At 38.2% G+C, this 576,716-nt stretch overlaps 4 protein-coding genes, 1 long non-coding RNA gene, 1 other non-coding gene and 3 pseudogenes across 41 annotated transcripts; 5 read left to right on the top strand and 4 right to left on the bottom strand.

Annotated features, from left to right (window-relative positions):
• Positions 1-20,466: 20,466 nt before the first annotated feature.
• On the bottom strand, positions 20,467-27,773 carry NKX6-1 (NK6 homeobox 1). The gene is made up of 3 exons (XM_002745664.6): positions 26,041-27,773; positions 24,189-24,361; positions 20,467-22,069 (listed from the first exon to the last, which is right to left on the bottom strand). The coding sequence occupies exons 1-3, from the start codon at positions 26,708-26,710 to the stop codon at positions 21,812-21,814; spliced, it is 1,101 nt and encodes a 366-aa protein (XP_002745710.1). The 5' UTR covers positions 26,711-27,773; the 3' UTR covers positions 20,467-21,811.
• Positions 27,774-72,606: 44,833 nt separating this feature from the next.
• LOC100409814 (X-ray repair cross-complementing protein 5 pseudogene) lies at positions 72,607-115,035 on the top strand (annotated as a pseudogene).
• A 27,151-nt stretch (positions 115,036-142,186) lies between these two features.
• On the top strand, positions 142,187-220,751 carry CDS1 (CDP-diacylglycerol synthase 1). Of its 4 annotated transcripts, XM_003732474.5 has the most exons (13): positions 142,187-142,851; positions 163,224-163,351; positions 167,701-167,797; positions 180,227-180,324; positions 182,354-182,493; positions 201,132-201,190; positions 203,221-203,303; positions 204,642-204,729; positions 208,125-208,193; positions 210,361-210,513; positions 212,485-212,604; positions 214,648-214,751; positions 217,992-220,751. In XM_003732474.5, the coding sequence occupies exons 1-13, from the start codon at positions 142,735-142,737 to the stop codon at positions 218,101-218,103; spliced, it is 1,368 nt and encodes a 455-aa protein (XP_003732522.3). In that variant the 5' UTR covers positions 142,187-142,734; the 3' UTR covers positions 218,104-220,751. The 4 variants fall into 4 exon arrangements, with proteins under 4 accessions (XP_003732522.3, XP_054109151.1, XP_054109152.1 ...); XM_054253176.2 differs by lacking the exon at positions 208,125-208,193; XM_054253177.2 differs by lacking the exon at positions 212,485-212,604.
• Positions 220,752-222,987: 2,236 nt separating this feature from the next.
• Positions 222,988-229,341, top strand: LOC144581802 (uncharacterized). The gene is made up of 2 exons (XR_013533033.1): positions 222,988-223,075; positions 228,081-229,341. It is a non-coding gene; the product is annotated as an uncharacterized LOC144581802 (long non-coding RNA).
• Positions 229,342-239,970: 10,629 nt separating this feature from the next.
• On the bottom strand, positions 239,971-541,922 carry WDFY3 (WD repeat and FYVE domain containing 3). 33 transcript variants are annotated; one of them, XM_078366917.1, is made up of 70 exons: positions 541,469-541,922; positions 508,572-508,659; positions 480,301-480,448; positions 477,624-477,754; positions 470,042-470,140; positions 437,600-437,810; positions 428,556-428,679; positions 417,000-417,109; positions 411,487-411,648; positions 406,091-406,283; positions 403,834-404,020; positions 401,230-401,396; positions 395,247-395,714; positions 394,109-394,210; positions 391,423-391,616; positions 382,320-382,777; positions 380,763-380,846; positions 375,209-375,386; positions 373,995-374,209; positions 369,208-369,320; positions 367,060-367,291; positions 365,437-365,537; positions 365,083-365,301; positions 360,027-360,208; positions 357,797-358,028; positions 355,970-356,130; positions 352,868-352,979; positions 350,394-350,584; positions 348,891-349,043; positions 345,518-345,591; positions 345,273-345,434; positions 343,781-343,875; positions 341,108-341,228; positions 340,668-340,885; positions 329,977-330,212; positions 328,357-328,491; positions 326,805-326,984; positions 324,607-324,840; positions 318,079-318,178; positions 316,156-316,316; positions 314,567-314,796; positions 313,396-313,505; positions 311,603-311,785; positions 310,257-310,414; positions 309,063-309,140; positions 307,412-307,639; positions 301,276-301,326; positions 298,834-299,002; positions 295,829-295,992; positions 292,249-292,397; positions 290,995-291,115; positions 290,372-290,457; positions 288,724-288,804; positions 286,507-286,561; positions 286,122-286,241; positions 282,655-282,772; positions 281,597-281,703; positions 279,946-280,099; positions 273,180-273,271; positions 272,427-272,639; positions 269,076-269,223; positions 267,826-267,980; positions 266,716-266,874; positions 264,254-264,433; positions 260,178-260,360; positions 258,670-258,766; positions 255,552-255,875; positions 254,846-254,957; positions 247,534-247,731; positions 239,971-243,093 (listed from the first exon to the last, which is right to left on the bottom strand). In XM_078366917.1, exons 6-70 carry the CDS (start codon positions 437,777-437,779, stop codon positions 242,970-242,972), a joined length of 10,581 nt encoding a protein of 3,526 aa, XP_078223043.1. In that variant the 5' UTR covers positions 437,780-437,810; positions 470,042-470,140; positions 477,624-477,754; positions 480,301-480,448; positions 508,572-508,659; positions 541,469-541,922; the 3' UTR covers positions 239,971-242,969. The 33 variants fall into 33 exon arrangements, with proteins under 33 accessions (XP_078223043.1, XP_078223049.1, XP_078223041.1 ...); XM_078366923.1 differs by lacking the exon at positions 301,276-301,326; XM_078366915.1 differs by lacking the exon at positions 477,624-477,754.
• LOC108590857 (keratin, type I cytoskeletal 18 pseudogene) lies at positions 388,858-390,460 on the bottom strand (annotated as a pseudogene).
• Positions 459,627-459,733, bottom strand: LOC118152520 (U6 spliceosomal RNA). The gene has a single exon (XR_004741280.1). It is a non-coding gene; the product is annotated as a U6 spliceosomal RNA (small nuclear RNA).
• LOC100400842 (transcription factor BTF3 pseudogene) lies at positions 529,870-530,470 on the top strand (annotated as a pseudogene).
• On the top strand, positions 541,473-541,946 carry LOC108590749 (uncharacterized; the record flags this gene model as incomplete). The annotated part of the gene is made up of 1 exon (XM_017970063.3): positions 541,473-541,946. A coding segment is annotated over one exon (474 nt), but the record flags the coding sequence as incomplete, so codon positions are not given.
• Positions 541,947-576,716: the final 34,770 nt, after the last annotated feature.

The following is a 576,716-nucleotide window of genomic DNA, read 5'->3' as shown; positions in this document are numbered from 1 at the left end:
AAAATGAAAATACTGGGAGGAAAATTTATTGACAAGGAAGGAATCTTTTTTAGAAGGACTTAACCTGTTTCTCTGATCATTAGGATTTCACCTTGGGATTCTGAGAACTGAGGACTCAGGAAGATATATTCTTACCTGTATCACCCACTTACTAATTCAGTCTTCAAGTTATGTCCCTGGACTCTGAGCCTGTCTCATGAATTCAAGCCTATTTAAGAGTTTATACATTCCCCGTTTGAAGGAAGCAGCCTCTTCAACAGGTAGGAAACTGCATAGAGGCCAAAAGATTAAAGATTAACTGAAAAAGTCTTTAACAGCTTCATTAAGCAGGGCCAAGCCACAATGAGGAGTCTGATCATTTTTTCCAAATGATGTCCAGAGCACCTAATGTGATGTCTCAGCTGTGCCAGTCTTCCTGTGATATCAAAAACTGCTCTGCCTCCCACTTCCAAGCTCCTAACTTCTCATGAGGAGTTATATGAGGCATAAGAACATATGGGGTATCATAATCCCTAGGTTCAAGGATTTAGAATCCTATCCGATCCCTAAGGGATAAGGATGCCGTTGGTTACATAAACTGAGAGAATGCTGCTGATTTTCTCTGTTTACAGGCACCTTATAAGAAAAGATGCTAGAGTTTTTTTTACATTTGTTTAATCAATACAGAAGAAATATTTCTTCAGACAAGTAAGTAATAATAGCCTTACGTTTATTGGGAGATATCTAGCCCCTAAATGCTTTTGAAATACATTATCTCAAGTAAGGTAAGGCTAGGCACCCACTCACTTAGTATGTTAAGTATCCAAATATGGTAAAATTACAAAGCTATTTATATCGATTTTCCATTTTTCTCATGTGCCCATTCAGTTTATAAGTTTCAATACAACTAATAATATTTTTATCAACTCCAGTGACACTTTTAAAGTATCCCTTACCCAGAATGTCTTCATTCTGAGGGTGATTAGGCATAGTTAAACTGAGAAAATTTTGCTTATAAAGGAGTTTGTTGAGATCTAAAGAAGTCAATAATTCATTCTATTTATAAATAGCACTGTAGATGTTCTGACTTGTACCTTCTACATGCTTATATTTGTGAGTACGTAACATACTTATATATGTGGGTAGATGATAGATAGATGGACAGATACATACGTACATACATATGCGCACTACCTATCTCACAGGGAGAATCTAGGGATGTAAATGCTCCTGCAGCATTTGTCATTCAGAAATATTTGGATTGTACTTATGGTAATTCAGGGAGTATATAATCTAGATGAAGGATTTTAGGAAGAGAGAAACAGCACTAAAAAGAATCATTTATATAGATTCATTTTTCTTTGTTCCTCTTTAGTCTCTCTTCAGACCCACTTTGACCAAGACCTTCACTGGCTTGGTATCAAAAATGACTTCAAGAAATAAAGATTGAAAATTAAAACTTTAAAAACTACTGAAGGTAAAATATGAGTGTGGGAAGGAAAAGGAATGTAGAATACTCAGATACATAAAAAAGAATAATTTCTTTTAATTTGTGTATCTCCAAAGGAAACTAAGGAATCTTATGAAAAAGTCAAGAACTTTTAGCTCTAGCTGGATCATAAAATAAGTAGCATATTTTTACTTCGGCAAAGTAATATTTTCTGAAAAGCAGAAAGTGTAAATGCTATTTCATGTAATATGACCACTTAGGCTATTTATTCTATGTTCTGGTTCTTAGACTCTTCTGTTAGTAAACCTCGTTGAGAACCTAATAAAAGCTATGGACTCTCTCTCTAGAAAAATACACATGCATGCAATTTTGCACATAAATTCAGAACTTGTGGCCATGAACCACAAGTTAATATTCCAGATTTACCATGTTACCGCCCTGTTTAGAAAGTACCAGAGCTCTTGGATGAGAAGAGTCTGAATTTGTAGGATTGTTTACATAAATTTGCATACTCTATTAAATCTGTTCTACCTCTATGTATATAAGATAAATTATTTAGTCTGACCTACTACAATAGTATTCAAATTCAATATCAGTGACATGATATATGTAAAATCCTTGCAGGTTTTGAAGCCAATCAATTTAATCACATCTCACAGCCAAAGCATAGCTAGAAACACCTTGGCACAAATGAAGATCATTACCCCACGAGTTCTCATACAGTGAAGGTGGGCACACCCTGACTTGGCCTTACCACAAAAAAATGTCCCAGCCCCTTCCTAATGTCCTCTGCACCCTGTGCAGCTCTAGAATGTAATGAAACTGCCCTTGGTAGTTTATTTACTAACCATCAAAGCTATTCTTTCATTACCTTCAGAATGTAATGGTTATTTTATGAAGGCTCATTAAATTTAATGAGATACAGCCATATTTATTGCCATCCTATAAAAGGAGTGGGGAGAGACCCGTCTTCAAACTGACTCTTGCTTCTGTGGAGTACCAAAAATAAAATGTCAGCCATTCCACTGTACTTAGAGCAAGGCACTTAAGAAACCAGAATTTGTTCCCAAGAGTCGAAGTTGATTAGGATTAAGAATATCATTGTTGATGATTACTACAACATAGCATTATTAACAATAAGAGTGATAGTCATAGTAATAATGGCATCCATAAAAACAGCAACTGATTATTGTGCACCTACTGCATGCCAGGCATTAGCACATTACATACTCCTCGTTTAATTTAGTTTTGCCATTAAATATAAAGCCAGAGGGTGCTACATTTTCATGAGTAATCTAAAACCTCAGTACAGTCTAAAGACTGTAAGGGAAGTGGTGCCTTATAAGAGCCCTGATGGAAAAGCAAAGGAGTAGACCTAGACCCCAAAGTCCCAAAGTCAAATCAGATGAAAACCTAAGCAGGAAATCCAGCTTCCCTCTTAGAGAACAGTTCTACCCTATAATTTTGTAATCAGATCTCTCAGATGGAACATCTTGCCTTAATGCTCACCTAAAGCAGGGGCATCCAGTCTGCCAATAGTGACCAAGAGCTGAAAAGTAACTGGCCCAAAACTGCTTACATAGAGTCTGAACACATGGAACTTGGAAATAAGAATTGCTGCTTCCATGGTCAGTCAGGCTGGAGTTGAAATTCTTAGCTGTCAGCAGTGACTTGGAGACAATAACTTTTTTCTTTTTTTTTGACATGGAGTCTCACTCTGTCACCCAGGCTGGAGTGCAATGGCATGATCATTGTTCACTGCAACCTCCACCTCTTGGGTTCAAGTGAGTCTCCTGTCTCAGCCTCCCAAGTAGCTGGGATTGCAGGGGCATACTGCCATACCCAGCTAACATTTTGTATTTTAGTAGAGACAGGGTTTCACCGTGTTGCCCAGGGTGGTCTCGAACTCCTGAGCTCAGGCAATCCACCCGCCTTGGCCTCCCAAAGTGCTAGAATTATAGGCATGAGCCACTGCACCTGGCCAGCAATAACTTTTATTTGGCAGCTTGTAGAATGGATTCAAGGTTTCCAGGTTTTATCATATTTAATATATGAGAATTAAATTTTATGTTTAAAACCATAATTCCAGAATCTAAATGATGGGAATATTCATTATGTTAATTTTGTCACTCAAAAAGAAAAAAGAAAATGCTATGCAGGCCCTGATGTTAAGTTACTTATCAACTGACCTTGCCTGTCTCCTCTTAAATGTTCTCTTTAACCCTGTCCCAGAGAGTGTTCAGTCTCACAGGAACCCAAAGAAGGACAGGCTGTTTTGGAAGGCAGGACAAGGAACATCCATTGCCCTCTGAGCCCAGATTTATTCCACTGAAGAGTCTTCCACAGTATATAATGAATATTGTGCATCTTGAAAGTAGAAAAAGGCTTATGAGAAAGAAGGGTTCCCTGAAATCTGTGGCCTGCAAGAGCCCCAGAAAGTTGCATTTCAGAGGCCAACCAGAGAAATAATCTAAATAAAGAAAGACTTCAGCAGAATACGTATTTTTTTTCTTCAAAAGATTTCCTTCAGCCTACACAGAGTAAGCAGGTTAATAACCAGATGGAACAAATAGAAAACAATACAGTGCTGAGGTATGGAGCCTGAATAACAAATCCTCCCAGTCACCAGAAAAAAATAACTCTAAAGTAGCATGCTTATCTGACAATTCCTAACAATTCCAAAATTACACTGAAAGTTACCTTACCAGGATTTTGTTTGCCGGCACCCACATGAGCCTCATATAATGTCATTACAATCTACAGGTCAATTTACTAGGAAGAACTTTCTCTCTAGGTATGACAGAGTCCCCATAAGAAACTGTCCCTTAGAGAGTACAAATTGTTTTCTTCAGGAACTGTAAGAAACTGTTTAGTAAGTTACTTTTCTCAAGCACAAATAAGCAATCTATGATCTGTTCTTACATCTCAGTCACCAAAGAGAAACGTCCTAATTGTGGAGATCAGGCATGCCATTTACATTCAGTTGTGTTTACTGACATACACATTATGGGACAGTTTTAATTAAACAACACTGATTTATCATCATATTCAATACTTGTTTATTAAAGAATGGTGTGAGGTAAGTACAAAACATCATTGTTTTTAGAACCAAAATAACTATATATATTTCTTAGGCCCCCTGATTCTATCATGTTAAACTATATAAAAGGCGACAGCTGCAAGATAAGATACAAAAAAGTTTGTGGTTTTAAGATGGTGTGTAATATGTTTTATGGAGAAACATGGTACAACAGCTTAGAGCCAGAGTTTGCATCCAGATTAATACCTCTGTTCACCTCGGTCCTGTCTTTGAGCCTCAGTAGCCTCATCTGTAAAATGAGGATCACAATAATACCTACTTCATAGGGTTATTGGGAGAATTATATGAGATGGTGAAAAATATGTTACATAGTAGCCTAGTACAAAGTAAACTCCCAACAAATGACAAATATTATTAAAATTGGTAAAGGATAATTTAAAAATTATATTTATAAAACGTTATTTTCATCATTCTAAGAAATGAACTAGAATCTCTAAGAAAGGTAAAGTAAGCTTGTCTATGCTTATTTAGATGAGGTTGAGTAAAAGTCTATTCCTGTTTTAATGCAGTGATCTAATTAACCTTTGCCAGGATTAAAATGACCTTGAATTGGTCTTATGACCTCAAATGCTTAATGTTGTTGACTTTAAACAGGCTTTTTGGGGTGGTCAGAAGTAACATCTGGTGAAATGGGCTAAAGGTCAAAATCATTTACTCTGTAATAAATAACAAATACATTTTGTACTAGCTGCTTACAAATAGAAAGAAATGCATAAAATTCATTTGTCAAAGCAAGAAAGTAAGGTATTACATAAGGAATTCAGAATAAATCAAAAAATTCCAAAAAGCATCCAGCATTGATTTTTAGTCTCACATCACTTATTTTATACCAGGAAGTGATTAAATTATTCATTTTTATAAACTAAAGAAATACATTTCCAACTAACATTAAAATGAAGTAAAGATGAATCTAATTAAACAACACTGATTTATCATCATAAACATTCCTGTCTCAGGCAGAGAAATCACTGAGCTATAGTGAAATGGAAAAGATAAATGTAGCTTGTGAAAATGTCAGAACGAAGAACTATATGATTTCTAAAACTCTTTCTTGTTTTACCAATGTTTATGCTTCAAAAACCAAAACTCTAATGGCATCTCTCACATTATCCACAAACTTCAGGGTGAATGACTCAGCCTATTTTATCAATAGAACCATGTTTAGAAGATCAGTTTCAAAAAGGAATTCCAACTAAGAGTAACATTATATTGTTTTAGCCATAACCAATAAATACAGCTACATCTGATTTTTGTGCCTCTTACTGAAGTATTGGTGAGGTTTTTTCAGACTCGCAGATTTCTTTCTATTTATATAACTGTAAGTGGAGTTTCAGTGATGTGTAAGAATTATTACTTCTGATACAGCAGAAGTAGCCATCTCTTTTTATTTACAAATTCTACTCATCAACTTTCATGTCCATTTCTGTTTGAAAGGGACAGCAAAAGGAAAGCATGGAAGCATTCAAATATACTGTTAATACGTGTGCAGTCTGGAGTCTTTATTCAAAATGAAATCAAATGCCTGCCTGACCAGCATTGTTAAGGAAGATTTATAAGGCACCTCCTTATTGAAAATATAGCCAGCATCTCCCTCTCCCCTGTAATAATTGTTGAGCTATTTAGTCAATATTTGGCTTCTGTGCATAGTTACCCACATTATGCAGAGCCACTTTATGCCTCTAGCGATCATTTAGGGCCATCACTCCTCCTTATAGTCCTCTAAGTTCAAATGTTTGCTTCTGCAGTGGGCTCATTCAGTTATCATTTATATCAGTTATTGGTTGAAGCCGATCATTCCAATCACTCCATTATTAATTTTTTATTGCCCCACATCATGACCCATTCTTCAGGTGGCATTTCAGAGCCTAACCATTTTTTCTGCAAAAAAAAAAATCAAGCTATACATGCCAACAATTTGTAGTACATTATCATTTGTAATGTCCTAATTATTTTACATAATCAATAACATCAAGTCGCTTTTCTTGGGGACTTTCTGTTTATTTACATTTTATTCCACACACGTCAGTTTCCATCAAGGGCAAAACCGATTTTCTTGTCCTGCATCTGCTCTCAACCTTAATTCACCATAAATCTATTTGTGTTCACTACATAGTTAGACCTAGTTGGTTATGTTGACATAAACCTAGGGCCAAACATGTCTTGCTCTACAAAATGAGACTTAAATATAACTTGGAATGCTACCCTGATGATGACCACGGTGACTGGAAGTAGTGTTTCATTTCATTGTTGTTATTTTTGCAGAGGTCTCTGTTTATGATGTGATGCATTTGGGCCTAAGCACATTAGCTGCATTATTCATTGGGTACATTTGTCAGAACATGCATGTGTATAAAGAACTAATGATCCATATTAAATTAATGGCGCTATAAAAAAGAAAAATACTCCATACAAGCAGCTATGTCAGAAACTACAGACTTTGATAAACCATAGAAAGGACCTAATCAGATGAAGCACTGGACTGTTCTGTCTCCAAAATTACATTTCTAGAAATGTACTTGTACACAATGTTGGTTTTATTAAAACAAATTAATTCAGTCATTAAGGAATCATAAGGCAAGTGTCTCATAAGTCAGGACCTCCAGTGTAACAAATTGATTAAATGACTGTGTAATAGTCTCTTTAAACAAATCTAGTGTAACAAGTTAATAGATCTGCTCAATTACCATCCTGGGGTGATGAGGATGTGGGCGACTCTCTCATTAAATCTGGGAGATTGTTCTTAGGAGTTTTTTCCACTTTTCTCTCTATTTTTCTGTCTAGGCTGTGTTGTGTTTTGGATTTGAGGTTTATTTTCCAGCCTCTGAAAATTGATTGTTCTAATGGCAATTAAAAATACAAAACTGACTTTGATGCTGCTGGCTTCTCCAGTGGATTTGCCAGATGCTGTTTCAAACCAGTTTGCTTAGGCTTGCCCTCTCTCTCCTCTCCTCTTTTCTCTCTCTCTCTCTCTCTCTCTCTCTCTCTCTCTCTCTCTCTCTCTCTCTCTCTCTCTCTCTCTTCCACCCCCCAACTAATCCCTCTCGGATCAGGCTAGAGCTTTCCCTGGTTTGGCAAAATTTGTAGCAATGCATTGTAACCTGGGAAACTTGGATGGCCCCGAGTGTCAATGCCGCGTGAGGGGTTCAGGCAAAGGGCATCTAGTTTTCTTCTGAATCGGGAGTTAAAAGATGTTTTATTTTCAGCCATGAGTTTATTTCAATGGGGAGATTTTACCCAGGCTTCCACATATGAGAGAAAAATTTGCCTACACTTCCACGGGCCTTCTCTACCTTCCCGCAGAGGCAGGGAAGGAAGGGTGATGCCAGAAAGTACTGGAGGTGGGTGGTGCTCCCAGTGAGGCAAGTGTGGAATGTGAGATGGCTGAGAAGAGGAAGGAGGTGGGGGAGTGAAGAGGAGAGGGGTAGGAGCCTTTCATCAATAAACCCTACATTGAAATCTCTCAAGTGATTTTTGCTTTAAGGAAAGTAGAACCCCTTTCTCCAGGGTATGTTGAAATCCTTTTATAGAAAGATGGTAACCGAATGGGGAGGAACTCAGGAAGCTACCCTTCTACTCCAGAGATGCCCAACCTGGCTGGTTCTGGTTTGAGACAGTGCAGAGTAACTTCGAGGCTCTGCCTTTCCTTAGGTGTTGATGCCCATGACACCCTTTCGCCAAAGGCCTTGGGAGAAAAATCTATTACCCCACTGCCATTTTGTTAAGTGTTTGCTCCTGCGATGTGACCCTGCCACTTTATCTGTTGGTTTTTATTTTCTGAGTGCATGTTGCCCATATGTTACTCTAATAGTTGCTATAATTCTTGAGCAATGGGGCTCGTATTTTACGGGGCTGAATTAAAAAGAATGCACTTTAATAAAAACCTGAGCAATACACTAATGGCCTGACATTGATGTATTTGCATAGAGATGAATTATACGGGCCTGCTTGACACGACTTTTAATAAATGATTGAGGAGGTTATTATAAGGATGCACTTCGGTGTGTGTTAACAGGTTATTTTAGTGCATCTATAGCCAAAACTGGGAGCAATGCAGTCCCGCGTACAGTCGCAAGATACTTTTTTGTCTTACATCTTTTGACATTTATTGGGACCGCTCCGTCCCGACATTACAGTCACAAGCTACATTTTATTAACCATCAGTAACGTTAACTGTGAATGGAATCTGGAAATGAAAAGAAAAATGAGCCCCCTTCCATATACCTCCACCCACATTAGGTCTCAAGGTAGTCAATAATGAGTGTTTAATACCAGGAGCCCTCACTTCGGAAGTCACAAAGGGCTGGTTACGCTCGCTCGCCTGGAACCCGGCAGAGAAGACCGCCTTCTCCCCGGAACCGCAGGGCGAACTGCTGAGGAGGTACGATGAGAAACCACCAAGTTTGAAATTGTCAGCGATGTGGATAACTCAGGAAACTGCCTGGGTCTGGGAGTACGAAGATCTATAAGAACCTCTCCGCACACAGAAATCCAGGATCTCACACGCTACTTAGATAAATTAAGCACCCAGGAGGATATATTTAAATACCTGCTTGCATGTGCATTCTTTTGTCCTGCTTGAATTTTTCTCCATGTGTTTATACTACCTAGCAAAATATAAACAGTACACATTTATTTGTAACTGAAGGCGGCTTTACCTCCCCACTCTCTGTCTGGGGAGGCTGTTCAAACGCCCTCGTTTGCTGAGTTTCGGAGCCAGTGATTCGAGCTCCCCGTGCCTCCACGCCCCCAGCGCCGCGCCCTTCCACCTGCACTCTGCAGGAGAGCTCTGGGACAGCAGCGCAAATGCAGACAGTTATCTCGCAGGGAAAAAGGGAGTGGAGGAGCAAAGTTTCCTCCCTGAGCCGGAGGAGCAGAAAAAGATCAAAGGTCCGGGGCGGGTGGAGTGGGCGTAAGGGGAACCGTGGGACTCCCTTGCTGTGCGCATTTCAGGCTGCCTTGTGGTGCTGTTCTTCAAGAATACCTGCTATCTCGAAAATCTTTTGCCATAGCCGACTGCAGCGGGAAGGGGTAGGGAGGTATATCTGACGCGGCTCCGGATTTGTGCATTCCCACGGCGCGTCACCAGCGATCTTGACTTTTCATGCCTGAACAGGTTTTTGTCCCTCGCGGAGATTTGTAACTGATGTTGGGGACAGCTAGTGGACAGTGCTAGCAACCTGTGTCTGTTCTAGAACATACCTGGTGGGGGCTGCGGGGTTGGGTGGAGAGGTAGGAATGCAGGGAGATTAGGCAGGGGACAAATCAAGGTTTGTGGGTGAATGTGAACATTTGTACACACGTGTGGACACGCATCTCTAAATGTGTCATTCATAACATTTAAAGAATGGTCAAGTCCAGCCGGGCTCGGTGGCTCACGCCTGCAATCCCAGCACTATGGGAGGCAGAGGCGGGCAGATCACCTGAGTCAGGAGTTCGAGACCAGCCTGTCCAACATGGCAAAACCCCTTCTCTACTAAAAATATTTAAAAAAAAAAAAAATTAGCCAGGCGTGGTGGCTGGCGCCTGTAACCCCAGCTAGTCGTGAAGCTGAGGCTGGAGAATCGCTTGAACCCGGGAGGAGGAGGTTGAGGTGAGCCGAGATGGCGCCACTGCACTCCACCCTGGAGTCAATCCAGCATAGCTGTGGTTGCCTTTTCGGTTTCAAAGTAATTACAGAGCAAGGAAGAGAGAAGACTGAAAACTACTCCCTGGAAACTAACACAGTGTTCCGGGATGTCTGTGTCTCCGGAGCTCGGGGAAGAGGTCCCTCGCCGGTCTGCAAATGGCAAGGCCCAGCTTTCCACAGAGATGTTTTGGCGTCCGCTGTCCCCGCGCTGTACCTCCGTGACCCAGGACAAGTCCAGTGCACCGGTCCCTTTTCCGGAATCTGGGGTCGCGCAGGGCTTTGGCCACATCAGAGGTGCAAATTAACACCGGGCCAGGGGAGAACAGGTGATAGCGCTTGGGGTTCTACCCTGGGCGTGCGTCGGCGGTGGAGAGCCTGCCCAGCCTGCAGAGGGCGCGCTTGGCACCGCTGGGGACAGCCAGGCACAGCTGCTTTCAGGATCCATAGTGCGGAGCTACAGGCTCGGCCTGCAGGGGGCGTGCCCGGCAGGGGAAGGTCAGGCTAAGTCTCCGAAGCTCGCGCTGAAAACCCTGGACACCCCAGTTTCCTTCTCTGCGAAGCCACGCCTCTGGGAGGGCTCTCGGGACTCCCAGACCCAGGGATGCCGCTACCAAGGGGCTCGGCTGGGCCTCCTGGGAACATTTCCTGTGGAAGGGAGCCCATCTGGCCGCGAATTGGTAGCAGCAGTGGGTGGAGGGCGCAAACCCCAAGGCCCGCGTGTGCCAAGAACCGCAGGCTGAGGCTGCAGGGCCCCGGGCGGGGGCCAGCGGACGGAGCCTGCCCCTAGCAAGAGGGACCTGGGCCAGGTGTGGCGACCAACGTCCTAAATCCTACACAGACTTCGTTCAGCCGGGCCCAGTAAAGAATTTGCGGAAAGGTTGAACCTGGACCAGGGAAGGAAACACAGTGCCTGGCACATCTAAGCTCGCTTGAATTTCCTGGGCCTTGTTATCCCGGAAAGCAGACGGAGAACCTGACTGCGTGGGGAGACGAGCTTCCCGAGATGCGCCGTGACTGGATTTCAGCTCAGTCCAAACTGTGGGAGGGTCGCAGAGGAGAGAACACGCAAGGTAGGGTGTGTGAAGGAAGGGACAGCTGGACAACTGAAGGCAGGGGCCACAGCTGCCCTTTCCTGTCGTAGGGGGATGGAGCCTCTGGGAAGACCCGGGACCTGCAGCCCCGTTCTCCTGGGAAGCGGAAGCCGCTTTACAGATTGTGCGATGGATACAGGTGTGGTATCGCGGACGTGGTGCCCTCTGGGCTTAAAACCATCTATAAGCAAACTACAGAAGCCAGCCAATTCCGCGCGTTCCAAATGCCTTAGTCCTGGGATCACCCCCGCAGCAAGTCCAGCCATGAAACCCTTCCCCACAGACACGTACTTGCCCCCTCGTCCTCCTTTGCACCCTTTGGACTCGACGCCCCAGCGTATGCAAAGAGGCCCAGCCTGAGCCTCTGTATGGGATTCTCCTGAGGGGCTGGAGAGACTTCTTTCGGAGCAGATGAGAACAACACAGACAAAACCGCATTTTTTGACTCTTCATTCAATCAAGAAGAATTCTGATTTGTCTCATTTTGACCTTTGTCTGTGACTGAAAGGGAACATTAGTCCCTACAACTTCTGCATCTTTTCTTTCCAGGGCCTTTTTAAACCAGAGTCCTCTCTGGGAGCTCCAGCCTTTAGGTTTTTCAGGTCTCACCTCACCTAAAGGGAAAGTTCTGGGAGGCCCAGGCCCGGCACTGCCTCTTCAGGCATTCAGAGAGATTCTATAGCTCCTTCCTGTAGGTGGGACCGCAGAGCACATTCCAAACTCTTCCCTTAGGAACCGTGATCCCAGTGCAGGAAGACTTTCTGCTCCACATAAGGACTTTTTCCCTGGAGAAATCCGAGTTCTCTCATTCTCTGCTCTTATACCAACCCTACTCTTCAAAGACAGTCTGGTTTGTGCCCGCAGTGAGCAAGAGGCGCAGGGTATGGGAACAGTGAGTTTTCTGTCCAGCTGAATAGAAGTAGATAAAATGAGACAGCCCCGTGTTCAGCTGTGTGACAGAGCCCCGAGGACCACCACACGATTCCCCATTCCTAACCAATTCCCAGTCATGGGGTAGAGGACACCAGATTCTGAGGGGCGCAGGACTACACCTAAGGCTTTTTCTAGCCTCTCCTGAACAGCAGGGTGGCTGTTGCTGTAAGTCAGCATTATAGAAAAAGTGCTGAAGAAAAGGAATAGAGCAATGAGGCCATTAAGGTAGAACACACACCCCTTTTAGGGAACAGGGGCTCCTAAACATCCTGTTCTTCTGGGGGAAAAGGAAAAGAGTGGACTAAAAGAAACAGTGTAATTGTAACCTTGGCCAATAGGGTAGGAGAAAGTCGACTTCATCTGCCATACCACCAGTGCAGCCACTGCCACCTGCCGCAGCTTCTGCTGCAGGCCTCCCAAACCTTACACAGCCTCCAAGGATAATTTCATTCACCATGAAGAGTCTCTGAAGATGCAAAAGCCTCCACCCTGCATCTGGAGTTTTCAGGCACTGAGAATAGCATGAGGCAGACAGGGAAGGTAGCTGAGAAATGCTTCCAAATATTAATAGAGAGAATCCTGTAACACTAGGAAATTCCAGTTAAAACATTTAGGAGTTAGTTGTATTAATTTATATTTTTGTCCCAAAAGAAATTACAGTTGGAAATCTGAGTTTGATACTGCAGTTCCTCTGATGGAGTTCGTGAGAGATAAGAAAATCACCCACTTGCTACTTAAGCTGTGCATGCTTATTTTCTAGCAATTTGTCAAATTCTTATATAGTAATCGGTTATAGAAGGGTGCAGTGGCTCACTCCTGTAATCCCAGCACTTTGGGAGGCTGAGGTGGGCAGATCACCTGAGGTTGGGAGTTCAAGACCAGTCTGACCAACATGGAGAAACCCCGTCTCTATTAAAAATACAAAATTAGCTGGGCGTGGTGGCTCATGCCTGTAATCTCAGCTACTCTGGAGGCTGAGGCAGAAGAATTGCTCAAACCCACGAGATGGAGGTTGTCTTGAGTGGAGACCGTGCCATTGCACTCCAGCCTGGACAACAAGAGCAAAACTCCGCCTCAAAAAAAAAAAAGAAGATATTTTTGATGGCCTGAAGATAATTTCTCTCTTTCCGGAGTGAAAGAAGAGAGAGGGCTGCATGAAAGAGCTATCATTTTCTTTAAAACCTTCAAGAGAATACAAAGTTTCCTGTGACTTCTTACAGTGTGTGTGTGTGTGCGTGTGTGTGTGTGTGTGTGCACACCTGAGCATGCACAATGTCCCCAGGATAACAAGAAATAAGCAGCATATAACCTTATGCCCTCAAAGTTTGACTCTTCCAGGTTTAAAAGTTTTCCAAGAGGTAGTACTGCTGTAGCTCTGTCCAATAGCTCTGTCCAAATTGTCACCCACTTTGGCCTATCAAATCTCTCTGAGGTATTTCCTTATCCTGGGCAAAACAACACAGCACTACACTGCAGACAGAGAGAGAGAGAGAAAGAAAGTGGGGAGAGAGAGAGACACTGTTCACTTGAAAACCATCATGGCCCTTTCAGGTAGAACGTGGGTCCCTGGCTGACACGGTCACCTTAAGTGTGCTGACAGCAAGGGCTCTTGAAGTCATCCATTTGTCCCTTACTTTCTATCTAATGGAAGTTAATGACAATGTGCTGATTTCATATTTGCCTTTGTAGTCCCTTTTCTCTTTGAATTGTGTTTATCAGGAAGACCTAGGCAGGCAGTGGGATTGCTTTTTATATCAGAGGTACTGAAGCCCAAGTTGTCAACTGTATTTACTGTTTATACTGTTTCCCTGGTCCACCGGCTTCACTCTGCTTCAGTGGTGTTGGGAGAGGTGTGCAAAAGTGGAGTAGATGGTCAAAGAGAAAGAACCTTCTGCCCATCAACTTCAGTTGGCAAGTAATGCCCAAACTCACACTAGAAGAAGCAAGGTCTACAGGAGCTTTCCCTTCTAATCAAGAGCTGGCTCCCCTGACTCCTCGAAATCTTGCTCTCTTCTTCTGAGGATTTGCTGCCTCCTTCCCTTTCTTATGCCCCAGAGAGTCAACAGCAGCTCAGCAACTATCACCACCTCCCCCATCTCCTGCCTCCTTGCAACCTTGACGCTTTCAAAATAGGGTCATATCCCCAGTTTTCAAAGGAAAGGTAAAAGGGGCAAATTCCAAATGCTCAGTCCTAACTTGAAACTCCGTGTCCCTTCGTTTCTTTGTGCCTCTTTCTCTCCCTGGGTTTTTTGTTTGTTTGTTTTTTGTTTTTAGATTTCCCATCATCCAAGCAGGCAGAGTAAAGTTGATAGTGTGTTTCTGGCAGCGTCGTGTGAGGAGAAGATAAGCAGTACTGGCCTGTGAATCTGATCTGGGTTCTGTCCATGTCTGAGATTTCTTCATGGGAAACACCAGTTATGATATATTTAGCCAAAGTACACAGCCATATTACAGGATATCATCATCACCTCTTACATTGTGTGTCACTGTATAGAGACTTTTTGCTTTTGACTTTCACAACAACTTTTAACAGTTTGATCGACATTGTTATAAAGAGGAAGAAATGCCTGGGATCAAGTTACTGGCAAAAAATAGAAACCAGCACTTAGAGCTCAAGTCTTCTCTCACTAATGAAGTTAGTGGTGGTGCTTCCTTTCATACCACATAGTGTCAGTCTGGTGACATTTTCAAATGATTTTAAGTAATTTTGAAAGATGCCTTCTTCAAGAATCTTTACTTTCAATAGGCTACTCTTTATCCAGAGAATGAAGATCGGTCTATTAGATATGGTATTACTTATCTGTTCTACATAACAAATTATCCCAAAATTTAATGGCTTAAAACAATAAATATCTGACACAGTTTGTTTTGTTTAATTTTGTTTTGTGATGGAGTTTCACTCTTGTTGCCCAGGCTGGAGTGCAATGGCGCGATCTCGGCTCACTGCAACTTCCGCCTCCTGGGTTCAAGTAATTCTCCTGCCTCAGCCTCCCAAGTAGCTGGGATTACAGGCACGTGCCACCATGCCCGACTAATTCTGGCTAATTTTGTGTTTTTAGTAGAGATGGGGTTTCTCCACGCTGGTCAGGCTGGTCTTGAACTCCTGACCTCAGGTAATCTGCCTGCCTCAGCTTCCCAAATTGCTGAGATTACAGGCAGGAGCCACTGTGCCCAGCCTATCTGACACAGTTTCTATGGGTTAGGAATCCTGGAGTGTTTAGCTGGGTGATTCTGCCACAGGACCTCGAATAAGCCTGCAGTCAAGATGTTGGCCTGGAGTTACCATCCTGTAAAGGCTTGCCTGGAGATGTAGGATCTGCCTACACTTCTTGCAAATTGGGACTGATTTTTCAGATGCCTCAGTTCCTCACCACATGGACCTCTATACAGGGACAACACTGCAGCCGGCTTCCTCCAGACCAAGTGATCCAAGAGAAAGAACAAGGAGAATAACCTACACTCTACTCACTAGAAGCAAAACACTGAATTTAACCCATACCCAAGAACACAGGAATTAGACTCCATCTTTTAAAGGAAGAAATACCAAATAATTTTTTAAAATATTCAAAAACCACTTCAGGTAGTCAGGCTTTGAGGTTCACATAAAAGAAAACTTCCTTTCTGTCATAAATCCTCTTTCCACTTTCACTTTTCATAATCTTTCCCTGGCTGCACAAGACAGTAGGGCTGGAGCTAAAGGCAACCTGAGACAGGGCCTTTCTTGATGCTGCTGCTGCTGCTGTTGCTGTTGTTGATGATGATGATAATGACAACAATGATGGCTACAACTTCCATAGCTTACTAGGTGCCAGGTACTGTGCATATATATTAATTCATTTCATTCTCCCAGTAATTCTATGAAGTAGGTGCAATTATCATCCCCAATCTGTCTGCAGAGCCCTGCTCTCCATCACTATGTGATCTCTTGATTGTGGCAAAAATGAAGATTTCTTATACCCTCTCATTCACTTGGGACCTTTTTGTTTTTAGAATAAAAACTGACAAATCTTTACAGACCAAGTAAAGAGTACAGAGAAGGCAGAAGAAGACTCTAGGGTCAAAAAAAAAAAGTTTCCAAACTTTTTTCCAAGAGCTGAGCCACAGCATTAAATGCAAGGACCAAAGCTGATAAATGATGAATAAAGAAATTACTATAAACCATGGACGTCTGTATAGAGTGCAGATTAAAGGCATGAAAATTTGTTGAATGCCTTTGTTTGAAGATGATTAGACCATATGGTAATAACTAAGTCAATGGATTTTCAGCAATCTTAACTTTCTGTGGTCTATGCAAATAGATTTGTCCCAAACAACTTATTTATAATGGACAGTGTTTTCATAATTAATCCACTCACCCCTGCAAAATGAAATTCTATGTTACAGAGGTGAAAAGAAATTTACAGACTAGCTTCTTTCCTGAATGTAATATATCTGTTCCTTGTAATAAGCAAATACATAGGATAATTATGCCTCATAATTTCTTTTGGATTTCCTGAGGTAGACATAGGCAAAATGTGATACTAGAAGGGTGGTAAGGTCTCTCTGAAAAAATAGTATGCACTTATTTAAATTACATAATAAAAACTCCTTCCAGACAATGAGGAAATAATCCATTTTAGAATGTATCTTATTCTAAACTAGCCCTTATTCAAAGTGTATTAAAATATAAACTGGTTGAAGCTTCCACTTCAGAAACCTGGCCGCATATCAGTAGATATCAAACACCACACAGACGTTATGCTCTACTCTTTAAAGTCTTCAAGTGTGATAGTCAATAAAAGTGACTGCTTTGGAGCATCAGAACAAAGGATGCACATCTAACATTTCATCTTTGGTGACGGATGTTGGATCAAAGGGGAAGACTAGAGAATGAATCCACCAGGGTCTCAAATAAACTTTCCAGTTTGTGGAACAACTATAAACCAATCTCTGAAACACTGAAGGCTAAATTTTAGGAAAATACCCTATTCCTTAGTCAACCTGCTCACACCACCACTACTCCCCAGTCAAACTTTTCGTTAACAGGCTGGGAGAGGGGGTTATTGTGCTGTGTTTTCTACAGATCTTAAAAGGGGCTACATTAGGGAGAATATGTTTCTCCCTGAAGCTCACAGTCTAGGTGCAATAGGAAAACACACACACACACACACTTTTCCTCTCAAAAAAAAGGAAGTGTCCTGAATAACTGGCTTCAAAAAAAAAAGGTCATAGGAGGAGGAAAGAGCACTTTTTGCATGTGTATGGTAAGAAGGAAGAAATCTAGTGCAGAGAAACTTGCTCAAATTAACCTAAAATAGAGTTTACTGAAGCAATCTACCACTTACCTTTGTTGTTACTACAAGATTCTAATGTCAGTGATTAACAAAGGAGCCACTGTCTCGTTAAGCTATTCAGTGCTAGGAGTTCCCTAGTGGAATTTTACCTCGTGTGTGTGTGTGTGTGTGTGTGTGTGTGTGTCCCTACTGATCATCAACTTAAAGGATAGGGCAGTGTGTGTATCTCCCCAAGTTGGTGCTGGTGTAATAACATACTCATCTATTAATACATGATTTTAGGCTCCAAAAGGTTGCAAATACAGCCTGGTCTCCATAACCTAGTAAAGTATTTCCAAAATAAGCTGACCTCCAGTCCAAACTGCCTACCCACTGAGCAACGAGGACATTTCTAGAAGAGAACACGTGATTTCAGTTCCCCCTCTTTCCACTGTCTCTGAAGCAAGGAAAGGAATAGTGGATTAAACTGCTCACAACCTTGGAAAGCCGCTCCACATACCACAGCTTCTGGGAAGAAAGGCATAGAGCTTTAAGTTACAGAATCCTGAATGTGAACCAAAGAGAAAATTAATCACCAAGTGGGAGAGTTGAGCCTGGACTTTGGGGCCCAGAAAGAGAACTGAGTAGAAGCAATGAATGCTGCTGGGACATCTGAGAGACAGATGCGGTGCCCTTCCCTTCCACTCTGTATCTGCCATGCAGCCTCATTGCCTTTTCCTTTTTAGGAAAAGAAACACACACACACACACACACACACACACACGAAAATGAAAAAGCAGTTTTACCCTTTCTTTCACCACACGCACACGCACACACACACACCCTTGTTTTTGTCTGTTTTCCACTGTTGGCATTCTGATGCCTGGAAGCCTTTTTAAATGCAGTGGTCCATCTTACTGTGGACTCTTTTTATTTTTAAATCATGACCCCGTTAGCTGTAACGAATGGCTGATGGGCTTAATCAGATGCTTATGGTTGTTATTGCCATAAAATTTTTGAACCAAAATGAAAAATGATTCTTACTCTCCATTACTTGAGCTGGGGAGTATTTCCTCAGTTTCTTCACCACGCTAACCCTTGTGAAAAACTGTTCTTGTTGCACGTAAATGAAAATAAACCAAACCAACCAAGAAAAAGGGAATTAGAGGTAAGGCACCCCCTCTTCTCTCTCATTCCCAGTTTTATGAGGCCAGTTGCAACCAGGAGCCAGCTAGAGTCCTGGGTGGAAGTAAATTAGCTGGAAACCTCAAGCTGCTGCTGCAGTCAACTAGAGAAAGGAGCAAATGTCAATGCAGCCTGGCCCCAGAGCCCGACTCTGGCTGCCACCCACACACCTCAGAGCACATCAGTATTCAGGCTGGCAAGTGCAGAGACCCATCCGCCCTCTGCAGATATGGCTATGGAGTGGAGTCCAGGCCATCAGCTTTCACCCTTCTCAGACGCTTAGAATGGAAACACGAGCACAGAGGAACACTTCCTAAGGGATTTGCAAGAGGTTTCTTCCCACACCTCTAACTTGGAATAAATACTATGAATCTGTTTACTTCTTGAGAAAAACTTCAATCTTAGTTCCAAGTCTTCTGGGTCTAGTACTACTATATCACTACTACTGCTACTATTACTACTATTATTATATTCTGGGAATAACATTCTAATTATATTGTGAGGGGTGTGTGTGTGTGTGTGTGTGTGTGTGTGTGTGTTTAGGAAGAAGGAATAAATAAAAGTTGCTTGGCTTTTCAAGGCAGAAGAGGGGTGAGTAAAGGCTAAAAAAATAATGTGGATAAAAGTTTTCATCTTTGAAAATTACATTAAAAAGTACAGGTGCAGGAGAATAGGTGGTGTGTCCTCCCTACCCACCCACCTCTGTTCTTTTTTAAAAAGGGAAAGAAATAGTAGGAGAGAAAAGGGAAGAAAGGAAGTGAAAGAAGTCAGGAAGGAAAGGAACGGAAAGGGGAAGGGAGGGAGGAAAGGAAGGGGAGAAGAAGGAAAAAAGGAAGGAAAAAGAAAGAAGGAAGAAGAAAGAAAGGAAGGTGTTGTCACAGCTAAAACAGGTATCATCCCAGCACTTCTCTGAATAATTGCCTCTCTGAAAGACACATACCTTAGTCATGCTAAGAAGATGGAAAATCAGAAGAGTCTGAAACTCCCTGAGAACTTCACAAACTAGAAAAAAGAAAGAGGGCAGATTTTCAGCCTTTCTTTCTGTTAAACCATGCCATCAGCATTGCATTCTACAATAATTTCCCTTCAGGCAATTTTGTCTTGTGGAATTTGTGAAAATTTTAGTTTTCAACTATTTTTTACTTTCAAGGGAACAAACAGACCTATACTTTCTTTAGCCTGCAGAATCTACTGAACTCTATTGATTTTTTTTCTCTTTGAACACAAGCTCATTAACCTGAAACACTAAGGAGGTAATGACATTTCACTGAGCCTGAAACTGAGTGTCTAAAAACAAAAAGATCCCGAAACAGTGATATAGCCCTGGGTTTCCCTCCCTACCCTTGCCCCCAGATTCAGCTGAAGAAGCTGTAACATTGCTTTCTCAACCCTAAAAGATTTTTACACCAGCTAAAGAAGCTTTCTTTAAATTCATCCTTCTACAGTAATGTTTAGTAAAATCAAGGCTCTGTCCTTCCGCAATTTCTGCAGTCTTAAATATTAGCATAAACAGCAGTGCTACTCCAACAGCAAGCTCCGCTGCCTCCTCCAAGCTAATCGAATAGGGGCTGACTGAGGAGCTATCTTGGATATATGGAAATGAGGTCTTCCCAACTGCCCCCCAACCCCAGGGACTTCCTGAAAAAGGAAAAAGCGATTTGGAAGAAATTAGACAACACAGACATCAGAAGCAGCTAGCTAGCTAGACTAGTCTCTCCAAGAATCGCCATGAGTGGGACTGCATTTTTTTTTTTTTTTCCAATCCAGGAGAATGAGAAATGTGACACCATTCTTCCAAAGGAAAAAAAAAATTAAGGAACAGCTATTTCACCAAAGAAACCGATATACCATTTTTTGTGGTCTTGACTTTTATTATTTGAGATCTCTGATGAGATCAGATGATCTGTACCCTTTCATTCAAGGCAACAGACGTCTTCAAACTGTTTTTTAATTTGATTTATCCTTTGAAACAGAAAGTGCATTACATTTAACTGGTCTTGCAAAGGGGGTTTCTTCTCTTTACAAACCGAATTCCTTATATAAATTAATAAAGGTTAAAGATGCTAATATATCACCATTATTAGCTTAAAAAAGAAATCAATTTACATATTCTATAGTATTCTTATGATACAAAACACTTCAAATTCAATTACAGCAACTAAATGGATTTTTATGTTTCAGACCCAGAGCGGTTGTAACAATTCCCACCATCTACTTTAACACGCATTTTTATCAGAAAGGAGTTAAATACAAGCTATTGCAGCCCCTCCCTCCCCAATACTTTCTTTAAATCACTAATAAATAGCAACAAACGACTGTGCAATTTCAGAGAGGAACAGGGAGGCAGGTGAGAAGTCCTCCCTGATTCCCACGTCTTCCACTTCAAGTCCGGGGCGAGAGCGCAGTGCAGATCCAGGGGATGGGCAGGGCAGGGCGAGAAGAGGTAAGAGGAAAAGGTGAGTTTCTGCACGCGAAACGGGAAGGAGGAAAGAGAGGAGGGGACGGAGAAAGTGATGACATTCTATTCTAGGCTTCTCAAATCAAGTTCAAAAATAAAAGGGAAAGTGTGGTTTGAGTCACTCTCCAAAGGGGAGGGAGAGAAGGCAGAAGGTCCATCTTTTAATACGAAATTCAAAAAAGCATTTTACATTTTAAATATTCACAATAAAGTAACTTCTAGTCAGTGTAACTCACGATTTATTTACAAAGAGCCTTCAACAGGTTACTTTAGTCGCACAGCAGTGTGTTGGGGGAGAAACGTCCCTCTTCCCATCGGTGGCTGCGCCCTCCCTCGTGGCTCCGAAGACCCCCGTGCGGTGGGCTTGGACCCTTCTACAGTACCTCTCAGCGCCCCCTACCCCACTGCCCGCAGGGGCAAAATATGGAGGCGAGGGGGGACCCGAGCGCTGAGGCCGCTTTTCGCTGATGGGGATGGCGCTGGGACCATGACCCGGCCGCTGGTTTCAGTAGCGTCATTTATGCAGTGCATTTGGTGGTCTTCCTTGCCTCATCAATCCCCGAGTCTCTCTCCCCCACATCCCCTCCCACAACTTCAAGGTTAAAAAAATAGATATGTACATCTCAAAAATAGCAAAGGGTCCTCGGGCCTAGGGGCGGGCAGGCGCAGCGCTTACGCGGTCCCCGCGGCCCCAGAGGCGGAGGCCAGAGCCGGGCAGGTGCGGCGGGCGGTGGCGCTCAGGATGAGCTCTCCGGCTCGGACGCGTGCAGTAAGAGGCCGCCGCCGCCGCTGCTGGACTTGTGCTTCTTCAGCAGCTGCGTGATTTTCTCGTCGTCCGAGTTGGGATCCAGAGGTTTGTTGTAGTCGTCGTCCTCCTCCTCGTTCTCCGAGGCCCCCTTGAGCCTCTCGGTCTCCGAGTCCTGTTTCTTCTTGGCCGTGGCCATCTCGGCCGCGTGCTTCTTCCTCCACTTGGTCCGGCGGTTCTGGAACCAGACCTGAGAGCGGAGAAAACGGAGAAGAGCGGTGGCAAGGGCAGAAGAATTGAACGCCAGCAAAGTCAGGCCGTACCACCACCCCCGCATCTCCAGGGCCCTCCTGCGGCCCTGACGACCTGCCGCCCTCCCTCGGAGCCCTCCAGTGCCTCCGCCATCAAAGTCAGTCTCCAACACCCCAAGTTCCGCCCGCCCCCGAGTAACTGGCACCAACAAACTGACCGCCGTTGCCATAGTGATGGTAACACAAGAGTACTGAGGTCAGTGAACGAGTTCTCAAAAGTAAAAACAAAACTTGGAAACTTAAAAATGAGTGTCCCTAAAAGTGAGTTCACTTTCCTGACTTCTAGTTTGAAGTCGAAAACTTTTCCTCCTGCATAAAGTTGCCCCACAGTGGCTGTGATTGTATTTCTTATTTACTTCCTTAAATTAAGGAATTTCAAACAACCTGACATGTACTTGCTTTTCATTGTAAATTGTGGGGAAAAGCACAGCATTTGCCCCAATTACTTCTGTTCTCCTTTTCACTTTTGAACATTGTTTCACTTATCTCAGATATGAATGTGTATAAACATGGTAGATAAAGAATATCCTCCCTGTTTTTACTTAGAATGTATGGTACAGTTTTTATATTAAAAATCTGTTAAAATACAAACTTCAAATTGCTTTTAATGTTTTTCATAAGCCCAGAGTAAATTGAAGACTAGAATTATTATTGGTTATTTTTTAAACATGAAAAATTGTCCATTACATTATTTTCCACAATTGGTATATCTATTCCTTCAGATATTATTTTAATTGTGTTCCTGCCCAAGACATTTAATACAATTTTTAAGTTTATTCATGATGTTTGACACATATTTTACCTAAAGCATCAGCAAGAAGCAACCAATTTCCCAAAGATATTGCATTATCCTCCCTTTATGCTTCTCATACATTATGTATTTTATCTAGAGAATCAGAATTGTTAAGAAAGTGATTTTTATTTTCTTTATACAGCTATAATAATTCACTTCCAGCCATATAGACATATTTACGGTGACAAATGAAGACCTCCAGTTTACCGCAGTAGGCTCTGTACCAACCTACTGCAAAAATAATTTTAACTGTGATGGTATCCTAATGGCCCCATACAAAATCACTCCTGAAATGTATTTTATGATGGCTGTCCGGGGGGAAATACACTAACCAGCAGACATGGCTAATGTTATTCCTACTTAATTTAAGGAGTAACAATCAAACTAATGAAAACAGACTTACACCCCAAAGAAGCAAACATAACAAACTGAAAGAGAAGGACAAAAGACAATATTAGAAATATAGGTAGCCATCAGATTGAATTTACCCAGCTTGCTCAATCCCTTTACTTTTTAGGGAAAATTTTCTAAAATTTGTTTCCCCGGAAATATACTGTACAACACAATTATAAGGAAAGTGATGCTTTAATTATAAATTGTTGTCATGAACAATACAAATCTTAAATTTGTTGATAAACTTATTTTAACCAAATTCAAGCCTATAATTCAGTAATGATCTTGTCAATTCATTTGTAAAATTACTATTCCAAGGTGATTGCCTTAAGCTAAACTAAAAGGGAGGTCCATCTGTGGTAAGCGGTTAGATCCTGTGGATTTATTTATTTATTTTTACTTGCAAATTAATAGAGTAGCCCTGCGATACTGATCTACATTAGGAAAGTATATAATTAGTGGATCCAGAATTGACAAACAAAAACTTGGATATCTCTACAAATAGGATATACAGAAGCTGTCTAACTGGCCTGATCTATTCTCTGGGCTGATATTTCAGTAACGCTTTTATTCTCTAATAATGGTGAGTCCCCCAGCACATGCTGCTATCTAGATTAACCTAATTTCAAAGGCGGGGGCTTGATTCCTTTTGTTCATTAAGGGTTTGCCCGCCTGCAAGATCCCAGCGCCTTTGTAGTCCCCACCCTCCTTCACTGCTCTCAACTTCTCCCCAGGCTCCTCGGACTCGCACCTCCCAGGCGACTGTTTGTTAGTTTGGTGCGTGTGTGTGTGTGTGTGTGTGTGTGTACATGTGTGTAAGCGCGCGCGCCAGGTGCGGGACCTAACCCTCGAGGTTTGCAAGATCCACTTACCTTGACCTGACTCTCCGTCATCCCCAACGAATAGGCCAAGCGAGCCCTCTCGGGTCCCGCCAAGTATTTTGTTTGTTCGAAAGTCTTCTCCAGGGCAAATATCTGCTGTCCGGAAAAAGTGGGTCGCGTGTGTTTTCTCTTCCCGTCTTTGTCCAACAAAATGGATCCTTGATCTGTGAAAACCAATACAAAACGAGAGAGGGAGAAAAACAATCTGTTACAAGCGGCTGCATTGGGGGGAGAAAAAACCCAACTCGAAAAACATGTTTTGTGGGAAAAGAAAGCTCACTCTGTGATGGAGACCAGAAGTGTAGCGGTGCTTCCAGCCTAATGGCGAATCTCCCTTTGCCTTTTTCATCCACCTGTTTTTTTAAAGCCGGGTGTTTGGCGCAGCAGTAAATACCTTCTGCTCAACACCGAAGTCAAACAGCTAGGGAGCCTATTGCTAAAGTTTTTCAGAGCCTAATCGCAAGGCCCCATTAAATCAACGAATTCGGGAGGTAGGGAAAAGGCCACTCTCGCCTCCTAATCCAGCCGGTCCTCTCTGGGCCCCGGAGCCTTTGCCTGAGGATAACTAGATTTTTTTTTTCCTTCAACGCTTCTCTAACCTGTGTCCAGGCAACAAAGGGGTCCTTGTTTTCGCACACAAGAGAACTAAATCGCCCCCAAGTCTAACATCGCTGCAGCCGAGGGAAAGAGGGGAGGGGGAGGGGGCACAGCCTTTGTTGGCGGCCCCTACGTGGCCATCAAAACCAATACAATAGCGTCTCCCTGGCACCCCCACCAGGCCCAGCCGCCACCATCCCCCGGCTTCCCAAGAGAACCTCCACTGGGCTTCCGCAACTTCCCGCAGTTATTGCCGCTCAGCCGGACTAGGGAGGTCTGGAGACTTGGAAGAAACTTCGGGGACTCGCTCAAAAGTGAAGAACGGAGCGACACAAGGACCCCGGGCTGGGCCACAAAGTCCACCTGGAAGGCTGGGAGCCTCCACATCGCTTCGGCAGACTACCCGAAGACCAGCGTGATCTTGGGGCAACTGAATTTGCCTCAAGCAAGATCTTTGCGGGATGGTACATTTTCCCCAGTCCTTGTCCCTTCACCTTGCTCTTCCCCTGGGTCTTTCTTGTTTTAGAGGGTTGAGCTCCACGGTGTCCCCAAATGTGCCGAGACGCAATGTGTGCCAGCCCCCAGAGTGGAGGCAGGTAGGAAAGCGCGGGCCCAGAGCTAGGGAGTGGCTGGAAGCGCTTGGCGCTGGCCCTGCGCAGGGGACTGCTGGCCTGTCTTCTGTGTGCTAACACCCGTGTGTACTAGGGCGGCGAGGGTGAAGAGGTGAGGTGGGGACACCCCGGGCGGAGACGTGCATGCAAACACAGGCACTTCCCGGGTGGTAGAGGGCTCGCCGCTGCCCGGCCTCACTGCTTGGAAGAGAGCCAGCAGGTTAGGCTGCCGAAGGCCGAATGGGGCGCTGGACGGCAGGCAGGAGCTCAGAAAGCGAGGGTGCAGTGACCTCTCCTCCCCATCCCTCTAACCCAGGTCAGGCCTGGGGTTCCGGCCAGGCCGTTTCAGGAGCAGCCAGGGCCTCGGACGAGACATACGTCCCGAACCGCGTCGTGATCCACACGAACACACACACACCGGCTCAGCCCCGGTCTCAAGACAGAGAGAGGGAGGCGCTTGGATGTAGCCACTCGAGCGCAGGAAAGCGAGAATCCCTCTCTGGACGCCCGAGCTGCCAAACTACTGGGGCGGACCACCAGGTGGATCAAGCAACACACGCACCAGGGGCCGCGACCCGAGAGTGGGCACAATGAGCGTGGCAGGCGTGCCCCGGGGCGCGGGCGGTCGTACTCACGAGGGGTACAGGCCAGGCGTGCATCCCTCCAGGGCGGGCTCTGCATCACTCCGGGCCAGAAGATCGGCGTCCGGCCGGGCAGCTCCGCTAGCGGCTTGGGGTACCGGCCCACAGCGGCCACGGCCGCAGCGCTGGGGCTGAAGTAGAGCCCGGGCGGCGGTGGCGGCGGGCTCAGGCTGCTGAAACGGGGCAGTCCGGCCAGCAGCCCTGCCGGGGATGAGGCAGCTGCTGCGGCCGCTGCAGCAGCTGCGGCGGCGGCAGAGGCAGAGGAGGCAGAGGCAGACGAGGAAGAGGAAGAGGAGGAACCCGAGGGCGAGGCGGAGGGCAGGGCGGCCCCCGAGGCCACGGGCATGGATGGCCGGCTCAGGATGTCGTTGATGCCGTGCGGGGTGGCGGCCGACAGCTGCTGCGGGGGGCTGCCCAGGGATGAGAGCCCCCCCGTAGCTGGGGGCTTCAGGCCGCCCGGGTTGTGGGTGCCCAGAGGCGGGGAGGGCGACGAGGAGGACGACGACGAGGATGAAGAGGAGGTGGGGCCGGCGGGCAGCGGAGGATACGCCGCAGGGTACAGCGGGGTCTTCATTTCGGCCATGCTGTGCAGGGCGGCCAGGGGCGGGCTGCTGAGCAGGAAAGCGCTCTGCCGGGTGCCCTCCATTGCCCCCACCGCTAACATCCCACGGCCAGGCCGGAGCCCGTAGCCTTGCAGCGAGGGCGAGGGCTGGTGCCCCTGGCGGGGCTCAGAGGAGCCGGAAGCGCAGAGGGCGCGAGCGGAGAGGCGCTCGGCGCACCCGGAGGCGAGCTGCCAACTGGGCCAAGAATGCAGCCGCCGGGAGTTGCTCCCCTAGCTGCGCAGCAGAGATGTCCAAAAAACCCCAAGCGGGAGGCGGAGGATCGCAGAGAAGAGCAGGCGTCCCGGCGGGCTGGGCAGTCCTTTCGTTCCGCGAGTCCTGGATTCGATCCTCAGCCCTTCTCTCTTTCTCACTTTTCCTAGCTGTTCAAAGTGCGCTATTTCTCATTTTCTGCCCCCCGGGAAATAAGCAAAACAAACCCAGGTTGGCTCCGGAGAGTGCGTGGCAAACTTAGTCGCCGAATCTCCACTTTGAAGTTGGAGGGTGGGGGTGGCTTGCTTTCTTTGGGGAGGTTCAAAGGACGCCGGGTTCAGCCCGTGGCGCTCCTCTGATCTTACTGGGATGCTCTGCTCTTTCGGCCGCTCGGCTGATTCACATTCGGCGCTCACTGTAACTTGGAAGAGAGCGCAACCAGCCCGCGGGAAATCTCGCCTCTGGGCGGGCTTTTTCCGCCAGCGCTGCCCCGGGCTGCTGCGCCAGAAAGGGCAGTGCCACCCGTCCCCGCGGCTCCGGATCCGCACCACGACCCGCCTTGCCCTCTGGGCCACGGGGCACTGGAGTTACAGTATTGAAAAGTAAAAGGGGTGGGGAAAAAGCACAGAAAAACAAAAGACTAAGTGTGAAAAGTCTGGCGGCTGGGTTTGGGCGCCGCTCGTCAGTCCACTTCTGCAAACCGGCCTGGCAACCCCCGCCCACCCCCGCGCCCTCTCTCCCTCTCACTCTCCGCCTTGGACTCTCCTCTCTGGCATTTTCGTCGCGGCTTCCCAGGCTTCGCTCTTCCAAGTGCCGTCCTCTGGCCAAACTGACCCTCTCCGCGGCTCCTCCGCTCTCTCTCCTTTCCTCTCTCCCTCCGGGCCTGACAGTTCGAATGAAGCTCTCAAAGGTAATAAAACATTTGCATCACTCCCTACCCCTCTTTAGCTGGGGGACGAAAGGGAGGGGGAAGTGGGGGACCAAAACGAGAACTTTGAGGGACGTCACTCCGAGGCGGCGGGGAGGGCCGGGTCCCCGGAGCTGGGCGCAGGCCGGGGGCGTAACCATCATGTCCAATAGCGCGTAGCCTTGAGCCTCGCGTCGACCCTGGCGCACGCCCACTCGGGGGCGCCGCGCCCTCTGATTGGCTGAGGCGGGGGAGCCGTAGGGCCGCGCCCGCCTAGTCCCCTCCCGCTCCCTACTTCATTCTCCTGTGGGCGGAGCCGGGAGGAGCGGGAGCGGGCGAGTGGTGCGGTTCCTTGGTGGGGACAGTGGCCGCCTCAATTAATTGTGTTAAATAAAATGAGAAAGGGGAGGGGGAAGCAGAGACGAAGAGGGTATTACTTTTTAAAGAGAGGAATAATGAAAACCCAGCCCTTTTATGGAAAAGCAGTTCATATCCTTCCCTTGCTTCCCCACCGGCCCGCTCGCGTCATCGTATCCTCTTCCCCCACCAGCTCTGGAGGGCGCCTCACCTCGAACCGAGTCTGGTCCCTTGTAAAATGGAGCTAATGGAGCAGGCAGCGGGCACAGCCCTCGCCTGGCTCCTTCTTTTGAAAGGATTAATTAAAGGCCATCTGGGCTCTCCCAGAATTGTGTAAATTAATTTGTTGCTCCTTAAGCCTATAGATGTCCTTAATCCCCTTGTAGGCCGAAGGATCGTCCTCTTCCATCTCTCCACCTCCTGCTCTCCTTTTCTGTTCTTTCTTCTCCACTTTTCTTTTCATTCCCGAGTCCCCCCCTCCTTCCCACCGCGTTCATTACCATTTACGGGTTACTCAATTCGCTGAAAACTGAATCAGTTTAATAGGAATATTTATCTGTCAGGTGATGTTCAGACCTGAGAACAGTGAGGTTTTTTTTTTTTTTTTCCTTAACTTTTCTCCCTTTGACTATTGTTATTTCTTTTGGGTTTACATGGGGGTAGAATCATCAAAATTCAGGCGGAGACTTTAGATACAGAAGGTTTAGATACAGGGTACTCCCTGGGAACTGTAAGCTTTTGAAAACCCTTTCCGAAACTCTGTCTCCTACTTTCAATTCTAGAGTTGCTACGGGAGGTGGAGATGTCCCGGCTCCTGGGCACTGGTAGTGGGATGTCTATCTAGGGTTCAGGAGTTGAAGGGTGGTTTCCTTTACTCTCTCAATCTCTTCCATCTCTAGCCAGTCTTTACGTTCCCGACAGGGTTGAACTGCGCGCTGGAGAAGGAAAAGCCTTTGACAATTTTGATAATTTAGGATGTTAAAGTAACAACCATTAGAAGGTGGTGGCTACAACAAATTTGGATGAGATCATAAATTACAATTTTAATGCACAGAAAGCAGAAATAAACGCAATAAATGGCTCAAGAATGGAACCTGATCAGCACCACCGACGGATGAAGTTTGGCTATTGGTGCTAAAGCGCTCATTTGGGTCCAAGCACGAAAAACCAGGAGAGCGTACTTCGCTTCGATAATCTTCGTTTACTAAGCACTAGTTTTTAAGGGTCAGCTTGAGCTTGAGCTTGAAACTGGGGGAAGGAGGGGTTATATTTGCCAGTTTTATTCCCCTCTAAGATAGAAGCAATGTTTTGTGGTCCTCCTCTTCCTTCATCTTTCTTCATTAACTTCAAGACTGGTTTAAATCTATTATTTCATGGACTTTAGAATCTGGCCTGGGGGAAAGTGAAGTCCTTCCTCAGCGTGAATAATGCTAAGGAGTCAAGCCAAGACTCTCGCTTCAGAAGAGACCTGCTATTCAACCGTCAGCATTTCCCCGCGGGGATCCAGTGCTTGGGTCTAAACCCCAGCGCCCTGCCACTTTGGCCAGGAGGCTGCGGGAGGATGGTGGCAGGCATAGCCGGTTCTGGCATTGCAACTGGGGCGCCTATGTCTCTGGCTTCGTTATAAACAAAACCTTTCTCGCCTGCGGACACTCCACCCTGGCGGTGGCACCCAACCTTCAGTCTCCACTCTGCGCCGGCCCTTCCAGCGAGCTTCTCACATGCTCCAGGACACTGCATTCTCAAGGACTAGGTAGGAATTGGGAGGAAAAGAGGCTAGTCATCCCCAAAGATTCCAATTTTAAAGAATGAAACCCCTTTTATCTCATGTAATTATTATGACCCGGAAGAGAGTTGAACATTTTTCTACTGAGAATACTAGTATCTAATATTGGGGGCGGGGTTGCCAAAGAGAGACACGGGGGCAGGGGAGAGATTGAGATTGAGATTCAACTCAATCCAACTCCGGGTGAACTGCCTTGAGTAAATAGCTGCAACGTTTGGTGTAAAGATGTCTCCTCCATCGTTGACTTTTATGTATCATTCGCATTGCCAAATTAAAATGGCAGCATTGTTCTTAATTATGACAATAAAAAAATCCGGATCCGTGTACCTTGATCCCTAGTAGTGAGAGTGTGAACCCTGGGTGCTCGATCCCGCGTGGGGCAGCGTGTATTGCAGACGCACCCTGCGCAACACTGGAAGCCAGGCCGGTTCCTCCAGCCAGGTGCTGGTAGTAGTGAATCTGCTGTCTGTCTACAGCTGGGAGCGGTGAGAACGACGGAGCGTCCTGGGAGAGGGTAGGCTGCCCTTGTCACTCCCGGGAGAAGATCGCCCTGCTCTCCGCTCTAACTGCCGAGCTGAAACCAATTTCGGGACCCTAGTCCTGAAGAAGCTAACGCTGACATGGGAGGCCTGTTTCCGGTGGGACAGTCTTGCGCACTGCATTCAGATGCCTTTGAAAGTCAGGACTTGCTCTTTCTTGGGGACCTACGAAACCGCCACTCCTTCCTGCTCGCGACCTAATAAAGTGGGACTTTTTCAAGTACCCCTCGGGAGTGGAACGTGTAACACGTGGTTGCAAGGATCCCGGCGCATCTCTACACAGTATGTCTAATGGGGGTGGGGGGAGGTCTGTTTGAAAGCAAATGATTTGCATTTTAATTGAAAAATAAATGAAAGCGGTTTGACAAATTCTGAGGTTGCAAAAAGGGTTAAAAGTGTAGGGGTGAGGAAGGCTCTGTGCTCCTCGACTTTGAGACTGGAAACAACAGCGTTTGTTTTCTGGTGACTGTTTTTAGCCTGCTGGCACCGTTACGGAGCCTGCGCCGTCCACTTGACCTCCCTACCGGCAGCCTAACACTTGACTCAGAAACGCCAAGCGCGTTTTGATACTTGTTTTAAGTTAAAAGAACAGCCATCAAATTCAGGGTAACTAACTGAAGGAATGCAAATGAACCCTTAGCTAAATATTTTGCAGGGAGGGATGATAACGGTTCTGCCCCAAATACAGTAATGTCAATTGTCGGGATACCCAAGTGTAGCCGCAGAAAGTCAATTTGTAGTCTGCAAAAAAAAAAAAAAAAAAAAAAAAAAAAAAAAAAACGGGGTGGGGTGGGGGATGGGGAGAGGAATGAAGGGAATTGTGTGTGTGTTTCAGGCCAAAAATCTCTTTAAAATGCGGTTGCTTGAATTGTCTGGACTTCTTTGGTAACTCCATTTCACCCGACGAATAGGGCCTGCTTGGGCTGAACCCGCAGGGCAGCTGGGTTTAACTGAATGTTATAAAAGAGTTGAGCTGGCTGCTAGGTAGAAATACAAGGAAGAAAGAAGAATGTCCCTAAGCTTGGACCAACACACTCCTGAGGAAGGATAACAGGGAGAGAGGGAGAACCTGTCGGTCTGTCTGTCTTTGCTTCCTGTAAACGCTGCAGAGTGGGAACTGCACCTTTTTTTTTTTTTTTTTTTTTTTTTTTCTTTGAGACAGAGTTTCGCTGTTGTTACCCAGACTGGAGTGCAATGGCACGATCTCGGCTCACCGCAACCTCCACCTTCTAGGTTCAAGCAATTCTCCTGCCTCAGCCTCCCGAGTAGCTGGGACTACAGGCGTGCACCACCATGCCCAGCTAATTTTTTGTATTTTTAGTAGAGACGGGGTTTCACCTTGTTGACCAGGATGGTCTCAATCTCTTGACCTCGTGATCCACCCGCCTCGGCCTCCCAAAGTGCTGGGATTATAGGCGTGAGCCACTGCGCCCGGCTGGAACTGCACCTTTACCACAACTTCTGCTGCCCGGGTCTTAAGGTGGAGATTTGGGAAGGATCATAGTAGACAGGGTGGAAGACTGCTCTAAGATCTTGCATTAGGCGCTCTCCCAGTGGAGGCCAACACCAAACAAGTGGGGAAGCGACCGCTGTAGACACCTCCATCCGTTCTACCACCGAAAAGATCTCGAACTCCTGGACTTCCCTCAGCGAGATCGTCAGTGAGAGAGAACGTTACACCTCTCCATACACACGCAGAGTCCGTACCTGGGAGTTAAGTGCGCTCCGAAGGGTGGCTTCTGAAAGGTCCAAGAAGATGGAAAATACTAAAGTCCAGAAATATCTGCAATACCAAAACCCGATTCCTGGAATGAGCCTAAATGCAAGGAAACACCAATGAACTACAAGAGAAAAAAACCGGACTTGAACTTTAGCAAAGCACACACCACCAAAGATTTGATATATATACATATAAAAATGAAAATCTCTTTTCATTTCAAGATTAAAATCTCCCCTGGCTCCGCATGTGCAAGCATTTTCTTTGCAGGGAACCATTTCCTCTTACGAAACCCACTTGGACTGAAGTACGTTTTAAAATATGGAAGCGTGGAATCAAAGTGCTTATAGGAAGATCTGTTGATTTCCAGAATTTTCTTATAAAGTGCTAATCCACTTTGGTGCACCAGACTTGATGTGAACAGCCATTAAAAACTTGTGTCTGTATAAATAACGTTTTTTGAACATAATTTTTTAAAGACTCTGTCAACTAGTTCCTCTTTATATTCCGCTACAAATTGTTGCTTCTGACTTGAGTGTGTCTCAGTGTGTTCGGGCTGGTCCTTCCGGCTGCCGCCCCCTGTGTGCAGCTCCTTATTCTTCCGTGAGAAAAAAAGTTATTTGCTTCGCGGCTTGGCTTACAGTGCATTCCTAGGCCCGTTTGATGAAACGCTGAACAGTTATCGCCCTCTTGTGGAGAAAACTTCTTAGCGTTTCACTCAGTCTAAGGAAGGCAAGGCTGCTTAGTTCTGCTGACTCCCATAGCTCATTTCCCCACTGAGGCGGTCTGCCTTTGTGCAACCGCAATTATATTTGATTAATATTTTCTTAATTTTTATCTGGAATGCCAAATTCATAAATCATGGGCCTGGCAGCTCTTGCTTTAAGTAGAAAACCCCTTCTAAAATGAACATTTATATTTTAAATCTTTCTCTCCTGCTTCTCTTTGACTCTATTATTTGACTCCAATGTAACAGAACAGATCTCAATTGTTACTGACATCACTGGTTCTCTTCCTCTCTGATTATCAAAACAGCATATTTGCTCAATACAGAACATTTAGAAAGTAGAGAGAATTATAAAAAAGCACAGTCACCTACAATTCCACCAAACATTCTGATATTTTGGCATATTTGTTTGTTATATGTTTTCCAGGCTTTATTCTATACATTGTTTTAATGACTGAGATCATATGGAGCATATAATATTGCACCTTTAAACCCATTTTTATAACCTGCTTTATTCACTTAGTTTAAGCAAGAACAGATCTATCTTTAGCATGTCCTGAATTTAGCCTCCTGTGAGGTGAAAAGGGCCCTTCCCTGAAGGGCGTGGGAATACCTCAAACAACAGTAATTTAGTTTGAAGATTACTCCAATGCCAAGATTGCCACCCTGATTCTTTCACTTACCGTTCGCCCCTTCAGATCCTCAAATACTTTACCATTAGTCTCAGAATTTTATGATATGAGTAGAATAAAAATATCCAACACTGAGTGTTTACTGTTCCAAGTATTTTACAGTATTAATTCAACAACTCTATGAATTAGGTACTATAATTGTCCCCATTATAAGGAATAAAATTAAAGCACAGAGAAGTTAAGTAACTTGCTCAAGATCACACAGCTACTAAGTGGGGAAACTGGGATTTAACCCACTGGTAGTCTGACTGCAGAATCCATTCTTTTAAGCACTATATTCTAGCACCCCTCTGATAACTGGGAAAAAAATTAACGCATATGAAAGCAGTCTGAAAATTACAAATTGGTAAGTAAATATAAAGTGAATCCTTACACATTCCACTACAGAAAAGAATACAATTCACATTTTCTTAGCTAATAAAAACATTTAAAAGATTTTAGAGTTTATTGAATTCTTTTTTAGATTATTCAAATAAAAATTTAATTCCTGAAAATAATAATATGCCCAGGTCTACACACAAGTCAAATATTTGTTTTAAAATAATTTTAATATTTTTAAAATAAACAGATTTTATTTTTTAAGCAGTTTTAAGTATTTAAAATTACTTTTTGGCTGGGCATGGTGGCTCACACTTGTGAGCCCAGCTCTTTGGGCGGCAACAGCAGGAGGATCACTGAGGCCAGGAGTTGAAGACCAGCCTGGGCAACATGGTGAGACCCTATCTCTACAAATAATTTACAAAATTACCTGGGCTAGTGGTGGTGCACATCTGTAATCCTAGCTACTCAGGAGGCTGAGGTGGGAGGATCACTTGAGACCAGGAGTTTGAGGCTGTGATGAGCTGTGATCACACCATTGCACTCCAAGCTGGGCATCAGAGCAAGACTCTGTCTCAAAAAAAAAAAAATTAAAGTTTTTAAAAATAAATAAATAAATAGGAAAAATATTAAATTACTTTGTAACTTTATTTTTAGTTTTAACATACAACACACCTAATCTTTATATCCTTGTTGCCTGAACCTAGCAGGGTGGTTGGTCATAGATTTCTTTCAGAGGTGTTCTAGAATGAAACTCTAAAAAGCTGTGCAAACGCCAGGTAGCCTTCAGAACAAACTAGTCAACCTGGCCCTTTTATCCTGCAAATTGCTTAGCCTATCAGTTATCCCCATTGCCACCAAGAAAATCCTGGTTACTCAGTGTACTTCAAGTGTCATGGAGAAATGAATGAACAGGAGTGATACCAAAGCCATTTCATAATTAGTATGACACTAGCCTCAACCCATCAGAAGTGACGTTCTATTAGAATGCATGTGCTGTTTATTGCCCTCCCACCCCAGATTCAGCAAATCAGGCTCTTATTCATGCTGTACCCTTTCCTAGCTGTGTTCTTAGGTAGGTTTATTACTCCTTATTTAAAATTGGCCTTTGTCATGCTTACAACTTTCCATAGAGCTGTCTCATAGAGGTGATCTTGCAGTGGTTGTAGGCCTCTGTGTATAAAGGGTGAAGTTAAAAAAAGTGGACCTTCCTGATGTTAATCATCAATGGAAGATCAGGTCCTTGAGTAGGAAGGAGGCATTTAAAAAGAAAACCTTACATAATTTAAAAACAGGAAATGTTTATTCCACTTCCAGTCTCCTTATTTTGGACTTCAAACTCCCTTTGGTGCTTTGAATTGAGAGGTTAAAGATAAGCATGATTGTGTGGAGACAAAACTTATTTTAGAAAGAAGAAATTCTTGCAAAGAACCGCAGTCAAGGATGAGTGCATTGCATAAGCTAGTTTATCTAGTTTCATGACACACATTTTCTCACTTTGATTTTCCCTTTGCTACTAGTAAGACTTTGTTTAAACGTTGTAGTGTGATCTAGAAATTGCTCCTGGAAAGTAAGAAGAAAATCTCCTGCCCACATTTGGACCGGAATAGTAAAGGGAGATTCGTCCCCTTTCTAGGCTGTCTAGGTGGCTGTGAGGTCCAGCTACTTCTGCTCTTCACCACAGAAATATTGTCCTGTTAGGAAAAATTGCACTAGTGAAGTACAAGGAGTGCCAACTTGTGTTTTTCACAGAAATGGACAGTCATCTGATAAAGTTAAGAGATTATAACATTGATAACAAGGACTACATTGTTTTTAAAATAGTGGTTCCCAACCCTATCAGAATTAGTGCTACCTTTTCAAAGCAGTATTTAACAATGGCCCCTTTACTACCCTGAAATGATATTCATAGGTTATAGAATCTATCTACACACATAATTTTAAAAAATTAATATAGAACATTAACTGTGACATAAAGAAGTAAAGAAATAATTTATAGTATAACATGTACAGTAATTCTATATGCAAATACATAGACTGTCTATACTGAAGACATGATGAAATAATCAGACATACCTATATATAGAATCATGGTAAATGTGATAACTACAAATACAGGCTGATTTAGGGAGATTCAAATTTTATGAGTGTCACTGACTCTTGATTGTTGATTTTCAGAAATAATGCATAACTTTTAAATGAAACAAAGTGTGTTCTTCCCTTAATTTACATTCCTGGATAATTCAGAATTTATTGAAACTATATAAAATGTCTTGTGTTTATATATAAAACAGGGCAAATCCTGAACGCAACATTAGTAAGTAGGCTTGCCATTTATATAATTGCCCATTGCGAGATTTGGAAATTTTGCTTTGGTGGGAATATCCCATGCACTGCAGGACATTTAGGCTCTTTGTACCCTCTTATGCCAATTAATTGCCAGTGTCACTCTTAACCAACCTGACAAGGGGAAGGCACCCATAGATTTGTCAAATGCCCCCATTGAGAATAACTGCTTTAGAACTACAGAGTTTAGGAAGTGTTTTTAGATATATTAAATTCACAAAGCATTTTCACATATAGTATCTTATTTAATCCTCCCCAAAACCTGTGAGGAGAACATTATTACTGTCACTTTAAGAATAAAAACACTTGGGTTTTAAAGGTAATGTGAGAAAAATCAAAGTCATCCACCATAGCACATCCTTTTCTCCAAGACCCATCAGTATGGAGCATGGGTGACCCAGGTAGAGTGAATGATGTCATTCTGCACATAACCCAGAAAACTCCATTACATCTAGTTTGGCTATCTAGTCCAAGACTGTGTAATATAATTTCCAGTAGTCACATGTGACTATATAAATTTAAATTAATTAAAAATAAAATAATGAAAAAACAGTTTCTTGGTCACACTAGACACATTTCGAATGCTCCATAGTTACATGTGGCTAGTGGCTACTACATTGGACAGCACAGATATAGAACATTTCTGTTTTGCTGAAAACTCTTTCAGACAGCACTAGTGGTCTATCTCAGTTTTTGGTTAAACTTTCAGTTGCCTTCATATGGCCCATTCTTTCCTTCCTCTAAGCTGCTATCAATCACACACACACACACACACACACACACACACACTATGCTCAGCCCCTTCCTGCACCTTTGTTTGTGCTGTTCTAGATCCAGAATGCCCTATTTCTTCAATATTGAACTTATTTGCTTACATATTTGTTTCGCTTACCAGGCTATAAGCTTCTTGGGAGCAGAACCATCCCTTAATTCATCTTCACATCCCCATTCCTAGCTCAGTACCTGACACACCATCAATGCCTAGCATTTACCAATCCACACCACCCCACATGCATATTCTTTTTGATCCTGACCTTGCATTGGGTGACTGACTGATAATGAAAGTATGTGTGCTGTACATAAAGCAGATGTAGTTACAATTAATCTTCAACTCCAGATTATAGATTAGGTTTAAATGTAAGTTTTTGGCACTTAATTACTTCGTTCTGTGGGCCCAGTACAACTGCAGAAATCTAACAGATATAGAAAGCACAGATCCTGACCATGAGTAGTTCTATTGCCATTGGAGAAACTAGGTGCAATATATGAGACTTAAGGATATCATTAGACAGTATTTAGAAAAGTTTGTGATCGAAAAGCATAAACAAAATGTACAAATTCAGAATTGTACAGTGTTGATAAAGGGTAGGAATTGGAAGAGAAAACTTTGGGGGAAAATGTGGCTCACTTATAGTGGGTCTTAAAAGAGAAGGAGGATTGGCATAAAGATCGTGAGAAAGAAGTCTGGCTCTAGTGAAGTGCATCATAGGTAGAAAGAGAGCATTTAATCAAGAAATAAATTAATGTGATATTGGCAAGAGAGGGGATGATACAAAGATACATTTTAGCATTTGCTAAGCGCCTAATCTGTGCTCTTGACACAGATGGAGAGGTGAGGAAAGGGCCTTGCTTCATTGAGGTGGAAAATATGAGTTTTGCCTGAAAATATTCACTTTCCTCAAATTTCCCTTTAGTTGTGCCAGCTATTTGAGTTCTTTCTATAAGAGTTAGCCCACTATTTCCTGGATCCAATTTTGCAGTACTTGACCACCCACATCTCAATCAGATGGAGGGGAAAAAAAAACACACCAGAATGTAGGCATAATGGAGGCAGATACCACAGGATCAGGCCAAGGGAGGAGCCAGAAGCATCTCGCCCAGTCCCATGGGAGAGTTAGATCTCAGACACATGCAAAAAATATATTGAAACTGGCAGAATAGGACATTAACCCCCACAGAACAGAGAGTTTTGGAGTTACCTAAGCCACGCTTGAGAATCCCACCTCAGGTGTCTAAGCCAAGACAAATAGAATTGTTCAGATTGTTTAGAAAGCAAATGCCAAGTCTTGCAATCAGCCACAATTCTCAGGGATTTTTGCTTCTCTTGGGTTAAGATTACCATGTATTAGGATTAAGGAGTCCCAGAATTGTGTGGAGTTGGCTTATTCAACTGTGATGGACCTCATTTTTCCCTTCAAAATACCGATGAGTGAAAGAGGAAGTTTATTTGGGTTATTCTTATGGTGCCTAAAAAGAGGCAACTTAAAAGCAGATATGAGCCAGACAATGAGGCTAGAAGGAGGACACCCCTGAGGAAACCCCACAGACCCTGACGAAGGGCACAGGGTAACCAGTTGCTGTGGCTGCACTTCTGGAGGACTTGCTTTCTTGCAAGTTGCTACCTGAGAGCTACACACTGTTTCTGTACTTGGAGTAGTACAGAATGACGATAATCACAGCTCATTTGTGCACTCAATTTTAATTTCACATCATTTACATTATGTTGATTTATTGCAGCCAAGTCATTCACACAGCATTTATTTGCCCAGCATTCTGATGCCCATAACAAGGGGTGGCTCATGTCATAAGAACTCTCCACAGAATTCCTTCATCATTATTTATTATTTATAACAATTATATTAAAGTCACCAGGTCGTAGAGACCTGCTAGAAGGATGGCATTGTTGCCTGTCTGCAATTTGGGTTATGAAGAGATATATGAGCAAATAAAAAAACTGTTTAAAATACCTGGAGAAAAAAAATCAAAATATGTTCCCACATATTAGCTGCAAACCAAGTCCAGAAACAGAAACAATGAGTGATATTAGATTTTTTAAAAATAACTTGTATTTCTAAAATTTCTGAACTATAGTGAGTAGAAAGAGTGCTACATTAGGAGTTAGAAAGCCTGGATTCTAGCACTCATTGTCTGCTTTTCCTCATCCTTATATAGATGAAAATATATATCTACATAAAAACGTTTACATTAATGTTGATAGTAGCATTATTTATAATAGCAAAAATTAGAAGCAATCCAAAAGCTCATCAGCTGATGAATAAATAAAATGCGGTCTAACCACGCAATGAAATATTGTTCAGCAATAAAAAGAAATACATACTCGTCCATGCTACAACATGCATGAACCTAGAAAACAATACTCTAAGTGAGGAAGCCAGTCAAAAAAGGCTGTGTATTATTTTATTTATGTGAAATGTCCAAAATAAGTAAATCCATAGAGATAGAACATAGATTTGTGGCTGCTTGGGAGTGGGGCATGGCAAGTGATGTGGGAGTAGGAATGGGGAGTAACTGCTAATGGGCATGGGGACTCTGAGGGATATTGAAAATGTTCTAAAATCAGATCGTGGTGATGGTTGCACAATGCTGAACATACTAAAAATCCCTGAACTGAGTACTTTGAATGGGTGAATTTTAAGGCATATGAAATATAGCTCAATAAAACTATTTTTAAAAACTAGAGATTGTGAAAAATACCAGAATATGAGTGTAAGCACCCCATAAAGTTTGAAATATTCTATATGGTAGAAGGAGTCACTATTGTCTTCACCTAAGGAAACGTGCTGGGAGAGGAAGTGGCAAATTGCCAGTAGCTAAAGGAATAGACCCCAGAGGAGAATGACATGGGAATGACTGCTCTATAAAAGGAAGAATGAATTAAAACATAATAAGAATGTGAAAAAAACGGCAGCACTTTATTTTCCTTCTAGGTTTACCTCGTGTGTCATATTGTAGACAAGATGCAATTGGCTTGTAGAAAATCACAAACATGCATTTCAGATGCTTTTTATTGTTTCCGAGTTGTAAAGTCCATAAATCATTACTCAACTGTCCTAAAGACAAAATATATGCAGAGGATTCAAGCCAAGAAATGTTGATGTCCCACTGGGTGTTAATTCTACCTCTTAATCAAGGTCTGATCAGGAAAAAGAAAAAAAACCAACAGAACATAAAAATGCTATGAAGATTTGAAATGTTTCGGTCTTCTCCAGAACTCACAGTATAAATGTCCTTATTATGACATTCACTAGAGCAACAAAATTGAGATGTTGTTGCAGAGTTCTGTAGAGCAGAATCTTTGCAAATTATGATGAATAATCCAAGACCATATGCTTGCTCTATAAAGCTCTGTAATATCAAGGTACTCCAATTCTGCTTCTGCTTCCTCAAAAACATACTATTTTAAAGAACAGTAAATAGTGATTAAAAATAGTTTATAGGTTAATCATACTTGGTCTTATATTTGTCTAATGTAGACACTGGTTTGCTGCTGTTATCGCTGTTAGACATTATCTTGAGCCAAAAAACAATGAATCAGATATTTAAGGGAAATTCTTGTTAAACTACAAAAATGGACGCCAGTAATACTTAACTATAATAAAATTCTGAGCAGTAATACTACTGTGTTTTTTTCCCTGAAGGAGTTGGAATTCTGTAAAAGAATGCTTAAATACTATGGTCATTCTTTTATAAATAAATATATCTCATAGGCTATTCTACATAGCTTATAGGTGAATTTATTCTGTTTCATCATTTCTGTACATCAGGGCATGGAGCAAGAAGCAAAACCCTAGTTACCAATTAACCAGCTCTGTATATATTAAAATTTAAAATTCCTTATGGCAGAAAAGTCAGAAGCTTAAAAACCTAAATAGTTAACAGCAGTAGTTTCCATTCTATGTAGCACTGTGGTGCTGTACAGATTATTTCTCCTCAGAAGCAAGGCTCTGTCTTTGGTTAAAACTGAAAGTCCCTGGGAAGACTGAGTAATATGTCTTATCAATTATGTGAGTCAAGGTGTAATGAGTTGAGCAGTTCCTTACCTGAGAGCAGACCTCAGTAATGCTAGCGGGATACAGGTGCAGCCTAGGATGCTGTGACTACACTGAACTTCTGAGGGCTGTGAGAAGGGTCATGTGGAGCAATGGGGTCTTCACAAAAGTTGGAGTAAGAATAACCGAGTCACTTTGATAAGCTTTTTACCTCAAAGTAATATAAGGGAGAACAGAATTGCAGAGCTTCCAGTGGCTACTTCAGCTCAGGTAGTTAGGAGGAATATATAAGGAACTCAAAATGGAAAACCTTTGTCAATTTTTCCAGTAACTAACATAAGCATGCTCATTTTCTTCCCTCAAAGCATGGTAGTTCTACATGCTTATATTTAGGAACAGCAAAAAGGCGTGATATCTGGGAGACTTCCTACCACTTGAGCCAGTCTTGGAGAGAGCTTATCTCTAAGCAGAGCATATCACCTGGCATGTGTGTCCAAGTATCTGCATGTCTGCGTGCATTGAAGGAAGCAGGAAAGCAGTACAGGGAGGCTACTTGGCCTGGAGCTTCCACACACAAAAGGCCTCAAATTTAACCTTTGGAAGTTGTCTCCAAGAAAGAATATTCACATAATCATGTATAATCACATACGCAGACCAGTGGAAAGAAAAATACAGTCACCATTCAATTTTAATCCCACATCCCATGACCCAACCACATAGCCTTTGTAAGATCTACATTAATATTTTTAATAAATCTTATAATTATCCCATGAATAATAACTGCATGTGTTAAAATGCCAAATTGCTAAATAATTCTTATAATCTTATTTGGAAATTCATTTATCCATTAATAATCAAGAGCTTTCAAAAAAATGAAAGTAGCTTAGGTCTGTCCCAAGGTTTGAGAGACTCTGATACTAAGAAATTGGATGGATAGTGGCCATTGCTAAAAGAGAGAAAAATAAACTTAACTCCTTTGAGCCTGCAGTTATGGAAAAGGGGGAACAAAGAAGTGCCCTGGTAGGAGAAGGGACCTGGGAATCTTCAGTAGAAAGGTCCTTATGAGGTTCACTGGCATTATTTTCTCCACTACATCACAAATCTTCTTCTGCTTAATTATTCTAAGATTTTTAATGCAACTGTTTTTTGTTTCTTTGCTCTGTCCATATTATCCAGAACATCAATATAGACTGTAGCCTTGATCTCAAATCAGCTAGGCACTGAGAGGTACAACAAAAACCATTAGATCCCTTGTTAAGGAGCCTACAAATAGCTTGATTCTTACAGGTAAGAAGATAACTAGCAATGCAAGGCGATGATTAACTCATAAGCACCGTGCTGATGGCCTAGTCAGCAAGAACTATGGATGGGAGGTCATTCAGAAGAAAACGTCTGATCAAAGAGGACACTATGGGGAGACAGAACTTCATCTAGCATCTAAGTTGGGCATCTTCTCTTTTCACTGTGCATTTGTGTGTTTTCCTCTAGACAGGATATTCTTGTGCATTTTTGTAGAAAACCAAAAGGAAGAAAATGAAGACGAAGATATTAAAGATGCTGAAGGAAGAGGGGATGATTGAGTGTCCAAGAGGATGAGACTAGGTGACAAGGTAAACCTTTCCTTGGAGTTGAAGGAATCAAGGTATAGGCATAGTCAAGGTATAGAGAAGGAGTCAAGGTATAGAGAAAAGCAGATGTTTAGGGTAGGAGAGCAGAGGGGATGAGGACACTTCCATCAGGTAAATGAGAAACATGCATTCAATGGAAAAATTCAGGAAAGAGTTTGTAAAGTGGAAAGGGAGAAAATTCAAGAAAGTTGTTAAGATAAATATGTGACTAGATTAAGAAGAGGTGAGTAAAAGAAGTACTTAGCAGTATCCAATTGCTGGTACAAACTTGCACAGGATTGAATGGCTGTAACTCCAGCAGTGTCTCCAGCATCACTCTTCCTGAGCTGGAACATGGACTCTCATGTGATTCATGGATGGTGAATGATGTAGCCAGTGCTGTGAAAGCAAAGAGGTTGATCTTGAATTCTTTTTCTTATTGGCCTACTACCTGGTTCCTATCCTTTTAGGGTGGAGACATGGCCTTGCTAAAGTCTCTCTGCATCAGCTTCTCCTTATCTCAGGCTTTGCAGAAAATATGTTGATGTTAGTTTGCCCTTACTGTAGATATTTTTAAAGTAGCTTATGGCTATAACCATCTCTTCTGCAAGTTAAAATACAGTTCCTATTTCTTACTTTTATTACATCAGTACAGATTACAAAGTAAAGCTGTGTCCTGAATTCAGAATTGATGACAAAGGACTTATATTTAAACCTATCACTCAGCAAAAACACCTATTGGTTTTACCTAAAGAGTTTAGTAATATAATAGTGACTTAGGGGCCATGTGCAGTGGCTCACGTCTGCAATCCCAACACTTTGGGAGGCTAGGCAGGTGGATCACCTGAGGTCAGGATTTTGAGACCAGCCTGGTTAACATGGTGAAACCCTGTTACTACTAAAAATACAAAAAATCAGCCAGGTGTGGTGATGTGCACCTATAATCCCAGCTACTTCTGGAGGCTGAGGCAGGAGAATCACTTGAACCCAGGAGGTGGAGGTTGCAGTGAGCCAAGATCCAGAAACTGCACTCCAGAAAGGGCAACAAGAATAAAACTCGGTCTCAAAAAACAATAGTGACTTAGGATAAAGACTCCTAATATCCTTTTGTGTGCAAACTCTGATTCTTAACTAAGACTCAAAGATGTAACGTAAAATTAAAACTCTATAATAGACTTGCATTGCTTTAATCTCCATACTAAATTGACAGTAAATAGTTTATCTGCAGAAGAGAGATCCTGAGTACTATGTTTATACAGTACACTGATAATGATGCATAGAATATTTTTTAATAAAAAGGAACAGAGTAATTCATTCTGTGTGACCAGAGCATCCTCCTATGAACTGCTCATTTATATCACTTTGTCCTGACCTCTGCTTCAGAAGCCTGACTAGCAAACTGGTGCCCACCAATAGGTGCCCTTTTCTACATTTAGGAGAAACTACCAGTTATATACAAAGATATATTTTCTTGTCAGTTGATTCAAATTCATAAAAAATACAGTCACCCAGATGACTACAGATGCCAAGTCACAAATTTGATTAAATTCTGAATGAAGTGAAGCATCATTCAGGCATAAACAATATACAGCCAAGACCAGTCCTACCTCCTCTGTCAGTAAGTAAAGAACTCTCACTGGAAATTTTACCTGGAGCACTTACTAGATTGGCCAAGAAGAGGGAGATGTTATTTATATTTTTAGCCCTGACTAATGCCATAATTACTTGAAATATAATATGCTTCCACACAGCTATATTTTTCTAACTAATATTTTCCTTTAACAAAGATAAGATATAGTTCATATTATGTTACTTAGTTTAATGTCATAAAGTTAGGCTTAGAATAAATTAGTTCTACACATGGAATTTTAAGTAAGAGTAAAAGCATTGTAGGAAAAAAAAAAAGAGCACAACGAGGTTCCTGAACCCATGGAATCAAATTTAATAAAGGCTAGTGTACATAACATGCAGGAACAGAAAAGCAGGCGAAACAAACATAATAACATGAATCAGGAAGGCATGGACACAACCAGAATAGACCTGCAGACATGAACCACCAAGATAACCCTAGGCCTGCCTGGAAGCCACAGAGCTGAGGGGTCTTGAGCAGAAGGAACAAGATGGAGTCACTCGGATGCATCTTCCCCGTGTCTGAGTGGGGGGGGAAACTGCTTTGAATCTTCCTTTGAACTTTCTCTCCACCCCAAGTCCACATTTTCAGCTCTAGGAATTTTAACGTTGACATTTTACATTGCAACCCGGCATACACACACACATATGTATAGAGCTGGTGCATCCTAGTGTTTTCTATTCTATTCTGTCCTAATTCATCCTTTTAAAATTGTGGTTAAGTCACATGCTATGGGTTAAACTGCATCCCCACTCTTACATATTAAAATCCCAACATCCTATACCTTAGAAGGTAGCCTTATTTGGAGATTTTTTTTTTCAGAAGTAATCAAGTTCAAATGAGGTCATTAGGGTAGGTCCTAATCCAATATGACTGGTGTCCTTATAAGTAGGTGCAACTTGAACACAGTGGTGTGCAAGAAGGCTGATGCTGTGAAGAGACATAGGAGAAGACAGCCACCTATAAGCCAAGGAGATAAGTCTAGAATGGGTCTTTCCCCCACAGCCCTCAGAAGGAAGCAACCTTGCAGACACCTTGATTTCAGACTTCTAACCTCCTGAATGGTGAGAGATAATACATGTCTATCATTTAAGCCACCTAGTTTGTGAGTAGCAAACTAAGACCTGACAAACTAATATAGAACACTGAATTGATTTCATGACTCATTAATGGGCCTTGAAGAGCAGTTTGGGAAAAAACGAATCTAGTCCCACTGCCCTCTCCAGCATCCTTTGTTCTTTGAGCATGTGCTTGAATACTTGCAGTGACAGAGAACTTACTACCTCCCAAGGCAGGGGATTTCATCTCTGGGGATCTCTGGTACAGCTAAAATCTGACGCCTGTAATGTTATCCCACTTCTCAACTTCCATCCCTAGGAGTCATATACAGAAGCCAAACTCCCCCTCCTCAATATGACAGTCATTCAACCTGGCATTTTGTATTCTAGTGCTACCTTGTTTGTCTAACTGTCTACCATAAGTGCTCTGCTTTCTTCCCATTGATTCCCATTCATCCCTTGAGCAGGTACAGACCCATTTCTTCACCTTTATCCTGACCTCTCTTCCAAAATGAGATCACCTGCCCATCCTGCCAGCTAAATTCCAGCCCACCCTCACCCCTCACCTTCACAAATCATTTTCTTTTTCTTTTCCTTTTTTTTTTTTTTTTTTTTTGAGACAGAGTCTTGCTCTGTTGCTCAGGTTGCTGGAGTGCAATGGCATGATCTTGATTCACTGAAACCTCCACCTGAATCAGGTCCAAGCAATTCTCCTGCCTGAGCCTTTCAAGTAGCTGGGATTGCAGGAATGCACCACTACACCTGGCTGATTTTTGTGTTTTTAGTAGAAATGGGGTTTCACCACATTAGCCAGGCTGGTCTCAAACTCTTGACCTTACATGATCCAACTGCCTCAGCCTCCCAAAACTGCTGGGATTACAGGCATGAGCCACCGTGCCTGGCCCACAAATCTTTTTCTGATCCTGCCAACGTAGAGCAATGTCTTCTTTTGTGAACACCTAAAGCACTGTGCTAGATAGTAATTTAAAACTGGCTCATAGGCCAGGTGCGGTGGCTCATGCCTGTAATCCCAGCACTTTGGGAGGCCAAGGCGGGTGGATCACGAGGTCAAAAGATCGAGACCATCCTGGTCAACATGGTGAAACCCCGTCTCTACTCAAAATACAAAAAATTAGCTGGGCATGGTGGTGCGTGCCTGTAATCCCAGCTACTCAGGAGGCTGACACAGAAGAATTGCCTGAACCCAGGAGGCAGAGGTTGCGGTGAGCCGAGATTGTGCCATTGCACTCCAGCCTTGGTAACGGGTGAAACTCTGTCTCAAAAAAAAAAAAAAAAAAAAAAAAAAACTGGCTCATGTTTATTAGCATTTAGGAAAACTGACCTTTGACAATATTTACTGAAGTTTTCATGTCATATGGGGAGTTTGATGAAGCAGCAGCTTCAAGTGGTAAATCCTTGGTTGACATGCCTAAGTTAGTATCTTTGTAACTACTTTCCAACCTCTTTATTTTATTCAAACCAGATTTTTCCCAAAGTTTTTTTCTGACCTGCCTTCTTTTTTCTGACAGGGGTAAGTAAAAACTCTGAATCAACAATCAGGAAAATAATTATGGACTCTTGCAAATCTGAAAGCAGGCTGCTGAAAGAATTTTGTAGCCCCCAACACCTCTCTTCCCATCTGTTCTTTCCCCTCCCTTTCTCTTTATCCTTATGCTAGCCACTACCAGGCATGATCTTTGCCACTTTCATGGTCTTAGCCGCCAGTGATATTCTGATGATGCTTATATTCTTCTCCAGCCCAGACCTCTTTCTTGCGCTCTACCCCTGACCTGTCCAATACCTGAGCTCACAGACCCCTCAAGCTCTACATGTCCAAAATTGGACCCATCATCTTCCTACATTCCCCAGTAGCTCCCACCTTAGGAAATGGCCTCATCATCTGCTCATTTGCCCAAGCTGGAAACATGGATGTAATTCTAACACCTCTCTCACAGTCAATCACAAACTACTGTGGATTTCACCTTATTTCTATTTCTCAGATTCACTCCTTTCATTCTGAACACTGGACACTGTCTACTTCAAGCTCTTGTTGCTTCTTGCTTAGGTTAGGGCATCACCTCCAGTTGCTCTCTCTGCTTCTATCTGCCTCCACACAATCCATTTCCCCTGCAGTTTGAGTGATCTTTCCAAAATGTTAATCAATTATATCATTTTTCTATCACTCAGGATTCATCCAGGAAACAAACTACTCTGAAAAGCAAATGGAACTAAATGCTGAAAATTGATGACACAGGTGGTGGAAGAACTTGGAAGCAAATGAGAGGATGGAGAGGCAGCCCAGGGAATAGCAACAGCAGCAGAGCCACTACCAGCCCAACGGTAGAGGAACAAAGGGAAGTGGTATTACCAGTGAAGGTCTGAGTCTGGGATCACCCAGCAGAAGTGGGAATGACATCTGACCTATCCAGAAATGGGACTAGAGGAGAGATATAGTTGCAACTGGTATTGCTACCTGACATGGAAAGTCAGAGTGGGATGATGGTTGGGGGACCCCTTGATTTCTAGCTTCCCATCACCATACAGCTCTCAGTGATATCCTCCTTCAGCCAAACCCAGCCTGAAGCTAGTAGATAGTAGAACCTGGGAAATGCAGCCTTTGAAACCAAACAGAGCAGTGCAGGGGAAGAGCTACAAAAGGATCTAGGGCAAACAGGCTCAGAACTAGATGACCGCTCCTCTGGAAATTTTACAGTGTTCCCCTGAAGCCTCCTGCCAAAGTCCTACTGCTTGCTATAGAGGACAAAACTCTGTACTCTTGCTATGGCTCCTGGCTCTCCACCAACAGCTACACGCTGACTCTCTCTCATTGCTGCACCTTGATTTGTGCTACTTTCTAAGCTACAATCCACTCCCCACCCTTTCCTTGGCTTCACACACATGGCTCCTACCGCAACACCTGTTGTGCCACAGTGCTCTTGTCAGCTGTGGGGAAGCCTCCCCAAACCTCTCACTTCATGTGCTCCCCAGTCCAAATGGGTGCCCTTCTATGAGCTTCCACAGCACCCTCGGCTCTCCTTCCACGTTGCATTATCCTCTTGTTACTGAAATCATCAGCTTTCTGGTCTTCCTCATTAGAATGCACTCCTTAAAGGTAGGAACATTATCTTATTCACCTTATCACTTTCAATGCTAAGTATAGTGCTTAGTGCATTTAGTAAACGCTTGCTGAATACATGCATAAATTGGGTTTTAAGGGGAGTTAAACTTCACTCGGGATGGCAGGGACAGTTCTACTTAAAACTTTAACTTTCATTTTTAACCACATGCTTATTTTTAAAATTTACTCAAAATATTTTTCATGCCAAAAAAGGTTGTTTGTTGTTTTTTTTTTCCTTTCTGGAAACGAGGGAGTCCCTACCATAGATTTTTGGGACATGATTGTGAGACTGAAAAACACCTAAAAATAGGAGGTGTGAAAGCTAAGAGGTAATCAGTATTTTAATGCCCTCCCAACTATTTAAGGGTAACAATTTTTAATCAATTATTTAATTTAACAAATAATAATTTTTAATTCTCATGCATGTTCCAGTTCATAATAGAGCAGTGGTTTTCAAAAAGTGGTCCATGGAATCTTGGGAGTCCCAAGGTCAAAACTATTTTAATAATAATCCTAAGACATGTTTTTCCTTTTTCACTGTGCTGACATATACATTTGTGGGAAAAGCAATGCTGGTGCTATTATCTTAAAATGAATTTAGGTAATGGCACTAACCGTACTAGTAGTCATTGTGTTCTTTACCACCACATACTTGCAGGGGAAAAAAAGATGAAAGTTTACTTAAAAATGTCCTTTATAAAACAGTAAAAAATATTACTCTTATTAAATATTGACTCTTGAGTAAATATCTTTTTAATATTTGGTATGATGAAATTGGAAATATATATTATAAAACAAACACTTCTGTTGAATACTAAAATGTGATGGTTGCCTTAAATAAAGCTAATTTGGGGAGGACTCAAGATGGCACAGTGAGAACAACCCAGGATTGAAGCTCTCGGTGAATACGTGGAGAAGGTGAGTCAGGGCCGCATTTCCACACGGATTTTTGTTGCCCACAGAACGGGGAAATTCCCAGGTATAAAAGAAACACGGGACACCAGGCAGATGTTTTGGCTGGTGCAGCTGGCAGCCGGTGCAGCCAGCGGCTGGCGCTGTAGCACAGTGGTGCTCCACAGCGCTCCACACAAAGCACTCTGGTCCGGGTGCCCTGTTGAACCAGAAATCTGAGACTTGAGAGGGCTGAACCTGAGACTAAATGGGACTTGGACAGTGAACCAGCCCAGGAGATTCCAGGAAAACAGAGTTTGGGGTAGCGCAGTGGGACAAACAAAATGGAGATTCCAAATGCTCCTGGTAGTGAGGTTCCCTTAGGGCATAGCTGAACCCAATACGGTGAAGTTCCATGGGGGAGGGTGGTAAGCCATTACTGAGGCAATCCGCCCCTACTGAGGTACATGCCCATTGTTGATGCAGCCTGCCGTTGCCGAGGCAACCTGCTACAACAGAGAGACTCCAGCACAGGGCGTAGCCCGTGGCAGCAGGACGGAGACCGCAGCAGCAGGGCAGAGCCTGCAGCAACAGGGCGGACCTCACACCAGCAGGGTGGAGCCTCGGCAGGCAAATAGTGACTAGCCCCAATCCCCCGGAGACAGAGCATCTGAGAAAAAAAGGGTTTTTTTAATGAGTTCTGTTGCAGCAGAATTAAACGTAGCAGCCTAACAGCCCTTGAGCTCCTATAAAGTACAGACTGTCTCCTCAAGCAGCTCCCTGACCCCTCTATATCCAGAAGACTGACATTTGGCAGGCATCATTCTGGGACAAAGATAGCAGAAAAAGAAACTGGTAGCATCCCTTACTGTTCCGCAGCCGCTATAGGTGCACCCCAGACAAGCAGGGCCTGGAGTGGACCTCAGCAGTTGTACAGTGTAGGGGCTAGACTGGCAGAAGGAAAACCAAGTAACAGAAATACTCCATCATCAACAATCTGGGCGTCCACTCAGAGACCCAATCGAAAAGTCAGCAACTACACAGATGACAGGTGGATAAATCCACAAAGATGGGAAGAAACCAGCTCGAAAAGGAGGAAAACACCCGAAACCAGAACACCTTGCCTCCTACAAAGGACCAAAACTCCTCACCAGCAAGGGAACAAAGCTGGACGGAGAATGACTGTGACAAAATGACGAAATTAGACTTCAGAAGGTGGATAATGACAAACTTTTGTGAGCTAAAAGAACATGTTTTAAAACAATGCAAAGAAACTAAGAACCTTGAAAAAAGATATGAAAAAATATTTGAGGAAATGATAATAAGAATGGATACCTTAGAAAGGAATATGAATGAATTAAAGGAGCTGAAAAACACAATATGAGAACTTCGCAAAGCATGCACAAGTTTCAACAGCCGAATTGACCAAGCAGAAGAAAGAATATCAGAAGTCGAAGATTAACTCAATGAAATAAAATGAGAAACCAAGATCAGAGAAAAAAGCACAAAAAGGAATGAACAAAGACTCCAAGAAATGTGGGACTATGTGAAGAGACCTAACCTACGTTTGACAGGTGTACCAGAATGTGATGAAGGGAATGAATCCAAGCTGGAAAATACTCTTCAGGACATTATCCAGAAAAATTTCCCCCACCTAGCAAGACAGGCCAACACTCAAATGCAGGAAATACAGAGAATACCACAAAGATATTCCGCAAGAAGAGCAACCCCGAGGCACATAATCGTCAGATTCACCAGGGTTGAAATAAAGGAGAAAATACTAAGGGCAGCCAGAGAGAAAGGTCGGGTCACCCAAAAAGGGAAGCCCATCAGACTCAAAGCAGATCTCTTGGCAGAAACACTACAAGCCAGAAGAGAGTGGGGACCAATATTCAACAACCTTCAAGAAAAGAACTTTCAACCCAGAATTTCATATCCAGCCAAACTGAGCTTCATAAGTGAAGGAAAAATAAAATCCTTTGTGAACAAGCAAGTACTCAGGGATTTTGTCACCACCAGGCCTGCTTTACAAGAGCTCCTGAAAGAGGCACTACACATAAAAAGGAACAACCAGTACCAGCCATTCCAAAATCACACTAAATGCTAAAGAGCATCAACATAATGAAGAATCTACAACAACTAACGGGAAAAACAGCCAGCTAGCATCAAAATGGCAGTATCAAATTCACACATAACAATATTAACCCTAAATGTAAATGGACTAAATGCACCAATCAAAAGACACAGACTGGCAAATTGGATAAAAATCCAAAACCCATCAGTGTGCTGTATCCAGGAAACCCATCTCACATGCAAGGATACACAAAGGCTCAAAATAAAGGGATGGAGGAAGATTTACCAAGCAAATGGAGAGCAAAAGAAAGCAGGAGTTGCAATTCTCATCTCTGATAAAATAGACTTTAAAGCAACAAAGATCAAAAGAGACAAAGAAGGCCATTACATAATGGTAAAAGGATCGATACAACAAGAAGAGCGAATGATCCTAAACATATATGGACCCAATACAGGAGCACCCAGAAACATAAGGCAAGTTCTTAAGGACTTACAAAGAGACTTAGACTCCCACACAATAATAGTGGGAGACTTTAACACTCCACTGTCAATATTAGACAGATCAACCAGACAGAAAATCAACAAGGATATCCAGGGCTTGAACTCAGACCTGGAACAAGTAAACCTGATAGACATTTACAGAACTCTCCACCCCAAATCCACAGAATATACATTCTTCTCAGCACCACATCACACCTACTCTAATATTGACCACATAATTGGAAGTAAATCACTCCTCAGCCAATGCAAAACAACTGAAATCATAACAAACCGTCTCTCAGACCATAGTACAATCAAGTTAGAACTCAGAATTCAGAAACCAACCCAGAACCACACAGCTTCATGGAAACTGAACAACTGGCTCTTGAATGTTGACTGGATAAAAAATGAAATGAAGGCAGAAATAAAGAAGTTATTCGAAACCAATGAGAACAAAGACACAACATGCCAGAATCTCTGGGACACATTTAAAGCAGTCTCTAGAGGAAAATATATAGCAATAAGTGCCCATATGAGGAGAATGGAGAGATCCAAAATTGACACCCTATCATCAAAATTGAAAGAGCTAGAGGAGCAAGATCAAAAAAACTCAAAACCCAGCAGAAGACAAGAAATAACTAAGATCAGAGCTGAACTGAAGGAGATTGAGACACGAAAAACCCTTCAAAAAATCAATAAATCCAAGAGCTGGTTTTTTGAAAAGATCAACAAAATAGACAGACCACTAGCTAGACTGATTAAAAATAAAAGAGAGAACAACCAAATAGATGCAATAAAAAATGATAAAGGGGAAATCACCACAGATTCCACAGAAATTCAAACCATCATCAGAGAATATTACAAACAACTCTATGCACATAAACTAGTAAACCTGGAAGAAATGGATAAATTCCTGGACTCCTGCGTCCTCCCAAGCCTAAATCAGGAGGAAGCTGAAACTATGAATAGACCAATAACAAGGTCAGAAGTTGAGGCAGTGATTAAGAGCCTACCACACAAAAAAAGCCCAGGTCCAGACGGGTTCACAGCCGAATTCTACCAGACACACAAAGAGGAGCTGGTACCATTCCTTCTAAAACTATTCCAAATAATCCAAAAAGAGGGAATCCTTCCCAAATCATTTTATGAGACCAACATCATCCTGTTACCAAAACCCGGCAGAAACCCAACAAAAAAAGAAAACTTCAGGCCAATATCCATGATGAACATAGACGCAAAAATCTTCAATAAAATATTGGCAAGCCGATTGCAACAGCAAATCAAAAAACTTATCGATCATGATCAAGTAGAATTTGTCCCGGGGATGCAAGGCTGGTTCAACAAACGCAAGTCTATCAACGTAATTCACCACATAAACAGAACCAAAAACAAAAACCACATGATTATCTCAATTGACGCAGAGAAGGCATTTGACAAAATTCAACAGCGCTTTATGCTAAAAACCCTCAATAAACTCGGTATCGATGGAACGTATCTCAAAGTAATAAAAGCTATTTATGACAAACCAACAGGCAATATCATACTGCATGGGCAAAAACTGGAAGCATTCCCTTTGAAATCCAGAACTAGACAAGGATGCCCTCTGTCACCACTCCTATTCAATATAGTACTGGAAGTTCTAGCCAGAACAATCAGGCAAGAAAAAGAAATAAAGGGTATTCAAATAGAAAAGGTGGAAGCCAAATTGTCTCTATTTGCAGATGACATGATAGTATACCTAGAAGACCCCATCGCCTCAGCCCAAAAACTCCTGAAACTGATAAGCAACTTCAGCAAAGTCTCAGAATATAAAATCAATGTGCAAAAATCACAAGCCTTCCTCTATACCAATAACAGACTTAAAGAAAGCCAAATCAAGAACATACTGCCCTTCACAATTGCTACAAAAAGAATAAAATACCTAGAAATACAACTCACAAGGAACGTAAGGGACCTCTTCAAGGAAAACTACAAACCACTACTCAATGAAATCAGAGAGGACACAAACAGATGGAGAAACATTCCATGTTCATGGTTAGGAAGAATTAATATCGTGAAAATGGCTATACTGCCCAAAGTAATTTACAGAATCAACGCTATCCCCATCAAGCTACCATTGACTTTCTTCACAGAACTGGAAAAAGCCACCATGAAATTCATATGGAACTAAAAGAGAGGCCACATAGCCAAGTCAATTCTAAGCAAAAAGAACACAGCGGGGGGCATCACACTACTGGATTTCAAACTATACTACAAGGCTACAGTAATCAAAACAGCATGATACTGGTACCAAAACCGAGACATAGACCAATGGAACAAAACAGAGGCATTGGGGGCAACACAACATATCTACAACCATACAATCTTGGATAAACCTGACAAAAACAAGCAATGGGGAAAGGATTCCCTGTTTAATAAATGGTGTCGGGAAAACTGGCTAGCCATGTGCAGAAAGCAGAAACTGGACCCCTTCCTGACACCTTACACTAAAATTAACTCCATATGGATTAAAGACTTAAACATAAGACCTGGCACCATAAAAACCCTGGAAGGAAATCTAGGCAAAACCATCCAGGACATAGGAGTAGGCAAGGACTTCATGAACAAAACACCAAAAGCATTGGCAACAAAAGCCAAAATAGACAAATGGGACCTAATCAAACTCCACAGCTTCTGCACGGCAAAAGAAACAGTCCCTAGAGTGAATCGGCAACCAACAGAATAGGAAAAAATGTTTGCAGTTTACCCATCTGACAAAGGGCTGATATCCAGAATTTACAAAGAACTCAAACAGATTTACAGGAAAAAAACAAACAAGCCCATTCAAAAGTGGGCAAAGGATATGAACAGATACTTTACGAAAGAAGACATATATGAGGCCAACAATCATATGAAAAAATGCTCATCATCACTGGTCATCAGAGAGATGCAAATCAAAACCACATTGAGATACCGTCTCATGCCAGTTAGAATGGCGATCATTAAAAAATCTGGAGACAACAGATGCTGGAGAGGATGTGGAGAAAAAGGAACACTTGTACACTGTTGGTGGGAGTGTAAATTAGTTCAACCATTGTGGAAGACAGTATGGCGATTCCTCAAGGCCTTAGAAATTCCATTTGACCCAGCAATCCCATTACTGGATATATATCCAAAGGTCTATAAATCGTTCTACTATAAGGACACATGCACACGAATGTTTATTGCAGCACTGTTTACAGTAGCAAAGACCTGGAATCAACCCAAATGCCCATTGATGATAGACTGGATTGGGAAAATGTGGCACATATACACCATGGAATATTAAGCAGCAATCAGAAATGATGAGTTTGTGTCCTTTGTAGGGACATGGATGAATCTGGAGAACATCATTCTCAGCAAACTGACACAAGAACAGAAAATGAAATACCGCATATTCTCACTCATAGGCGGGTGATAAAAAATGAGAACACATGGACACAGGGAGGGGAGTACTAAACACTGGGGTCTATTGGGGGGAAAGGGGAGGGCCAGCGGGAGGGGGAGCTGGGGAGGGATAGCCTGGGGAGAAATGCCAAATGTGGGTGAAGGGGAGAAAGGAAGCAAAACACACTGCCATGTGTGTACCTATGCAACTGTCTTGCATGTTCTGCACATGTACCCCAAAACCTAAAATGCAATAAAAATTTTTAAAAAATAAAATAAAAAAAGCTAATTTGTGGTTGAGTTGCAAGTGAACTGGCCACTTTTTCCAGAAAATGTCATTTTTACTCAAAAGAGCAAATGACAAACAGACTTGGGTATTTAGCAGGTATTTTCTTAAATATAAACCAAGTGAGCCTCTCATTTTAAAGAGCAACTGACGATATTTGTTGCTAATGGTGAAATGTAAGGTTTCAAGCAAAACTTTTGAAAACTTATATTTGCCATCATGAACTTGACCACTTCCCAATATTTAAGAACTTTTCTCATGAGATTGGTGGTCAAAAAATTATTTGTCTGAATGAATTACCCCACACTTCATGGCTTAAAACAACACAAATTATTTATCTTGCAGTTGTATAGGTTAGAAGTGTGACACAAGTCCCACGGGCTAAAATCAGGGTGTTAGCAGGACTGTGTGCCTCCCAACTGGGAAGAATCAGTGCTAAGAGAAACTCTGTTTCCTTGCCTTTCTAGCTACTAGAGGCCACCTGCATTCCTTCGCTTATGGCCCCTTCCTCCATTCAAATCCAACAACATAGTACCTCTCTGAGCTCTGCTTCTGAGATCACATATTCCTCCCCCGAGCCTTTCGTTCAACTCCTTCTTTCACTTTTAAAGATCCTTGTAATTACATTGTGCCACCCAGGATAATGCAGGATAGTCTCCTTAATTTAAGGTCCACTCATCATCAAACTTCATTCCATCTGCAACCTTAATTCCCCCTTGTAACGGAACCTAATCACATACTCTGTGGATTATAATATGGATATTGGATATCCTTGGGGGGACCATTATTCTGCCTACAGTAGGTGAGGATATTAACAGATGTGATTTTAAAAAATGTTTCAAAATGAAATGTGTCAACATTTGGAACATCTGCATAACTGAGTAAGTCAACATTTTTTAAATGACCAGCATTTGATGTTCAAAATCACAGGTGGGTAGAAGATTCATTCAAAATTCAAGACAGGTGAATTTAATGTGACAGAGTACAAAACTTTCATAGATATGGTTTTAGATTCCAAATTGTAACTAACCTTTTAGAAATGAATACTTGTTGAGTGTTGATGTAGTATCAGAGTATATACACTTATCTGAAAAGGCTATGAAAATAGTCTTTCTTTTCCAATCACATATCTGTGTAAATCTACATTTTCTTCATGTGATTCCACTAAAGCAACGATACATCGCAACAGATTGATACAGAAGCAGTATGAGAGACTCTAGCTGTCTTATATAAAGCCAGATGTTAAAGATATTTGCAAAAAAAGTCAACAATGCCACTCACCATATTTTTAAAAACATTCTTATTTTTCATAAAAACACGCTTCCCTTGTTAACATGTAATAGGTTTTTACTGTTACTTTTAAATGAATCAATACATTTTTTAAAATTTTAAGTTCTCAGTTTTAATTTATTTTTAATATACTGATAGATATAACTGACATAACAAAAGGTTTCTGGGGTCCTCAATAATTGTTAAGAATCAAAAGATGTCCTGAAACAAAAATATTTAAGAGCTGCCAGGCTAGAGGAGCAATCCTTCCAGAGAGAGAGATGAATACGAGATCTATAAATTCACATTCTACTTACTGCAGATCCTACTTAGCCCTCAGCCTATATTGGCCCTTGTAATGCTCATGACTTATTTCTATAAAGGTCACTCTGCATTGCCAAGAGGAAGTCTACCAGCTGAAAAAAAAATCACACCTTTCATGTTGTCACCAATGTCCAGCACCCTCTATCTCCTTCCTGCTTCTTTCCCTGACAGATACTTTCACATTTATCTCAGTATTTTAGTAACGCATGCTCACATTTAAGAACATAGATGTCCTCTACTGCAAATGCCCTTCTTATTGTCTGTGTAACAAAGTGGCTATGCAGCCTGGGACAGCTCCTTAACCTCTTCCAGCTCCAGATTCCCATCTGTCACCTGAGAATAGTAATGCCTACCCATGAGGATTGTCATGAGGCTCAAAAAATAATAATGTATAGGGAAAGAAGCAGGAAGGAGATAGAGGGTGCTGGACATTGGTGACAGCATGAAGGGTGTGATTTTAAATGATGTAGTGAAAGCAAGGATTTACACTACAGTGTTCCTACAGTGTCATTCAAGTGAGTGCCTCTCGCAATTATTATGGAGAAGATGGTTCAAGGCAGAGAAGACAGCAAGTGCAAAGGTCCTGAGATCCAGTGTGTTCACAGGCTAGCAAAGAAGCCAGGGTACCTGGGGTGGGTAAAGGAGGGGCAGAGGGGTAGGGAATGAGCAGGATCGGACAGTGTAGAGAGGTGGTGGGCAGGAGACAGGGACTTCCCATCTCACTGGGGGAGGTTTTGAGCAGAGAACTGCATTGTGTGAGTTAAGTGTTAAAAGAACCAGTTTGGCTGTTGTTAATTTTGAGACGCCTTTTTGACATCCAGGAGGCCATGGGGGTCATTGCATGTAAGACGCTGAAATTCACAGGAGGAGGTCTGGGCTGGGCATAAATTTGAGAACATCTGCCTTTGTATAGTATTTAGAGCTGGGTTGAGATTAAATGGTATTAGCAAGATACTGAGAAAAGAAAGATTTCAAACACTGAAACCTGAGCCTTTAATCATGAATATATGGAAGAATCAGCCAAAAACACTAGAAGGAGTGACCAGTGAAGGAGAAGAAATCAGGAGACTGCCATGATCTGAGAGTGAAGTGAAAAGTGTATCAGGAAGCGTGGAGTGATCAACCATGTCAAATGCTGCTGATTGGTCATGTCAAATGGATGCATTGACACTTGGATTTAGCAAAAAGAAAATCATTTACAGACATTGACTATATTAGTAATTCTCTATATGCAAATGTACAAAGAGGCAAGGAGGCATATTGGTGTATTTTGTCCTTAATTTATCTTTTCATGAACATGGTTAGCAACTGTACAATAAAAGAAAAAAAGAAATGAAGCCTTACAAAGAGATTGATGCCTTATCCCCTGACATGCAGCTGAGAAGCAGATCTTACTTGGCTTCAGACTTTGAGCACAAATGAACCCAAATGGATTCAACTTTACTGAACTATGTATCGTTTATTTTGTTACTGAAATAAGAGTATCAGGCAACTGGAAATCAATGAATTGATTTAAATATTATGCAAAAGATGGAGCTATTACTATGGGCACATTTTTATGATTTAAAAATCACATTTCAGCATTTTCCGTATGTCAGGGGCTATGACAGGGCAGCATTGATTAACACATTCAGACCCAATCATCAAGAAAAAGACTTGGAACTGCAAATTTCTCTTGTAAAAGATGCCTTCTTAGGTCCATACCAAGTTCAAAGTTATTAAATAATGACAGTTGGGTTTGGGAGTTTTTTTGGTGTGTGATTTGTTTTTAACTTATCATTATGAAAAATTTCAAACCTATGCAAAAGTAGAATAGAATATGACCTTACCCCCATATATACAGGACCCAGCTTCAACAGTTACCAACTCACAGCTAAGCTTATTTCATCTCTCTCCCCACTCACTTCTCTCTCTAAGCACCAGATTATTTTGAAGCAAATCACAGACATCATATAATTTTATCTATAATTTTATTTCAGTGTGCAATGTCTAAAAAAGAATGATTCTTTTAAAAACCACATTATTATTTTCACACATAAAAATTAGAATAGTCCATTAGTTCCATCAAATATTCTTCAGGGTTCACATTTTCTTATTTATGTTCTATAAACACGTTTTTACATGTACTGTAGTTTTATTAGAATCAAAATACTAACAAGGCCTACACACAGACACATCATTTTTAAAAGGGACAAACGGATAAATTTAAAACAATTTTGGTTTCATAAACAAATTACCAGAAGCACTTTAGTGTTATAGTATATAGTATAAAATCAATTTTTATTAAAATGGGCACAGTACATTTTTAAACATAATTTAATAGATTTGAATGAATCTTCCAAATACTAAAGCTCACTTTCTCAAACAAAAATAAAAAAGAATATGATTTGGGGCTGTCAATTACAAATAGGTTCACAGCTGACATGAGCATTTTCACTTGAAAATATAAAATTGTCTTAAAATATATATTTCTTCTATTGGTTGACTTGGCTTTGTGTCATCAACTATGGTTCATCTGTTCTTCCAGTTGCACTAATACAGTCAGGCTAAACCCTCCTCAGCTCAGTCCAGTCCTAACCAGTTATCCCCTTACTCCCTAAAAAAAGAACCAAAACAAACAAACGAAAACAATCAATTACATGTTTGTTAGGAATTTTTGCATAAATAAATTGTAACTCTGATTCTGGGTGTTAGGAAAAAATTGGCTGGGGCAAACAACACCTAAAAATTAATCAAATAGCTACCTTCAACCAATTCACTGCTTTTTACTGTCAGCATCACAAAATGTCAGAACTCAAAAGAGGCTTTGCACTCCAAACCCTGCCTAACAGAGGTGAGCTAACAGAGGCTGAACAATTTGACAGGCATCAAGCAGCAAGAAGGGAGGTTCCCGACCCAGACTATCCTAGGCCAGACGAGATGCTTTCCCTTACTGTTATGTCATGCAAATTGCTAGATGATTTCTAATTCAAAGCTACTGCTTTTCTGTTAGAGCCGCCCTCCCTTCCTCCTCGTGGAGCAAGATTTGGGATAACTACAGTCATCTCTCCATACACATGGGGGATTGTTTCCAGGACCCATGCATATACCAAAATCCTCGCACACTCAAATCCCAAAACAATTGGCCCTGCGGAATTTACGGAAAAAGTCTGCCCTCCACATGTGCAGGTTTCATGTCCAGCAATTACTATATTTTGAATCTGCCTTTGGTTGAAAAAAATCTTTGTGTAAGTGAACCCACATGGTTTCAACCTGTGTTGTTCAAAGGTCAGCTGTGCCTTTACATTTCATTTGTCTTTATTCCACTTTCTACAGTCATTTCAGAAAATGTTGTCAACTATTTTAAATGGCTTGTTCTTCTTTCACTATTTAATGTGTTTAATAAACTTTATTCATTATATACCCCTACTGATTAGTTGGCTCTTACAATTTTTATAAAATCTCTTTGGCCAAGACAGAATGAGACTTCGGTTTTCAAAATTTAGTAAGCATTTGGTCTCATCAGATTGCATTAATCTTCATCTTTTCAAACAGTCAGCTGTCATATTTATAGCATGCATGAAAGTGCACAGTAATACTTATCAATTTTCACTTCACAGCAGGGGTACATTATGAATAAACTATGAAGTCTGCAAAAATGCACTGTATTGAAAAGGAGCGCCACGTAATTTGTTATAATAGCTCCCCCTAGTGAGCACTCTTACTATTGTTTTCTGAACACCCTTTAGGGTTACTAATTTTAATACTTGGTATTGTTACCTAGAAATTTTCTGTCATGGCTGTAAACAAAATTTATGTCACCAAATGGTCATTTCAGCCCCACATATACTCACAACAATTAGCTGCATCAGCAGAATAGTTTTCAACTAGAAAAGAATGGTGTTATTTTTTCATTCAACGTGAAATGGGAAAAATGAAAAAGAACAAAGAATTCAGCAAATACAACTAATAATAATAACTGTGGTTCATTAAGCAATTGATATGTGCTATTTATTCTGCTTAGCACTTATATGGATTGTTTAATGTGATCCTTGTATTGTCTTAGGATATTAATAACATTATTAATTTCATTTCGCAGATGAAGAAACTAAGTCTGGCCTAAGGACATACTGCTAGCAAGTGACTGAGCTAAAATTTGAATCCAGGTTGTCTGACTCCAGAGTTCACATTCTAAGCCACTATTTGATTCCAATGATGGAGCCACAAAATTATTTAGGTCCCAAATCTGCTTTTTATTTTTAAATAACAAACCTGTTTGCCAGATTATTGCATTATTTCTCCACTCTGCTTATATTATAAAAATATCCCACATCTTCCTGCCCTGGGCTTGTAATTCCCCCTTTCTGCATACTCACTTTTCTCTGTAGCTGCCACCCAGTTAAGAAGTAGTGGTAACCAGTTCCAGAGTTGAGGCAAGATGGATACAAGATGTGCCTAAAACATCTAAATTAAAATTTCTAAAGTGAGAAAGTACTCAAAAAACAAAAATAAGATAGGAGAAAGTCACAAAGACACAGGTGCCCAGCTTGAAGAGACTTCTCCTGGCCAAACCCAGGATATTTGAGCACTGGCATGATTAATTATAAATCACTGAAAAATTAAGAACTCATAAGTTCATACTAACATTAGATAGATAACAGAGAGAAAGAGAGAGAGAAAGAGAGAGAGAGAGAGAGACAGACAGACAGACAGACATAAGAAGAAGGGAGGGCTCTTGCTGACAGAATGCTGAGGGCAGGCTGGTAAATGTAGAAAGAATGCAGGGATTTAAAAATAGTCATTTTGCAATCATCATAATGAAATTGGGTAAGACAAGAAACATTAATCGATTCTAAATCTAGACAGAAATTCTGATGAAGAATCAGATATTTGCATGATCTTGAAGTATCTTCCTACCTACTACTTCTTAGTTGGAAGGGGGAAAAATAAAATAGTAATTATACCAGTGGAAAAATAAGACAACGCTTTGATCTGGTGGTCACATGTAACACCCTAATAAGAAACAGATGGGCATCGTGTGCCTGCAGATGTGAAGCCTCAAGACGAGCATGTCACAAGTGTAGAGTTCTTACTGAGAATACATCATCTGAATGCAACCCCAAGAAAACATCAGAAAAGCCCGAATGATTGATATTCTGCTTTGTTAAAGGGGGAAGTATAATCTTTAAAACTGCAAAATCATAAGACAAAGAAAGGCTATGGAAATAATCAAGATGAAAGGTGCTAAACAAACATGACAACTAAATGCAATATTTGTTTCCAGGCTTAATTACACACTGGAGGGGAAAAATTCTAGAAAGAGCCGATAGCTCAACTGACAAAACTGAAACGTGAACAGTAGATCATACAAAAGTACTGCATCATTGTACATTCGCTGAACTCAATTACTGTGCTGGGGTTAAGTGAGATAATATCTCTATTCCTATAAAATATACACTAAAGGCCAGGAGTGGTGGCTCACCCCTGTAATCCCAGCACTCCACGAGGCTGAGGTGGGAGGATCACTTGAGGCCAGGAGTTTAAGTTAAGTCTGGGCAATATAGTGAGACCCCCATCTATACCCCGTCTCCAGAAAAAAGCCAGGAGTGGTAGCATGCACCTTAATCCCACCTACTCAGGAGGCAGAGGCTGAAGGATTACTTAAGCCCAGGAGTTTGAGGCTGCAGTGAGCTTTGGTCATACTAGTGCACAGAGGCTGAGCAACAGAGCAAGACTCTGAAAAAATATAAAATAAAACAAAATATATACACTGAAGTATCTAGGGGGAATCCCTGAGGCAATTTACTATCAAATTGTTCAGAAATGTGTGTGTGTGCATGAGTGTGTGTGTGTGTACGCACGCGCATGCATGGTTTAAGGATATGGAGTTCAATTTTGCAAGATGCAAAGAGTTCTGTGGATAGACAGTGGTGTCACAACAATGTGAATGTACTTAATACTACTAAACAGTACACGTAAAAGTAGTTCAGATGGTAACTATATTCTACCGCAATTTGAGAGAGAAAGATTGCATGCAAATTATAAAATTCATGGGGCATACTGCTAATAGTGAATTTGGATAAAGAACATTTGAGTGGTTTCTGTACTGTACTATTTTTTTTTTCAATTTTTATGCAAGTTGGAAATGTTTCCAAATAAAGTTTTCTATATAAATAAAGTAGTGATTCCTCACATGGCAGAGACGCTCCACCTGCCTCCTGGTGCAGCCTCCTAAGTGAGTGGCAGGAGAGAGGCCTGGAGGTGACCACCTGCTTTCAACCCCTCTCACTCTGAATGACCTGTTCCATTACCCTTTTCTTCAACTACCTCAAGGCTTAGATGACCAAACTGATCCTCACTGGATTTATCCCCACAGACTACATTCTTTTAATGAATTGACTGGCTTTCTAGGGCAGGATAAACTCAGGAGATGAGGGTGAGGTAAAGGGCACTGGACCGGGAGACAGAGTCTGTATGTCTCACCCTGATTCTGCAGATTAGCCATGTGGCTTGGGCAAGTCATTACCTCTGGGAGCGAATGCTCTGACCTAGAATTTTTTCTTTGTGTTGTTGTTTTATTGTTGAGATCATGTCACTGCACTTCAGTCTGGGTGCAGAGTGAGTCTGAGTTTAGGATGTAGAGAGACCCTGTCTCACTCTGACACCCAAATTGGAGTGCAGTGGCATGATCACAGCTCACTGCAGCCTTGACCTTCTGGACTCAAGTGATCCTCCCACCTCAGCCTCCCAAGTAGCTGAGAATACAGCTGCATGCAACTACAGCCAGCTAATTTATTTTTTATAGAGACAGCATTTCCCTATGTTGCCCAGGCTGGTATTGAACTCCTGGGTTCAGGTGATCCTCCTGCTTTGGCCTCCTGAAGTGCTGGGGTTACAGGTGAGAGCCACTGCACTAGGCCTCAGAATTTTTTTAAGGTCCCTTGTAGCCTTATGATTTTATGTCTTACATCCACCACTCCTGAGAACAGAATTGCAATTAAGCACTAGGTTATATGACTAATATGACTAATGATACAGCTAAAGTAATTTGAAACATTCCACATTACTTTTTCCTCCGGCTGCTTAACTTTTGGCAGTATGTTCTTATGTTGCATTCTAGGATTACTAGAGGTAAGAGTGTGTGTGGAGAGAGAGAGAGAGAAAGAAGAGGAAGGGGAAGAGAAAAAAGGGAAAACAATTCTGTCAGAATGAACAGCACATATACCTGATAACATTTTAAAATCTATAGCATTGAATCAAAACTAAAAGTAAAGCCTTTCATTTGTAAACTGCTTTTCAGTTTTGAAGCAATTTCGTATCCATTTTATCATTTTATCTTCCAAAGAACCCTGTGAGTCAGTCAGGACAGACAATATTTCTATTTTTAAGATTTAAAAAACTAATTTGGAAAAGGCAAATCACCACCAGCTAATTTTTGGTGGTTTGCCAATTAGAATCCCAGCTTTTTGACCCTGTATTGATGCTCTTCCCAATTTTAAAACCTATAAAATGTCTTTTCAACATCATACTGAATGGGCAAGAGCTGGAAGCATTCCTCTTGAAAACCAGCACAAAACAAAGAGGTCCTCTCTTACCACTCCTATTCAACATAGCATTGGAAGTCCTAGCTAGAGCAATCAGGCAAGAGAAAGAAATAAAGGGCATCCTTTATGATATGAGATATCTAGAAAATCTCATAATCTTGGCCAAAGAGCTCCTTCAGCTAATAAAGAACTTCATCAAAGTTTCAGCATACAAAATCAATGTGCAAAAATTACTAGCATTCCTATACACCAACCAAGCTGAGAGCCAAATCAGAAAGATAATCCCATTCACAACTGCCACAAAAAGAATAAAATACCTAGGGATAGAGCTAACCAGGGAAGTGAAAGTTTGCTATAACAACAATCACAAAACACTCCTCAAAGAAATCAGAGAAGACACAAACAAATGGAAAAGCATCCCATACTCATGCATAGAAAGAATCATTATTATTTAAATAGCCATACTGCCCAAAGTAATTTATAGATTCAATACTATTCCTATCCAACTACCAACTACATTTTTCACAGAACTAGAAAAATCTATTTTAAAGTTCATATGGAATCAAAAAAGAACCTGAGTAGCCAAGGTAAACCTAACAAAGAGAACAAAGCAGGAGACATCATGTTATCTGACTTCAAACTATATTACGGGGCTACCATAACAAAAATAGCATGGTATTGGTACAGAAACAGACACAGAGACCCATGAAACAGGATAGAGTCCAGAAATAAAGCACATCTATGACTGTCTGATCTTCAACAAAGCTGACAAAAGCAAGCAATGAGGAAAAGACTTCCTTTTAAATAAATGGTGCTGGGATAGTTAACTGACTAGCCTTATGCAGAATATTGAAATTGGGCCTCCTCCTTACACCATACATAAAAATCTACTCAAGATGGATTAAATACTTAAATGTAAGACCCAAAGTTAGAAAAACCCTGGAAAAGAACCTGGGTAATATCACTGTAGACATAGAAACAGGCAAACATTTCATGACAAAGATGCCAAAACCAGGGCCAGGCACGGTGGCTCAAGCCTGTAATCCCAGCACTTTGGGAGGTTGAGGTGGGTGGATCACGAGGTCAAGAGATCGAGACCATCCTGGTCAACAAGGTGAAACCCTGTCTCTACTAAAAATACAAAAATTAGCTGGGCACAGTGGCGCGTGCCTGTAATCCCAGCTACTCAGGAGGCTGAGGCAGGAGAATTGTCTGAACCCAGGAGGCGGAGGTTGCGGTGAGCCGAGATCGCGCCATTGCACTCCAGCCTGGGTAACAAGAGCGAAACTACATCTCAAAAAAAAAAAAAAAATGCCAAAACCAATGAGAGCAAAAGCAAAAAATGGTAAATGAGATCAAATTAGTAAAGAACTTCTGCACAGCTAAAGAAACTGTCAACAGAGTAAACAGACAACCTACAGAATGGAAGAAAATGTTTGAAGAATGTGCATCTCACAAAGGTCTGATACCCAGCATTTATAATAAACTTAAATTTACAAAAGGAAAAAAAAAGAAACCCCATTAAAAAGGGGGCAAGGGACATGAACAGACACTTTTCAAAAGAAGACATACATGCAGTCCACAAACATGAAAAATAGACCAGTATCACTGATCATTAGAGAAATGCAAATCAAAACCACAATGAGATACCATCTCACATCAGTCAGAATGGCTATTAATTAAAAGCCAAAAAATAAACAGATGCTGGGGAGGTTGCAGAGAAAAGGAAACACTTATTCACTGTTGGTAGAAGTGTAGATTAGTTCAGCCATTGTAGAAAGCAGTATGGCAATTCCTCAAAGAGCTAAAGGCAGAACTCCCATTCAATCCAGCAATTACTGGGTATATATCCAGAGGAATATAAATCAATCTACCATAAAGATACATGCACATGTCTGTTCATTGCAGTACTATTCAAAATAACAAAGACATGAAATCAACCTAAATGCCCATCAATTGCTGACTGAATAAAGAAAATGTGGTTCATATACACCATGGAATACTATGCAGCCATGAAAAAGATGAGATCATGTTTTTTGCAGAAAGATAGATGGAGCTAGAGTTCGTTATCCTTAACAAACTAATGCAGGAACAGAAAACCAAATATCACATGTTCTCACTTATAAGTAGGAGCTAAATGATGAGAACTCATGAACACAAAGAAGGGAATAACAAACACTGGGATCTACCTGAGAGTGGAGGGTGGAGGGTGGGAGGAGAGAGAGGAAAAGACAAAATAACTATTGGGTACTAGGCTTAACACCTGGGTGATAAAATAATCTGTACAACAAACCCACATGACATGAGTTTACCTATATAACAAGCCTTCACATGTAACCCCCAAACCTAAAATGAAAGTTTAAAAGAAAAAAGATGTCTTTTACGAAATGACAGGCTGCATGCTTCAAACAGTCACAGTCACAAAAAGCAAAGAAAAGCTGAGAAACTGTTCTAGAGTAAAAAAAAAAACTAAAGAAACACAAAAAGTAAATTGAGTATGTGATTGTAGCTTGGATTTTGGATTACAAAGAAACATGTTGCTTTTATAAAAAACATTACTGGGACAATTGCCAAAATTTCAATTTGGACTATATTAGATAGCATTGTATCCATATTCGATTTTCTGAATTTGATAATTGTAACATGATTATATAAGAAATTGCCCTTGCTCTCAGGACACAGATAGTGAAGTAGTTAGGGATAAAAGGTTATAATATCTGTAACCTTCTTTCAGTTGGTTAAGGAAAAAAAAATGACCAGAAGAATAAAAAACAAGTTCAGCGCAGTGGCTCACACTTGTAATCCCAACCCTTTGGAAGCATGAGATGAGAGGATCGCTTGAGCCCAGGAGTTTGAGACCGGCCTGCACAACATAGTGAGACCAAATATCTACAAAAAAGATTAAAATTTTTTAAATTATAAAAATATTGGCCAGGTGTGGTTACATGCACCTGTAGTCCTGGTTACTCAGGAAGCTGGGGTGGGAGGATTGCTTAAGCCCAGGAGGTCAAGGCTGCAGTGAGTTATGAGTGTTCAAATACCTCCAGCCTGGGTAACACAGTGAGACCCAGTCTCTAAAAGCAAACAAACAAAGGGGTGAAAAATATTATGTGTATTAAGATACTAGAATTATATATGATATAAAGAGAGGAAGAGATGCAGCAAATGTGGCAAAATCTAGATGAGAGGTATTTACATGTTTATTGTTATATTAGTGGAATTTTTCTGTGGTCTGGAAGTTTTTCAAGATTAGAAGTCTAGGCTGTGCATGGTGCCTTATGTCTGTAATCCTAGCACTCTGGGAATCTGAGGCGAGCAGATCGCTTGAGCTCAGGAGTTCAAAACCAGCCTGGGCAAAATGGTGAAATCCCATCTCTACCAAAAATAGCAAAAATTAGTCAGGCATGGTGGCCTGCCCCTGTGGTTCTAGCTACTCAAGATGCTGAGGTGGGAGGATCTCTTGAGCCTGGGAGGAGGTTGCAGTGGGCCAAGATTGCACCACTGCATTCCAGCCTGGGTCACAGAATGAGACCTCATCTTGAAGAAAAAAAAAAAAAAGTTCAATAAAATAAATAATTAAGAAAACATCTGAGATGAAAACACTTGGAGTGTCATATTGTGCTTCCTAATATTTTTATTACTATAATAATAGTAGGTCATGTTGCTGTTTGCATAATTTTTATGACTACAATATACTATCCTTTCATATGTCATTATTGAGAAATAGAATAATTCACAGAAGTGAATTTTCTAAAACACAAACAGAAATGGACATGTAGACCCTTCCACACGGAAATAAATTTTCAGATCAACTTTATCAATATATTTAACATATTTCTGATATTTCAAACAAAAATGTAAGGAACATAATCTATTTTTGAAGATCCTGGATATTTTAAGGGTCAAATTCTCTATGTGATCATAATTCATTACAACTTATGTGATCATAATTGCTTACCTTGATGTTACTGAGATGTGTGAGGCTTTTTGCATCTAATCTACCGAACCCTCTTGCCATTGAGTCTTGCTATAGAAGATACACAGCCATTCAGATTGCTACCACTATCAATTCAAGGTCACTGCTGGGTTACTGACTCTCCTGCAACTGCATTTACTCCCAAATTCTTCTTTCACTTTTACACTCTCCTATCCAACCACCGAAATCCAGCTTCCACCTCAACCAATCCACCAAAATAGCTTTTGCCACAGTCACCTATATAACCTTTCTGTGGATGAAGCCAATGGATACTTTTCAGTAATATGTATTACTTGATTTCTCAGAAACATTTAATAGATAACCATCTGATTCTTTCTGAAACCATATCTTCCCCAACTTTCAAAGGTCTAATTCTTACTGATATTTCTATTTTGACTATTAATTCTTCATCTTCTTGAAGAAAATGGTCTTTTTCTCCTATGTTTTGGTTCTGTACTAAAAAAACTATAATATTAAAAAACTGTCTAGTTATTATTACAAATTCTTATGGATAGAGATAGGTGAGAAGAGAAAGAAAAAAATGGAGTTAGGCACGGATTAGAAGAAATGATTATAAACTTTTTGTCTAAAAGACGGTCTATTTTCACACTCACATTTCAGACTGGAAGGAAATAGAAGGACATGTACAGGCCCAACTGTGACCAACTTTTTCATCTCTTGTTCCTAGTACCTACTAGTGAGTGCCAAAGACTGGTGCCTTGATTTGAAGCAAAGGTTGGAGGAAGCCTACTTTGGCAGAATTACATCCATACTCCCTAGTACTTGGGGGAATTGAGATATATACATATGATGATATACTGATGTGGGGTATATATACCTACCATATCCCTTCTCAGTTCTAATTGGGCAAAAGGAACTGGCAGGAAGTAGGACAGGCAATGCTTTAGCAGGAAGCTTTCAGACACTGCCATCTCCCTGTTTCTTCCCTACCCTCACTAATTTTATTTAGTACTCATGCATGGTGGTGGGAGGAATAGCTAGCTGGGAATACAAGGTCTCCTGCCCAAGGCTTAGTAGTTGTGATGGGAGTGGAGATTCCAGCAATACAAAAAGGAAAATGTCATTATTTAATAAGGATTTATTCAACAATCATTGTTGTGTGAGATGCTGGTGGTTTTCAGACAACATCTGCTCTCCAGGAGTTCAGGGTTCAGCTGAGAGGTAAAGACCTAAAGAGATGCGGGAATATAATATAACATCTTAGGTATGTCCATGGGGCAGTGATGGGACAATGCAGTCTGTTCTCTCCAGTTGTCCAGTTAGGCTACACGGAGGTAAAGCCTCTGTATTGAGATGAAAATTGAAGGATAAATAATTCATTCACCAAGTAGGAACTGAGGAGAATGATTAACTCCACCCTCTGCACCTGAGATTTATAAGAAGCAAAAAGTAAAATAAATAAACATGTAACTGTGTTTTATACATATACCATCAGGTGTTACTTACCAACAGGAACGCATTGTGAGAAACACGTCATTAGGTGATTTTGTCCTTCTGCAAACATCACAGAGTGTACTTGCATAAACCTAGATGGTAAGCCTGCCTGCCACACACCTAGGTTCTGTGGCATAGACTATCACTTCTGGCTGCAAACCTGTATAGCATGTGACTGTACTGAATACTGGAGGGAACTGCATTGCAATGGTAAGTATTTTTGTATTTAAACATAGAATATGTATCATAAAAGTATACTGTAAAAGATAAAAAGTAGTGCATCTATACAGGAACTTGCAGGGCAGAAAGTTCCTCTGGGTGAGTCAGTGAGTGAGTCTGAAGGCCTAGGACATTGCTGCACACTACTACAGATTTTATGAGCCCTTTATGCTTAGGCTACAATAAATTTGTTTTTAAAACCTTTCTGATTCAATAATAAATTAACCCTAGTTTATATAACTTTTTTACTTTGTAAACGTATCAATTTTTTTACTTTTTGACTCTTGTAATAGCACTTAGCTTAAAACACACATTGTACAGCTGAACAAAAATATTTTCTTTCTTTATATCACTACTCTATCAGCTTTTTATTATTCAGAGACTTTTTACTTTTTCAACTCGTTTTGTTAAAAACTGACACACAACACAGATATTACCTAGGCGTAACCAGCATCAGGATCGCCAACATCCCTGTCTTCCATTTCCACATCCTGTCCCACCGGAAGGATTTCAAGGGCAATAACCTACACGGAGGTGTCATCTATGATAACAATGCCTGCTTTTGGAGTACTTCTTGAAAGACCTGCTGGAAGATGTTTTACAGTTAACTGTTTTTTATAAGTAGAAAAAGTATACTCTGAAATAACAATAAGAAGTATAGTAAATATATAAGCCAGTAACACTCATTTACTATCATTATCAAGTATTATGTACTGTACATAATTGTATGTGCAATAATAGACTTTCAGATCATTGGAAACTCAGTTGGTTTATCTGCACCAGCAACACCACAAACATGAGTAATGCATTGCACCACAACATTAGGAAGGCTACTATATCACTAGATGAAAGAATTTTCCAGCTCCATTATTATAATCTTATGGGGCTACCATCATCCATCCAGTTGGTCATTAACCTAAAGGTTGTTCTACAGTGCATGATTATATATATATAATCTCTCTCTCTATATATATATATATATAGAGAGAGAGAGAGAGAGAGGTGTGTTTATAGATAGAGAGAACAGAGAGATAACTTGCCACATGGGAAGCTGGTGGCAGACCTGAAGAGTATGCCCAGCAAGGAAAAGCTGATTCTATGTTAGCCATGTAAAGCAATAGAGCATTATTGTTCTCAAAGAGGGCTCCTTTGGAGTGTATGGGAGTATGCCAAGAGATCAGGAAGTCATGGATAAAGTGGCACATCTTTAAGGACACACATGCATTTTGATATTCAAAAATAGATATGTAATAACAGAGGCTAGGCATAGTGACTCAAATCTGTAATCCCAGCACTTTGGGAGGCTGAGGCAGGTGGATCACTTGGGGTCAGGAATACGAGACCAGCCTGGCCATCATGGTGATACCTCGTCTCTACCAAAAAATACAAAGAGGTGGCACACGTCTGTAATCCCAGCTACTGGGGAAGCTGAAGTATGAAAATCACTTGAACCTGGGAGACAGAGATTGCAGTGAGCCAAAACTGCACCACTGCACTCCAGCCTGTGCAACAGAGCAAGACTCTGTCTTAAAAATAAATAAAGAGGCCAGGCGCAGGGACTCACGCCTGTAATCCTAGCACTGTGGGAGACTGCGGCAGGTGGATGACTTGAGGTCAGGAGGTTGAATCAGCCTGACCAACATGGTGAAACCCCGTCTCTGCTAAAAATATTAAAAAAATTAGCCAGGCCTGGTGGCATGCACCTGTAGTCCCAGCTACTCATGAGGCTGAGGCACAAGAATTGCTTGAACTCAGGGAGGTGGAGGTGGCAATGAGCCAAGATCGTGACACTGCACTCCAGCATGGGTGACAGAGCAAGACTCTGTCATAAATAAATAAATAACTAAATAAATAATAGAGTAGCAAATGTATGTGAAGTTTTTATGAAAAACCACAAAGCTTAAAAAAAATTCTCAGTATTTTAAGTCTTTCACTTTGTCTCCTGCCATCCCTGGGAGTTTACATCTCTTTCCTTTGCCCTTGCAGGCAAGTTCCTAATCATTTGCAAAGCAAAGGGAAGAACTGCAATTAGGTGGGCATTATTGGTACTTTGGTAATTTGCATTTGCCTTTGTTTTCACGTTTCAGATCAACAAAACATTTTAATTTTTTTCCAGTGGAAAATAACTTTTATTAAGACCCCACCAGCTGCACAATCTGTTCCTGGCATTAAGCTGCTGTTTCTTCTTTTGCAGTTTGGTCTTCCTTGAGTGGTCCCATGAATGCTTTCTTCTCTTCTATGGTCTGGAAGCGGCCATGGCCAAACTTGGAGGTGGTGTCAATGAACTTAAGGTTAATGTGCTCCAGAGCCCACCGTTTGGTCTGCACCAGCAAGGACTTGTGGAGGTGAGCACTCGCTTCTTGGTTCCCACCATATAGACTTTCAGCTATGACCTACTTATTCATGGTATACCATTTATCATGTACCAAGACCTTTAATATTATATGGATTCTGTCTCTGGCCTATTTATTCAGTTGAAATTTGAGTTATAATTGCATGAGGCTTAAAATTAATTGAGTAAAGCACACCACTTTAGAATAGTGCTGAGTAGTGGTCTTTACCGCCTAGTGATTCACTCTTTCTAATTTGGGCAAAGAAAGAACCAGGATGGATCTCTATGGTCTGTCCTGAAGTCTAAGGAAAAGCAGAACAACCGAAGAAGGAAAATGTTTAAACCCTAGCAGCTCTAGAGCTTGGGGTGGCAGGAATCAGGACAACATGCAGTCACCACTTCTGGGATGAATGAGTTTTCATTTTTCAGCTTTATGTCATCCAGTCAAAACCCAAATTCCACGGGGAATGAAATTGTCTGAGCCTGAGTCACATAATCACCAAAATCCAACAGCTTTACCAATTTAGAAGAAAAGAAAATGGATACTGAAAAAGTTACCAAGTGTTACTGGAAATGGATGCTAGGCAAGTAAAAATAATTGAAGGCCATGCTGGAAAATTCCCTGGTGTTCTTAACATGAGGTGTGCATATTCTTCTATGCAGTTATTATTTTTATTCCATCATATATTCTAATTACATTACTGCTACTACACAAGAAAGCTCTTCACTCATTGTTGAATGAGTGAATAGATTTTGTGATGTGGTCGTGGTACCAAGTTTTTAATAATTCTAGCAGTTTTTAGATGATGATCTTGGTTTTGTTTTTTTTTTTTCTTCAGTTAGAGTCTCACTCTGTCACCTAGACTGGAGTGCAGTGGCACGATCTTGGCTCACTGCAACCTCTGCCTCCCGGGTTCAAGCCATTCTCAAGCCTCAGCCTCCTGAGTAGCTGGGATAACAGGCGCCCGCCACCATACCCTGCTAATTTTTGTATTTTTAGTAGAGATGATGTTTCACCATGTTGGCCAGACTGGACTCGACCTCCTGATCTCAAGTGATCCACCTGTCTTGGCCTCCCAAAGTGCTGGGATTACAGGTGTGAGCCACTGTGCCTGGATGATTATTTTGGATTTTTAAGTGGACAATATTATCTGCAAATAGTAACTGTTTTGCTTCCTCTCAATACCTTTATGTTTTATGTTTTATTACCCTAAAAATTCCGGATTGATTTTAATTATTATAGTAATTTTAGACAATCTTGTTTTCCTGTTTCTTTTATTATAAATGTTCTACATATCTACTGAAAAACAAATTTGAACCATATAGAAGAAACTGAAGGGTTAAAGCTACCCTCCCTTTACAGATCCTTTAAACTGCACCTCCTAGTTACAAATGCCTTGAATATGTTTATCACCCTTTTCTATACATAGAAAATAACATATCGCATATTACATTCATTATGTTACATAATGTCACCTTTTATCCAAAATATAATGTTTCCTCTTTCTTCCAAAATAGATTATTGTGTTTGCATTTCTTTTTAATTTTTAAATATGAAATAATTGTCTCCCGCTTTTAATAATTAGGGCATGTGGCTGGGCACAATGGCTCATGCCTGTAATCCCAGCACTTTGGGAGGCAGAGGTGGCAGATTGCTTTAGCTCAGGAGCTCTAGACCAGCCTGGGTAATACACACACCATTCCCAGCCTCTGGTAACTATCATTCTACTTTCTACCTCTGTGAGATTAATTTTTTAGCTTCCACATATGACCAGGAACATGCAACACTTGGCTTTCCATGTCTGGCTTATTTCATTTAACACAGTGACATCCAGTTCCATCCATGTTGATGCAAATAACAGGATTTCATTCTTTTTGTGGCCAAATAGTATTCCATTTTGCATATATGTCACCTTTAATTGATCCATTCACCCATTGACAGATACTTAGTTTGATTCTACATCTTTGCCATTGTGAGTAGTGCTGGAATAAACATGGAGGTGGAGGTATCTCTTTGATATACTGATTCCCATTCCTTTGGATAAATACCCCAGTTGTGGAATTGCCAGATCATACAAGAGCTCTATTTTTAGTTTTTTTGAGAAATCTGCATACTGTTTTCTGTAGTGGGTGTACAAATTTACATTCTCACAACAGTAAGTGAGAATTCCCTTTTCCCCACATCTTCACCAGCATCTGTTATTTTTTTTTTTTTTGTCTTTTTGATAGTAGCCATTCTAACTGGGATAAAATGATAGCTCATTGTACTTTTGATTTGCATTTCTCTGAGGATTAGAGATGTTGAGCATCTTTTTTGGACACTTGTAGGCCATTTGCATATCTTCTTTAGAGAAATGTCTATTCAGATCCTTTGTCCATTTTTTAGTGGGATCATTTATTTATTTACTGTTAAATTGTTTGAGTTCCTTGTGTATTCTGGGTATTAGTTCCTTGTTGGATGGATAGTTTGTAAATATTTTCTCCTACTCCACATGTTGTCTTTTCACCCTGCTGAGTGTGCTCTTCGCTGAGCAGAAAGTTTTAGTTTAGTATAGTCACACTTGCCTGTTTTTGTTTTTGTTGCCTGTGCTTTTGAGGTCTTAGCTATTAGTTTCGGAGGTGTTGTTGTTGTTGTTGTTGTTTTGAGACAGAGTCTCGCTCCATTGCCAGGCACCAGGCTGGAGTACAGTGGCGTGACCTCGGCTCATTGTTGGTTAATATTTGATACATTATTTCTGAGCCTTATTCATTACCTTTAAAATGAGATAAGATTCTACTTACTTTGCAGGTCTGTGAACATCGAATGTGAAATCTATTTGAAAGTGCTTTGTGAATTACAAAGCATTCTGGAAAAGTAAGCAATTAATGTTCAATTATGCTATTTTACCTCATTCCAAATAGGAATATTGCCTGTTTCTTTTGTCATAAATTTTGGTGTCAATTGAGTGTTTACAAAACTATTTTGTTTTACCCCTCTAGTTAAAAATTTAGGTATGACTAATTTTTCCTATTTTTCCCCACTGATATTTTTAATTTAAATAACAGGAAGCTTATATTCAAAACATGTCCTGAAATAAATGGTACAATGTCTGGAATTTGCAAGATGAGGAGTAGCAGAATAGTGAGTAGGGGTATAGATGCAAGAATTTGGCTGTGGGTTAATTACTGGTAAAGTTAAGAAATGGCATATTAGTATTCTTCATACAATTTTCTCCACCTTTATATATATCGGAAATTTTCCATAATAAAGACATAAAAATTCCCTGAAACTCTAAGGGAACATTTTATAAGCTATAAATGGACTAGATTCATTTATTCAACTTATAGAAGTGTATTAGAGATAGATAATTCAGAAGAATAATATAGAAATATCCCAGCTACAACTAACAAAGAGAAAAATGGCCTGCCAATGATGTAATAGTGATGAAAACTTAACACAAATATAACTGGCATAATCACCATTTTAACACATGGCTAGAATCCAACACCATATTAAACTTAAACTTTGAATTGCCTTTTACTCTATATAGTGTTTAACTATACCTATGCCTTTATTGGAAAATGTAAAAGAAGAAAAGCAAAAGAACATTCTTTTTTTTTTTTTGATCTCAGGTATTTTTTTTTTTTTCCAAAATTTTTTTTTTTTTAATTTTTTATTGGATTATAGGTTTTGGGGTACATGAGCAGAGCATGCAAGACAGTTGCGTAGGTACACACATGGCAGTGTGCTTTGCTTTTCTTCTCCCCTTCACCCACATTTGGCATTTCTCCCCAGGCTATCCCTCCCCACCTCCCCCTCCCACTGGCCCTCCCCTTTTCCCCCCAATAGACCCCAGTGTTTAGTACTCCCCTTTCTGTGTCCATGTGTTCTCATTTTTCATCACCCACCTATGAGTGAGAATATGCGGTGTTTCATTTTCTGTTCTTGTGTCAGTTTGCTGAGGATGATGTTCTCCAGATTCATCCATGTCCCTACAAACGACACGAACTCATCATTTCTGATTGCTGCATAATATTCCATGGTGTATATGTGCCACATTTTTCCAATCCAGTCTATTATCAATGGGCATTTGGGTTGATTCCAGGTCTTTGCTATTGTAAACAGTGCTGCAATGAACATTCGTGTACATGTGTCCTTATAGTAGAACGATTTATAGTCTTTTGGATATATACCCAGTAATGGGATTGCTGGGTCAAATGGAATTTCTATTTCTAAGGCCTTGAGGAATCGCCACACTGTCTTCCACAATGGTTGAACTAATTTACACTCCCACCAACAGTGTAAAAGTGTTCCTTTTTCTCCACATCCTCTCCAGCATCTGTTGTCTCCAGATTTTTTAATGATCGCCATTCTAACTGGCGTGAGATGGTATCTCAATGTGGTTTTGATTTGCATCTCTCTGATGACCAGTGACGATGAGCATTTTTTCATATGATTGTTGGCCTCATATATGTCTTCTTTCGTAAAGTATCTGTTCATATCCTTTGCCCACTTTTGAATGGGCTTGTTTGTTTTTTTCCTGTAAATCTGCTTGAGTTGTTTGTAAATTCTGGATATCAGCCCTTTGTCAGATGGGTAGACTGCAAAAATTTTTTCCCATTCTGTTGGTTGCCAATCCACTCTAGTGACTGTTTCTTTTGCCGTGCAGAAGCTGTGGAGTTTCATTAGGTCCCATTTGTCTATTTTGGCTTTTGTTGCCAATGCTCTTGGTGTTTTGTTCATGAAGTCCTTGCCTACTCCTATGTCCTGGATAGTTTTGCCTAGATTTCCTTCTAGGGTTTTTATGGTGCCAGGTCTTATGTTTAAGTCTTTAATCCATCTGGAGTTAATTTTAGTGTAAGGTGTCAGGAAGGGGTCCTGTTTCTGCTTTCTGCACATGGCTAGCCAGTTTTCCCAAGACCATTTGTTAAACATGGAATCCTTGCCCCATTGCTTGTTTTTGTCAGGTTTATCAAAGATTGTATAGTTGTATGTATGTTGTGTTGCCTCCGGTGCCTCTGTTTTGTTCCACTGGTCTATATCTCTGTTTTGGTACCAGTACCATGCTGTTTTGATTACTGTAGCCTTGTAGTATAGTTTGAAATCCGGTAGTGTGATGCCCCCCACTGTGTTCTTTTTGCTTAGAATTGACTTGGCTATGTGGGCTCTCTTTTGGTTCCATATGAAGTTCATGGTGGTTTTTTCCAGTTCTGTGAAGAAAGTCAATGGTAGCTTGATGGGGATAGCGTTGATTCTGTAAATTACTTTGGGCAGTATAGCCATTTTCACGATATTAATTCTTCCTAACCATGAACATGGAATGTTTCTCCATCTGTTTGTGTCCTCTCTGATTTCATTGAGCAGTGGTTTGTAGTTCTCCTTGAAGAGGTCCCTTACGTTCCTTGTGAGTTGTATTCCAAGGTATTTTATTCTTTTTGTAGCAATTGCGAATGGCAGTTCGCTCTTGATTTGGCTCTCTTTAAGTCTGTTATTGGTGTAGACGAATGCTTGTGATTTTTGCACATTGATTTTATATCCTGAGACTTTGCTGATGTTGTTTATCAGTTTCAGGAGTTTTTGGGCTGAGGCGATGGGGTCTTCTAGGTATACTATCATGTCGTCTGCAAATAGAGACAATTTGGCTTCCACCTTTCCTATTTGAATACCCTTTATTTCTTTTTCTTGCCTGATTGCTCTGGCTAGAACTTCCAGTACTATATTGAATAGGAGTGGTGAGAGAGGGCATCCTTGTCTAGTACCAGATTTCAAAGGGAATGCTTCCAGTTTTTGCCCATTCAGTATGATATTGGCTGTTGGTTTGTCATAAATAGCTTTTATTACTTTGAGATACGTTCCATCGATACCGAGTTTATTGAGGGTTTTTAGCATAAAGGGCTGTTGAATTTTGTCAAATGCCTTCTCTGCGTCAATCGAGATAATCATGTGGTTTTTGTTTTTGGTTCTGTTTATGTGGTGAATTACGTTGATAGACTTGCGTATGTTGAACCAGCCTTGCATCCCCGGGATGAATCCTACTTGATCATGATGAATAAGTTTTTTGATTTGCTGTTGCAATCAGCTTGCCAATATTTTATTGAAGATTTTTGCATCTATGTTCATCATGGATATTGGCCTGAAGTTTTCTTTTCTCGTTGGGTCTCTGCCGGGTTTTGGTATCAGGATGATGTTGGTCTCATAAAATGATTTGGGAAGGATTCCCTCTTTTTGGATTGTTTGAAATAGTTTTAGAAGGAATGGTACCAGCTCCTCCTTGTGTGTCTGGTAGAATTCGGCTGTGAACCCGTCTGGACCTGGGCTTTTTTTGTGAGGTAGGCTCTTAATTGCTGCCTCAACTTCAGACCTTGTTATTGGTCTATTCATAGTTTCAGCTTCCTCCTGGTTTAGGCTTGGGAGGACACAGGAGTCCAGGAATTTATCCATTTCTTCCAGGTTTACTAGTTTATGTGCATAGAGTTGTTTGTAATATTCTCTGATGATGGTTTGAATTTCTGTGGAATCTGTGGTGATTTCCCCTTTATCATTTTTTATTGCATCTATTTGGTTGTTCTCTCTTTTCTTTTTAATCAATCTGGCTAGTGGTCTGTCTATTTTGTTGATCTTTTCAAAAAACCAGCTCTTGGATTTATTGATTTTTTGAAGGGTTTTTCGTGTCTCAATCTCCTTCAGCTCAGCTCTGATCTTAGTAATTTCTTGTCTTCTGCTGGGTTTTGAGTTTTTTTGATCTTGCTCCTCTAGCTCTTTCAATTTTGACGATAGGGTGTCAATTTTGGATCTCTCCATTCTCCTCATATGGGCACTTATTGCTATATACTTTCCTCTAGAGACTGCTTTAAATGTGTCCCAGAGGTTCTGGCACGTTGTGTCTTCATTCTCATTGGTTTCGAAGAACTTCTTTATTTCTGCTTTCATTTCGTTGTTTACCCAGTCAACATTCAAGAGCCAGTTGTTCAGTTTCCATGAAGCTGTGCGGTTCTGGGTCGGTTTCTGAATTCTGAGTTCTAACTTGATTGCACTATGGTCTGAGAGGCTGTTTGTTATGATTTCAGTTGTTTTGCATTTGTTGAGCAGTGCTTTACTTCAAATTATGTGGTCAATTTTAGAGTAGGTGTGATGTGGTGCTGAGAAGAATGTATATTCTGTGGATTTGGGGTGGAGAGTTCTGTAAATGTCCACCAGGTTTGCTTGCTCCAGGTCTGAGTTCAAGCCCTGGGTATCCTTGTTGATTTTCTGTCTGGTTGATCTGTCTAATATTGACAGTGGAGTGTTAAAGTCTCCCACTATTATTGTGTGGGAGTCTAAGTCCTTCTGTAAGTCATTAAGAACTTGCCTTATGTATCTGGGTGCTCCTGTGTTGGGTCCATATATGTTTAGGATCGTTAGCTCTTCTTGTTGTATCGATCCTTTTACCATTATGTAATGGCCTTCTTTGTCTCTTTTGATCTTTGTTGCTTTAAAGTCTATTTTATCAGAGATGAGAATTGCAACTCCTGCTTTTTTTTGCTTTCCATTAGCTTGGTAAATCTTCCTCCATCCCTTTATTTTGAGCCTTTGTGTATCCTTGCATGTGAGATGGGTTTCCTGGATACAGCACACTGATGGGTTTTGGATTTTTATCCAATTTGCCAGTCTGTGTGTTTTGATTGGTGCATTTAGTCCATTTACATTTAGGGTTAATATTGTTATGTGTGAATTTGATACTGCCATTTTGATTCTAAGTGGCTGTTTTGCCTGTTAGTTGTTGTAGATTCTTCATTATGTTGAAGCTCTTTAGCATTCAGTGTGATTTTGGAATGGCTGGTACTGATTGATCCTTTATATGTGTAGTGCCTCTTTTAGGAGCTCTTGTAAAGCAGGCCTGGTGGTGACAAAATCTCTGAGTACTTGCTTGTTCGCAAAGGATTTTATTCTTCCTTCACTTCTGAAGCTCAGTTTGGCTGGATATGAAATTCTGGGTTGAAAGTTCTTTTCTTTAAGAATGTTGAATATAGGCCCCCACTCTTCTGGCTTGTAGTGTTTCTGCCGAGAGATCTGCTGTGAGTCTGATGGGCTTCCCTTTGTGGGTGACCCGACCTTTCTCTCTGGCTGCCCTTAGTATTCTCTCCTTTATTTCAACCCTGTTGAATCTGATGATTATGTGCCTTGGGGTTGCTCTTCTTGCGGAATATCTTTGTGGTGTTCTCTGTATTTCCTGCAATTGAGTGTTGGCTTGTCTTGCTAGGTGGGGGAAATTTTCCTGGATGATGTCCTGAAGAGTATTTTCCAGCTGGGATTCATTCTCTTCGTCCCCTTCTGGTACACCTATCAAACGTAGGTTAGGTCTTTTCATATAGTCCCACATTTCTTGGAGACTTTGTTCATTCCTTTTTGCACTTTTTTCTCTGATCTTGGTTTCTCGTTTTATTTCATTGAGTTGGTCTTTGACTTCAGATATTCTTTCTTCTGCTTGGTCAATTCGGCTATTGAAACTTGCGTTTGCTTCGCGAAGTTCTCGTATTGTGTTTTTCAGCTCCTTTAATTCATTCATATTCCTCTCTAAGGTATCCATTCTTGTTATCATTTCCTCGAATCTTTTTTCAAATCTTTTTTCAAGGTTCTTAGTTTCTTTGCATTGATTTAATACATGATCTTTTAGCTCACAAAAGTTTCTCATTATCCATCTTCTGAAGTCTAATTCCGTCATTTCGTCACAGTCATTCTCCGTCCAGCTTTGTTCCCTTGCTGGTGAGGAGTTTTGGTCCTTTCTAGGAGGCGATGTGTTCTGGTTTCGGGTGTTTTCCTCCTTTTTGCGCTGGTTTCTTCCCATCTTTGTGGATTTGTCCGCTGGTCGTCTGCGTAGTTGCTGACTTTTCGTTTGGGTCTCTGAGTGGACACCCAGAATGTTGATAATGAAGTATTTCTGTTGCTTGGTTTTCCTTCTACCAGTCTAGCCCCTTCACTGTACGACTGTTGAGGTCCGCTCCAGACCCTGCTTGTCTGGGGTGCACCTCTAGTAGCCGTGGCACAGCGAGGGATGCTACCAGTTTCTTTTTCTGCTCTCTTTGTCCCAGGATGATGCCTGCCTAATGACAGTCTTTTGGATATAGAGGGGTCAGGGAGCTGCTTGAGGAGACAGTTTGTACTTTATAGGGGTTTAATTGCTGAGCTGTGCACTCTGTTGTTCATTCAGGGCTGTTAGGCTGCTATGTTTGATTCTGCTGCAACACAGTTCATTAAACAACCCTTTTTTTTTTTCTCAAATGCTCTGTGTTGAGGGGTTTGGGCTTTATTTTTGGATGTCCGATCAGGTGTCCTGCCCAGCTCAAAGGCAGACTAGCCACTGTTTGGCTGCCGAGGCTCCGCCCTGCTGTTGTGTGATTCACGCTGTTCCTGCCGGCTCTGCTGTGGTCTCCGCCACTCCCTGCGGCGGAGTCTCTTCATTGTAGCGTGTTGCCTCAGCAACGGCAGGCTGCGTCAGCAGTGGGCGTGTATCTCAGTAGGGACGGGTTGCCTCGGCAACGGCTGGCTGCGTCAGCAGTGGGCGTGTATCTCAGTTGGGGCGGGTTGCCTCGGCAACGGCTGGCTGCGTCAGCAGTGGGCGCGTATATCAGTTGGGGCAGGTTGCCTCCGTAGTGGTGGACGCCCCTCCCCCACAGAGCGTCTCGGACCGTCTGCCCGGGATAGTTTGAAATCGCGGTTTTGTTCGTCCCACTGGGTATCCCAAACGATCTGTCCCTGCAATCCCCTGGGCTGGGCTACTGTGCAAGTCTCGTTCAGTCTCAAGTCCAGCCCTCTCAAGTCTCAGGTTGCCGGTTCAACAAGGCACCCGGACAAGCGCGCCCTGTGGGGATTGCTGGGTAGGGCCGGCCGCCGCCGCCCCGGCTGCCGGCTTCGCCAGGCAGACCTACTGCCTGGCGTCCCGTGTCTTTTTATACTTGGGAGTTTCCCCGTTCTGTGGGCAACAAAGATCAGTCTGGAAATGCAGCACTGACTCACCGTTTGCGAATTCAACGCGGGCTCCAATCCTGGGTTGTTCTCACAGCGCCATCTTGAGTCCCTCTCCAAGAACATTCTTAAAGAATATCAGGACTTCCCTCAAACCAGAAGATGATCCTCTGCCTTCAGAATCTACATTCAAATCCTGCTAAATGGATGACCATCTAGCCTGTTCAGCAGGGTGTCACTGAAACTCATGTGGGAAATTTGAAAGAATCTGGAGTTTGGAGAAAAAGTAATGCACTGAAATATCAGCTCAGCTATTTACTGGTTTGCGTTGGCAAGTCATTTAACCTCACTAAACCTTAGTCATGTTTAAAATGGAAACAATAGTAATCTCTACCTATGAGGATGCCAAATGTGGCACATGGAGGTGAAAGAGCTTTATAAATTGTAGCAGTTTATAAAGCTAATTGGTTATTGTTATTATTGTTGCTTTTGGAGGAACATTTTCATGGTAAAATGTTTCAAAGTCCTTATGTTCTGAATATATTCCTTATGTTCAGAATATTTTCTTTAAAGTTACCTAAATTGGCAGGGCATGGTGGCTCACACCTGTAATCCAAGCACTTTGGGAGGCTGAGGCAGGTGGATCACTTGAGGTCAGGAGTTTGAGACCAGCCTGGCCAAAATGGTGAAACCCTGTCTCTACTAAATTACAAAAATTAGCCAGATCTGGTGGCAGGTGCCTGTAATCCCAGCTACTGGGGAGTCTGAGGCAGAAGAATTGCTTGAACCCGTGAGAAAGAGCTTGCAGTGAGCCAAGACCGCACCACTGCACTCCTGCACTCCTGGGTGACAGAGTGAGACTCCCTCTCAAAAAAATTAAAAAAAAAAAAAACAACAGTTACCTAAATTGCTCCTGCAAAAATTACAGACCATTCTTCACTCTTTAGTGAAAATGAATAGGTCCATTCAGTGTTATTCATGGAGCATTCCATCAAAAATCACAGACTCAAACATGTTTGTGCTAGAAGGAGACTTGGCAATCAGTCCAGACTGCTTATTTCACATGAGGAAACTGAGGTCCACAGTACTGAAACATCATTCTGGATGATACAGCTAGTACAGGTGAGAGCCTGAACTGAAATCAAAGTCTCTGGATTCTAGGTTAACGTCTACAAGAACATACTATTTTTAAAAAGTTGGGGGAGGAACGCTGTAACCAAGATGCCCTTTTTCTACATTACTGTTTAGCAGATGTGCCCCTTGGAAAACAGGTTGGTTTTTTGGGGTTTTGTTTGTTTGTTTGAGACAGAGTCTTCCTCTGTCGAAAACACAAGTTCTTCAAGATGTTAATAAATGTCACACATAAAAGGGCTTCAGAGATAAATTTGTGAAATGTTGATTTGATATTAAGCAAGATTATTTACAGAGACCCCTCAAAGCTTGTGCCAATATACTATTACATTTTAAATCCAAAAATGAGAGCAGAATTTCCCAAAAATGTTTGACCATGGGAGTCTTATTTCTGTACGCAGACTCCAGAGCCACATGGCCTTCTTTGTTTAACTGCTGCCTCTAGTAACTGTGGCATCTTGGACAAGTCACTTAATCATTCTGTGCCTCACTTTCTGCATCTGAAAAGTTGGAATAATAAAGGCACCTACTTTATTGGGTAGCTGTGAAGCTTCAACGGGTTAGCATGAGTGAAGTGTTTCCAGCAGTACCTGCCTCATAGTAAACAGCACAAAGTTTCACTATCATTAGAGCATTCGTTTTGTGTTGCTGTTATCCCTTATTCCAGTTATCATTATTTTAGAGGACTACACATTTACTCTCAGTAATTGAGACCAAATGGGGAAACGTGAGAAACTGTGCTGTATCTTGGTCAGTAGTTACCCAACCTAGCGGATCTGAAAACTACAGATTTCCATCCCTCCCACCTGAGATCCTGATGCCACTGGTCTGTGATGGAAACCAGGAATTTGCCTTTTAAAAGCACCTCTGACAATTCTGATGATCACTGCAGTTTAGGATCCACTTATTCTATCAATGTCATTTCTTTACACTTCTTACTCAAGGCCTGTCTTTCAAAACTCTAGGAAACCTTTTCCCTTCAGCGTGTGAGAACTTTGGAGGTTTAGTAAGAGACAAGAGAGAGGATAGAATACCAGAACGGCTAGTGGACTTATCCATGGCACCACCAATTGAACCAGTCTGTTAAACTACTCATTTATTGTAGTGGTTTAAGGCAGCTGCAAGGAAACATGAGGGAAGCCTTCTAAAATGGATATTAGTATCTCATGGTCTGGAGCAGCATGGAGAAGGGTATCAAAATGGATCAGGGGCAGAGGAAGAGACAACAACAAAATAATTTGCACCAAAGATAAAGGCATTGACCGTTTTCTAGATATTGTCAGTATCTCTGCCACACATGCTATACCATTTTGCAATCCCAACAGCAACAAGCAGTAATGACTGTTTTTCCAACATCTCCCCCAAAGAATAAACTGTCACACCTTTGGCTTTCTGCCTATCAGGGTGAAATATGGTATGTTGGTATAATTTTAATTTGTATGGCCTTAATTTGCATATTTCTTCATATGTTTAGGGATATTTGTATTTATTTTTCTGTGAACTATATGGCTTTGAATTCTCTTTGTCACAAGTGTAAGCTGTTCCATAACAGCTTATGCTATTATGGGCTGTGTTCATAAACCACCAAAAGAGTTACAGAAAATAGAATGAAATATGTAGTCATGTCCATGATCACTTGCCCTTCTCATTGCTAGAGGAACCAACAGAACTCCAAAGACAACTTATAGCTGTTCCTCAACTGGAGTGGACCAGGCTATTCCCTGGTTCACCCTAGTAGCAACAGCCAGCTTTCTTCCTCAGGCAAACCAAAATATCATAAGTCCCTTGTTTGGAGATATAGAAAACTGGGCCTACATGTTTAAGGGGGTTTATATTATCTGCCATTTTCTTAATCTTGGAAGGAAACAGATTGACTTCAAAATGTTATATTTTTTCATATAACAAAGAGAAACACTATGATGAATCAAACAAATCAAGAGATTCATTTCACACAATTATGTTATTTTGTAAACTGAATATGGCTGCTTAGCATATTGTGAAAATTGAATTACTTGTGGTACTTAAGCATTGAATTGATTAAAACTCCTCTAATTCAAAAATGTTATCTATCTACTAAGCTAATATATTTATAAAAGGTCTGAGAAAATGGCCCTATTTTTAATTATGTTTCATTATTGTGTTAATTACATTGGCCGACAAAATTAGAACTTAGTTATTACACTTGTTGGAGAAGCTTGAGTCATGCATAACTATAATTGAACCCAACATGGGAAAAGTCACTGGTTTCAGCTGATATGGAATTAATTTATACTCTGAAAAGCTTACTAACTAAAAGGTACTTGAAAGTTATCATATTGATTATAATATCATAAATATCTAAAATAATGGATTTTTTTTCCCTGAGCACACACATATTTTCTCTCCCTTTTATTTCTAATGCAGGGGTAAGCAGAAAGGACACTATTATGTAGCCACTCCACATGGGCGCTTATCCAATAAAAGGGACACAGACACTAAAGAATGATCATACAAAATACTAAGTATATCATTTCCCATTAGCACAGCACACATCTTATTCCTGGTAGTAGAAATTAGGCCATGCTAATGTGAGAGTCCAAAAATGAGAGCATAAAAATTAATACACATCACTAAGATGAGTTTCAAGTTTCCAAGATTCAACCTAATTCTCTTTTTAACATGCAAACTGGTAAAAGATGCTAAGAGACTTTTGGTAAAAGAAGAAAGAATAATGTGATGGTTAATTTTATCTGTCAATATGGTGAGCCACACTACCCAGACATATGGTCAAACACTACTCTAAATGTTTCCGTAAAGATTTCTTTTAGACAAGATTAACATTTACCACAGTAGGCTTTGAGCAAAGCTGACTATCCTCTATAATGTGGGTGGGCCTCATCCAATCACTTGAAGGCTTTAATAGAAAAGGACTGTAATTGGCTGGGCACTGTGGCTCACACCTGTGATTCTAGTACTTGGGGAGGCCAAGGTGGGCAGATCACTTGAGGTCAGGAGTTCTAGACCAGCTTGGCCAACATGGTGAAACCTTGTCTCTACTAAAAATATAAAAAAATTAGCCAAGCATGGTGGTGCACACCTGTAATCCCAGCTACCCAGTAGGCTGAGGCAAGAGAATTGCCTGAACCCAGGAGGCAGAGGTTACAGTGAGCTGAGATCACACCACTGTGCTCTAGCTTGTGTGACAGAATGAGACCCTGTCTCAACAAACAAACAAAAACAAGAAAGAACAAGTCTGAGCTCCCCCAAAGAAGAAATTCTGCCAGCAGATTGCTTTTATACTCATACTGCAGCATCACCTCTTTCCTGAGTGTACAGCCAGCCAGCTTACCCTGCAGATTTCAGACTTGCCTGTCTCCTCCATAATTGTATAAGCTAAGCTAATTCCTTGAAATAAATCTCTGGAGTGAGGCATTCAAGATGGCCAGTTAGAAGCAGCTGCGGTTGGCACTCAAGGAAAGGAATGCAAAGGAGTAAGTAAATTTAGCACCTTCAACCTTGAACTTCAAGGTTCTCACATTGAAACTGTCTAGGCAAACAACTCAAACCACAAACAGTGAAGCTGGTGGGAGCAGGGAGGACAACAGCCCATCCAGGAGCAGCACGGAGCCAAAGGAACCCTCACCCCTACCAAGGGAAGCAGTGAGTAATTGTGCAACACAATCTGGGAAACCATGCTTCTCCCATGGATCTTTGCAATCTGTGGATCAGGAGATCCCCTCATGAGCTCACACCACTGGGCTGTGGGGCCAATACACAGAACCATGTGGAGTTTTGGCAGAGCAACCACTCAGGCACACAGAGTTTTATATACTGCAGCCCCAGGATCCCCAGTGAGGTGGAAAATCCATCTGTACATATCTCTAGGAAGGGGGCTGAATCCAGGGAGCCAAGCAGTCTTGTTCTGCAGGTCCCACAATCATGACACCACACAAGTTAAGTCTCACTGGCTTGGAATTCCAGCCAGCTGATGGCAACAGGCTGAAATCTGCCTGAGACGGGTCTGAGTTCCCAGGAAGAACAGGCCGTTGCCATCTCTGTAGTTTGGTCCACTCAGCCATCCTAGCCTGCCAGCTTTGGAGAATACAAATGGTCCAGACAAGGAAGGGTCCCCCCAACACAGAACACCTGCTCTACCAAAAAGCAACAAGACCACTTTAAGCTGGTCGCTGATCCTCTTCCTCCTGACTGGGTGAGACCTCCTAACAGGGGTCTCCAGCCACCTCCTACAGGTACATTTGGGCAGCAACAGGTCAGTACACCCCTGAGATGAAGCTTCCAGAGGAAGGAGGGGGCTGCCATCTTTGCTGTTTCACAGCCTTTCTTGGTGATACCACCAGGTATGGAAAAACTGAGGTAACTAAGGTCTGGAGTGAACTTCCAGCAAACATAGCAGCCCTATGATAGAGTAGCCTGACTGTTAAAAGAAACACAAATAAACAGAAAACAACAGCAACCACAAAGACTCCACAAAAAACCCATTCAAAGGTCAGTGACCTCAAAGACCAAAGGTAAATAATCCCACAAAGATGAGAAAAAAATTAATGCAAAAGTGCTGAAAACTCAGAAAGCCAGAGTGCCTCTTCTCCTCCAAATGACCACAACATCTCTTCAGCAACAGCACAGAACTCGGCTGAGGCTAAAATAACTGAATTGACAGAAGTAGGCCTCAGAAGGTGGATAGTAATAAACTTCACTGAGCTAAAGAAGTATTTTGTAACCCAATGCAAAGAAGTTAAAAATCAGGATAAAACAACATAGGAGCTGACAGCCAGAATAGCTAGTTTAGAGAGGAAAATAACCAATGCGATGGAGCTGAAAACTATGACACAAGAACTTCACAATGCAATCACAAGTATCAATAGCAGAATAGACCAAGCAGAGGAAAGAATCTCAGAACTTGAAGACTGTCTTTCTGAAATAAGATAGGCAGACAAGAATAGAGAAAAAAAGAATGAAAATAAAATCCTTTTCAGACAAGCAAATTCTGAAGAAATTCATCACCCCCAGGCCTGCCTTGCAAGAGCTCCTGAAGAAAGCACTAAATATGGAAAGGAAAAACTGGTTCCAGCCACTACAAAAGCACATTGAAGTACACAGATCAGTGACACCATGAAGCAACTGTATCAACCAGTCTGCAAAATAACCAGTCAGCATCATAATGACAGAATCAAATTCACACATAACAATACTAACCTCAAATGCAAATGGGCTAAGTGCCACAATTAAAAGACACAGAATGGCAAACTAGATAAAGAGCTAGAACTCATGGGATACTGTCTGCAAGAGACCCATCTCAAATGCAAAGACACACATAGGCTCAAAATAAAGGGATGGAGGAAAAAGTACCAAGCAAATGGAAAACAGAAAAAAGCAAGGGTCACAATTCTAGTTTATGACAAAATAGAATTTAAGCCAACAAAGATTTTTTTAAAATGTAGGAGCACTCAGATTCATAAAGAAAGTTCTTAGAGACCTACAAAGAGCTTAGACTTCTACACAACAAGAGTGGAAGACATTAACGCCCCACTAACAATATTAGACACATCATCAAGACAGAAAATTATCAAAGATATTCAGGACCTGAACTCCATTCTAGATCAAATGGACTTAGTAGCTATCTCCAGAAATCTCCACCCCACTGCAACAGAATATACATTCATCTCGTTGCCACACAGCATTTAATCTAAAACTGATCACATATTCAGAAGTAAAACACTCCTCAGCAAATGCAAAATAACTGAAATCATAACAGTCTCTCAGACCACAGTGCAATCAAATTAGAACTCAAATTTAAGAAACTAACTCAAAACCACACAACTATGATGGAAATTGAACAACTTGCTCCCGAACACCACCTAAGTAAATAATAAAATTAAGGCAGAAATTAAGAAGTTCTTTGAAACTAATGAGAACAGAGAAAATATGGCAGAGTCTCTGGGATGCGGCTAAGTGTTAAGAGGGAAATTTATAGCACTGAATGCCCACATCTAAAAGCTAGAAAGATATGAAGTTAACAACCTAACATCACAACCAAAATGACAAAAGGACCAAGAACAAATGAACCCCAAAGCTAGCAGAAAACAAGAAATAACCAAGATCAGAGATGAACTGAAGGAGACAAAGACACGAAAACCCCTACAAAAAAAATCAATGGATCCAGGAGCTGTTGTCTTTTTCAAAAATTAATAAAATAGAACACTAAGCTGCACTAATGAGAAAAGAGAAGAATTAAACACAATCAGAAATGATAAGGGGGTACTACCACTGATGCCACAGATACACAAACAACCATCAGAAAATACTATAAACACCTCTATGCACATGAACTACAAAATCTAGACGAAATGAATAAATTCCTTGACACATACATTCTCCTAACACTGAACCAGGAAGAAATTGAATCCTTGAATAGACCAATAATGAGTTCTGGAACTGAGGTAGTAACAGTCTACCAACCAAACAAAACAAAACAGGGCCAGATGTATTCACAGCTGAATTCTAGGTACAAAGAAGAGCTGGTACCATTTCTACTGAAAGTATGCCAAACAAAATTGAAAAGGAAGGACTCCTCCCTAACATTATATGAGGTCAGCATCACTCTGATACCAAAGCCTGGCAGAGATACAAAAAAAAAAAAAAAAGAAAGAAAACTTCAAGCCAATATTCTTGATGAACATCAATGTAAAAATCCTTAGTAAAATATTGGATAGCTGAATCCAGCAGCACATCAAAAAGCTTATCCACCATTATCAAACTGGCTCTATCCCTGGGATGTAAGCTTGGTTCAACATCACAGGTCAATAAATGTGATTCATACTCATAACATAAAAATAACTAAAGACAAAAACCCCATTATTATCTCAATAGATTCAGAAAAGGCCTTCAGTAAAATTCAACATTGCTTCACATTAACAACTCTCAATAAACTAAATGTTGAAGGAACATTTCTCAAAATAATAAGAGCATGACAAACCCACAGCCAATATCATACTGAATGGACAAAATCTAGAAGAATTCCCCTTGAAAAACAGCACAAGACAGGGATGCCCTCTCTCATCACTCCTATTCAACTATTCAACATAGTATTGGATGTTCTGGCCAGGGAAATCAGGCAAGAAAAATAAATAAACGGCATTCAAACAGAAAAGGAGGAAGCCAAATTGTCTTTGTTTTCAGGCCAGGTGCAGTGGCTCACGCCCGTAATCCCAGCATTTTGGGTGGCTGAGGTGGGTGGATCACCTGAGGTCAGGAGTTTAAGACCAGCCTGGCCAACATGGCAAAACCCCATCTCTACTAAAATATAAAAATTAGTCAGGCATGGTGACACATGCCTATCGTTCCAGCTACTTGAGATGCTCAGGCAAAAAAATCACTTTAGCCCAGAGGTAAAGTTTGCAGTGATCCAAGATCATGCCACTGCTCTCCAGCCTGGACAACAGCTAAGACTCCATCTCAATAAAATTAATATTATTACTATGTGTAGATGACATAATGCTATATCTAGAAAACCCCATCATTTCAGCCCAAAAGCTTCTTAAACTGATAACTTCAGCAAAGTCTCAGGATACAAAATTAATGTGCAAAGATCACTAGCATTTCTATACAAAGGCAAGCAGAGAACCACATCAGGAATAAATTCTCATTCACAATTGCTACAAGCAGAATAAAAGACCTAGAAATAAAGCTAACAAGGGACGTAAAGTATCTCTTCGAGGATTACTACGAACCTCTGATCAAAGAAATCAAGAGAGGAGGCTGGGCCTGGTGGCTCATGCCTGTAATCCCAGCACTTTGGGAAGCTGAGGTGGGTGGATCACAAGGTCAAGAGTTCAAGACCAGCCTGACCAACACGGTGAAACCCTGTCTCTGCTACAAATACAAAAATTAGCTAGGCATGGTGGCACGTGCCTGTAATCTCAGGTGTTCAGGAGGCTGGGTCAGGAGAATCTCTTGAACCCAGGAGGCGGAGGTTGCAGTGAGCCGAGATTGTGCCACTGAACTCCAGCCTGGACAACAGAGCGAGACTCCATCCCCCACAAAAAATTTAAAAAAAAAATCAGAGAGGTCACAAACAGAAAAACATCCCATCCTCATTAAATAGAAAGAATAAATATGAAAATAGCCTCATTACCCAAGGTAATTTTTAGATTTTATGCTATTCACATTAAAGTACCATTGATGTTCCTCACAGAATTAGAAAAAAAACTATTTTAAAATTCATATAAACCAAAAAAGAGCCCATGTGGCCAAGGCAATCCTAAGCAAAAAGAACAAAGCTGGAGGCATCACACTACCCGACTTTATACTACAAGGCTACAGTAGCCAAAACAGCATAATACTGGTACAAAAAGACACATAGACCAATGGAACAGAACAGAAATCACAGAAATAAGATTGCACACCTACAACCAACCATCTGATCATCTACAAACCTGACAAAAACAAGCAACAGGAAAGGGATTTCCCACTTAATAAATGGTACTGGAACAGCTGGGTAGTCACATGCAGAAAACCGAAACTTGACCCCTTCCTTACATCTTATATATAAATTAATTCAAGATTAATTAAAGACTTAAAGTTAAAACCCACTGTAAAAACCCTAGAAGAAAATCTAGGCAATACCATTCAAGACATAGGCACAGGAAAAGATTTCATAAAGAACACATCAAAAGCTATTGCAACAATAGCAAAAATTGACAAAGGGGATCTAATTAAACTAAAAAGTTTCTGCATAGCCAAAAAAAAAAAAACAAAAAACTATCTTCAGAGTGAACAGACAACCTACAGAATGGGAGACATTTTCCAATTTATCCATCTAACAAAGGTCTAATATCCAGAATCAATAATAATAAACATATTTACAACCCATTAAAAGTTGGAAAGGACATAAACAGACACTTCTCAAAAGAAGACATATATGCAGCCAACAAATATATTTAAAAAGCTCAACATCACTGATCATTAGAGAAATGCAAATCAAAACTACAATAAGATACCATCTCACGGGCCAGGTGCAGTGGCTCACACCTATAATCCTAGCACTTTGGAAGGCCAAGGCAAGCAGATCACCTGAGGCCAGAAGTTCAAGACCAGCCTAGCTAACATGGTGAAACCCCATGTCTACTAAAAATACAAAAATTAACTGGGCATGGTGGCATGTGCCTGTAATCCAGCTATCCAAGAGGCTGATGCAGGAGAATTACTGGAACCAAGGCGGTGAAGGCTGCAGTGAGCCAAGATCATGCCACTGCACTCCAGCCTGGATGACAGAGTGAGAATATTTCTCAATCAATCAATCATCAATACCTCACACCAGTCACAATGGCTACTAAAAAGTCAAAAAAGAACAGATGCTGATGAAGTTACAGAGAAAAATGAAGGCTTTTACACTGTTGGTAGGAGTGTAAATAGTTCAACCATTGTGAAAGACAGTGTAGTAATCCCTCAGACCTAAAAACAGAACTGCCATTTGACCCAGCAATCCCATTACTAGGTATATATCCAAAGAAATAGAAATTATTCTATTATAAAGATACATGCACATGTATGTTCATTGCAGCACTATTCACAATAGCAAAGACATGGAATCAACCTAAAATGCCCATCAATAATAGACTGGATAAAGAAAATGTGGTACATACAGACCATAGAATACTATGCAGTCATCAAAAGGGATGAGAACACATCCTATGCAGGGACACAAATGGAGTTGGAAGTCATTATCCTCAGAGAAACCAAATATCACATGTTCTCACTTATAAGTGGGAGCCGAACGATGAGAACACATGGACACAGAGAGGGGAACAACCCACACCAGGGCCTGTTGGTGGGGAGTGTGGGAAAAGGAGAGCATTAGCAAGAATAGCTAATGGATGTTGGGCTTAACACCTAGGTGTTGGGATGATCTATGCAGCAAACCATCATGGCACACATTTACCTGTGTAACAAACCTGCACATCCTACACGTGTACCCTGAACCTAAAATAAAAGTTGAAGAAAAAAAAATTCTGTCTTCTCTCTCTCTTGCACACACACACACATACACTCCCTCACACACACATACACATAATCTATTTGTCTGTCTCTCTGGACAACTCTAACTAATACAAGTAGTAAGACGTTTGCAAGTTAAAGCCTGGAAATAGAAATGTGGGAGGGATAAGGGTAAAGAATGGGCCTTCAAATGGGGAAATGTCTGGCTAAGCAACTGATGCATGTCTCATGGATTAGACACCAACACAGACATCACACCAGTTCAGTCACCCTCCAGCTGGGACACAAGTTCTTACATGCAGGCTAAACCACTCATCTGCCATACAGCCAGCACACAATAATAAGGGGAGCTCTGGGTGACTCAGCCCTGCTCACATCTAAAGCTCGATCTCTCCCAACTTGTTCCTGCTTTGTTTCTTGAGTTTGTGTGTGTCAGCCTCTAATTTTATACCTATCCCTGGCAGCTCCTTAATATCACCATCATCTCTACAACCTAATGAAAGATTTAGTGTCCTCAGTTTGACACTTGGTGGTTCTCCATGAATGTGCTTTGCCATGTGTCCTCCAGGTTTACCAACTATTGTTCAGTTTCCATGTAGTTGCATGGTTTTAAGTGAGTTTCTTAATCCTGAGTTCTAATTTGATTGCACTGTGGTCTAAGGGAGTGTTATGATTTCCATTCTTTTGCATTTGCTGAGGAGTGTTTCACATTCAATTATGTGATCAATTTTAGAATAAGTGCTATGTGGTGCTGAAACGTATGTATATTCTATTGATTTGGCATGGAGACTTCTATAGATATCTATTAGGTCCACTGGTCCAAAGCTGAGTTCAAGTCCTGAATATCCTTGTTAATTTTCTGTCTCATTAGTGTGTCTAATATTGACAGTGAGGTATTAAAGTCTCCCACTATTATTGTGGGAGTCTAAGTCTCTTTGTAGGTCTCTAAGAACTTGCTTTATGAATCTTGGTGCTCCTGTATTGGGTGCGTATATATTTACAATAGTTAGCTCTTCATGTTGCATTAATCCCTTTACCATTAATGCCCTTCTTTGTCTCCTTTGATCTTTGTTGGTTTAATGTCTGTTTTATCAGAGACTAGGATTGCAAACCCTGCTTTATTTAGCTTTCTGTTTGCTTGGTTAATCTTCCTCCATTCCTTTATTTTGAGCCTATGTATGTCTTTGCACGTGAGATGGGTCTCCTGAATACAGCACACTGATGGGCCTTGACTCTTTATGCAATTTTCCAGTCTGTATCTTTTGACTGGGACATTTAAGCCTATTTACATTTAAGATTAATATTGTTATGTGTGAATTTGATCCTGTCATCATGATGCTAGCTGCTTATTTTTCCCATTAGTTGATGCAGTTTCTTCATAGTGTCAATGGTCTTTGCAATTTGGAATGTTGTTGTGGTGGCTGGTACTGGTTGTTCCTTTCCATTTTTAGTGCTTCCCTCAGGAGCTCTTGTAAGGTAGGCCTGGTGGTGACAGAATCTCTCAGCATTTGCTTGTCTGCAAAAGATTTTATTTCTCCTTCGCTTATGAAGCTTAGTTTTGCTGGATACAAAATTCTGGGTTGAAAATTCTTTTCCTTAAAAATGTTCAATATTGGCCCCAACTCTCTTCTAGCTTGTAGGGTTTCTGCAGAGTGATCCACTATTAGTCTGATCCACTATTAGTCCCTTTGTGGGTGACCCGACCTTTCTGTCTGGCCATGCTTAATGTTTTTTTCTTCATTTCAACCCTGGTGAATCTGACAATTAGGTGTCTTGGGGTTTCTCTTTTCGAGGAGTATCTTTGTGGTGTTCTCTGTATTTCCTGAATTTGAATGTTGGCCTGTCCTGCTAGGTTGGGGAAGTTCTCCTGGATAATATTCTGAAGTGTGTTTTTCCACTTGGTTCCATTTTCCCCTTCACTTTCAGGTACACCAATCAAACGTAGATTTAGTCTTTTCACATAATTCCATATTTCTTGAAAGTTTTGTTCATTTCTTTTCACTCTTTTGTCTCTAATTTTTGTCTTCTCACTTTATTTCATTGAGTTGATCTTCAATCTCTGATATCCTTTCTTCCAATTGATCAATTCAGCTATTGAAACTTGTGTATGTTTCATGAAGTTCTTGTGTTGTATTTTTCAGCTCCATCAGATCATTTTTGTTTTTCTCTAACCTGGTTATTCTTGTTAGCATTTCATCTACCCTTTTTTCAATGTTCTTAGCTTCCTTAATTGGGTTAGAATATGCTCCTTTAGCTCAGAAAAGTTTGTTATTACTCACCTTCTGAAGGCTGCTTCTGTCAATTCAGCAAACTCATTCTCTATCCAGTTTTGTTTCCTTGCTGGCAAGGAGCTGTGATCTTCAAGGAGAAGAGGCATTCTGGTTTTTGAAGTTTTCAGCCTTTTTGTGCTGGTTTCTGCCCATCTTCATGGATTTATCTTTCTTTGGTCTTTGAGGGCACTGACTTTTGGATGGAGTCTCTGAGTGGACATCCTTTTTGTTGCTGTTGAAACCATTTCTTTCTGTTTGTTAGTTTTCCTTCTAACAGTCAGTCCTCTCTGCTATAAATATGCTGGAGTTTGCTGGAGGTCCACTCCAGACCATCCTTGGCTGGGAACCACCATTGGAGGCTGCAGAACAGCAAAGATGGCTGCCTGTTCCTTCCTCTGGTAGCTTTGTCCCAGATGGGTAGACACTAAATGCCAACCAGAGTTCTCCTGTATGAGATGTCTGTCAGCCATTACTGGGAGGTGTCTCCCAGTCAGGTTACTTGGGGGTCAGGGAGCCACTTGATGCAGTCTGTCCCTTATCAGAGCTCAAACCTCAAATGCTGTGTTGGGAAATCCACTGCTCTCTTCACAGATGCCAGGCAGGGACATTTAGGTCTGCTGAAGCTGGACCCACTACTGCCCCTTTTCCCGGGTGTTCTGTCCCAGGATGATGGGGGCTCTATTTATAAGTCCCTGATGGACTGCCACCTTTTTTCAGAGATGCCCCCCCCCCGCCCCAGGGAGGACATCTAGTGAGACAGTGCCTCCAGCTGCTGAGCTGTGTTGGTGTCTTCCCAGCTCAGGTTTCCCAGCAGCTTTGCTTACACCGTGGAGTTGAAACCACCTATTTGAGCCTCAACAATGCTGGACTCCCTTCCCCGCACTGAGCTCAAATGCCCCAGGTTGAGCTCAGACTGCCGTGCTGGCTGCAAGAATTTCAAGCCAGTTGATCTTAGCTTGCTGGTCTCAGAGAGGGTGGGACTCTCCAAGCCAGACCACTTGGCTCCCTGGCTTCAGGCCCCTTTCCAGGGGAGTGAACAGTTCTGTCTCACTGGTGTTGTAGGAGCCACTGGCATAAGAAAAAACGGTTGTGGCTAGCTCAGTTTCTACTCAACCAGCCACCCAGTTTTGTTGTTCTTGAAACTCAGGGCCCTGGTGGGTGTGTAGGTACTTCAGGGAATCTCCTGGTCTGTGGATTGTGAAGACCATGGGAAAAGTGCAGTTTCTGGGCCAAAGTGCAAGAAACAGTCCCTAATGGCTTCCCTTGGCTAGGAAAAGGAGTTCCCCAGCCCCTTGTGCTTCCCAACTGAAGCCATGCCCTACCCTGCTTCAGCTTGCTCTCCTTGGGCCACACCCACTGTCCAACCAGTCCCAATGAGATGACCAGATACCTCAGTTGAAAATATGAAAGTCACCTGCCTTCTGTGTCAATCTCATTGGGAGCTGCACACCAAAGTGGTTCCTATTCAGCCATCTTGCCAGGGTACCCCCACAATATAATCTTAACCTCATTCTAAATATTTACACTTTTTCTTATTTGTTTTATTTTGAAAATACAAAGACTTTAAGCCATTCAATGATGCTTTCACTGTATTTTAAAATTTCTTGGGTGCTCAAATGCAGCATATAAAAATGTTATCAATATTCTTTTTAGGACCATTTTTTCTGACTATGCATATCTTTGCTCACAAAATGAATTTATTTTATAACTTAACACATGCTCAGTGTTGATTTATGATTACTTCAACCTAATATTCTGAAAGTAAGAGTAAGAAATACATAGATATATATAGTGGAAATTTAGAGTATTCTATTGTTTATACTTCATGAATTAAGTAATGCTGTATTTGGAAATATTTACAAATATTAGGAATAATATTTTTAACCTAGATTTTAAACAAAACTTTTAAAAATAAAAGTAATGTATCTCATCTTTTAAAATTTTAAAAATACTGTACATACAAGTTAAAAAATACTAGCCATAATCAGAGCAAGATTATGAAACTTAGAAGCTGTAAGCACTGAAAAGATCACAGCCCATTCCTGGATAATTCAGTCTTCAGTCTTAACCACAAAACATATATGTGCTGATGTTGAGTAGACTGTTTCTAGAATTTTCTGAAGCACTATTTTGAAGCTGAACTTTCTCTCTCTCTCTTTCTCTCTCTCTCTCTCTCTCTCTCTCTCTCTCTCTCTCTCTCTCTCTCTCACACACACACACACACACACACTCTCTCTCTCTCTCTCTCTCTCTTTCATTTTATTTTTGTTTATGTGTCCTATTTTGCTGCTGTTCTAACTGCCAATGTAGTTTAACTATTGAAAAATCTAGCATTTCTGGAAGTTCTAGTTAATGCAATCAGGCAAGAAAGGACATAAAGAGCAGACAGATTGGGAAAGAAGAAATAAAACTCTTTGTTTTCAGATGATATGATCAGCCTATGTAGAAAATGTGGGCTAGGCACAGTGGCTCACACCTGTAATTTCAGCATTTGGGAAGCTGAGGTGGACAGATTGTTTGAGGCCAGGAGTTCAAGACCAGCCTGGGTAACATAGCTAAACCCCATCTATACAAAATAAAACACAAAAATTAGCGAGCCATGGTGGTATATACCTGTAGTCTCAGCTACTCAAAAGGCTGAGGTGAGAGGATTGCTTGAGCTCAGAAGATTGAGGCTTCAGTGAGCCAAGATGACACCACTGCATTCTAGCCTGAGTGACAGTGTGAGATCATGTCTCAAAACAAAAACAAAAATAAATGAAAAGATGAAATAATTTTTAAAAATCTCCTGAAACTGATAAGTTATTGTGGTACAGTTTCAGGTACAAGGTTAATATACAAAAGTCAACCACTTTCCTATATATTGGCAATGAACAAGTGGCATTCAAAACTGCTTACATTGGCATCTGCAGAAATGAAATACTTAAGAATAAATCTAATATGTACAAAATCTATAGGAGGAAAACTATAAAGCTCTGATGAAAGAAACAAAATAAATGGAGAGATAGTCCATGTTCATGAATAGGCACAATATGGTCAAGATGTCAGTTTTCCCCACATTTATCTATAAATTTAATGTAATTCCAATCACGTTTCTAGCAAGTTACTTTGTGGTTACTGACAAATTGATTCTACAGTTTATATGGAAAGGCAAAAGACCCAGAATAATCAACATGATATTGAAGAAGAACAAAGTTGGAGTACTGATACTACCCAACATCAAGACTTACTATAAAGCTATGGTAATCAAGACAGTATAGTAATAATGTAGACAAACAGAGCAATAGAACAAAATAGAGAGCCCAGAAATTGACCCACACAAGTATAGTCAACTGATCTATGACAAAGGAACAAAAGCAATACAATGGAACAATAGTCTTTCCAACAAATGATGCTGGAACAGTTGAACATTCATATGCAAAAAAAACAAATCTAGATAGAAGGTTTACACCAATCATAAAACTTAACTCAAAGTGGATCATAGATATTAATGTAAAATTTTAAACTATAAAAATCCTAGAAGATAATAGGAGAAACCTAACTTACCTTGTGTATGGCAATAACTTTTCAAATACAACATCAAAGGCAAGATCCATAAAAGAAATATCGATAATGTGGACTTTGATAAAATTTAAAACTCCTGGCCAAACACTGGGAGAAAATTAACTTTTTGCAAAAGACATATCTGATAAAGAACTGTTATCCAAAATTTGCAGCTGGAGGCCATTATCTCAATCAAGTTAATACAGGAACAGAAAATCAAACACTGTTGTTTTATGCTTAAGTTGTCGTTTCATGTCCACTACTGAAAAATCCAGCATTTCTGGAAGTGCTAGTTAATGCAATCAGGAGATAAAGGGTATAAAGAGTGTACAGATTGGGATAGAGGAAATAAAACTGTCTTTGTTTTCAGATGATATGATCATCTGTGTAGAATGTATGTGCCAGGCATAGTGGCTCATGCCTGTCATCCCAACAGGCGGACAGATCACTTGAGGCCAGGCATTCAAGGCCAGCCCCAGTAACTTGGCAAAAACCACATCTCTAAAAAAAATACAAAAACTAGCCAGGCATGGTGGCACATGCCTGTAGTCCCAGCTCTCAGGAGGTTGAGCTGGGATAGAACTCTCATAGATGTGAGAACATTTATAAGTGGAAGCTATCAGGTAGTCATGGACATAAAGACAGCAACAGATACTGGAGACTGCTAGAGGTTGAAGGGCAGAAAGGAGAAGAAGTTGAAAACTAACCATTGGGTACTATGCTCAGTACCAGGGTGACTATGCTCAGTACCAGGGTGACAAGATCATTTGTATCCCATACCTCAGCGTCACTCAATATACCAAGCCACCTCCCAAAGAAGAGATATAGATGACAAAAAAGCATGTGAAAATATGTTCCACATCAAGTGTGATCATTAAATTAAATGAAATTAAACAACAATGAGATTAGCCCTATAGACTTATTAGAATGGTCAAAATCCAGAACAGAAATTCTGGGGATGATTGATTGAACATAAGGAAAGTGAGAGAGAAGGAGATGCCAAGGTAAAGAGACAAAGAGCTGGTCAACTCAGTTGGAAAACAGAATCTAGTAATCTACATAAATATAATGAAAATTGAGTGCCAATTACATGTAAAACACTTTCTGAAATATTTTACAGCCTTGGAAAGTAGGTATTATTATCTCTACTTTTTTTTTTTTTTTTTTTTTGAGATGGAGTCTTGCTCTGTTGCCCAGGCTGGAGTGCAGTGGCATGATCTCGGCTCACTGACCCTCCACCTTCCGGGTTCAAGTGATCCTCCTGCCTCAGCCACCCTAGTAGCTGGGATTACAGGCATGAGCCACCATGCCTGGCTAATTTTTGTATTTTTTAGTAGAGATGGGGTTATGCCATGTCAGCCAGGCTGGTTTCAAACTCCTGACCTCAGGTGATCCACCTGCCTGTCTTGTAAAGTGCTGGGATTACAGGCACGAGCCACTGTGCCTGACCTATTATCTCTATTTTTAAGAAAGTATACTGAGGCTCAAAAAGGTTTTGCACTCTCTGCTATGGTAGCCATATGTGACTATTTATTTTTAAATTTTAATTAAATTAAATAAGACCAAAAATCAAGTTATCATTCACACTGCAAAGGCTCAATAGCCACATATGGTCACTAGCTGCCATATTAAACAGTGATGTTCTAGAAGAGTTCCATGACAGCAAAAGTGCTATTGGACAGCGTGTTGTGAATAACTTAGCCTAACCCCATGGCTGGTAAGTCATGGAGCTGTGGTTTGAGAGCAGATTTGTCTGACTGCAAAGCCCACTCTTTCCAACAGCAGGAGAATGAGTCCAAAGGTGCGGCTTGATTCTGAGCTAAAGGTGTCCTACATGAGGAACCACTAAGGATGGCCTGATCTGGCCCAAACCAATCTGAGAATGCACATGAAGAGAGCTTAAGCCTTAGGGGCCAAGCAGGTAGTTCTGGTTGAAACGGGAGCTGATGTTGTAAGAATTAAGCAATTACTAATTGGTTTGCTTGATCTATCCACAGTAAGCATATGATTTACAGTCAACTTTTGAGTGCAAAAGGGAGTACCCTTTATAATTACACACAAAAAACAGGCATAAACCAGGACTGTACTAAGAACATGTGTTCACCCCAATTAGCTACCATGCGTGACAGAAATATACGAAAGTCATTTTAAATTTATCTTTATTTTTTGCAATTTTTATGTAACTATTCTTTTGGCATAAAGACTAAAAAAATTAAAAACCCAAATTCTTCATTGTTCAGTGAACGATGAATAACTTTACTCATTAAAAGTATAACAAGAATCTTTTTTTTATTATTGCATTTTAGGTTTTGGGGTACATGTGCAGAACATGCAAGACAGTTGCATAGGTACACACATGGCAGTGTGTTTTGCTTCCTTTCTCCCCTTCACCCACATTTGGCATTTCTCCCCAGGCTATCCCTCCCCAGCTCCCCCCCCCCGCTGGCCCTCCCCTTTTCCCCCCAATAGACCCCAGTGTTTAGTACTCCCCTCTCTGTGTCCATGTGTTCTCATTTTTCATCACCCACCTATGAGTGAGAATATGTGGTATTTCATTTTCTGTTCTTGTGTCAGTTTGCTGAGAATGATGTTCTCCAGATTCATCCATGTCCCTACAAAGGACACAAACTCATCATTTCTGATTGCTGCATAATATTCCATGGTGTATATGTGCCACATTTCCCAGTCCAGTCTATCATCAATGGGCATTTGGGTTGGTTCCAGGTCTTTGCTATTGTAAACAGTGCTGCAATGAACATTCGTGTGCATGTGTCCTTATAGGAGAACAATTTATAGTCCTTTGGATATATACCCAGTAATGGGATTGCTGGGTCAAATGGAATTTCTATTTCTAAGGCCTTGAGGAATCGCCACACTGTCTTCCACATGGTTGAACTAATTTACACTCCCACCAACAGTGTACAAGTGTTCCTTTTTCTCCACATCCTCTCCAGCATCTGTTGTCTCCAGATTTTTTAATGATCGCCATTCTAACTGGCGTGAGATGGTATCTCAATGTGGTTTTGATTTGCATCTCTCTAGTGACCAGCGATGATGAGCATTTTTTCATATGATTGTTGGCCTCATATATGTCTTCTTTTGTAAAGTGTCTATTCATATCCTTTGCCCATTTTTGAATGGGCTTGTTTGTTTTTTTCCTGTAAATCTGTTTGAGTTCTTTGTAAATTCTGGATATCAGCCCTTTGTCAGATGGGTAAAATGCAAAAATTTTTTCCCATTCTGTTGGTTGCCAATTCACTCTAGTGTCTGTTTCTTTTGCCATGCAGAAGCTGTGGAGTTTGATTAGGTCCCATTTGCCTATTTTGGCTTTTGTTGCCAATGCTTTTGGTGTTTTGTTCATGAAGTCCTTGCCTACTCCTATGTCCTGGATGGTTTTGCCTAGATTTTCTTCTAGGGTTTTTATGGTGCCATGTCTTAGGTTTAAGTCTTTAATCCATCTGGAGTTAATTTTAGTGTAAGGTATCAGGAAGTGTCCAGTTTCTGCTTTCTGCACATGGCTAGCCAGTTTTCCCAACATCATTTATTAAACAGCGAATCCTTTCCCCATTGCTTGTTTTTGTCAGGTTTATCAAATATTGTATGGTTGTAGATATGTTGTGTTGCCTCTGATGCCTCTGTTTTGTTCCATTGGTCTATGTCTCTGTTTTGGTACCAGTACCATGCTGTTTTGATTACTGTAGCCTTGTAGTATAGTTTGAAATCCAGTAGTGTGATGCCCCCCGCTGTGTTCTTTTTGCTTAGAATTGACTTGGCTATGCAGGCTCTCTTTTGGTTCCATATGAAGTTCATGGTGGTTTTTTCCAGTTCTGTGAAGAAAGTCAATGGTAGCTTGATGGGGATAGCATTAAGTCTGTAAATTACTTTGGGCAATATAGCCATTTTCACGATATTAATTCTTCCTAACCATGAACATGGACTGTTTCTCCATCTGTTTGTGTCCTCTCTGATTTCATTGAGCAGTGGTTTGTAGTTCTCCTTGAAGAGGTCCCTTACATTCCTTATGAGTTGTATTCCTAGGTATTTTATTCTTTTTGTAGCAATTGTGAATGGCAGTTCGTTCTTGATTTGGCTTTCTTTAAATCTGTTATTGGTGTAGAGGAATGCTTGTGATTTTTGCACATTGATTTTATATCCTGAGACTTTGCTGAAGTTGCTTATCAGTTTCAGGAGTTTTTGGGCTGAGGCGATGGGGTCTTCTAGGTATACTATCATGTCATCTGCAAATAGAGACAATTTGGCTTCCACCTTTCCAATTTGAATACCCTTTATTTCTTTTTCTTGCCTGATTGCTCTGGCTAGAACTTCCAGTACTTATATTGAATAGGAGTGGTGAAAGAGGGCATCCTTGTCTAGTGCCAGATTTCAAAGGGAATGCTTCCAGTTTTTGCCCATTCAGTATGATATTGGCTGTTGGTTTGTCGTAAATAGCTTTTATTACTTTGAGATACGTTCCATCAATACCGAGTTTATTGAGGGTTTTTAGCATAAAGGGGTGTTGAATTTTGTTGAATGCCTTCTCTGCATCAATTGAGATAATCATGTGGTTTTTGTTTTTGGTTCTGTTTATGTGGTGAATTACGTGTATAGACTTGTGTATGTTGAACCAGCCTTGCATCCCGGGGATGAATCCTACTTGATCATGATGAATAAGTTTTTTGATTTGCTGTTGCAACTGGCTTGCCAATATTTTACTGAAAATTTTTGCATCTATGCTCATCATGGATATTGGCCTGAAGTTTTCTTTTCTTGTTGGGTCTCTGCCAGATTTTGGTATCAAGATGATATTGGTCTCATAAAATGATTTGGGAAGGATTCCCTCTTTTTGGATTATTTGGAATAGTTTCAGAAGGAATGATATCAGCTCCTCTTTGTATGTCTGGTAGAATCCGGCTGTGAACCCGTCTGGACCTGGGCTTTTTTTGTGTGGTAGGCTCTTAATTGCTGCCTCGACTTCTACCCTTGTTATTGGTCTATTCATAGTTTCAGCTTCCTCCTGGTTTAGGCTTGGGAGGACACAGGAGTCCAGGAATTTATCCATTTCTTCCAGGTTTACTAGTTTATGTGCATAGAGTTGTTTGTAATATTCTCTGATGATGGTTTAAATTTCTGTGGAATCTGTGGTGATTTCCCCTTTATCATTTTTTATTGCATCTATTTGGTTGTTCTCTCTTTTCTGTCAATCTGGCTAGTGGTCTGTCTATTTTGTTGATCTTTTCAAAAAACCAGCTCTTGGATTTATTGATTTTTGAAGGGTTTTTCGTGTCTCTATCTCCTTCAGTTCAGCTCTGATCTTAGTTATTTCTTGTCTTCTGCTAGGTTTTGAGTTTTTTTGATCTTGCTCCTCTAGCTCTTTCAATTTTGACAATAGGTTGTCAATTTTGGATCTCTCCATTCTCCTCATATGGGCACTTATTGCTATATATTTTCCTCTAGAGACTGCTTTAAATGTGTCTTAGAGGTTCTGGCATGTTGTGTCTTCATTCTCATTGGTTTCAAAGAACTTCTTTATTTCTGCCTTCATTTCATTGTTTATCCAGTCAACATTCAAGAGCCAGTTGTTCAGTTTCCATGAAGCTGTGTGGTTCTGGGTTGGTTTCTGAATTCTGAGTTCTAACTTGATTGCACTATGGTCTGAAAGACTGTTTGTTATGATTTCAGTTGTTTTGCATTTGCTGAGGAGTGCTTTACTTCCAATTATGTGGTCAATATTAGAGTAGGTGTGATGTGGTGCTGAGAAGAATGTATATTCTGTGGATTTGGGGTGGAGGGTTCTGTAAATATCTATCAGGTTTCCTTGTTCCTGGTCTGAGTTCAAGCCCTGGATATCCTTGTTGATTTTCTGTCTGGTTGATCTGTCTATTATTGACAGTGGAGTGTTGAAGTCTCCCACTATTATTGTGTGGGAGTCTAAGTCTCTTTGTAAGTCCTTAAGAACTTGCCTTATGTATCTGGGTCCTCCTGTATTGGGTCCAAATATGTTTAGAATTGTTAGCTCTTCTTGTTGTATCGATCCTTTTACCATTATGTAATGGCCTTCTTTGTCTCTTTTGATCTTTGTTGCTTTAAAGTCTATTTTATCAGAGATGAGAATTGCAACTCCTGCTTTTTTTTGCTTTCCATTAGCTTGGTAAATCTTCCTCCATCCCTTTATTTTGAGCCTTTGTGTAGCCTTGCATGTGAGATGGCTTTCCTGGACACAGCACACTGATGGGTTTTGGATTTTTATCCAATTTGCCAGTCTGTGTCTTTTGATTGGTGCATTTAGTCCATTTACATTTAGGGTTAATATTATTATGTGTGAATTTGATAGTGCCATTTTGATGCTAGCTGGCTGTTTTGCTCATTAGTTGATGTAGATTTTTCATTATATTGATGCTCTTTAGCATTTAGTGTCATTTTGGAATGGCTGGTACTGGTTGTTCCTTTCTATGTGTAGTGCCTCTTTCAGGAGCTCTTGTAAAGCAGGCCTGGTGGTGACAAAATCTCTGAGTACTTGCTTGTTCGCAAAGGATTTTATTTTTCCTTCACTTATGAAGCTTAGTTTGGCTGGATATGAAATTCTGGGTTGAAAGTTCTTTTCTTTAAGGATGTTGAATATTGGCCCCCTCTCTCTTCTGGCTTGTAGAGATTCTGCCGAGAGATCTGCTGTGAGTCTGATGGGCTTCCCTTTGTGGGTGACCCGACCTTTCTCTCTGGCTGCCCTTAGTATTTTCTCTTTTATTTCAACCCTGGTGAATCTGACGATTATGTGCCTTGGCGTTGCTCTTCTTGCAGAATATCTTTGTGGTGTTCTCTGTATTTCCTGCATTTGAGTGTTGGCCTGCCTTGCTAGGTGGGGGAAATTTTCCTGGATAATATCCTGAAGAGTATTTTCCAGCTTGGATTCATTCTCTTCATCATATTCTGGTATACCTATCAAACATAGGTTAGGTCTTTTCACATAGTCCCACATTTCTTGGAGACTTTGTTCATTCCTTTTTGCGCTTCATTCTCTAATCTTGGTTTCTCGTTTTATTTCATTGAGTTGATCTTCGACGTCTGATACTCTTTCTTCTGCTTGGTCCATTCGGCTGTTGAAACTTGTGCATGCTTTGCGAAGTTCTCTTATTGTATTTTTCAGCTCCATCAATTCATTCATATTCCTCTCTAAGTTATCCATTCTTGTTATCATTTCCTGGAATTTTTTTTCAAACCTTTTTTCAAGGTTCTTAGTTTCTTTGTATTGATTTAAAACATGTTCTTTTAGCTCACAAACGTTTCTCATTATCTACCTTCTGAAGTCTAATTCCGTCAATTTGTCACAGTCATTCTCCATCCAGCTTTGTTCCCTTGCTGGTGAGGAGTTTTGGTCCTTTGTAGGAGTCGCGGTGTTCTGGTTTCAGTTGTTTTCCTCCTTTTAGAGCTGGTTTCTTCCCATCTTTGTGGATTTATCCACCTGTCGTCTGTGTAGTTGCTGACTTTTCGATTGGGTCTCTGAGTGGACGCCCAGATTGTTGATGATGAAGTATTTCTGTTACTTGGTTTTCCTTCTACCAGTCTAGCCCCTCCACTGTACAACTGCTGAGGTCCACTCCAGGCCCTGCTTGTCTGGGGTGCACCTATAGCAGCTGCGGAACAGTGAGGGATGCTACCAGTTTCTTTTTCTGCTATCTTTGTCCCAGAATGATGCCTGCCAAATGTCAGTCTTCTGGATATAGAGGGGTCAGGACCCTGCTTGAGGAGACGGTCTGTACTTTATAGGAGCTCAAGTGCTGATCTGTGAGCTCTGTTGTTCATTCAGGGCTCTTAGGCTGCTACATTTAATTCTGCTGCAGCAGAACTCATTTAACAAAACCCTTTTTTTCTCAGATGCACTGTCTCAGGGGGTTGGGGTTTTTTTATGTGTCTGTTGTGCTGTCCTGCCCAGCTAGGAGGCAGTCTAGTCACTATTTGCCTGCTGAGGCTCTGCCCTGCTGGTGTGAGGTCCGCCCTGTTGCTGCAGGCTCTGCCCTGCTGCTGCGGTCTGCACCCTGCTGCCACGGGCTACGCCCTGTGGTGGAGTCTCTCTGTTGTGGCGGGTTGCCTCTGCAACAGCAGGCTGCGTCAGCAATGGGAGTGTACCTCAGTAGGGGCGGGTTGCCTCGGTAATGTCAAACGCCCCTCCCCCACCGAGCTGCACTATCCTGGGTTCAGCTGTGCCCGCAGTGAAACTCTCCACCCGGAGCGTTTGGAATCGCCGTTTTGTTTGTCCCACTGCCCTGGCCCAAATGCCGTTTCCCTGGAATCTCCTGGCCCGGCTCACTGTCCAAGTCCCATTCAATCAGATGGATATGCCGATCTGCCCTCTCAAGTCTCAGATTGCTGGTTCAACAGGGCACCCGGACCAGTGTGCTTTGTGCAGACTGCTGTGGAGCACCACTGCGCGGCTGCACCGGCTGCCGGCTGCACCAGCCAAAACTGCTTCGCTGGCATCCCACGTCTCTTTTATACCTGAAAATTTCCCCGTTCTGTGGGCAACAAAGATCCCTCTGGAAATGCAGCCCTGACTCACCCTCTGCGCTTTCACCAAGAGCTTCAATCTTGGGTTGTTCTCACTGCGCCATCTTTAGTCCAACAAGAATCTTTTTTATATCATTAACCCCACCTCTACTAAAAAGTCTTCAAAAAGTGACCAAGAAAATCTGTCACTGATAAATGACGTTAAAATGAAAAGAAAATACATTATGACCTTTACCCAGCAATACCACTTATTAGCTGAGTGATCTTGGACAACTTACATAACTTTTTCATAGCTTAGTTTTCTCATTAAATTTATTTCCTACTGATGCATAACAAATTATTCCAGCTGGGTGTGGTGGCTCATACTTATAATCACAGCATTTTGGGAAGCTGAGGCAGGAGGATTGTTACAGTTAAGAGTTTGAGATCAGCCAGGGTAACATAGAAAGATCCTGTCTCTACAAAATATAAAAATAAATAGGCTTACTCAGGGGGCTGAAGTGAGAGGATAGCTTGAACCTGGGAGGCAGAGGTTACAGTGGGCCAAGATCACCCCACTGCACTCCAGACTGGGTGACAAAGCCAGGCTCTGTCTCAATAAATAAGTAAGCTAGGTTTGGTGGCTTGTGCCTGTGTCCCACTTACTTGGAAGCCTTGGAGGATGGCTTGAGCCCAAGAGGGAGCTATGATCATGCTACTGCACTCCAACCTGGGCAAGAGAGTGAGACCTTGTCTCAGAAACACAGAAAAGCGAAACAAAAAATCCTCACAAATTATCCCAAAATTTAGGTGCAGTTTAGCTGGGTAAATCTGGCTCAGGGTCTCAAATCAGGAGGTGTTTGAGTAACGGTGTGAATCCCTCATGGATGGCTTGATGCATGGCTCAGTAGTGAGTTAGCTCTTCTGTCTCAAGAATGAATTGGTTCCTGAGAAGGTGGTTATTAAAAAGAGTCTGGCTTCCTTGGTTTTGTTCTCTTGCTTCCTTTATCGTATGTCACTTCCTTGTTCGTACCTACTTCTTCCACTCTCTGTTATGAGTGGAAGCAGCCTGAGACTCTCACAAGATGCAACTGCCTAATCCTAGATTTCCAGTCACCAGAACTATAAGCCAAATAAACCATTTTTCTTTATAAATTACCCAGTCTTAGGTATTCTGTTACGGCAATACAAAATGGACTAAGACAGGGATATAAGAATGAAAGAAAAAAGACAGAGATATGCTTTATACTGTTTTAACACATTTCATTTAGTTGAAAAGTTAACTGAAAACAATACCCTAGAAAGAGTTTCACTGAAGCCTAGGTGTGTCTCCTTTTGAAGTACTCCCTTTTGAATGAGCATACCTGATTTGCAGCAGAAGCAAAAGGAGAGCATGCCTTTGTCATTCCTATTCCAGTGTTCATGTATCTCTTATCAGCAGGGCAAACTTAACCCACTTACTTAATACCTGCTGCCTCAGTGTCCTTATCTACAAAATAGAAACAATATTAAAGCTTACTTTGTTAAGGCTGTTGTGGGGATTAAATTATACAAGGAGTTTGAGTTAACATTCAAAAGAAGTTTCTTCTTTGTATATTATCCACCATTGCAAACATGAAAAGAACAAACAGGGTCTTTTCTTAGCTAGGAAATGGGTGAGCTGGCTTATTTCTAAGCCTGATATTCATTTCACTGCAGGGACAGATGAACAAAGAACTTACCTGGGTCACCCACATGGAGTGGGGCTTTAAGAAGAGGGTTAAGGACAACACAGAAAAACAAGCCCAATGCAAGTCTTCAATCTAAAGGAATCTAAGAAAATCAGGAGGCATCTTGGGAGACAAAGAGAAGATAAGCAGATTCAAGTAGACAGAAAGGAGCTTGCTTTGTACTTACTCCTGAGATGAAGGCACCACTCTCTGGGATGATTTTTTTACATAGTTCCCGTGTTCCTTTTGCAGAAAAGTTTAAAATTTTTAAATTTCATTATATTTGCATTATTTTCATTTGGACATAAATAAATGTAATGTGCAATATATTGATTTTAACTTTGAGTAGAAATTTTAAAAAGTGATTTGCAGTTCTAACTATATTATATCCTGAAAAAGACATGGGGAGGGAGGCATGAATAGGCAGAAGGATTTTAAGGGCAGTGAAACTGTTGCAAATGATATTAAATGGTGAATACTTATCATTATTAATTTTTCATGATCCAAATAACAAACAGCTCCAAGAGTGAACGCTAATTTAAACTACTGAGTTGGGTCAATAATTATGTACCCAATGCGGGTTTATCAGTTGTGACAAATGTCCCAGTGGAGTGTAGGATGCTAACAGCGGAGGAAGGTGTGCATGTGTGGGTGGGAACTCTGTACCTCCCGCTCAATTATGTGGTATACCTAAAACTGCTCTAAATTATACAATCTATTTTCAAAAGTGACTTTTCTTTTCAAACTTTTATTATGAAATGTTTCAAAAACACAAAAGAAGAAAGAACAGAACGAACCCGTTAAGCCCCTTTCAATAATTATCAACACATGGCCAATTTTGTTTAATCTGTATACCCACTCATTTCCTTCCACCCCCTCCACTGGGTTATTTAAAAACAAATCGGTCTTATCAAACCAGTTCATCAAATTAGGTTCATTTTAAGGAACTGAGAAAGACTGGAACTAAGTGTCAGCCAGGGAGTCATTGTAACAGCTTTCCAAAGGCCTATCCATTTTCCTTATTATGCAATAATAGCCAAAATAGAATTCTGAAAGAATTTCACTCCATAATTAGTCACCTAAACTAATCAGGTGAATTAGTTTGGCATGAATTGTTTTATTACATTTTGCCTTTAGATTTCTTCCTCTTCTGAGTAAACATTTTTCAATCATTTTTCCCTAAATCCATAATGTCTCCATCTTTCCCAACCACCAGATTTAATTTCATCCATAACCTCTGGGCAAAATCTCTTTGTCAAAAATGAGAAATATTATGACCTCTGTATTGAGAAAGTAAATAACTTACAAAAGGTCTAGAAGAGACAAACTAAAACACCACGAAAGAAATATTTATGACCCTTTACCAAGCTTTAAGAAGTAAAGCCCTTGCCTTCATATTTTCTTCAGAACCAGGACATCTTTTAGGGGCAGGATTCTTACTGACTACTCAAGTGAGCTATTATGAGGCACAGCTTGGCTAGCAGTCCTGGAATGCTGAAGTCAGTGACCTTAGCTTCCTCAGGAACTAGCTAAGTAACTTCATATGATACACTTGGGAATGCTGACAATAATATTCCTTGACAAACAAGGGCAGGGCTGGAGATCTTTTTGATAAATATTATTACAGGTCATACTACAGTAGGCATCTCCATTTAAACATTGTGTATTTAATACCAAGTTTATCAATACCACCTACCACTAAAACTACAATAAGGGAATTAAAAATATGTAAAGCCAGAAGAATTAGGAAAGTGAGAGATGAAAAACAGAGAAAGAAAGCAGAGATGAGAAGAGAGCAGAAGAAATATCTACACGATTTTGGAAGCTGGAAAGCAGATGTGTGAATAATAACCAATAGAGCAATCAGAGAAAGCTGAAATTGAAATGTTACAAGGAAAGAAAAGCCAATAAAAAGTAAGGTTTTGTTTTGTTTTTTTCTGTTGAGCACCTCCATCTCTTACCCTTACCAAAAAAAAGGTTTGAAAACACCAGGCCCTTCTGCAGGTGAAATGTCAGACACAGGTTCACATCCCGGAGAACCAACAGAGAGTCTGTGAAAGAAGGAGAAGCAGATATCATTATAAGGAATTCAAGATGTTCTTGCCTACCCTGTGAAGCCAGGCTAGTACCATTCTTTACTCTGGCAGAAGACAGGTTGATTTTCTTCGAACCGTGAAGTCCATGGACTTGGAGACCTTAGACAGATGAAAACAGTGGTAAGACACTGAACTGAAAGTAAGTGTGGAAATCTACATCTTCAAAAGTGAGAGATTCAAACCTACTTCCCTCATCACCAGCCTCCATATGGATTCCAGAGATGAGAGGCAAAAGACATCTTCAATCTATAGAGAGAAGATTGTAGAATTTCTCTCTAGGAAAATGACCAAATCAAGAAAGAAAAAACGTATTGATATCCAGGGGCCTCCATTTGATCAGGCAGTAATGAAGTCCCCCAGTCAGCAAGGCCTACCAGGAACAGGGATTCCTAGCAGCTTTTCAGTAGTGTTGTTCCTAGCTACAGAGCTTCAGAAGCTTGATTGTCACAGAGATTTCTTGAAATATTCAATATACTTTCACAAATGTATCTTTTGTTTAAACTAGCCAGAGGAAATTCTATTGTTCATAACTAAGAATTATGAAAAATACTGTACAATGGAAAATGGAATGCAAATTCAGATATTAAAATTATGAGGGGCATGTGTTCTTATATAAAAACAGCTCCAAGGTATATTGTTAAACAAAGAGAAGATTCAAAACAATGTGTGATATTCAAAAATAAGTAAAATAAAATATGTAAGAAGAGCCTTTGATTCACTGACATAAACTAACTTGATAGATCTCAAAATATGTCCACACACAAAACCTACATGATTATCTCAATAGATGCAGAAAAGTCTTTTGACAAAATTCAATACTCTTCACGTTTAAAAAAAAACTCTCAAATAAACTAAGTATTCAATGACCATACCTCAAAATAATAAGAGCCACCTGTTATAAACTCACAGCCAACTTCATACTGAATGGGCAAAAACTAGAAGCATTCCTCCAGCACAAGATAAGAATGTCCTCTCCCACCAATCCTATTCAACATAGTATTGGAAGTCCTGGCCAGAGCAATCAGGCAAGAGAAAGAAATAAAGGGCATCCAAATAAAAAGAGAGGAAGTCAGATTATCCTTGTTTGCAGACAACATGAGTCTGTATCTAGAATACCCCAATGTCTCAGCTCCAAAACTCCTTAAGCTGATAAATAACATCAGTGAAGTTTCAGGATACAAGATAAATGTACAAAAATCACTGGCATTCCTATACACCAACAACAGTCAAGCTGAGAACCAAATCAGGAACACAATTCCATTAACAACTGCCACAAATAAAATAAAATAAAATACAGAAGAATACAGCTAAGTAGAAAGGAAAAAGATCTCTACAATGATAACTACAAAATACCGCTCAAAAACAAATCACAGATGACATAAACAAACAGAAAAACATGGCTGGGAATGGTGGCTCATGCCTGTAAATCCTAGCACTTTGAGAGGCTGAGGTGGGTGGATTGCCTAAGCTTAGGAGTTTAAGACCAGCCTGGGCAACATGATGACACCCCTTCTCTACTAAAATACAAAAACCTAGCTGAGCATGCTGGTGGGCACCTGTGCCAGCTGCTTCGGAGACTAAGGTACTGGCCCTGCCGACTGACCATTGGCTCCAATTTGTCTATAGGAATTGCATCCTATAAATTGATTCTACGGGTGAGAGAGTTTAAAAGACCTGGGCAGTTGTGGATGCAAAAACCCTAAAAAAAAAAGAAGATATACAAAAAGAAACAGTTTATTGCTTAAATGATGATGATGAAACTGGAGTTTTAAAAGAGGATATTATTCAAGTGTTCCTCTATGGAAGTGATATAGCTCCTTTCTCTAAAGTGGATGAGGAACAAATGAAATATAAATTGGAAGGCAAGTGCTTCTCTGTTTTGAGATTTTGTAAATCTTCTCAGGTTTAGAGAAGATTCTTCAAGGGAAATCAAGTTCTAAAGGTCTTTGCAGCAAGAGACGATGAGGCAGCAGCAGTTGCACTTTCCTCCCTGATTTATGCTTTGGATGAGTTAGATGTGGTGGCCATAGTTTGATATGCTTATGACAAAAGAACTAATCCTCAAGTCGGCATGGCTTTTCCTCACATCAAGCATAATCATGAGTGTTTAGTGTATGTGCAGCCACCTTTCATGGAAGACTTGCTGCAATATCTGTTTTCATCCTTGAAAAACAGTGAGAAATATGCTCCCACCGAGGCACAGTTGAATGCTGTTGATGCTTCTATTGACTCCATGAGCTTGGTAAAGAAAGATGGGAAGACAGATACTCTTGAAGACTTGTTTCCAACCACCCAAATCTCAAATCCTCTATTTCACAGATTATTTCGGTGTCTGCTGCACAAAGCTTTACATCCCCAGGAGCCTCTACCCCCAACTCAGCAGCATATTTAGAATATGCTGAATCCTCCCACTGAGGTGACAGCAAAATGTCAAATTTCTCTCTCTAAAATAAAGACCCTTTTCCCTCTGATGGAAGCCAAGAAAAAGGATCAAGTAACCATTCAGGACATTTTCCAAGACAACCATACAAATGGACCCATCTCTAAAAAATTAATGACTGAGGAAGAGGGAGCCCACTTCAGCGTCTCCAGCCTGGCTGAAGACAGTGTCACCTCTGCTGGAAGTGTGAATCCTACTGAAAACTTTCGTGTTCTAGTGAAACAGAAGAATGCCAGCTTTGAGGAAGCGAGTGTTCAGCTCATAAATCACATCAAACAGTTTTTGGATAATAATGGAACACAATATTTTACGAAGAGCAGGGACTGCATCAGAGCCTTCCAGAAAGAAGCCATTAAGTTTCAAAAGAGCAGTGCTTTAACAACTTCCTGTAAGCGCTTTGAGAGAAAGTGGAAATTAAACAATTAAATCATTTATGGGAAATTGTTGTTCAGGATGGAATTACTCTGATCACCAAAGAGGAAGCCTCTGGAAGATCTGTCACAGCTGAGGAAGCCAAAAAGTTTCTGGCCGCCAAAGTAAAACCAAGTGAAGACACAGCAGCCGTATTTGAAGAAGGTGCTTATGGGAACGATTTACTGGTTCCCATCAGGTTTTCAATATGTGAGGACTCTAAGAGAGCTGCCATCACTATGATTCTGGGAGTTCTAACAAAACAAGTTGGAGGCAGCCATTCAAGGGGAACCAGAAGCTCTGGAGAAATTCCCAGCAAGTTACCCCAAGGCAGATCACCTAATTCTCTGTGTAATTAATATATATATATTAGAAGGGATAATTTAGATCCCATGTAAGTTTATGAAGAGTCACTGTCAAAAAAATATAACCATCCCAAAGGCTAAGAATTAATAAACAAACCAACCAAAACTCTATAAAATTCACTTCAGTTTTGGCCAGGAAAGAGAAAGTTAAAGTAATTATTCTGACAACAACTAAATATATAACCCTTAGGTTGTCAGTGTTCCTTTTATCTGCCCACTCACAAGATATGTTGATTTATGGCCTTTGGGTTTGGGTTTAGATAAAGATGTTTAAGATTGTTTCTAGGTGAGTCTGAAGATCAAGTTGGCAGAGTAATGATCCATGGAACTCCAGCTTACTTTTGGCATGCAGGTAGCTGATACTCTAAATTTAGTCTTTTCTTTTGAATGCAAGTCTCAAGAAAAAGAAAGCAAAGAAACCTTTTCCTAATAAACATTTTGAAATGAGTTTAGAGAATGTAGGCTCTTATCATCTGCTTTTAACTTCTTCCTTGAAAGAAATACTGTTTGTACTTAAGGATTTTGGGGGGCACCAAATTATGGCTTTGTAGGCAGCCTATGAAAACAGGAATAATGTGTTTAGGTGATATCAACCTACTAGATACAATTAAAATAACTTTTCTTTCCTGTTCAGTTGAGCCAGCCAGTGGTATTCAATAACTGCAATACTTGAATGAAATTGTCAATTGGAATGATAACAAGTCTTAAATACTTATGTAAATAGAAATTATTTGTTATTTACAAATTTCACACCAGCCCTATGAGGACTACAGTACTATTCTTTCAATTTTACAGATGAAAACACAAGTTTATAGAGATTAAAGCACTTGCCCAAAGCCCTGATCAGGGAAGTAAAACAGCCAGAATTACAAGCCAGCGCTGTCTGCCTGGGAAGCCCATGCCCCTAACCAGTGGATCACATAGTTTTACCATTGTCAGCTGCTAGAAAACAGTTTTCCAAAACGGCTTAAGTTGTCAGATCAACCTTCCCACCTCTGGGTTGGTTTTCTCTTCCTCCCTCTATCACCTTTATTACTGCTCACCTATGCATGACAATGACGACCAGGGCAAGTCTAGAATTACTGGAAAGTTTGACTTTCCCTAGGTCAGATGGATTGAGGTCGAAAAATAAACATGTAGGTCAGTAGTGGTGGCTCACACTTGTAATCCCAGCACTTTAGAGGCCAAGGCAGGTGGATCACCTGAGTTCAAGAGTTTGAAACTAGCCTGGCCAACATGGTGAAACTCCCCTCTCTACTAAAAATACAAAAAGTAGCCAGATGTGGTGGTATGCCCCTGTAATCCCAGCTACTCAGACGGCTGAGGCAAGAGAATTGCTTGAACCTGGGAGGTGGAGGTTACAATGAGCTGAGATCGCACCACTGCCCTCCAGCCTGGGCAACAAGAGCAAAACTCCATGTCAAAAATAAATAAATAAATAAACATCTTCCTTAAAGTATGTGTGTTTATGACAAGATTTTAAATAAGCCAGGAGAAACTTGTTCTTTCAAGTAATACTATAAATAAATCATTTATGATGGCAGTGGTTTTGAGAGAGAGAATTTTAATATGGGTAAATTTAGATTTCTTGATGTTTATTTTGGTTAGGTACATAGAATACATTCCTACAAAAAACATGCCAGAATTGAGGAATCAGAAAGTAGAGAGTTAATATTTTAAAACCATATTGGGTTTATTATAAAATAGAGAACACTTTATTTCAAAAGAATAAGTGGAGGGGAAGAAAACTCAAATACTTCCAATGAATAAAAAACAGGAAAGCTCCTGTAAAAGTCTTTGTACAAAATGTGCAAGGAAATTTGAAAAATATGGTTATTCTGAAAGGGATGAAGTAAATTATTCTATGTAGACAAATAAACCAGATAGTTATGGTGCACGATATATCAAGAGAGATATCTAGCCCACTAGTGCAATGACTCTGGGGTAAGTAAGATTGATTGGTTTCTGAGAAATGGAGACCTGAATTCTAAGAATTCTTAGCATGGAAAATAGGCTGAATGGGTAATAAGTCATGGTTTACTAAATTAATCTTTTAACTCAGAAGTACTTACAAAATGTTTCTACATAGATGTCACATTAATAAGAACAGTTTCATATAAAGCTCAAATTGATTTGTATTTTAATGACTTTCTAGATGTTTGCCTATATTTGACAAATATACATAGTAAACATAAGCACTTTAAACTAGACCATAATTACTGAATATTTTACTAACATCTGTAATTTTTGAAATTTTACTCCCCCATAATAAGATGAAAAACCAGTGACTGCAAATATATATTTGCATGCTTTGAAAGTCAGTAGGTATATTTACCTTGCATTAATCAGTCTTGGGTTTTGCACATAGCCTATTTTATTAAAGGAAATAGCACCTAAGGGTAAGGACCATGCCTGTTTTGTTCACCTAGAAGCTGTGAATTTTAAGAAAATGGGCTTTAACACTAAATTGCCTGGGTCCTGCTAACATTTTTCTAGGAAAGTGCCCTTGGGCAAGTTATTCAACCTCTCCTTGCTTTAATTCCTCATCTGTAAAATATATGATGATTACTGAAGTATCCATGCATAAGAGTATTGTGAGGGTTCAATGACTGACATGGAAAGCTCTGGGAAAAGGATGGCACAAATAAAGACTAGCTGTTCCTATTCACCACTGTATCTCCAACCAGGCTCAAAGTAAATATTTGTTGTCTAAATAAATAAATGACAAAGACTCAATTTTTTTATTTCTCTTTTGGACTTGTTAATGGATATAAACTATAAGGCAATTACATGGTGCTAATATAATAGGTACTCTGAACTATCGAAAAGTATAAAAACATTACATCTATAAGAGCAAAGAAAGCCACATTAGGAAAATTACACCGCAGCACACATGTTCTATCCAACACAATTGCAATCGTGTTTTTTTCTAATCAGATATCTTTAATAGTTTTTATACATAAGAAAAGGGATCCGGGCTGGGCATGGTTGCTCACGCCTGTAATCCCAGCACTTTGGGAGGCCGAGTTGTGCAGATTGGTTGGGCTCAAGAGTTTGAGACCAGTCTGGTAAACATTGTGAAACCCTATCTCTACTAAAAATACAAAAATTAGCTGGGTATGGGGGCACATGCCCAGGGTCCCAGCTACTTGGGAGGCTGAGGCAGTAGAATCACTTGAACCCGGGAGGCAGAGGTTGCAGTGAACCAAGATCATACCACTGCACTCCAGCCTGGGTGACAGAGCCAGACCCTGTTGGTGGGAATAGTCCCATCTCCTAATACCATCACTTAGGGGTGAGGATTTCAATATAGGAGTTTGGGGGAAAACACTTACACTGAAAAAAGCAGGAAGGTGTCTGAAATTAGTAGGATACTGCAGAAAATGAAAAAGTGAGTAACAATAGAAAAGTAGGTTATGTTAAGACTAAATCAGATATTTAAAACTAAAAAGGGGAGGGCCTGGTGGGAGGGACTCTGAATAGTTATATGCCTGATTTAAATAATTACAAAAATCACAGAGTTGACCCTTGTTTTCAGATAGAGATAACCAGTGAATACTCATATTCACTGTGAAACCAGATAGTTGTGAGCCACTTAGACTCAAATCATAACACTGCCTTAGTCTACTTGATCTTTATAACAAAATACCATAAACTAAGTAGCTTATAATAGAAATTCATTGCCATAGTTCTGGATACTGGGAAGCTCAAGACCAAAGCAGATTCTACACCTGGGGAGGAACCGCTTTCTGGCTCTAGGTGGCACCTTCTTGCTGTGTCCTCACATGCTGGCAGGGACAAGGCGTATCCCTTGAGCCTCTTTTATATGAGCATGAATACCACTATTGAGGACTCCATCTCCAAAACTGAATCACCCCCCAATGGTTCCACCGCCTAATACCATCATCTTGGGGGTGAGGATTTCAATATATGAGTTTGAGGGGACATAGACATTCAGATCATAGCAAATATAAATATAATTTTGTTGAGTGTTAGATGCATCTGCATGATCCATTACCTGAAGAATGTGGGCATCCTGTCTCCTGATGCTGGCAGTGTCAGAATACTCAGAAACTATAGTTTATAAATAGCTCCAGGTGAGTTTAAATGGACCAAAAATTCAAAGACATTTTGTATAATTTCTCTTTTTGTGCTACTAATTGCTAGCTTGAATTAATTTGAATGTCAAGCAGAGAAAAGCTGATGTGAATTCACAGTCTTGTAGAGTTGCCAGATAAAATACAAGATGTCCATGAAATTTTGAAATGGCTCCATTGTCTGGGGTAAATACCTGGGGTTTGTTTTCTCGTGCCAGGAGCATTTAGGACCACAGACACAAAGGAGGAGTGAGTTTAGGAGTGGAAAGTTTAATAGACAAAGAAGAAAGAAAGAGAGAAAGCTTCTTCATGTTGAGAAAGTGGGTCACCCAAAAGGGTTTCCAGGTTTGGGGTGGGATTTGATTGGTTTTATACAGAGGCTTGAGGAGGGGCTGATTGATTTACGTAAAGCTGGAGGATTGGTCTAACCAGGTGCCATTTACATAGCCCGAGGAAGACTGGCCCTCCCATCCTGATCTTGTATTGAGCAAATGCAGCTTCTACCTGGCTGTCACCATGACACCTGCATATGTGGCTTTACCTGGCTGGTGCCATAACACCTGGACACGTGGTGACAAAGACAAGGGAGCAGGAGTCGCCATATTGAATATACCTGGCTTCCAGGTACACCTGCTATCACTTACATATGCAAGCTTTTAGCTTCTAGCTTGCATATCTATGCTTGAAGATTGACTTTTCAGGCTGCTTTCTGTTAGAAAAGAAATAGTTTGGGGGCTGCTTTTTACTAAAGGAAAATTCCACCAAGAACTCTTTATCATCTCTAACAGTCTAAAATAATTTCATAATAATTCCTGTATTAATTTCAGTTTCAAATAAACAGTGAACATTTATTTTTAGTATAAGTACGTTCCAAATACTATATGGGATATACTTATGCTGAACAAATTATGTATGGTTTTACTGAAATTCAATTTCAACTATGCATCCTATATATATATATATATTTTTTTTTAATTTTTTATTGGATTATAGGTTTTGGGGTACATGAGCAGAGCATGCAAGACAGTTGCGTAGGTACACACATGGCAGTGTGCTTTGCTTATCTTCTCCCCTTCACCCACATTTGGCATTTCTCCCCAGGCTATCCCTCCCCACCTCCCCCTCCCACTGGCCCTCCCCTTTTCCCCCCAATAGACCCCAGTGTTTAGTACTCCCCTTTCTGTGTCCATGTGTTCTCATTTTTCATCACCCACCTATGAGTGAGAATATGCGGTGTTTCATTTTCTGTTCTTGTGTCAGTTTGCTGAGGATGATGTTCTCCAGATTCATCCATGTCCCTACAAACGACACGAACTCATCATTTCTGATTGCTGCATAATATTCCATGGTGTATATGTGCCACATTTTTCCAATCCAGTCTATTATCAATGGGCATTTGGGTTGATTCCAGGTCTTTGCTATTGTAAACAGTGCTGCAATGAACATTCGTGTACATGTGTCCTTATAGTAGAACGATTTATAGTCTTTTGGATATATACCCAGTAATGGGATTGCTGGGTCAAATGGAATTTCTATTTCTAAGGCCTTGAGGAATCGCCACACTGTCTTCCACAATGGTTGAACTAATTTACACTCCCACCAACAGTGTAAAAGTGTTCCTTTTTCTCCACATCCTCTCCAGCATCTGTTGTCTCCAGATTTTTTAATGATCGCCATTCTAACTGGCGTGAGATGGTATCTCAATGTGGTTTTGATTTGCATCTCTCTGATGACCAGTGACGATGAGCATTTTTTCATATGATTGTTGGCCTCATATATGTCTTCTTTCGTAAAGTATCTGTTCATATCCTTTGCCCACTTTTGAATGGGCTTGTTTGTTTTTTTCCTGTAAATCTGCTTGAGTTGTTTGTAAATTCTGGATATCAGCCCTTTGTCAGATGGGTAGACTGCAAAAATTTTTTCCCATTCTGTTGGTTGCCGATCCACTCTAGTGACTGTTTCTTTTGCCGTGCAGAAGCTGTGGAGTTTCATTAGGTCCCATTTGTCTATTTTGGCTTTTGTTGCCAATGCTCTTGGTGTTTTGTTCATGAAGTCCTTGCCTACTCCTATGTCCTGGATAGTTTTGCCTAGATTTCCTTCTAGGGTTTTTATGGTGCCAGGTCTTATGTTTAAGTCTTTAATCCATCTGGAGTTAATTTTGGTGTAAGGTGTCAGGAGGGGGTCCAGTTTCTGCTTTCTGCACATGGGTAGCCAGTTTTCCCAAGACCATTTGTTAAACATGGAATCCTTGCCCCATTGCTTGTTTTTGTCAGGTTTATCAAAGATTGTATAGTTGTATATATGTTGTGTTGCCTCCGGTGCCTCTGTTTTGTTCCATTGGTCTATATCTCTGTTTTGGTACCAGTACCATGCTGTTTTGATTACTGTAGCCTTGTAGTATAGTTTGAAATCCGGTAGTGTGATGCCCCCCGCTGTGTTCTTTTTACTTAGAATTGACTTGGCTATGCGGGCTCTCTTTTGGTTCCATATGAAGTTCATGGTGGTTTTTTCCAGTTCTGTGAAGAAAGTCAATGGTAGCTTGATGGGGATAGCGTTGATTCTGTAAATTACTTTGGGCAGTATAGCCATTTTCACGATATTAATTCTTCCTAACCATGAACATGGAATGTTTCTCCATCTGTTTGTGTCCTCTCTGATTTCGTTGAGCAGTGGTTTGTAGTTCTCCTTGAAGAGGTCCCTTACGTTCCTTGTGAGTTGTATTCCAAGGTATTTTATTCTTTTTGTAGCAATTGCGAATGGCAGTTCGCTCTTGATTTGGCTTTCTTTAAGTCTGTTATTGGTGTAGACGAATGCTTGCGATTTTTGCACATTGATTTTATATCCTGAGACTTTGCTGAAGTTGTTTATCAGTTTCAGGAGTTTTTGGGCTGAGGCAATGGGGTCTTCTAGGTATACTATCATGTCGTCTGCAAATAGAGACAATTTGGCTTCCACCTTTCCTATTTGAATACCCTTTATTTCTTTTTCTTGCCTGATTGCTCTGGCTAGAACTTCCAGTACTATATTGAATAGGAGTGGTGAGAGAGGGCATCCTTGTCTAGTACCAGATTTCAAAGGGAATGCTTCCAGTTTTTGCCCATTCAGTATGATATTGGCTGTTGGTTTGTCATAAATAGCTTTTATTACTTTGAGATACGTTCCATCGATACCGAGTTTATTGAGGGTTTTTAGCATAAAGGGCTGTTGAATTTTGTCAAATGCCTTCTCTGCGTCAATTGAGATAATCATGTGGTTTTTGTTTTTGGTTCTGTTTATGTGGTGAATTACGTTGATAGACTTGCGTATGTTGAACCAGCCTTGCATCCCCGGGATGAATCCTACTTGATCATGATGAATAAGTTTTTTGATTTGCTGTTGCAATCGGCTTGCCAATATTTTATTGAAGATTTTTGCATCTATGTTCATCATGGATATTGGCCTGAAGTTTTCTTTTCTCGTTGGGTCTCTGCCGGGTTTTGGTATCAGGATGATGTTGGTCTCATAAAATGATTTGTGAAGGATTCCCTCTTTTTGGATTGTTTGAAATAGTTTTAGAAGGAATGGTACCAGCTCCTCCTTGTGTGTCTGGTAGAATTCGGCTGTGAACCCGTCTGGACCTGGGCTTTTTTTGTGAGGTAGGCTCTTAACTGCTGCCTCAACTTCAGACCTTGTTATTGGTCTATTCATAGTTTCAGCTTCCTCCTGGTTTAGGCTTGGGAGGACACAGGAGTCCAGGAATTTATCCATTTCTTCCAGGTTTACTAGTTTATGTGCATAGAGTTGTTTGTAATATTCTCTGATGATGGTTTGAATTTCTGTGGAATCTGTGGTGATTTCCCCTTTATCATTTTTTATTGCATCTATTTGGTTGTTCTCTCTTTTCTTTTTAATCAATCTGGCTAGTGGTCTGTCTATTTTGTTGATCTTTTCAAAAAACCAGCTCTTGGATTTATTGATTTTTTGAAGGGTTTTTCGTGTCTCAATCTCCTTCAGCTCAGCTCTGATCTTAGTAATTTCTTGTCTTCTGCTGGGTTTTGAGTTTTTTTGATCTTGCTCCTCTAGCTCTTTCAATTTTGACGATAGGGTGTCAATTTTGGATCTCTCCATTCTCCTCATATGGGCACTTATTGCTACATACTTTCCTCTAGAGACTGCTTTAAATGTGTCCCAGAGGTTCTGGCACGTTGTGTCTTCGTTCTCATTGGTTTCGAAGAACTTCTTTATTTCTGCCTTCATTTCGTTGTTTACCCAGTCAACATTCAAGAGCCAGTTGTTCAGTTTCCATGAAGCTGTGCGGTTCTGGGTCGGTTTCTGAATTCTGAGTTCTAACTTGATTGCACTATGGTCTGAGAGGCTGTTTGTTATGATTTCAGTTGTTTTGCATTTGTTGAGCAGTGCTTTACTTCAAATTATGTGGTCAATTTTAGAGTAGGTGTGATGTGGTGCTGAGAAGAATGTATATTCTGTGGATTTGGGGTGGAGAGTTCTGTAAATGTCCACCAGGTTTGCTTGCTCCAGGTCTGAGTTCAAGCCCTGGGTATCCTTGTTGATTTTCTGTCTGGTTGATCTGTCTAGTATTGACAGTGGAGTGTTAAAGTCTCCCACTATTATTGTGTGGGAGTCTAAGTCCTTCTGTAAGTCATTAAGAACTTGCCTTATGTATCTTGGTGCTCCTGTGTTGGGTCCATATATGTTTAGGATCGTTAGCTCTTCTCGTTGTATCGATCCTTTTACCATTATGTAATGGCCTTCTTTGTCTCTTTTGATCTTTGTTGCTTTAAAGTCTATTTTATCAGAGATGAGAATTGCAACTCCTGCTTTTTTTTGCTTTCCATTAGCTTGGTAAATCTTCCTCCATCCCTTTATTTTGAGCCTTTGTGTATCCTTGCATGTGAGATGGGTTTCCTGGATACAGCACACTGATGGGTTTTGGATTTTTATCCAATTTGCCAGTCTGTGTCTTTTGATTGGTGCATTTAGTCCATTTACATTTAGGGTTAATATTGTTATGTGTGAATTTGATACTGCCATTTTGATGCTAAGTGGCTGTTTTGCCTGTTAGTTGTTGTAGATTCTTCATTATGTTGAAGCTCTTTAGCATTCAGTGTGATTTTGGAATGGCTGGTACTGATTGATCCTTTCTGTGTGTAGTGCCTCTTTTAGGAGCTCTTGTAAAGCAGGCCTGGTTGTGACAAAATCTCTGAGTACTTGCTTGTTCGCAAAGGATTTTATTCTTCCTTCACTTCTGAAGCTCAGTTTGGCTGGATATGAAATTCTGGGTTGAAAGTTCTTTTCTTTAAGAATGTTGAATATTGGCCCCCACTCTCTTCTGGCTTATAGTGTTTCTGCCGAGAGATCTGCTGTGAGTCTGATGGGCTTCCCTTTGTGGGTGACCCGACCTTTCTCTCTGGCTGCCCTTAGTATTCTCTCCTTTATTTCAACCCTGTTGAATCTGATGATTATGTGCCTTGGGGTTGCTCTTCTTGCGGAATATCTTTGTGGTGTTCTCTGTATTTCCTGCAATTGAGTGTTGGCTTGTCTTGCTAGGTGGGGGAAATTTTCCTGGATGATGTCCTGAAGAGTATTTTCCAGCTGGGATTCATTCTCTTCGTCCCCTTCTGGTACACCTATCAAACGTAGGTTAGGTCTTTTCACATAGTCCCACATTTCTTGGAGACTTTGTTCATTCCTTTTTGTGCTTTTTTCTCTGATCTTGGTTTCTCGTTTTATTTCATTGAGTTGGTCTTCGACTTCAGATATTCTTTCTTCTGCTTGGTCAATTCGGCTATTGAAACTTGCGTTTGCTTCGCGAAGTTCTCGTATTGTGTTTTTCAGCTCCTTTAATTCATTCATATTCCTCTCTAAGGTATCCATTCTTGTTATCATTTCCTCGAATCTTTTTTCAAATCTTTTTTCAAGGTTCTTAGTTTCTTTGCATTGATTTAATACATGATCTTTTAGCTCACAAAAGTTTCTCATTATCCATCTTCTGAAGTCTAATTCCATCATTTCGTCACAGTCATTCTCCGTCCAGCTTTGTTCCCTTGCTGGTGAGGAGTTTTGGTCCTTTCTAGGAGGCGATGTGTTCTGGTTTCGGGTGTTTTCCTCCTTTTTGCGCTGGTTTCTTCCCATCTTTGTGGATTTGTCCGCTGGTCGTCTGCGTAGTTGCTGACTTTTTGTTTGGGTCTCTGAGTGGACACCCGGAATGTTGATGATGAAGTATTTCTGTTGTTTGGTTTTCCTTCTACCAGTCTAGCCCCTTTGCTGTACGACTGTTGAGGTCCGCTCCAGACCCTGCTTGTCTGGGGTGCACCTCTAGTAGCCGTGGCACAGCGAGGGATGCTACCAGTTTCTTTTTCTGCTCTCTTTGTCCCAGGATGATGCCTGCCTAATGACAGTCTTTTGGATATAGAGGGGTCAGGGAGCTGCTTGAGGAGACAGTTTGTACTTTATAGGGGTTTAATTGCTGAGCTGTGCACTCTGTTGTTCATTCAGGGCTGTTAGGCTGCTATGTTTGATTCTGCTGCAACACAGCTCATTAAACAACCCTTTTTTTTTTCTCAAATGCTCTGTGTTGAGGGGTTTGGGCTTTATTTTTGGATGTCCGATCAGGTGTCCTGCCCAGCTCGAAGGCAGACTAGCCACTGTTTGGCTGCCGAGGCTCCGCCCTGCTGTTGTGTGATTCATGCTGTTCCTGCCGGCTCTGCTGTGGTCTCCGCCACGCCCTGCGGCGGAGTCTCTTCATTGTAGCGTGTTGCCTCAGCAACGGCAGGCTGCGTCAGCAGTGGGCGTGTATCTCAGTAGGGACGGGTTGCCTCGGCAACGGCTGGCTGCGTCAGCAGTGGGCGTGTATCTCAGTTGGGGCGGGTTGCCTCGGCAACGGCTGGCTGCGTCAGCAGTGGGCGTGTATATCAGTTGGGGCAGGTTGCCTCCGTAGTGGTGGACGCCCCTCCCCCACAAAGCGTCTCGGACCGTCTGCCCGGGATAGACTGAAATCTCGGTTTTGTTCGTCCCACTGGGTATCCCAAACGATCTGTCCCTGCAATCCCCTGGGCTGGGCTACTGTGCAAGTCTCCTTCAGTCTCAAGTCCAGCCCTCCCAAGTCTCAGGTTGCCGGTTCAACAAGGCACCCGGACAATCGCGCCCTGTGGGGATTGCTGGGTAGGGCCGGCCGCCGCCGCCCCGGCTGCCGGCTTCGCCAGGCAGACCTACTGCCTGGCGTCCCGTGTCTTTCCACACCTGGGAGTTTCCTCGTTCTGTGGGCAACAAAGATCAGTCTGGAAATGCAGCACTGACTCACCGTTTGTGGATTCAACGCGGGCTCCAATCCTGGGTTGTTCTCACAGCGCCATCTTCATCCTATATTTTTATCTGCTATACCTGGCAAGCCTACATTGTGGTTATAATAAACACATAAACTTACATTTTTACCATGGCTCCCCTAACCATTCGTGGGTGGCATTTATCACCTAAGAAGCAATGAGAAATTTTTAATATTTGTCCTGGCTTTGATCAGAGAGAAAAGAAATTAGGAAGGAGAGAAGAAAATTTTACCTATTAAAATGTGATTAACATTTTTGCCACATTAGAGCAGTCAGCTATTTTCCACTTACAATTAAAATCTGCTCAACTGAGACTAGTGGGCCCTTCAGAAACTCCAAGTATTTTTTTACGGTTGAGGGAAAAAAAGTCGGGGTGGCGGGGGAAGATGGCAGGAGACCATAAAATGGATATGATCTTCTCAGAGACTTAGCCTGCAAAGTGGACACCGGGCAGAGAGAGAAAGAGTTAAGAGATACCTAACAGAGGTTAAGATAGTGGCTTTCAGATCCAGCAATTCCACTACTGTGTGTATATAATAAGGAAATGAAACCAGTCTGTTGAAGAGACAGCTGCAATCCCATGTTTATTACAGTACTATTCACAATAGCCAAAATATGGAATCAGTGGATGAATGAATGGATAAAGGAAATGTGATACATGTACATGATGGAATACTATTTAGTCTTAATACAGAAGGAAATCCTAGCATCTGCAACAACATGGATGAAACGGGGACATTGGGTTAAATGAACTGAACCACACACAAAGACAAATACTGCATGATCTCACTTATACATGAATCTAAAAAAAAACAAGGTCAGGTGCAGTGGCTCACTCCCATAATTCCAGCACTTTGGGAGGTTGAGGCAGGCAGATCACTTGAGGCCAGGAGTTCTAGACTAGCCTGGGCAACACAGCAAAATCCGTTTCTAGAAAAAAAAAAAAAGTAGCCAGGCATGGTGGTACATGTCTGCAATCCCAGCTATTCGGGAAATTGAGGCACAAGAATGGCTTGAACCTGGGAGGCAGAGGTTACAGTAAGTCAGGACCATGCCACTGCACTCAAGCCTTGGCAATGGAGCAAGACTCTGTCTCAAAATCAACCAAAACAATTAACTCATAAAAGCAGAGAGTAGAATGATGGTTACCAGGGGCTGGGGTCATAGGGATCAGTGGTTGGGCAGATGCTGATCAAAAGACAGAAAATTTACTTTAGATATGAGGAATAAGTTAAGGAGATCTACTGTAGGAAACAAAAAGACTGGATGTTTTTTAACTGCTAAAATGGATAGACAGCCTTTTCCCCCTCTTAAAAAGTTTTTGTATAAATTCTGAAACAAACTGACAGAATTCTAATTACAACTCCATTATTTCACAACTGTGTGGTCTTGGGTAAGTCATGTAACACTTCCTTATACCTTGGTTTGGGGATAGTAGATCTGAAAATTGTGTGAGAATTCAGTAAGTATATAAAAGGCACTTAACAGAGCCTGAGACACAATAAGGATTATATAACTGTCGATTATTGTATCTAAACTCTGGCTTCTCAAATGAATCCTGTAAAGTACTTACAGGCCTTGATTCTACGGTCCATCTAATCTTGATATGATTACTTGCTATGTGACTCTAGACAATTTATGCAGCCTACATAAATTATGTCCATCAGTGAGAACAGGTGAAATAATGGATTTCGATCATATGGGTTTTGAGAATTTTAACTTTCTTTGACCTCTGTAATGGTATAACATTTAGAACCTCTTCATACCTCTCCATCCTTTTATTTTTTTGTGTGTGCTTATTACCATTCCTTGATTCCTGCCCTTCTCCTTGCACCACTCAGTCAGCTCTTTGCACCCTCATTTTTGAAGAATGCTTTCCAGCTGCTGCTTCAGCCCCCACCTCTATGCTGGCAATTCCTAAGTCTTTTATCTGCAATCTTTGTTCCTCCACTTACACCACAATCTCACACAACTCCCATGACCTCAATGTGTTTACTTCAATGTTACATTATCCTCTCCAAACTTCCATGTCCAAAAAAAATTCTCAGCTCCCACAGCTGCTAATTCCTTTGGGGTTTGGGAGGAATGAGCAACTCTTTTAAATTTTCCTGCAGTTGGCAAACACAGTCATTCTCTAGTAGTCTCTAGCAGTCCCTGAAATCAAAGCCTTGGGGTCATCTTTGCCACATCTATTTATATCATCCTTCGTATCCCATCAATCACCAAAATACTAGACCACCTACCAAACACTAGGAAAAGAGAAGTAAAAACAAAAAAAAAACTTGAAAACAAAAACAAACAAACATCTTTTCAAAGATACTTCTGAAAAGAAAACACAATTTATATTATTTAAAATTATTCCCCTTTTCCCATAAAAACACCCCATCTGCCCTTCTCAGGAGGGTGGTTATTGGTTGGTAATTGAGGTATCTCTGCTTGCTGAGAATAGGCAAGTTCAGGATAAAGGCTTTTGTATATTTGAAATAGTAAGAGTATGAAGCACAATTGAGACAGCTGGGATGAGCTAAATTGTACTGCATACAAAGGAAGAGAAATGGGGGTCAAGCAGGTGGAGGATGGGAAGCCTTCCCTGGCTGCAAGGGAAGGCTGAGGAGAGCATGGCAGCAACAGGTAGCTGAAGACATACTGTGGGAGAAAACAACAGTACTTCCCACATACTCCTCCAGTAAGAATGGGACCTGGCTGAACCCTGGCTGTACCATTGAGCATCTGCAAGACAGCAAGCAAATCCCTCAACTTAATGCCTCAGCTTCCTTGTTTGTAAAATGGGGGAAATAATAGTGTCTACTTCAAAGAGTTCTTCTGATGATTACAGGAGCACAAGTAAAGAACCTGGCATGGTGCCTGGCCTATAATAAATTCATATATTAATACTAAATCATCTATCATTTAAAAGTATTTGTGGAGTAAATTTGTCTGTAGGAGATGTGACAAAGTGCTGAAGTATAGGCTTTTGTTCTGGTTCATAGCGGACTTTTTTTTTTAATGGAGGTTTCATTTGGGTAAGAATGATGTCAAGTTACACATATTTTAAAAAAAAGAAGAGAATGACTCAGCAAATTTCACTCCTGGGAATATATGCAAGAAAAATGAGTACAAGTCCACCAGAAGACATAGCTATCAATGCTTACAGTAGCTTTATTAATAATATCCCCAAACTGGAAACAATGCCAATGTTCACTTACACCAGGATGAATAAGTAAACTTTGGTTTATTTATACAATGGAATACTATACATCATTGAAAAGTAAAAAATGTGTACATCACATGGATGAAGCTCATAGATAAGATGATTAAAAGAAATCAGATGTAAGTGAGCACATACTTTATAATTCTGTTTATATAAAGTTCAAGAAGTAAAGAAATCTTTGGTGAAAGAACGTAGTATAGCGTCTACCTCTGCAGAGAGAGGGGAACCAGTATAGACTGGCAAAAGCACTGAGGGAGTTTTCCTTGGCAATGGAAATATTTTAGACCTTGATCTAAGATGCTGGTTTCATGGGTGTATGCAAATGTAAAAATTCAAGTTTTGCCCTTAAGATATGTGACCTTTACTATATGTATATAATGCCACAGTTGAAATTAAAAAGGGGGAGGCTCAGAATCCACATATCCCTTGGAAGTTTTCTACAAGTATGTGAGCACATTATTCTTTGTAGGGCCCATTGCGGCTGCTGTGGATACTGAGGTGTCTCCTGCCTCTCCTAAGCCCATGTGAGGAGCCCAGAGATTTCACAGCCAGACCCTACTTTCTAGATATGAAGACCTAGTTTCATAATCTATACTTCTTAACAATCACATGCTCACAGGCAGACTCATGGTTAAGACCACACAAACTTCCCACCTCTATAGTCTTTTCCGTCTCTCTAAGAGACATCCCATCCTTCCAGTTTTCATACCACAAACTCCTGTCACATACTGCCTTCAAGCCAAAAGAAAATTCTGTTGGCTGTACCTTCAAACCAAAAAGAATTAGACGCTTTCTCATTACCTCTTCAATTAACAAGCTGGCACAAGCCACCATCATCTTAGAAGCCTCCCAACTGGTTTTCTGATTCTATCTTTACTCCTACAGTCCATGCTCAGCATGGCACCAGGACAATCCTTTTACAACTTAGGTGATCATGCCATCCCTCTTCTTAAAATCTTCCGATGGGACAGATGCAGTGGCTCACACCTGCAATCCCAGCACTTTGGGAGGCCAAGGTGGATCACTTGAGGCCAGGAGTTTGAGACCAGGCTGGGCAACATAGTGAGACCATTTCTCTACAAAAAATAAACCAAAACCTTCTGATGGCTTCCTATCTCTGGGTGCTTATCTCATTCAGAGTATAAGTCCTTAATCAGTTCTACAGGGGCTTACTTGATCCAGCGACACACACTCCAACTCAGGCTGGCCCCCGATCATCTTCTTTTCACTCATTCGGCTCTGGCTACACTGACCTCCTTGTTGATTTCAGAATATGTTTAGTAAACTCATGCCTCAGAGCCTTTGAACTTGTTCTCTCTCCCTTGATTGTTCTTTACATGGATATTTGCATGATTCACTGCTTCACTTCCTTCAGTCTGGGGCTCAAATTGCACCTGACAAGTGAAGTCTCCTCTAACTGCTCTAAATAAAACAGAATATCCCTGAACTCCCCCGTTTCACCCATCCACACCATCATAATCCCCTACCCTCCCATCTAGCAGTTTTATATTTCTCCATAGAACTTACCATCTAACATTCTATATTTCATTTGTTTATTGTCTGTCTTTCCTCTCCCCACCTTTCCAAGAATATAATCTCCAAGAGGTAAGTGATTTTGTCTGTCAGATTAACTGTCATAGATCAACACCTAGAATAGTATGTGGCACAGAACAGAAATTCAATGAACAGTTGTGAAGTGAATAAATATCCCAGCTTCCATGTTACAACACCTGGTTATTCAAATATGATGCATTTTAACAATATACATAAAATAGTTCCTAAAATGTGAAAGTGATGAAACTATTAAAAATCATTAATAAAAATTAATAATAATAATTATATGTGAGTTGCAAAAATAAATCTTGAAATACTATCTTTACATCTCTGAAAAAGTGTTCGGAAAGTTGGGAATTCACAAGTAACCCCACATTTCTAGCTATGTTTTATAAAACACCCAATGCAGCCATCTGGTAGGAAACGATCTATTAGCTTATTGCCCAGATTCAAATGGCTTTTTTTAAACTGATCAAAGTGCTTCATAGAATGCGGAAAACATCCTGATCCTTCTGACATAAGACAGGATATGACTGAGGCCCTTACATTTTGGTTTATTATGAATAAACTATCTTACTGTCTTATTATGACCCCTTCTTCTATAACTACTGTCTTATGCTAATGGCTTCCAAGTAAATATCTCCAGCTCTTAAAATAGCAAGTCCGGCTTTTTGATGCCACCTGCCCCAGATGTGTCACAGGCTCCTTGAAGTATCCATGTGTGAGCGTGGACTTAGAGCTAGCCAGTGGGCAGAGCAGAGAGCGCAGGGTTTGTGCTGCAGATGTCACTTCCCTACTGATTCTTGTTTGAACTTCGACAAGTGACTCTCTCATTGTCCTCATCCTAATGATCAGTAGATTAACTTCACGTGTTTGTGGGTTAAGCATATCATATGTAAAATGACCAATAGTGCCTAATACTTACTAGGCACCTCATTTTTTTTTCTTCCATCTTCCTTCAATCCTATTTCTCCTCTGTAGTCCCAGTCTCCAGGAGTGACACCACCAGCCACCTGGCCACCCAAGTCAAAAAAGTGCCTGTGGTTCTTAATTCCTCACCCTCCCTTTCCCACGTACAGCCCCTCAGCAATATGTGTTGACTCCACTTCTTGTAGCCTCTTAAATATTCTGTTTTGTAATGAGAAGTAATTGTAGTTGCATGTGGTCATAAGGATAAGGCCATGATCTGATAGGATTAGTGTCCTTATAAGAAAAGGCACTGAAGAGCTCTCCTTTTCTCTCCACCATGTGAGGACATAGCAAGAAGGCAACCATCTGCAAGCCAGGGAGAGGGCCCTCACCAGAAACCAGCCATGCTGGCACTGTGATCTTGACTTTCAGCCTTCAGAACTGTGAGAAAATAAGTTTCTATTGTTTATGCCATCAGTCTACAGTATTTGGGGGGAGGCAGCCCAAGCTAATTAACACAGATTTTGGTACACAGAATGGAGTATGCTGCAAAAAATACTTTAAAATATGGAAGAGGCTTTAAAACTGAGTACCAGGTAGAGGTCAGGAGAGTTTTGAGGTGTATGCTAGAAAAAATCCTAGACAGTCATGAAGGGACTGTTGGCAGAAATACAGGTGTTCAAGGCCATTCTGAGATCTCAGATGAAAATGAGGAACATAAATTAGTGGAGACTGAAGGAAAGGTAATTCTTGTCATAAACTGATAAAGAACTTGTCTGAGTTGTGTTCTAGTGTTTTGTGAAAGGCAGAACTTGCAAGTGATGAAACTGGATATTTAGCTATGCAGATTTCTAAGCCAGATGCTATAATAGTATCTTGGTTCCTCTTGCTTAGTAAAATGCAAGAAGTGAGAAATGAATTGAAGAAGAAATTGCTATGCAAAAAGGAACCAGAGCTTAAAGATTTGGAAAATTTTCAGCCTGCCCATATTGCAAAATATGTGAAGGCACACTTGGAAAAGGACACCAAGAGCGTGGCTAGACTATCACTTGATAAGAAAGGTTATGTAATTATATTAGCAGAAACAATGCCAGTTTGAACTGAAGGCGATGGAGACAGAACAAAATGAAGGAAGGCTGTCGAACTTAGGTTCTATAGGACAGTTGTAATAGAGCGATTTGACTGCAAACAGGTGCTATTCTCCAAGAAAAGGGAAGAATGATTTCAAAAGTGATTGATCAGGGCTGCGTCCTTGGTTTCAAAGTGTGTGGTCACATCTACTGACCACTATTCCTCCACATCAGCAGGGGTACGTGCTGTCAGACTAATGTCTGGAGAAAAATTTCTAAAACAAAGTGCTATGGACTAAATATGTCACTTCCAAATTCACATCTTGAAACCCTAAAATTCTCAGTCTGATGGTATTTGGGATGGGGGTGGTGTCATTCGGAGATCTGGGAGGAAATTAGTTTATTAGAGTGGAGCTCTCATGATAGAATTAGTGCCCTTAGAAGAACAGACATGAGAGTGCTCTGTTTCTCATCGCTCTATGCTCTTGCTCTCTGTTTTTTACCCTTTGAGGGTACAATGAGAAGGCAACTATTTGCAAACCAGGAAGAGGGCCCTCACCAGACACTAGATCTGAGAGGATGTCGATCTTAGATTTCCCAGTCTCCAGAACTGTGAGAAATAAGCATATGTTGTTTAAGCCACCCAGTTTATGGTATTTTGTTATAGCGCCCTGAATGGATGAAGACACAAAGTAAAACCCAGCTGCCTGAGATGTCCCCAGGTAAGTACTGGAGCTGGGAGAAGAGAAGGGGCTGATGGAACATTGATCTCCATGTATTAGCAGAGTAGGCAGGTGAGGGGAAAGGAAAGAAAACTGCAAAACTGCAATTTCCTGCGTTTGGTCTTAGCTTTCTCAAATGGAAGTTCTAAGATAAGCAATTCTCATAGTTGGTGCTAGAATTAAAGAAAGGAAAAGTCCACACACCCATCAGACAAGTTAGTGGCACACCCTGCCTGGCCATATTTCTATCTCCACCCCCACATCATCCTCAGTGGTATTATAATAGGAATCTGAGTTAATCAACCTGTAACAACTAGTACAGCCATCTGCGAGGGAAATCTTGGTAAAATTATCAAAGTATTGAATGCATATATTCTTTGATTCATGCCTAGCTATCTACAGACTTGCACATGTTGTAGGTCTCTCTCGTTGTCCTCATCCTAACAATCAGTAGATTAACCTTACATGTTCATGATAGGGATTAAGTATATTAATCATATGTTCAATGATATTTATTGCAGTGTTGTTTTAATAATTACAAAATTGGGAAATTTCTAAATGTTGTACAAATGGTTAAATAAAATATGATACATTCATACCATGCATATACATATAATGATTTAAAATAATAAAGAATATACTTACAAACTAACACAAAAAGTGCTGACACAGAACATTTATGTAGAATATATGTATGTGTGTATGTACTAATATAAGAAAAACATCTGCAAGAAATGCTGGCAAACAGTTAACAACAGTAGTTATTTCTAGGGAAAGAGTTATTTCCAGGAAGACGGAAAATCAACTTTATGTTGTTATATGCTCTAGATAATACTGTATTGTTTAACTTTTTAACTCTAGTGTGTATTTGTATATATATATATATACACACACATATATATACATATACATACATATCTGCTATGTAGGGCCTAGCACTGTGTTCTGACATTGTAGATACTCAATAAATATTTGTTACATACGTAGATGAATATTTATTGAATAAAAACAAACATGCATTATTACTGTAGCTAAAGTATCATTTCCAAAAGAGCAAAAATCACAAATCTTATACAAATATAAAATGAACACATATCAAAGATTTTATTTAATGCATTTATAAATGAGGGAACTAGAGAGATATTAAAATTAGTTCAAATGGGTTTTCGACTTAAAATGATTTATATTCCCTATCAAACAAAATTCACTTACATTGCCGTGAACAAGAACCATGGGCATGATTATCAATTTTCCACAAATCACCTTTTTTATTCCAACAGAGTTACAAAATAACCTATTTGATCAAAGACAATCAAAGGTGCATCCCCAGTTGGGCATGGTGGTGCACACCTGTGGTTCAGCTACTCCATAAGCTGAGGTGGGAAGATCACTTGAGTCCAAGAGGAGTTCAAGGCTGTAGTACACTATGATTGAAGCCTGTGAATACTCACTGCACCACAGCTTGAACAACAACCTAGTGAAATCCTACCTTAAAAAAAGAAAAAAAAAAACAAGGGCATCCCCCTATGAAATAAAATAGTGCCTAGCAGGCCCACTATAAGAATAGCCAGAAATTTATTTTGCTCATTTCCAAATCAGTGTTTCCCAACACTGCCATGTTAACAATCATATGTGTTCTTGGTGCTTTGGAATACTTACAAATCTATTTTTGAGTATTTGTCAGAGCCAGGTGAGATGGCTCAAGCTTGTAAGCCTGGTGCTTTGGGAGGGCAAGGCAGTAAGATCACTTGAGATCAGGAGTTTGAGAACAGCCTGAGCAACATAGCAATACCCTGTCAACAACAACAACAAAAATAAATAAGTTAACCTGGCATGGTGGTATTTACCTGTAGTCCTAGCTATTAGGGAGGCTTGGGAAGAAGGATTCCTTGATCCCAGGAGTTTGAGGTTGCACTGAGCTATGACTGGACCACTGCACTCCAGCCTGAGTGACAGAGTAAGACTCTGTCTCTAAAAAAAAAAGAAAAAAGAATAAAAATAAATATTTTTCAAGAATTCAATAGTTTTGAAAATTTTGTTTAATCTACATATATACAGATTGATACTGTTCACTCATTCTCTTAACAAGATCACCAAATTTGTCTAAATTTGCTTTGCAAGTAAGGTAATGCAAAGCTTTGCCTTATGAAATCTCAAAGTGTCCTTGCATAAGATGTTTTCATTGTACCATTAATTTCTTTCTTGAACATGCTGGAAATAACTTAGAAAACCTAATAGAAGTAAATCATTGGGCCAGGCGCGGTGGCTCAAGCCTGTAATCCCAGCACTTTGGGAGGCCAAGGCGGGTGGATCACGAGGTCAAGAGATCGAGACCATCCCGGTCAACATGGTGAAACCCTGTCTCTACTAAAAATACAAAAAAATTAGCTGGGCACGGTGGCGCGTGCCTGTAATCCCAGCTACTCAGGAGGCTGAGGCAGGAGAATTGCCTGAACCCTGAAGGTGGAGGTTGCAGTGAGCCGAGATCACGCCATTGCACTCCAGCCTGGGTAACAAGAGCGAAACTCCATCTCAATTAAAAAAGAAGAAGAAGAAGAAGTAAATCATTGTGGCATTTGTTCTACAAATCAATAGTACAGAACTTACACTCTGCAGGGTATGTTGCTGAAGCCAGGTATGTTAACAAAAACACAAAATAAAAGACCACTGCTGTATTGTCTTTCTTAAGCATCTTAGGTTAACCAGTCCTGGTCCACCCAAAGACACTCTAATAGATTTCCTATTCTAGGATTTTCCTAACTGTCTGGAGGCCACTTTCTTCACCACTCCCATTCATCTAATTCTCCCAGTTAAATGTATAAAAATGCATCAAATGCTAAATGATCAATGCATAAATTATTTTTAAGAGAAAATCTCCATAATAATTTGGAATATTAGTATAATTTGGGGGGATGAATCAATAACATTTCTGAAAACATGACAAAAATTATTTTTTAGTAAATCAAACTATGAGAAAAGAGACAATTCTAACAAATAATAGGTATTACCAGAAATATGTAAACTTTAAAAGTCTTTTGTAATTTGCAGAAAAAAAATAGATTTACTAGTGAAATAATTTTTAAAACATATTACTGACTATATTTTTCAAACCAAAAATGCGGCCTCATATAGTCTAGGAAAAAAAAATATATATATATGTTTGCTATCAGAATACATGGATGTGAAAAAGTTTTCAAAATAAAAAAATCATATATAGTTACATATTTAATAAATACTCTTTACTGAAAGAAAAAAAGTACATATAATTGGGACTATCTGGAAAAATCTAAGATATATGATCTTCTTAACTAAAGATTAACAATAATCTTTAAAGTGTTATACTTCATAGACTCCAGTCATAATTTTTTAATGCACCATTATTTTACATATCATGAAGAAAAATAAAATGGCCAATAAAACTATGACCCAATGTTTTCTTATTACAACAATTGTAAGACACACTGAAATTTTAGAGAAGTTAAAACATAAATAAGTAGAATGTCTTAGAAGAGAAGTATAGTGTTTATATCTTGCAAAAGACATGAACTGCAGCTTTTATTTCTCTGATTAGTAAGGCTCTTCATAGAGATCTTGGGGTATTATTGCATTTTTCAAGAATATGATCCCTCCTATTAAACTACTATTAATAATAAAAAAAGACTTTGTGAAGAAAAAAACCTAAATAAGAAAGGATTAGCAATTGCAACTGTGGCACCTAGTGACTGGCCCCTACCTCTGTGACAGAGCAAGCTGTCATGTCCTGTCCGAGGGGTCTAGCAATAGTGGCCTCAACTGGGGTTTTAGGAATAATTTCGACTATAATCCTGGCTGTTGCTTGAAATTCTTTGTTTCTCCTAGTTTTCTATGCTGGGTTCTTCAGTTCTTTCAAGAGTTTTGTGGACCTCTTAACATCCTTTCAGTAAGTTCTTTGTCTGCCCAACTCAACCAGAGTCAGTGTTTTTTGCTGCATGCTTTAACTGATACCTCTGGATTTCTGCAATTTGTTGAACAGGGATAATTGATATAGTTTGAAGCTAATCAGTGATCCAGCTCTTCTAAAGACAGTTACCAATCTCTTCCCCTTCTCCAAATGATCTCCTCTAAAAATATATATATAGCCATATTCAACAATAACAAAATACTTGAACCATGCAGTATAAAAAGTTCACAAATACCCATTTTTAAAAGCACAATTTATAAAATCATACAATATGTTGACTACTTTACAAAGAAATTAAATCAACAAAATTTAATTTGCCTAGAGCTGCTAGGAATTAATGAAGAACTTAGAAATGGAAGGAATTCCACAGTCATCATGATATGAGTTTAGTTAATAATGGGGAATGCCAAATTCATTAATCGTACTACCTCAGAAGGGTAAGGCACAAATTAATTATTTTGGTAGGCTGATCATTTCTTTGTATTCGTTTGCAGAGTTGCCCTACCCCATTTAATAATTTCTGCCTTCCTTACCAAAGCAATATCAGCATATGCTTTTTTTCTCCACAGTCCTCTGGGGTGCTGCAGTTTAGTGAGTTTACATGTCAAATATTGTTCTCCTAAAGAAATGTAGCTTTCAATAATATGAATAATAATAATAAGCAACACTTGCGTAGTGCTTCACGACGGCCTGACACTATTCTAAGTGTTTTACATATATTAACTAATTGAGTCTTCATAAGAATCCTAGGAGGAAAATACTACCTTATCCTCATTTTGCATAGGAGGACACTGAAGCTAAATTGACTAAGGCCAGTAGGTGGCAGAGCTGGGATTTGAACTCAGGCTAGTGTCAGAATTTATGTGCTTGTTATAACAAACTATCCCCCATCTTTTAGAAGTTGCTTGTTTCTGCTGCTATATATTTGTACCACATCATGGACCAGGCAGAATTTGAAGTATAAAAACTTAGATTTCAATCCCAAATTTTCTTTCTAACCCTTTACATCTGAGCATCAGATTTTTTTTTCTTCTAAAACAGGAATATTTGTCATGCCTACCTTATAGATTGTTGAGTAGAACAAGTAAAATAATGTAATGTATGTGAAAGTGCTTTGTAAAGTGTTATGTAAAGAAGTATTACTTAAGCTTCGAATTGACCTGTCAGTTATAATATAGCTTCAGCTGTGTATGATGAAAATGTTGCTTAACGCAAATTAGGTCACAGCTAGACATAGTTCAAGCTATGATTAGAACCCAAGATTCTTGGTATATAAACTCCATACTTCCAATGACACCACAGCACTCTTTCCTCTGATACTCTTTCACTACAATACTTGATAGTACACCATTGTCTTCCCATGCAGTTCCATTAAAAATAAGAATGTAAATATAAGTTGTCCTTCAAGATTGTCCCACAAAGTGTTTCTCTGGTAGGCCTAAATCAGAAATTCCTACTTTCAACTTATAAACAAACCTGTCAGAGGGCAATAGACAAAGATAGGTCAAGCGACAAAAGCTGTAACTTGGGTATCTAAGCAACTGGAAACGCTTGGCTGAGGAAGATTTTTTTCCTCCCGGGGCAAGCTGGGACATTCCAGCCGTGTACCTTTGAGCCTCTGATGTGAAAAGCAGCTCAGATTCAGATTCCCACCCGAAAGGGGCGTGTTTATCAGTATGGGAACATTCTGAGGGTACTCAGGGAAGAGTGGTATCAAATCACTTCATCTCCTACTCTCACTACTTTAGGCAACGTCTCTGTATCTTATATTCTTATTAATTCCAGCAAAAGAGAAGGTAAACAATGATCCAAAATAAAAACTGTATAAACAATGTTAGCACTCTCTCTTCTCTCTCTAGTAAATTCCTCATTAGGAGTCAGAAGGTGGAATTTTCTTTTTTGAGACAGGGTCTCACTCTGTCACCCAGGCTAGAGTGCAGTGGAGCAAATAGGGGTAATAGCAGTCTCAACCTTCCAGGCCCAAGCAATCCTCCTGCCTCAGCATCCCAAGTAGCTAGGACTACAGGCGCACACTGCCATGCCCAGTTAATTTTTACATTTTTGTGTAGAGATGGGGTCTCCCTATGTTGCCCAGGCTGGTCTTGAACTTCTGGGCTCAAGAGATACATGCCTCGGCCTCCCAAGTACTGGGATTACAGATGTGAGCCATCACACCCATCTGGAAAATCCTAAAATCAACCCAAGAAGTACTGGCTGGGTTGTACTGTGGGATTAGGCCCATGCATATGCTCAGGGTTTCCATGAAGCCCTTCCGCAGGTTAAATTCAAATAAAATTAACAGGTAAAGCCTTAGAAACTATGACACACCAGATTTTGTGTCACCAACTACAAATACAATAAATTTAGAGAACGTAAGTTCCCTGAATGAAAATGAAAGATAAAAATAAAAAAGAAAGAAAAAGTAAAAATAAGAAAAAAAGACATTGGAGAAGTCTGAGAACACAGAGCTCAGTAAGCCAGTTGCAGTTAAGTGTATTACTATATCAGTAGGCTGATACACCCAGGTTATATGAACCTCAAGATCAGACTACTAGAAGTTCAAGATCAGCTTGGGCAATATAGGGAGACCCCCATCTCTACACAAAACTTTAAAAATTAGCTGGGCATGGTGGTGTGTGTGTGTAGTCCTAGCTACCTGGGAGGCTGAAGCAGGAGGGCTGCTTGGGCCTGAGAGGTCCATGTCTCCTTTTCTTGGGCTATGGGGAAAACCAAAGGCTGGATTCTGATCATCTAAGAGCTAAAAGGGACCAAAGAGGCCATCCTTCTTACTATCCATTTACAGCTGAGGACACTGAGGTTTAATGACTTACCAAGGCCATGCAATTAGTGGCATTGGCAGCACTAGAACTCAGGTTTCTTGACTTCCAGGAGAGTTAGAATGGAACACTTCGAATCCTTTTTGCAGGGCAGGGTGGCAGCTAGAGATGGAAATCCTACTACTGGCTTCACTAGCTTCTTCAGCCATTATTTTGATTATCTTCTTCCTTATCAAGCAGTCCTTCATTTCTAATCCTCCAAACAATTGGACAATTTATTAATGTAGTCACTCCATAGTGCTCTGTTCATTAGGGACTTATTTTCATATCTTCTCTGTCATTTCTGCTATCCTCCCCATAAGGAACAAATTATTGTTTCTCAACATCCTTTTGAAAAGGTGGCAACCCAAACCAACCGCACAGCTTCAAAGATCTGTTTTGGTGAGGTAAATTGATATCTTTGTGTTCTGCTTTTCAATGCCTACTACTTGGACTTTTGGTTTTGCTCATTTGTTAGTAAATTTTCAACACCTTACTTACTTTTACCGTGTCAGTAATGACCTTGAGGAATTTATATAGTTGATCCATTTCTATAAGGGTTCTCTCCTGAACCTTGTCCTATTTGTGTGAAGGCCCGCCTTTTTCCTTTTTTTCTCTCCTCCTCTCCTCTCCTTTCCTTTCCTTCCTTCCTTTCTTTCGTTACCTTGTCAGTAATGATCTATTTCTATAAGGGTGCACTCCTGAACACTGTCCTGTCTGTGTGAAGGCCTGCCTTTTTTCTTTTCTCCCTCCCTCCGTCCCTCTCTCTATCTTTCTCTCTTAGCTTGTCAGTAATGACCAGGTGCCGATACATGTCAAGAAAACTAATCACCTTCTAACAGGATTAGGACTAGAATTAATGCGGATCTTGTGCCCTTCCTGTTCAGGCTTTGGCAGCCCAAGGTCCACCACTGCTCAGAGACTAGCTGGATAGCAACTGCACCCCACAGCATCCCACACTGTCCTGGGATCCTAGGCGTTGACCTTGTGAGATTCAGTACCGAGTTTCTGGGAGACGGCGCTGCGGTTGTGATTGGAACTGTTGGCCGACCCATCTCTGGACGCCCAGTGAGGCAAACGCATCTCCTGTTTTCAAGGTGATGACACCCGGCTGGAATGTCGCGGGGCCAACCAGTCCGTCCTGCCAGACAAGTTTCTGGTCCTGTGAGCTGCGACCCGCCGCGTGCGTCAAGCTGATCTGGCAGGGAGGCGTTTGAAGGAGCAGTGCTGAGTGCTGTCAACATTTAGGGGGCGTCTTCGAGCAGCTCCTCCAGCTCTCGCAGCTGCCCTGGGACGTGCGGGCAAGAGTTCCCAGCTCACTTCCAGCCCGCGCCGGCCCCGCCTCCGCCTCCGCCTCCCAGCTCTTCCCACCTCCTACCGCCCCGCCGCTCCCACCTTTTCTCAGGCCCCCACCTGCCGGCAAGCAGAGGCGGGGGCGGGGCCGCGGGCCGGGCCCGTGACGTCACCCGAGGGAGGCGGGGCTGTGGGAGCCGCAGTGCAGCGCAGAGGGGCGGGGCCTGCGGCGAGGGAGCCGGTGCGCGGGGCCGGGACCGGGAGAAGTGTGCGGGGCTGGGACCCGCCGACTCTAAGTTCGGCTCTGGGAGGCGGGCGGGAGGGGCCGGCCCGCGGGCTGGAGCCCCGCGCGGCGCTAAAGCGAGTCGAGCGTCCTCCTTTTCTCCCCGCTTTTTCTCCTCCTCCCACCTGGGCCTCTGCGTGGAGACGCGCACCTGGCAACCGGAGGCCGCGTCCCCGCCTTCTCCGCTCGCGCCGGGCGCCGTGAGCCTGCCCGGGACCTCGAGACGGCACCCGGGGCCCGCCCCTCCGCCGGAGCCGCGCTTGCTGCAGGCGGCCTCGAGCGCTCTCTCGTTGCTGCCGTTTTGGAGGTGACAGGCTCGGCGGCCGCTCTATGCTGGGGCGGCGTTAGTGGTTGCGGCTCCGTGGGACTCCAGGGCGCGGCTGCGAGGTGGCGGGGCGCCCCGCTTGCAGGACCCCGCGCGCAGCTCAGGTTTCGGGGCACTTGAGGAGGCCGTCGCGGCGGCGCGGGAGCGGAAAATGTTGGGGCTGAGACACCGGGGAGGCTGCCCTGGCCCGGGGGAAGTGGTGGCTCTGCCACCCCTCGAGGGAGAGGCGGCCGGCGGCGACCACGAAACCGAGAGCACCAGCGACAAAGTAAGTGGAGTCGTGAGAGGCGGACGCCGCACCCTGACTGGGTCCTTGTTGGAAGCGGGACACCTGAGAGCAAGGGTGGGGCCCTTGGAGCGTCAGGTGAGGCTGCAGGCTGCCGGCGCACCTTCCTCGGTGCCTGGCACGGCTTCCTGCTTCCCCAGAGGGGGTCTGGATCCCCGATCCCAGTTGCGGTGCGGTTCCCAGGGTGACCGCGGCCGCTGCCCGGGATACATGAGTCACTCAGCCAGGATGAAGTTTAGCTTCATCCCTTTCCGGTCCCCTCTTGAGGATCTGGGGCCGACGCTGGAATCAGGATGTAGACCTGCCTTCCTAGAGGCTGCAAGTTTGTAGTCCACCTCCTCTTCTTGGTAGAGGGAACAAAGTTAGTAAGGACTGGAGACGTGCAGCTTGAACTCTTAACATTTCATTGGATCCTGACGCAAGAGGCTTGGCTTCTCGCGCTACCCCATCTGCACTTTTGTTTCCTCCGTCCTTTTTCAGTATGATAGATTTTGGAGGGTTGAAAGTATTATGCACGTGACTTAATAGTAATCTTCCAGCGTCTTTTGAGTATACCTCAGGCAGTGCAATTCTTCTGTCTACCAGTAGATTTCATTTAACCCGACACGTTAATTCATGAAGACTTTTCACTCCCTTTTCTATAGATTACTCTTCTTTCACATTTAAGAATAAGTAGATGTAATATTACTATTTAAAGCTACAAAAGAAATTCGGGTATGTTTGGTTAATACAGAGATACAAGGAAGAACTTGTGAAGAAATGCAGTTTTATGACCTTATGGACTGGTTGGTTTGGGAAATTGGGCCAGAGAATAGATTGTTTTATAAAACTGTTTGCTTAGAAAATTCCATTTATTTGGGAAACCTGAAACATGTAAACTTTTTCTAGAAGCATACCTCGGAAGCAGACGTTGCAGTTTGAATTACAGAAGTGAGGTGGATTGCCTAAGGTCAAGTTCGCGCCTCTTGAAACTAGAACTTAAATTTCCTGATTCCTTTTCTTCTGGCTTATGTGATTGCTGGGAATTTCTGGCAGTTCTGATTTGGGGAGGATTCCACGTGAAAGTTGATGTTAATGAATTTCCTGTAACCCAAATTACAAAGCCAATAGGAACATATCACATGATATCACGAAATAAACATGATTCTTAGAACTGAAACTTTAGTATCATGGGGTAACACTTTTTTCCTCTTGCCCTTGATGGTAATAAGTAGAATAAAATGCATCTGTAATAGAACGTATGTGTCAAGGAATTACCCAAAATGTAACAATTTCCAGCTACTGAAGATCGAAGTTAAACTAGAAACAGTGGACTGAGAATAGTCTTTGTGAAAACTGCCTTGGAAACTAGACCGAAAATAGAATTAATTAGGTTGGGATTTGTTTTGTTTTGTTTTTAGCACTGGTATAGTTTAGCAACAAGGAAATGCCAGCTTCTCCATGTTGACTTCCTTAACTCGATAAAGCTAACATTAGTAAGAGAAAAAATGTTCAGGAAGCCATGCATAAAGTGTCTTTGGAATTAAGTTGTTTTTTTTTTGTTAACACCATAATGTATTTAAAATGGAAACTACTCTGTGGTGTTATTTGACTCATTAGAACTCTTGTCTCTAGCTTTGTGTGACTGAGTTACCTTGCTGCATATTTATTTATCAGTGCAGTACTGTTGGCTTTCCTTAATACATGTCCAACTGGATTTTGTTTTCTGAAAGTAGACATTGTTATATGTAACCTGTTTTGTCACGATTTCTTAGACAAGGATGAACATATTCAAACCGTATCTAAAATACTACTCTACTTTTAGAGTTTATCACAAGGAACTTTTGACTTAGCAACTTTATAGATGTTGAACTCTATCCCTGTCCGTCCTTTCTTATCAGGGTGTGTCTTTGAATACACCTATATTTCCAGGTCAAGCAAGGGCTATTTTAAAATCAGTTTGCACATTGGAGGCTGGTTAATATTTGGTCAGTTCAAACTCTAAGGGCTTCTTGTTCTGTTGCAGTAAAGGCAAAACTCTTGGGGAATTAGTGAAAGAAGTGAAGGAGTTATATTCTGCTATTATAATACACTCCCATGCATTGCCATTTTGTAGTCTTTTGATAATAGTGTTATTAACATGTCCGGACTAGTGACTTATGCTGAGAGAAGGCTCAGTGATCCAGAGAATTCACATGTGAAAAAAGTACTTAACTGCAGGAGAATGTTCCCAAGTGTTAAATGTTGGCGTGGCACTTGAAAAACGACAAAGGACCCCCTCAAGGAGTCCTGGAGGAGATATATATGAGTTATTATTATTATTATTATTATTATTATTTTGAGACGGAGTTTCACTCTTGTTACCCAGGCTGGAGTGCAATGGCGCGATCTCGGCTCACCACAACCTCCGCCTCCTGGGTTCAGGCAATTCTCCTGCCTCAGCCGCCTGAGTAGCTGAGATTACAGGCACGCGCCACCATGTCCAGCTAATTTTTTTTTGTATTTTTAGTAGAGACAGGGTTTCACCATGTTGACCAGGATGGTCTCGATCTCTGGACCTCGTGATCCACCTGCCTCAGCCTCCCAAAGTGCTGGGATTACAGGCTTGAGCCACCGCGCCCGGCAAGTTAGAATTATTAAAAGCCTGTACAAAGCTCATTGTTAGCATAGAGGCATGCTTGGCCTCTACCTGGAGACTACAGGAAAAGCTCTAACCAGTGGGCGAGGGTTGAGCTGGGAAAGAAAAGATTCCTGGGACTCACCAGTTTTGCAAAGGTTTGAGTTCTAGGGCAAAAGATGTGTGGGGTTTTTTCTTGAGTCAGCATTCTAGGCACAGGGTTGGAGATACAGAGGAAGAGATAATGAAGGTCCTGAGAGCAAAAGGAGGAGGCATTGCTTAGAGCAGTGGTCCCCAACCTTTTTGGCACCAGAGATCAGTTTTGTGGAAAACAGTTTTTCCTCTGATGGGGTCAGGAGAATGGTTTCAGGTTGATTTAAGTACATTACATTTATTGCACACTTTATTTCTATTATTATTACATTGTAATATATAATGAAATGATTATACAACTCCTCATAATGTAGAATCAGTGGGGGCCCTGAGCTCATTATCCTGCAACCAGAGTCCCATCTGGGGGTGATGGGAGACAGTGACAGATCATCAGGCATTAGTTTCTCATAAGGAGCATGCAGCCTAGATTCCTCGAATGTGCAGTTCACAACAAGGTTCATGCTCCTATGAGGATCTAATGCTGCTGTTGATCTGACAGGAGGTGGAGTTCAGGTGGTAATGCAAGTAATGGGGAGCCGCTGTAAATGCAGAGGAAGCTTCACTCACTGGCCACTCACCTCCTGCTCTGTGGCCGGGTTCCCAACAAGCCCAGTTCCTAACAGGTCAGTACTGGTCTGTGGACTGGGAGTTGGGAACCTCTGGCTTAGAGGATATTATCAGTGGTACTTAAGAATAAGAGCTGAAAAAGAAAATGGAATTTAGCAAAAGATCTAAGTAGAAGCAGGTTTAGGTTGAGGAACCTGAGAGGTAAAATGTTGGTAGTTATTGTTATAAAGTGGCAGCGAAAGGAATACAGGATGGCAGCTAGAGAGGGCAGAAGGATTAACAAAGATTTTTCTTTTTAGGGGAGGGGAAATATATATTTCTATAAAAGCCAAGCCAGTAAAGATGTTGAAGACAATGGGTTGGCCCTAGGAAAAAGAAAGCAAACATGGGGTAGAGAATGTGGATTATTGGGATATCCAATTAAAAAAAAGAGGGATATACATCCTTTCCTTAAGAAAGAAGGAATGAAAGGATACAAGAACAGTTTGAAAAGCGGAAAGGAGAAGATCAACTGTGCCTTCAGTTTTCTTAGTAAAGTAGGAACTCAGAACCAATAAGCTTCAATGGATCTTAAAAACAACTTTAACCCAATTCGTATATGTTTATATTTGTATATATTTATATATAATTTGGTACATAGTTGAATCTTCTTGTTCAGTTCTATAATAGTTACCTTTTGGTCATTTCGTATTATACTCCCCAAAAATGACAGTTCAAATGTGTTCCAGTCATATTTGGTGTTATGTGACTGTATGTGTGAGGAATATCCCCATTTAATAGCTGAGAAGAAGAAAAGCAATGGGAGTGATTTAGGCCTGGGAATGCCAGAGGTCTAGGATGTAGAGAATTAGAGAATCCGCAAAGCCAGGATTGAAGTGGATGGCCACAGATTTGGGTCAGCAGGGAAGTGGGCTGGTGAGGATCTGATGGGTTGACTGGGAATGAGCATTGTAAGGGAAAGAGCTAAGACCTAACTTATGTAGAGACCAAGGGAAAACTTTCCCTCTGCTCTCTGAAGACTTGCCAGAAAAAAACTAACAAGAGATTAACAGGAGATTAATGGCAGATTAATAGGAGAAATGGAATACAAATTTATTAACTTGTGGGATGAGAGGTAGGAGACAGAGTGATTACCTGAACCCCAGAGGGGGTATAGAAACTTATATACCATCTTGAGGCAAAGGTGTTCCTGTCATGTAGATGAAACCTCATAGGGAGCAGCCCTCAGAGAGAATAGATGGTGAATGTTTCTTTCAGAGCTTTGAATCTCAGTTAATCTTTCTTAGATCCAGGTAAGAGAGGACCTCAGAGAAAGCCTGGTTGTATCATTGCACATTTTCTCTACAGATGCAAATCTCTCTCACAAAAGACAGCTTTGCAGGGCCTTTTGTTTGCAGGCCCTCTGAATAGCCATCTCAAAATAAGTCAAAGAAGTATAATTTGGGGTGAAATATTCTGATTTCCTTTACTTGCTATACCCTAATGTGGGAGAAAAGAGGGTGCATATTGAAGCTGCGGCCCGTCAAGGGGAGCACATGTGGAATAGTGTGCTTTCAGGTAAGGTCTGTGTGTGGTTGGGCATAGGGCTTACTTAGAGATTTTGGTTTGTGAAGTTGAGGGGAAAGCAATCCGCAGATCAGTTAACTTCTGTCCTCCATTTGAGATGTATGCAGCTTCTTTTATAAATACATTATTATTTTCAAATAAACTTTTAATTTTGGAATAACTGATTTATGTAACCACCCCAAAGGTTTTTCTTGCTGCCCAGATAGAACTGATTTATCAACACAGGAGAATTGCAATAAAGAAAGAGTTTAATGCACACAGATCCAGCTAAACAGGAGGCCGTAGTTTTATTAGTACTCAAATCAGCCTCCCCCAAAATTTGGAGGCTAGACTTTTTAAAAAATAGTTTGGTGGGCAGGGGATTAGGGAATGGGTGCTGCTGATAGGTTGGGGAGGCAATAATAGGGGTATGGAAAGTGGTCCTTGTACGCTGAGTCTACTTCTGGGTAGGGGCCACAGGAGTTGTTGGTCTGGGGGGAGTTATCCAGTCATCAGAAATATAAGAATCTGAAAGGGGTCTGTCTTCTAAAAGGCCAATCTTTGCTTCTTTATTAGTGATACTATGTGCAGGAGTAATTGGAGAAGTTATAAATTTTGTGATCTCCAGAGCAGTGGCTGGTAGTCATTTACATGTAATCTCAGCAAAATTCAGTTCCCTCTCATATTCCTAAACTTGTGACCTTTTGTTAGTTTTATAAAGGCAGTTTAGTTTAGGGAAGGGCTATTATCATTTAACCTATAAACTAAATTTCTTCCAAAGTTAGCTTGGTTCTTACTTGGGAATGACTATGGGCAGCTTGAAGGTTAAAGGCAAGATAGAGTTGGGTAGGTCAGGTTTTTTTCACTGTCATGATTTTCTCACCTTTATAATTTTTGTAAAGGTGGTTGGTTTCATTTATAGAAGGATTACAAAGATTTCTGTGTACTTTTCGCTGACTTTCCCCTAAGGTTTATATCTTACATACCATGGTACATTTGTCAAAACTTAAGAAATTAACTTAGCCATAATATCATCTAGACTGCAGATTTTCTTTGGAAATTCACTGGTTATCCGACTGTTCATTTACTGCCCTGGGATACAGTCTGGGCTTCAACACTGCATTTTGTCTACTTTGTTTTATTTATTTATTCTTTTGAGATGGAGTCTCACTCTATCGCCAGGGTGGAGTGCAGTGGTGGAATCTCCGTTCACTGCAACCTCTGCCTCCCAGGTTCAAGCAATTCTCCTTTCTGAGGCTCCCAAGTAGCTGGGATTACAGGCATACGCCAACATGTGCAGCTAATTTTTGTATTTTTTAGTAGAGATGGGGTTTCACCATTTTGGTCAGGCTGGTCTGGAACTACTGACCTTGTTATCCACCCACCTCGGCCTCCCAAAGTGCTGGAATTACAGACATGATCTACCATGCCCAGGCTTTATTTTGTTTTTATAAAAAAAAAGCCTTATTTTGTTCTTGTAAATTACTTCTTCATTTTGGTAGTCTTTACTATAAGTTATGCTGATGTCACCTGTAAGTGTAATGAACATTTTTTTATAGTTTTTCATCTATATCTAGGCCATTAATAAAAATATCAATATTCAGATCTAGATTTCTGGACTACCATTTGAGCTGATACTCCCTAATTGTTACCACCTAAATAATTTTCCATGATTCAGCTTTTATCATGCACAGCATATTCATTTCATTTGATAACATTTTTCAAAAATGCTAGCTTCCCAGATATCAGCAACCAAACCAAGTGATAAGACAGAGTTGGGTTTTTAGCTTACTGCAGTGAAGGCGTACACTTACACAGAGCCTTGGTAGTATTTCAGAGGGGGAAAGGCAAGGTGTAACTTATTTGAGAGTTGGAAGTTTGGTTTAAGGCAGGTCTTTAATGTGGGGAATTGATTAGGATTGGGTAAGGGTCACAATATAACAGTTTGGGTTTGATGGATAAGCCAGATAAGGATCTTGAGGCAAAAGTTTTCAGAATCTGAGGACTAAACTGTTCGTTGATGCTTCCTTTCAAAGAGTTGATGTGTCTTTTAGATATTTCTGTAAATAACCTGAACTCCTAGCAAGAGTGTCTAGGAATACTAAAGTTATACTAATGAAAGAGTGACTCATAAAGGCATGGTAATGTAATAGTAAGCTACATACAGGTGAGGAGTGGTAGTTAACTTGAGGTTTCTAAAGAATATCTGAGGGTTACCACGTGAATTTTTACTTACTGTTTATGATCTTTAAACAATTCATTTTCTTATTATTTTGAGAGATATTACCATAGAATGTCATCAACTACATCAAACTTTGGATGTGTGTGTACCACAGTGGGTTTTGTGATTCATCCTAAGGAAGAAGCTGAGGCACAACATAGAATTTAAAGACACTACTTGAGCCAAATTTAAAGACTTTGCTTAAGCCAAAGTGAGGACAGCTGCCTGGAACATACTTCCAAATTGCCTGGGGGAGTTCCTTGGTTGGCCTTTGTTATAAGCAAGTTTTTAAATTAGGCAAAAAGGAACAAGTAATGGGCTGATACAAAGTTGTTTGACAGGAATTCTCATTGCCTTACAGAGATAATATTGATGAGTGATTGGCTATTCATTTTTAAAATGTAAGATATGAGTTATAGTGTCTAGTGTATGACATTTTATGGCTACTTGGTATCAGCCCAGAGCCAACATACTTCAAGTGGCTTGAAGAAGTAATTGTTTAGCTCAACCAATTGAGAGATACGACTGCTGTCACATTTTAAATGCCTCTCTGGGCCTAATAATTTAATGAGACACATATTCTTCAAAATAAATGTTTCTTTTCTTTTTTAATGCAAACAATATTTTGTTTGTCAAAATACACTGAGGGAAAAGTGAGACAACTTAATATCTTCTGGAAAATTATGAAGAAAAATTAAGATATATACACATGTTATATGAGTATTCTTTTGTAAAATAGACTCTCACATTTCTTCCCAGATAACACAGATAAATACTAGGGTTTGGTATGTTTGCTTTCCTTTAACTATTCTATGTTTGGGGATGTCTTTTCCAAAAATACAGATTTTAATTCAGTGTAAAGAACATAGGTAATTTAGGAAATTATAAACATATTTCTTGAGGCTTGGCTTGGCTCTCTGCATTCAGTAAATGCTTGTTGAGTACCTATTATAAGCAAAACACCGCTTGAATGTTATTTTTTGTGGCTTTTTAATACTCTTTGAGAAAAGAGGTGGTGTCGGGATTTGTTGCTCAACAACTAACTGTGGAATATACTAACCTCTTGATTTATAAACTTTCACTGCATGGAATAATGATATAAACTAATTTACTAGTGCAAAATAATTTATAATTTGTAAAATACCTTCCTATACTTAATATCAATTTGAGTGTGTTAACGATTATATAGACAAGGAGATAGCTTTAGTTTACGTGTGAGAAATTAGAATTTGACAGCCTAAATGCCCTGCTCAGGATCACGGTATTTAGAGCTAGGATTTACCTGAAATTTTCTAATTAAAAAATGTAAAGGAGAAATCAGGTGTGTGGTCCTAAATGTATAAAATCAATTAAAACATTAAAAAAATTTTACTTTGTTAATACCTTGTGTGATTTTGGACTAATTTTATCTTTTTGAATCTATGAAATGTTCACATTGTATTAGAAATTTTTAGCTGAAAGCCTATAATTGGGTGATTTCTGGCACCTAGATTTAAAACAGCACTTCAGGTATTTCCTTGCTTACTTATGATCAATTACAAGAAATCATTAGCTTTTATTTCATTTTATAGCTGTTTACACTTTATTTGGTTGAGAAATGTTTCAGAACTTATTTAATGAGAATGACATCACATTTTGCAATGACTCTAGAAATGAAGAACAACTAATTTCATTAATGACCAATTGTGGTATGTATGTATGTGTATGTATGTATTTAGGTAGAGTTTCTGTCACCCAGGCTGGAGTGCAGTGGCATGATCTCAGCTCATTACAAGACTTTGATAAGTTCAAGCAATTCTCCCCCCTCAGCCTCCTGAATAGCTGGGATTACAGGCACGTGCCACAATGCCTGGCTAATTTTTGTATTTTTAGTAGAGACAGGGTTTTACCATTGTTGGCCAGGCTGGTCTTGAACCCTTGCCCTCAAGTGATCCGCCCACATTGGCCTCCCAAAGTGCTGGGATTACAGGCATGAGCCAGCATGCCTGGCAACCAATTGGCTTTTGATCATCCCTGAGATACCCCAAGTTTATTATTTCTCTAAGTATTAACTTATTTTCTTATCAGAAAGAGGTGAAAGATATGTTTCAGGTTATGTCATTAAATGTTTGTTTGCTTAAGATTTTCTCTGAACTATCAAGATTTTAAACGTTTAAAATATGAAATTGAAAGGCACAAGATGGGAGAAAAGAGTCTAGTTTAGAGTGAGGAGCTCATACCTGTAGAAACTTATAGCTGCTTTTTGCAAACTTCATGGCTAAGAAAGCAGTGTTGTTTTTCAACTTCCTGGCCATGGTTGCAGTTCCCTTTATTTGCCAGAACCCATGTCCAGCTATTTAAAAGCTTTCAGCAAGGCTGATGTAGCCAATCTGACTTCATCACCTTGCTGGCCTAGGTGGGATCTGACACCTTGACAGTTAAGATTTGGCTCTCTGCTACCTTCCAGTCGCAAGCAGGTCATTTCATAAACAATGTGGGGCTGTATGTGGGTCAGTGAATATTTATTAAGCCCATTTGGAACGTTACATTTATCTCAATATCTAAAAATCCCGATTTGGGAAACCAAGTTAGACTCATCTTTCAAGATTGTGCTTTTTATTTTTTCACCCACTTATTATGCTTGTACTTGAACTGTCTCAGAGTTGAGGCTTTGAACAGTTCTGTGGCACACTATCCATGTAGAGTTCAGTGTGGATAGTGCCCTGGAATTCTGCATGTAGTCCTATTTTTAATAATGCATACTGCTTTTAATAAATATGAGGTTGATACAAAAAGGTATACAAAATATAAGGATAAAAGAAGATAAGGATACCAGCTAGTGATCTAGGTGAGTTATCCTCTGAGAGGTATTTCTTCCTTGTCTTGGTAGGTTTACAGCATATGTTTGCATCCTCTGTCAACCTTAAATAACGAGTTTTCTTTTTTTTTTTTTTTTAATTACATTTTAGGTTTTGGGGTACATGTGCAGAGCATGCAATACAGTTGCATAGGTACACACATGGCAGTGTGTTTTGTTTGCTTTCTCCCCTTCACCCACATTTGGTACTTCTCCCCTGGCAATCCCTCCCCACCTCCCCCTCCCACTGGCCCTCCCCTTTCCCCCCATAGACCCCAGTGTTTAGTACTCCCCTCTCTGTGTCCATGTGTTCTCATTTTTCATCACCCGCCTATGAGTGAGAATATGCGGTGTTTCATTTTCTGTTCTTGTGTCAGTTTGCTGAGGATGATGTTCTCCAGATTCATCCATGTCCCTACAAATGACACGAACTCATCATTTCTGATTGCTGCATAATATTCCATGGTGTATATGTGCCACATTTTCCCAATCCAGTCTATCATCGATGGGCATTTGGGTTGATTCCAGGTCTTTGCTATTGTAAACAGTGCTGCAATGAACATTCGTGTGCATGTGTCCTTGTAGTAGAACGATTTATAGACCTTTGGATATATACCCAGTAATGGGATTGCTGGGTCAAATGGAATTTCTATTTCTAAGGCCTTGAGGAATCACCACACTGTCTTCCGCAATGGTTGAACTAATTTACACTCCCACCAACAGTGTAAAAGTGTTCCTTTTTCTCCACATCCTCTCCAGCATCTGTTGTCTCCAGATTTTTTAATGATCGCCATTCTAACTGGCGTGAGATGGTATCTCAATGTGGTTTTGATTTGCATCTCTCTGATGACCAGTGACGATGAGCATTTTTTCATATGATTGTTGGCCTCATATATGTCTTCTTTCGTAAAGTGTCTGTTCATATCCTTTGACCACTTTTGAATGGGATTGTTTGTTTTTTTCCTGTAAATCTGTTTGAGTTCTTTGTAAATTCTGGATATCAGCCCTTTGTCAGATGGGTAAACTGCAAAAATTTTTTCCCATTCTGTTGGTTGCCGATTCACACTAGAGACTGTTTCTTTTGCCGTGCAGAAGCTGTGGAGTTTGATTAGGTCCCATTTGTCTATTTTGGCTTTTGTTGCCAATGCTTTTGGTGTTTTGTTCATGAAGTCCTTGCCTACTCCTATGTCCTGGATGGTTTTGCCTAGATTTCCTTCTAGGGTTTTTATGGTGCCAGGTCTTATGTTTAAGTCTTTAATCCATCTGGAGTTAATTTTGGTGTAAGGTGTCAGGAAGGGGTCCAGTTTCTGCTTTCTACACATGGCTAGCCAGTTTTCCCAGCACCATTTGTTAAACAGGGAATCCTTTCCCCATTGCTTGTTTTTGTCAGCTTTAACAAAGATTGTATGGTTGTAGCTATGTTGTGTTGCCTCTTATGCCTCTGTTCTGTTCCATTGATCTATATCTCTGTTTTGGTACCAGTACCATGCTGATTTGATTACTGTAGCCTTGTAGTATAGTTTGTAATCCGGTAGTGTGATGCCCCCCGCTGTGTTCTTTTTGCTTAGAATTGACTTGGCTATGCGGGCTCTCTTTTGGTTCCATATGAAGTTCAAGGTGGTTTTTTCCAGTTCTGTGAAGAAAGTCAGTGGTAGCTTGATGGGGATAGCGTTGATTCTGTAAATTACTTTGGGCAGTATAGCCATTTTCACGATATTAATTCTTCCTAACCATGAACATGGAATGTTTCTCCATCTGTTTGTGTCCTCTCTGATTTCGTTGAGCAGTGGTTTGTAGTTTTCCCTGAAGAGGTCCCTTACGTTCCTTGTGAGTTGTATTCCAAGGTATTTTATTCTTTTTGTAGCAATTGTGAATGGCAGTTCGTTCTTGATTTGGCTCTCTTTAAGTCTGTTATTGGTGTAGAGGAAGGCTTGTGATTTTTGCACATTGATTTTATATCCTGAGACTTTGCTGAAGTTGCTTATCAGTTTCAGGAGTTTTTGGGCTGAGGCGATGGGGTCTTCTAGGTATACTATCATGTCATCTGCAAATAGAGACAATTTGGCTTCCACCTTTCCTATTTGAATACCCTTTATTTCTTTTTCTTGCCTGATTGCTCTGGCTAGAACTTCCAGTACTATATTGAATAGGAGTGGTGACAGAGGGCATCCTTGTCTAGTGCCGGATTTCAAAGGGAATGCTTCCAGTTTTTGCCCATTCAGTATGATCTTGGCTGTTGGTTTGTCATAAATAGCTTTTATTACTTTGAGATACGTTCCATCGATACCGAGTTTATTGAGGGTTTTTAGCATAAAGGGCTGTTGAATTTTGTCAAATGCCTTCTCTGCATCAATTGAGATAATCATGTGGTTTTTGTTTTTGGTTCTGTTTATGTGGTGAATTACGTTGATAGACTTGCGTATGTTGAACCAGCCTTGCATCCCCAGGATGAATCCTACTTGATCATGATGAATAAGTTTTTTGATTTGCTGTTGCAATCGGCTTGCCAATATTTTATTGAAGATTTTTGCATCTATGTTCATCATGGATATTGGCCTGAAGTTTTCTTTTCTTGTTGGGTCTCTGCCGGGTTTTGGTATCAGGATGATATTGGTCTCGTAGAATGATTTGGGTAGGATTCCTTCTTTTTGGATTATTTGGAATAGTTTCAGAAGAAATGGTACCAGCTCCTCTTTGTGTGTCTGGTAGAATTCGGCTGTGAACCCGTCTGGACCTGGGCTTTCTTTGTGTGGTAGGCTCTTAGTTGCTGCCTCGACTTCTGCCCTTGTTATTGGTCTATTCATAGTTTCAGCTTCCTCCTGGTTTAGGCTTGGGAGGACACAGGAGTCCAGGAATTTATCCATTTCTTCCAGGTTTACTCGTTTATGTGCATAAAGTTGTTTGTAATATTCTCTGATGATGGTTTGAATTTCTGTGGAATCTGTGGTGATTTCCCCTTTATCATTTTTTATTGCATCTATTTGGTTGTTCTCTCTTTTCTTTTTAATCAATCTGGCTAGTGGTCTGTCTATTTTGCTGATCTTTTCAAAAAACCAGCTCTTGGATTTATTGATTTTTTGGAGGGTTTTTCGTGTTTCAATCTCCTTCAGTTCAGCTCTGATCTTAGTTATTTCTTGTCTTCTGCTGGGTTTTGAGTTTTGTTGATCTTGCTCCTCTAGCTCTTTCAATTTTGACGATAGGGTGTCAATTTTGGATCTCTCCATTCTTCTCATATGGGCACTTATTGCTATATACTTTCCTCTAGAGACTGCTTTAAATGTGTCCCTGAGATTCTGGCATGTTGTGTCTTCGTTCTCATTGGTTTCGAAGAACTTCTTTATTTCTGCCTTCATTTCGTTGTTTATCCAGTCAACATTCAGGAGCCAGTTGTTCAGTTTCCATGAAGCTGTGTGGTTCTGGGTCGGTTTCTGAATTCTGAGTTCTAACTTGATTGCACTATGGTCTGAGAAGCTGTTTGTTATGATTTCAGTTGTTTTGCATTTGCTGAGCAGTGCTTTACTTCCAATTATGTGGTCAGTTTTAGAGTAGGTATGATGTGGTCCTGAGAAGAATGTATATTCTGTGGATTTGGGGTGGAGATTTCTGTAAATGTCTATCAGGTTTGCTTGTTCCAGGTCTGAGTTCAAGCCCTGGATATCCTTGTTGATTTTCTGTCTGGTTGATCTGTCTAATATTGACAGTGGAGTGTTAAAGTCTCCCACTATTATTGTGTGGGAGTCTAAGTCTCTTTGTAAGTCATTAAGAACTTGCCTTATGTATCTGGGTGCTCCTGTATTGGGTCCATAGATGTTTAGGATCGTTAGCTCTTCTTGTTGTATCGATCCTTTTACCATTATGTAATGGCCTTCTTTGTCTCTTTTGATCTTTGTTGCTTTAAAGTCTATTTTATCAGAGATGAGAATTGCAACTCCTGCTTTTTTTTGCTCTCCATTTGCTTGGTAAATCTTCCTCCATCCCTTCATTTTGAGCCTTTGTGTATCCTTGCATGTGAGATGGGTTTCCTGGATACAGCACACTGCTGGGTTTTGGCTTTTTATCCAATTTTCCAGTCTGTGTCTTTTGATTGGTGCATTTAGTCCATTTACATTTAGGGTTAATATTGTTATGTGTGAATTTGACACTGCCGTTTTGATGCTAGCTGGCTGTTTTGCCCGTTAGTTCTTGTAGATTCTTCATTATGTTGATGCTCTCTAGCATTTAGTGTGATTTTGGAATGGCTGGTACTGGTTGTTCCTTTCATGTGTAGTGCCTCTTTCAGGAGCTCTTGTAAAGCAGGGCTGGTGGTGACAAAATCTCTGAGTACTTGCTTGTTCGCAAAGGATTTTATTTTTCCTTCACTTCTGAAGCTCAGTTTGGCTGGATATGAGATTCTGGGTTGAAAGTTCTTTTCTTTAAGGATGTTGAATATTGGCCCCCACTCTCTTCTGGCTTGTAGAGTTTCTGCCGAGAGATCTGCTGTGAGTCTGATGGGCTTCCCTTTGTGGGTGACCCGACCTTTCTCTCTGGCTGCCCTTAGTATTTTCTCCTTTATTTCAACCTTGTTGAATCTGACAATTATGTGCCTTGGGGTTGCTCTTCTTGCGGAATATCTCTGTGATGTTCTCTGTATTTCCTGCAATAGAGTGTTGGCCTGTCTTGCTAGGTGGGGGAAATTTTCCTGGATAATGTCCTGCAGAGTATTTTCCAGCTTGGATTCATTCTCTTCATCACATTCTGGTACGCCTATCAAACGTAGGTTAGGTCTCTTCCCATAGTCCCACATTTCTTGGAGACTTTGTTCATTCCTTTTTGCGCTTTTTTCTCTGATCTTGGTTTCTCTTTTTATTTCATTGAGTTGATCCTCGACTTCTGATATTCTTTCTTCTGCTTGGTCAATTCGGCTACTGAAACTTGTGCATGTTTCGCGAAGTTCTCGTATTGTGTTTTTCAGCTCCTTTAATTCATTCATATTCCTCTCTAAGGTATCCATTCTTGTTATCATTTCCTCAAATCTTTTTTCAAGGTTCTTAGTTTCTTTGCGTTGATTTAAAACATGTTCTTTTAGCTCACAAAAGTTTCTCATTATCCACCTTCTGAAGTCTAATTCCGTCATTTCGTCAAAGTCGTTCTCCGTCCAGCTTTGTTCCCTTGCTGGTGAGGAGTTTTGGTCCTTTCTAGGTGGCGAGGTGTTCTGGTTTTGGGTGTTTTCCTCCTTTTTCGCTTGTTTCTTCCCATCTTTATGGATTTATCCACCTGTCGTCTGTGTAGTTGCTGACTTTTTGATTGGATCTCTGAGTGGACACCCAGATTGTTGATGATGGAGTATTTCTGTTACTTGGTTTTCCTTCTACCAGTCTAGCCCCTTCGCTGTACGACCGCTGAGGTCCACTCCAGGCCCCACTTGTCTGGGGTGCACCTGTAGCGGCTGCGGAACAGCGAGGGATGCTACCAGTTTCTTTTTCTGCTATCTTTGTCCCAGAATGATGTCTGCCGAATGTCAGTCTTATGGATATAGAGGGGTCAGGGAGTTGCTTGAGGAGACAGTCTGTAGGAGCTCAAGTGCTGAGCTGTGAGCTCTGTTGTTCATTCAGGGCTGCTAGGCTGCTATGTTTAGTTCTGCTGCAACCTAACTCGTAAGAAAACCCCTTTTTTTTCCTCAGATGCTCTGTCTAGGGGGGGGTTGGGGCTTTCCTTGTGAGTGTCTGCCTCACTGTCCTGCCCAGCTAGGAGGCAGTCTAGTCACTTTTTGCCTGCCGAGGCTCCGCCCTGCTGGTGTGAGGTTCGCCCTTTTCCTGCAGGCTCCGCCCTTCTGCTGTGGTCTCTGCCCTGTTGCCACGGGCTACGCCCTGCTGCGGAGTCTCTCTGTTGTACCTGGTTGCCTGGGCAGCGGCAGGCTGCATCAGCAATGGTCGTGTACCTCAGTAGGGGCTGATTGCCTCGGTAATGGCTGATGCCCCTCCCCCGCGGAGCTGCGCTTTAAAAAAAAACCTATTCACCTGGAGCGTTTGGAATCGCCGTTTTGTTTGTCGCACTGCGCTCCCCCAAACGCTGAGTCCCTGGGATTTCCTGGGCTGGGTCACAGTTCAAGACCCGTTCAGTCTCAAGTTCAGCCCTCTCAGGTCTTAGTTTGCCGGTTCAACAGGGCACCCGTAACAGTGAGCTTTTGTATGGAGTGCTGTGGAGCGCTCTGTGCTCTGGCGCGGGCCGGAGCCGCACCGGCTGCCAGCGGAGACCTCTGCCTGGCGTCCCGCGTCTCTTTTATACCTGGGAATTTCCCCGTTCTGTGGGCAACTAAGATCCATCTGGAAATGCTTCCCCGACTCACCCTCTCCGTGCGTCCAGCAAGAGCTTCAATCCTGGGTTGTTCTCACAGCGCCATCTTGAGTCCTCCCAAATAACGAGTTTTCTTTTTTCCTTAAAAGGAAAAAAGAAAAGTCAGTTCCTAAGTTGTTTAACAAGAATTTACATAAAAATAAACTATTGATTTGCTATACTTCTTTGTATCACAGATTCTAGGAAGATAAGGAGTGAGGCCATGAGTCTGGAACAAAGTGCCTTTAAGTAATTGCTCCCAGGCTTGCATGGTATGACTGAAGTTACATACTCTGGACCCTGATAAATTTTACATACCTCATTTAGCTCGGTCAGCTCTGAGCTATTTTTTTCTTGCCTCAATCAATATATTTTGATGAAGTTATAATTATCATATTTTTTTGTGGATAATGCTTTTGTTATACTAAGAATCTTTGCCCAGCTTTATGTAAATGTCTATGATCTGTTTTGATTTAATTTTTATATGCGGTGTGAGGTATGGATCAAGATTCTTTTTAAAAATTGTTCCAGTACTGTCTGTTGAATTACCTTTGCAACTTTGTTGTTAATCTGTTGACCATATGTATGTGGGTTTATTTCTGGACTATTCCATTGATCATTTTGTCTTTTATGCCAATACCACATTGTCTTGATTACAGTAGCGTCATAAGAACTCTTGAAAACAGGTAATATAAGTCCTTCAACTTTATTCTTTTTTCAAACTTGTTTTTGCTCGTCCTTTGTGTTTTCATAGAAATTTTGGAAAAAAATTCTCCAAAAAAGCCTCTGGGATGTTGACAGAAGAAAGCGATGCTCAGGAAGGCTTGTACAGTGAATGAAAATGGAAATGGAGGGAGGCCAAGCATGGTGGCTCATGCCTGTAATCCCAGTACTTTGGGAGGCCCAGGCAGGCAGATTGCTTGAGCCCAGGAGTTTAAGACCAGCCTGGGAAACATGGTGATACATCATTTCTATGAAAAATGCCAAAACAATTAGCCAGGTGTGGTGGTACATGCCTGTAGTCCCAGCTACTCAGAAGGCTGGAATGGGAGGCTGGCTTGAGCCCAGGAGTCTGAAGGTTGCCATGAGCCAAGATCACGCCACTGCACTTCAGCCTGGGTGACAGAGTAAGACCCTCTCTCAAAAGAAGAAAGAGAAAAAAGAAAAAGAAATGGAGGGAAAGACAAATGACAGATTTGGTGCCAACTGAATGTGTTGGTTAAAGGAAGCAGATGTGAAGCATTAAGTTGATGCCCAAGTTTCTGACGTGAGTAATTGGTTAACTGGATTGGTGGTTCTCCAAAGTAGGAATTACAGGAGGAGGCAGCGTTTTGATGTGCAAGAAAGAGAAGTCCATTTGCTTATGTTGAATTACAGATGATGGCAGTGGATAACCACCTAGAGATGGCATGTTGGAAGCTAGAGGCATAAATTTATCAGGAGTCATCTGTGGTCCACGAGATCACGTGGTGGTGGGAGAACACAGGCCCGAGATAAAAAGTTGAGGGTTATTATCTTTAAGTTATGAGCTTGAGAAAAAGAAGCTATGAATTTTTAGGTATTTGTAAACATCTTAAATACCTTCAGCCAGTGGCTTACCCCTGTAATCCCAGCATTTTGGGAGGTCAAGGCAGGCGGATCACCTGAGGTCAGGAGTTTGAGACTAGCCTGGCCAACATGATGAAACTCTGTCTACTAAAACCACAAAAATTAGCCGGGTGTGGTGGGGCACACCTGTAATCCCAGCTACACAGGAGGCTGAGACAGGAGAATCTCTGGAGCCTGGGAGGCAGAGGCTGCAGTGAGCTCAGATCACACTACTGCCCTCAAGCCTGGGTGATAGAGTGAGACTCCATCACAAAGAAGTAAATAAATGAATAAATACCTTTATTCAAGGTGCACAATGCTGCATGACTCTATTTGATCATTAAAAGTATTACAGTACTTCTTTCCTTCCCCTGATCTCCATTCACACTCGTTTTCCTTTTCAAGTCTAGCATCTTTGTAACAGAGCAAGGGCCCCTGCTACTTATTCTCATAGATGAGTAACATTGCTCCAAAATGCTACTATTTAGAAATTATCTTGCATTCTTTAATTACTAGAATGAAATAAGAAATTCCTAGTTCAATTTAAGTTTTTATTTTGTATTTCTCTAAGGGGTATAAAATAGAAATCAGGAGCTTAAATGATGTAAATAAAAGCAGAACAGCCTTGTTGAGGGTGGGGAGAGGAGGGTTGCAGCACATCACCATTATTGCCAAGTGGACTTGGAAGTGGCTTGCAGAGAACTTCAGTATTTTTCGGAGCACAATTTGAATGCCAGTCTGATACTTTTAGTATTTTATAAGTAAGGAAACCAATGGCTGAGCTTCCTTGAGAGGAAGTTATTTGCCCTTTGTCTCACTGCTAGTTAGGGTTGAAGTGGAATTAGGGCTGGTGATTCCTGATTCCTAGTTGCATGCTCTTTTTGGAGGATGGTGATATTGTCCTAGAGACCCACTTCATTAGTCACCATCCCCACTACCCCTCACACCACCCCTATTAATGCTCTGGGTTATTAAAGATGAAAAAAAAATGGGAGGGAAAAGAAAAAAAAAAACTGATGTGTTCCCTTGTTCCAGATGTCAAAGCTCTGTGGCTTATCAGACTGACAGCAGGTGCCCTGCTGTTTTCTGAGGGAATTTTCTGTCTGGTTGTTTATTAGTTACCATGTCTTGCTATTAAAGCAGCTTCAGGGGCAACGGAGTCTCTGTCACAGTGGGAATTTGACATTTCTATTTCATTTGCCATTTCTGGTACATTGACACATTTAATTTTGTAATTGTATACTTAAAAAGTTAGTAAACTAAACTAAAAACTAAAGTGTATCAGTGCTTTATCAAAACTGAAAATACTCCGAAAGGCTAAAATTATATTTGGTGAGCCTCCTGAGGAATTAGAAGACTCGATTGAATCATAATATTAGCTTACTGCTTATTTGAATTTACTAAGTCCTTGACACTATACTAAATACTTCATTTTAGGGATGAGGAAACAGTTCAAAGGGGTGGTGATGTTTGCTGACATTTTGGAGCTAATAAGGGCTGAGTTAGGATTAAGAATCCTCAACATTCTGAATTGTTGGCCGCTTTTATTCCTAGGATTATTTCAGGCTCCATATCCTGCTCAATATCTATTTGTATTTGCCTCGAGGGAATATTCTCTTTTCTGTAGCTCAGTTCAGCACCCTCACTCCAGTTTCCTCCTCTGTAAGCCACTCTCCCAGAGTGTCTGTGTCTTTACCACTCATACCTGAAGGTTGCCAGGGTAGGATGGAGAGGATAGGGCTTGAGAGGGGAGAGGTTGTAGAAGAGGGAAGAAGATAGCAGTGGAGATTTATAGCTTAAAACTGAGCATTACATGGTATTTCTGCTTTGAAAACCCTATCCCTGGAAATTCTGCAGTGACCACCTTTGTCTACAGGCCTAGAGCTTTCTGCCAGCTCCAGCATATGCCTCAGCTCCTGTACATGCACTCAGAAGTCAGTTTGTGTTTGAAATAACTTCTTTAAAAATCTTATCACCAAATGCTGTTGATCATAGTTTACCTATCAATAAAATAGAAATGAGGTCTATATGACATGCTTCAATTGGGATTCTCTCTCGAGGATCTAATAAAAATGATGGAAGTTGAAATGTTTAAAAATATATGTGAAATGCTACACTCAGGTAAGATACTACTCTTATTGTTGATGCTTTAATTGTAATCAAATTTATAAAGGGACTCTTAACAGCTGATCAGAATCTACATGGAACTAACACCATGAACTCCTGGTTAAGTGGCAAAACAATACTTATCTGATTGTAGGGGTAAATTTCTGATTTAGAAAACATGGAAGCTTCTTTTGGGCCCTTTGTTTAAAATTATCCTTTGTATTATTAACAGTAGATTTTAGTAAAGGCAATCAAGCTTTCCTAACAAAGAAGTATAGTAGTGCTAAGATGTTCAAGATAAGTTAATAGTTGTTACTTTGTTTCAGATTATGTAACTGAGATTTGACACACTGAGCAATAAATGAATGTATTGGCAAGCATGTGCTTTTTTAAACATGATTTTGCAAAGTAATTTGTTTTTTTAATTTTAGGAAACAGATATTGATGACCGATATGGAGATTTGGATTCCAGAATAGATTCTGATATTCCAGAAATTCCACCATCCTCAGATAGAACCCCTGAGATTCTCAAGAAAGCTCTATCTGGTTTATCTTCAAGGTATGATTGGATGAAGAGTATATCTTAGTGTACAAGACAGGCTTTGAGATTATCCCTGTCCATGTAATTGGTCTGACTTTTTGTAAGTTTTCCAGCTCTGGTATCAGGTGTTCAAAAAGGCCACCTAATGCCTGAGGTATAGTTCTATCTACTTAATGTATATCCACCCTTAAAACCGTGTGAAGTGCAAGAAAACCAAGACTGAGAGGTAATTATTGAAGGTTACTGAGCTAGTAGATACAGACCTGAGATTCTTGCTTTGGGCTGTCAGATTCTGAAGTCTGTGATCTGTTTACCACGTCAGGTTGCTTTTTTTGGTATCAGAACACCTAATAAAGAAAACTCCATAGTCTCTGTTCCCCTATTTTTCAAATGCCAGACAGAAATACGTATTTTTTTTTCTTTTTTCTTTTCTTTCTTCTTTTTTAAAATAAGATAGATTTTCACCATGTTGCTGAGGCTGGTCTTGTACTTCTGGGCTCACGCAATCTGCCCACCTTGGCTCCTCAAAGTTCTGGGATTACATGGCACCAGGCCAGTATTTTTTTTTTTCTTTTAACCAAGTTTAAGATTATTGTCTAATACTCCACAACCCATTACAATTTTATATTTGTGCAACATATAAAAATGTTTAATGGCTACAAAATTTCAGCTAATTATGTATTACCCTTCATTGTATGCTTTAGTAATGTGAATTATAAAATTTAATAAAAGTAAAATAAACCTAAGCTTTTGTCCAGATTAATGTGTGAAGTGTTACATATTGGAATGAAACAATAGTGTTTCCCCAACTTTTTGACACTATGACACAGTAAGAAATACATTGTATACCACATTCCAAGATACACACAAATATATATTTTAACTGCTGCAAAAATGTTATGAATTATTCTCATTACTGTATGTGAGACCTTCTGATTTCTTTTCTATTTGATGCTATTCCATGTTATTGAACAAAATGCTACATGTAGCTTACTCAATTGATTTTTTATCCTTGGGTCATAGCCTGCAGTCTGAAAACCAATAGTTTAGTCATATCTAGTAAATGTAATATGAGTTTTTTGTTTTTGTTTTTTTTTTTTTTTTACTTTGTAGGGATAACCATTTTAGGATACGTTGGTTAAAAGCAACATTTTCATATTTTTAAATCGATAGAACACATCTTTGATCTACTATGAAAAGCATGGTTATTTTAATAGTTCTTGTTCCCAGTTGTTTTCATGACCTAGTTTACAGATGTCACTTTGCATTAAAATCTCATCAAGTCTATCTCAGACCTGAAATTTTGTGTTGTTGATATTCTGTGAGAATAATGCCGGATTCATGTGTGTCATTCATAGTAAGATCTTCCTTAATCATGAATTTTTTTTTTTTTCTGATGTAAAGTAACAATAGCAAATACTGGCAGCTAATATTTATTTAACATTTACTATGTGCTGGCATTGCCTCAGACACTTTATATGTATTGACTAATATTCTCATGGCAACCTCATAACACAAGTATTTAAATGTGGAAATGTAGACGGATATTATATATCAAGGATCATGTAGCTAGTAAGTTATGGAACCACATTCTGAACTAGTTACTGTGGCTTCAATGCATGTATTCTTATCTATGATATTTATAAGTGAATTGGTTTTAGCAAATGAACAATGGATAGTATAATGGTTTCAATCTTCTCAAGAAACTTCTCTACAAAGATTACATTAATGTTACAAAATCTGTTTTATAAATTTTTGTCCTGTTTTTAGTCTAATATTGAAAACAGACGGTCTTGCAAAGACTTAGAATTTGTAGATACATAGAACTGAAAATAGTAATTACAAAAGAAATGTACATTAATTACCTCCAGGAAAAAAAAAATTCTGTAGTCCTCCTGCGAAGACATTAATATTTAGAATACTTTGGTGTTTACTCTTTGAAGCTTTTTTTTTTGTGTTGTGTGTGTGTGTGTATGTATGTGTGTAAAGCAAAAATAGATTGTGCTGTTTTCTACCTTACTGTTTTCATTTTCATTCGATGGTATTATTAGGAACAACATTTCATGCTCCTAAATATATTTCAGGAATGTTTTTAATGTCTGTATGATATACTTTGTTACATGGCTATAGTCTAGTTTATCCAACTGACCACCTATTGCTGAGCGTTTAGTATATTACTAAATTTTCACAATTAAAAATACCTCTACATTAGACGTTTTTTTTGTAGCAAACTTTGTTTTAATATCCGTAACATAAAGTCCTAAAAGGGGAATTGCTTGGTCAAGTTTATGCCCTCCCCTTACTTTTTGTTTAAACAGGGTTTTGCTCTGTTGCCTAGACTGGAGTGCAGTGGCTCAGTCTTGGCTCGCCACAGCCTCTACCTCTCAGGCTCAAGCAGTCCTCCCACCTTAACCACCCAAGTAACTGGGACTACAGGCATGAGCCACCATGCCTGGCTAATTTTTGTATACTTTGTAGAGACAGGATTTTGCCTTGGCTTATGGCCCTTTATTTACCTCTGACTAGATTAGTGATCTAGTCCAGTTTCCTAATCCATCCGTTAATCCAGTCAGTTATATCTGTGCAACTACATGGAGCCTTTCAGCCATAGCATTTTTGACTCTAGTCACTTTTAGTTCTGTCCCATGCTCTTGCTCGCATGAGAAGTTTATGTCTACGTTGTTTGTTAAACAGTGGAGGGAAATAAAATTGAATGAGTGCAATTTGACTACCTTATGAAGAAACTTGGAAGCTAGAAAAAAAATGTATGTTGTTGGTATTTTAGATCCTGTGTGCAGAAATGACATGATAAAAGGAGTATTTGAAAATGGTATTTAGTTGGAAGTATTTAAGCTATATCTGAGAGTTGTTGAAAGCAAGGAATATTATCTTTTTTCTTTAGAGACAGTATCTCACTGTTTCACCCAGACTGGCGTGCAGTGGTACAATCATGGCTCACTGCAGCCTTGACCTCCTAGGGTCAAGTGTTCCTTCTACCTCAGCTCCCTGACACCCCACTCCCCCAACTAGCTGGGATCACAGATGAACACCACCACGCCCAGCTAATTTTTGCATTTTTTGTAGAGTTGGGTTTTTACCAATTGCTCAAGCAATTCCGTATCTTTTGAAGGTGGCTAATATTTCTTGGAATGAGGGAATGAGGGCTGGGGTGGTTCACACCTGAAATCCCAGCACTTTGGGAGGCCAGGGCAAGAGGATCACTTGAACCCAGGAGTTAGAGACCAGCCTGGGCAAGATAGTAAGACTCTGTCTTTATTTTTTTTTTTTTTAAAAAAGGAATGAGGACTCATGCTTAGAATACAGTGCATATATGTTACTAGACTTTAAGTTGAATCAAAATCTCTTGTAACATAATTTAAGTGCTACCAGTTCAGTTAATAAAAATCAGAAAAGTCCTAAAGAAAAACAACAATTTCAGATGTAGAAGTTGTCATTTGTATATAGGAGCATTCAGAAATCACCATCCATGTATTTCAGTTATTCTGGATTTTTCATACAGGGCTGCCAACATTTTTTATGACATGGTCACACAAGGAGTGATATTTGTATGGCACACTGGGGATGCAGTGTGAGACTCATGGCAGTGGTGGGGTGTGGTCAGGCATCCCCAGTCCTTACAGTGAGGGTTGGGAGATATCAAATCTCAGCATGGCAGGGACCAGCCACTGTACGAACAGGAAGGTTCTGCTCTGAGGCACAAAGAAAGGCCCAAGGATAAGAAAATACTTTTACTAAAGACTTTGCCCCTAATCAAATAAAGCAGGCAGTACACTAAACAGTAGAAGTGTCCTTCCATCTGTCTTTATCCTCAGTGGCTGACTTCTTAGGTAACTGGCACCTCACTCCTTTATTTCACTGAAATCACTGTTGTTTTGGTTCGGTATTATCTTTCATTACTTTTTCTCATTGGCAGTCCGTGCTGTCTCTACCATCTTCCTAAAATCATTACTGTATTCATCTACCATCCTAACTGAGCATCATCTCTTTTGAGGGCTTTTGTACCTGGCCCGTTCTTCCCCTCCATGTGATCCCTGGTGGGATGTGTGACTTTCACATCCACCATGACCACCTAACTCCCAACCTCACGATTTATTCCCCACTCACATTTAACAATTATTTTCTTTCTTGGCTAACATAACTTTAAAAGTTATTTTATCTCCCAGTGTGTGAATGAATGCTGTTTTTTTTTTGTTGTTTGTTTGTTTTTTTGTTGTTATTAAATAAAGTGAAGTAGTGGAATCTTAAAGTATAGTTAAGGAAAATTTCTAAATCTGGCAAATCAATACTGAAACCACACAGAAAACCTTAAGAACACATTAAATCCTAACTTTACATTGTCTTCGTAGGTGGAAAAACTGGTGGATACGTGGAATTCTCACTCTAACTATGATCTCATTGTTTTTCCTGATCATCTATATGGGATCCTTCATGTTGATGCTTCTTGTAAGTGTTTGCCATTTTCCTGAGCATCTCTTGCTTTGCTTTTCAACGTTTATATATGATTGAAGTAATTTTAGCATATCATAAAAATGAAGTTAATCCAACACTCAGTCATAGCATATTTAGTTCCTTTAAGTGTCTTTTGGTTCATGATATGATCTGACCTAATCTTTTCTGTTTGTAAAATGACTACTCAATGTCTTCATCCAGCAGAGACCAAGATTGTGTAACAGGTACATGTCTATGTGTCTGACATTGTGCCAAGCATATTTTATAAAAGATATGACACGAGCCTGGGGAACATAGGGTGACCTCATCTCTACAAAAAAATTTAAAAAAATAAGCTGGGGATGGTGGTTCATGCCTATAAACTCCAGCTACTTGGGAGGCTGAGGCAGAAAGATCACTTGAGCCCGGGAGGTCGAGGCTGCTGTGAGCTGTGATTGTGCCACTGCACTCCAGCCTGGGCAACAGAGTGAGACCATCTCAAAAAAAAAAAAAAATGAAAGGCAGAAATATACACACATAACATCAACATATGACTATTTGCTGGATCCCTGATTAACTCAGTGTAATGGCAGAAACATACAAGTAACCATATGAATAAATAGTATGATAAGTAAACAAGATAAGTTCTATGATAGAACACATTAGGAGTGTATGGTAGAAAAGCACCTAATCCAGTCTGAGGGAGAGATGAGGAGGGGCTTCCCAGAAGAGACAGTGCTGAAGCTGAGTCCTGAAGACTAGGCAGGGAAAGGAATTCCAAAGTGAGGACATCACAGGAGAGGCATGGAGGTAATGAGAGGATGTAGTACATTGGAAGATCTGCAGGTTGCACATGTAGATGGTGTCTGTGTAGGGTACTAGAAAGGAAAGTAAAAGCCATTCTGGGAGTTTTGGATTTTGGTGTACGTGGTAAGCTCAACTAGTCATGAAGCCAAACTAATATTTAAACCATTCATTCATTCATTCATTCATTCATTCATTCATTCATTCATGTAACAAACACTTCAGAGATGCCTGCTATGTGCCAGGCATTTTGTTAGTTCTAGGGATGATACAGTGGTACTGAGAAAAATGTACCCATCTCTGCCCTTATGGAGCATACTATCTACACTTAAAAGAACTGATTATGTATTTACAGTCAGATGCCGCCCGATGACATTTTGGTCAGTGATGGACAACTATATGATAGAAGTCCCGTAAGATTATAATGGAGCCAAAAAATTTCTGTTTCCTAGTAATTTTATTCCAGTTGCCAACAGTATTCAGCAAAGTAACATGCTGTACAAATTCATATTCTAGGACCGATAGGCTGTACCATATAGACTAGGTGTATAGGAGGCCATACCATCTAGGTTTGTCTAAGTATATGCTATGATGTTTGCACAACAACAAAATTGCCTAAGAATGTGTCTCTCAGAACATATCCTTGTTGTTAAGCAACACATGACTATATATAATCACAAACTACAATAAGCATTTGAAAAAAGAAAATAATACTCAGAGAGCAAAAAGGAAGCTGGGAGACTTTCCAGAGGAATAGTGCCAAGACGTGAGCTGCAATCTGAAGGTTGAGTGGGAGTCAGCAAGGTGAAGGACAGAGCCTGGGGAGGAGCGTCACAGGCAGAGGATATCTGTGTACAAAAGCCCAGGTGCCTAAAGCATGAAACATTTGAAGGCCACAAATGTTGGAACCAAGGAGAAATGCATTTGTTCAATGCATTCATCAAGCATTTAGGCAGTGCCGAACAGGATTTGATGATGCACAGTGAGAGCCTGCTCTCAGGGGTGCCCTGTGGCCTTCTTTGTTAATTTTATCATCATTATTACTTCTTTTGATTCCTTCTCAGTTAATCCAGGCTCTTATGTATTCACTTCCTTCATCTCTGGTTGCTCTTGCCCTCTTAGAAATGCGTTTATCTGGCCAAGTGCAGTGGCTCATGCCTGTAATCCCAGCACTTTGGGAGGCCAAGCCGGGCAGATCACGAGGTCAAGAGATCAAGACCATCCTGGCCAACATGGTGAAAACCTGTCTCTAAAAAAAAAAATAAATAAATGTATTTATGCATTTTGCCAGTCTCCCTCCATGTTCAATTATATTCATAGTTCATAAGGTTATGAGCTATATGATATGGTTTTCCTTTTATAAATAAGTTTTAATGTGAAATTAGACATGATGAAAAACAAATTCCATCAGCTCTTGAAGCCACTTAAAGTGGCTAAGCACCTCAAAGCCTCTTTCACTTCTCTTTTTGTCCTCTCATTAATTTTGCACTTCCTTAGGGAAATCAAGTAATGAAAATGAATAAGAAGTTAATTTCTTTTTCTGTTAATTTGCCAAGATTTTAAAGTGCTTTTTCTCACAAAGGAAAAATGGATAATGAATAGGATATACCTAATGAGAGGGCAGAGGAAGCCAAGGTTGAAAGCCAGGTGGGCAGGTGTTTGGGTTTGATTCCGGGTGGAGGCCCCCAGCTCCCATTGTTCTGTCGCTAAATATGCCAAGGGCTAAAATGATCACCATTGGCCCTGGGACTTCGGCATTTAAGAAGCGAGTGTGTGTAGAGCACTTTTCAGTGCCAGGTGGTGAGTGAGCAGGCTTGAGGAAAAAAGAACCAAGTGAGAGCAAGGAGCTCAGCAAGGCTTTGTGGGTGAAGGAAGCTTTAGTATGATCTTGAGCAATCTATCAGGGTGGAGGGAGCACTGTGAGCAAAGGTCCTAGTGGCTGGAAGTGTGCCACTTGGACCTTTGCTCATGATGCTCCCGGGGTGGCAGAAAAAGGTGTTTTGTTGTTGTTGTTTGTTTGTTTTTAGCACAGAGCTGAAAAATAATTAGCAATCAGATTCTGGAAGGCCTTGCAATACTGTGTGAAGAAGTCTGGGTTTTATTTGGGAAGCAGTAAGGAGCCATTGAAACTAAGGGAGATCATTTGAGGTATTATTCTCTTTTAGAAGAAAATTTTGATCTAAGGTATCAGAAACCACCAGTATCCTAGATACACAGACTTAGGAAGGTTTGATGGGTTCCCCTGTGATTACCTTACGTTTTTCTCCAAACTGAACTGTTGAGTATAATAACTAGGATAAGAATTTGTGGATAAAAACTGTTTTCTAACCACTCTTTGTGACAAAATTCAAGACAGTTTTAAAGACATGCGTGTATGCATTTGGATTTGGATTTTTAAGAGAACCGTAAGTGCGCCTATAGTACTTTAGGTTTTTTGTGTATTTTTTTCTACCACAAAAGGAAAATATGATTTTATTGCAAATTATTTGCTTCAATGGGTGAGTTTAATTAAAGAAGAAAATAAGAATATTAAAGATCTGGCCAGGTGCAGTGGCTCACGCCTGTAATTCCAACACTTTGGGAGGCCGAGGCAGGTGGATTATTTGAGGTCAGGAGTACAAAATCAGCCTGTCCAACATGGTGAAACCCCATCTATACTAAAAATACAAAAATTAGCCAGGTGTGGTGGCATGCACCTGTAATCCCAGCTACTCGGAAGGTTGAGGCAGGAGAATTGCTTGATCCTGGGAGGCGGAGGTTTTAGCGAGCCAGGATCATGCCACTGCACTCCAGTGTGGGTGAAAGAGTAAGACTCTGTCTTAAAAAGAAAAATAAAAATTAAAGATCTACGTAAAGTAGGTTTGAACTGTTATTGGTTATTTAAGTTTATTATATACACATACATGCATATATATATTATGTTTATATAATATGTTAAGAGAATATGGATGGTACACGTATAGTTGGTATTCAGTTGATATTTATGTGTTTTAAAACCATTTCTATTCATATTCTTAACTAGATCATTTGTATTTTGAGAAGTACACATTGTATCTAGCTTGGAGTTGCCATATAATGTCAGCACTTAAAAATGACTAATTCAAAAAAGTTTTATTAAAAATTTCTAGGAAATTTTTACAGGTGTCTGTAATCCCAGCACCTTGGGAGGCCAAAGGGGGTGGATTGCTTGAAGTCAGGAGTTCAAGATCAGCCTGGCCAACATGGTGAAACCCGTCTCTCCTACAAATACAAAAACTTAGCCAGATGTGCTGGTGCATAGTTGTAGTCCTAGCTACTCTGGAGGCTGAGGCAGGAGATTCACTTGAACTCAGGAGGTAGAGGTCACAGGAGCCGAGATTGCGCCACTGTGGCGACAGAGTGAAACTCAGTGTCAAAACAAACAAACAGAAACTTCTATGAAATTATAGCTACTTTAATATGGAATGCATACACATGTTTCTTAAAAGGCACTTTTTTTCCTTCAGCCTATTTGTAGTTTTTTTTTTATTATTAAATGCATTTAATTAATGAATGTTCAATATAGGATTTGGGAAGACCTTTTTTTAATTGCATTTTAGGTTTTGGGGTATTGTAGTTTTTAAATGATTGTATTCACAGCTTGGAATCACTCTAAGTGATGGATTTACTAAAGCATGTTTTGATTTAAAGGCAGATATGAACATACAGAAGATAATGAGAGGTTTCTTTTCCCACTTGCCTTCTAGGAAACTGCTGTTATTAAGTTTTAATCCGTGCTGTGTAATTTACTTATAAATAGTGTGTTTGCTTTTGGCCAGGTGCAGCGGCTCAAGCCTGTAATCCCAGCACTTTGGGAGGCTGAGGCAGGCGGATCACGAGGTCAGGAGTTCAGGACCATCCTGGCCAACCATCCTGTCTTTACTAAAAATACAAAAATTAGCTGGGTGTGGTGGCATGTGCCCATAATCCCAGCTACGCAGGAGGCTGAGCCAGGAGAATTGCTTGAACTCTGGAAGCGAGGTTGCAGTGACCCAAGATTGTGCCATTGCACTCCAACCTGGGTGACAGAGCGAGATTCCGTCTCAAAAATTTGTTTACTTTTTCCCATTGTGAGAGTTGTGTAAGTGTATTCAAATTACTTTGGATAATAGATAATTAAAAATAATCATCCCTAACACTATTGCCCTATTGTTAACTACCAAAATACAATTAGTAGTGTTACTTGATATATTTTATTTCATAATTTTTTACTTAATTTATATTTGTAAAACCCATGGTTATAATAATAATGTGACTAACACTGTGTATCCTGCTTTTTAAGCTAAATATCATATCAGAAGTTTCATGGCCAGGTGCAGTGGCACACACCTGTATTCTCAGCTATTCGAGAGGCTGAGGCAAGAGGATTGCTTGAAGTTCCAGTCTGAGTCCAGCCTGGATAACATGGCACAATGTTGTCTCTAAAAAAACCAAAATTTTTAAAAAAAATGTTTTCTGGTCTTTATAATCATTAGCTTTACCAGATTGTCTGCTTGATGGACTGTAATCCATCATGTAGTTATTTACTTAAAGTGAATGAATAACCGAATTCATTCAGTGCATCATTTAAACTTATTCAAATCATTGTATTATATGTTTAGACATTCAGGTTATGTCCTGGATTTTTTTTTCTATTGTTGTTTTTTTATTGTGAATTACACTATCCTGAACATATTAGAACATAAATATGCTCTAATTTTATATGCAGGAGTACTTTCTTAGAAAAGATTTGCAATGTGAAAATAGACACTTAATTGGGCAATTCATATGTACCATAGTTCATACTCAAAATGTCCAGATCTGAACTTCTAGTTCATACCTCAGCCATCCTGAGTAAATCTGCTGTCAAAGTTAAGTAGCAATACACAGACAAATCTCTATGCAAAGCATTTTATTTGGGAATGTCTGTATATTTTTTAAAAAACAGAATTGCACTTCAGAGCATACACCCAGACCAGGGTGGTCTTTGGTATATCTAAAGAACAAAAAGAAGGTTGGGAGTTTTGTTAAACAGAGAAATGCTACATACTGTTTTGAAATAAAGCCCATTGGCACTATGAAGTTATTGGGAGTTGGCAAGCTCTGATTGATGAGTGACAGTGGCAGGTAAAACTAGTCTTAGAGTTCTGCCAGATTGTTGTTTCAGCAGCCACTAAGTAAAACTGGTTTGAGGGTATGGCCAGCTGTTTCAGCAGCTGCGCTTTGGATAATTTGTGGAGCAGGTGCTGTGCACCCTGAGTGCATTTTCTGCTTGGCCTCTCAACTCTGATTTTAGTTGGAAATGACAAGAATGACCCAATTCACATAATTCACACTGTCTACTTTCCCAAGCCTTCCTTGGTCTTGCCTGCCTGACTGCCTTTACTCTTGTCACCTCCCCAGTCCATTCTTTCCACCTTACTCTCCTAAACACTCATGTCAAGTCATGTCCTTTCAACTCCTTGGTGCAGTCTTTCCTGCTGTTTCCTAGGATTCCAGGACCAGGCTTTTTCCTCTCTCCTTGTTTGTCTTCCAGCAACTCCACTCTCCTAGTAGTTCCCTTAACACTCCTCATTCCCTCTACAGACGTGACTCTGCAGATCCTCCTCCTCTGGCTCTGCTGCGGCCCACCGCCTGCCCCTGCCACAGATGTGTCTGCCTTTACACATATCCATTTGCCTATTTCACATGGAGTTGTAATCGTGTTTCCTCCCTGAGAGATTGTGAACAGGAGGAAACTCTCTGTGAACAGATGCCCTATATTATTTCTATAAGCCCTCAGTAACAAGTAAAGAGTAGACAATTAAATATTGGCTGTTGTTAAGGTTCTGGAAACATTAATTAGGCCAACAGAGTCCTACAAGTGTACTTTCTACCAGTGATGATGGTGTGGAGTATTAATCTCTGTATAATCATCCAGTCCTAGAAAACACACACAGAGTTTAAGGATTTTGAGCTGGTATTTTGAAACTTTTGTTTTCTCTTTTCATAGCAGTTCCATATTGACTTTGCAAGCTATAGTTTATGATCATATAAATACAATGTGTGCTATTAAAAATACTTTTTTATTCCCTCTCAGTAAAATACAAAAACTAGCAGAAGACAAGAAACAACTAAGAGCAAAACTGAAGGAGATAGAGACACAAAAAACCCTTCAAAAAATCACTGAATCTAGGAGCTGCTTTTTTGAAAAGTTCAACAAAATAGATAGACTGCTAGCCAGACTAATAAAGAAGAAAAGAGAGAAGAATCAAATAGACACAACAAAAAATTGTAAAGGGGTTATCACCTCTGATCCCCCAGAAATACAAACTGCCATCAGAGAATAGTATGAACACCTCTATGCAGGTAAACTAGAAAATCTAGAAAAAAACGACAAATTTCTGAACATATACACTCTCCCTGTGTCCATGTGTAGAGGTGTTTATAGTGTTTTCTGATAGTAGTTTATATTTCTGTGGGATCAGAGGTGATAACCCCTTTATAATTTTTTGTTGTTTCTATTTGATTCTTCTCTCTTTTCTCCTTTATTAGTCTGGCTAGCAGTCTGTTTTGTTGAACTTTTCAAAAAACCAGCTCCTGGATTCATTGATATTTTTTTGAAAGGTTTTTCATGTCTCTATCTCCTTCAGTTCTGCTCTGATCTTTGTTACTTCTTGTCTTCTGCTAGCTTTTGAATTTGATCTTGCTTCTCTATTTCTTTTAATTGTGATGTTAGGGTGCCAATTTTAGAACTTTCCTACTTTCTCTAGAAAACTAGATTTTCCAGTTTATTTGTGTAGAGGTGTTTAGAGTATTCTCTGAAGGTCGTTTGTATTTCTGTGGGATCAGAGGTGATAACCACTTTATCATTTTTTATTGTGTCTATTTGATTCTTCCCCCCTTTTCTTCTTTATTTGTCTGGCTAGCAGTCTATTTTGTTGAACTTTTCAAAAAATAGCTCCTAGATTCATTGATTTTTTTCAAGGGGTTTTCATGTCTCAATCTCCTTTAGTTCTTCTCTGATCTTATTATTTCTTATGCTCTGCTAGCTTTCGAATTTGTTTGCTCTTGCTTCTCTAGTTCGTTTAATTGTGATGTTAGAGTGTTGATTTTAGATCTTTCCCTCCTTCTGATGTGGACATTTAGTGCTATAAGTTTCCCTCTAAACACTGCTTTGCTATCCCAGAGATTCTGTTACATTGTGTCTTTTTTTCTCATTGGTTTCAAAAACTTATTTCTTGACTTTGTTATTTACCCAGTAGTCATTGAGGAGCAGGTTGTTCAGTTTCCATGTAGTTGTGTGGTTTTGAGTGAGTTTCTTAATCCTGAGTTCTAATTTGATTGCACTGTGGTCTGAGAGACTGTTACGATTTCTGTTCTTTTGCATTGCTGTGGAGTATTTTATAAGTCAATTTTATAAGTACGATGTGGTGCTGAGAAGAATGTATATTCTGTTGATTTGGGGTGGAGACTTCTGTAGATGTCTATTAGGTCTGCTTGGTCCAGAGCTGAGTTCAAGTCCTGAATATCCTTGTCAATTTTCTGTCTTGTCCATCTGTCTAATACTGACAGTCAGGTGTTAAAGTCTCCCACTATTATTGTGTGGGAGTCTAAATCTCTTCGTAGGTCTCTAAGGACTTGCTTTAATAATCTGGGTGCTCCTGTTTTGGGTGCATATATATTTATGATAGTTAGCTCTTGTGGCATTGATGCCTTTTATGTAGTGCCTTTCTTTGTCTTTTTTGATCTTTGATGGTTTAAAGTCTGTTTTATCAGAGACTAGTATTGCAACCCCTGCTTTTTTTTTGCTTTCCATTTGCTTGGTAAATGCTCCTCCATTCCTTTGAGTCTATATGTGTCTTTGCATGTGAGTTGGGTCTCCTGAATACAGCACACTGATGGGTCTTGACTTTATCTAATTTTTCAGTCTGTGTCTTTTAATTGGGGCATTTGGCCCATTTATATTTAAGGTTAATATTATTATGTGTCAATTTGATTCTGTCATTATGATGATAGCTGGTTATTTTGCCTGTTAGTCATTGCAGTTTCTTCATAGTGTCAATGGTTTTTATGATTTGGTATGTTTTGCAGTGGCTGGTCCTGATATTTCCTTTCCATATTTAGTCCTTCCTTCAGGATCTCTTGTAAGGGAAGCCTGGTAGGGACAGAATCTCTCAGGATTTGCTTGTCCGTAAAGGATTTTATTTTTACTTTGCTTATAAAGCTTAGTTTGGCTGGATACAGAATTCTGGGTTGAAAATTATCTAAGAACTTTAAGAGAGTTGAATATTGGCCTTCCACTCTTTTCTGACTTGTGGGGCTTCTGCAGAGAGATCCGCTGTTAGTATGATGGGCTTCCCTTTCTGGGTAACCCAACATTTCTCTCTGACTGCCCTTAACATTTTTTCCTTCATTTCAACCTTGATGAATCTAAGGATTATATGTCTTGGTGTTGCTCTTCTCAAGGAGTGTCTTTGTGTTGTTCTTTGTATTTCCTGAAGTTGAATGTTGGCCTGCCTTGCTAGGTTGGGGCAGTTCATATGCTTATGAAGTAAGTACTCATGCTGTGTTTTTCAGCTTCATCAGGTCATTTATGTCCTTCTCTAAACTGGTTATTTTAGTTAGCAATTCCTATAACCTTTTTTCAAGGTTCCTTGCATTGGGACCTTCTTAGCTTCCTTGCATTGGGTTAGAACATGCCCGTTTAGCTCAGAAGAGTTTGTTATTACCCACATTCTGAAGCCTGCTTCTGCCAATTCATCAAACTCATTGTCTATCCAGTTTTGTTCCCTTACTGGTGAGAAATTGTGATCCTTTGGTGGAGAAGAGGTCTTATGGTTTTTGACATTTTCAGCTTTTTTTGTGCTGTTTTTTTCTCATCTTTGTGGATTTTATGTACCTTTGGGCTTTGATGTTAGTGACCTTTGGATGGGGTTTCTGTGTGGACTTTTTTTTTTGTTGATTTTGATGCTGTTCCTTCCTGTTTGTTAGTTTTTTTTTCTTACAATCAGTTCCCTCTGCTGCAGGTCTGATGGAGTTTGCTGGAGGTTCACTGCAGACCCTGTTTGCCTGGGTATCAGCAGTGGAGGCTGCTGAACAGCAAAGATGGCTGCCTGTTCCTTTCTCTCAAAGCTTTGTCCCAGAGGGGCACCTGCCAGATGCCCATGGAGCTCTCCTGCTGGGAGGTTTCTCCCAGTCAGGAGGCACAGGGATCAGGGACCCACTTAAGGAGGCAATATGTCCCTTAGCAGAGTTCAAGTGCTATGCTGGGAGATCTGCTGCTTTCTTCAGAGCCAGTAGGCAGGAACATTTAAGTGTGCTGAAGTTGACCCCACAGCCACTCCTTCCCCCAGGTGCTCTGTCCCAGGGAGATGGGAGTTTTATCTATAAGCCCCTGACTAGGGCTGCTACCTTTCTTTCAGAGATGCCCTGCCCAGAGAGAAAGAATCTAGAGAGGCAGTCTGGTTACAACGGCTTTGCGGAGCTGTGGTGGGCTCCACCCAGTAGAAACTTTCCAGCAATTTTGTTTACACTGTGATGGGAAAACTGTCTCCTCAAGCCTCAGTAATGGCAGATGTGCCTCCCCACACCAAGCTTGAGTGTCCCAGGTTGACTTCAGACTGCTGTGATGTCAGCAAGAATTTCAAGTCAGTGGATCTTAGCTTGCTGGGCTCCATGGGGGTGGCATTTGCTGAGCTAGACAACTTGGCTCCCTCGCTTCAGCCCCTTTCCAGGGGAGTGAACGGTTCTGTCTCACTGGCATTCCAGACGCCACTGGGGTATGAAAAAAGACTCCTGCAGCTAGCTTCGTGTCTGCCCTAACTGCTGCCTAGTTTTGTCCTTGAAACCCAGGGCCCTGGTGATGTAGGCCCTCAAGGGAATCTCCTGGTCTGAGGGTTTCAAAGACCATGGGAAAAGTGTAGTAACTGGGCCAGAATGGACTGTTCCTCATGGCACAGTCCCTCATGGCTTCTTTTGGCTAGAGGAAGGAGTTCCTGGACTCCTTGCACTTCTCAGTTAAGGCAACACCCCACCGTGCTTCAGCTCACCCTCCATGGGCTGCACCCACTGTCTAGCCAGTCCTGGTGAGATGAGCCAGGTACCTCAGTTTGAAATGCAGAAATTTCCCACCTTCTGTGTTGATCTCGCTGGGAACCGCAGAGCAGAGCCAACCTATTCGGCTATCTTGCCAGCCCTCTCAGTATGATATTTTAAAAGCCCTTTGGATCTGACTAACTTTAACACTTTATCTTAATATTAAACATTGTCTCTGTTCTCTATTTTGTTAGAAATGACCTGATATTATATGTAAAGGTCATTTGAAGAATGACACTTAGAGTTCCTCCTGTCTTTATAACACATTTATGACCTTTCTCTAAAAGTACTATTTATGGTAATTTGACATATATTTCTTTATTATGTGGCTGCGAAGACACATTTACTTTTTAAAGTATGTGATTGGACATGTAATCGATATCGTGGGAAAAAGTAGCTTAAGAGTACCCTGGATGGTAGGTTTGGGAAAGATAATTTGTGGAAATCTTAAAAAGAAATCTCAAAATGTATCCTCTGACAGAGTTTGGTAAGCTTTTTCTGTGAAAGACCAGTTAGTAATATTGTAGGCTTTAAGAAGCTGTGTATGTTTTGGTCACATAATCTTTGATTTTTAAAAAACTCTTTAAAAAATATAAAAAATCCATTCTTAGCTCAAGGACAGTGTAAAAAGCCCGTGAGGTATGCTCTCTAGAGGCTGAAAAAGCTAGTCTGCCATATTCACAAAGATTTAGCCTCTTAGTTCATGTAATAAGTGTTTGACATGCCATTTGCTCTTTGAGTCTTGCAATTAACAGGTCTAGCACTAGGTATAATGCTCCATCTTGAGAAATTACCTTCACCCAGGTTGCTGAATGCAGTAGTTTGAAGGACTACAAAATAGAACATTAAAAAGGGATTTATAAATCTAAACCCATTTAATAGGTGTGCAATCAGGACACTGTGTAAACAGAAATGCATAATCTCAGTTGACAGGCCTAAGTGTCTGCAAGTGTAGAAGCTTGCTTATATTTCACTAAGGTAGTCCAGCTTAGATTCACCAGCGTGTAGCCAGCTATGGGAGAGTTGACACAGCTGGGAGAGAGATGAAAAGGCCATTCCAGCGTGCCTAGGTAGAAAGTGTTTTAACTATTTGCCCTGACAGTATCTTTATCATCTACAGGTATAACAATACATGGTTACAAATAAATATATACAAGCAAACTTTCATATATGATCATTTTCTTAGGGTATCTCAAGAAACATAATGGACAGGTTGGACAGAGATTCTCCATCTTGAGAAGGAAAATCTCAAGAATGAAATAGTAATGAGGGATAAATCCTATCAACTGTGGTCAACTGGACTATATCCCTCAAACTTTAAACTCCAGAGCCATTACCCACCCCAGGAAGGATCTTCCAAATCTTTTTGAATAAAACATTATTTTGCCTATCTCTTTGAGGCATCACTTGATTTTAGAGACATAGAATATTGTACTTTTTACTGACATTTAGAATAATTAAAAATTGGTAGATTTAAAAAAATATGTATGAAAAGCTGCTTTATTGAATGATTAAGCAAAAATGTAAACATTGAGAAAGTATGTTAATGTTTTCTCTTGGTTTCAGGTTCTGGGCATCCAAGTGAAATGCTTCCATGAAATTATCACTATAGGTTATAGAGTCTATCATTCTTACGATCTACCATGGTTTAGAACACTAAGTTGGTAAGTAAGCTTGAAACTATTTCAGATATGAAAAGTTGATTTCTGAAGTTTGTAAAGGAAGCATCTTGATCTGTCAGTATCCATTCAATTTACCCAGCAGATTGATTCTAGAGAAAGATAAATAAAAATAATGTAATTGAAATTTGAAAAGAAGATCAATTTTTCTTTCCCATTCCAATATGACTTTTTTTATGTTGTATTTTAGTCTTTGTAGAGATATCCAATATATGTTTAATATATACACCATTCTTGTCCTTTTTTTAAAATAAAAAACTAAACATTGTATTGGACACATTTTTATATTCTTTACAATAATAACTTTAGCAGAATATTTACATACGATCTTTTCCTTCATTTCTCCTCAGTTGACGTGAGAACATACAAAATATTGTATATATACAAATTCATGTGAAGTTAGTAACAAAATCACCAAATGATTTTAACATTTAAAATTTTACATCTTTTAAAACTTTTCATTATAAATCATTGCTATCAAAACCTTGACTATGAAACGTGATAATGTTATAGTTCATATTTAACCCAAGTGGCCATGCTTTTTAATATAGTTGATTAATATCAATCAGGGAGTCAGTATCTTATTAAATAGATGGGGTTTAGAATAGTCAAAGGAAGTGTCTTGATTTTGGTGTTAGCTGATTTTTCCTTCTAGCAGGTTTCTTCATCAGTGGCAAAGTATATAGGAATTGTTAGATAGGTAAAGTAATTGGAGAATAATTAAATGCAAAACCATGCAGTATTAATTCTAATTATTTTAAAAAGGAGAAGATAAATCAGGATGGACTCCAGTGATTATAGAAGGTGTCAGAACAGGTTTGTCAGAAGAGGTAAAAGATAAACTGGTATTTGAAATGACAACAAATTTTAGATGAAGAGTTTTCTGTTTGGGGAGATAGTACCCATCATTTTCTAGATGTGAGACAGATGCACTGTATTCTCCAGTTGTTGAGACATTCCTGGCCCTCCTGAGCTGAGGGTATTGATCAGCGGACAGTGGGTAAATAGTTGGATTGGTAGACTAGGTTAGGCCTTGATTGCCTTACAGAGGAAGAATCCCTGCTCATCTGGAGTCCATGGGAAGCCTTAGAAAAGGCAAAAAGATGCCAGGGTGTGCAGGGCAGTGGAGAGAGAGGTTGAATTACCTCTTCTTTCTTTCCCTCTTAATCTTCCTGAGGGCAGGTGGGGATTTGTCTTAGGACTTCTACTATTAAAAAGCATTAGAACTGTGAGTAGCTAGGAGTTAATTTTTCTTTTTTTTTTTTTTGAGATGGAGTTTTGCTCTTGTTGCCCAGGCTGGAGTGCAATGGTACAATCTTGGCTCACTGCAACCTCTGCTTCCCAGGTTCAGGAAATTCTCCTGCCTCAGCCTCCCAAGTAGCTGGGATTACAGACTTATGCCACCACGCCCGGCTAATTTTGTATTTGTAGTGGAGATGGGGTTTCTCCATGTTGATCAGGCTGGTCTTGAACTCCTGACCTCAGGTGATCTGCCCGCCTTGGCCTCCCAAAGTGCTGGGATCACAGGCCTGAGCCACCGCGACCGGTGGAGTTAATTTTCATTATGAGCTTAATACCTCAGTATATACACACACAGATTATACATACATACAAAGCATTAAAATCATACATACACACACATACACACATTATACACACACACAAAGTATTAAATTTACACACCCACGCACACACACCCACACTCCACCCCCACCTCCCAAGGGTGAGGGATTTTGTGTGTGTGTAGTATTTTCTACATCGTCTCCTAATTATCTCTGGCATTAGATTTTCAGTTAAATAAAGGTATGAACTATATTTGGTAAATTTTTGCTAATCAATACATTTGAAATTGAGTTTGAAACAGGAGAATAGTATTTTGGTAAAATATATCTTGAATTGGTCTTCTGAACTTGGTTTTGATCATTATGTCATCAGAATGTAGAAAATAATTCTGTTGAGTTTGAGGGGAAGGAAAGCTTCAAATATAGAAAAGCTAATTGTTTTTAAATTATAGGTACTTTCTATTGTGTGTAAACTACTTTTTCTATGGAGAGACTGTAGCTGATTATTTTGCTACATTTGTTCAAAGAGAAGAACAACTTCAGTTCCTCATTCGCTACCATAGATTTATATCATTTGCCCTCTATCTGGCAGGTAAGTTAAGGAATATTCTGTATTGATATGTAGCTAACACATTTTCCATGTTTATTTTTATTTATGTTATTTAAATTCATAACTTTTTGCTAAATTTTATTCCAGCCTCTCTTTTTCATTGTTTGTCATGTATAAAGGTATTTCTTTTATCATATTCTTAAATAGCAATTATCCCTTATAGTGGGTTTAAAAAGTGCTTATTAAGAATCACTCCATATGTTTGAACATTTTCTTTGCAAATTGTAGTAAAAAAATTACCAAATGCAATTTATGAAGAAACTTTCACATATGTATTGCTTTATTTGTCCCAAGGAAATAGAGCTTTTTCATGTAGAATTAATCAGACAAATTAGTTTTTTAGGCATAGTTTATTATATATGCAAATTTGTTTATAGTAGGCTATGCCACGTGTTTTTATAATTTTTAAATTAAAAATTACATTCTTAAGATAGTCAGAGTTTACAGATATCTTTTCCATAAAATTTTACAGATCGTAAAAAAAAAAAAAAAATCCCTAAGAAATTGATTTTTTTTAATGTGCTTTTTAAAAACCGCATTGCTCATGTGAATTCTGGACCTACCAATTACTGAATGAGTAAAGATATTTAATTAATTTGTCTGTGCTTCAGTTTCTTTGTAAAGCACTTAGAATAGTACTTGGCACTATTTAAATTTTTTTTTATTATTATTTCCACTTTAAAAGAAGAAAATGAAATTTATTTGTGAGTTTTCACATTAGCTGTTAATAGTTATTGTTTTAACTTCTAGGAGTTTCCCAGTAAATAAATTTTTCTCCTGGTACAATTTTGGAAACGTGATTCTTTTCCATTTCTCTTTAAAAATACACAGAGTATGTGAGAAAGCATGTCTAGTCCTTTAGAAGTATGCTATTTCATTAAATAGTTATGATGTCTTCATGGTGCTCCTAAGTGCCTTCAATTCCTGGGCCTTCTAAGTCTAAAAAGCCAAGAAGTGAAATAAAATCTGAAATGATAATGGGAATTTTCAGATAATTTGTTTTTATATCATGAGGAGGAATACATTTTTGAAGAATTTTCCACCTTTTACATTTAGGTTTTTTGTTACCTTTTTAAATTTTTTATTTTATTTTATTTTTGTAGATATTGGGTCTCCCTATGTGGTCCAGGCAGGTCTTGAACTCCTAGGCTCAAGGGATCCTTTTGCCTTGGCTTCCCAAAGTGCTGGGGTTACAGGCGCAAGGCACTGCACCCAGCCTTATGTTCAAGTTTATTTTTCAGTTCAGCTTTCCAAATCTGTTCCTTAATTTAAAAAAAACTTTTTACTGCTGTATCTATAAAAAGTACATTCATAGACATAGGTATTGAAAAATTTCTACTCTTTTAAGGGTATTCATTTGATGGTAGTTGGTCTATTTTAAATTCTGACCAATTTGAAGGATTATGATTTTAGAGAGATTATGATTGTTATCAGTTAAGATCATACTAAAATTTTGGAGAGTAAAACATTTGCCTCTTGCTGTGTTTATCAAAGGACATTTGTGCGATTTTTTTCTTGGTAGAAAATGTGAGAATTTTCTCTCATTTACTAAACCAATAAGCTTGATTTATTTTGTTAAAAGGTAAGGCAGATTCTGGAATGGATGCTTTTGTATTACAGGAGAGAAGAATGTAGTATCTTCTCAGTTTATGTTTAAAATAACAAGACTTCTGGCATTTTGAGTTTTGATAATAATAGTCAAAGTGTCTATGGTATCTTCCGTTATTGAACCCAATATTTTATTTCATGTGATTATTATTATAATTATTTAAAAACAATTATGAGCTGATCGTGGTGGCTCACACCTGTAAACCCAGCACTTTGGGAGGCTGAAGCAGGTGGATTGCTTGAGGTCAAGAGTTCAAGACTATCCTGGCCAACATGGCTAAACCCCATCTCTACTGAAAATGCAAAAAAAAAAAAAAAAAAAATTAGCCTGGCATGGTGGCAGGTGCTGGTAATCCCAGCTAGTTGAGAGGCTGAGGCAGGAGAATGACTTTTACTCAGGGGGTGGAGGGGGGGGTGGGTGCAGGGCAGAGGTTTCAGTGAGCTGAGATAATTGAGATCATGCCATTGCACTCCAGCCTGGGCGACAGAGTCAGACTCTATCTCAAAATAATAATAGTAATAGTAATAATAATAATAATAATTGTGGTTAATTAAAACATAAATTATTTCATTAATATATGCACATTAGTTTTCAAACTTAATTTTAAAAGAATTATAATGTAAACAGCAACCCTGCACCCTACCGCTTTCAGATTTTTTTCTTTCCTCTAGGTAATATGTCTATTTCTTAATTTACTTTAGGCATTATCTGTTGACTTCCTGTTATAATGCACCTCACTTCTTCATATTCAGTTTTTTATAGTCAGAGTTTGCATTATTAAGTTCGTACCTAAAATATCACTTCCTGTAGAACCAAATAGTATCTATGATTACATTTTCTCCTTTTACAACTTCTTGTTTTTCCTGAACTGAGTAATGGCTTCACCTTCTCTTTCTCATATTTGCTAATTTCAGTGTAGAGATCCTTAATTTTTCCTTCAGGTTGTCCCAGGTCTACTGGTATTACCAAATATTTACGTAAGTCAAATAGTGTATCAATTGCCCTTTTTCCTGGAAACTGTTCCAGAGACCTCTGCATTCCTGTTCTTGTGCGAACTGGCTGCATATGGCCCCACTGCTGAGCTGTCCTGATTTGAGCCCGTTTCTTCCATCCTAGGTCTTCCATCTCTTGGTTAACACCCTCACTTTGCTGAAGCATGGCCTGCTGTAGTTTCTTATGAAATGATGTGTAGAAGGTAGATGTCTTATGATTGTGCATTTCTAAAGATATCTTTAGTCTGTTCTCACAACTGATTGCTTTGGCTAGGACTGACATTTATCATCAGACTTTCACTCACTACTCCAGGTCAGAAGCCTAGGCCTCAGTCTTGCCTCCCACTGGGCCTTTTCTCCTTCGTTTCTCCCACATTTAGATACCTGTAAATTCTCAGGACTACTAACAGTTACCTATCTGCTTTCTAGCTTCCGAATTTTATAGACATGTTTCTTCTTTTCTCCTTGACATTTCTTCAGTTTTTCTCTGTTCTTGTGGGGCTTCCCCTTAATTTCTTTTAATATTATTTTGCGGGGATACCAGGATGGAATACAAACTGTCATTTTAAAACAAAAAGCCTTAACTAGTTTTATTTTCCCCTTGGCATAGAACAATTTGTTATTTTCACTCACAGTCCTGTGGATTGGTGGCCTTAACTGAGCAGTTCTAACCCCAGGCCTCTCATGTGGTTGCCGTGAGACAGAGGCCAGTGCTCATGTCTTGAGTGGGCTGGACATCAAAGATGGCTCCTTTTCATGACTGCAGTTTGTGCCACTTGCTGACTTGGGCACTGACATTTGGCCCCTCTACGTAGCTTGGATGGGATAGGCACCCAGGATCTCAATGGGGAGCATGCCAGGAGCCAAGGGTTTCAAGAGGCCTAGTTTTTTTTGTTTGTTTGTTTAACTAGTTTTTTTTTTAATGAAAATATTTGGCCATGATAAAAATGTAGACTAGAAAGGGGAGTATTGGACGAAATCTTCCTCCACCTGAGAGCCTTGAGAGCCTTACTTACAATATCTGGAGGCTTACTACTGTTATTCCAGAAATTGAGTATTCAAGCGTGTATGTTTAAACCCCCCCTCCCTTTTTCTTATACAAGTAAGAGTATCTTTTCCGTACCATTTTTTTCCACTTCATATATTAATAGCTTATAGATGGATTTATATTGGTACATCTACATCTATCATTATTTCCATGTCTGCAGTTAAATCTGCGTTGATGTACAGCAATAGCTGAGAGGTAGAATGCCAACATATGAGGTGATTACTGTTTTCCCCTTTGGGTTTCCTATAATTTATGCTTGAGAATAACATTTCAATTGAATGTGGACAGAGAGTGTAATTCATTTTCTTTGTTGTTTTCTTTTCATACGATAGCCTCTCATCCAGCCCCTTTTTAGTAATTCTTTTTTCATGTATTACTTTTGAACTCTACTTCTATGAAATATAAGCAGATTTCTATGGATAACACCCCCCATGGGCACCAAGGAAGGAGAACTATCCAGACCCCAGGCACAATTAGTGCCTGAAGAATATCTTAGTTTATAGTGTTATTACGCAGGTATTTCCTTTATATAATCCTTTATATATAATCATATATTAGTTTATAGAATTAGTGCCTGACGTATAACTTACTGCTTACATATATCTGGCTTATATAATCATACTTAATACTTTATCTAACATACCTAGTTCTATATAATCTTTCTATATAATTATATAGGTATTATAGTCGGAGCTGTACTGACACAGTGCTGATTTATAGAATCCTTCTATATAACCATATAGTAGTTTGTAGTAGGAGGAATGCCTACAGCAGTCACAGAACAGAAATAATACAGGGGAAAATAGCCAGAGCAGGACAAGAACAAAAGACCCAGGCGGTGGCATCCCTGCCTGAAAGGGCATACACTATATGGCAGGCTTGGAGCAAGAGCCTCTCCTCCTGATAAAGGAGTTGTAGTACCTTGCATCCAGTTTCTGTGGAAAGCAGGCCTCAGGCCTAAGATCCTGGAAGTAACCAGGGGAGAAGAACCCCTCTGGTGTGACCAGACACAGCGGCTCTACACCCTGTCAGTCTTTTCTTGCTTCTCCTCTAGCTCAAATCATCCTCCCATTAGTATCTTAAGAGAAAAGCACAAGTCTGTCAGCTCCCACTTCATTGGCTTACAGTATCCTTCTATTAGAAATCCTTTGAAGTCTCCAGCTCCCAGATAAGAAGTGTTGTACACATCACCTCTTGCAGACAGCCCACCTCCTTGCCTTGGTGACCTAATGGGGGTGAACCCCTTTTCTGTACATGACCCTCTATTGCTCACAGCACAGCCCCCTACTGTGCACGGCCCACCTCTCTGCCCAGGTAACATAATGGGGTGGACCCCTTGCTTGTGACTCACGTGATTATGTATGCCCTATTACTAATCCTATAGATGATAACCTCACTCCTCACAACCCTGCCTCCTGCTTGTACCTAATAAATACAGATGCTTCTGGGCATTTGGGGCTCTCACTGCTCTCTGCTCACAGGTGAGTCCAGATGCTCTTCACCAGTTCTTCAGTGTCCTGTCTCTTTACTTCTCAGATCTTGCACCTCAGCACAGCATAAGGGACACCCCACAACCCTGTGGGGCCCAACAGCCCTACATATTTCTTCTTTTTTTTTTTTTTGAAACAGAGTCTCACTTCGTCACCCATGCTGGAGTGCAGTGGCATGATCTCCGCTTAGTGCAACTTCTGCCTCCTGGGTTCACGTGGTTCTCATGCCTCAGCCTCCCAAGTAGCTGGGACTATAGACACTAATTTTTGTATTTTTGACCCTAATTTTTGTATTTTTGGTAGAGACTGGGTTTCACTGTATTTCCCAGGCTGGTCTTGAACTCCTGAGCTCAAGTGATCCTCCTGCCTTGGTCTCCCAAAGTGCTGGGATTATAGGCATGAGCCACCATGTCTGGCCTGGTATTTCTTCATTTTTCCGATAATATACTGATTGCTGCCATAGACATATTTTAACATTTCTTATTTTAGACTCATAGAGTCACAGAAACTTAATGAAAGTCATCAAAGTCATTTTTTTTTTTTTAAGATGGAGTCTTGCTCACTCACCCACGATGAAGTGCAATGGCCTGATCTCGGCTCACTGCAACCTCCACCTCCCAGATTCATGCGATTCTCCTGCCTCAGCCTCCCAAGTAGCTGGGACTACAGCATGCACACCACACCCAGCTAACTTTTGTATTTTTAATAGAGATGGGGTTTTGCCATGTTGGCCAGGATGGTCTTGATCTCTTGACCTTGTGATCCACCCACCTTGGAAGGCAGCTATGCTAACCACTATACCACCAACGCCATGACGATCCACCCACCTTGGCCTCCCAGTACTGGGATTATAGGCATGAGCCACCATGCCCAGCCCAGAGTCCTTCTTTGAGCAAACATTTGAGTGCTTTCCAAATGCTAGGTACTGTGAATGATGTTGAGGATATAAATAAAAATGAAGTTGATTATGTGCCTTCCAGGGTCTTGAAGCTGGTGAGATACGAGTCTTCTAGTTCATTGCTGAAATGTGAACAAGTCCTGGCAGGAGCATGAAGTAGAGGAAGGAAGGCCATGGAGGGCCTTTGAGAAGAGATGATATGTTTTAGGAGAAATAAAGTGCAAGCAGGCAGTTGCCAAGTATCCAATAGTAGAAAAGTGCATTCCAGGCGGAGGAACAGCTGTGCAGGCATGAGAATGAAAAAGGATTGCATGTTCTGGGTTCATGGCAGGCATTAAAGATAGGGAAGGTAGGCATTAGCCACATCTTGAGAAAATTTGTATGTCATGGGAAAGGTCTGGACTTTGTATCTGGGAAACCAATGGAGGATTTTAAGCCAAAAAAATGATAAGATTTGTAATTAAATGAAGTAGATTGGGAGACATTATCAGGAAGACTAGATAGGAAGCTATTGCCGAAATCCACACTAAATGTAGTGAGGGCCTAAACTCTTACCGTTTGTAGTTAATATGAAATGAGTAATAAATTATAAAATAAAAATACCACAGGCTGATCGTAGAACCCAACTGCTATTTTATGACAGTCTATGAAAAGTTGTTTATATATCACAGATTACTGGTTTAAAATGCACTTCTTTATTGAGATAATGGCATATTCAAATACAGTTGCAAAAAATAATACACTTTGCTCAGTTTTCACCAATAATAGTATTTTGCAAAACTGTAGTACATCACACCAGGATATTGACATCATTACAGTCACACAAATGTACTTTTTGTGATTTTTGTGGTGGGATCTCACTATTTTGCCCAGGCTGTTCTTGATTTCCTGGACTCAAGTTACCATTCCACCACAGCCTCCTTGGTAGGTGGGATTACATGTGTGTCTTACCATGCCCAACTCTATAGATAGCTCATGGAATTATATATATATACATATATATATATGGAACTATATAGATATACTTTAAAAATGCGACCTCGGCCAGGCATAGTGGCTCACCCCTGTTATCCCAGCACTTTGGGAGGCTGAGGCGCCAGATCACCTGATGTTTGGAGTTCCTAAGCAACATGCAGAAACCCTGTCTCTACTAAAAGTACAAAAATTAGCTGGGCATGGTGGTGCACAGCTGTAATCCCAGCTATTAAGGAGGCTGAGGCAGGAGAATCCCTTGAACCTGGGAGGCGGAGGTTGTGGTGAGCCAAGATCGCACCATTGCACTCCAGCCTGGACAACAAGAGCGAAACTCCATTCTCAAAAAAAAAAAAAAAAAAAAAGGAACCTCATAGTATGCTAGGAGCTGCTTAGTTAAATGATGTGACTTCCAGTATAAAACATGCATAGAATTCTATGTCTGTTATCATTTTAAGGGTGGCCTAAAAATGGCTCGGTTAGACCAAAAGCACCCACGGTGTACCTCTCTTGTTTATTTAATATCCAGAGCACAGTGCAGGTCCAGCATTTAGGGTCCCAATATGTATTTGTTAGATAAATGATTAAAAGGCTGAGAACATGCACATCCACACACAGTGCTTCTTAGTGATACTTCCTTAACATCAGTGTTTTGTTTGCTGAGTCTTGAGGCCTTAGTGGCTACTCTTGAAGTGGTTAGCAACATTTGTGAGCTTAGTCCAGTTAATGAAGTTAGACTTTGAAACAGGACTATGGAAATAGAAAGTGTGCTAACGTTGAGATATTTGTACCTTTCTTTCAAATTATGCTGTGGAAATCTTTGCAAGTCTTTTTAGCTAAACAATATTCCAAGGGCCCTGTCAAAATGTTAGTTCTATTATGGTGGTTAAATGACTTCAGAAAATATATGTCTTACCAGATTTAAAAAGCAGAGACAGTTCAAGCTTCTTCATTGACACTGAATTTTATTTAAATAAAATATAGGTATCTCCAGTTCTGACACCCTCATCGAGTTCCATGAAATTAAATGACTTGTTTAATTTGTCTCACTGACTTGGACCTGGAAGTCATCTTGACATTTAGATAATTCTGTTGCAAAATGAGTGACTGATAGCAGAGAAAATCAGGGAGACTAAAAGTAATAAGACAAACATTTTCTCTAGAGTCTAGATTTATATTAGAAAGAACTTATCAACTTGGTGATTTGGAATTGGGGCTCTTTAGAAACCAGAGCAGTCATGTGATTACATGGTTAGCAATGATGGGTAAATAAACTTAAGGTCTTTGACCCTTGATATCATTACCTTACATTTCGTTATCCAACTAGAGTGATGTGCATATTATATTTAATAAACTATTTGTGCTTGTATATGTGCATGCATTGATATTTTGGTTTCTTTAAAGTTCTTTTGGAGATAATATGACTTGAATGTTATGCTTTCAGTTCAAGAAAATTGATGGACATATAAAACTATAGCTAAAATTAAGGCATAATTAAGATGTTTTCCCCAAACATCCTATCTTTTATATCAGAGGATACTAATGAAATCAAGTGTCACAAATAATTTCACAAAAGACTGTATCTCCAAACTACTTAAAGTTTCTGAATTAAAGACTACTAAACTGGAGGTAGGATCCAAGATGGCAGTTTAGGAGCAGCTAGGATTGCAGCTCCCAGTGAAAGCGCAGAGGGTGAGTAGACGCCACATTTCCAGATAGATATTTATTGCCCACAGTCCAGGAGATCCCCATGCAGAGGAGCCCCACGGGTCGCCAGTGCAGCTATTTTGGCCGGCATGGCTAAATACACTGGTCTGGTTGCCCTTTTAAGCTGGCAATTGGAGCTCTGGGAAGGCAGACTCACCAACTCATCTGATTAAACAGTTGACAGAAACAGAGGGCCAGGCCAGGAGATTCCAGGGCAGTGCCATTGTTTCAGCTAGTGCAGTGGGTCACAGCACGGGAAGTCACACAGATCCCAGCACCTTTTCAATAGACGACTGGAACACCTGGGAGAGAGTCAACTGTTCAACTTAAAAAAAAAAAGGGCTCTGAGGCAGGGAGCCAGGCAATCAGGCTCGGCAGGTCCCATCCCCACACACAAAAAAAAGAAAACAGCAATTGGAAATGCTTGGGGTTGAGAGTTTCACAGCAAGCACAGCTTTAGAAACCAGAGCATTCTGGTTTCTAAACTGCACCTGGGACGGTGCAGCTCTGTGGGGAAGGGACATCTGCCATTACCAAGGCACTCCACCCCTACGGAGGTAGTTCACCATTGCTGAGGCAGCCCACCATTGCTGAGGCAACCTGCTGCTACAGAGAGAGTCCTCCATTACTCTCTCTGTAGTAATGGAGGTGGGCCACCAATGCCGAGGCAGTTCTAACCACACCCATATAAACAGGACTGCAGGGAACTTCACCCGGCAGGAGCAGCAAAACCTCAGCAGCAGCTCAGCAAAGCAGCTCAGCAGCTCAGCAAAGCCTCTGCAGGCAGACAGTGACTAGGCTGCCTCCTTGCTGGGCAGGGCAGCCCTGAAAAAAAAGGCAGCATCACAACGGAAACTCATAAAGCCCTAACTCCCCAAGACAGAGCACCAGGGGAAAATAAAAAGGGATTTATGAGTTCTGCTGCAGCAGACTTAAACATATCTGCCCAGAAGCTCTGAACAACGGAACTCACAGCTCAGCACTTGAGTACCTATAAAGGACAGACTATCTCCTTAAGGATCTCCCTGACCCCTGTATATCCAAAGAGTCACCTCACAAAGGACTGATCAGACTGACATTTGGCGGGCATCATTCTAGGGCAAAGATAGCAGAAGAAGAAACTGGTAGCAACCCTTACTGTTCTGCAGCTGCTGCACGTGATCCCCAGGCAAGCAGAGCCTGGAGTGGACCTCAGCAGTCCTACAACAGAGGGGCCAGACTGTTAGAAGGAAAAATAAGACACAGAAATAACTTCATCATCAACTGGACATCCACTCAGAGACCCAATCTGAAAATCAACAACTACAAAGATGACAGGTGGATAAATCCACAAAGATGGGAAGAAACCAGTGCAAAAAGGAGGAAAACACCTGAAACCAGAACACCTCTCCTCCTACAAGGGATCACACCTCTTCACCAGCAAGGGAACAAAGCTGGATGGAGAATGAATGTGATGAAATGACAGAATCAGACTTCAGAAGGTGGTTAATGAGAAACTTCTATGAGTTAAAAGAACATGTTCTAACCCAATGCAAAGAAATTAAGAACCTTGAAAAAAGACTTGACGAAATGCTAACGAGAATGGACAACTTAGAGAGGAATATGAGTGAGTTGGTGGAGCTGAAAACCACAACACGAGAACTTTGCGAAGCATGCACAAGTTTCAACAGCTGAATTGACCAAGCAGAAGAAAGAATATCAGAGGTTAAGGATCAACTCAATGAAATAAAACGAGAAGGCTAGATTAGAGAAAAAAGCGTAAAAAGGAATGAACAAAGTCTCCAAGAAATATGGGACTATGCAAAGAGACCTAATCTACGTTTGATAGATGTACCTGAATGTGACGAAAAGAATGAATCCAAGCTGGAAAATACTCTTCAGGATATTATCCAAGAAAACTTCCCCAACCTAGCAAGGCAGGCCAATAATCAAGTCCAGGAAATACAGAGAACACCACAAAAATATTCCTCAAGAAGAGCAACCCCAAGGCACATAATTGTCAGATTCACCAGGGTTGAAATGAAGGAGAAAATGCTAAGGGCAGCCAGAGAGAAAGGTCGGATTACCCACAAAGGGAAGCCCATCAGACTCACAGCAGATCTCTTGGCAGAAACCCTACAAGCCAAAAGAGTGGGGGCCAATATTCAACATCCTTAAAGAAAAGAACATTCAACCCAGAATTTCATATCCAGCCAAACTAAGCTTCATAAGTGAAGGAAAAATAAAATCCTTTGCGAACAAGCAAGTACTCAGAGATTTTGTCACCACCAGGCCTGCTTTATAAGAGCTCCTGAAAGAGGCACTACACATAGAAAGGAACAACCAATACTAGCCACTCCAAAAACTTACCAAATGGTAAAGATCATCAACAAAATGAAGAATCTGCAACAACTAACAGGCAAAACAGCCAGCTAGAATCAAAATGGCAGGATCAAATTCACACATAACAATATTAATCCTAAATGTAAATGGGCTAAATGCCCCAATCAAAAGACACAGACTGGCAAACTGGATAAAAGGCCAAAACCCATCAGTGTGCTGTATCCAGGAAACCTATCTCACACAAGGATACACAAAGGCTCAAAATAAAGGGATGGAGGAAGATTTACCAAGCAAATGGAGAGCAAAAAAAAAAAAAAAAAGCAGGAGTTGCAATTCTCATCTCTGATAAAATAGACTTTAAAGCAACAAAGATCAAAAGAGACAAAGAAGGACATTACATAATGGTAAAAGGATCGATGCAACAAGAAGAGCTAATGATCTTAAATATATATGCACCCAATACAGGAGCAGCCAGATACATAAGGCAAGCTCTTAATGACTTACAAAGAGACTTAGACTCTCACACAATAATAGTGGGAGACTTTAACACCCCACTGTCAATTTTAGACAGATCGACCAGACAGAAAATTAACAAGGATATCCAGGACTTGAACTCAAACCTGGAACAAGCAAACCTAATAGACATTTACAGAACTCTCCATCCCAGATCCACAGAATATACATTCTTCTCAGCACCACATCACACCTACTCTAAAATTGACCACATAATTGGAAGTAAATCACTCCTCAGCAAATGCAAAAGAATGGAAATCATAACAAACAGTCTCTCAGACCATAGTGCAATCAAGTTAGAACTCAGAATTCGGAACCAAACTCAGAACCACACAGCTTCATGGAAACTGAACAACTGGCTCTTGAATGTTGACTGGATAAACAATGAAATGAAGGCAGAAATAAAGAGTTTCTTCGAAACCAACGAGAACGAAGACACAACGTACCAGAATCTCTGGGACACATTTAAAGCAGTCTCTAGAGGAAAATATGTAGCAATAAGTGCCCACCTGAGAGACAAGGAGAGATCGAAAATTGACACCCTGTCAAAATTGAAAGAGCTAGAGGAGCAAGATCAAAAAAACTCAAAACCTAGCAGAAGACAAGAAATAACTAAGATCAGAGCAGAACTGAAGAAGATAGAGACACAAAAAACCCTTCAAAAAAATCAATAAATCCAGGAGCTGGTTTTTCAAAAAGATCAATAGACAGATCACTAGCCAGATTAATAAAAAAGAAAAGAGGGAATAATCAAGTAAATGCAATAAAAAATGGTAAATGGAAAATCACCACTCATTCCACAGAAATTCAAACCATCATCAGAGATTATTACAAACAACTCTATGCACATAAACTAGTAAACCTGGAAGAAATGGATAAATTCCTGGACACTTGCCTCCTCCCAAGCCTAAACCAGGAAGAAGCCAAAACCCTGAACAGACCAGTAATAAGATCTGAAGTTGAGGCAGCAATTAAGAGCCTACCACACACAAAAAAAGCCCAGGTCCAGATGGGTTTACAGCCGAATTCTACCAGACACACAAAGAGGAGCTGGTACCATTCCTTCTGAAACTATTCCAAATAATCCAAAAAGAGGGAATCCTTCCCAAATCATTTTATGAGACCAACATCATTCTGATACCAAAACCCAGCAGAGACTCAACAAGAAAAGAAAACCTCAGGCCAATATCCATGATAAACATAGATGTAAAAATCTTCAATAAAATACTGGCAAGCCTATTGCAATAGCACATCAAAAAGCTTATCCACCATGATCAAGTAGGATTCATCCCAAGGTTGCAAGGCTGGTTCAACATATGCAAGTCTATAAACGTAATTCACCACATAAACAGAACCAAAGACAAAAACCACATGATTATCTCAATTGATGCAGAGAAGGCCTTTGACAAAATTCAACAGCCCTTTAAGCTAAAAACCCTCAATAAACTAGGTATCGATGGAACGTATCTCAAAATAATAAAAGCTGTTTATGACAAACCAACAGCCAATATCATACTGAATGGGGAAAAACTGGAAGCATTCCCTTTGAAATCTGGCCCAAGGCAAGGATGCCCTCTCTCACCACTCCTATTCAGTATAGTACTGGAAGTTCTAGCCAGAACAATCAGGCAAGAAAAAGAAATAAAGGGTATTCAAATAGGAAAGGAGGAAGCCAAATTGTCTCTATTTGCAGCCAACATGATTGTGTATCTAGAAGACCCCATCGTCTCAGCCCAAAATCTCCTGAAACTGATAGTCAACTTCTGCAAAGTCTCAGGATACAAAATCAATGTGCAAAAATCACAAGCATTCCTATATACCAATAACAGACTTAAAGAGAGCCAAATCAAGAATGAACTGCCATTCACAATTGCTACAAAGAGAATAAAATACCTAGGAATACAACTAACAAGGAATGTAAAGGACCTTTTCAAGGAGAACTACAAACCACTGCTCAACGAAATAAGAGAGGACACAAACAGATGAAGAAACATTCCATGTTCATGGTTAGGAAGAATCAATATCATGAAAATGGCTATACTGCCCAAAGTAATTTACAGAACCAATGCTATCCCCATCAAGCTACCAATGACTTTCTTCACAGAACTGGAAAAAACCACCATGAACTTCATATGGAACCAAAAGAGAGCTCACATAGCCAAGTCAATTTTAAGCAAAAAGAACACAGCAGGAGGCATCACACTACCAGACTTCAAATTATACTACAAGGCTACAGTAATCAAAACAGCATGGTACTGGTTCCAAAACAGAGATACAGACCAGTGGAACAGAACAGAGGCCTTGGAGGCAACACAATATATCTGCAACCATCTGATCTTTGACAAACCTGACAAAAACAAGCAATGGGGAAAGGATTCCCTGTTTAATAAATGGTGTTGGGAAAACTGGCTAGCTACGTGCAGAAAGCAGAAACTGGACCCTTTCTGACACCTTACACTAAAATTAACTCCAGATTGATTAAGGACTTAAGCATAAGACCTAACACCATAAAAACCCTAGAAGATAATCTAGGCAAAACCATTCAGGACATAGGAGTAGGCAAGGACACTTCATGACCAAAACACCAAAAGCTTTGGTAACAAAAGCCAAAATAGGCAAATGGGACCTAATCAAACTCCACAGTGTCTGCATGGCAACATTAACAGTCATTAGAGTGAATCGGCAACCAACAGAATGGGAAAAAATTTTTGCAGTTTACCCATCTGACAAAGGGCTGATATCCAGAATTTACAAAGAACTAAACAGATTTACAAGAACAAAACAAGCCCATTTAAAAGTGGGCAGAGGATATGAACAGACACTTTACAAAAGAAGACATACATGAGGCCAACAAACATGAAAAAATGCTCATCGTACTGGTCATTAGGGAAATGCAAATCAAAACCACATTGAGATACCATCTCACGCCAGTTAGAATGGCAATCATTAAAAAATCTGGAGACAACAGATACTGGAGAGGATGTGGAGAAATAGGAACACTTTAATACTGCTGGTGGGAGTGTAAATTAGTTCAACCATTGTGGAAGAAAGTGTGGTGATTTCTCAAAGACCTAGAAATAGAAATTCCATTTGACCCAATAATCCCATTACTGGGTATATATCCAGAGGATTATAAGTCATTCTACTATAAGGATATATGCACATGAATGTTCATTGGAGCACTGTTTACAATAGCAAAGACCTGGAACCAACCCAAATGCCCATTGATAGACTGGACAGGGAAAATGTGACACACATACACCATGAATATTATGCAGCCATCAAAACCAATGAGTTCGTGTCCTTTGTAGGGACATGGATGAACCTGGAGACCATCATTCTCAGCAAACTGACACAAGAACAGAAAATGAAACACCACATATTCTCACTCATAGGCGGGTGTTGAACAATGAGAACACATGGACACAGGGAGGGGAGCACTACACACTGGAGTCTGTTGGGGGGAATAGGGGAGGGACAGTTGGGTCTGAGGAGTTGGGGAGAGATAGCATGGGGAGAAATGCCAGATATAGGTGAAGGGGAGGAAGGCAGCAAATCACACTGCCACGTGTGTACCTATACAACTATCTTGCATGTTCTTCACGTGTACCCCCAAACCTAAAATGCAATAAAAAGAAACAAAAAAGACTACTAAACTCTATGTGCATGTTAGTATTTGTTCTATACCTTAGACTAACCATTCAGATTAATAGAAAACTTTAAAAAATCTTAACTAACATGACAATCTCTAGAGTGCATATTCATTTAAAACTTTTTCAGAACAACTCAGTTGTAGTCTGGTGTCTGAATAAAGGCACGCAATGCAGTGTGCTTTTGAATTTATTTAATTTGATGCTAGAAAGTTTTGATGGTTTTGGCAAGTGTAATGAAGAATATAACCAAGTAAAAGAATGAGAGATGAGTCAGAAGCTAATGTTGGGCCCATCCTACTGTTTGTTTTTTGAATTAAGGAGTACATGTGTTTACTAAATTTTGATGATCATCGATGGTAAATTTAAAAAACTTTACTTTTTTCTTTGTTTTTGGTTTCTTCAACAAGAGTATGAGCTCCTGAATGACAGTGCCTATCTTAATTCATTTTTGCTTCTTGTTTCTGGCATATCATAGGTGCTTGAAAAATATTTTTTATCTATTTTTCTGAAATTCCCTCTCTCTCATCTATTGGGCTTTTCAGTATCTTGTGTTTTTTCCTTTACTTTTCCTGACCCCCTTAAAAATCTTCATTCTCTTCTTCTTCTTTTTTTTTTTTTTTAAATAAAGAGAGTTGGTGACTTGCTCTGTGGCCCAGGCTGCAGTATAATAGCTTGATCATAGCTCACAGCAGCCTCAAACTCCTGGGCTCAAATGATCCTTCAGCCTCAGCCTCCCAAGTAGCGGGGACTGCAGATGTGTGCCACCCTGTCCTGCTAATTTTTACTTTTATTTCTTAGAGAAAGGATCCTGCTGTGTTGCTCAGGCTGGTCTTGAATTCATGGCCTCCTGAGCTGTCCTGCCTTGGCCACCCAAGGTGTTGGGATTACAGGCATAGGACACTGCACTTGCATTCTCTTGTTCTTTTTGAATATATCTCTCTTTAGTTTATTGGTTAAATCACCAGAGAACTCTGATGCTGGGCAACACAATATATGTATCTTTGTATTGAGAAGACCAGACACAATATTATACAGATAAATGATGATAAGTATAACTTTAATATAAAGAGCTATATATTAGGATGCTGTTTCAGTGCTTTTATTTATAGTTCTACAATATATTCTGTGATTTTAATATAGAAATAGTTATACAGCCATGCTTTGTTAATCAGGAAAAAATAAAAACTGTGGATCCAGGTGTACAAAAAGTTACCTTTTCCATAGATTTATTAAAACATAATATAAATATATTTATAAGTTAGACAGTTAATTATCTAACTCCTAGATACATTCTCTGACTTGGAGGGAGTCAGAGATTATTAATGTGTCTAGGAGTCAAGACAATTATTATCCCATAGGTGAAATTGGATCAGGTAAATGTGAGTTGCCAAGGCTGTCCTGGACAAAATGTTCATTAGGAAAATGTTAAGTGATTCTACTGGTAATTTTGTTTGAAGAAATGTGAGGGTGAATGGTGCTATAATTTCATAAAAAAGAAAACCATATATTTTGTAGTAGTACTTGTGACTAGGTAATTCATAGTTAATGACATTGAGAAGTTCCCAAGGCTGTGCTGGGAGAGTCAAGCGGTCTGCTTGGACAGAAAACATGGTTTCTGTCTTGTGTCTCTGCTTTGCCCTTACCCGTTGGCCTTTGAACCGAGTCCAGTCTGCATTCATCCTTAATCATGGATCAGTGGCACTAAACAGCAGAGAAATTACATTATTACTTGAGCTTCAAGATAAGTCTATCTGCTATAGAAGAAAAACTCAAAAGCAGGACTTTTAAAAGGAATCTTTTATACAACTGGCCATTTTAATGCTGTTAATTTCATTTTTTAGTATCTCTCTCTCATTCTTTCTCTTTTTCTGTCTTTCTCTCAATAAAGCGACATAATGGCTTTCAGTTGTGCCTCCACTCAGAAAATGTGTCCAAATTGCTTGTGCAGGCCAGTTAGTTGGATTACCTCATAGATGACAAATAGGGGTGAGATAGGATTGGGGTCAGTATACATTCTTTTCATTTTGTCATAGTCCTTTATGCTTGGACATTTCAAATTGATCATCAAAAGTAGCAAAAGGTAGCTGCTGTTTGTTTCTTTGTTTAGTTTGTTGCTTTGTTTAGTGTTTGTTAGTTTGTTTCTTTGTTTACTGGTAGAATTGCTTTGGTAAGTATAACTTGGATATACAAAGTCTAGTATTTATTTTATATAGAATCCATCAACTGAAAATTCAATTTCTATCTTGGTGGACTCACTCTTTAAAGATACTGCAGAGTCTGGGTACAGTGACTCATACCTGTAATCTCAGTACTTTGGAAGGCCAAGGTTGGAAGATTACTTGAGGCCAGGAGTTCAAGGCTGCAGTGAGCTGTGATTCTGTCACTGCACTCCAGGCTGGGCCACAGAGTGAGAAACAGAGAGAGAGAAAAAAAGATGTTGCAGAATAGAGTGCATACATAGCCGTTTATCTGAAATTAAACTTGGTTTATGTCTTTTCAGTATCCACCTCTGTAAAGTAAACCTATCTTTAGAAGTGTATTGGTATTTTGGGCAAGAAGTGCTTCATATTGCCTCCCATTATTTTAGTATATGATTATTGGATTTCACTTAATTGGTTAGAATTTGATAACTTATGGTAATTTGTAAAATGTATACTTGGACACAAATACTGTTGTAAGTGTTTACATTATTAAGAGTATTACATTTTACTATAATTATTGTGTGGTTTTGAGAAATTGCAAATTGCTCTTAACCTGAATTTTGCTGATCTCAGTTTATGGAACCACATGATTCTTAAGGGTCAATAGGATTCATATGTTTCCTTTGTAGCTCGTTATCCACAGTAAATTAATAAAGCCCTTTGTACGTTTTTCCTCATCTGTAAAATGGAGCTAATAATGAGTATCTATATTATGGGGATTTTGAAAAGATAAATGAGTTGATAATAAAGGCTTATTATCATTAATGATAAAATGCTTAGATAAGAGCCTAGAAATAGTAATCACTCAATAGACTTTAGCTGTTATAATAGTTATTATTAATTTTTCTATTATGTAGAGATTGGAAGTATTCTGTACATACTTTTTCATGTATTATTATAGCAAATAAATTGTGTCAATTTAAGATCTATTTTCCATGCTCACATATTAGCAAGGGACTAATTAATTGAATTAATGCAGAGGCTGTTTATTGAATTTGTGCCATGGAATATATTAGGCACTTTGGTGAGTACAAGATTGTTTCCCTCAAGAAACTTACTTAATATCCTTAATATAAAATAGTAGGAGAGATAGCATTTAAGTAAATGGCTAAGATATGCCTAGCTGTGATCTAGGAAATTGGTTTATTTGGGCTCAGGGAATCTTAACTCTGTACCAAATTGTACAATGAGCACATGTTTTTTGTTGTTGAACAGGTTTCTGCATGTTTGTACTGAGTTTGGTGAAGAAACATTGTCGTCTGCAGTTTTATATGGTGTGTATTAACCATTATTTCTTAGTCATTATCTGTGATAAAAACCCTTAACTTTTTTCTTTTTTTTTTTTTTTTTTTTTGTATTGAGAAGATACAATCGAATCTGCTAGCTGTTGTTTTGTGTGAATGTGAGGGATATTTGGATTTCAGATAACTATTAAATATAAACTAGTGGAGAAGTTTGTGAGAATTTTAAAATTTAAACTGTTTTCAAAGTTTACTAAAAACATTTTCTTTGAATATTTTCAAAGGCTGTAAATTAAAAATATTTGGGTTCCTTAAATTTGTAGAAATTTGAAGAATTTTCTTAGTCTCCTGAACAGTTACTAAGTCTGGGAAACATCTACCATATTGTTCTGTGAAGGTAACTGTTTACTTGCACTTGGCAGGAGCATAAAGGAACAGAACATGTATTGTCTTGGCAGTTATGGTTGGTCATAGAATTGTGTAATTCTTTTTGGCAAAAGGTATTTTGCTCATTGTACCAAAGCCTATCTTAAGAAATGTAACACTTTACATAGGAACTTTTCTTATCTTATTAAACTGTAGCTAGTAATGCTGTGCAATGCAAAATAGTATTCAAACCTGTAAATTTAAGTAATAAGCTTATTTTGGACTTGAAATATATTTTCTATTCTTTATGCTTAGCTTTTCTCCATTAAGACATTCTGCAGAACATAATTTCTGGGATATTGTTGTGTTTCTTATATTTCTAATTTCATGGGATCTGAGCATGAAGAGCAAAATTCTTAGTGAGTTTCATGTACAAGTAATCAAGACAATTAAAAATAGTAGAATATCCAATGAAAATATAAATGATATCTATGGAAAAAATTTAATTGTGCATTTTTAAGCAATCAGGGTAAAAGAGAATTGTATCCTCTAAGGAGATAAAAATAGAATAAAAAAAAATAAGGCAACCAATATAATATGGTTGCTTAACCAGAAACAGATTTATTAAGAATAAATCAAAAGGCCAGGTGTCGATGGCTCATGCCCATAATCCCAACATTTCAGGAGGTGAAGGCAGGCAGATACCTTGAGCCCAGATGTTTGAGACCAGTCTGGGCAATATGGCAAAACCCTATTTCTACAAAAAATACAAAAATTAGCTGGGCATGGTGGTGTGCACCTGCAGTTACAGCAACTGGGGAGGCTGAGACAGGAAGATCACTTGAGCCTGGGAGGTCAAAGCTGCAGTGAGCTGTGATCACACCACTGCACTCTAGCCTGGGTGACAGAGTGAGACACTATCTCAAGAGTGGGGGTCCAGGGAGAATAAATCAAAATCTTAGGAATTTTTAAAAGTAATTTTATGAATTTCAATCAAAATTATAAGACTAGTACATGGAAACCTTAGCTTCTTTTTGTTTACGTTCTACCCATATTACTTATGTTAAAAGTGGCCATCTCTAAGGCTAGATAGAATTGGTGAAACACAAAGGTCTTTAAAAATTTGAAATTGAATACTGTCATCGAACAGACCGTTCACAATCATCTTTCAAGTATGAAATACAGCGTTTAAGAGCAATTGAACCCTGCTAGTTTGAATCATTTGAAGTTAGAAATAACTCTTTATGGGAAAAAGTTACCATAATAAACTCTGAAAGAAAAGTAACTTTTAGCATTTTTTGATAACTGCAGAATGCAGCCAGAGTAAAATATTCCTCTTTAAATGCTAAAACATCAACAGAGATTTCTCATTATCACTTTCTCATTCACAAATCTAATGATTCAAGATAATGGTTTATTTTTCATATGTTTTAAAATTTAGTACTACATCTATTATGGGCATTCTATTTGTATATAAATTAAGGTTACTTTGTTAAATAAATGTTTTCAATATTTGAGGGTTCTAGTAAGCAACAAAAGAAACATAATTTACTAACAGTGTTTATTTTATATGACTCTTAACTTACACATTTTGACCAAAGTCATGGTAGAAATTTGTGTTTCAGTATTGCTGTTGCTTCTTCAGCTGCACTGATCAGTTGTGTTCACTAATTTTTGTATTGTTGGGCTATTAACAGTTCGCATGGACTCATGTCACTTTACTGATAATTGTTACTCAGTCACACCTTGTCATCCAAAGTCTGTTTGAAGGAATGATATGGTAAGGCAACAGTATGCTTCTTTATAGTTATGTCATAGCACCTTTATAGCTCTTTAACATTGGACAGCATCTTATAGGTTTCTACTAAAATGGACTGTTTGTTGTTCCTGTATTCTATTAAACTATCTTACTGAGTTTTGCTTACTATTTGACAACTAAAGACAACATGCTTCATTAACAACTGGATACCATTCTTATTCAGGTTCCAAATAAAATATAGGAAGTTCCTACAAAAGCCCCAAACAATGAATTACATTTTCAGGTGTTAATAAATCCTAATGTGACTTTTCACAAAAATAGACTTTAAAGATAATGTTTACTAAGATATTATTTACATAGAATGCAAAAAAAAAAAAACCTACAAAACAGAAAACTTTGCTTGTTAGTAACTTTTATGAGGAAATGTATGTTTTTTCAGGTGAAAGTTGGGTCGGTTTTCTACTTTGCTCTTATGTAGGCATGGGTTTCCAGATTGTAGAAATCACTCTATGGCAGTGGCTCGCATATTCAGAAAGCATTTTTGTTAGGTAAAAATTATAACTTAAAAATTAGCTGGAATGGAGAAAAAGCTTAAGATTAAAAAAACTAACCATATTTTCCCCACGTTCATTTTAAACTCATTAATTAAAATTTTTAACAGTTGGTGGGTTTTATCAAGATACATCGTATTCCCTTGACAGCTTCATGTCTTTTTACCAAGAGTGTGGGCGTGTGTCTGTGTGTGTGTGCATCTGTGTATGTGTATGTGTATGTAACTGGAATCATTTTAAGATTGTCTTTCATGTATTGTACAGACTTTTCATTTGATGGGGCAGTTACTGAAGTAAGTAGGTTCTGTACATTAGTAGAGTTTACTGAAATCACAAGCTAAAATAGAATTAAAATTAATAATTGAGAATATGTAATAAGAGCTCGATATAAATTTATCAGATTTTGCTGTGTCTAAAGAAATGACTCATTTTCATAGTAAAAGGCTGGTTTTCTTAAGATCAGCTTTCAATCTGCCTTTCTTTTCTTTTTTATTATAATGTGTTCCTCATAAAACTAAAATGTAAACATCCATAACTGTAGAAATCAGTAAGTTAATATTTTCCTTAGCAGTATTTTCCTAGTGTGTTTATTTCCTTCCCAGTTTGTTTTTAGATTTTGCTCTGTTTAAATTGCGAGTGGGCAAATTTTGTTGATATTTATAATTTCTACTGTTTTGGCAAGTGTTATGCTCTGGGCTAGGCTGCAGTGCAATCCAAAGGGTTATTCTGTTGGTTTATGAATCATAACCTGTGTGAATATTTGCCACTTACGTGAACTTTTTCTGCTGACTTTTTGTTTGTTTAACAGGTTCCTTCTTCCAATATCAAGTGTTATCTGCAATGACATAACTGCTTACCTTTTCGGATTTTTTTTTGGGAGAACTCCATTAATTAAGGTAATGGAAAAAATATTATAAGCAAGCCACTATATAACCTTAAAGATTAGACACTAGAGAACATTTCCAACAACCTGTGCTGTTGTGCATTTTTTAATTTCGGAGATGCTTTGATTTTCCTTAGTTGCACAGTGCATGAGCAGCAAGCCATTATTTCCTAGTACATCCATATGGGTTCTTCATCAGCTCTTCTGTTGGCTGCTCAGTAAGGGTGTGACTTTATCAGTTGTCCTTTCTTTGGTGAAGGCTCATTTCATCATCATTTTATCTTTCTTTCTCTTTTTTCTTTTTTCCTTTCCTTTCTTTTCTTTTTCTTGGGTCTCACTCTGTCACCTGGCTGGAGTGCAGTGGCTCACTGCAGCTTCTACCTCCCAGGCTCAATCAATCCTCCCACCTCAGCCGCCCAAGTAGCTGGGACTTCAGATGCATGCCGCACACCTGGCTAATTTTTGTATTTTTTGTAGAGATGGAGTCTTGCATTTTGTTTAGGCTTGTCTTAAATTCCTGGGCTCAAGCAGTCTTCCTGTTTCAGCCTTCCAAAGTACTGGGATTAAAGGTGTGAACCACTGCCCCTGGGCTCTATGGTTTCTTTTTCTCAGCCATTGGTACAGATTTTCTTTATCCTTCTTCCCAGCAAGCCTATACACAAGCCTTTTATTCGATTCTCCTCTCCCTTCAATCTGTCACCTCACCTGTCCTCTTCTTTACCAAACTTTCTAAAAGAGCCGATTATATAATATCACCTTCACATCTTCATATCCATTTGTGTGACTTTTACATCCAAACTCAGATCAAGAAAAGATTTTGGGGTCCTACAATAAAATGCTAATAAAATACAAGTAATAGTGAAAGGGAAATGAAAATACAGATGAGTGTACCATGTTTTTTTGGCCATAGAATTGGTTCTATTTATGGACAATAGAGGTAAAGAAGGACATGAACTAAAAATTATATAGTTCTCATTTGGGACAAGAAGTAAACCAATTTTTCATGGAAAGCAAATCATTTTCTAGAATTACTTTCTTCTAAAAGAGCTTTTTATTTTTATTTTTATTTTATGTTTGTTTTTGTTTTTTGGAGACAGAGTCTTGCCCTGTCACCCAGGTTGGAGTGCAGTGGAGCAATCTGATTCACTGTAACCTCCACTTCCTGGGTTCAAGTGATTCTCTTGCCTCAGCCTCCTGAGTAGCTGGGAGTACAGGGGAGTACAGGCATCTGCCACCATGCCTGGCTTATTTTTTATTTAGTAGAGACAGGATTTCACCATGTTGGCCATGATGGTCTAGACCTCCTGACCTCAAGTAATCTGCTCGCCTCGTCCTCCCGAAATGCTGGGATTACAGACATGAGCCACTGCACCTGGCCCAAAAGAGCTTTTCATGTTGGAGTTTCAGATAAGATTCACACATTTCACATTATTGGGCAAAGTTTTTAATATTCTCACAGACGTATTATTACTTGGCTGTTTTGATGTTGTTATATGAAGGCAGTTTGGAGGGACTGAGACAATTGTTCAGATATAAAGCCTTCTGTTTGTTCAGAGTGGTATGAGGGTAGTTTCACATTACTAGAGGAATTTGTGGACTGCCTGTTCTTCCAGAAACCTTTATAAATTCTTATCCTCTTGGGAAGGAGCTCACAGAGAGCATCTGTGGAGAGTATCAGCACTCAAAGAGCATTGGGCTGAGCTGGATAAGGATACTGGCAAGCAGGCTATATATTTTTTAAATATTTCTAAAGCTGCTCCAGAGCACATGATTTATATATTCAAGAGTTCTACCATGACTGAAAAGTTTTCTGCTTGGGAAGCTGTGTTAGTTCATTCTCACATTGCCATAAAGAAATGCCTGAGTTTTAATTGGCTCGTGGTTCTGCAAGCATAGCTGGGGAGGCCTCAGGAAACTTACAATCTTGACGAAAGGGGAAGAAGGCACATCTTATATGGTCAGAGCCGAAGGAAGAGGGAGAGTGGGGAGGTGCCACACAGTTTTAAACAACCAGATACCATGAGAACTCATGGGACAGCAGTAGAGGGTATGGTACTTAACCATTAGAAACTGCCTCCATGACGCAGTCACCTCCCACCAGGCCCCCACCTCCAACACTGAGGATTACAAGTTGACATGACATTTGGGTGGAGACAGATCCAAACCATATTAGAAGCCTTCAAAAAAGCTGTTAGAGCTGTGGAAGAATCTTAGAGACTGATTTTGAACACAGCCTTCTAGTGAATTTATCAGGCTGGATTAGTTATATAATATACTTAAATAATTGAACAATTAACCCCTAAATTGATATGATATGCATCAATTTAATTTGGTAAGCTATCTTTAAAATAATCAATTTTTTGATTTTGAGTCTGCTCCTACTTTATGGCATTGATACTGAATTACCCTAGGAGAAGGTGTGTCTATCTCTTCTCTATGGCATAATTATTATCAGATTTGTCAGGAAACCACCTCTGCCATATGTTTTGGTTATGAATATCAGGACAAGAGGTCTATGAAGAGCTCTTATAGGTTAGCCCATAACCCATTTTAATTTTCAGAGACTTCATTCTGCTATTTGGTTTCTGTCCCTCATTAATGACTAGATGACCAAATCCTCACACATCACAGTCATTACCTCCTCCGGCAACAACTTGCACCTTCTACTTCTAAATCTTTCCTCCTGCCCCGACACCACTAACATCTAGATTTTTTCCAGATTTCTCTCTATGGTTGTCCCATTGACTGGGCAGAAATAGCCTGAATCCACCACAAGCAATATCTCTTCTTAGAAGCGCAACATGTTTCTTTCTTCTTTGATATGGTCATGGATTGTGAAAAAAGGAGGATATGTGAATACCTGAGCAACTACAGTATCTGGGGCTCTGGAGTATTTTGCCATATCAGAAGGAAATCTTTGTGTATATAGCATATTAGGAATATATGAAAATTATATGTGCTAAAATGTCCATGTTTTGTTGTACTCATTCTATTTTTGGCCGATAGACCTGTGTGTAGTTGGAATTAATGTATCTCATTCTTATTCCAAGAATTTATACCAACTGTTATCAGGGTTTATACTGGCATGAAAGTCATGGGACAGTTACTTTATTAAAGAGTTTATAGTCTTTTGAGAGACAAAGCAAATAAATTTAGGCCATTTAACATGAACAAACACGTATTCACGGCATATCAAGTATTTGAGGGTCTACTGTGTGTTTAAATATTATTAGAGAGATTTTCACTAGTAAATCAAAATCAGAAAACAAAGGAAAACTATTCCAATAAGAGAAGAAGTAAGGAGAGATGTACAAGGTATTGAGGAACCTCATGGAATAGAGTTTGTATATATATTGTGAGTTTTATTGAGTGCAGTAATGCTTTTTAATTTTATTTGCCTTTTTTAAGTTATCTCCTAAAAAGACTTGGGAAGGATTCATTGGTGGTTTCTTTTCCACAGTTGTATTTGGATTCATTGTGAGTATTAATAAGACTTTTATTTTATATACATTTAAAAAAATGATTTGAATTACCCTAGGAGAAAGTGTGTCTGTTCCTTCCCTGTGGCATAATTGTTATCAAATTTGTCAAGAAACCAAGCTTGTTAGTCTATTTTAAACCTAGAAAAATTAAACCACAAAATGCTAATAATGTATTTATCAAAATCTACTAAAAAGAAGCAGTAGCCCTCATCCTGGCTGCCAATAGAATCCCCTGAGAAGCTTAAACAAAATCTGTGTCTCAGTCTTATTCCAGGCCAAGTAACTCCCCCAGGTAATTCTAATGGACATCAAGCTGTCTTGCTGATTTGCCATTTTGCTGTTGTGTTTGGTAGTTTCTAACAGCTGTTCTGCCTTAGGTGGGGCATTTAACCTGTTAGTTAAATACTAACAGCTATTCTGCCTTAGGTGGGACACAAGTACTAGGACAGGTGGTGGCTTTGAGTAATAGCAGAGGAGGCAAATACTACTGAAAAACTCTGCCTTCTTAAACACATGGTGGCCACTTGGTTCAGTGGGTGGTTACTGTTGTGGGCCCAACTTGCAGAAACAGTCTGTTAACTGTAAATTATTAGTGTTTGCTTTTAGCATGTTAAATAGCTATTGTTCACGTTTTACAAGTTAGTTTACAGTTATACGATTTAGTTTTTATTAAAAGGTATCTAGGGAAAATGAGAGTATAGTACCATTGCTGGATATAAGATAAATATACAAAAAATGTACTGTCAGGAAGCTTAATATTTCCTAGTTTCTGACAGTTGTAGTTATATTTCGTATCCAAATCTAGAGTACCTAGTAACAACATGAAATTTTGAGAGAGTGAATATACAAATAAATGGAAATATGCTATGACCCTGGATGGGAAAACCACCAGAATTCCTCCATTTAACTTATAAATATAGTTCATTTGCAATTAAAATTTTAATAAAATGTGATAAAATTATTCTAACATTTTTGTCCTAGAATATTGATGGGATAATAATTGACAAAAGAATGCAAAAGAATCCAATCTCATCCAATGTTTTTACATTACAAAGTGAGAACCATTAAACATTATGAAGTTAAATATTATAAGAATTTGTTATTAAAGACTGACTTGAAAATATCACAGGAATAGCCATATCATTGGAAGAAAATTAGAAGCTACCCCATAAGTATGTAATGCATGACAAAATAATGAGGAAGGAAATTTCACATCTATATGAAATTACATATATAAAATAAACTGGTTGGAAACAAAATCAGTTTGTATTCATTCCTAGTGTCTTGAATTTCTATTAATAATTCTTGAGCAGAATAATAGGGTGAATGGCTACAAGAAAAAGAGAATAAATTGTTGTCTAGCAATTTACATTTATAACAGCATATTTTATGTACCTTACTTCCAAGGCTGAGGACAGCTAGTTTTAAAAATTGCAGTGATATGGCCAGGGAAAGAATAATTTAATCAAAGTTTTCTGGGTTGGTTAAGAACAATGGTATTTTTTCCCGCATGTTCTCACTCATAGACAGGTGTTGAACAAAGAGAACACATGGACACAGGGAGGGGAGCATCACACACTGGGGTCTGTTGGCAGGGGCTAGGGGAAAGACAGCAGGGAGTGGGGAGGTTGGGGAGGGATAACATGGGGAGAAATGCCAGATATAGGTGAAAGGGGGATGGAGGCAGCAAACCACATTGCCATGTATGTACCTATGCAACAATCCTGCATGATCTGCACATGTACCCCAGAACCTAAAGTACAATTTACAAAAAAAAAAATGGTGTTTTTCACCTTAATATTTTGTACTATTTTCATTATAATTTTGAATTACTGGTAAATTATTGACTAATGAAATTAATAAAAGCTTATGTGTGGTATACTTCAGTTCTTTGTTCTCCTGTACCATTATAATTGTGATCATGTAGAGATTACAATCTCAGTGATTCAAAAAACTTTCCTTTTCTAAAGGTCTTTTAAGTCTTTTACTACAATAATTATGACCATCTGACTTTGAAAATATGCAGCATTTTCAAAGTTAACAGAATATTAAGGAAATTCTGGCATTCTATCTCTGGCCTTTCTGATGTATAACTTTTATATTTAGTCAATGTGCCATGAACTTTTGCTTTGTTTAATTTTTTTTTTTTTTTTTGACACCAGGCTGCCTATGTGTTATCCAAATACCAGTACTTTGTCTGCCCAGTGGAATACCGAAGTGATGTAAACTCCTTTGTGACGGAATGTGAGCCCTCAGAACTTTTCCAGCTTCAGAATTATTCACTTCCACCCTTTCTAAAGGCAGTGTTGAGACAGGTAGGGTAAAAGTTCAAGGTAAACATGGTTAGAGTTCTTCCACTCTGAAGATTAAGCTTCCTTTATTTTTTATTTATTTACTTGCTTAATTACTGAGACAGAGTTTCCCTCTGTTGCCCAGGCTGGAATGCAGTGTCATGATCTCAGCTTACTGCAACTTTTGCCTACCAGGCTCATGCAATTCTTATGCTTCAGTCTCCCGAGGAGCTGAGATTAGAGGCACATGCCGCCACATCTGGCTAAGTTTTGTATTTTTAGCAGAGACCGGTGTCGCCGTGTTGGCCAGTCTGTATGCAGTGATCGGTCTGCCTCAGCCTTCCAAAGTGCTGGGATTACAGGCATGAGCTATTGTGCCTGGCCTAAAGATTAAGCTTTCTTTAAAAGTGGGATTCACATTTGTACAAGAAACTGATTTCTGTAGAATTTTTAACTCTTTGATATAGCAGTGGTTTTAGTGTTAGCTTAAATCAAATGGATGAGAACAGGTTACAAATCAAATGAATCAAATGGTTTAGAATGGGTTTCTCATATTATAACATCAATTGACTCAATTTAAAACTTAAGAATTCATCAGTTTACCGAGTCCTTGATTTTTAGAGGACATTTATTAGTACAGAAAGTTGCTGCTTTTAAAAATCAGTTTTCCTTCCAAATGCACAGTGCCTTCATTTAAAGGTATATTGGAGGCCTTAAACTGGAGGATGTTGACATGCTCTCCAGTAGAGCCCTCCTGATCTGTGTCATCAGGTCTGGTGAGTGGCTGGTTAAAGTGAGTGTGGTGTCTGTGCCTTTGTATGCACACACATATTTGTATCTGAAACATTTTATTTTTAAGTAAAATTCTTAATTTTTGAGAAGCAGATTAACTGTTTCTCTTTGAGTGCTTAGCACCTGGTTTTCAAGAACTTTTTCAATGTCCAAGACATCTGTTACCTGCTATAAAACTTTGTATACTGCCAGTCTTTGATTAGGAGCAAAGCTATTGCTTTGAGTACTGGTCAGAAAATTGGTGTCTTGGCTGGGCACAGAGGCCCATGCCTATAATCCCAGCACTTTGGGAGGTTGAGGCAGGTGGATCATCTGAGGTCAGGAGTTCCAGACCAGCCTGACCAAAAGGTGAAACCCTGTGTCTACTAAACACAAAAAGTTATCTGGGCCTGGTGGCATATACCTGCAATCTCAGCAACTTGAGAGGCTGAGGCAGGAGAATCACTTGAACCTGGGAGCCGGAGGTTGCAGTGAGCTGAGATTGTGCCATTGCACTCCAGCCTGAGCAACAAGAGTGAAAATCCATCTCAAAAAAATAGAAAGAAATAATTGGTCTTTCTTCAACCACACCCATTTTACACTGTCTATAAGTTGCAGTTTTAGATTATTTAAAAGGGAGCAAGAACTACAAATTTGCAAAAGACTTTGACTACAGAATTCTTCTCAGTTTTTATGATTGTCTCCCCAAATCTTTAGTTATTGTCTCACTGATGCTCATTTTGATCATTTTCTTTAAGCAACTTTTTTTGTGTTTTTCCACAGCATTCATCTTAGTTTTAGAGAAAAGTCCAACTTTTCCCTTATTTCATCATACAAACTTAAAGTGAAATAAAATACAATATTAAATTATATAATTACAAAAACAAAGTATTGCTAGTTAATAAAAAAAACAAATTCGGAAAATAACTCAGCTGCTTCTTAGTAAGAAGTCAGGTTCCTAGACAACCTGGAAGGTAGTCTACCAAGGTGCAAGATTTCAGTTACCTGTCATTATGCTTACAGAGAGAAGGAAAGTGTTGGCTAAGTAGAGGATGATACAGAAGGTTTACAATAGGCTTTTCTTCCATGATCCTTAAAGTTTGGAAAATTAATGTGGTGTGTTCTTTGACTTACTATTTATATCGTGGTTCTTGGATCAGGTGCATGCTCAAATACAATTTCTATGAAATTGGCCCCTCTTGTCCCCTTCTTTTCCCTCTTTAGGAAAGAGTGAGCTTGTACCCTTTCCAGTTGCACAGCATTGCTCTGTCAACCTTTGCATCTTTAATTGGCCCATTCGGAGGCTTCTTTGCCAGTGGATTCAAAAGGGCCTTCAAAATCAAGGTGTGTGTTTAGAGTCTTTGATATATTATTAGAGAATATAATTAGACAATGTAACCTAGTTGGAATTTGGTTCACTCATGATCTACATTAAGCCCTTAGGCAACAACTTTTATATCCTATTTGTTTCGGCCTCACAGAAATGCTGCCATGCTGATCTGAATGTATTCTTTCTTGTTAGGTTTGTCATACCATGTTAATACATTTTAAGTGTCATGTCAGTTTCCTTTATAGAAATGGCATGTGTCCTTTTAGTGTTGGATTATACCCAGAATCTTGGTCTGTCAAGTGCTCACCCAAGAATCCAGCCATGAATCATCTGAAGTTTAGTGTTTTGCCACAGTCTCACTTGAAAGGACACACAGAAGAACCTCTGGCTATGTAACTGTCCATTCTGCTAAGGCAGGTCTCATCACACTCTTTCTGTAAAGGGCAAACAGTAAGTTTATCAGGATGTGCAGACCTTATATTCTATCACAGCTTCCCAACCCTGAGCCCTGCTGTGGCAGTGTGAAGCTGCCCTCCCCTCTACCATGGTCAATATGTCAGTGAATGGGCATGGCTGGATTTAATACAACTTTACTCATAAAAATAGGTCGTGGCCTGGATTTGATTTGTGGGACATACTTTTCTGACCCCTGTTCCAGAGACTTAAAATTATCCCTGTTTATTAGGTTAGATCGTCATAAAGTGACATGTTATCTCAACAGTTTTATCTCCGTCTCCCTGATATGGCTGAGGTACCATCTGGGGTTAGAGTGGCCATTGAAGGTCGGGTGGTCAGGGAAGGCCTCTCTGAGGAGGTGGCACTTAAGCAGAGATTTGAGAAAGGAAGTCTTGCAGAGAAAACTGAGAGTTCCAGAGCATACAGAGGAGTGGAGGAGCCTAGCCTGTTGGAAGGTGAGCAAGAACAGTGTGGCTGTGGTCAAGAGTAGGAGATGAGACTGCAGAGTTTGGTGGGGCCAGATCACACATGGCCTATAGGACAGGGAATAAATGAACTCAGCAAGCATTTGCCAGTGGGAAGCTACTATGTAAGGTGCAAGGCAGTATATGCAAATATATGGGGATGATGCTCACCATCTACTAGGGAAGATAATACACATCCCTGGAGAACTACAGCAACAGCAGTGCAGGATGAGTATGCTGTAGAGGCTATAAGAGCAGAGTGGCCTTGCATTAGTGTGGCTTTCTTATGCTTTGATTAGTAAGGAAGAAAAGGAAGGAAATGGGTTGGCAATAATTAACCAAAGAAATTTTCAATAATTGTTTTAAAAAGAAAAATGTTATATTTCAATAGTTTTTTATTTAATGGTCTCCAAGGTTTTTTGTTAAATGATGAGAATTTTTTGCAGGTTGGAAATGAAGCACCTATTGCTGTTGTATGTCAGACATTTTTAGGGTGCCTGAGTAAACTAGAAGAGTAGTCAGATATGTCCATTTCCCAGGCACCCAGACATATGAATCTACCTGTACAGGGTCAGTTTGCAGAGGCTTACTACCCATTCCCTCAGTGTAGCCATTTAATGGACTAATGTGTCCCAGATGAGCTAACTGTAATTTTATTTTTTACTCTGACGCTTAAAAAAACAAGAAATATTTATCATAGTAGTAAAATGTTTATTTCAGAGTAAGAACTATTAGTATAAACAAGTTGAACCAGTTGTACATCTTTTAACAGCACTAAAATAGCTTCCCAAACAGCTAATGGTTAAGAAAGCTGTAACAAAATTAGATTAGTAATAGCTAATATAATTTTTATTTAGAAAAAGTTTCATTAATGAGAAAGGTAAGTGCTGGATTTAATGTTTAATGAATGTTTGAATGCTGTGGATTAATTCAGAAATAATTCTAAAAGAAGCATGTATTTGGAAGATGGTGGTTTTAATCTGCTGGATTTGTTCTAATAAATTTTTATTCAGAAAAAAAATTCAATGGTAATATATTTTCCTTAGAGTGAGTCCATGACACCAAAGAGACACAGCCAGGAATTTTGTAGCAGGTGATGTTTTGAAAATTTGCTAATATATTTGTTTGTTTCTAAAGGATTTTGCAAATACCATTCCTGGACATGGTGGGATAATGGACAGATTTGATTGTCAGTATTTGATGGCAACTTTTGTACATGTGTACATTGCAAGTTTTATAAGGTACTTTTACATTTAAGACATTTTTTAGATGATTTCTTTGAGTTCTCATTTCCATCACCATTAGTTTGAGTAAGTTACCTTTTTTCATCAATGGTAATCTACAATATGAAAGTGAATGGTGCCAACTGGAATTAGAGCCTTAAGCAGGGTGGTTAAATTGTGATTGTTTTACCTACTGTTGAACAACTTAAAAAAGCTGTAGTATCTGTCACGGTCCTGGACCAGGTTGAAGACCCAGTTAATGTGGATGGTGTCGGATTTGAGACTTGAGGAGATTTAATTTCTCAGCGGTGGGTGTGGCAATGATCTTGAATACGTCACAAATACTAAGAGTTAAAAAGGAAGATAACGAAATTCATCCAGTCAACCAGTTATCACTTGAGTTCCTGCCATGTTGTAGAATGTTCTAGGGACAAAACAAACCAAATCTCTGGCTTCATATTTTCCCATTTGGCAGTTGAAGGAAGAATGAGAAAGGGACAACAAACAAACAAATATAGTTTGTTAGATGGTTTTAAGTGTCACAGAGCAAAATAAAGCAGGCCAAAGGGATCACGCTTCTGTGTGTAGAGGCTGTCTGGAGGGTAAATATTGCCATTTTATAAAGGGTGGTTAATTCTTGTTATTTAACCTTACTGTTTTGGATCTGCCTTGAAATACCAGTTTTGGTGTGAAGGCTAACCACATCAACCGCATGTTAACTTTATTTTCTGTGGTCTCTACTGGGGGCCCAGAAGCAGAACACTTAATAATAGTGCCTGAGCCATAGAAAACATGAATTTTCTTCATAGTACTTGGAAGGAGATTCCTATTTAGAGATTCCTAAATACACATTTTAAATATGTACCACGGCAGTCTCAGAATTTTTATATTAACTGTTTTTGAGACAGCTTTGATAGGAGTTTATGAATTTCATTAATCTTTTCAAAAGTATCAACTTCTGTCTTTGTTAATTTTCTCTACTATATATTTTTACCTAATTAATTTCTCCTCTCATCTTTCATTCTTTTGTCCTTTTTAATGATCAATTCGCTGTTCTTTTTTTAGTTCTGGAGATACAACTTAGTTTATTGATTTTTAGCCTTATCTAATCGGTCCATTGAAGACTATTAAATTAAATATCGCTGTATTCCCTTGAAGTTGTGATATTTGTATTCCCTTATTCAGTTACATATATTTTCTGACTTCCAGTATTACATCTTCATTAACACATGGGTTTAGACGTGTACTGATTAGTTTTCAAACAAATGGAGATTTTCTCACTTTTCTTCCTTAATTCCACTGTGGTCAAAAAACATACTCTGTGATTTCAGTATTTTATAATTTTGAGATCTGCTTTCTGGCACAGCATGTTACCGGTTCTGGTACATGCTCCATGTGCAAAAGTGTATTCTGTAGTTTTTGGGTGTAGTTTTTTGTGTGTCAGTTAGGTGAGGTTTAGTTAAATCTTCTGTACTGATTTTTGTTTTTGTGATTGGTCTCCTTGTCCTATCAGTTACTCAGAGAGCTTTGTTACAGTCTCTCATTGTGATTGTAAGTGTATCTATTTTTATTTGTAGTTCTATCAATTTTTGCTTTATATATTTTGAGGTTGTATTAGGTATGTACAAATTTAGAATTGTCATATTTCTGTTGAATTGATCCTTTTGTCATTATATAATACCTGTCTTTACTGCTTGCCTTAAAGCCTACTTTGTTGAAAATTAGAATAGCAACATCAGTTTTCTTTTGGTCAATGTTTGTGTGGTATTTCTTTGTCTCTCCTTTTAACATTTCTTTTCCTTATATTTAATATGTACTTCTTTTTTCTAGCAAGCATATAGATGATTTTTTTCCCATTTTATTTATAACACAGTTGACAATCTTTATTCTTTTAGTGGGAGTATTTAACTTATTTGCATATTATTTATTGATCTATTTTGGCATTAGTAATTAGTGATTAAATCCTTAGAACTTTGTTTTCAGAATATGGTAGCTTTTTAGGGCATTAACTCATACACTTCCTTTTTTAAAAAATTGCTCTTCTCTTAGTAGGAAGATGTCATACTGAGCCATGTTGTCCACCATTTGAAAGCAGATACTTAGACTATTAGAAGACAGTGAGAGTGTTAGGATGCAACTGGCTGGGAGTACCTGCTGACACAATTTTGCATTTCGCTGAACTTGCTAAAGCAGCCTTCCTTTTCTCTGTGGGTCCCTTCTCTGGGTTTATGCTGTGAAGTTGCTGACTCTTTTAAATAAATGAAATAAGATGAACAGTGTCCTAACCTGAGTGTGAAAGGCATATGGCCAGTTTTTTGGTGAATGAGTTGAGCCACATGCATGAAGAGGACCCATGGAATGGCTCATCTGGGCTCTTTACAATTAGTTAAGTCAGAGATTTTTGGGGTAAATAGTTCCTCTACTTATCCTCATTGTGGTATCACTAGGTAGCAGACATTTTTTTGTTGCTGGGATTTTTACTTCCTATAATCCTATGTGAACAGTCTTTATTGTAAGTCATATGTTTATTTACGCATGTAAATGTTTTTCTTAGAATTCTGTGCTGTGCCTATACATTACTTGTATGTTGCTTTTTCCCATTGGATTTTAAAGCAGATCTGCTGTGATTTTGTTTTTTATATTGGAGTTGACCTAAGATTTTTTTTGAACAAAAGCCATGGCACCTACCTATATCACTGGTAAGGAAGGGCTTCAGCGCTAGGCTCAGGACTTTTGTGTTCTGACTCTGAACATCCATAGCTCCCTGGAGATATTTTTCAACAAAGTACCTTTCATTATCTGAAGTTTGTTTGAAGTTAAAAATTTAAGTTATATTTTCATGCCATCTTTTTGGTTTGTCCTATGTTCACCGGGCTCCTTTTCTTACAGAATAGTTCCTATGTCTCATTCAATCTCAGGATGTGCCATTTATCCCCACTTTAACTTAGGTTGCCCTTTTGAGAATTTTGTAGAGCTTAGATCTGCACCCCTTCATTTGCCTTTGATTGCTCCTGTGTTTTGTGTTTGTGCATTCTTTCTACCTCTTTGCTGTACGCTTCTCAAAGCAGAATTGTTCTGGCTGTTTATCCCCTTGACAATAACATTGCACGTTAAGTGAGTTGTTATCAAGAACTGTTTTAATTCTGTAAAGATTGCTACTCTACACTTAAAGGAATGGTTTGTTTTAAATTGGGGGGTATATGTTTCACTTGTCTTTATTAAAATAGCATGAACTCGTCTGCTTTGCCTTATCATCAGGGGCCCAAATCCCAGCAAAGTGCTACAGCAGTTGTTGGTGCTTCAACCAGAACATCAGTTAAATATATATAAAACCCTGAAGATTCATCTCATTGAGAAAGGAATCCTATAACCCGCCTTGAAGGTATAACTGGATCCAGAGAGTGAAGGACTGACAAGAAGGAACTCTGCAGAAAAACACTGACAGATGTTTTGTAATTATACAGAAAAATAGTTAGAAATGCAATAGATTGAAGTTTTGGAGACATGTTTCTCTCTGAAATTACTGTGAATATTTAACAAACACTTACTTGATCTATGTTATGAAATAAGTAGCAAATTGCCAGCAAAACATCTTGTACCTTTTCTAAAGTGTATTTTCTGATGTGAACTTCCTTCCCCTTACTTGCTAGGTTTTGTAATTTAAGAGACTGGTATTTAAAGAGTCAGACAGTATAAAATGAGTAAGTTAGGATGTTTTAAGACTGCACCTGGCAGTGTGCCTTTTTGCACAAATATTTACTTTTGCACTTGGAATTGCTCTTAATTTTAGCAAAATGTTTTATGTAAGGCACAATAGGAAGGCAGTTCTTTCCTGCACTTCCTCTTCATGTAGTCTGGAGTACTTCCTAAAGGACTTAGTTGGGTTTAAAAAAAAGAAAAAAGATTCTACTTTTCAAAGAAGTAATCATTTGCCAGGGGAAAATATTCTGCCTTTAGGTAGTTTTAAAATTCAGGGGAGGGAGCCTGAAATTTTTGCCCTGATTGGTTTGTTGGAAAGAACGGGCATCAAACTACTTCTGATAAAATTGTTTGGAAAATTACAGCCTCGCAAAACCTTTTCAAGAGCAACAAAGCAGAATTCTGCTATGAAGAACACAGTGTACAGACCCTCCACAGATTATCTCAACAAAGGACAATAGCTCAGGAGGCCACTTAAAACAATGACCTGTGGCCTGGGCCTTCTCTAATCAATGTGCTTCACTTTTCCTTGTTTCCCTGTGAACTGGCTTCCATGGTTCTGTAGGGTAGAGTCAGGGTTGTGGCTGCAGCGGAGCAGGAGATACTCCTCGAGTGGGAGTGACCCGCCCCCATGTCCCTGATGTCTCACTGCTGGCTTCTAATGCAGCTTTTTGTAGACTTGCCTCGCAAGAATGAGGATCTGCCTGGAGACCTGATCCCAGTCCAGCTTTTTGGTCGTAGGTCACCTTTGTCCCATTGCTCTTTTGCATCATGTCATAAAATCTGGGGATATCCGATGATTATTTTTTCTTCCAAGAGTGAAAATCAAGCAGGATTGATTCCTACCAAGAATAAAAAGCACACGAATGCCAAACCTTTTCTTTGGTGGACTGGACACTAACCAGATGAGAGTAAATTTCTTATCGGTGAACGTATGTAAGCTACTGCTGCTGTGTGCTCTCCCAGCTATATTTATTGTATTAAACAGTCAGCACTAAACCTTCAAAAATTGCCCAATGCTCCTAGTTAAATGTTCAGAGGGGAGAAATAGATATATTTTAAATAATGTTTTGCTAATGAAAAGAGTAAATATTTTTGTTTAAATCAGCAGAAACTTTCCATTATTTTATATTTCCATCTGACTACTATACCTAAAGCAAAAGAGTGCAGCTATACCTGGGTTCCACTGATGCAGTCAGCCAGCAGCCTTGTCACATGTACATGTGATTAGTCATAGATTCACTCAGTACCAAGAGTCCATTTTATGGACATACATTCGTCATCAAGGCATGTGTTCAGCCAGTGTATTTCACACTATCCATACAAATCTAAAATTGGTATTGGAAATGTTATAGAAGGGAATGATCACTTTTAAAATTAGGCCACTACAAGTTTAATTTTCAACATCTTGTGTTTTTATTTGTCCCATTACAGCTTCAAATATTGATCATAAAAATTTAGGCTATCAAAGTTTAAATAAAATGAAAATTTTGTGATAAGAACTTATATTAAAAACTTAGTAGTTTGCATGAGTAAGAACTCTTGAGATTTGCAGATCCTTTCCCCCCCCCATTTTTATTTAAAATAATTGGTAAGGCATTGAGATACAGAATTATAAGAAAGCATTACTGAATATGTGTGTTATAAAATCAATATTATTAAAACCAAATATGAAGCTAGAAATATTTGGGATCACAGTAATAGCTTTTCTCAGATGTACTTTTAGAGTTGAATGTACATTTTATATGTTAAAAAAAGCAAATTCTTAATTTTAACAGAGCTCCCAAGATCGACCTTTTAGGCATACTTTGATAGCATATATATTAAAATAGAATATATTTTAGCAAAAGATTGCCAGAAAACCCTGACTTGGATCGTTTTGATGTTTGCACTGTGAAGATGGCTTAAATTCCAGTGTAGACATGCAGTGGTAGGAAAATGAAAAATTAGGAATCACAGGAACGCCTAATTGGTCCAAATTTGCTGTTTTTGGAGGTACTCTACTTGTACCTCCTGATGGACTCTCCGACCTGTGGGGTGCCCATTCTTCCTCGGTGCTTTCCCCTTGTGGTGGTGATGCACATTCACTCTCTGAGAGTAAAAGACCACACACCCCTCTTTTTAAAATTAGAGTATGTCTTCATTTTCACTTTGCTTTGAACGAAGGTAGTGTCACCTATTCTGTAAAAAAGAAAAAGCATAAACAGTATATATTTAGGGTATAAATATATGGGTGATAGCCTATGATATGTGTCAATCAGTTATCTGAATCTTTTACTGAAACTGATATAGGAAAATAAAACTGAAATTATATTTCGACTTTGTTGTGCCATTTTCTCACTGGAGAAGAAATATTCAACCAGTGTTTACAACATAATGACAGATATACGTAAGTATTGTGCCGTGTCCCTCCCATCACCAGCACCTACAGTGACATCTTCAGGGCTGGGAATAAAATAAGTTCTGGTGATTACCAAACATCTGTATTTGTTGAGAGGCAGTGTTCTATTATTACAAAGAGTACTGAACTTTTATGGTATCAGCACAGTTTGTAATCACATGTATTTTTGTGAGTCTCTTGAATAATGTGTGCCCCTTCTTAGAGGTTTAAGCTCTACACAAACCACATGATGTCTGTTTGGGTTGGCCGCTTTGTACCCACTGTCTGGCATGATGCCTGCTCTCTGTAGGCTCTCCACCTTCTGAACAAATACACAAAGCTTGGAGCTTGGTCTCAAGACCCAGCTGTACACATTCCCTCTTGCCTCTTGGACATCTCCTATCCCCTTCCCCAGAGCTTTTATTTTGCAGAGTTCTAAGGTGGGTCTCATGATTCCTAGCTAATAGGATTGTTTAAAGGATTCAGTGAAAACTCATTGTCCAGCATTGAGTAGCTGATTAGTAATTCTTAGTTTACTTCCATCCTTCCTATCTGCTCCTCTTCCATTGCCTGTCCGCAATGGAAACGACAGGTTATAAGACTGAGCAGAAAAGTAACCACCGCTTTGGCCATGTCTGCTTCAGGTGGTGGGTAACGGGAAGTGTTCCTTGAATGATGGACAAAGCATTGATCCACTGCAGCAAACCTGAAATGTCTGCCTGACCCAGCCCTGTGCTTTGTCGTCACACGAAGCAAAATCTTAAAACTAGTAGTTTTCTGCCTGGTCACAGAGACAGATAAGTACAGAAGTGAATGTCATATGAAGTGGAAGTTGATCAAGGTGATGACAGATATATAAACCGGTGTGTGGGAACACAGGTGACCACCATCTGACCACCATAAGACCTGTCTTTCCTGACCATAGTCTTGTCTGCCCCCTTCTTGAAACTTACGAGTTTAAAATTCACTCATTGAGGAGGGACTGTAAGGATTTGAGAATCTTTATGTAGTAGCTGTAAATAAAAATCAGGTCTAGATAATTTAACCAAAATGAGAAGCCATTCCTACTTTAATCTCATCGTTTTCCTGTACAGAAATGGACAATCTTCTTAAATCATCAGATAAGCATCAATAATCATTTAGTAAAGCCTGATGATGGCAAAGTGAGTTCCCAGAAGGAATGGAGAGAATCCAATCTGGTTCTCTACTGTGTACAAAAGGAATAGGCTGGTGAAGCAAGAGCCTTGTCACTCAAGAGAGTGAAAGAATTACTGAGGGAGAATGCATCCTAAGGATCGCATTGTCACCTAGTAAAAGTGAAATGACAAAAAAAAAATTTTTTTTTTGAGATGACGTCTTGCTCTTGTTGCCAACAGTGGAGTGCAATGGCGTGATCTCAGCTCACTGCAACCTCCGTATCCTGGGTTCAAGCAATTCTCCTGCCTCAGCCTCCTGAGTATGTGGTATTACAGGTGCGTGCCACCACGCCTGGCTAATTTTTGTATTTTTAGTAGAGACAGGGTTTCACCACGTTGGTCAGGCTGGTCTTGAACTCCTGACCTCGTGATCTGCCTGCCTCCGCCTCCCAAAGTGCTGGGATTGTAGGTGTGAGCCACAGTGCCTAGGCGAAAGTGAAATTTCAAACTGTGCTCTCTCAACTTGTAACATGAACAGGGTATATAGGGCTTGGGGTTTAACTCTCAGACTTTCTGCTGTGCATCCAACTTGAGTTTAAATTAGTGTCCAGATGATTCTTTTTTCTTTTGTTTTCGTTTTTTTGTTGTTTTCTTTCTTTCTGGAGACAGGGTCTTGCTCTGTTGCCCAAGTGGCATGATCACGCAGTGGCATAATCATGGCTTATTGCAGCCTCGGCCTTCCAGGATCAAGTGATCCTCCCACCTTTTAGCCTCCTGAGTAGCTGAGACTACAGGCACATGCCACCGTGTTTGGCTAATTTTTGTAAAATTTTTTTGTATTTTTTTTATTTTGGTAGAGATGGGGTTTCACCATATTGCCCAAGCTAGTCTCCAATTTTTGATCTTAAGTGAGCCACCTGCCTCTGCCTCCCAAAGTGCTGGGATTACAAGCATAAGCCACCACACCTGGCTCGAATGATTTTCTGTTTATTTAAGCTTCAGATGAGGCCTGGGCAAGAAAGGAGTTTGGTGAACATTCTGGAATAATCTATTAAATATATTTTTCATTGGTTTTAGTAAATCTCAAGACGTTGTGAAGAAAAGGAAACAGGCTTCCGCTAGTCCAGGTAAGACGGATACATTTGAATTGTCAGATACTCTATTCCCTCCCCCCACCCCCAGCAGCTTTATTGAGTTACAATTTACATAATGTAACATTGTGCCACCACCACCAGATCCAGTTTGAGAGCACTTCCATGATCTTCCAAAAAGTTTCCTCGTGCCCATTTGCAGTTAATCCCCACTCCAACCCTCAGCTTTCGGCAACCACTGATCTGCTTCCTGTCTGTGGGAGTTTGCCTTTTGTGAATATTTCACATAAATTGAATTATACAGTATGTTTTTACACATGGCATGTTTTGCATATATTAATACTCTTTATTAGTACATTTTGCTAATTCGTCAGTTGAACATTTGAGTTATTTTCAGTTTGGGGCTCTTACGAAGAATGTTACTGTGATTGTATATAGATATACATGTCTTTGTATGGACATTTCTTCATTTGTCTTGTGTAGATGGCTAGGGGAGGAATTGCTGGACTGTATGGTAAGTTTCTTTTAAAGAAATAGCTGGCCAGGCATGGTGGTTCACGCCTGTAATCCCAGCACTTTGGGAGGTCAAAGCAGGCAGATCACCTGAGGTCAGGAGTTTGAGATCAGCCTGTCCAACATGGTAAAACCCCGTCTCTAAAAAAAATGCAAAAATTATCTTGGTGTGGTGGCACACGCCTGTAATCCCAGCTACTGGGAGGCTGAGGCAGGAGAGTCACTGGAACCTGGGAGGCAGAAGTTGCTGTGAGCCATGATTGCCCCATTGCCCTCCAGCCTCGGTGACAGAGCAAGTGCTGGCTAAAAAACAAAAACAAAACCAAAACAAAAAACCACCAATAAACTCTTTTCTAAAGTGGCTGTATAATCTTGCATTCTTGCTATGAGATGCAAGGGTTGTCGTTTCTCTGCATCTTCACCCAAACCTGCCATTCTAGCTGACACATAGAGGTATTTTATTGTAATTTTCATTAGCATTTCTCTAATAGCTAGTGGTGTGTCGTTTAGTGTGCTTTATTTCCCTTCTGTGTATCTTCTTTGATAAAACCTCTATTCATATCTTTTTGCCTATTTTTAATTAATTTGAGACTGGGTCTTGCTCTGTCATCCAAGCTGGAGTGCAGTGGTGTGATCTGGGCTTGCTGCAACTTCCATCTCCCAGGTTCAAGAGATCTTCTTACTTCAGCCTCCTGAGTAGCTGGGATTACAGGCACCTGCCACCATGCCCAGCTAATTTTTGTATTTTTAGTAGAGATGGGGTTTTGCCATGTTGGCCAGGCTGGTCTCAAACTCCTGGGCTCAGGTGGTCTGCCTGCTTTGACCTACCAGAGTGCTGGGATTACAGGCATGAGCCACTACTCCAGCCTCTTTTGCCCATTTTTAAATGGCATTATTTTCCTTTGTAAGAAATCTTTATATATTCTGGATAGAAGCACCTTATCAGATATATGATTTGCAAATATTTTCTCTCAGGCTTTGGCTTTTTATTTTCTTAGCAGTGTCTTTTGAAGTTTAACATCTTTTAATTTTGATGATGTGTCTCTTCAGTCTCCTGTGTCCAGCCTCAGGGGCAGCCAGTGGTGGATGTGTTGTCGAGACCCTTTCTAGGTCTCCTCCATGTCTGTTTGCAGCCCCATCTAGGAATGCGCTTGGCCCAACCACACAATTCCCAGCTTGTGGTACCATTAGCTCTCCTCGCTTATCCTCTGAGATTGCCACCTCCACTGACTTCTCTGGGTATGGGCATTGTCCACTGTTGCGAATTAAGTGAGTCTCATTGGACTGTCAGAGTCCTCAGAGTCTGTCCTGCCCTGGCCAAAGCTCTAACCCAGCTGAGCTGGTGGGGGCATGCCTGCAGCCCTAGGAAAGGACTCCACAAACACCCACTGTGCCCCAGTTTTTCAAACATAAACCCTTTCCATAGTGTATAACTTTGTTCAATTTCTAGAGTACGGAAATATCAATTTTGTCCAGCTTTTAATAGATACTTTTTGTGGAAAGGATTTGACACTGCATATTCAGACAAAGGTGGAAGTCCCACCTTGACAATTCTACTTTATAGCAGGAAGAGAAGGAACAGATCTTAATCCAAATCCAAATGTGATGATGTCACTACTCCTGTGCTGAGGAGTAGTGACCAAGTGTATACACTAACATTAAAAAATAAAAGTGAGGCCAAAAGAACTTCATGGAGGTTCTAAGTGAGAGCCCTCACTGAAGGTGGGGGCAGCTTGCTCCCTTGCCCCATTGAGATCTGGCTCACAGGAAGGCCAAGGCAGGAAGAGGACTTCCTACTGATCATGGCCCCTGTCTTTTTCACAATACGTAGCACTTGTTGGCACCCCAAAAGGGTGACTCAGTTCTAAGACACAGCTTTCAAGAATTTCAAGAGGGTACTTTTTTTTTAATGTTAGATATACTGCTAAGAGTATATTACTACCACCCCCCCACCAAGAACCTCAGTCATTCACTTAATGGTGGATATCATGTGTCCACTAAACATGGATATAGAACCATATTTGAATAAGACATCATTTTCATATTTGAAATAACTAAATACATCCTGTTCCCTCAAAAGAATGTGCAGATTAACTGGAGAGATATTATAGAAGGTGCTGTGATTGTGGTCACATCAGGGAAGTCCTCTAACCTGGGCTGGAGCTAGCAGAGAGTGAGGCAAAATGATAGGAAACGTCCTGGTGAGATCAGAGACCCCGGTGCATTCTGAGGCTGCTAAAGAGGCTGTCACTGTCATTCCTTTCTTACCAGATACCCTCTTGAAAGTATATTCGAAAGTGACATGCCCCCAAATCAGAGTGACTTACATTTTAATGAACCCTTGAAGGTGGCACAGAGGGAGTACAGGTTGGTCTATGCTGTCCCTTGAGAATGAAAGCTGATGGGATACATTGCTGGTGTGAATGTAAAATGATGCAGTGGCTTTGGAAAAGTCTGAGAGCTGCTTAAAATGTGAAACATGGAGTTACCATATGATCTACCAATTCCGTTTCTTGGTATATACCCAAGAGAAATGTAAACATTCATCCATACAAAAACCTGTACATGAATGTTTACAGCAGCATGAGTCACAATAGTGAAAGAGTGGAAACAACCTGAACACTATGTGCTGAATGGATAAATATGATATAGTCTCTCCGTACAATGGGCTACTACTTGGAAATCAAGAGGCATGAAACACGGATACATGCTATGATATAGATGAAGTTCAAAAATGTTAAGTGAAACAAACCATTCACAAAAGACCACATATTGCATGATTCCATTAGATGAAATGTTCATGATGGGCAAATCTATAGACAAAGTAGACTGGTGGTTGCCAGGGGCTGAGGGCAGGAGGAGCAGAATAGGGAGTAACTGTGAATGGTAAGGGGTTTCCTTTTGGGTGATGAAAATGTTCTGAAATTAGATTGTCATAATGGTGGTGTGTTAGTCTGTTTTCATGCTGCTGAGAAAGCCGTACCTGAGACTGGGAAGAAAAAGAGGTTTAATTGGACTTATAGTTCCACATGGCTGGGGGGGGGTGGGGCTCAGAATCATGGTGAGAGGTAAAAGGCACTTCTTACATGGTGGTGGCAAGTGAAAATGAGAGAAAAGTGGAAACCACTGATCAACCCATCTGATCTCGTGAGACTTACTATCATGAGAATAGCATGGGAAGGACCAGCCCCCATGATTCAATTATCTCCCCCTGGGTCCCTCCCACAACACATGAGAATTCTGGGAGATACAAATCAAGTTGAGATTTGGGTGAGGATCCAGCCAAACCATACTGTTCCACCCCTGGCCCCTACAAATCGTATGTCCTCGCATTTCAAAACCAATCATGCCTTCCCAACAGTCCCCCAAAGTCTTAGCTCATTTCAGCATTAACCCAAAAGTCGGCAGTCCAAAGTCATGTGAGACAAGGCAAGTTTCTTCTGCATATGAGCCTGTAAAATCAAAAGCAAGCTAGTTACTTCCTAGATACAGTGGGGGTACAGGCATTGAGTAAACACAGCTGATCCAAATGAAAGAAATTGGCCAAAAAAAGGGGTTACAGGGCCCATGTAAGTCTGAAATCTAGCAGGTCAGTCAAGTTTTTTTGTTTGTTTTGTTTTTAAGACAGAGTTTTGCTTTTGTGGCTTAGGCTGGAGTACAATGGTGTGATCTTGGCTCACTGCAACCTCCGCCTCCCAGGCCCAAGTATTCTCCTGCCTCAGCCTCCCAAGTAGCTGGGATTAGAGGTGCCTGCCACCATGTCTGGCTAATTTGTTTGTTTGTTTGTTTGTTTTCTGAGACATAGTCTCACTCTGTTGCCCAGGCTATAGTGCAGTGGCACAATCTCAGCTCACTGCAACCTCTGCCTCCCAGGTTCAAATGATTCTCCTGTCTCAGCCTCCTGAGGAGTGGAATTATGCCACTATGCCTGGCTAAGTTTTTGTACTTTTAGTAGAGATGAGGTTTCACCATGTTGACCAGGCCTGTCTCAAACTCCTGACCTCAGGTGACCCACCTGCCTCCACCTCCCAAAGTGCTGGAATTACAGGCGTAAGCCACTGTGCCCCACGAGCAGTCAAGTTTTAAATGATCTCCAAAATCATCTCCTTTGATTCCATGTCTCACATCAAGGTCATGCTGATTCAAGAGATGGGTTCCCATAGTCTTGGGCAGCACCACCTTTGTGGCTTTGCAGGGTACAGCCTCCCTCCCAGTTGTTTTCATGAGCTGGTGTTGAGTGTCTGTCGCTTTCCCAGGTGCTTGGTGCAAGCTGCTGGTGGATCTATCATTTTGGGGTCTGGAAGACTGTGGCCCTCTTCTCACAGCTCCACTAGGCAGTGCTCCAGTAGAAATGCTGTGTGGGGGCTCTGATCCCATATTTTCCTTCTGCACTGCCCTAGCAGAGGTTCTCCATGAGGGCCGTGCCTCTGCAACAAACTTTTGCCTGGTCATCCAGGTGTTTGCATAAATCTTCTGAAATCTGGACAGAGGTTCCCAAACTCAGTTCTTGACTTCTGTGCACCTGCAGGCTCAATACCACATGGAAGCTGCGAAGGCTTGGGGCTTCCACCCTCTGAAGTTACAACCTGAGCTGGACCTTGACCCCCTTCAGCCACAGCTGGAGCAGCTGGGACATGGCTCCACATCCCTGGGTTGCACACAGCACAGGGACCTTGGGCCTGGCCCACGAAACCAGTTTTTTCATCTAGGCCTCCAGGCCTGTGATGGGAGGGGCTGCTGTGAAGGTCTCTGACATGTCCTGGAGACATTTTTCCCATGATCTTGGGGATTAACATTAGGCTTCTTGATACTTATGCAAATTTCTACAGCCAGCTTGAATTTCTCCCCAGAAAGTGAGTTTTTCTTTTCTATCACATAGGCTGTAAATTTTCCAAACTTTAATGCTCTACATCCCTTAGAAAACTGAATGCCTTTAATGGTACCCAAGTCATGACTTGAATGCTTTGCTGCTTAGAAATATCTGCCAGATACCCTAAATCATCATTCTCAAGTTCAAAGTTCCACAAATCTCTAGGACGGGGCAGAATGCTGCCAGTCTCTTTGTTAAAACGTTTACAAAAGCCATCTTTACTCCAGTTCCCAACAAGTTCCTCACCTCTGAGACCACCTCAGCCTGGACTTTTTTGTCCATATTGCAATCAGCATTTTGGGCAAAGCCATTCAACAAGTCTCTAGGAAGTTCCAAGTGTTCTTACATTTTCCTGTCATCTTTTGAGCCCTCCAAACCGTTCCAACCTCTGTTTGTTACTCAGTTCCAAAGTAGCTTCCACATTTTTGGGTATCTTTTCAGCAACGCCCCCCTCTGCTGGTAACAATTTACTCTATTTGTCTGTTTTCATGCTGCTGATAAAGACATTCCAGAGACTGAAAAGAAAAAGAGGTTTAATTGGACTTACTATTCCATATGGCTGGGGAGGCCTCAGAATCATGGTGGGAGATGGAAGGCACTTCTTATAATGGCGGTGGCAAGAGAAAATGCGAGAGAAGCAAAAGTGAAAATCCCTGATAAACATCTCAGATCTCGTGAGACATATTCATTCACTCATGAGAATAGCATGGGAAAGACCAGCCCCCATGAGTCAATTACCATTCCCCTGGGTCCCTCCCACAACGTGGGGATTTTGGGAGATACAATTCAAGTTGAGATTTGGGTGGGAATACAGCCAAACCATATCAGGTAACGAAACTCTGAATATACCAAAACATACTGAATTGTAGACTTGATGATTTTTATAGTATGTTAATTATGTATTAAAGTTGTTAAAGTATTTGACTGGAGAATCTGTAATGATGGGATATGGTGAGCAGGCAGGGGTGGGTTGGGGGAGTATTCTAGGACTGGGTATGAGACTGGGAAGGGCTGCCAGCTAACCCCAAATGGGAACCTCATAAAGGGTGCAGTAGCCCCTCCTGGATCCGTCTGCTAGGCGGGGTTGAGAAGTGCGAGCTACCCTGGAATATTTCATCCTCCCCAGTTAGGCTGGACTAGGAAAAGGAGGGGAAGAGGCTTTCTTCTCTGGCATTGTTCAAAGACCCTGTGGCTTCTCTCTTGGGGTGGTGGGTGGGTGATTCTCATAGGCATAGGGTGCTTTGCTCATGGTGCTTTCAAGGAATGAGAAACTTTTAATGGTTAAGACCAAACCCTAGGCTGGGTGTGGTGGCACACGCCAGTAATTCTAGCACTTTGGTAGGCCCAAAGGATTGCTTAAGCCCAGGAGTTTGAGACCAGCCTCAAACAGCCTCAATAGGATGAGACCTCATTTCTTAAAAAAAAAAAAAAAAAAAAAAAAAAGATTAGCTGGGCATCGTGACCTGAACCTGCAGTTCCAGGTATTCAGGAGGATGGCTCAAGCCTGGGAGGTCAAGGCAGTTAGCTGTGACAGTGCCACTGCTCTCCAGCCTGACCTGGGTGACAGACACCCTGTCTCAAAAAAAGAATAATGAAAACCAAACCCCTGTGAGCATTTCAACATATGTGTTCAGGCATACAGTATATGAAAGCTCAAATTCAACACAAGAAAGATGATGAAAGATGTTTGCAAAAACAGATTGCATTACAGTTGAGGACAAGTCAACGGGTGCCTCTAATTCCTTCATTCGACATATTTATTGAGCAGCCACTCTGTCAAGTTGAGATTTGGGTTGGAACACAGTTTTAGAACTCCATGCAGCAGTGAGTGAAATAGACCAAAGTCTCCACAATCATGTAGCTTACACTTTGCCTTGGAGATGCAAAGAAATAGTATAGCACACTGTGGAAGGTTTCAGAGAAGGGGACTATGAAGAAGTTAGAGGCAGGCAAATTGTAATTGTAAATACTGTAGGTTGGTCAGGGGAGGCCTCACTTAGAAGATGACATTTGAGGAAAGACTTGGAGAAGGTGAGGGACGAAGAGAAGCACACTTGGAGTAGAATCCTTGCAGGCAGAGGGCATAGCCAGGGCATGGCCCTGTGGTGGAGGAGGCCCTAGCCCAGGATGGAGCAGAGGGTGTGAGGGGTAAGAAGGTGAGGAGCCCTGCAGGGCGTGGCATGGGATGGGTAGGATCTGCAATTGCAGCACGTGCATGGTGACTGCTGTATTAAGCATGGACTGTGAGAGGCAAAGGCAGGTGGACAAAAATCCAACACCCAATCCTCAAACTAAATGGGGAATGGTATTAACAAGAATTCACTCACAGTATATCACAGCAAACTGGGCAGCAGTCCACATATAAATGAGGAAGTGGAAAATCAATGGCAGGACACCTATGCAAAAGGCAGGCGGGCAAGAAGGCAGGAGAAAAGTTTGCAAAAGACTAAGAGCGGGTCACGGGCTGGGGGCAGTGGAGTAAGCAAGGGGGAATAGGAGAGAACTTCCTGGGAAGGCCTGGTGTCATGTAACAATAATTAGATAAAGGACAAAGATGAGATGGTAACAATGATATGAAAATGTGGAGCGCAGAGTGAAGAAAACATTGTGGAAGAGACTATGACTACTACTGAATTAGAAACAGTAAGGAATGGAATACTGTGCTGAAATGTAATCACAGACACCTGCGTGAAGGCAAGCCTCTCGTTTATAGGATGGAAAGTTCTTGGCGAGGGTACTTACATCATTTTTTAAAATCGTCTTCAAGGCCCAGCTAAGTATTTATTAGCACAAACACAGATTGCTACCTTAGAAGGAAAAAGAAATCTACATTTGCAGATTTGAACTTCAACCACAGCACGCTTGATAACATTGCTTTTGGAGAACTTTGTTTCTTTTTTCCTCTTGGCAGATTCAGCCAGCAGCAGACTCAAAGGATCCTCAAGTTTATAACCAAAGACTGCTAACTTGAACTTTGCTCCATGGTGAATTTCTTGAGAATCAGTTTGCAAAGGAGTGGCTTCCTTTTATGAAGGGAAATCACATCTTTAAGATACAGCTTTGTTTTGAAGTTTATAGTAGAACCTGAGGGCAAGATCCTAAACAAGTTGTTTTTCTTTCACTCTGTCCTCTGCACTGGAATGCAGCTTGCCACACTTCTTTGCCTTTGTTGAGCAGAAAGCATGATAGCTGAAGCCCAAGATTGAAGTTCTGGTGTTTTATCTTCTTGATAAAGAAGGGCATAATTAGGCACAGATAATATTGAAGTAACATCCTAAACACACTTGCATGGTAGTCACCTAAAAGAAAATTGGGAACTACTAATTGGGAGCTGTTTGTAAAGAGCCTTGGCTTGGGTGTCAGAGGCTTAGGAGCAGAGCTGGGAATTCTACTTAGCAAGCAGCCTGGCTTTGGGAACACTAACCCCTGTAGGAACCTCTTCCCTCATGTGTTAAATGAGGGTTTGAACTTGACTCTGAAGCGCCCTTCCCAGTCTAGCATTCTGCCTCCCGTGTGTCGGACTGAAGGTGAACTCCCCACCGCTGGTGTTCAGAAGGTGTTTTCGTACATCATCCCTTTTATGTTCACATTTCCAAGTTAACACAAGAATGTACTGACAACACATTTGTCAGGCACTACCCTTCCTATACTACCACGTCTAATCCTTTTAACAATTCTCTGGGGGCAGGTATCTTAATACGAATTTTCCATATAAGGAAAATCAGACCTGGAGTGGTTAAGTCACTCACCCAAGATCACACAGGAAGTGGTAAATGGGAGCTCAGCCCCCAGACTGACTCTCTTGGTAGTTTATCATACTAGTTAGAACTATATGTAATATTAAAAGATTAGTATTAGCAGTTTCTTTTACATTATCAACATTTTAGAGTCTTGAATAGAATAATATGATTTTAAAAGTCCTTATTTGAACCCCAACATGTTTGAGAGGTGTAGAGGTGGTATCCCACTAGCTGGGTAAAGCCGCCAAAACTCACTTCAATGTGATAGGGCCTGGTCTTGCTCTTGACAGGTTTCAGTGGGAGCCCAGTGGAAAGCACTGGGTTAGTGATTAGGAATATCATGACTGAATGAGGTTGCATGCATGCTACTTTACAATTTAGTCTTCTTTTGGGACTAGTGGATCTCAAGGGGTTTCCAGGCCCCCAGGAGCCCTGAGACCCTTTCAGAAGGTCTGCAAGGTTTTCATAGTATTATTAAAACATTATTTACCCTTTTCGCTGCATTGATATTTATACTGAGAAAACAGTGGTGGGTAGAACTGCTGGAACCTTAATACATTGGCACCAAACTACAAGTAGTAGTGATCATATTCTTCATCACTAAACACTCAGTAAAAACACGAGTCCCTCTTTGACTTGAGGATGACCTTGGAGAAGCAATAAAAATGATTAAATAAAAATTATTAAATATTGGCCCTTGAGTGACACAAAATGAGAAGTACCCATAAAGCAGCTGTGTACTGAAGTACAACATGTTTCTCCAAGAGAAGCACTTGTGTGACTAAATTGTGAGCTGAACTGTCTGCCTTTCTCATGGAATACTATTTTTGTAGAAAGAACAACTGACAAGCTGTGGTTCTATGGCTGATATGTTCTCAAATATTCAGAAAGCGAGCCTGTCACTTCAAAGAAAACAGCAGACAGTATTTATTGCCAATGATAAAATTTTAGGTTTTAAGAAAAAATAAGAATTTTTTGGATAATTTGTGTGTCACTATGACTTATAATTTCATGATGCTGCTGGTATTTTAATATAGATAATAATGTGATTTTCTGATATATAATGAAATATGTCAACATTTAGAAGTTCTACATACACTGTAATACTAGTAATACTGCTACATAAGTGCATCTTTTTTTTTTTTGTCTCTGGTTCTTGAATCAGACTTTAAAAATAATTTTCTCAATGATCAATGCATGATATAAAATTATGGATGGGTAAAAAAATAAATTCAAAGTGCAAAATAGACCCATGGATTTTAACGTCATTAGAATATGGAAAGTTGATTGGCATCATTTTGGAGTCCACATAGTAATCAATCTTTAAGAAACTTAAACTATTAAAAAACTTAAAACTATTATCTTAAGAAGCAATGATGGCCGGGCGCGGTGGCTCAAGCCTGTAATCCCAGCACTTTGGGAGGCCAAGGCGGGTGGATCACGAGGTCAAGAGATCGAGACCATCCTGGCCAACATGGTGAAACCTCGTCTCTACTAAAAATACAAAAAATTAGCTGGGCATGGTGGCGTGTGCCTGTAATCCCAGCTACTCGGGAGGCTGAGGCAGGAGAATTGCCTGAACCCAGGAGGCAAAGGTTGCGGTGAGCCGAGATTGCGCCATTGCACTCCAGCCTGGGTAATAAGAGCAAAACTCCATCTCAAAAAAAAAAAAAAAAAAAAAAAAAAGAAGCAATGATCTGAAAAAGCAATTATAATATTCTAGCTTGAAAATCTGAAAGTTTGAATCGCTGAATTGATCAAGCAGAAGAAAGGATATCCGAGGTTGAAGACCAACTTAATGAAATGAGAAGACAAGAATAGAGAAAAAAGGATAAAAAGGAATAAGCAAAGTCTCCAAGAAATATGGGACTATGTGAAAAGACCTAATTTAGGTTTGACAGGTGTACCTGAATGTGACGGAGAGAATGAATCCAAGCAGTAAAATACTCTTCAGGATATTATTCAGGAAAACTTTCCCAATCTAGCAAAGCAGGAAAATATTCAACCCCTGGTAATACAGAGAACACCAGAAAGATATTCCTCAAGAAGAGCAACCCCAAAGCACATAATCGTTAGATTCACCAGGGTTGAAATAAAGGAGAAAATACTAAGGGCAGCCAGAGAGAAAGGTCAGGTTACCCACAAAGGGAAGCTTATTAGACTTATAGCAGATCTCTCAGCAGAAACCCTACTAGCCAGAAGAGAGTGGGGGCCAATATTCAACATCCTTAAAGAAAAGAACTTTCAGCCCAGAATTCCATATCCTGCCAAACTAAGCTTCACAATTGAAGGAAAAATAAAATCTTTTATGAACAAGCAAGAACTCAGAGATTTTATTACCACCAGGCCTGCTTTACAAGAGCTTCTGAAAGAAGCATTACACACAGAAAGAACCAGTATTAGCCTTTCTAAAAATATACCAAAAAGTAAAGAGCATCAACATAAAGAATTTACATCAATGAATGGATAAAATAGCCAGTTAACATCAAATGGCAGTAACCCTAAATTTAAGTTGACTAAATCCCCCAATCAAAAGATACAGCCAAAACCCAACGGTATGCTACATCCAGACCCATTTCACATGCAAAGATACACTAAGACTCAAAACAAGGGGATGGAGAAAGATTTACCAACCAAATGGAGAGCAAAAATAAATAAATAAATAAATAAGCAGGAGTTGCAATTCTAGCATCTATAAAATAGATTTCAAAGCAACAAAGATATAGTGGTAAAAGGATCAATGCAACAATAAGAGCTAATGATCCTAACACCCAGATACAGAAGACCCATAAAGAGATTTAGACTCAACGAGACAGAAAATTAATAAGGATATCCAGGACTTGAACTCAGATCCGGAACAAGTAAACTTAATAAATATTTATAGAGCTCTCTACTTTAAATACACAAAATATACATTCTCCACTTTAAATACACAAAATATTGATCAGTCGTTATTAATACCCATTTTTAGGATAAAGCAATATTCCTGTTCTCTCTCCCTCTTTTTCTTCCTTTCTTCCTCACCTTCACTCCTTTTTTTCTTTCCTTCTCTCCTTTCAAAAAAAAGCCCTTTCTGAAATTCTTTCCATGTTTTTAATTTTTATAAATACCTGCCCAGAACATAGTTGAGACAACTGACAAAAAAAGAAAAAAAAAAAAAATCTGAAAGCCTTTCCTTTAAGATCTAGAACAAGACAAGGATGCCCACTTTTACTGTTACTCAACATAGGACTGGAAGTCCTAGCTCAAGAAATCAGAAAAGAGAAAGAAATAGAAGGCAGCTAAATTGGAACAGAAGTAGTCAAGTTATTCTTATTTGCAGATGGTATGATCTTACACTTGGAAAAACCTAGACACCATTAAAAGAATTAGAACTGAGAAATTCAGTAAAATTGCAGGAAAAAAAATGAACATACAAAAATCAGTAACATTTTCATATGCCAACAGTGAACAAGCTGAAAAAGAAATCAACAAAGTAATCCCATTTACAATAGCTATAAATAAAGTAATATACATTGGAATAAACTTAACCAAAGAAATGAAAGATCTATACAATGAAAACTGTAAAACACTGATGAAAGAAACTGAAAAGGACACACAAAAAATGGAAATATATTCCACGTTCGTGGATTGGAAGAATCAGTGTTATTAAAATGTCTATACTACCCAAAGCAATCTACAGATTCAATGCAATTCCTATAAAAATACCAATGACATTCTTCACAGAAATAGAAAAATAATCCTAAAATTTTTGTGGAGTCACAAAATATCCAGAACAGCCAAAGCCATTGTGAACAAAAAGAACAAAACTGGAGGAATCACAGTATCTGCCTTTAAATTATATTACAGTTATAGTAACCAAAACAGCCTAGGACTGGCATAAAAACAGAAACATAGACCAATGGGACAGAATAAAAAAATCCAGAAATAAAACCATAAATCTACAGTAAACTCATTTTTGACAAAGGTGCCAAGAGCATACATTGGGGAAAGGACAGTCCATTCAATAAATCCTGTTGCAAAAACTAGCTATCCATATGTGGAAGAATGAAACTAGACTCCCTATCCCTCACCGTATACAAACATCAAATCAAAATGGATTAAAGATTTAACTCTAAGACCTAAAACTATGAAGCTGCAAGAAGAAAACATTGGGGAAACTCTCCAGGACTTTGGGCAAATGTTTTTTGGCTAAGACCTCAACAGCATGGGCAATCAAAGCAAAAATGGACAAAGAGGATCACATCAAGTTAAAAAGCTTCTGTACAGCAAAGGAAATGATCAACAAGTGAAGAGGTGACCCACAGAATAGAAGAAAATATTTGCAAACCACCCACCTGACAAGGGTGGTTAATAACCAGAATACATAAGGAGCTCAAACACCTGGATAGGAAAAAAAAATCTAATAATCCTACTAAAAATGGCCAAATGATCTGAATAGACATTCCTCAAAAGAAGACAGACAAATGTCAAACAGGTATATGGAAAAAATGCTCAACATCACTAATCATCACAGAAATGCAAACCAAAACCACAAGGAGATCCTTTTACCCCAGTTTGAATGGCTGTTATCCAAGAGACAGACAGGAACAAATGCTGGTGAGGACAGAGAAAGGGGAGCCCTCCTACACTGTTGGTGGGAATGTGAATTAGTACAACCACTATGGGGAACAGTATGGAGGTTCCTAAAAATACTAAAACTGCCATATGATCCAGCAATCCTACTGCTAGGCATATTCACAAAAGAGGAAGTCAGTACATCAAAGAGATGTCTGCCCTCCCATGTTTACTGCAGTACTACTCGCAATAGCCAAGATTTGAACTCAACCTGAGTCCATAAGGATACAGAAAATGTGGCACATATACACAATAGAATACTATTCAGCCATAAAAAACGAAATACTGTCATCTGCAACAACATGGATGGAATTAGAGAACATTGTTAAGTGAAATAAGCCAGACCCTCCCCCCGCCAAAGAAAAAGACATTTTGCATGTGCTCACTCATTTGTGGGAGCTAAAGACTAAAACAAGCGAACTCATGGAGGCAGAGACGAGAATGACGGGTTATGAAAGGCTAGGAAGAGCAGCAGGGAGGAGGGTGGAAGGTGGAGATGTTTAGTGGGTACAAAAATACAGTCACCTAGAATGAATAAGATCTAGTATTTTATAGCACAACAGAGTGACTCTAGTCAGTAATTTCCTGCATATTTGAAAGAGGAATTGGAATGTTCCTAATACAAAGGGATGATAAATGCTTGAGGTGATAATCTATTTAGTTTGATGTGACTGTACATTGTATGACTGCATCAAAACATAACATGTACCTCATAATATATACACTTACTATGAGCCCATAAAAATAAAAAATATTCACCCCCTTTTCAACCAATTTATGTGTGAGGTTGGATTTTCTTCATACCAAAACAAAGTGTATTCCTGATGTGACTACAGTAGGGTGTGACAGACATACTTTTCACAATATGATAGCCAGAGAATAAAGCTCAGGAAACAAGAGCCAAAACCATGCAGACATGTCTTTTTCCATAAATCCAGTCAAAACAAAGTATCACAACAGATGGAATGCAGAAGACTTGAGAATCCACCTGACTTCTATTAAGCTAGACATTAAAAGAAATTTGCAAAAAATGAAGAATTTGCAAAAAAAACTTCTTATGGTTTGGAAAATATTTTTTTGGAGAGACAGTCTCTCTGTCTCCCAAGCTGGAGTGCAGTGGTGCGATCGTGGCTCACTGCAACCTCCATCTCCTGGATTCAAGTGATTCTCCTGCCTCAGCCTCCCAGGTACCTGGGATTACAGGTGTGCACCACCATGCCAGGCTAATTTTCATGATTTTAGCAGAGACAGAGTTTCGCCACGTTGCCCAGGCTGGTCTTAAACTCCTGAGCTCAGGTAATCGGCCGGACTCAGCCTCCCAAAGTGCTGGCATTACGGGTGTGAGCCACCACATCCAGCCAGAAAATACTTTTTATAGAAATATGTAACTTATGTTAATACATCATGGTTGTATTATTGCTATTTTTAAATGAGTTGACATATATATTTTAAATCTCAGTTTTAATTTCTAATATGACTACTGATAGATATAAACCAAATAAGCAAGAGCTATTGTGTGTGTGTGGGGTCCTTGAAGATTTTTAAGGATCAGAGTTCTCAGACCAAAAAGTTTAAAGCAGTACTATCTTAGACCCTTCCCATCCTCACAGGCAGCTGCTGACATAGGAAAAGCCCATGGAGAGAGCAAGCGCTAAACAAGAGGCTTTCTAAATTCCCAGGCTGGTTAGAACTGAAGCCTCAGTGATAATTCCTACTCAGGGATCTCCAAAACACCATGCTATCATGGTAGCTTGGCTTGGTGCTATCTCTAGCAAAAGTAAAAGGAAAAAAAAAGAGCTTTGTAATAGGTAGGAGCAAATGAGAATATTATTCATAAAGCAAAGAGACTAATCCAGTGCTGGGTCAATTCCATCAAATGGGTCAAAAGTGAGGCATGGAGGGAAAATTTGGTTGAAGATGAGAAGCATATGGCAGACAAGGGACTCACTGAATCACTGAAGATCATTTGCATGTTTGTTCTTTCAAACACTGAATTTCTGTATCTGTGAAGTCTGCAGTGCCCATACTTGACTGCAACCCATCACTAGAACTGTAATACAGCATTAATAATATGTGAACTGCCTAAGCTTTCCCCTTTACCATTTATTATTTTGAAAAGAATTGCTATTGTTTTAGTAGTTCTTGGCATTCCTTCGTCTTCTGCCACTAAACTGGAGCTGCACTGAGATAACATTTGTAATAAGCAAAATGTACTCAATTTTGGGCTCTGCTGTTCAAGCTTAAAATGAATTTAGTATCTTTAGAAAGAGGAAAAGTAACATCATTGAAACAGTCTAAATAAACTTAAAAAGTGTTTTCTACACTCTTCTTTACAGAAAAGCTATTTTAAGACCAAACAAGCTGTTAACAAGAACAGTGGATTGTGAGTTCTAACACTCAGATTGAAGGCTGAACTGGAAAGGCCAGCAGCTAACAGTGACTGCTGTACTTCTAGGTGAGGGGCAGGACACTGGAATATTCTGGATGTGACTACAGTAGGAGTGCAAGAGAAACACATAAGTATGTATGTATATATACACACACACATGCTGTTGCTTACTTTTCACAATATTTTGGCTAGAGAATAAAGCTCGGGAAAGAAGAGCCAAAACCATGCAGACATATCTTTTTCTACAGGTCCAGTCAAATTTGAGGTGACATCCCCAGAAGGGGCTTGCTTTTCCCTGCTGCCATCCACATACACTCATCAGCCCTGGGAATCCAGCACAATTAAGAATCTCAGACTGTAGCAAGCCTGATTTTTTAAGGAGGGATCAAACTAGAACTGGAACTGGAACCCTAACAGTCAACACTTCTGCAATCTTACGTGGGTGCTTCTGAAAGTGTTTACAACTAGAAGAGAACTACATAAAGTTTAGAGAGTTATTAGACCTGTTTTCTCCTTCCCTGAATAACTGACTTAGCAACTTCTCTTTTTCTTTCTTTTGATGATAAATAATAGGTATTTATTTGAAATAAAAAAAAATTACTTAAGTACCTGGACTATTGCATTTAATCATGTATTGTAATTGTGTTACTCTACCTTTTTGCATCAGAGACAAATACACAATGAACATTCAGATATCACAGATTGCACACTGGATAGTAATTCTTCAGGTCTTTTACATAACCACCAAGAAACAGATATTGTAGTCTGCAGTATAGTACAAAAGTCCACAATCAATCCAGTCTTAGCCAGTATCTTCAATTTACTTCTGTTGCTGTACAAATAATTGGCCATTACTAGGGCTTACAAGTTAATAACAGGACAAAAAATATACATTGCACTGACACAAAAAGTCAGCTGTGTTAATAGTCATGCAACAAGTAACCAAACTTGCTGAAATTAAAAATACTTTCTAAAAACAGTTTTAACGGCATAAATATTTTATACACAGTTCATTTACCAAAACAAAATGTATTTAAATGATACAAAGCAAAAATAAGTTTCTACCAACTTTATACATAAGAAAGTGCAAAATAACTTATCTAGAGTGTTTTGCTATTATCCAGACAGATGGCTGCTATGGGCAGCTATTCTCTTCTTCAAAAGCATGACATTACAGTTGCACACTACACACAAATGTTAGAATACATGGATGAACAAATGAACAGGTGGATGGATGAATGAACAAACTACAAAGATCAGGCAGGAGCTCTGTGAGGTACTCTCAGAAGAAGAATGCAGACCATACATAGGGAGATGTACATGTTGACAACAGATGTTGCTAAATGAATTTACATGGAACATAGATATCCAGAGAAATAATTAGTTCATGTATGTGAGTGCACTTGTATGTGTGAGTGATTCTGTTGATTTCTGCATTAGAAGCAAAAAGAAAAGAAACCTGATTGAACAAAACAGTTGCCCACAGCACCAGAAGCCAGAGGAAATACTACCTTGAGGGTTTTGGTTTCCACCTTCTAGTTATGGAATTTGTGTTGGAAAGTTTAAAAGTGCTCATCCCATATAGTTTCCTATTACAAAGAGGAACAACCTTTAAGTAACTACATACACACATTCGTACAGTCAAGTCTTTAAAGAACACCTCTGTCACTGGGTATGGGGTAAACATGGTTCATGGACAAAAAGAGGATGCTTCTTTTTAAAAAGTGTAGAATAACACTGCTACAACTCATCTAGAGGGCCAGACAGGGGCAAGGCCCACAGTTACGTGATAGCACAATTTCTGCAACCGTTGAACATCAGCATTATTTATTAGAATTGAAGATGGTGATGGGGGAGGGAGAATGTGGGGGGAGTAAGACACAGAAAGGAAAACAGAACACAACTTTTCTTTAAGTTGAAGTATTAATGCCGATAATCCTTTTATTAACAAGTATATTTGAACTTTTAGAAATGGAAGTGTTTTAATCAATTTTGATATGTAATCATAAATAGACTGTAGGCTCAAACCCAGGTAAATAAAGATTTAAATTTAGTAAGCATAAGGCACTAAAGCAGCCTTTGTATTTTCTCTTGGAGACCTAGTTATCTTATCAGGAAGAACAAATTTGTTCTTAAGCTGGTTTCAGCCCATGAGGTACAAGATCACCATTGTACCAAATGCCTATTTTTGAATGCATGTGCATATATGTGCATTTTAGTGCATAAGTGTGCCTCTCACCAGGGCCTAAAGACGGAAAGTTGGAAAAGCCAAAGCCTCTGTCCTTTGCATGATGCCTCTGTGAGGGTGTGAAGGCCTATCTTGGGCCATTAATGATTTTACATTTTTCAAATCACAGGGCTTTTAGAGTTGTTCATAATATTATCACTAAGTTTCTGAAAATGTTAAAATCTAGATTGTTTCATTTTTTAATATATATTATATATATATGTACATAACACACATTTAAAAAAATCCCACCACCAAGCCTTTTCTCTGTAAACTAATCTCTTAGCCCCTTCTAGCTTTAATCCCCCTGGATTTGTGTGTTCTGTATCCAACTAGTAGAACAAATTAAATAACTAAATATTAAAATACTGTAATTATATTCATAGCAAAAACAAAAAAATAGACATTGATACAGTATAAATCTCACTGTTTTCAGGTAGATGACATTAAATGGTAAAGGTTAATTTTAAGCAGTTCTGACGTGATTCAGTTTTACAACAAAGTTTATATGTTAATTCTGTACACTTTTTTCTTTTCTTTTTTTACCCTTTTTTTGAAAATAAGCTATAGTAGAACATCGGTGTCACCAAAGACACATACTTACTATGTTCTATGCAAGATAAGCTAATTTTGGGTTACATGCAAATATATTTCCATTAGTTGAGACAGGGCTGTTTCCTGCACTACATCAGTCATCTGGCCACCTTTCTGCAATGCTAAGAAGGTATTTATTCTTTGACCAAACAGCAGTCCACAAACAAGTTTAAAAGGGGCCCTGTTTATGTAGGAACAACACTGAGGTGGTACGTAGCCAGGTACAAGACGCCCAAATATTCCTAGTTTACCTTACAGCCGGACTTCTATTCTCCCACACTGTTTCCTAAAGAAGGTCCACATTATTTTGGTTACTAGCCTAGTTTAAGTGGAGATACTGTGAGCAACTTGAAAGAAATGACATCAGGCACACAGGCTGAGTTGGAAAGGAAAAAAAGACCACTGATAATGTCTTTGGGGATTTAAAAAAACATATTTATAATTAATTGGTAAGCGAGGGATGTCAGACAAACCATAAGTTGTTCATTGAGTTAGTGGTTTAGTTTGAAGTTTCATGTTACAGGCAGTTAAGTCCTTATTTAGAAAAAAGGCCTTTTATATCTATTTACAATATACATAGTTACTTGCAAAGAAGTAAGATTTACAACCATTTTCTAAAAGCCTTTTTTGTTGTTGGTTTTTCCAAATAAGGATGAGTAGCTCTATAAAAATGAGATGCAAGAAAAGACAGTTAATAAGTAGCTTGGAGACAGCTACTGTCATCACGGAGAACTGGATATCAGAAATGTTGTTCCTAGGAAACACCTCATACTCTTCTTGTGCTGTTCACCTGAATCGCGTCTGCCCCATTCCTGTACTCTACACCCGTTTTATTCAATGATCCCTTTGAATTTTAATACTTCAAACACGTGGTATGAAGAGATGTGTAAACGGAGACTGTTTTCAATGCCTTCCAAGCTGGGACAGGAGAATCGGGAAGGGGTCTACAGACCGTGGTCTCCACTCAGCTTGTTGAATCTTCAACAATTTCGAGGTCCATCTTCTGAACCTCTCTCATGCTGTAAGTTATAATAACAGTTCTGACAAACACGCACCGGGGATGAGATTTTCAAGCGTTTGATTTCAGATTGAAATCGACTGCACCTAAATGAAAGGAAAAGTCAATGAATTATAGGTCTTCTCCATGCTTGATCACTGGCACCAGAAACATTAGTAATTCAATGGAAAGCTTGCAGTAAAATACCAAAGGCCATACTGGTTTGGGTCGTGTGGCTGAATAAGGACTAAAAGGAATGCTGTATTATTTGTTTCAGTCTATGAAGAAAAGTAGTATTAAACCAGGGAAGCTATTTCTTTGAAGAAAATTGAAAAAATGAAAACAGAAAAACAAAGTTAAGATTTTCCTACACAATAAGGCCAAGGTGTCTGAACAGCGGTGTGAGGCCATTCTATCTGTGCAGACTATTCTTATGGCCTATAAGCTTGAAAGGTATGTCAGTGTCTTTTCTTGGAGCTTGACATATTTCTCTTGGAAATTAGAAAAACTCATTAGTGGAAATTTGAAGACTCACTAGTGAGCTAATGAGTATCTAATTTCAAGAGAATTACTAATGACTCATTAGTGAGTCTTCTAATTTCCAAGAGAAATACGACAGTTTGATCACTATCAAGTTCCACTGTGGTTTTAAACATTTTGATTGATCCACTCCTCAATAATTTCTTAAACTGGCTTTCCTTTTCCAGTCCCAATACCCTCATTTCCTATTTATCTTACTAGAACTATTTGAAGGAAACTATTCTTAAGAGATGTTCAAAGTATTTAAGACGTATTCAGAGTTCCTATTCCTGGAATAAAGCTGGGTGTGATTCAGGATGTGGTATTAAATCACTTGAGAAATGAAAAAAACATTTTTGTAGAGATGGGGTCTTACTACGTTGTCCAGGCTATCCTTAAACTCCTGGCCTCAAGTGATCTTCCTGCCTTGACCTCCCAAAGTACTAAGACTACAGACAGAGGCCACTGTGCCTGGCCTGGAAATGCAGATTTATGTTTAGTCCATTAACCTACCAATAAAAGCGTCCAGAGAGTAAATTAAGTAATATATGCTTATGGGTTTAAAGAACTGTCACGGGACCTTACAGAACCCTCAAAAGTGTCAACAGCTCTCAGCCATAGAGACCACAGGTTGTGTGTTCGGGACAGTGCTTCCTTCTGCGCCTGCTTCATTAGAACTTATCACGGTTTGGTCGGTTTCCAATAATGCTTCTATCCAACATTTAATGGCAATTAATAATTTCAAAGAATTACCTATATTTAAACAATATTTTGAAAAGTAAACACTACAAAGAACAGATGTATGCCAGCTTACATACAAGAATGCTATTAGAAATTACTATATTAATAGGGTGGGTGTGGAGGCTGACACCTGGAATCCCAGCACTTTGGGAGGCTGAGGCAGGTATTGCTTGAGCTCACGGATTTGAGACTACCCTGGGCAACATAGTGAGACTTTGTCTCTACAAAAAATATAAAAATTAGTCAGGTGTGGTGGCTCTCTCCTATAGTCTCAGCTACTTGGAAGGCTGAGGTGGGAGGACTGCTTGAGCCTAGGAGAGCAAAGCTGCAATGAGCTGTGATTGTGCCAAACTGCACTCTAGCCTGGGTGACAGAGGAAGACCCTGTCTCAAGGGAAAAAAAAAAACCAGAATATAATATATATATATATGACTAGTGGCTCTGTGCTTTGACAGGCCTGCTCTATAAAACCCATTATAGGTTTTTTTTTTTTTTTGAGACGGAGTTTCGCTCTTGTTACCCAGGCTGGAGTGCAATGGCGCGATCTCGGCTCACCGCAATCTCCGCCTCCTGGGTTCAGGCAATTCTCCTGCCTCAGCCTCCCGAGTAGCTGGGACTACAGGCACGCGCCACCATGCCCAGCTAATTTTTTGTATCTTTAGTAGAGACGGGGTTTCACCATGTTGACCAGGATGGTCTCGATCTCTTGACCTCGTGATCCACCCGCCTCGGCCTCCCAAAGTGCTGGGATTACAGGCTTGAGCCACCGCACCCGGCCCATTATAGGTTTTTTAAATTTAGTTTTTTGAGATGGAGTCTTGCTCTGTCACCCAGGCTGGAGTACAGTGGCGTGATCTCGGCTCACTGCAACCTCCACCTCCTGAATTCAAGTGAATCTCCTGCCTCAGCCTCCTGAGTAGCTGGGACTACATGCACACACCAGCACGCCTGGCTAATTTTTGTATTTTTAGTAGAGATAGGGTTTTGGCATGTTGGCCAGGCTGGTCTTGATCTCCTGACCCCAGGTGATCAGCCCACCTCAGCCTCCCAAAGTGCTGGCATTACAGGCATGAGCCACCATGCCTGGCCCCATTATAGGTTTCATAGAGCAGGCCTTTCAAAGCACAGAGCCACTAGACAGAATCCTCTCCCAGCCTCACAGAAATTCCCATAGGAAATGGCTGGCAGCAACATTCTGGCTACCTCATCTTGAACCAGACTGCCCAGCAGAAAAGGTTTAAGAAATCAAATTATGGAACACCTGTTTTGCCAGACTCTGAACCTGGCACTTTACAACACTCATATTTGTGATCTCATTTAATTCTCTCAACAGCTCTAAGAGGACTGGTCTTCTTACCCACATTTACAGATGAAGAAACCAAGGCTCAGAGAGGCTCGGTAACTTGCTGGCATTATGATGACAGAAAGTAGCACAATGAGCATTTGGTCAGTATAAACCCAAAGACCATGCCCATACCAATAAGCCAACACTGCCTAAAAACCTCAGGAACTGCCTCACAATTACACAGTTTGAGAATAATATGATTTCTGTGAAAGCATCTCTGGAGCAAGGCAATATAAACTTTAAAGTGTCCACGGAATCCTTTCTGTTGTCTGGCAGGGAAAGTAAAGACCGTGCATTTGCATCTGGGATCCTGGTGCAGGACAGAGGTAAAACAGCCAAATCTATAGCCCTGGGACCACTAACCTTTCATATGGGGGAAAAACAGATCTTTGGCTCATGTCATATCCCAAAATAAATTACAAATTAAATAAAGACCTAAATGTGAATAAAACTTTGAAACTTTTAAAAGAAAATAAGTAAGATTATCTTTGTGATCTCAGGATAGGGAAAGAATTTGTAAGGTACAAAAAAAGCAAAAATCATAAAGAGTAATAAATGTGACTGCAACCATTTAAAAAACTTGCCTGACCAAATATATATACACACACACAAAGTTAAAATGCAAGCCACAGATTGGCAGAACATATCTGCAAGATATATAATAAAACACAAAAAACTTCTCAAAAAAAAAAAAAAGGCAAAGTACCCAAGAGGAAACCCAGATAGCCAACAAACATAAAAAGATGTCTCGGCTGGGTGCAGTGGCTCACGCCTGTAATCCCAGCACTTTGGGAGGCTGAGGTGGATCATGAGGTCAGGAGTTCAAGACCAGCCTGGCCAACATAGTGAAACCTAGTCTACTAATAAAAAAAAATTAGCTGCAGATGGTGGCGGACACCTTTAATCCCAGCTACTAGGGAGGCTGAGGCAGGAAAATTGCCTGAACCCAGGAGGCAGAGGTTGCAGTGAGCCAAGACTGTGCCATCGCACTCTAGCCTGGGCGATAGTGCAAGACTCTGTCTCAAAAAAAAAAAAAAGATGTTGTCTCACTAGCAGTGGAAGTTAAAACAACAAAGCACTATTTTTTAGCTCTCAGACCTGCAAAAGTGGAAAAAGTTTGGCAGTACCACTAAGAGTCTGGAGAACTTCCATGTCCTGTTGGAAGCAATATTAATTAGCACTACTGTTTTAGAGAGTAATTTGGCAATATCTAATTAAGATCAAGAATAAAGCTGTGTTCTATCAATTTCATTTCATCTCTGGAGAAATTCCAGCTTGTGTATTAGAAGGGCATTTATAGGGATGTGCACTGTAGATTTATAGTATTGATAAAAATTCCAACTTGTGTGGAAAAAACCCTGAGAGGGTATCAAAAGGGAAAAATTGCTGATAAATTCATATAATAAAATAACTGACAGTAGTTAAAATGAGTATATTAGAATAAGTTATCTATATAAGTGGATTTCAAAAACAATGTTGAGTAAGAAAGTTACAGAAGGGTAAAAACAGTATACTATGTAAAGCTGAAAAGTGAAGTTGAAAACAAACAATATTATGTAATGTTTATAGAAGCAACACATGCTCCTGAAAGCATAAAATCATGGAGAAGGGGTGTGATTGGTGAAGGGTACAAAGAGGATACTTAACATGTATCTATAGTATTTATAGAGACATTTCACATACAGGCCTCTAAATTAAATATGATGAATTATTAGCATATGTGCATTCTGTGTCATGGATGACAAGGTGTTTGTGACTTGTATCATAGAAAAATTTCCTAATTTTAGTAATAAAGAAGAACAGAGAAAGTGAGGACTGGTTCATCCTAACACGGCATACTGTAGTGGGGACTCCAGAGCAAATTAGAACCTGTGTGCAGGGAATAATTAACATCCTTAGAGCTTAATCAAAGCAAATTCAAAAAGCACGTATCTTGTCTTACTTCTGGCAGAAGAGCTGACCACAGTTCCTGCAATGGTGTCTCCTTTCTGTGAGTGAAAACCTCACTGCGCAACCCGAGCAGCTGTCACCACCTTCATCCTTCACCCAGTGATCAGCAGCAGAACGGCCTGGCTGGTCACTCACAGACCAGCTGAAAACTCGGCCTCGACTGTCACCGACGAGGATCCTACTGTGATCCCTGCAGAAGACACAACAAAGAAGGTCACTGCATGGAAGGCCTCTGTTGTTTGTGATCTCCTTGATGCTCTATGGTTTTTGGTGGATGTGTGTTTTGGCGTTAGGGTTGAAAAGGGTGCCAGAGAGACCCCTTGATTCACCCAGGGAAGTAGACAAAAACCAAACGGGGAGGGAGGACTCAAGATGGCGCTGTGAAAACAACCCAGGATTGGAGCTCTCATTGAATCCGCGGAGGGGTGAGTCGAAGCTGCATTTCCAGACTGATCTTTGTTGCCCACAGAACGGGGAAACTCTCAAGTATAAAGGAGACGCGGGACACCAGGCAGTACCTCTGCCTGGTGAAGCCGGCAGCCGGGGTGGCGGCGGCCGGCCCCACCCAGCGCTCCCCACAGGGCGCGCTTGTCCGGGTGCCCTGTTGAACCGGCAACCTGAGACTTGAGAGGGCTGGACTTGAGACTGAACGAGACATGGACAGTGGGCCAGCCCAGGGGATTGCAGGGACAGAGCGTTTGGGGTAGCCCAGTGGGACGAACAAAACCGCGATTTCAAACAATCCCCGTTCAGATGGTCTGAGAAGCTCTGTGGGGGAGGGGCGTCCACCATTACCGAGGCAACCCGCCCGAACTGAGATACACGCCCACTGCTGACGCAGCCAGCCGTTGCCGAGGCAACCCGTCCCTACTGAGATACACGTCCACTGCTGACGCAGCCTGCCGTTGCCAAGGCAACCTGCTACCACAGAGAGACTCCGCCACAGGGCGTGGCGGAGAACACAGCAGAACAGCAGAGCCTGCAGCAATAGGGCGAACCACACAGCAGGGCGGAGCCTCGGCAGGCAAATAGTGGCTAGTCTGCCTCCTAGCTGGGCAGGACACCTCAATGAACATCCAAAAATAAAGCCCGAACCCCCCAACACAGAGCATTTGAGAAAAAAATGGTTTTTTTTTAATGAGCTCTGTTGCAGCAGAATCAAACATAGCAGCCTAACAGCCTGAATGAACAACAGAGATCACGGCTCAGCAAGTGAGCTCCTATAAAGTACAGACTGTCTCCTTAAGCAGCTCCCTGACCCCTCTATATCCAAAAGACTGACATTTGGCAGGCATCATCCTGGGACAAAGACAGCAGAAAAAGAAACTGGTAGCATCCCTCGCTGTGCCACAGCTGCTAGAGGTGCACCCCAGACAAGCAGGGCCTGGAGTGGACCTCAGCAGTCGTACAGAGAAGGGGCTAGACTGGTAGAAGGAAAACCAAGTAACAGAAATACTTCATCATCAACAATCTGGGTGTCCACTCAGAGACCCAATCGAAAAGTCAGCAACTACACAGACGACAAGCGGATAAACCCACAAAGATGGGCAGAAACCAGCGAAAAAAGGAGGAAAACACCCGAAACCAGAACACCTCGCCTCCTAGAAAGGACCAAAACTCCTCACCAGCAAGGGAACAGAGCTGGACGGAGAATGACTGTGACAAAATGACGGAATTAGACTTCAGAAGGTGGATAATGAGAAACTTTTGTGAGCTAAAAGAACATGTATTAAATCAATGCAAAGAAACTAAGGAACTTGAAAAAAGATACGAGGAAATGATACCAAGAATGGATAAGTTAGAGAGGAATATGAATGAATTAAAGGAGCTAAAAAACACAATACAAGAACTTCGCGAAGCATGCACAAGCTTCAATAGCCGAATTGACCAAGCAGAAGAAAGAATATCTGATGTCGAAGACCAACTCAATGAAATAAAACGAGAAACCAAGATTAGAGAAAAAAGCGCAAAAAGGAATGAACAAAGTCTCCAAGAAATGTGGGACTATGTAAAAAGACCTAACCTACGTTTGACAGGTGTACCAGAAGGGGACGAAGAGAATGAATGCAAGCTGGAAAATACTCTTCAGGACATCATCCAGGAAAATTTCCCCCACCTAGCAAGACAGGCCAACACTCAAATGCAGGAAATACAGAGAACACCATAAAGATATTCTGCAAGAAGAGCAACCCCAAGGCACATAATCGTCAGATTCAACAAGGTTGAAATAAAGGAGAAAATACTAAGGGCAGCCAGAGAGAAAGGTTGGGTCACCCAAAAAGGGAAGCCCATCAGACTTACAGCAGATCTCTCAGCAGAAACACTACAAGCCAGAAGAGAGTGGGGGCCAATATTCAACATTCTTAAAGAAAAGAACTTTCAACCCAGAATTTCATACCCAGCCAAACTGAGCTTCAGAAGTGAAGGAAAAATAAAATCCTTTGTGAAGAAGCAAGTACTCAGAGATTTTGTCACCACCAGGCCTGCTTTACAAGAGCTCCTGAAAGAGGCACTACACATAGAAAGGAACAACCAGTACCAGCCATTCCAAAATCACACTAAATGCTAAAGAGCATCAACATAATGAAGAATCTACAACAACTAACGGGCAAAACAGCCACTTAGCATCAAAATGGCAGTATCAAATTCACACATAACAATATTAACCCTAAATGTAAATGGACTAAATGCACCAATCAAAAGAAACAGACTGGCAAATTGGATAAAAATCCAAAACCCATCAGTGTGCTGTATCCAGGAAACCCATCTCACATGCAAGGATACACAAAGGCTCAAAATAAAGGGATGGAGGAAGATTTACCAAGCAAATGGAGAGCAAAAAAAAGCAGGAGTTGCAATTCTCATCTCTGATAAAATAGACTTTAAAGCAACAAAGATCAAAAGAGACAAAGAAGGCCATTACATAATGGTAAAAGGATCGATACAACAAGAAGAGCTAACGATCCTGAACATATATGGACTCAATGCAGGAGCACCCAGATACATAAGGCAAGTTCTTAATGACTTACAAAGAGACTTAGACTCCCATACAATAATAATGGGAGACTTTAACACTGCACTGTCAATATTAGACAGATCAACCAGACAGAAAATCAACAAGGATATCCAGGGCTTGAACTCAGACCTGGAGCAAGCAAACCTGATAGACATTTACAGAACTCTCCACCCCAAATCCACAGAATATACATTCTTCTCAGGACCACATCACACCTACTCAAAAATTGACCACATAATTGGAAGTAAAGCACTGCTCAACAAATGCAAAACAACTGAAATCAAAACAAACAGCCTCTCAGACCATAGTGCAATCAAGTTAGAACTCAGAATACAGAAACCAACCCAGAACCGCACAGCTTCATGGAAACTGAACAACTGGCTCTTGACTGTTGACTGGGTAAACAATGAAATGAAGACAGAAATAAAGAAGTTCTTCGATACCAATGAGAAACGAAGACACAACATGCCAGAACCTCTGGGACACATTTAAAGCAGTCTCTAGAGGAAAGTATATAGCAATAAGTGCCCATATGAGAAGAATGGAGAGATCCAAAATTGACACCCTATCGTCTAAATTGAAAGAGCTAGAGGAGCAAGATCAAAAAAACTCAAAACCTAGCAGAAGACAAGAAATAACTAAGATCAGAGCTGAACTGAAGGAGATTGAGACACGAAAAACCCTTCAAAAAATCAATAAATCCAAGAGCTGGTTTTTTGAAAAGATCAACAAAATAGACAGACCACTAGCCAGACTGATTAAAAATAAAAGAGAGAACAACCAAATAGATGCAATAAAAAGTGATAAAGGGGAAATCACCACAGATTCCACAGAAATTCAAACCATCATCAGAGAATATTACAAACAACTCTATGCACATAAACTAGTAAACCTGGAAGAAATGGATAAATTCCTGGACTCCTGTGTCCTACCAAGCCTAAACCAGGAGGAAGCTGAAACTATGAATAGACCAATAACAAGGTCTGAAGTCGAGGCAGCAATTAAGAGCCTACCACTCAAAAAAAGCCCAGGTCCAGACTGGTTCACAGCCGAATTCTACCAGACACACAAAGAGGAGCTGGTACCATTCCTTCTAAAACTATTTCAAACAATCCAAAAAGAGGAAATCCTTCCCAAATCATTTTACGAGACCAACATCATTCTGATACCAAAACCCGGCATAGACTCAGCAAGAAAAGAAAACTTCAGGCCAATATCCATGATGAACATAGATGCAAAAATCTTCAATAAAATATTGGCAAGCCGACTGCAACAGCAAATCAAAAAACTTATTCATCATGATCAAGTAGGATTCATCCCGGGGATGCAAGGCTGGTTCAACATACGCAAGTCTATCAACGTAATTCACCACATAAACAGAACCAAAAACAAAAACCACATGATTATCTCAATTGACGCAGTGAAGGCATTTGACAAAATTCAACAGCCCTTTATGCTAAAAACCCTCAATAAACTCGGTATCGATGGAACGTGTCTCAAGGTAATAAAAGCTATTTATGACAAACCAACAGCCAAGATCATACTGAATGGGCAAAAACTGGACGCATTCCCTTTGAAATCCGGCACTAGACAAGAATGCCCTCTTTCACCACTCCTATTCAATATAGTACTGGAAGTTCTAGCCAGAACAATCAGGCAAGAAAAAGAAATAAAGGGTATTCAAATAGGAAAGGTGGAAGCCAAATTGTCTCTGTTTGCAGATGACACGATAGTATACCTAGAAGACCCCATCGCCTCAGCCCAAAAACTCCTGAAACAGATAAGCAACTTCAGCAAAGTCTCAGGATATAAAATCAATGTGCAAAAATCACAAGCCTTCCTCTACACCAATAACAGACTTAAAGAAAGCCAAATCAAGAACGAACTATCATTCACAATTGCTACAAACAGAATAAAATACCTTGGAATACAACTCACAAGGAACGTAAGGGACCTCTTCAAGGAGAACTACAAACCACTGCTCAACGAAATAAGAGAGGACACAAACAGATGGAGAAACATTCCATGTTCATGGTTAGGAAGAATTAATATCGTGAAAATGGCTATACTGCCCAAAGTAATTTACAGAATCAACGCTATCCCCATCAAGCTACCATTGACTTTCTTCACCGAACTGGAAAAAACCACCATGAACTTCATATGGAACCAAAAGAGAGCCCGCATAGCCAAGTCAATTCTAAGCAAAAAGAACACAGCGGGGGGCATCACACTACTGGATTTCAAACTATACTACAAGGCTACAGTAATCAAAACAGCATGGTACTGGTACCAAAACAGAGATATAGACCAATGGAACAGAACAGAGGCACCGGAGGAAACACAACATATCTACAACTATACAATGTTTGATAAACCTGTCAAAAACAAGCAATGGGGAAAGGATTCCCTGTTTAACAAAGGGTGTTGGGAAAACTGGCTAGCCATGTGCAGAAAGCAGAAACTGGACCCCTTCCTGACACCTCACACTAAAATTAACTCCAGATGGATTAAAGACTTAAACATAACACCTGGCACCATAAAAACCCTAGAAGGAAATCTAGGCAAAACCATCCAGGACATAGGAGTAGGCAAGGACTTCGTGAACAAAACACCAAAAGCATTGGCAACAAAAGCCAAAATAGACAAATGGGACCTAATCAAACTCCACAGCTTCTGCACGGCAAAAGAAACAGTCACTAGAGTGGATCGGCAACCAACAGAATGGGAAAAAATGTTTGCAGTTTACCCATCTGACAAAGGGCTGATATCCAGAATTTACAAAGAACTCAAACAGAGTTACAGGAAAATAACAAACAAGCCCATTCAAAAGTGGGCAAAGGATATGAACAGACACTTTACGAAAGAAGACATATATGAGGCCAACAATCATATGAAAAAATTTTCATCGTCACTGGTCATCAGAGAGATGCAAATCAAAACCACATTGAGATACCATCTCACGCCAGTTAGAATGGCGATCATTAAAAAATCTGGAGACAACAGATGCTGGAGAGGATGTGGAGAAAAAGGAACACTTTTACACTGTTGGTGGGAGTGTAAATTAGTTCAAGCATTGTGGAAGACAGTGTGGCGATTCCTCAAGGCCTTAGAAATAGAAATCCCATTTGACCCAGCAATCCCATTACTGGGTATATATCCAAAAGACTATAAATCGTTCTACTATAAGGACACATGTACACGAATGTTCATTGCAGCACTGTTTACAATAGCAAAGACCTGGAATCAACCCAAATGCCCATTGATAATAGACTGGATTGGAAAAATGTGGCACATATACACCATGGAATATTATGCAGCAATCAGAAATGATGAGTTTGTGTCGTTTGTAGGGACATGGATGAATCTGGAGAACATCATCCTCAGCAAACTGACACAAGAACAGAAAATGAAACACCGCATATTCTCACTCATAGGCGGGTGATGAAAAATGAGAACTCGTGGACACAGAAAGGGGAGTACTAAACACTGGGGTCTATTGGGGGGAAAAGGGGAGGGCCAGTGGGAGGGGGAGGTGGGGAGGGATAGCCTGGGGAGAAATGCCAAATGTGAGTGAAGGGGAAAAGGAAAGCAAAGCACACTGCCATGTGTGTACCTATGCAACTGTCTTGCGTGCTCTGCTCATGTACCCCAAAACCTAAAATCCAATAAAAAATTAAAAAAAAAAAAAAACAACAAAAGAAAAAACCAAACGGAACCCAAATTTACACTTCCATTTCAACTTTCTTTGGATCACCCTTGTTGTATCTCTGAAGAACAAAAAAGGCAGTTTTTTCATTTAAAAAAAAATTCAGAATTAAAATCCAGTGTATAGGCACGGTGGCTCACACGTGTAATTGCAGCCTCTGGGAGGCCAAGGTGGGTGAATCAATTGAGCCCACAAGTTTGAGACCAGCCTGGTCAATATGGTGAAACCTTGACTCTATGAAAAATACAAAAATTAGCCGGGTGTGATGGTACGTCCCTATAGTCCTCGTTATTTGAGGGGCTGAGTTGGGAGGAATGCTTGACCCTGGGAGGTTGATGCTGCAGTGAGCTGTGATCAAGGCCCTGCACTCTAGCCTAAGTGATGGAGCAAGACCCTGTCTCAAAAAAAAGAAAAGAAAAACATCCACACACTGACACGTTCTTCTTCAAATTTATCTCTTTGAGCTATGTATGATAATACAGATGAAATCTGTTTTCCCCTAAGACAGGGCTGGAGTATATGGCCCTTGGCTAAGCAAATGACTCAGATGGGATGAGGAGCTGGAAAAAGCCTGACACTTACTTGGAGACGCCCAAGGCAGTGACCTCAGCTGGGTGTGCATTGTCCTTTCGATCAAAGGCTGTGTGCATAGTCAGCTTACTCCTGAACACCAGCTGCCGTTCCCACCGGTACCCTGGAGTGGAGAAGTGGAGGACATGACCTATTCAACTGACCTATTCAGCCCTGGGGAGATGTGCTCTAAGACGGTGGCCTTAAACCTAGGGTACCTCAACATGCAGTTATAGCAGCTTTTTCGGCTCTCAGCAGCTGCTGCCTTGGTTGAAAGTAAAGCTATCTAGCTTAACATTAACATGGGCCAGGCTGGGGAAACCTCTCATTGAAGGAGATTAATGAGAAGGGGAAATTTTCAATGCAAGAAGATGCATCCAATTTCTCCAACTGAGGACCTTGTCTCTACCTCTATTCTAGGCAAAGTTACCTAGAAATGCAGTTTTATTTATTCATTTTAAATTAGTTTTCGTGATTTCGTGAGTTGTGAATAAATGCAGTTTTTGGTTTGAGATATTGTTCTTTGAAAGATGTCCAGCATATTGCAAATATCATTGTAGGACAGAAACTTTTTAAGTCCATTTTACACTAGAAGAAACTGAAGGTCACAGAGCACATCCAGGGTGGGGCCCAGGGAGAGCTAGACCCCACTGCCTCAATCCACCAACCCTCACACCACACATAAGGAGTGAGAAATAGATACCAGACTTCAAATTACCAGGTTTCAATCTGCTGTAATTCCGCACTTCAATGGGATTGGGGTGGGGGTGGCTAAGGGGACCCTGCAGATGGGCTCTGGTCTGGCCCTCTGAATAGTTCACAAATATGAAGCCGTCTTTCTCATCTAGGCTGAGCTGGTCAGACCAGCGTCTGGAGTCGTCGGAGCCACTGTCAGTACACCAGGCGGCTGTTGCACGGCAGGAGGCTGTCCGGGGCCTGTGGCTGGTGCTGCTGGGCTGGCTTGGAGTGTCCTTAGGGTCCTGGCTGATGCTCTGCTCATCTGCTTCTGAATCGCTGCTGTCCTCGTCTTGGGCTTCCTGCCCTGGGTGAAGCATTGAGAGAGTTGGAACATAGAGAACCATCAAAGTTACACCCAGCTTTGTTCTACTAGTATTTTTGCTTCCAGTTATAAGCCTCTATAGACAAAATATTTTAAGCTAAGTGTAACAAAAAAGAAAGTGTGTGCCAGGATTTTTGGTTAGAGTACAGAGCAAAGAAAAAAAAAAGGTATAATTTCTGAAAGAGTTTATAAAAAACTTTGGCCAAAATCCTTGGCTTGGCATTCAGCCTCTCACAATCTGGCCAGAACCTGCCTTTGCCTCACACTGCCTGCTGTGGTGCAGCTAGACGTAGACGGTGTCACTCTAGCTCTCTCCCTGCAGACCTGCTCCTCCAAGGGTGAGCTTCCTCACATGCTGCTGGTGCCACTTAGATCCATCTTCCCAATCTCTGTGTTCCGATGTTACCTAGCTTGAATTCAAGGCACAGCTTAAAGGTTCCTATTTCTAAATCATCCAATTTCTTCAGGTCAAAGTACTCTCCCCCTTTTCGGGACTCCTTTAACAGTTCTGTGCCTCCTGAGTTCTTCAAACTGTCATTCTAAACTATTACTTTTGGATATTCTTTCTACAAGATGGTAGAGAGAAGGGCCATTGTATATAGCAGTCAGTGACTCACAGATTGGTGAGTTATCTTATTTTCAATTTTTACTTATGTATTTATTTTTACAGACATAGATATTGCTCTGTCCCCCAGGCTGGAGTGCAGCGGAGTGATCATAGCTCACCACAGCCTCAACCTCCTGAGTTCAGGGAATCCGCCCACCTCAGCCTTCTGAGTAGCTGGGACCACAGACGCATGCCACAACATTTAGCCAGATTCACTAATCTGGCTAAAGATTAGTGAATTATTGATGACAACTTTAATTTTGAATTTTGTTCTTCTTCCTCTTTTCACTGTTATTTTGCATTTCCTCCTATCAACTCTCTACTCCCTTGCAATAAAGTCTACTGGAGGGAAAATGTATGAGAAACAAGTATACCTGGCCCTCCATTTCTGTGGGTTCCACATCCATGGATTCAACTAACCTAAGATGGAATATATTTGGGGAAAAAAAACTCTGTTTTTGCCTCTGTTATTGAACATGTGCACATTTTTTTTTCATTGTCATTAGTCCCTAAGCAATACAACATCACAACTATTTACCCAGCATTTACATTGTATTACTAGTAATCTGGAGATGATTTAAGGTATACAGGAGGGTGTTAGTAGGTTTTATGAAAATAGTACAGACACCATTTTGTATCAGGGACTTGAGCATTCTCGGATTTTGGTATCTAAGGGAGGTCTTAGAACCAACTCCCGAGGACACAGAGGGATACTGAGCCCACCACACAGTTATTTTTTTAACAAGACAAGTACTGTGTCTGTTTCCTACTCAGTAGGAGTCTATAGGACTAACATGAATGAAGTTTTCACACCAATGGCTTATGATGAGTTCTGAGGTCCACAAACAAACAGCTTTGGAAGCGGCTTTAATTTCCAGTGAACCCCTAGCTTGTTTACCTTTCACCCCAGCAAGTGCCCACAAGTCTCACTACTTCTACATTGTCCAGAGTCAGTCCCTCTCTGCCACTTATGTCGGACTGCCCACAATCAAGACATACATATATCTTTCCACCCTGAATTTGACCCCTTCTGTCTCACTCATTCATCTCATCTTCCACTATTATTTACTTAAAAGCTTTTGAAGGGAAAATGACCCACTTCTCATTGGACCCCTTAATTCAGTATCTGACATATAAAAGGTAACCCCCAAACACTTACTGAATTAAACTGAATTTTTATGTCCCCAAACACCCAGATGACCTTTTGGTGGGGCTGTAATTAGAAATTTACATGTACTAATATATTACCAGCATTAAAAATGTCCTGCCCAAGGGATCTTTTCTCTTCTCTGGCATGGAAAGTAAAAGCTACTTTCCGCTTATATCAAGAAGTGACTTGTGTCCTTGTGCAAAATTTTCTTTATTAACTTCCTCATATCATCAAAGTCATGCTGAATTCTCAGCGTACACAGGCAATCATGGAGAAACAATCTGAAGGTCAAACTCAATCTGTTCCTTTCCAGAACTCTGTCCCTTGTACCCTTGTGTTCTACATCACAGGGGCAGCTTCTCCAGTGACTGCAACGCAAAGCAGATCTCACCCTGGCATTATGGCATTGCTTTCAATTATTCTGTCTGGAAATCAATTATCTCTAATTTCACTGGAAAATTTTAAATTGTTTCACAAACAACAGATAATGGACTAGATAGGTAACCAGTGTTAGGCTTCAGTGTGACTTATAGGTTTCAGTATGAATTAATGCCCTAATGTGAGCAAATCTAACTGTGGACACTGGTCTGCCTCTGTTAATTGTTTACAAACATGATTGTACCTGTCATCCACACTGAGCTAGCCCCATGGTGGGCAGAACAAATGTGGGACTAGGGCATAGCAGAGCTTGTCTGACTTACACAACAGCCCATCCTCTAGGTTTGTTCTGTGTTTTCAGAAGTGAAAGCCCAAGCCTTTGGTACTCCAGGAAGTGAGTGCTACATTTAGTATGGAATGTGGAAGTTAAGCACAAGACCCCATGACACCAAATGTTGCCCAGCGAAGTAGAGAAGAGCTTGCATGTCTGCTCAAGGGCATCACATAACAGGCAGCAACCATGCTTCTCCAAGCAGTGCCCAACCTCGGGCTCCTCTTAATGTTGTTTGGTGTAAGTTTATCCATAGTGACTTAAAAGAAATGTGAAAACGATTGAGTCATTTTTAGAAAGTATTAAATACCTATTTGTGCTTCTGGACAGTCTTCCTGCATTTCTAGGACTTCAGCAGGCTCAGGAGCTGGTGTTTCAGGAACTTGCAAGAACTCCATTCTCCAAAACTAAATTTAAGTAAGTACAAGAATAAAAAAGTTAAGAAACAGATTAAGGAGTCAATTTACATTTTACTCAATGAAGATTAATTCTCAGGGTTAACAGATAACTTCCATTACGTTATACAGTTAGATTTCTCTGTATCTTGGAAGATGTGGCAGGGGGCTGCCTACAAACAATGGCTCTTTCAAAGCAGAGGGAAAACATTACAGTCAAATAAGTTTAAAAACATGGTTCAGGCCAGGCACAGTGGCTCATGCCTATAATCTCGCAGCACTTTGGGAGGCCAAAGCGGGTGGATCACTTGAGGTCAGGAGTTTGAGACCAGCCAGGATAACATCATGAAACTTTGTCTCTACTACAAGTACAAAAATTAGCCAAGCATAGAATGTCATGCTTGTAATTCCAGTTACTTGGGAGCTGAGGCAGGAGAGTCGCTTGAACCCAGAAGGTGAAGGTGGAGGTTTCAGTGAGCCTAGATTTTTCCCCTACACTCCAGCCTGGGTGACAGAGAGAGACTCACTCTGTCTCAAAAACAAAACAAAAACATGATTTAATTAAGTAAACTTTTTTGTTTCCTACAAAAACCTCTCAGAATCTATATATGGTAATACACATTGTAGACCTCCTAGAAGGCACACAGTAAGCAGAATCCCCAGATGCCTGGCTAGGGAGCCATTTTATGCTCCTTCACAGATGAGCAGTGTGAAAATGCCACTCTCAAAGAAGCGGACTCCAGGGTGTGTGTGTGTGTGAGTTTGTGTGTGCATAGATGTGTATCCTATGAGGCACAGGGTGTGGTATGGAAGTGGCCAGATGGCCTCATTGTCACTCCGCATATGACTCTGACAAAAGAGGGTGGTAATCATCTGCTCTCTGCTTTTACAAAGAGCACAATTAAAAACAAGCACAGACTACAAAGATGAATACTCCATTACCTCTATTTTCTGTAGAGGCCCAGCATAAAGCAACTAAGAATAGGATAAACTATATCTAGGATTCAGATGCAATCATCTGGGATCCCAGTTTTCCAGCACTGTGAGTCTCTGTAGGGATGAAACTTATCCCTGCTCACTATTTTCCCTGTGAAGCCATTTGACAGGCTGAAAACCCAGTACTTCTGCAGTTAGCATTTTTAGCAATCCCAGTGTGACATGGGAATCATGTTTAAGTGACCTCATTGTGTCAAGCTGTCAAATGGCCAGTAGCATTACTAGATTTACTTAATAGAAAGAAAGAGGCCAAGACACCGGTGTTCCACATGTCTGATAATGCAGAGGCCAAGGCTTGTCTGAACTGAAGCGAGAGTTCGCTAAACATTACAGCCTCTTCACATGTTCTTAACCCGTAAATAGCAACAAGTTTCAGGTAAACTAGAACAACAAATATCCTAATGAGTTTTTCTCTCAGCTCACTTACCCGAACCACTCCATCTGAGTGTCCTGTCACTATGACATTCTGTGTGTCCCATTCGTTCATCTCCGACACGCAGCAGCAGATGATCTGCTGGCTCCTACCTGTGAACGTGTTGACACTCACGATAGGGTTCCCATTGATGCTCCACACATGGATGTATGTGCCAGCACAGGACACAATGTCCCCCTGGGAAGAGAGAGAAAAACATCATTGTCTTCGTTCCCTTCCTATTACATTCTGGTTTCTGAAGCAAATTGAATCCCTGGCCTAGCTCTTAAAAAGGCTTTCAGTCCTAAGATTAGCAGCTAATTTCTTAGGTAACCTGAAATTCAGTGCTTGCTGACTTAAAAAAATACCTTGAACAGAGGCTTCTTTAAGAATTCACAGTTGAGTGGATGCAGTGGCCAAAGGGACCACAGATGGAGACAAAGGGCAGGTTCATGTCCCTGGCACACTGCTGAGCAAGGTCTGGTGACACAACAAAGCTCCCTGTCATCTGAGGAGATGAAGAACGGCTCTTCTTCCTCCCATTGTTAACAAAATCTATTATACCTTTCATCTAGAGGCAGGAATCCACCTCCACTTTTACAAAATGAGTCCAACCACCAAAACCACAAGGTAAAAGAGGCATTTTTCAGTCCAGATATAGTTGTGTTTCTCTCTTCAATAAGTCAAAAGGTACAATCTTAGTAATGCTATAATATCCTATTTTAAAATCTGTATTCAAAATAGGGGTGGGAAAATTCAAAATAGGGGTGGGAGAAAGGGAAACTGGTTCATGGGTCACTTCTTGGCAAACTTAGTAAACGCCAAGACTCCCTGAGCTGATAACTTGTTTTTATGAGTCCCAAAGATAGAAAAGAACAACCTGTTTTCTCAAATTCCACCAGGCTGGGCTCTACCCAACCTGGTGAGAACACAACCCACTAAAGCTAAAGAAAGAAGATGCTTTCTGAAGCATCTCCTAGGTGCCAGTCACCAGGGTGGAGACTTTAGATGTTCTAGTTAACCCTTAGAGCAGCATTATGAGATTATCACTAGCCCTGCTTTAAAGGATGAAACTGAGGGGCAAAGAGCTTAAGTAACTTCTTTATCATCAGAGATTTGAAGCCAGCTTTCTATAGCCCCAAAGCTTATATATCATACTGTGCTGCCTCTCTCATTCCTAAGATAGCCTGGTTGTCATGATGCTGAGTATTAGCTTCAAGTAAGAGCTGGTAAAGTTCAGTACCCTCAGGAGATACATAGGAACCTACGTAAGTCTGAAGATGGTTAGCAAAAACAGTGGAGAACTAGAAGATGCAAAGCAGCACCAACGTAAGAAGGTAAGGTAGAGGAGGCTGGGGTAGGGTGAGAAGGACTGGCCCTGTTCCATCCACAGTCTGTGCTGGTCTTGCTACTGCTCCTCCTTACTCCTCCCAATCCCCCAGCTCTTCTTCTACCAAAATGGCAAATCACTGCTGTGTCTACTTCTCCATCAGTCACTGAACCATTTCTGACTATGAGTGTCAGCAGTTGAGTTTTAATTAGTGGCTTCAATCTCTGCAAGAGACAACTGCTCCATTCTGCACTGGGCAAAACCTTCTTCAGCTACTCTGGGGCCTTAATTAGAGTTTATTAGAGTAAATCCTGTCATTATGAGAGCTGAGACATAAGAAGAATAATAAAAGGTAAAGTGGCTTTGGCCTAAAATGTAAACTGAAGTAAAGCAGACTTGATATTGGTTGGAAAAACATAACAGAAATATCTTTTCATGAGTTTTTTTTTGAGACAGGGTTTTGCTCTTGTTGCCCAAGCTGGAGTGCAGTGGTTCAATATTGGCCCTGACCTCAGATGATCCTCCTGCCTCAGCCTTCCAAAGTGCTGGGATTACAGGCGTGAGCCACTACACCTGGCCCTATGAGTTACTAAGAGATCACAAAAGCATCTTAAAAAGAAAAGACTACTTTTGTAGTATTTGCAGCAAGTATTTCAATCCATTAGGTGTACACTGGCTCAAATAACAACTGGCTATAATGAAATTACCAGTAGTTAAGAACAACCCCAAAATTAAGTGCCCCATATAATGGATTAAGCATCTGACTCAGCAACACTGCTGCATTAGGCAGTTCTGCAGCACCCACATTTTCACAAAAGGTTCAAATGTTTGCAGGACCAACCCAAGGTGTTGTTCTGAAAACCTCTTAAAGCTTTCAGACACAAAAAACAAATCTGACTCTTCTACCCTTGCATGTCCCCCCTTATTCTCAACCTGATTACACCTGCCATTATTAATCAGACACTCTAAAGTGACTGACAATTACAACTGAATTCCTTTCTTTTTCCTGTTTTAATAAGTGACTACAAGATAGCTGACAAAAAGCATAATACTGAGTAACTTTTGGTAGAAATTAAAGATGCAGCATCCTTCAAGAGTGAAGCTGTCTGTGTAGGTGGTATAAACATCACTCAATGACATGGCTAGAACTGTTCTGTGTCATGAAGGATGGCCCTGCGGTAGGGGTGAGGGTAAGGTGGCAATGAACATGTATAGCTAAGAAGTAATGAGGCTTGGGTGGGTTCTTGTCGACTCCCAGGATGGATTTCCATACGGGGCATTGCCTACATGCTGACATATATCATCTACCTAGTAATGTGATAAGCTTGTGGGGCCTCAGTCTCTGTAAATCTGCCGTCAAACTTCCCTGTTTACAGACCATCTTAGCAATGAATCCCCTCATCCACTTCCTTGGTTTGTGTAGAAAGCTCCTAGATGACGGTATTTATTTTATTTAAATTATTTCATTTATTTGTATATGAAATACTTATTTCTGAAAAGAGAAAGTATCTTTTTGATAATTTTCGGATCTGTTTTGAAAATAGCTCTATAAGAATTTTTCACTTGCTGGGTACCCAAATGTCACCCTTTTTAACTTTCCATACTCTGATTATATTTTATTAAAAATTTCAACAAATTTCTAACATTCTTTTTTTTTTTTGAAACTCAGTCACACTGTATTGCTTAGGTTGGAGTACAGTGGAATGGTCTCAACTCACTGCAATCTCCTACTCCTGGGTTCAAGCAATTCTCCTGTCTCAGCCTCCCAAGTGCTGGAGATTACTGGCATCCACCAGCATGCCTGGCTAATTTTTGTATTTTTAGTAGAGACAGGGGTTTCACCATGTTGGCCAGGCTGGTCTTGAACTCCTGACCTCAAATGATCCACCAGCCCTGGTCTCCCAAAGGGCTGGGATTACAGGCATGAGCCACCACATCCGGCCAATTTCTAACATTCTTTTTTTTTTTTTTAATGAGACACAGTCGCTCTGTGACCCAGGCTGGAGTGCAGTGGCGTGATCTCAAACTCCTGACCTTGTGATCCGCCCGCCTTGGCCTCCCAAAGTGCTGGGATTACAGGTGTCAGCTATAGTGCCCGGCCAATTTCTAACATTCTTAACAAATCCTACAAATTTCTTATATTTAAAAAAACATATGTTAGAAAGCTTTGTTTTAACTGAATCTTGTTCTCTCTAATGTATGCAGCAGTGAACGGATTTTAAGACAAAACTGCTTTCAGGATTACAAACTTTTCTGCTTTCCAAACCACACTAAATCAAAGAAAATGTAGTAACTTTTATAAAATGAATGTCTATCAACTTCAAAAACAATTAACCATCTCTTAGAAAAAAAAAAAAATTTTTTTTTTTTTTTCTAAGAGATGGTGTTTTGCTATGTTTCCCAGGCTGGAGTGCAATGGCTATCACACGCATAGCCCACTACTGATCAGCATGGGAATTTTCACCTGTTAACGGTTCACTGAGCTGGTTCACTCCTCCTTAGGCAACCTGGTGGTCTCTGGCTTTCAGGTTACCATATTGATGCTGACCTTAGTGCTGACACCTGATGGGTATAGTGCCCTATGGCACAGAAGTCCTGGGCTGAAGCAATCCTCCTGCCTTAGCCTCCCAAGTAGCTGCAACTACAGACATGTTCCCCTGAGCCCCACCATTTTTAATTTGGTTTGGCTAAGACTACTTGTTTACCTAAACATAAATAAAGTGGGTAATTTATTACTTACTGTGGGCAATTTACTACTTACTGTTAATTCATTGATACAAAGAGCAGAAACTGGAGCTCGATGCCCTCGAAGCTGGGTTAGAAATGACAGTTTGTTCAAATCCCAAATGATACAGGTTCGATCACGGGATCCACTGACAATTATGTGATAGGCTAATGATGCTGTGGCACAGGTGACAGTGTCAGTGTGGCCCAGTAAGGCCTACAAATGAGAACAAACAAACAAAATCAGACTGATCTCAGTGATAGGGTTCCACAGTGACTCTAGAAGCTCCTGGATCCATCAGGAAACAATGGCATGCATGCTGGGCAGTGAGTGACTTGAGCAGTGGTGTCTGGAGATCGTGGAAGGCAGACCTCTTCTCTGCTGCTGACTGCCCTTGTCTCAGCCCACGGGGGGAAGAGAGAAGCCTGAAGCATTCTGGAGGCTATTCTCTCTGTTTTCACATTACGTCTTTCCTGGAGTTGGGCTATGATCTTAGAAGGAAGGGGGAATGACAACTGCAACCCAGCCTGAATTTCTTGATACCATTTTTATGTAGAGATGTATTGATTGTGAGCACCAAAAATACAGAATTTAAAATCTATTATCTATTATTTTATGCCACAACTCCTGTTCAGTCCATTCTAAGAAATTAAAATAGAATGAACTTTTTTACAAAAATGTATAAACTGTGAGAACCACCTGGTTATAGCACGTGGTCTACAACAGACAAAGGGAGAATGTGGTCCTGAGGCGTCAACACGCTGAAGTCCTGCTGCCAATGGGAGATGTCTGAATATCTATGCCTGAGAGGAATTCCTTCTTCAAACTAGAATAAGAACTTCCCTCTTTTGCTGGAATACAAAGAGAAGCAGGACCCAGGAAAATGGCAATGTGTGAAAATAAACAAATATTCTGAAGAAAAAGATTTAGATTACTGTTAGTAGTTACTGAGTATTTAGAATGGGCCATCTGACCTGACAGAAAAATATGTCTGCTTAATGAGTTGGCTTCATGCGCTGCCTTCCACACCAGCATGTAAGAGGTCGCCTCCTAGTGTACATTTGGGGAAAGCCTTGGGTGTAAATCAGTGTAAACTTGGAGAGATTTTTCTATCACGTAGAGTAGGTATGTTTTATAGATTGAAGGTTGATAAACTTTTTAATACTTTCAAGAGAGAACTATCTGTGTATACACATTATACACACACACACACACACACACCCATATATATATATGTATATATATATATATATATATGTATGTATGTATGTATGTATGTATAATACAAAAAAAATGAGTTGGCTTAAATTTTGGTCATATAGACAACTTTACTGTATGCTTAGCAAACCCCAGGAGACTATTTTAAGTAGGAAGCCCTTTTTTACTGGGACATTACTTTCAAAGTGCATTTTCTAAATGGAAAATATTTGTAAGCAGAATTTGGATCAGCAAAATGTACTGTTAACCTTTTATTCTGTTCAAGACCTTCTCTCTCTTTATATAGCTTGCCTCAGGACCCAGCAACTCTGAAGTTTCTGGCCTATATAAATGATTCAGTTTTATACTGAACAGGGGTTCAATTTTTTTCCACAGGTATTTATGACACCACTGTTTGAGTTTGGCTTTCAAATAGCTTTGAAGTCAGACAGAATTTAATTTAAATTATACCTTTACTGCTAGGTGTGACTTTAGACTTGTGTCTTGACCTCTCTAACCTGTGTCTTTTTCAGGGGTACAATGGTGCTAATAACTATCTTGTAGAATTGTATGGACTGGACTTTTGTATTTGTAGAATACTCAACACAATCCCATGAAACAGTAGGTGCTCAATAAATGATGAGTGGTATTATTACATTAGTTTTCAAATTTGTATCATTAAAAATACTTAGATATGTGCTCCTTATTTAAAAAATACCTTACAGTAAGTTCTCTCACAAATCAAATGCTAAGAAATGGCTTAATTATAAAAGGACTCTTACCTTAAGTAAAAATTAATAATAGAATCATGTATATAACAGGCAATCAAAAATACTTGTTAATTAAAACATCAAGGGCTCTACTGAATACATTCATGGGTTTGGCATGTCCTTAAGGATATGACAAGTGAGAAAAAAGAAAAACAAAGAACAAGAAATTTAGTGGCAGATAAATGGAAATCACCCTGGAAGGAAACTGATACGAGTCAATAGCAAACATAATTCTGTTTGCAAAAATTCAGTTTAGATTTTTGCATTTATATTATTAAATACACTGAAATATATGTATCTAAAGATAACTTTCTTCAGATTTTAACAAAGCAACTGGCTTAGATCATTGTTAGAAACAGCCTATACTGATTTCCTTTTTTTTTAAAAAAAGTATTTCTAGCAACAGAACGTAACTTTGGTTTTGTCCATTCTATCTGAAGTACCTCATAATTAAGGAAGCTTTTTAGTTTCTACAGGGAGGCATGGGAGATGGAATATGTCCCTCTTGGCATTTTCTACATTTTCTGTTACCTGTTTGAGGGTGAGGGTCTTGGCCTTTTCTTTGGAAGTGCCCATCTCCCACACACACACAACTGTGCTTGTTCCACCTGTAATGACCAGCTTGGGGTTGGGGCAGATTGCACAGAGAATCTGGCCCCACTCAGACAAGCATTCATAAACAGTCACAGCCTGTAAAGTAAAACAGATGTGAGACACACATGCCATTAAGTGCTACAAATTTCTGAAATTCAAGGAGCAGAAGCTGAGTGAAAGTGCCGGCACCCTACTGGCAAATGGCAGCTCATGTTCTGAGCTAGCTTTAGTTCAGCAGCATATCCACTGAATCTCTACCCTAAACTACCCCACCACCTCCCAACTATTGTTGTTCCTGAAAGCCATAATCAAAAAGGACTTTTTCATAATAGGGGTGTCTGGTTTCTCCAGATTGGGAAAATGAAACTCAAATTGTGTGACCTATGGAAGCTGTGGCAAAAGGATGCATTTGCTGTAGACAGAACGTAAAAAGAGAGTGTGACTACTGCTGTTTAAGGAGAAAATCAACGAAATGAAATTGTGTTACAAAGCAACGTAACAGACTGTGCAGATTCTTTCTGTCTTGTGTTTGGGAGGGGACTGTTGGAAGGCAAACACAGTTTACTAAAGGATCACTACAGATTGTCTCTCCAAGAGGTACTTATGGGACCTAAAACAGTTGCTGTTGCTTCCTGTGGGATGGGGCAATGGGTTTTCTGCCAGCTTGCTTGGAGCACTAAAATGAAAAGTGGGGCAGATGGTGACTCATCAAAAGGAGGCTATTCTGTTGACAGAAATGCTGAGCACCTTGCTGGCTAGGATCTCTCGGAGGAATTCTCTGAGCAAGAAGGAAATTGCTAGCCCCTATTACACAACTTTCCAAAAGAGACTTGTTCTGCAGAAAACATGACGTCTCTGTGAGCTCTTCTATCCTGCTCTCATTCAGCAAAGCTCTCCTTTCCCCAAAGGGGAAAGCTCACCTTTCTTTGGGGTTTGGAGGAACAACTACAAGCTCTTGGATTGGGTTCTCCCCAACCCTATTAGTCAGATAGGATATCCAAACTATGAAAGAGCAAGATTAAATGGTAGGCAGGAAATAATGCAAACCTTGTCCGACTCATAGGTTCCCAGTCTGCAACTGAGGTCTGCATAGCCCCAAGCAAAAGTTTTATTCCAGGTTGGTGGGATAAGAACCTTATTTTGTTCCACAGCAAGAATACCTTTATCTGTACATACAATTTGTCCCACAGGTTCTTTGAGTTCTAGATAAAAGAAATCATGACATTAGGACAGGGAACAGGAAAAAGTAATATCATTATCTCATAGGGGATGATAAAGTAATTTCAAATATTCATACAAATCAAGCATCATGACACCTACATTGAAACAAAATGAACTCAGAAACAGAGCTAAGCTTTTGAATCTCCTACAAGACCTGCTGGTTGGAATGCTGATCTTAACAGGTCCTCTGCAGGACTTCCCTCCAGCTTTCCTATTTCCGGGCACTCTCTGGTTTGGTTACTACCAATTAGGTCTGCCTCCCTAGGGTTGTACAGAGTAATCTGGGATGCTCCCCAGAAGGTTATAGGGACACAGATCATCAACAAATCTATGTCTCTAATCCACCCCAAGTTATAGCCATCCCTTAGACTTCCCTTAAGGAAGGTCATGTCATTCCCCAAGAGGCATGGACTCATTGTTCCACATCAGGGCTCTGCTGAACACATTACTACTCCAGAAGAATCGCCAGCAGTGACTGATGCTGGCACAGAACAGAGTCTGTGTAATGAGGCCAAATGGCATAGAATGAATGGCACACAAGTTAAGCAGACTTTGTTTTAAGCCACAACTTCAAGATTTTGCAAAACTCTATTTTTTTCATTCTAAGGGGAAAAACCTATTTGAAAAAATATTTTTAGATATCTGATTATATCATTAAATAAAAGATAGATGTCATTTCACCGGCAGATTAAAAATACGTTCTTTTACTAATATTTCGGATAGGCAGAATATACTTCAATGAGAATGAAATTATGAAGACAAACTTTTTTCTACCTATAAAGTTGAAGTCACAAGATTTTGGTAGTTTAGAGTTTTGACTATCTTAAAGAGGAGAGAAAAGCCTGTTTGGTTCTTTCTGATATAAAGTCCAACAAGCCATAAAAAGAAAACAGAGAAAAAAGAAGGAAAAAGAGAAAATATAAATACTAGTAGGTATTTAGTAATTTAACACAAAATGTATGGCATTTATTAAACAAACTATGCTATTTCAAAAAGCAAATTTGTTATTGTTAAACTGGGATTATGAAATAGTCCCATTAAATCATAAATCAAAACTTTATTTCTCATTATCTTACCTTTTACAGGTGTTAGAGAAGGCCTCAAGTTGTCTAGATGATGAAAAAAGATCTTGTCACTTGTAGATCCTGGTAGGACAGAAATTCCTGCATTGTCTCCATTGAGTCGACTTCTCACTCGCTTTGGTGGATGAGGTTTTTTAAATAACTGGTATGAAAGAAGATGACACACTTTATAATGAAATAAGCCCTTTTATATGCCAGGCATTGTGTTCTTATTTCACGTAAGGTTCACAAGAAACATTAGGTGCTATATTATTCCCATTTTACACCTGAGAAAAGAAATTCAAAGAGGCTGTGAAGGTGGCCAGGAACTCACACCTGAATAAGCAGGGACAGAACTATGATACTAAGGTGTGGGTGTTCTCCTGTTCTATGCTAAGCTGAATTCACAGTAACTTTACAAAAGAAAGTTAATCTACAGTTGACTGACAATTTTTTTCCAATGACATTCACAAGTTGACTCTTTGTAGCCCAATATACCATTCTGTGCCATTGAAGGCAGGCAGACATTCTATCTAATTGGATTATTTTTGGTTTCAATGTGGCCTTTATGTGATTTAGAAATATCATTTTGGTGTCCTAAAAAGGTGCTACTGATTTGCTGAAAGTGTGAACATACCAACTTCTCTGTACTTTGTAAAGAGAAAAAAGAAAAAAAAAGTGTTACATCATCATTCAGTATTTCTACAGGATTAAAAATATTAATGGCCAGGCATGGTGGCTCATGCCTGTAATCCCAGCACTTTGGGAGGCCAAGGAGGATGGATCACAAGGTCAGGAGTTCGAGACCAGCCTGGCCAATATGGTGAAACTGTCTCTATTAAAAATACAAAAATAGTTGGGTGTGGTGGTGTGTGCCTGTAGTCCCAGCTACATGGGAGGCTGAGGCAGGAGAATCACTCTAACCCAGGAGGTAGAGGCTGCAGTGAGCTGAGATTGTGCCACTGCACTCCACCCTGGAGTGACAAAGACTTCATCACAAAAAAAAAAAAAAAATTAATGTCCACTTAAGATTACTATTTTTCAATTATTATAAATCTTTGAGACAGGCATAAAGTTGTTTCTGTTGGAAAACTAGTATTTGAGGAGGAGATCTGAAAAACTTTAAATGAAATGCGATTTAAGATGAATATAATACCATCACACTTTGTGAATTAGTCATTTTGGGTTTCCAGGAGGATAAAAACAGAAAAAATTCTTTGTTTAAAGGAATATACACATTCCAGGCTCTCAAACCTTTAAACGTCTTGTTCCTATTTTATCTACATACAGGACCATGAGATCAGGCTTCTGTAAAGATACATACTTTGAAAGCACATTCATGAATGTGCATTTACTGAAGCACTTTCATGTGAGGACCTAAGGATAGAGCATCATGCCAGGCTGAGGGTGTAGTAATGACATAGGGAGATGATGACCATAAAGCCTACATTTTTGAGGATGGTTTTACTTGAAAGTACTCTCTTATTACTCAATGTATGTCCCAGAAATATGTTGCCATCCAAATGATACTTCTCAGACTTCTGGCCTCTTCTACTTCAAAGCAGCACAAACATCCTGCAACAGTGCAAGTGTCTTTGATTTTTATGTTCACAATATATATTTCCCCTCGGGTCAGGAAAAAGATATTAACTAAATATAGGTATAGCTAATATCCTTCAACTGTAAATAGAGTTTATCAGCAAACATTTGCTTTAAAAGTAAACACGGTCAGGTGCCATAGCTTTCCTGTAACCTCAGCACTTTGGTAGCTGAGGTGGGAGGACTGCTTGAGTTTAGGAGTTCACGACCATCCTGGGCAACATAATGAGACCCTATCTCTATAAAATAAAAGTAAACATGCTTCTTTTATTAGGGGATCAGACTGCACTGTGAATGATACAGTTATAGCATGTCCTGCTATCAATCATGGCTTTTCTACATACAGAGATGTGCCATTGTTTCATGTGCTCTCAAGTGTCAGTCCTGGAAACCTCAAAAAGGTTAACCTACAAAAAGGGAGACCATAGAGACATCTAAAGCAGGAACAGAGAAGGTAGCCAGGATCAAAGTATAAGCTACTGGTACTTAGTAAATGTGGGTGGTCTGACCAGCTTGTCAAAGTGTGCCTTCTCCAACTGTGCTGCAGTTACTCCTGGTGCACGCAGCCCTCCTGCCATACCTCGGACAATGGGGATGAGAGAAGGGATGACGTGTCTTCATGGAGGTTTGCTCATCGCTGAACATGATATAGACCTACAGTATCTGGGTACTGAGAGGTTTAGATCTTGGTCTTCCTCTCCAAATTCCAGAAGGTGGTGAGGGCAGCTATTGCATGTCCTAGGCATTCCTATGGCTTGTGCACTCACAGAGCAGCACTTATGCCTATGTGAATAATTTAACCCAATCCATTGTCATTTGTTCCCTGAACTAGTACAATAGCGTTCCAAGTGGTTTTCTGCTCCCCGTTTGGCTCCCCAGCAGAGAGAGTGAGAAAGAGTGAGTGAGAGAGAGAGAGAGAGAGAGACAGAGAGAGAGAGAGAGAGAGAGTGTGTGTGTGTGTGTGGTGTGTCTGTGTGACAGAAACAGAGAGAGAGAGAGAGAGAGAGAGAGAGAGAGAGAGAGAGAGAAGGGGGGACATAGAGTAGTTTATTCTGATGGAGGCCAGAATGAACTACTTTTTTTTTTTTTTTTGAGATAGAGTTTCACTCTTGTTATCCAGACTGGAGTGCAATGGCGTGATCTTGGCTCACCGCAACCTCTGCCTCCTGGGTTCAAGTCATTCTCCTGCCTCAGCTTCTCGAGTAACTGGGACTACAGGCACGTGCCACCATGCTCAGCTAATTTTTGTATTTTTAGTAGAGATGGAGTTTCACCATGTTGACCAGGATGGTCTCGATCTCTTGACCTTGTGATCCACCCGCCTCGGCCTCGCAAAGTGATGGGATTATAGGCGTGAGCCACCGAGCCCGGCCCAGAATGAACTTCTAAAGTTTAAATGTGACCATGTCATTTCTCTGCCTAAAATTAGCACTGGTTTCCCACTGGCCTCCAGACAAAACTCCATCTCTGTATGTGGCCTATAAGGCCCCTCCTGTTACATCTTATGCAGGCTTAAGAAAGCACATTCTGCATTAGTCTATAAGAGATAATTCATCCTCTTTAAACAAAATTTTTATTTAATTAGACTATGAAAGTGAGAAAAAAGCAACAATCTAGGAATCTGTTGAAATACTATGCAATATTTATGGCTCTTTATTAAGTTAATCTCAACTTGATTATTTTGTGGTCATCTATAATCTACAGAAATGTTACAAAATTTACACAGTGAAACAGAGTACATCAATGCTAAGAAAAGAACATCCATACCTGTTTAGGGATCTGACCAAAGTTATTAATGAACCCAATTGTGGCTGTCTCCTTTAGTGGGTCATTGATGTTGTAGATATCCACTTGACCCTCATAAAAAAGATGATGGAAAACATTTACAGCTTCTACTGCAGCAGGGCCTTGCTGTTTATAGCCGAAGATTAAGTCAATCCACTCATGGAGATGGGCACTCACGTAATCACACTCCAAAGCCTTTAATTTCAAACACAGGTTCAGTCACTGGCTGCCTTTCATTACTTGCTCAGAGACTAGAAAAACCTTGGTAAGTTGTCAATAGGAACTAAAATAACTAAAAATCATAAAACAACATAGTAGTCCCCTCTTATCTGAGGTTTCACTTTCTGAGATTTCAGTTACCTGCAGTAAACCATGGTATGAAAATATTATTGTATTTACGAGAGACAGAGAGATCATATTCATGTAGCTCTTAGTATATCGTCATGATTGATCTATTGTTAGTTTTATTCTTAATCTCTTACTGTGCCTAATATATAAATTGAACTTTATCAGAGCTATATATGTATAGGAAAATAGTTTATATATATATATGGTTTGGTACTATTCCTGGTTTTGGGCACCTACTGGGGTTCTTGGGATGTGTCCCCTGTAGATAAGGGGGCCTGGTTGTATTAGCAACAAACAAGTGATACTCTATTAGAGGTCCTCTCTTTGCATTACGTTCAGTGACCAAATTTGAAATTCAACTTCAACTGCAAAGTGTACTTCCGTTACCTCTCGGTGGACTCTGATGAATTCTCGTGGATCCCCTTTTGCCCAGGGTGGAAGGATAACATCTCCAAGCTTGGTGCCATTTTGTTTACAGCCTGTGCAATTGGATACATTAAAAAAAAAATGGGATAAACAGTAACTTCCCATTAATCTGACAGAGAAATGGTGGGTTAGATTCATTACCAGAACTCTAAAAGGACCTCAGAGATCATCGACTTCTAGCATCCCCGAAAACTGCTCCTCAGAGCTCTCTAGCAGAAAGAGTTACTAAGTCAGCAAGACTGAGGCCCTCACTGCCAATGTCTTTAGGAAATGCTCAATTATACAAGTGAGACATGCTTCTTTCTGCAGTCTTCAGAGCAGGACTCCTCAGAGGTTTAATATGCTAACATGCACTGCCCTTCTCTAAGAGGGATATCAAACACAAAATGTCTGAAATTTAATTGACCACAGGACTCCTTTTCAGCAAAACATTTTGTGGGGGTACTGTTTTGAATTTCCTGGAAACAGTCTCCTGGAGATATCTGTAACACAAGAGGTTTCTCATATCGCTGACTCTTAGGTTCTCAAAAGAGCTCTGTAGAACTGGCATGTATTTTGCAGTAAGCATTCTTATTTAAAAAGTGAAATCTGAAATAACATAACTTTTTGCTGTTATTGCATCATTTAGCAGAAAAAAATATTTGGAAAAACTATAGGGCTACCTGTCAACAACAAAAAATATGGTGTGATAGGCACATAAATAATATTTATTCCAATATAAACTTATTTTAAGTAATAGCTAATTTCTAAAATATAAAAAAAACAATTCATTATGAAATCTATCCACAACAAAATATATTAAATTTGGCTACATCTAAGGAAAAAGGTTGTTTTTCATTTTTTGAAATATACCAAAAATATTCCTTTAGCTTAAGAGTTTTCGTAGGTTCAAATCATATTATCACTGTAAAAAAATGATTGTATAAACAACAATGTTGACTCACTAGTTTAACAGCAGTTGGTTAGATAAATACTTGTATTGGAAATTTTCATAGAGAAGTACAATTGTTCGAATTTTAGAACACAAAGCCAATTCCAAGTGAAAGCAAGTAAAATATTTCCCTTAGAAACAATCTTGCCTTTATCATTGCTAGTTGATGGTTTATTTACAATGTGATATTGAGTGGTATAAATCGGTTTATTGTTTAAAGGAATGTCTTGACTTGGTTGGAAATGTTACCATATGATTTAAGACAAAAATAAATTATTACAACCCTTCCTCCTAAACCAAACACACTTCACACTGTGTTGAATCCCCCTGAAATGCCCCCAGGCCTAACTTTTTTGTAATGATAAGGCAGGTAAAAGGCTACTTGAGATAGAAATTACTTTTCAAAATTTTGCTGTAATTCTTAAATATTTATTTAAGAGCACTATATGCAACTTTAAAATGACATATAAAGGTAACATAGTATGTAGAAAAGCCTTTGTCTAATTCTGCTTTTTTTTTTGTTTTTTTGTTTTTTGAGATAGGGTCTTGCTCTGCTGCCCAGGCTGGAGTACAGTGGTATAATCATGGCTCACTTCAGGCTTGAGCTCCTGGACTCAAGCGATCCTCCCAGGCAGCCTCCCAAGTAGCTAGGACTACAGGCACATGCCACCATGCCTAGCTAATTATTTTATTTTGAAGAGACGAGGTTTTGCTCTGTTGCTCAGGCTAATCTTGAACTCCTGGCCTCAGGTGATCCTCCTACCTTGGCCTCCCAAAGGGCTTGAATTATAGGCAAGAGCCATAATGTCTGACCCTTATTTTTGCTCTTCTGAAGCTCTCTTCCATGTGTATTCAAGAATGTAAGAACAACAAGATCCCAAGGTGAGTATTATTTATCTCACAGCAAAGGAAAAAAAGTCTAAGTGCTTTTTCTTTCTTTTTATCTTTTGAGACAGAGTCTTGCTCTGTTGCCTAGGGTGGAGTGCAGTGGCCTGATCTTGGCTCACTGCAACCTCTGTCTCCAAGGTGATTCTTGTGCCTCAGCCTTCTGAGTAGTTGGAATTATAGGCACACATGACAATGCCTGGCTAATTTTTGTATTTTAAGTAGAGATGAGTTTTCACCCTGTTACCCAGGCTGGTCTCGAACACTCGGTCTCAAACAATCTGCCCACCTCAGCTTCCCAAAGTGCTGGGATTACAGGAGTGAGCCACTGTGACCAGCCCCAAATGTATTTTCTTTTTCATCATTTACTATCTTTTCTATGTGAAGAGGCAAACTGTTTTTTTTTTTTTTTTCTATTTGGGTGAAATTCACATAAGATCAACCATTTAAAGTGAACAACTCAGTGGCATTTAGTTCAGATAGTGTTATGCAACCATGATTTCTATCTTGTCCCAAAGCATTTTTATCACCCTAAAAGTAATCTTGTACTTGTTAATCAGTAGCTGCCCATATTACTTTCACCACAGGCCCTAGAACACCAATCCATGTCCTGTCTCTGTGGACTTAGCTGAGTATTTTCTATAAATGGAAATGTACAATATGTGACCTTTTTTGTCTGGCTTCTTTCACTTTGCATAATGTTTTTGAGGTTCAGCCACACTGTAGTATTTAATGTCTTACTGACTTTTATAGATGAATAATATTTCATTGTATGTATATACTACAACTGATTTATTCACCCATCACTTGCTAGACATCTGGGCTGTTTCTACCATTTGGTTATTAGGAATAATGCGACTATGAACATGATCATACACATACTTACTTGAGTTGCATTTTCAATTCTATATACCAAGGAGGGGAACTGCTGGGTCATACGGTAATTCCGTTTAACTCTTTGAGGAACTGCCAAACTGCTTCCCACAGTGGCTAAACCATTTTATGCTCCCACTAGCAATGCATAAGGGTTCTAATTTTTTTTATTTTTTATTTCTTGAGACAGAGTCTTGCTCTGTCACCCAGGCTGGAGTGCAGTGGTGGGATCTTAGCTCACTGCAACTTCCGCTGCCCAGGTTCAAGCAATTCTCCTGTCTCAGCCTCCTGAATAGGTGGAACTACAGGTGCAACCTACTACATCCAGCTGATTTTTATATTTTAGTAGGGACAGGGTTTCAGCATTTTAGTCAGGGTGGTCTCGAATTCCTGACCTCAGATGATCCACCTGCCTCGGCCTTCCAAAGTGCTAGGATTACAGGCGTGAGCCACTGTGCACAGCCTGAAGGTTCTAATTTTTCTACATCTTTGCCAGCCCTTGTTATTTTTCAGTTCACCCCACCAATTATGGCCATCCTAGTAAATATGAAGTGGTATCTCATTGTGGTTTTGATTTGCATTCCCCTAATAACTAATGACATTGAGCATCTTTTCATGAGTTTACTTGCCATTTGTATAACTTATTTGGATAATTGTCTATTCAAGTCCTTTGCCCATTTTCCAACTGGATTGTTGGTCTTTTTGTTGTTGAAATATAAGAGTTGTTTATATGCTGGATACTAGATCCTTATTAGATATATTATTTACAAATGTTATCTTCCATTCTATAGGCATCTATCATATTTAAGAATCCATGGCCAAATTCAAGACCATGAAGATTTACCCCTATGTTTTCTTTTAAGAATCTTATGCTTTTAGGTTTTATATGCAAACAGTGTTTTGTCTTGTTTTGTTTTTGAGACAGTTTGTCGCTTTATCACTCAGGCTGGAGTGTAGTGGCATGAACACGGCTCACAGCAGCCTCAGCCTCCTGGGCTAAAGTGATTCTCCTACCTGAGCCTCCTGAGTAGTTGGGACTACAGGTGCACATCACCATGCCAGCTAATTTTTGTATTTTTTGTAGAGATGAAGTTTTGCCATATTGCACAGGTTGGTCTTGAACTCCTGAGCTCAAGTGATCCACTCACGTTGGCCTCCCAAAGTGCTAGGATCACAGGCATGAGCTACCATGCCCAGCCCAACCACTGTTTTTTAAAGTATGTTATTTCAAAGAGGGACGATACTTTGTTAGGAGGGTGAACGTGACAAAGGTATATCCTCCTTTTTTATTTAGTTATTTTAAAAGCAGATTGGTTGGTTGAGTTTGTAAGTGGTCTGTCTGGAACACCTTTGTAACATGGATTATCATAATTGATGGACATTTCTGGAAGATTATGAGCTATCTCTCTTTCTTTCTGCACCTCTCCCATATTTGTCTCTTTGACAGTGGTCTACCTAGGGAAGGCAGCAACATTCTCCAAAGGTGAATTACAATGAATATAAGAAAACACTAATGTGGCCATGCATGGTGGCTCACGCCTGTAAACCCAGCACTTTGGGAAGCCAAGGCAGGTGGATCACTTGAAGTCAGGAGTTCGAAACCAGCCTGGCCAACATGGAGGGACCCCGTCTCTACTAAAAATACAAAAAAAATTAGCCAGGCATGGTGGTACGTGTAATCCCAGCTATTTGGGAGGCTGAGGTATGAGAATCGTTGATCCTGTAAGGTGGGGGTTGCAGTGAGCAGAGATCATACCACTGCATTCCAGCTTGGGCAACAGAGTAAGACTCTGTCTTCAAAAAAAAAAAAGAAAATGCTAATGTGCATTCATAGTCAAAGGCTATAGCACATATTTGTCGACCGTCCTTGTTGACTATCTACTCTATTCTTTTGGAAAAACCCATCACTTTCTCTAACTCTAAGTCCTAAAGTTTTGTCTTTAGCTGCACAAGGGTGAGCTCTAGGCACAATTGGAGGTAATGAAACTCAATTTCAGGAATTTTGCTAGGGCTGTGGAGAGAGTCGTGTTATCTTTCCGATTAGATCCCATTTCATAAAGGCAGAGTTGCTGATGGACAATTAAATACATAAAAATCATCTTTAGAAAACTTCAAATAGAAATATCTTTCATATATATAGGATACAAATAATTCTCTGTATTTTCTGTTCATGAAAATTTAGAGGTAGTACAGTTATAATTTATGTGCTGAACTCTTATAAATAAGACAGTGGAAAATACAGGAAGCAAAAAAAATACAAAATGACAAATATCTGGCAGGAATATTCTAACATGGAAACAATGGAATTTTGATATGCTTTAAAAGAAATACTCAAAAGCATAGATCAGCAAGCTGTGTTCCAAGAAGCTGTAACCAAAGTCAATTCTACTTCCTTTAACTGCCAGACAATATAAAAACAGCACTGATAAAGTTTTTCTCCTTTTTATAATTGCTGATTTGGTCCTGTTTTTCTAGAAAATAGAGCCCTTACAGGATAAAGAAGAGGGATTTACTTAAAGTTATTCTGAAATTCTAATTTTAAAACACATTAGCATATAAACCGAGAATGTCTTAGTAATACACGGGATTAAAACAACATGCGAAAAATTTGGGTATACCGCTGTTAGCTATCAATGGGTTGTGGGAACGCTCCCATGTGAGACCCCCAAGTAGTGGGTCACACCATATGGTTGAGCTTGATCCCGGACACAGGCCCCTTGTTGGAGGTAGTCGAGCTATGGGGAAGGACTGCAAGAAGGCTTATGTGATATACAAAAAATAACATGAGTTATTACTCTATTGTGCTGAGATGCTGAGAGGCACAGTGTCCACTTTTGGTTCTCACGGTGTCTACTTTTGGTTCTCACAGTGTCCACTTTTCTCTATTCATTATAGTTTCTTCTTAAAGTTATGACTTAAATCTTCAAAGCAAGCTGATAGTAAAAATTGCTTTGTTTATGTGTTTCCTGCACCTAAACCCTTGATGTGGTATTTACAATACTGCTTGTGACTTAATGATTTATAATGTGGCCTGTGATTTTCTTGTGAAACTCCTGCCCTAAATAGTTTGTTTTAAACTTTTAAACTTAGATATTGCACCTGACTCTTGTGACTGATAATTGCACCCCCCACTTTAACCTGATTATGTATCTCCCTGTTCCCAGCATATTTATCCAAAATATGGTGACTTGTGATTGTATTGTAAAACTTTCTGTTCCCACGAAACACTGATCCCATGACGTAAACACTTCTACTTGTAATGTATATAACCAGACCCTGAGTTCAATAAAGCTGTTGGTGAAGCATCTGACTTCTCAACCCTCCAGACCACGTCTGCTCTTTCTTATTCTCTTCCGCGCACCCCCTTTTCGAGGTTGGGACCGTCTTGCTGGCCAAGAGCCCCCCGGCAGATGTGCCAGCACCCACAATGGGCTTCAATAGTAATACTTTTCAAATAAATTTTCACTTCATCTTTGTTTCGTCAAAACAATAAAATTCTAAATGTTGGAAGTAATCTGTGTCAATATTTATTTATTTAAACATGGAGTCTCACTCTGTTGCCTAGGCTGGAGTGAAGTTCACAATCTCAGCTCACTGCAACTTTCAAGCAATTTTCCTGCCTCAGCCTCCCAATTAGCTGGAATTACAGGTGCCCACCACCACGCTCGGCTAATTTTTGTATTTTTAATAGAGATGGGGTTTTGCCATGCTGGCCAGGCTGGTCTAGAACTCCTGAACTCAAGTGATCTGCCTACCTCGGTCTCCCAAAGAGCTGGGATTATAGGTGTGAGCCACTGAACCCAGCCTATGTCAATTTTTAAATGTCTCCCAGACTCTACGTTTGAAGCAGCTCTTTTGGGACATAAATATGCTTTTCTTTCACATGTAACCACACCCAATTAGAGCAAGTGACTGCAAGAAACTATAACAAAATTATACTTGTTAATGTGTGCTGCAGACAATCTTCAGAGAAGTGACTTATTTCTGTTGGGATTTTCCTGGCTAACATTCCTAAGACAGTACCATAGCTATACATACCTAGATCAAAGTTGTTGGAATTGAACAGGAATTCTGGTAAGTAAAAGAACTCTGGGATAAGTTCCTTTACATCTGCCATGTTGTGTTTTGATGCTGAATACCAGGCCTCGCGCACACTGTGAAACATCCGGTCAGCCAGGTCAAAGTGGCCACCCTGTGGACAGAATGAGAAGGCACCTCTCTATTAGTGAACCATTTTCACCTGACAGCTTCTGTCAAGTTCAAGAGCTTGAAAACTCAAACTATATTTGGTGACAGTTCAATTACCCATTATCCTACATTAAATATACAAAATTTTTTTAATAATCATAAAAAATCTAATTCTTTTTGGGGTAATCCTTACAGAGAGTTCTGTATGCATCTGTTTTATAATCAAACTGAAATCCTAATGTAAAGATTTTAAAAAGTCATTCAAAGAATAGATTTTAAAGAGAGGACAAAGCTGTAAGAAATACGAATTCTTCCACAGTTTGATTATGCCATCCCAATAAAAGATTCTAATGTAAATCATCTACAGTTGGAAACATTCCAATTTTATGTTTGGGTAATTTTATAAATTAACATGATATGCAAGTTCTCACACCAATGAGAATTAAATGGGAAATTAGAAAAGGTGATCAGTTACAGACTGATAAAGCAAATTCTGATAGAAAAGGGATATTTTTGACTATGCAGTCTCATAGGTACACTACCCATTATCTTCAGTGAAACCCTCATGTTCACCATTTAAGTGAACATGGTGTACCTGTTTTATGATGCTCACTGTGGAAAATGCCAAAGGCCATGCCATGGCTGCCAAGGCCTGCTATACAATCTGGCCCCATTTCCTTTTTGACCTCTTGCCCTACAACTTTCCTTCTTACTTACTCTATTCTGGACACACTGGCCCCAGGCTGCTCCTCAAACACATCAGGTACAGGCCTGCCTTAGAGCCCTTGAAGAAGATCTTCCCTCTGCCTGCAGCATGTATCTCTAGATGTCTGCAGAAGCAATACCCTTACCTCCTTTCGACTTTTGTTTACAGGAGACCTACTCTGACCGCTCAACTTAAAACTGCATCCCACACTACCCAACCTCCTGCTCTCTCCACCTTCCATCCCCCTTTCCGGACCTGTATTTTTCTGATAGCTTTTATCACATTCTAAAATACTTTACAATTTTCTTATTTTTGATATTCGGCTGTCTCTTTCCACTGAAATACATAAACTGCAAAGGTCAGGCTTTTGTCTTTATTAATTGATGCCCTGTCACATACCTGGAACAGTGCCTGGCACACAGTAGGTATTTATTAAATATTAGCTGAATAAATGAATGTATGGAAAAGCAATTGTAATAGAGAAAACAGAGAATGAGCTGGAATATATCACGTTTTTGTAAAAATAAATTGTTTAATTTAATCAGTCAGGGCTGGTTGGAAAGTGTATGCTACTTATGTATTTGATTAAAGGAGGCTGGCACTTGTTTGTTCTAAGTGAATTCTAGTTTACTAATCAATTTTGGTCCAACAAAATTGTACTTTAGTTATGTGACTACTTTGTCATTAAAACTTCACAGAGCTCCTTGTAATGCAAGATAATGATATTTTAAAAAGGTGACATTTTACATAGAAGTAGGCTTGTATAAAATAGAAAGCCCTAAATTTAAAGTTTACCTGTAGCCTTAAGAATATCTGTGTGAAAGGCTCCATCCTTACAAGGTATGAGGCCACAATCATTGCAGATGAATAGTGGGTCCCATAGTGGTATGCTGGAGTTTCTCCTGTTTAGGAAAATTAAAGCATAATTAAAATAAAAAGAAATATGAAAAATAAAATTAGTATTAATTTATATTTGAAAATGCTAGCATATGTGACAATAGTGATACTAAATGTAGTCAGTACTGCGATTTGTAGCAGGAAAACTTCATGATGACACCACTATCCCTCTCTTCTATATTTGACAGTAATCCAAATTAAGTATAACTCAATGGCCTATTCCCACAAACTTAGTATGTCTACCAATTTCATGTCTTGAGGCTGACTATAATAGCTAACCCTAAATGGTAGACCACCTTCCACTAAAGCAGGAAATTAACTTATAGTTACTTTTTATTAGGTTCTGGCTTTGCATTTATGTATTTCTCTAAATTGTTGTTTATAAATATTAAGCAATTTTATGTATTTTTACTACATATTCTCCTCGGCAGAGAGAGGAGAATAAAAGAGTTCACACAGGACTACAAGCTGAGGACTTCTTTTTCCTTTGTTTTGCCTTTTTGAGGGAGAAACACAATAAACATTAAACATAATAAATAACAAGTAAATAATATAGTTTTAGAATATAGCCATTTTTTTAATGCAAAAAGGTTTCAAAAATTGCCTCAATAAAATTAAAAGAGAGCTGATAAATGAAAGTGTGGTTTCTGGACTAAATATGATTAGAGACAGAAGCAGATTATGATGGGAAATTTCTGCCCTATGCAAAGCAGGCATACTGAGTTTTCCACTAGTACTCTGATAAGCTATTTAAAATGCCTTCTAAGCATGGCCATAAGCTGGCATGCAAACCTGATTCTTCTACTATAATAACCTGCATATATGTGTAGACATATAATACATATATATATGATATATAAGCAATTCGAAGGAAAATGTTAAGAATGTCAACTGCTACATAATGGCTTACTTTTGAAACCTGGGTACAAAGTCCAATGACAGAAAAAGTTGCTTACCATTAGGATCCTCCCAGTCTTTATACCGCTTCTTATACTGAGCTAATCGTTCATCTGTTTGTGCTCCCATTGGCTTAGCCAGGTTTCTAAACGTCTTGGGATTAGTAAGATCCAACTCCTAAAATACAAAACATAACTCAATTCCAAGTCACTATACACTCTCTAGCCTCACTAATGTAGATATAGTGGCTGTAGTGGACAATTATGATTTATAAATGCACTAGTATCTGTGAGGTCAAACTGTCATAACTGGACTCCAAAATACTGCTATGTACGTACTATTTAACCACACTTTACAGACAGGCTTGTGGCAGTTCGTTAACTGATTCAGTTGGAAGACAACTGCTTTGGAAATATGTGTTTCACAGAGGAAGCCACTTAGGATCTAGGTTTAGGGGATGAGGAATAAGAGGGAAAATGCCTCCAAGTCTTGGCAAGGACCCCAGCAGGAGACTGTGGACACAATAGCTCCAATTCATCGTTAACCTCATCACACGCATAACTGAAGGATCAGATGTCCCTCCACCCCGACCCTGTCTCCCTCCAACTTTACTTCTGAGCATTTTCTTCTCAGAGGTGATCTGGAAGTGATATAAATTACAACACTGTAATTCAATCACCTCTAAAAGATAACAGCACACCAGGTCAAGTTAACTTCCCAATGAGATGGATTCTTCCAGTTTAACAGAGATTGTTTTAAAAGCTGATGAGCTGACCTAATTCATATATTTAAAAGGAAACGAAAATTTACTCCCTGAGGGTTTTAAAAGTAGAAATTTGAAACATGAGCCTGTGGCATATTTGCATCCTTTTTATAGGGCAACATGAATAACCAATTTTGCCAAACTTGTATTTTTAAAAGGATAAACTGATCTACATTTATGAATGTAAGTCAAGTTAGTATATCTGTTCTCTTAAAGTTTATATGCAAAGTACCTCATTTGTATTTTCTGGTTAATTCAACAACGTTAAACTGTGTACAAAGTACCAGGCATCGTTCTAAGGGCTGGGAGTTGAGAGAGACATAAAATGGTCTATGTGCTCAAGGACCTTGACCCTATGATTGAGTAGGGTTAAACAAACAGCAGGACTATGCTGTGAAAGAAAACTCCATGACTAAGATGGTGAAAAAAAATAGGTACCATGTTATACAGCTACAGGGTAGTGTGGGAACAGAAGACAGAGAATAGAAAGACAGAAGGCTCCCCATCACGGGGCTGGTTTCTGAAGGATGAAGTGGAACTGATCAGTTGAGTTAGTTGGTGGAAAGAAGAAATGCATGATGAGCACCGGGCAGGTCATGCTGTGTGTAAAAAGCCACTAAGTTACAATAGAGGGATCTAGGGTGCCCACAATAGCAGTTCTGGGAATACATGAGGAATATATATACAGGAGCTATACTGAAAAGGTTGCTACAGTGAGGTTTTTCAACCCTCCCAAATTATGATGATGATTCACTTAATAATTTTATTTATTTATTTTTACTTCATTATTTTATTTTTTTGAGACAGCTTCTTGCTCTGTCGCCCAGGCTAGAGTACAGTGGCATGCTCTCGGCTCACAGCAACCTCACCTCACTGACTCAAGTGATCCTCCCATTTCCAGCCTCCTGAGTAGCTGGGACTACAGATGCATGCCACCATGCCTGGCTAATTTTTTGTATTTTTTGTAGAGATGGGATTTCATCATGTTGCCCAGGCTGGTCTTGAACTCCTGGACTCAAGCAATCTACCCTCAGCAGCATCCCAAAGTTCTGGGATTATAGGTGTGAGCCATGTCACCTGGTCACCAAATGATTTTAAACAGGAGGATGACTCAATTAGATATGTGTTCCTGAAACTGGTTGCCATGTAGAGGGCATAGTGGAGGAAGGAGAGACCAGAGCATTAAGTCCAATTAGGAGGTGCTGCAATGGTCCAATAAAAGATGTGGAGGGCCAGAAATGAGACACTAGGTACGCTGATGGAGATAAAGGTAGACATGTGTTGGCCACTGAGCAGACATGGACAGTAGGAAAGGTGTAATTTCCAGCCTGTAAGACAGCATGGATGATGGTGTTGTTTCCTGACATGGGGAATACACAGTGAGGGTCAGAATTGCATTGGGAGAAAAAGGTAGAGAACTGAAGCTTCAGTAATGGGACCTGTCATGTTCCCATGAGACACATATTCAATTATGGGTGAAAAAGTATTCCACTCCCTTCTCAGAAAACCGCATTTCTTTTGGACTTCCTGTCTCTTTAAAAATCTACATTTTCTTTCTAACTTTCCTTAATTGACTGAAATAAAAGATATTTTCATTTTATCAATCTTTACTCCTGATCTCCTCTTTTCCTTCTATTACATTTATTTATTGTGTATTGGTATGCATATTCACCAACAAGCAAATATATAGATTCACACATCAAATAAACTAATGTACACCCATGCACATAGGGTGGATTTCCTTTCATTCTTTCGTTAGACCAAAATTTTCTGAGGATAGAAGCTATATCCTTCTCCTTAATATGTTGATATATAAAAGTTCTGAAAGGATAAGCAGACATGATTCTAGTGAATGAGAAGGTCCAATGAATTTCTGAATTTTAAAAACAATCTTTTTGTTTGTTTACCTAGGGCTAAGTGTCTTTTCTTTTGCCTGTTATGGTTCATTTCTGAACTAATCAGACCTATATCAGACAGGAGGCAAAGGAAGAGAGGAATGATAACATTCATATACATCTATCTGCTCTTGATTTTGAGTCTAAAGTCATACCCCTGTTGACTTGTTGGAAATCTTCTCCCAAGGCTTCTTGGAATAGTATAACAAATTTCTTTTATGTGGCAGGAATATTTTGTAGAAGAGTTACTTTATGTTTTTCTAATAAATGCTTCAAACTACAGAGATGGATTCTGACATCCACCAATAGATGCAAATTAATCAGCACTTAAAGAAACTGAATAGACATTATGAATTATGTCCAGTACTCAGTAAATGGGTCAATTATCCAAACTTTTTATGTGTCTGTACTAAATGCTTCTCATCTATTTGAATTAAGTGCCTGTGCCTATTCAGAACACTAAACTACAAAGCAAATCAAATATTTAGGCAACCATAGTTTTTTTTTCTTTTCTTTTTGGAGACAGAGTCTTGTTTGGTCAACCAGTCTGGGGTGCAGTGGCACAATCTTGGCTCACTGGAGCCTCCACCTCTCCAGCTAAAGCAATCTACCCACCTCAGCCTCCAGAATAGCTGGGACAACTGGGCTCCGCCACCACACCTGGCTAATTTCTGTATTTTAAGTGGAGACAGGGTTTTGCCATGCTGCCCTGGCTGGTCTCGAAATCCTGAGATCAAGTGATTCGCCTACCTTGGCCTCCCAAGGTGCTGGGATTATAGGCATGAGCTACTGCACCTCACTTCAATTGCAGTATTTTAAAATTATTTTTGAAAATGTGTTCTACTTAGGCAAAAAACTTAAGATTTACCTCTGAGTCATAATCTGCAAGGATCCAGGGAAAGACAGGATACTGCATGAGATCATTATATGATCTGCCAGCCAAAGTGTTCAAATGCATCAAATATTGGAAGTTGCTGATTTCACCTCTCTGGGGAAAGATCAATATTCATTTTTGAGCAATCAATTATTTCCACTACGTTCAGCTTTTAAAATTTTATATGCAAAATGATATAAAGGACAGTTTCTTTTTAACAGAAATCAGAACAATGAAATACTTTCTTTTCCTAAAGAGAATGAAAATATAACATTTTTTCTGTGGTATACATTTTATGGATAATTAAAGTGCTTTTAACTGTATGACTTCTACTCTAACTATAGACTTCTGAGAAAGCTTATATATTCGTTAAACTTACCTCCCATCTCTGAGTCACAGACTTCTCTCCAACCAAAGTGCTAAGCAACCCAGATCTAAAAGCAAGACATAATACAATAAATTCCAGGCAATAACATTTTAAATCTGAGAGATTATACAGTTGAAAAATTTAAGTCACCTGGTCCAGGAATTTTTCAAACTATGGAGGATCTATTAGTGGATCATAAAATCAGTTTAGTGGGTTGTGATCAGCACTTTGAAATATGAAGTAACAGAACTGAACTGAAGGAAACAGAGGAAGGACATCAGAAGGCATCACATATAATAAGGTAAAGTATTTTTTTGTGTGTGAATTTTGTTTGTTGAGTGTTTATGATTCCATTTATATGTCCTAGGATGTAATATAATATATATTTTTTACTCTAGGTCATATTCAAAAGAATTGGAAGAACACTGATCTAGTTAAACTTCTGTTTTCTTTTTGGCTTGCTGCAGCCTCTGCCTCCCGGGTTCTAGCGATTCTCCTACTTCAGCCTCCCAAGTAGCTGCGATTACAGGCACTCATGACCAAGCTCAGCTAATTTTTCTGTTTTTAGTAGGGGCAGGGTTTCGCCATGTTGGCCAGGCTGGTCTTGAACTCCTGACCTCAGGTGATCCGCCTGCCTCAGCCTCCCAAAGTGCTAGGATTACAGGTGTGAGCCACAGTGCCGGGCCTTCTTTTTCTTTTTAAAAAATATTTTATAACTTATTTTTTGTAGAGATGGGGTCTTGCTATGTTGCCCAAGTAGGTCTGAAGATCCTGGCCTCAAGCAGTTCTCCTAACTTGGCCTCCCAAAATATTGGGACTATAGGCATGAGCCATACTCTAACCATAGTCTTCTTTATTTTTACTATAATTACTAAGTAAACAGATCCAAGGATACTTAACTAGAATAACTGAAATATTATATAATATTCTGTACATAGCAGGTACATAGTACATTAAATAAGCTAATGAAAATATGATTATTGTATAACAGAACAGTCATTGCTGTCCAGGTCAGCAATGTATAAATTTAAAATTTATTTTTAAATAAATAAATTTTTGGGGGGATAAAATACTTCCTTAGAATGTTATAAAATCCTATTTAAGGTTTAACAGCTTTATAATACTGATAATTAATAACTGGTCATGGAACCAGGAGAAAGTATTTAACTATATATTTTCTTTTCTGAAAGTAAATTAATACATTTGTAAACCTTAGGTCCTAAACACATTCAGCATGACGATACTATTTTCCACGTCTAGACAGTCTTTCCATCAGGCAAACTGAATGCACAAGATATTCTTTGGAAAAATACCCATGATCATTCTTCAACATTGTAAGGAAGGGGACACATGAAATGGAAGATTAAAGTTGGAAACGAATTCCTGTTTCTTGCCTCTGAGCTCTTAAAAGTTCTTTAAGAACAGCTAACTCAGCACAGAGAGTAGCAAGAACAAAGAAATAGCAAGTTTAAGATTATCTGGGGAGGTAAAAGTAGTAGCAATTTGCTTACAAGTAGAAAAAAGGCTTATGTTTTTAAGGAAATCTTTCACTTCCTGTATTTATGTTAACAACACAATTACTAGGAGCAGAACATGTTTCTGGGTTTAACAAAAGCATATATTTAGCATTGTATTTGTTAAGGATTGGCACAGAAAAATAAAAACAAAACTTAAAGAGAAATACACAATATATTTAGATGCACACAGATTGGAATCAAATTTTATTTACAAATTATAGAATCTCTAGTACTTTTAAAAGTCATTTTCCTGCATGCTCTAATAATTAATTTACAGCCCCAAAGCACTGCTTCTTTCCAGTGGATTATAAAGGGCTACCAGCTATTGAGTGATATAAACAGAGCTGGGTCTACGGATTCTTGAAATGGCCATGTCATCTAGAAGGCCTTGCTAAGATGAAACACAACTGTAAAGAGCATAAAGGAACCACTGATAGGTCAGAATACATAAAAACAGAAGTTTAAATGTAAATGTCAAAAAGCAAAATTTAGAGGAAAACCAGGAAATGTGCAAAATATGATGAGCAAAGGAGTAATGTCTTATGGTGGAAAAATCCTACACAAATTGATAAGATCTCAAAGGAAAATATGCAAAAGATTTTGCAACCACTTGGGGAAAAACACTCATTAAAAATGTTAAATAATACTGTCCAGATATGAATCATCCCAATTTCACTATTAAACTATAGTATGCAAGGAACAAACCACCTACCCCTGCTCCACACTCGTGTTTGGTCGTTGCCCAGATACAGATTCTGAACTGTCTGTTAGAGATGGCACTACAGCCAAAAACCTGAAAAATTCAAAATAGCATAAAATTGCAAATGAAGTTTCAGTCAGGATCTAATGGGAAGCCTAAGAAAGGATGATTTGTTTAGATGTTCATAGTTGCATCTACCCTCCCATAACCCACTAAATGGCAGGCAAAAGGAATATATAATAATTAGAATACCCTTTTGGTTATAAAAAAAATATGATGACGATGTCCAAAGCTAAATATAAAGGCCCATAACAAAATCTATTATTTTGGACTTCTCTGAATAGCAAAACACCGTTTTCTTAGCACTGAAAACAACAGCACCTTTAGAAAGTAAAAAATTAGATAAGTAAAAGTGAATCTCAATCACTTTACTTAGCTCTTCCCATATGTGAAAGGAGTTTGGGGTTACCAATCAACATCCATAGGCGCTTTATTTGAAGAACCACCCTCATTTCCCAGGTGCTCACAGGTAATATTACTGTACTGCAATGAGAAGCAATGTTGCATTGTTTAGTTATTCCACATGGAAATAATTTGAAATATAAACTTGTCTGTAATAGAGGGACTGCCAGGATCTATGCCACCCTTGAAAGAATAAGAGAATGCCTCTCAGCTCTATGGTTAGTTCAGAACAGCCTTATTATCCACATATTCAAGAGAAATGCCTTTTAAGTACCAGAGATGAGTGTTGTTTTTCCTTTAAAATTTTTTTTATATTACTTTGGGAAACAGCATCTTGCTCCATCACCCAGGCTAGAATGCAGTGGTGTTACTGCAACCTTGACCTCCTGGGTTTAAGCAATCTTCCCACCTCAACCTCTCATTACAGGCATGTGCCACTATGCCTGGCTAATTATTTTATGTTTTATAGAGACAGGGTCTCACTATGTTGCTCAGGCTGGTCTTCAACTTCTACACTCAAGTGATCTTTGGCCTCCCAAAGTCTTGAGAACATGAGTGTGAGCCATTGTATAGTATGGCCTGTTTTTTCACTTAAAACATAATTTGTAAATAAAGTTTATTAAAGATAAAAATAGGCTTAGATTAGACTATCTGATTTATCTCTACTACTTTTTCAAGGATGAAGGTATCCAACATCCCTTCCATAGCCAGAGAAAAGCGCCTATCAATTACATTTCTAAGGGAACTCAGTCCTTGCATTCAATAGCAAGAAACAGCACTGGCTTCACTTTGGTAAACATAAAGAAAGTCTATTCTGAAAGTAAAGTTTTATTTTTAAAGCTACAGTTTCATTATCCTTTATATTTAGAGACACAGGACTTAGTGATAAAAGTAATTTTTGATGATCTCCACTATAAGTTATGAGGAGGAAAAATGATATGTCACAACAGAATTGCATCATTTTAAAAGAAGAATAATAGTTTCAAGAGATTGGCAAAAATAATACAAATTATTTTCTTCAAAGATGTTGACTCATGGATCTAAATTCTATTTTTAAAAACTAGCTCAACTTTACTTGGTATATTCTCAGGAAAGAAAAATTAAAAATTAAAAGAAGAAAAAACTTGCTAAACTGAAAAAAGATTTCCCCTTCCGTCTCTTCCCATGATAGTATACAAAGTGTTCCTTATAGCAAGACCTTTGATAGACTTTGTTTCTAATTCCTTTCTGAAAGGCAAGGAGGTAATTCCGTCCATCTCCAGAGAAAACTTCCACAGCAATTGGCTGAAATGATCAGAGAGAAAAACATTAAGAAAGAAACAGAAGTTCACAAATAATTTATTAACTTTTCCACTAAAAATTTCTACAATGTTCAAGAAGTTAATTTGCTGACACTTTTAGAGTCATGAATTCCCTAAAGATTACGTTACACAATATACAGATATTTCTTACTCTGCTCAATTTATTTATAAAGTCTTTAATATCAGAATAAAAATTATTATAAAATTATAATTTTATAAAATTATACTAAGGATGTAATTTTTGTATTAGAAGAAAACTAAAATGTTGATTTGGACAGCTACAGGTAAAGATGGATAACAAATATAATCACTCAAATTTTAGCCGGTGTTTAAACAAGAGAAATGCTTTATACAAAAGTATGTATCCATGTGACCTAAGTCTGTCTGTAACCAAATCTAAGGATTATTCTAAAGAGTAATGTGAATCCTATAGAGAAGTTTCATGGCACATACCAATTTTCAAATAATACATTTTCAGAATAAAGAAACATGATAAATCAGTACTACTAAATTGACTCACCTGCAGGAGATACCTCCTTTTATGAACTTCCTTGATGTCTTCATATGCAAAAATGCTGCATGTTCTCTTCAGTTGACTAGGGCCTTGCCTGGCTCCTCTAGGGATAATTGGCTCATGCATACTATAGGCAGCCAAGAGAAAAAGCAAGTAAACAAAAACACAGTAAGAGATAAATTTACTGTTCCACAAAGGGTGTGCTAATTTTAAACACATGAACAGGATAGAGAAATAATATATATCAGAATTTTCAGTTAAAAATTATATTTAAAAGAAGAATTTGTTAGCTACCTGAGATATAAGGAACTCCCTTTGATGAATATAATTTTTAAAATCCCCTTATTATGGTCAGGACCAAGTTATCTACAAGACATGGTTAGCATAGCGCTTCAGCTCAAATACTTTGGTACCCAATAAAAAGTCTTAATTTATTTTAAAATCAGGAAAAAAAATCAACTTTTAGGTAGAAGAAAATGTTTTAATATATGATTATATATATATACCATTAGTCATAACATATACTTTAAAATATTCTTGTATGAAAAAAAAACTCATGAAAGTCTTCATGAAACCCTGATTGTTGTTAAAAGTAATTATTTGAAATATCTTGTAGGAATGAACTACAGAAACAATGTCTTTATTCAAGGGTGCTAGGAAAATGTTAAAATAGAGAAGCAGTCTTGATCTTTTAAGCTTTAAGCTTCTTATCTTTCTTCTAGCTTGGTCTGTCTCCTGAGTTTTCCACTACCACTACCATTTCCATCACAGGACTGGCAGAAGAAAAGGAAGATGCCTACAACTCAGTCAGTAAATGTCTGCTGATGCTTCAGTCATGCTGTTTCTAGGGTACTCTGAGTACCTGGTGATGTTCTTTCATTTTTAAGAGTATTGTACAGTAATCTGCATTTTCTTTATGATTCTGTATCTGCTGGTGTATTTTTTAAAAGGACAATTTATAAATTCAGAATAAATTTTAAAATACATATATTATAATATAAATAACTTGGTGTCTAATGCTATTAATGCACAGAAATAAATTTTATTTGGCTTTCATCTTGATAAACAAGCCAAACATTTTTCATTATTACCTTAAAATAACTGAATATCATCTTTGTGATATGTAATAGTGAATACATACAAACTGAAAGATAACATTGCCTATATCACAATTTTTTAAATAAAAAAGAAAACTATGCAAATATATTTTCTGTCTTCTAAAGATAGCCACACACTGTGTCTCTTCATTCCTTTACTTACTTTGGAGGTAACGTTTCAATATCTCTTATTTCCCTGGTTGCTGTCATGGTAAATCCATCAATCACATAAAAATGCTCTTTACCAAAAAGAAGCAGCCCCTCACTGGTATCCAGGCCCTGGACTCGAGCACAACGGTACATGTGCTGGATCTATAAAGAAGCCCATAAACATTTATTAATATAGTTTTTTTGTAAAGATCAATTTTTGTTATACTATTATGGTATCCCTGGAGCTAAGCATATTAAATCAGAGTTTAAGCATGTTGAGAAGAATTAGCTTAGGTTACAGTCTGATTTGAAACTGACCCGAGTAAAACTAAACAATTCACTCATACCCATCCACTCATCCACTGGTTCCATCTCTCTCAACATTCTGGGTGTACTTTATGTAGGCCAGGCACATATGTGCTAGCTTCTAAAAGTAAAGAACATTAGAAAAGGCTCTGCTCTCATAAAAGGAAACAGACACAGCAAGATTGGCAGGAAAGGGAATTGAGGCATACATGTACAGAGATTTGAATAGGATTGTGTTCTAAGTGAGGCAAGGTGATACAGAGTGAAAATTGCAGGGCCTGCTAATGTAGGGTAAATTTCCAGTTCTGCCAACTTTGAAGACTCAGTCAAGTTTCTAAATTTCTCTGAGCCTCCATGTCTTCTTGTAAATTTCGAATTGGCTTGTTAGAATTAAGTGAGATAATGTACACAATCAGGCTTTCTCTTCCATACAGTTTACCTTCTTTTTCCATAATACCCCCTGGAAATGGAACTGTAGAATCTGTTTCTGTTCATTCCCTACCTGGATTCTGCTCCCTGTAGACTACTGTGCTACTGCAAAAAGCCAAGCTTGGCAGAAGTTATATTTTCCTCATAGAAGGGAGGGTTGCTAAATATCTCAATGTAAGTATTGTTTTCTCTCCAAAGGGTAGTATCCAATTCTTTGTAAAAACTCTTCCTCACTTAAACATAGTTCAACATGAGTCAAGACAAAAATCAGTCATTAAATCAGAGCCAAACAAATGTCAGTTTGAATACATTTCCTGCAGTATTAAAACTTAAAACTAGAGCAAAAAATGTACTCATAAGATTAAAAATTTTAAAAATGAAAGCATTATAATAGGTTTTCTAAAATATCTAAACATAAGTCAATTTTCATTGCTACATTTGATCAATCCTGAAGTACTTTATTTATTTATTTATTTTTTTGTGACATCACAGTCTCGCTCATTGCCTAGGCTGGAGTGCAATTGCGTGATCTCGGCTCACTGAAACCTCTGCCTCCTGGCTTGAAGTGATTCTCCTACCTCAGCCTCCTGAGTAGCTGGGATTACAGGTGCCCGCCACCAAGCTGGGTAATTTTTGTATTTTTAGTAGAGACGGGGTTTCACCATGTTGGCCAGACTGGTCTCGAACTCCTGCCCTCAGGTGATCCACATGCCTTGCCTTCCAAAGTGCTGGCCTCCATGAGCCACCACATCTGGCCTAATCCTAATGTACTTAATGTACTTCAAAAGTATTTGAAGTACTGGTATTATAGGCGGTGGCTCATGCCCATAATACCAGTACTTTGGGAGGCCGAAGCAGGTGGATCACGCAGTCAAGCGATCAAGACCAACCTGGTCAACATGGTGAAACCCCATCTCTGCTAAAAAAGACAAAAATTAGCTGGGCATGGTGGTGTGCACCTGTAGTCCCAGCTACTTGGGAGGCTGAGGCAAGAGAATTGCTTGAATCCAGGAGGCGGAGGTTGCAGTGAGCCAAGATCGCTCCATTGCACTCCAGCCTGGGTAACAAGAGCGAAACTCCATCTCAAAAAAATTTTAAAAAAAGTATTTCTTTTGCAGTATATGTGTCTATACGTAATACACATATACACACATATATATACAAACATATACATACACACACACACACACAGAAAAAATTTTGTTTCCTAAGTGTATGGTTGGATGAATTTTCAAATGCTAAAAATTTGGTGTGACCAGCATCTAGACCAAGAAACAGAATGCTCCCCAGTTCCTAGAAGCCTCTCTTGTGCTCCTTTCATATCTGGTGTACTTTTATAGTTACATGATCTTTTCTTTATGTATTGTCATTCAATATTAATTAGGGCATACATTTGAACAGAACTGTTTTGATTATACTCCAATTTCTAATGACTACTTCTTAGAGGGTAAGATCTCAAAGGTTATACCAAGATCTAATATGACAGGCAAAAGAACATCCTTTAAAAAGGTGATATTCATGACACATTCAAAACATTCTTTCCCTTGTTTATTCAACCAACCATTCCTTCATTCAAAGGCTTACTGGGTGTCTATTATGCAACTGGAACTGTGGAAGACAATGAGATAGGAATAAGACAGTTTGCCTATAAGGAGCTCAACATCTAGGACAAGAGAAAGATACTGGAACGAGTAATTATGACATGATAATACAGAGTGATACACATAAGCCATCATGAAAGTATAGAGGAAGGGTATCTAACCAAGCCTGCGCCAGTAAAAGTCAAAGAAAGCTTCCTATGTTTGATTATTACAAACATCCAGATAAATGTGATTATAATACACAGGATTTAATAGGATAAAGGTTATGCAAGTAAAAGAAAGAGGAGCATTTTGGCAGAAAAATCAATGAGTGACATGTTTGCATGTGTGTCCCGTCCTCATCTTATGTTGAAATGTGATCCCCAATGTGGGAGGTGCGGCTTTATGGGAGGTGTCTGGGTCATACCAAACAACACCAAACAAATGGTTTGGTAATGAGTGAGTCCTCACTCTATCTGTTCACACAAGAGCTCCCTCTCTCACCATGTGACAAGTCTGCTCCTCCTTCATCTTCTGCCATGAGTTAAAGCTTTCTAAGGCCTCACCAGAAGCTGAGCAGATGTTGTTGCTATGCTTGTACAGCTTGCAGAAGTGTGAGTCAAATAAATCTGTCTTCTTTATAGGTTACCCAGCCACAAGTATTCCTTAATAGCAATGCAACATGGACAACCATGATGAGTAAAGTGCAGAGTGAAAAACACACAACATGGTGGTGTAATAACTCCAAGGTATACCAGGCTGCAGGGGCTCAGGCTACAAGACAGTCAGTGGAATGTGACTGAAGAGGTCAGCAGGTATTGGAGGTTGAGTGAGAAATAGGAAGGTGATATCTTCTCTAAGTGAAAGAGAGCAGAGGCTAAATAATACAAGGTTAGAGGTGACAGTCCAGATTGGCTGAAGCTGCCTGTAGGTGACACTGGAATTATGGAGATGTAGAAAAATACAAGGCCAGATTACTGAATGGGCTGTCTACATGGATTTGAAATAGAGAATTATGGCAAGATTTGTGATATAGAGGAAGACAGAGAATTAGGTGCCAATTGTTAATACTGTATCTGATGAAATCTTATGCTATTTAAGGTTTTAGGGAAGTGGGAGATGAGAGAAGTAACGTATTGAACCCAAAAGGCAGGCTTAAAGCTATATTTTATTACAGAGGCTAAAGCATTTACTTTCCACAGCTACCCTATCAACTCCTCTTGTCTTAATAATATGTTCTGAAATATTTACAATCCTTACTTTTCAGAAGCACAATACCTTTTCTCCTTCCTCTAAGAGGCGCAGTAAGGTAGCATTATCTGTTTTCTCCTCCTCTTCTATGGAGCTGCCCTCGACAATCTGGTCTTGTAGCTGTTCCTGGTTCTCCTCATCTCCTCCATCAGGTGCAGATCGGGAGCGTTTTAGAGGAGGCTTGACCAAACCTACAGTATAATAACCAAGAGGGCCATGTGGCATTGTAAGAACCATATAGGGAAGCAGTTTAGTCTCATGTAGTTCCTTCTATAGATTTCCAATTTGGGACGATTCTGGAAGGTATAGGGAAGTAGCACATTCAGTGGTTAAGAACATAGTCCTCTGGAGTTAATGACCTTAGAAAATTATTCACCTTTCTGAACCTCAGTTTCTTTACAAAACTGGGACAAGAGCCAGGTGTGAGCAACATAACAAGACTCTGTGTCTTAAAAAACAACAACAACAACAAAAAAAAAAAACAAAAACATCTCATATAAGTACACTTCTTAGATGATTGTTGGAGGACTAAATTAGGTAATTCATGTAAAGGGCTTAGCATTATGCTTAATACATAATACATTTTCAATAAGTGTCAGGTGATGATGATAACAGAAAGCTATAATAGTAAGAATGGTATAGCTTAGGTAGGTGTCATTAAGGGGACACCATGTATAAATAATCAATTATTGCCACAAATAAAAATAAAAATAGCAAATTATAAACATGATTATGGCTGGGTGCAGTGGTTCATGCCTGTAATCCCAGCACTTTGGGAGGCTGAGGTGGGCAAATCACCTGAGATCAGGAGTTTGAGACCAGCCTAGGCAACATAGCGAAACCCTATCACTACTAAAAATACAAAAATTAGCCAGGTGTGGTGGTGCATGCCTGAAGTCCCAGGTATTTAGGAGGCTGAGGCAGGAGAATCACCTGAATCTGGGAGGCAGAGGTAGCAGTGAGCCAAGATCATGCCACTGCACTCCAGCCTGGGTGACATAGCAAGATTCTATCTTAAAAAAAGTAAAAAATAAACATGATTATAAGATATGCCACATACTTGGAGGGCTCTTGAAGACTATTTCACAAGTGGCAGTATGGTTTTTCATACATGAATTAATTTGATCAAAATACAGGTCAGAAAGAACAGAATTCTTTATAATACAGGGACATATGATTTAATTTGCAGATTAAGAAAACATTTTACTACCTACATTTTGACAACTTTTTAATAATCACAGTAGGATAAATTAAAATCAGTTGATAGTAACCAGTGAGGATCCAAAGTAAGAGAAGTCCTCAAAATACACTCTAAATCACATATTTTGATTAAATTAATATTCTTTGTGCCACCCAAAATAACATCATACCTGCCTGTTATAGTTGCTCTAAGCACTTTGGAAAAGCACAAGTCAGCCCAAGTCTTATCCTTTGAATATTACTTATCAGAGGTTCTACTTTGGCTTGAGAAGAGCATTGTTTTCATATATGAACAAGTATAATAAATAAGCAAGAGAGATCAATTCCTGCAGAGAACATCCAGAAGGTGGGAAGGCTTACAGCTACATTATTTTTAGTTTAATGAATCAAAACCTCCATTTCTATGTCTAGCATAATACCTTGTGTATTTGTGCTTTTAGTTCAATTAGAGATTAGGAAATCAGGCCAGAGAAGTTAAGAGCCAATGACCCAAACACAAATAATCTATCAACTCTGTGGATTATATCTTACCTTATATCCAGCAACAGCTTTGGACCAAATTCAATAACTGTGCTGGTGCAATGTCAACAAAATTAGGCTTTAACCTCTGTTCAACTCCTAAAAGTTTCAATGCTTTTACGAAAATGTTGGATCAATTATGAAATGTTGAGTAAGTCGTAGTCATCACATGAGAAAACAGATGTGTTGTAACAACAGGAGAAACTGATCACAATTTAAATAGTGTTTTTCACTGACACAGTCATATACTATCAGTTTCTATAACAATCTGAAATTAATTTTTAATTTATTAAATCACTGCAACTAATTTTTAATATACCATGTTTGAATTTTAAAACTAATGTTTAATTAAAATCTTAATTTATGTTCTGGGGCTTTATAGAATATGCAAAGACTTTTGAATTTGAGTGAATCAGAGGCTTAAAAAAAGATTAAAACAATGGATTGATTTACTCTGTTGAACTGATTGAATCCTCATTCTGTGCTAGTCATGTGTCAAAATTTATAAGGTTAGAAAAACAATCTCTCTCTGAGAAAAACTCAGAAATTAGAGAAAACATACAGCAGTGAAAAATCACTGAAACAGCTGTAAAAGACATGAGCTAAGTACTATCAGTGAACAGAGGAATTGCAGAAGACTTTAGAGAAGGATGATTTTATATATGACCAGTGAGTTTAAGACTGAATAGGATGTGTTAAGGTAGAGATAATGGAAAAGCTGTAGAAAAGAAGAAAGCATTTCAGGCTGAGGGCACCATGTGTAAAAATGCAGAATCTGAAAGTCTATGGACACTGCAGTACAATTCATCAACTACTCAGCTCTTAAAGTTTTGATTTGGAATAATCCCTCTCAACTCATAGGGGAAAAAAAACATTATTCCTTACTACTGGCTAATACGCACTAATGACACGTTTAGTAGTTATTTTAATTTTATAAATATTTATTTAGCTATTAAGCCATTAACCTAAAATATCAAATGCTAAGACACATGTTTTCAAGACCTCCTCAGGCTGTGTCATGAAAAAATACATATGGATATTAAACTATCAAGTGCCATTGAGGATTCTGCGAAATACAGTAAAAAAACCATTAAGCCAATGGGCACGTGCCATTCATTTGCAGGCAATAAACAAGAGCAAGTCTCTTTAGTTCTGATAAAGAAATCAATCTTTAAGAAGGGTGAGATGGTAAAATATGTATGGAGATTTTTAAAGTTGGTCCTACTGTTTATAGTTGCTCAAATTTTTGTATGAATTCAAACACAAGAATCTTCCAAAATCACTTTTAATCAAAATCAAAAAGGCAGGCTGACCTTTGACTTTAGCAATAGTGTCTTCCCCATGCTCTGGTTCTTGCTGAGCAGCTTCGCCTTCTGAACTCTCCACAATGGTGTCTTGGACAATGGCGGGATTGCCAGAGGCCAGTCGCATGTAGTACTCTTTACTGTCATAACTGACGGCTCTTCTGTATCGAGCAGGTTTCTAAGAAATGACAAAAGAAAATGACTCAGATAACTATCACCAAGAATTAAAACATAATATTCTTGAGGAAAGGTATGGTGTCAAGGTGTATTACCTTTGTAAAGGTGCTTTTCATAGACTGTATGTATATACAGTAAATCCACACTTTTGGGTTAAGTTTCTCTATTTTAAAATACCATAGGTTTTTAAAAGACACATATAAAACAACAGTATTAGCAATTTTATTCTTCCTGAAATAATCTCTAGACAAAAAATGTTTATGTGTTAGTGCAGTGTGTCTTCTTTGGTACATGAGAAAACCTCCCCCTCTGGTAAAGAGAATGCTCACTGTTGAAGAGCATCAAACTACAAGGAACCTATCTAATCTGTGTGCAGCCTGGAACTTTGCTTCCAATGCAAGTGAAGTAATTAGGTCAGGCCTCAAGGTCTATACGTTCAGAATAACCAGTGTGAGTGTGTAGTTCGGATACTTGGAGTTGGAGACTCAACTACCCTCTTCTTTCCTATATCCCCAGGTTTCACTGAGAATGGCCAAAACCTTCTTCAGGTATGTCTGAGAGTCCTGACTGAAAAAGGAATCAAAAAGTTTTATGCCAGGTGACAGTCTGGTTAGCTTGCCACTGCAAGCTGCTATCTCCAATTTGCTCATTCTCATTGTCTGTTGTGTAAAGGAATATGATTCATAACTAACTCAACTAAATGAGTAGAGTAAGAACATATAGCAGTCCATTTTGAAGAAGAAATTCATTACCTAGAAACACAAGGATTTGATGTTTTAGAACATGATACATGAATGTTTCTTTTCTTGATTAACCGTTATTCTCAAAACAGGTTCTCCAACTGACTTAAATTGTTTTCCCCCTAAAATCATAGAAGATGAGAAACTAACATCTAAGACTATAAAATTTCAGTCAGAGGGAAAAGTTTGTATGTATATGGGTTCCTCAGATCAGAATTAGACCCAGACTATGGATTAATAATTTTAAAAAGATGAAATCTGAAACATGCTTGAAAACCTTCCCCTTCTAAATATGACTTTACTTTTCTATAAACAAGAATACATAATTTAAAAAATTCTAATGTCCACTCTTCAAACTCAGTCAATATGCATTACTTACAACAATACCCTTTTCAAACAATATATATATATATATATATTAAAGTGATTTCCAACTCAAGTGGTAAACAAGTGTCCTCTGGATGGGGCATGTAGAATAAGATAAGCCAAATTTTAGATAAAAAGATAACTAAGTGAAGCCACATTAACCTTCTTTAACTTCAGGTACAGAGCAAGGAAATAAAGGGAGTGGACAGTGAACTGAGGAATGACATAGCAAATAAGAGACTGAAAATACTACTTGACATAGGAAAGTATTAAAATGGTGTAAAATTATATTACAATTTGGAGGACCAATCTGATGGGTAAACAAACAAAACACTGCACTATTTTTGAAAATGAAAGGAAGGTAGTAAACTTTGTACCATAAAAATTCTTCAATATGAGGTATGACAAGTATTTTCAACTCAAAATTGCTAATCTTTAAAAAGATAAAAGCATAGTTAGTGATGGGCAAGACAATGAATTAATAGATGTGGGACAGCATCTACTTAATTACTGATTTCATGTACAGATTTAAACTTGACCTATGAGAACTTTTCTCTAAATATTTTGAAGCACACTTCTGTGTTCTAAAGAACTACATTTTTTTAGACTGAATTATGTACTTTCTGGAATATAAGAACGATGATTAATTTTTCTACTAATTAAAATAAAATTTTATTTAAAAAAGTGATCATACACTTTTAGTTTCCATTAGTTCTTTCTGATTGAAAAAAATAATTTTAAAAGAGGAGACATAGTTGTGTTCTCAAAATACACACTTCAGTATTTAGAAGAATTAAAAGAGTAACAGAAAAGTTGAAGATGCCAGGCTGCCCATTACTAACATGCCTCATAATTTGTTAGTTTACGTGTGAAGCAATACACGTTGTTTTTTTTTTTTTTTTTTTTTTTTTAGTGAGAGCAGTGAATACTCAGCCTGTTAGTGAGCAGCATACAAACCCTAAAAAGAGATAATTAGAAAAAGCTGAGAAATAGTAGAACATTTCTCAGCCCGAATGAAACCAACTGTTCAACTCTAAAAAACTTACAGGAAGAACAAACTGAAAGTCAATCATGTAAGTTAGTCTAGTCTACCATGCACTTAAAAAAGTCAGAAAACAAAAACAAACTCTAAGTAGTTTACATTCTTTTACTGTAATTTGTGTTTTACCTTTTGAGGAATATCATCAGGTGTCTCAGGCTGTTTACTTGGGATCTCAGACTGAAAACAGGGTATTAAGTGTAGACATATCAGAAAAAAAAACATAAAGAGGAACACAAAAATAAAATTTTCTTGAGGATTATATGAAATATGAAAGATGTAGTTACTTAAAGAAAATTAATATGATAGCCTAAGCAGCTTAAATAATCACTTAGCATCTTGTAGTTACTTTCTCATAAATCAAAAGCAGTGTGAAGTAAAACTTAAAATACGCCAAATGTCTCAGTGGTACTGAACAGGATAAACTCTTACAAATCACTCACACAAAACTTCAGCACAGACTGCCCTGGACTTGGATGATTTACAGGCAACTCTTTACACCATTTCATAAAAACCAAAAAGCAAACTTAAAATCAGGAAATTAGAACCTACTGCTAGCTAGTATCTTCCATCTTTCTTTCCCTGGGGTTATCCCCAAATCTGTGTTGTAACAGGAGCAAATGGCTGATTTAAACTACCATTTACAATACTCCATACCACAGACATCACTAAGGGCAAAATTAGTGAAAAGGAAGTCCTCCCTTAAAAACACAAGGACTGACTTACTTCTTTCACTACCTTCGCCATCTCAGAAAGGCTGAAAGTGGAAGGTAGACTGGATCATCAGCCCCCAGATTATAAGTTTTTCTAAAGAGTACTTTGAAAAGAACTAGGTAGTGGCTTTATATTTTATTTTCAGAATAAAATCCTGATTACTAAGAAGGCAATTCTGTTGAGCTGTAGCATGTGGCTTCATGTAAGCACACAGATAGCTACAGATAATAATGCAACCAAGAACTGCTTCCAAATTTTCTTCCGGTTCATGGTTTATATCTGGAGACGATTTCTGGTACCTTTCCCTATAGTAAACATGAGGAGGCAAAATGTTTTCACAACTGTTTGCTTCCCAAGGCAAAACAAACAATGGACCACTAGGTATACTTTCAGATACTTCACAAGGTTTTAGTGAATCTTTCTTTTTAAAAGCAAACTTGTAAAGGTGTATCTTACATTGAAAAATAATCTTTAACTTCTAATTAAAGTTCTTTATCTTGGTATGGATTTAGATGGTAAAAGTGTAATGTATATATTTGTTAAAACTCACTGACTAGACCATAATAAAAGAATTTTAATGACAAAAACAGATCAGAAAATCCAACATTAAATAAAGGAAAAAAATCACTGAATGGTACACTTAAGATTTGTGTATTTCAATGTATATAAAATTTCCTTCAGTAAAAAAAAAACTGTAAACAAATATTGAACTCATAATGCGCACATGAAAGTGAAGAAAACTTATTCTTCAACCCACACTGAAGTTGAAAATATATATATATATATATGGGACCAGGAGTGGTGGCTCACAACTGTAATCCCAGCACTTTGGGAGGCCAAGGCAGATGGATTGCTTAAGCTCAGGAGTTCAAGACCAGCCTGGGCAACATGGTGAAACCCCTGTCTCTACAAAAAAATTTTTAAAAAAGCCTGGCATGGTGGTGCATGCCAGTAATCCCAGCTACTTGAGAGGCTCAGGTAAGAGGACTGCTTGAGCCCAGGAGGTCGAGGCTGTAATGAGCCAAGACTGTCACTGCACTCCAGCCTGGGCAACAGAGCGAGATCTTGTCTTAAACAAACAAAAAACCAAGATAGACTATTGGATAAATATGCAACAAATCAATACAACAAAACAGACCAATTACTAATGTCACAGCTAACTATGACATTACTATATATGCTCGCAGCCAGGATGCAGGCAGCGTCTACTAAGTATACCCCATATTTTTCCTGGCAGCATATGGTACAGTGCTGATTTAATACATATTTGCTCACTGATTGATTAACTGGTTCTTATTTTACTAAAAAGCCCAGCACTCAATAGTAAATATGTTATACCAATAATTTTAGCAATATTTGGGTTTCCTTTTATTTTAAAAAAGTATTAAATTATTACTATAATTGTTTACATAGAAACATATTTTTCAGTCAGAATTTGTAGGAAATAATTTCATAGTTCTTTTACTTCAAATTTTCCTATAATGTTGGCAATGAAATTTCCTAAATGAGTTGCTTAGTTTCTATGAGTCTTGTGACATGTATACATTATATAAAAATATATGTTGAGGCAGCCACAAGAAAATCTCCTAGTTACAAAAGGAACCGAAAAGTTGATTAGCTTCCTGCCCCTGAGTAACCCCAAATTAATAGGTAGACAAGGTCTTCACCCTAATGAACTTTGCAAAGAATAGTAAATGTGTTTGAGATTATTATTCTGTAAAAATAAGGGAATTACAAAATTAAAGCCTAATTAATATTTAAATATTTTTAATGGCAAAATATGCATTATTTTCCTCCCTTAGAATTCAGAGGAACAACCTGATTTTGAATTTGCAGTATATCCCAGACTTACATCTTATACTATCTATATTTATTTAAAATACAGAATTATAGTATAATTCATTATAGCTGTTTTAATTATGAAAATTACTCCCTGAGGAAGGTCATTGTGTGTAGAAGATAAATCATTTTTATTTGAGAATACAGAATTTTCCACATGTACTTAATTTTTCTCAGGATATTGGTAATTATTATTACTATTTTTATTACAATAATTTTAGTTGATCAACTTTCAATGCTTTAAAGTCTGAGGATGTTCCATATTCTATACACAAACATCCAATTTAAAATCAAGTAACAAAATTCAAAACTTAGACTAGGTAAGCTATTTTCTATACAGTATGTAAGATTATCAAAGTTTAAGAAATATAACTTTAATGAGTAAAACAAAAAAAACACCTGATTTATTTCTAACAAATCAAACACTTTTAAACAAGAAATTAACTTTTTAATCATCACTGTATTCTTCAGCTTAAGTGACAGGACAAAAAACGCAAATGTTACTGAGAAACAATAATTATTTTAATCAATAAACAAAAGATCAAATCATTTGCCCTTGCACCAGGTAAAGTCTTTAAACTATCAAGAGGCTTCAAAAGCAACTTTTAGGTTGGCACAAACCTATTATATCACAAAAAGTACTTACTATATTAAACATGCATGCAAGGAAGACAACAAATTTATGGAAGTTTAAAGGAAAGGATTGATCTCTAACTCTAGGAGCCAATATTTTTTAATATAGATTAGGGCAGAGGTGGATTTACTATGAAGTTAGGTAGCTTAAACTTTAGTGGCCTTGACTTCCATGAGCCACTTTCAAAATCTTGGAAACAAAGCCCTATTAATTTTATATTCATAATTTTGTACTTTTTTTCTTATAGAGACCTTTCCTAAACTGTGTAAACTACACGGCCCGTAAAATTGGATTTGAAGCCATTATAGTGAAAAAGTTTTAGATTTAGGAAAATTCTATATAATGCTAAAGAGAAAGCAATGGAAAAAAGTCTGTAACAGAGTGCTGCCAGTTCATTCACTCAATATTCATTAAGTATGAGGTACTTTGTTAGCCCTAGAGAGACAAAACCTAATATGGAATACATTCACTGTCAATGGATAATGTCACAAAATGGGTAAACATTAGAATCTTTTATTTTTCAAAGTGATTCAACTACTAAGAGACTGTTGAACTGTATTCCTACCTTATTACACTACTTAGTACTTAGTAGTTGCAGCCAAAAAGGGGGTTCTTTAACTACTCTAGGTTTCAGTTCCTCATCTGTAAAACTGGGATAACAATATTAACTGTACTTCAGAGGGTTGTTACGAGGTTGAAACAAAACACATGTAAACTGCTCTGTGAAGAATTTAGCTTGGAGCATCCAATCTTTTAGCTCCCTGGGCCAGAAAAAGAACTGTCTTGGGCCACACATAAAATACACTAAGACTAATAGCTGATGAGCTTAAAAAAAAAAAAAAAAAAAAGGCAAAAAAGTTTCATTGTTTTAAAAAAGTTGATGAATTTGTGTTGGGTCGCATTTAAAGCGATCCTGGGCCATATGTGACCCATGGGCCTAGGATTGGACAAGCTTGATCTGGCTTACTGTGTTTTATAAATATCAGCTCCTCTTTTTTGATTTGATGGTAGAATTCAGTGGGATAATAGATACTACTTCTTTTTGAAAATTTGTTTTTAACATTGCCAGAATGCATATTCTGAAAGATACAAGTGGACATTTAATGGCATTCCAAATTTACAAAAGATGTAAACTACTAAAACCAAAATCAAAATTATTTCAGCAAATTTCATCATAGCACACTGGCCTTGACCTGGACTTGTGCATGAACTACACAGCATGAATTCTACATTGTGTAACTGTCTCTCCTTCCTGACTGCTTTTTCCTTTTATGTGAAAGTATCTCCAACATTTCTTAACCGTCTTGTATTTTCCAATATGTAACCCATCTGTTAAAAAAATAAGTTCCATCTGGTGTATACTTATTTATGAGAGTGTCTGTTTTGATTTCACAGGCTGGTGAATTCCTTTGCCTAGGTAAAATGCTGATGTTGTAGGTGTGAACTTTTAATAGCGTACTTTGCTTTTACCTGATACAGAAGTGTAAATATACTTTTGTAAACAAATGACATTATTACAAGGAAGGAAAAGCGTACAGATAAAAAATATCATGATTATTATAAAAATAATTAAAAAGTATATGCCTCAGTTAAAGTCAAACAGTGAGTTGGTCATGTGTTTGAGAGAGCATATTTATATTTTAATATTCCTGAATGGATTCAGTTTAAGTAAGCATTCACTCGATAAGAAATATTTTATCGAATTGCCAATGGCTTAAATTCTCAATAGACTGTTAGGGAAAAAAGATTAAAAATTAAAAGATCATACTGTTAATTTGCTCTTATAAAAGTAAGTGCTAGTAACAGGCTGCAAAAATATGAGTATATTACCTTTTTTACACAGCTCCAAGATTAGAAATTACAGTGCTTTAAGGCACAGTTACATCAAATACGATACATTCTTGACAAAACTGAATAGCTTTGAGAAAAGTAGACTTTAGGGAGCTATCTTCCAAAATCTTAGTAACTATTAGTAGGAGCTAAGACTCACCTATATTATTATTTTAAAAACTTTACTGCTAATTGAAAAATTAATTAACATACTCAATGCCTCAAATACTTAAAAATTTTTATGCCAAGAACGTTTAAAATTTACTGAGAAATTTTGAAATGTACTATACATTACCATAAATCATAGTCACTATGGAATGCAATAGATTTCAAAAAATGCATTCCTCCTATTTATCTGAAACTGTATCCTTTGACCAACATCTCTCTATTCTCCTCACTTCTCGGCCTCTGGCAACCATCATTCTACTCTTTGTTTCTGAGTCGGATTGTTTTAGATGCCACATACAAGTGAGATAGGTCAAGCAGTATTTGTCCTTCTGTACCTGGCTTATTTCATGTGACATAATGTCCTCCAGGTTCATGCATGTTGCCACAAAGACAGGCTTTCCTTCTTTTTTTTTAATTAAGGCTGAATGCTATTCCATTATGTATAAACAGCACATTTTCTTCATCTATTACTCTGCTGATGGACGCTTAGGTTGATGCTAAGATCTGTGTTAGCATCAGGACTGAGGTTAAGCTAATCAGTACAAGATAAATGGAGCCAGGGTGTTTGGCAGAGAAACAAGAGGCACTGGAACAATTCAAGCTGCCTCACCTTATATGATCAGAGCTACTTAGAAGGTTCATGTGTTCTAATACAGAATGCTTATTCTGGACCAGACACTATTCTGAGTACTTAACTAATTTTAATGAACTTAATCCTCTTAACAGTCCTATGAGGTGGGACTATTATTTGCTCCAATTCAGGCATAATAAAATGAAAACCCAAAGAGGTTTAACACCCTGTAACCAAGCTACAACAGCAAAGTGGCAGAGCCAGGTTTTAAATTTGGGCAGTCAGGCTTTGGTGTCTGTGATCTAAACCACTTCATTATGATGTCTCCTTGTTACACTGTTGGATCTTTTCATCCCACCCACCTCCACTCTGAAGTTATCAGTTTAAAAGAGTTTGAATTTTTAAAATTAGCTATTTGAGGTAATTGACCTAACAGAGAAAAAAATGCTTATAAAGGAAAATTAAAAACTTGAAAGAGCCACTGTGATCACTGAATTCTGCATACTCACCGCCACATTTGTCTCTTGTTCACTTTCTGGCATATAAGGGTAATGGTTATAAAACATATCGTTTCGCACCATCTTTTTCCTCATCCTGCAGGGCCCTTCGGTCATCTCTAGCATCCACTTGTCGAGGTGGGAGCCGATGGGAGGGCCCCACAGCCCGCGCTCCCGCAGCAGCTCGCATTCGATCTGGCACCACTCTTCTGTCACGTACTTCAGGGCATTCTGCTGACGCTGACAGGAAAGAGTACAAGTCGGTTTTCAAACAAAAGCAGGAGTAACAGTAACAAGTCTACAAGCCACTGAAAATCAAGTTATTATTTGGAAACAAACACAATCCACACCATTTCAGTTAACATTATAAAAGTAAAATTATACTTGTTTATGGTAAAAGTAAGCAGCTTTGTTGCAGAAGGTGGACTTCTTAAAGCACCAAGTAAATGACAGACATGTATAGGTTAGAGTATGCAATATGGTGGAACAGAGAGTTGAAAAAAGCTTGTTTTTCTGGCACAGAAAAGATGGTAGTATTACTATAAAAATATACTGATATGGTTAGCTCTATGTGAGTTAATAAATACATATAGTAATTTAAGGATACACCAAACTGGAAAATAGCTACCACAACATGAATGGGGATATTCTAGGAAACCAGATAAAGAAATAGTGCCAACAGATTTGACTACTGGTGAGCAAGGTAAACATTTCCAGAGATTTTAGATGAAGAATATAAAGATGCAGCACTAACAGGAAACTTGATGTTCATATAAAAATAAAAGAGAAAACATTTTCTTCTGGCCTCTGAGATAGATCCAAACCATTTTACTTAAATGAAAATTATGACACAGTACAATTCTTACCTATCAAATGACAAATATGTAACATTTCAATAGTAGATAATAACTAACTTTCCCAATGATTCATGGAATATAAGTATACAAAATTTAAATCTAAAAATAAAGACTTCTAAAATATAACTGACAGTAAAGATTACTGAGTGAATAATTATAAAATTACCTATCACAGTAGTACTTATATGTTCTTTGGTTGGGAAACTAAGGATCTAGTGTCATATCCATAAAATACTAGCAGTTAATCATTCAGAAACCTTTAATAGATCCAAAATAGCTACTCTGGGAATTAAATATTTAAGATAAGCGTTTGAGTAATTATGAATTCACCAAGAGAATCTCAATGAATTTATTTTTCACTGACATAATCGCCAAGCACTTTTAGTGCAGTAAAAAATAATTTCATTTCATCTTGTAATTTTTTACAATTTCAAGAGACTTCTCAGAGACTTTGATGCAAATTTTTGCAATCTCCTTGTTAAAAGTCTGAAAAAGAAGGCTCATTCTTACATTTTTATTAGGAACAAAGACATGTAACATGTCAGTAGTGAATGTTAAGAGAATTCAGCTGTGCTCATTTTCAGCTTGCTGCTTTCTGAAATGCAATTTGTTGACAAAAGATTAAAATTTTCTATCCTAAAGTCAGTAGCCAAAGTAGCTGACAGCAGGGATAATTAAAACCATCATCTGATGATGAAAGCACTCCAGCCAGTACCTTAAAATGGGCAGAAGATACCAGGACAAACAGAGGCATTTCACATACAAAAAATGTAAAACAAACCATTATGATGATTACATATGCTTACCTCCTGATATTCCTTATATTGTGTATCTACTAAGTCACGAACAACAGCAATGTGAGTAAACATCCACTGCGAAATCTCCTAACAATGGGTGGAAAAAGAGTCTTAATATTTCATGGATTTCTGAAAAAAATAGTTACTCTTGAAGTTAATGCTAAACATTGGTTAAAATTCTGCCAAAAGCACCCAAACAGAAAACAAAACCCAAAAATTTGGAATGAATTACATTATGAATCTAATGGAGGCCTGTGTGGTGGACACAGATCTGCAAGCTTTCCCACTCCTCAAACCCCTTCACGGAAGGGCTTGCTGCCCACATTTCTAGGATGCTGTCAACACTCTCAGGGATTGCCTTTGCTGCAGAGGGCTGACAGGGTGCTCCACATCCAACCACTACATCTAGGGGTAAGAAGACTCACACATTTCAGCTTAATGCAGGTCAACTCTCAGAGGATATTCTGTCCTCAAAGCTCCATTTAAGGGCTCACTTAAAAGCCCCAATTAAGGGCTGAGGCTGTCACTAGACCAGCATTGCAGCGTGACTTTCCCTATATCCAATCCTGCTCTTTTCCCTTCGACAGGTATTGATCCCAAGGGCACCCCCAATATACATTCTGCACACTAAACTCCATCTCAGAGTTTGCTTCATAGGAAACCTAACCTGATGCATGAGATGGCTGACAAACACTATTTCTCTCAGACCCTTTTCATAGCTGCCACTTTGATTCTGGGATGGTGAAGGAAGTAGGATGATGAAGAAGTTAACACTGGAGGCAGATGAGCTTTTTAAAAACCATCAATCACAGGCATACATAACAAGTTTGTAAAAATTAAAAAAAGCTTGTTTGGCTATTGCCTTTAAATTTATATAATTATTGGTAATAACAATATTGAAAGCTGGAAAAATTGAGAGAAAATTATCGATAGTCTGATCATATATCAATCTCTAAATTTCATCGTGCATCCAGTTTTAAAATGGTTATAATGACATGGCACTCATACATAATTTTATCATAATAAAATGAGAGAAATTCCCATAGTCTGGATTACTTCTATCTCTATTTTAAAGCAAAAATACAGAAAAGTTTCATTTCTAATCAATTGCTTGTACATGTTAAGTACATTATACCAAATACTACAACCAAACCTTGGAATATAAATTTCTAATAATAACAATCTATAAAACTAAAAAAGTACCTGGGTGGAAAGACTGTGTTTATTAAGACCACTTTCTTTTCGATTCCTTCTTGATCCTGTTAACTTGGAAAGACCAAAGCCACTGCTGACACGGGATAATTTGGACTGTGTGGTGGGCACTAAAGCTTCTCCCCGACTTATGCATTTCTTTTCATGGGCTATGAAAAATTTAAATTAGATTATTTTATAATTTCTCCATGTATTTATGAGTCTTAATTTTAAAACTTTCATATCTGGTTATAAACTACAATCCTGCAGTGAACAAAAGCAGCACATTTTACAGATACAGATATTACGTTTAGATATCATAAATTAATTTATCGGTAGTCTTGTTTAACGATGATTGCTCACAAACTACTGTATTAGCTGAACTTATAGTTGGTTGAAACCTCACAGCTCTGTAATAATATCCAATTTTATTTTAACTATAATGAGTTTCTGAATTAATAAGAATTCATAATCACCTAATTAAAATCTTTGGTGTTGGGTATACTTCAAAACTTAGAATGTTTTGGATTTTTTTTTTTTTGAGAGGGAGTTTCGCTCTTGTTACCCAGGCTGGAGTGCAATGGCGCGATCTCAGCTCAGTGCAACCTCCGCCTCCTGGGTTCAGGCGATTCTCCTGCCTCAGCCTCCCGAGTAGCTGGGATTACAGGCACGCGCCACCATGCCCAGCTAATTTTTTGTATTTTTAGTAGAGACACGGTTTCACCATGTTGACCAGTATGGTCTCGATATCTTGACCTTGTGATCCACCCGCCTCGGCCTCCCAAAGTGCTGGGATTACAGGCTTGAGCCACAGCGCCCGGCCCGTTTTGGATTTTTAGAAGGCTATATAGCTTACACACTGTAGATTATATAATGACACCAGAGAATCTACAGTAATAAGTTATACTTCTAGTACATTAATATCACTGCAGCAAAATACATGAATATTCCCATACTAAGTAGGACAAAGAAAAATAAGTTAGGTTCTGCTGTGAAGTTAGTTTTGACATCAAATTAATGAAAAACCTTGGGTTTTCACAGCATTTTGAATTTCAAAGTTATAGTTAAGGGATTGTGGATCTGTTGCTATGACAGTGACCACACTAGAGCTCTTTGCAATGTATGATATTCTGAATGCATAAATGCCTGATGTATAACATACCTCGAATATTAAAAAAAAAAAAAAAAAATCCAAGAAAATATCTCAGTATAATCATTCTAGAATGGTTACGTTTTATTTTCATTTCTATTGACTTTATAGTATCTTTTTGGCAATGCTATAATTACATATTTAGAGTACACCCATATATAACAACCACACGTAAGTCTCATGGTCACATGATCTCTGTAGGCCTTACCCAGATGGTTCTGCCAGCACTTCAAGCCAGCTTCTTCAATGAGTGGCCTGGCTATAGCTATGTCCACGTGGCCCCTTTCATTCACAGGCAGAGTTACTTTGAAAAGCTCCTCCAAGACTTGTTTCTTACTATGTATCAATTCAGTCCAAACTCTGTTGACAGCTTTTATGAGAAGCTGACGCCCTAGTAAACAAACAAACAAACAAACAAAAGCAAGCAAATGATCAAAACACAGTATAAGGTTAGTTTTTATTTTTCTTCATGCTTACAGGTAGGAATTTTGACTACAGTATTTAATTGTAAAAAACAATGCTCATATTGTATCTAGCCCAGTGAAAAGGTTATTCAGATAACTAAAACTGTGGTTGCCTATTTAGAAGATACTAAAAAAAATCTTTATATGCACACAAAATAACATTTTTATTTATAAAATTAGAAATTATATATATGTAATTATCTAACTTTTTCTAGATAAAACCTTATCCCCCATTTAAAAGTAATTTTTCAATCTGAATGTTCAAGGTGAATTCAAAACTAAGTATTTTACACAAAGAAAAAAATATTTTGAAAAGACTTTTACTATGAAATTCATTCTTGCTTGGACTCCTTGTTTGTATGCCTGACTCCTCCTCTAGACCTGTCAACCCTCAACAATCACCTGAGGACCTGTGATAACAAGCTGCTAGTCCCTAACCCCAGAGTTTCTGATTCAGTAGATCAGAGTAGGGCAACAGAATCTGCTTTTCTGCCAAGTTTCCAAATGATATTGATATTGCTATTCTGAGGACCTTGCTATAAGAACCATAGCAAGGTGAAAATAATCACTACATCCTTGGTGTTTAGGGTTGAAAACATTTTGGTGAAAGAACAGAGAATAAATTCATGTTTAAATGAAGGAATGAAATTAAAATGAGTGCTGGGCTTCCAAACCATGAAATCATATGTAAAACTATCACACAGTATTTCTGGGGAGACAAACACTATGAAGAGTGATTTTTATTTATCACTGAGCATGTAGAAATAAATCAATCCATACAAGACTTCAATGTGCAATGCTTACAGGATCAGTGGGACAACCAGATTAAAAAAAGAGAGAGGGACTAGGTGTGGTGGCTCATAGCTGTAATCCCAGTACTTTGGGAGGCCGAGGCAAGCGGATCACTTGAGGTTGGGAGTTTGAGACCAGCCTGGCCAACATGGTGAAACCCTGTCTCACTAAAAATACAAAAAATTAGCCAGGCATTGTGATGTGTGCCTGTAGTAGTCACAGCTACTCAAGAGGCTGAGAGGCTGAGGCATGAGAATTGCAGAACATAACCCAAAAGGTGGAGGTTGTAGTTTAGCTGAGATTGTGCCATTTCACTCCAGCCTGGGTGACAGAGCAAGATTCTGCCTCCAAAAAAAAAAAAAGAATATAAAGAAGAATAAAAATGGCACTACCGATAACCTGTTTCAAGCAATATTTGCTTACTCTAATGTGATATGCCTGACATTACCATTGGGCAGTTAGTTAAGGCCAATTTAATATTTGTACTTCTACTTAAGTCAATGTAAATATTAATACCACCACCAAGTCTCACAGTATTACTAAGCGATGATGAGCTTAGCAATATTACTGGTAGCTTTACTCTTAATGGCATGAGGAGACTCTTTGTCTATGTATAGGTTGCCCTACTGGGAGAGCTGCTATCAATGCTGGCAGTTTCTGAAGCTGATTTTTTGGTTATGTCTTAAAAACTGGAGATCAAACAACCACAACAACAATTTAAAACATCCCAGGTCGAAGCAATTACCTTCACTAATATCTTGGCTGTAACTACCATCTGGTTCAATGTCAGAGGGGATCATAATGTGCCATGTAGTCATGCGGGCTTCTGCTTCCAGTCCAAATCCATCCACATTGCTGAAAAATTCCAGTCAGATTAAACTCTATGAAGGCAATGATTAGCTAAAGACTATAATAACTAAGAATTACTCTATTTCTATTACTACCAGATTACTGAATGTCTACTTAGCAGATGCAGAGAACTCTAGTTTACCAGGAAAATGCTATTTTTAAGAAGTGATCAAATAAACCACCTGACTAAATGTAATTAGACTAATCTATAGCATCAAGATTATTACCTTAATATTTAACACGCCTTTTGATTATTGTGAACATTTTTACCTAAAAATTACAAAATGTTTATTCGACTAGGAACATTTTTCTAATATGCCTGTATCCTCTCTCCAGTTTTATATCTCACTACTCTTCTCCTGTAGCAGTGAAATAGCTGCAGTTCCCCTAAGGTGCCACACTCTTTCTTCCCTCTGGGCATTCACAGACTGCTCTTTCTAGCAGCAGTTGTCTCCACTCTCTTGTCGTCTCTAACCAGGTCTCAAATTGCAGCTCAGCAGGCATCTCTCTCAGGTTAGGGGACCCTCTTATGTGCCTCCAAAGCACTGAGCTTTTCCTAGCAGATCACTCAATACAGTTGACTGGTCTTGCTTAGCTGTTTCCCCTCAAGAAGGCTGCCACAGGGTCTATCTTACTCACATTTTGTCCCAGCCCCTAATTCCGTGCTTGGTCCCTGGCAGGTACTAATGAAATATCTGTCAAAGGAATCAACTGAAAAATACTAATTTTACTCATTTAACATATGACACTACATTGAGTTTTACTTTTTACTTATCTTAGACTTCAATGGTATGTATTTCATTTGCTTTAAAAGTAAGCTTCCTTATATAAGTGACATATGGTGATAATGGAAAATTTTAAAGGTACAGAAAACTAAGTTAAAGAAAAAAACAACCCGTTATTTCTCTGCAAAAATGCAACACTTGCCCTTTACCTTTTTGCATAAAGGTTTAAATAAAATAGAATAAAGGGTAAAAGAAATGTTACTATGAAAAAAAATAAAGAATTTTTTTGGGAATAGTATCAAAGCCAAATTTAACATGGCAAACTGAACCTAAAGGATTTACCTTCCAACATGTAGATTTATCAAACAGTGGGCCAGACAGCTAATGAATTCTTGGTCATGGTTCCCAGGTCCCAGGATCAAGTTTCTGTTTACAGTGAGGACCCTGAGTGAATCAAGCAAAGCTACTTGCTGAGGAACAGTTTTGTGTGCCCGTGAGAACTGATACAAGATGGTCCTGTTGAGGCAGTGATAGACTGCATCCAGTGACAATCCCTGTGATCTTCTCTTTGACTAAAGACATGAAAGATATGTTTCAGTACAACAGATGAAAGTAAAACACTTGTTAATCATTCACACATGAACTTCTATTATATACCAGATGCCATGCTAAGTATGAGAGTGCTAAGTTAAAAGATACAAAGCTCTTGCTATTACGGATTTCAGAACGCATGAGACACATCAATGCAATTTAATAAATGATATGAGGGCTACATAAAAAAAGAGCTTGCAGGGAAGAGAGCCACTAATGTTGCTACGGGGCAGAGCAGTCCCCTGAGAACACAAGGACATGACATCTAGGGGAGTCTCCTCACAAATACATTGTATTAGGATAAATGGTCTCTACTCAAAAGTACTGAAAAAAATTTGCTTAAGATGTTACTAAAATCATTTTTTTTTTAACATTCTCATTCGAGAATTTTTCTCTTAAGTGTTATGGCTTAAATACAAATATATCCTTTTAGAAAGTCTTAGGTGATATGAGAGAGCCTATGTACCTGGGTACCATATGCTAATAAAATATGTAAAAATTATTTCCTACTTTCTACATTAAGTATTGAATAAGATTAATCAATTGTGACAAACCAAGCCAAACCCTTAACTAAAAGTACTGTAAACATGCACAAAAAGTAACAACTTCAAGAGAATATAAACTATAAGGAACTTTGTAAAGATTTAATTGGTAAGAGAATATTCTTTTACTATCAACTCTTCATCCTCTGTAAGCCTCTACACATGGATGTAATATACAGTACAAACATATCGAATTCTATTCACTTAAGGCATTTAAATCTATCTGGGTAGCAAATAATACCAGCTGGGAGGTCAGTGAGAGATCACAGCTTGAGAACTAGGCAATTTTACAAAAGACACATTGGCACCAGGCAATTGGTAATAGCGGAGGGGTTCAAAGTCTGTATCTCTATTCACTTATTTTTTGAGATGGAGTCTTGCTCTGTCACCTGGGCTGGTATGCAGTAAGTAGTGTGATCTTGGCTCACTGCAACCTCCACCTCCCAGGTTCAAGTGATTCTCCTGCCTCTGCCTCCCAAGTAGATGGGATTACAGGCACACAGCACCATGCCTGGCTAATTTCTGTATTTTCAGTAGAGACAGAATTGCACCATGTTGGCCAGGCTGGTCTCGAACTCCTGACCTCAAGTGATCAACCCACCTTGGCCTCCCAAAGTGCTGATATAATATGGTGGCATGAGCCACCATGCCCAGTCTATCTCTATTCACTTTTAATAAGCTTAGCTTTATATTAAATGTTGACATTCATTATCTTATTAGTTACATTTAATTTCAACAGTTTTGACAAAGTTTTCAATAGGAAAACGTGCTCTACAACTAATAGTGACAATGAATTACCTGTGCAATTAGTTGAATTATAAAATCTATAAGAAGTTTAGATTCCTTGTTGAACATGCCTTGCCAAAGCTTGTCCACCACACGCTGTGTGAAATAAAACACATTGTTCACCAATACCTGGTAGCTTCCTCCACTGGTAATAGGCAGAGATGCGTCTTCCCCTAAATTCCAGTAGGAAAAAAATGTCTAAGAAAATTGATATCTACCAACATAAGACCAGATCCTCAAATAAACCAGGCTAAGGAAAAATAATTGTATCTTCAACATGTAGAAATGTGACCACTAGCTCTTACGCACTACTTGAAGAAAATGATGTTCTATGGCCAGAAATCAGGATAAACATGGGAAGAAATAATTTTAGCAGGATAAAGTGTTATGAAATGAAACTACCTGTGGAGTCTCCTATTGCCTAAAGACAGTCTGTGATAAACAAGGAGTTCCTCAGCATAAACTGCCAGTCACAGGTGTTCTCCATTTGAGAGAAAAAGGGTCAGTTTATTAGCTCTTAATTAATTTTGTGTAAGTAATAAAGGGTAAAATTGCGAAACAAAACTATTTTAGAGTATACCTCTAATAGCAATTAATAACATAGACAGAAGAGAGCTTCAGGAAAATTGTGAAAAATAAAGTATAATCAATGTTGAGGGGTGCTGTTTAGCCCCTCCATCATTACCATTGGCTCTCTCTCTTTTTAAAGCTATCTGAGCGTGTTCGGTGTGCTTGCCATATACATATTGCTTTCAGAGTAATCATCCTAGGTCCTCCTCCTAACCAGAATGTTTCCCCTAAGTCAGTGGTCCCCAACTCCCAGGCCATGGACCAGGCCACACAGCAGAAAGTGTGTGGTGGGTGTGCAACATTACCACCTGAGCTCCTCCTGTCAAATCAGCAGTGGCATTAGATTCTAATGGAAGTGCAAACCCCATTTTGAACTGTGCATGCAAGGGATCTAGGGTTGCACAGTCCTTCCAAGAATCAAATGTAATGCTTATAAATGTAATGCTTGAATCATTTCAAACCCCTAATCCCCCAACTTGGTCTGTGGAAAAATTGTCTTCCATGAAACTGGTCCCCAGTGCCAAAAAAGGTTGAGGACCATTGCTTTAAGCTCTTTCTCCACAGAAATTCTGGAGGCGCCACTGAATTTTATTTTTATTATTCTCACCTAATGCTAAATTGCCCCATTAAGCAAAATTATTCATGTTATGTCTTTGTGTAGTATGACTGCTCTAAACTGAAAGGAATAAGTACAAAAGTTTGACTTGACTTTGAGAGTGCACAGTTGCATGTTAAGACAATGCTAAAGATTTCCTGGCAAGTTTACTTATGGAAAAAAATGGTAACTTAACAGAGGTTATATGATTAGTATTATCACTAGGAACTCAAAAGTAGCATATATAGTAAACTAAGCCATTATGTTTCCTTCTAACTCTACTTTGTTTTATACATAAACGTTGGATTCACTGTAAATGTATTTAGATATAGACATATAGAAAAACACATTTCAATGTGTTTTGACTCTATGTCCTAGGAGCCATCCTAAAAAGATAACACATATATACCTATAATCCAATATTCCATTCATAGATATATACTCAACAGATATGTGTAAGTATTCTACACATATATAGTCCATAAGAATATGTGTATAGCAGCTCTAAAATAATTATCTCAAGCTGAAAACTTTCATATGTCTATCAAGAGTAAAGTAATAAATTTATATATTCACATGAAATACTATATAGTAATGAAAATAGTGGACTCCTGCTACATGCATCAAAATAGACAAATCTCACAAATATAATATTGAGTATGAGAAGCTAGACAAAAAAGGAAAGTGAAAAGCTGATGTTAAAAAGTAGTTTTACTTGGGGCTTAGAGAGGAAAGTGATTTATTTTCATAAAATAAAAACACAGAATTACCTAATAACACATCAGCTGCAAGCAAATGGTCCATCACACTATCTAAAATGTAAGTTTGAAATTCTTTTTGCTGAGTTCTTGTAGACCTTTCAGGGGAAGCCTAATGAAGAAAATTTAGAATTAAAAACAGAACCAACTAAAACAAAAATATGAGCTCAACCATATTTACATTACCTAATGTATTAAAAAGATTAAAAAATCCTACTGATAAATTTTTTAAAATGACATGAGATAGTATACATGCTTATAGTCTTTCACTTATTTTCTGACTATGGAATTAAAAAAAATTTAAGCAAAGGTGATAGTATTCTAAACATTCTAAGTATTTAATAAAATATTTGACTATTATTACACCTCACTTCCAAAAGAGATATGGCAGTTTATAATGAAATACAGATAAAATAAATAATAAATGAATTTTAAAGCCATTAAAACAAATACAAAAACCCAAGAATCTAGCAATCGAGAGAGCATGCCAATGAAGAGGGAAAATATATTTACAACAAAAAACTAATTAAGCACACAATTTAGCTGTGGGCTTCATAGGTGTCAAGAAAACAATGGTTTACAAAGCTTTTTATTGTCTATAAAAAAGAAACATACAGTGGCAAGTACCTATAGTATTAGCTACAGGGGAGGCTGAGGTGGGAGGATCACTTGAGTTTGAGTCCAGCCTGTGCAATATAGCAAGACCCTTCTATTAAGAAAAGAAACAAAAAAGGATAAAGAAACACACTAGATTGTCAGCAAAGACATATGTTTTCCTAAAATTGTTCTGAGAGGAATGTTCTCTGTGGGTTTTTGTAAGGAGAAAAGTGACCAACCCTACAGGTGGTATCTTTCTTAAGTTTTACAACGTACAAAAATGATTTTGAAAATTTTCTTAAGTTAAAGTGTAGGGCATAAAGTTAAACTGTAGCTTACTGACAACAATTCTACTTGTAATTAGGGTAAGAAAATCCAAGTGTATAACTTTCCAGCAGACAATCCAGTGAGCAGAGAAGAGAAGTGAGGACTTTTAATTGATTAACAGCAGATTGATAGTTCCAGGAGGTTTTCCTTGTAATTAGATAAGAGACCATTTTATCCAATAGCTTGAGTCACCATAATTTGCTAAGGAATAAATCCAGTCACAGAAAGACATAAACATTTAGAAGAAAACGGTACTCCTGGCTGGGCACAGTGGTTCATGCCTGTAACCCCAATACTTTGGGAGGCTAATGCAGGTGGATCACTTGAGCCCAGGAGTTCAAGACCAGCCTGGGCGACATGATGAAATCCTGTCTCTAACCCCCACAACAAAAGAAAGGCTGGCATGGTGGTATGTGCTGGTAGTTCCAGCCACTCAGGAGGCTGAGATGGGAAGAATGATTGAATCTGGCAGGTCAAGGATGCACCACTGCATTCCAGATGATGCAAGAGACCAAGACCCTGTCTCAAAAAAAGAAAGCTACTCTTTTAGGTTCATAATCAACTCAAAGTGGTTAATGAAATAAGCAGTAATTAGTAGCATTTATCAAATCTTAACTAGAAAAATTCTGAAGTCTGCAAAACAAAGAGAAGGGCTTGGTGAATATTTATTTTTATTAAAATAATATTCTTTCTTATTCCAGAAGGATTTAATAAGACTGGCTTAGTCATCGAGAAACATTTAATTTTCTGATTTGTCTCAATAAAACTGTTACCTGAATGATGAAGACCCAGAATTTATACTTGTTACTGGTCCTAATGGCCTAGTTCTGATGTTCTTGCTGAGATGTATAGCAGTCTAACTTTTAAAGTACTTAACATTTTATGAAAGCATACGTTGTTGTCTCTGAGGTGTTCTTTTTCTTTTTAAACAATTCACTAGACTCTGTTTTGTAGCAGACACAGGGTTTATATACACATTATCTCATTTAATCAGCAAAATACCCTTGAAGTATAAACTAACAACCCCATTTTCAAAATAATTGAGGCTTAAAGAGTAAACCACTCAATCAAGTCACAACTAGAATTCAAATCTCTGTTTCTGTGAAGCCAAAGCCCATGGCTTCACCAGTCATATCATACTCTCCCCACTCTACTAAAATCTCCTTATCAAAGTTTGCACAAGAGCAGATCTGCAGACTGCGGGCTACAATCTCTTCATCACTCTTTTAGATAAAAACAGTTGGCCCACAAGACAACTAGAATGAAGGCAGGACAGGCACGGTGATCTGCTCTAGACTCTGGCAGTGAGATCTGTTTTCCTGGTGAAAACAGCCAAGCTAGTGTCAACATATGCACCTTCAAACAATCCCTCTCAGTTTCATTATCCTTTTTGAGGTCTTGGGGACATTACCCAGAATCTTTGTGTCCCACACTTAGTACAGACAGCCCATAGGTGTCTGCTGCCCATGGTAGAGAGCACTGTGGCTCCGGAAGGCCTTTGGAATTCTGTCCTATTTCTGTAATGAGCTGGAAGCCTGTAATGGAGAGGATTTTGAATCTTATGATTCTAAATGTAGTCTTCTTACTGACTGATTTTTTTTCTCTCTGAGTTATTCTGTGGTACTCTCTTTGCCCACTTTGCCACTGTTTTCTGTTTGTTGCCCTGCAGTTACTCAGGGTGAGTTTTGCTTTGATATATGACAATGCGGAGCTCTTGAAGATGGCTGGAATAGAGTCCAGTGAATTCCTCAGACAACAGCGAGGTGCTTATGGTGTCAGAAAAGCATGCACTCTGATATGGTTTGGCTGTGTCCCTGCCCAAATCTCACCTTGAACTGTAGCTCTCATAATCCCAAGTCATAGGAGGGACCCAGTGGAAGGTAACTGAATCATGGGGGTGGTTACTCTCATGTTGTTCTTATGATAGGGAGTTCTCATGAAATCTGATCATTTTATAAGGGGTTTTCTCCACACTTCACTCTGTACTTCTCCTTGCTGCCACCATGTGAAGAAGGATATGTTTGCTTCCCCTTCTGCCATGATTGTAAGTTTCCTGAGGCCTCCCCAGCCATACTGAACTATGAGTCAATTAAATCTCTTTCCTTTATAAATTACCCAGTCTCGGGTATGTCTTCATTAGCAGTGTGAGACTGGATTAGCGCACACCCTCTCTGTTTCATTATCTTTACCTCCAAATATACACAAATCTGTTTGATCTGCTCTCACGCAATTTCTTCGCACTGCCACAGTATTTATTTGCAGCAAATTCATTTGGCTCTCCATGAGAAGTCTGGTGGTGACAGGAGAGGGCACAAGACCTAGAAGAGTTTCTAAATACCCTTATAGACGCCAACACAGGCCACTTGGTCAATTTTTTGAGTTTAAGTGTCAGGCACTGTGTTATGAATATTAAATGGTATCTTATTTGGTTTTCACAATAATTCTCAGACAGGTTCCACTTTTATATCATTTTACAGGTGTGTAAATTGTATAGATGTAAAGAAAATTGGACTTGGTCAAGGTCTCACAGCTATATCCAGCACACATGTAACTCTTCAAAATACTTTTTGCTGGATAATATACATATATTTAACCCTCACAATAATCTCAGAAGAGAGATAGTAAATAATATCATTCTCTAGAGAATGAATTTAGCTTGGGAAGATGAAAGTGCTCATATAATAAACAACAGGGCCAAAATTTAAAGCCAGGTACTTCTTCTTCTCAAACCCATGCTCTAGCTTTCTGCCACACCATACCACCTCCCTTGTATTTGGTCTCAGTCACACTAAAGCCAGTCTATATCAATGTGAATCTCTTATTTTATGCTAATAAATTTTACTGCTAATGAAGATAATTTTACATGTTCTTTTGCAGATACAAACAAGTAAGCAGATACTTTAACGATGAAATTCTAACACTCATAAGACTGAATGCTCTGGTTCACATTTACTAGACTCAGAAGTTTCAAGCCCCTTCCTTCAGAAAGGTAAACGATAAATATGAAATTCTCTCTCTCTCTCTCTCTCTTTTTTTTTGAGACAGGGTCTCACTCTGCAACCCAGGCTGGAATGCACTGGTGCAATCATGGCTTACTGTAACTTTGAATTTCTGTGCTCAAGCAATCCTTCCACCTTAGCCTCCTGAGTAGGTAGGATACAGGTACACACCACAACACTGGCTATGGCTAATTTTTTTGTAAAGATGAGATTTCACTATGTTGCCCAGGTTGGTCTTGAACTTCTGGCCTTAAGCAATCCTCCTGCCTTGACCTCCAAAGAAAGTGTTGGGATTATAGGCATAAGCCACCATGCTCAATCTAACTCTCTTTTTGAATCTCTTCATGGATAAGGACTTCATAATAATAATTTTCAAAATCAACCGTTTATAATTTATTATACCATGGGAAGACATGGAATATTGATATTTCATTAATATAATTTTTTTGGTATATGTATTCTGCATGTGTATATTAAAATTAAAGATCCTCAAAATATTTAAAAGCAAATTTCTATTCTTTTCAATAGATGGTATCCTAATCTTTCTGTTTGGTAATTTCCAGGGATGAAGTTAATAGTTAAATGATTCAAAAATACAGTAAGCCTCACTTAACGTAACTGACAGGCTCTTGGTAAGTGCAACTTTAAGTGAAACAAGGTACAGTAGGTCCTCAAATGACATGATTTCCTTCAACGTAGTTTTATTATAAGGTTAATGAAGAAAAAAATTTAGAGTTGTTATACATCATTTTGCTTAAAGTTGCAGCTACCAGGAACTTATCAATGACATTGAGGACTTACTGTACTGACAGACTACACCAAGGCACTGTGCTAACTGTTGTGAGAGATGAAGAAACACATCTCTCACAACAGTTGGACTCCTCTAAGCAGTTTATAATCTATCTGGGAGTTTCAATCCTGACACTCCCTGCTTCTCCCTGAACTATAGTCCTACTCCTCAGTATAATGAAGCACAATTCCATGGTACAGTAAATTCATGCCCACAACAAAGAGAACCTTACTTCAAGATTAATACATGTTATTATATATCAAATTCTTCCTACTAAAAAATATAGAAAAACAAAAATAAAGGGCAATTATATGATTCATATATGGTTAATTAATTAGCTATTCAGGTTCCCACAAGTTTGAAAATGCTATCACTGGATATTTCCAGTCATTCCGTATCTTTCATGTGTGCATTTTCCTTTTTTGATCAGTTATGCTTTCTTGCACACACCTCTTCTGGACTTTATTCTATTATTTTCTGATAAACTATTTCACTTTTTCACAAAATGCTTCAAATTTTTACCCTATACAGTAAGATACTGGCCATCTCTTCTTATAGCTTTTTAAAGTTTCCAAAACTGCAAAGTTCTACTGGGTCTGCTTTTTAATTCTACCACATGCATCAGTGAGGAAACCAATTATTCTCCTGCCATTATTAAACATTACAGTCTTGGTTAAATGCTTAGCATAATTGGCACTCAAATTACATTAGTGATTTTTAAAAAATTGACCAAATTGAGATATTTTCACATGAATAAGATAAACCTGTGGTTTTCCGATTGCTATTTAAAAGTTAACTGTGCTAGCCACTAGAGGGAGCACAAAAAAAGTCAGGTTCAGCTGTCAAACTGCTGAGACAGAAGTTACTCAGAGAGAAAAGCAGTCTTCTCCACAGATCTACTCTTTCCTAACACATGTTATTTTCAGAGCCCCTGGCATGTACTGGTTGACCTTATTTATATTAATTGGTCAAAGGAACATGAATGTATATGCAACTAATTATACTGTATTAAATTTTCTCTCAGTGGTATCTTCAGACTTTTCTACCTAAACATTTTTTAATGCTTTTCAGGGATAGCTAATTTCTAGAGACAGCAATGAGGCCACTTAAAGGCTTAGAGTCACTCTTATTTTCTGATACATCAGTTGATTGGTATCAATTGTCAGGAGAATGGGGAGGCAGGCAACCTAGAAGTTTGCTGCCTTGGGGAATTTAACAAGTGCATAGTAGGCACCTATTCTGCACAATGCATCATGTCTTAAGCTGCACACGACACTGACAACAGTAACACCTGGCAATGATAGGTAGGAGTAATCGATGTAGGAAGTTATGAGGTAAGAAGACAATGCCACCAGGGACCGTTAATGTCCAGGGAAGGGGTTGGCACACTATGGCCTGTGGGCCAAATCTAGCTTGTGCTTGTTTTTATAGACAAAGTTTTATTAGAACACTGTCATGCACAGTCTCTTATGCACTGTCCATGGCTGCTTTCTAGCTATGACAATGTAGTTGAGCAGTTGTGATAGAGACTGTATGGCCCACAAGCTTAAAATATTTACTTTCTGTTTTTTTACAGAAGAAGTTTGCCAGCTTCTAGGGAAAGGATGATAAAGGACTAAAGTAGAGATATCCTTGAGGGAAGGGAAAGAAGAACAAATTGATAGGGTCTAAAGCACATATGGGATTAGGAACTTTCCATAGCTCATGACATGTTCTGCCTACACATAACTAAAAGAAATTAGAAATCTTTGGCACAGAACTTGCTTGGTTACTAATGTTCTAATTTAACAAGTAATGCAAACGAGATACCCATTTCTTTGTCTTTACCTCCAACAAAAGATCAATTAGTGGAGTTTGCTTGCTGGCAGGGGTAAGACAGAGGTTGTCTATGATTAAGACCCGCATGAAGTCAAAAACAAACTTTTTAGCCGGGTGATTGGTCAGATATGTCTTGGTCCCCACATTGCAGTATTCTGATTGGCTCCTGTTCATCCCTGTGTCTGCTGCAAATGCTTTAAACTCTTCTGCTGGAGATCCAACTTCATCATCAAGGTCAGTCACCTAGTAAAATCAAATGGAAAGATATGGTAATAACATTAGACTCTGACATTTTTACTTCCATGTTTCCTAAAAATAAAACTGTAGCAGCAGCATTTTCCACCTCTTAAGCTATTCAGCACATTATTTCGCTCTGCTTTACTTGACTCCTGCTTTCAAGGTAGTAATCTGGCACCATATGTCATGGTTGCGCAACATACAGTGTTTCTGACTGACTACTAACAATATATCACCTTTATGTTGAATTCTATGTCTACTGTGGTCAACTGCACTTAAAATATATGGAATAATAAAATGAGGATAACTATATTTCCATATTTAAACTCTACCCCCACTGTGAAGTCAAATATCACAGAATTTCACATAAAAATCTGGCATAATGGTAGCATGTAAGGGCTGATCCATTTTTTATAGGTTAAAAAGAAACAAATAAATTAAAAAAAAAAAACATTAGTGCCAATTTTGAGCCAAGTTGACTGTGGTGGGGAGAGAGACTAGTAAACAGATTATAAAATGCTGACGGCTGGACACAATGACTCATGCCTATAATCTCAGCACTTTGGGAGGCCGAGGCAGATGGATCACCTGAGGTCATGAGTTGGAGACCAGCTTGGTCAACATTGCCAGACCCCATCTACACTAAAAATACAAAAAAAATTAGCTGGGCATGGTGGTACTTGTCTGTAATCCCAGCTACCTGGGAGGCTGAGGCAAGAGAATTGCTTGAACTTGGTAGGCGAAGGTTGCAGTGAGCCGAGATCACGCCACCATTGCACTCCAGCATGGATGACAAGAGTGAAACTCCATCTCAAAAACAAAGATAAAGGTCGTTTTTTTTTTTAACCAAAAATAAGGATTCTAAAATTATAAACAAGCCAGGGTACTAAGGTCATGTGTTATATTTGTCTTTCTCCTAAAAATCCCCACAATTTTAGAATAAGTATTGCATCATTTTACATGGAGAAACATGAGTACAAAGAAGGTCATTTATCCCAGGTCCTAAAGTACATGGTGGAAATCAGAAGAAACATCATGAAATTTTGAAGTACTATGAAGGAATAACTGTCTTTTGGGTGCATTTTATCTATTTATTTTTAAACCTGTTTTATGTTTACAGTTTCTTAGCTAATCAACATCAACATATAAAAGTAAGTGATCAGTACAAGCCCCTGCAATATGGGTTTGTGTAAACTACAGTGGTTCATTTATTTTGAAAAGTCAACAGTATTTGCATCAACTGAACTATTAGTTTCTGTAATAAATAGTATTTAGACTGTAAAGTTATGAAACCATCTTGCAAGGCCTCTGCAAAAACGTGGCTCAGTGAATTTCTATACAAATATATTTTCAAAGCAGGAAACAAGGTGGCATATGAAAGATGAGATATTATACATGCTAACACAATTTTGGGGCTTATTTTAAAGGACAAATAAGTATCTATACTATATATGATTATAATCTAATAGTTTTATTAAGTTAGTACAAAATAAGAAAAATAAGAAAAGTTTAATGAAAAAAGAAAAGTTGGGTGGAAGAAATAACCAACATATACTTTCAAACCTATAATTTATTTGTAAAAGTTAAATCCAGCTAATACCTACTTCCTAAAATAAAAAATAAATAAATTTGGTTGGACTAGAGTTCTCTTAGCAGAAAAGAAAATTTTACAAGTACACAGCTAGTGTCACATAAATAAGAAATGAATCAACTACTTGAAAAAGGAAATTACTAACAAGAGACTTAGAAGAATATGGTGAATGAGAAAAGGAAATTGAGTTCACTGTGATTTTAGGGGAAAGCAGAAGGAAAGTGTGGGGAGCTCGGGACACCAGACAATGATGCAAGAGGTGATGTATAAAGTTATGAAATTGTAACTTGGTCAGAAGCTTAAAAGATTGTCAAAAAAAATCTGCTAACCATTAGAACAGACTAATTCCAGTTCTGACATTTTCCTCCCCCTTTCCTACCATCTCTGAGTAAGGGCGAATATTGAAGGGGAAGACCGTGGCTGCTAATGCACACAGAAAGTCAGGGCTCATCCACATGGAGGCAAGGTCTGGAACGTTGTGATACAAATATCTGAAGAACTGCATCAGGGTCACAGGATATTCTCGGAGCCAAGATCCCTCTTCTTCTGATTGCCAAGGCTGTCATGGGGACACAAGAGGAAACACTGACACTGCTATAAATTATTTTAAAAATCCATTACTCAGTATTCTTATGAAACTGAATATACTGATGGTCTAGAACTCCTCACACATATGAGCAAACACACATGTACACAGACATGCAAAGAAATTTAGAAACTAGCTAAAACAAAAACAATCCCCTTAGAAACTATGGGATCATTGTCTACTCATTGGATCACTCACAGTTCTGCTAACTAGAATCAGTGGTTTTGATTATTCATTATTATTACCATGAGTGTTGGTGGTACCAAAGTAGTTGTATTACTATCAATGTTGCCTCATCATGCATCATGCCAGGGAGTTAGGAGTAAGATAAAAGCTGGGAAGTTACTTCACCTTTCTGAGCCTCATTCTTATTAAGCATTATGTAATATAACAACAATAATGATGATAATTTAAAAAATAACATGAATACTGTACACTTGAACAATGTATCTTCTGATACCTGCCCAGAGAGTGGGTTTTTAAAAACTTTTCTTAGATTTTATAAATAGGCACCAAAACAAAACTTCTAAAACATTCTAAATTAATACATTTAATGGTAATGTTCTGTTCTTAGATGACATAACAATAGTTTTGACTGAAATTAGATTTGTCAGGTACATGTAATTCAAGGAGTCAAGTTAAATTGTATAAATAAATTATATTAAATTGTAAAAATAAATCTGGTCATCATTCACAGTATTCCTGTCAGATCTATGGGAACATCAATTTTGTCTTTTATGCTTTCAATTCTTCATCTCTCAGTTAGACATAATCAGAGCAGAAAAAAAGCAAAAACAAAATCAAATGAAACTTGTATTGTTAACATCTCTGACCTTCAAATGAAAGTGATTTTGAAAGTTCAAATAATATATTATTGTAATAACATATACTACAAATATATGCTCATTATATATGTACTCATTATAATATATTTTTATTACATTAATAATATAAGTTAATGCTTATGAGACATTATGTATCAGGCATATTTATAAGTGCTTTATGTGTATATGGTATCTTATTAATTCCTCACAAAAACCCAAAGAGATACATTCTATTATTACCGCATTTGAAACACCAGGAAACTGAGGCACATAACTGAGGATAATAGATCTGAAGTACCAGAGGAGGGATTTTAACTCAGGCAGGGCTCCACAGTCCATGGTTTTAACAACTATACAGTCTGTTCTTACATTAGACCTAACTTTGTCTAACAAATGCATCTGAAGTTCCAGAGATCATACAGTAAATAAGTAGCTATATTAACAAAAAATTCCTTTATTTACAAAAAAGTATCACAGGCAGTAGGAACTCTCAATAGGTCTGAGTATCAGAGTGAACTTACTGAATTCAGCATACTGCGGAGCATTCCCAATAATAAAAAAACAGCTTCTGTGCATACATTATGGATAGAAGAGACCACAGTTCCGCTGGAGGCAGGAACTCCAAAGATATATGTCCAAATGGAATCCAAATCAAACTACAGAGCCAAAATTGACCAAATATTAGCCACCACTAATTTTTTTCAGTAGAGACCCTCATAAGTTCTAATACTCTAAAACTTCTTTGAAACAGTTTGTGTTTTTTTAAAAAAGTAAGTAACGATATAGACATAAAGAACTAGTACCCTTCTATATTTTAAAACTCATTTTTATAGTTATAAAAAAATTGAATACTATGTATCATTCTGTATCCTGCCTTAGGTACCTATGTTAAAAATATTGCTTTCTACTTTTTCCTAAAGAAAATAAAAATAAAATACATGTTAGCCAAGAGATAAAATTACAGAACCAACGCATTTAAGTAAAATCTTTAAATAAAGCAATACTAAGCTCACTTCTTTCCCATTCTCAGCAATATTTTAATTCCATTTTAGATTACTTACAGATAAGATATAATCAAATAAAAATTAATCTGAGACTTATTCATAGCTGTTTAATATATAAACTTTATGACTATGGTGCCATGTATACTGAAAAATTGCATAACCAACACAACCGTGCTAAGCATGAGTCTGTATCTTGATTTAATGGAATGGCACAGACTCAAGTGTTTACACTTAAAATATTTTGTCAACTACTAGAATTGATTTAAATAGCATTTGGCATTAGGACAGAAGCACAGCTGAATTTAAAAGCTAAATTCCTAGGTCTTTGCAGTGCCACAAACATAAACTATATACAGATATCTTTACTAGTCTTCAATTAGAAGTACAGGCTTACTGTTTCCCTAATGTGGATGGTACCTATTGTCAAATAAATTTTTTTTCCTGATCAGAATTTGCACTGAGAATCCTGTCACACTCACTTGAGGAGTGGTATTTAATTTATTGTATATAAGCTACTCCTTTCATTTTTAATTCTGCAGAAATAAATCACATAGCAGGCCAGGCACTATGGCTCATGCCTACAATCCCAGCACTTTGAGAGGCTGAGGCAGGAGGATCACCTGAGGTCAGGAGTTCAAGACCAGCTTGGCCAACATGGTGAGACCTTGTCTTTACTAAAAACACAAAAATTAGCCTGGCGTGGCGGAGCATGCCTTAATCTCAGCTACTCGGGAGGCTGAAGTGGGAGAATCACTTCAACCCAGAAGGTAGAATTTCAGTTAGCTGAAATCATGCCACTGTACTCCAGGTGACAGAGTGAGACTCTGCCTCAAAAACAAAATAAAAATAAATCACATAACAAAAGAGTTATTTAGATCACCATTAAATATCATCCAAAGTCTTTATGCATATATAATATATAGAGTAATCATATAAGAAAAAAAACGTAAACCGGGACAAAGTATTTCTTTTTGGTAAAATTTTCTGTGGTATTTTCAGATTTTTCTGTCCCAAATCAAACCTTAAATGTGGGGAAAGTGATGGAATTGACAGTTGGTTTTACAGTGATTATCCAATATTCTACGGTGAGTCTTTGGAATATACAATTTCACGCACCCCTTACTAGATAATTCCTACCTGGCAACCCTGCTTACTCCGGCAGCTGATGACAGGCACACTGACCTGCAGGTTCTCAGGCAGCTCACTAACTGGCTGCTGTAGAAACAATGCCATGAGGAGAAAATAGAGGGCAGGGACATTAGTGTGTTTAGGAAGGAATGACTGAAGGACTGGAAAACCAGGAAAATGACAAGCATCTCGGTTAATCTCCCTGACTGTCGATCTTCCACCAGCACTTCTGCCCACATTGAATCCTAAGAGAAGAGAAAAAGTAACAGTAAGTGCAAAATTAGCAACTGATAAACATGCTCTATTAACAAAGAATGAAGTAATTCAGCATGTGTAACATTTCTATCCAGACATTTCTATTACTATAGGCAACTAAGTATTCGATTGATAAATTAATCTTCAGTCAAAAGTTTTATTTTACCATTTGTTTGATTTTAGCAAGCCTGTCTATTAGGATATTGGTTTTGAAACACAGTTGAGGCAATCAGATACAAGAGTTTGAAAATACTTCTTAAGGGGATATAAGTTCTTATTGAAAGAAAGATCTCAGACGAACTCTAGTGTTGTTGGCTTGTATTTCCCTAAGAAAAAACTAAAACGCAAAATACAGTCAAAATTTAGAATGCTACACAAAATATAACTTAAAAATATCCTTGCTATATTTTTATTTTTTTGAGACACAGCCTTGCTCTGTTGCCCAGGCTGGAGGGACCTTGGCTCACTGTAATCTCCACTTCCTGGGCTCAAAGCAATCCTCCTACCTCAGCCTCCTGAGGAACTACTGGCATGAGCTACCGTGCCCGGTTAAGTTTTGTAACTTGTTATAATATAGTTAATATATTTAATTTGTCCTGAAAATCACGATAAACTAGTGAACCTTAAATTATCTAAGAATTTAGAGACAAGACTAAATGAATAAGTGAAACAATCTTTACTCAACATGATCTGTAATCTGTTGGAAAGCTGCTGGGCAGTAGGATGGCAAATCCAAGCCCATTGTGGCTGCAACTATCCACTGGCTGAGCTGAACATCCAGAATTCGTCTAGAAACTCAGCTTTTTTTTTTTAAGGAGCTGGTCAGTTCTTATTAATATAGCTTATGGCATCAGTGTTTCTATCAATCTTGTTTCCTCTGTTTTATGAAGAAATTCAGGATATACTCTAAACATCTGGTTCACCCCATACCTAGGGAAGTACTCAGTATACAGTGAATGTTGGTCAAATTTTCAACGGAAACTTCTGTGAATAGCAACCAATAGATAAAGAACTGATTCCGGTCTGAAGCAATTTGTATTTCAAATAGATATTCACATTTGTTATGTATTATTCTAAGAGATGAGGGTTCACTCTGTTGCCCAGGCTGGAGTACAGTAATGTGATCATAGCTCACTTGACCTCAAACTCCTGATCTCAAAGGATCCTCCTGCCTCACCCTCCCCAGTAGCTAGGACTACAGGCACATGCAGCCATGCCTGGCTAACTAAAAAAATTTTTTTGTAGAGACAGGGTCTTGCCATGTTGCTCAGGCTGGTCTCAAACTCCTAGCCTCAAGTGATCCTCCAGACTTGGCATCCCAAAGCATTAAGATTACAGGTATAAGTGACTGCACTCAGCATAGATATCCGTATTTTTTTTTCAACTTACTTTTTTCTGAAATGCAGTAAATTACATATTACAACTATTACATTACTTAATAAAGGAAAAATTTATGTCTAGGTGGCTTTTAAAATATTTTATCCTAATCAATTGCTCAGTGTAATGTGAATTCCAAAGTATGCTCTTCTAATAAAAAATTATATAGCAATTTACAAGCTCTTTCCCATATAATTTCTTAATCACAATGAACATGTGAGGTAAAAAAGTAGTATTATCATTTTTACAACATAGAAAACATGATTTCTTCAGTGTCACAATGTGGCATAAGTAGAGGCACTAGGATTTGAAAACTCATTTCTCTATTTTAGAGTCTGTAAAATTATTGTTTTCTTTGCCCTTATTAATGAAACTATGATTAAGCATTAATTTAGATACAAGTTACACTATGTGAAATATATTTTTAGCGCTGCCATATAAAAGAATGAGTTCATGTCCTTTGCAGGGACATGGATGAAGCCAGAAACCACATCATCCTCAGCAAACTGACACAGGAACAGAGAACCAAACACCACATGTTCTCACTCAGAAGTGGGAGTTGAACGGTGAGAAAACATGGATACACAGAGGGGAACATCACACATCGGGGGCTGTGGAGGGTGGAGGTCAAAGAGAAGGAGCACATTAGGACAAATAATTACCTGATGAATGTGGGGCTTAAAACCTAGATGACCTGTTGATAGGTGCAGCAAACCACCATGGCACATGTATACCAGAACTTAAAGTAAAATGTTTAAAAAAAACATTTTTATGAAGAAAAATTTGACAAAAACTAATAAATGTGAATTAAAAATTAAAAAAATATTAAGTTCCTATTCAGGTCAAGGAGAAATAGAATCAAATGAGCCAATACGTATACCTGTCTATACACACAAATATGTGTATGTGTCATATAGATATTCAGGGAAAATTAAATTAAGTGGGGTCAAATTGAAATTAAACTTAAATTGAATACCTAGATTTCTTCTTTGAAATCAGAACAGCATATGTATATGCATGCAAGTACCAATGAATGACAAAAAGATTCTAAGGTATGAAATCAGTTAGGTCAGATACAGTGAAAGCATCTCTTTCTAATATTACTGAAGTGACATAGGACAGAGAAAGCACAGGACTAACAGAAGACAGATTCTTAGACAGTATTATGACTGCCTAGCCAACTAACCTTATGTAGTTAATAGTCTTAATTTCCTAATTAGAGAAATTGATCCTTATTTTATATTCATTAGGCATATTTTCTAGAAAATAAAACTTATATGCTATAAAATATATACCTGTTTTCAGAATCATGAAGGACAAATGGGAAGATACATGTAAAAGAATTTTGCAGGGAGAGGACTCAAGATGGCGCTGTGAGAACAACCCAGGATTGAAGCTCGCGGTCAATGGCGGAAGGAGTGAGTCAGGGCCACATTGCCAGACGGATCTTTGTTGCCCACAGAACGGGAAAATTCCTAGGTATAGAGGAGACGCGGGATGCCAGGCAGAGGTTTTGGCTGGCGCAGCCGGTGGCCAGTGTGGCGGCAGCCCGCACTGTGGCAGTGCTACACAGCGGTCCGCACAAAGCGCGCTCGTCCGGGTGCCCTGTTGGGCTGGCAACCTGAAACTTGGGAGGTCTGAACTTGAGACTGAACGGGACTTGGACAGTGAGCCAGCCCAGGAGATACCAGGGTGACAGCGTTTGGGGTAGCACAGTGGGACAAACAAAATGGCGATTCCAAACGTGGAGGGGTTCCCTGAGGCCGCAGCTCTGTGGGGGAGGGGCGCCCGCCATTACCAAGGCAAACCGCCCCTACTGAGGTACACGCCCATTGCTGACGCAGCCTGCCGTTGCCGAAGCAACCCGCTACAACAGAGAGACTCCGCCACAGGGCGTAGCCCATGGCAGCAGGGCAGAGACCGCAGCAGAAGAGCAGAGCCTGCAGCAACAGGGCGAACCTCACAACAGCAGGGCGGAGCCTCGGCAGGCAAATAGTGATTAGACTGCCTCCTAGCTGGGCAAGACACCCCAACGGACATCCAAAAATAAAGCCCCAACCCCCGAAGACAGAGCATCTGAGAAAAAAAGGTTTTTTTTAATGAGTTATGTTGCAGCAGAATTAAACATAGCAGCCTAACAGCCCTGAATGAACAACAGAGCTCACAGCTCAGCACTTGAGCCCCTACAAAGTACAGACTGTCTCCTCAAGCAGCTCCCTGACCCCTCTATATCCAAAAGACTGACATTTGGCAGGCATCATTCTGGGACAAAGATAGCAGAAAAAGAAACTGGTAGCATCCCTCACTGTTCCGCAGCTGCTATAGGTGCACCCCAGACAAGCAGGGCCTGGAGTGGACCTCAGCAGTCGTACAGCGAAGGGGCTACACTGATAGAAGGAAAACCAAGTAACAGAAATACTTCATCATCAACAATCTGGGTGTCCACTCAGAGACCCAATCAAAAAGTCAGCAACTACACAGACAACAGGTGGATAAATCCACAAAGATGGGAAGAAACCAGCGCAAAAAGGAGGAAAACACCCAAAACCAGAACACCTCCCCTCCTAGAAAGGACCAAAACTCCTCACCAGCAAGGGAACAAAGTTGGATGGAGAATGACTGTGATGAAATGACGGAATTAGACTTCAGAAGGTGGATAATGACAAACTTTTGTGAGCTAAAAGAACATGTTTTAAATCAATGCAAAGAAACTAAGAACCTTGAAAAGAGATATGAAAAACGATTCAAGGAAATGATAACAAGAATGGGTAACTTAGAGAGGAATATGAATGAATTAAAGGAGCTGAAAAACACAATACGAGAACTTCGCGAAGCATGCACAAGTTTCAATAACCGAATAGACCAAGCAGAAGAAAGAATATCAGAAGTCGAAGATCAACTCAATGAAATAAAACGAGAAACCAAGATCAGAGAAAAAAGCGCAAAAAGGAATGAACAAAGTCTCCAAGAAATGTGGGACTATGTGAAGAGACCTAACCTATGTTTGATAGGTGTACCAGAATGTGACGAAGAGAATGAATCCAAGCTGGAAAATACTCTTCAGGACATCATCCAGGAAAACTTCCCCCACCTAGCAAGGCAGGCCAACACTCAAATGCAGGAAATACAGAGAACACCACAAAGATATTCTGCAAGAAGAGCAACCCCAAGGCACATAATCGTCAGATTCAACAAGGTTGAAATAAAGGAGAAAATACTAAGGGCAGCCAGGGAGAAAGGTCAGGTTACCCACAAAGGGAAGCCCATCAGACTCACAGCAGATCTCTCGGCAGAAACTCTACAAGCCAGAAGAGAGTGGGGGCCAATATTCAACATCCTTAAAGAAAAGAACTTTCAACCCAGAATTTCATATCCAGCCAAACTGAGCTTCAGAAGTGAAGGAAAAATAAAATCCTTTGTGAAGAAGCAAGTACTCAGAGATTTTGTCACCACCAGGCCTGCTTTACAAGAGCTCCTGAAAGAAGCACTACACATAGAAAGGAACAACCAGTACCAGCCATTCCAAAATCACACTAAATGCTAAAGAACATCAACATAATGAAGAATCTACAACAACTAACGGGCAAAACAGCCAGCAAGCATCAAAATGGCAGTATCAAATTCACACATAACAATATTAACCCTAAATGTAAATGGACTAAATGCACCAATCAAAAGACACAGACTGGCAAATTGGATAAAAACCAAAACCCATCAGTGTGCTGTGTCCAGGAAACGCATCTAACATGCAAGGATACACAAACGCTCAAAATAAAGGGATGGAGGAAGATTTACCAAGCAAATGGAGAGCAAAAGAAAGCAGGAGTTGCAATTCTCATCTCTGATAAAATAGACTTTAAAGCAACAAAGATCAAAAGAGACAAAGAAGGACATTACATAATGGTAAAAGGATCGACACAACAAGAAGAGCTAACGATCCTAAACATATATGGACCCAATACAGGAGCACCCAGATACATAAGGCAAGTTCTTAATGACTTACAAGGAGACTTAGACTCCCACACAATAATAGTGGGAGACTTTAACATTCCACTGTCAATATTAGACAGATCAACCAGACAGAAATAACAAGGATATCCAGGGCTTGAACTCAGACCTGGAGCAAGCAAACCTGATAGACATTTACAGAACTCTCCACCCCAAATCCACAGAATATACATTCTTCTCAGCACCACATCACACCTACTCTAAAACTGACCACATAATTGGAAGTAAAGCACTTCTCAGCAAATGCAAAACAACTGAAATCATAATAAACCGCCTCTCAGACCATAGTGCAATCAAGTTAGAACTCAGAATTCAGAAACCAACCCAGAATCGCACAGCTTCATGGAAACGGAACAACTGGCTCTTGAATGTTGACTGGATAAACAATGAAATGAAGGCAGAAATAAAGAAGTTCTTCGAAGCCAATGAGAACGAAGACACAACATGCCAGAATCTCTGGGACACATTTAAAGCAGTCTCTATAGGAAAGTATATAGCAATAAGTGCCCATATGAGGAGAATGGAGAGATCCAAAATTGACACCCTATCGTCAGAATTGAAAGAGCTAGAGGAGCAGGATCAACAAAACTCAAAACCCAGCAGAAGACAAGAAATAACTAAGATCAGAGCTGAACTGAAGGAGATTGAGACACGAAAAACCCTTCAAAAAATCAATAAATCCAAGAGCTGGTTTTTTGAAAAGATCAACAAAATAGACAGACCACTAGCCAGACTGATTAAAAAGAAAAGAGAGAACAGCCAAATAGATGCAATAAAATGATAAAGAGGAAATCACCACAGATTCCACAAAAATTCAAACCATCATCAGAGAATATTACAAACAACTCTATGCACATAAACTAGTAAACCTGGAAGAAATGGATAAATTCCTGGACTCCTGTGTCCTCCCAAGGCTAAACCAGGAGGAAGCTGAAACTATGAATAGACCAATAACAAGGGTAGAAGTCGAGGCAGCAATTAAGAGCCTACCACACAAAAAAAGCCCAGGTCCAGAAGGGTTCACAGCCGAATTCTACCAGACACACAAAGAGGAGCTGGTACCATTCCTTCTGAAACTATTCCAGATAATCCAAAAAGAAGGAATCCTTCCCAAATCATTCTATGAGACCAATATCATCCTGATACCGAAACCCAGCAGAGACCCAACAAGAAAAAAAAACTTCAGGCCAATATCCATGATGAACATAGATGCAAAAATCTTCAATAAAATATTGGCTAGCCGATTGCAAGAGCAAATCAAAAAACTTATCCATCATGATCAAGTAGGATTCATCCCGGGGATGCAAGGCTGGTTCAACATACGCAAGTCTATAAACATAATTCACCACATAAACAGAACCAAAAACAAAAACCATATGATTATCTCAATTGACGCAGTGAAGGCATTTGACAAAATTCAACAGCCCTTTATGCTAAAAACCCTCAATAAACTCGGTATCGATGGAATGTATCTCAAAGTAATAAAAGCTATTTATGACAAACCAACAGCCAATATCATACTTAATGGGCAAAAACTGGACGCATTCCCTTTGAAAACCGGCACTAGATAAGAATGCCCTCTTTCACCCCTCCTATTCAATATAGTACTGGAAGTTCTAGCCAGAGCAATCAGGCAAGAAAAAGAAATAAAGGGTATTCAAATTGGAAAGGTGGAAGCCAAATTGTCTCTATTTGCAGACGACATGATAGTATACCTAGAAGACCCCATCGCCTCAGCCCAAAAACTCCTGAAACAGATAAGCAACTTCAGCAAAGTCTCGGGATATAAAATCAATGTGCAAAAATCACAAGCATTCCTCTACACCAATAACAGACTTAAAGAAAGCCAAATCAAGAACGAACTGCCATTCACAATTGCTACAAAAGGAATAAAATACCTTGGAATACAACTCACAAGGAACATAAAGGACCTCTTCAAGGAGAACTACAAACCACTGCTCAACGTAATCAGAGAGGACACAAACAGATGGAGAAACATTGCATGTTCATGGTTAGGAAGAATTAATATCGTGAAAATGGCTATACTGCGCAAAGTAATTTACAGAATCAATGCTATCCCCATCAAGCTACCATTGACTTTCTTCACAGAACTGGAAAAAACCACCATGAACTTCATATGGAACCAGAAAAGAGTCCGCATAGCTAAGTCAATTCTAAGCAAAAAGAACACAGCGGGGGGCATCACACTACCGGATTTCAATCTATACTACAAGGCTACAGTAATCAAAACAGCATGGTACTGCTACCAAAACAGAGATATAGACCAATAAAACAGAACAGAGGCATCAGAGGCAACACAACATATCTACAACCATACAATCTTTGATAAACCTGACAAAAACAAGCAATGGAGAAAGGATTCCCTGTTTAACAAATGGTGTTAGGAAAACTGGCTAGCCATGTGCAGAAAGCAGAAACTGGACCCCTTCCTGACACCTTACACTAAAATTAACTCCAGATGGATTAAAGACTTAAACATAACACCTGGCACCATAAAAACCCTAGAAGGAAATCTAGGCAAAACCATCCAAGACATAGGAGTAGGCAAGGACTTCATGAACAAAACACCAAAAGCATTGGCAACAAAGGCCAAAATAGACAAATGGGACCTAATCAAACTCCACAGCTTCTGCATGGCAAAAGAAACAGTCACTAGAGTGAATCGGCAACCAACAGAATGGGAAAACATTTTTGCAGTTTACCCATCTGACAAAGGGCTGATATCCAGAATTTACAAAGAACTCAAACAGATTTACAGGAAAATAACAAACAAGCCCATTCAAAAGTGGGCAAAGGATATGAACAGACACTTTACGAAAGAAGACATATATGAGGCCAACAATCATATGAAAAAATTTTCATCGTCACTGGTCATCAGAGAGATGCAAATCAAAACCACATTGAGATACCATCTCATGCCAGTTAGAATGGCGATCATTAAAAAATCTGGAGACAACAGATGCTGGAGAGGATGTGGAGAAAAAGGAACACTTTTACACTGTTGGTGGGAGTGTAAATTAGTTCAAGCATTGTGGAAGACAGTGTGGCGATTCCTCAAGGCCTTAGAAATAGAAATTCCATTTGACCCAGCAATCCCATTACTGGGTATATATCCAAAGGACTGTAAATCATTCTACTATAAGGACACATGCACACGAATGTTCATTGCAGCACTGTTTACAGTAGCAAAGACCTGGAATCAACCAAAATGCCCATCGATGATAGACTGGATTGGGAAAATGTGGCACATATACACTATGGAATATTATGCAGCAATCAGAAATGATGAGTTTGTGTTGTTTGTAGGGACATGGATGAATCTGGAGAGCATCATTCTCAGCCAACTGACACAAGAACAGAAAATGAAACACCGCATATTCTCACTCATAGGCGGGTGATGAAAAATGAGAACACATGGACACAGGGAGGGGAGTATTCAACACTGGGGTCCATTCGGGGGAAAAGGGGAGGGCCAGCGGGAGGGCGAGGTGGGGAGGGATAGACTGGGGAGAAATGCCAAATGTGGGTGAAAGGGAGAAAGGAAGCAAAACACACTGCCATGTGTGTACCTATGCAACTGTCTTGCATGTTCTGCACATGTACCCCCAAACCTAAAATGCAATAAAAACAAAAAAAAAAAAAACTAAGTTCAAAAAAAAAAAAAAAAAAAAAAAGAATTTTGCAAACCACAATGTATTATTATAAATCTCAGGTGTTATTACTACTGCTGCTGCTTGTCTTCAAAATAAGCATTGCTGTCAATTAGCATTTAAACCTAGCATATTCAACAGAACTCACATTCAATTGTGCCTTTCATTGTTTATTCTCCAGTAGATATTAAAGCTGGTAAACTGAACTTCTTACTACCAAACTGTTCAAAACAATTATATCTGTAGATTAAATCTTTCCCCAGAGTTCATCAAAATAGTGATCTATTTCTAAGCACAAAACTACCTATGATGATCACTTAAAATGTATATTACAAAGCATGTAATTTTCTTTAGAAATCATTTCACAATGAAATGGAAATGACACCACTTTTCCTTTATCACATACAAAGTTTCTTCAGACCTTCTTCACATATGAAATAACAATACAACAGTACTATGTTGAAAGATCTGTCTTCCTAACATTTGCTTTGATGTTTGAAGTAGTAAAGGCAGTGTGTAGACATTGATACTTACATTTTTTTCTATAATTAAATTACATATTAAATTCTAATCCCTAATTTTCCCATTGGACTAAGGTAAACTGATATTCTCAATACAAGCTTCTTAAGATCAAACATCTGACAATTAGGTATGATTTACAAGGTAATGTTACATAACAAATGTATTTTTAAAATTTTTTAAGAACTAAATGACTTTGCCTTTAAATAAAAACACTATTTTCAAATACATATTTTACAAAGTAATATTACTAATATGAATGGAAATATAGGAGTTCAAATAAATCTCGCATAGGAAACTGCAATTTTCTAACATTAGGTAAATGCTCAGTTATATGTTGCAAACAGCATGATACTAATGAGCTAACATCCTTGTGTGGCAATATAACGTAATGTTAAAAGCATAGGCTTTGGAACTGAGTGAAATGAATTTGGTTTTCCAATCTGCAAAATAGGTATGATAGTATTTGTATCTCACAGAGTTATTGAGATGAAATATTATTACCTGGCAAGTGTTTAAGAACTGGCATCCAGTAAGTACTCCAAATAAATATTTATTATTATTATTATTAATTTAGTTCTACTGATAATTTAGTAGTTATCTACTTACAGATCAGTAAGACCTATAATACAAAAAGATCCTGAGGAATTCCCTGAGTTTTCAAACTTTAGTATCTTATCTCTGTCTTCAGTATAATTTGCCATTTAAAAAGCCCAATTTAAAATCTTCTAAGTTTTTCATTCTATCATTAATTAAATTTAGTATCTTTTTAATGATGATTAAACTGGAGAGGATAAGTTTCCATAAATTTAAAAATAAAACACAACACACCAGTTCATTTTCAAGCAGCTGACTAGAAAAGTCCCATACCTAATACAGTTCCAATCTTATTAGTTAAGACAGAATCTGTCTGTTCAAGCCATCCTCCACCACTGAGTCCTTCTTTAAACTTGATGAGAATAGACTGATTACTTAGTAGGACAACAAGAATCCTCATGGCTGCCGTAACTGTGGTGGAATGTAAGTGTTCCTCCATAAACATCATGATCCAGTCAAAACCCAGTGTCTTTACCAGTTCTTCACAAGCTCTATTGAAAGACAGATGGATTTAACAAACAAGAAACAAAATTAATTTCAGAAATTAGATTTCAAATCAAAAAGGAAAAAGAAGACTGAGTTTCATTCTTGAGACATTATAAATTTCAGGGTTAAAAAAACATATTTAAAGTCAATGACAATTCCTTCTTTTGCCTAATATGAATTAACTAGCAATAGCAAGTGGTATAATCACTTTTAAACAGATTACTTACTGCAAATTAATGCTTGTCTTTTCTTTAGATGTATAAATTAGTTTTAGCAAGATATCCAGAAGTCTGTTCCTCAAAAGTATAAGATTAGCAGATACAAGACCTCCAAACTCCTCTTCAGTTCCTAAAATAAATATAAATACATTAAACTTCTCTAGTAGATAAGCTAAAATAAAATAACCAACATAGTTCTTTGAAATCTTACTGAAAAATAAATCTTTTAGAAAACATTTTCTCTAGGACTGCTTTCCACCAACATGGACAAGAAAAAGGGTCAGTGAAATATTTCTCTTTAGAAGTCTGAAAATTGTTCATTTATATTTGACATTTCCTAAACTAGTGATACTAAGGCTGTGAGACCATTTTTACATCAATATGTCCCTTGCCTTCCCAATAGGGGGAAAGTCAACAAATGAGGACCATGTAAATAATAATAATAACTACTGACTTTCAACCTCTCAAATCCTTAACTTTTAGGTTTTTTTTTTTGAGAGAGAGAGATATCTTTTAGAAAAAATTTTCTCCAGTTTTTACATTTCCTCAAATTTAAAAACTGAAAATAGGAAGCACAGATTTACTCAATAAATGTAATACATAAAGGAAAGTTAGAATTAAATAGCACAGAAGAAAGGCAAAGTTGCATAAATGCATAAAAGAGAAATTAGAAAAGAAAGGAAGAAACAGAGCTCAGAGGTTCTCAGATAGTGCTGGAAGTTTACAGAACTGGCCATCGACAACCCAGAGTTCCAAGCCCAGCTCTAATCCAGCAGAGCTATAAGTTACTGAGTCACAGACCTTACAGAGGCACACCTTCTTTTAATGCACTTTGCAGATACTGTGTTTTTTTTTTTTTTTTTTTACAAATTAAAGGGTTGTGGCAACTGTACATACAGTAAGTCTAATCAGGCTTCTTTTTTTTTTTTTTCCAAAAGCATGTGCTCACTTCTTGACTCTCTCTTATTTGGTAACTCTTACAATGTTTCAAACTTTTTCATTATTTTAATATCTGTTATGGTGATCTTTGATGTTACTATAGTAATTGTTTACAAGTGCCACAAACTGTACTCTTATAAGACAGTGAACTTAATAAAAAAATGTGTGTTTTGACAGCTCTACCGACTGGCCATTTCCCTATCTCACTCTTCTCAGGCCTCACTATTCCCTGAGACATAATAATATTGAAACTAGACTAATTAATAATCCTAAAATGGCGTCTAGATGTTTGAGTGAAATAAATACATTATACATTTCAGCAATCTTTAAAGTACTTTTACTACCTAATTATAATGAGTCAGCCTATATTAATTTAGAACTCAGAAATAATCTTTGCATTTGGTTGGATAATGTAGTAGTTAAAAGCTTAGAATGCTGGTTTGGACTACCTGGGTTTCAATATAGTCAATGGTATGATCTTGGATAAGTTTCTTTTACTTATTATCTTTCTGGGCTGTAGTTTCCTCCCTAGGATAATAATTGTTACAGTTTCCTCCTATAATAATAATTACACTAGTACTAGTATAATTGGAATAATAGTACTTATTTCATATGGTTATTACAAAATTATATAGAGCACTTAGTAAGTATTCAGTAAGTGTTATTCATTGATCTGATCTTTATACGCCTCATCCACTGCTAATTTGCTTCACCAGAGAAATATCAGGATCATTCTAAATGAATTGGCAGTAGGTAACTGTCAGGGTCCTGAACGTGTCACTAACATACTGTGTAATTTGTAGCAAGTCACTTAGTTTTTCAAATCTCTCTCTCTTTCCTTTGAAAATCATGATCACACCACTTTCTCTTACTCATGAAGCACAGGAGAGGCTGTGCTCGGGAAGGACAGACAATATGGAGAACCCCTTTGGGAGGAAGTGATACTACAACAGTAGTTCTTCTCCACCCTCTAGGTGGATGGGGTTGTATGTATTTAAGTGAAACAAACTATATGATATGATTTGGGAATAATGTTACATGGTGATAATGTAAATAGGCTGAATAAATGTAAGATTCTGTGAATTTAATTCCAGAGGTCAATCTAAACAAAGGTCCTTTCAATGTTTTCCAAGTAACTCTCCTGTCCTAGCATATACAACAGGAAAAACATATGGGAAGAGAGGGAGAAAGAATATGTACTAAATGAGGAAAGGTTACCAGAAACAGTGCTTGTCATGGACCCAGGAACTTACAACACATGAAATTATTTTTATATTATACCTATATACACTTTTTCCCAGTGAATACTACAGATTTAACAGGGAAGTGAAAATAATAATAATACAGATAGATATACGAATATAATTTAATTTAGCAAGTATCATGTTTCTGAAGAGAAATACATACATTAAAAAATCAAATAATGTTCAAATTACATTGGAAGAGTTTACTATTTAAACCAACATTGCTATGAATACTCTAAAAATAGAAAAGATTTTCTTTTAAAAGTAAAACTCATATCCTATTAAATTTTGTAGGCAATATTGTAATTCTGCATATTGTTTAGGCTTGATATAAGACAAAAACATTAGAGAAAGGCCAAAAAATGTAATATAAGGAGAAAAGTTATACATATATTATATATAATCACATATAATTCAGGTCTAATTTGGGCCAGAAGAAAAAAGAGGCATAATATTTACAGTTCACCACTATCTTCTCCAAGCTCCTGAATCAACTTACCAGTGTCAAGCTTCTCTTCATTATTTATCTCCATTACTACAAATTTCTCACAAACTGCAAAGGTTGGCAAAGTAGAAGAAATAAACTGGCCAAATCTTTAAACAAAGGAAAACAAGGTTATGGATTTTCTTTTTCCTCTTCCCAAAACAAACAACAAAGTACAAAGAAACAAAATACAAAGAAATAAAAACCAAATAGTACTTATCTTAATTAGCTTTTTAAGGACCATTAGGTGATAATATTTAGTTTGGTTCCTCTTGTACCATCCCAAGTAATATTATATAAAATAATGCTTTCAAAATATGGGGAAAATACCGTTCTTCAGAAATACGAATTATTTAATACACTAACATGCAAATGGTTTCAAAAACCAAACAACATCCATATTTGAGTGTCCTAACATTATCTGGATGGATCCATTGTACCCTAGAGGTTAAGAAACTTGGGTTTAGGTATATGATTAAAATCCTGGAGTTGGGGGAACAGGAGGAGAAAAAGCATCCTGACTCTATCACTTTCTAACTATGTGACCTGGGGCTTTGTTTATTTATAAAGTAGGAAAAAAAGCAAAAAAATTTTACAGGTTTAGGTAATAATTTCAGCAAAGTGACCATTACAATGCTAGGAATTGCTTTAAATATACATTCTTGACATAATAATAATTATAATTATCCAAAATAATTCTTAAGCTCCAGTTTTAAACCTGTCACCAGGTTTAAAAACATGTTTTGAAGGCAAATAAATTAAAAAAAAAGTGAGTGATTTACAAACTATATAGATTAGAGATTAGTCTATGAGAATAACAGAATAAATAGGTATGATTTCACCTAAGATCTTGGTAGATCACACGAACAGCAGTTACCGAGTCCAGTTTAAGCAATTCTCTACTTGAAAAATACTCAATTGCATAGTTTGTTTTTCTTGTATTCCTTCCATAATCCCCAAATTTTCCAAAATGGGCATTCCCATGTGAATATAAAAACATTTCTACAGACATGCCATCAGTATGTCTTAAACCACATTGTCTGCAAAATAATACTTATATAAAAATTGTGACTATGCAACAGTAAAATACCGCAATCTGTTTGAGTAACAGAATAAAAAATAGAAGTGGGACACCCATCAGTTAAGAGTGTGTGTGCATGCTTGTACATATACACTTAAAAATTAGCAAGGCTTACGAAATAGGATTAGGAACCAAGAATTCCTAGACTGAACATTTTATACCCAGGCCAATTTCAATAAGCTAATTCCTACATCTTTTCTCACCAAGATTCTATTATTCACTAGTGGCAACAATTAGCTTTGCTCCATCAAGGCACAATACTGTCTCACTGATGTTTTCCATGCCTCACAAATATTTTGAATAGTATTAACATTACAGGTGTTATTACACAGCCATAAAAACCAATTACATTCATCTCGTCCATCTTAACCTCATTGGTACTTTTAGTTCACAAAAAGACAAGACAAAGACAGAAGTTTTTCCTACCTGAGCAGATCATTGCTGTTGGGAAAACCTTGCAATAAGAAGCTCAGCACATTACTAATAGCAGCAATAGTAGGCTGGGATAAAGACATATCTCGAAGAGTCAGGAGCAGCTTTGGGATTAACTGGAATTCTCTCATTAATTTGGCATTCTTTGAAGCTTCACTATAAGAGAAAGAAGATTTTATACACTGTATTATCACCTTTTCTATAGCTGAATAACTAACTGCATGGGTATTAACTAATACCTGGACTCTGTGAGTAGTTCAATAAAGTGTTCAAATAAGGAAAGATGAAGTTCATATGGTGCATGGAGCCAGACCTATAATAAATAAAAACAGTAGTGTATTTAAGGTTAAAAAAATACCACAAATGCCAAACCAACAAATACCAATACAGCACATGGAACTTATTTGACTTACTTAATTATTATTTTGTAAAGCTCTATAAAACCATTTACATGCAGGAAAAAATCATTATACATTGGCCAAAAAAATGATCAAAATGATGGAATTATCACACTTCTAAAATCGATTACAAATATCCTCCATATACTAAAGAATGTAATGAAAAGCATGAAATGATGAGGAGCCAAATGAAAGAGAACCAAAGCCCCAAAACAATTCTCTGGACATAACAAATAAAATATTTAAAATGAAAAATATACTGTATGGCCAATAAACTTGAAGACATAACAACAGAAATTATTCAGAATGAAGCATAAGAAAAAACACTAAAAAGGAATGACCAGATTTAGTGTATTAGTAATCTGAGACAGTATCAAGCAATCTAAGATATGAGTAATTGGTGTCCGGAAAAGGGAAGGGGAAAATCACTGAAGAAATCACTTCAGGAAAAATCACTGAACAAATAATAGCTAAAAATTTCGAATGTGATGAAAATGACAAATTCACAGATCAATAAACCCAAGCAGAAGAAACATAAAGTAGACAAAGGGGACAATGAAATGACTGACATCTTTAATATGTGAAAAGAATAAAAACAGTTAACTAGAATTCTATTCCATCCAAAAATATCCTTCAAAATAGAAGAAAAAGACAGAAGCCTTTTCCAGAGGAGAAAATTTACTGCCAAAATTTCTGTAAAATAGAAATGTTAAAAAAAATCTCTAGGCAGAAAAATAACCCAAGATAGAAATGTAGATTATGCAAAGGAATAAAGAATATATATGGGGTCAAACAGAAAATAATTATAAAATGTCTTTTGAAAATAACTGTTCATTTAAAGGAAAAATAACCTAAATTACTGTAGGGATTATAAACACACAGAAGTAAATGTATACAACAGTAGCATAAGGATGGAAAGGGAGAAATGAAAGTCTCTTATTGCTAAGTATATATAAGGTATAATATTCTTTAAAGATAGACTGAATTGTTTTAGATGCATATAATAAATTCTAAAAAAATCACAAAAAAATTCTGTATGTTACTGCAATTATTTTACTTGTATTTGTCAAATACTATTCTAAAAATCTGGTAAATTAAGTATTTATAGACTACTTGTGGTTTGGGGTAATCAGGGATGTTATATGAGGCCGTAAAGGGAGCAATGTACTATAAAATAAACCAAACAAGTATTAAGCAACTAAATTTCTGATGTTTGTGATTGAGTCTTAATCAGAAATCTGAAACTGAAAATAATCCTTGATTTAAATGTTTCAGTTAACAGATGAAAACAAGGTCAAGCTGAGTTAGGTGGGTTCTTAGTGTTCCCATAATTCTTTCCATCTCCCTTTATCTCTGGGCTTTCACAAATTAAATTATCTATTTCTTTGTCTTTTTCTTGTAATGCACTAAATGCCTTCACCCGTGGACTTTGCCTTTTCTTTTCACATCCTTAGTAACTAATATAGTACTTGCCCCAAAAATACTCAGCAAGTACTTTCTAAAAGAATAGGAGGTTTAGGTATTAGAACTTTGAATACTAGACTGAGAAATGTGAATGTGTACTTTTTACTGTAGAAAAGGAAAATCACTGGAAGTCCTTGAATAAATGATATGACTATGCCTTTGAAAGAATGAGGTCCCAAGGTATGTATGTAGGACAGCCTGAGCAAAGAAGAAAAAGCTAGTACAAATAGGAGAAGGAGAAGAACTGATTAGGGCTTGAATTAGGATATAGCAGAAAAGGCAGACTAGGGAATAAGGAAGACAGGGAAGAAGGAAGCCGATGTTTTCAATTTCAAGCCTTGGTGACCAGGGGAAAAATGGTGTTATTAATAGAAACAGAGAAGTTAGAAGGAAGAACTAATTTGGAGAAGGATGCTAAGTTCAGTTAAAGTGTTGCTGGGACATAAAAATGGAAATGTTCAGCAAGAATTAGAAATAAGTATGGAATTCAGATGTTCAAGGTTAGAGATTTAGTTTTGAAGATCAACTCCATGGAGATGAGGCAGTCAGCCTCGGTGAAGAGTTTAAAGGAAGGAAAACAACAAATAAAGGAAAATATAAAAAAGTAAAGATGGACATCTTTAAATCAAATAATGAAAACATCACAGCAAGAAAATAATAGAAAAAATAGTAGAAAGACATAAGAACCAGGATATTAACACCTGAGCCAGCAATGGAAGTATAACTTGAAAGAATATGAGAAAAACAGACTACAGCCAATACTAACTACTGAGAGCTGGGGATACTGAAAACCAAGTACAGGCCATAGATTTTTATTTAGAGGGAAGCTTCTAGTAAGATCTTTGAAAATACAGTATCAAGGCACATTGTTTGTGAAGGATTCAATAAGTGACAAAACAGAGCTTACAGTAGTTGTCAGGAAGAAGAGTTAGGGCCTAGATGTAAGAGTTAGCAAACATTAAGTGCTAGGCATTATTCTAGGTGATAACAACACAAAGACAAAGAAGATAAACATGATCTCCGCAATCATAAAGCCCATAGATCCTAGAGTTTCACAGGGATATGTTGCGTAAGTTTAGTATATAGTGACTAACATGCAAAGTGCTATAAACAAGAAATTAAATGAAAAAAGGATATGAGTGATTAAGTGTTGTCTTGAAAGGACAGAGTGTAAGCTGTTACGGTAATAAGTAGAAATGAAAATGCCTTTGAAAGAATGAGGTTCCAAGAGTATGTAGGACAGCCTAAGCAAAGACGATAAAGAAGTGATAGTTAACCTAGTATGATTAAGAGAAGAACTGATTACGGCTTGAATTAGGATATAGCAGTAGAAGCAGAAAAGGTAGACTATGAAATGTCACCATAAAATGAATGATATTTTACAATGCAGCTGTAACCAAAATTACAGGTCTAGGTCCTATTTATCAAGGAAAAAGTTTCTATCAGAATCGTCTGATAAAAATATGTTTGACTCATGCAATGCCACTGGTAGCTGCAAATTAGCTAGTTAGGTATATGCACTGCACCATTTCACTGCTAAAATGTTTGCAAAATGGAATACCCTTGGAGAAAAGGAACCCTAGCACTATTCTACGTTTTATATTTTACTAAATTATTTTTATATTAAACATGAACATCATAAAATTATAGGACTTTAAACACATTTTAGAGATTAAAAACAGTTTATAATCATATGAAGTAAGAAATGCATTCATTGATTATATATTGCCAATTATGCTTATATACATACTTCAAAATCACAAAGGAGGTCCTGGAAAGCAGTTGAATTTGGAATAATGGAGGTCTCATGTCCACTATCAACAGTTCCCACCAAAGAAAAAGTTAGATGGAGGATGTGGCTATTAAGAAGGGAACGTTTCTTCTTAAGAAGCATTGCCAGCAACTACAAGAAAGTTATATCAAATACCAGTTGATAAATCATCATATACATTCATTACACACACACACACACACACATACACACACGCACAAAACACTCAAGAATCCTATGCAGATGAATTCCTGAGATTTCTAAGTTACCTTCTAAATTTTTATTATGACAATGTAACATTAGGTAAAATCTGAAAAACAAAGGAATCCTAACACTCTGTTACTAAAATATTCACTTTTACATTTACCCTTTTGATTCCAATATAAATATTTAAATAGTTATCATCATGTGCATAAAACTGTATGCATAGAATTGTATGCACATGATAGTAACTACTTAAATACACACTTTTTCTCTATATAAAGTATGTTTTTTCTTTTGCAATATGGTCTTCATAATTACAATTTTTAAAAGGCTAAATGATGATAGTCTATGGAATGCTTAGAGTATAATTAGTCATTCTCTTATTACTGGTATATTTAGATTGTTCTATTTTTTCATGATAAACAGTACTTCAATAATGATTTTGAAAGTTTTGCAAAAGAAAACACTTATCAAAATAGTGTAATCAAATCTATACAATACAGTAAACAGCATATTCATTATCATTCATTATCAATAAACTAATGGCTAAACTTGCAGAAGACATTTACACTTCATCTATGATAGAAGGTTTTAATCTTGCTTCAAACATTTGTTCCTCTTCTCACAAGTGACTTTGTCAATTCTGGTATAGACTGTGGATACATGAACATTTCATATTTTTTTTTTTGAGACAGTCTTGCTCTGTCACCCAGGCTAGAGTGCAGTGGGCAATCTTGGCTTACTGCAGCCTCTGCCTCCCAGGTTCAAGCAATTCTCCTGCCTCAGCCTCCGATGAACTGGGATTCTATGTATGTAGGGGCTTTCACATCTCCTGAGTAGGTAACAGAGATAAAAAGGTGTGAGGTAGAGGGGAGAGACAACAAAACAGAAAAGTCTTGGATCTACCCTGGATTTGGCAATCTTTTGAGGAAGGGGGAATAGGACCCCATTTCATTTCATTCCTATTTCCACAGAGAAAAACAACATTCAAACCAGCCAACCTTTGTTCTGAAAATATATTCAATGTATTAAAGCTATATTGAAATAATGTAGCCTAACTAAAGTGTTTAGTAAGATTTCATAAGATAGGAGAAAAGGATAAAGCAAAATAAAGAAACAATACATATTTTCATTGGACGTATATTAGTTTTCATATAACGACTGGCTTTTTAAGTTTACTTGGACAACATCATTATTCCAGAGTTTGAAACAACATAATGAAAAGCACAGTATTTTTGGTGCCAGGTGAAGTACAGGCAAAGTTTTACAGTTACAAACCTGGTAGCCCTTGATTCTTTCCATTTCTTTGCTGGCTAGTGGGTTACTCTTGACCACACAAACCAGGGCCTTGACTGCTGCATATAACCCTTCCACATCAGAGGCCATGGCCACCAGGCCCAGGATGGCTGCAGCTCCACCAATGTACTGCAAAGTAGTGGCAACAGGCTTAGGGACAAATGTTCTTACTCCTGATTAAAAGATAGTGAAAAATAATTAAGATAAATTCCCCATGTGAACAAGAGATGTATATATCATCTTGACAAGTTTTTAATTAGTGTTATTTTATTTTAAAAATATCTTCTGTCTAAAATGCAAATTCTAGGGAAAGCACTACAGGTAGAATTTGAAAGAAGGCAATAAAAACTGCTAATCTACATTCTGTCACAGAAGATTGGGTGTAGAGGAGTGGGCAGAGAAGAGCTGGGCTTTACAGCAAGCACAAATGTTTCTACTGTGTAGCTTTGGGCTGTACTCAAAAGTATGGAGGTCTTAAGAATGCATTCCTGAGTAAGTGAGAGTGCCTTACTAGCTTCTGTTGGGGAATAATCTTGGGGAGAATAAAAATCACTTTAACTCTGTGAACTGGGGAAAGGCTTGGAGAAGTCATCATGGCAGGGATGACACATTTCCTATAGATAAGCCAAGCAAAGCACATTACTGACCATTACCCAAAGCTTCTCTTGGTTAAGTAATCTGACTAACAGTACATTAGTGACTTTAGTAGAGCATAAGTTTATAGAAACACAGTCCTGGAACTGTGAGCCAATTAAAAAAAAAATCACACCTACAATCCTAACATTTTAAAGAGGCATTATTTGAATGTCACTTACCTAGTGATCAAGATCGAGTTTTAAAAAATAAAACAAACATGCATATTATATTTCTATGTGCTCTGTATCCACAATACTTTTGTTCCTTCTTTCCTTTTTGTTTTTTGAGACAGGGTCTTGTTGTCACCTCGGCTGGAGTGCAGTGGCTCAGTCACATTCATTGAAGCCTTGAATTCCTGGGCTCAAACAATCCTCCTGCCTAGGCCTCCCAAAGTGCTGGGGATTACATGGTGTGAACCACTACGCCCAGCCCACAATACCTTCATATATTATGGTGCTAGATTTTGAAAACTAATTACGGCCAGTATAACTAGTATATAGATAAGAAAACTGAAGTTCATAGGGCTTAACTGTATAGCATAATGTCACACAGTGAGAAAAGAGGGGCTAGAACCTAAGTCTCTGAACTCTTTATTCACTGCTCCTGCTCTTTCCATTGTACCACAGGGCTGCTATACTTTAGAAAAGGACATACCACAATTCTCAGTAGGTAGTTTTTGAATTAAAGAATACTATATCATGTGCTTTAGACTAAAGAAAACTTTTATCAATGCAATATTATTTAAAAAAAAGATTTATGCAATTCACTGGGACAATAAATATTGCCAATGACTGATAAACACATTGAATTCTGACCAGCACACTACCTTTTTATTAATCTAAAAAGAGACCAGTATTATATACTGATTTACACATTAAAAGGCAAAATCAATGGTTCTGAATTTTGGATGGCCTGATTGGTTTATGTCTCAAGATCCTATCTAATAACAACAACAAAAGTTTTAAGCAGACATGTACAAGGCTCTGTAGAATGTTTACTCTCTAAACTTTTATTATAGTTTGAGTCATAGTGTTTATACTCAGAAGCTCTTATTTCTAGCTCATTTCTAAATTAACAGAAAAACTCATGAGCTATACCAAACCATGAAACAATCAATAATAGTTCTGCATTTTGATACCTGTCACTAAATGTAGTTTGAAATTTACCTAAAAATTACATGAAATTATATAGTCAGTGCTCATCATTACTGACAACAGGAATAAAGCAAGCAAGATTTTTTATTTTATTTTCCTTTAAGTTCTGGGATACATGCACAGAACGTGCAAGTTTGTTACATAGGTAAACATGTGTTATAGTGATTGCTGCATCTATCAACCAGTCACCTAGGTATTAAGCCACATATGCTTTAGCTATTTGTCCTGATGCTCTCCCTCCCTTGACCCACCTTCCTTGACAGGCCCCGGTGTGTGTTGTTCCCCTCCCTGTGTCCATGTGTTCTCAATGATCAGCACCCACCTATGAGTGACAATATGTGATGTTTGGTTTTCTGTTCTTATGTTAGTTTGCTGAGGATGATGATTTCCAGCTTCATCCATGTCCCTGCAAAGGACATGATCTCATTTCTTTTTACGGCTTCATAGTATTCCACGGTATATATGTATAAGTTAATGGGATTTTATGAAAGGTTATTATTTTAAGTTGACTGGAATTTGAGATTGTTACATTTAATCCCTAAATATTGCATGTACACTATAGGTCAGTGCTATAAAATATGAACTTAAATACTGCCCCTCAAGTGAGGAAAGTGAATGCAAACTTGAAGGCAAATAAAGAAGTTTGAAATAATAAAGTCCACTTACCCAAATATCCAATCAGAGCAGCCCCAATTGTCCGTGCAGATCCATTAAGATGTCCTGCTGAATTGTGTATCAACTTCACAGGAGTGGCATTCTCATGTGAGGAAATGCCTAACTGAAAAATAGGAAAGGAAAATAATGTAATTATATAAGAACAATTTCAATGTTTTGATTGGAAAAGAAATCAAACACATGAATGATAATATATCTTTCTCTCCTTCCATATCAGAATACTGAAAAATGAACATTTATGTTCAGCCTAGTGGCTCATACCTATAATCCCAACAATTTGCAAGATAGAGGCAAGGGGATCATTTGAGCCCAGGAGTTTGAGACCCGGCCTGGGCAACATGGCGAGACCTTATTTCAACTAACATGCAAAAAATTAGTCAGGCATGGTGGTACATTACTCAGGAGGCAGAGAAGGGAGAGAAACACCTGAGTCCAGGAGGTGGAGGCTATAGTGAGTGGAGATCATGCCACTGGACCTCCACACTCCAGCCTGGTTGCATTTACTTTTTGGAAATGTACAAACACCTCCAAAGTATGTGGACACTCGTAGCAGGTAAGTTAAACACAATTTACTAAGATAATGACAGCAAGATCTTGAGACACAGCTTCAGGCGTCTTTCTGACTAAAGTTCTATGATAGTTGAAAGGTTGTCATCACTAACTGCCTTTCAGAACTGTATTTCAGATCAGTGAACATATATGCTTTATTCCATATCCAAATAAACTCTATATAAGTTATTCAAGAGTTTACAGATAAAATATGCCTACATAAAGGAATCTTACATTTTGTACATTCACACATATACAAGATCTATTTTCAAGGAAAATATAACTTTAATTTTGTTGTTCACTATAGATTTATGTAGTTTATGTTCCTTAGAAGATATGTATATGTGTCATACACACACACACACACACACACACAGACAAAACTCTGCATAAGAGTAGTCAATACTTACAAGTTCCTGGTCTCTTGATTTCCTTCCCATTGGACTTTGCCTTTGATAATCAGCCAAAACAGCTTATCAAATTCACTGATGAGATCACCTTGCTAAACCCCATAGTCAGTCCTCACTTCTCATCTTACTGTGACCACTTAACACATTTCCAAAGTGAATCCTTGATCTTACATTAGGCTCTCCTGCTTTTTCTCCCTTCTCACTGACTGCTACTTCTCAGTCTTTTCTGGTTCTTCTTGATCTCCCCAACTCCAAAACACTGGAATGTCCCAGGGTTCAGTCTTTAAACCTTTCCAGTTCCCTATCTACATCTAGGCTTTGGTGAATACATACAGACTCATGGCTTTAAACACCACCTGCATAAATGAAATCCAGATTCACATTTCCAACGGCCTTGAAATCTCTGCTGTGATGTCTAATACACTTCTCGAACTTCCAAAACAGAATTCTCAGTATTTCCCCCAACTCAATGTTTTGTAGTTTTCTAAAAATCAGAAAATGTGACTCCATTTTCCCAGCTGTTCAAGAAAAAACCCTGGACTCCTTAACTCTCTCACCTTCCACACCCATTTCACATTCCATCACCAAATACTGTTAGGTCTACCTTTAAAATATTTCAGGCAGGGGGTGGGTGGCTCACACCTGTAATCTTAGCACGTTGAAAAGCTGAGGTGGGTGGATCATCTGAGGTCAAGAGTTCGAGACTAGCCCAGCCAACATGGTGAAACTCCATCTTTACTAAAAATATAAAAATTAGCTGGGTGTGGTGGTGCTACTCAGGAGGTTGAGGCAGGAGAATCGCTTGAACCCAGGAGGTGGAGGTTGTAGTGAGCCAAGACTGTACCATTGCACTTCAGCCTGGACAATAAGAGCGAAACTCCATCTCAAAGAAAAAAAAGGGAGCCGTGGCAGCTCAGGTCAGCTGTCCTGGCGCTTGACGTGAGGCTATGCATTCAAGGCCAACCTGGGTAACGTAAGAACCTCTTATTCATTAAAAAATAAAAAATATATATGTATGCATATGTGTGTGTGTATATATGTATTATATGTATGTATACACACACACACACACACACACACACACACACACACACACACACACAGAGACACCTTGAATCTGATAACTTCTTATCAACACCACTGCTACTGCCCAAGTTAAAATCACCATAATCTCTCATAGGAATTATTTATCGTATTGGCCTCATAACTTGTCTCCCCACTACTACCTTTGTGGTGATAAAATATAAATTACAGCATTTCCCTCCTATGTCTGGAACCTCATAATGCCTCCTACCATACTTCATCAAAGCCAGTGTCTTTACAATTGCCCCCAGAATCCTAAACAACCTAGGGCCCATCATCTCTCTGGGCTCCTCTCCTACTGCCCAGGCCTTCTCTAATTTTACTCTAGACACATCTGTCTCCATGGCAGGCACATACAGTACTTTTCTCTGGGCCTTTGCACCTGTATTCCTGGAATACAAAACACTCCCACACCCATATGTATATCCCAAGCTCTCTATTCTGTGGCTTGTGACCTCTTCCCTGTCAAGTCTTTGCTCAAAATTCACCTTCTCAGTAATGCCTCCTTGGACCATCATATTTAAAACTTGAAGCTTCTCTCTTTCCCCTTCCCTGCTTTATTTTACTGTATAGCACTCATCACCTTCCAACATACTTCATGATTAGGTTATTTCTTTAGGTATAATCATCTGTCTCTTCTACTAGAATGTAGAAAACATAAAAGAAAAAATTTTCTTTTTATTGGCTGCTATGTCGTGAACTAAATGTTACCTGGCATATAATAGGCCGTTCATTAAAAAGTTGAGTGGTAGCCTTAAAAACAGTAATTGTTCTCACTACTTTTTTTAAAGTTAAATTTCTTGATTGCCAATATAAACAAAAAGTTAATATGAATTACGTACTCATAACAGAATCTGTCACTTTTCCAAATTAAGTTACATATCTACGTGTGTTTTGGCCTACATTTGAAGTCAAATTAACCAAACATAAGCAGTACAAGAAAGGTATGACATTTAGCAATCACTCATAATTGGTTAGTATCCATATGAGGCTCTGAGGTATGTTCCCAGTGAGAATCAACCACAGTTCACCAAGAAATCATTCTGCTTACCTGCTTAGCAATGGCTTTGCTATCCAATTTGTTATACACTTTCCGGATTCTTGCCACTGTTAGGGAAGACACAGAGAGTGCATAGAGGCCAAATGACACCTTCTCCTCTGGTACTAAGGACACAGGAGATGGCACTACCCCTTCAGATTTTGCATCTTTACCTTCAAAAGAAGAATAATTCTTTTCAAAATCATCAGTGATTCTCATCTTAAAACAAGTTTCTTGTTCTTATTATTATTTTTAAATGAAGAAGCTTGAAAATCTTAAAGTAGAATAAGAGAGGTAAATTAAAAAAATATTTTACTTAATTCTCAGCTCCTCATTTCTTAAATTAAAAAATGAAAAAGGATATCTAGTCATAGAGTTCTACATTCTAAGTGCTACTCTTAAAGCATGTTTAACATATAGCACAATAAAATGTAAAGGAAGAGGGAAAGTTTCAACTCTTATCTGACAAATTATAAAACATGTCCCCTAGATTAAAAGGAAAAAGGAATGAAAATGAGTAAAGTCCCTATCAGCTGTGTAGCACTATGTCTCCTCCCTAAAAAGAGCACTTAGATATGCCTGCTTATATTCTTCTGGACAACACAGCAGAGCAGTTATTAATAAAGGCATGTGTTTTAAAGCCACATGGCCTGAATTTCAATCTTGCTTTATCACTTAAAAGCTGTGTGACCTATATGTCTTAGTGCTTCAGTTTCCTCTTCTGTGAAATGGGAATGATAATGACAGTATCGAATTCACAGTGTTTTCAGATGAATAAATACATGTGAAGGGCTCAGAACAGCTACATCCTTCATGTGTATCGACTTATTTAGCACACAATAAGTTCCCAAAAAGTGTTAGTTTTTATTAGATACCACCTAAATTAAGACAGAGTGAAAAGATAAATTACTAAATCATAGGATTATTATCACTTAAAATATACTTGTCCTAACTTTTCTGAGATTCTTACTAGAATCAGAGCAAGGGAGTGGAAGCCATCATTTGCAAGGAGTACTACCAAGGAACTGCCAGCTTGACATTAGTTCCTTTGAGTCGGCCAGGCGCGGTGGCTCATGCCTATAATCCCAGCACTTTGGGAGGCTCAGGCGGGTGGATCACAAAGTCAAGAGATCGAGGCTATCCTGGTCAACATGGTGAAACCCCGTCTCTACTGAAAATACAAAAATTAGCTGGGCATGGTAGCGCACGCCTGTAGTCCCAGCTACTTGGGAGGCTGAGGTAGGAGAACTGCTTGAACCCAGGAGGCGGAGGTTGCACTGAGCCGATATCACGCCATTGCACTCCAGCCTGAGTAACAAGAGCTAAACTCTGTCTCAAAAAAAAAAAAGAAACCTTTGAGTCTAAATTTCTTTTGGGAGAAAGGATAACAAAAAGTAGACTTGGAGTAAAGAGATGATGAAAAATAATGTTAACTCTTCTAATCTAGAGAATATATGTGTGTGTTTATTGAACCCATCTGTTCTTTCTTTAACAGGAGTGGCTATACTTTAAACTGCTTCATGTGATAGGAGAAATCACAGAAAGAGAAGATGGTCACAGTTATTCGGACTCCTAGAGGGCATAGGCCTACATTTTAGAGCCAGTAAGAGAAACTAGATAATGAATGATCAGGCATAAAGACAAAGAATCCAGAAAGTACAGTATCATCAGTGGAGGAAAATATTTTAAATAGGAGTGAGTATCCTGCTGAAGAAGATTAGAGAAGCAGAAGGCTCTTTTCCTACATAAACAATATGTATAACTTCATACACACACATGCATCTATACTGAAGCAGTTAAGTTTCATAAAACTCCAAGAACTAAAAATAAGTTACTCACATGGCATACATACGGCCTGAAAGCTTCCAACATAATTTGGTCCAAGTTCATAAATGGTAGTAACATTTGAAGAAGGTAAAACTTCTTCTAGAAAATGCGTGGGTCCCAGGCGCCAAACCAATGAAGCAATTTGGCGTTGGGCAGGTGGAGTACCAATGTAGGCATAGACTGTGCTCACCACTGGTGGATTTGCAGAACCTGAACCCCCTGGAGTACTGTGAACATAATGAAGCTGTAAGGAAGACAAAAGCAATTGTGTGAGATGTGAACACTTTCCCCAGGAAAATAACTACTTCAGCATATGTATTTTCATTATCCCAAGGTCACACAACTTTACAAATGCACAAAAACATTTGGCATTGAGAAACAGGAAGGGCAAGGGATGATACTGGGATCTGTAACTGAGGACCAGATATAGCAGCTAAAACTTTTATCCAAGTCTCTAATACAGATAAACTCTTTAATGCTAGCATTGACTATAATCAAATATAGGGATACTGTCATTGTCTGGTTTACATATCAAGTCAATAATGCTTCTCTGAAATTTTAGTGCTGAAATAAAGAGAGCTTTCCACTATGTAATTAAAGTAGTCTTGAAATTAGGTATGCTACTTTCAATGCAAGTCTGCTAACTAAAATTACTGAAAATTTTATAGGGATAAAATACTATAAGAAATATACAATTAAGTACCATGTAGGAGGTAAGAAAATTAAGTTGCTTTTTCCTGCTTGATGGGATGAAGGAAATCTCCACTAATTGTTTTGTCATAGTAACATCTTAGCTTCAGATCCTATTCATTATTCTGTATATTAAACAAAAGTTCTTGGTGATGTTAATAGTACAATTGTGAAGACCGACATGTGAGCTAGAGTTGATTTCACAGTACTGTGACTACTGACAGGGACAGTGATGATGATTATGTAAATAAATCGACAATAAAGTTCCTACTGCTCAACTCTAGCAGCTGAGGGCATTTTTATTTTTAGTATCACTAAAATTAATGAAGGAGCAACATACTAGAGAATCTACAAGCCCATTTCAAATGCAATCATGTATACAAAGAAATCAATTACTATTCCACAAGGTACATTTTAGGGTTTATCATACTGAAACACAATGTCACAATAAGATATTATCATCAAGGAAGAAAATCTATTCAAAGAAGCTGCTGGTTTCAGTGCTTTTTAAACTTTAATTCACACACAAGTACAAACTTTGTCTTTGTTACTTCTTTCAAGTGATATTGCTCTAAAATGGATACCCGCTTGTAATCCTAGCACTTTGGGAGGCCGAGGTGAGTGGATCACCTGAGGTCAAGTTCAAGACCAGCCTAGCCAACAAAGGGAAACCCCATCTCTCCTAAAAATACAAAAATTAGCCAGGCGTGGTGGCACATGCCTATAGTCCCAGCTACTTGGGAGGCTAAGGCAGGAGAATCGCTCAAACCCAGGAAGTGGAAGTTGTAGTGAGCTGAGATTGTGCCACTGCACTCCAGCCTGAGTGACAGAGCAAGACAGTGTCTTAAAAAAAGAAAACAAAACAAAAAAAAGCAAAGCAAAACAAAACAATAAAATAAAATGGATACTATGTTTTAGAAGTTAAAGAATTTTCAGAGCCTGTGAACTGAGTTCTATATAAAGTAACTAGCAAGATTTATTCTCATTCAGAAAAAGGAAGTTTCATCTGTTTTTTTACTTGCTGCATCAACTCTTTTTTCTCTCTTCTAAATACTATAGCAATCTAGAGTAATGTTTATGTACTTATTCATTCAAGAAACAATAAACTGAATACTATTATTATCAGGGACTAGTCTGGGTGATCTAAAATCAAAGGAAGAAAAACAATTCTAGCTCTAAAGAATATAAGTCTTCTGGAATAAAACACAACAACAGCAATAAAGTGACAAAATAGTGTGTTCACTGTTATTTAGGAATCCTTCAACTGGTTCCTCTTTCATGAAAAAGCACCTAGAAATCTTGCTTAAGCTTTTGCATATTCAGAAACTTCTTTAGTACCTATAAGCCCTCATTTCTATCTTCTAGAATGAAATGATAAGAATTAGCCACGTGAGTCTAATCTATTTTTCAAATGGGTACTGAACATCAACTTAAAATTAAGATAGTAATCTTAAAAATATCCCTGTAAAACACACACATATACAAATACTTCCCCAACCCCGCAAACTACTACCTTTAAAGCAGGCAGATTTACAAATGTATGTACGCTTACCTTTACAGTGTTAACAAGTTGTCCATCAATATAGAGGGCTGCAGTACTGTTTTTCAACATGCCTTTGCTCATTACCAGGACCAAATGATGCCACTGTCCCTCAATGATAAGCTCTCCACATCGAAAGCGAGCACAGCATGGGAGAATCTCATAAAATGAGGACTCTTCACTAAAATCATCAACTGAAATAAAGGGGGGAAGCCATAAAAAACCTTTCCCAATACCATCCCTATTCAAACAATTATTCAGATCCAGATCAGCATGCTTTGACTTGACTTTATGTTAAAACAAAATGATGATGCAGACTGATTTGAGTAATAATAAAACTCCAGGAAAAAAAAAATGGTAATGCTGGCTGGGTGCGGTGGCTCATGCCTATAATCTCAGTACTTTGGGAGTCTGAGGAGGGCGAATCACCTGAGGTCAGGAGTTCGAGACCAGCCTGGCCAAGGTGAGGAAACCCCATCTCCACTAAAAATACAAAAATTAGTCAGGGATGGTGGTCCCTGTAGTCCCAGCTACTCAAGAGACCAAGACAGGAGAATCGCTTGAACCTGAAAGGCAGAGGTTGCAGTGAGCTGAGACTGCACCACTGTACTCCAGCCTGGGCAACAGAGCAAGACTCCATTTCAAAAAGAAATAAAATAAAAATAAAAAGATAATGCAAACTGAAGATATGCTATTCATGCAAACACCCTTACCTGCAGTAAGAAGTGAAACCTAGAATGTATTTTTGCTCGCGTCTGCTCAAGAAATGTAAGTATAATCAAATAAAGTTATAATGAACAAAAGTTAGAAAATGAAGTAAAAAATGACAAAAATAAAGAGACAATAAAGTTATGAGAAACAAAAAAAAGAGACTAGTTGACACCCAAAACAAAAATAAGCAGGTGGAACTACTGCAAACTGAAAAGCTTTTGAACAGCAAAGGAAACAACAAAGTGAAAAGGCAATCTATGGAATGGGAGAAAAGCATTTGCTAACTATGTATTTTATAAGGGATCAATGTCAAAAATACATAAAGAACTACTAGAACTCAATAGTAAAGAAACTATTAATCAATTAAAAATGAGCTAAGAAATTGAATAGACTTTTCTCCAAAGAAGGCACATAAATGGCAGACAGGTATATGAAAAATGCTCAGTGTTACTAATCATCAGGGAAATGCAAACCATAAGCTCAATGACATATCACACCTCACACCTGTCAGAATAGCTATTATTGAAAAACAAAACACAAACTTTGGCAAGAATGAGGAGAAACTGGAACCTTGTGCACTGTTGGTGGGAATGCAAAGTGTTGCAGCTGCTATGGAAAACAGTATGGAGGTTCCTCAAAACACTGAAAATAGAACTAACATGTAATCCAGCAATACCAAATCTAGGCACTTATCTAAAATCACTGAAATCAGTACTTCCCTGGACAGATGAGTAGGTAAAGAAAATGCGGTATATACATACAATGGAATAATATTCAGCCTTAAAGAAGGAAATTCTGCAATATCTGACAACTGTAGGAAGCTTAAGGACATTACGCTAAATGAAATAGCCAGTTATAGAAAGACAAATACTGCATGACTCCACTTATATGAGGTATTTAAAACAGTCAAATTCAGAGAAACAACAAATGAAATGCTGGATGCCAAGGTCTCGAGGGAGGGGCAAATGGGGAGTTTCTGAACAAATGGCATGAAGTTTCAGTGAAGCAAGAGACAAAAAGCTTGAGTTCGGCTCTGCAACAGTGCATCTATAGTCAACGATAATGTGTTGTAACTTTTTGACACTGATTTGGTTACTGTATGGGTTAGAAAAAGAACCAAGAAAAATGTAAAGTTTATTCCTGCTATATGCTATACTCAATGATACAAGGGAACAACATCTATTATTAGTTAGTGGCTGTACTGTCCATAATAACAGCTAGTAAAAAGGAGATGATTTACAGTATAGAATAGGTATTTGTTGCTCCAAGTTTCCTGCTTCATCAGACAACTGTGTCCCATGTACATAAATATATTCTGATTTGCTACCATTCTACAATTACTTCTTGACTCTAATCTGGCTCCTCTTTGCTACCCTATATGTTACCAAACCATGCTAAGAAATAATGGTTTCATATTAATTTAATTTTAATGTTAAGCTAAATAAAAATTAATTTACCTTTTATCAGTACTTAACAAGTGACAAGACAGCAGTGTAAAGCCAGATTTTTTTTTTTTTCTTTGAGACGGAGTTTCGCTCTTGTTACCCAGGTTGGAGTGCAATGGCGCAATCTCGGCTCACCGCAACCTCCGCCTCCTGGGTTCAGGCAATTCTCCTGCCTCAGCCTCCCGAGTAGCTGGGATTACAGGCACGCGCCACCATGCCCAGCTAATTTTTTGTATTTTCAGTAGAGATGGGGTTTCACCATGTTGACCAGGATGGTCTCGATCTCTCGACCTCATGATCCACCCGTCTCGGCCTCCCAAAGTGCTGGGATTACAGGCTTGAGCCACTGCGCCCGGCCAAAGCCAGATTTTAAATACTCATTTTTTTAAATTAAGAAAAGAGCTAATCTGTAACTACATAATTTAAAGCTGATCTAGTATTTTTCACTGCATGTACAAACAAGTAAATATATGGAAGTACAATTTATAATATATGAAATAGAAAATGCAAATAAAATATTAATTTCTAATTTTGGAATCTTAAAATATCTGCATATACTTAAATACCAAGATATTTTAGAATGGCAATTCAGAATATGTCTGTTGATAAGACACAGGCAAAAATCTTATCTATGAGGTGACTTGATATAGGAAATGACTAAACTAGGCAGAAAGTGGGATCCTAAAGCCTTGATAGATCTCATGTTATGGATCAATGGAGGTGAAAGTAAAGATGAACATATGGGTGAAACAAGAAACTTGTCCCTTTTCCTTCCCTGGTTCATAGACTATAAGTCTTCTCAATTATCGAAGAAGATATTCCTTATAAAAATTTGTGAGAGTTTCATTTTCTGACTTAGGTTTGAACTAAGACATGTCAGGATATCTCAGTAAGCTAACTGGCTTATGACAACTCTTAATTTCCTAGGTATCTTAATGGGTTACAGCTGTTGGGAGAAGGTATCCTGGCAATATTAATGCATATGTTACCATCATTTCTAATCATATATGGACTGTAGCAGCCTGGCAAATTAAATTTAGTAATAGAAATGAGATAGAGTTAGAAAATATTTTCCTAGTTTACAGATTTGTCTCCAGATCCACTCCTTAACTTTTCCATTAAATTACTGGGTGTCTTCAAATTCCCCATTATTATTCAATTTTCTCATTGTTTCCTCCTCAGACCATTCATTTCCTCTATTCATGCGTTTATATGTTTACATAATATCTGCATGCCTAATATATTCTAGGTACTCTGTCAGACAACAGGGCTGGCTGCCTAGATGACAAAGATTACTAATCTTGTTTGTGGGAGGTTCTAGAGGAATAAGCAGACAAAAAGAAAATTAAAAATTAAAATCTATGAAGTCTAGATAAGAGATGAAGATTACTAAACAAGTGCTATGGAAGTGAGCATAGGGAGGAAGGGAAGATTTTAGAAATATTAGGGAGGTATATTACAGTAAGACTTAGTGAAAGGGGCAGTATTTTCAAGTTGACTCAAGGTTTCTAGCTGGGCCAGCTGGCAGTGGTAGTGTCATTTACCAACACAGGAAAACAGAAGGAGATGTAGGATTTTTGTTTTTGTTTGAAATGGGGTCTCTCTAGGCTGGAGTTCTGTGGCCCCTTCATAGTTCATTGCAACCTCAAACTCATGTGCTTCAGCGATCCTACAACCTTGGTCTCCTAAAGGAGATGTAGATTTTATAAAGAAGAAATATTAGAATCTGAGATGTTTATTGGAATACTGTTCATGTAGAGATGTCTAATATGCAGCTAGAAATATGAGGACATAGCTTGGGATATAGACAAATGAAAAAAAAATTTGACTTCACAGTCCTTGAAATAAAAAGGACTTAAAGGAATACTAATTCATGATTTTTTTTTTCCCCTGAAGAGTTGGTCAAGTACAAAGATCAAAGGTGAAACCCTGGAGAATACTAATTTTGAGGAGAAGATAGAAGAGAAAGCATTGAAGGAAATTACAAAACAAAGATCAGAGAAATAGTGAGTATTCTAGAATTCAAGACTGAAGATAGTTTTAATTAAGAGGAATTAGTTGACAGGACCAAATGCTACTAAGGAGTAAATAAAACATCACAACAAGAATTTTGAAGTACTAACTATATTGATAGTATTCTTCATGGTACCGAGCACAGAACTAAGTCAAGAAACCTTACAATCTAATTAAAAGACTAACAATTATATTAAATTAATATTTATGGAATACCAACCACATGTCAATTAATATGTAATACTATTTTACTTATTTAGTTAAAAGAACAAAATTAGATGACAAAAATCACATTTATATAAAAATGGTTATATTCTTCAGCAAGAAAATTGAGTAAATTGAGATTTACATTTTAAGTTATTTACAGCATTTAGCAAGATGTTCATGAATGCCTTGAGTTTGGAGTTCCATTGTATAACACTGTAAAGTCATGGAATATTGGAGAAAACTAGGGAATTGGAATTATAAAATCATATGTATTATGTCTTAAAGGTAAGTCATGGATAAGGTAATTGAAATGTTATTGTGTCTAGCACAGTGTGGCACATATGGCAGACAGGTGCTCAATGAATATTAATCAGTTAAGCAGAATTCACGGCCAATGATAATCCTTACCAAAATACTCAAACAAGCAACCTGCTTTCCTAGCAAAAGCTATGATTTCTTGGCAAGTAGAGATAAGTCCTTATTAGGTACTCACTCTCTCCACTGTTTTGTAAGTCTCTTTTGAAAGTGTCTTAAAATTCACTGGTAAGCAATATTCAATATTTCATATAACTTGTTCTATGCTATAATAATTTAAGCTGAAAAGTTATTAGTTGGACTTTTAAAATAAATACAAAAATGAAGTTTTAATACTTCTAGAATCAAAAGAAAAAACAGAAAATACCGACACTGACCGTAATTTTGGAGGAGTTCCTCTTTAGTGGAAACAATGAGAGATCGGTCTTTTGCTGATAGAACTACGGCAAGGCACACATAATGCTGCTCAGAAGAATTTGCTCGGCGGACAATGGTAAGAAGTCTGACAGGGTGGCTATTTGGAGGAGAACTAAAATGTTCAATACAAAACCAGCTAGAGTAGCTTAAGCCAGATGGAGGAGGGAAGAATCTTTCCCCTATGATAACAAAAAAAGTTTGTATTGATTAATATTTTTATTTTTAAAGATGCCCACAAAAGCATATAAACTCTAACTTAAATATGATGTACTGGAAAAAAAAAATATCATAAGCAGAAAGAAAGCATTACTTACCATAACCAATACCACTGACCACAGCCCCATCATTAAGACCTGTTGTGACGGCATTATTTGTAGGAGCATTATGAGGAGCCAAACTAGGCAGAAACAGACAGCTATTAAAGAAAAGACAACATACATATGAGAGATCATGACGTTATCCCTTAACAGTATGCATTTACAACAGTGAAATAACTGCCAGTATTTAAAGGTAACTAGAGACAAGATCATGGAGGAAATCTGGAAGCCCTTCCCTTCTTTTAATTATGTAAGGATATCAAGAGATATAATTGTAAAATCTCCAAAAATAACATTTGTAATTTAAAATTTTAAAAAATTAAGGTGAAATATGCACATGGCAACATACTCTAATGTATAAACCCAGTCAAGACATTACTAGATCGATTTCATCACTGCAGGAAAATTCCCCTGTGCCCCTTTCTAGTCACTCTCTTGTTATCAGTGACTATTTTTGACTATTCCCAATCATGTTTTAATTGTTTGATAATGACCCATGATAATATTCTTAAAACACAAAGGTTTCCATAAACATAAGAATACCACAAACAACTAGTCTAGACAAAAATTATGAATTAACATTCTAAGGCTGGGCACAGTGGCTCACGCCTGAAATCCCAGCACATTGGAAAGCGGAGGTGGGTGGATCACCTGAGATCAGGAGTTTGAGAGCAGCCTGGCCAACATGGCAAAACCACGTCTCTACTAAAAATACAAAAATTAGTCAGGTGTGGTGGCATATGCCTGTAATCCCAGCTACTTGGGAGGCTGAGACAGGAGAATCACTTGGAACCCAGGAGGTGGAGGTTACAGTGAGCTGAGATAGTGCCACTGCACTCCAGCCTGGGTGACAGAGCAAGACTGTCTCAAAAGAAAAATAAACTCTAATAGCTAACAGATCTAGCTATTAGATCTATTAACATTTGTATCTATTTTAAGGCTGCTGGACTTCATGAACTCTTTTAGATTGTTTATAGATTCATTACTGGCATTTCTACTACCATAATCTTTTCTGCTACTTGAAATAATTTACTCATTTGAAGTGACAGTCATTGAATATTTATAATGTATAAATTATTATGCTAGGTAATTTGAAGGACAGATAATGATAAAACCCAAAGAATTTTCAATCTAATTTTAATTTATATATTATCTATACATTTATATTTATTACATCAGAAGTTGGCAGACTTTTCTGGGAGAGGCCAAGTAGTCATAAATATTTTATTCTTTGTAAACCAGGCAGCATCCATCCTGACTACTCAACTCTGACACTCTAGCACAAGAATGACCATAGAAAATATATATATATAAATGAGTGTGGCTGTGTTCCAATAAAACTTCATTTACAAAATAAATAAATAAATAAATAAAGACATAGTTTGCAAAAGCTTTACTGAAAAAACAGATTTGGTCCTATGTCATATCAATTTATTTAGTATAATAAACAAAAATAATTAAATGTAGCAATCTTAAAATAGCCTGCTCAAAAAATTCAATCACTAAAAAATATTAAGTATGATAAAATATATTTTAATCATGTATATTTAAAACCAATATTTGTAAAGGCAAGTATGAGGCATAAAATAATAAAGCTTGGCTTCCTTGCAAATTCCTTACCCAAACCCTTCAAGTGATGTGTCAAATTCAACAAAAGCTGGAGTAACTGAGGACCCATGAAGTCTGATGTCATGTGGGGTTGTCATGGAGACCAGACACTTCACCCTGGTCAGGGGTACAGTACTTCCTTCCGCAGATTTTACCAGGCTCTTGCTTATCCGGTAATGGTTATCTTCATGTAAGCTAAAAACATTATCAGTACCCAGACCTTCCAGAGATGTGATCATACTACCTGTAAGTCAAAGAAATCTCTTGTGAAAACATCATATGGAATTTTAAAATAACTTTACAAGGCAGATTTATTTTTAAATACCACTTCAGTTTCAATATATAATAATTTTCTTTCTAAGTACCAAGATCATTATCCAGTTTTAATGTACTTTGTTTTTAAACTTAACAGCATGTGTTTCCCTAAAGCAATATGCACCATTGCAGAAATGTTGGAAACTAGAGTATAAATAAAAATAAAACTCTCATAATTGTCATGTACATGATAAAATGTAATTTAATTATAAATCTCAGTTAATAGTTTACAAATCACATAATACATTTATTTCATAAAACTATGTTTTATTAATTATCTTTGAGGGAAAAGTAAACAATTTTAGAAGCATTAAAATGAAAGGAAATCGGTCTTTATTAAAAAATTACAGATAAATGGCAGAAACTTGATTCTTCCATTTTCTCCCCATTATTAATTCTTTCCTTACAATTATTAGAACTAAATACATGATCATAAAGTACTTTAATTTAAAGACTTCCATTTTTATAGAAAGGGTAACAATTTCAAGAATGAAAAGACAGGCCGGGCGCGGTGGCTCACGCCTGTAATCCCAGCACTTTGGGAGGCCGAGGCGGGTGGATCATGAGGTCAAGAGATTGAGAACATCCTGGTCAACATGGTGAAACCCCGTCTCTACTCAAAATACAAAAAATTAGCTGGGCACGGTGGCGCGTGCCTGTAATCCCAGCTATTCAGGAGGCTGAGGCAGGAGAATTGCCTGCACCCAGGAGGTGGAGGTTGTGGTGAGCCGAGATTGTGCCATTACACTCCAGCCTGGGTAACAAGAGCGAAACTCCATCTCAAAAAAAAAAAAAAAGAATGAAAAGACAAATTCTAAACAAATTGTCATCTTTCCAGGGACACATTACAAATGTAATGAAGAAAATATTCTCTCTCAAGATAAACTACATGAATGTAGGTAACTGTTTTCCTCCTAAATGTGCCAGATATTCAGGCAACTATAAAAATATTTCAATATTCTCTTAGAGAAAGGAACTATTTTTGTTTCTACTCTTAGCAAAGAAAATCACAAATCAATTCTAAGAAACTGTGTAAAGTACAAAAATAATAACAAAAAAATGACAATAACAAAAAATACATCCGGGAGCAGTATATTAGTTAATATGAAAAACTGCAATCCTTTCTGTTCTCTAATATAACAGTGTTGGAAGTCAGAATATCTTTAAGGTTTCCAAAACACAAGCACAGTATTTGCTAATCACTGATAATCATCTGTATGAGTGAAAAATAAGACTGAAATAATGGGTGAAGTTTGTTTAATCTGACTTCAGAACTGTCACCTGAAAAATGAAAGAGTTGAACTACATGATCACTACTTCCTTCCAAAGTGGCCATCTATCCCTTCTTTTCTCTCAGCCTATCACTTGCTACTTGGCTTTACTTCTTTCCTTATCCAGCCTATATGCTGGATTAATGTATCAGTTCAACTACTTTTACCAGTATTTTTAGTTTCCTATCTTCCATGTGTTCCTGCAGTAGTTGTCCTGCAAATCCACAGCCTGTCAACAATAATCTGATCAACTACTCTTCAGTACAGGCAGCAAAGGCTACTTGAGGAAGGCAGAGAAATTACGAATCCTCTGAGAAAGAGGTATCTCCCTTCCAAGCCAAGGGTTGTTCTACGCATAATTCCTCTCTCTTCTGGATCCTTAAAATACCAATGATTCTTCCCTCCTTTCTCCAGCTGTCCTCTTTGTCAATCAACCCAATCTTTTGTTTCTCTATTTAAATAATAAGCCCTTCTCCCTTTGCTTTCACACAAACTTCTTGAAATAATGTTCAGCCCCTACATGATTTTCATTCATAAAATAAATCAAAAAGGGGAATTTTAAAAGTCAGCTTACTTCTCATCTCTGGTTCATAACTCAGTGAACTTGGTTTGTGGACCCTATATTGTTTTAGCAGTTTTTTGTCCCAGGCACCACAATTTAAAGGACTTGCCAAACGTAAAAACTCCCTAAGAAAGAGACAAAGAAAAATTATTCCTTGACTGAGAATATTATATAATTCATAAACCAAATATTCAGAATAGGAATTTAATAAATTCCTACAGATTAATCACAAAACAAAAAATGCAAAGTATAATAAAAAAATATATAGTGTTAGTTTTACATTTAATCACCGTATACCTATAGATCTGCTACATTTTTTAAAATTTATTTTTTAGACAGTTATTTCTTGCTTGAGAATATTATAATTCATACACCATTCAAAAAAGGAATTTAATAAATTATAAGACTAATTATAATACAAAAAATGCAAAGTATAATAAAACATACAGAGTGTTAGTTTTACATTTAATCACCATACAGCTATATCTGCTACACATTTTTTTTAATTCATTTTTTAGAAGTTAATAACATTTAAGAAGAACCCCAATTCAAGTATTTCTAAAACCAAACTCATCACCTTATATCCAAACCCAGGGTTTTTCTTATGTTCTACACCTCACTGAAATGTGTTTCTGTTCCTTCTCCTTTCTTTAACTTTCCACATTCAGAAAATCAGAAAATCCTGTTATTTCTACTCCCTAAAAATATGGAATCTGCTCTCTTCTCTCATTCTTGCTTCTACCACCCAGACCACATTATTTTACTGTTCCTAAAACCAAGTCTTAATTATCTCCTGTGACAATAATGTTGCCCCAACTCAATTCATTCTTCACTACAGTCAGTATCTCTCAGAACTGAAATCTGAGATGGCTGTCCATTTCTGGTAGATGAAAACCCAAAACAGCCAGCATTCAGTACCATATATGAGATGATTTCTAGCATAAACTCCAGCTTCATTGCTCTCATTTTTCCCCCAATCATAAATTCCACTAAAGACATACCTAAAAATTCTGACTGCTTAAGAATGCTGTACTCCTTCCCCACCCTGGATCACCATATTAGTTTTCTTGTTGGGGAAAAAAATTCTTTTCCTTACTTTTTCTACCTGATTAACTCTCTTCTATATTTTACACTTTTTAATTTAATTTTTTTTTTTTTTTTTTCCGGTGAGCCAGGCTCTTGCCCTGTCACCCACACTGGAGTGCAGTGGTGTGATCACAGCTCAGTGTAATCTCAAACTTTTGGGCCCAAGAGATTCTTTGGTCTCAATCTCCCAAGTAACAAGGACTATAGGCATGCACCACCATGCTAGCTTAAAAAAAAAATGTAGAAACAGGGTCTCACTATGTTACTCAGGCTTATTTCAAATTCCTGACCTCAAGTAATCCTCCTGCCTTGACCTCCCAACGTGTTGGGATTATAGGTGTGAGCCACACTGCCTGGTCTCATACTTTATTTCATTAACTGTCATTTCCTCCAGGAAGCCTTCTTTGAGCCACCCTTCCAAAAGTGTAGGCTATCCCTAAATAAACTCTGTAATACTGCTATTACAGAACTTACTAATAAAAATTTCCTACTTATCTGCACACATTCCTCATTAAACTATTACTAAACTATCTATACATCTTTTAAGAGCATGAACCATCCATATCCTGTCATTTATAACATCATGTAAAAAAAATAGTAGAATATTTCTCTAAATTTTCAATTCCCGGGCTGGGCACGGTGGCTCACGCCTGTAATCCCAGCACTTTGGGAGGCCGAGGCGGGTGGATCACTAGGTCGAGAAATCGAGACCATCCTGGTCAACATGCTGAAACCCCGTCTCTACTAAAAATACAAAAATTAGCTGGGCACGGTGGCGCGTGCCTGTAATCCCAGCTACTCAGGAGGCTGAGGCAGGAGAATTGCCTGAACCCAGGAGGCGGAGGTTGTGGTGAGCCGAGATCGCACCATTGCACTCCAACCTGGGTAATAAGAGCGAAACTCTGTCTCAAAAAAAAAAAATTTTTTCAATTCCCTACAGCAGGAAAAAAAAAGGCTTAAGTTAGGTTTGCCCGTTTTTCATGCAGAATGTCATACACAATTAGTTTATAATCTATGGTTTTTAAGTAGCAAAGTACTTGTACCATCATTTGACATTTTTTTATGAGAATACACTCACTGTGAAAACTGAACATATCCAGTGGCTGATTTTCATTGCCTATTCTATTTATCTAACTATGCAATGTAGGTTATCCGGTAAAACAGTAGCATTAGGTATGGGACAGTGTGACTCTCTCCTCTCTTCTCTCTCTCTCTCTCTCTCTCTCTCTCTCTCTCTCTCTCTCTCTCTCTCTCTCTCTCTCTCCCTCTCTCTCTCTCTGTGTGTGTGTGTGTCTGTGTGTGTGTTTCTCTACTTTTAATGTAGCAGACTACCAAAAAGGATCAGGGGAAAATCTCAATGCTATTTTCAAAACTTTAGGACTGTTCACACCTCCATAAGATGATGGATGATGTGAGTAGCTCCATCTCACTCATCTTGGCATTATAAAGGCCATGAACTGCCTGATTCAATACCATTTAACAAATGTTTACTGCATAAAAGTTCAACAATCAGTTTGGAGTCAGTTTTAAAAACTTACAAACATTTTTAAGAAAGCTCCTAAAAGTTTTATAAAAGAGGAGTACTCTAACAGTGGAAAAAATAAATAACTGAATACAGAGATCTGCTTACATTCCCAGAGTAACAAGATACAAAAGTGTATTTTTGTAAGGAGGAACAAGATGATTTATACATTAAATCTGTCTGATTAGGTAATATAAAGAAAAATACAGAAAAAAAAGTTTAAAAATAGGCACACAGCAGGCTGGCACAGTGGCTCATGCCTGTAATCCCAGCACTTTGGGATGCTGAGGCAGGTGGATCACGATGTCAGGAGTTTGAGATCAGCCTGGCCAACATAGTGAAACCCTGTCTCTACTAAAAAAAATACAAAAAATTAGCTGGGTGTGGTGGGGGGCACTGTAATCCAGCTACTTGGGAGGCTGAGGCAGGAGAATCACTTGAACCCAGGAGGTGGAGGTTGCAGTAAGCTGAGATCTTACCACTGTACTCCAGTGGCCACAGTGCAAGACTCTGTCTCAAAATAAATAAGCACGGCAAATTTCACTCCTAAAACATACATCATTGTTTCTCTTGCATTTAAAACAGATTATACATGTGTGTGTACGTAAATATATAAAATAAGTTCTGTAGTAGCAGTGTTCTAGAGTTTATATAGGGGCAGCCTAGCCAGACTTTTGGAAGGGTGGCTCAAAGCAGGCTTCTTGGAGGAAATGACAGATATATATATGAATTATTCAAGAAAAATACATATATAAGTACATATTTCCTTTTTCTTTTTTTTTTGAGACAGAGTTTTGCTCCTGTTACCCAGGCTGGAGTGCAGTGGTGTGATCTAGGCTCACCGCAACCTCCGCCTCCTGGGTTCAAGCAATTCTCTTGCCTCAGCCTCCCAAGTAGCTAGGTCTACAGGCATGCACCACCAGGCCCAGCTAATTTTTTGTATTTTTAGTAGAGACGGGGTTTCACCATGTTGACCACGATGGTCTCGATCTCTTGACCTCATGATCCACCCACCTCAGCCTCCCAAAATGCTGAGATTACAGGCGTGAGCCACCGCGCCTAGCCATATTTCTTTAATGATTTACAAACTGTCATACATCCATACTATGGAGTATTATTCAGTAATAAAAGGAAAAACTATTGATACATATAACAACTTGTATGCAGCCCAAGAGCATTATGATTAGTGAAGAGACAATCTGAAAAGATCACTGTATAACTCCTTTACATAACATTCTCAAAATCAGTGGTTCCCAACCTTTTTTATCATCAGGGACAGGTTTTGAGGAAGACAATTTTTTTCACAAATGGGTTGTGGGGGTTGGTTTTGGCATAAAACTGTTCCACCTCAGATCATGAGGTATATCTGTTAGATTCTCCTAAGGAGTGCCCAACCAAGATCCTTTGCATGCACAGTTCATGTTAGGGTGCACGCTCCCATGAGAATCTAATGCCACCTGCAGCTCACCTACTGCTGTGCAGCCCACTTCCTAACAGGACATGAACCAGTACTAGACCATGGCTCGGAGGTTGGGGACCCCCTCTCATAATGACAAAACTATGAAGATGGAGAACAGATCAGTGGTTTCCATGGACTGAGGATGTTGGGATAAGGGGAGCAAGTACGACAAAAAAGGTAGCACTAGAGAAATCTTTGTGACATCGTAATTGTGTGGTGATTATATGAATCTACACATGTGATACAATAACAGATAACTGTATGTGCACATGAATACATCATAACAATATCAATTCTTTGGTTTAGATACTATAATATAGTTATGCAAGGTGTAACTACTGGAGGAAAATGGGCAAAGGACACAGGAAAACTCTTGGATTTATAGGCACAACTTATGGTGAATCTATTATTATTTCAAAATTAAAAAGTTAAAAAAGTATTTCTTTAAAAAGTTCTTACATATGAAAAGTTATTAAATATAAAGTAAATGCATAACTTTATTCTTAAAGGAAAGTGAGAGCTTGCTAGACTCAAATGAAAGAAATAACTGGACAGAAATACCAAATGATAATTAATAACTAGATTTATATTTTGAGTATTTTGTCGATTTTTGTTACATTTTGCCCATAGACAACTGAATATTATCCATTAAAGCGGGAACTCTGGACTCATAAGGACTCTAGAAACTGACATTACTAATTGTGGACTATTTGAGTAAGAAAGAGAACTTACCTCAACACCATGGGTTCCAGGGCCTGAGAGGCTAATCGTTCAAACATCCGCTGCAGGGGTGGGTGCAGTGAGTGGTCCTCATCAGCCAAAGCAGCACTGCACCTCTGCAGCAGTCGCGCATGAAGACCAGCTTCACACATGACTTGCTGGTTCCTTTCTGTGTGCACCAGGGATTGTAAAATATTTGCCACAGCAAGTTGAAGATCCAAAGCATGCTAAAATCAAGAAAGAAATCCACACGGTTGTTCTTAGTGAGACAGGTGACAATTCTTTTCATATGAAGCATCCCTTTTTCTTTTCTTTTCTTTTTGAGATGGAGTTTCACTCTTGTTGCCTAGGCTGGAGTGCAATGGCACAGTCTCGGCTCACTGCAACCTCCGCCTCCTAGGTTCAAGTGATTCTCTGTCTCAGCATTTCAAGTTACTGGGATTACAGGTGTCTGCGACCACTCCCAGCTAACTTTTGTATTTTCAGTAGAGACGAGGTTTCAGCATGTTGGCACAGCTGCTCTCCAACTCCTGACCTCAGGTGACCTACTTACCTTGGTCTCCCAACGTGCTGGTGTTACAGTCATGAGCCACCGCTTCTGGCCAAAGCATACCTTTTACTTCCAAATACATTCAGATAAAATAATTAACTGGCTTAGAGCAATATAGCAATACCAAAACAGGTTAGGCAAACATGTCCTATTTAATTTTGCTAGAATTACACGCAGCTGGACTCTATTCTCTTCCAAGACTTTTGTATTACATGACTATATGACTAAAAGTAGTTTTATTTTTATAGAAATAGTGGGGATTAAGTCTTCTTAATCATCACCCAAACTCCAGTTCATCCAAACTCTTGAGTGCCACAAGACAAAATAGACAAATAGCCTCAATGTAATATCTTCAGTCATTTTTCCTTCTATATTATTTATTAGCAATGTCCAGTGCTGAGTAGGATTTACAAGGAGACACAGAATTATTCTGGCACCAGAAGTAACCACTTTGGTTGTCTCTGTAACAAATGAATTGGATTCTAAAACATATATATCTGGCATTCATTATGAAAAATAAGACTCAAATAGAAAAATCCTATTTTTTTTCCTTCATCTACTTTAGTATGCAATAATAACTTTCTTTCTTCCTCAACCCCCTAGCACATATTATCACACTCACATCCTTTGATTCATTTCATTAAAGACGGGAAGAAACTAACATATCCAAGCTTACTTCTGGCTGTGTCACTGATCCAACAGAAGCTAGCAGGTCCAGCATGGCAAGCATGGCTCCAGGATGAATGATGACTGCATCAGAACTCTGGAGAGATGAAGTTGTCACATGGAGTTTCAGGTCAGCAACATTTTTAGGAGGGTAAACAGGGGGAGTTGAAACAGAATGATATGTATGCCTATAAAAAAAAAAAGAAGAGCAAATTTGCTATTGAATTCCAATCACATTCTCTTTTCATTTTCTTCTTCTTCAGTTACATTCATCCACTGATAACCAAAAAGTCTTGTTACAAAATACCTTAAGGTTGGGACAGAAAAAAAGCAATATATTATCAACTAGAGTTCGTGTGTGTGTGTGTGTGTGTCTGCAGACCACGTAACTAACAATTATTCATAGCCTTTTTATGATTTTTACCTTTACTGATTTGATTTACTACTTGGATTGTTTGATTAAAAAATAACACCTGTATTAGAAGATATACACAGGTAAAATCATAGTGATTCAAAGCTCTAGGAAGAAGACAGTTCCAATAATATGTGCTGAGAGATCAAGTTAAATTAATTCCCTCAATGAGATTTCATCTTTTGAAATTAGCTATATGTGTTTTAACCTTTCCTTAGTGCATGGGTAGGGTAACACAATCAAGAACTAACTGGGTTGACTGAGTCAGGATGGGCTCAGAGTCTAGGCTATCCAAGAATAAATATATTAGGTATTATGGGAGTTTTACTTTAGCTTATTTGGAATACCTACACCTTTTGCATCTATCGTCACCACTACTGAAAATATTCATTGCAACTTTTTAAAACTTGAAGGCAATTTACAGAACAAGTTTCTATGAATTAAAAAGCCCATCCATGTCCTGAATGTATGAATTTCTTCTCATCAATGATGTCTACTTTCTATTTCATACTACTCATCTACAATTCATGAATTTTGCACATTTTGCATCTTGGCACTAAGAAACAGATGCTTGTGGCTTCAGCCTATGGGAACTCTTTGTTCCAATGAGTTGGTCTCAGCATAATTTGCCTAATGCTGAGCTCTGTCACAGAGAGCAACGCAGTTTCAGCTCTCTGGGACAAGAGCAGCTTGGGAAACAGATGCTTTACGTCAGTGATTTAGTAGCAAAGAATTGGCACTGCCATGGTTTTAAAAAAATACCATTCTCTTTTTAACAGAGATTCTAGGAAAGTGTTCAGCTTTACTTATAAAAAGGCACATGGGCTCTCCTAGTTTATTTAAAAGTCAGCATGTCCTCTACCCATTCATGTTTTCGCTCCCTATATTCTGCCACTTTTCATTCAGAAAGATTTAATCTCTAAACTTACTAAGAAAAATATTTCAAAATGTGTATTACCAACAGTCATCCTCCTCCTATACTGTTCCCTTCTTTTAAATATTTTGATCCATCTAGAAAAAAGATTCATAATTTATCTAGTGTGTATCAGAAATAACCACTGAATTCCAAAATTTCATTTAAAATGTTTTCATTGCATATACACATATGCATAGATTCTAACTGTAGATTTTAGGCCTTACAAAATAATTTCTAAATTGACAGATTTAATGAGATTTGGATTTAAATTACTGATACACTCAGGAAGAAATCTTTACATCTTTGGACACTGAACAACCTGTAAAAAGTTTACTAACACAGGTTGAGTATCCCTAATCCAAAAATCTGAAATCAAAATGCTCCCAAATCCAAAACTTTTTAAGCACCCACATGACACCACAAGTAGAAAATTTCACATCTGACCTCATACGACGAATCATAGTCAAAACTTTGTTTCATATATAAAATTATTAGAAATATTACATAAAATTATCTTCCGGCTACTTGTGTAAGATGTATATGAAGCATAAATAAATTCTGTGTCCAGACTGGGTCCCGTATTTAACACATATTGTAAATATTACAAAATCCAAAGAACCTGAAATCAAAACACTTCTGATCCCATGTATTTTGAATAAGAAATACTCAACCTTCATATAACTACTACAGTAGTAAAATTTTTAAATCTTATCTAGAAAAACAATATTCTAAAAAAGAAATTACATTCATTGTTTTCAAACCAGAAAAATATTGCAAACATTGCTGATATCTAAAACATGGTATTTATTAACTAAATTAGGTGTATTACGATAGGTATTATACAAAATTTATTCTGATTAAGTCACCTAGGTATCACCACAAGTATCACTTTTTAAATTTTAGAATTATGGTAAGCTCATTAAATGGTTAGTTCCCAAACAAGAACTAACCATTTGCAAATATAGGATAAAATTACATTTCAGGCCGGGCGCGGTGGCTCACGCCTGTAATCCCAGCACTTTGGGAGGCTGAGGCGGGTGGATCACTAGGTCAACAGATTGAGACCATCCTGGTCAACATGGTGAAACCCCGTCTCTATTAAAAATACAAAAAATTAGCTGGGCACGGTGGCACGTGCCTGTAATCCCAGTTACTCAGAAGGCTGAGGCAGGAGATTTGCTTGAACCCAGGAGGTGGAGGTTGCCGTGAGCCGAGATCATCGCCATTGCACTCCAACCTGGGTAACAAGAGTGAAATTCCGTCTCAAAAAAAAAAAAAATTACATTTCATAATTTGGATGCTATTTAATATTTTGACCTAAATTATCATGTATATTTAAGACTTATCTACCTCTTTTGGGAATACATAATTAAATATTTAAATTCTGAATCTGCTTTGCTTAAATTATGATCAGGTGTGTAGAAGCACTGAGTAATGGATCCTGTGTTTGAATGATAAGAAGTATTTGCCACCTTTTGCTCCACTGCAGTTATATTCTGTGTAATTCTAATTATTATTTTGTATTCATTTCTCCTAAATCTGACTGAACACTGTTCAGCTATACTTCTGTTTTATTATTCTTTCTGAACAATGAAAAAGGTTATGAGTTTTAGTTTTCCAAATATAAGGCTGGCTAGTTCATTTTCCACGAATTCTTGAAATAATTAGAGAAGAATTTCCTGAATACTACATGTCAGACAAGTATCACAAGCTCAAAACATCCTTAGCATATGAGTGCTCCACAAGTCATAAAAACACAGTAAATTCTGGTTTCTCCTTTTGCCAACAAAACCAGTATGTTTTGCTACAAGAGAAAGATGTCTATAAGCTGATGTAATTTGTTGAGAGGTTCTAGAAATGTGTGACTTAAATTCTAATTTCAAGTTACTAGACTTGAATTTGTAAAGTAAAAACATATTCTTTACTAGCTTATGATTCTTACCACTGAGCAAAATGTATGCAGGCTGAATAGAATGGCAACCTGAAAATGTCAACAATGACCTCAGCATTAGCATGAACAGTATCAGGGGCTTTCTGTCCTTGAGGTAATGTCAACTTTTAAGACTCATGGAGAATTCACATGGATTAGGGTTCAATCAACTAGATTTACTGACTTAGTGACAGTTTTTCCTTAAGTCAAAGACTTGGTATCTCTACATGTAGCTGCACTGTAAATGATGACAAAATGTTTTTTGATTTAAGGCCTTAAGTAACTCTTTAAGAAGAGAAAGAGGCCAGGCACGGTGGCTTATGCCTGTAATCCCAGCACTTTGGGAGGCCAAGGTGGGTGGATCACGAGGTCAAGAGATCGAGACCATCCTGGTCAACACGGTGAAACCCCGTCTCTACTCAAAATACAAAAAATTATCTGGGCATGGTGGTGCGTGCCTGTAATCCCAGTTACTCAGGAGGCTGAGGCAGGAGAATTGCCTGAACCCAGGAGGTGGAGGTTGTGGTGAGCCGAGATCGCGCCATTGCACTCCAGCCTGGGTAACAAGAGCGAAACTCCGTCTCAAAAAAAGAAAAAAAAAAAAGAATAGAAAGAAAATGCTGCTTTTGCTTTGTCAAATTACTATTTAAATAAACAGAAAGTTCTGATATATTTTTGGAGACGGAGTCTCACTCTGTCCCCCAGGCTTGAGTGCAGTGGTGTGATCTCAGCTCACTGCAACCTCTGCCTCCTGGGTTCATACAATTCTCCTGTGTCAGCCTCCTGAGTAGCTGGCATTACAGGTGCACGACCGGCCTCCCAAAGTACTAGGATTACAGGTGTGAGCCACTGTGCCTGGCCCTGATGCATTTTTCTAAGTATCCTTTTAATCTGTGTATTTCTATTTTGTGGCATTTGGTTAATACTTAAAAAGGAAGAAATGTTTATAAACAGCAAATTTTAAGGCTTTACTCATTTATAATATAATCACCATATTTTTAAATTGTGATTTTGTAGTAATTTAAACTATTTACTAATTGAAATTATTTCTCTAACATTCAGTAATGCCTTGGGATCATGAGCACACACAAATTTTCAAACACACATATTTTTTACCTCCTCCATTTTCACAACAGAAAAATACATAATATCAAATCACATTTATCTAGTTTATCATTCCTTGAATTAGGAACAGCTCTTTTATAAAAAAGAAACTGCAGTTTTTAAGCGCGAATATTCTGAACAATCCTATATTCATTTAAGACTATTCGGACCCATGTCATGGTTTGCTATGCAAAGTAAGCTATACGTGTAAATTTAAGAGAAGAAAATTATGTCTTTCCTATACCTAATATTACTGTGCAAATATGCTGAAATACAAAATCTGTAAAAAATATTTTTGATGTACTAACTCCAACTATCTTCAAGTTTCAAAATCTGAACAACAGTAATAAGATTAAAATAACATAGCAGAACTATATTGGGATTCATGTTTTTAAAGCAGCAATGAAAGAATATTAATGTAAGAGTTAAGGACTTATTTTTGGTTATGAGGAAAACAGGAGAAGGAATGAAGTGTTTGGGGCCAACTGCAGACTATGATCATTTTACGTGCAGGTTGCAAATGTAATCTTAAATGGATCTTAATTACACTTCTGTCAAATCAACTGCAGTTTTTTAAAATTTGAGAATTTTTTAAAATGTAATTTTAAAAAGTTCAACTAGATCAGCTTAGAGATTTATAGAGAACTGATCAAAGTAAATACTGGAGTGGGTTTTGTATTTTTCCAAAGTTCAGCTGTCAGCATTTTTCATAACAGCAACATACTTCAATTGGTTGAACCTGACGAAGAAAATATACACTGCCTTCATACACAGTGCTATGATACTCATTTTGGAATAAGAGTAAAAATCAAAGAATGATCCCAAAATGTTTAAAGTAAAAAATAAAAATAAAAAAATTTAAAAAGTGGAAAAGTATTCTATTTAAAGAGACATTAAGTCCACATTTCTAACTTACTTTTAATGAAAGACATGCTTTTTCTATAACCAAAATGTGTCGTCAAAAATAGCTGGATGACAAAATTATACATGTCCTTCATAGCTTTAACACATTTTACTCTCATGTATATAAGAAAAATTGATATTTTTAAAATCTACCCCAACCCCAAAAGTATATTTAAAAAAAAAAGAAGAAAGAAAAAAACTGAAATCACAAAACACAATCACCATGTTAACATAAATTTAGCACAGAAAAAAAGAAACCCCACACAAACAGAGATGGATTTCTCTTATATGATCAGTACCTTTTCCTGGACAAAGCTGGTGTACCCCAAGGAGAGGGGAGAGAAGACTCACTTGTCAGGCAAGGAGGGATCTGTTCTGCACGACTACAGACAACAAAACAGACAGGGTGGTTTAGAGAGGTTAGAAGAAGAGAACACCAGGTTGGCAGTTGGTTAGTTTCACAAGAAATGCCAGCAAAAGTTTAATAAGGAACATCTTCCATATTTAGCAGGAACAAGGAACACGACTACAACACATGCACTGAATGAAACAAGAAAAGCATGCTCACGGCAGATGCTTATTCCATTCATGTTAACATTTAACACATCTGTTAAACAGGGTGCTATAAGCCCTATTTTTAACAAAGTGACTAAAAATGACATATTCTAACTAGGATAAGTAGAAATCAAGGAAAGAGAGATTGAATTTGAATACACAAATGTATATAGCTCATTCCTAGAACACTACACTTTTCTTTTTTTCCTGTAAGTTAACAATATATATGTATTTTATTTCAAGATAGGGAAAAACAGAAGTTAAAAAAAATTTTTTTTTTTTTTTTTTTTTTTTTACAATTTTTGTTGCAGTTGTTTGGAATTTTAATTGCAAATACTGAGGACTAAGAAATCTTGTTAAGAAGCAGGAAATATCTCAGTTGATACTTCAAAGCAGATGCTCCACAGAAAAGGACAAAAACCCATTATAAGTTCTATTCAATGGAGTTACTTGATTTATGAGGAAAGTTCATTTATTTTATGAAGTGAAACTATGGTAACTGTTAAAATTAATAATGCTTGGGATATAAATTAGTAGTGTTATTTTCAAAGTGACATCTTCATTGAAAACAGCTGAAGCACTGAAAATAAGTAATCTCGATGAAGTGGCTCTTCTATAGACTCCCTTAGAACCCTGGATTTCCCCAACACAGAATCTGTCACAATATAAGTAATTGTTTATGTGTCTATAGTTTAGCTAAAAGATAGCAAGGACCAAGATTGCCTCGTACAGAGCTGAATCCTTAATGCCTAGCACAGTGACTTGTCATGCAGCAGGTTTTCGTGAAGTACTTAATGAAGGAATGAGTAAATACTGAGTCTAATGGCCTTTCGAACCTGATGGTTCAAGACACTGACATCTGTCTTTGGGAACTATATCATTTTTTGAGGAGTATGAAATGTAGAGAATGATGGAGTATGTGTCTGGAAATAAGAATAATCATAATGACGTTCTGTTGATAACATATATCAGTAAGTCCAGATGCACCTAAGGTTTTTGAGGCTAAAAAGAAAAAAGGCAAAAGTAAACACTATAATTAAAGGAAACTGCATAGAAACTGTTCCAATAACTGCAATGAGAACTAATTGAACCTGAATTTACAAATAATACACAGGCTTCCATGCTAAAAAACAATACCAGAGTAAGAGTAATGTTCAAAATAAAGTGATACACCTCAAAGAAAGAGGAGAGAAGAGTCATCTATTTTCATATTCTTTTGGATTAACTCATAATTCAAGTCTTAATGTTGAAGTCATGCTTAGTATACACACTTTGATTCAGAGGACAGAGAAGAGCCATACCTGTCAAAAGAATCTGTGGCTACTTTGTATAGATAAATAAAAAGTTTACTGCAGTGCCGTAACGTGGGTGACACTGATTCTATTGAGACTACATCTTCCTCTAAAAGTCTTTGAAATGGCTGTGTATTTGAGGGAAAGACATTCATGGCGCTTATTTTTCTTAGGTCTGAGAAGCAGCCAAGAAATCTAACAGCATCTGCCAACTTCTCATACTGAATCTCTGTTTTGAAGAAATGAGAATTAGCTGGCTCATAGCGCATAGCTGCAGTCAACGTGCAGAACACAGTGTGAAGAAGTTCAAACACTTGATTCTGGTTCACTTTCTCCCAGCCATTCTTGGGTGGACAGCTCAAAGATCTTTCCATAGCAACGAGCAAGGACGTGATGTACACAAATCCTCCAACTTTCCTAAAAACTGTTCTTGATCGATGGCTTTCTCGAAGGACCGCCAGGAGGGCCTACGGGAAACAAAAGAAAAAAACAAATGAAAATATACATAATTTAAAAAAAAAACCACTATGCCTATATATAAAGGTTGTACTGTCTGTGAATATTTGACATGTTTTTGTCATTTACCCCATAAACAGTCTTGCTAATTAAAACATGCCACATTAAAGGCTGAAGGTAATTTTAGGAAACACAGGCACAGATTTCTTTGATAGAATAAAGCTATATCCAAATATTGGCTGAAAAGCTTTTCCAGCGTCTTTAATTGATTATGACATCAATTAATTCAGTGACTTTACAAAGTAAGTAAAATACATCTTATCTAGTTTTACACAATCATGAAAACTATGACTGTGTATATATACCAACTGATTAATTCCAGAAGGGATCAGAGAGATGATCAGGGCAGCCAAGACCTGAGGTCTTTTGTCTCGTATAATACTCTTTCTCAAGCTTTAGAAAGAGTATTCACTTTAGAAGACTTATTAAACATTCTATTTTGCAAAATGAACTAAAGCCTAGGGGCTAAAAGTATGCCCTTTGCCAAAACAGCTATAATCTTTAAAAAAGAAAACCCGTAGTAAATAAAAAAATCAAACATTTACTTTCTGAACTGTCATACTTTTAACTCACGATTTTTTTTAAGAGAAAAAAAAAAAACACAGAGGCATGTTCTGTCACCCAGGTTGGAATGCTGTGGCACAATCTCAGCTAACTGCAACTTCCACCTCCTAGGTTCAAGTGATTCTCCTGCCTCAGCCTTCTGAGTAGCTAGGATTACAGACACATGCCACTATGCTCAGTTAATTTTTTTTTAATTTTAGTAGAGATGAAGTTTCGCCATATTGGCCAGGCTGGTCTCGAACTCCTGGCCTCAAAAGATCCACCCACCTCGGCCTCCCGAAGTGCTGGGATTGTAGGCATGAGCCACCACCTCTGGCCAGCTTATGATTTTAAAAAAACACATTACAGGCCGGGCGCGGTAGCTCACGCCTGCAATCCCAGCAGTTTGGGAGGCCGAGGCGGGTGGATCACGAGGTCAAGAGATTGAGACCATCCTGGTCAACATGGTGAAACCCCGTCTCTACTAAAAATACAAAAAATTAACTGGGCACGGTGGCGCGTGCCTGTAATCCCAGCTACTCAGGAGGCTGAGGCAGGAGAATTGTCTGAACCCAGGAGGCAGAGGTTGCCGTGAGCCGAGATCACGCCATTGCACTCCAGCCTGGGTAACAAGAGCAAAACTCCATCTCAAAAAAAAAAAAAAAAAATTTAAAAAACAGAAAATATACAATCTGTATGCAAATAAAATATAAAAGCAATGTATTCCTTCCAACAGTCTTCAATCAGTACATTTCCATTTTAGTATTTGGTAACAATAGTTTCCCTATCTTGTCAAATTTAATAAACTGTATTAATACTTATATCTCATATTAACAAAAGACTTTTTAACACACACACACATATGTGCATGGGTGCACACACACACACAAACATGCACACTCCTTATAACATAGCCTAAAGATGGTTGGAGTCAGAATGCCTGGGGTCATATTCTGACTCCAACATTAAAAAGTATTTAACCATCCCAGTTACTTAACCTTTCTGTCACAGTTTCCTCTTACGTAAAATGGAAACAACAGTAACTTACCTCAAAGGAAATACAGTAAAAACTTTAGAGAAGTGCTAAGCAAATAAGCCTATCACTATCATCAATTTTCAAAACATACTGGGAAAAAAATATGACAAGTATTATTTTATAGATGAGGAAGGGTGAGTTCAAAGCTCAAGTAACATGTACAAAATGCTATTACTGGTTGGAATTATGACTGAGGTTGGAAAAAGTGCTGCTTATGAATCCTTAGTCCAATAATTTATATTATGTATTTCTGGACAGGCTCACCTCCTACATCCTCAAAACTGTTATCTGTTGGCACTCTGACATTATCCCAGCACTATCTCAGTATTTGAAAAATTTCAAATACCATGAATAATGTAATTTCCCACTTATATCAATAAATGATGATGAGTAGCAAACCCCAAAGTTGCAATGAGATCTGGAGGCTGCTCGGTTAATTAGACAAAATCAGCTATATACTACTTATATTTGCATAAATACAATTTATACAATTCAAATTTATGCATCGGCAGAATTTCCATGACATGTCAGGTTTGTGTATAAATGATTACAAGTTAAATTACATAGGTTTGTGGTATATGTTAGCTGAATGGAGGCACTAAGGGGCAATTCTGAATGAAGCAAAAATGGAAATTGAAACTTAGAACCCAAATTTTCCCTACTGGCTTTTAACACTACTTTATCCCTTCAAAGTAGAATGCCAGGGCTAGCTCACACCAGCCCTCAAGAGTTCAAGTGCCATATTTTCAGAAACTTTGTAAGTCAGTTGTTAAACATACAATCACAATTAAAAATTAATAAATTTACATCTAAATAAATTTTAAAAACAAAATAATACTGAAAACATCAGTGTCTAATTATTTTCTGAATTTTACTATTATCTACACTTTTGCATATCTGCATGAGAAAATGCTATATAATGGTGTACTACTGTGCATCTCTTCTTCAGTGCACATTAGTTGATTGAACAGGCCACAATGGGAATATTTATACCCTGGAAATCAGTAGATACAAAATATCATGACCGTCTCCTGCCCTCTTCCAGCCTGAGAATCAGTTCCTAACATTAACCAGAACACTGCCTCAATATTACAGAGTCAGCCAATTACTTCTTGCTGGCTTTATCTACCAAAATCTTAAAAATCCAATTAATAAGGTATCCAAAGAGGAGAAAATTGTGGTTAAAAAAAGTTGGCAACCTTAGCATCTTTCAAAACCATCTATATTCTCCCAACAATTCCTTCAAATGTAAAATGTTCTTCAAAAATTGACATGCATGTGGATATCCTTTTGGTCTAAAACATATATTGTGCTGAGATTAATCTTGCTTTTAAAATACATATTCAAAATTGTCATTATACACTATCAAAACATGATGAAATATATAACTGCATAAAGAAAGAAATGCTAATTTTTCATTATCAATGAAAAATTTATTGAATAAAAGAAAATAGAAATAATAATTCCTGTAATGTCTGTGGCTGGAATGGGGTTAAGTAGTAAACTAGAATATGCCACCCCAAAATATGCCACTATGGCATAAGAATTATTTTCAGTTGAAGGCAACTGGGAAGAAGCAGATATATTTGATGAAGAAAGACCCTTCCCAGCCTGGAGACAGCAGAGGAATGCACATAACAAACTACTAACTCTTCTTTATCTACCATTTATTTGCCTTCCCACAATTTGATGTCCCTAGCGTCCTTTCCCTTTATGTCTTCATTTCTCTAAAAATGTACTGTTGACTACTGAAGATGCTATGCAGTGATCCCCATTCTCTGTAGTTTTGCTTTCCTTTGATCTAGTTACCTGTGCTCAAACCTGATCTGGAAATACTGAATGAAAAATACCAGAAACAAACAATTCAAAAGTCTTAAACTGTGTATTGTTCAGAGTAACATAATGAAATCTCACACCTCCCACACCACTGTGACTCATCCCTGTGTCCAGTGTACACATGCTGCAAAGCTACCTGCCCATTAGTCACTTAGCAGCAGTCTCCGTTATCAGAGCAACTGTGGGGGTGGGTTTCACAGTGCCTGTGTTCAGGTAACCCTTATTTTACTTAATAGCGGCCCCAAAGCACAAAAGTAGTGACACTGGAATATTCTTACAATTATTCTATCTTATTATTGGTTATCACTGTTAATCTCTTACTGTACCTAATTTATAAATTAAACATTATCACAGGTACGTATATACACAGGAAAAAAACATAGTATATATAGGGTTCCATACTATCTGCAGTTTCAGACATTTCTGGGGGTCTTGGAATGTACTCCCCCAAAGATATGGGGGGACTACTGTATAAAGTGGAGTTCTAAGCTACCTCTTTGAGAATTAGTCATCTTTCCCTGGTTGTCTCCCATACACATATGAGGTACACATGTTAATAAACTCCCATTTGTTTTTCTCCAGTTAATCTGTCTTTTGTAACACCAGTGTGTCCTAGCTAAGAACTCGGCAGGTAGAGGAAAAATTATGTTTTCCTCATCAACAGGTGAAGGAATAATAGTAGAGGAGGTCAGAGGAGAGGGAGATCAAGTCACAAGGGCCTTGGAAACAAGATTAAACACACTGGTTTTTTTGTCTGTTATTATTTTAATGTCATTTTAGACTTGAAGAAAAACTGCACAAATAGTTCAAAGAATTCACAGATATCCTTCATTCAGTTCTTTAAAAAATACTGATTTACTTAATTTCTCTCTCCATTTCCCGTTTCCCCTAAAAGCTTCAGTGTATTTTTCAAAAAAAGGAATTCTCTTAATACTCACAGTACAATGCTCAAAATGAGAAAATTAATGTTGAAACAATACAATTATTTTATCTACAGATCTTGTTTTTTCCAAATCCCAATAATATCCCCCATAGCAAAGGAAAATTCAAGTTCATGTACTACATTCAGTGGTCACTTCAACCTCTTTACTTCAGGAACAGTTCTTAAGTCATTTTTCATTTCATTTAATTTTTTTAAAGAGTTTAGGCCAGTTATTTAATAGAAAGTCTTCCAATTAGGATTTATCCAATGTTTTCTAATAATTAGATTCAGATTATATACTTTTGGGAAAAAAAAACTATAAAAATGAGCTGAATTTTTCTGAGTGCTTCATATCAGGAGGTATATGCTGTTCATCTGTCCATCAGCGGCAAAATTAATGCTGATCATTTAGCTAACATAGGGTCCCCTGTAAAGCTAGTATTTTGCCACTCAAAATTAAAATGTATCTTTTAAGAATACAATTTAAAACTATGTGAAAATCCCATCATTTCTTTTTTTTTTTTTTTTTTTTAATTTTTTATTGGATTATAGGTTTTGGGGTACATGAGCAGAGCATGCAAGACAGTTGCGTAGGTACACACATGGCAGTGTGCTTTGCTTTTCTTCTCCCCTTCACCCACATTTGGCATTTCTCCCCAGGCTATCCCTCCCCACCTCCCCCTCCCACTGGCCCTCCACTTTTCCCCCCAATAGACCCCACTGTTTAGTACTCCCCTTTCTGTGTCCATGTGTTCTCATTTTTCATCACCCACCTATGAGTGAGAATATGCGGTGTTTCATTTTCTGCTCTTGTGTCAGTTTGCTGAGGATGATGTTTTCCAGATTCATCCATGTCCCTACAAACGACATGAACTCATCATTTCTGATTGCTGCATAATATTCCATGGTGTATATGTGCCACATTTTTCCAATCCAGTCTATTATCAATGGGCATTTGGGTTGATTCCAGGTCTTTGCTATTGTAAACAGTGCTGCAATGAACATTCGTGTACATGTGTCCTTATAGTAGAACGATTTATAGTCTTTTGGATATATACCCAGTAATGGGATTGCTGGGTCAAATGGAATTTCTATTTCTAAGGCCTTGAGGAATCGCCACACTGTCTTCCACAATGGTTGAACTAATTTACACTCCCACCAACAGTGTAAAAGTGTTCCTTTTTCTCCACATCCTCTCCAGCATCTGTTGTCTCCAGATTTTTTAATGATCGCCATTCTAACTGGCGTGAGATGGTATCTCAATGTGGTTTTGATTTGCATCTCTCTGATGACCAGTGACGATGAGCATTTTTTCATATGATTGTTGGCCTCATATATGTCTTCTTTTGTAAAGTGTCTGTTCATATCCTTTACCCACTTTTGAATGGGCTTGTTTGTTTTTTTCCTGTAAATCTGCTTGAGTTGTTTGTAAATTCTGGATATCAGCCCTTTGTCAGATGGGTAGACTGCGAAAATTTTTTCCCATTCTGTTGGTTGCCGATCCACTCTAAAACTTTCATCTACTATCTTTTGTAGCCAGTGATGGATTTTACCTGAATCAATTATTACTATGATAGTTTATAAATGGTGATTTTCTTTGACTTTTGACTGTAAATAAGAGTGTTTCCTCTTCTCTCATTTATTTGTTTGGTTGCATTTACTTAATTTCTTATTTTCTTTGATCACTTCTTTACTTTTTTTTTTTTCCTGACCTCTGAACTTTTTATTGGCCTCCTGCTCCCCCAAGAGTCCCCTGCTTCTGCTGGCCTAATGTCTCAGAACTTTGGTGTCCTTGGTCTCAGACACCACTTTGCCATCCACTATCCGGCGGGTGGTCGTCTTTTGGATGGTTTGCATGGAGTTGCTGCTGTTCAAGGCATCACTAAGACTGAAGTCCTTGCCATCTTCCAGCAGGCAGCGGTAGGTGGCGATCTCAGCCTCCAGCTTGACCTTGATGTTCAGCGGAGCCTTGTACTCCTGGGCATGGCGCTGTCCCTCTGCCCGGGTCTGTGCCAGCTCTGACTCCAGGTGCAGCAGCATCCCGTTGAGATCCCGTTGAGCTGCTCCATCTGCAGGGCGTAGCGGGCCTCCACCTCCCTCAGGCTGTTCTCCAAGCTGATCTTCGAATTTCTCATGGAGTCCAGGTCGATCTCCAAGGACTGGACTGTAAGTCTCAGCTCTGTGAGCATCATCTCAGCAACTTCAGTAGACTGTGTGGTAACTATTGTGGTACTCTCCTCAATCAGCTGAGTTCCAGTACTTGTCCAGCTCCTCTCGGTTCTTCCGAGCCAGCTCGTCATATTGAGCCCGGATTTCTGCCATGATCTTAGCGAGGTCCTGAGATTTGGGGGCATCTACCTCCATGGTCAACCCAGAGCTGGCAATCAGGGCTTGTAGGCCATTTACTTCCTCTTCATGGTTCTTCTTCATGAAGAGCAGCTCCTCCTTGAGAGCCTCGATCTCTGTCTCTAGCTGCAGCCGAGTGACATTGGTGTCATCGATGACCTTGCGGAGACCATGGATGTCACTCTTCACAGACTGGCGCATGGCCAGCTCTGTCTCATCCTTGACTCTAAAGTCATCAGCAGCAAGACGAGTATTGTCAATCTGCAGAACGATGAGGGCATTGTCCACAGTATTCGCGAAGATTTGAGCCCTCAGGTCCTCGATGGTCTTGAAGTAATGGCCCCAGTCTCCGACCTGGGGTCCCTTCTTCTCCAGGTGCTCCCAGATTTTGCTCTCCAGCTTCCGGTTCTCCGTCTCCAGGCTCCCGACTCTGTCCAGGTAGGTGGCCAGGTGGTCGTTCAGGATTTGCGTGGTCTCCTTCTCGTTCTGGATGCCTCCCATTCCTGCCAGATCCCTGGCCATCCCCGCGGCCAGGACCCCAAACCCCATGCCGCTCCGGAAGCTGGAGGAGAGCGTCACAGAGACGCGGGAACCAGAGCCCCCAGCACCTGCATAGACGCTGGCCGCGCTGCTGACCGGCCGGGCACCGTAGCTGGGCACCCGGACGGAGCCCACGGACCGGTAGTTGGTGGAGAAGGTGGAGCAAGTGGTGAAGCTCATGCTGCCCAGGGAGGAGAGCGAGGGGACAGGGCTAAGGCTTTGCCGACCCACTTCTTTACTTTTTAAAGGGTAATTGAAATGTTTTAAGTTCATTTTGTTTCTCTCTCTGCCCTAGTACTAGAATCAAGCATTTCACCAAGGAGGTCTGAACGTTTATGATGGAAAACTGTATTTAAAAACCTTGCACCAATCAATAAATTAAAGAACATAAGTTTTAATAGACTTATTTCACTTTACTCATATTATTTAAATATCAGAGCAGGTTTTTAGCCACAAAAAGAGAAGGCTATGTTTCTTTTGATTAAAACAACTATTAGTCACAACACTTAAGTTAAAGCGGTCAATAAATGTTAGTTACTGTTATAATATATCTGTAACTTGGAAATTTTTTAAATATATTATTTAATATTTAATAGTCTTTACTTTTCCATTTTCCATTACATCTTACTTGCATTACTAAATTCACTTATAAATGAAACTGGAACATTTGATCATAGTCTGATTCTAAAAATTTCTTACATATCATTTCTTACAATATCAGTGACTTCAGTAGTATGAGAGAATGTGTGTGTATAAATCTGTATAAAACATAATGGACTATGGAAACAATATGGGTATTGAAATCTGGGGTCAGTTCTACAAATTAAAATTCATGTATGTAAACAATATCCAAGTTATACGATTTCTCTACACCTAAGCTTTCTCATTTGCAAAACAGGGTGCTACTTACTTTATAGTATTGCTAAGGTGTAAATGATAAAAGCATATGTAAAACTTCTGGTATATTGTTTGATATCTACTAGAATATCCGTTACTTACATACATACATGCAGGCATGTGTATATAATGCCAAATCTAACATCTCATACACAGATGCATAAAACTATGAGTGAATTTAATTGAACAGATAATATATATATTTAGTATTTATTAAGATCCTATACTTCTTAAGAGATAATTCCGATAAGTTGAGATAATTACTGCAAAGGTTTACCAGCAGTAAGTTAAATACATACTAAAAGACATAAATGACTTGAGTTTTTCCAAATCCCTCATGTGTACAAAGTTGTGAGGTTTTTTTGGGTAATTTGAATTTTAAAAACTTCCCTGTCTCTAACTTAAATATAGATCATTTAAAAAGTAACCACAGATTTTTAGTAGTAAAAGAAGAGAAACACATTTATCAAACTTACCCTTAAAATATCAGTCTTCAACTGCAATTCCGTTGGTGGGGCTGAATGCATTAGCCCCAGGAGAGTGCCCATGTCATCGTCCCCATTTGGAGAGAGCACCAGCTGCTGGATAGTCATCAGGGCATGCTGCCGGCATTGAGGGTACTTTACTATGTTATGTGCACATCTTGCACCTCCAAATTCTCGAAAAATTCCTTGAGAAAAGGAGAAAAAGTCCAACAATGGCTACTTTAAAATATTCTGAGACAAGTCAGATGAATTAATATTCAATTATTTTTTTGTAGGTACAGTAACTAAAAATAGGGTAAATAAAACCGACCCAACTTTTTCACCTTTTAAATTACAATACAAATTTCCACTGCAGGTTGTCAGCAAAAGCATATGCGATTTTTTTCTACATTTCCTTAATGCAAGATTAATGCTGTGATATGTTCACCATGCCCAAGCTCTTAAAATCTGCAACATTCAGAAGTCTCTTAGGTAGACCCCAGGAGACCCAGTATTGTAATCAACTTATGTAAAAGGCTTTCAGAAGAACAATACCCAAAATAAATCAGGTTTAAATGAACACGGCTTCCAAAATAGTAGCAAGAAAGGAATGGAATAAATTATTCCACAATGGGAAAAATTACAAGGAACCAACATTTTTTTTTGTTACATAGGTAGACAATAAGAACAAAAAGTGACAAATTCTATAATAGAAACCATGTGTCTACTGTTTGTTACTGCTGCAAAGTCTTTACACAGATTGACTTACTTAATACTCATCCCCTACCACACAGAAGTTAAGTAATGGGGTCAAAGTCATACAGCTAGTAAGCAACAGAGCAGGATGTATGCCTACACAGCCCAGCTCTGCAAGCTCCTGCTTGCAAGTGATACTGTTCATGCATCAAATATTAATGCCAACCTCCAGTATTAAAAAAAATAGGCCCAGTGATTGAAATCAAGAATTAGTATTTCCTCTAAGTAACTCTTCCACCCCTCATGCTTTCATAACATCTTGTTTATATCTTTATTATGGTTTATAACAAAAAGTCTTACTATTATTGCTTACATTTGGTCTCCCATGACACTTGAATTTTCTCCTGATTCGTGTTTCAATAAACATTTATTAAAACAGTATATTCTGCTATAGCAGCCACTGGCCTCTCTGTTTAGTGGCTTTCCATTTGCTAACTTTATAATAATTATAGGACCATGAAGTCAGTCTAAGTTGTGTGCTTGAGATTCAGCACATGAAATTTGTGACATACTTTCATTACCTGAGGCCTTTTTAGTTACCCTCTGGTTATCAGTTAGGACCCACTAGATAATCGTAATGGCTAATATTATTTAAATACTTAAACTGTGAGCAAAGCATTGTTTTAAATGCTAACATCACACAGCTAGTAACATCTTTCATACTAGGAAAAGAAAGACTGAAAAGAATTGTATGAAATTGGCACATTGGGAGATGTATTAAGTGACTTTTAGTCATACAGAGTAAGCTTTCCAATTGACTAATCTCTTCCTGTGCAACTTCTAGGTCATCTCACCAAAGGCTAATTTGCTAAGTAAATTCCTGTTAGTGTATCTTTATTATGTTTCTGAGTATCTCAGTTAACTAAACCTAGTTAGTGGAAATAAGATTATGCATTATGCCATAGACAAAATGTTACTATAGCATCCATTAAATGCCATTATATTCATTGCTTCAGTTACCTGTTAAACTCATTCAAGTCTATCTTAACATTTGCCAAAGTTGTATTTAACTAAAGACTTCTATGATTATGTATCTACATTTTTCTTCATTAGATTCTAATTCCTGGGGAGCAAGAATGATCTTACCTTGGCATCCAGGTGTTATTCTAACACCTAGCTAGCATGGTATCTGCAATACACAATATATTTTAAATATGATGAATGCTGAGTTCCTCTGCATTGAGGCAAATAGTCATGCATTTGTGCAGGGGGTTCATTCATCCATGGCTTCCCCTAACACTTAAAATATAATTTAAGCTCCTTACCATAGCCTAAAAAGCTCTCTATGATTTGGGCCTAGCCTACTAATCTGAACTCACTTTCCTCTCATTATTTCTCTCAGGTTGTATTGACCTTGTTGTCTGAGAGTTTTTTTGATATTCACTAAAATTTCAAGTAATCTTTTCTAAAAAGCAAGAATGGTATTTTATAAATACAGTTAGACTATCTCGTAATGACAGATAGAAAGGCTAAAAGAGAAATTGAGACCAAAATTAAACAAAATATTTAGTAAAGTTAATTACTTGAAAGAGGTTAAGTTTTAGTAGAGAATCATTTTTCTGCATTTCCTGAAGGTTGTAACATTATAATACTCTAACCTATAGTACTAAAAATGTTTCCAAAATCAATGTGTAAAGAAATATTTTACAAAGAATTTAAATAGCAACTTATTTGAATAAGAGTGTATTAGTCAAAAATTAGAAGAATACCTTGACACTATAAAAAGGAATTAAAACATTATTTTGAAATAGAAACAATGCTATATGTTTTGTCATCAAGTTACTCCTGACGGTAAAGGTATTGCATTTTTAGGAACATGATTGTACCATCACTGAATCAACAGTTTTTTTTAGTGACAGGATGATTTCAGAAGCAAGAATCACTAAGAAGATGTAACCAGTGGCAATCTCCCAAAGTACTTGCTTGTGGGTTTTTTAATTACCTGCATTTGTGTTTGATCCTTGAAGAAGCACTGTCAAGGTCTCCATAACCAACAAAGCCAGGTGTTTTTGGTCTTCAACAGAACTATTATTTCTTGAGTCCCCTAAAAACAGATCCAAAGGTCCAAATTACAAAAGATAAGCTTATTTTTTCTTGATTCAGTTTTATTGTAATAATTTATTTCTTCAGTATTCACTTTTACCACTAATACAACAGATATAATATAATCTTTAAAATGATGCATATGTTCAACATTTGTCAAAAGCAGGCTCAAAATAAATATTAACAGATTTTATTTTGGTATGATTGCAAGTTGCAGTTATCTAATAAATATTAAAAATGAAAATGCAGAAGTAATATATCCTCTTCACAGAGGGTTTTTGTAATAAAGGAGGTCAATAGGAGAATGCTACATTTTGATACACAAAATAGAAAGAAAAGTTCATGAATAAAGCTACCTATTCAACCTGTATTAATTCACATTTAATACTAATTGCCAGATACTACTCTACTTTTATCAGATTTATCAGAAAGGTACCCCATGATAAAACATTTGTGTATATAACATCATTAAATATATTTATTTGCTCTGTAAAATAAAAACACACTGAAGTAACTATACATATAACTGTATTTAATAATTGCAATTAATAATAAATCTAATTGTTTTCAGAAGCTTTTAAAACTGCCTTTTGGAAGCAGAAGGTAGTAGATGCCAGTCATATGGATCATACATGTTTTTCCTTAGTTTTTATCTTTCTTCAAGCTCTCTCCAACACACTGACATAATTGTAGCTTCCTCCTCCCCAGTTCCCCAACAGAGGTTAAATGAACCTGTTAACTTTGGGAAATACAGTTCACTAATATGTCATAATAATACACATTGTTGCCTAAGAGCTTTTTGATGTTAACTAAAATTTCAAGTAATCTTTTTCAAAAAGCAAGAGTGACATTTTATAAATATAGTTGGACTACCTGTTAATGACAGAAAAGGATATAAGAGCAATTGAGACCAAAATTAAACAAAATATTTAGTGGTTAGGTTTCATTAGGAATTCATTGAAATCAATAACAAAACAATAGGAACAAGAACAAAAAACCCTTTCCAAATAAAAATAAAATTACAGATAATACTTTACCTTGTTCATTTAGTGCCTGAGTTGGATCCTTCAAGAGGGCAGCATATTTATGCAAAAGATTCACCATGACCTCCAAAAGTCCAACCTCCCTGAACACATCTTTAAATATGTAGTCATGTCTTGTAAACTTAAGAAGCGTTTTCATTGCAATAATGCTACAGTGATAAGAGGAGCTAGATTTTAAGAGGATACTGACACTAATAAGTTCTTTACAAGGAATATAATTTAAGCTAAAAACGACAAACTCCAACATCTCAAAGTACTTGTTTTGTACTTCTGGGAGTTTAGAAATCTTCTCTGCAAATTGTGACAATGTGTGCTGTGACTCTAGGATGAAATAGTTGGCATTGTCAGCCATGTAAATATTTGTGATAGCATCAAGAATGATTTGGGCAAGAAAGCTGGATTTTGCTTTTAAAAATGCATTCTGAAGAACTGCAAAGGCCTGGATGTTTCTCACACTGTGACCTAAAACAGAAAAGAAAAATATAAAAGTAGGTACCATGTGATATTTTAATAATGGCAGACTAGTCTGTTTAAACACATCATGAATTGTAACATTTATTAATTATTTACTAAAGAACATAACCCTGTTTCCACAAAAGGTCTTATTTTTCTTTATCAGGTTCAAATCATTTAATTAAAAATAAACAACTCTGATTAAAATTTTAATGCATTATGACTATTTCAATGCAAAAACAGTGTATGTCAAAAAGTTAAGATTGTTTTAGAGGGAATAAAAACATATTATAAACATCTATGCTTCTGAGTTTGGAAATGTGTGGTAGTATTGCATTTTATTATCTGTGAGATTGACCTTGACTATAAGGACAGTTGTCTCTCAATTTAAAAACACTTTCAAGCTAAAGATGTTACAGGTCTGAGAGCAGCAAGAATGAAGCAGGAGAATAGGAGGGAAAAATTCTCTAAATTCCAGTTTTTCTTTATAATTACAACACTATGATTTTTATAAATTTTAAGCTGAAAGTCTGTTTTCTAGCTAAAAGTACAATTTCTTCATATAGACATTTGTTAAAGCAATTTATGGCCAGATATTCAAACATATCATATGAAAAAAAAATCTTTATACATGGCTCTGGTGAAGCAAATTAGTGACATTAATCATAAAGAAATTAAGACAGAAAGTAATATTTGAGGTACATGAAAATAAGCAGCTTGCCTCTAAAGTAGTCCCCAGAACAACAGCTATTAGGAGTACACGGCATTTGCAAGTGTGACCAAAAAATTAACATAGTGCCTTACAGAATAAGATGGATTTTAGAAAGAGGGTAAACCAGAGAACTACAGAAATTATTAAATGGGGTAGAAATAATGCTCAGGGCTGGGGGCAGTAGCTCATGCCAGTAGTCCCAGCACTTTGGGAAGATTGCCTGAGGCCAGGAGCTCTAGACCAGCCTGGGTAACATAGCAAGACCACCTCCATTTCTACAGGAAATTAAAAAAAAATAATAATTTATCTGGGGACGGTGGCATGTGCCTGTAGCTCTAACTACTCAGGAGGCTGAGGCAGGAGGATTGCTTGAGCCCAAGAGTTTGAGGTTGCAGTGAGCTATGATCATACCCACTGAACTGCAGAAAGCAATACTGTCTGTAAAACAAAGAAAAAAGAATTTTCAGAAATCCTTACTTGGACATTTCTTTAAAATACACTGAATTTTAAAAATCTCCAGCCGATTGATTTCAATTCTCTGGCTTCTTGTTTATAACATACACATTTATTACATGTATGGCATATACCAAAAACTTATCTTTGTATCCTGTGTCTATCAGTCTGCCTAAGTTTGTTTTTTTGGTTACCTACAGAATACAAAAAGTAAAGATGTCTGCAAAAGAATAATCAACATCTCAGCAGCTTTCAAAAAAATTGTTCGCATGATTATTAATTTATACGGAAACTCAAAAGACCTAGAATAGCCAATATGATGCTGAGAAGAAAGAACAAAACAAGTGACCTGATTTTAAGGCATATTATAAAGCTATAGTAATCAGGACAGTGTGGTATTGGCTTAAGGACAGACATATGGATCAAACAAAATACAAAAAGTGTCTCAGATATATGCGGTTATATATGATCTTTTCAACAAAGTGTTCTGGCACATTCAGATATCTATATTAAAAAAAGAAACTCTTACTTTCTATCCTATATAATAATAACTTAAAATGTATCATGGACCTTAATTTAAGGATTAAAATATGAAACACTGAATAAAGAAAAAATTTGAAGAAAACAGAGATCTCTGTAAATCTGAAGTAAAGATTTCTTCAACAGGAATAAAACAACCACAAAATACTCTTAAAATCAAAAACTGGGTTTCATCAAAATTAAAAACTTCCATTTCTCATTAGATGTGTTAAAAAAAAAAAAAAACTAGCAAGACAAGACTAAGAGAACACACTTCCAAAATACATATTAAGAGATAAAGAGCTTATATAGAATATCTAAAGAACTTTTCTAACTCCAATAAAACAACCCTATCAAACAATGGACACAGAGATCTGAACCAAAGTAGAGAAACAAATGGTGAAAAGCATTTAAAAAATGTGAGGCCGGGCGCAGTGGCTTAAACCTGTAATCCCAGAACTTTGGGAGGCCGAGGCGGGTGGATCACGAGGTCAAGAGATCGAGACCATCCTGGTCAACATGGTGAAACCCCGTCTCTACTAAAAATACAAAAAATTAGCTGGGCATGGTGGCGTGTGCCTGTAATCCCAGCTACTCAGGAGGCTGAGGCAGGGGAATTGCCTGAACCCAGGAGGCGGAGATTGCGGTGAGCTGAGATCGCACCATTGCACTCCAGCCTGGGGAACAAGAGCCAAACTCTGTCTCAAAAAAAAAAAAGTTAATTAGTCAATTAGATAAATGAAATGTGAAGATGAAATGTGAATTTTAAAGATAACATGTGAATTAGTCAATTAAACGAAAATTAAAAAACAATTAGATATTATTATATACTTAGTAGAACGTCTAAAATTAAAAGGACTAACAATACCAAGTGTTACTGACACAGTGAACAGGAACTTTCATACATTACATTACTCACGTGAACGCAAAAACGGACAGCCACTTTAGAAAATACTCTGGCAGTTTCTTATAAAGTTAAACATGCATTTACCATATGACCTAGCCATTTCACTGCTCTGTATTAGCTAAAAGAAATGAAAACGTATGTCCACAGAAATATTTTTTTACATAACTGTCCACTGTAGCTTATTCCTGATAGTCAAAAAATGTCCATCAACTGGTGAAGAGATATACACAATTGTGGACTACCCAAACAATGAAATAATACCCAGCGTTAAAAAGGTGCAAACTTCTGATACATGAGGTAACATGGGTGATTTTCCAAAGTATTACAATATTCCTCCCATATTCATGGTTTTATTTTCCATGGTTTCAGTTACCCAGGGTTAACCACAGTCTGAAAATATTACATACAATAAGATATTTTGTGAGAGAGAGAGAGCACTCATCCTCCTAAGAGATAGCACACCTTTACATAACTTTTATCACTGTATATTGCTATAATTGTTCTATTTTATTATTGTTGTTAATCTCTTACTGTGACAAATTTATAAATTCAACTTTATCATATGTATGTATGTGGAAGAAAAACAGAGAATATATAGGGTTTGGTACTATCTATGGTTTCAGGTATCCATTGGAGACCCTGGAACACAATCCCCCTGGTTAAGGGGAAACTACTGTACTTTAAGTGATAGAATTCAAGTACAAAAAAAACACTATATACGGTATGATTGCAGTGTATTAAGTTCTAGAAAGGGCAAAACTAAAACAGATTAGTGGTTGCCAGGGCAAGGGTTAAGGTGAGGAGGACTGACTGCAAGGAAAACAAGGAAACTTTCTAGAAGGATGAGAATATTCTACATCATGATAACAGTGGTGATTACACAACCATATCCACTTGTCAAAATTCATCAAATTCAACTGAAATGAATACATTTAATGTACACAAATTACATCTCAATACTGCTAGAAATACAAAAGACAACCTGTTCCACATTCTTTCTATATTGAATACAGCTATCTCCTTTGATTCTTGCAATAATGCTAAAAGTAGGACATGAGAAACAGAAAATTTTGAGTTATATAGGAAACTCAAAATGATGTAGCTTGACCCATTCACTTTACAGAATATTACATCAATTTTTCTGAAGAAGAAACTGATGTTTAGAAAAGTTAGGTCGCTTATGATTACATAAATTCTGACTCTTAGGGCAACATACTTTCTAGATAACCTTACTTTCACAGACATTATGTCACTGGATTCTTACAATAACCCTGGGAGGTGCTAGGTTATATAATTATTATCCCTGTTATGAATGAGACAAAACCAGACAATGATATATGCAAAAGATGAATTTTGCTACAAAATTATACTTTTGTAATTAGCTATTAAGACAATATCAACATCACATTGATTAACCAAATGAAACAACAATAAAGTATAAAATAGGAAGTACATTGCTGTGATATTTTTAAATTAATTCACAGCAAGAGTTAACTGAAGAATGGTCAAGCTGGAATCTATAAATTAGAAGTTTTCTGAGAAGCCCTTATTTTTTTCTTTTGCTTTTAAGAGAAAGTGGGTCTTGCTCTGTCACCCAGGCTGGAGTACAGTGGTGTGATCATAGCTCACTGCAGCTTTGAACTCCTGGGCTCAAGAGAGCCTCCTGTGTAAATGGAATTACAGGTGTGAATTGCCACTCGATGTTTTTCTTAATAGTAAATAAAATGAAACCTGAAATTGTTTAGGGAAATGTGGATTTCTCCCTACTTATTGCAGAGACTCATTTAAAATGTTATAAACAACTTATGCACTGAGGCTACATTGTATCATACTGCTTGATGACACCATCTATTTTCACTGATTTACAGACTGTTGACTTCTATGTCATAAAATGCATAGACACGTACTATACATTTAAATAACCAGACAAGTTGGTATTTTTTGGCTAGTTAAATTTTATATGGAAATATCACAATCCTACTGATTACTTTGTGACAGTTATGTGAATAAAAACTATTAGAGGCCTCCGGGCTCAGGTTACTTTGAAATGATTACAACACATTTTTTAAAAAACTAAATACATAATAAAACTACCTTGCCTAATTATGTAATTAAATATTCTTAGTATCCAAATGTTTGGAAATCTAGACTATAAAAATTTATCCTCTGACCTAAATGAAATAATATAACCTCTGTACTTAAATTAGCTTATTTTTAAATAAAAAACAAGCAGTTATGCTTCATGCTGTCCAGAGTCAGCCCCTGAATCCATGGGCTCTGCATCTGTGGATTCAACCAAACACCAATGAAAAATATTAAAGAAAAACGAAGGTGTGGTTGCATTGGTACTGAACATGTACAGACATTTTTCCTTCTCATTATTTCCTTAATAACAACAGTAAAATAACTACATAGCACTTATATTATATTTGGTATTACAAGTAATCTAGAGACTATTTATTTAATGTATATGGGAAGACACCTGTAAGGCATATGCAAATTGTATATTATATGTAAATACTATGCCATTTGATATCAGGGACTTGAGTATCTGTAAATTCTGGTATCTGTGAAGGGTCCTGGAACCAATCCCCTACAGATACTAATGAATGATTGTATATAGGTACAGAGACTGGACTGAAAATTGAACTCTATCCATGTAAAGTAGAAATGCATGAAGTACAAACATTCAAAAGAAGGATGCTTTGATTATCAAATTGTTTGAAAGTTAAAAAAGAAATACTATAATACAAATCTCTTTGTTTGATTTTATGATATTCTTACAACATTATTTTAAAGTATTTGATCTGTCAGATTAAAGATTATTACTTAAGAAATATATAACATAAACAAAAAGTAATATACCAAAGTAAGACAAATCATTCTTTCTCTATTTCTCTCAGTATCACAGAATAAAAAAAATAAAGACTCACCTTTGCCTGCAGGCTGAGGTACTGCAAATCCAGGCAATAAAAAGGGTGCCCCTGTGGTAATACCAGCTGGTTTTAGTTCACTGACACCATATGTTGTTAGGGAAGTTATCAGATTAACCAGATCTTTCAAAGCATCTTTGGATTCTGCCTCTTTTGCTTGTTCCAATCTAGAAAAGTATGTTTAGAAAGTATTTTTTCTCTTTGGCTGTGTTCTCAGATTTAACACAGAAAGTATTTTTCAATTTTACATGCAGTAAATAAATGCATAAAGTACTCTGAGAAGTACTGAAAGAACACTAGGGTCATTAGAGAATTATCATTTAAACATGGCTTTACTGAGAACACAAAATGGGTTGCAACAAATATCTTAAAAAAAAAAAACTTATTGTGTACTTCCGCTTAAAAGAAGTAATCATTCTCATTAAAATAAACTTGGAGAGCCAGGCACGGTGGCTCATGCCTGTAATCCCAGCACTTTGGGAGGCCCAGGCAGGCTGATCACAAGGTCAAAAGATCGAGACCATCCTGGCCAACATGGTGAAACCTCATCTCTACTAAAAATACAAAAATTAGCCAGGTGTGATAGTACACACTTGTAGTCCCAGGTACTCGGGAGGCTGAGGCAGGAGAATTGCTTGAATCCGGGTGGTGGAGGCTGCAGTGAGCTGAGATCGTGCCACTGCCCTCCAGCCTGGCTACAGAGCAAAACTCCGTCTCAAAAATAAATAAATAAATAAATAAATAATAAACTTGGATAATACAAAAAAGTAGGAAAGAAGAAAAAGTATGATTAGCCTCACAAACACATTTAACATTCTGATATATTTCTTAAGCTTATCTTTTAATATGAAAAGATTAGTTTTTACAATATTTATTCTCATACTATATACAGAATTTTATAACCTATTTTTATTCTTTACCAGTGCTATATGTGTACTTCCACACATTAGTATAAGCTCTCAGAGGTAAGCTTTCAGTGGCCATGCCGAGCCAGCCACACATTTGGGGAGGGAGAGGTGCAACAGCTGGCAGATACAAAAGCACTAACAAATACAATTTTGTCTACATGTAGGATTATATCTTTAGGATCAGTAAACATAAATGAAATTATTGTATCAGATTACCAACATTTTTGAGGCTCTTAATATCTTGTCAGTCTGCGTTCTCAAAGGATGAATCAATTAATACTCCACTAGTAATGTGAAGTGGTTATTTCATCAACTTTCACACATCCTCTTTTAAAAATCTGCATATATACCCAAAATGATATTCCTAGAGGTTATCTAATATTAACTAGCAGCAACTAGGTTAAATTGGTGTTGGAAAAAACAAGTTCTGGCCAGCCATGGTGGCTCATGCCTATAATCCTGGTGCTTCCGGAGGCTAAGGCAGGAGAAATGCTTGAGGCTAGGAGTTTGGCACCAGTCTGGGCAACATAGGTTCTACCAAATAGATTTATTTATTTATAGACAGACAGACAGACAGACAGACAGACAGACAGACAGACAGACAGACAGACAGATAGATAGATAGATAGATAGATAGATAGATAGATAGATAGATAGCTGGGTGTAGCTACTTAGAAAACTAAGGTAGAAGGATGTCTTGAGTTTGAAAGTACATGAGCTATGATTAGCCACTGCACTCCAGCCTGGGAACACAATGAGACCAGGGAGGGGAGAAAAAGGAAGGGGGAAAGGCAGAGAGGGGAGCAGGGGAAAGAAGAGTGGGGAGGGAAGGAAGGAAGCGGGAGGAGAGGAAGGAAACAGTGGTGTCTTACAATAGATCAAATGATTTAAAAAGAACCAGTGGCCCAGGAATAGCTACTGAAAACTAATGAGTATCTTCTTGATAAAATCTGTAACCAACCACTTTCAAAGTATATGCACGAAACATTTGAAATGGAAAAGGGGGTTAGTAACATATTTTGAAATTACTAATCTGTTTCATATACACAATTATAAGGTTTCATTCCGTCTACGTAATTATTCTTGTTATTAACTACATCAATAAAAAGATTAGAAGTATTATAAAGATAACCAAAAATATAATTAAGTATAGTTTATACTTTAAGAATATGTTAATTAGTTCATCTAAATTCTTCTCCCTCAGCTACCAAAGAGTAGATTTATGCTTCATATCTAACCTCTCACTTCACCATGTTCGTGGCCTGCATTTGGCAATTTAACTCGAGATTCACTTTTCCACTCTGTTGGCAGAACAGGAGTAAGAAGACGGGAGTAGGCTCATGCCTATAATCTCAGAACTCTGGGAGGCTGAAGGATCGCTTGAGGCCAAGAGTTTGAGGCAACATAGCGAGATCGTGTCTCTATAAAAAATGTTTACAAATTAGCTGGGTGTGGTGGCATATGCCTGTAGCCTTGGCTACTTGGGAGGCTGAGGTGGGAGGACCATTTGAGCTCAGGAATATGAAGCTACAGTGAGCTGTGATCATACCAGAAAAAGAAGGGAATAAAGCCAGGTGTACATTAAATAAATGTTTCATTAAATTGCTTTTTTTCATAACCCCAAAATCACTTGTTGTCTTTGATAAAAAAGACTGAGTAGACATTCAAAACATATTATTAAATTGTGCAGTATTACCTAAGCAAGAGATCACAAAGAAAATTATATCCTTGCCATATCCGAAAATCATCCAGAAGTGTTTGGGAAACATCGCTGGAATCTTTGAGGAAACAAGAAAGCCCAGCAAACATTTCAACAATTTCTAGGGGAGACAGGTCATCTGATTGCTGCATATTCTGAACACATGTAGATAAACATTCTTTCTCTGTAAGAATAGATAATTAAATAAATATGTATTACTTCTGACAACTGCTTAAAAATTTTTAATTGTTAACCACTGTTTAATAAAACCTTAAATTTTAACACATCTGTAAAATACTATGAGATAAACATTACACATTCTTAAAGTCAATATGAGTCAGATGCACTGGGAAAGCACTGCCTGTAGGTAGTAAACAAAAGATAATACAATGTTTGTACATGTAATTTTTTCACATCATTACAAAATAGCCACTGCCAAATGATATTTTTGATCTTTTATACTGATACAGTAACAAGATGAAAAAAGCAAAAAACTATCTTCTTCTAAGTTTAAGAAGAAAAATCTAGCAATTAGTTAAAACTTTAAGTTAGAGAGAATATATAGCCTGGCCAACATGGTGAAATCCTGTCTCTACTAAAAAATATGAAAATTAGCCAAGTGTGGTGGAGTATGCCTATAGCCTCAGCTACTCAGGTGGCTGAGGCAGGAGAATCGCTTGAACCCAGGAGTCACAGATTGTAGTGAGCCGAGATCACACCACTGTACTGTACTCCAGCCTGGGTGACAGAGCGAGACCATCTCAAAATAAATAAAATAAAACAAAATAAAAATTAGAGAGAATATAGACCAATGAGATACAGAAATACTTCAGGAAATCAAATTTTTTTAATTTTATTTGTATATTACTAGTTTAAAACACAGTCTTATCCCCGACTCTGATGATTTGTGGCATTTGAAGGAAGACTTTCACTTTCTTATCTTTAGAGAAATTTATTTGTATAAAGAAACTTACCATTACATAATAAAAGCTAAGATTTAATAGAGGAATAGGAGGAAATAGACATTTAATAACTGACTCATATATTAGGTACCAGCTTTCACATATATCAGTTAATACGTGTGAGTTAACAAATTTGTGTATTAATTATTTTGAAAGAGTTTCAGGATAATAATATCAGGTAGTTCTCAACTTAATGATGGTTTGACTCAACATTTTTCTACTTTATGATGGTATGAAAACAACATGTATTCAGTAGAAACTATATTTCATGTACCCATGTAATCATTGTTTTCCACTTTCAGAATAGTATTGAAAAAATTTCATGAGATATTTAATAATTTATAATAAAGTTGATTTTGCATTAGATGATCTTATCCAACTATGGGCTAGCATAAGTGTTCTAGCTACTTTCAGGGCAGGCTAGGCTAACTTATGATGTTCGGCGGGTTAGGTGTATTAAATGTGTTTTCAACTTATGCTATTTTCAAATTTTGATGCATTTATTAGGACATGACCCCATCATAAATCGCGGAGTGTCTGTGTGTATATCAAATAAGTAGATTGCTTGAACTAAGGCAACTGTCTCCAAACAGACATTTTAAAAGATAGTTGAATATTACATATACGTTAAACTGACGGTGTCTTCTTATCCACCTAAATCCATCTATGCCACATCAGACAGATTATTACCTAGCGACTTGTGCAGTATCTTCAGAAAGACTGGTTACAGGAAATCAAAAAAAATTCTCTTATTCAGTAAAAGAAGAGAAAAGATTAGGCTGTAACACAGAACTTTCATTATATTATGACTAAATTTACACAACAATGACATTTTTTTTAACTCTTAGAAATATCCATTGTTGGCCAGGCGCAGTGGTTCACACCTGGAATCCTAGCATGTTGGGAGGCCAAGGAGGGTGGATCACAAGGTCAGGAGTTCAAGACCAGCCTGGCCAAGATGGTGAAACCCTGTCTCTACTAAAAATACAAAAATCAGCTGGGCATGGTGGCGGGTGCCTGTAATCCCAACTACTTGGGAGGCTGATGCAGAGAAGTAATTGAACCGGGAAGGCGGAAGTTTCAGTGAGATGAGATTGCACCACTGCACTCCAGCCTGGGTGACAGAGTAAGACTCTGTCTCAAAAAAAAAAAAAATGTCTTTTCTCTTGGCAAATTAATTTTTTATTTTAAAGAACAAGCTTTAGAAAACTGAAAGATAAAAATAAATCTATCATTAAATAAAGAAAAGTGGAAGAAATTTAGAACACTTAAATATACAAAGAGATATTCACCATGAATATACTTCACTACATTGACACTAAGACCATGACGAGATATGGTCATGAGGACTTCTCCAGCACTCTTTCTCCAAGGCAGGTTATAAGGAGGGCACCAAGAGGTTATTGCACTGAATAGAAGCTGGAGATCATCTTTCTGAGCCAGCTCCTCCGCAGGGGAAACAAAACTGCACAGTTTCACTAAGATCTAAAAAACAAAACAAAACAAAACAAGAGTGTATAAGCAAAAATCCAATAATCTGATTTAAAATTGGGCAAATGAGCTGAATGGACTTCTCTCAAAAGAAGACATAGAAATGACCAATAGGTATATGAAAAAATGCTCAACATCACTAATCATCAGGGAAATGAAAATTAAAACCACAATAAGGTATCACCTCAAGCCAGTTAGAATGGCTATTCTCAAAAAAGAACAGATGCTGGTGAGGATGTAGGAAAAGGGACTCCTATATACTGTTAGTGAGAATATAAATTAGTACAGCCATTATGAAAAACAGTATGGAGCATCCTCAGAAAAGTAAAAGAGAACTACCATATGATCTAGCAATAGCACTACAGGGTATATATATAGAAAGGAAATGATATGACTATGTCAAGGATATAACTGCACTTCTGTGTTTAATGCAGTGCTATTCCCAATAGCCAAAATATGGAATCAACCTAAGTATCCAACAGATCAATGGATAAAGAAAACATGGAATATAAACACAATCTAATACTATTCAGCCATAAAAAAGAATGAAATTTTATCATTCAAGGCAACATGGATAAGCTCGGAGGACATTATGCTAAGAACAATAATTCAGGCACAGAAAGATGAGTATTGAATGCTTTCATTCATATGTAGAAGCTTTAAAACGTTGATCTCATAATAGTAAAGAGGAGAATTTTGGTTACCAAATTCTACTCTTTGGTAGGTAAGGGAAGGGGATGAGAAAAGGGGAGGGGGGGCTAGCCAAAGGCTGGTTAAGGGAGACTAAAGTACAGCTAGACAGGAGTAAGTTCCAGTGTTCTATAGCACTATAGGGTGATATTATTTTAAAAAGCAATTTATTGTATATTTTTAAATAGCTAGAAGAATGAATTTTGAATGTTCCCAATGTGAAGAAACGATAAATGTTCAAGGTGATGGATATATTATGCTAGTTACCCTGATTTAATCATTACACATTGTATGCATAAAAATTATTACCCTGTGACCTATAAATATGTGCAATTATTATTTGTCAATTAAAATAATGAAAGTTAAAAAAAAATCGAAGAGTGCATGTAAGTAAATGAATGGGTAATTATGTTATGACACCTAATTATACCAGCTTATTTTTTAGAAAACATTTACTATCCTATCTTCACTCTAATATTTTTGCATACCTTGGCTTGAAATACAATAAAACATCATTGCCTTTCCAAGTTGACATTTTATTTTTCTAACTTAGTTCTTTAATTTTTAGTTTGCCACAGGTGAAATGTAATTTTCTTCTCCAAAAAGAAAATTCTTTTTTAGGAAAAAAAAGAAAATAAAAATAGATCTTTAAAAGTAAAGATATTTTGAAATTGTTTCACTTTTCTATACAAGTAATAGGAGATATTAGAGTAATACAAATAATCTTCATTTCAAAGTATTTTAAAATTACATCTAAAACCTAAAGTCTGATGTTCAAAGAAGACTCAAGACTTCTTAAATTCTGGAAAGAGAACTTATTTTTTAACTGTGATTTGCAGAATATACACTACACAAGGGCACAGAGCATTAAGAGCCTGCCACTTGGGGAATTCAGCAATGGCTTCTGCCCTCAATGGGCTCTTCTTTCTAATACAAGTTCAAGTTAGGAAAAGTTAACTCTTCGTCTCTTTGCTAAATTTTCTCATCTAAATATTTTTTAAAAATATATAATATGAATAAAATAACCATAATTTATGACATCATTTTATTTTCTTGAAAAAGAATGCTTCATGAAATTTTTTATTTCAGCATCAATAGGAAAATCTCAGCCAGGAGTGGTGGCTCGCGCCTGTAATCCCAATACTTTGGGAGGTCCAAGATAGAAGGATTGCTTGAGTCCAGGATTTTGAGACTCACCTGGGCAACATGGTAAAAGTCCAACTCTACAAAAAATTAGCTAGGCATAGTGGCATGTGCCTGTAGTCCCACCTACTTAGGAGGCTGAAATGGAAGGAACACCTGAGCCCAGGAGGCTGAGGCTGCAGTGAGCTGTGATCATGCCACTGCACTTGAGTCTGGGTGACAGAGTGAAGCCCTGTCCCAAAAAAGAAAAGAAAAGAAAAAAAACATGCTCAATAGAAAGTGGTATTTGAAATATCACGTTTTATCTGAGAAAACTAGGTCTTCCTCTTCCTATTTCCTTCAAATGCAAAAACTTGCTTAGATATAAAAGCTTTCTAATCCATAGCTGCCAAGTATCAGAAAGGAAAAAAGATTTAAGAATTCATAAAAACAATAAAATATTTTTAAAAATCACTAAATATGGCACCCTTCTCACCAAATGCCTGGAGAAACTGCTGGATACCAAAAGTCCATTAATATGTGTAATATGTCACCATCTTTTACCATATGTGAATACAGATAGTTAAATGCAACAAAAAGGTATATTCTCTCAAAATGATTATACATTTTGTTGGTTCTAACACTGCCTTATGTGATTAGAGGGACAGATGCCAGTTTTCTAATTTGGAACATAGAAAACAAACCCAAAAATAACAAAATACTTTTTTACAAATCAAATCACTGTTCTCAACATGGGTGCAAGGATTCCTTTAATTTATTGACTCCTAAGATAATTGGTTCATCTTCATAGGCAGAAGGATTCTTACAAATAATCTCATAATCCTTTCATTTTACAGAACAGAAAACTGTAAAGTCAATTTCTCATTCCTGGCCAGGCACGGTAGTTCACGTCTGCAACCCCCAAAATAATCCCAGCACTTTGAGAGGCTGAGGCAGGATGAACACTTAAGCCCAGGAGTTCGAGACCAACCTAGTCAATATGGCAAAACCCTGTATCTACTAAAAACAAAAAAATTAGCCAGGCATTGTAGTGCAGCTTGTAATCCCAGCTACTGGGATGGCTGAGGCAAGAGAATCACATGAACTCAAGAGGCGGAGGTTGCTGTGAACCAAGACTGTGCCACTGCATTCCAGCCTGGGAGACAGAGCAAGACTCTCCAAAAAAAGTTTCTCATTCCTCTCTGCCTCTTCAATAACCACTTATATTTGTAAGATCTCTGATACAAAAGTCCAACCAAGTGTGGCAGAGCAATAATTGGCCACATCAATAACAACAACAAAAAAAAAACTGAATGCCTGCATGAAGCATTACCAAATGCTAAAGTCCCAGGAAACCATCTGTCACATAATACAAACGTAAGGATTTCACCTATTTTAAAACATTTAATAAGTTTGTCTCAATTGGTTTCCTAGACACAATTAACTAGCCTGCAATGAGGAACTAAAACAAAGAAAGTTATATACTAGAAGGAGCACTGAACTAGGAGTTGGAAGAATGAGATTTTTATCACTGTTACTCGCCTACTGTGGATCATAAACCGGAATATTAGTTTCTACAACTGTAAATGAGGAGATTGATTTAAATTATCTTTTCCGTCCATTTTGGCGTTCATATGCAATGACTTCAGTATGCTGAAGTGACTCCCACATGATTGAAAGTCAGTACCTGGTTTTCGAATAGAAATAATTTTTTTAAAAAACTGCTATGCTTACTTATGTATTAATAGCACAAAATGCAGATTCCATTTATTACCTAAGGAATTAGGTAGTTCTTTAAAAGGAGTTTATTGAAATGAGACTGCTATTCTAATCCGCAAAGACTAACCCACTACGATCATAGGGAGTATCTTCAAGCAGCTTTAATTCCTATGTGATTTACTCCTTCATTTATTCCCAATGCTTTTCTCATCCAATCTATTTCAGGAGTCAGACAGATCTTATTTCTAATCCCATTTCTGCCATTTGCTCATGTAATCATTTTAGGGAAAAACAAAAGCTCTGAAATTGTGGGGTTATCTTGCAAATTGAGATGTGAGATGAGATATGTTAACCACAAGCACAACAGTATCTAATAGGTCAAGTGTTCAATAAACATTGATTTCGTATTTTACTTGATAATCTCATTCTTTTACTTTCTGAAACTGTCTTTGTCTCACTCTTTCTTGTCCTTTCATAACTACCACCTCTACAAAGCAGAGTCATTCTTACAGTAGAGCCCAGTAACACGAGGTGCAACCATTACTCTACACAGCTCTATCTTTTCACTGTTCTGTTCTCTTCTACTCTCAGTTGTGGTGATGGTGGCGGCAGCAGTAATCACAGTCACTTCTCCTTCAGATTTATTGTGTGTTAAGCTGAAAACTACCTTTACATATTATTTCATTAAAGCCTCAAAAAACCTTTTAGGTAGATATCATTTTCATTTTACAGGTGCAAAATCTGTATCTCAGATGAACTAGCTATAGAAAACTAAATCCAAACATGTTATTGTTTTTAACTGTTGATTAGGTTAAAAACATGTAAAATATACCATTTTAAGTGTGTCGTACAGTAGTGTTAACTATATGTACACTGTTGTGCAACAGAACTTCATCTTGCAAAACTGAATCATAATTCCTATAGAAAAATAATTAACTTTTCTTCTTTCCCTTAGTTCCTAGCCACCAGTATTCTACTTTGTTCTACCTATATAACTACTTTAGATACATCATATCCGTGGAATCATGCAGCATTTGTCTTTTTGTGTCAAATGTTGTTTTTTTTTAATACTATATTAGACAAATGGACAGTTATATTCTAGATGTTTGTCAGTTGCTTCCTTTGACAATTTTCTCCCAAGAAAGGATATCATACATGATGACTATATTCCAGGTTAGCTAATAAAGGCCTATCACACATTTATTAACCCACAATGCTATTAAAAGAACAGTGCTAACAGTGGAAAAGAAGAACTTTACTGGCAGGGCAGAGGAGGAGGCAGCCACCACTAAAGTAAACTATCTTTACAACTGAAATATTTATAGGCTAGGGACTTCCTGTATATAAACAGCAACTAGATAGAATTTCCAGACCTAAGAAATATTACCCAAATCTTTATATCATTTTCAAGAGTTTTTCTTGCTTAGTTCATTTTAGAGGCATTGCCTATATATCAAATGTAATCTTAATAGCTGCATCTGTTCAGAGAAACAAACTTGCTAATGACTCACTCAAATATTCCTGCAGATTCAAAAAATGTTATGAGATAAAGTCATACTATCATAAATAAAATGAAATACGATCTAAACAAATGGAATATGTAGAACATCTATTTAGGAAGTGCACCCACTTTACATTAAATAGGGTGGAATAGCACCTTCCATACCTGTACAAAAACTTTCTGGAGTAGTCCTCGACGTTCTGCTAGAGGTAGCTCATTCTGTGCACCTCCAACTGCCTCAGGCACATGTGGAAGGTCAAAAAACAGATATAAACATTTAACCAGGGTGGAAGGCACTGACATTGTTGTCATGCAGTCCACGGTTTTCTGGAAAACAAACCAATAAATAAGTGAATAGATAGACACAACTATAATTGGTACAGACAAATAATTCATAAATTTTAACCCAGAAAATTATGTATTAACATAACTTTTTAAATGTATGTTAAGAATTCAAAAATGACTAAAAGTGAAGACATACACAACTTTGCATTTGGACAATTTTGCTTTAACCAAATAGAATAAGTTTGTTATATGGTAAATTATCAATTAAAGTTAATATTTATTTAATAAAAAGTATCATGTTTTAAGAAGCATAAGCTTTAGGATTTAGAAAAACAGGCTCTTAATAACATTGAACTTCAGCAAACTACTTAATTCTGCTGAGATTAACTTTCCTTTCTTTCTCTCTCTCTCTCTCTCTCTCTCTCTCTCTCTCTCTTTCTTTCTTTTCTTCTTTTTTTTCTTTTTGAGACAGAGTCTTGCTCTGCTGCCAGGCTTGAGTACAGTGGTGTGATCTAGGCTCACTGCAACCTCTGCCTCCTGGGTTCAAGCGATTCTCCTGCCTCAGCCTCCCGAATAGCTGGGATTACAGGCATACACCACCAAGTCAAGCTAATTTTTGTATTTTTTTTTTTGAGACGGAGTTTTCGCTCTTGTTACCAAGGCTGGAGAGCAATGGCGCGATCTCGGCTCACCGCAACCTCCGCCTCCTGGGTTCAGGCAATTCTCCTGCCTCAGCCTCCTGAGTAGCTGGGATTACAGGCACACGCCACCGTGCCCAGCTAATTTTTTCTATTTTTAGTAGAGATGGGGTTTCACCATGTTGACCTGGATGGTCTCAATCTCTTGACCTCGTGATCCATCCGCCTTGGCCTCCCAAAGTGCTCGGATTACAGGCTTGAGCCACCGCCCCCGGCCGCTATTTTTTGTCTTTTTAGTAGAGACGGGGTTTCACCATGATGGCCAGGATTGTCTCGATCTCTTGGCCTTGTGATCCGCCTGCCTTGGCCTCCCAAAGTGCTGGGATTATAGGCATGAGCCACTGCACCTGGCCTCACTTTCATTTTTTACAAAAATACATAGAATTATACACCATGGGCCAGGCTCAGTGGCTCATGCCTATAATACCAGCACTTGGGAGGTTGAGGTGGGCAGATCACCTGAGGTCAGGAGTTCAAGACCAGCCTGGCCAACACAGTGAAAATCCATCTCTACCAAAAATACAAAAATTGGCCAGGTGTGGTGGCAGGCACAAAATCCCACCGACTTGGGAGGCTGAGGTAGGAGGACTGCTTGAACCCGGGAGGTGGAAGTTGCAGTGAGTTGAAACTGCACCACTGCACTCCAGCCTGGAAACAAGAGCAAAAGTCCATCTCAAAAAAAAAAAGAATTATATACACTTCTCAGGGTTAACATGAGAATTATGTAAGATAACAAATACAAAGATACCGTAAGCACTAAATTGTATATTAATTGTTGCTTTACTATTATTTTTATCTTTATTCTCATTATAGATTTTTAAGGCTGGAAAGACACTTAAGAGATAAAGCCATCACTGACACTAATTCATCTCCACATTATTTTCAAAGATACACAGAGAAGAAATTCTAGACCTTCTTACAGTAAATATTTCAACAATATTAAATACGATATAATATTTATCAAAATTTTCCACGGTGCAGTTTGGAACAAAACGTTTAACTGAATTAGAGATCAATAGACTGGCATAATCTGTTGATTAGTTTATTTACTTTCTCATAACACATTTATGGAGTGTCCAGGGAATGTCAGGCTGTGTGCTGGAAGCTGGGCATGCAAAGACAAAGCACCTCTGTCCTTCAAAAGATCACAGTTGACAGGAAATTGTAGAGTCCTAAGTAACTACGACTTAATATCTTAAGATTTCAGTCTAACCATGGTAGTACATACAGACTAACATAAAATGGATTCACCAACATGGCCAGGAATGGTATTAAAACATATGAGGAATTAAAATAAAAAGGGAAAGATCACCTGGAAGAGACATAGGAGGTCAGGCCACACAGTACAGTATTTTTGAGGAACCACAGAGTCCAAAAATGCTGACTCCTGAAGAGCCACAATAATGACTAACCTTGAATTAGTGTTTACTATATAACAGGCATAAGACTAATAAGCACTTTAGATACATCATCTGATCTATTCCTTAAGTCAACCCATGAGGCAGACGCTTCATTTCTGAAATAAGGATCATTTTTGAACTGAGGTTTGTTACTTACATACCCTGCTTGAGGTCGGAGGGCTGGTTAAGTGGCCTACAAAGTGTGTAAGCTCAATGACTTACAAAAACAGTCATGGCAGGGGGTGGTGGCTCAGGCCAGTAATCCCAGCACTTTGGGAGGCCAAGGGCGGGTGGATCACGAGGTTAGGAGATCAAGACTATCTTGGCTAACACAGTGAAACCTCGTCTCTACTAGAAATATAAAAAATTAGTCAGGCATTGTGGCATGTGCCTGTAGTCCCAGCTACTCAGGAAACTGAGGCAGGAGAATCGCTTGAACCAGGAGGTAGAGGTTGCGGAGGTTGCAGTAAGCCGAGATCGCACCACTGCACTCCAGTCTGCCTGAAAGAGCAAGACTCTGTCTCAAAAAAAAAAAAAAAGAACAGAAAAGAAAATAGTGTCACATTTTATTTTGTTGGCAATGATGACCCAATGAAGTGCTCCAAACAAAAAAGTAAAAAAAGTAAAAGAACTAGATTTCAGAAAATTAGCTGGTGGTAATACAGATCATAAATTAAATATAGAGACCAAGAAGGCAAGTGTAATTAGGAAACCAACCCTCCAAACCACATGAGAAATGGGGCCAAAACTAACGCAGTAGCAGGTGATGAAGAAGAGAGAGCTTCAAGACTACCTCTTAAAGGTGTGGCCCCTTTCTATACACTCAATATACCATTTCTTGTCTCAAATACTCTAAACCGTTCGTTCTATTCACCTGCGACTTATTATCTCTTAACACACTTATGTTACCATACATTAATGTTCAGTTTAAACACCTGCTATGTCTCAAAGTTTACTGAACTCCTCATCTTTCCTCCTACCATCACCTTCAAAATGTTTAACTCTCACATTTCTATTTTCAATACTACTATATATGTCCCATTATTAAATATTATGGTATTATCTTTCTCTGTTTCATCTCTGTCATCTACACAATGAGTCGGGACCATGTTTTGGTCAACTCTGTATATTGCTACTATCAGCAGAAAATAGTACTCAAACAAAAAAGGCAGCTCCAAACATAACATTCCAGATAGATTATTACTAGCATTAGCTTGCCACTAAGCAAACCGGTATGATGTTTCATTTTCATCTTTATTGTAGATAGACTGAACATATAACTTGGCATCTAAACTTGTAAGTTTTTAAATGATTAGGTTTTTATAGAAAATATAAATAAATGTAGAAAACTATATTAAAATTTAATATTACTTATATTAAATATGAATAGTATATATTTAAATTATATAAAGTTTTAATAGCAAATAAAGATATGCTATTCTAAACCAAATTTTGGTATAGGAACATATGGACATTATAGCTACCATCAACAGCAAACAAAATTGAGATTTTGTTATTTATCCAGTGTAGTCAGATACATGAAAACAATGAATGGTCTACTCTGGGACCATTTGAAGATTCTTAGAGTAACCAACCATCTCCATTTGCCTGAGACTGGGCAGTCTCCTGAGATGCAGGCTTTCCTTTCCTAAAACCTGGAAAATCCCAGGAACTCCAGGACAGGTTAGTCACACTATTCCCTGACTTTTAAAAAAAAAAAAAAGAGGCTCGGGTATGGTGGTTCATGCTTGTAATCCCACTACTGTGGGAGGCCAAGGCAGGCAGATCAGCTGAGATGAGGAATTTGAGATCAGCCTGGCCAATATGGTGAAACCCCTTCTCTACTAAAAATACAAAAATTAGCTGGGCTTGGTGCCACAAGCCTGTAATCCCAGCTACTTGGGATGCTAAGGCAGGAGAATCACCTGAATTTGGGAGGCGTAGTGAACCAAGAGGTTCAGTGAACCAAGATCGCACCATTGCACTCCACTCCAGCCTGGGTGACAGAGCAAGACTCTGTTTCCAAAAAAAAAAAAAGGAAAAAGAAAAAGAAAAAACATAGCAAAGACATTAAAAAGAAAACAGATCATTCAGAGGAGAAAATAAGAGATATTGACTTTGGGTTACTGACAGGTTTCAGGATATAGTTACTAAGACATATGCACTGTATCTGCTGTGGCCAGTCACATGGTACGATGATGTTACAGTTACCTAGGTCCATTATTAAATGATGGGAGGTGTTTGAAAGTCCACTGTAACTTAGACAACAGACATTCCCAAGACTGGTACTGACTTTGGTAGGTAATTATACTCTGGATTTTAGAAGGCTAAATAAACCTCCTTCATCCCCAATATCAAAGGCCAAAAATCAGGTATCAAAATAGCTCATTAATGAGTAAATGCAACATATTTCATGACAGGTACTTAGGCTGATTTAGAGGAAGTGAAAAGCAATCTGCAGAATAAATCAAATGAGAAGAAAATATAGATTATTCTAAAAATGTCAATGTTTCCTTATTTTCCATAAAAATTTAAAACAATTTTCCATGTCATTTATTCTTTATTAGCTGAGTGACCTTAGAGAAAGAATGATTTCTTTATTTTTCCTAAGCCAGAGTTTTCCTAACACAGGTGACAAAAGTGTTAAGCTGGGTCTGATAGACCCAGAGCTCCTAGGCTACTTGCCTCTAGCAAGTAGTGGTCTATCCCTTTGCCCAGAAAGCTTTACAAGTGGTATCATTTTAAAAAGTTCATTTCAGAGACAGGGTCTCACTCTGTCACCGAGGCTGGGGTACAGTGGTGAGATTATGGCTCACTGTAGCCTTGACCTCTCAGGCTCAAGCAATCCTCTTGCCTCAGCCTCTGAACAGCTGGGACTTCAGGTACAGGCCTCTATGCTCAGTTAACATTTTTTTAAAAAAAGAGATAGGGGTCTATGTTGCTCAGACTGGTCTCAAACTTCTGGGCTCAAGCAATTCTCCCAGCATGGCCTCTCAAAGTGCTACAATTACAGGTGTGAGCCATGGAGCCCAGTCACAAATGGTTATGTCCTATGTGTGTTACAACATATCAAGATGGAAAAGACTGCTCTAAGCCATTCATTTCCTTATGAGTAAGATGCATAAAACATCAAGATCCTCACAGAGATGTTGTGAGAAGCATAATACAATGTTTTAAAAGAGTTAGAATACAAATGATTATCATAATATCTCATTTATGATACATTTAATGACAAAATCACAAGAGAGGCTATAAAAAGAGGCTGAGTTATCAAACATGAAAACTAAGAACTTACCTGACCAGAGGAAGCTAACAAATTAATTGTCGTCAGAAGCATCCAGCCTCTACTGGCTTCTTCACTCTGATTGATCTCTAGGAACTGGACGATGGCCCGACTTGCAGCCTCTATAAAACAAAAGGGAAAGCCATTAAGTGGGGGAAAAGTCACATATAAAGAGGTTCTTCTTTAAAACCTACCAAGGAAATGAAAAATTACTTAGCACATAATTATATCAGCACTATTACATATGGAAAATTTTTAAAAATAGCAATGTTTTAATGGTATTCATAAATGTTTATATCATTAATACAGAAATGTAAACACCAACCTATGTATTTCAGGGAAAGTTATGACAGCAGGAAATCAACAAGTCATGGAAGAGGTGAAATTTGAGCTAAACCTGTCTAGAAAACAAGTACATGTTTATCCAGGAAGTGAGGGCGAGTAAGGATGCAGAGAGAATAGGAGTACAGCAATAAAACAGAAGAGTGGCTAGAGGAATGAGTCTGAGACACATAGATCAGGACAAACTTGTGTAATAGCACTTGCTTAACATTATGGAAGAGCACTGTTGAGAAGTAGAGCCTAATACCAACAATAGTGATTAAAAAAATAAAGATGCCTAATTATAAAGGAGGGCAAGCTACTGGTTGTATTTGGTTTTTTTGGGCAAGAGGGAACAAATAGTTTCTTGAGTAAAGGAGATGAAGAAAGGATTATAACTAAGACTATTAATAGTATAGTAGTAATGCGTATGACAGACTGGAAGGCTAAGAAGACTGGTGAGAGGGAAATAAAATTAAGAGGTTGCCTAAGTAATACACACAGGAGTAACTTGAACAGCTGACAGTAGGAAGAGAGAAATTGTGAAATACGTAAGACAGCCAATCATAGAACTGCAGACTTGGAAGAATCTTCAAAAGTAAATTTAGTTGATGTTTTTATTATAGAGATGGGTAAACAGAGAAATCTCTAAATATGTACCTAATTTCATCAGCATGGTTTGCCAATTTTTATAGTAATACATGACAGAAGTTAAAATTGTCAGAAAATAAGTCCAATTTGGTCGGGTGCAGTGGCTCACACCTATAATCCCAGCACTTTGGAAGGCTGAGGTGGGCAGATCATTGGAGGTCAGGAGTTTGAGACCCACCTGGCCAACATGGTAAAACCTCATTTGTACTAAAATACAAAAATTAGGCAGGCATGGTGTCATGAGCCTGTAATCCCAGCTACTTGGGAGGCTGAGGCAGGAGAATCGTTTGTACCCAGGAAGCAGAGGTTGCAGTAAGCTGAGATTATGCCACTGTACTCCAGCCTGGGTGACAGAGTGAGACTCCAGGAACTAACTGGGTAAAAACTAATATATACTTAACACACTTCATAAAGAAGTAAAAAGTTGAAAATAAGATTTAGGTTACCTTAGATGTATTTTTTTCTTAAATTCAACATAAAATCAAAGTGTCTTAATAAATAACTGACTACAAGACTTACACATGATTCTGCACTGAGCATATTTCATCTCTGTAAACGTCTAGTTGAGGGAACATTTTAACAGGAAAATTTTAAAAATAGCTTCTTTTTATTAAGTCTTAACTATATATCAAGGATTGTGTTAAGTACTTGTGAATTTAACTTATTTAATCTTTACAAGAACACTGTGAGTTATTTTCTACTAATATATCTCTTATAATAGTATAAACTAAGAAATGCAGAGGATAAGTAATTTGCCTACAATCACATAGCTAGTCAGTGAACTCATATTTGAATCCAGGCTCTCCAATCTGTAAATGATAAAAATGGTGATTAAAAAATTTGACTGGAGCTACGTGTGGTGGCATCTGCTTGTAGTCCCAGTTACTTGGGAGGCTGAGGTGGGAGGATCACTTAAGCTCAGAAGTTCAAGGCCAGCCTGGGCAACATGTTATACACCGTGTATAATTTTTAAAAAATTTACTGGGAAAGAAGAAAACAAACAGAAAGAAGCCCAGTTATCAGTATCTCCTAAATGTTGAAATTACTATGTGATCATGTTTACTGATTTATAGTCCCTTTAAAAAATAAACACCACAGAAGCAGGCACTTTGTAAGCTTTATTCACTGCTGATCTGCAGTATCTAGCACATTACTTGGCACTAAACAGGTATACAATAAATATATGATAAGTAAATCAACCTTACCAAAAATGGTAATAACAGAAAAACTGAACTCAAGTTCTTGTGAGCATCAGGTGATTTGAACTTACTATAGTAAGAGGGATTCCTAAAAGTTTTGAAAAGGGGAGTTACACAAAGAAAGCAATGTTTAAGCCTGAGTAAATTGTGAAAATATCATTAGAGAAACAAGAAAACAAATGAAAGAATATAATGAGAAACCTACTTTAGAAACATTGGGCCAGGCGCAGTGGCTCCTGCCTGTAATCCCAGTACTTTGGGAGGTCGAGGCAGGTGGACCACATGAGGCAGGGAGTTCAAGACCAGCTTGACCAACATGGAGAAACCCCATCTCTACTAAAAATTACAAAATTAGCCAGGAGTGGTGGTGCATGCCTGTAATCCCAGCTACTTGGGAGGCTGAGGCAGGAAAATCCCTTGAACCCAGGAGGCAGAGGTTGCAGTGAGCCAAAATTGCACCATTGCACTCCAGCCTGGGGCAACAAGAGCAAAACTGTCACAAAAAAAAAAAAAAAGAAGAAGAAAGAGGAGAGAGGAAAGGGGAGAGTGAAGGAGAAAGGAGAAGGGAGAGGGAAGAGGGAAGAAGGGACAGGGGAGAGGGGAGAGGAAGAAGGAAAGAGGAAAGGAAAGGGAAAGGGAAAGGAGAGAAAGAGAAAGAAAGAGGAATGGAGGGGGGAAGGAAGGAAGGAAGGAAGGAAGGAAGGAAGGAAGGAAGGAAGGAAGGAAGGAAGGAAGGAAGGATGGTTCATTGGTTTTAGGTCATTGTAAAAACTGACTTACAAATTGACTTACAAGTATTTCGTGCAGCCTACAAAGGAGCCAACAATTTGCAATGGGCTATATAACATGAACCCATTTTGTTGATGGTAATTAAATATCCAGGTATGGAAGACAATTACTTCCTAGTTGGTTAAAACTCTCAAACAAAAGCTGACTGACATTCAATGATTTCTTTGTCTAGGCCTCTTCATGATTTATGACTTTTACTTTAAATTGTGCTGTCCTACTTTAAGAGAAAAGGCAAAACCAAGTTATCTTCCTGATACAGAAGCTAGAAACCCAAGGTGAGTGGAGAGGAGGGAATAGCGGAGGGGGCGGCACATTTCCAATGAACCTGGATTCCATCCATATTACTTAACACCATTAACTTTAAAAGAAAATGGGAAAGTATGTATTTTCACTATTCAAAAAGTTGTCAGATATGGACAATGAACGTTAATGCTTGTTTTGAGAAGCAAAACTCCAAAAATCTACTCTTGGTTTGAAACAGTTCTTGATATCAGATCAATGCTGGACCTTTATAATTCAAGTGTGGGATTTCTTACGTTTTGGTTAACAATAACATTAAGGGAATCTTCAAGATAAGAAAAGACAAACAATAGGGAAAAAGCCAATGTTCGATTTGTTATTAAACATTACAATATGTTCAATGAATTGTTGGGTTAATGAAATAAGATAATGCACATGAAAATAAATTTTAAAAGAACAAGACAGTGTAATCATTAACATATGTGCCTTCAAGTTCTTCACCAACTTAGTAACAATTACTCTTTTTGGAGAGGATAGAGAAGACTTTAAGTTACACCAGCAATAATGTTAAATTATGTTATCTGGCTTTGAGCTACAGACTCCTACAGAAAAAGAGATCTGGATAGGGTTGAGGTTGAATGATATGGGGAGATTTCAAACTCCATTGACAAAACAAACTGTCTTTATCTAACAAATATATTTTGTTATTTTGTAAAGAATAGCATAATTTTATCACTGTAAAGAAAGAAGTATTTTATTTTCACCTATCAATTTCAATATGTGTCAGTCAGAATATTTCAAAGGCATTTCCAATTTTTTTATTGTATTGTATTATTTTTTATTTTTTTGAGACAAGGTCTCACTCTATTATCCAGGCTGGAGTGCATGATTACGGCTTACTGCATGCAGCCTCAACCTCCTCAACTCAAGGAATTCTCCCACCTCAGTCCCCCATGTAGCTGGGACTAACAGTATGCACCACCATGCTTGGCTAATTTAAATTTTTTTTTTTTTTTTTTTTTAGAGACAGGGTCTTGCTGTCTTGCCCAGGCTGGTCTCAAAGTCCTGAATTCAAGTGATCCTCCTGCCTTGGCCTCCCTAAGTATGGGGATTACGGGTGTGAGATACTATACCCAGCCTCATTTTTTATTTTAAATGAGGTGAGGAGCTCATTTTAAAAGTATATAGCATTTAGTGCTATCTTAAAAAAATTATGTATACTACCAAGCAATTTTAAATAAATCCACCATAAATCAAATGGTTTCTTAAAACTTTGGGAAAAAAATGCCCACTACTAGTCAGAAACATATTGATCTTTTAATTTCAATAATATTTAACAAATACAAATATAAATGATTTAACTTAAGTTTTTAAGAGTTAATGAATGAATATATTAATATTAACCCATCTTTAGAGTTGTCAATCATTTGATTCAGGCTTTATCTTTCACACTGCATTTCAATACATACAGTTAGAATGAAAAACACCAAAATAGAGTTAGTAAAGCCCAGGATTAGATTAAATAAGTAAAGAATGCAGACAATCTTAAATACAATTTCTGAACCTACACTGAAATAAAACAAACAAATTCAATTAGCATTCAGAACAATCAGAAGGTAAAACATGTTAATAAGTGAAATACAAGTTTTCGATTGCAAAATCCATTTAAAGCATGTCATTTTCAAATTTATGCTTCACGATGATGTGAGTCACATTAATAGTAATATTATACCTATTTCATTAATGAAGACAGAAAGCCCTGAACAGCCTTGCCCCCTCCAAAAAAAAGTTCCACAAGTTAGTCAGAAAAACAGTATTAGAACTCACAGCTTCCATGCTTCTTTTCATTTGACAATACATAACCACATCTTGGGAATGAAATTACCTGAAGGTGTTGTGGCTTTGAAATCCTTAGGGGACAGCGGGGCACACTGTTTTTCTGTTTAAAAAAAAAAGGCTGGATTGTCTAAGTGGGGACTCACTAAATTTCACTAATTTCCTGCCACAGAGTACTGGGGTCAACATCATCTAACCTCTCCATTGCTGGATTGCTGCCCACTGGGGACTGTACCACTAGGTTTAACAGTGCTACCTAGCATGTAGCAAAAACATTAACAATAAACTGAAGATACTATTTTTTTATACAGGTATGAGTTTTCTGCTTTGCTGATATAAATTAAGCATGTGCCCTTAAACTTAAGCAGAATGAGAACTGGCTGAGCTAACTAGAAGAGATGGGGAAAAAACCTTAAGATACACTCTCTATACAATGCAGCCATAACATTAGGTTAATTTGACATTATGTCAAATTAATTGAGTCACTACTAAGTTCTAGCAAAAGCCACATGGAGGAAAAGGACAAAGAAAGAATTAAGGGAGAGAGAGAGACTGTGAGTTGACCTAAATGTATAACTAAACATCCATACGTCCACTTTGCAACTTGATATTCCCAAAAGGGTTTCCATTTTCAGTAACTTCAGATAGATGTAAACAACACAACTGCACATAAGCTTGTTTCCTACTGAGAGATCTACAGCTCATATCTCAAGTACATCTGATAAAAAGACTGTTATCTGTGTGTGGTGATTAGGCAACACCCAAAATAACAAGTCTTCCATAGCAAATTCAGAGGGGTACTGGAAGAACAATCTTGTTCTGGTGAACAACAAACAAAGCCACCCTTCAAAGGGATAATAGAAGGCTCACTTCACCTGTTTTTTCAAGAAAAAGTATATGAATGTAAATTAAGACAAATTCTTTTCAATGATAAAGTAGTCCAACTCACAAAAGGAGAAGGCAGAACTTGCTTGGTGGCCAGGGGCTGAGGGGAGGGGAAAATGCGGAGTTGCTGTGCAATGGGTATAAAGTTCTAGTCAAGTAAGATAAAAATGTTCTAGAGATCTGCTGTACAGCATGGTACATGAAGTTAACAGTTCAGTCCTGTACACTTAAAAATTGGTTAAGAGGGTAGATCCCATATTAAGTGTTTTTTTAATCACAATAAAAGCAAGTAAATAAGAAAAATATGTAAGAGTTGGATGATTTAGGATATCCTTAGGTCCTAAAAAATCTAGAACTTTTTACTAGAAAATCAATAGGTTAAAAAATCTCCATGAAAGTATTTTTGATAACAACACTTACCAAAAGAATCTTTCAATGTTCTAAACTAAAAGGGAAAGAAAAAACAAAACAAAAACAAGGATTCCCATAGTCAGGGCAAGGCTGACTGAGGAGACACTCAGAATTGTGTTCTTCTCTCCTAAAAATGAGGAAGCCTGGCTCTTCTAACTCTACTCCAATTTTCAAAGCATTAAAAAAAAAGAGGTGGGGGGTAGAGAAATCCTATGTCCAAAATCAGTAAAAATTTATTGAACACCTAATTATATGAGAAGCATTATTCTCGGTGCTAGTAATACAAGGGTGAACACAACAAACAATAAAATTAAATAAGTAAATAAAACAAAATACTTTCAGGTGATAACAGAGCTATGAAAGAAATACGCAATGTGACTGAATAGATACTAATGGGTGGGGACAGAGGACAGATGGCCTATTTGAGATAGGGTACTGAGGAAAGATCTTTCATGAGGAAGTGAACACACAAACTAAACTGAATATCATAGGATTCAAAGGTTAATAAATTTCAGAAGTTTAAAACTAAAAATTATGTGAAATTGTACAATATGAAAAAAAATGTATCTTAAAAATCCCTAAGTAATAAGATGTCACCAATGCGGAAAAGTGGATGAAAGGCATATGATCCTATATACTATTTGTGTCACTTGTAATGAGTCTATGATTATTTTAAACTTAAAAGTTGGAAGAAAAAAAAAACTTGTGTAACTCCTACTGTAATTAACAGTGAGACATCTTCTATTCAATTTAAGACATCTTTTATTATATCTAAAAAATTGCCTTGTGGATGTAAAATCATAAAGGGAGTTAAGAAAACAAATCTCTAGTTGTAGCAAAATGTCTTTCTACAAACATGCAGATTAGGTATTTAAAAAGATAGTAACAGAGGCAAGTATAAATAAGTTTTTAGGAATTTTTTCCTAATTGAGTATGTCTTTCAAGAAAGAAAATGCAATGACAGTCAGCATGTGACAGAAATTTACCTTCACTAAAAAGGCATAAACTACCCAAATCTTATAATGTATGTCAACTTTTTCCTTCAACAGGAGTAACTAAAATCAGAAAAGATAAAAAAAAGAGCCAGATGGCTCAGGCCTGTAATCCCAACACTTTGGGAGGCTGAGGTGGGCAGATCACTTGTGGCCAGGAGTTTGAAGCCAGCCTGGAAAACATGGTGAAACCCTGTCTCTACTAAAAATAAAAAATTATCCAGGGTTGGTGGTGGATGCCTATAATCCTAGCTACTTGGGAGGCTGAGGGTGGAGAATCGCTTGAACCTGGGAGGCAGAAGTTGCAGTGAGCTGAGATGGAGCTACTGCACTCCAGCCTAGTTAACAGAGTGAGACTTTGTATCACTAAAAACAAAAAAAAATGATAAAAGAGACAATACCATTTTTAATAGAGAAGGGAGAAGACAGAGACAGAGATACCCTAAATTATCTTAGCACCTTTCATTGGACTTGTTTCAAGGACTGCCAATATAAGTTAAAATATCTCACTTTAAAATCCATACATCGGTCTCTGGAATATACTGCTTCTGTGTAAGGGATTTAGTCCTCAATCTAAATTTTAACGGTTGTTACTCCAAAGATTGCCTAATAGGCTCCAGTTAAGATAGAAGATTGAGAATATGCATTTATCTCTGCTCTGTTCGGAAATGTCACTGCTACAAGCAGAAATGTGTTCCTTCAAAATTCATATTTTGAAGCCCTAACCCCCAATGTGAATGTATTTGAAGATGATGCTTATGAGAGGTAGCTGGTTATGAGGTCATGAGGGTGGGGCCCTCATGACAGGATTAGTGCCCTTACAGGAAGAGACACTAGAGAGCTGACTCTCTTTTCCCCTCCCCAAACTGAGCACACAGCAAGAAGGCAGCAATCTGCATGCCAGGACAAAAGCCCTTATCAGAACCTATCACCCTGTTCTCATAGTTCCAGCCTCCAAAGTTGTGAGAAAATCAATTTCTGCAGTTTAAATCTTCCAGTCTATGGCATTTTGTTATAGCAACCTAAGCAGACTAATATATCCACTGATATGGTTTGGCTCTGTGTGCTCACCAAAATCTCATCTCAAATTGTAATCTTCATGTGTCCAGGGAGAGACTTGGAGGGAGGTGACTGGATCATTGGGGTGGTTTCCCCAGTGCTGTTCTCACAATGGCGAGTAGGTGCTCAGGAAATCTGATAGTTTTATAAGTGTTTGACAGTTTCTTCACATGCTCTCTTCTCTCTCCTGCTACCTTGTCAAGAAAGTGCTTGCTTTCCCTTTGTCTTCCGCCATGATTATAAGTTTTCTGAGGCCTCCCCAGCCATGTGAAACTGTGAGTCAATTAAACTGCTTTTCTTTATCCCAGTCTTGGGTATTTCCTTATAGCACTATGAAAATGGATGAATACATCCACTAAAATGCTTATAAAAGGATTTTTAAAAGGTATAAATTCTTCAGAACAAGAAGAACAGAATAAATGAAAGCAATGAAATTTTGGATACTAAAACAGCAGAGAGATTCATGGTTACTTACTGATTTAGGAAACCCTAGAATCTTGAAGTAATTCAGGAAAAGTGGAAAAGCAACCAAACTAACCAAGAACCCCTGAGAGGATCATAAATTGGTGGCACTAGGCACCTTCAGAAGCTGCAATAAATATGGAACCATACAGAGAAGGATTGGTGGAAAATATGTTCAAGAGCAGTTAGACACAAGGTCCCCACTACTATGTGGGCACCAGATCAGAGGTTGGTTTGTTCACTGAAAAGAGTAAAAGAAGGAGTATGGACTGGTGGACACCAGGCACCATGTGGACACACAAAGGTAAAATAAAAGCTTATATACTAAACCTTCAGGGTCCCCAAATCTTTCCCTTACTTTGCTTCCAAAATGCATATATTTTCCAAGAAGAGACTGGACAATTCTCTGAGTACTGCTTAGTTTGGGAAAAAGATCACCAAAAAAATAGCCCAGCAAGATCACCTTATGTTGAAGCCCACAGTTGCAAGCTTCACACACAATTAAAAAGCTTTTTAATGCTCCATTCTTATATAAGAACAGATGGTCAAGGGTGAGACATGTAAGGACATTCTTTAACAAAAAAAGCAAAGACAAAAACAAATCGATAAAAAACAACCATTGTAATAAACCTGCAAGAAACAGATTGTTTAGGGAGACAAAAATCTGAAAGAAAGAAAAAGAAACCCTAGAAAGAGAATGCATCCCAAAAATAATAGAAACCAGTAAGAAAAGACACTTAGAAATAAAAAATATTTTTTAAAATGAGAAAAATATAATGTCACAAATGAAAAAAAAATCCTCCATAGAAGAGACAGATGATAAAATTGAGTTCTCTTAGCAAGTAGTCAAAAAACAAAGATAGAAAATGAGAGGAAGGATAAGAAAATGAGAGGAACGGTCTAAGAGGGTCATCTGACCAGAATGAGAAAACAGAGGGGAGGATATTATTAAACAATTCATGAAACTTTCCCCAAATTAAAGGATATGAATAACCACACTGAAAGAGTCTGATGAATACCCAGCACATTTACAAAAATAGGTCTACCACAAGGCATCTTATTATAAAATTTTAGAAAAGCAGGGACAAAGAGAAGATCCTAAAAACTTCTAGAAAAAAAAATAGGCTACAAAAGAAAAAAAAATCTAGGTAGCTTTTGATTTCTCAATAACAATGTAAGAACCTAAATTAAAACAGAAAATTTTTAAAATTCTGAGACAAAATTATTTCCAACATAGAACCTGATACTTACTTAAGGAGGAATGATAATAATGCAAGCGGCAAGATTTTCCAAAATGACCCTGAGTGCTCACACTGGGCTGCATGGAAAGACAGCGCTAAGACACCCACCACTGCCCATCTCAACCCTTGGTCAACTTTCCCAGGCAATTAGTAGCTTCTAATCTCTGCTGAGAGGGCCTCCTGGATTACAGAGCTAGCATTCTCAAACAACTCCTATAAATATCTAACAAGTATTCAAATGGCCTAAATCACAGGTAGTTTAAATGTCTCTTCACTAAGGAGATTACTCTCCAGCTTGCCTTTTAGGAATGGAGAGCAATGGGGGATGAAGAGAAGGGGAGGGAAGTATCTCTCCCTTTAAATGTAAACCACAGCTGCATATTCAGCACATCTTCCCAGCACAAGTATCTGTGAGATCATGAGAGTGGTAGGACTGCGTCTTCTTTTCTCTTATTGATCCCAGGTTTTATATTAAGCTTCCTTTTCTGTAATAATCATGCTGTATGATGTAGTGGAATTTGTTCTAAGTCCTGGCAGCTGAAAGGTTTTCAGGCTAAAGGTTGCACTTTAGTTACTGAAGAAAAAATAACCCATTTTTTACATCAGTAGTCAAAAAATGTTTAGCTCATGGTATGTCTAAAATGAACAAAACCTTCACAATTCCCTTGTATCCTTTTTTATGAAGCTGTTGGAAAAGATGATTTACCAAAATCAGGAATTTAAAGGATTCAGGAAACAGAACACATCCAAAAGAAATGAAAAGGCATCCCTGGACAATGTGAATAGAGATGTTAAAATGGCAGCTGTGCAGCTGGCCTAGAGAGCAACTACTAGAGATGACAGAGAGACCCCTAAGTAGCTTATGGTCTAACGGAAAGATCAAGACACATGTCCAGTGACCACCTATGAGGTTGAGAAGAAAAACTGTAGTTCAGAAGAGAAAAAATTTTTCTTTGCCTAAAGAAATCAAAAATCATTTCATCAAGGAAGCATGACTTAATCATGCTGATGTTTAGACATATTTAAATGAGGAAAGAGTCTCCTTCCTCAGTGAAGCATTCTAAGTAAATGATTAAAATAAGAGTATAGACATGTTTGAGGACTACAGACAGCTGGATTTGGTTGAAATACAGAAAAGAAAACAAGCAGTAGAATCAAAGTATGCTTAAGAAAAAAAAAGACCAGATGATAGCTTTGCCATAAATGTCATGTTGAGAAATTTGTATTTTGTTCAAAGGGAAAAAGAGACTATTTTAAAAGGTTAAAGTGGAAGTGGTAGTGGTCCAGGCAGAACAGCCTTGAGCAGAACTATTCAAGAGTTGAAGACACTGAAACCAGGAGAAGAATGTGACTCTAAGAATGGGAATGGGGATAGGTATGTGCTGAGATTAAGGTCTGTTTTCCATTTAATTTTAATGGGACTTTTACAGAACTGTCTGTTTATTCAAACAAATCAGTTTTTGCTGGCTACTGTAAAAATACCTGTGGATTTGTTTGATGCTCTCCTTCTAATTTCTGTCACCATTAGTCGTGAGACTTGCGTTGTGAACTGCAGAAGATCAGAAAATTTTTCTGTCATTGTATTTGGTGGAGCATTTCCAAAAACCTGTAGATAAGAATAGACATTGTTAATGAAGCAATGACAATTTTTTTCTTTTTATTCTGTGAATTTTAAATTTCCAGATGACTGGAAAATCAAGTCCAGAAAAGTCTATCTACACAGTTACTTTGGATCTTAATATGTTGAAAATACAACTCTTTCAATAAATCACATATCTAGCCACATTTCCTTATACATATTAATTTGTTAAAGAAATAATTAAAATCTAAGATCCAAAGATATCATTGATAAAATTTTAATCAATCTCACTAAAAACCTTAGAAAATATAACATTTTTCTTTTCTTTTTTTGGTGAGATGGAGTCTCAATCTGTTGCCCAGGCTGGAGTGCTACAGTGGGGCAATCTTGGCTCACTGCAACCTCTGCCTCCTAGGTTCAAGCTATTCTCCTGCCTCAGCGTCCCGAGTAGCTGGGACTACAGGTGCATGCCACCACACCTGGCTAATTTTTGTATTTTTAGTAGATATGGGGTTTCACCATGTTGGCCAGGCTGGTCTTTAACTCCTAACCTCAGGTGATCCACCTCCCTTGGTCTCCCAAAGCGCTAGGATTACAGGCATGAGGCAACTCCGCCCAGGCAACATTTTTCTGAGGAAAGACAATTTAAGAATTTAGAGAAAAGTTATAAAGGAACTTTGATGGAGTACAGGCACACTGGATAGTGAAAAGCAGTTCTACTGCTAAATCCCTGGCTGACTTTAGAATTCACTAAACTCATCTTGTACTCAGAATTTCTACATACTAATCACAGTTATTTTCAAAATAAGGCTGTTATGAAAAAGACTAGAATAAAGAAAGTAAATGGAAGGGCCATGAAATAAACTTGTTTTTATACAATTTTTTAAATAAATGAACTTTAGAATAAATAATTCTTATTCTTAATTTTATTTATTATTATTTTTTTGAGAACAGGGTCTTGCAATATTGCCCAGACAGGTCTTGAACTCCTGGGCTCAAGCTATCCTCCTGCCTCTGCCTCCCTAAGTGCTGGGATTACAGGCATGAGCCACTACACCCTGCCTACAATAAACATTTTTTAAAAATAAATGAGTATGGGTTCAGCAAAGAGAATTTAAGAAAATGAAACCTGGACAGACTACCATAAGAAATGGTATTTTAATGGGTATATAACTAGATGTATCCTGAAGTATTATTTTTTAAAATATTCTTTATAGCTGAAAGAAAATTCTCTATATTCTAAGGCTATCTCTCCCTTATAACACTCATTACACAGTATTTTATATTATTATTACCTGTTCAAATGTCACTACAATAGGAGAAAACATAATTTACTCATCTTCATATTCTCCCAAGCTAGCACTCTGCCTTTTATAGTGAAGCTCCCGAAACATGGTTGTTTGTTTATATGTTGACTGCCCTCACAACCAAATTCTAGAGAACATTCAGGGAGCACTGAAGGAGAACATGAGAACATAGACTAAAATTAAGAAGGAAAACCAAACAAACAAGCAAATAAAAGACCAAGCTAGGGAGATGGCCTGAAAAAGAAAACCAAATAAAAATCTAAGACCAAAAAAAAAAACCTCTTTATTTTCCAGGTATTGTTTACAAATTTTGGCCCAAAGATACAGAAGAGAAAACCTGATCTATCACATCATTCGCAGTGTCCTTAGCATAAGAGAAATATGTATTTAAGGAAGTGCTTCTATTCCTCTTGTTATACCAGTCCCCCCATCTGTGAGAAGTTCTAAGACCTGTTTTGGTACAGATAGTACCAAAACCCGTAAACATTTTATTTTTTACTATAACACATATCAGTGGTAGTAAAGTTTAATTAATAAATTAGGCACAGTAAGAGACTGGCAACAGTAATAATAAAGTAGAACAATTGTAACAATATACTGTTTACTATTTGACAAATACAAGATTCCTTGTTACTGTAGATTTCAGAAACCTCCCCATACAGTTTTAAGTCAAGAACTTTTACCTTTTCACTTAAAGGAAGCACTTCTCTCTGGCATACCCAAGTTGCCAGTGGCTTACCTTCTGCACTTTGGGGCCATTATTAAGTAAAATAGGGTTTCTTGAAAACAAGCAGTTTGATACCAGGACAGTGGGTCTGATAACTGAAGCTGCAACCAAGTGACTATCGGGCTGATGGCCCATAAAGTGGACAAAGGAATAATTCATGTCCCAGAAGGGATGGAGCTGAATGATGTGAGATTTCAAACTTATAAATTGTTTCTGTAATTTTCCACTTAGTATTTTCAGACCACAGATGACCAAAATCATGAAAAGCAAAACCATGAATAGAGATTACTGCATAATGTAAACAATTCCTTCCAAAGATCCCAATAAAAGGATATATGTAATATCCTTCTAATAGAAAATGTGTTTCTTACATGTTTCTTATAACCTCCCTCAAATTAAGTTGAAAACACTAAAACAACAAATCAATTCTACAAGGGTATCCTTTTATCCAGATACCTAGTGTGTTCAATAATTTCACAAGTGAGTAATTTGTAATAATATCAAAAAAACAAACTGTACTTTTCAATACTTCCTCAGCAAATATGTATGTTTTTCTGCTAAGATTTTGATAAATGTTGGAATGCTGTATGATTAGAATTAATCTGTTATTTGTTAAATAATCTATGTTACCTGTTAAATAAAACTCATATTCCTTTTCTTTTCTTTTGAGACAGGTTCTTACTCTGTCACTCAGGCTGGAGTGCAGTGGCACTATCACGGTTCACTGCTATCTTGACCTCCTGAGCTCAGGTGGTCCTCCCACCTCAGCCTCCTTAGTAGCTAGGACTACAAGTGCCTGCCACCATACCCGGCTAATTTTTGTATTTTTTGTAGAGATGGGGGTTTCTCCATGTTGTTCAGGCTGGTTTTGAACCCTGGGCTCAAGTGATCTGCTCACATTGGCCTCCCAGAGTTCTGGGAATACAGGTATGAGCCACTGAGCCTGGTCAGAAACCTCTATTCTTTAACAAAGTGGAGACTGATAAAAATCGAGAAGCCTAATAATCACACGTTTGAATAGCCACTCCACCTGTGCTCAGAGATGAGTACATAGCTTTCTGTTGTTGTTGTTGTTGAGACAGTTTCACTCTTGTTGCCCAATCTGGAGTGCAATGGCATGATCTCTGCTCACTGCAATTTCGGCCTCCTAGTGATTCTCCTGCCTCAGTCTCCAGAGTAGATGAGATTACAGATGCCCTCCACCATGCCCAGTAATTTTTTTTGTATTTTTTAGCAGAAACGGGGTTTCACCATGTTGGCCAGACTGGTCTTGAACTCCTGGCCTCAGGTAGTTCGCCCATCTTGGCATCCCAAAGTGCTGGGATTACGGCAGGCATGAGTCACTGCTCCTGGCCGACTACATAACTTTTTAATTGACGTGTCTATAAATATTCCTATTACTCAGAGTATATCAGTGTATATTTTGCTCCTAAGAATTAGTGGGAGGTATGTTATTCCCAAGAGTTGTTAGGACAACTGAACAGAACCAATAGCTCATTCCTTGAGCAGTTATAAAGATATGATTACTCAACCAGTCTTCACGCTGGGTAAATAATACACTGTTGAAAATGCTACTAACTTTTTACAAAAATTCTGATGTTTATTGCTTTATTCCTCAAAGAAATTTTCTCACAAGACAAGTAAAACTGACTTGAACTTACCAACCCAAAATCAGCCCTATAGAAAAAAGACTACATCATAATTGGCAATCTGAAATGAACAAACATTGCTTCTTGAATAAGGTTTATTTACTCACCAATATTTATTGACTTCCTACCATATATGCCAGGCAATGTTCAAAGAGTAGTGATTACAAAGGTAAATAAATACATTTCCTGTGCTCATGAAACACAGGACATTTTAGCACAGAAGACCAATGGTAAATGAGTTGATTTTAAAATTAAAATTATTTAAAGATAGTGTTATGTTATGAAGAAAGTAAAACAGGGTAGCTGAAAGAGAATGACCAGGGTGGGAAGAAGGTTGTCAGGAAAGGTCTCTGAAGAAGCGACCCCAGTGCCAAAGGATGACACTGACAAATGAGGAAAAGTGACAATTCAGAGACAGAGAAAAAAGGATGCAAGCAGTGAGAAAAGAGTTGTGCAAAGACCTTAAAGTGAGATTGAGTTTGGGGTGTTGAGAAATTGAAAGGAGGCTGATAAAGCTGGGGCATTTTATATAAGAGGAAAATGGTACAAGATAAGGTTGGAGGGATACAGGGACTAAAGCATGAATCTTACACTGTAGATAATATTGAATGAATAAGGTAGCAAAGAAAAGAGTGTAGTTTTTGTGGTTGACTTCAATTAAATCTAAAAATATTAGGTATATTTTCACTACTTTCAACAGGTAGTGGTATTTCTTGAAAATATACAATGCTTCCATCATTTATATAAATGTTTGCCAAAGAGGATGCAGCATGAAGCTGGGAGTCAGAAGGTGTGGATTCTACTTCTCACTCTCTGGGAGTACTGACTACTTGTCAAATTCTTCCGGTTCTAGGTGGCTCATAACTGTAATTCCAGTACTTTGGAAGGCCAAGGAGGGTAAATCACCTGAGGTCAGGAGGTGACACCAGCCTGGCTAACATGGTGAAACCCCATGTCTTCTAAAAATATAAAATTAGCTGGGTGTGGCGGCACATTCCTACAGTCCCAGCCACATGGGAGGCTGAGCCTGAGGACTGCCTGAATCCGGAAGGCAGATGCTATAGTCAGCCAAGATCGCCCCGCTACACTCCAGCCTGGGCACAGAACCAGACTGGGTCTCAAACAAACAGTGACAAAAGATTTCTGGTTCTGCAGAGGAAGAAAGTTGGGCAAGAGAAGTGGTAATACATTCAACTCAAAAGGGCTGATTCTAAAATACATACGTGAAATTTGTAACAGATTTAAAAAAACAAAAACAGTAGTACTGAGGAACGAAAATGCCTTCTAGCAAATTCACTAGAAATAACAACAATTACTATATAATACCAACATAAAATCTGCCTAGCACTATTCAAGTACTTGGTGTCATTTAAGCTTTATAAAATCCTACAGTAGAGGTTCTGTTAGTATCCTCATTTTAGAGATAAGAAAATTAAGAGTTAGAAAAGTTAACTTAAAACAGGAGAAAATACAGACAGAATTTAAAACTATATCTGTCTGAATCCAAGCCAGGCTCTTAATCACTCAGTCCTATATTTTTCTCAAACTGTTCATGAACCCTATCACTGTAACTTTTCATAGTGTTCACCTTTAGAGAGAAATAGCAAAGTTTAACTTATTTTTAAAAGTCATTTTTAATATCCACCTGAATAGATTTCAGAAGATTTCCTGACACCTCTTCAACCAAATATTTTTGGCACTCAGGGAAAACAAATTAATGGTGTTATCCAATGGTATTTATAAAGGCACAATATATATTTCAATATATACTTGTTACTGAATGGTGCTATTCAATAAAAATGTATTAAATATGACTAATAAAAGAAATGTTGGAATGTTTACAAACTTTTTAAAAATGGAGGCTTTTGTTTCCTAAATATGTATAATATCGAAAATTAAGTCAGACTATTGACGATTATTAGTCTTCAAATAATGTGCTATAAATAACAGTGTTAAAAAATTAACAATGAAGATGTAATTGCATTATTTCATATGGTAAGTCAGTTAAGATTTCTTATCAATTAATATAAATGTTTAGGGAAACATTTTTCTTATGCTCTTTCGTTTTCTAAGAAGGACCATCAGATGAGAGTTTGAGAAGAACAGAATGCCCAACTCAGCCCCGTCCCATACTTTTGGGCTCTGCCTGTCTCACAAGAATATGCATTTTCATCTGTTCTGGCTGTGGCTTGCAACTGTTCAGTTCTGCCAGTGACTAGGTAAGTAAACATGACTATTTCAGGGCTGAATTCAGAAGTCCTTTGTTGCACAGATCCAAGCCACATTCTCCAGTATCAACTCTATTGGTATTACGTAATAAGTAATAAAGCTGCAACAAAATAATTTGTCTGTCTGCCTTATGATTTCTCTCTCATTTGGTTCTAAGTTTGGGTGACCTCTCTTAAGCTAACAAATTAAAAAGTGATGGTAATCTGTAAGGGATTAAAAAAGGACACTATTACATTTACATGCTTCTCAAACATAAATTGGAAATAAGTCCAAAAATAAGGGTGTTTCTTAAAGAAGATCTAATTGGTAAACATTGCATTTAGAGTATAATATACTACAAAATACAAGTAGTATAGTAATTAACAGTGGCAGCTATGAATTTTTTGACAAGTAAAATGCTACTCATTTTGAATAAGTTTAAACCAAATTTTTTTTTGTCAACTTTTGTTCTTGGAACTAAAGATTAATTCTTTTTAAGAATGCTGAATAAATATTATTCAGCTATTTTCAGACTTCACCATCATCTTTCAGTTTGAGCAAATCAGCAAGAAGGAAGACAACAGCAGCCTCCTTATAGGACAGTAATGAAGACAACAGGAGGCATTTCAAGAACCAGCATGAGACATGGCCCAGAGACAAGATTCTATGTGTCATTTCCCAACCCATGTTTCTCAAAGGTAAAAATCATGCACTGAAATAACACTATTAAGCATACTTTAAAAACTAGTCTGTAGATAGCTGTCCGTGTCTAAGAGTATTACACCTTGTTTACCATTTAGCTCTAATCAAGTAAAGTCTCAAAAATCAACACTGCAATTCCTTTTTAGCAATCATGGTAAGAACTGGTTGGCTCTAGCGACATACTAAGCTATTCACTCACCATAGGTATTTCTCACTAATGGAGAATGCTTAAGCACAAGTGGCCAAATGTTAAACAGATATAGCTATATATTTCTAAATTTAATGAAAATTGTATCTAAGGGCAATTTTAGTTTATTAATTATAATTACATCCACTGACTAAGAATTATTTTTAAAATAATACATTTTTCAAATTGATCATAATGGTACAGATACAACTTTCTATCTTTTCTTAAGAGTTATTGAACCTTTGTGATACTCAAATCACTGTGATATTCAAATTATAATACAGGTTTAAGGCATTGCATACATAGGTGCTTTGAATCAACCAATTAAAAACTTTTGAGAAAATTTAATGAGACAATAACATAGGACATAACTAAGTCCAACATTATAAGTGATAGAGAATAATTACTAAAGTATCTCATATCTACTTATTAAAACAACAAATATTCGTAAGATTCTTTTAGTCTAGTAGACTGTGGAAGCCTAACTGATGAAATACATGGTATATATACATATATATGTAGGCTATTACTTAAAAATAATTCAGTTAATAGCCAAGAACAATTCCACTAACTGCTCTAAACATTCTCATTACCTTGTAAACATTCCTAAGTCAGAGAGAAGGAAATCACCTCAAACTACTCAGTAGTCAACAGCACATCATGACATTAAGGTAAAACAGAAATAGGATTAAAAAACAAAACTTCCAGGTAACAAAAATTAACTTCCTATAATAAAAATTATTAACTTCCCTGAATAGGGCTTAAAACAATGGTTTGTCATAGTTCTCTCTCCCATTTTTTTTTTTTTTTTTTGAGATGGAGTTTCACTCTTGTGACCCAGACTGGAGTGCAATGGCGCAATCTCGGCTCATGGCAACCTCCGCCTCCTGGGTTCAGGCAATTCTCCTGCCTCAGCCTCCCGAGTAGCTGGTATTACAGGCATGCGCCACCATGCCCAGCTAATTTTTTGTATTTTTAGTAGAGACAGGGTTTCACCATGTTGACCAAGATGGTCTCGATCTCTTGACCTCATGATCCACCCGCCTCGGCCTCCCAAAGTGCTGGGATTACAGGCTTGAGCCATTGTGCCCGGCCCTCTCTCCCATTTTTAGAAGAGCTATTTTAAACCTTTCCCCAGTTCTTCTCACATTCCTACTCTAGCATCTCCTCGCTCTATCATTCTCATAATCAACAGCAGTAAAAGTATGTTATTTAAAAGTGTTTCATGGCAGCAACAATTAGTGGTAGGGCACCTACAAGCCTATGAAACTATTTGACTTTTTAAAATGATGTATTTGTGAACTTTTGATAAGTATACAGAAGTTATTGTTATTATTACTATTATTTGTTTTTTGAGACAGAGTTTTGCTCTTGTCGCCCAGGCTGGAGTGCAATGGCATGATCTTGGCTCACCGCAACCTCTGTCTCCAGGTTCAAGTGTTTCTCCTGCCTCAGCCTACCAAGTAGTTGGGATTATACACTACCCAGCACACCCAGCTAATTTTTGTGTTTTTAGTAGACATGGAGTTTCACCATGTTGGCCAGGTTGGTCTCAAACTCCTGACCTCCGGTGATCCACCTGCCTTGGCCTCCCAAAGTGCTAGAATTACAGGCATGAGCCACAGTGTCCAGCCTAAAGATATTTTAAAGATACCCAGCATGATTGTTACATGTAATTCACAAAATATATTAAAACATTAACTCTATTTGGATTCTCTATAGCCTATAACTATCCTCTTACACTAACTCTTAAACAACAGCAAATTATAATGACTTTTTAAAGTGTACAAAGGGTTTGGGCAAGTTATCATTTGGTGTAATAAAACCATCACTTCAAAAGGTAACAGAAATAACATAATTGGTAATTTACAATCTGTTCCTCTTCCAAAACTCAACCCCATTACAGGGACATTTTAGACAATGCTCACAGCTTGCCCTTTATCTGTTAAAAATCAAAGAAGTCTCACTAACTGTAGTTTATTCTCACCAGGTTTCACATCAAATCACATTGCTTTACAGCAAATTGAAAAGATGAAATGATAACACTAAGCTTCTTAAAAATGTACTCATCCTATCATTTTTTCCTACCTATGGCATACCAGTGACTTTCAGATTATTGTAGTGCCACCCAGTCCTGGAAGGTGTGTGTCTGGCAACCTGGACTTACCCTGTTAAACACTGGCAGCATCATATACAGTTTCTCTTCTTGTTCCTTCTGAGTCATGTGCCGGGGAGGATGGCACAACTCCGTGAAGAGCCGGCGGAGGTGCATCAGTCCCAAGGCATTGTCTTGTGGGCTGCACTCCTCCTGCCTCGGCCGCCCCATGATCCTCTTCACCATGTTCATCTTGGCTGGTTGGTGAGACACACTTCTAATTCTGTAGAAAAATGTCAATACATGAACAGTTGAAACATTATCATCTTGACTAGGTCAAGCATGCATGTAAGAGCTTATAAGAAATTTACAAAACAAAATTATGTCTAAAATATATCGTTCTACTTCTTTGAACAGAAAAGACAGGGAAGCAAAATTCTGATAAATTCCCCTGAAGAACAAATTATGAATCATAGCACTGGAAGTTCCTACTCATTTTGCCACGATTTATGTAAAATGTAAAACATTAATCAGACAAGTAACAAATGTTTCCAATTAGTTTATAGTCATATCAAGTTCAAAAATAAAGACGCCCGGCATAGTGGTGCATGCCTGTAATCCCAGCACTTTTGGAGGCTGAGGCAGCCGAATGGCTTGAGCTCAGGAGTTCGAGACCAACCTGGGCAATATGACAAAATCCCATCTCTACTAAAAATACAAAAATTAGTTAGGTGTGGTACTGTGTGCCTACAGTCCCAGCTACTCAGGAGGCAGAAGTGGGAGGATCACTTGAGCCTGAGAGGTTGAAGTTGCAGTGAGCCAAGATCATGCCACTGCATTCCATCCTGGGCAAGTGAGACCCTGTCTTTAAATAAATAAAAAAAATAATAACATAAAGGGATCACAAAACTTACTATTAACAGACTTCTTAATGGTTAATGTAAAAATATTGAAAAAAGAAACTTTACCCTAATCTTAACACATCTAACATAGTCAAAACCTCACAAATTTTTCTATTTTTAGTTATTTAATTTATAATTAATTTTTCCCTAGAAAATTCAAGTATAACTTGAGTACCTGAACAATAGTGTATATTATAAATTAAAATATGCAAATTAAATATAATAATATCCTAATTTATCACGTAAGTCATAAAAGGACTGAAAATGATCATGTAACAGTAGACTACTTTCTAAAACTATAGTTTGGTAAATCATGTTAAATCATTTAGTAGACAATGACAAGCATTTTTAAAAGAAGTGAAATAGAATAGAAAAAAATAGAAGATATATGAAAACAGCTTGTTTCATGAAGCTTATTTCAGATAAGTGTGGATGAATGTGTACTGAATCATAATGCAAAATGTATTCCTTGCTGGAGCTGCAGTTCAAAAAATACACAAACTAATCATTGAGTTAAAGTATGTACAGAATCAGTAACAGCAAGCTTTCAGAAAGCATCATTACCCCTTTTTAGCCACTACTAACGATGCCAGCAATTAGCTAAGTCTAGACACAAAAACAGGATATCTTACAAAAGAAACCAGGAACGCTGGGAGGACATTCTGGGTATGCAGAATTTGGATGAAAGACAATTTGCTTTTTAATCCATAGAAAAGCAGGCATCACTTGAGAATAATTTTTAATTTTGCTACAGAACCACATAAGCCAGTATGCCATTTAAGAAATGAAAGACTACAGCAAGGTTACAGTTTTATTTACTAAACATCTGCCTATTGATTTTTAAGACTATAAGAACAAGAATTTCAAACACACTTGCCCTTGCGAATTTTGAGTGAATTCCATATTTGACTACAGGTACATGCTGAGGCACTGTAGCTAACAGGAGATATGATGTGAATCATCACAAGTGAGGAGGAGACAGACAAATTCTGCCTAGAACTCTGCCAATGGCTTGTTTGCACTGAATGACTACTGTGCAGAGAGCACTTGGCACATTTTCAAGTGCCCAACTGCAGGAAACAGCATTAACACATAGGCACAGGGCTGGGAGAGCATTTAATCTGCAAAATAACAAAAGTTAGTCCAGTTCAAAGATGTCCAGTGTATCTTGTTCTTGAAAAATATATCTTCCAAATATAAATATTTCAACAAATATGTTCAAATAAACTACTATGTGCTGCAGTCCTGGAAATCCCCTGAGCAAAACTTAAATTTGAAGGGAACTATAAACATTTTGTAAATTAACTAACACTTTAGATTATTTATAGTTCTGCTCCATGTCCTTACCCTGTAGCTAGAGTTCATAATCTAGAGATTGCAGATAGGACTTAGGGGATTCATGATCCTTCAACAGTTCAAAAATTTTTTTTCTAACAGATTCTCAGCTTTCAGAGGGGTCTATATCATTTTTTTTAAAGGTCAAGAATCATTCTCTTTTTTACAATGAGTTTCAAAGAACTTACAGAACATCTCATTTGCTCCTGATTCAAACTTACAAAAATGGTGTGAAGAGACTCTCTTTTTTCCCCTAGGTTTTATTGAGGTATAATTGAGAAATAAAAATTGCATACATTTTAGGTACAACAATGTTCTGATATACATACACATTGTGAAATAATTAGCATAGTCAAATTAATTAATATATTCATCACCTGAAATAGTTATTCAAAAATATGTGGTGAAATCATGTATTATCTACCTTCGTAGCAAATTATCAAGTATACAATTCACAATCAACTATCAATAATGTCACATTGCTGTACATTAGATCTCCAGAACTTTCCATCCTTTGATCAATATCTCCCCATTTCCACCCTCCCCAGCCCCTGGCACCCACCATTCTACTCTACTTCTGAGTTTGACTACTTTATATTCCACATGTAAGTGATATCATACAGTATTTTTCTTTGCATGACTGGTTTATTTCACATTTAGTATTTTCACATTAGTATAATCTTCTCAAGGTTCATCTGCAATGTTGCAAATGACAGCACTTCCTTCTTTTATAAGGCCAAATAATATTCCATTGTGTGTGCTACACACGCACACATATATATCACATTTTCTTTATCCATTCATCTGTCAAGGGACATTGAGATTGTTCACATATCTTGGCTTTTGTGAATAGTGCTGCAACGAACATGAGAGTGCAGGCATCTCTTCAAGATACTGATTTCACTTCATTTGGAAATATACCCAGAAGTGAGACTGCTGTATCATAAAGATAGTTCTATTTTTAATATCTTGAGGAACCTCTAAACTGTTTTCCAAGGTAGTTATACCAACTGATATTCCCACCAATGGGGTACAAGAGTCGCCTTTTTTCCACATTCTGGGCAACAGTTATCTTTTGTCTTTCTGATAATAGCCATTCTAACAGGTATGAGGTGATATCTTCTTATTGTGGTTTTGATCTGCATTTTCCTGATGATTATTAATATTGAGCATCTTTTCACATGTCTATTAGCTATTTGTATATCTTTTCTGGAGAAACATCTATTTGAGGGGTGCTCTGCTCACTTTTTAATCAGGTTATTTGAGTTTCGCTATGACTTGCATGAGTCCCTTATGTACTTAAATCATTACCTACACCAGTATCACAAGACACCCCCACTGGGTTTACCTAGTAGTTTCAGGTATTATATTTAAGTCTTTAGTCAATTTTGAGTTAGTTGTTGTATACAGTGTAAGGTCTAATTTTATTCTTCTGCATGTGGATATCCAGTTTTCCCAACACTGCTTTTTTACAGAGACTATCTTTCACCATTCCACATTCTCAGCACCCTTGTTGAAGATCAGCTGACTGCAAATGCACAGATTTATATCTGGTGTCTCTATTCCATTTCATTGGTCTACATGTCTGTTTTTATGCCAGTACCATACTATTAAGATTATTGTAGCTCTGTAATATATTTTGCTATCAGGAAATATGATAGTTCCAGGTTTTTTTCTTCTTGTTCAAGACTGCTATGGCTATTTGGGTTCTTTTGTGGTTCCATATGGATTTTAAGATTTTTCTTCTATTTCTGTAAAGAAATTTATTGAAGGCTGGATGCAGTTGCTCACGCCTATGGTCCCAGCACTTTGGGAGGCCGAGGTAGACAGATCACCTGAGGTCAGCAGTTCAAGACTAGCTTGGCCAACATGGTAAAATCCCGTCTCTACTAAAAATACAAAAAGTTAGCCAGACATGGTGGTACACACCAGTAGTCCCAGCTACTTGGGAGGCTGGGCAGGGGAATCACTTGATCCTGGGAGGTGGAGGTTGCAGTGAGCCGAGATGGTGCCACTGCACTCCAGCCTGGGTGACAGAGCAAGACTCTAACTCAAAAAAAAAAACAGAATGCTATTGGAATTTTTTATAAGGATTATGCTTAATCTACAGATTATTTTGGGTAGCATGAACATTGTAACAACATTAACTCTACCAATCCATGGACACAAGAAATCTTTGCATTTACCAATGTCTTATTTAATGTCCATCATCAATGTTTTATTATTTTCAGTGTACAAGTCTTTCACTTCTTTAAGTTTGTTTCTTTGAATTGCATTCTTTCTGTTGCTATTGCAAATGGGATAGCTTCCTGCCTTTAAAAGAGGACCCCAAGATAAGAATTCACTCAAAGTATGATAGTGAAAAAGAACTTGGATGAGAATCCAGGCCTTCCAAGCCCAGTGAAGTAGCCTTCACCAGGCTTACTTATACTGATGTATCAATTTTAAATTATAAAATCCTTGGAAACTGTGACTCTAGTTAACATGTTTATTTATTTAGCATTAGGTAACAATTAGAATGTGAAAATAATCTTTTTTGAGTTTTCTGAAATACATCAATCTTCTTTTTTTTTTGAAACTGGGTCTTGCTCTAACACACAGGCTAGAGTGCAGTGGTGCAATCACAGTGCTCACTACAGCCTTGAACTCCTGGGCTCAAGTGATTCTCCCACCTCAGCCTCCCTAGTAGCTGGTAGGACAGGCGTGTACCACCATGCCTGTCTAATTTTTGCATTTTTTGTAGAGATGGGGTTTCATCATGTTTCCCAGGCTGGTCTCAAACTCCTGGGCTGAAGCAATCCACCTGCCTCGGCCTCCCAAAGTGCTGGGATTACAGGCATGAGCCATCGCACCTGGCCTCAACTTTCATTTTAAAAATACACACCATCATATGACAAATATTATCTCACTATATATAACCAAGCTATTCCAATATGGTTATTTAATATTTTATCAGAAACAAAAGGATACATACCAAACAGCCAAAAGTGACAAAGATTCTCTCCTTGACCAAACTCTAGTTAGGCTCTTTTGAACTCTCTTCTCAACTAGGATTGGCTTTTGGCCTTCAGTGTTTGTCTCTGCATTGTCCAATTTTAGCAAGAAACCTGCTACCTCCATTTAGCCAGAATCCCCATCCTACTAATCTGATCACCATTAGTATCTGATTGGCTAGCCATATCTCCCACTATCCTCCAGGTGATGGATGTCTGATTACCCTGGCTTGCCTTCAACAAGTATCTTGTTAGGTCAGTTTAGCCAGAAGCCCTAATGTTTCCTCTCAGTAATTTTCTATCTAATAACTGCCTCCCACCCCAGCCCTACTACCTAGCTATAACATGCCCACTTTTCCTCATTCTTTTCCAAGTTGAGCGCAATCTCTCCCTTTCATTGCAAAACCCCACTGGAATGATCCCTATACCTATCATGATGGTCTTGAATAAAGTCTGACTTGTTCTTTTACAAATGCCAGAGACTAGGCACAGTAGCTCACACCTGTAATTCCAACTCTTCAGGAGGCCCAGGTGGGCAGATTCTTTAAGTCCAGAAGTTTGAGATCAGTTTGGGAAATACTGCAAAACCCTGACTCTATAAAAAATATAAAAACTGGCCAGGCATGGTGCTGCATGCCTGTAGTCCCAGCTACTAAGGAGGCTGAGGTGAGAGGATCGCTTGAGTGTGGGGATGTAAAATCTACAGTGAGCCGTGAGTATGTCATTGTACTCCAGCCTGGGTTATGGAGTGAGACCCTATCTCAGAAACTAGTACCAGAATTAATAATCTTTTAAACAGGAGATCAGTGGGTTTACTAGTACATCTCAATTACTCACATAATCTCAATGATGGGGGAAAAATCAGATTCCTCCTTTGCTCCCAATATACCAATTAATACTTAAGTGTATCAGTTTTCTGAACCATGGTGGGGCAGGAGGAATAGGGTCTGGAGGCAGGGAATATAAAGCCAGCTGGTGCTGACTTCCTAAAGCTGAATCAAGGTTAAACACCAAGGTCTGGGGGCAGGAGATCTAAGGCCAATTTGTGCTGACTTCCCAAAGCTGGATCAAAAGGAAAACACCTGGGTCTGGAACTTCCAAGAGCTAAACCAAAAGGAAATACCACAGCTCCCCAGGCCAGAGTAGCAAAGAATCAAAGCCTATCCTCCTTAACCCTCCCCCTTCCACCATGTCTTAGATGGAAGGAAAAAATGCCCTGGATTGGCTGTGGACCAAGGTCACAGGCCATCCCTTCATCTGCATAGGACACCAATTCACCTTAGCCTTTATTTAGCCACATACCAAATCCTTCATCCAGATAAGGGGTAGCTGATAGGAACCTCAAAAGCAATACTTAAAACCCAGAAAACTTTGTAACCAGGCTCCTGAGCTGCTTTCTTGGGCTCACTCCCACGCTGTGGAGTGCTTTCTCCTTTTAATCCCTGCTTTCGCTGCTTCATTCCTTCATTACTTGTGCCTCATTGCTTGTGCATTTTGTCCAGTTCTTTGTGAAAAATGCCAAGGACCTGGACATCTCACACTTAAGGCCTGCTTTCCGGTAACGATGGCTTTGTATACATTTAAATATTTACATTTAAAACGTAATTCGGACCAAGAAGTAACATGTCTAAAATACTCTTCAGCAGCAAACGAGTAGAAAGAATAGGCACATATCAAACCTTTACAAACATACCCATATAATAAATCAGGTAACTTCAGGTGAAAGGCTCTAAATACCCTGGAATCTTGAGCTTCTTTCATCTATAAAATCCTTCCTCATCAACTTTTTGTAAAACTTAACAACATCATTTCTGCTACATGCCAAGCACACTAGTTACATTCGATAAATGTTATCTTTTCTTCCTTTACCTTGATCATGAAGCATTTATTTTTTATATGCATGTTTTTAGTTATTTAAGCAAGCAAAGCAAAGGAAATACTGTAAGCCCTTATAGTACTGTTTTAGAGACTTGCAAAATGACACAATAAATTAAGGAAAATGTATTTCTCAGTTGGATGTAGAATAAGAGGTTTACAAAGCAATAGAGAAAAGATATGCAAAATAAGGAGGACAAACCACAGAAGAATGTTTTTGCTTAATTTTAATGTTGGTAGGGGTTTTCAAAATATTTATAAAGATTACTGTGTATAAGAACTGGCTAATACAAACCCTACTTGGTTTCATAAGAAAAAAAAAATGTTAGGACTGCCAGCAGAGGCTTATTTAAATAGCAATGAGATAATTACAGCAATAAACCCAGATAGTATTTCTTAATCTAATTTCTTATGTTAATAAGAGAAAACCACTTTAGACTTGCTCACCCCAAATCATTTAAACAGTTTTCTATTACTGAACTCTTAGATGGGTATAGATCAAGTAAATAGGCCAAATTTTTAAAATATATTTGTCAAGTAACTACCTGTGTTTGAGTAGCTCTGCTGAAAACTTAAAATAACTTTCCTAACTCCTTAATTATATAAGCAAAGAAAAAAACACACTCACTACATACAATTAATGTAAGCTCACAAGGCTAAGTGAAATCTTACTTTCATCAAAGAATTATAAGCAATTCCTGAGGTTTTTTTCTTCTTAATCTTTCTAGAAAGTAGTTTTCCTTACACTTTGAAAAGTAAAGGCAAACCTCTTATACTTTTGAAGAATAAAGGCAAACTCTGAGATGCCCCAACTAATTGGGTATATAAACTATCAATCTAATATGTACAGTAAAAAACAAGGTCTAGAAATAGTCTGGAATTAGAATTTAAAATTTCTACTGTCTGAAGCATTGAGGTTTTTGTCTTTCAAGGATAGTCATTATTGTATTTTAGCCCAGACTATGAGATATAGCCCAGTCTACGGACCCATCATACTATATATACACTGAGCTGCACAATTTCTCAGATTTCTTTAATCACTTTTTTGGTGTGCTTAATTCCTTTCATACAAAAAAAAAAAAAAAAATTCCAAAGCCAAAAGCAACTCATCTCCATTTAAGAATATTTCACTTATACATAATTTACAACAGCAACTGTTGAAATCTCTCTGCTGCCTTTCTGGAACCCTTCCTACTACATCCCCCACTGCTATCCTGGGAGCAAGAATTGCAACCACTAATAGAAGCCCTAAAGGTAGATTTATCTTAACAGTTAAATGGCTGTTAGGTTACTTGGTATGATTAATATAGTATAATTCAATTATATTATGGAATAAATAAACTTTTGAAGGCTGACCTGTGATCCCCAGTGTTCTCTTAGTTTTTATACTGAAGAGGGAGACCTAGGCATCTCAGATCAACTTCCCCTTTTCATTCCTAAGACTGTAAACTTCCCCTTTTCATCCCTAAAACTGTAAACCAAAGCGTTTTCATATGTAATTCCTGAGAGTGTAAACTGAAACCCTTTTCATATGTAATTCCTAAGACTTTAAACTGAAACCCTTTTCATATGTAATTCCTAAGACTGTAAACTGAGACCTTTTTCACACGTTAAGATATAAACCTAAGATTCTTCCACGTGTAACATCTATAGTATAAGCCTATATAAAGAAGGAACCTTCCTTTGTTAGGGGAGCTTGGCTGTTAGGCAACTATGCCACCTTACTCCTGGCTGAATAAACTCCTTCCTCCTGTATTCAGTGTCTGAGAGATCCATTTCCCACAGCCGCTCCTGCTACAATACTTATGATGTTAAAATTTTGTATAAAAGACTTGCAAAAGGATTCTTGTAACACAATACTTCTGTAAAATGTGACTGCATCATACTGAAAAGTTGTATATTCTACATACTTTTGTAGAGAAGGGTATTTGCCATGTTTCCCAGGCTAGTCTCAAACTCTTGGCTCAAGTTATCTGCTCACCTCAGCCTCCCAAAGTGTGAGGATTACAGGCATGATTACATTATGCCTGGCTTTTAATTATTCCTAATCGATTTCGTGTTTGATGGTTATAGCTTATGAATAAGTAAGATAAATGAGAGCAATATCACAAGGGAGAGGAGGGAGGAACTCAGAATACTGTTATAAGATACCTGCAGTACACCTCAGTATAAAAAGTGTCATATGGAGGCAGATTAAGATAAGTAAAAGGTGAATGTTGGCATCTAGGGCAACCATTAAGTTTAATATGCTGCCAGGTGTGGTGGCTCACACCTGTAATCTCAGCACTATGGGAGGCCGAGGTGAGCGGATCCCCTAAGGTCAGGAGTTCAAGACCAGCCTGGCCAACATGGTGAAACCCCATCTCTATAAAAAAATACAAAAATTAGCCAGGCATGGTCATGTGTACCTGTAATCCCAGCTACTCAGGAGGCTGAGACAAGAGACTTGCTTGAACCATGAGGCAGAAGTTGCAGTGAGCTGAGATCATATCACTGCATTCCAGCCTGGGCAAAAGGAAGGCTCCGTCTCAAAAAAAAAAAAGAAAGTTTAATATGCTAAGATTGGAGATTTAAAAAAAACATATAAAATGCTCAGTTAAAACCTAAGAAGGCAAGAAAAGTGGGGAGGAAGGAACAAAGAACAAATGCAATGAATAGAACACAGTTACAAACATGACAGATATTTATCCTACTAAATCAATAATCACTATAAATATGAGTGGTCTAAATGTATCAATTAAGGACAGGGAATGGCAGAGGAGATTAAAAAACCAAATCCCATAGACAACAGAGTATCTATATGAAAATAATTTTAAATATAATATTCAGATAGGTTAAAAGTAAACAGATGGAGAGACATATACCATGCTAACACTAAACAAAAGAAAGCTGGATTCTATTGATTAACCCTTAAAAGAAAACAAATTTTTTTTTTTAAAAGCAAGATGGAGTAGCTATATTAATTTTACACAATGTAGTCTTTCAAATAGGAAAAAATATCAGGGATAAAGAGAGGCATTATAGACCAACAAAGGGGTCAGTTCTCCAAGAAGACATAACAATCCTTAATGTGAAAAAGTCTAAAAAGAATGTAAAAATGTGTAGGGCAAAAACTGTGAACTGAAGGGAGAAAGCGATAAATTGATCAGAGTTTGAGACAGCACTCATACATTGATAGATCAAGCATGCAGGAAATCAATACATACATAGTTTACCTGAACAGCACTATGATTTAAACTAGATCTACAGTTGACATTTATAGGATACATGATCCAACAACAGCAGAATACACATTCCTCTCAAGTTCATGTGAAACTTTCACCAAGATAGACCACATTATGTGCAATAAACACACCTTCACCTTCACAAATTTAAAAGAACAGAAATCATATGAAGTATTCTCCTAGGCCACAATGGAATTAAATGAGAAATTTGTAAATTAAACAACACACTTCTAAGTAACACATGGTCCAAAGAATTGTCAGGAGAAACTGAAACACATTTTGAACTAAATAAAAATACAACTTATCAACATGCATTAAATGCAGCAAAACCTGTTCTTTGAGAAAAAAAATTTTCTCAAAGCACTAAATGTATATATTACAAAAGAAGAAAAATCTAAGGATTAACAAACTACACTTCTACCTTAGGAAACTAGAAAAAGAAAAGTAGTTTAAGCTTAAAGAAAGCAGGAAAAAAATCAAAATTAGGACAGAAATTATTGAAACTGAAAACGGGAAAACAACAGAGAAAAATCAATAAAACCAAATGCTTGCTCTTTGAAATGATCAGTAAACTCAGTCTAAATCTCACTAACAAATAACAAATGACGGGTGGTGTCCTGTTCTTTTTTTTCGAGACAGAGTCTCAATTTGTAACCCATGCTGGAGAGCAGTGGCATGATCACAGCTCAGTGTAGCCTCAACCTCCTGTGCTTGGATAATCCTCCTGCCTCAGCCTCCCTAGTACCTGGGGGCTGTAGGTATGCACCACCCTCCCTGGCTAATTTTTGTATTTTTTGCAGAGATGGAGTTTCACTACATTGCCTAGGCTGTTCTAGAACTCCTGGTCTCAAGAAATCCACCCACCAAGGCCCCACAAAGTGCTGGGATTAAAGGTGTGGGCTACCGCCCCAGGCCTGGTGTCTCCTTCTTACAGCTCCTAAATTATCTTCTGAAAAACCAAAGCAGGTATCATACCACTTTTCTAATTTAAAACCTCTGTTGATTCCCCATTGTCTAAGAATAAATTAAAATACAATTTTCAGCAACATTTACCAGTAAGCCACCTCTTTTACTCTAAATTCTGCCACACTGAAAGTATCTCCCAAGCTGTTAGGCCCTTTGAGTCCTCTATGTATTATGTATATTGTTTTCTCTGCCAAGGATGCCCCCTCCTCTGCTTTTCCAAGCAGCCTAAAACTCAGCTCTAAGGTCACCTTCTCAGAGAAGTCTTCCCCAAATCTCCAGGCAGAATTTGTTGTTCAGCTTTTAGCCTACCATGAAACTTTATACAGTCATGCATTACTTAATGACAGAAATATGCTCTGCAAAGTGCAATGTTAGGAGATTTCGTCCTTGTGCAAACATCAGAGTGTACATACACAATCCTAGATGGTATAGCCTACTACAGACCTGGGCTATATGGTATAGCCTATTGCTTCTAGGTACAAACCTATGCAACAGGTTTGTAGAAAGGTATATTCAGTATAGCAATAAATACTACAGTTCCAGCTACTTGGGAGACTGAGGTAGGATAATCGCTTGAACCTGGAAGATGGAGGCTGCAGTGAGATGAGATTGTGCCACTGCACTCCAGCCTGGGCAACAGAGCAAGACTATGTCTCAAACACACACACACACACACACACACACACACACACACACACACACTTATGACCTCACTAGGCGAAAGGAATTTTCCAGTTTCATTATAGTCTACTGGACCACCATCATATATGCGGTCTGTTGTTGACCAACATATCATTATATACTGCATGACTGTAGTCTGTTACAGAATATTCATCATTAAGAGAGACAGTATAGCATAATTTACACAGGCTTTGCAATTAACTGTATCACTTATTACCTGTTTAACCTCAAGTGAGATATGTTCTGTGTGTAAGATTCCTCATCTGGAAAAATGAATAATTATCAGAACCTACCTCATAGTGTTATTTGTAGAAATTAGGTAATTTATTACATGGAAAGCACTTAGATTAGTATTTGGCACAAGTGCTCAGTAAAAGACAGCTATTATTACTGTTACTCTACTGTAATGTACATTTACCAGCCAATGGTTATTTATTCCCATTAGAAATAATTTTCTCAAATCCTATTTAAGTTTGTATCGTTAGTTCATAGTAAGTGGGTGGTGAATAATATATGTTTTTTAAAAAAAGTACATACAGTTATACACCTGGTAAATGACAACATCAGATTTTCTGTCCAGATATTCTGAGTTCTGGGTGTGCATATTCCCCCCAAAAAATTATATACGACAACATTAAAAAAATTAAATTACAATTTACGTATCCTAGTTCTCATCCTAAAAAAAGCTTTCACAGGACACCTTACACATTTCCTGATAGAAATTACATTAATCATTTGTTCTTAATTGAAAAGTTATCCGCTTGCTTAAATAAAATTTCATGCTGTTAAATTATCAATATCTTGCATCAAACTATAAATTCCTTGAAAGAAGGCTGTGCTCTTCAAATCCTTTGACATATAGCTAAGTATCCGGTACATAGCAGAATTGAAGGAATATATGTATGAGTGATTCCCATAACCTTAAGAAAAAGTACAAATTTCAAGGCTTTTCATTATCTAGCTCCCACAGGCCTGACCTTCTTCATGACCCATTATTCTAGTTTAACCATACAAGTCTACTGCAGGCCTTCTTGCTCTGCCTGCACACTCCCTGAGCCCTCTCCTAGGGCTCTCCCACTCTGGCTCTTTACATCCAGCTGATTATGAATCATCCTTTAAATCTCAGCTCAACTGTTCCTCTTCTAAGAAGCTTTACAGCTTTCCTTTGTTGTTGTTTTTCTCATTCTGTTGCTCAGGCTGGAGTGCAGTTACAAGATCAGGGCTCACTGCAGCCTCCATCTCCTGGACTCATACCATCCTCCCGCCTCAGACTCCCAGCTAATTGTTTCATTTTTTGTAGAGCTGAGGTCTCACTATATATTGCCCAGGCTGGTCTGAAACTCCAGGCCTCAAGTGATCCTCCCACCTTGGCTTCCCAAAGAGTTGGAATTACAGGTGTGAGCCACTGTGCCTGGCTGAAAGCATTCCTGAATCTCCCAGTTTGATAGATGCCTCCCCTTCTTGGTTCCCAAAGCATATTGTGCACATCTTTATCATAGCAGTTATGATAAAGCATTGTGTAACTGTTGTTTTGATTGTCTTTTTCCAACACCAGACAATGTCAGATTATGGAAAGCAAAGGTCATACCTTATTCAACTTTTTTCCCGAATACCTAACATGGTACCTGACAAATAAGAAACAAACAAAAAAAATGATTGATAAATGAGTAAACGGTGCTGAATAAGAGTTTAGGTGATGATTTAGAGGAGGCTCAAGGATAACTTAAGGTGATTTAAAATAGACCAAAGAGGGGCAAATTTTTTCTTCAAATTTCTTACCTGTTTATTTTAAAATAAGAAAACTTAGAAGACAACTGTGTTTTTTATGGTTTGTTTAAAATCAATTTTATAACTAAAGAAATGGCCATTTTTGTTAAGATCACTAGGTATCCCATAATGTACTTTTAAAAACATGTTCAGTTAAAATTGGTATAAATTCAGAAAATAAGAACTATTTATGAGAGGGCAAGTGCAGAAGGAAAAAAATTACTAACAGAGAGTTAGGTTTGGATGGTAAACAGATGATGACAAAACAAAAGGCAATAAGCCAGAATCCTCTACCGGAAATGTATGCATCAACATTATACTGAACACAAGGAACACCCCAAAAATGAAAACAGCTCACTGGTATCATAACAAATCATAACTGAATGGGGCTGGAATATATATTATGACCTGACAGTGATGAAACAAAATGACAAATGCAAAAGACTGTGTAGAATTACACTGGTTAAAAACTCCCAAATGAAAAATATATGAATAAAGTATGACATCAACAAAAATAATAATGGTAAGATAGATGTTGGCTTCTTCACAGATTAATTATACTACTAATTAATTAGAATAAGGAGTTTTATTTTGAGTTATTTTATGTTTATTTTTCACAAAATGTCAAAAATCTATACATCCAAATGAATTTGGCTCTTCCAATTAGTTATGTTGGAAAGCTATGTATACATAACGATGCTGACATGATTAGTAACGCTTTAAAAAATTCCTCTCTACAAATTGCCTTAACAGCATTTTGTAAGCTACATCTAAAAATCAGTATCATCATATATCATGTGTTACCAAAAATGGAATTTCCCAGTGTACTCGTATGCTTTAGTTTCAAAACTTCCCCAAAATATCTTCTGTCTGTTACTAAATATCAAATCCATTTAAAAGATTGAAAATTCACTGCTAATAATCAAAAGGCTGCACTGCAGACTCTGTAGTTGCATCCTCAACTGCAATAGCATTGCCGAAATTTAATTCCTTAAGGGTCTACTATATATAAGAAACTAAGGGAATGCCAACTCCAGTTTTCACTCTGCCGATAATGTGGCTATATTCATTTTTCTAAAATTCCAAATAGATCAGAATACAACTTTCTTTAAAAGTGACAGAAATGGCTACAATAAGATAGAGACAAACCTTTGCAAGGTATAAAACAGCTGCTCAAAATCTGGTTTGTACCTAATTCTGAAGCTGTAACTTCTGCCCTAGCCCTCCCCTCATCCCATGCTCACAGCACATCACCTATCTGCTGTTCCCTGGACACACTATGCAATTTCACACCCTTGATGCTTCTCCCACATGGTCTTTATCTGAAATGTCAGGTTTTTCTACCGAATGGCAACCTATCACAGGTAATTCATGACTGTACTTAACCTTAAAGCAATGTGAACACAGCTATATAGTAGTAACTTGATCACTGATTCAAAGAAATATTTATCAACTCACTCCCAACCCACTTGAATTTTTCTGTGTTCCAGCCATGACTAGCTCTACTTTCAGCAGCTTATATTCACTATGTTCTTGTTGCCACAGCAATTGAAGACATTTGAAAAGCAAAACTTTAAAAATATTTAGAAGAAAAGTTGGAAAATACTTTGCAATCTTAGATTAAGCAAGAAATGTATTTTTTTTTCTTTTTTTTTTTTTTTTTTAAGAGATGGTGTTTCACCTTGCTGGCCAGGATGGTCTTGATATCTTGACCGTGTGATTGGCCTGCCTTGGCCTCCCAAAGTGCTGGGATTACAGGCGTGAGCCAGGACACCTAGCCAAGGAAGCAATGTCTTTAAAGAAAACAAAATGAAACAAAACAAAAATTACACGTACACACAAAATCGACCATATCAAAATTAATTTCTGTACATCAAAATCAACAGAAAAACAAGTAAACATAAGCTAGAAATTGGGAGATAAATATTTGCAACATCTACAATGAACAAAAAAGCATTAGATCCAAAATATGTAAAGAATGCCTTCAAGTCAAAGAGAAAAAAGCAAACAACCAATAGAAAAATGGACAAAAGACAAATAGGCATTTCAAAGAAGAGGAAACACAAATGGCCACAAAAATACGAAAAGCTACACAACCTCATTAGTAATAAATAAAATGCAAATTAACATAACAACAAATTAACATTTGTGTTAGGCAGAATAATGGCCCCTGAAGACATCTCTACTATACCCTAATCTCTAGAATCTGTGTATTACATTATGTGGCCAAAATGACTTTGCAAATGTGATTAAGTAAAGGGCCTTGCAATGGGGAGATTATTCTGTATTACTTGAGCAAGCTTAAAATGATCACAAAGAAGGAGACAGGAGAGAGAAGGAAATGTGACCAGGAAGCAGAGGTTAGAGTAATATGGTCATAAATCAGGAATGTGGGTAGCCACTGAAAAACGAAAAGATTCTCCCTTAGAGCCTCCAGAAAGAATGCAACTCTATGGACACCTTGATTTTAGCCCTGCAAGACCAGTTTTGGACTTCTGACCTCCAGAATTGTAAGACAGTATGTTTGTGGTGTTTCAAGACACTCAGAACATGGTGATCTGTTACAAGAGCAATAGGAAATCAATATACTATTGTATATCAAAAACCAAATGTGGCAATATCAAATTAGTAAAGATGTGAACAAATGGGTTACAAATTTTAGTAAGAGTGTTTATGGATTGGCGTTATCTAGTTTTAATTATCTAGTAAAACTGACTATATGCAGATCATACAAATCAGCAATTCCACTTAGGTATATACCCCAGAGAAACTCACATATATACAGAAGGAGAGGTACAAAATAATGTTTATAAGCAACATTGGCTGAATCGCAAAAATCTGAAAATAATAAAACTGTCTGTCAATAAGGGAACTTTTTTTTTTTGAGATGAAATCTTGCTCTGTTACCCAGGATCTCGGATCACTGCAACCTCTACTTTCAGGGTTCAAGCAATTCTCATGCCTCAGCTTCTTGAGTGAGTGAATGGCTGGGATTATAGGCACACACCACCATGCCCAGCTAATATTTTTTCTGTTTTTCTTTTGTTTTAAGTAGAGATGGGGTTTCACCATGTTAGCCAGCTAGTCTTGAATTCCTGACCTCTAGTGATCCACCCTCCTGGGCCTCCCAGAGTACTGGGCTTACAGGTATGACCCAGCCTGGCCTGATAAGTGTTACTGAGTTTCTTCAATTGTTTGTCACATATACACTCAATGATGTTCCAATTTAGCCTTGTTCAAGATTTGTATTTAGTAGCCTTGTTCAAGATTTGTAATTTTTTACCATTCATATGCATCAATTGCTAAATATTACATCATATACTTTTATTTTAATCTCTCTATTTCAACCTGTGTAATATTCTCTTCATTCACAGCCTGCATGGGAACATAAGAATGATTTGTGCTTATGACAGCAAATAACATACTTCCCTGTGACTTATTTTCATAAATCTAAAGAACAAGAAAAAAATACTACTCTTGCTTCATCTCAAATATACCATAAAGATAAATAAATAAAGCAATACAGTTATTTCTGAAAGTACTTTGCAAGAAAGACAGTCAGACCTTAGGCAAATACTCTTCCTTTCACCAAATCTTCTTCTCAACCTATCAAATTACATTTGTTTTATTTTGAGTGCTGAATTCAAATGCCTTTGTTTTCCGGGAAACAATTTAATTGGCTTCTAACTAGAATATGGTTTTTATAATAAAAATAAAATTGTTAAGTCAGGTGTAGTGGCTCATACTTACAATCCCAACACTTTGAAAAGCCAAGGCAGGCTGATCGCTTGGACTTTGAAGACCAGCCTGGACAACATGACAAGACCCCATCTCTACTGAAAATACAAAAAAATAGTTAGGCAAGGTGGTGTATGTCTGAGGTCCCAGGCTCAGTTAAGAGGATTGCCTGAGCCGAGCTGGGGTGCGAAGGACGCAGTGAGCTGACACTGCACCACTCCACTCCAGCCGAGTGACAGAATGAGACCTCAAGACCGTGTCTCCAAAAAAATAAATTTGCTAAGATTTATCTGTTTTTGTTTTAATGTATATAAATTTGTACAGTAGTATTTATACTCAAAGATAAGGACATGAGAAACATGATCTCATGCAAAACATTTCCATAGAAATGTTGGTTCAGAAATGAGAGGTGACTTTTCCTGACTGTTAGTAAGTAGTATGAATGGAACTTGAAGTCATGCCTTTTGACAGCTCTTTGCTCTCTGTACAAATGCCTGTTACGCCTGTGCCATCATCTCATATCTTCTCATCCCAAATTCACACGTAATCTTCATCATCTAGAAAAACAAGCACTGAGGATCCACATCAAGGCTCTCAGTCAACAGCCAATATTCTAGTTTGGTCCCATTTGAAGCTATTTCTCAACCCACCACAGGTATAATAAACGCATGTTAGGATTTATGGAGGGTATCTCCAATAAGTGCACAGCTCCACCACTACTCCTTGAAGATGAATCTAGTGTGAAGTCAGTAAACTCTTTCTTTATATTCAACTTTTAGTGATTCGCACAGTACCTGACACACTGAAGATGCTTAATGAATAGATGGATAAATGGATGGATAGAATGAGGCAGAGAATCTTCCTGCTGACACCTAACTTAACTTTTCCACAAATTGCTCTATTCAAATGATTTTAAATATGTATATATAATCTGCTCTTTATTCACTTTTTAGAGACATATAAATGAAAAAGATTAAGAAACTTATGAAATTACTTTAAAAAATACTTTAAAATAAAAGGTGATACTAGTATGACTTCTCAGGGACACACAAACTACTTGTTAGTGGATTTATACCCTTTATTAATCAGAGTATTATTGTTTCCCTTACAACTTTCTTTTCTTGAGACAAAATGTCACTCTGTCACCCAGATGGTATGCATGGCATGATCAGAGCTCACTGAAGCCTCGACCTCCTAGGCTCAAGAGATCCTCCCACCTCAGCCTCCCAAGTTTCTGGGACTACAGGTATGCACAAATGTCTCATTTTTTAAGTTTTTGTAGAGTTTGGGGGTCTCACTGGTTGCCCAGGCTGGTGTCAAACTCTGGGCTAGAGCAGTCCTCCCACCTCAGCCTCCCAAAGTGCTGGGATGATAGGCATGAGCCACCATGCCTGGCCTCCGTCATAATTTTTGCATTAGATAGTCTACAAATGAAATGTAAAAATGTATTTATACTCTCATGGCTGGGGGATAAATTCTCATTAAAGGAGTTGAAGAGTGGAGGGGTAGATAAAAGGAGAGCAAAAAACTACATGTCTTTGTCCTTCCACCATATCAAAATGTAAGAATGATTACTACAAACAGACATGTCCTAATTACATCATTTCACTGTTGACCACATGTAGCCTATCTTAAAAAATGCTTTTGGGGAAGAATAAGAAAAGAAATGTTACTCTTATCAGTTAGCTATTTAATATATTATATAAATCTATCTGAAACCGTGACAATATTTGAACTATATTGTATCTCTAATTTCTGGGGACATAAGTAACTAAAGTAAATAATTCTGCAAAGTACAAATCAGTTTACCGTATTTTTTCTTGGTAATTTTCACCATGTTCTTCAAAGGAAGGCAATGTAATAGAATATAAAATACTACCTTGAATAAACTGGCACAAAACTGCTCTGGCAGTGGGGAACTATTTCCTAGGCTAATTTATTTTTATAACATTCCACAATAAGGCCTAACTCTCATTATGTGGGAGAACAATCTAAAAAAGTACTGCCTTTTATATCATTACTGAAAGATCAAGCACACCTAGCTGTTATTTTCATTCTACTTGACTCCTTTTACATTTTACAATTAACACCTCAACTAGAGCTGGGGAAAAGGGAAGACCATACAACTGAAATCTTCTAGCTGAAATATTTGCTGGGAGGGTTAGCCATTTAGAGATTAAAATGAAGTTTCTAATCTACTTTTTATATTTCCAATATACAGGCTTTTAAATTCAGGAGCATAAACAGAAAATACAAACTATATGAAATAAATGTTTCCACAGAAAGACCTAACTACTCCTAAAAAGCAGATATAACATTCCAATTAGTGATCAAAATAAAATATACATGTGTGTTTGTGGTGTCTCAAAATTACATGCTAAAAATTACAATTTGAATTGAGAAAATGTTTCAGGTAGAGAACAAAGAACACAAAGACTTGGCACTCAAAAAGTTATAGACTACTTTTAGTTGTTCTTTCTTTGTGAAATTACACAAAACAAAATCATTCTATGGTCAAAACTGAGTCACTCCAAGACATTTAGATGGTTTGGGTTTATGCATATATTTACGTTCCTAGTAGAACATACACAAAGTCATTGAAAAATATTTAGAGCTACACCAATGTAGCTCTCAATATTATAAAAATATTCACCTGCTTTTAATTTGTGACTGATTTAAAATTTTTCATACCCTTCAACATACACTTAGAATATATATACACTTATACTCTCAGACTTCAGACAAGATAACAACCCATTTAATTTCAAATCCAGATGTCTCCTGAAAAGCAAAATCTAACATTTAAATAACACGGGGAAAAAAAGACCCTGAAGAAATTACATTTAATTATAATTAAATAAATTGATCAAGAATTTATAATACAAATATCTCAAGGATCATAATGGTTACTAGTGAGAGTGTTAAACATAATTTAAATGTACTTAGGAAACATAGCAGGTAACAATGATCATGAAACTTGAAAATTAAATTATATAATTTTTAGACTCTGAAAATAACCTTCTACCAAACCATGGTAATAAAACCAGTGACAGAATGATATAAAGAACAAACTGACCAAGGTAGAGGTGAGAAATCTCAGAGGAAGACCCATATATCTAATCAGAACCTAACTTGATAATTGTCACAGAGAAGGATATATAACAATCATGTAGATGGTACTGAGAAACTCACTAATTTTAGAATACAATTAAAGTAGAGTCCTACCTGAAGCCACATACAGAGGTGGGCTCAAAATGGAATAAAGATCCAAATATGAAAGGCAAACTATAAAGCTAATAGAAGAATATATATATACTTTTTTTGTTGTTTTTTTTAGATGGAGTCTCACTCTGTCACCCAGGCTGGAGTGCAATGGCATGATCTCGGCTCACTGCAACCTCTGCTTCCTGGGTTCAAGCGATTCTCCTGTCTTAGCCTCCCGAGTAGCTGGGATTACAGGCATGTGCCACCAAGTCTGACTAATTTTTTTTGTATTTTTGCAGAGATGAGATTTCACCATGTTGGCCAGGCTGATCTTCAACTCCTGAACTCAAGTGATCTACTGGCCCCAGCCTCCCAAAGTGCTGGAATTACAGGAGAGAGCCACTTCCCCTAGTGAATATACATATTCTTATGAATCAAGAACTCTAAAAGGATCAATTCAAAATCACTTTCCAAATATAAAAATAAAATGATGAATGTAGTTACTTCAAAATTAAATATTTGGTCTCGGAAAGGAACACTGTAAACCAACAAAAAAAAGAGAACACAATAGAAGATATTTAAAATATCTAAAACTGACAAGAATTACTATATAGAATTTACAAATAATACTCAAAAAAACAAGACAAATTTAGTAATCCCAATGAAAAAAGGCAAAAAATATAAACTAGCAACCTGAAAGGCAGTCAAACACAGAGATGTTTTAATTTAGTCAATATTCAGAGAAATGCACACTGAAACAAAATGCCACTTTGCATCTAGTAGATTAGCAACAATCAGAAAGCTGGAAAATGCTGTGTCCTGAGACATGGGGACTGAAACTACATATACAACTGGTGAAAAAAATGAACTAGATTTAAAGCACAATTTTTCATCACTTGGCATGTTGCATTCCTCTCCTACATCTACATTCTGAAGAAACTCTCTCATTGGCAGGAATTTTTTGGAGGGTACTTAAGAGGTCAGTCACTGAGAAAAAGAATATGCAAACCAACGTTGATACATAACTATATATATCAGATCCATTTAAGTTGGACACATCTTAGAAACATAGTGATGGGTGAAAAAAATTTTAAAACAAGATGAAATACATTACAATATAACTTTTGGAAATTAAAAATACATGGACAGAAAGCAAACATTTTACAAGAACACATATTAACAAAAGACAACATTAACTACTTTAGAATGGTTACACCTGTCCTTCATTACATTTATAGTGCTTTAAAGGAAATAATTACTTTGGAATACTTCCGAATTTAGTTCAACTAAAACTAAAAATTACTGTTTTACATAAAAACATATTTACATTAACAACTAAAATTAAATACTTATATACCAACCAATTCATTTCTTAAGTTAGTCTCAACTGAACCACATTTATCTATTTATTTTTTCTTTAATGGAATGCTTCACAAATTTGCGTGTCATCCTTTTGCAGGGACCATGCTAATCTTCTGCGTATCATTCCAGTTTTAGAATATGTGCTGCCAATGTGAGCACAACTGAACCACATTTAAATTGGATACATGCAGGTATTTTTTTCTAAGGTGATTCTTAGCTATTTATCAACACAGCTATTTTGTTCCTTTTAATCCTCAGCCATGGACACACAAAAATGTCTTAAATTTCATCTGCTCAGCAAGTAACAAAAAAAATATATGTATTTGTAGGAATATTTCGACAGAGAAGGAAGGGAGGGAACTGGTTTTTCAATAGATATTAGATATTAAAGAAATTGGGCAACTTTTAATAGCAAAATAAATCTGTTTCTTCCAGTCTTCAGAAAAACCTACCCATGGTCTCCAACAATAAAAAAGTCAAGCTGGGAATACCAACATGGTTCTGGTAGTGTTCAGTACCCTAGACTTGGCTTTAATAAAAAGAGAGCAATTTCTTATTATTATTTTGGAGTCATTACAACTTTGGCATAATCTTGCAGTCTTCCTATACATATATGATAAAAACTATGGTATAGAATGATCATTTTTATACTATAATATTCTGAATCATGAATAACTTATAAAACGTTAAGCATTATGCTGATAGGTGCTTGGGATACAGTGACACATATAAACAACCTGGAACATGTGGCATTTACCATGTGCCAGGAAATGACAATTCATTTAAGATATACATGATATCTGACTTCATGGAGTCTGCAGGCTGGGTGGTAGCAAAGATTATAAAGGATGATAAAGGCAATGCATGTTATACCAGGGAAACGCAAGGAAGACTAGGAAAAAGTGCATCAGGGAAACCTAATCTAGCTGCAGGGAGGTGGGGCTGTGGGGAAATTAGGAAGAGAAGCACATTTTTAAAAGACAATTACAAAAAATAAATAAATAAATAAATAAATAAATAAATAAATAAATAAAAGACAATTACAGAACAAAACAAATGAATTTCACTGGCCTAGCCTAAGATCCCATTCTAGCCAATCAGATTTCTGCAGCTTGGTTCTCTGTATATGTTAATTCTTGATATTCAAACTTTTCTGCCCACTGGCTTGTAATCAGTATTTCCAAGTGGAAAACACCAGCCATTCTGCCCTTGAATCATTTTAAGTCTAAAGGGACAGCATCAGTAATTAGTAGCCCAGGCCAGAGTTAATCCCTAAGGAACTCTCATTTCCTGCCTCTGTGTCAGTTTTTGTCCAGAAAATATAGCCTTAAGATCCATAGCTAAGTATAATGTTAGGTATTTTCACAAAAATTTATTCATTTATTTCCTACCACAAAATGGTATAATGCCTACTTTACACATTAAAAAAACCGGAAGCTCAGAGTTTAAGCAGCTTGCCAAAAAGATCCAACAACTAGCATTAGCTAAAATTTGAATTCAAGGCATGTAACTCCAAATCCAGTACTCTTTTATTAAATGGAAGCTCTTTGTCTTTATGAAATAACTTTACTTATGAAAGCAATGACAATTTTATTTTCTAGTTGTTTCCACCAAGATAGTACTATTTGTTCTTCCTTAAAACATTTGGACAAAATGATCAAGTATTTTTGTCCCCAAGAACTTTAAAAACAACAAAAAAAGGCCACAGAACCCATGTTTGCTTTGTGTATCTTCCACCGAGGGTGTAACTAGACTGGCAACAAGAAATATGACTCATGAGCAGTATCTTTGCAAAGAATTCTTAGTAACTCTAGATAAGTCAGTCTGACACATAGGGGAAATGTTACATATACATAACTACATTTTCTTTTGAGAATTTACCTGCTCTTTAATTCAAATCTGCCACAATCCTAACACAATGCCTCAATAATAAATACAGAATAATATTCAATATATTATAGAAATAACTTCTTGACAGAATTTGTCAAAGGCAAATACAAATAAAAAACTATTGTTGAGGTAGTCATGGTGGCTCATGACTGTAATCCCAGCACTTTGGAAGGCTAAAGCGAGAGGATTGTTTGAGCCCAGGAGTTCGAGATTATAGTTAACTATGATTGTGACTATTTGCAATTAAACACAACAATGTATTTCGTCATTTAGTAAGTTCTGAGCAATTATTTTATTAATGAGAAAATGAGATAATAACCTTAGAAAAAAACTCACTCCAATACCAAGAGTACTTACCTAGTAACCTTATTCTTCGGTGAATAAAATAATAATGTTTCATATTATTTTACAAAATGAACACTTTTGATTTAAAAAAAAGACTCAGGTTCCATAAAATAATTTTCTTACATATCCACTAAAATGTAAATGCAAAATATTTCTGCCTTAGTCTACTGTTCTTTACTTTTTGCTGAAGCTAAACTAAACAGTGGTGTGTTAGATCCAGCTCATACCAGCTCACAAGAGTTGATGGCTAAATTTTCAGAAATTTTGGACATCTAGCTGTCAAACTACAAATAGCTTAGGACCAGCCAAGGTGAGAATATTTGGACCACAGCAATCAGCAAACACTAAACATTGGAGCTTTTTTGTTTTTTCCTGGCTAGCTGTTGTTATAAAAGTTTGCCAGTATATCCATCACTGTGCTCAGACCACATTAGTCCTTCAGAAGCTTATAAACTTATATTTTCATCTTCTTCTCCTCTTCTTTACTTCTCCAATTTTCCTCTCAAAACACTGATTTTTATGCTTTTATTTTTTTCCCCAAAGGCCCTGCCTTGAAAATACTTATACTACTTCAAAAAGTTCAGATATTGTGACTAATGATCTAAAGTAAAATTATTTTTTCACCAAAATATTCTCACAGAAAGTGTATCTCTGAATTCTTATCTAACTGGCCTGATTTATCATATTCTGCTACTTTAAAAGCAATGTCTCTGTCCCTTATCAGTTGGTTAAGAGAAAATTTTTATTCCCTCCAGTGAATATTGTGCTTGAAGCTTTACATGTGTTCCTCATAAAACATAAATGCATAATATTAGCAATACTAAAATGTCTACAATCTTTTGTCTAAGCATTATATTTTGTGCATATTACACATTGACAGAGATCTTATACATTAAACTATGAATTATTTTGTAAAAAATAAAGACAAAATTGATTGTTCCCTTTTACTGAAGAAGAAATGAAGACAAGAGGCTGAAATTTCTGTAAAGGCAATGAGAACTAAGAAACAGTGTCTAAATAGTCTCAATATGTGATTTTTAAAAATTCTGGTTTGATTCATAAAAATGCTGCATTATAGGCACAAGCAAGAATAGGTGGCAGTAAAAAAGCTCTGGCATCAGGCACATACGGGTTTCAAATTCTGTTCCTTCATTCACTATCTATGTGACTTCAGGAAAAGTAAATCAAACTACCCTAAGCTACATTTTCCCTAATAGTAAATGGAGATGAGTGTGACACTGGCTTTATAATGTAAGAAAAGAAAGTAAGAATACATGTGATATGCCTCCCACATGGAAGGCAATCAATGTTTAGGGTTATGACATGATTAGAATTGGTTACAGCAATTCCAACCAACGACTTTGAATTAGAAGAAAAAGATTAATCATTTTAATACACCAAAGAGTAGTTCCAAATTCTTACAGCCAATATATGATAAATATAGTGGGGACTGCTGCTCAAGACCCATCGTACCTTGTTCCTATAATGTGCCTTCATGTATTAAAGAGGCTATAAAACAAAATAAGCAAGGTTTCCACAGACTCCTCTGCAAATAGGTTCTTTTTGCAATTCAGGTTCAGGGTTCAGCCACTCAAACTTACTTGCCCCAGCTTTTTTTTTTTTTAACACTGTCTCACTGTGTAACTCAGGCTGGAGTACAGTGGCATGATCATGTCTCATTTCATCCTTAATCTTCCAGACTCAGGCAATCCTCCTGCCTCAGCCTCCCAAGGAGCTGGTACTACAGGGGCACACAACCATGTCCAGCTAATTTTTGTATTTTTTAGTTTCATTCTGTTGCCCAGGCTAGTCTTGAACTCCTGAGCGGAAGACTTCCACCTGCTTTGGCCTCCCAAAGTATGGGGATTACAGGCGTAAGCCACTGCGCCTGGCCTTGCCCAAGCTTTGTAAAGTAGAATTGAAGCAGAGCCCACACTGTCAATGATATTCATATATTTTTTGCTGCAGTGTTGGACAGAGATCCCTGTATCCAGTAATTATTCTGGGGGTTGTTGGGAGGCAGCGCATGTCACATCTATTTGCCTGGTCATAATACTTACAGTATGGCTGTGGAGCGAACAGCAGTAGAGGTAGCTGTTTGCAGTGGCACTGAAATGTGTGTTCTGGATCTTTCTCTGGGGTTAAGAACCTTCTCAGTTAAGGGTGAGATACCAAATATTTTGCCATGCAGTTTCTGTTACAACTACTTAACACTGCCACTGTAGTGTGAAAGCAGTCATAAACAACCGGTAAATGAGCATGTATTGCTGTGTTCAAATAAACACTGACATTTGAATCTCACATTTTTTTCTCTTTTAATTTGAGAAAGTGTTTTGCTGTGTTGTCCAGCATGGTCTCAAATGCCTGGCCTAAAGCAATACTTCTCCTACCTTGGCCTCCCAAGTAGCTGAGACTACAGGTGCACACGACTGTGTCTACTGTGAATTTATTAATTTTTAGGTGCCACGAAACATTATTTTTCTTTTGACTTTTTTCAAATATTTAAAAATGTAACAACCATTCTTAGTTTGTGAGACATACACATGCAGGTGATAGGCCAGATTTTGCCTGCAGGCCACAGTTTGCCACCCTACAACAGTCTCCTGATCCACACAGAGAGCCGCAGCTCCCTTAGAAACCAGAGTTGAGGTATGCCACTGGGAGATGTTTCTAAAGTTTAACCATGAGCCCAAAACCTGTTTTGTCTGCTCTTTCTGCTCCACCATCATTTTGTAAGCCACTAATGCCATGTGATAAGTATTTTCCTGCATAAACTGCTAGAACAAATTCTATTCTCTGCAACTAAATCCTGACTGATTCATAGTGCTACACATACATAAGCACTTTTTATTTTCAACCAAAAAAAAAAAAAACCCTTATTATCTTTCAGGTATACGCCATAAAATATTCATTCACAAATTAATTTTAATGCATTAAAAATATGACTGCACAACTAAAAAACTATATACAACAGAATGTCATTTTAAGAATAAACTATTTAATTGAAATTTATTTCAAATGAGGCGCAAAAACCACCTAAGCGACATGAATCTTCAGATTCCGCCGAACACAATGATAAATATAAAACACCTAATTAATAATTTGAAAGTGTTTATTATATATGAAACACAAAAATATACAATTATATAATGGGAAAGAAAAACTATGTCTACCTCCTTTCAGTGATTAAGAAACCTGTATTAGATTACATAAAGAAAAAGCAGAAAACAGGAGAAGAACTCAATAGACATTTTGCTTATGGAAACTCTACTTTTTGTTTTTAGGGAAACATAAATGTATCTTTAAAGTCTATGATGGCTCTAGAGTATCTTAAATGCCAAATGTATAATCTTTGAGCACTATATTCATTTCTCTCCAGGCATTAAAAAGTCAAATTAGGACAGACCTTCAGTTCACATCAATAACAGTAGAACTAATCTGTCCTGGAAGGTACAGCAGAGAATAACCCTGTAAACAGAAATTGTCTTAAGGTAATTTAGAAAAACAGCTTTCAAATTTTTTTTTGTATGCAATTCCTAATATAAGTCAGAATAACTAGGTATTATCTTTAATATTTTTAGGTTGATAACTAATACTTTTCAACCTGAGTTTAAAGACTTGTAAAGGATGGCAGTATAAGCATTGATGGTTAATACTTGATGCTTTTGAATGTATCCACGGGATCTAAATATAGCCTCACAATCGACATCATCCATCACATATATATTTTTTTAATTTCTTCTTCAATTGTCAGAAATTTAAACTTATTTTGAATCAAAATTCAGGCATTATATAATCTCTTACAAAGTGTGCATGTGTATGTGTGCATTTGTATAACAATCTCCAAAAAATAAAGGACTCTAAAAAAAAGTTATCACACTAAAACTAAAACTAGTGACGATCATCTTGTTAATATCAAATATCCGATGTTCAAAATCTCATAAATGTCATGGTAGATTTTTATAGATATTTTGTATGAATCAGGTTCAAAATAAAGATTACTTATTGCTACTGGCTACTAATGTCTCTTAAGCCTCTCCTCGTTTGCACTGGGCACAGGAACTCTGTGTTGCCTATTATTTGTTGAATAATTTATTCAACAAATATTTATTAAGCAACCACTATGTGTCCAGCAATGTTTTAGATGCTAAGAATGTAGAGGAAGAACAGAAGCCTATTAAAATCTGTGTCCTTTTGGACTTTAAATTGTCATGAATGAAAGAAAAAAATAAACAAAGAAATCAATATACATCTGATGTTATGAAAAAAATTCAGTAAGCTTTGAAAATAGAATGTTCCCCGGGTTGCTGTTTCAGTCTGCTTGGTCAAGGAACGTTTCTGAGGACTTCACGCCGGAACAGAAACCTGAATGAAGAAGCAATCCCTAAGAATTTCTACGGGAATAAAATTCCAGGCTAAGGAACAAGTAAAACCAAAAGGCTGGCCAAAGTAAGATTGTGCTTCACATGGCTGAAGAACTGTAATGAAGCCAGTAGAGCTGGGGAGCAGAATTAGAAATGGGGAGAGTGTTTAGCTCTGGAATGTCTGCATTGTGATTTAGTGTTTACTTCTCTTCAGCTGCTTTGCATCAACTGAGACCAAGGAGATGGCTCTTTATACTACCCTCTCTCCTCTGCTGCTTCCTGCCACTCTTTCTGCAAAAAAAGGTACGTATGTGTCTTTCCCTGCAGCTTCACCTTGCCTAAGACTTTGTAGTCCCCTTACCACCTACTATGGGAGAGCTCTGTGACGAGTTTAAAATCTGTGATATTCACACACTTCTCAATTTGCTTCAACGTTCACAATGTTTGGCAGCTCTTCTCTGGGTCTGAGGCTTGGGATAATGGTTTTCTCCTCATTTCACTGAAGTTAAAAGATTTCTTCCCTATTCTTTATTCTTCTTGTTATGTTTAGTTAGCATTAGGCAGAAGAATAGAATACAAATGCTTTTACTCAGCCATTTTATATGAAATCCCTTTCCTCACCTACAGTGGATAAATTTAGAGTAGGTACACCTAGAGAACTTACATTTCTCAATCTCTATATTTTTTATTTCAATTTCTAGATTTTCCTATTTGAAAAGCTGAGAAATTCTGGCCACCAAGATCTACAGACTTAGAACTGTTGTTTAAAAACTAATTTAACACACAATCAACTTTAAATGTATATTGAAGACTCTATAAGGAATATAAACTTGGAAACTACAGTAAATTTCTACCATGATCCTTATATTCAAGCTAAGGAAAAACAAAAGGCAAATAAATGTTAACATTCAAAGGGATATGTAACGAAGAGAGAATAAGCAAAATATCAAAACAATATATGTTAAATAAATACAGCATTACTTTCAAGAACATAAGCTCTGGTTATGTTGATAAAAGCTTACTGTTTTCTACTTTAAATAACAGTCAAATTGTTGTGTACTACATAAGTGATTTGCATGAAAAGTATTCTAAATCATCTAAAAGTACTTTTTAAAAAGTCAGCTATTGGCCAGGCGCAATTGCTAACACCTTTGGGAGGCTGAAGTGGGTGGATCACTTGAGGTCAGGCGTTTGAGACAAGCCTGGCCAACATAGTGAAACCCCAACTCTTAACTAAAAATTAGGCTGGGCACGGTGGCTTACATCTGTAATCCTAGCACTCTGGAAGGCCAAGGCGGGTGGATCACCTGAGGTCAGGAGTTCAAGACCAGCCTGGCCAACATAGTAAACTCTATCTCTACTAAAAATACAAAAATTAGCCAGCACGCCTATAGTCCTAGCTATTCAGGAGGCTGAGGCAGGAGGTGGAGATTGCGTCACTGCACTCCAGCCTGGATGACAGAGTGAGACTCTGTCTGAAGAAAAAAAAATCAAAAACAAAAACAAAATTAGCCAGTTGTGGTGGCACAGACCTGCAATCCCAGTTGCTCAGGAGGCTGAAGTACAAGAATTGCTTGAACCCAGGAGGAGGAGGTTGCAGTGAGCCAAGACTGTACCACTGTACTCCAGCCTGGGCAACAGAGTGAGACTCTGTCTCAAAAAAAAAAAAAAAAAAAAAAAAAGCTCTTTCAAATAGGTGAAATTTTCCTCATAATTGATTAATAAGTTACTACAAGTAACTTATTAAACTCTTTTTTCAAAGACATAAAACTCAGGTTAACCTTTACTAAACTTTAAAAACATTGAATTAGTGAGCTCACATGGTTATAAAGCAAGAGTTCAAAAATTGTGTATGTTAACATTTATCTCCTTATTCATTTAATTACACTTTTTACATGCAAGTAGTCTGCTAGAACCTAGCGATGGAAAAATACATCATTCACATTCTACCATCTAGGGGCTCATGGTTAAGTAAAAAAATATAATAGAAGCAATGAGGTAAGTGTTATAAGGAATAATAAATAAGTAAACCAAGTGCTATAGAGATCACAGGGAAAAGGCAGTTAAATATCAATAGCAAAGTGACATGTGAACTAAGTCTCAGGAATTGAAGAGAATTCATTCAGCTAACAATGGACTACAACTTATTTCGTTTTTTTTTTTTTTTTTTTTTTTTTTGAGACGGAGTTTCGCGCTTGTTACCCAGGCTGGAGTGCAATGGCGCGATCTCGGCTCACCGCAACCTCCGCCTCCTGGGTTCAGGCAATTCTCCTGCCTCAGCCTCCTGAGTAGCTGGGATTACAGGCACGCACCGCAATGCCCAGCTAATGTTTTGTCTATTTTTTTAGTAGAGACGGGGTTTCACCATGTTGACCATGTGATCCACTGTGCCCCGCCTCTTTCACCCTTTTATTTCACCGTGTTCCAATTTGTCTCTTTTTATCTTTTGCACTATATTCTTATTCCTTCATTTTATTTCCAGTTTAATTAATGGCCCTACTATTATTTGCATAACTCAATCTGGAATTCTGAGTCCTCTTGATCTCTTTCCTTTGATCCTGAAAGATACCCACTTCCTAGATCGTTAATCCTATGTTGGTGGTATTACGTGTATTCTCTCATACCACTGTGCACCATCCCTACCTCCACTGGCACTGCCTTTATCTCTGAAGTATCATTAAGATACATGTATCCCACATATCACACTGTATTTTTAGAAGTATTTTCTCAACATATATTACCCTCCTACTTAACAGTTTATCATTAACCTAACCTGTAAGGCCTTTTAGGCTCTTCCTCTGTCTAGTTTTTCTATGCAAGCCTCATCTCCAGCTTTTCTCCATATTCACCCTTTGTTTCAACTATGCAGAACTACGTGGTCCTCCCAGCAGCGTATCTTATGAGTTCTTGTCTGTGTACACAGTTTATTTGCTAGAAATAAGTTGTAGTCGCGGTGGCTCAAGCCTGCAATCCCAGCACTTTGGAAGGCCGAGGCGAGTGGATCACAAGGTCAAGAGATTAAGACCATCCTAGCCAACATGGTGAAACCTCGTCTCTGCTGAAAATACAAAAATCAGCTGGGCACTGTGGTGCACGCCTGTAGTCCCAGCTACTTGGGAGGCTGAGGCAGAAGAATCACTTGAACCCTGGGAGGCAGAGGTTGCAGTGAGCTGAGATTGTGCCACTGAAGTCTGGTGACAGAATGAGACTGTCTCAAAAATAAAAATTTAACATTAAAAAAAAAAGGGGTGAAAGAAAATGTAAAGCAAAAGAAATCCAGGACCTGAGTTCAAGAGAAGAAAATCAGATGTGTGCCCCTAAACAACATATCCAACACAAGAAGTAGTATACCAAATAACAAGCAGAAACCCTCAATTTCAAGGAATGTGAGGTTGTTTTCTATTTTTCCAAGTAGAAAACACTATAAGCATATTTATAAAACTAAAAAAAGCATTTTTAGCCATTAATAATTTTTTTTTTGAAATTTAATATATGCGTGGGGTTTAAAAGACCACACTGAAAAGAATACACAGTAAAAGTAAATATCCCACTACAGGGCTCCAGTTCCCCTCCCTAGAACTGTCATTACTAATTCCTTAAATATCTTTGTAAAGATATGTTAAATGGGTATAAGGATATAGGTGTACATATAATATATATCCTCCTTTAAATAGTCGATTAGAAACAGTTCTCAACATACATTTGAGACAGTACAGTAATCAAATTTATAATGGTAGCTCTATAAATCAAGTCAATATAAAAAGCCCTGTCTATACACAAGTAATTAACAGTCTTTAATTATCAGTAAATTCAGTGATAATAAAGATGAAAAACAAAATCCCACTAAATTTTCTTCCCAGACACTGACCTTTAGGGAATTCCTTGGGTAACAGGTTCTGAATGTGTGAGCACAATAGGGCCCATTCGCTTGAAGGTATTTCCTCAAGACTTGAAATCTGGGCTCCAACTAGAAAGGAGGGGAAAAAAATTATAAATTAGTCACTAATTATGGATATTTTCCTCAATATAAGTAGCCCAGGTCAACTATCTCATACATGAAGGCTTTTCAACTCTGGTTGGATACTGGAATCAACTAGGAAGTTTTAAAATATGCTCTGATGCCCAGAAGCCAACCGCTTCAAATCAGAATCTCTGGGGCTAGAGCCTAGGCAGGGATTTTATGGGTTTCCCAACTGATTCTAATATGTATCTGGGGTTGAGAACCACTGCTACAGAAATGCAAAATCAGATGGTATGGAGGTCACCCATAAACTTTTCAGCTTGTTACTAAATAATGTATGAGTATGGGAAATGCACTATTTATTTTATTTTTATTTTAACTGAAAAGCAAGATACAATAACTACTGCTTGAATGCAAAAAGCAGAAGTGAAATGAACAAATTTAATTCCTAACAATGACATTCACAAAACCTCTTTTATAGGGATTATAACCTATACCATATGAAAGAGCTTAAGCCAGCAGAGAAGTAAAACCCTAGTTCCTCAGTTGCATCAGACACATTTGAAGTGCTCAACAGCTATTATGTGTCTAGTGACTACTGTATTAGAGAGAGCCAATATAAAACATTTCAATTGTCACAGAAAGTTTTATTGGACAGTGCTGGCTTGGGGGTAAATAAACCCCTGAAACTTCATATTAAATTTGTGAACATACATATATTCTAGGAAGATAACCTATGACTTTTGTTTGATTCTCAAAGGAGATCATGTTCCATTGCCACACCAATGATTCAAGTGCCGGTGCCCAAGCCCACAGAAATTAGAAAAGATATTTTTTTTTCCCAAATAGTTACCACTTTTAAAAAAGCATATCATGTCAACAGGAGCACTTCCCACTCACAGGCATAGCCTTTCAACCACTGCATGAAGACTAGAGGGACTACTATTAGCACAAAATGTTCTTCCCACCTCCCTGGTGTTGTTATGGTCCTGGGGCTTCACTGCTTTTTCAGAAAAAAAAATAAAAATAAAAAATTAACAGTAAATCATAAGCAGAAAAATAGACCTCCTTTGCTTTATTCATCATCTCCAACTTCATTAAGCTATTGATATATCCAAGATGATCTACTTGCCCTTTAACCCCAAATCTCAGCTTTTTGTCGCAGAGAATCACAACAAAATGGAAAGTGAATCCTGCATCCCTCAGAAAAAAAACAAACACAACCTTTCATCTGTAGGATGCTGTTCCTAAAAAGAATTCCAAGGATACTTGGCTACTAACCTAAGATTTAACACCTAAGTTGCCATTAAAAAAACACTTATCACAAAACAGAGATATAATGTAGTAGGTGAGCTTCCCTTATGGATAAACAGTCTGGGTTTAGCTTCCACACTGAAAAGGTCTGGGTTTGGCACTGAAACAAAGTCTTCTAAAGAGACATCATGGTGTGATGAATACAGAGTATATCCAGCTATACTCAAATTCTAGGATACAATCAACTGTTTAGTTGATTTAAAAACTTAGCAACCCCGTCTCTAATCCTTTGCTCCTAATACATACTTTAAAAAAAAAAGGCAACCTCCCTAAAATGTTCAACTATATCTTAACTAATGCAAATAAAAAGTACTGGAAAAATGCTATGTATTTTATCTGTGAAGAAAAGATACATTCAAGCCAAAAGACCACACAAGAATATGAATAAAAGCAGAAGGTAAAATAGATCCTCAACGTAAAACCAAAGCCTGTCTTATAAATTAGGTGAGCTTGCTGTGTGAACTATACGTCATCTGAGTTCAATAACATCCCATGATTCAAACGTTACTAAGTACATTTTAAGTCAATAAACTAAAAGTTTGGCATTTTCTTATCAAAGTAAACATTTAATTATTATGTACTCATGATAAATTACAATCCCATTCCTAGGTATTTAGCATAAAACAGGGTACAGCCATGTACCAAAATCTAGCTCACCCGTTTTTGTAAATAAAGTTTTATTGGAATACATCCATATCCATTTACTTATGTATTGTCTACGACTGCTTTCACACTACAACAACAGAGTACTCACAACAGAGACCTAACAGCATAAAATACTTCATCTAGCCCCCTACAGAAAAGGGTTGCTGACCCTGGCGCTAAAGAAATGAAAACTGGGCCAAGTGTGGTGAGTCACACCTATAATCCCAACACTTTGAAAAGCTGAGGTGGGAGGATCACTTAAGGCCAGAAGTTCAAGACTAGCCTGGGCAACATAGTGAGATCCCATCTCCACACACACCAAAAAAAAAAAAAATTAGCCAGGTGCGGGGCATGCTTATAGTCCTAGTTACTCAAGAGACTGAGACAGGAGGATTGCTTGAGTCTAGGAGGTAGAGGCTGCATGCAAGGTGACTGTACCACTGTGCTCTAGCCTGGGTGACAAAGCAAGACCCTGTCTCAAAAAATGAGAAAGGAAGGAAGGAAGGAAGGAAGGAAGGAAGGGAGGGAGGGAGGGAGGGAGGGAGGGAGGGAGGGAGGGAGGGAGGGAGGGAAGGAAAGGAAGGAAAGAAAGAAAGAAAAAAGAAACAGAGAGAAAAAGAAAAAGAAAGAAAGAGAAATAAAATTAAAATTTATGTTCACATAAAAGTTAACAGCACCTCTATTCATTATGGCCAAAGAATGGAAACAACCCAAATGTCCTTCAGCAGGTAAATAGACACACATACTATATGCACCATATAACTCAAAAAAAGTAAAAGTTTTTTTTTCTTTTGAGTCAGGATCTTACTCAATCTCCCAGGCTAGAGTAGACTGGTACCATCATAGCTCACTGCACCTCAAACTCTTGGATTCAAGTGATCCTCCTGCCTCAGCTTCCCGAGTAGCTGGGATTATAGGCACAACATCACAATCAGCTAATTAAAAAAATTTTTTTTTTCCGTAAAAATGGAGTCTCATTATGATACCCAGGCTGGTCTCAAACTCCTGGCCTCAAGCGATCCTCCAAACATGCTGAGATTACAGGCATGAGCCACTGCAGCCAGACTGTGAATGAATGATTGATACATATAAAAACCTGGATGATTCTCAAAGTCATTATGCTGACTCAAACAAACCAGTCTCAAAAGATTACATATTGTGTAATTTCATTTATATGGTGTTCTTGAAAAAAACTATATTGATGAAGACAGACTGGTGGTTGCCAGGAGTTAGAGGTGAGAGAGATTGTGACTCTCAATCTGTCTCAAAGAACAGGACATTTTTTGGGTGATAAAACTGTCCTGTATCCTCATTGTGGTAGTAGTTATACTTATTAGCACACGTACCAAAATCCATAAAGCTGTATACCACAAAACGGTCAATTTTAGTTTCTAATAATTTAAAAAACAAACAATTTTGAAAACAGCATGATAGTTTCTGTGTTTATTTGTGCTTGATAACAGAATACATGAAGCTGGGTAGTTTACACATAATGGAAATGTATTTCCTCATGGATCTGTAGGCTGAGAAATCTAAGATCAAGGCATTGGCCAGTTCAGTTGTTTGGTGAGGGCTACTCTGTGCTTCCAAAATGGTGCCTTGTTGCTGCATCCTCTGAAGGGGAGGAGCATGTGTCTTCACATGGCAGAAGGCGAAAGGGCTAGAAACCTAATGCAGAAAGCCTCTTTTACAAGGGTCTTAATCCCATTCATAAGAAAGGGGCCTTCATGGTCTAATCATGTCCTACAGGCTCTACCTCTTAACACCATCTATGGTTTGAAAATTTCTCCTCTCCAAAACTCACACTGAAATTTAATGCTCCATTGTGGCAGTACTGAGAAGTGGGGCCTTTGAGAGATGACTGGCTCATGAGGAATCTGCTCTCATGAATGGACTAATCCGCTCATGGATTAAGGTTCTCACGGGGGTCAGTTGGTGGCTTTCGAAGAAGAGGAAGAGAGACCTGAGTTAGTACATTCAGCCCCCTACCATGTGATATCCTGTATCAACTCGGGACTCAGTAGAGAGTCCCTACCAGCAAGGAGGCCCCTACCAGAGGGAGTTTCTTGATCTTAGACTCTTCAGCCTCCATAAGTATAAGAAACAAATTCCTTTTCTTTTCAAATTACCCAGTTTTAGTTATTCTGTTATGAGCAACAGAAAACAGACTAAGACACCATAGCAATGGCCATTACATTTTAACACCTGAATTTTGGAGGGCACATATCTAAATCATAGTAGATTGTTTAATGAAAAACAATAAACTAACAAGAAAACAAGCTCTAAAAATTTAGGGCAAATAATTCGAGAGTTTTCCAGGGAAGATTAGATCCAAAAGTGTGATCTGGGTCACTATACTCCTGGGTTTTATTCCTGGCTTTATAATCCATTCACTACAGAACATTAAATGAATAACCCATCTCAGTATTTCCCTGTGATTTTTCTGCACACAGTCTGACAGATTGATATCTGAGAGTGAATATAAAGTCCTGAATGCAGTATTTCCCCTGTCAAATATGACATACTATATGAAGAAATACTGCAATTCAAGTTATCTCAGACTAGCACCATTCTGCTCTCCAGATTAACCATAAATATAAAGGCGTGGCTTATATCACAGTTGTCAGCCCTTTTCGCACACTCAGGTTTTCTCACTCTGCTGCTTTTGAAGCTCTTTCTCATCTCCAAGCTGTCAGGAAAATCTGGCATTACATTCCATACACATACTGAAAGACTGTGCCACATATGTTTTCGCACCCTACATGGTCTGCAATTTTCTTTAGGGAAACCAGATTTGCAGACTGCCCCTGAGAAATCTGTAAACTATCACCCTGAATTAATCAAAAGGTAAATTTAGTAAATACAAAATAATTATCTCAGAAAACAAGAGGTAGAATTTAGTGCTTTCACAGAATCAACAATAGAAACAATTTATAAATTAGTTATATGTTTTGTAAATCCAATAAAATTGTTTTTTTAAACCCAATAGGAAAAATAGGAGAAGATTAACATCTCTGGACCAGACTAAAAACCACTGACTAATTGCTTCCATTGTGTATAATTAACAGACCATGTCTCAAGTTAAACTATGAAAGAGGAAGAACTCAGGAGTGACCACTAATCTTCTGTATATAATTTTTACATGGTCATCAAAGAGAAGAAACTTTTTAAAAGGGCAAAATAAAATTTTCACCATGACAAAAAGCATATCCCAAAGTCCCTAGCATTTTGTGGTGATTTTAAATGTTAGCAAGTTCTTTTACATTCCCATGTTTAAAATGAAAAGCCTTTATCTCCACATCCCTTGAATGGGACTCATAAGTAAAATGTTGGGAGTGATACTATGTGACTTATAAGACTAGGTCATAAAAAGGATTGAAATTGCAGCTCTGCCATCAACACTAATTCCTCTCTTTTAGATTTAGTGTCAGGACTGGAGATAGCATATGTAAAGTCTTTGACTTGGTGCCAGAATATTAGAAACCTAACAAACAGCTTCTACCTAAGCATTTGTAGTCCTTAAGGTCTCCCTCAAGATGTGTTATTACTAGGATTTAAAAATGAAAGAGTAAATTATGTTGTTGAATGAATGTCACAAAGTACTAAAATCAAACCAAATCACAAAGAATATGAGGACTTTTAGAAAAAAAATATTTCTATTGATGTTGAACCAAATGAAATTGCCATTTCAGTCAGGTCAGAAAAAAAAGGGTATCAGTTTTTTCACAATTCAATCTAATACATATGGAATAAATGTTTTCCCTTTGATATTATCAAACATATTATCACATATTTCAAAGAAATGGAAACCTCAGGGAATATATAATCTAAATGTAAAAAGTTTAGAATATTTTCCATAGCAGAGCATATATGAAGAGAATATGTTTGTGTCACTGTTTTTATTTATAAAGGGGAGAGAGAGAAGAAAGGGAGAGACAGGGAGAGAGAAAGAAAAAGAGGAAAGGGAGAAAGGAAGAAAAAGAAAAAATTAGAAGCAGGTATCACAGATTCAAAGTAAACATTTTATCTTCACCTTCAAAATATTAAGACTGATTTTATAAATGAATATGAACAATTTAATATGCAATTAAATATTCTACATTAATAATCAACAGCATTAATACAAAGTATATTTAAAATTCTTTTTATTTGTATAAATAATTTTTATAATACCAAACTTTGCTATTTGATTTGAGACAGGGTCTCACTCTGTGGCACAGACTGGAGTGCAGTAGTGCAATCTCAGCTCACTGTAACCTCTGCCTCCCAGGCTCAAGCAATCCTTCCACTTTAGCCTCCCATGTAGCTAGGACTACAGGCCCACACCACCACACCCAGCTAACTTTTGTATTTTTTGTAGAGATCGGGTTTCTTCTTATTACCCACGCTGGTCTTGAACTCCTGGGTTCAAGTAATCTGCCTGCCTTGTCCTCCCAAAGTGCTGGGATTACAGGTGTGAGCCACTGTGTCCAGTCTTTTAATACTGTTTTAATTTATTCTCCTAATCATTAGATGTCAAAAATATTTCAAACCAAATCTCATCTTAGTTTCATCATTTAAAAAAAATAAACTTTGAAGGTAGCTGAGTTATGACAGACTGAGAAAAGCTGGTCAAAAACAGTATCTGAAATATCTGAACATTAAACAAAGAATCGGTTTCAAATATTTAAGACACCATGTTATACACACATATATTTATGGGATGTTTACCTCTATTTCTCTATCTCCTTATCTCCCCATCTATCTCCCTATCTGTCTGTCTGTCCATCCGCCTGCCAGCTATTGTCTAAATGTTTGTGTTCCCCCACCCCAAATTCATGTTAAAATTCAAACCCTCCCAATATGATGGTATTAGGAGGTTGGGCCTTTAGAAGGTGTTTAGGTCATGAGGGTGGAACTCTCATAAATTGATCAGTGCCCTTATAAAAGCTCCTTTGCCTCTTCCACATGTGAGGACACAGCAAGAAGGCCCTGTCTGTGAACCAGAAAGTGAGTCCTCACCAGACACTGAATCTGCTGGTGCCTTGATCTTGGACTTCTCAGCTTCTAGAACTGTGAGAAATAAATTTATTTATTTATTTATTTATTTATATTTTCATTTTCCTTTTTTTTGAGACGAGTCTCGCACTGTTGCCTGGGCTGGAGTGCAATGGCACAATCCTGCAGTGTGCGATCTCGGCTCACTGCAACCTCTGCCTCCCGGGTTCAAGTGATTCTGCTGCCTCAGCCTCCTGAGTAGCTAAGACTACAGGAGCACACAACCACGCCCAGCTAATTTTTGTATCTTTAGTAGAGAGAGGGTTTCACCATGTTGGCCAGGATGGTCTTAATCTCTTGACCTCATGATCTGCCTGCCTCGGCCTCACAAAGTACTGGGATTACAGGTGTGAGCCACCATGCTCGACCTATTTATTTGTTTATTTACTTGAGATGGAGTTTCACCCTTTTTACCCAGGCTAGAATGTAATGGTACAATCTTGGACTTCTCAGCCTCTAGAACTGTGAGAAATAAATTTATTTATTTATTTACCTATTTATTTATTTAAGATAAAGTTTCGCTCTTGTTGCCCAGGCTGGAGTGCAACGGCACAATCCTTGCTCACTGCAACCTCCACCTCCTGGGTTCACGCAATTCTCCTGCCTAGGCAAGACAGAGCAAGACTCCATCCAAAAAAGAAAGAAGGGAAGAAAAAAGAAAGTGAGACTCAGAGAGGTAAAATTCCAAGATCACACAGGTAGCAAAAAGCTTTGTTAGTCATTCATTCAACAAATATTAGACATGGTAGAGATGTTAACCTCTTTCTCATATATTACACTACCATCACTGCCAAAATTTTTGAAAAATAAATAAGAAAGCACATGTTGTAATATAAACTAATATAAAGAAAGCAAACTTCTGTGCTGCAGTTTTTGCAGGTGTTCTGTGCTGTGGTTTGTCTTACAAAGCAAGCAAAATGTGGCCCATGAAAGCAAACTCTAAAAGCTGGAGTTTCTAGGGCTGTCATCTCCCTACAAAGGCTCTTATCCACTCAACTTTAAATACCATCTGTCTGTCTCCTCCTAACTCTCTGAGCACTCTGACTGCCACTTGACATCTCCATTCGGTGTCTTACAGACATCACAAAGTAACATGTTCAAAAATAAGGCCAGGCGTGGTGGCTCACCTATAATCCCAGCACTTTGGGAGGCCAAAGTGGGCAGATAATTTGAGGTCAGAAGTTCGAGATCAACCTGGTCAACATGGTAAAACCTTGTCTCTACTAAAAATACACATATTAGCTGGCCATTGTGGTGAGCACCTGTAATCCCAGCTACTTGGGAGGCCAAGGCAGGAGAACCCAGGAGACGGAGGCTGCAGTGAGCGGAGATGGTGCCACTGCACTCTTGACTTCCCTTCTCACTGACCTCCAGCCTCATTTAAGAATACTGTCATTCACCCAACCACTCAAGCCAAAACCTGAATATTTTCCTTGCTTTCCTCCTCCATCACACTCTTCATATTAAGTCCCATTGGTTCTACCTACAGATTAGATCTCATCTATCCTTTTTAACCCCAACATTTTAGATCAAGCTGCCATTATCTTTCACCTGGACTACTACAATAGTCTTATTATTTTCCTGCTTTCTCTCCTTTGCAGACAAAGTGCTTTAGGGGTTGGGGGCAGGTAATAGAAACCATAGCATATAACTTTAAAACCCTTCAGTGGCTTTCAGTGTACTGAATAAAAGCCATACTCCTTCCCATGGCCCTTTAAAATTCTAGATTTCTGATTCCTTTCTACCTTGCAAACTTCATTCCACTCTCCCCCGGACATCTCCAGGCATGCTTTCAATTCCTCATATACCAACTGTTCACACTGCAGGGTCTTCCCTTCTTCCTGTAAATTCCTGGCAGGGATAATGCCTTCAATTCTCAGCTTCAAGGTCACCTCTTTGACAAGCCTTTTCTGGCAATGTAGAAGTACCTCTGCCTTCTCATGACCCTCTATCACCTCATCTTCATTTCTTCCATGGTCTGCGCTTAACATTATTGGAAGTATCTATTTATATATTTATCATCTAGCTGTCTACCAGTAGGCAGATCATGAACTCCAAGTAGACAGAGTATGTCTGTTTTCTTCACTTATATTTAGCACCTAGTAAAATGCCTGGCATGTAAATTTTTCTTGAATGAGCAAGTTAAGAATATTAGACTAAAAGAACTTTAATTTCTATACAATTTCAAGTGTTTTAAGCTACAAATTGAAAAGATAATTTATAATTTTCTCTCATGAAGTATATAAATACAACCCAGAGATAGATATGTTTCATTTCTTAAAGACCTATGACAAACCTCCAATCAGTGAATTTGTGTCAGATTCATTTTATAGGCAATACAGAATCTAAAAGATGACTTTCTTATTTTATTTTCAGAATCTAGGTGAAAAATCTGCAGTAAAATTATGAATAAGCAACAACTAGCCCAAGTAAATAATTACATTTATATGAAACATGTATAATATTTTAATAAAAGCATATTCTCAAAAAAATTTAACCACATTCATCCCTTGGTATCCACAAGAAATTGGCTCCAGGACCCCCATGAATACCAAAATCCTGCCATGCTCAAGTCCCTTATATAAAATAACATAGTATTTACATATAATCTATGCACATTCTCCTATATACTTTAAATCCAGCTTGTCTGACCTGTGGCCCATGGACTGCACATGGCCCAGAACAGCTTTGAATATGGCACAACACAAATTTGTAAACTTTCTTAAAACATTATGAGGTTTTTTTTTGTGATTTTTTCTTTAGCTCAGAAGCCATCATTAGCACTGCTATATTTTATATGCAGCCTAAGACAATTCTTCTCCCACTGTGGCCCAGGGAAGCCAAAAGATGGGAGACACCTGCAAATCATCTCTAGATTACTTATAATATCTAACACAATGTAAATCCTATGTAATTTCTGTTATACTGTATTTTCAAACATAAAATTGTTTATTTGTATATATGTATTTTTTATTGCGTTTTAGGTTTTGGGATACATGTTAAGAACATGCAGGATTGTTGCATAGGTACATATATGGCAATGTGGTTTGCTGCCTTCCTCCCCATCACCTATATCTGGCATTTCTCCCCATGCTATCCCTCCCCAACTCCCCACCCCCCACCGTCCCTCCCCTAGTTTCCCCCCAATCAAAACTACATTGAGATATCACCTCATGCCAGTTCAAATGGTGATCATTAAAAAAATCTGGAGACAACAGATGCTGAAGAGGATGTGGAGAAATAGGAACACTTTTACACTGTTGGGAGTGTAAATTAGTTCAACCATTGTGGAAGACAGTGTGGCGATTCCTCAAGAACCTAGAAATAGAAATTCCATTTACCCCAGCAATCCCATTACTGGGTATATATCCAAAGGATTATAAATCATTCTATTATAAGGACACATGCACACAAATGTTCATTGCAGAACTGTTTACAATAGCAAAGACTTGGAACCAACCCAAATGCCCATCAATGATAAACTGGACAGAGAAAATGTGGCACATATACACCATGGAATACTATGCAGCCATAGAAAACGATGAGTTCATGTCCTTTGTAGGGACATGGATGAATCTGGAAACCATCATTCTCAGCAAACTGACACAAGAACAGAAAATCAAACAATGCATGTTCTCACTCAGAGGCGGGTGCTGAACAATGAGAACACATGGACACAGGGAGGGGAGCATGACACACTGAGGTTTATTATCATTTTTAACATTTTTTTCCCAAATATTTTCTATTTATGGTTGGTTGATTATGTGGATGTGGAACCTGTGGATATGGAGGCCAAATGTATTTCCATTTGGACAAAAGTATTTTGTAAAGAGAGAAAATGACCTATTTTGGTCAGGTCCAAGGGAGAATCATACACTACTGTCCCATTGTGTGTTGGTTCTAAAATATATCTACAAATTCTATGATCCCCCTCTTTTCAAAGGTAGAGTCTAATTAATCTCCTCTTAATTATGGGTTATACTTAGTGACACATTTCTAAGGAACAGAACATGATGGAAGTGACTATGTGTGACCAGGTCATAAAAGACATTATGACTTCCTTCTTGCTCTCTCTCACAGATTACTGCCCTGAAAGAAGCAAAATTCCACATCATAAGGACACTCCAGCAACTCTGTGGAGGCGTACATATGAGTAGAAACCAAAGGTTTCTGCTGACAGCTAGAAAAAAATTGAGGTCTTCCTTCAACAGCCATGTATGTAAGCCATCCTGGAAAGGGATCCTCTCGCCCCAGTCAAGCCTATAGATAGCCCCAGCCATATCCTGACTACAACCTCATGAGAGATCCTAAGCCAGGGCCACCTAGTTGAACCACTCCTCAACACCTCAGCCACAGAAACTATGAGATAGCAAATGCCTGTTTTTTTTAAGCTACTTAATTTGAATCTGCAATAAGTAATCTACATTTGTTCAACCAATCATAATTGATCTGTGCCTACTATGGCCCAGTCACTGTCCGAAGCCCTACAGACACAGAGAACAAATAAGACTTACAATCTTAGAGCGATAAGGGCATATATAAGAGCACAGACATAAGTAGTACAGCAATACAGCGTTAAGTGCTCTTAAACATATAAATAGTTCATGGGGTAGAATAAACTAAAATGAACTTTAAAAGGTTAAAATTATGCTTTCTTAGAAATTTTTACCTTTAATTTTGTAGAGACAGTGAGACCCCTGTCTCTACAAAAACTTAAAATCTGAAGGAACACAAGATTAATTAGATACCTGTAACATAAAAAGAACCTAAATATAGTCATTCATATCTGGCCTAGGAGTCTGTCATTGCTAGCTCCTTAGGGAAAATAATCCTTACAAAATACCAAAATTTTATTTTATAAAATTTCTGAAGATTTTCAGTAAGTAGATAGCTTCTGGAACTAAATAAAAATAGCATTTAACATAAAATTAAAAAATAATTTACTAGATTACATGACTAATTGGTATTTCTCATTATAACATTCTTTCTGCAAGCAAGACAAATATTTCCCTTTCTGTCTTATGCTTTTGTCTCTAATCCTCAAATTTCCAAAGAAAGTTACAATATGAATTAAATAACCAATAATTTTCTTGCTTTAACATTTTTTTCCTAGTATAAATCTATCGGTATTTATATTTAATAAATATTTAATATTTGCCATTCTTTTTGGTGTTCTGCCAACTATAAACCATTAAGAGCAAAATTTAAAGACATACAGTCAGTCCTCTGCATCTGTGGGTTCCACACTGTAGATTCAGCCAACTGCAGATCAAAAATATTCAGAAAAAAAAAACTGCATCTGTACTAAACATGTACATATTTTTTCTTGTCATTATTCCTAAACAATACAGGATAACAACTATTTACATGCCACTGACACTGTATTAGGTATTATAAGTAATCTAAAAATGATTTATAGTATATGGGAGGATATGCACAGGTTATGTGAAAACCTATGCCATTACATATCAGGGACTTACTTGAGCATCTACAGATTTTGGTGCTCAAGGAAGGTTCTGGAATCAGTCCTCCACAGATACAAGGGATGAACGTATATTAGAAACATTTTTAAAGGCGCACATTAATGGTAATAAAATAGCCAATTAAAAATAAAATATTTAATACAGTAATCAAAACAGCATGGTACTGGCATAAGGATGGGCATATGGACCAACAGAATGAAATACAGAGCCCAGAAAAAAAAAGTCACATATATGGCCAAATGATTTTCAACAAGGGAGCCAAGACTATTCAATGGAGGAGAGGACAGTCTCATCAACAAAAACAGTGCTGGGAAAATTGGACACCTACCCATAAAAATTAACTTAAAATGGGTCATAGACCTAAATTTAAGAGCTGAAACTATAAATTCTTACCAGAAAAATGGGCAATTCTTCGATTTTTTTTTTTTTTTTTTTTGAAATCGTGTCACTCTGTTACCCAGGCTAGAGTGCACTGGCATGATCATGGCTCACTGCAACCTCCTGCTCCCAGGGTCAAGTGATTCTCCTGCCTCAGCCTCCCAAGTAGCTGAGATTACAGGTGTGCACCACCATGCCTTGCTAATTTTTTTTTTTTGTATTTTTTTAGTAGAGACGAGGTTTCACCACATCAGCCAGGCTGGTTGCGAACTCCTGACCTCAGGTGATCCACCCACCTCAGCCTCCCAAAGCGCTGAGATTGCAGGCAATAGCCACCATGCCCAGCCTGACGGTTTCTTAAATATTACACCAAAACCACAGGAAACAAAATAAAAAAACAGATAAATTGGACTTCCTAAAAATTAAAGACTTTGGTACACCAACGGCTACTATAAACAGAGTAAAACTCCCAGAATGAAAGAAAATATTTGTGAAATCATACATCTGATAAAGGTTATCCAGAACGCATAAAGAACCCCTAAACTCAACAGCAAAGAGATAAACAATCCAATTTTAAAATGGGCAATGGAGATGGGAGGATCACTTGAAGCCAGGAGTTTGAGATGACCCAAGAAAACACAGTGAGACCCCTGTCTCTACAAAAAATTAAAATATTAGCCAGACATGTGGCACACGCCTATAGTCCTAGCTACTCAAGAGGCTGAGGCAACAGGATCCCTTGAGCCCAGAAATTGGGGGTTAAAGTGAGCTATAACTGCACCACTACACTCTAGACTAGGTGACAGAGTGAGACCCTGTCTCCTTAAAAAGGAAAAAGGGCAAAAGGATCTGAGCACACATTTCACTGAAGAAGATATATATAGTTGACTCTTAACCAACACAGGTTTGAACTATTTGGGTCCAGTTATATGCGAGTTTTTTCAATAAATGTATTGGAAATTTTTTGGAGATTTGTGACAATTAGAAAAATCTTACAAACAAACCTCACAGTCTAGAAATATTGAAAAATTAAGAAAAAATTAAGGTCATGAATGCATAAAATCTATGTAGATACTACTCTATTTTTATCATTTTCTATCATAAAATATACACAAATCTATTATAAAAAGTTAAAACTTATCAAAACTTATGCATGCACAGACCGTACATAGTGCCATTCATAATCAAGACAAATAGAAACAGTGAAGATGCAGTATTAAATTATAACTGCATAAAATTAACTGTAGTACATGCTGTACTACAAAAATAATTTCATAGCCATCTCTTGTAGCTATAGTGGTAAGCTCAAACCTTGTGAGTATTCATTAAAACACTGTGTGATGCTAATTATCTCTGCCCGAGCAGTAAGTTGTATATGGCAACAAAATGTGTCTTGAGGTTCATGCATATATTTTTCATCATCTTTAGCTCAATATCATAAACCTTGACTAACACCATGGAGCTCATACAAAGTGCCACTAGTGATGCTGGTTGTGTTCCTAAGAAGCAGAGAAAAGTCATGACATTACAAGGAAAAGCTGAATGTTTGATATGTACCTTAGATTGAGGTTTACACATATAGTTGCCGACTATTTCAAGAAACACAAATCTAATATAAAAGGACCACTGTAAAAACAAAAAGGGAAACTGGTGACGCCATCACTGCAGCTCTGCCAGAAGGCACAAAACCTTGCACTTTTAGCAAAATACTTTTTTATCTCATAATGAAAATGTAGCTTTATTGTGGGAACAAGGTTGCTATAAGAAACGCATATCCATAGACTCTTAATATAATTTGAGAAAAGGCTAAGTCATTATATGACAATTTAAACAAAAATAACATGAAAGATCTAAAGCTGCAGAATTTGATGCTAGCAAAGGATGGCTTGATAATTTTAGAAAGAATTATGGCTTAAAAATGTCAAGAGAAGAGGAGACGCAGCTTCTGCCAACTAAGAGGCAGCAGACAAGTTCCCAGACATTAAAAAAAAATCATTGAGGATAAAGTACCTCTGCCCAGGTTTTTGTTGTAGATGAAAGTACCCTGTTATAAGAAAAAAGAAAGAAAAAAGCTTACCAAAGACATTTATTACCATAGAAGAGAAGCAAAAACCAGGATTTAAAGGTAGAAAGGAATAGACTAACTCTACTGCTTTGAGCAAATGCAGTTCGATTTATAATCAGAAGGGTCCTCATTGACAAAGCTGCTAAACCCTGAGTCTTGAAGGGAAAAGGTAAACACCAAATGTCAGTATTTTGGCTGTACCACAAAAAGGGCTGGAAATGAGAGTGCTTTCTGGATTGGTTCCACTGATACTTTGTTGCTGAAGTTTCGCAGTACCTCACCAGTAAGAGACTGCTTTTTAAAATTCTTTCGATATTGGACAATGCCCTTGGCCACCCAGAACCTCATGAGTTCAACATCTAGGCACTGAAGGGTTTACTTGAACCCAAACACAACACGTCTAACTCAGCTTCTAAATAACGGCACTACAAAGACCTTCAAGGCTCACTGCACATGACACTTTATGGAAAGGACTGTCAACCTATAGAAGAGAACCCTAATAAGGACAATATTATGAAAGTTTAGAAAAATGACACAATTGAAGACACCATTGTTGTCACAGAAAAAAACCATAAAAGCAATCAAGCCCAAAACAATAAATTCCTGTTGGAGAAAAATATTCCTAGATGTTGTGTACGATTTCAAAAGATGTGTGATAAACCAATCAGGAAATCATGAAACTGCAGATTTGGCAGTGATAAAGGACCACTGATCCCACATAAATACAAACTACCACCAGAGAATACTATAAAAATCTCTATGTAAATAAACTAGAAAATCTAGAAGAAATGGATAAATGCCTTGACACATATACTCTTCCAAGTCAAAACGAGGAAGAAGTCAAATCCCTGAATAGACCAATAACAAGTTCTGAAATTAAGGCAGTAATTAACAGCCTACCAAACAAAAGTCCAGGACCAGATGGATTCACAGTCGAATTCTACCAGAGGTACAAAGAGGACCTAGTGTCATTCCTTCTGAAATTATTCCAAGCAAGAGAAAAAGAGAGATGCCCCCTAACTCATTTTATGAGGACAGCATCATTCTGATACCAACACCTGGCAGAGACACAACAAAAAAAGAAAATTTCAGGCCAATACCCCGAACATCGATGCAAAAATCCTCAATAAAATACTGGCAAACCGAATCCAGCAGCACATCAATAAACTTATCCACTACAATCAAGTAGGCTTCATCCCTGGGATGCATAGCTGGATCAACATACACAAATCAATAAATGTAATGCATCACATAAACAGAACCAATGACAAAAAGCACATGATTATCTCAATAGATGCAGGAAAGGCCTTCAATAAAATTCAACACCCATTCATGCTATAAACTCTCAATAAAGTAGATATTGATAGAATGTATCTCAAAATAATAAGCGCTATTTCTGACAAACCCAGAGCCAGTATCATACTGAATGAGCAAAAACTGGAAGAATTCTCTTTGAAACAGGCACGAAACAAGGATGCCCTCTCTCACCACTCCTATTCAACACAGTATTGGACATTCTGGCAAGGGCAGTCAGGCAAGAGAAAGAAAGGGTATTCAAAAAGAAAGAAAGGAAGTCAAATTGTATGTTCGAAGATGACATGATCATTTATTTAGAAAACCCCAACGTCTCAGCTCAAAATCTTAAGCTGATAAGCAACTTGAGCAACTCTCAGCATACAAAATCAATGTGCGAAAATCACAAGCATTCCCATACACCAATAATAGAGAGCCAAATCATGAGTGAACTCCCATTCACAACTGCTATAAAGAGAATAAAATACCTAGGAATAAGACTTACAAGGGATATAAAGGACCTCTTCCAGGAGAACTACAAACCACTGCTCAAAGAAATAAGAGAGGACACAAAGAAACAGAAAAATATTCCATCCTCATGGATAGTAAGAATCAATATCATGAGAAAGGCCATACTACCCAAGGTAATTTATAGATTAAATGCTATCCCCATCAAGCTACCACTGACTTTCTTCACAAAATTAGAAAAACTACTTTAAAATTCATATGGAACCAAAACAGAGCCTGTATAGCTAAGACAATCCTAAGCAAAAAGAACAAAGCTGGAGGCATTATGTTACCTGACATCAAACTATACTACAAGGCTACAGTAACTAAAACAGCATTGTACTGGTACCAAAACAGATATATAGACCAATGGAACAGAACAGAGGCCTCAGAAATAATGCCACACCTCTACAACCATTTGATCTTTGACAAACCTGACAAAGACAAACAACGGGGAAAGGATTCCCTATTTAATAAATGGTGATAAGGAAAACTGGCTAGCCATACACAGAAAACTGAAACTGGACCCCTTCCTTACATCTTATCAAAATTTAACTTAACATGGATTAAAGACTTAAACATAAGACCTAAAACCATAAAAGCCCTAGAAGAAAACCTAGGCAATACCATTCAGGACATAGGCATGGGCAAAGACTTCATGCCTAAAACACCAAAAGCGGTCGCAACAAACACAGTAATTGATAAATGGGATCTAATTAAAGAGCTTCTGCAGAACAAAAGAAATTATCATCAGAGTGAACAGTCAACCTAAAGAATGGGAGAAAATTTTTGAAATCTATCCATCTGACAAAGGGCTAATATCCAGAAATTACAAAGAACTTAAACAAATTTATAAGAAGAAAACAAACAACCTCATCAGAAATGGGCAAAGGATATGAACAGATACTTTTCAAAAGAAGACATTTACGTGGCCAACAAACGTGGAAAAAAGCTCATTTTCACTGGTCATTAAAGAAATGTAAATCAAAACCACAAGGAGATACTATATCTCATGCCAGGTAGAATGGCAATCATTAAAAAGTCAGGAAACAACAGATGCTGGAGAGGATGTGGAGAAATAGGAATGCTTTTACACTGCTGGTGGCACTGTAAATTAGTTCAACCATTGTGGAAGATGGTGTAGTGCTTCCCAAGGCATCTAGAACCATTTGACCCACCAATCCTGTAACTGGGTATCTACCCAAACGATTATAAATCATTCTACTATAAAGACACATGCACATGCATGTTTATTGCAGCACTGTTCACAACAGTAAAGACCTGGAACCAACCCAAATGTCCACCAAGGATAGACTGAATAAAGAAAATGTGGTACATATACACCATGGAATATTATGCAGCCATTAAAAAGGATGAGTTCATGTCCTTTGCAGGGACATGGATGAAGCTGGAAACCATCATTCTCAGCAAACTAACACAAGAACAGAAAACCAAATACCACATGTTCTCATTCATAAGTGGGACTTGAACTATGAAAACACATGGACACTGGGAAGGGAACATCACATACTGAGGCCTGTCAGGGATTGGGTGCTAGGGGAGGGATAACATTAGGAAAAATACCTAATGTAGATGACAGGTTGATGGGTGCAGCAAACCACCATGGTACGTGTATACCTATGTAACAAACCTGCACGTTCTGTACATGTACCCCAGAACTTGAAGTATAATAATTTTACAAAAAAGTAGGCTATTAGTAGTTACATTTTGGGAGAGTCAAAAGTTATATATAAATTTTCAACTGCAGTGGCGTTGGCATTCCTAAGCCCTGAGTTGCTCAAGGGTCAACTGTATCTTGTCAGTAAGTATGTGTTAAAATGCTCAATATAATTTAGTTATTGGGAAAATGGACATAAAAACCACAATGAGACACCACTTAACACTATTAGATGACTACTTTCCCAAAATGTGGAAAATAACAAGTTCTAGTGAGAATGTAGAGAAATTGGAAACCTCATATATTGCTAGACAAATGCAAAATGGTACACCATCGTGGAAAACAAATTTAGTAGTTCCTCAAAAAATTAAACAAAGAGTTACCATACAACCCAGCAATTTTCAAATGAATGGAAAACAGTGACTCAAACAGAATTTTTTATGCCAATGTTCTTAACAGCGACTTTCACAGTAGTGAAAGGTGTTAACTCAGGTGTGTGTAAACAGATGAATGAACATATAGAAGGCGGTATACACACATAGCAGAATATTATTCTGCCATAAAAGAAATGAAATTCTGATACAAGCAAGAACATACATCAACCTTGAAAAGATTATACTAAGGGGAAAAAAGCCAGACTCAAAATGACGAATATTGTATGATCATACTTAACATAAGTTATCTAGAACAGGCAAATTCATAGAGCCACAAAACAGAATAGAGGCGACTATGAGCCAGCAGAGAGGAGAATGGGAATTACTACCCATGGGTACAGAGCTTCTGTCTAGGATGATGAAAAAGTTCAGAAAATAGATAGTGGTGATGGTTATACAACATCCTGAACGTAATATAATGCCACTGAATTGTACACTTAAATACTGTTAAAATGGTCATTTTTAGGTAGCATATATTCCACAATTTTAAAAAATAAAGCATTTAAGATTGAATATTATTACTGAAACAAATTTGATCTAAAGCCTATCACCACAAAATTTTCAGGCAAACATAAACTAACATAGTACTAGCTTCAAAGTATATATTCAGCATTAAAATAAAGCATCCAATTCCTTGGCCACACTAAAGAAGAAGCCTATAAATGAACCCCAAAGGATTTGTTTTTATAGCAAGAACTTGGTATTCAAGCCAAGTTAAACTCACAAACACTCCACAGAAATAAAAGCCAAGTTCATTGCAGACTTGAGATCCTTAGCTGTCTATTTTTACTGTTTCTATTTCCACATCTAGAATTCTTGCTTAAAACCAGTTTAAACATGGGACTCTCAAGAGAAAAATATGTGCACTCAAATTTTTAATAATCAAAACTGTAGAACCTCAGAGTAGTAGAAGCTTCAAGTGTACAGACCTCAATTAACAGGAACTGGAGAAAAAAAAAGGTTTTAATTATACACACATACTTCTTGCTCATCCCCCACAATGTGTTGCATGTTTTTGGCAAGTGACACAAAACCAATTACTTACCATGTTATTCTCTAATCAGGAATGCTATGATTTTCCACAAACTAATAAAGAACCTGTTTCACAATAAACTTAGTACTGAAATTACATTTTATGTTCCTAATCCACAGAAGTAGAGCCTCGTCATATATTTAGGGGTTAGTATTAATCATAAAAAGATCATGTTTTATCATTCTGGATAGGTACAAGAAAACTATCTTTTTTTGTGTACAAGATGCAATTTCAGAAAAGGGATGAGCAACATTATAAACTAAAAACAGAACGACACAAAGATAATAGGTCAAGAAATGCAAAACACAAGCAAAGGGTCACTTCATGAGTTCATCTAGTAACTTCACAAGAGATGGCAGAGAAAAAATAATGAATACAGTTCTATGCAGCAATATCCTCCCATGATTATACCAGTCCTCTCTATCCTCTTCTTGCCAGAAAGCACTCTGTCATGCCATGATCACTACCACTGCTATTCTCAATAAGAAAAAGAAACCAAATGGGGACTTTATTTATGCAAATGATTTACAATCATTAGATGAAGAATTCACTGATTTTCCTTCCTGCCTTTGCTTAAGTGTTTTCTGAAGAGTATTGCAATTCTCGTATATAATTACCAGGAGCAAGTGACTGATCAGTTTGTACTAAGGCAGGAGGGAAAAGCTATTTTGACACTCTGATGTAGTACTTCAACTGGGTGTCAATGTATCAAAAATGTTGTTCCAAATAGAATACAAGCCCTTAAAATTAAATGAAGAAATCCCAGAGCTCTACAGATCTCTAGTCATTCTGCCAAATTAATCCTGGACTCTTGATAAACTGAAAATGAATATACTAAGTTAATAAAACACTTTCTATGAAAGTTATCAAAGTAACAGAATTTCGGTTCAAAATAACTGTAGTACAGACAAAATTTCATTAAGCAAAATTTCATTAAGCAAATTCTCATTTGAGTATTTTCTGTGTTCCATTTAAACTCTGGCTAGCAAACATCTATAAGCTTTCTTCTTAGACTCATTAATAAAAGATGTTTGCTGGCTCTACTTTAATGACATTAAACCATGAAAAAGAGATGAATATATATTTTATATATTGCACAAAACCACATATACAAAATAAAGTATATATCTATGAACAGATATATATTTTATATATCACACACCAAAAAAGAGGTGCATCAATATCTCGTGTGTGTGTGTGTGTGTGTGTGAAGAGACAAAACTTTTAAAGCATCAATTGGCCAAGCCTTCTGAATTATTTTACTGCTTCCTGGTAACATTACTAATTTCTGACCTATTATCTTTTTTATCTTTTTTCTATAAACTTCAGTTTCGTGGAAATGGTGAAGTTAATAGAAGACAATAAAAGAGGTCAGGTCTGGTGCCAAGACCATTGAAAAGAAGCCAAGAGAGCCTGGGAGGCCAGTTGGCCAAAGCCTACTAGGCTAGTTCAAATCTTCCTCTTTACAAGGATAATTCACAATAACTGAAAACATATAATCTAAATCATTTGGTAAGGAAGTTTTAAAAGAAATGATAATTACTAAAGCTAGGTGATAGATACATGAGTTAATTTTATGGATATTTGAAATTTTCTATTAAAAAATTTAAAAGTAAAATCAATTAACTTACATATTCTATACATAATACAGCAAATTTTTTCCCATTCGGGCTTTACAATATAAGATTGTAGGACAAGGATAAATAGAGTATCTGGTATAGATAACCATCTCATTCCTTTTATATTAAACACAGCAAATTCATTTCAAACTCCTTATGTTTTATAACTATGACTCAAAATGCCAGGGCAATAATAAAAATCAATTGTAAATTTGACTATAAATATATAACTTAGAATGGTAAAAACCACCAAAAGCAAAGTCAAAAGACAAGTTATACAATTGGGAGAAAAATACCTGCAGTATACATTACAGATAAAGAGCAAATACTCCCAACATTGAAAGAGCTTAATAATCATGAAAAAATACCAAAATTCCTAGAGAAAAATGAAAAAAAGATAGGGACAGACATCTCCCCCTATATAAATGGCTCGGATAGACCTGAAAAGATGTTAAACTTCACTCATAATAAGAAAATACACATTCTAACTATGCCAAAATACCATTTCTTTGCCCTTCAGATTGGCAAAAATTCAAAAGCTTGACAATAGACTCTCTTGGTAAGGCTGTGGGAAAACAGGCACTCTCATACATAGCTGATGGGAATGCAAAACAGTACAAACCCTATGGAAGGGAATTTGCTAACATCTAGCAAAACTACATAGGCATTTACCACTTCAACCTAGTCATTCCACTCCTACAATTATCCTGAAGATATACCTCCAACAGTATGAAAAGACACAAGGGTATTAATTGCAGCACTGTATAACTGTAAAATGCTAGACACTACCTGGATATACAAACAGAGAAAACAAGATGAATAAACTGATGTACATACACACAAAAGAATGATGATGACCTCTATGAAGTGATATGGAGTAATTTCCAGGGTATATTTTCCAGTGTAAACAGCTGAGTTCCAAAGTCTTTGCATAGACAATATGCTATCTTTTGTGTTTGTAAAAAGCAGGAACAAGAAAACACATGTATCTACTAATCACTATAAAAAGACACATTGGAAAGATAAACCAAAAAACAGTAAGGTTGGTTATATACCAGAGTAGCATGTTGTTTTTGTTTTTAGTGATATATATGAAACAATTCTGGAACTATTTTAGATGGTACTCATTTAGACCAAACGAGTAAAATGTTGGCATTGCTGGGAGCCCATGTTCTCACCATAGAAAAAAAGAGAATTGGAGGTATCAATGTGAATTCTTATTTTGAAAAAAATATACCCATATTCACATATGTATCCATGTTACATGGGCATATATATGCAAACACATGCACATATTTGTGTATATACACATGTGTACATTTTCTAGCTTGTTCTCTGATAGGGCCCAGAAGCAAAGATATCCAACAATAACACACATACCAAAGCATCCAGATCTTGGTTTCTAATATTATTACCTAATAAGAAGGACCAGGACTCTTAGGAGAAATGACTGACTCCAGTGCTGGGCAATAAATGAATGAGGCTTATTATAAAGAGTAAAAATAATGATTTGCTTAAAAAATGATGTGGACATGTAAAAAATACAGGTGTCAGCATGAAGAAGGTGCCACTGGTGAGAACTAGGACAATTTGAGCTCCAAAATATTTAAGGACAGTAATGAAATATCAAGCATTAAGAGAAAAATAGGAAACCACAAATTCAAATCAACAATAAATACAACAATACACATAGATAAATAGAAGGGCTCCTATTACAGTAGAACGCTGAGTAATGACTGGTAAATGCAGAGAGAGTAAATCATCATTTTGTACTATAACAGTAAAGATTGATTCAAGCAAGTATCATCAATAGATTCTACATATAGGGGATGGAATGTTATGAGGAGTTGTATACTTTAACTGTCTTAAAGTGTCTCCCTCCTAGTAGACTGTTTATTAGTTGCAGGGAACATGTAGTAATATGCTTTGGGTGTGTCCCCACCTGAATCTCATTTTGAATTATATTCCTGTAATTCCCCTGTGTCATGGGAGGAACCCAGTTGAAAGTAACTGAATCATGGGGTGGTTACCTCCATGCTGTTCTCATGATAGTGAGTGAGTTCTTAAGTAATCTGATGGTTTTATAAGGGACTTTTTCCCTTTTGCTCGGCACTTCTCTCTCCTGCCTTCAAGTGAAGAAAGGTGTGTTTGCTTCCCCTTTCACCATGATTGTAAGTTTCCTGAGGCCTCCCTAGCCATGTGGAACTGTGAGTCAATTCAACCTCTTTCCTTTATAAATCCCAGCCTCAGATATTTTTTCATAGCTGCATGAGAACAAACTAATACACCTAGTAACTATATAGTGGAAAAAATCAGACAATGAAACGGTCAAAATTTCCAACACAAATGACGGGCAGAAGAGTGGGTACCTATAGATCCTTACATAATATTTCATCCAGGAATATATAACCTGAAATGTTATCAAGAGAAAACATCGAACAAAGAAAAATCAGGAACAAACAAAAAATAACTTCTAAAAAGGGAGAGGAAAGATGACTACGTACTTTTAAAATGCCCATTATTCTAGATTAAAGGATACCAAAAAGACATTAAATATAAATGAAACATATGATCACTGACTAACTCAAACACTGGAGGGAAAGAAAACTGCTATAGAAGACATTTATTTGGTCCAATAACAAAATTTTTTAAATGGCAGATTAAAGTAATGTAAGAATGTTAAGTCTACTTAAGTCTTTAGACTGTTAATGTAAGAGATTATCCTTATTCTTAGAAATTTACACAAAGACATTTAGGACTAAAGGGCTATAATATGTTCAATGTAACTCTCAAATGGCTCAATGAAAAGAATAAATATGTGCATGCATGTATATTTACAAATATATACACACAAACATTCACGCACAAAGTGAGAAAAAGTGAGTAATAAAGCATTGGGACAAAAAGCTAACAATAGATTAATCTGAATAAAGAGTACATAGATGTTCTTTATATTATTTTTGCAACTTTTCTGCAAGTTTGAAATTATTTCCAAAGAAATCATTATATTCAGGAACTAACACATTATTTTTCTTCCTAAAATCTGTTCCTTCTTTTATAATTCCTACACAGCTGAACAGGACCAGTGCCAACTAGTCATCCCACTAGCAACTTGAAAGTTAACCTAGATTACTCAACAGTTTCAATTCATTTTCTTCCTTTTCTAGAAGTCTCAAGCCCCAAAGGAGAATTTCCTAAGGGAATATCATTAATATGACCTTTTCTTCTCCAATCATACCAAACTGGTGTAGAACCTAATCACTTAGCATGTCTCATCTAATTTACTGCTACAATCTGCTAATGACCACCGTTCCTCCAGTTTTGGCCCTAAATCATTCTACACACTACTACGGAGTGCCTTCTCCAAATGAAATTTGAGTATGACACTCCCTGTATTTCTTAATTTGTCCTAAATATAGGTAAGAAAGAATTTAATGGGTTAACTTGAAAAAACCCAACACTAATAAAATATATTATTTTGGATCTTGAGAAGCAAATAAGCAAAAATTACGGCCCAGAGATCCTCCTGCCTCAGTCTCCTGAAGCTCTGGGATTACAAGAGGGATCCACCACACCCAGTCAAGGAATCCCATATGCAATAGAGTTGTTTAATTTACTCTCTATACATTGCTTAAAGCATTAAATGATAGCTAAATAAGGAATGTTTGGCCTATCTTCTATTCAGCTGGGACTTACACTGTCAGATCTCTGAACTTATAAAAGCAGTTTCCCTGTTTCTTTAGGTTTACAAATAATCAAAGAGAGGAAAATCATCATAGTCTTAATTGAGTTAAGAATATGTATGCCACCCCAAAATGCCATGCTGGCATACTATTTTAAAGGCACTTTAAAGAACAGCAGGTACAAGAAGATCATTCTGACCATGCTGTTTCTTAAAAGTAGGAGATGAAATTCCCATGTGAAAGATGTCCTTCCTATACTGGAAAGAAAACAGCATTCTTATCATCAAGAATAAAAAGTTGAGTCCAAAGAAAATCTGTACAAACAACTCTGTTACACAAATTCTTATCATCCCAACCACTTCTCTGCCCACTTGACTACCCTAGCCCAACCCCCTCTGCCTTATCACATTTTTGCAAGTTACTGCTCTTTGTCCAATTCAGTATATAAGTGTTTGTCTCTCACCACTTCTTTGGGTCTTCATTTATTTATGAGGCTCCTATGCCACAGAAAGCTTTTATTAAATAAACGCATATGCTTTTCTCCTGTTAATGGCAATTTAATTCTTGGGCCCAGCTATTACCCTAAAAGAATGAAGGTGAAATTTTGCCTCTCCTACAGGGGAAAAGATTCTTAATAAAGTTCTTATCAAACTGTAATGCTAATAAACATTCTTAGCAGCTGGTTCCACACACCATGTCCCAAGCATGAAAATAAAACTTCCAGACTAGGTATGGTGGCTCACACCTGTAATCCCAGCACTTTGGGAGACTAAGGCAGGTGGATCACTTGGGGTCAGGAGTTCGAAACCAGCCTGGCCAACATGGTGAAACCTGGTCTCTACTAAAAATATAAAAATTAGCCAAGTGTGGTAGTGTGTACCCATAGTCCCAGCTACTCTGGAGGCTGAGATGGGAGGATTGATAGAGCCCAGGAGGTCAAGGCTCCAATGAGCCATGATACCAAGTTAGGTATTATTCTCCCTAATGCCAGACTGCAAAAACTGTGATCAGTTTTTGGTTGTTGTTGTTGTTAATGTAGAAATTTGTATAAATAAATTCCTACAAGCTATATCAATGGGGAAAGCACTTAGGCTATAACTACACACATTCACATAGGCACAGTGATTTTAGGCCACAGTCCGGAGAAATTAAAGGAATCTCTTTTCTATACAAAAATTATAACTAATTGCAACATTTTAATACTTAACAATTAGAGCTACTTTCTTAGAAAGTAGATTTCTGAAAAGTTATTTTTAGCATTTACAATATTTTTTAGGATACTGTAATTACAGAGATTTCTACAATGTAAAATGAATAGAAATACGGACATGCATGGCTTTATATTCATATTCTATTTCCCAGGCACTGGCCAAATTTTCTGTTTAGAACTTTATTCTTTCCAAAGGCATTTCACATGTAGTTGACCATTTAACTTGATTCTCACAATAATGCTGTGAAAAAAAAGCTAATATATGCCAAGTACCTACCATATGCCAGGCTCCACATTCAACATTTTACATGAACTATCTCTTTAATCTTAACAACAATCACATGAAGTAGATACTATCAATTCCATTTTTACAAGACAGAACATTGAGAATAAGAGAAGTTAAGCAGCCCAAGGTCACATGCTAGAAACCAGAAGAACCAGGCTTTAGAAACAGGTCTGTCTGCTTTACACTCAATCCTCTGCTCTTTCCCCTACACAATGTGGTTTCATCATCCCCAAAGAGGAAACAGTCAGAGGAAAGGTATACTTGAACAAGGTTGCTTAGCTAGTATGTGGTAGGAACAGGATTTAAATCTAAAATCCTCTGATTCTGAAACTTTTCTTATCATTACCTTCCAACTACAGTACCTACGCAATCATTATAAAGCACTGAGATATAGCCAAAGTGTAAAATCATGGCTCCAAATTTGTCCTTGAAAATATGCAAGAAGCAGTACACTATACTAATAATACATGTGCACTTCCATGGAAAACCTCCTAACATACTTAAGAAAGGTTTAATGCTCACAACCTCCTTTGCTTTTCCAGTAGCAGTTAAGCTGAAAAGAGAAAATCGAAAGGTGTTTCTTCATTCATTCAACTACTTACCTAGCACAGAATGGACATCTAACCCCCTAGGTGTTGAGGACTGTGACTTCCAAGTCTCTTCCCTCTTTATTAAGTAAGTCACCTAGTATCATGCCTCAGTGCCATATGCATTTCCTTTAACCATTCTTTTCCTATTCTTTTTCCAATTTCTGCTCTAGTAGCCTGAAAGAAACCTCTCTTAATTATTTTCATTTGTTAACTTCAGCCAAGTAATAACTACTTCTAATCACTATCTAATGCCCTGGGAAGTCTTTTAAAAAATATCTCATGTGGTTTCTTGCTCCCATAACAGGAATACTTTCTGACTTCACTAGGCAGACCCAGGAAGAAACAAATAGAGAATGTGAACTTTTATAAGAAAGTTTAGACTGGACTTTTCAAAAAGTCAGTATTATTAAAAAAGAAAGGAGGAGGGAAAGAAAAAAAGAGAGGAAGAGTGAAAGATAAACAGGATAAGGGAAACTAATCTAGATTTTATAAAGAATAAAGAGACATAAGCAAATGCAATATGAGGACCTTAACTAGACCGTTGTTTGAAAAGCTATAAAGGAAGTTTTGAGGACAACTGGAGAATTAAGATATGGACTAAATTTAACACAGAATTCCTATTATTTTTTACATATGGTAATTAATACAGTGGTCATGTAAACAATGTCCTTAATTCTAGAAGATGCATACTAAAGTATAAAGTTTTTATGAGTGAAATATCATAATTAACACAGTGGTCATGTAAACAATGTCCTTAATTCTAGAAGATGCATACTAAAGTATAAAGTTTTTATGAGTGAAATTTTCATAAATGAAATTACTTTTAAATGGTTCAGCAATGCCACACACCCTCTCTGAAATGTACATGCTCTACAAGAATGTATGGTAACTATTGAATTAAAGTTGAAGGTGTTTGGATGTTCGCTATATTGTTCATTAAACATTTCTGTATCTTTAAATTTTTCAAAATACAAAACTGGGTTTTAAAAGATAAGAGGGAGATTAAACCATTGGGCAGTCTACACTTGTTTTCAGACTTCTAGTATTCTTCTTTGAGATGTAGTCTCATTCTGTTGCCCAGGCTGGAGTGTGGCTCAATCTTGGCTCACTACAACCTCTGCCTCCCAGGTTCAAGCAATTCTCCTTCCTCAGCCTCCTGAGTAGCTGGGATGACAGGTGTCCACCACCATACCCTGTTTATTTTTGTAATTTTTTAGTAGAGACAGGGTTTTGCCATGTTGGCCAGGCTGGTCTCGAACTCCTGACCTCAAGTAATCCACCTGCCTCGGCCTCCTAAAGTGCTGGGATTACAGGTGTGAGCCACCACACTCAGCCTAGATATCTAGCAGTCTTGATAGGGCAGAAATAACAACTTCATCTTAAGTCTACAAAGTGCTAACTGCTAAATCTTAGAATGGTTACCACTCTAATCAGGTTCTGAGAATGAATACACAAAAGAATATACAGAATTACAAATCTACTCTTTTTTTTTTCTTCCATAAACAAATGCATGTCATCAATACTTTAGGTATAAAACCATGTAATTTTCCCATGGTACCAAAGATAATAATGTGTGGGTATACTGAGCAAATCTTTCTTAAACCATGTTGTTTCATAGTTTCCATTAAAATGTCTTATCAAGGTCAACAGACAGTAAAGGAGCAAACTATATTTTTACAAATATCTGTTATTTGCATATACATTATACAATCACACAGATGTTATTTCCTATTAATTATGTAGTAGGTAATTTTATTTTATACTTAAAAGGGCCAACCACCCTGAGACTCAGGCCTTAGGCAAAGCATGCAAACAATGAAACTAAAGAAAGAAAGATGGTTGTGGTCACCACACATTTTTTGCAGAAATACGCTTCAGAGAAAACAGAATTTTTATAAATCTATGTTTCTTCAAAATACAGTTCTAACGTAAGATATGACTGAAAAATTCATTCATATAGGTTCACACACCATTTTCCACTATTCAATTAGACTTAAAATGTATTTCCATTTAAGACTCATAAACTAAGGGCTATGAAAACAAGTCTTCCACAAAATCCCAACATCCATGCAGGCAAGAAAAAGCAAAGGACTAACACAAATTAAAAACTTATATCAAAATATATCAAAACTTAATATCCTCAACATTTTTTCTTTGGGTATTACTAAAATTATTTATTTAAATACTAAATGTATTTATTTTCTTCTTGCGAATAACCCCTTCTTAGAAAACCTGCCCTTTCCCTACTCACTGAAAAGGAATTTTATTGTGAACGCCTAACTAGGCTCTTCCAACGACAGCAGACTGAACAGTGTTAGACATCCTTCATGTTGTGAGATAAATGGGTTCTCTTCCGTATCAAGTTAGAATTTAGAATATTGTGAGATATTAGTCTACTGGGAAGTATAGGCTAGCTGAACTTAACACTCACAATTGACCACTGTACACTGATATGAAAGTAGAGTCCATTTAGCAAAACAAAACAAAAACAAAGAATACAGGCAACTACAGAAAAAGAAGACGCACCTAAAAATATTCAGTTCCTCAGAAGCTTGGCTGTACTTCCTGTACTGATTTCTACAATATCTGTCACCAGGAAAACTGTCTTCAAAACAACCTTCAGGGGTGGGGCGGAAAGGCAAATATGAATATCTATGTAGATACAGATGCAAACTTCCAAAGAAACAAATGAGTTAAATTAGCATACTAAATACCAAAAATATGAGTAGGACATAGCAAAGCCTGGGATTCAATTACTAATCAATACATTCTTCCCAAAATAGGATGCTAACCTTATACAGAGTCACCTGAGAAGATAGAACAAATCATTTCTGGTCCAAACTTTTTTTTATTAGTGTGCATTTTCTTATTTTTATCAGCAATAGAATAAAATGTTTGAAACCTGTACTCAATATGAATACTCACAGGCTATCAGCTTTAAATATAAATTCAAACATAATAAAAATGCCTCATGTCCTTTTAGGGTAAAAAAGAAATTAGTGAGGTCTTTCTTTGTGTATTAGAGAGGCAGGATAGGAGAGCAGTCCAATGTATGGGCTCTGGAGCCAGACGTCTAGGTATGAATTCAGGACCTGCCATTCCTAATCCTGTGCCCTTGGGTCAGTTACTTCTCCTGTTCAACAGTATAAAATTAGAATAATAATAATAGAATCTACCTCATAGGATTATAAGAAAAATAAATGACGTAATATGCGTTTTTAAAAATCCTAGGAAACAGGCAATGTTAGCTGCTATTAACGTTGTTGTTTTTAATAATCATTAGCTATTATTCTGGTAACAGCAATAGATTTCAAACATATCCATAACATTATAAAACTGAATTCCTTCAAGGGGGCCATTCTTTAATAGGTAAAGGAAATAAAAAACATAAAAATGTATGATCCAAAAAATAGGAACAATAAAGGTAAACCAATATTTTTAAAAAACCTAATCTCCTAGACTATTTAATTCTATAGTAAGGCCTCCAGAATAACAAACCATGAGGTGTTTTTTCATGAGGGGCAGTCTGCTTTTTGATAATATTCTGTAAAGGCTTCAATTAACTCCTGACCAGAAAAGGAAGCCTTATTCCTAAATGCCCACTAGTCACTCAGAAACAGCAAAGCATTAGGATTATCTACTGATGTTGGAAGAAAGCAAAGGTTTTTTTTTTTTTTAAAAAACAAATCTCATCTCAAAAAGTTTTAATTTTAAACGAGGACTGGTTCAGAAATGACTACAAAAATGCATTCCTATGGGGCTTTTTGAAACTTGTTTTGGACTAGGTAATTATAGAGATTAGAAACAGCTAGATATTGTTAAGGAGAAAAACAATTCTTGCATCATAAACATAGGATACACGATTTGCTTCCTACAAAACATACAGTATGACCAAATAAGAGAAACAAGCTGAAAGGGCAAAAATTAAGCGGAAGAGAAGAAATGATGGTAGGAGGAAGGGAGGGAAAAAGACCATTATAAATAATTTCTGCCATTTGGAGGAGGAAAGAATCAAAATATCCTAATTTTTCTAAGAAAACACAAGGCAGTTAAGTTTTAAAAAGCAAGCAAAGATTTTAAAAAACCTGTACTCCCTTCCCTGTGTTTTAAAATCTGGTAATTCTTTAACTCACATTTCAATCCGGAATATAGACATATTCACAAAATAATCCTTCATTCAATCAAAAAATACTGAATCTTTACTTTTAATATATGATCCTCAGCTAGGCTTTTTGAGGTTCTTCCCCCAGTACACACAAAGAAGATAATAAGCGGCTTCAGACTCTGTATTTCATATTTAAAATAAATTGTCTCTTTTCCTTCTAAATCACTTATATAACACTTTCAAATTCTATATTTCACTTAACTTAGGCATAGATTCTTTTTCTAAAACGAGAAGAACTTTAGGTTTCTTAGGATGCTACCAAGGGCCCTCATTCATCTCACAACCAGATTAATCCATGGAAAGATGTCTTTTAGCAGAGATCCTCATAAAATTGAGGTACCCACAAGGGACACTCACATGACCACAGGAAATGACTTGACCTTTATAAGACAATGAACGGCATCCCTTCTCCCCACTCCTTACCCCTATGTAAAAACAAAAGAAAATGAGAAACAGAAGAGGGGTTCTAGTGGTTAACAAAGTTTAAGAATAAAATGAAAACCTGACATCCTCGTGCTTGCAATTTTTATGAACTTATTGACTACAAAATATCACCTCTGGCCTAAGCAAAAAGAACACACACTTATTTCCTCTATTTCCTTTTCCTCTCCTTTCTTTGTAAGTCAATAATTTATGTGATGCCTTTAAACTTATATTCTTTTATGCAAACTCTATTCTATTTTTCAAAAATCAACATCACTTCTTGGCTTTTCACTAAGATAAAATGCAAAAATAACGTCACTATGCTAATAAAATATGCAACCAATCAACTAAGTACCAAGGGATATATATATATAACCATTTGCTGTTGACATGATTTTGTTTATATTTCAATCTCAAAAATTCTGAAGTAAAAATGAATAAGGTTCATGCTTATTAACAACAAATAGCAGCCAATATAAATTTAGCTTCTACTTACTATGTGCCAGGCACAGTATTAAGTACTTTATAAGCATTATCAAATTTAATCCTCTGATACTTCTAAGTACTACTAATAAACCCATTTTACAGATGAGGAAATAAGAAGAGGTTAGAAAATCTGTCCTGGGATAAAGAGCTATAAGCAATAATATGATTTAAACTAGAAAATATGATTAAGTTTGAGATCTTAACCAAAACACATATTACATATAAAAATATGTAAGATGTATTAAAAGCAGAAATGAAAGTGAAAAAACTTTCATTTCTGCTTTTAATACATCTTACATATTTTTAATCATATTGTTGATAAAGATCAATGTATAATTTGTCCCCAAAACAAGTGCTAAGTAAGGGATACTAAGGGTTGAAAATAAATTCAATGTGATGTGGGCATAGAAATATCAGGCTGTGCTTAATAAATGAAAAGTCTACAGAAAAGGAAAAAAAAATGTTTCACAACGGCAGATAAAGTGGTGATTAAAAAGGTTAGTGTTTCTAAGTCTTAAACTTTAAGCATCACTTCTTCAAAAGAAAGAAAATTAAATTAAAATTTAAAATCCTGAAACTCTAGTAATACAATTTTATTTTGCTACTTACTTTTTTCTGATTATAAAAGTTTTATACTTTGTAATTTAAATATCACATTAAGTATCTTTGCTCATTTACATTTTCCTGTATTCCCTTCAAGCTTTTTAAACTCTCAACACATGTTTTCTTTCTAATACATTTAACACAGACTTTCATTTCTGGATGATGTTTTTCTAAACCATAAAATCTGCAACATCATTTTCCTCAAAGAGTAGAAAGCCTAAAATCTAGTCATAAATCTATCCAGTTCCAAAAGTTTTCCTAATAAAAAGAAGGAATATCATAAAACAAAACTCTCAGCTCAGTGTCCTGGTAACAGCATCCTAAGAGCTAAAGCTTTTACCTTCCCCTCTGCCATAATCAATTCAACAGAGTTTTCTCTAAGAAAAAAATTAGCATTTGTTCAAAAATAAGAATGCCTTCCCTAGTCCACTATAAGTGTATCAAGGGGTCCAAAGTGGCTCCCGCCGGAGGTCATGGCGCTCGCAAAGGCGAGGTCATCAGTTCAAGGCTAACCTCATAAGCTCAAACTGATTGGCAAAAAACAAAACAAAAAAAAAGTGTATCAAAAGAAAGTCTTAAATTTATGTATGATTTCTGCTAATCCTGCTAACAAGTCAAAGAACTTGAGTTCTAGGACTAAATTGACTAAAGAAATGTTCCATACGTTACATGCACACACACACACACACACACACACCCCTTGTAGATTAACTCCTACAGATAATGCCATCTAGGTGAAATTTCACTTTCAGAAACACAACTATACCACTTTCCATAACAAGAATTACAAAAAGAACCCATAAAATTAGTATTCAAGTATGATGGTGGTGGATTTGGGGTGTCAATATGACTGGATTAAGGGATACCCAGTGATACGGTTTGGCTCTGTGTCCCCACCCAAATTTTGCCTTGAACTGTAATCCCCATAACCACCACATGTCAAGGGTGGGGCCAGGAGGTAATTGGATCATGGGGGAGGTTTTCCCCATGCTGTTCTTGTGATAATGAATGAGTCTCATGGGATCTGATGGTTTTATAAGTGTCTGGCATTTCCCCTGCTGGCACTCATCCTCTCTCCTGCTGCCCTGTGAAGGTGTGCCTTCCACCATGACTGTAAGTCTCCTGAGGCCTCCCCAGCCTTGCAGATCGGTGAGTCAATTAAACCTCTTTATAAATTACCCAGTCTCAGGTATTTTCTCATGGCAATGTAAGAACGGACTAACACATCCAGATAGCATTTAGTCTCAACGTTTCAGCAGGCACTGAGCTCATCCCCTTTCTGCTGAAAGACAAAACCAGGTGGTGTGGAATTTGATTTGAATGATTGGGGTGTCCCAGGTTTGTCTGTGAAGGTACTTACAAGTAGATTAGCATTTGAGTCTGTGGACTAAGTGAGGAAGATCTGTCCTCAATGTGAGTGGGCACCATCAAATCAGCTGGGGACCCAAATGTAACAAAAAGGCAGAAGAAAGGTAAATTTGCTCTCTTTTCTAGAGCCAGGATGCCCTTCTGTGCTTGAACATCAGAGCTCCTGGATCTCTAGCCTTTGGATTCTGGGACTAGCACCAACCCCTCTCCCTCCTCCATGTCTGACTCTGCCTTGGACTGAGAGTTACAGCTTTGGCTTCCTTGGTTCTGAGGCCTTTGGCCTCAGACTGAGTGCTGATACCAGGTTCCCTGGTTCTCCAGCTTCTAGACAGCCTATAGTGAGACTTCTCAGTCTCCATAATAGACTAAGCCAATTCCCCTAAAAAATTCTTTCTCATATATAACACTATCTAAATACATATCCAATCAATAGCCTGTCTCTGGATAACCCTGACTAAAACACCACATAGTTTTCCATCAGTGTAAATGATACAAGCTGCTAGCTGGATGATATGGTATTTAAGATTATACTACTATGTTCTGGAAAAGCAACTGTAATTGAGTAACTATCCTTGGCTAGTTTGGTGTATTAAATATCCTCACAAATGGCAGATAATTCCTAATACTTTATAACACCTTACTTGTTGAAAATGACCACAAAAAAAGTTGATAAAATTAAGGTAATCTTAATAACCTCAGACCTTTTACTCTTAAAATTTTCGAGGGAAATGAGATTAGACCTCTGCGTATTTTATGAGAAATATGTTAATAACTTAGCAAAGAGAAAAGCCATGTGCCGCCTGAAGAAGTTTACACAGGACCAAAACATAACAATTCTGATAAAAGAAAACAGACTAAACTCTCCTTTGCTTAAAAAAAAAAAAGAAACAGAGATAAAAGTTACATTTATCCTTTTTTTTTTAATAAAGGTGGGGTACTTCCTGTTTATAAACCTAATAACGCACAAGAGCAATATATCTCTGTTTGAGGTTTAAGATAAGCTTTCTGATTAATATTTTCTTAATTTTTCCACTTAATATATTTTCTTCTTTCTTCATTCCTACATACTAGTAGTCAGCCTCAAAAGTGGCTCCCAATAACCCTACCCTCCGGTATTCACACCCTTGTGTAATCCTCTCTCCTTGAATGTTGTCTGGACCTAGTGAATCACTCCTAATAAACAGAATATGGAAAAAGTGAAGGCATGCCATTTTCAAGACTATATTACAAAAATACTGGGCCTTTCATCTTGCTCACCCTCTCTTGTTAGCTTGCACTAATGGAAGCTGATGCCATGTTGTGAACTGCCCTACAAATAAGGCTCATGTGTCAACGAACTGAAGTTGACTTCTCAAAAACAGCCACACAAGAAACTGGGTTCCTTGGTTCAACAACCAGTGAAGAACTAAGTGCTGCCTATAATCACACGTTTGAACTGGAAGCTGATCCTCCCCTAGGACCTTCAGATGACACAGGCGTAGCAGACATATTGAGTGCAGCTTTGTGAGAGACCCTGAGCCAGAGGACTCAGTTAAGCTGCACTCAGATTCTTGATCAACAAAAACAGATAATGTTTGCAGTTTTAATCTGAGAGGTTTTGGGGTAATTTGTTATATAGGGCAATAGTTTGAACTGTTCCCCCCAAAATTCATATGTTGAAATCCTTACCGCCAGTGCCTCAAAATGTGACCTTATTTGAAGCTAGGGTCTTTACAGAGGTAATCAAGTTAAAATGAGGCCATCAGGATGGACCCTAATCCAGCATGACTGGTATCCTTAGAAATCTGGACACAAGAGACAAGCATAGAAGGAAGACCATGCAAAGAGACACAGGGAGAAGACGGCCACCTGTAAGCCAAGAAAATAGGACTGGAACAAATCCTTCCCTCACTAGCCTCAAAAGGAACCAACCCTGCAATGCTTCAGACTTCTCAGCATACGGACTGCGAGACCATAAATTCCTGTCATTTAAGTCACACGGTTTTTGGTCCTTTGTTATAGCAGCCCTACCAAAGTAATATATGTGGCAATAGACAACCTGCATATACTTAATTCAAAGTATCTTCTATCAATAATACCAAAATTAGCCTCCATTAAGGACTCAAAGCAGATGCCCAAAAGTCTTTATTAAGAAAAAAGATATTAGTCCATATCAGAAAATCTTAGGACCACAGGTTTTTTAGTGAGCTGGGACCTCTGCAGTCATATAATCCAACCTACTGATTTCAAAAATTGATGATAATGATGATAACAATAATAATAACAACGATGTGCCAGGAACTGTTTGAACACATATATTAATTCTTCATAACACCACCATGAGATACCAGTATCATCCTTTCCTTTTTTAAGATGTAGAAACGGACGTCCAAAAGTTAAGGTCACAAAGCTAGTATGTGGCAATGGCAGGATCTGAATAAATTAAGGTGCACAGAGAAAAAGTAATTTACCTAAAATCATAGTTGGCAGCTGAGCTGGGTACCTAATGGTATGTCTCCTATATTCAAATCTTTTTTTCTCAAAAAGTCAAATAAAAACGTTTTTGTTCCTCAAAATATCTTACTGTACTGTACCATTTTATTCATAATAGTCAAATAAATGTCCATCAACTGGTGAATGGATACACAAACTATGGACTATCCAAACACTGAAATACTACTCAGCATTAAAAGGATCAGATGCTTTAACCTTTTTAATGCTAGGTAACATAGCTGAATGCAGTAACATGGATAAATCTTTAAAGTATTACAATATTCCCCCTTTATCTATGGTTTCACCCTCCACGGTTCCAGTTACCCACATTTCAAAAATATTACATACAATAAGATATTTTGATAGAAACCACATTCATATAACTTTCACTGCAGTATTTATTACAATTGTTCTATTTTAATAGTTACTATTATTAATCTCTCATTATGCCTAATGTATAAATTATACTTTGTTACAGGTTAAGTATGTATAAGAAAAAACATAGTATGCATAGGGTTCCCTACTATCTGTGGTCTCAGGCTTCCACTGGGGGTCTTGGAACATATCCCTTTTTGATAAGGGGAGACTACTGCACACATGGAAGGAGTATACTACACCCTATTATTAGTTATCCGCATTTTAGAGATCAGTTTCAGAGAACAGGCTTTAAAACAAAGAAAACCAACATAAAGCTTTTAAATTACCATGCCCTAAGACACAATCTGTCTAAAGGTATCTGACTGAGGAATCAGTCTGTTCTGGGAAATCAGTATTCAGTACTTAGGAGTTAGCCTTTCTTTAGGGGTTCTGGATTATAAGGTATTATGCTTGGGAGGCAGTGGCAAGCAGGATTCCCCTAATAAAAAAGGTAAATATGATGACAGCCAGTTCCCAGAGAGAGAGAAGAATGAGATGGACATGGAGAGAGGAGAAACTCTGCTGAGACTCTTCAGGAAATCTGATTGTGTTTGGTCCTGGATTCTTATTGTACAGTCCAGCTGCATTTCTGTTCTTGGATCCTGTGGCATCTCCTGGGACAATCCCAAAAGTCTTCCCTTTTTTGGTTAAAATAATTTGGTTACTTGCAATCAACAGAGAACCAACAAGATCAAAAAGGTGCCCTCTCTAAAGCTGAAAAACATTATTGAAAAACTAATAACTCATGTAAAAAATAAACTTTTTAATAACAACAAAATAAAGTAAAATGTTAAAACTAAGAGTAGCCACAGTACTCTCAAGGGCTTCACAAGATAATTTATAGCTTAAACTAGTCACTCAAAGTAACTGTAATACAACGGATTAAAGAGTTCCAAAGCATTACAAACAACTAGGTTATTCCAGGAAAAAACAAGAGGAAATGATGCTTTAAAAATATGACTTTTATTATTTGTAGGTACCTACAAGCAAAATAATATTGATTTAAAGCCAAAATTGAAACTGAAGATAACTTATTCTAAGGTAGCCCTGTTTGAGTGCAGAAAACTAAGGGCCAAGAAGGAAAGAAGGTTTGCCCAAGCTTACCAGCCAGCACTGGTAGAGGAGGATTGAAACTCAACTCCTGAATCACAAGTCAGTGGTCTTGCTGCTGCACAATAATGCAGCAAAAACAATTACAATTCTGTTCCTCGCTCCTTTTTCAACAAATAATACAATCCTAAAACTGACCTGATTCTCTGTTCTGTGCTGGCATGAACCTGCGTAGAAATGGTAAGAATGGCAGGCACTTTCTTCCTGAAGCAGACGTGAAGTATACCTGTGATGAAGAAAAGAAAAAACTCCGTTTATGTTCAGGATATAAACTGACTCAGCATCATGAGTCATTCGTTTTTTACTGATTCTCTCTTTACCTCCTTACTTGTTGTCTTGCTTGTTTAATAATGGAACATACAGCACTTTATTTAAGATAGATTAAATTTGCTATTAAAAATCCATGAAAAATACAGTTATTTAAAGCTGGTCTCTACAGACCATCTGATTCAGCTTCTTTATTTTACTGATGAGGAAACTTTGACCTGGAGAAGTTATGCAAAGAATAAATGACAACACAGCTATTTAGTGTTAGAGCCAGATTCAGAACTCAACCCTTATCACTTCTGGTCCAGTACTAATTTGTATATCAGAGACCACACTGCCTCTTTTCTTTTTTTTCTATATCTCTTTATTATTATTATACTTTAAGTTGTGGGGTATATGTGCAGAACATGCAGGATTGTTACATAGGCATACACGTGCCATGGTAGTTTGCTGCACCCATCAACCTGTCATCTACATTAGGTATTTCTTCTAATGCTATCCCTCCCCTTTCCCCCCATCCCCTGCTATCCCTCCACTAGACCCCCACTCCTCAACAGGCCCTGATGTGTGATATTCCCCTCCCTGTGTCCATGTGTTCTCATTGTTCAACACTCACTTATGAGTGAGAACATGCACACACAGCCTCTTTTCTTGGAAAAAAAAATTCATGCTATTTCTCTAGATGTATTTGTCATGCATCTCAAGATAATTATGGTATAGAGCTGAGTTGATTTGTTCTAAATTATATTTTTAAAAATTGTTGCCTCATTCAAAGGTCATATTCTAGTCTCAAGTTATTTAGGGTGCCCTATATAGGATATTTAAATGTTTCCTTTCATTTACCAGTCAATATATCAATATGAAAACATTAGCATATTAATCATGACATATAGTTTCCAGGCCTCTAGTAACTCTGCTCTCAACAAGTTCTATGGTCTAGTCAAACATTTTTTATCCTAAAGCTCTTTAATTAAAAAATGAAGAGACAGGACTAATTCCTATGAGCCTTCTAACTCTAAAATGTCATACCAAAGAATAGCATCATCTTTAATGACATTCCGCTTTTCAGATGAGCTATGTGTTATTGTCATATAACTTTATTTGTTAAACTCTTTAATCATATTATTACAGTTCAGACAAAATCAGTAATATTGCCTTCAATAGACAGATAATTATTCAAAAACCTAACTAATGATAATCTAGTTTTGCTGTTTATCTCATTATCTGGCTGATTCTTACATTACAGGAACCCAGCTAGAAGTAGAAGAAAAATCATTCTTTTAAATTTTGTAATTTTTAATTTTTACCTGTACATAGTCAATACACAGATTTATAGGGTACATGAGATGTTCTGATACAGGCATACAATATGTAATAATCACATCAGGGTAAATGAGGTGTGCATTATCTCAAGCATCTATTATTTCTTTGTGTTACGAACATTCCAATTATATTTATTTTTTAATGTACAACAAATTATTGTTAACTATAGTCACTCTGTTGTGCTATCAAATACTAGATCTTATATATTCTTTCTAACCATATTTTTGTATCCATTACCATCCCCAGTCCTACCTCACCTTCTACGCTTCCCAGCTTCTGGTAATCATTCTATTCTCTATGAGTTCAACTGTTTTAATTTTTAGCTCCCGCAAAAAAGCGAGGACATGCAAAGTTTGTCTTTCTCCACCTGGCTTATTTCGCTTAACATTATCTCCTCCAGTTTCAACTATGTTGTTGCAAGTGACAGGATCTCATTTTTTTATGGCTGAATGGTATTCCAATGTGTACGTACCACATTTTCTTTATCCATTTGTCTGTTGATGGACACTTAGTTTGCATCTATATATTGCCTATTTTTGTTTGTTTTTTGAGACAGACTTTTGCTCTTGTTGCCCAGGCTGGAGTACAATGATGCAATCTCAGCTCACTGCAGCCTCCACCTCCCGGGTTCAGGCGGTTCTCCTACCTCAGCCTCCCAAATAGCTGGAATTACAGGCATGTATCACCATAATTGGCTAATTTTGTATTTTTAGTAGAGATGGGGTTAGCCCATGTTGGTCAGACTACACTTGAATTCCTGACCTCTGGTGACCCACTCACCTCGGCCTCCCAAAGTTCTGGGATTACAGGCGTGAGCCACCACGTCTGGCCACTGCTAATAGTGCTACCATAAACATGGGAGGGCAGATATCTCCTTGATACACTGATTTGCTTTCTTTTGGGTATAAACCTAGTAGTGGGAGCGCTGAATCATATATGGCAGTTCTATTTTTGGGTTTTTAGGAACTTTACTGTTCTCTATAATGTCTAGACTAATTTACATTCCCATCAACAGTGTACAAGAGTTCCCTTTTCTCCACATCTTTGTCAGCATTTGTTATTGCCTGTCTTTTGCATAAAAGCCATTTTAACAGGATGAGATGATATCTCATTGTGGTTTTGATTTGTATTTCTTTAATGATCAACGATGCTGAGCACGTTTGTTTGCCATATGTATGTCTTCTTTTGAGAAATGTCTATTCTGATCTTTTGCCCATTTTTTAAATCAGATTAAGGGAAAGAACTCTTTAAAAGTCTACCTGTTGGGTAGTTTCTAAGAAATAACTTAAATTATTTCTTCAAATCATTGATCTAGTTATTCATCCAGTAAGATTTTACTGAGTCGCTTGCCAGATGGCTTAATGAGACAGAAAGCTTTAAAACAAGATAATCCTAGTGAAATACTGAGTGCTGTTAGGAATTCAGGTGGCAGTAGAGGTTAGGCAGAAGTAATGACATGTCTCCTAAATTATGACTTCAAATTATAGCTTCTTTATCTTTTAATATATTAATTACTATATACAACATTTATTTGGAACATTTTAAACTCAAAGCAAAATAACAGAATGAACATCTAGAAACCTGTCACCCAATTAAAAAACCTTAGGGTAAGTTACTGGTATTGTTCTACTGATTTGCTCCTCCTCCATTCCATGCCCTGCCTCTCTTATCCCCTCCACCCGCTGATAACTGCAATCGTGTATTTTGTGTTTATCATTAGTTTGCTTTTTAAACAGTATGTCACGTAGATACATCTTCCTGAACAATATGGTGTTTCATTTTGCTTGGTTCTGAATTCTATAAAAATGGTATCAAACTCTGTTCTCCTGTCTTGTAGGATCTCGTTTTTTCATTCAATGTTTCCAACACTCATCCATGTTGTTGCATATAGTTGTAGTTCATTCATTTTCAGTACAGAATAATACTGCATTGTGCAAACATACGACAATTTAATTATCCGTTCTCTTGTCAATAGCTTATTTTCCCCTCCAAGTTTTGCTATGTTATGAAAGTTCTGACATGTGTCTCATGTTCCACGTGTCCGAGTTTCTCTTAAGTACATGCCTAAGAACTGGGGAATAATCTTATGTTTAATTTTTCATGATTATGCCAATTTTTAATTCCCTTAAAATGTGTTTGGCAATTTATAACTTCACTACCAACAGGTAGTAACAGAACTACCATATCTACAGCCTCTTCAACATGTAGTAATGCCAATTTCTTAATTTTGGGGTATAGCATGGTATCTAATTGTGGTCTTAATTTGCATTTCCTTGTTAATTAACGATGCTGAACATTTCTTCATGTTTCTTGGCTACCTCATATTTCCTCTTGCATGAAATGCCTATTCACATATTTTACACATTTTCCTCCTGAGTTCTTTGCTATTTTTTTATTGTTTCATGGGTACTTTGTATGTATTTGGATGCTCATTATTTGGTTTCACCAGTCTTTACCAAATACAGGCAACTGTTGAGAAAAGGGAGCAGAAGCAAAAATAGCAGGTGGCCAGAAAACTGGAAACAGCAAGTTAGAGTACCAATGACTCTCTAAACCCATTTTTTAATAAAAATGTAATCTACAGATATCTTAAATTATCAGAAATCTAAAATACTATAAAATCAATCTAGATTTACAATCTCTCATTTTAATATAAACTCAGCCAAGAGCAAATGCTACAAAATGATTTCAGTACATTCTAACTACAGTATACAATATAATATAATTTTCAGGAATCAAGTTTTATACAGGTCACAATTTAGACCACAATTTAAAGTTCCCATTTTGATCCTGACATTTTCCATATTTTTACTTCATGCTCTGCTTGCTTCCAACTTAGAATAAGTGCGTTATATCGTCAGAGGGTTAAGTTTAAATGTATATGCACATACGTATAAAAACTAAATTTCAAACTTAAACTATGTAAATTGAAATGCCACAGAAACCTGAATTCCAGACTTAGCTAGATGATTAGCTATATCTCTCTGGCCTATCTATGTCTTTTGAGTTGGTTTTCTTACATTAATACATAAAATGGAAATTGTGCTGGGTTAATTCCAAGACCCTTTGAATCAATCATACTCTTTGGGTAGGGAGCAGTGGCTCACACCTGTAATCCCAATAGTTTGGGAGGCTGAGGCAGGACTACCACTTGAGAACAACAGTTTGATACCACCCTGGGCAACATAGTGAGACCCCATCTCTACAAAAAATTTAAAAATTAGCTGGGCATGACGGCACACACCTGTAGTCCTAGGTACTCAGAAACCTGAGGCAGGAGGATTGCTTGAGTCTAGGATACTGAGGCCACAATGAGCTATGAATGTGCCACTGCCCTTCAACCTGGGTGGCAAAGCAAGGCCCTGTCTCCTTAAAAAAAAAACACTTTGGCTTCAAGATCAATGAGAAAATTTTTTTTCCAAATAGCCCAGAAAGATTCTGTGGAGTTTCTTCCCAAACTTCATACAAAATAGCCAGTTAAACTAAATAATAACAAAAACTAAATTTTCTGTAAAAAAAAATTTAACAAGCAATTTTATATAGCTCTTCTAAGGCCTCCCAGGACTCCTGCCAGATCATCTGATGAAATGCATCATACACGAAAAAAAAATCCAAAAGTCACAGAAAAAAATCACTCTACAATAGCTGACCTTGATTCCTACACAAGCAATTAAAAGAGAACTTCCAGAATCTCTCATGACATTTACCTCCCTATCTGAATCTGTACCCCTTTACCAAATTTCAGGATTCACATCAAAATCTAACTCCTCCACTTTGCTACTACTAGATGTTACATGCCTAGAACATCAATGTTATTGCTCTAGGAAATCCCACTTCTCTCTCCTACGTCACCAATTTCTTCCTTCCAATAAAGCAAAATCATTGGCAAATACATTTCCAATCATTTGAAAACAAACAACAAAACCTCTTGACTCCTTGCACACCTCTAGGTGATGGCCAATTTCTTTGATTCTTTTTTCAGCAGAACATTACAAATATGTACTCTCTGTCTGCAAGTATACTTCCATTCAAATTTAACATACTCCAATCAGACTTTTACCACAAACCACACCGCTGAAACTTGAAGGTCATCAATCACCTGAATATTGTTAAATCCAAAGGTCTGTTAGCTATCATCTTTATTGATTTATCTGCAGCATTTAGAATGACAAATCACATCTGGATACACATTCTTTTCTTGGCTTCCAGCGTCAACTCTATTGGTTTCATCCTATCTCACTGATCTCTCCTTGTCAGCCTTCTTTGCTAGTTCCTCCTCTTCTCCTTGACATCTAAAATTCAATTTCTTACCCTCCTTCTCTAACCCATCAACAAGTACTACTGACTTTTATCTACAAAAATACTAAGAATCTGACCACTTCTTGCTACCTGCATAGTTACTATTTTGGTCAATGTCTGTATTGTCTCTCACTTGGATTTTTGCCATAGGTTAGTAATTGGCCTCCCAACTTCTACCCTTGTCCTACTTTCAAGTCCCTTCTCATCAAAGTAGCCACAGTGATCCAGACAACTTAACGTAAATCATAAATCATATAACACTGGGCTCCCAAAATCTCCCAATGGCTACCCATCTCACTCAGAGTAAGCCAATTTTTTTAATGACATAAAAGAACCTATAAAATTTGCCCCCCATTATCTCTGACTTCATTTCCTACTGACTTCCTTACCATTCCTTTTACAGGCCTGGCATATCCCTGCCTTGGGGCCTTTTTACTTGCTATTCACTGCCTATATGCTTTTCTAAGAGATGATTACAGTGGACCCTTATCTGTGTCGGCTGGGGGTTGGATAGGTTCCAAGACCCCCCCCCCGTACATGCCTGAAACCTCAGATAGTACTGAATCCTATATGCACTACATTTCTCCCCACATGTATATACCTGTGATAAAATTTAATTTATAAGTTAGGCATAGTACTCTTATGCTCTGGGGCCATTATTAAGTAAAATAAGGGTTGCTTAGATATAAGCACTGTGATACTCTCACAGGTATAGTTCCCTTCTATTCCTGTGTGTCTACGTCCTTCCATGAAAATGTAAAATCTGTGAGGACAAAGGTTTTATTTTGTTTGATGCTACAGCTCCAACACCTAAAAAGATTTGGCACATAGCAGGTATTCAATGAACATTTTTAAAAATGAATAAACAGTTACTCTCTTCGCGCTAAAAATGGGTATCTTTCCTAGTTTATAAAACTAAATAATCAGGGACAATCTAAATAATCAGGGGACAAGTAGATTTTTTATATAAAATAATAATTCTAAAATTTCTTCAAAATATAATTGATAACAATGATAATCCCCAAATACTTTAGTAGACATTATAGTTGATACTTCCATAAATTTAATAAACTAACAAAGAGTTCCCCCTATAATTAGGTTGTAGACTCTGACCATCCACAGAATGACGCATTTCTTTCCCACTAACTGCTGTCATATTTAACAATGGTTGGCTTGCAGAATCATAACACCAACACATAGGAAAATATTACAAAAATGTTCATTCCAAACTGGTTCCAGACAAAGAACCAAGCTCTTTATAAATGAGTAAAGTCTAAAAGTAAAGGGCAGATATTTTTAAATGTTGTCAATATTTTGTTTGAAAATAATTTCAAACTTACCAAAAAGTTAGTAAGAATACAAAAATCACTCATACCCAGACTCAGCCATTATTAATGTCACTTCTTTACTTTTTCATTTGCGCTCCTAAGCTCTCACACTTTCTTGCATTCACACACACACACACACACACATACACACACACACACACTTTTTTTCTGTAGCAAATCTGGATAAACTATCAAGCCCTTTGCTCCTTTGCTTCAATGTGCATTTCTTTAGAGATACTCTCTCTTATAAGGAAAGCACAGTGATCAACTTATGTAATTATAACATTGTTACAATATTTTTTATACTCTATGGTCTATATTCCAAAATTCTAATTTTTCAATTGATCCAATAATATCCTGCATGGTATATTTTCCCCCATTCAGTAAAAGATCCAGTCTAGGGTCAGGTACTGTAGTTAGTGGTTCTCTCTCCTAAGCCTCCTTTAATTTGGAACACTTCCACAGTCTTTCTTTGTCTCTTATGACACTGACTTTTTTAAGGACCACAGTTCCCTCCCCACTTTTTAAAGCAGAACATTCCTTCTTTTGGACTTATCAAATGTTTCCTCATGATTAAATTCAGGTTATGCAGTATTGGCCAGAATACTACAGAGGAGATGATGTCTCCCCTCAGGGTGTCCTATCTTGAGTCACATGGTGACCATCTGCCCCATATTGTTGCTCGATGCCACCAATGTGTAATCAGTATTTTATCCCTTGCAATTAGTACACAGTCTGTGGGGTGATGCTTTAAGACATTGAAAATATCCTGCTTCTCATCAGTATTTCTCCCTAATTTTGTTATGACTCTTGCCCTACCTAATATCTACTATGCTGGCTACAAGATGATTTTCCAACTCTACAGCTCGGAGTCATACTTTAGGAAAGAGCCTTCCTTTCTCCTCTCTTCATTCACTTATTTTTATCATAATTATGGATTTATTCCTATTTCTAATGGTTCATAATTTATTATTATACTTATTTGGTTATTAAATTACCATGGATTTGGCTAGGAGGAATGCCAACAGGCTTCTTGTGACATGTTCTTACTAAAAAAAAAAAAAAATTCTATTTTATAGCATTAAAAAATAACCCAGGCTCACCTGGTACATATCCTACCCTAACCTAGAATCATCTATTTCTGTGAAGAGCTCTGGTTCCTTTGAGTTGAGAATGGTATTACAGAATTCTAATTCCAAGATTTGAGAGTTAGGTATGTAAAAATATGCTTTTTGCCTCTTAGCCTTTGTGTTGGACAGAGCTAGGAAACGTGTGAATGTATATACACATACACATACAAATTTATGTATGTATGTCCGTACATGCAATTACATGTACATATAGATTGGCTTAAAACATAATGAATTCACACTGATACTTTCACTTCCAATCCATCTGCACAGAACTTATTTTGCCTTCTCCCATCCCATATTTGTGTGTCCCTCCTTCCTCAGGAAGAACCCTCACTCCAACAACCTCAAAACATTTACTCAATCCCCAATACACCTAAAAAGTCCCAGAAATGCTTTGTCCATATCACTTCGAAAAGTAAACCTAATAACGAGTTCAAGAGTTGCCTGCAACCCTTCTCTTTCAACTCTACCCAAACGGAAGGTGTATAGTCAATACTATATTATTAATAATAAATTACTTATATTCACTCTTTGTTCCCTCAATGGGGGTATAGTACTAATTTAAAATACATTCAGGTTCATTTGTTTCAGTGGATTAGGATTTTCCCCATTTCCATCCTTATTTTGAATACTGAAAAAAACACTATGAAAAGCCAAAACTATCTATTTTTTTAAAAAGGTATACTTTGAATTATCATTCCCTCCCATAAACCACTGGTCCCATTATCTCTCACCACCCCTTCCTTTGGTAAAGTCAAGCATGTATTTGTATGTGTTATTTTCCCTTTTTCCTTACACAAAAGTAGCACATTATATATTCTTGTTCATAGTAACCAGCTCAATCCAGATTGAAGGAAGCTCTTTCCAAAGCCTTTTATAAGACACAATATCCTGATATCAAAACCAGACAAAGAGATTACGAGAAAAGACTAAAAATCGCATATTTTTTGTGAACGTAAATGCAAAAACATTTAACAAAATATAAGGAAACCAAATCTGGTTAACATATAAAAGGGATATTACATCATTATCAAGTGCATTTATCCTGGAAATGCCAGGCTGGTTCCATATTCAAAATATATAATTTATCATTATCAATAAAATAAAGATGAAAAATCATATAATCTTAATAGATATTTTTAAAAGCATTTGACAAAATTCAACATCTATTAATGATAAAAGCTCTACTAAACTAGGAATAGAATGAAACTTACTCAACCCGATAAACGGCCTCTTTAAAACAGATATAGCTAACGTCACATTTAATGAAGAAAGACTGAATGTTTTCTGTTTTTAACATACACTGGAAGCTAATGCAATGATGTATAAAATATAAATAAAAGGCATACAATGGAATGGAAAAAGTAAAACTTCCTTGATTCCAGGCAGCATGACTGTCAATTAAGAAAACCCCAAAGAATCTACCAAAAAAAACTCCCTAAGTCAATAAGGGAACTTATCAAGACTACAGTATATAAAGTTGAATAAACAAAAATCAATTGTTTCTACATATCAACAATGAAACAACTAAAGTAATACATATATAACATTACATATGTTATATATATAATATATATGCAACATTATATATATTATATATAATATATACATATAAACAACTAAAAGTTATATATATGTGTGTGTATATATAGGACCATTTATAATCACACCCAAAACACATGAAATGCTGAGGGGTAACTCTAACAAACTATGTGCAAGATTTGTATTCTGAAAACTACAAAACAATGATGAGATAATCACTAATGAGATCATCATTGATAACGCCGATGAGATAAACCAAATATGACTTAATAGAGAGATATTCTATGTTGATGAATTTGGAGGCAATATATTCAAGAAATCAGCTCTTTCCATATTACCTACAGATTCAATGCAATCCCAATCAAAATTAGAGCAGACTTTAAGGAAATCAGCAAGATGACTCTAAAATTTACATGAAAAAGAAATCAAGAATAGTCAAACCAATTTGGAAACAAAACAAAATTCGAGGACTCATATTACCTGATTTCAAGACTTACTATAACGCTATGGTAATCAAGATAGTGTGGCAGTGGTCAAAGCCACTAGGGAAAAGCACCTAGATCAATGGAAAAGAACAGAAATTCCAGAAACAGTTACACACAAACATGGTCAATTGATTTTTGACAAAGATATCAAGCAATTTAATGGGGGAAAGAAAAAATTTTCACTAACAGGTGCTAGAGTAACTGGATACCCACAAGCCAAAAAAAGAACACACACACACACACACACAAATTCAATCAACTCACACATCACACCAAATACAAAATGTAACTCAAACTAAACCACAGACATAAATGTACAACCAAAAACTAAAACTTCCAGAGAAAAACTTGGGGAAAAATCACTGTTACTTTGAGTTAGGCAAAAAATTCTCTAATAGGATATAAAAAGTAAAAATCATAAAAGAAAAAAATGGGCAAAGTGGATGTCACCAAAATTAACTTCTACTCATCAAAACACACTGTTATGAAAATGAAATAAGGCCAAAAACCAGAGAAAGTATTTGTAAAACACATACCAGGACGGGTACCCAAAATATATAATGAATTCTTTAAACAATAAAAGAAAAGCAAACTGATTTTAAAAAGAACCAAAGATGTCAACACTTACTTTAAAAACAAGGATACAGATATCAAACAAGCAATGAAAGCTCAATACCGTTATTTATGAAAAGCAAATTAAAACATTTTGAATGCTGCTATGAACATTAGCCTTTTTGTGGACATGTGCTTTCATTCATTTTACACATATTTGTAGAAATAGAATTTATAGTTCCTAATGAATATGTGTGAATTTGCAAGATGCTAATCAATTGTTTGCTAAAATGGCTATTACCATTTCATCAGGAATGAGAGGAAACTTCCAGTTGCTGCATATCCTTACCAAATGTAACATCATCAGATTTTATTTTTAGCATTCTAGTTAGTGTGTAGTGGTATCATTCTATGGTTTCATTTTGTATTTCTCTGATGGCTAGTGATATTGAACATCTATGTATCTGTATCTATGCAGTATGTATTTGTCATTCACATATCCTTGGTAAAATATCTGTTCAAATTATTTGTTCATTTTTCGACAGGGTTCTTTGTCTTCTTATTAATGAATTGTGAGAATTTATATATTCTGGTTCATATCCTTTGCCAAGCATGTATATGTTTTGCAAGTATATTTACCAGTCTGTGACTAACCATTCCATTTTTTTTTAATGGTGAAGTATGTTCATTTTGAGAAATTTCATTGAGCCTCACACTTTTAATTTGTTCACTTTTATTTATGTATATATAGTAAACTGGAACACAGGTTTGAACTGTGTTGTCCACTTATATGTGGAGTTTCTTCTGCCTCTGCCACATGAGACAAGACCAACCAGTCCCCTCTTCCTCCTCCTCTTCAGCCTACTCAATGTCAAGAAAATGAGGATGAAGATCTTTATGATGACCCACTTCCACTTAATGAATAATAAGTATATTTTCTATTCCTCATGATTTTCTTAATGACATTTTCTTTTAACTTTCTTGTAAGAATACAGTATATAATACATATAATCCACAAGATGTGTATAAATTGACTGTTTATGTTATCAGTAACACTATCAGTAATTAAGTTTGGGGGAAACAAAAAAGTTATATACAGATATTCAACTACACAGGGGGTTACTCCCCCTAGCCCCAACATTGCTCAAAGATCAACTGTACTTGACTAAGTTTATTTTTTAAAAAATAACAAAACTACTCTTTAAAGGTAACAAAATCATCATCAATTAGTAAATAGCCTAAGGGTGATACACATACTTAACAACTGGAAAATAAGTCTTTACCAGTTATATGCCATTCATTGTGTTGGGTCCCTACCAGACACCTACACATAAAGCCTAAGATTAATAAGGCAGAGTAACTGTTGAAGGTTCTCCTCTTGCAATTTGACCTCTGAATTATAAAATTCCAGATTAGGATATATTGTACTTTTTGTTAATTATAGAGCAAATTTTAAATGGAAACTTTATGTTGATGGGGAAAGCAAAGAAATTCAACCTAAGTATAATTACAAGAAAAACTAACGCGTGTAATGATTTTCAGTAAGTACCTGATTGTCAAATCCATGTGCTAAAACAAATAATAAGACGCTACATATCTTTCGCTAACTGAACAAATAACTTTATATAAGTATTATTTTATTAGTCTTTAATTATTCCAAAATTATCACTCCTAACTTTAGGAAGCAAAAATCAGTAAGGCATGGTGGCTCATGCCTGTAATCCCAGTACTTTGGCAGGCTGAAAGGGGTGGATCACTTGGGCTCAGGAGTTCAAGATCAGCCTCTACAAATCCAGTCTCTACAAAAAAAAAAAAAAGTACAAAAAAATTAGCTGGGCATGGTGGTACACACCAGTACCAGTTACTTGGGAGGCTGAGGTGGGAGGATCACTTGAGCCTGAAAGGAGATTGCAGTGAGCTGAGATCTTGCCACTCCAGCTAGGGCAACAAGAGTCAGACCCCATATCAAAAAATAAATAGGCTGGGTGTGGTGGCTCATGCCTGTAATTCCAGCACTTTGGGAGGCCAGGGCGGGTGGATCACCTGAGGTCAAGAGTTTGAGACCAGCCTGGCCAACATGGTGAAACTCCATCTCTACTAAAAATACAACAAATTAGCCAGGCATAGTGGCTAAGACAAGAGAATCACTTGAACCCAGGAGGCGGAGGTTGCAGTGCGCCAAGATCATGCCACTGCACTCCAGCCTGGGCCACAGAGTGAGACACTGTCTCAAAAAAATAAATAAAAATAAAATAAATAAGCAAAAATATATATAGTCACTGGATGTGGCTAAAAGTCTTGCAGGAACTTATAGAATATATTATTACATCTGTAGTCGACACTTCCTAGAGTAGCTGGAAAGCTTATAATCCTTCCCTTTACTGTGCCATGATCAATGACCTTGAAAAGATCAAAAGATAAAAAATAGGGAGATTCTCTGAGAAGCTACTTGAACGAACCTCTCACAACAGGATCATAGCCTAAAAAAATTCCTGTCCCATGTATATGTTCACCAGAATTCTGCTAACAAATCAAAATATAAAGACTCTTAGTAATTGGGTTGATAAGATGACCTACATCATAGACCAAGTCATACTCCTCTGGCCAGCCTGGCCCTTGCTTCATAGGTTCATGAAAACCAGCAGGTGGAAGGAGAAGCAGTTATGCAAATGCTCATTTGCACAAACTCATCAAGACGGATGTCACTGTCACTACTGTTGAGAACCCATTTATTTGCCTGAGTACCTCATAGAGCCTACCTCTTAGCAGGCAAATTATATCAAGCCCTTTGCATTACAGAAATGGTGATGGCTGGTTTTCACTGTAAGAAACACCAATTCTGAATTTGTTTCTGCCAGGACCACCATTCAAGACTAAGTGAATGCTTCATATAAATCACACTCAGATGGCCTCTGATCCAGGAACTCACTTTAAATGGTGATAGGCGATGCCCAAGGCCTCACTAGTTTTATCCAGACACAGTTGTCTTCACAGAAGAAGGTAATGGCATTTTGAAGCTTGACATGCAAACTGTTGTGCCACCTAAAACCTTCTGAAATTGGGGTGCTATTCTACAGTATATAAAATAAGCTCTGAACCACCTATAATATATGATGTCTCCCATCCTCCCAACTCTGCAACACACTGGATGTGGGAACCGTGTGGTGACAGTGGAGGTGGTATATTTCATCTGCTCTCAAAGTTCTGCTTCTTGTCTCAAGAACTCTGGAGTCTGTTGATCTAGAAGTTTTGTTTAGTACCCAAGAATGAAATACTTATACCAAGAAACAAAATACTGTTTCACTTAATTGAAAGCAGAGTTTTATTTCCTCATTACAATAGAAAAACAAGCAAAAATGAAGGCTACAGAATTGACTGAGGTGACTGCTCCTGACCATCAAGGAGAAGACAGGTTGCTACTACACACCTGGGGCTAGGAAGACCATGAGAAAAGAACTCGAGGGAATCTCATGGGAGTATTCTCTGGCAATGCTGTGCCCAGTGTTAATGTGAGACTATCACAATTCTATACAGCTGGAACTAGCAAACCTCAGACCCTTTCAGGTATGAAGGACTGAGTTAACTTGCTAGGAACAGAACCTTGCTAGGAGCAGAACCCCGATAAGCCAGGATACTAGCAGAAGGGAACAGAAATATGTAATCTGAAGTGAAACAGGTTAGGGCTTTGTCCTCAGATGCAAAACTAAGAATTGTAGCCACCATTTATTTTCTTTTTTTAATTGTATTTTAATATTTTCTTACTAGTCACTGGTAATGTAGTAAGTACCCCTGTCTTTCCCTTTAAATACATTTTCTCTTTATTTCCTCTTCGTTTCCCTCAAGCATGCAGATGGCAAGTTGGCAGGACTTAAATTTAGGTTGTAAAATACCAAGAAAGAATCACAATGGAACCAGAAGGCAGCATATCACCCAGACTCAGTAGCCCTGTGCACTGCCTCTGGATATGGTACCTCTACTTGCTTTTGGATTTTCTCCCACTGGAAAAACTTCATCAATAGATAGCAGGGATAGCAGGGTTAACTCTACTAGTGGGAAGGTAAGAAAAGGGAAAGAGGAGACAGGAAAAGCACTGGTTAAGCTGCAAAAGAGTGAGATGTTCTAGACACCTCCTAGGAGGGCTGCTCAGCTTTTGACTTACCCTTCTTTGGGAACAGCCCAGCAACGAGAGGTATATTCCTGGTGTGCTATACATCATAGTTCTGCATACCCTGGCTCTGGTACAGACATACACTTGATCTGAACAAGGCTAATTTAATCTTTTCTTGATGGAATTATACATTGAAAATGCAAGGCAGAGAGACATTAAATCTTTAGAGCAAAGTTACCTTAATAGCAGGAGTCTAGGAACAAGGCATAAAAATTTCTGCTGGGGCCGGGTATGGTGGCTCACGCCTGTAATCCCAACACTTTGGAAGGCCAAAGCAGGTAGATCACGAGGTCAGGAGATCAAGATCATCCCAGCTAATACAGTAAAACCCCATCTCTACTAAAAATAGAAAAAATTAGCCGGGCGTGGTGGCACGGGCCTGCAGTCCCAGCTACTCAGGAGGCTGAGGCAAGAGAAATCACTTGAACCCAGGAGGCTGGATTCAAGTGAGGAGGGTGCAGTGAGCTGAAATCATGCCACTGCACTCCAGCCTGGGCAACAGAGCGAGACTCCGTCTCAATTTAAAAAAAAAAAAGTTCCTCCTAGGCTGGGCACAGTGGCTCATGCCTGTAATCCCAGCACATTGGGAGGCCAAGCCAGGCAGACTGCTTGAGTCTTTGAGTACAGGAGTTCGAGACCAGCCTGAGCAATATATAAAAAAACCCCACATCTAAAAAAAAAAAAAAAAAAAAAAAAGGCACCAAAAACCAAAAATTAGCCAGGCATGGTTACATGTGCCTGCAGTCCCAGCTATTCAGGGGCCTAAGGTGGGAGGACCACTTGAGCCTAGAAGGTAGAGGCTATAGTGAGCCATGATCATGCCACTGTACTCCAGCATAGGTAACAGAGTGAGACCTTGTCTCAAAGGTAAATAAGTAAATAAATAAATAAATAAAATTCCTGCTAATGAGATCCTCAGAGCAACTCTGATTTCTTCCGTTCAAGGCCCACTTGTTCAATCCAACATTCCATTCCCAGTATGAGTCCCATAAATACCTTTTCCCTTCCTTGAGGTAGGAAAGTGTCAACTGACTGCAACCAAAAAATGCTACTATAACGTTTAGAAAATAGATGAAAGGTGCAAAGGTTCTCATTTTAAAGTCAATTTATCATAATCATGCATTTTCCTTGCTTCCTCTTATGCAACTCAGAAACTAAATTCCTAAAGGGTAATTTTGCCTTCTAAAGTGTGACATAAGAACCCTCATATCCTCCTATTTCACAAAAAAGCATATTTACTTCAGCGCTTAAGTTTGTTCATTTTAGCAGCAGTTCCCTGTTAAGACATTACTATGAGGCATCAGCAGTTCTTCAGATCTCATGATGCCATACCAGCGCCAATAAAGCAAACAAAATGATTACTGATCAACCACAGATACTAAATAGTATATAGAAAAGACGATACTTAGTAGTTCGTCAAAGAATGTCAAGCCCAGCCTGCCTCTGCTCGCCATGTGCCTTCCTTCCCCTGCCACTTAAATCCTAATCACCAATATGGACTTGTGATAGTAGATGTTTTCACAGTTTTGCCCCAATCTTTAATTCTGGATCAAGTTATCACTAACATTACCCAGCCTTCATACTACAAATTAGATAGTTAGGATTTCTAGCTTGTTATGTTGCCTACCCTGTTCTACTGCTTCCCCTTCTGCTGCCCTTGCCCTGTTTATAGCTCAGTTATTATAACTAAATTTCTGCTTTGACAGTTTTTGAGGTCCCTAGTCTGATCCCTTGCTGGCTTTTCTCTTCCTGCAACTAGGAAGTCTAAATTACCGGTCCCAATCCCAAGGACTAGAGCCCAATACCCACAGACAGAATTCTCTGGTGGCCACTCATACATATATAAACATGTATGTTCACATTCATTTGGTCATTTAAACACACACATCCTCCTATTTCAGATTCCATGTGCTTCTTCCCCTTGAGTTCCCATTAATAGGTTGACTGAATCATTCTTTGGCTGTTCTACCCCTGACATGGCCTACCAAAGAGAACTTTTCTTTAGTACCTGTAGTTCAGGTTAGAGTGGTTTTAACATGCAGCACTATACCTTAAATGTGGACTGATTCTAGTCTGTCCTGCATAATGGTTACCTCTGCCCTATTCTATAGCTTGGACATGTATTCTAATAGCACAAATACAACAAAGCTCTATCAAATTCTGAGATATGAAAAAGTAAGCAAACTTACAGAATTTTAAAATATAGCAAATATACAAAATAAAAAAGTTATTTTCTAAATGGCATAAAATGGAAACTCAGCAATATAGTACAATTAAAACAATAACATAATATAGGAAAGAATCCTACACATTCACATACCCAAATTTATTTTTCAATCACCAGATTATAATTTTTACAATGGGGGAAATGACAATGACTACATTACATTTTGTAAATATGTTCTATTATAGCACATTGAAATGGCCACCTGATTCCCAAGAATTCCAGGAGCAATTTCTTAATGCAAAACTTGAAGTACATCACAGCAATAAAAGAGTATATATATCTAGTCACATAAATCAGGGCCTCTTCTGATCAATGCTGAATTCTTCTCTATGAAACTTACTCAATTTCTAAAATCTCTTTAGTGCCAAAAAATGGGACTCCCATCGCTTTCTCCAAAATCTAGTTTTGTTATTAATACAAAACCTTCATTAAAGTTGTTTCCTCTCCTGGCTTTCTCTACAACCTGATTCCTAACTAAAGATCAAGCCACAGATGGGATCACTACCAAAAAAACTTACCAAGTAGCGCAAGATTCTAGGACAGAAGTATACATATTTACCTCAGCCACCTTATAATCCAAGAGAACTGTAAGAACAAGTGTAGTAGATAATAAAGAATTCCAAATACTGTGGCTAAGGTGGGAAGCCAATGACATATCAAAATAGAAGCTGTTCACATATGTTTATTGTAGTGCTATTCACAATAGCAAAGACTTGGAACCAACCCAAATGTCCATCAGTGATAGACTAGATAAAGAAAATGTGGCCCATACTCACCATGGAATACTATGCAGCCATATAAAAGAATGACTTCATGTCCTTTGCAGGAACATGGATGAAGCTGGAAAACACTCTCAGCAAACTAACAAAAACAGAAAACCAACCACCACATGTTCTCACTCATAAGTGGGAGTTGAACAATGAGAACACATAGACACAGGGAGGGGAACATCACACATTGGGACCTGTCAGTGGGTTGGGAACAAGGGGAGAGAGAACATTAGGACAAATAACTAATGCATGTGGGGCTTAAAACCTAGACAAGTTGACAGGTGCAGCAAACCACCATGGCACATAACAAATCTGCACATTTTGCACATGTATTCTAGAACTTAAATGAAGAAAAAAAAAAGATGCTGTTACATTATTCAATAATCTGTTCACGGGCTAAACTAGTATATGAACTCTCTGAAAGAAGTAATAGCATCTCATCGTCTTAATAGTTTCAAAACACAAAGTAGACACTAAATAAATACGCTGAGTGAAAAAGCAAATCAAGAGTTCAGAGGGTTAGTAAAGAAGTGTCAAATGTATTCAGTTTATACTGCAAAACAATCACTGTAGAATGTCAACTACTACAGAGGGCCTTACTTTAAGAAGATAAAGTGTAATGGAAGTGCTAAGAAACTCACTTTTTTCCAGAACAACTCCCAGTTCATCAACAAACACAATGCAAAATGCATCTCACATCAGGGATTAATTTCATGTACTCTTACCCTTTTGCCAGGCAATTATTTACCTCTATGCTAATTTTATACTCCTATGACCCTTTCCCACACTATGCTTAATATTTATCTTTTAAAAATCCATTTTATTACTTGTTTATTTCAATAGGACTTCTCCATATTTCAGGCATCTGGGAATGAGTTGCTGGTCAATAAGTTTATCTTCCATTTTCTTCATTTCTTTTTTTTTGTTTGTTTATTTCTTTTTGTTTTTATCATATTTTTTCCATCAACATGAACATACAAAAATCTTCAAAACTGCTGTTCATAGACATGCTCTCCTTCATAACTGAAGTCACAGTGAGTTGAATTTTCATGAAGAAAACAGATTATCTGATGGGAAAACAATAACTGAACTTATTTTTAACTATAACACCAATAAGCCAGAGCAGTCTTTACTAATTTAATTACCTTACCATCTTTAAAAACTTTAAAGATACAATTTTTATTGATGTCTTAAATGATAACAGATAATGTAATATAAAACAATCAAACTCAAAGCCTGTGCATAATACTTACTTCTGCTATTTAGAAGTATGATACATATTTATATTTCAATAACATGCCAAACATGCTATTTAAAATCACTTCTAAACTTTAACAAAACTCAAAAGAGCACACAGATGTGATTAATATCTGCAAGCCAGGTTTCACATTAAATTACAACACCAAAGCAACAATTAGATATTGCAATGCAACTAATCTTCTTCCATCAAAATAGTGCTTGTCAAATAAGATCTTCATTGGACTGGAATGATGCTTTGCCAGATGACATGGGGATAGGCAAAGCCACTGTGAAACCCTGCTAAAGTGGGTCAACAAGCAAAGTAGGAAGAAGAAAGGCTAGAATATGAGGAAACTTTTAAAAATCTTTCAACATTGGCAAGCCACAGTCAAAAAGTGGTTCATTTTTGATGAAAGTTTTAGTTAGGATGAGAAAACTGAAAGTGCATGAAAATCCAGAGGGATAAAAAAGCTTCCTAAGAAAGATATAATACTCTTTTCCAAGCTATGAATTGAGATCACTAGTACTATTGTAATCTCTATTCATATCTTGGAAAAGTGATCACTAGTACTATCACTCAGAAATACAATACAGTACAACTTTTCCCTCCCTGCCCCAACCACACAAATACCTATCAGTGGTAGTAGCGGCCTTAATGCATTTTCAGCAGTTGCCATGTCTTGATAGGCTTCCCCACATCCTCCAGAGTAAAAAGTCCTATGCCAACCCATGTGGTGGTTATGCAACCTAAGACAAGCTGGGAATCACTGAACTTATTTACTCTGCTGACTCAGATATAAATCTAGGTCTCCGTGGAAAAAGAGGTGGAGAACATAAAAGAATGTATGACACTATTTTTCATTAATATTTATTGCATAACTCAAGGAAACTAAAAAGATTTTCTGCTCTCTATAGGCTTGACAAAGAAATTAGCTTTCAGAAATGCTTCAGGTTTGACTAGGTACAATGTACCATCTGCTATACTGAATGACCTGAGGCGAAAACAACACCCCTTTATATAGAACTCTTATTTTTTCTCTTTTTTTTGTTTCCTCTCATCATGTTGCCATTTACCAACAGCTTCCTTTCCCTTCTTCCTTCAGCTTATTCTTTAAGCATGTCACTGACCACTCAGCAATGCTGAGCTCCACAACATCAATAAATTTAATGCTATTCCACTCAGAAATAATTTAAACATTGTAACTTCAAAAAAATTAAACAGCAAAAATAAATCAATATTCATCTTGGCCAATTAATAAGCAGATACTTAATAATCTTTTGCTAACTGCTCAATATTTCTTTCTTTATTTGAAGAAAGCTCCCAATGACTGGGCGCGGTGGCTTGCCTCTGTAATTCTGGCACTTTGGGAGGCTGAGGCAGGTGGGTCACTTGAGCTCAGAAGCTCAAGACCAGCCTGGCCAATATGGTAAAACTCTGTCTCTGCAAAAAACACAAAAATTAGCCAGGCATGGTGGCGTGCCTGTAGTCTTAACTACTCAGGAGGCTGAGGCTGGGGAATCACCTGAACTCGGGGAGGCAGAGGTTGCAGTGAGCTGAGATTGTCCCATTGCACTCCAGCCTGGGCGATACAGCAAAACTCTGTCTCAAAAAAAAAAAAAGAGAGAAGAGAGCAAAAGCTCCCAGCAAGCAAATACAGTAGTGACTAAATAAAGAAGAACAGTAAAGAGGAATTAAGAAGAATGCCATGTAATTAAAATTTTTAGATGACTATATCCAGGGCTGTGACTGAATTACTCTGTGGAAATAATCAGCCGTTTGCCTACTTACCTGTTGCTTTTCTTATAGGAAATGGCAGGAAGAAGCATACCCTAGGCCTGCTGCCTACAGAAATAAGGCACAGATCTGAATTTGTATACACAAACATCTTCACTCACTGAGGTGAACAAAAATATCAACATTCTTGTATTTGTCAATGTTTTTCAAAATAAGGTCACTATGTTTCTAGTAAAAAATATATATCAATTATTGTACTATAATTATAAAATATTACTAGCATGTGCGCCTAATCTTAGCTGGTCCACCCCAGACCCCCTGAGCACCAACCCTAGTCCCCCACGCAGCACCTTATCCGCTCTGACAAGATGAAAGAAACAATCATGAACCAGAAAAAACTCGCCAAACTGCAGGCACAAGTGCACGTTGGTGGGAAAAGAACTGCTCACAGAAAGAAGGTGGTTCATAGAACAGCCACAGCAGATGATAAAAACTTCAGTTCTCCTTAAAGAAGTTGGGGTAAACAATATCTCTGGTATTGAAGAGGTGAATATGTTTACAAACCAAGGAACAGTGATCCACTTTAACAACCCTAAAGTTCAGGCATCTCTGGCAGTGAACGCTTTCACCATTACAGGCAACGCTGAGACAAAGCAGCTGACAGAAATGCTACCCAGCATCTTAAACCAGCTGGGTGCAGACAGTCTGACTAGGTTAAGGAGACTGGCTGAAGCTCTACCCAAACAATCTGTGAATGGAAAATCACCACCTGCTACTGGAGAGGAAGATGATGAAGTTCCAGATCCTGTGGAGAATTTTGATGAGGCTTCCAAGAATGAGGCAAATTGAATTGAGTCAACTTTTGAAGATAAAACTTGAAGTTGTTACTAGGAGCTACTATTTTATATTATGAATGCTTTTTAAGAAATTGTTGTTTATGGAGCTGATAAAATCTAGATCTCTAGTATTTTTAGGCCCAAGCCCCTTGGACACTGCAGTTCTTTTCAGTTTTTGCTTATACACAATTCATTCTTTGCAGCTACTTAAGCTGAAGAAGCCTGGGAATCAAGTTTGAAACTAAGGTTAATAAAGTTCTTTGCCTAGGCCACGGTGGCTCACGCCTATAATCTCAGCATTTTGGGAGGCCGAGATGGGTGGATCACGAGGTCAAGAGATCGAGACCATCCTGGTCAACATGGTGAAACCCTGTCTCTACTAAAAATACAAAAAATTAGCTGGGCATGGTGGCGCATGCCTGTAATCCCAGCTACTCAGGAGGCTGAGGCAGGAGAATTGCCTGAACTCAGGAGGCGGAGGTTATGGTGAGCTGAGATCACGCCATTGCACTCCAGTCTGGGTAACAACAGTGAAACTCTGTCTCAAAAAAAAAAAAAAAGATATTGCTAATTGGGAAAGATAGGTGAAGAGTACATGCAGCTCTATACTATTTGTGCAATTTCCCAAGTTTATAATTACTTCAAAATTTAAAATTAAAAAAATCAGTTAGGTAATGCATCTTTAATAAGTTGGAGAAATTAAAACAGGTAAATTAAATTTTTTTCTAAACTCAAACACTTAACATGTACTAAGTAATGAATATTTTGAGAAAATACTTCTGGAAATTCTATTTCAAGTGTTGAATCCTAGGCACAACAATTAATCATCTCCTGAGTTATTCAACTTATAAAGTGAAATTTATGTGTGTGGATGTTTTACTTAGAGCAAGGCAATAAAACTACAAGTTAATGTGCAGATAAACAAATTAGTTGTTCCTTGAAAAAAACAGCACATAACACAAAATAATTTTGTCATAATTTTTTAATAGACCAAATAACAGTTATCAAATTCCCATTTTCCTTAGGCTAATATTAAATAAGTTGGCCTCCTTTAAGTCCACACTGGCTGGAGAACAGAGGGAAACATGCTAGAGTAATACCATACAGGAAGAGGAAGCTGGGCCTGGTATTAATCGGTTAGGCAGCTGATTCATCTTGTGTTGACAACATACCTATTACAACATGTCAAAAATCATCCTGTCACATGATCTCCACTCATATCACAGGTACCAAGGGCTTAAGAAACTGAAGAAAGCTGAAAGAATCAATGTCAGAACTCAATGATCACTATAATTTCAAGGACCCAGAGTGGAAAGGAGAGCCAACACATGAAGAACCAGAGGCCAAACAGGCTAAGGGGTCCTACCCAAAGACATAGCTCTCTATTGGTAGGGGAAGAACAAGAGTCTTTTAATTTCTGGGCCTCCAAAGTGCCATCACCAATAGGCATTAATCTTTTATAGGTAGTAGTAATGAATACTTCAAAGGGATTAGGCTATTCACAAAAGAATCTAACAACTGTAATTATTTTTTAAAATCCTCACTCATTTAGCAGTCCTCTAAACTCCCAAATACAATACTTTAAATCCACTGTGGCTTCACATGTACCTAGTTGATACAAAGTTTCCATTCTAAGCTTGCAACCTCAAAAAAATGCATTATTATAGTACCACCTATGTCAGTTCTTTTTACTAAGTAGGGCTTTAGTTTTTCTAAGGCTTAAAAGTATCTTGCTATTGGAGCAACATAATGATAAAAAAGTTGTCTCCATACACCTACACGTCTTGAGCTTGCTCTAGTACTGCAGCACTTGATAACCATGGTGTTCTTTTGTAAAATATCACAAAACAATGATATATTAAGCTAAATCATATATTATACCCAAATCTACTAATACATGAATAGAAGCAGGTGATAAAAGCTTTTTAAAAAATAACAAACAAACAAAAAATCTCTATGCATGAAAACTTAAACCTAAGAAAATCGTTAATAATTTTCCTGGACTTGGGAAAATGAACATGCTTATTTAATAGTGAGATCGCCCTATTAGAGATATAAAAGCAAGGCCCTCTACGGTATAAGCATTAAAACAGCACAACAAAACCCCAAACTGAAAACAAAATCTAAGCACTTCTGTGAAATCACAGTTTAGTTGTTCAAAATATATATAGTACCCACATTAAGTGGGCTAAGAGATAAAGTATTTCATACACCAAAAAAAAAAACTACAAGGCATATCATTATTAGACTATTTACAATGGACTATAATACTATAGAAGATCAATAATCTGATATTTTATCATCTATTATACACAACCTATTGGACACAATAATTTTTGGTTAAACAAAAGTGAGGGGTAAGTGACTCATCACTAACAGACACTGCTTTAATGTTTTGCCTCAAGTCTTATCTTCTGCAGATACAGTACTTAAGATACCTCAATGTTTTTCCCCTGAAGGCTCAAAGATGTGAAGGTAATGGGGTCAGACAGGATATGGAAGCCTGAGACAAGAACTGGGGAATTAGGAGTTAAGGGTCAGTTCTAGGAGTCCCTGAAAGGTCTGTGGTAAGGCCTGACCACTTCTAGACTCAAAACTCCCAAAGCCCTACACCAGTGCAGTCAGGTAAATAAATCAACGAGTATTCGTTGTTCAATCAAATGAAACATATGAAAAAATATCATTAACTTATTTCTGGTGCTGGGCTTTTCACATTCTGAAGGACTCATGTTTCAGTTGTTTATAGAACTGATAATCTAGATGTATTAGTGTTATACTTATTAAAGATTTGGGGGCAAAGTAATAAATTAACCTGAAAAAAAATTCTAACCATAGAAAGAAAAACAGAAGTGTGAATGAGCCAAAACATTCTGCAATGAACCTTATTTATTTAACTTGGAGATAAATTATTTCCACGTTTCTTTGCTACTGTATTTTATTATTGCATTTATTCATAGTGAAAGAATGCATCCCTAAGTATTTGGCATTTCTTGCGCAAAAGATTAGTGGAAAGATAAGGCTACCAGGAAACATTAAGGGATTTTAAGTTCACTTAACCCATGGGTTTCAGGGAAGCAGTGGAAAAAGCAGAGGCTGGCACAGGAATGTGCACTCAATTATTCACAGAGTATTTACTAAACACCTACTGTGTATAGCCCATTGCCCCAGCACTAAATGCACAATGGTCAGCAAAACAGATTCCATGTCCACATGAGCTAGCAGTTGCTATGCGATGTGGTTGGCATCTCCTACCCAGTTTCCAATGATTAATCCTATTTTTAAGCAATTCTATAATTCAACAGGCATTAATTCAATGAAATATAAATTTAGAAGTTTTTTTTAACTTCCAGTTCCTACCATCTAAGACCTCAGCCTACGGAGGAGAGACAAACAAATAAACCAGCTACTAAGTTTTATAATAGGAGTACAACCAAGAGTGCTAAGGGAATGTCCATAAGGGCTATTCCAGGTAGTAGGAAAGGCTCAGGCGCACAGGAGAGTGTGGCATACTTCAAAAGCTTCAAGTAGGAGACAGGAATGCATCTCTGTCATGCAGAGGATGCAATCTAGGCTCAAACACACTGAGCCCAGAAGTCAAAGTCCTAACACTGGCCAAGCCAGACTAATGAGGCCTCCACCACCCTGACCTCATTGTTCACCTCCTTCCAGCCAACCCCTTATTGTTCTGTGAATGCCTCAAGCACCCTCCTGCTTCAGAGCCTCAGCACTTGCTCTCCTCTCAGTCCTACAATTCTTACTCCCTGGATTACCTCAAATCTCTTCAAATGTGCCTTTACAGAGAGGACTTCTGATCCAGACCTCTATAAATGACAATCCCACCCATACTTCAGCACCCCAGTGGTTGTATGATGTCACTGACAGTTATACTATCATAATATAATATAGTATATACTACACCATATACTGTAATAACTGACAGTTATTGACAGTACAATTGACAATAATAATACTTGTTATCTATCCCCCTTTCCTCTAGAGTTTAAGCTCCTTGATATAGCTCTGTCACTTAGCACTGTGCCTAACAGGCAGCAGTCACTCAAGTCTTTTTTCAAAAAAATGAACAAATGAATGGCTGTCATAGATGAGACTGGAGAAGCTAGAGCCAGGTCACAGAGAGTTTTATATAGACTACAATCCCATGTTTTAGTGGCTCTTTGGAAATGACTTAAGATCTATTCAAGGATTTTAAGCAGAAAAAAAAAAAAAAGATATACTAGAAAGACCACAATTTCTTATTTTAAAAAATTAAAGAAAAAACAATTCATTTTGGAAAGGATATGAGGGTAATCTATGAGAAGACATGAGACTGAAGATAAGGAGAAAATTCAAAAGACTGCTCTAATACTTCAGCAGGGAAATAAAGTCCCCAAAATTGTCTTCTGACAGATGGGGGTTGAAAAGGACAAACATCTAGAAGATAAAAACAACTGGACCTGATGCTTAATTAAATGTGAAATGTGGGGAAGACTGAGGAGTGGATGACTGCCAATCATGATCTAGTGATAGAACAGGTGCTAACAGCATTTACTCAAGTTGAGAAGATGGGAGAAGAAAATACATTTTGGGAGAAAGATTAGAAGTTACATTTGGGCCATGCTGAGGTTGACATGCCTGTGTAATATCTCAGCAGATATGTCAAAACTAGCAGTTGCACATATCCCAGCATAAAATCAATGGTTCAGATGTCATTAATACTTTTCACACAAACAAAACTTGATAAACTTCATGGCAGCAATAAAAATCAAATACATTTAATTAGAAACATAAATTACAGTATTAGATGAGAATTAGCCTAAATGTTAAAAAGTAATGCTATAATCTTATTATATATAGTCTATATTACTCCTTTTTACAAGATCTGGGGATGAGTTAAGATAATATGATCAAATTATTTCAGTCTATGAATGTTAGAAATAAGCAAACTACCAAAAAATACCTCAATAATATAGTAAATGTTAGCTTTTTTGGTTTTTACCCTAGTTTTACTTCCCATTAGCCTTCCTAATTATAACCAAGATTAGGTAGGGGCAAGAAATGTAGGCTTTAGAAGCCTGTTATTTGAAAACTATATTCCTGATATATTTACTATTCACATTTTCTCTCATCACTGGATAACTGCACATTCTATTAATGCTACACAACCACTTCCCCTAACTATTCAACCTCCAGATTTCTCAATGAAGACAATGCTTCCTCCCGGAAGTCCTGCCAAACTTTGAAGTCTGAGTTCCATGCCCAACCCACCTCCACACCAAATGTACCTACCTACAGCATCCACATCTCACATATGTGATACCCTGTTCAACAGTCTCTTCCACTCAACTGAAAGCTTTATCATGATAAGGCCCTTCAATTCCTATATGCACAAGATATTTGTGTATGTATATGAAAGAATAAATGTATGAATCAATGACTGAACAAATGATCCATTTTTTGTGAGAACTGTTGAGATGTTTAAACAAACATCTTTCATTATTACAGGGTACTCAAACTGGGAATATAGCTATTCTTATTTACAATCTAACATGACTATTTATTTTACAAGGTTATTCTTCTTTCTTCCGTGGCTCATGCCTGAAATCCCAGCACTTTGGGAGTCCAAGGCAGGTGGATCACGAGGTCAGGAGATCGAGACCACCCTGGCCAACATGGTGAAACCCCGTCTCTATCAAAAAAAAAAAAAAAAATTGTTACAGCAATAGAAAATGGACTTAGGAAAAAAAGAAAAGAAAAGAGATGGGGGTGTCACTATGTTGCCCTGGCTGGTATCAAATTCCTAAACTGAAGCAATCTACCAGCCTTGGCTTCCCAAAGTGCTAGGATTACCAACATGAGCCAGTGCACCTCGCAGGTTACTCTTCTAAGGGTTTTATTTCATATCATGTTTTGAATAAATGATCTTATTCCAATAGGGCAACCCAGTATTTTACTATTGAAAATTACGTCTATGGCCATACCACCCTGAACATGCCCAATCTTGTCTGATCTCGGAAACTAAGCAGGGTCGGGCCTGGTTAGTACTTGGATGGGAAAATCACATGTTGATATGAGCTATGTGTAATTGAATCCTTTGTCCACACTAAAACTACATGAAATTTCAAAGATAAGATTTTAATACTGTGGTTTCAGAAAGAGTAGTAACTAACTTGACAGTTCTCAAGATTCTAAAATAAAAAACAATTCAATGAGTTTATAGAAATTGGTGAAATCCCATCAAAGCCAAGTATTGGCATACAGGGAGCCACAAAGAATTTTTTTTTTGCCTTTAAGTCCAAGTAAAAATTGTAATAAATAAATAAAAAGCTTTATGATAAATTTTTAATTTCAGTTTTTTAAACAAAGCTTTACCTGTTTAAAAAGGTTCATTTTAAAAATTCTTAACAGCTAAGTATTAGAAGAATTCCCTAATGATGATTCTTTTACAAAAAGTAATTTTAACAACATGAAAGGTAAATGCACAGTAAGAACTCAAGAAATAGCCTTTAAAGGTTGCAGTCTTCCTAACTGATGCCTAAGCTAAAGAAAATTATTTTTTAGAAACATCTATCATAAACTGTCTATGTTGAGCCTAAACACTACTGAAAATAAGAGTCAAAAGATTTAAAGGAGACCACTACACATATAATAAGTGGCCAAAGTTTTAATAACTGACAATACCAAGTGCTGACAAACATGTGAAGCAACTGACACTTTCAGACATTGCCACAGGAACGTAAAATGATATCATCATTTAGGAAAACAATTTAGCAGTTTGATAAAAAAAGTTTACTGATATTAATAAATATACACTTATAGGACCAAAAATATCCTACTCCTAGGTATTAACTCAAGAAAACCTAAAATTTTTGTCCCTCACATAGACCTGTATGCAAATGTTACAGCAGCTTTATTCATATTTGACCAAAACTAGAAACGACTCAAATGTCCATCAGTTTATGGACGGATGAACAAATTGTGTTACTTGATATAAAGCAATGCTACTGAACAAAAAAAGGAACTGTGCTGGAGCTGGCTGGTACCAGCTCATGGGAGCCCATTGTTAAATTTTCAGGAATTCTATGAGCTGGTAGCTTAACATAGGCCAAAGTGAGAGTGTTTACACTACAATGATTAGGAAATGCTACAAATAGAGGATTCTTTTTTTTTTTTCCTGAAGAGCATATTGTTAAAACATTTCCCAGCACATCACTGAAGAAACTACTGATAGATGTACCAACTTAATAAATACCAAGCATTATGCTAAGTGAAAGGAAACACAAAAGGCTACATAATGTATAATTCCATTTACATATGCTAAAAGAGATAAAACTTTAAGAGCATCAATTAATGGTTTTCAGGGGTTGGGATGTGTAGAGGGAGCTCATGATTAGCAGCAGGAGTGAACTTTTTAGAGTAATGGAAACGTCTTTTTCTATGTCTTGATTGTGGTGGAGACTATTCCATTATAGAGATGTGTTAAAACATTTACTACATTTAAATTATGCTTCAATAAACAAAAAAACTAAAGTAAGAGCCATTTATTTCTTAATTATTTCATGGATAACAAATACATCACACACAAAGGGGGAACTGGATTTATCAGGGTAAATATCAGGAAGGCAGATTTTGACTCGACATAAATAGAAATAAAGATTTAAAATGTCAAAAAAAAAAAAAAAAAAAGGCCGTCACAGTGGCTCACGCCTGTAATCCCAGCATTTTGGCGGACTGAGGCAGGCGGATCACTTGAGCTCAGAAGTTTGAACTGAGCTTGGCCAACAGGGTAAAATCCTGTCTCCACTAAAAATACGAAAATTAGCCAGGCATGGTGGCAAGTGTCTACAGTCCCAGCTCCTAGTGCGACTGAGGCACAAGAATCACTTGAAACCAGAAGGCAGAGGTTACAGTGAGCGCAGATCACACCACTGAACTCCGGCTGCAGCGGACACAACAAGACCCAGTCTCAAAGGAAAAAAAAAAAAACAGTGGGGAAAACTGCAATCATAGGAAATTCTAAAAATCAGAAGTGGACAATCCTGCCAAGGATGCTGTAGAAATGACCCTACGTCAGGTATGATTTCAGACTAGTGTCATTAACAGAAGTTAGTATCAAGATCTCTTCATACTGGGAGTTCAGAGCTCCAAAATCTCATGATATTGTATGCTCTGATAATCTCAGATATACTTTGCAATTCTAACTAAAACATCAATTACTTATTTTAACATCAATTGAATTGTATCACCAATCAAAGTCTAGCATAACCTAGTTATGAATGTTGGCTCTGACTTCAGACAACCTGGGTTCACATGTTGGCCCACCAGTGTTTGTATGACTTTAAAACAACTTGTTCTATTTCCCATCTGTAAAATGGGATTAATATTTTCATTTGGTTTGAATAAGAATGTATTAGAAACAATGTTTATGTGCTAAACTCTTAATCACAAACATTTCTTGGGCATAATCAGAAATGAAGAACGTAATTCATCAAATGTAATCTTAAGAATTTTACCTTTCCGAATATGGAATACTTATAATTTAATTTTACACCTAGAAGTTCACAATCTTTTACAGAGCTAGATCCTTTTGAGAATGTGATCACCACACAGACCCTTTATCTAGAAAAAATGCAAATATACGCTATATTGTGCTTATGATTTCTGGGGAGCCAAGGACCCTCAGAAGCATATGCATGAAATTGAGAAAGAAGCAGGGCATGATAGCTCACACCTGTAATTCCAGCACTCAGGGCATCTAAGGCAGAATAATTGCTTGAGGCCAGGAGTTCAAGTTCAGCCTGGGCAACACAGGGAGACCCTCATCTCTACAAAAATTAGACAGGCATGGTAGCATGCACATGTAGTCGTAACTACTTGGGAGGCTGTGGAGGAAGGATCACTTGGGCCCAGAAGTTCAAGGCTGCAGTGAACCGTAATCATGCCACTACACCCTAGCCTGGGCAACAGGGCACGACTCTGTGTTGGAAAGAAAAAAAGAGAGAAAGAAAGAGAGAGATTGAGGGGGGGTGGGGGGGATTAAGAACACCTGATGTGAACTTTTAAAATTGCAAAATTGAGCAGTGAAATTTAAGAATCTCTTCAAAGTAGAGAATCCAACTAATACTGAAATATTATATTGTCATTTATTTTTTAAAAACAGATTTTGCAAGAGTAGGACATTGTGTTTTCTAATTTATTCATACTTTTTGGAGGTGATATAAATTTTAAGTTACAACTATTTTTTTCTTTAAAAAAATTTTTTTTGGTAGAGTCAGGGTGCTGTATGTTGCCCAGGCTGGTCTCTAAATCTTGGCCTCAAGTGGTCCTCCGGCCTTAGCCTCCCAAAGTGCTTGGATGACAGGCATGACCCACTGTGCCCAACCAAAAGCATGCACATAATTCAGATGAACTCATTTTAACTTATGGAAATAAACTGGTAGTAGAAACCTATCTTTCTAGCAGCTTGAGACACAATGGTTCAAAGTGTTAACATACTCCACTAATGCTCAAATATCATAGGAAGAGTTCTCAATTCTAATGTAATACACACACACACACACACACACACACGCACATACATATATATATACCTTTTTTTTTTTTGAGACAGAGTTTCGCTCTTGTTACCCAGGCTGGAGTGCAATGGCACGATCATGGCTCAACACAGCCTCCGCCTCCTGGGTTCAAGCAATTCTCCTGCCTCAGCCTCCCGAGTAGCTAGGACTACAGGCGGGCGCCACCATGCCCAGCTAATTTTTGTATTTTTAGTAGAGACGGGATTTCACCTTGTTGACCAGAACGGTCTCGATTTCTGCACCTCGTGATCCACCCGCCTCGGACTCCCAAAGTGCTAGGATTATAGGCTTCAGCCACCATGCCCAGTCTGTAATATATATTTTTAAACATAAAAACACATCTATCTAATTCCTATATTTAAGAGTCTCATGATAAAAGTTTTATTTTTCTTTTTTAAAGTGGGATTTATTTTTCACCAGACTTATGCACTAATACAACATCTGGTTTTCTATAAATTAGCGTGTCCTTGGTTCTGTTTTATGTCATGTTTGTTATGTCGCCTAACAGTGAAAACTAATTGTTCCCAACCTGCCACCAAATACCAACCTGGAAATATGCCACTATTTCAAAAAGCCCAAAGAATAGGGTTTTGTTTTTCCTTTTTAATTGTTTGGTTTTTAAACTACATAGTAAACCGGTTGGCAACCATTACTGAACAAAAATAGTTTTTCGTATGCATGAGCACCATTTTCCCACAGAAAACAACCAATTTTAAGGTACTGGAAGTCCATGCAAGGGTTCACATATACAGTAAACACCCTTTCAATCTGGTTTTATCACATTATTTCTGTGAAAGAAAGACCTGATACTGCAGATCTCAGAATTATATGGTAAAAATCAATGAAACGCTGCACCTGAGGCTCAAACACTAGCCAGAAGGCCTTTGGTCAGAAAGGTCACATCTGCTTTATAAATCCCGCCGTAACTGTGAATGTTTGCGATTCACCACATCCCCAGCACAAGAGAACTGGTGCATCTCTGGTTCCTTCCATAATCTAACGGCTTCCAGCATAGGGCGTAGTGGGAGAGGCCCGCAGCCCTGGAGACAGCGCCGGAGGGATGGAGGCCGCTCCGCTGCGCCCAGGTGCGGAGGGCTCCAGGAGCCGAGACCCCGCGGGATGCAACGGGCTTGGGGGACAGTGCCTGATCCCCTACCCCTGGGCGCCAGGGCCGCCAAGTTACGCCCCCACTGCTTCCTAGAGGTAATGTCCAGCCTACTCCTCCCCCATCTCCCAAAATAGCCCGGTTCCGCTCCCCTCCGCCTGCCGTCCGTGACCCCGACCCCGACCCCGACCCGACCGCGACGGCGCCCTCCCCAGGCCGCAGCGGAGGACTCGGGCCAGGCCGCCAACCCTGGCGGCCGCGGCGGCTCCAGGCCAAGGCGGACCCTAGGGAGGACAGCAGCTGGGCCGCGGCCTGTCCCTAGGGGGAGCGGGTACAGGGCCGCCAGTGGGCAGCGCCTCCGCCCCGCACGAACAAAGCGATCAGGCGCGCCGGCCCGAGGCAGCGCCGCCTCTCCCGGAGCACCGGGGGCGGGGAGGATGGCGGGGGCACTCACCTGAGGGCCGGCGGAGGGCGCGGGCGGGCCGGGCCCGGGATCCCGGACCGCGCCGAGGACGCGCGGTTTACGGGAAAGAGGCGACCGGCGTGGCGTCCACGGTGGGGCCCGGGAGCCCCGCGGCGCGGGCCGGGGGCCGGGGCCCGGTTCGATTCTGCGACCGCGAGGTGCGGGAACCGGTCCGCCGGGCCAGGCAGCGGTGCTAGGCGGCTGGGGCAGCGAAGCCGCCGCCTTTCCCTTCTCCTGCCCCCGTCCTTGCTCCGCAGCGTCCTCGTCCTCGTTGGGTCCCCGCCGCCGCCGCCGCCGCCGCCTCAGCCTCGGCGCTCTTCGGGCTTCTTCTCTCCATCAAGGCCGGGCCGACCCGCAGGGACCATCCCGGGAAGTGAGGGGTTGTTGCCGTTTCCCGCAGCTGTTGGTGGCCATCTTTAATCCTCCTCCTCCTCCTGCTTTCTCCACCTCCCGCTGGCTGCCTGACTGACTGACTCTGGATCCTCCTCTTTCCCCTCCTGCTCCTCCTACTGAGCCGGCCGCAGAAATTGCAGCCGCTCTGCCTCTCCCCCCCCACCCCTCCTGCCTTTCCTTCCTCTTTCCTTACTTCCTTCCCTTCCCTCGGCTTCCCGCTTTCCCCTCACTCTCAGCGGCTGCCTTCGCCCTCGTCTTCAGGCAGCGCCTCTGGATGCTCCCAGCTGGACTTCAGCCCCGCTCCCCTCAGTCCCTCTCCCCACTGCCTTTCAGACGCGCCCCTTCACCGCCCCGCGCCCTGCTCCCCTCTCCCACCCCCCACCCCTGCCCCTCTCCGCGCTGCTCACCCTCCTCAGTCCCAGTTTCTCAAAGGACTCAGCTGAGAAAGGACAACTGGGTTCTTCAGCTATCCTTATCCCTACACCCTTTTGCTGGATGCTGTCAAAGGCGATGGAGAAACGCAAAGCTGCGTTAGTTTTACTCTAGCTGGAGTATAAAAGAACTGCCCACGCCAGCTATTTTACTACGCAGCCTCGAAACTCCTGCACAGTCACCTGTGTGGCTCTGGTCCATGATGGGACCGGAGTTGAGGAGCTAGGTCTCCAGAGGTGCCTTCTGTCAGTGACCTTCAATCGGTTCCATAAGATTTTAGGTTTTCGCTTTCCTTCCTGGAAGGGGCATAATTTATACCTTTGCAGTCCCAACAAACAGTATTTAGACCAAATAAGTATCCTTTAGTAAACCTAGAACTGCTTAGTGATCAGCAGTTTGCTAGTTTGTTCCTATACAACACAGTAGACAATTTGGGTCACGCTTCAGTTCTGGCAGTGAAGACAAACTGAGTCAGCAGTTAGGAGTGGACTCCCTTAAACAACAGGGTTAGAGTGGGGAAGTGGTCATAACATCGCTCTAAGGACAAACTTGTTTTTCCTAACACTGCAATCTAGGGAAGTTTCAGGATTTCCTCTAATAAAGATAAAGCAAGTTGGATTTGCTCTTTTCTTCTTTTGGTCGATTTTGCTTTAAGTGGGATAAACCCTTTGTGCAGAGGCCAGGTGGAAATGGACTCATTTGTAATGATTTACTCGCCAATTGGATTGTAATTATTCCAAGGTAACAAATTTGTAGGTAACACTGCTAACAAATGCAGATGACATATGTGAGTGCTCTGGGGGAGAGTCACAGTTTTTGCTTGTGGAGCACTAGCTATTTAAAATTTTTTTAAAAAGCACTTTGCCCTTTCAAAATAACACTAGTGTGTTCAAAGGTTAGTCTCTTCAACAGACCAAATGTGGGCAGAAATGTTTTTAAATGTAGTTTTAGATTTTACTTCAAAATGAGTAATGTTTTAAAAGTTCAAATACAAGATTTTGTCATTATAAAAATGTAAGAGTTTCAAATCCCTTCGAAAAGAATATGCCAAAACAAACCTAAAAATATATTTTAGTAAAAATACTAGTATTCTTTGTTGGGGGTGGGGAGCTGAATTCTAATATTTTTCTTTAATCTTCACGAAGTAACCTAAATTAACCCAATTAGGTTCAAGATTTCAGCTGCCATCTTTCAATGCCAGTAATTTTTCCATTTGAAATCAACAAACCTATGTTTAATAAAGTATTTGAGACAGCATTGTACAATACATTTTGGAATAAATTATTAAAAACAAAGCACCTATATGGGGGTGTGTGTGTGCACGCACATGTGCTTTGTCGTTCTTTTCTTTTGGCCTTTTGGTGTTTATTCTTTATTTAGAATTTGTGTCTTCCAGTATATTTCTAGAAAAAAATACCACAAAATTCTTGACTCTGAACTATTCACTTATAAAACTATATAATAATTGGAGAAAAAAGAACGTTAGATACCATGAATATACACTGAGAAAATAGGCTGACTTCTTTTCAACATTAAGACCATCACACATTTTTAAAGGAAGATTTTCAATTCGAGGCTTCAGGACTCCTGTCATTGTGATTTTATTTACACTGAGGGAAGAAGAGTTACATTTTAACATGTCTTACTCCTATAATTATAAATATTTTTCTTTTAAATAATTGCAATAAAGTTCACAAATCTATCACTATGCAAATGCAGCAATTTTCTTATTAACGTCTTACAAACTGAAAATCTCGCAAAGGTTTTTCAGTGATAGACGTAAAAATAAATATACCAAGTTTTTTTTTTCTTTTTTACTGAAGCCACATAAACATACATACAGTAATAATGGGAAAATCAGACCCTTCACATTTACTTTTTTACAGCCCTGTCATCATTACACCCTTACCTTTAGTCTTTGTTGCCAGCTAAGTGTAGTTTCACTGTCATCTTAGGAATCAAGTATGAAAAGAAGATGGTCAAATCAGGTTTTCCTATAACGTGATTATTGTTTCATATGTATTCACTCTCAGATAAAGTCAAGGTCCTCTATAAAACAAAGAATTGTGTTAAAGTGGGATAAACCCTTTGTGCAGAGGCCAGATGGAAAGAGATCTAGGCATGTGCAGCAAACTCCTCTGGGAATAGAGGAGCAAGCATGAAGGGCTATTTCTAAACAGTTCTGCACTGGGAGGCTGGTCTCCAACTTACAATTCATGAATAAGGTGATTGTGGAGAATAATAACCAAGAGGCTATCTGTGACAATAAGCAAACAGAAGCCATATTTGCTTTTAGCATGATTGAAAATGACTGAAGCATAATTTTAAATGAGGGAAATTGGAGATAAAACGTTCATGAAAAATATCTAAAAGTAAGAGGATTTGCTATTTAAACAATTATTTTCTTTATGTTTTCTTTTAAAACTATACAAGAAATAATTTAAACTTGGTCAGGTAGAATTATCCCAGAGATGAGCATATGTAAATTATAAAATTTTAAGATGTTTATTCCAGAACATAGAGTGCTAAATGATGCTGGGACACAAAAATCAAAGGGAATGGAAGTGTTAATTGACATATTTAAAAATTACTGAATTACTGTATTACATATATTAACTATATATTTCCATTTTTCCAGGCTACTAGACACAACAATAGAATTATCATATTGTTTTTCCTGGTTCGAAAGGACCAGATGGAAAAGAAACTGGGCAAACCAATGAACGTCTCTGGGGATTATGGGAATTGAATGTCTATAGAAACCATAGTCCCAGACAAGAACATAGTCTTAGGTAAATGTTCTCATAATCTCAATTCTTTAGAAAAGATAATATTTCTGTTCCACATCTTCCTCTTTAGGTAGACTGTCTAAAATATCAAGTGAATAATGACAAGCCATAGTTATCTGAACTGATTGAAATATAGTATCATTCTTCACTCCTCAATTTAGAGAACTACTTATAATTAACTGATGAGCTGTCCCTGAGACAGTGCCATTTATAGTCATTACTGCACTGTAATTGGGGAGAAATGCTTTTAGAAAGTTCCAATTAGAGACTTTTTCAGTTGTTTTCTTATAAATACATTCAAAAGAGGTACTGGAGAGTTTGTTTTGTTTTGGGAAGGGGCATATGTGTAGCTCTATGTATTGTTTCTCTTTATACTTAAGTAATATGTAATAAAGCTTCTTTAAACATTAAAGAGCAATAGGCTCACAGGAGGAAACAGGATAGTATCATGTGTTGCCCTTGTTCATCATAATTATCAGCATTATAATAGAGACAGGGGGTTTTGAAGATTTTTATTATTAATAAATTTTATTTTTACTTAAAGTTGAAGGTCTTCTTCATTTTCAATCTTTTTGTTTCTCTATGGAGCATTCAGACTTTTAAAACCAGTATCTTTACAATGTTTTTATACCATAAATACACTTGACCCTTGAACAATTCAGGTTTAAACTATGCAAGTCCACTTCTATGTTAATTTCTGCTCCGTCAGCCACCCCTGAAACATCAAAACCAACTCTTTCTCTTCTTCCCCCTTCTGAGCTTATTCAATCTGAAGATGATGAGTATGAAAACCCTTATGATGATCCTCCTCCACTTAATGAGTAATAAATACACTTTATGATTTTCTCAATAGCATTTTATTTTCTTTGGCTTACTTTATTGTAAGGATAACTATCTAATACATATACAAAATATATGTGAATTGACTTTATATTATTAGTAAGGCTTCTGGTCAACAGTAGACTATTAGTAGTTAAGTTTTTGGGAATTCAAATGTTACTCACTGCACAGAGGCCAGGGAGGGCATCAGCCCTTCTAACTCTGGCGTTGTTCAAGGGTCAACTCTAAGTAGTATACACATCAAACGTACTTCACTCATTAAAAATTCTGGTGAAAAATTATTCAAATGTCTCACTATAGATCATCTTGTCAAAGCTCTGTAGCAATTTCAATGAAATCCAGGTCTCCTGACTCAGTCTCAAGTCCCATAACTTCAGGGTTCATCTTAGAGGAGAGAAACTCAACCAAAGAAACTTTTAACTGTGCCATATTCAGTTAAACATCATTTAAACTTAATTTCCAGAATTAATGTTCAGCATTGACCTTTCTTAGAGATAAAGCCAAGGAATCAAGTAAAATTAACAGGGTTTTCCTGTTTTCAAAAGAGAACAATTGTTTGCAATTAACAAGGTAAAAAGCAAATTTAAGGAGTTTAAGAAAGCTCAAGTTAACTAAAAAATGTGTGATTTTTTTGAAACCTAAAACAATCCCTATCCTAGAACACTTATTTATGGTTCAAAAAGTATAAAGTTAACTCAAAAATACTGTGTTATTTCACGGATTAAGTTAAAATTGAGTGTTGCAAGACTCAGGAAACAAAACCTCAGTTAGCTAAATAAAGTAAAATACTGCCATCTGCTGACTAGAATCAAAAATGTGTTGGTCTTTTGCACATCTGTAACTAGCGAAAGGCCTCTGCTAATTTATTCCATAAGTCTTTAAAGCATTCTAAAAAGCACTATGCTGGGTGATACAAAATTGCTCAGTCTCCTAGATGGACACTTAGGACTATATCCTACGCCACTATATTAGTTGGAGTTCTCCAGAGAGACCAAATCAATAGAATATATAGATACAGGAGACGGGCTTTATTAGGGGAATTGGTTCATGCAATTAGGAAGGCTGAGAAGTCCTACTACAGGCCGTCTGCAAGCTAGAGACCCTCAGGTGTCAGTAGGGTGGCTCATTACAAGTGTGCTGGCCTGAGAACTCAGAGGGGATCTGGGATCCAAAGACTGCAGAGCCTGGTGATCCGAAGTGTAAGTCCTGGATCCAAAGGCGAGAGAGCCTGGCATTCTGATGACCAAGGAGAGAAGAGTGTATCCCAACTTCAGGAGAGATAAACCAATTCACCTTTCATCTGTTTTTTCCTATCTGAGCCTCCTGCTGATTGGGCGGTGCCCACCGACATTGAGGGTGAGTCTACCCCACTTAGTCCACTCAGACTCACACTCCAATCTCCTTTAGAATACCCTCATAGAACACCCCAAAATAATGCTTTATCACTTCCCTACATATTCATTAATCCAGTCAAGTCAATACATAAAATTAATCATCAAAACTAGCATGTAGTGGTGGTTATCATTATTCAAACAGTTAAATCTGACCATAATCAGTAATGCAGCAATTATAGGGCTTAAATGTAAATGAGGAAATAAAGTTATTAACTGAAAATTTTGAATCTAGAAAAATTTTACATAAAGACTTATTTAAGCCTGGGTTTGGTGGCTTACGCTTGTAATCTCAGCATTTTTGAAGGCCGAAGCAAGTGGATCACTTGAGTCAGGAGTATGAGACCAGCCTGGCCAACATGGTGAAAACCTGTCTCTACTAAAAATACAAACATTAGCTGGGTGTGGTGGCGGGCAACTATAATTCCAGTTACTCCAGCTATTTGGGAGGCTGAAGCAGGAGAATCACTTGAACCCAGGAGGCGGAGGTTGCAGTGAGTCAAGCCAAGATTGCACCACTGCACTCCGGCCTGGGCCACAGAGTGAGACTCTGTTAAAAAAATAATAATAATTAAATTAAATTGTATAACTACAGTAAAAATGATTTGGAAAATAAAAAAAAATTTAAAGTTTGAGTCACGACCTAATTACTTCACTTTGCAAATATTTGAGTGCTTGTTAGTCTAGAAACTAGATTGCCTTCAAGAGATACAATAAAAATCTGTCCACCTTTATGGAGCTCACAGTCCATAGCTATCTCACAGAAAGAGATAGCTATCAACCAGGAATTACAGTGTCTTAAGAACTATAACAAGATGGTACAGGAGTACCTCCTTCTGCCCTAGTGGGACACACAAATTATTATCAACACATATAAACTAAAGTCTAATAAGCATTTGCTACTGTCCTCTTACTATAAATAATCTTTGGACTTATTCAAGAACTGTATTTTGAGCTTTCTGTCTGAGTGGAGTTTTTGTTGTATTGCTTTACTCAGAAAACTTAAAAGGTTTATCACATCTCCATTTCTCTCATTCCCTGCATCAAATCCATTACAAAGTATTGTAAATTTTAATTCCTAAATAACTCTCAAATATGAATACCTCTTCCCATTTTCTCTGGCATTACCCTCATTTCATATTTTCAACTGAGATAACCTTTTATCTGGTCTACCCACATTCACTTGAATCTCTTCCAATTCATTGTTTCCACTTACAAATTTTCAGTGGCTCATGGGACTTGGCATAGTAAGCCAAACATCCACCTCCATAAAGGTGGACAGCAGGTTTTTAATATATCTCTTACAGGCAATCTAGTTTCTGGCATAGCAACCATTGAAATATTTGCAGAGTGAAGTAATTAGGTCATGACTCAAAATTTAAATTATTGTATTTTCCATAGTGTCAACATGAACCATTATTTAATGCACTTTCTCTACTGCTGTTACTCCAGCCTGTTCAGTCCCTTCTCCTTGACATGCTCCCTTTGCCACAGACCCTTTGCATAATCGAGTTCCTGTCTCTATTCTTCATCTACTTTACCAATGTCTTCACTGAACTATCTAAGTCACAAATCCCACCATTAAATTTTTCATAGAACCACTCGATCTTCCTTTATAGCACTAATCACAGATGCAATTTTGTAGTTTTTTATGTTGTTATGTGGCTTATGTCTGTAAATTCAATGAGGACAATGACTGTGTTTTGGCTCTTTATTGTTCCAGTATTGGTACCACCATTTTACATTATAAAATTCTTCCAAATCAGAGTAGAGGAGTTTTGAATCAAGCAATCGATACCTAGTACAACTTAATGAAGTACACAAATTTAAAGAATGAATAATATATGTTGGATTATTGATTATTCCAAGCACATTTAATTTATAATTTTTACCTGTTTATTTCATATGTGTTATGACAAGACTAGAAAACATATTTGTTTTCTTTAACATTGCCTGCGGGGCCCTGCCATTCTAATCAGAATGTGTGCTAATTTGAGGACACTCTATCTGCAAGACAATATCATAATTGGGGAGGAACTGTGAGTGAAATCGACCATTGACCTAGTCTTTTTAAGATCTTCTCTATCACTGCAATATTTTGTGTTTCCTCTTTTGCTCTTCCTTATCTCTTGACATTTCTGCTACCATAATATACCCTTAAAAATCAGATTCCTTTTTTGCTGTTGTGCTTTTGAAACTTCCAGATGATGGGATAGGGTAGAGGGACACAATAACAAACAAAATAACAAAACATACAACCTACAGTTACTTTAAAAATTTTTCTCAGTAGCTTAGGTTTCTAAACAGAGGCAGTCACAAATAAATAGAGTTATCTTTACTTGCCTTGTCAAGGAATTAAATCATTCTGAATTCATAGTGAGACTCTATAAAATCAATTATATTATGTATAGAGTATTATTTCTTTTCTTTTCTTTTTTTTTAAGTAGAGAGAGTTTTGCCATGTTGTCTAGGCTAGTCTCTAACTTTTGAGCTCAAGTGATCCTCCTACATGGACCTCCCAAAGTGCTGAGATTACAGGCATGGGCCACCACTCCCAGCCTAATTTAAAAAATAAAATAAATCCAAGTGGAATTTAATGACATACTATGATGGTTAATTTTATGTGTCAACTAACCTGGGCCACGAAGTACCCAGGTGTTTGGTTAAACATTGTACTGGGTATGTCTGTGAGGATGTAGACCACGTAAAGCATATTGCCCTCTCCAATGTGAGTGGACTTCATCCAATCTGTCCAAGACCCAAATGGAGCAAAAACAGTGGAGTAAGGCAGAACTTACTCTCTGCCTGACTGTCTTTGACTTGGGACATCAGTCTTCTCCCACTTTCATACTTGAACTCAGACTGGAAGTGTATCATCAACTCTCCTAGGTCTCCTGCTTGCCAACTGCAGATCTTGGGAATTCTAAGCCTCCATAATCACATGAGCCAATTTGTTATGATAAATCAATATCTATCTATCCATCTGTCTATCTATCTATCTATCTATCTATCTATCTATCTATCTATCATCTATCTAATGTTCTATTTCTCTGGAGAACCCAGAATAAGGCACACACATACCATGACATGAAATACTGACTATAATTGCATGGATTTTACACAATTTAAAGATAGCTATGTTGATTAATTTTGGCTTTAAATTCCAAGTGATGCCAGGCATGGTGGCTCACACCTGTAATTCCAGCGCTTTGGGAGGCCAAGGTGGGTGGAAGACGAGGTCAGGAGTTCGAAAGCAGACTGACCAGCATGGTGAAGCCCTGTCTTTACTAAAAATACAAAAATTAGCCAGGCATGGTGGCACATGAATGTAATCCCAGCTACTCAGGAGGCTGAGGCAGGAGGATCATTTGACTCTGGGAGGTGGAGGTTGCAGTGAGCCGAGATTGTGCCATTGCACTCCAGCCTGGGCAACAGAGTGAGAATGCAACTCAAAAAAAAAAGAAAGGAAAAAGATTCCAAATGATTTTATCTTGTATATCCCTCTGTCTATGTACAAAATAAGAATGAATATATAAGTACACACAGACACACACATGCACACTCACAAAAACACAAACCTTAGTCCTTTAAATATTTCCAAGTCTCTTCATTGTTCGGATGGGGGGAAAATATCCCAATCTCCATTTTTTTTTCTCTGAACTTTTTAAAAGAGTGCTCCATTTATACTTCATTTCTTCACTTAAATCTCTAATATTCATTCTTCAGTTACCTGTTACTGGCTTCCAACTCTACTACTCTGTTGAAACTGCTCTTACCAAAGTCATCAATGTTCTCGTAATTCAACATAAAGTAATATCTTCCATTTTATACTAGAAGGTCTCTGTCATTTTGTCAATTATGATTCTTCCTTTCCCTGATACTCTCTAGTCCTTTGGTTTATGTGATAGCACTTCTTCATAGTTCCTCTCAAATTCTCTACCTGCCCCTTACAGACTGTACTCTAAGGTGACAGCTTTATTCTACCACTCCTTTCAGTAATTCTAATGAATTCAGTTTTTTTTTTTTTTGGCGGGGGGGAGGAAGACAGGGAGGGCGGGAAGAAGGATGGTAGGGAGGAAGGAAGGGATGAAGGAAGGAAGGAAGGGAGGAAGCGGGGAGGGAGGGAGGGAGGGAGGAAAGGAGGGAGGGAGGGAGGGAAGGGAAGGAAGGAAATCAAGCAATGAGAGAGACATTGCCGACCTGGATCTAGAGGTTTACAAGTTGATTTCTTTTTTTTTTTTTTGAGAGAAGGAAAGAAAAAAAAAAAAATAAGTAAAGGAGAGGAAGAAAGAGGGAGAGTAAATGGAAATATTGCTTTATTTTGAAAAAAATTGGGTATTAATAATGGCCAATCAATGTTTCAGTTAAACTTATGGGTAGGTGTGATGTGGTATTGACAAGAATGTATATTTTGTGTATTTGAAGTGGAGAGCTCTATAAATATTTATTAAGTTTACTTGTTCCGGATCTGAGTTCGAGTCCTTGATATCCTTATTAATTTTCTGTCTCATTGAATCTAAGTCTCATATCTGGGTGTTAGGATCGTTAGCTCTTGTTCTTGCATTGATCCTTTTACCACTATATCTTTGTTGCTTTAAAATCTATTTTATCCGATACGAGAATTGCAACTCCTGCTTTTTATTTATTTATTATTTATTTTTGCTCTCCATTTGGTTGGTAAATCTTTCTCCATCCCTTTGTTTTGAGTCTTTGTGTATCCTTGCCTGTGAAACAGGTCTGGATGTAACATGCCATTGGGTTTTGGCTGTGTCTTTTGATTGGGGGATTTAGTCAGTTTAAATTTAGGGTTACTGCCATTTGATGTTGACCGGCTGTTTTATCCATTCGTTGGTATAAATTCTTCTTTATGTTGGTGCTCTTTACTTTTTGGTGTATTTTTAGAAAGGCTAATACTGGTTGTTTCTTTCTGTGTGTAATGCTTCTTTCAGAAGCCCTTGTAAAGCAGGCCTGGTGGTAATAAAATCTCTGAGTTCTTGCTTGTTCATAAAAGATTTTATTTTTCCTTCAGTTGTGAAGCTTAGTTTGGCTGGATATGAAATTCTGGGCTGAAGGTTCTGTTCTTTGAGGATGTTGAATATTGGCCCCCACTCTCTTCTGGCTTGTAGAGTTTCTGCTGAGAGATCTGCTGTAAGTCTGATAGGCTTGCCTTTGTGGGTAACATGACCTCTCTCTCTGGCTGCCCTTAGTATTTTCTCCTTCGTTTCAAAACTGGTGAATCTAACGATTATGTGCCTTGGGGTTGCTCTTCTTGAGGAATATCTTTGTGGTGTTCTCTGTATTACCTGGGGTTGAATGTTGACCTGTTTTGCTAGTTTAGGAAAATTTTCCTGAATAATATCCTGAAGGGTATTTTCCAGCTTGGATTCATTCTCTCTGTCGCATTCAGGTACACCTATCAAACGTAAATTTGGTCTTTTCACATAGTCCCACATTTCTTGGAGACTTTGCTCATTCCTTTTTATCCTTTTTTCTCTAGTCTTTTTTTCATGTTTTATTTCATTAAGTTGGACTTTGACCTCTGATATCCCTTCTTCTGCTTGAACAATTCGAGTGTTTAAACCTGTGCATACTTCTCGGAGTTCCTGTATTGTATTCTTCGGTTCCATTATTTCACTCATACTCCTCTCTAAGTTGTCTATTCTCAATAGGATTTCATCAAACTTTTTTTCAAAGTTCCTAGTTTCTTTACATTGGGCTACAACATATTCTTTTAACTCACCAAAGTTTGTTATTATCCATTCCTTGAAGAGTGATTCTGTCATCAGGATGCGCTCGTTCTCCATCAAGCCTTGTTCCATTGTTGATGTGGAACTGTGATCATCTTTAGAGGGAGAGGCGTTCTGACTTTGAGTATTCTCAGCTTTTTTACGCTGGTTTCTTCCCGTCATTGTAAATTTATCCTCCTGTCGTCTTTGAAATTACCAACTTTCAGATTAGGTCTCTTGAGTGGACGTCCAGGTTGTTAGTTCCCGGGACCAGAGCAGCGGCGTTAAAACTGATGGTGCTTTTCTGCCCAGGATTCTCCTGTCTGGCTTCCTTCTTGTGTCCATAGTAGGCGACTCTGCCTTCCCGGGGCTCAAAACCTCGGTCAGAAGGGAACCGGTCCCGTTTACTCTGTGCCGAGCGCTGCTGCGCAGAGGTGCCATCACAGCTGCTGCGCGGGCTCTGGTGTTGTGCTGGGGGCCCTTGTGGGTCCTCCGAACCTGATTACTCTGCTCCGAGAGCTGCTGCGTGGAGGTGCCGGCGGAACCGCTGCGCCGGCCACGAGAGTCATGCTGGCCACCCCTGTGTTTCCTCCACTGGGGGATCTTCTGCTCCGTGAGCGACCAGAATTTGTCTGAAAGTGTGTCGTCCTCTAGTTCTCCGCGCCTTGCCTGAGAGCTGCAATCCCGGATGTTAGCGATCGGCCATCTTGGATCGTTCTCAGTTTTTTTTTTTTAATGGAGTTTCCCTCTTGTTGCCCAGGCTGGAGTGCAATGGCACAATCTCGGCTCACTGCAACCTCCACCTCCCAGAGTCAAATGATCCTCCTGCCTCAGCCTCCTGAGTAGCTTGGATTACAGGCATGCGCCACCAAGCCGGGCTAATTTTTGTATTTTTAGTAGAGACAGGGTTTCTCCATGTTGGTCAGGCTGGTCTCAAACTCCTGACGTCAGGCAATCCACCTGCCTCGGCTTCCCGAAGTACTAGGATTACAGGTTTGAGCACCACACCTGGCCATGAATTCAGTTCTTTACACTGGTTTCATAAATTAATATCTCCAACTCAGACCTTTCCCCGCACTTTCAGCCGCATATACAGTTGCTTACTAGATACTTTATACTCAACTCTCCAAAACTACAATTATCATCTTTCCCTAAACTGATTCTTATTCCTATTTCCTCTATCTCAGATGTAATAGTCTTAATTTAACCTTCTTTCCTATGAATGGAAATACCGGCGTAAAGAGCAATGTCTGGGCTGGCACAGTGGCTCACACCTGTAATCCCAGCACTTTGGGAGGCCAAGGTGGGCAAATCACAAGGTCAAGAGATCGAGACCATCCTGGCCAACATGGTGAAGCATCATCTCTACTAAAAATACAAAAATTAGCTGAGCATGGTGGCATGCAGCTGTATTCCCAGCTACTTGGGAGGCTGAGGCAGGAGAGTCACTTGAACCTGTGAGGTGGAGGTTGCAGTAAGCCGAGATTGTGCCACTGCACTAAAGCGTGGTGTCAGAGTGAGTTATTGTTTACAAATATTTGCTGCCCACTCGAAAGAGGTAGTTCTACCTCCCTGCCTGTTGACATAGCTTGACTATGTGACTTGCTAAACACAAGTGTAAATAATAACTACATTACTTCCCAGCAGATACTTAAGAGCCAGGACATCATCTGCTATGCTCTTCTTGCCCTATGCCAGAACAATCAGCAATATTCTAGATGCTCAGTTAGCTTAGAGGCTGTCATGAAGGTGATGTGGTACAGAGCTGCAGCCAACCTGCAAGGAAATAGTAGCATGACTGAAAATAAAGCTTTAAAGTAGTAATGAGTGAAATCTGGGGATCATTTGTTAACATAACGCATCCAAAAGCCTATACTGACTGATCTGAGGCTGAAAAAGTTTAACCACAGAATTGTGTATTTATCTATATATAGTCAGTCACAGGCAAAGGTCAACAGAAAGACATTCTCAAATATGCAAAGGCTATGAGATAACCTTTATGTAATTTTTTAAATGCCTTAAATATTTCTCCAAAAAGTGAAATATGAAGCAAAATTAAGAGATAATGAAAATTGAAGGTTTGAAATGACAGACTGCAAGCACTGAAGCTTGGTAAAAACAGAGAGCTGAAAAATTGTTGTAAATTTGCTTATAAACTAAATACAACCATCATATAAAAATCTAACGAAATATATATAAAATATTAATGTAATGACACTTTGGATCTAGATTCCATATTACATTAGCAAAGACTGAAAAGTTGGAAAAGAAAAAAAGTTTACTGAATTTGGCCAGGCGTGGTGGCTCACTCCTGTAATCCCAGCATTTTGGGAGGCTGAGGCGAGCAGATTGCTTGAGCCTAGGAGTTTGAGACCAGCTGAGGCAACATGGTGAAACCCTGTATCTATAAAAAATACAAAAATTAGCTTGGCATGGTGGTGCATGCCTATAGTCCCAGTTACTTGGGATACTGAGGTGAAATTTACTAAATTCATTATATTAAATAGAATTCAAAATGTAACGTTTTACTTTTAATTCTGAATATTATACAAGTAGAGGTTAAATAATTACATCAAAATTCTTAAAGACAGTATAAGAGAGGCTTTTAAAGATGGCAAGAGAAAAATACTTTTAAAAATTTGATCCTTCCCCTTGAAACCTACCAATAACAAAACAAAAATTTTTTTAAAGTAGGAAAAGCAACCAACTTTATCTTCAATTAAACAAGGAAATGATACAACCCTAAGTTACAAAAGAATGAAGCAGCAATAGAGTAAAATGAGGAAAGAGGCTGATTGCCAAGAAACAAAGCATGCTTTCTCTAATCTTGAGTGGAACGAAGATTTCTCTCAAAGGAAGAGAAAGAATCCTGAGACTGTGATTAGAGTAGCAAAATCTGAACCTGGGGGAGCCTCAGAAGTGGAATGTCTAGTTTAAAGGAGAAGTGGAACTAAAGAAGAAACCAGGGTGGCAGGTCAGCTTTACAGCCATCAGCCTATCCTCTGAGCCAAGGAGGCTGCTAGAAGTAAAGCAGATTGAGGAAAGAAAGAGAAGAACCAGTAATTTCATGTCACTCTTCACTTCTAAGCAGATTTTTGTCAATAACTTATTGACAAGCATTATGTTTCTGGGCAAACACTAGTGATAAGGAAGGCAAGGAAAATAACTAGTTAGCTGTTACAGCTTCTGTGTTAGAGTCAGGCAAGGGAAAAGGATGAGTGACTCTGTAATTTATATTACTACGAAAAGAAAAGAATCAAGACAGAATGTAAGAATATATTTTAAAAGGAAAAAAAGAACATAAATAAACAGCAAAAAAAGAGCATACAATGCAAGGTAAAATACCTAATAAATATTCTAAGAGTTAAAGTAAATACTTCCTTGTAATCTCTGTAGTGGGCTGAATAGTGTGTCCTTTTCTAATTATGTTTACCCAGAACCTTAGAATGTAATCTTTATTAGTAAATAATTTTTTGAAAATGCAATTAGGAAGATCAATCCTACTATCTTAAGGTGGATCCTAAATCCAGTGACTGGCATCCTATAAGAAGAGGAGAGGACATAAGGAGACATAAATAGGAAAAAAGGCCATGTCACAGTGGAGGCAAAGATTAGGGTGAAGGCAGCTACAAACCACAGAACACCAAGGATTTCTAAGAGCTGCCAGAAACTTAGGAAAAGGTAAGGAAGTTTTTCCTCTACAGCTTTCATGGGGAGCATGGCCATGTCAACACCTTAATTTCAGAATTCTACCCCTGAGAATTGTAAGTCAATAATTTCTGTTGTTTTAAGTCAGCCACTTTGTTATAGCAGACCTAGGAAACTAACACAGCCTTCAAGAAATTGCATACAACATCACTGTGGTGGGCAGACTCTAAGATCACCCCCTGTAACCCTTGCCTCCTGGTGCTCAGATGCTTGCATGAATTCCTCTCCTTGACTGTAAGACCTATGATTTGTTTTTCACCAATAGAATACAGCAAACAGGAGAGGATGATGATTTTGTGCATGTGATTACATCACATAAGATTGTAGCCTATCTTGTTCGGAGACCCTAGTTGGCTTTCAAGAAGCAAGGTACCACATTACCAGGTTTCAGAGGAAAAGAGCCACAGGGCAAAGTGGTGAGTGTGGCCTCTGGCCAATAACCAGCAAGAAATTGAGCCTTCAGTATAGCAGTTTGCCAGGAACTGAATTCTGCCAGCAACAATGTTGAGTTTGCAAGCTGATCCTTCAATTGAGCCCCAGATGAGGCCACAATCCCAGCTAACACCTTGATTACAGCCTTGTGAGACCCTCAAAGCAGAGGACCCAGCTAAGTGATGCTTGAACTCCTGACCCACAGAAATTGTGAGACAACAAATGTGTGTGGTCCTAAGCCACCAAGTTAGTGGTAACGTTTTTATGGAGTGATCAAGAACTAGTACAAGGTGTTTTCTAGAAGAAAAGCTCTAGGAAGAGAATGAAGAGTTCAATAAAAATTTTAAGGCATCAGAAGAGGAAAATATGGAGATAAAAGAGCTCAGAAAATTAATGGAGATAAAAGAGCTAAAAAATAGTAGGAGAATAAATAGAAGAAAAACACATGATTGAATACACAATCTAAAGAAATCACATAACACAAAATTTAAAAATGACAGTGATATTAAAAAAATCAAATTTAATATGGGTAAAAAGATATACCTGTCTTTCATATAGGCATAATGAAATAAAATAGATTTCAGGAAGAGATAGAAATTGAGAAAGAAAATAAATCAAACAAAATTAAATAAATAGTAAAAAAAAAAAAATTACAAAATAAGTTCCGGGGTTGAAGACCAGATTTGCAGATTTAAAAAAGCAAACTCTGTCTAAGAGAAAAAGTGATTCAGATTCATGTTCACCAAAACATGTTCTGGTGCAGTTTGGAATTTAAGGAATAAAGACAGAATTTTATGAAAATTTTATGCAGAAAAGCAAATAGCACTTTATTTAAAAAGAATCAGATTTTTCTTGCAGTTTTCTGTAGTAATTGTTTAAAGCTAGAGAACTGGAAGAATGTCTACCACATTCTGTGGGAAATAAAATGTGACTTTAAAATTGATCCCTAGACAAGTTATCCTTCAACTATAAAGAGAAAAACACATATTCTCAATGGTATAGAAACTGAAGGGATACATTGCCTGTAAGCGCTACTTTTAAAAAAAAGCATGTCAATGGAATTCAATCAAATAAGAGATGTATAGAAGCACAGAATACAAGAATAAAGAAACTAGGGGAAAAATGATAATAAATACAATTTCCTTAAGTATAAAATCACAACTAAAACATGTCACGAACTTTGATTGCAAAATAAAATGTAAATGTTATTAATCTTGACATTATGAACTTAATAAGTAATACAAATCTGGGAGAGATTGGTGGAAGAAACTTTTTTTTTTTTTTTTTTGAGACAGAGTTTTGCTGTTGTTACCCAGAGTGGAGTGCAATGGCATGATCTCGGCTCACTGCAACCTCCGCCATCTGGGTTCAAGCAATTCTCCTGCCTCAGCCTCCTGAGTAACTGGGACTACAGGCGTGCACCACCATGTCCAGCTAATTTTTGTATTTTTTTTTTTTTTTTAGTAGAGACAGAGTTTCACCTTGTTGACCAGGATGGTCTCGATTTCTTGACCTCGTGATCCACCCGCCTCAGCCTCCCAAAGTCCTGGAATTATAGGCGTGAACCACCGCGCCCGGCCAGAAGAAACTTTAAGTGCACAAACCTCTCAGTCTTCCATAGTCAAAAGCCTGTGGATCTGGCATAATTTACACATGCAGTTTAAAAAAGTCCTGACTCCAACCTCTTAATATTTATCTTATCTATAGAAGAAAGTTTCAGAAACTTATTTTTTGTGGTAAAGAAACATTTTCTTCAAGTACACCAATTCTTTCAGCTTTACTTCAGTTTCTTCTTTCATTAATTAGATTTTAATTGAACATAATTAAATTAGGCAGGCATGGTGATGCATATCTGTAATCTCAGCTACTTGGGAGGCTGAGACTGGAGAATTGCTTGAACCCAGGAGGTGGAGGTTGTGGTGAGCCAACATCACACCATTGCACTCCACCCTGGGTGACAGAGAGAGATTCCATTAAAAAAAAAAAAGTGAACATAATTAACAAAACTAAAAATAAAATAAAACTCCTCCAATCCCATTTTATACCATTCTATTTGCATAATTAAACATAGAGAAGTGAAATTATGGTAAAGTTTAGTGATGGTTATTTTTGGGGTAAAAGTTTAGGAATAGATCTTGCACTCTCCTCTGAATTTTGGGAATTGTTTCAATTGTTTAAATGATAAATATAGATCAGTGAAACTATTTTTTCTTACATACAAGTCTTAAATTAATTACAGTCATACCTCAGTTTATCGCTCTTAGCTTTATTTCACTTTGCAGATTTGGGGATGTTTGCAAATTGAATGTTTGTGGCAATTCTGAGTCTAATAGCCTATGGCAACATATTTCCAATAACATGCTCTTACTTCATGTCTCCGTGTCACATTTTGGTAATTCTCAAAATATTTCAAATTTATTATTATTATGTTTGCTATGCTGATCTGTGATCAGTAATTTTTAATGTTACCATTGTAATTGGTGGTATCAGAAACTGTGTCCAGAGATGATAGCGAATTTAATCAATAAATGTGTGTATGGTTTCTGACTGTCAACCAATTGGCTGTTTCTTCATCTGTCTTCTTCTTATTGGGCCTCTCTATACCCAGATACACAACAATATTGAGATTAGGTCAATTAGTAACCCTACAATGGTCTCTAAGTGCTAAGAGGAAAGAAGAGTCATACATTTCTCACTTTAAATCCAAAGCTAGAAATGATTAAGTTTAATGAGGAAGGCATATTGAAAATTGAGATAGACTGAAAGAGAGGCTTCTTGTGCCAAACAGTCAGCACAGTTGTGAATGAAAAGAAAAAGTTTTTGAAGGAAACTAACAGCGGTTCTCCAGTGAACACATGAATGATGAGAAAGTGAAACGGCCTTGTTGCTGATAATGCAGACAGTTTTAGTAGCCTTCATAGAAAATCAAACCAGCTACAACATTCCCTTAAGCCAATGCCTAGATCAAATCAAGGCTCTAACTCTTCAATTCTATAAGACAGAGAGGGAAGGAAGCTGCAGAAGAAAAGCTGGAAGCTAGCAGAGGTTGGTTCATAAGGTTGAAGGAAAGAAGCCGTCTTCCTAACTTAGGAATGCAAGGTGAAGCAGCAAGTGCTGATGTAGAAGCTGCAGCAAGTTATCCAGAAGATCCAGCTAATATCATTGATGAAGGTGACTACATAAACAACACATTTTCAATGTAGACAAAACAGCCAACTTTTGGAAGAAGTTGTCCTCAAGGACTTTTCTAGCTAGAGAAGAGAAGTCAATGGCTGGCTTCAAAGTTTCCAAGGACAGACTTACTTTCTTGTTATGGGCTAATGTAGCTGGTGACTTTAAGCCAATGTAGCTGGTGTAAGTAAATGCTCATTTACCATTCCAAAAATTCTAGGGCCCTTTAGAACTATGCTAAATCTATTCTACCAGTACTCTATCAGTGGAACAATTAAGTCTGGATGATAGCATGTCTCTTTACAGCATAGGCTACTGAATATTTTAAGCCCACTCTTGAGAACTACTGCTCAGGAAAAAATATTTTCAGAATATTATTGCTCAATGACAATGCACCTATCACCCAAGAGCTCTGATGGAGAAGTGCAGGGGATTAACATTGTTTACATGCCTACTAACACATTCATTCTGTAGTCCATGCATCTAGGAATCATTTTGACTTTCTTGTCTTATTACATAAAAGATACTGTTTATAAGACTATAGTTGTTATAGGTACTGATTCCTCTGATGGATTTGGGCAAAGTAAATTGACAGCCTTTGGGAAATCACCATTCCAGATACAAGTGAGATAATTTATTAAGAACATTCATGGTTCTTGGGGGAAGGGGTGGTCAAAATATCAGCATTAACAGGAGTTTGGAAGAAGTAGTTGATTCTACCCTCATGGGTGACTTTGAGGGGTTCAAGATTTCAGCCAAGGAAGTAACTTTGGATGTGGTGAAATTAGCAAGAGAGCTAGAATTAAAAGGGAAAACTGAAGATGTGACTGAATTGCTGCAACCTAGTGATAAAACTTTTTTTTTTTTGAGACAGGGTCTTACTTTGTCACCCAGACCAGAATGCTGTGGCACAAACACGGCTCACTGTAGACTCGACCTCCCCAGCTCGAGCAATCCTCCCACCTCAGTCCCTCAAGTAGCTGTGACTATAGGCACATGTCATCATGCCCATCAAGTCTTTGTATTTTTTTTCTAGAGACAGGGTTTTGTCATGTTGTTCAGGTTGGTCTTGAACACCTGAGTTCAAGTGGTCCATCTACTTTGGCTTCCCAAAGTGCTGGGATTACAGGTGCGAGCCATTGTTCCTGGCCTCATGATAAAACTTTAACAGATAAGATATTGCTTCCTATGGATGAGGAAAGAAATTGGAATCTTGATGTGGAATGTACTTCTGGTGAAGATGCTGTGAATGTTGTTCGAATGACAACAGAAGGTTAAGGATAGTCCATAAACTTAGCTGAGAAATCAGGAGCAGGAGTTGAGAGGATTGACTTCAGTTTTGAAAGAAGTTCTGTGGATAAGTTCCTATCAACTAACCTCACATGCTGCAGAGAAATCTTTTGTGAAAGAGTCAATAGATGTAGTAAACTTCATTTTTTTATTTTAAGAAATTGCTTCAGCCACCCCAACCTTCAGCAACCACTACCCTGACCAGTCAGCAGCCATCAACATCAAGGCTAGACCCTTCATCAGCAAAAAGATTACCACTTGCTGAAAGCTCAGATGATTATTAGTTTTTTATTTAATTTTTTATTAGCAATAAAATATTTTTAAATTTAAGGAATGTACATTTTTTAAAGACATAATGCTATTTTACACTTAGTAGTCTACAGTAGTATAAACACAACTTTTAAATGTACTAAAAAACCAAAAAAACAAAGAAGTCTCATTTTATTGTGACATTTGCTTTATTGTGGTGGTCTTGAACAAAACTCATAACATCCTTGAGAGATTATACTTATATGAATAGAATTAAAAGCATAATATATATACTTAATGTATTATAAAAAAGAAGATAAACCAAATATATCAGCGTGCAAATTTTATCTATTAATATATGCTGTTTGCAAAGCAAATGATGTAATAAGTCTATAGATTATGTGAAAGTACTAGACAAATGCGAGCAAAAAGAAAAGGTAATAAGTATAAGAAATAAATGCATTTGATAGAAGAAAAGGCCAGTCACATGAAACAAATTTTACAAAAAATAAAAGGGACAATTCATGTGTATTGTATTAAGCAAAACCTGTTTGAATAAAAGAAGAAATTCGTGGAAATACAAGTGAGATAATTTATTTTGAGTAGGCAAAAAAGAATTGAAAACATACAAAATATAAGTAAAATTGATTTGCACACTACAAAGAATAAATGAAATTTTCAGTGCCAAGAGCATCTATAAATTTATAAAATTTGATTTTGTTATGTAAAACATGATAATTTCCAAAACATAGAAAGTCATATTCTCTGACCACAATGCAAAAATAGTAGACAAACAAAAGGTAATAAAAAATAAAAAAGGAAGAGAGGCTATTCAATCCTTCAGAAATAATATTGCCAAATAATTATTGTCTAAAAGAGGAAATAAAACCTGTAATTTTATACTACTTAGATATTAGCAATAACAGTACCACATATCCAATTATGGATTGATGCCAAAGCTGTTCTCAGAGAAAAATGTGGTGTTTATTGCTTTTATTCTTAACAAGAAAATAAATAAAGGAAGAGAGGAAGGGAGGAAGGGTGGAGGAAGGAAGGAAAGAAAGGAAACTAAATCTTATATCTAAGAACCAAGAGGAATAACAATAGAAAACTCTGCAGGAAAATAAATGAATAAAGATAAACCAGATATTAATGAATTTGAAAATAGAGAATTATTTTAACAATTAGCTTCAGGATTTATAATCTAACCATTTTAAATAAAAATATATTTAATACAGTAAATTCAGTACTTACAGCATTGTAGGAAGGGCTGGAAAATCAGGCTTTTGGCTCTGCCTTCAGGGCTTACTCCCAAAATCATTGCTGAACTGTACTGCCAGTTTCTATAGTGACACAATCAAGAAGATGCAGATTTAGGAGGCTACCACTGGAACAACTGAGTTCAAGAACATAATATAAGAGATTTTTACCCAAAAAGCAGAGATAGATAAAAAGAAACCACTGCTAGCATTGCCTTTTCCTCCTTGCTACCCACGACTTGGCTTTGCTCTTGCAGAAAAACTCAGTATTTCTGTGACTAGAACAGGCAATAACAACAGATGGATTTGAATTTGCGGCCAGAACCCTGCCTCAAAGGGATCTGGGGAATGTAGTTTTTGGGTTTTCAGGCTCTACAGCAGGAATGTCCAATCTTTTGGCCTCCCTAGGCCACATTGGAAGAATTGTTTTAAGCTACAGGATGATTTTGCATGTGGCCCAACACAAATTTGCAAACTTTCTTAAAATACTATGAAATTATTTTTTTAGTTCATCAGTTATCATTAGTGTTAGTGGGTTTTGTGTCTAAGAAGAAGACAATTCTTCTTAGGAATCAGGAGTTCTACCACTGAGACAGATGAAACGACAAATGTTAGAGGATAGTACCAGTGGTATCCTGATGGTTTTAAATTTGTAAATCTTGATCAAATGGATATTTCTAATTTCTATGAAAATGAAAAAGTTGAAATTGATTTAAAAAATTGGAAACCTAAGTATATCAATAGTCATGGGAGAAAATGAAAAAACTTATTACAAATGAAAAAGGCCTCCTGACCAAAAAAGACCCAAACAGCTTTATAAAAAATCTTCAAGGAACAGATAATTTCTGTATCATTATACCATTTATAAAATTTCCAAACCAGTCGCTGGCAAGATGGTGAATAGGAACAGCTCCGGTCTACAGTTCCCAGTGAGATCAATGCAGAAGGTGGGTGATTACTGCATTTCCAACTGAGGTACCTGGCTCATCTCATTGGGACTGGATAGACAGTGAGTGCAGCCCACTAAGGGCAAGCCAAAGCAGGGTGGTGCATTGCCTCACCTGGGAAGCACAAAGGGTAGGGGAACTCAGTCCCCTAGCCAGGGGAAGCCATGAGGGACTGTGGTGTGAGGAATGGTGCACTCCAGGCCAGATACTGTGCTTTTCCCACAGTCTTTGCAACACACAGACCAGGAGATTCCCTCCCGTGCCTATGCCAACAGGGCCAGTTTCAAGCACAAATCTGGGTGGCCATTTGGGCAGACACTGAGCTAGCTGCAGAAGTTTTCTTTCATACCCCAGCGGCACCTGGAATGCCAGTGAGACACAACCCTTCACTCCTCTGGAAAGGGGGCTAAAGCCAGGTAGCCAAGTGATCTAGCTCAGCGGATCTCACCTCCATGAAGCCCAGCAAGCTAAGATCCACTGGCTTGAAATTCTCTTTGCCAGCACAGCAGTCTGAAGTCCACTTGGGGATACTCAAATTTGGAGTGGGGAGGGGAGTCTGCCATTACTGAGGCTTGAGTAGGTGGTTTTCCCCTCACAGTGTAAACAAAGCCACTGAGATGTTTAAACTGGGTAGAGCCCGCCCCAGCTCTGCAACGTGACTGTAGCCAGACTGCCTCTCTAGATTCCTCCCCTCTGGGCAGGGCATCTCTGAGAGAAAGGCAGCAGCCCCACTTAGAGGCTTTTAGATAAAACTCTCATCTCCCTGGGACAGAGCACCTGGGGGAAGGGGCGGCAGTGGGTGCAGCTTCAGCAGACTTAAATGTTCCTACATGCTGGCTCTGAAGAGAGCAGCAGATCTCTCAACAGAGCACTCAAGCTCTGCTAAGGGACAGACTGTCTCCTCAAGTGAGTCCCTGACCCCCATGCCTCCTGAATAAGAGACACTTCCCAGCAGGGGTTGACAGACAGCTCATATTGGACAGCTCTGACTGTCACCTGATGGGTGCCCCTCTGGGACAAAGCTTCTAGAGGAAGGAACAGGCAGCAATCTCTGCTGTTCTACAGCCTCTGATAGTGATACCCAGGCAAACAAGGTCTGGAGTGGACCTCCAGCAAACTCCAGCAGGCCTGCAGCAGAGGGGCCTGACTTTTAGAAGGAAAACTAACAAACAGAAATGAATAGCATCAACATCAAGAAAAAGAACATCCACACAGAAACCATCCAAAGGTCACCAACATCAAAGACCAAAGGTAGATAAACCCAGGAAGATGAGGAAAACAAGCACAAAGAAGCTGAAAATTCCAAAAACCAGAACTCCTTTTCTCCTCCAAAAAAATCACAACTCCTCACCAGCAAGGGAACAAAACTGGAGAATGAGTTTGACGATTTGACCGAAGTAGGCTTCAGAAGGTGGGTAATAACAAACTCTTCTGAGCTAAAGGAGCATGTTCTAACCCAATGCAAGAAAGCTAAGAATCTTGAAAAAAGGTTAGAGCAATTGCTAACTAGAATAACCAGTTTAGAGAAGAACATCAATAATCTGATGAGGCTGAGAAACACAGCACAAGAACTTTGTGAAGAATAAACAAGTATCAATAGCCGAATTGATCAAGTGGAAGAAAGGATACCAGAGATTAAAGATCAACTTAATAAAAAAAAGTGTAAAGACAAGATTAGAGAAAAAAGAATGAAAAGGAATGAACAAAACCTCCAAGAAATATGGGACTATGTGAAAAGACCAAACCTATGTTTAATTGGTATACCTGAAAGTGATTTGGAGAATGGAACCAAGTTGGAAAACACTCTTCAGGATATTATCCAGGAGAACTTCCCCAACATAGTAAGAGAGGTAAACAATCAAATTCAGGAAATGCAGAAAACACCACAAAGATACTCCTCAAGAAGAGAAACCCCAAGACACATATTCAGCAGATTCACCAAAATTGAAATGAAGGAGAGAATGTTAAGGGCAGCCAGAAAGAAAGGTCGAGTTACCCACAAAGGGAAGCCCATCACACTAACAGCAAATCTCTCAGCAGAAACCCTAGAAGCCAGAAAAGAGTTGGGGTCAACATTCAATGTTCTTAAAGAAAAGAATTTTCAACCCAGAATTACATATCCAGCCAAACTAAGCTTCATAAGAGAGGGAGAAATAAAATCTTTTACAGACAAGCAATTGTTGAGAGATTTTGTCACCACCAGGCCTGCCTTACAAAAGCTTCTGAAGGAAACACTAAACATGGAAAGGAAAAACCGGCCACTGCATAAAACATACCAAATTGTAAAGACCATCAACACTATGAAGCAACGGCATCAAATAATGGGCAAAATAACCAGCTAGTATCATAACGACAGGATCAAATTAACACATAACAATATTAACCTTAAATGTAAACGTGCTACATGCTCCAATTAAGAAACACAGACTGGCTAATTGGATAAAGAGTCAAGACTTTTATCAGTGTGCTGTATTCAGGAGACCCATCTCATGTGCAAAGACACATATAGGCTCAAAGTAAAGTGATGGAGGAATATTTACCAAGCAAATGGAAAGCAAAGAAAAGCAGGGGTTGCAATTCTACTCTCTGACAAAACAGACTTTAAGCCAACAAAGATCAAAAAAGACAAAGAAGGGCATTACATTATGGTAAAAGGATCAATGCAACAAGAAGAGCTAACTATCCTAAATATATATGCACCCAATACAGGAGCACTCAGATTCATAAAGCAAGTACTTAGAGACTTACAAAGAGACTTAGACTCCCACAAAATATTAGTGGGAGACTTTAACAACCACTGTCAATATTAGAAAAACCAATGAGACAGAAAGTGATATTCAGAACTTTAACTCAGCTCTGGACCAAGCAGACCTAATAGACATCTGCAGAACTCTCCACCCCAAATCAACCAAATATACATTCTTTTCAGCATGATATTGCACTTATTCTAGAATTAACCACATAATTTGAAGTAAAACACTCCTCAGCAAATGCAAAATAATGGAAATCACAAGAAACAGTCCCTCAGACTACAGTGCAATCAAATTAGAACTCAGGATTAAGAAACTCACTCAAAACTGCATATCTACATGGAAACCAAACAACCTGCTCCTGAATGACAACTGCTAAATAATGAAATTAAGGCAGAAATAAATAAATTCTTTGAAACCAATGAGAACAAAGACAAAAGGTACCAGAATCTCTGGGACACAACTAAAAACAGTGTTTAGAGGGGAATGTATAGCACTAAATGCCCACAGGACAAACTAGGAAAGATCTAAAATCAACACCCTGATATCACAATTAAAAGAACTAGAGAAAGGCCAGGAGTGGTGGCCATGCCTATAATTCCAGAACTTTGGGAGGCTGAGGTGGGTGGATCACCTGAGGTCAGGAGTTCAAGGCCAGCCTGACCAACATGGAGAAATTCTGTCTCTAAAAAAAAAAAAAGAACTAGAGAAGCAAGAGCAAGCAAATTCAAAAGCTAGCAGAAGACAAGAAGTAATTAAGATCAGAGCAGAACTGAAGGAGATAGAGACACAAAAAAACCTTGAAAAAATCAATGAATCCAGGAGGTGGTTGTTTGAAAATGATCAACAAAATAATAAAGAAGAAAAAGAGAAGAATCAAATAGATACAATACAAAATAATAAATGGGTTATCACCTCTGATCCCACAGAAATATAAACTATCGTCAGAGAATACTATAAACACCTCTACCCAAATAAACTAGAAAATCTAAAAAAAAATTGATTAATTCATGGACACATACACCATCCTAAGACTAAACTAGGAAAAAGTCAAATCCCCGAATACATTAATAACAAGTTCTGAAATTGGGGCAGTAATTAATAGCCTATAAACCCCAAAAAGCCCAGGACCAGCTGGATTCATAGCCGAATTCTACCAGAGATACAAAGTAGAGCTGGTACCATTCCTTCTGAAGCTATTACAAACAACAGAAAAAGAGGGACTCCTCCCTAACTCATTTTATGAGGCCAGCATCATCCTGATACCAAAACCTGGCAGAGACACAACCAAAAACAGAATATTTTAGGCCAATATCCCTGATGAACATCAATGTGAATATCCTCAATAAAATACTGACAAACCAAACCCAGCAGCACATCGAAAAGCTTATGTACCATGATCAAGTTGGCTTCATCCCTGGGATGCAAGGCTGGTTTAACATGCACAAATTAATAAATGCAAATGATATGTAATCCATCACATAAACAGAACCAATAACAAAAACCACATGATTATCCAAATAGAGGCAGAAAGACCTTTAATAAAATTCAACACCCCTTCATGCTAAAAACTCTCAATAAACTAAGTCTTGATGGAACTTATTATCTCAAAATAATAGAGCTATTTATGACAAACCCACAGTCAATATCATCAATATCATGCTGAATGAGGAAAAGCTGGAAGCATTCCCTTTGAAAACTGGTACAAGACAAGGATGCCCTCTCTCACCACTCCTGTCAATATGGTATTGGAAGTTCTGGCCAGGGCAATCAGGTGAGAGAAAAAAGTTAAGGGTATTCAATTAGGAAGAGAGGAAGTCAAATTGTCTCTGTTTGAAGATGACATGATTGTATATCTAGAAAACCCCATTGTTTCAGCCCAAAATCTCCTTAAGCTGATAAACAACATCAGCAAAGTTTCAGTATACAAAATCAATGTGCAAAAATCACAAGCATTTCTATACAGTAATAATAGACAGAGAGCCAAATCATGAATGAACTCCCATTCACAATTGTTACAAAGAGAATAAAGTGCCTAGGAATACAACTTACAAGGGGTGTGAAGGACCTCTTCAAGAAGAACTACAAACCGCTACTCAATAAATAACAGAAGACACAAACAAATGGAAAAACATTCCATGCTCATGGATAGGAAGAATCAATATTTTGAAAATGACCATATTGCTCAAAGTAATTTATAGACTCAGTGCTAAGCCCATCAAGCTACCATTGACTTTCTTCACAGAATTAGAAAAAAACTACTTTATATTTCATATGGAACCAAAAAAGAGCATGTATAGGGAAGACAATCCTAAGCAAAAAGAACAAAATTGGAGGCATCATGCTGATTTCAAACTATACTACAAGGTTACAGTAACCAAAACAGCATGGTACTGGTACAAAAACAGACATATAGACCAATGAAACAGAACACAGGCCTCAGAAATAATGCCACACATCTACAACTGTCTGATCTTTGACAAACCTGACAAAAACAATCAATGGGGAAAGGATCCCCTATTTAATGAATGGTGTTCGGAAAACTGGCTAGCCATATAAAGAAAACTGAAACTGGATCTCTTCCTGACACCTTGTACAAAAATTAACTCAAGATGGATTAAAGACTTAAACATAAGACCCAAAACCATAAAATCCCCAGAAGAAAACCCAGGCAATACCATTCAGGACATAGGCATAGGCAAAGACTTCATGACCAAAACACCAAAAGCAATGGCAACGAAAGCCAAAATTGACAAATGGGATCTAATTAAACTAAAGAACTTCTGCACAGCAAAAGAAACTCTCATCGGTGTGAACAGGCAACATACAGAATGGGAGAAAATATTTTCAGTCTGTCTATCTGACAAAGGGCTAATATCTAGAATCTACAAGGAACTTAAACAAATTTACAAGAAAAAACTTCATAAAAAAGTGGGCATAGGATATGAACAGATACTTCCCAAAAGAAGACATTTATGTGGCCAAGAAATATATGAAAAAAAGCTCATCATCACTGGTCATTAGAGAAATGCAAATCAAAACACAATGAGATATCATCTCACTCCAGTTAGAATGACGATCATTAAAAAGTCAGGAAACAATAGATGCTGGAGAGAATGTGGAGAAATGGAAATCCTTTTACACTATTGGTGGGAGTGTAAATTAGTTCAAACACTGTGAAAGACAGTGTGGCGATTCCTCAAGGATCCAGAACCAGACATATCATTTGACCCAGCAATCACATTACTGGCTACTCCATCATGCTTGCTTAAGAGGGAAAGTGGCCCTGTGTGAGTCTGGCCTTGTGTGATCCAGCTCTCCTAGACATTGGACAAAGGCTTTCCTTACTCAGTGTTTCCATATTGTATAGGGTTGAGGAACTCTTTTGGATTTGGCATCTTCCAGGACCAACCAGACCTGAAACAGCACAGATCTCTCTGAGATCCCCAGTATTTCTGGGGGATCATCATCCTCTCCTTTAGAAGCTAAAGTGTCTATGTGGGCATTCACATGGAAATGGTGAGATACTTGCCTCTCAGAGATGCTCCCAGTGTCCGCTGTGCCTGCCTCCTCTCCATCTCTATAGAGGATGATACAGATAGAACAAGGAAATAGGGACAAGGAGAGGCCCTCTCCTGATAGTAGACTCTTTAGAAGCTTGGAGTCAGGAATATGGTGGTAGGGAGACTTGTGCTTATTTATATGCCCTGTTACAGTATTTCTTGTCTTAGATATAGACTGGGATCTTTGAACTCCCAAACTGAGAACTTGATACTTCTATTTCTCTGCTTCCGCTATGATACGAAATTGAAGCAAGAAAAGAGTTTACTGTAGTTGGCTAATAACAATTGACAACACCATTTAAATAATTTCTAGAAAATAGAAATGAAACATTGCAAAGTTCCATTTTCTGTCAGTCTACCATAATTTGAAACCAAAACCATGAATATAGACAACATGCAAAAAAAAATCTAAATAAAATACAAACTTATCTGTTTTAACAGTTCGTTTAAATAAATGATAGACCATCAATAGGTTATGTTCCAGGAATACAATATGTATTACTTATATTCTTGTGCAATTTTTCTGTACTTAACAAGTAAGCGATTAGCAAGCCACTATTTGGGAAGGTGTAGTACGTAAAAATAATTATATACACCTTAAGGAGCTTAGTATCTGGTTAGATTGACAAATTAAAGTTGGACAACATAGAAATGTAAATAATTCATGATCCACATAAGAAATACTTAAAGGTGGTGAACTGTTTTTTCAAATGAATTACATAAATATGCACTAGATGTTCATAGAAAGTCCAATCACTTGATTCCAGAGTGGTAGGAAAGAGTGTACAAAGAGAGATAGTATGTATTTAATCTTAAAAGATGAGTTAAATGTGTTTGTTCTGAGACTATTTTAGGCAGGTAATCAACGGGTAAAACTGTGAAGGAAGGAAAACTGAGTATATACATGTTCAGTCAACAGTGAGCAAACTTTCTGTAATAGAAAAGTGAAATGTTATGGTTTAGAGGCAGTGTGAGTTAAACTTACACTTCTGTGGAAATATTAATTTAAAGGATGTGTTATGTATCTTTTTACATATCCAGCTGATAAAACAATTTGGAGTATCTTGACCTGCCTAAGGAGCATGCTTGTTTTGTGTGACTAGTGAGATCTATTGGTTGTAAGTTCAGTGTACACTTCCCATCCTTCACACAGTTACTACCAGAGTGCTTTTAAAAGCTCCATTTACATTCTCTTGACTTCCTCTCTCCTAAGACTTGACTGCAAAAACAGCTCCTCTGCCATCCATTTTACCTTAATTTCTGTACCCAGTTCCTGCATTCATGTTTTATTATCCTCATCAAGATATACGCAATCAATCTAAATGGAGATAAAATTGTTGCCAAAATTAGGCAGGGGTAAATTCATGTATATTGAAGCTTTCACAAATGAAATTGAACCTGGGGAGAAATACCATGCTACATTGAAAGTGTTTTTATCCCTCACATACACATGAATAATTTGTCTAATTGGGCTGTGGATTCCTTGGGGACAAAGACTAAATATTTATAGTTCTTTGTGTACACTGTATGGTCAGTGGGAGCTCCCCACAACAGCTCCAGAGACAGAATTACTTAGCTGGTTCAGATGGGAAGACATAGCAACCTTATTTCTCTACCTGGGCATACTGACAGAAAAGTGTCTACCTATTTACAGAATTTGAGCCACTCTCCTCACCTCCCACCCCTTTCATCTCCTACAGGTTGTGGTGTATTCTTCCTTCTACTTCTGATGCTTCATAAAGTATCTGATCCTACTGCATTACTCTCTCACTTACACAGATCTCCGAATCCAAACAAGGCTTTTTCAAGATCGACTCCACTTTGCCACAGCTTCCTTCATTCCTTCTAGGAGGGCATTGCAAAAACGTCTACTCCTACTCTGCATCTACTTCACCTCTTTTATCTTTTCTCAGTTTCCAATTTTCTCCTTTGTCATGATTCCAAACACATTTCACTTACTCTCTAAATATTGATTGGTTGATTAGTTCTGCATAATATAAAAGGGTTGCTGACTCTACTTGAAAAGTAATGAGAATTATGATTTCCCACAGAATAAGGAGAGAGCAGATAAACTCTTGCGTGACAAATTGAGAAAATAAACACTTTATCTTATTAACTTGTTTCCACAGGGATGAAAATGAAACAAATAATACATCACCACCATCAACTAAATTACAAATACTACTTAGGTTTATGACATCCATTATTATACCTGCAATCATATATTTATTATTGTTTTTGAAATTACTATCTTGGTCAAAGGAGCATGAAAAATGTTCATTGGATCAATAGCGTATCCTGTTAACCTAACCCTAACTCCTGACAGTGTTTGCAAATATGTGAAAGATTGGTTAATGTAAGGCTCCATCAGGGAATAAGGGGGTCAATGAAGCATAAACATCAGCAGTCATGGTGCAGCCAAATTACTCTGGAAACCAGTGACTGTTCCATAAACAGATGGGAGGTAGGCTCTAAAAATGTTCAAATTATAAAGATCTGGAATCTACACTCACTTAAATTCATTTGATTTCTCTTAGCTGTGGCAGATCAACTTTACTTACCCTTTCTGAATTATATTCCTCATCCGTACTATGGCTTCATAGTGGACAAAGTGGGCCTCTCCACTGGAAAATTTGAGGCATTACTTGCTAATTTAAAAAATATAATTAAATTGGACCAATAGGTGATTTTATGTGGACATTGTTCATTTTGTTTAAGCCTCCATTATAAATAGCATTCTTATATTTGTTGTTTTGTGTTTTTTATCTCACCAGATTACCAAGTCAGGATCATGGCTTATTCACCTCTGTTCATATAGAAACATGAAAGTTGGTAATGCTTACTACATGTTTGATTAGTGAATAAATGAGTGGTTATGGATGAAAGAGCTGGGAATAAAGAGGTAAAAAAAAGACATTTTCATGAGCCTATGATGTGATGGAACAGGCAGGAAAGAGCAAAGCATATTTAGAATGAAGACATTTTTCCAGCTTGGTTGAAAGTATTAATATATGTGTTAGGAAAGGTTAAATGTGGTCAAATTTGAATGCCAGATTGAATGCCAGATTTAGGAATTGGGTATTTATTCTATAGATAGTAGAAAGTTTGAACATTTTGTAACAGGAGGAATAATGTTTTACAAAGATTTGTCTTTCTGCAGAATGCAAGGACTGCATTAGGGAGGGATTGGAGGTTGGAAGGTGAGGGATGAGGTTTACATAAAAAGGAAGGTAAAGCCTGAACTGCAGTGGTAGCACCATAATAGTAAAATTAAGGGATGGAAGAAATATTTTTAAGGAAGAATCATTAGACTTTTTGTTATTTTGGGGTTTGGACAGCAAGGGAGAGCCATGTGAAAGAGGACTTTCTGATTCAGAGTCAGGGTGACAAGAACATTGTTAGTTTTATTGCGTATATCAGAGGAACCTGGTGCCAGGTGAGTGGGTGGGTAGGGAGGGTTTGGAAGTAGATTATAAAACTGCAATTTTAAGGAAATTTGGGAGTATATGAGTATAAATATCCTGCACATAGTTTTAGATGAGATTGCTCATGCTCATAATCCCAGCACTTTAAGAGGCTGAGGAGGGCAGATCACTTGAGATCAGGAGTTCGAGACCAGCCTGGTCAACATGGTAAAAACCCATCTCAACCAAAAAAAAAAGAAAATAGCCAAACATGATGGCACACACCTGTAGTCCCATCTACTAAGGAGACTGAGGAAGGAGACTCACTTGTCCCTGGGAGGCGGAGGTTGCAGTGAGCAGAGATCATGCATTCCAGCTCTGGTGACAGAGTGAGAGTCTCTCAAAAACAAACAAACAAACCAACAAACCAAGAAAATTATGAAGGACTAAAATTTGAAGAAGAAAATTGGATCAAAAATAAATATTTGATAGTAATCTATATGGAAGTGATAACTAATTTTTAGAGTGTGGAAGAATTCTCTAAGAGAGATACTGCAAGAAAGGCAACAAAAATAAAAATTAAACTTTGGAATTATCTGTTAAATTTGGTCATTGTGGTCCAAATGTGTGTGCATTGTCCAATGTCACCTGGCACCAGGTTCCTCTGATATATGCAATAAAGCTAACAATGTTCTTGTCATCCTGACTCTGAATCAGAAAGTCCTCTTTCACATGGCTCTCCCTTGCTGTCCAAACCCCAAAATAACAAAAAGTCTAATGATTCTTTCTTAACAATATTTCTTCCATCCCTTTATTTTACTATTACGGCGCTACCACTGCAGTTCAGGCTTTACCTTCCTTTTTATGTAAACCTCATCCCTCACCTTCAAATCAGTGTTTATAATTATTTTCTACATTACCTAAGCAAGTTAATTTAGTTGTGACCTCATGAAATCAATGTCTTAAATTGACTTAAACTGAAGTGATGGGACCAAGGATAATTAAAGGCACATCATCCATCCTGAATCATTTCCAAAGTGGGAGGCATTTTGAAACCTTAACATAGATAGTATCCTTATTTATTGCTTCATTCTGCTCCTATACATATTTCATGTGAATATATCAGAGTAACCTTCTTTGAGAAGACTTATTATTTGCCAGGTTTTGGCATTCCATGATATTATAATGTCAGGACATCTTAATGTCATTTTTTTTTTAAGTCTTAGAAACAATAAAACTTCTATAGAAGTAACATTAAGCAGATCATCTCACATAATTCTTTTACTCATCTTACACCTGAATACCCTACAGGTTTATAACTCCCACTGAAATGTTTATTACATACTATTAACTAACAGTTATGTAATGTTTTACAATGTGCTTTTACATAATGTTCAATTTGATGTTCATAGTAAATCTGTCAGCATGGCATTATTATTATTATAATTACCATCTTAAAGATGACTAAAATGAAGCTCAGAGAGGTTAAGTAACTTTTCTAAGTGGTTTTTTTTTTTTATTCCAAAAGTTTATGGGACTCCCAAGTAGTCTCCGTATACAGTATAATGTAGAATATAAGAGTGTACAGAAAATTCACTGGATGTAAGAAACAATGATAACCTCTATTTTTACATTAAAAAATAAGATACAAGCTAAATTTGCCAATATTTAATGTACAGACTGACTCTCAAAGGTCAAACAGTCTCTATGGCAGGTAGTCATGTTCCCTGTCCTATTTGATACAGGAGAGGACTGGAAGGTATGTCTGAGAGCTCCAAAATGCAAGCAGCTTCACAGAGGTACCCTCTCTCGTTTACTCAGTCTCAGTGTGTTGTGTCATAAGCAGTTTGTATGAGCCTAGATACAAGGATTTATAGATTATAAGACCATTTTTAACAGCTGTTTCATTTTTGCTTTAATAATTATTTTTGATTGTTAATGAAAGAGCATTTCCACATATGTTGAATGTTGAATTTATATTTCTTTATGAATTCTGTTCATATTCTGTATCCCTTCATCTATCTAGTACAAAAACCATAACAGAGGAGCCTATTTTAGATTGTAAGACTTCTAAATTACCTTTTAAACCAAATATGCAAAGATATTCCTGCTTATTTATGAATATCATAAATAAGTTCTGATGAATTGTCAGTGTGATGCTTTATATTCTTATACATATGATTCATCATCTTCCTTCCTTCCTATCTTCCCCTTTCCCTTCCCTCCCTCCCTCCCTTCTTTCCTTCTCTCTCTCTCTTCCTTCCTTCCTCCTTCCTTCCTTCCTTTCTTCTTCTTCTCTCTCTTTCTTTCTTTCTTTCTTTCTTTCTTTCTTTCTTTCTTTCTTTCTTTCTTTCTTTCTTTCTCTCTTTCTTTCTTTCTCTCTTTGAGATGAAGTCTCACTCTGATGCTCAGACTGGAGTGCAATGGCATGATCTCAGTTCACCATAACCTCCGCCTCCCAGGTGCAAGAGATTCTCTTGTCTCAGCTTCCTGAGTAGCTGGGTTACAGGCATCTCCCACCATGATTGATTAATTTTTTAGTATTTGCAGTAGAGACAGGGTTTCACCATATTGGCCAGGCTGGTCTTGAACTCTTGACCTCTGGTGATCCACCCACCTCAGCCTCCCAAAGTGCTGAGATTATAGGTGTGAACCACTCCACCTGGCCTCATAAACTACTCCTCACAAAATATACAAATGACATACATAGATTCCTGTACAGAAAATGCTGATTGAAACTAAGACTAGGCTGAATGTGGTGGCTCATACCTGTAATCCCAGCACTTTGGGAGGTTGAGGTGGGCGAACCACATGAGGCCAAGATTGAGCAACATGGCAAAACGCTGTTTCTACTAAAAATACAAAAATTAGCTGGGTGTGGTGGTGTATGTATGT

Source organism: Callithrix jacchus, chromosome 3 (genome assembly GCF_049354715.1).
Source record: "Callithrix jacchus isolate 240 chromosome 3, calJac240_pri, whole genome shotgun sequence".
Lineage (NCBI taxonomy): Eukaryota > Metazoa > Chordata > Mammalia > Primates > Cebidae > Callithrix > Callithrix jacchus.
This window is presented reverse-complemented; position numbering and strand designations above follow the sequence as displayed.

Bases quoted from the DNA above. Each gene is read 5' to 3' on its own strand.
- CDS1 (XM_003732474.5), top strand. From the start codon at position 142,735: ATGTTGGGGCTGAGACACCGGGGAGGCTGCCCTGGCCCGGGGGAAGTG. The intron at 167,798-180,226 runs GTAAGTGTTTGC...TCTTGGTTTCAG, and splicing joins CCTTCATGTTGATGCTTCTT to GTTCTGGGCATCCAAGTGAA. The intron at 212,605-214,647 runs GTGTGTGTTTAG...TTGTTTCTAAAG, and splicing joins AAAGGGCCTTCAAAATCAAG to GATTTTGCAAATACCATTCC.
- NKX6-1 (XM_002745664.6), bottom strand. From the start codon at position 26,710: ATGTTAGCGGTGGGGGCAATGGAGGGCACCCGGCAGAGCGCTTTCCTG. The intron at 24,362-26,040 runs GTGAGTACGACC...TGGTTTTCACAG, and splicing joins ACGCCTGGCCTGTACCCCTC to ATCAAGGATCCATTTTGTTG. The intron at 22,070-24,188 runs GTAAGTGGATCT...CTCCGCTCTCAG, and splicing joins TGACGGAGAGTCAGGTCAAG to GTCTGGTTCCAGAACCGCCG.
- WDFY3 (XM_035293366.3), bottom strand. From the start codon at position 437,779: ATGAACATGGTGAAGAGGATCATGGGGCGGCCGAGGCAGGAGGAGTGC. The intron at 301,327-307,411 runs GTGAGTATGCAG...CCCTGTTTTCAG, and splicing joins AACAAGAGACAAATGTGGCG to TCTGAGATCCCAAGTAAACA. The intron at 266,875-267,825 runs GTTTGCATTATT...TTTACTTTACAG, and splicing joins GAACCTATGAGTCGGACAAG to GCTGTGACTGTTTATGAATG.